Genomic DNA, 576,716 nt, shown 5'->3' on the forward strand with positions numbered 1-576,716 from the left:
CCCCACCCACTACCACTCACCCCAATCCTGATCCAATGTGATGTCTCTGTCTGATACTCACCCTCTGATGCACCTCTTTCACGGTCAGCCTCACCCAAAGCTGACCACTTCACCATCACTCACTCACATGTCTGAACTTTCTCCCCTTTTAAGAGAAGAGAGCGCAAATTACACGAGGAATGGCGAGAACTGGAGGGGGGGCCACAACAAATAGTGCCCCTCACAGACGCGGAGGAAGAGGCCCTGGAGATCAGCCGCATCCTCGAGTGCCTCAGGGAGGCTGGGACTGCCACCTCACAAACGTCTGGTGACACAACATTAACATTCATCACACAAAACATCAATTGATGTTAACAGTGATTGGCATGTTGAACACCTCAGTATGCTCATCGCAACATGACACATCTGTGACACATCAGGCTTAATATTGCCTTCTGTTCTCTTACAGTTCCTTCAACCACTGCAGTGAAGGGAGAGGGTGATTCCTCAGAGAAGGAGAATGATCGAGGAACAGCAGCACATTTGTAAGATTCTGGAACAGGTGCCATGCACACTCTCCACAATAGCCCAGAGGATGGAGGAGTCCAACTCTTGCATGAGCGGAATGATGGCACAGATACTTGAGGGGAATCTCTGAAATAGTGTCACAGGGACATGAGGAACTGTCTGAGATAGTAACGCACGTAACTGCTGAAATGTCTGAGAGAGTGTCGCACGTAACTGTGGAAATGTCTGAGATAGGGTTGTAGGTAACTGCGGAAATGTCTGCGATGGAGGGAAGGCTAGCCTCCATTGAGCTTCAGGCACAGCTCACAAATGAGTCCATTCAGGCCCTGACAACAGACATTGGGACTCATGGTGAACAACATTCTGCCACCTTAAACAGGCAGACAGAAACTTTACAACTGGGCTTCCAAGGCATCATACATGTGCTCAAAACTGTTCTCCAGCAGGGTGGTAGGAGTGATGTGGGCCTGATCCAGGAGAGGGATGATGGTGAAAGGGGACATGGAAGTGGGAACGCCACTCAAAGCACTTCCACGTCTCACCAGTACCCACAATGCTGCCTCCTCTCCGGATGGCCGAGTCTGCCCCTGCACTGGTGCAGGTGGAGCAGTCTTTGGTGGGGCCTTCACGGACTCCAAAACCCAGAGGGTTTAGGCCGAAAGCATCTAAGCAGTCCGGGCATGGACATGAGCAACCTGCCCCTACCTCTCCTGCAGCTTCAGGGGATGCACCACATAGATGTAGTAGGAAGAGAAAGGCTAAGGATTTGTGATCACGTAGAGTATGCACAAGGGTGTCTGACAGATGGTCATGTTTTTCATTTATATTTAGTTTTTGTTAAAGTCACATTAAATGTTATCATTCCCACCACTACTGCCGCGTCTTGCCCATTCTTGACTGGCTTTTGTGATAGGGCCCTTTCATGTGCTTCACCATGAAAGGCGACACTTGATGCCACCCAGTGGGTGACTTTACAGTGGGTGTATGTGAAGTTTCAGGATTGTTTTGTGCAGGGGGGATGGGGGGGGTGGTTGCTGGTGTTGGCGGTGTGAGGACTGGACTCTTCTCACCTTGTGATCTTGTGAGCACTGTTCACATATAAGTGAGTCCCTGGCCTCTTGAGCAGCCAGGTGAGCCGCTGCTCTGCCCATGGGTTCGTCGACCTCCTCCTCCTCCTCCTGCTCCTCCTGCTCCTCCTCAATGTGGATGGCAGATGTGGATGCTGGATGAGGGCATGGGGCCTAATCAACCGGTACCCCTCTCTGTTGCGTCAGGTTGTGCAGAACACAACACACTACTATAATGAGACCCACTCTCGCTGGTGTGTATTGTCTACATTGAATTCCATTTGCCACAATTTTGCCCATTCACCTAATCAATCAATATCACTTACTTTCGCTATAATCTTTCAAAGTTCTCTAGATTCAGGAACTGGCCCTCTAGATTGGAAAATTGCACATGTCACTCCGCTTTTTAAGAAAGGAGAGAGAGGGAAACCGGGGAATTACAGACCAGTTAGCCTAACATCTGTTGTGGGGAAAATGCTGGAGTCTATAATTAAGGATAGGGTGACTGAACACCTCGAGAATTTTCAGTTAATCAGAGAGAGCCAGCATGGATTTGTGAAAGGTAGGTCGTGCCTGACAAACCTGATTGAATTTTTTGAAGAGGTGACTAGAGTAGTGGACAGGGGAATATCAATGGACGTTATTTATATGGACTTCCAGAAGTCATTTGATAAGGTCCCACATAAGAGACTGTTAGCTAAGATAGAAGCCCATGGAATCGAGGGAAAAGTACGGACTTGGTTAGGAAGTTGGCTGAGTGAAAGGCGACAGAGAGTAGGGATAATGGGAAGGTACTCACATTTGCAGGATGTGACTAGTGGAGTCCCGCAGGGATCTGTCTCATATCTAAGTTTGCCGATGACACAAAGATTGGTGGCATTGTAAGCAGTGTAGATGAAAACATAAAATTACAAAGCGATATTGATAGATTAGGTGAATGGGCAAAATTGTGGCAAATGGAATTCAATGTAGACAAATGTGAGGTCATCCACTTTGGATCAAAAAAGGATAGAACAGGGTACTTTCTAAATGGTAAAAAGTTAAAAACAGTGGATGTGCAAAGGGACTTAGGGGTTCAGGTACATAGATCATTGAAGTGTCATGAACAGGTGCAGAAATTAATCAATAAGGCTAATGGAATGCTGGCCTTTATATCTAGAGGACTAGAGTACAAGGGGGCAGAAGTTATGCTGCAGCTATACAAAACCCTGGTTAGACCGCACCTGGAGTACTGTGAGCAGTTCTGGGCACCGCACCTTCGGAAGGACATATTGGCCTTGGAGGGAGTACAGCGCAGGTTTACTAGAATGATACCAGAACTTCAAGGGTTAAGTTAAGAGGAGAGATTACACAAATTGGGGATGTATTCTCTAGAGTTTCGAAGGTTAAGGGGTGATCTGATCGAAGTTTATAAGATATTAAGGGGAACAGATAGGGTGGATAGAGAGAAACTATTTCCGCTGGTTGGGGATTTTAGGAGTAGGGGGCACAATCTAAAAATTAGAGCCAGACCTTTCAGGAGCGAGATTAGAAAACATTTCTACACACAAAGGGTTGTAGAAGTTTGGAACTCTCTTCCGCAAACGGCAATTGATACTAGCTCAATTGTTAAATTTAAATCTGAGATAGATAGCTTTTTGGCAACCAAAGGTATTAAGGGATATGGGCCAAAGGCAGGTATATGGAGTTAGATCACAGATCAGCCATGATCTTATCAAATGGCGGAGCAGACACGAGGGGTTGAATGGCCTACTCCTGTTCCTATGTTCCTATGAATCGCTCCCCCAGAATGATCGAGACACCGAAATCACATCTTGAGCAGCCCTATCGCATGTTCAATTATAGACTTGATGGCGATGTGGCTGTCGTTGCATCGACGCAGTTGCTCGCTGATGGGGTTCCTCCAAGGTGTCATGAGCCATGTGTGCAGAGGGTATCCCTTGTCCCCGAGGAGCCAGCCCTTAAGACTGATTGGTGTGTGGAAGAGGCCCGGGATGTTGGATTCCATCAGAATGAACAAGTTCATGGCAGCTGCCGGGGAATCTCGCACACACGTGAAGAAATCTTTTGTGTGGTCACAAATGAGCTTAGTGTTGATGGAGTGATAGCCCTTTCTGTTGATGAACAGTTCTGGCTCATGTGGAGGTGCCTGTGGCGCAGCACTGTGTTGTGGAGCTCCAAGTGGCGGAAGTGCACGCCATGCCTGGCGAGAATGGTGATGTTCCTCATCCTCGGATGTACTGGTAAATGCAGCCATTGCGCGCCCCCCCACCACATCCCCCAACCATCCTGATGGTGTCAGTTTGAGGGGGTCCGAAAAGTTGGTAAATATGTGTAAACGGAACAATCCTGAGTGGAAACCAAGAATTTTCAGTCTAGACACAAAGATCTTCCAGCCAAAAGTTTGTCTGAGAGAACTGAGTGTCCTGATGCAATAACTCACCTTTTATCCCCTTCTGTCAAACAGGCATTTAAATGTCCAAATGGCTGCCAGCTGAAACTGGACTACTTTCCAATGCCATGTTTCACACAACACGGGAAACATGTTGAGGCAGCTTTAAAATCGCTTGTCTTCATTGTTAATTGGATTAATGAACATTTCAAGTACTTTAAGTACTTGATTTAGTGGTTTAAATATCATCTGGGTGCCCGCACCGTTCCCGAACCTGGAAGTTCTGCCGGCAATTAAAGGTGGTGGGACTTATGGGTTCGGGAACAGCGTGCGCACCCAGATAACTCTGGGTCGTGCGCGTTCTTTGGCGGGTTGGAGCCGGGTTGCCCGCTCCAAAAAAAACCCCGATTTTCTTTGCCTCCTGCCGCCCCCAAAGCACCCGCAGATTTCTTTTAAAATCGTGCTGAAAGTATCAAAAGTTAAGTCCCATCTAACACTGAACATGCTGAGTAAAACCTAACGGGATTGGTTTCTAAAGGCCATTGGAAGCAATATTTAAAGGGCACTCATCAGCAAGCACTCAGCTCACACGTATCTGCTTGCTATTGTATTTTTCTTCTTGATTTCCACAGGAGAGTTTGCCTTGGAGATTGCTTTTTAGTGCACTTATTTTGTTTACACACCCTCAATAAGCTCACAGTTTATGATGGGGGCCATTCTTACGACTTTGATTTGGTTGAGTGAAGGTGAGGAGGAAGAGGAGGAGCAATACCAGCAGCAGGCTGCCCTGCCACAAGAGCAGCAGTTCGGCCTGTTAGAAGACAACAGGTGAGGTGGTCCCTAACCATCTCATAGGGACTACAGGCCTGGATCTGTCTGAGGAGCAGTGCATGAGGAGGCTGTGTTTCCTCAGGCAGGCTGATGCAATCCATTGCGGTCTCTTGCAACAAGACCTACTGCCTGCTGGGTCAGGTGGCCATGCTTTACCTGTGGCAGTCAAGATCAGCGCAGCCCTTGACATCTTTGCCTTAGGATCTTTGCGATGTGCTACCGGGGACATTCCCTGCAGAATGAAAGGGCTCTGGGATTTGCTGCAGTAGCTCGCTTCCCTCGTGTGCAGTGGGTCATTCACTGCAGACGTGTAGCCATTGAGGGGCCAGAAAACCAGCCATCAGCATTTGTAAACAGGAAAGGATTCCATTCCATGAATATACTGTTACTCTGGTCAGGTCTTTACACCTGTTCCTGCATTAAAACCAGATCCTGGGGGTGATACTCCTTGGACTGACAACCTCTGCCACCTCTCTCCAGGCCTGTTGGACGTTGGGCTTTGGTATCTTCTTCCCATCCATTGGAATGAGAATGTCCCTCCGTGCCCTCACCTCTCCAACTAAGACCTCCAGGAACATGCTAGAGAATTCGGGGGCTACCCAGCTCACCAATTAAATGTTAATGAGGCCCAGCAGTTAAAATCCACCGAGCCTCACACTGATGACATTAGGTGGTTACTCCGCTCGCCCACCCTCCCATTCGAAACCTGCTGCCAGTTAAAACCCCCCCTAAATTCTCACTGCATAGAGTAGAAAGCATATAGTGTACGTTAATTTCCAGCGGAGAACACATATGTGTTATACTATATAGAGTATACACTAATGTATGGATATGCGATGTGACATTTGCATTTCATTGCACAGCGTATGTGATTCACTGTACAATACAGTCCCCACCGCTTATAGCGGGCGCATTTGTTCGAACACGATTTGCCTGCTATACATGATGGCCGGTATAACCTTTGACAGACTTTTGTATGGTTTCTTACTGCATCAATCGAGTCTTTCTGAAAATGCATTATCAAGGCTGGTATGTTTATGGCGGTGAGACATTCCGTTCCCTCACAGTTCATATCCTGAAGTATTTTGCTGAGCCTTATGCAAACTAGGACTCTTACTGCCTCAGAATTTGCCATATTGTTGACCTATGTAAAGTACGAACAGTTCCCTTTGTTAGAGACCAAAGCCACATCACCTTTTACTTTAGAGGAAATATTGCACCCCATTTCCACCATCCCTGAGAATACAAGGATTGCAGGGTGTCTTACTGTGTTAAAGGTGCTATATTAATGTAAGATGTTGTTGTTCTAATCTCCAGATTTTCATTATCCAATTGTATCTGGCATCCACTTTGACAGTGAGCATTACCGTCACTGTAGGCTTATATCTTGTAAAAGATGTCTTTATTGTGAGCAGTGTAAAAAGCCTAAGCATGTTAAAACATATCTGTCAATCTTTGATTTCACATAACAGTTGGTATCTGGGAGGTTCTGGATATAGCCGTGTTATCCATTTGCATTAACTTCAATTTCAAGCAGTGCCTACATATGTAGCTCCACCGCTTTAATACTGATTGAAGGAGTTAATAAAACAGTCACTGAGCAGCTAACACTCCTGTTCTAGTTTGATCTAATGTGGTAATCGTAGCTAGTGCCAGTCTAGTGGGCTGATTATTGCCTGGTTGAGCGAACTAGTGAATAAGCACAGCTGACTCTGACCAAAATAAACGATGCACTTATGATGCTAAAACTGTCAATTTTGAAATTGACATTAATACAAATGGGTAATGGTTATCGCTTGTTGGCTGATATAAATGACTGCCCGTTTTAAAGGTGGACATTTTAAGAAGTGGGAACTGTATTGGGTAAATCCAGTAATGCCTCGTTCCCACTAAAGGAAGCGTGGATTGGAAAATTGGAGCTTTAAGCCTAGAAATTCCATTAGGCCATTTTTAGAACGGCAACTGGGCGCAAGGAATGAGGTCCGAGGGTCGCTAGAAATTGTTCCTCGGGCCTCATCTACATATTCGTGGTGAATGCCCGGCACGTGTCACACCTCCGCAGGCAGCTCGTCTAATGGAAGAATTCAATTTCGGGACACCTGCCTCGCTGGCAACGGTCCTTAGGTAAGTTTGGGGAGGGGGGAGGACCGCAGGCAGGGGGGGCCGATCGTGGCCGGCAGGAGTAATGAGAAGCCAGGAGAAGCAGTACTCCTCCTCCCAGCTTCACATTAAAAGTTTAAAAACATTTTTATTTACTTTTTCAGTGGCAGCCACTTGTTAGGTCACATAGATGCCTGGAAAACTGGAACGGAGCAGGCCTGGGTGCCTGCTCTGCTGAAGAAAGCCCAATTTGACACATGGATCCTTCAACAGGCAATGGCCCCTGAATAACATATGCAAATGGCCTAAGCTTGTTTTAGGTGGACACCCAGAACACTTAAAAAATGGGCCTAACGAATTTAGCAGTGGGCTGAACGCCTGTGCAGATTAGGTGCAGGCCGTTCCCCTACTAAATTGGTCATCGTTGCACCCGTTTTACACCCGAAAAATGGGCATAACGCATGCAATTTCTGCCACAATATTTTATAACCTTATCTCCAACTCACACTTCCATCAAGTACGGTTCTCAGCTGGATTCTCGAAAATATATTAGAAGTCATTTTACACAAGCTTGTGATTTGCAGAAGGAAATTAGTTGTAAAAATAGCACATAGCGGAGCAGGTACAACAGATCTGAGCCAAATGTCTTCACTTATGTGGAAAGAAAATTTATTTTTACATGTCTCTAACAGAAAGCATACAGCAATTGCAATTTATCTGTATAATGTAGTGCACAAATTAGAATGTATAAAGGCCTGTGGTGTTGCAACTCAAAGTCAGAAACATAAGTTCATTCATCTGGCTTTTTAATAGCCCCAGTTGCATAGGAATGTAGGAATGTAAATGATCAAGAAGACTAAAAAATACATTTCCAAAAATCCAGAACATATGTACCACTCCATCTCACATACCCCTCAGTTGTTTGCCTTCCCTCTTAAATCCACCTTCATTATCTTCCTGGGAAATCTATTTAATATATTCATCGCCCTCTGTGTAAAGTAATTAAATGTAAACTCTTCACCTTTCTCTGCTGAGTTTGAGTCTGTGGCTCCTTGTTGTGGTGTTTCTAACTATATCAACCATATTATTAGGGATTCTGTTTGTTTACATCCCTCAGGATCTTGCATACTTCAACAAGATCCCCTCAACCTTGTATTCTCAAGTCTAAACATTCCCCTTTTTTAGCTCAGATGTCTAATCACAGGTATCAGTTTCATTGCCCTTTTCTGTACCTTCTCCAAAGCCAAAATATCCAAACTGTAATGCAGCAAGCAGAATTGTACACGATACACAAGGTGGGTGGGGGAAAACAATGCTCTGTAAAAATTCTGTAACACTTTCTAGGGCCTAGACTCTATCCATTCAAGTATACAGCCCAAAGATTAATATCAAACCCAACTCCACCCGCATCTCAAGCCGATTTCTTACCCATTTGCGTAACGTACCAGTGCAGAAGGATATGTTCACTTCTTTTACTGCCATTATAATTATCCCTATTTATCACTGGTATATTGAAGTTGCCTATTATAAGTGTGTTTAATCCCTCTTATATTTCCTTTATTTGAGTATAACGTTCCACAGTTGAATTGATCTGTAACAGATCTCAATAGTTATTTTTTCCCTTAAGGTCATTTACTTACCATCCACAATATTTCTATTTTATCTGCACCTGATCCAAATTTATCCATCTTAGTAATTGTCTTGTCGTTCCTCACATAAAAAGCCAGACCTTCTCCTAGTTGATCCTCTCTGCACCCATGTCGCGATATCACTGTAAATTCACCCACCAACCTTTATCATTATTTAGCCAACTCTCTGTGACACCCATAATATCATAACCTTCCTCAGCAGCCCAGACCTCTAGATCTCTGGTTCTATTTTTAAAACTCCTAGCTTGCTTGTACAGAATTGCAAAGCATCTGCTGCCATCACTGCAGCCTAGCTTGTTCTTTCATGTTGCTGTTATTTACCACTGAGGTTTTATGCTTATACTCAGCGCACTTACTTGTGAAAGCACCTATCTTCATAGTCACTTGTACCATTCTCTCCTCTGCTCTTTTGTGTATATCCTAGTTCAGTTTATTTCTAGTTCATTCTCCCCCCATCCCAGAAATCATCCCGTGTCCTGGGAATATAAAACTCTACAATTCTGCTCCATTTCTGAAGCTATGCCTTGATTCACTAAATCTGTTTCTCTTCAAATAGTCCAGCTTGTGGCACCAGAAATTATCCTGAGATAATTACCCTTGATGTTGTATACTTTAGCCCTTAATCGCTCAAAATTACTCTGCTGGACCTCCATTCTATTCTTACCTATACTGTTACTTCCTACATGAATCACGACTTCTAGCAGATCTCCCACCCATTTCAGGAGTTTTTCTACCCACTCTGCAAGTCATTCTTGCTGACATCTGGGGCAAGATGTTCCTCCACCATTCTGTTTGAAATCAGGCAGGATAGTGGCAGAAAAAGGGACAAGATCAGGTGGTGAGGCCTAGCAAGCTCAATTTCCCTTCTTCTGCCCTGCTGGAGAAGCTTCCAACTGTTCTTTCCCTGCCTACAGCATGTAAATGCTGGCAGGGGGTTGAGGCCAACATTCCTTGCCCATTTCCATGCTTACAGCTGCTGTCTATGCCATTCCCAAGGACCGCAAGGAGAAAGGTGGGTGATAGGCCCCGAGACAACAGTGACAGGTCCCCAAAATCCTTGAATAGAGGGGAGATGCCCTAGCAGTTGCCTCCACTCTGTCCACGTGGGCCCAACGGTCTTATCAGAGGCCTAAAAAAAAATCTCTTCTTCTGCCCCTTTTAAATGTTGGGCAGCCTCTTAAAGTGATGCAACAGCGGTCCTGCTGCAACACTGCTGGAATTTTGTGGCCTTACAGTGGCAGGCTTCCTCTTGGTGGCAGGTATCTCACCAGGAGCCTACCCTGCATAACAAATGATTGCTGATTCAAGAAAATGGACCAAGATCACAATGGTCTCAGGGTGATGGTCATAAACTACCCCCCACCCCAATGCAATATCGCTAAGAAGAGGAGAATCCGAGCCCTTCACGTTAGTAGGAGCTATAAAACAGGCATTCTATACCTTTGATTAATGAAGTCCCAGAACCACCACCTGCCTGTACCCTTGAATAGTCTTACTCTTATCGCCATTAGCAACCTGTTGCTCCACAATGCAGCACTGTTGTTTCTGATTACCTATCATGTATTACTGTCCTCATCTACATCCTTTGGATGAAGCACATCATACCTACTGATTTCTTGCAATACCACCTCCAGTCTACTCCTTGTCCCACAAAGCACTGCGACCCACCCCTCTAGCTCCACTTCGGAATCTGATTCTTTTACCTTGACCGTCTCAATCTGTCAGATGAATGTTCTGGAAAGTATGCTACAGAAATGTTTCTTCCTTCCATATGCTCCAGAGTGTAGCCAGCTGATGTTGAGTTTCAGAATTCCTCAGATCAAGCAAAACAATTCTCTGATACTTCATAAATGTATACTTTTCTGCAAATCCATAATAGCCCCAGTTATCAAGTTCCTGGGACCTTTGGATCTTCCCATACTCTTGAAAAATATATATTTTTTTCCACATACTTCCTTTGTAGATTTGTACGATGATTCTAAATATACTTCCAAGTCAATTAAGAAAGTGTCACAGCAGTGACCCCAATGGATTAACATTCCCACCAGTCATAGGATATGGATTTGGAACCATTAATGCCAAACGTACGCGCACGCAATTTCCTGATCTCAGGTGTGCAATATGGATGAGCAATCAAAATCAAGATCTACTTGTCTGGGAGGGATTGGAGGCAAGTTAGTGTGTGCATTCCTGAAAGCAGCACTGGCGGTCAGAGCACATCACCTGCCTGCCTGTCTGCTCGGTCAATGATTCTGGAAAATACTCTGCACAATCACAGCTTATTCAAACTAAAATGTGTCATGAATTATTTAAACTGGGTAAAGAGACCCTTCAAAGCTCTTTTTTTTCTATTTTACTCTATTTACTTTTCTGCTTTTGAAGGTTCGCTTTTGGAGACTACTTTAAAACTAAAAAAATTAAATCATCAGGAGATATTCAATTTTAATATTCCTTCTTAAAAAGAAACATACAGTATTCAAGTAAATGTAATTCAGACCTTACTAATGTGAATTGATGTGATTAAAAATACATTACACTACAATGTAATGCCACACTGGATATGATAAATAGTGTTAATACATGCTAGCTATTTATTAGAACATGCCTTGGCAAATATGTGTTACAAGTGGGGTTGATAACACCATTCGATATGCTGAAAATAACCTCGTTATTATAACTGCACTTTTCTTGACTTTGTAATATTTAGTCAATCAACAAGCAGAAAAGAACATCTCATCCTGATCAGTCCAGACTGGAATATTTTCCATTGTATCTCAGTTGTTCTCTCCCTTCTCTTCCTAATCTCTCTCTCTTTTACTTTCTTTCTCTTCCTAGTCTTTCTTTCTCCCTCCTTCCCAAACTCTTTCTCTGTCAGATAAGCACACAGAGACATATATTTTTGCCATCTTTAATACATACAAAATATTACCGATATTAGTTGATGTGTCACATGATATTACAATTTTGGGTTATATTTTACATAATAGATGTATGAAAATGGCACGGTTTTGAAGAACTATTCCCCTCCCCACTCTATCCAGCTCTATAGGTCTATGATTCACCTACTATTTGCTCCATGTCTCTGAGAGTGCCTCCATTTGCCTTCTGTCTATGAAATTCTCCCAAATTGCTCTAGGATTCCAAGGTCCTCCACCCTCTCCATGTCGCCAAGATGCTCCCTCCCCTCTATTTCTGAAATTCCCCACTCTCCATTTCTCCAAGAACTCACCACTCTTTTGTTTGCAAGACCCTCCCTGCTCTTTTCATATTTCCAAGGTTCCCTACCATCTACATGATCCCATAATCTTTGCCCTCTTTACAGCTCCAAAAGTTCCCAGTGTTTCCATGTCTCCAAGATATCCTACCCTCTCCATGGGGTTGAACTTCCACGTGGGTCTTCCCAGTCGCAACTACAGTAGAAGATCCGCAGAAACCCTAGCGAAACGACGTATAGACACCATTTACCTGGGGTTTGTGCGAATCTTCTACTGAAGTTACAGCAGACGGTCAGGAGAATCCCTACGGAAATTCAACCCGTGTCTCCAAGATAACCTATCCTCTACTATGTCTTCAAGGTTCCCCTCACTTCGTGTCTCCAAGTTCTGCCAACTTCTCCGTATCTCCAAGATTTGCAACATTCTCCTGCAAACACAATGGGGAAAATCTTAACCCCGATGGGCAGGAGAGGGTCGGGGGAGATTAAATTATTAAAAATGTGAAACCTGACCCCAACCTACTACAAATGCGCCTGCATTTGGCAAATGGTTTTACTACGGCGGGTTTAGGGGCAGCCGAGTAACCCATTCTGGAGAGGTGGGTCAGTGCTTATAATATTTAAATGAGCCTGCGTTCCTCACATTTTGGCAGCTATTGGAATTTAATGCTGGCCAGCCGGGTTTTCCAAGGGCTCGGGAAACCCGGCAGCTGAAGGGCGACGGAAACTGCCGGCTCCAGCAGGTAGGTGCTTTTCCAGCACTGCTTGTGGGCCAGGAGGAGCAGGAGTGCTTCTCCCCAACCGAACCTTCTGCCACAATCTGCCGACCCTCCTTGCAATCGGCCGACCCCTCCCGCGATCTTTATCTCTCCCTCACATGATCTCTCGCCCCACTCCCCCTCTCCCTCTCCCTCCTCACTGCCTCGCTCCAAGCCCCTCCCCACCAACCCATGATCTTCTTGATTTCCGGGGACCGTCCCCAGAGGTCTCCAGCTGCTGCCTTCTACAGCGGGCTTTCCCGCCCAGCAGCCAGACAGTCTCTCAATCCAGCGGCTGTTGGGTGGGAAACGGATTTAAAAATTCTCATGAAGTCCAGCCGTTAAATTCAGCAGGACCTCAGCCTTCCCATATACAACATCAACTGCACTATTTTCATCAACCCTCTATGTTATTTCATCAAAGAACTCAAATCACGACTTGCCTTTAATAAATCCATGTTGGCTGTCACTAATTAACCCATGCTTTTCTAAATGACAATTAATTTTGTCCTGGATTATGGCCTCTAGAAGTTTCCCACCACTGACGTTAGGCTGACTGGCCTTTAGTTACTGGGTTATCCCCCTCCCCTCCTTGGAACAGGGGTGCAACCTTCCAGCCCTCTGACACCACTCCCATATCCAAGGAGAATTGAATGATTGTGGCCAGAGCCTCCATTATTTCCACTCTTACTTCCATCAGCAACCTAGGATGCATCTCATCCGGAGCGGGTAACTTTCCTACTTTGAGCAGTGACAACCTTTTAAGTACCTCCTCTTTATTTTTATCCTATCCAATTTTTCTACTACCCCCTCCTTTGCTGTGACATTGGCAGCATCCTCTTCCTTTGTGAAGACAGATGCAAAGTATTCATTTAGTACCTCAGCCATGCCCTCTGCCTCCATAAGATTATCTCATTTTTAGTCCCTAATCGGCCCCACCCTTCCTTTCACTACCCTTTTACTATTTATATGTTTATAAAACATTTCATGTTAACCATTAATCTATTCTCACACACTTTCTTTGCCCCTCTTATTTCCTTTTTCAGTTCTCCTCTGCACTTTCTGTATTCTGCTTGATTCTCTACTGTATTATGAACCTGACATTTATTATAAGCCTCCTTTTTCTGCTTCATTTTAATCTCAATTTTTTAGTCATCCAGAGAGCTCTAGCTTCGGACACCCTTCCTTTCCCCCTCATGGGAATGTGTCTAATCTGTACCCAAACTAGCTCCCATTGCTCATTTGCAGTTTTACCTGCTCAATCTTTAATCTTTATTTCCAATCCACCTGGACCAGATCCCCTTTCAACTCAGTGAAATTAGCCCTCTTCCAGTTGTGTTTCTTCACCATTGATTGTTCCTTGTCGCTTCTCATAACTACTCTAAACCTAATGGGGAGAATTTTAACTCCCAAGAACAGGTGGGGTGGGGGCGGATGGGAAATTAAAATAATTCGAAATTTGCAGCAAGACCGCAACCCGGCTCCAATGTGCCAATTTGCGGGTTTATCGGAGGCAGGTCGGGGGACAATCAACCAACCCACTCTCAGGAGGCAGGTCAGTCAGTGAAATCCTTTAAGGAAGCTGTATGCCTCCACTTTACCTAAATTTTTATTTCTAACCCATGAAGTTCAGGTTTTCTGGGCCGCAGAAATCCCAGCTGGTAAAAGGAGGCGAGAAAGGCCGGATCCATGAGGTAAGTGCATTTACATCATTGCTTGTGAGCCAAAAGGAGCTGGAGTGCTTCCCCTGGCACCCCCCTAGCTAACCTCTTTAAAGAGCCCGCGATCGTAACCCGCAATCTCCGACTCCCCCACCCCACCACGATATCCGTCTCCCCTCAACCCCCCCATGATATCCGACTCCACCCACCTCCCCCACCACTCCCCGCCATATCCGTCTCCTCCCTCCCCCCCGTGATATCCGACTCCCCCCACCCCCTAACAATCTCCGCCTCCTCTCACCACCCCACGATATCTGACTATCCCCACTTCCCCCCCATGATGTCTCACTTCCCCACCACCCCCCGCAATTGGTGACCCCCCCCCATACAAACCCCAAAGACCCAGTTCACTCCCCAATCTCCCCCCCCACCCCCCCACATCGAAACCCCAAAGACCCTGTTCGCTTCCCAGCTGCTTTCCTGCCCGACAGGGAGCAAGCCTGCCAATCTGGTTGTCAGGTGCAAAACCTGTTGACAAGATTTAAAAGGCGTCCTATCATCAAAATTGTCACGACATGCGGGGAACCCTTACTTCCGGGTTTCCTGTCCAAAATTCTTTGCCGCCGCTCTCTTTGCAGCTCCGAATTAATATCTAGGCCAATGATATTGTGATCACTGTTTCCCAGATGCTGTCCTATTGAAACATGCTCCACTTGCCCCGTTCTATTCTTCAGAACTAGATCCAGCAGTGCTTCCTTCCTCGTTGGGCTGGAAAAATACTGATCAAGAAAGTTCTCCAGTACAGGAATTTTTCCCGCTTCTTGCTCTTTACACTGTTTTCTCCCAGCCTATATTAGGGTAATTAAAGTCTATCATTATCACTACTCTATTGTTTTTACTTCTTTCTGAAATTTGCTTGCAGATTCGCCCCTCCATCTCCTTCCTACTATTTGGTGGCCTATAGTATACACCCAGCAATGTAACAGCTCCTCTTCTGCTCCTTAACTATTAACTAAATCGATTCTGACTTTGAACCCTCAAGCACATCATCCTTTTCCATGGCTGTAACAGTATCTTTCATCAATACTGCCACCACACTCCAGGAATGTTAAGTTCCCATTCCTACCCTTGTTTGAGTCAGGTCTCCGAAATTGCCATATCATAATCCCAAGTGGCAACTTGTGCCTGCAGCTCACCAACCTTATTTGTCACACTCCGTGCATTTATGCTTATGCACTCCACAACTGGCTTAGTCAGCTTTGCATTTCTTCTACATTAGTCTGCTTTGTATTTCTCCCACCTTAGATTGTTCTGTATTTCTCCCACCTTAGTCTGTTTTGTATTTCTCCCACCTTAGTCTGTTTTGTATTTCTCCCACCTTAGTCTGTTTTGTATTTCTCCCACCTTAGTCTGTTTTGTATTTCTCCCACCTTAGTCTGTTTTGTATTTCTCCCACCTTAGTCTGTTTTCTATTTCTCCCACCTTAGTCTGCTTTGTATTTCTCCCACTTTAGTCTGCTTTGTATTTCTCCCACTTTAGTCTGCTTTGTATTTCTCCCATCTTAGTTTGCTTTGCAAATGTCCAGGGTTGTTAGGTTTAAAGGGACAATCTTATTCAGTTACTGCTGCCATTAAAATCTTACTATTGTGTTATTTTTGTCGGGTTTTTTTTACTATTGGCCCCTACTTTGTGCTTTTTGGGGAGGGGCTGCCATTTACCTCCTCCTAGCCCTTTTCAGAAAGGGAATAATGAGGTTCCCATTGAGGATTCACCTCTATCTTTGCTTCCTAGAAGAAGAGGAGGAGCAAGAAAGGGAAGCCAGTGAAACTATGGGGGTGATTTTAAACCCCAAGAACGGGTGGGTTGGGGGCGGGTGGGAGTTTAAAACAGTTGTGTTTTGGGTCGCGACTGCAACCCGGCTTTCTTTCTGGTTTAACATCGGCGTGGAAAAGTACAGGCTTCCTATTGGGAATGCAAAGTCTGAAAATTTTACGGTTGCGACCCAAAAAACCAACAATTTTCAACTCCCACACGCCCCCAACCCACCCGTTCTTGAGATTTAAAATCACCCCCTATATCACAAGTGCATGGCATCCACCCACTAGTATCCACATGCAGGAGTATACAGCAGAGATGCTCCTACCCACATTGTACAGGAAGCAGTGTCTTCAAAAGCTTTGCTTTTACAAAGAAAGCCGTCACATCCATACGTTGCAAGTAGGCCTGCAGCCCTATGCACTGTTTGGCAGTGTAGTTAAGGGTATCACTGCCCTTAACTTCTATGCCATGGAATCATTCCAGGCTGCCACTGTAACCTAAGCCAAACAGCTATGCAAAGATGCATCAGGTAAGTCACAGCGGCATTTTTTTTCTAAAGCGAGGAATGTCACTATTTTCCCCATGGAATACCAGTACAAACATAGCTAACCACTGCGATTTTACAAGATCCAAAGAGTCATAGAAATGCAAGTCCCTGGGTAGATTCTTGTACCTAAAGGTTCTCTTCTACATCTTTGGCTAATATTATCTGTGTACTTTCCCAGGACTCCAGCTGTGGTCCATTCATCCAGCAGAATCATTTTTTTAATATTCATTCATGGGATGTCGGCATCGCTGGCGAGGCCAGCATTTATTGCCCATCCCTAATTGCCCTTGAGAAGGTGGTGGTTAGCCGCCTTCTTGAACCGCTGCAGTCCGTGTGGTGAAAGTTCTCCCACAGTGCTGTTAGGAAGGGAGTTCCAGGATTTTGACCCTGCGACGATGAAGGAACGGCGATATATTTCCAAGTCGGGATGGTGTGTGACTTGGAAGGGAACGTGCAGGTGGTGGTGTTCCCATGTGCCTGCTGCCCTTGTCCTTCTAGATGGTAGATGTTGTGGGTTTGGGAGGTGCTGGCGAAGAAGCCTTGGCGAGTTGCTGCACTGCATCCTGTGGATGGTACACACTGCAACCACTGTGCGCCGGTGGTGAAGGGAGTGAATGTTTAGGGTGGTGGATGGGGTGCCAATCAAGCGGGCTGCTTTGTCCTGGATGGTGTCGAGCTTCTTGAGTGTTGTTGGAGCTGCACTCATCCAGGCAAGTGGAGAGTATTCCATCACACTCCTGACTTGTGCCTTGTAGATGGTGGAAAGGCTTTGGGGAGTCAGGAGGTGAGTTACTCGCTGCAGAATACCCAGCCTCTGACCTGCTCTTGTAGCCACAGTATTTATGTGACTGGTCCAGTTAAGTTTCTGGTCAATGGTGACCCCCAGGATGTTGATGGTGGGGGATTCGCAGATGGTAATGCCGTCGAATGTCACAGGGAGGTGGTTAGACTCTCTCTTGTTGGAGATGGTCATTGCCTGGCACTTGTCTGGCACGAATATTACTTGCCACTCATGAGCCCAAGCCTGGATGTTGTCCAGGTCTTGCTGCATGCAGGCTCGGACTGCTTCATTATTTGAGGGGTTGCGGATGGAACTGAACACTGTGCAATCATCAGCGAACATCCCCATTTCTGACCTTATGATGGAGGGAAGGTCATTGATGAAGCAGCTGAAGATGGTTGGGCCTAGGACACTTCCCTGAGGAACTCTTGCAGCAATGTCCTGGGGCTGAGATGATTGGCCTCCAACAACCACTACCATCTTCCTTTGTGCTAGGTATGACTCCAGCCACTGGAGAGTTTTCCTCCTGATTCCCATTGACTTCAATTTTACTCGGGCTCCTTGGTGCCACACTCGGTCAAATGCTGCCTTGATGTCAGGGGCAATCGCTCTCACCTCACCTCTGGAATTCAGCTCTCTTGTCCATGTTTGGACCAAGGCTGTAATGTGGTCTGGAGCCGAGTGGTCCTGGCGGAACCCAAACTGAGCATCGTTGAGCAGGTTATTGGTGAGTAAGTGCCGCTTGATAGCACTGTCGACGACACCTTCCATCACTTTGCTGATGATTGAGAGCAGACTGATGAGGCGATAATTGGCCAGATTGGATTTATCCTGCTTTCTGTGGACATACCTGGGCAATTTTCCACATTGTTGGGTAGATGCCAGTGTTGTAGCTATAATGGAACAGCTTGGCTAGAAGCGCAGCTAGTTCTTGAGGACAAGTCTTCAGCACTACAGCCGGGATGTTGTTATGGCCCATAGCCTTTGCAGTATCCAGTGCACTCAGCCGTTTCTTGATATCACGTGGAGTGAATCGAATTGGCTGAAGACTGGCTTCTGTGATGGTGAGGATATCGAGAGGAGGCCGAGATGGATCATCCACTCGGCACTTCTGGCTGAAGATGGTTGCAAACGCTTCAGCCTTGTCTTTTGCACTCACGTGCTGGACTCCGCCATCATTGAGGATGGGGATGTTAACGGAGCCTCCTCCTCCCGTTAGTTGTTTAATTGTCCACCATCATTTAAAACACCATAAGCATGTTAAGGCACATTAAACGTGCCCTGATTGATATGGGGTGTTCTGAAGCACACTTTGGCAAGGGGCTCAGAAATCATGTTTGGGGTGGTACATGCTGCACAACTTTGTCTTACATAGAAGCCGCCTCGTGAATGCCTTAAAAGACAAAGGATCCCCATCAGGAGCATGAGCATCACAAGATGAGCAGCAGCCTGAAGAGGAAATGAAGGACAACCCATTGCCATCTGTAAAAGGCATTCATGCCAATCTGATATGGGAGACCTTCCCTTCATTATCATATCTAGCCACTACATGAACATCTTCCCTTTTCCCAGCACAAATATGGCATCACCTACAGACCCTTCCCTGCTGCATCAACTCACACAGCTCCCACTCATGCCCCATTAAAGCCACTTCCAGTCATTGCCAAAAACAATGTCTGCCTACACAACTTCAGTGGTCCCATAATTTTATTTACAACACTTACTGTGTGTACATGCCTACTTCTTCTTACCACCATTCTTCCCCTTGGTGCCAATGTGTCATTTAAACTCTTGAACCTAATTTAGTGCTCCTCCTAGCTCCTATCCTAGTGATAGGATTACATGAGGTGGTTGGCCACTTTGGACTGAGGTGGTCCTCATCTCACAGGAACTAGGTCCTGCTGAAGGCTGCAGCTTGCCTTGCTTCCTTTCTGCCAGGTATCGGATGGGGGTGGGATATAGTGGGAGGGCGCACATGTGCTGCTATCCTGAGAGATAGTGCCATCATGCACCATCCTATCATGCCACTAGTCCTGGGCACTGACTCTGCATGACCACTGACCTGCAGGAAAGCAGACCTAATGGTCTCAATGAGATCAGTAGTGCCCTGTGTGACGCCATGCCTGTTCAAACCAGAAGCGAGAGCCCTCTCCAATCAGGCACCTGAGGCCTCTATGGCTTCAGTCTGAGCATCCATGCAGGAACTAAGACTGCCCTAGGGCCTGTGTTACAAGGGTCTTCACTAGAGATGTTCCTGGAGCTGCCACATGCTCTATGGTGGGCTGAGACGCTGTTAAATAAAAAAGAACATTTATTTTTATAGCACTTTTCATGACCTGAGGCTGTCTCAAAGCGTTTTACAGCCAATTAAGTACTTTTGAATTATAATCACTGTTGCAATATAGGGAAACACGGCAGCCAATTTGAGCACAAGATCCCACAAACAGCAATACAATAAATGACCAGAAGTTTTTTTTAGTGATGTTGGTTGAGGGATAAATATTGGCCAGGACACTGGGACAACCACTTTTCTTCATAGATTGCAATGGGATCTTGGGTAAGGCCTACTTCAATGGGATGAGACAGAGACCACTGTCTACAGTAAACTGGGCAAATCTGTTAATGGGTAAAACGTCTGATGATCAGTGGGAAATGTTTAAAGAAACATTTACTGTGATGTACACCTGAGAGGGCAGACAAGGGCCTTGGTTTAACTCCTCATCTGAGAGACAGCACTTCCAACAATGCAGCACTCCCTCCGTACTGCACTGAAGTGTCAGCCTAGAGTACGTGCTCAAGTCTCTGGAGTGGGGCTTGAATCCATGGCCTTCTGTCTCAGGGGAAAGAATGCTACCACCTTTGTCATTCAATGTGTTAGGGTGGACTCCTCCACTCAAACCACCACATACAGTGCCTAACAGCCACGATAAAGCCCCCAAAGCCTGCACCAATCACTGGTGCTCATGAACATCATTCTTTTAAATGCAAGGGCTGCAGATTCCCAGGTTCTTTGGCCAGGGGGTGATAACTCCAGAAGCTCCGGCCAGCAATGATTTCCTCTTCATGCGCCAACATCCACTGTCCTCATTCACTGGCCCTGTGCAGGCCCCATTTCTTGTGCACACCCCTTTTCCTTATGCTCTAACTCCCGTGGAGTAGATGTCTCCAGACTGCGTTTGGGGGATAAAAAGTGAGTGCGTGTGTACGCTGTGAAATACCATCATTCCTAAATGCAGGAGGGCCTGCTTCCTTCTTATGCTATGGCACATCTAGAGAGGGAAAAGAGGCAACAATGGTTTCTGGGGGGGTGGAGCTCATGTATCGCTTTCAGTTGAAGGGGTGACATGTGGGTTTCATATGGTTCCATATGGTTCAGTGCCAATTTGTGAAGCGTACAATGGGAGAAGCAGAATATCCTGACGCACCCTCAATTATCACCTCCCTTCTACAGCTCCATCTCCAACAATCTTGTTGGCACTCTCCCCAGAATCTGTAAAGCTTCCTCCTCACATGGAAAAGAGAGCTCAGCTCCAATATTCCTCCTACCCATCCTACACACCCACGGAGTGGCCTGCAGCAGCGGTAATGGCTTGTGGCTCCTGTCCAAAAACAGGCCTCCAATCCCAAGGATCCATTGGGAAGGTGTTTTTTTTTTAAAATAATAGGTGCTACTTACCTTTTTAGACTTTCCTAGCCTTGCTGCCCGCCCCTCTCTGATTCTCCAATCTGAGGGGCCAGCTGCAAGGGCTCTTACCAACTTCTTCTGGTAACCCCTGCATTTGGCTCCTTTTTCCTATTTGTACCTGACAAATGAGCTAACCTCTGTAGACAAATTTTGGCACTGCTCTCCTAGGATGACTAACATAAAAGGACCTACAAACTTATGGATCTTTGTCAAATACAATTTTATTCTTCTGGCTCTTGAGACTTGAAAGGTTGGCTACACTTGGGAGCGATGGGAAAAAATAATTTTTTTGGCAATATATTTGACCCAAAGAACCTGAGTTGAACATTTTCGAAAGCACGAGGTCAGCTGGATTTTGAGCTGCAAATATTATACCTTGTGGCAGTTTTAATGTCTGCAACCAGCATTAACTTATTCCCAAAATTATGTTAACCTCTATTTCAGGATGTGCTCCAGTCTTCCTGTGTGAAAATTCCCACTGCACAGAACTGTAAATATAAGTGTGCATAAAGGAGCAACTGTTCAATAAAACCCCTTTGACTGATGGACATCTTTTTCTGTACATACCATAAATTATATGCAGCATCTTTCAACTGGGTTAGCACGAGCCACAGGCTTATCTGAAGCAGAAAACACTATTTCTGCAGGAAGAATAAGTTGTGCAATCCTTGGTCTTCCCTGGGAGGAAGTGATAATTGGTTGACTTACAGTTAACAGGATCTCAAGTATGGCTAAACTTTTAATTTGGATAATGAAAGAGTCAGCTAAAAAAAAGCTCAGGAGTCATAGTAGGAAACTGAACCTCTGCCCTTGCTAATAATGTTGGATCTTTTGTACCCAGGCGTTCTCTAAATGGTAAACTTGACTATCTTGTACAAGCCTAGGCAAGGAGGATGGGTGGCCAGAAGAAGGGGACGGGGAAACTAGAGGTCCTTTCTTGTGCAAGTGGAAACATATTGGCATGAGTGACATCAGCAGCTACATAGGTGAGGTGGGCATTTTAACCCATCCTATTTTACTGATCGAGCATATTGTGATTCTAACATCACCTGTTCTCCCTGGGCCCGTCCTAAGAATCAACTTTTGAGTTTATATTAAACTGTAATTTCTTTCCTCACCCCCTCCCCACAGATTAAAGTTATTCACAGTCAACTCCAGGAATAAAATAACTTCAATCCTCCAAAATGTACCACTGTAAAATATTTAGCAGAAGTGGCTTGGTTTTAGCGGAGTTATATCGGAGAGCTTTGTTGTTGTAGTTTTGTACTTTCAGAGGTTCATTCCTAATGTGATTGCATTCTGGAATTCAAAACATTAAATGTACAAAATCATAGAACCAAAAAATAGCTCAAGGCAACAGAAACCTGTTTTAATATTAATTGAAATTAGGTGTGCATGTGTGAAATGTCATATCTTAAAGTTTACACTAAATTTAGGTAACAGAAATAAATGAAGCTAGAAAGGTTATTCATTTATGGCAGTACTAATGTGTACTTAATGATCCTAAGAGCAGTTCTTTATATCATCACTGCATTCATTCTTTGAGGTCCACAGTGTAGTTTAATTCCACAACAATGATGCTAGAATGACTTCTGTACCCTTACTGAACAGTGGGCAACATTGGCACGATCACATTTATTACCTGAGACGGTAGCACTTCAGAGGGCTATATATGAGTCAACCACAGTGTGTGCCAGACCATGTGGGGATGGCAGTTTCCCTTCTTTGGTTCCCTTCCTAGCTATCATGGTCATTTTTTTTCCTGGTGCCAGCTGACAAATTACATTTATTTAATTACATTTCACAACTTGCTAAAGTGGAATTTGAACTCATGACCTGAGTTTCCAGTCCAGTTCCATAGCCATTGCACGACTATATTGCCATAAATGAATAATAAATAAGTGCAGTCAATCTGTTCTATATTACTTAGCATTACTAGATTAAAAGTTTTTTTAAAAAAAACATATTAAAGCGAAGCTTCATTCTGTAGGGAAGAACTAATCCAATACTACATTCCTAAATGTGATTGCCTCTTTGTTGCTAACCTACACGCACATACATTATAGAATAAATTAGTTACCCATGAACAGAATGTGTCCAAGAGCGAACAGTAGAGGTGCAACAATGTTTAGAGTTGGCTAAACATCAGACAATTCTTGGATTTGAAGTGGAGTGGGGGAGGGGCAACATAACCCATATCCAATAATATTTGTGGGGGGGAGGGGGGGGGGGGGGAAAGAAGCGAGGTCACATCCCCTCATTCTTCCTCTACATGTTTGAGCAAAATCAAAAGGTTCAAACTTTCCTTAGCCTGTGCAGTAGTGAACTTTGAAAATAAGCATTCTTACCACCACTCTCATTCCAGCAAATTAAGACACCATAATGGCAAAAATAGATTTTTATTACAGCACATACTTTGTGTCTTTCACATTTAACACCAGTTGTTAATTTTACAGACGCACATTTTGCATTTTTGTTTGATCTGCAGATTTACAGTGTGATGCATATTAATTGTTTAAATGCCATAACAGACATTGTACTTGAACAGAAAACACAATTTGGCTTTGTAGCAGGTTAGCACAGATCTGTGCATTTGCATGAACATATTCCTTGAACAGAATATTTTAAACAGATCAACAATCAAAGTGCATTTTTTATTTAATCATTCTCCATCTCCATGCTCTGCCTTGTGTCTGGAGATCAGATGTTCTTGAGCTGGTAGTATCTCATACTTGTGTTACCTTCCCCCTGACCTTGATATTTAAAGCCCTGTGATTTATCTGAAAACTGCCCACGTGCCTTCATCACAGACCCACGCATACACTTACAAGCACAAATCCAATATCGACAAGCAACTGCAGACTAAATTATGCACACTTCAGTGTGTGTGAATACCAATGTAATGGCTGGGCCTCCAATTATTCCAGCCAATGGTTTTAGCAAATAATCTCCACTGACAGGAAAATTACAAAATAAGAAATACTGTACTCCTGTTGTGCAGACAGGAACTAAATAACATAGAATGTCAAATCAATTTCCAGTTAAATAGATCGGTCATTACTTTCATTTGAATCCGTGATGGAGCTATTTAATATGCAGTCTCTCCTTTTGGATTTGTCAAGCAAAGAGTTAAGTGGGGAACGACAATATAGCCTCAACTTGCAGTGTTAAAGTTCTACTTCATTTATTAATCCAGTGTTAGCTGCCAAATTCAGTACCTGGTGAGCCATACCACGTTATTTTTTTCCCACTCTGTTACCCATTTTGCCGAATAAAATCGAATTAAAAAATTGCAAGCTATAAGACATGCAAGGGGATCGATAAAATATCATTTAAAATGAAACCTTAATAAAAATTCAATCCAGAGTTTTGGTAATTATAAAATATTATACTTTTAGCAACTACTCCTCTTAAAGTATAAGAAAAAACTTACATATTTAAGACCTTGGCTTATGCCTTATCATGTTTCTCACTTCACATACAATAAATTACTTTGACGTGTAGTCATTTATTATATAGCCAAATGCGGCAGCTCTGAACATGCGCTGCCAACCTGTAATAATAAGAGAAATGTATTTTGCATCAGTTAGTTCAGTATATTTACTGCTTTAAATAATGTTACAACAGTCACCTTTCTATAGTAATGGATTCTTGCTTATGTCAATATCAAATTATACTCTTTAATTGGTCTTAAACTGCACTGTAATAAATATAGCATGTTTCTTTTTATCTTTTTTTAATAACCTTTTCTGCCAGATTTTATTCACTAAGGAGCAAAGTGTAAATAACTCCCAATTTTATAGGTGGAAAGGAGTCTTACGTTGTACTGGACCTGGTACACGGTCATCGATATAGAAATTAATTTCATGCTCCAATGTAAGAAGTTGAGCTATCCAATATCTCACTTTACGCCATTTTAATAAAAATCTCGGTGTGGAATTATCCACTTTTTGATTGTATCTCTTATAAAGCATGAGATCTGAAGGATTTTTCACTAACATAAGTACAATCTGATCAAATGTTAAAATCTGTTCAGCAATTTAGCGTATAGGGAAAAATGAAAACGTATTCTTTATTTCAGTTTTATGCCTTTTATTTCAAAACTAAACGTGAAGCAGCAACTGTTTGAAGCAATGGCTCTTATCGACATTCCGGGGTGTCCGTCATAACACCTATTTGATTGTTAGTGAAAATGTATCCCATTTTTACAGCAGTATTATTTGAATAACTTACAAGGCAATATAATGTGTATAATAAATGGATGCGTTTATCTCCAGAATACTTGTACATACCATAACTGTATTTCAATCCTTGAGAACACTGGAATTATTATGTGATTTTCATCTCAATTTTGTTGCATTTTGCTCAAAACAAGACAGGGGTCAATAATGGGATGCTGACCCTGCTCCTAAGGCACTGCCCACGCTTGTCCAAATGAGTTGACCCCACCCCAAATGAGTTGACCCCACCCCATAATGCGGTTGAAGTGCCGGATGGTCTCGGAGGAAGGACGTTACACATCAGCTGCCAGTGAGGAATTGCAGGCTGCCATTGGGGCACCATCACTTTTTGGCGAACATAACTATCCCTGGGGCACAATCACCCTTTTCTTTGGGGACATTAAAGCCACAGAAAGAAAAGGGAGGGCTTATTGGAATTAGAAGGCCATACTGCTGCTAAACACTTTTTATTTTCATGCTGGCCGCCCCCCCCCCCCCCTCCCTTAACACCCATCCCAAATATGCACCATGCATCTGGAGTGCTCCTCAGGCACTCCAGTCGCATTATGGAGAGGCCACCTAAATACCATAACATTTACGGCTTTAACGTATAGGTTCCTAGTGTACTATGCACTGGCCAGCCACACTGAAGTTCGCCAGGTACATTGGGTGCAGAGTAGTCCTCAGGAGCCGGCACGTGATGCACGTCAGCTCAATAGATGCCAGACATAGCATTAATGGCTTCATAGATTTGCGCCAGGAATTTAATGTGTGAATAAAAATTACAACACAGCATAAAATTAAACTTAAGTTTATAAATGGCATCAAAAGTCTATTTTGTTTAATTTTCAAAAATGTACTGGACTTACATTTTGTTTGAAAATAGTTTTTAAGCCAAATAGCTGTTATAGAAGAAACAAAAAGGTAACTGTCGTAGAGAACCTGTGAAAACATGCTTTAATAGGCACTGTGCAACTTCTAATATGCAAAACATGTTGGAACCACACTTTCTGCAAATCTCTGAGCAAAAAGCAGCCTGGGGCTTGAAAAAGGAGTTAGATCAGATCTGTAATTGGGCAGAAAAGTGGGAGTTGAAATTCAACACTGGTAAGTGTAAGGTACTGCATGTTGAAAGAAAAATAAACAGTGACATACTAGCCAAGTGTAAAGCTGAAAGACAGCCAGGGGTGTTAACAGACTTAGCATTTGTTGGCCCCTGAAAATTGGCGGAGGAGGCATGTATCTCATCTAAGTGCTCCCATCCAGGACCTCTGCTTCTGACCCCACCAAAGTTCACGGGGTCAGGGAGCGGTCCCTTCACTACCATCGCACTGGCAGGTGCCTACACTGGGCACCCTGCTTGCCCCACAAGCCCCAAAATTCCAGCAAAATTTGCCAGTTCTGGAGGGGTGTCAAGTGACCTTCCGGAAAATCCTTTGTGGTTCCCCCTTCGTATGGGGTCCACATTTAATAAGTGTCAAAATATCCCCACCTTCTCTTTGGGGATCCAGCTATTATGCTCATCCTGGCCCGCAAAATGTTCCAAAAAGCATGTAACATTATTTTTTTTTAGCAGCCTCCAGAGATCCCTTTAAGGAATGCTGGTTTGGCCATGTTCTGCTATGTTGCAATGGGCAGGGCTTGCGCAGCGCTGCACATTTACCCATCAATTTTGCTTTGGGGGTCCTGCTTCCGGCAGGAGCTTTGGTCACCTATTTCAAGGCCTGGATCAAAACGGGAGCGAGCATGAAGACAGCAGTAAGTTTTCCATTTTGATTCGGGTCTGGCTACTGCCCCATTCCTGCCGAAAAATAAGGTGGTAGAAAGACCAAAATTGTCCCCCTAGTGTCAAAGGATTCAATTATGAGGAGCGATTAGTAAAACTTTGATTCTTGACCCTTGGAATGAGATAACGGAGAGAGGAACTTACAGACATGTATATAACATATTACATAGTATTGAAAAGATAAATTTGGAGCACTACTTCAAAGTCTATGTCATGAAAGGAGGGGGACACAGATTCAAACTGGAGAAGTGTAAATTTAGGACCGATATTAAGAAGTTCTTTTTGACGAGATGAGTGATTGACAATTAGAATGGATTTTTGGAGAGGGCTGTGAAATCATTTAAGACAGCTTGACAATATGATGGGGGAGACTGTGGGCTTTTTTTTTTAGATGGATTAGCTAAGATGGGCTGAATGGTCTTCCTCATCTGTATTTATCTTGTGATCTGTTAAAGAAAGTTGACTAATAGCAGTGATTAAAAAATATTTTATATGCCAAGCAGTGTTGTGGTATTGGCTTTATACAGTTCATCTTGAGCTGTAACACTGTCAATCGCCCATAATGTAGAGAAGTGCTGCACTAATGTTTCTCTCATTGGCACACGCGTAATGGGACTAGATAGAATTATCAAGCACTGGTGGTCATTTTGACTTTGGGCGATCGTGTAAAACCGGCGATATCGATTCAGCTGCCCATTACACATCTCTCCCAGGAGAGCCAAAATTACTCTCACTGTGTTTACAAATACTGCCTGGCAAAACAGCATCGCTCCTTTAAGAACTGAAGGCAAATCAAATGGAATGCATTTCTGAAACACTCTCCACTATGGAAAAATATTTTACAAATTCAGATAAAATACTGCAGTGAAGTGAAACGGTCTATTTCAAAAGCAATTGCTCACTCCAAAGGGTAAAAACACAATGGCCCGTAAATTGCTCTAAGCAGCAAACCAGCAGTGGTTGTCGCTCATTAGATTTAAATTCACCCACTAAGTTACCGTGTTCTTTCCCGGGCTGTGAGCTTGGTGAAAGGATTTTTAAGGCCCCTCAACCAATAAGCTTGAAGCAAGCCACACTGTAAGTACCAGGAAGGACAGTTCATTCGCAAGCTAAAAACTCAGATGTTCCCGATAAGATATCATAAAATGACAGAGAAAGCAAAAACAATGAAAGAGAATAAGATTAAAAGACGGAGATAAAAGAGACAGGAGGAAAAAGTTTTTTAAAATTTTACATTTTTTAAAAGTTAATTTTTAGTGCCAGAGAGATTGTTTGGCAGTCATTAAGACCTACCACACTGTTAAAACTTAGTTTAGGCCTAAAAAAAAAACTGAGCGTACCTGTTTAGTGGGGAGGTTAGTTTGTTTCCAGCTGGACAGGGAGCAAGTTGGTGCTGGTCCGTTGATTCCATTGATTGCAGCCAGCAATATCCTTTTAAGGCGAAGCTGTTACATTGGTGGCGAACCAGGAAGAGCAAGTTCCAGATTTCCGCGTTCAACTGCGCATGTGCGGTCACCGGAACATGCTCTTCGATTGCACCCTTAATAACGGTAAGCGCTGTTAGGCTCACCATTATTTTAAAAGCAATTTCTGGGCCATTCATTTAGCTAAACTATGCATCCAAATGAAGTATCCACTTACTTCCCAAAAACGATTGTTTAAGTTATCATAATTAATGTTTAAAACCTAGTGCTTTATACCCTGCAACTGTTTAATCTGAGAGAAGCTACATGAAAAATCTACACATGTTCAGACCTTAAAATCTAAACTATCCAAGAAAACAAACAGAAGCCATTTGGATATTGTAAATCAAAATGGGAGGTTTTCTGTTGGCAATTAAGGTATTCCAAGGCACAGAAACCTTAGTTTACTTTGCTTAATCAAGATTTCATAAATTGTTATCTATTTTAGATACAAAAGTATATTTTACAATCAACGAAATTCATGTACGAACACTCAACTTGCTCATACTGCATTCCTGTGTGTGCTATTTTTAGGTAGGCTTTAACCCATTTATTTTATCTTAGCTTTAAGTATTTATAGGTGAACTTCACCAATTGGAAAATCTACCATAGCTGATCTCCTGTAGGGTTGCTCATGCACAGATCGGGGCCTAATTCCTTAACGCTTCAAACCATGCGCGATTCCGATGGCTGCAGCAACAGTGCACCAGAACAGAGAGGAAACTGTTACATAAAATTTACAGCACAGAAACAGGGCATTTGGCTCAACTGATCCATGCTTGTGTTTATGCTCCACATGAGCCTCCTCCCACCCTACAACATCTAACCCTATCAGTATATTCTTCTATTCCTTTCTCCGTCGTGTACTTATCTAGCTTCCCCCTAAATGCATCTATGCTATTCACCTCAACTATTCTTTGTGGGAGCTCATTCCACATTCTTACCACTCTTTGGGTAAGGAAGTTTCGCCTGAATTCCTTATTGGATTTATTCATGACCATCTTATATTTATGACCCCTAGTTTTGGATTCCCTTGTTGCGGTGTCTTGCTGCATTGTAGTATGGGCAATAGTTCCAGCTGAAGGTTAAAAAAAAAACTTAAAAGAGCTTTGATGATTTTAAAATTTCTGCTTCAACTTAGTCAAAAGTAGCCATTTAAGATTCTACCCCCAACCACCCCCCACACCGCCCGCCACAGCACATAGCAACACTAGAGGTCGGGGACACACCAGCGGTCTTGGCGCCTAGTTTTAATAGAGTATTAACGATGGGAAATATGTCACACAATGTCATCCGTGTACTATTCCAACACACCCACCAATACCTGGACAGAAGTATTATACATCCAACACTACTTCTGGCAGGCAATCCCACAAGTGGCATAGGGTGGCAGGGTGTTGGCGGATCGGCTCATCATTACGATTTTCCTTGGCCCGCCTGCCCAGATTATGATGATACCCCGGCGAAAATGAGACAGAAAAATCAGGATTCTAATCTACTTCCTCTGCCAACTTGAAATTGATCTTAAAAGTGCATACATCACCACAGATTTTTTTTAAATTGATAAAAGTAACGAGCAGCGCCATCGTCACAAGGATTTGATCAGAAATGTCCTTTCTGATGCCGACTCTTTGACAACTGACCAGCAATCCTCAAAATATGTCCATCTTCCTTATGAATTGCAAGGTATAAAAGACACTTTTGTACAGCTGAAGCTGTGCTAGAAGACTTCACTGAAGCAATGTTATGAATGCAAAGGACATTACTAAACTGAATTCTGTACACGAGATTCAAATTTCAAAACTTGCTATATCTTGGGCAGAAATGCCACAGTGGTTCTCAAACAGTTAATCAGCTGATTACTGATCTGAAAATATAAGGAGCAAAATGTTTCCTTTGAACTAGTAGCATCTAGATAAACACATACCCGATCTCAGCCTTATTCTGATCCAGGCATAAACACCAATTCACCACTCTACAGTATAAAAATTCCAAACCAAGCAGAAAATGTAATGGCAAAATATTGTAGTTCTATTAGGTTCAATTGAAATACATTTGGAACTGTTTTGGAAATTGTAATTATATTTCCTTCTAGTTTCAAAAACAATTCCTAGGAAGGTTTCTGTTCATGGTTTACATCTTTGGGCAGTGTGGATAGGAATTTTACGCTAAGTGAGGTATTAGCTACTTATGCTTTATGTGCACATATATAAGCCTGCTACCTTCTGTCTTGGAATCTAATTAACTTGGTATACTATTCTGGAGCCGGACCTCATGTTTGATATCTATTGTTCCAATACCTGTATTCAGGATGAATTAGGCCAAAGAAAAAGGAATATCTTGTTTAACTATATTATAGAGTTCAGGAATTTGAAAGTCAAACCTGATCTTTTCAGTACATTATATTAAAATATTGCAGCTTTTTGTAAATGTAGGGGTGGAATTTGGTTATGGACCATCCGACAGCACGCACCCCAATCGGGAGGCCAGAGGCCATCCCGAAATTAGGCCTTAGGCTTCATTCCAATCATTTAGACGAGCTGCCAGCACCTATCGGCCTCCAGATTCAGTTTGCATATTTGAAACACATGCATTTCGGGCTGCATGCCTCGCCAGCAGAAGCTCTCCAGTACGTCCCAGGAGGGAGGAAGAGAAAGGGGGTCGAACACGGGTTGGCAGCGGTCCTCAGGGGTGCTGTGGAGCACGCCCCCTTTTTGGTGGCGGCCGTTTACTAAGCCGCGTCCACGCCCGGAAAACCTGAGCAGAGCAGGCCCGACACCTGCACCACTCAAGGCAGTCTAATTTCTCAGAGGAGTCCTAAAAAAGGCATTAAGCCCTTCATTTAATATATGCAAAGGGCCCAACGCCTGTTTTAAGTGGCTGCCAGCAATGCCTGAAAACATTTTAGGCAACATTGGGTCGTGAGAGACAGCACCGTGAAAATGTTGCTTTTGGACCCTGTGCTGCACCTGAAAAATGCCCAATTTCTACCTCACTGTGTCTCAGGGATTGCGTTTAACGTTCCACTACTGTGTGAAATTGCCCACCTTTTATAAAAAGGGATTAGAGAAGTAAATCAGATAGCCACATGAAATCAGAAATATATATTTTCCATTCTTTCTTTCTGTTGTTCCTTAATATTATGAGTAAAAGGCTGGCTGGAATTTGACAAATAAAAATGTTCCTTGAAACCTCATCATGTACAATAATATCTTACAGAGCATGTGGGCATAGGGAGTTGGGGTTAGCTTCTTTAAACAGAAAGTCTTACAGTTGACCTGGCATGCGTCATACACCCTGTAACAGCCTACTCGGAAATTGATCAATATTCCTTTTTTAAACCAGTATAAACACTGACTCCTGCTGGAGAATCTTATGCTTGAATTCATGCAATGAACTGTGGTTTCAGTAGTGAGGATTCTGGGGTAGAAATTTGTCTCGGGAGTTAGCATAAAACGAGCGATAGCGAATCAGCTGCCGGTTACTGCGATGTTAAAGACGGAGTGTAAAATGGGCTGCCGATTCTCGATCACCTGTTTTGTGCTAACTCCCAAGACAAAGTTGTACCCCTCTATTTCTTGCATGTTCTAGTGGGGCACCTACACTGCTGGACTGAATAGTACATTCACGTTGCTTGCTGCATGTACTTGTTCATGCACGTCGAAAAGCATCTAGAAATGCCTGTTATCGTAATGATGAGGTGAGCAGGAAGCAGCTGTCAGAAAATGCACAGTGCATTTATACTGTGCTGACTTTTAATTCCAACAGAAGACTCCTTTTGCTCAGTTCACTGCAGGATATGAAATTCCAGGATTCTATGAGACCCTGGGCTTTCTGCAGTCTCCAACCATGAGTATAAACAAAATTAATCAAAAATAACAAACCTAATCAGAGAATTGGAATTTGAATCCTATTTCACTGGCTATGCCAATCAGAACTGTCTAATCAGATGACCTGGTTAAGTTATTCCAGGGTATGGGGATGAGTGGCTTAGCAGGGCACCAGTTCTTTGCTCTACGCTTTAATCTATCAATAAAATCTGTGCTCAGTCCCACTGCTGAGCTGTTGACTAGGATGTTCCATCAGGAAAACAACACTTTGTCCATCCATCTCAACCAAAGTAGAAAATGGGTTTGGTTTCTACAGTTGGACTTCCACGTGTAGAAATGTTATGGCTTGCAGAGGTTAGTGTTGTGCAGGTGTTCAGTCTGTGAGGCCAGTGCAGACTGAACACCTGTTAGCTTTCTAGTGCAAGCTAACAAGAATTGAACTATGAATACATAAACTCACCAGGTTCTAGTTCCTTAATAAATTTGTTTACAGAAAATACAAGGTGGCCTAAAACTAGTATTTTCAAAGGCCCTGTTTTCCAGTTGGATTAATTGATAGCCTTTAACCTTTCTATTGTGATCCAATGGAAAATATGGGTTTTATTCATGAAATGTCTTACTTTTTGTCTTTGAACTAATATTTGTCACTTCCCAAGGCACAGTTTTCTTTATCGCAGATTAGTTTGTACTGGCTAGGTTCAATAATATAGTAACTGGAATTTAATTTTGTTTAACTGAACAAAGCAAATAGTCACAACGTCTGCTTGGAAGGAGAATTATTCTAGAGGGTGCCTTAATGCTTGATTGTAGTTAAACTTCAGTTCTTTTAAATTGATCTGTCATGCAGAAAGTTAATAAATGTGACAACTTACGACAATTGAGGGCTGATTAGAATCAGGCCCTAAATCAGTTAAAAAGGGTTATTGATTAAGCTGGTAATCTTTTTAGCACTAGCTACGAAGTTAGAAAATACATTTTCTGGCCGATATCAAGATAGACATGACATATGGCGGTCTGATATGGCTACTTTGGAGTAGAAATTTGTTCTGGCAGCACTGCAAAATGGGCATGAACGAAACGGCAGCCTGTTTTACACTCTGCCCGATTTTCTTTTCCATAGTCCCAATACATCAAATTTAGGGAACAATCAGGCAGAGTAGACTAGGTCAGACACCTCCACAAACAGCCCACTGTATGGTATTCTTCAAACATGAGGAGCTGAATGACCTACTCCTGTTTCAATGTTCCTATGAAATTAGTTTCACTGCCAGAAAGATAATGTAGCCTTTAATATAACTTTAATTTTGTTTTGGCTTTGGGTCATAGCAGAGACAGTGGTTCAATTAACACTGGGCTCTGGCTCTATCACCTTGACAAATAATTTAATAAAATTAGAGATGAAGCCAATGGGTATGATGACATTCCAGTGATACTGCTTAATCACCAAAGATACAGGAAACAGTGAACGACGGTTCTTTTGTGCTCGGCTAGTGTTTGAATGTCAAAATTATCACAGTTCTAGTCGTCATCTTGCATAATAAAAATATGCAGACCAAAAGGTAAGTATATGTTCAGTGTGCACTTACTAATGCCCGTAACTACGAGCAGATACAAGGCTCTGCTCTTTCACAGGACATGAGCTGCTCATGTTACTATTTCAACTGGTAGTGGGTTCGGTGTCAGTTGTACATGAAGACTGCCGTGCCTGGCAAAACAGTCTATGGCGATATTACAATCCATCAGTATACTGAAAGAGCACAACAGGTGAAAGCACTGATAATATTGCAATTTCACCTATTACAAAACATAGAAATTGTGACAGAAAATAAAAAAAAAGAAAACAAGATTCATTTAGCCTGTCCCATTAAAATCTCGAATTTGAATTATCGAAGTAAAAAAAAAATTTCTATTACAACTTTAACATCCCATCACTCAATGCCACAGCCTAGAAGCCTGAGGAGGGACAAAAGCTGCCCAGAGATGTCTCCCCCTTGCTGCTGAAGCTTATCTCCTAGTGAGTTAACCAAGCGCGGTATTTACAGTATCTAGGAAGACTTCGATGTGCTGGGCCCTTCCGAGCAAAAACAATGCGAAAACATAGGACACAGAGAAAATAGGAGGGAGCTGACCACACACACACAATCCTTTCATATTCATACAGAAATTATATCCCCCCCAAAAAGTACTCTAATATTCCTGCATCCATAACTTCCCATTAATATAGCAGAACAAATGACATTACATACTAGTGTGCAGGTTAACATAGGAAACTGAAAAGTGGCAGCAGGATCCCGTACAGCCTGCCAATGAGATATCCACAGCATAAGCTTCTCAGGGCCAATGCTGCTCTGTGCCTGACTCACAAGCACTGATGCTCCATCATTTCAAAGTGCTTTGCAAAACTATGACAAGTGAGTGACAGACAGACAGTCCCCAAGGCTTGAGAACACATCTTTTTGGCATGTTTATGCCATCTCCACAAGGTTATTTGGGTACTATTCTCTAAATAATAGAACAAAAATGAAAACTGTTTACTCCATCCCCTTTGGAAGCCTTCAAGAATACACACATGGACATGGAAGTAGTAAACTCGCTAAACAGAACACTGCCTCGTTCATTTGGTTTGCTGTTTTCTGCACTGAAGATGCAAATCCCCCACCTAACCAAATAAATGTGTTTTAATATCAAGAAATTTGTTCAAACAAAAATGGGAACAAGAGGATTCCTCGACAAAGGGCAACGAAAGCTGCTCTGGATCGGAATATCAGAATGTCCAGGCTGAAACCATAACATGAAAAATGGCACACAGAATGAACACTGGTCTTGTAAGAATTGGCAGTTATAAAACGTACGTGCTAAGTTCACACCTTAATCGTTTCAGTGTTTTCGGTAATGAGGATAAGTCATTGGAGAAGGTAACCATCAATTCATATCCTACTGCACAGCTGGCGCCTGGAGTGTTGCCATCCTGGTGAAACCGTGGGGAGGGAGGGAGGGTGAAGGGTGCAGCCCTCAGTATTAGGAGTACATACCAGAACAAGTTCCAACTCGCCACGCCGTCTCTTCCTTCCCCCCTCCTCCCTCTGCTACTTGTGATTTAACACAGACAGCTCCTTTAACACTCCTATTTTCCCGCTGGCGTCCCGGCGGCGCTTTTCCCTGATCAAATCCTCCAGGCTGGGAAAGTTGAACGTGTGCACCCTGTCGTCGGACAGGTGCAGCTTGAGGAAGTAGCGCCGCTCGCCGGTGTGCACCTCCCCGCCCGCCTTGAACTCCCGCTTGCCGAACCTGCACCAGGCGGCGAAGCTCTCCGAGTCGGCCCAGCAGATCTCCTGGCCCTTCAAGCCGACGTGGCCGCTGGCGTTCTGCACCACCAGGTCGGGCGGCAGAGCTCGGTACCGGTACCAGCTGTTGACGATCCGGGCCGGCCGGCCGCTGCTCACATCCGACAGGCGCTCCTTGCGGATCTCCTGCCTGTGCAGGTGGATGACCTGACTCTCCCCGACGTAGACCGCCCAGTGAGCCGGCTGGTCGCTGGCTGCAAGTTCCACCAAGTCCCCGGCCCGGCACATGGGCAGTAAGGTTTTGACCGAGTACACCTGCAGGTCCTGGTTGTTGCCCAGTTTGGAGAAGATGCACTCCTGGCAGCAGAAGGCCGAGTACTCGATGTCGCCCCCCCACCCCCCCGCCACCACCGCCGCGGCGGCGGCTTCGTCCTTCTTCTGGGGGCTCGGCTCTTTCCATCTCTTCTCGGGCTGCGCTCGCTCGTCCATCTCATCCTCTTCGTCCGAGAAAAAGTAGGCGACCCCTACCCTCAGCTCGTCTTTCTCGATCCCGGATGGGTCGCCGGTGGGGAGCTCGCTGTAATTCAGATGGGTGATTCGATCGATTTGATTTCCCATCAATGACACACGCACACATATACACAAAAAAAAAAGGACAAGGGGAATGTGTACCTGGAAAGAAAGCACAGACACACGCACACAAAATGTAGCTCTTTTAATTGTTTGCTTACCCCCCCCCCCCTCTCCCCAAATAGATCAGATCCCTTCCGCATAACTCATGTTACAAAAAGTGGGACAATTCACCGCGACCTTCTGGGCTGAGAAAAGGCAGCCCACTTTTAAATGTCTTAAACCCACTTGCCTCCGTTAAAAACAAAGTCAATCTGCCAATACGTTCGTAACCTCCAGGCAAATTTCACCTACAACTTAACAGTAAACAGAGTGACTCACTCCCAAACTACTACATATTCAAATTTTTTTTAAAAAGCCTCCCCTCTCTTGAGCAAGGCTCAGTTAAAAAGTCTGTGCATTAAACACAGGGGGGGGGGGTTCTTTTTCTTCTGTTTTATTTTTACGGATTCAGTGTGGGTTTTATTTTTGGAAGGAGAGACCTTCTGCCTGAACTCACCTGGCGGCGGCGGCGGCCACCACCACACCGAGCCTTGTTAACTGCGGGTCTACCTGGCGATCTTGCTAGCGCTCCTCCATGCGCGCTGCCCTAGGTGAGACATCCAGCCCACTCTGCGCCGTGCATGTGGTGTCCGCAACTCAGCCCCAAAAAAAAAATTGACACACTCAGCCCCCCGCCTCCCGGGCCCAGCACTAAAGCCCGCCTCCCGGCGGCGCTCATTCGCTTACTCGTCCCAGCGACATTCCCGATGGGAGCGTTGATTGGTCCGCCCTTGGTTGTCAATCAAGCAAACTGGCAGCCCACGCCTCCCCACTCTCAGAACTCCCGATTGAAGAGTTTCGGGGTGGGGGGAGGCTTTGTTTAATCTGATTGCAGAGCAAGTCGCTGCTGGAAGCGCCGCTGATAAGCTATGTTTTTTTAAAAAAATTACTGACTCAACTTTCCTACCATCATTTCAGGGTTTCCCGCCATGTCATCTTATGGATTAATTGATTAATATTATGTTGAACCAAGAGGATCGAATTGCTGTGCACTTTTGATTGCAGAACGCAATAGGAACAGCCTGACAATAAATTACTTATCGAAGTGCATCAGTGTTCAGTATATATTTTTCAATTGCTTATTAACAAAAGAAACGTCGCTTTGGAAGGATATATTACCGTAATATTGTTATATCTGCAGTTAAACCCACTATATTGTTTCTGTGTATAAAGTAACGAATGTAAATCCCAAAGCTGCACGAACGTTTTGCTCTTGAATTGTATACTACACCTGTCTATAAATAACATCCGAAGTCAGCCTCAAAGGTCGTTATTTAAGATAACGTTCTAGCTATTTAAAAGTGCCCAGTTTTCCTAACACTGAAATGTACTTAACCAATTCATAATTTCTTTCCTTAAAGGCAAATTCATTAACAAGTCTACTACAGAAAGGGAATTAGGCAAGTTCGAATTTCATAATTAAGAAATTAAATTAGCAAAGTAATTATTACTTTTAAATGGACCCTTAAAGGAGAAACGCTTGTCTCCACGGACCAATTGGTTTTGTTTGTTTTCAACTGATGCCCTGTGAGGCTGAAAGCAATATGAATATTGCAGTTGCATAAAGCTTAAATATCAGGAGTAGCTTTATTAATATTCACCCTAAACTACGATATATAAAGGTTACTTCACAATGGTTCTGCACGCACCCCCTGCCTGCAACTGAATCATTCAAATCATTCAAAATAAAATTCCAAAGCCTTTCAGCTGCAACAAATGGGAGGGTGGAATTTCGTCTAGGTAAACGGATGATACCGCATTGGCTGTCTGTTATATTTCCTGCTTGATAGTCAGTTCTAGTGATGTCTTAGCACTTTGGATGAAAGACACTTCCCTTATAGCATGGACGAGAGGACAAAAAAAGCGTTGAGAAGGTAACAGATTTTCCAATCATGAGAGGAAGTTAATGTCTTGAACGACCTATAAACTGCTTGATCGAAAAGTAGTGATCTGTGAGATGGTATCCAAAAAAAAATCATCTCAGTGAAGTTATGTTAAGATATGAGGAGTATGTAAATAGCTAAGATAGTGAAAAGCACAGCAAAAAGACCATACACGAAAAAGGCATGAAAATGGGGACAGTCACACTACTGGGAGTGTAATATAGACCCCCAAACAGCCAGAGGGAGATAGAAGAGCAAATATGTAGGCAAATTTCTGAGAAGTGCAAAAGCAAGAGGGCAGTAATAGTAGGAGATTTCAACTACCCTAATATTATCTGGGATACAAACAGTGTGAAGGGTATCGAGGGCACAAAATTCTTAAATTGCATTCAGGAGAACTTTTTTAGCCAGTATGTAGCAAGCCCAACAAGAGAGGGGGCCGTTCTGGATTTAGTTTTAGGAAATGAGACTGGGCAGGAGTGGGAGAGCATTTTGGTTGTCGTGATCATAATTCAGTTAGATTTAGCATAGTTATGGAAAAGGACAAAGATAGAACAGGAGTTAAAGTTCTCAATTGGGAAAAGGCCAATTTTACTAAGCTAAGAAGTGATTTAGCAAAAATGGACTGGAAACAGCTACTTGAAGGTAAATCAATGAGAGAGCAGTGGGAGGCATTCAAGGGGTTCAGAGTAAACATGTTCCCACAAAGAAAAAGGGTGGGACTGCCAAATCTAGAGCCCCCTGGATGTCAAGGAGCGTACAGGGTAAGATAAGGCAAAAAAGGAAAGCTTATGTCAAACACCAAGAAAGCAATACTACAGAAAGTCTAGAGGAGTATCGAAAGTGCAGGGATGAAATTAAAAAGGAAATTAGGAAAACAAAGAGAGGGCATGAAAAAATATTGGCACGTAAAATCAAGGAAAACCCAAAGATGTTTTATAAATACATTAAGGGTAAGAGGATAACTAAGGAAAGAGAAGGACCTATTAGAGACCAAAAAGGTAAACTATGTGTGGAGGCAGAAGATGTTGGTATGGTTCTTAATGAATACTTTGCGTCTGTCTTCACAAAAGAGAGGGACGATACAGACATTGTAGTTAAGAAGGAGGAATGTGAAATATTGGATGGGATAAACATAGTGAAAGAAGAAGTATTAAGGGGATTAGCATCTTTGAAAGTAGATAAATCACCAGGCCCGGATGAAATGTATCCCAGGCTGTTAAAAGGAGCAAGGGAGGAAATAGCAGAGGCTCTGACCATCATTTTCCAATCCTCACTGGATACAGGCATGGTGCCGGAGGATTGGAGAAATGCTAATGTTGTACCATTGTTTAAAAAGGGAGTGAGGGATAGACCAAGTAATTACAGGCCAATCAGTCTAACCTCGGTGATGGGCAAATTATTGGAATCAATTCTGAGGGACAGGATAAACCATCACTTAGAAAGGCACGGAGTAATCAAGGACAGTCAGCATGGATTTGTTAAAGGAAAGTCATGTCAGACTAACTTGATTGAATTTTTTGAGGCGGTAACAAGGAGGGTAGCGCGTTTGATGTAGTCTACATGGATTTTAACAAGGCTTTTGACAAGGTCTCACATGGCAGACTAGTCAAAAAAGTAGAAGCCCATGGGATTCAAGGGAAAGTGGCAAGTTGAATTCAAAATTGGCTCAGTGACAGGAAACAAAGGGTAACAGTCGACGGGTGTTTTTCTGACTGGAAGGCTGTTTCCAGTGGAGTTCCGCAAGGCTTAGTATTAGGTCCCTTGCTTTTTGTGGTATATATTAATGATTTGGACTTAAATGTAGGGGGCATGATTAAGAAGTTTGCAGATGATACAAGAATTGGCCGTGTGGTTGATAGTGAGGAGGAAAGCTGTAGACTGCAGGAAGATATCAATGGACTGGTCAGATGGGCAGAGAAGTGAAATGGAATTCAATCTGGAGAAGTGTGAGGTAATGCATTAGGGGAGAGCAAATGAGGCAAGGGAGTACACAATGAATGGGAGGATACTGAGAAGTGTAGAGGAAGTGAGGGACCTTGGAATGCATGTCCACAGATCCCTGAAGGTAGCAGGATAGGTGGATAAGGTGGTTAAGAAGGCATACGGCATACTTTCCTTTATTAGCCTAGGCATAGAATATGAAAGCAGGGATGTTATGCTGGAACTGTATAAAGCATTAATTAGGCCACAGCTTGAGTACTGCGTACAGTTCTGGTCACCACATTACAGGAAGGATGTAATTGCACTAGGGAGGGTACAGAGGAGATTTACAAGGATATTGCCAGGACTGGAAAATTTTAGCTATGAGGATAGATTGGATAGGCTGGGGTTGTTTTCTTTGGAACAGAGGAGGCTGAGGGGTGATTTAATTGAGGTGTACAAAAGTATGAGGGGCCTAGATAGAGCGGATAGGAAGGACCTAGTTCTCTTAGCAGGGAGGTCAATAACTAGGGGGCATAGATTTAAAGTAATTGGTAGGAGGATTAGAGGGGAGCTGAGGAAAAATGTTTTCACCCAGAGGGTGGCGGGGGTCTGGAACTCACTGCCTGAAAGGATGGTAGAGGCAGAAACCCTCAACTCATTAAAAAAGTACCTGGATATGCACCTCAAGTGCCATAACCTACAAGGCTATGGACCAAGTGCTGGAAAATGAGATTAGGCTAGGTGGCTCATTTTTGGCTGGTGCAGACATGATGGGCCGAATGGCCTCATTCTGTGCCGTAAATTTTCTATGATTCTATACAGGAGATTTAAATCAGGAAATGCTGGAAACATATAGTAGATCCACCACTCCCAAAATGAGGGAGGGGGAGGGAGGGAGGGACAAAGTGGAGGGGAGGGGGTGGCCAACACAAAGGGTGCGCAGAGTTTGTTCTGTTGAAGGGTTTACATCTGAAACATCAAGCCCCTTCCTTGGCTGCCGACAGAACCACTCCCGATCCCCAGTGTCCCCTGTTAAAAAGTATATAGCTATGGTCTGGTTACTAAAATCAATGTCCAGACCAGAGGGCTGCAAAATGCCCAGGAGAAAAATGAGATACTGTCCCTGAAGGTTGAGTTTCATTTGCTTGGAATAAAATAGCATACCAAAGATAGATAGGTCAGTGAGGGAATGGGAGGGGGAGCCAACTTGGTGAGCCACAGGGAGTCACACTTGCAGAACGAATGAACTGTTTGACTTAATCTACATTTGTTCTTCTAGTGTAGAGGGGATTGCACCAGGAACAATAATAAAGTATACTGGATTGAAGGAAGTATAAATAAAGTGCTGTCTCACATGGAATGAATGTTTGGAGCCCTGGACAATGATGTGGGAAGAAGCAAATGGACAGATACTGCATCTGGCATAGTTGCACGGGAAATTGCCTGGGGGAGGTCTGCTTGAAGTTGGGGTCATTGAAGAATGCACAAGGGTATCATAGAGTGATTGATCCTTCCAAAAAGCAGAGAGGAGGAGAGGGAAAGAGAAATGTGCATGGTGGTGGGATCATGGTGTAGGTGGGAGAAAAAACAGAAAATAATCGAATAAATGCAGAGGCTAATGAGGTGGAAGGTTAGGACAAGTGAGACTAAGTCATTGTTATAGGAACATAGGAACAGAAGTAGATCATCTAGCCCCTCGAGCCTGTTCTGACATTCAATGAGATCATGACTGACCTGTGACCTAATTCCATCTACCTGCCTTAGCTCCATATCCCTTAACACCTTTGGTTAACAAAAATCTATTAATCTCAGATTTAAAATTAACAACTGAGCTAGCATCAACTGCCGATTGAGAGTTCCAAACTTCCACCACCCCTGTGCATGTAGAAGTGTTTCCTAACTTCACTCCTGAAAGTCCTGGCTCTAATTTTTAGGCTGTGTCCCCTAGTCCTAGACTCCCCAACCAGCAGAAATAGTTTCTCTCTATCTACCCTATCAGTTTCCCTTAATATCTAGAAAACTTTCATCAAATCACCCTCTAATCTTCTAAATTCCAGGGAATACAACCTTAGTTTGAGTAATTTCGCCTCATAATTTAACCCTTGGAGTCCAGGTACCATTCTAGTCCTATATTCTATATATCGACACTGCACTCCCTCCAAGGCCAATATATCCTTCCTAAGGTGCGGTGCCCAGAATTGAACACAGTACTCCAGGTGTGGTCTAACCAGGGCTTAGTATAACTGTAGCATAAGACCATAAGACCATAAGAGATAGGAACAGGAGTAGGCCATTAGGCCTCTCGAGCCTGCTCCGCCATTTAATGAGATCATGGCTGATCTGATTTTTACCTCAATTCCACTTTCCTGCCCTTTCCCCATATCCTTTGACTCCCTTGCTGATCAAAAATTTGTCTAACTCAGCCTTGAATGTATTCAATGACTCAGCCTCCACAGCTTTTTGGGGTAAAGAATTAACTTCTACCCCCTTGTATTCTAGTCCTCTAGATGTAAAGGCCAGCATTCCATTAGCCTTCTGTTGTACAAGGGGGAGATGTGAAAACAGAGGCACAGGAAATGAGGTGGATATGGTCAAGGACCCTATGAATTATCATCAAGGGAAAACTGTGGCAAAAGAAAAAAGGGGACATTTCAGAAACTGAAACAGAATCTGAACAAACCAAATTGCTCAAAATGTTTTTTTTTCTAAAACCTTTCATCCATCAGTTTTATTTTTTACATGCTTAAATATCCAGGGCTCAAAATAAGGTTTGTAACATAATAATAATTTAGATATTTCATGATAATATCATTACAATTGCCTATAAACTTGTCTTTTCCATTCTTGAAAACCTTACGCTTTTTTTTATTTCATGCCCCAAACTCTCTCAAAAGCTAACATTTGGTGTTGATATTTTCCCCAGAGCTACCATTCTTTCAGCAGAAGGAAGTTACCAACTACATCTCTGTCTGCAAGTTTCCAATGTGCAGCAGTCTGAGCTTGTACAATGTAGAACATTTCCTAGCATGCATCAGTATGATTCAGTACAACTGCAAACACATCTTTTTCTCATGTGTAATGGGATTTCTCAGTTTCTTTGTTTGTTCAAATGGTTTGAAAAAAGCTTGCTGGCTGAATTTTAAAAGCTTAAAAGCCTATGAAACTATTATTAAGTGTTTACCTTTTATTTTAGAAAGACTGTCTCAGAAACAGAGAGAAAGAATAGAGAAAGAAAATTGGGTGATTAGAACATAATACCGAAATTCCAAAACAATTATTGTTTACAAAAAGATTTATTTTTCTCAGTGCAAAAATGGAAACATATCTTTCCTCAGGCTATAACAGTATTTGAATTTCTTTGTTTTCCCAAATTATTAGAAAACAAGTTGGAAAATGAATTTTAAAAGCTCTTTTGAACTAATCAAAAAACACTAGGGTAGAGTTTCTGCTCATTTACGCTACGTAAAGCATGTATGCTTTACATAGCATCAGCGCAATCCGAGCGAAATTGGCCAAACTAATGCAAAAGATTGGAGAATTTTAAACGTAAGTAACATCCCAAACCACTTACCTTAAGGTTTACCGCTGGTTTAAGACTCAATCAGCCTGGATCAGGCCCCGAGCACAAAACTAGCCGTGCCCCCAGGTCAGCATTGCGAGTTTCTGCCGATTGGGCTGTTTAGGGAAGGCTCTTCAAATTGCATTTGTTTTTTAGGCGGACAGGGACTAGTTTGCATATTTTAAAAGTATTTACTTATGAAAAAAAATTTAATTTACTAAGAAATTGATTAGTGTACACCAATGAAACTAGTAAATGGTTCAGGACAGTTTTTTAAAGTTATTTTCAGTGATTTAAAATCACACGTGGAGGACTAGACACTCTTATTAAAAATGCTTATTTGTTGTGCTTATTGTTCTTATTAACAATGCTTATTTGTTCTATTAATACACCTGAAAATAAACCCATTTTCAGGTGTATTAATAGAACTGCACTGGGTTACCACTTTTAAATACATCAATGAATATTTTTTAATGCAAAGAGAAAGAAATAAACAATTACATTCTATTACGTTGCCAAATTGCACTGGTTCATGGAAGATTTTATGTTTGTGATTATGCAAATGCATTTTAGTGGGAACTTGAACTCTAACCTAATCAGCACAATTTTGGCCACGTTTTGGGCGCAATTTTCCGATTGCGCCTAAAACGGAAACTCTACCCTACTTGCTTTACATCTCTTTGCAGACCCTTTGGAAGATTTTTTCCAAATTATTTCACTGGGGAGGTGCACCCTCAACACTTTCACACATAGCACCTTCCTTCTCCCTTGCAACAGCATAACCTCTGACTCACCATGAGAAACCATGGGAGAATTACTAGTAATATATTAAAGATGGTACATTAGCACTCACAGATATCACACTTCAGACGGAAAGAGAATAACAAAACTCTGAATGAGTCTAGCATGTCCTTAGTTACAACAATTAAACTTTGCAGCTTTAAAAGGACAGATCAACTTAAACACAACGCCAGCTTGCAGTAGAATGATTCATTGGGCTGGATTTTGCTCTGAGCAGCGAGCGAACTGTATCTGCCACTCATTAGTCTTGGACTTGCCATAGACTTTTCATGGGCTTTTGCACTGCAAGTTCCTCTCATGGGACCCTCAATCCAGCGCGGCGCCCTCTCCTGGGCATCTGGGACCTGTGTGAACGAGGCAAGCGGCTGTGTATGCCCTTAACCAACCAGATTGAAGCATTGTTAACAAGCAGCGCAGACACAGAATCAGGAAGCATTAGTTAGAGTAGTAAATTCAAATAAAAGCAGTTGCAGAAAGCAAAATAAAGAGAGGGTAAGAAATATTGAATTAGATGATAGAGATAAATAAAAGACACAGAAAGAAAAAGCAAAAAAAAATTTAAATTTTTTAAAAAATGTCCAACAACTATTAAAATGTGAAGGAATGAGACTTCACACTTGTAAAAGTTAATTTTCAGTGCCAGAGAGATTGTTTGGCAGCAATTAAGGCTTACCACGTCATTAAAATTTTGGTTAGACTGAAAAAACTGGACGTACCTTTTTCTGGGGAGATTAGTTCGTTTCCAGCAGGGCAGAAGAGGAACTTTACGTCATTGCAGTCATTTCAATGGGGAGCCAGCCGGTGAGATTTCCTTCCCACAAAGCTTCTGGACGAGCAGGACATCTGATAGAGGAACTTCTGGATTTCGGGGTTTAACTGGGCACGTGCGGTCGCTGGAAGGCCCTCTACCATTTGAACTGAAATAACGGTAAGCACGGTTAGGCTCGCTGTTATTTTTAGAGCAAATTCCAGACCTTTGTGTTCCTGTTGTTATAAAACAACATATCATCCAACTTACCATGAGCATACCATGGGAAATCCACTAGTACAATATCATAAGAACCGCACTTTCTCTCTGTCACACTTCAGGTGGCACAATTCCAATGTCGCACTCTGGACACACTTGACGTATGATAATTATATGCAAATATTGTGCAGCTGATTGGTTACATTTCATACTCATAAATCAGCAACAATCAAAACTCAGTGACAAAGGGAAGTGTAAAAAAATCTAGTAATCAATTAGAAAAAAACTGAAGCAACCAAATTGGTCAAGATGATTTTTCAAATTCCTTCCAATGAATCAGACTAAAATACTAAAATCGCTCAAAATGCTTTTTGAAAAAAAATGTTTGCCATGTTTCTCTCAGTCTGCTGACAGGAGGCTGAAATAAAGCCTCTAGCACAAATAAAAACAGGGGAAAAAATCACAATAACATAATTTAACTTACCTATTAAATTGTCTTTTGTGCCTTTGAGTACCTTCTTTAACGTTTTACTTGGAGTCTTCAACCTCTCTCAAAAGGTGGGCTTTCACTTTGTCAGCTGAAGGTATTTACCAATTATACTTGTGCCTGCAATTCTCAGGATGCTGTAGTCTGAGAATGTACTGTGTGGAGAATTTCCCAGCATGTATCAGTATGATTCAATGCAAATGGTACTTACTATACCTTTCCTCATGCTGCCACGGGGTTTCTGAGTTTCTTTGCTTCTTTCCAAATGACTTGGAAAAAAGTCTAGAGAATTAAATTTAAAAGTTTTTTTTAAACAAAGTTTCAGGTTTAAATAATTACCAAATGCTTATTTTTTTTACTTCAGACAGAAAGCCAAGCTGAGAAAAAGAGAGAGAAAAAAGAAAAGAAATAAGTGATTATACCACCTGTGCTTTCAGTTGTTTACACTGAGAAATCATAAAACAATTTTTTAACAGAAAATGTATTTATTTTTCTCAGTACCAATGTCGAATTGACAGACCATATCTTTGCTCAGGCTAACACAGTATTTGAATTTGTGTTTCCAAATGATTCCAAAGCAAACTGTTAGATGAATTTAAGAAATTGTTTGGGTAAAAGTTTCATATCAGATCTATTTTTTTAACTTCAGAGAGTCTTGCTTAGAGAGAGATAGACAAAGGTGGATGATTCACAATATCTGTCCTTTTTTGGGTTTATCTCTAGAATTTTAAAACAATGACTAAAGATTTAATTATGCAGTTGTACTAACTATTTCACAATATCAAACCCCAAATCCTTCTCGTCCCTAGTACTGCCAAACTCCAGGACCTCCCTCTCCCCATACTCAAACATGTCATCATTACCCCTTTTGCATCACTTCAAACGCCTATGATCTCTCCCTTCCTCTGTGCTACCAAACCCCAAGATCTCACCCTCCCAAATTCTGCAAAATGCCAGGATTTTCTCCCCTCTAATGCTGTCAACCCCAAGTTCCCCTCCCTCCACATCACTCATTTATCCTCCAACTTAACATGAAGACACCTTGGAAAGCCACTAGAATAAAAAAAACTTTAATTTTATTCCTGTCTACTTCTTCCAACCTTCTTTATTATTTATTTTAATTAAAAATATTTTTACTCCGCTTTCATCTTCTGTCTTCCTGCTCTAACCATTCATTTTGGAGATGGTAGCAACTCTTCTGAAAATAAAACGGCTTAAATGGCTGAAAATAGTCAGTTTTGTGGTCAGTGAAAAGCTTGGATTGTTAAAATGCAACCAGATTAACCTTTGATATAAAAATCATGTGAAAACAATTCTTCCTTTATGGTGCTGTGACAATCAAAATTTGCTGATGATATCAACATATGGTAAATTGGACAAGGATTGTGCAAGATTACAGGAGGACATTGATAGGCCAGCAGGATGAGTAGATAGGTGGTACATATAATTCAGTGTAGAAAAATTTGAAGGAAACTAGTAAAATTTGAAGAAACTAAAAAGTAATTATCTATAAATAAACAGATAATTTAGTCGAGAGAAGTGATGCTGAGCACCAGGGGAGGAGCCCAAGGTATCAGAACAAGAGCAGAGCAGAGTCGAGAGAGCGGTGAGGAGCCCCAGGTATCAGAACAAAAGTAGAGCAGAGCGGAGCGGAGTGGAGTCGAGAGAAGCGGTGCTGAGCCCCGGGTGAGGAGCCCCAGGTATCAGAACAAAAGCGGAGCAGAGTGGAGTCGAAAGAAGCAGTATTGAGACCCGGGGGAGGAGCCCCAGGTATCAGAACAAAAGCGGAGCGGAGCGGAGTGGAGTCGAGAGAAGCAGTGCTGAGCCTCGGGGGAGGAGACCATTCCCCATTCACTAAGAACAGAGAGAGTGACATCACAGTGAACAGAGAGGAGGACTGAGAAACTCAGAATAAAAGGGTAGGTTAATCGGAGTAAGTTAACAGTAAGGAAATTAATAATAATCGAGTATCTAGAGGGAGTTTAGAAAAAAAAGGTTTCTAAATATAATGGATGGGCATCTGAGACCCATTGCCTGCAATTCCTGTGCCAAGTGGGAATTTCAGGACGCTTTATGTATCCTGGAGGGCCACATGTGCAGGAAATGCTTCCAGTTGCTCAAGCTTGAGCTGAGGGTTTTTGAGCTTGAGAGACGGCTGGAGTCGCTGCAGAGCATAAGGGAGGCTGAAGGTTTCCAGGATCGTACGTTCCAGGAGGTGGTCACCCTGCATCCACAGAGAGTTCAGGATAACAAGTGGGTGGCCAACCAAAAGGGTAGGAAGAGGCAGGCAGTGCAGGAATCTTCTGGGTGTGTGGCACTCTCAAACCAGTATACCAAAGAGGGTGACGACACCTCGAAGGAGTGCAGACTTGAGAATGGCACCATGGGGCAAAGGAATGAACAGGGGAGCACAGTGAAGTGTAGAAATGCACTAGTCATAGGAGATTCAATAGTCAGGGGGACAGGCGTTTCTGTGACCATCCACGTGAGTCCCGCATGGTGTGTTGCCTCCCTGGTGCCAGGGTAAAGAACATCACAGAGAGGGTGTCGAATATTTTGTGGGGAGAAGGGGAACAGCCAGAAGTCGTGGTCCATGTGGGAAACAACAACACAGGAAAGAAAAGGGATGAGGTCCTGTAGTCAGAGTTTCAGGAGCTAGGGAAGAAGTTAAAAAGCAGGACCTCAAAGTAATAATCTCTGAATTACTCCCAGTGCCACGTGCTAGTGAGTGCAGAAATAGGAAGATAAGGCAGGTTAATGCATGGCTAGATACATGGTGCAAGAGGGAGGGCTTCAGATTCTTGGGGCATTGGGAGCAGTTCTGGGGCAGGAGGGACCTGTTCAAGACGGATGGGTTGCACCTCAACAGAGCTGGAGCCAATGTCCTCACGGGGAAGTTCACTAGTGCTGTGGGGGAGGTTTTAAACTAATTTGGCAGGGAGATGGGCACCAGGATGTAGCATTAGAAAGGAGAAAAAAAGGTGCACAAAGGATTGGGAGAGGCAGATAGCACTAAAGTAAGAAATAGTACGGTATTAGGTGGGATCAGACTAGAGAGAATACGAGAATGTCGAAGATAGGTTTAGAGTGCTAGTGTGTAAATGCATAAAGCATGATAAATAAGGTTGGTGAGCTGCAGACGCAAATAGCCACATGGGAAAATGCATAGTGGCGATAACGGAGACTTGGCTCAAAAAAGGGCAGGATTGCATACTAAATATTCCTGGATACAAGGTGTTCAGGAAAGATAGAGAAGGAAAAAAAGGAGGGGGGTGGCAGTATTGATTAAGGAGAATATTGCAGTGCTGGAGAGAAAGGATTTTCTTGAGGGGTCAAGGACAGAATCTATTTGGTTAGAGTTAAGAAACAATAGTGGCGCCATTACACTAATGAGTGTATTCTATAGGCCACCAACTAGTAGGAAGGATATAGAGGAGCAAAATTGCAGGGAAATTGCAGAGAGGTTCAAGAACTGTGGAGTAGTGAGAATGGGGGACTTTGACTATCCTAATATAGACTGGGATAGTAATAGTGTAAAGGGCAAGAGAGGTGGAATTTCTGAAGTGAGTTCAGGAGAACTTTCTTGATCAGTATGTTTCCAGCCCAACAAGGAAGGAGGCATTGCTGGATCTAGTTCTGGGGAATGAAGTGGGTCAAGTGGAGCAAGTGCCAGTGGAGGAACATTTAGGGAACAGTGATCATGGTATCATAAGGTTTAGATTAGTTATGGAAAAGGACAAGGAGCAATCTAGAGTAAAAATACTTAATCGGAGGAGGGCCAATTTCAGTGGGTTGAGAACGGATCTGGCCCAGTTAAATTGGAATCAAAGATTGGCAGGCAAAACTGTAATCAAACAATGGGCGGCCTTTAAAGAGGAGATGGGTCGGGTACAGTCTAGGTACATTCCCACGAGGGGGAAAGGTAGGACAACTAAAGCCAGAGCTCCCTGGATGATGAGAGAGAAAAAGAGTAAGATCAAGCCGAAAAAGGGGCATATGGCAGATGTCACATTGATAATACAAGTGAGAACCAGGCTGAATATAGAAAGTACAGAGGGGAAGTGAAAAAGGAAATAAGAGGGGCAAAGAGAGAGTATGAGAATAGACTGGTGGCTAACATAAAAGGGAATCCAAAAGTCTTCTATAGACATATATAAATAATAAACGGGTAGTAAGAGGAGGGGTGGGGCTGGTTAGGGACCAAAAAAGAGATCTACGCATAGAGGCAGAGGATATGGCCAAAGTACTAAATGAGTACTTTGCATCCTGTCTTTACCAAGGAAGAAAATGCTGCCAAAGTCACAGTAAAAGATGAGGTAGTGAGATAATGGATGGGCTAAAAATTGATAAAGAGGAGGTACTAGAAAGGCTAGCTGTACTTAAAGTAGATAAGTCACACGGTCCAGATGGGATACATTCTAGGTTGCTGAGGGAAGTAAGGGTGGAGGTGCTGGCCATAATCTTCCAATCCTCCTTAGATACGGGGGTGGTGCCAGAAGACTGGAGAATTGCAAATGTCATACTCTTGTTCAAAAAAGGGTGTAAGGATAAATCCAGCAATGACAGACCAGTCAGTTTAACCTCGGTGGTGGGGAAGCTTTTAGAAAGGATAATCCGGAACAAAATTAATAGTCACTTGGACAAGTGTGGATTAATAAAGGAAAGCCAGCACGGATTTGTTAAAGGCAAATTGTGTTTCACTAAATTGATTGAGTTTTCTGATGAGGAAAGAGAGAGTGACGATGAGGGCAATGCAGTTGATGTTGTGTATATGGACTTTAAAATGGCGTTTGATAAAGTGCCGCATAATAGACTTGTCAGTAAAATTGAAGCCCATGGAATAAAAGGGGCAGTAGCAGCATGGATATGAAATTGGCTAAGTATCAGGAAACAGACAGTAGTGGTGAACGGATGTTTCTCGGCCTGGAGGAAGGTATATAATGGTGTTCCCCAGGGGTCGGTACTAGGACCACAGCTTTTTTTGATATATGTTAATGACATAGACTTGGGTGTACAGGGCACAATTTCAAAATTTGCAGATGACACAAAACTTGGAAGTGTACTAAACAGTGAGGAGGATAGTAATAGACTTCAAGAGGACATAGACAGGCTGGTAGAATGGACGGGCACATGGCAAATGAAATTTAATGAAAAGAAGTGCAAAGTGATACATTTTGGCAGGAAGAATGAGGAGAGGCAATATAAACTAAAGGGTACAATTCTAAAGGGGGTGCCGGAACAGAGAGACCTGGGGGTATATGTGCACAAATCTTTGAAGGTGGCAGGGCAGGTTAAGAAAGCGGTTAAAAAAGCATGTGAGATCCTGGGCTTTATAAATAGAGACAGAGAGTGCAAAAGCAAGGAAGTTATGTTGAACCTTTATAAAACACTGCTTCGGCCACAACTGGAGTATTGTGTCCAGTTCTGGGCATCGCACTTTAGGAAGGATGTGAAGGCCTTAGAGAGGGTGCAGAAAAGATTTACTAGAATGGTTCCAGGAATGAGGGACTTCAGTGGCGCGGATAGACTGGAGAAGCTGGGGTTGTTCTCCTTAGAGCAGAGAACATTAAGAGGAGATTTGATAGAAGTGTTCAAAATCATGAAGGGTTTAGATAAAGTAAATAAAGGGAAACTGATCTGGAATGCGCTGCCTGTAAGGGTGGTGGAAGCAGATTTAATCATGGCTTTCAAAAAGGAATTGGATAAATACTTGAAGGGAAAAATTTTGCAGGGCTACGGGGAAAGAGTGGGGGAATGGGACTAACTGGATTGCTCTTACAAAGAACCAGCATGGGCTCAATGGGCCGAATGGCCTCCTTCTGTGTTGTAACCATTCTATGATTCTAAGTAATGCATTTTGGAAGTTAGAATAGGGAAAGTAATTAATCTTAAATGCTAATATTTTAAATGGAGTGGACCTTGTTATGCAGGTACACAGCTAATTAAAGTGACAACACATGTAAATAAACACTTAGAAAAGGCAAATAGAACTCTTGGCTGCGAATTTCCTCAGACCTGCTCCCACTTTGCCACTGTAACTTTGCTGGAAGTGCAACGGTACTCCGTTTAAGCATGTAAATGAGTAGGAGCAGGTCCGAGGAAATTCCCAGCCCTTGATCTTGCACTTGGAGGCATAGAAGACAACAGCAAGATGCTAATACTTAACTTGTACAAACCTCAATTAGACACAATTGGCATATTGTGTGCAGTTCTGAGTACCTCATTACAGAGAGGATATAAAAACAATAGAATGGGTACAATGTAAATTCACCAGGATGTTACCAGGGTTAAGGGAATTACAGTTATGAAGACACATTGGAGAAGTTAAGAGTTTTATTGTGGGAGGGCAGAGACATTTGGGGAGTGAATTCCACAGTGCAGGATGGCTGAAAGCTTTGCCACCAATGCTAGAATGTAAAGAGAGGGAAATCTCTGGATGAGTTTATGTAGGATGGAGCTTGGGAGGCCAATGTAAAATTGGGAGGCCAGGGTGTTGTAAAATTCATCTGAAGGTGGCAAAGGTATGAATTAAGGTTTCAGTGCCAGTCGAGTGAGGTAGAGAAGAAGACTAGTGATATTTCAGAGAGGGAAGTAGACAGACATGGTACTGGACTGGCGTGGGTTTGAAGCAAAGCTTAGGGTTGAGAAGGACACCAAGGTTGTGCAGCATTGGGTTGACCTTAAGCAGGCATCCAGGAAAGAGGATGGAAGCAGTGGCTAGGTTATGAGATCTCTGGTGGAGGTCAAGCAGAATGGTTTTGGTATTGTCAATGTTGATCTGCAGAAAGTTTTGACTTATCCATGACTTGATGTTGGGCAGACAGTCAGACAGCATATAAGAGTCATAGAATCAAGGTAATGGTGGAGAGGCAAATCTGGGTATCATTGGCACACGGTTTTCTCCAGTTAAACACTGGGATAACAGAAGCCAGAAACTCCATAACCTTGTCATCGATTCCGTCTCCCTCCCCAGCCACTGTCTGAGGCTGAACCAGACTGTTTTCAACCTCAACATCTTATTTGACACCAAGCTGAGTTTCTGATTTCATACCCTCTCCATCACAAAGACCACCTACTTCAGCCATAACATCACCCACCTCTGCTCCTAACTCAGCTCACCTTCCACTGAAACCCTTATCCATGCCTTTGTCACCTACAAATTCGAGCAATCCAATGCTCTCCTGGCTGGCCTCCCATCTTCTACACTTTGTAAACTTCAACTCATCCAAAACTCTGTTGCCCATATCCCATTCCACACCAAGTCCTGTTCACATCTGTCCTCTATAACCGACATTGGCTCCCAGTCCGCCAACTTCCCAAATTTAAAATTCTCATCCATGTTTTTAAACCCCTTCATGGCCTCACCTCTCCCTATCGCTGTAACCTCCTCCAAGCCTAAAACCCCCCACCCTAAATTCCCTGTTCTTCTGACTCTGGCTTCGTGTGCATTCCTTCGGCCTACCATTGACAGCCGTGCCTTCAACCACCTATGCCTTATGCTCTAGAATTCTGCCTCTAAACCCTGCCACTCCTCTGCCTCTCCACCTCTCTCTTCCTTTAAGACCCGACTTAAAGCTCACCTCTTTGACCAAATTTCTGGTCACCCTTCCTAATATCTCCTTCTTTGCCTCGGCATCCATTTTTTCCATTATGTCTCTGTGAAGCACTGGGGACATTTTTCAGTGCTCAAGACGCTATGTAAATGGAAGTTATTGTTGTATGTATGACCAAATACATACCAAGGAAAATAAGTGTACATTATATTTTTAATTGGAAGATTGCTGGTAATGGGATAAGAAGCATTTTCAATTATACCATCAAAAATATCAATTATGATACTCTGCTCTTTTAAATAGAATGTGTGGGCTGGGTTTTGATCCTGTTTCTAAATCCAGTCTACAGAAGCTTGCAGGGGGGATAGCTCTAACATGAGTAAAATCTTTAAAGTGGTAAGCATTTAAATTCTAAGAATTTAATATTTTAATCCTATACTGACGGGTTATCTAAAAGAGAGAATTGGTGTGGGAGAATGGTTGGAACGAAAATATCCTTATCTTGAGTTTCAGATGACAACGCCTTGAGTTTCATTCCCACAAGCATTGCTTTCCTAAAACAGTTTAATTTATAACAGTTCTGTTTATGACATCATCACTGAAGTATTAACTTTGTGACAGTGTCACTGAAGGAATGCAGAAAGCTAATTTGCTGCGATTAATTGGAAATAAGATTCCATGTATTCTATGGCTGTATTATAATCAAGGGCTTAATTTAATTCTATAAATTGTAAGACTGAGGCGTGAGCAGCTACTAAAATCATCTGTTATTCCCGTCAAAAAAACAACTTTTTTTTGGTGAACATCCTGCTCATCAAAATGAGGGATCTTAGCACTGCAGAATCAAGCACTTTCCATTTGGTCACCCAGTGTTAGCATTAAGCACTTTGCTGCACTGTCGGAGGTGCCGTCTTTCGGATGAGTCATTAAACCGAGGTCTCGTCTGCCCTCCCAGCTAGACATAAAAGATCCCATGACACTATTTTGAAGAAGAGCAGGGTAGTTTTCCCCAGTGTACTGGCCAATTTTTATCCCTCAATCAACATCACTAAGAAACAGATTATCTGGTCATTGTCTCATTGCTGTTTGTGGGACCTTGTGTACAAATTTAACTGCCGCATTTCCTACATTACAACAGTGACTACAGTTCAAAAGCATTTTCATTGGCTGTAAAGCACTTTGGGATATCCTAGGGTCGTGAAAGGCGCTATAAAAATGCAAATCTTTCTTTTTCTTTTACTTGTAGGTCAGGTATAGTGTGGTTTGATGCTGAGTAGAGGTCCCTATATCCTTCTCAATAATGTGTCACTGCCCTAACCTCAGAAGAACAGCTCTTACTGCAGCTGTGTGATACTTTCCCATTTCTCACACCAAGCATCCTGTAGCCTCTCTGAGTGATATTGCTAATCCAATACAAACTAGTCCTGAAATAAAGGAAATTTATGCTATGATCCCATGTCCACTATCCCAAAAACATTTCACATAGTAGCTTTACAGCTATCAGACAAAGGAAACTTACATTCCCATCAGCCTAGGCTGGATGAACCAAAAAATGTATTACTTGGGTTAAGTTCTTTTAAAAGCGAATGAGATGTTTGCTTGAAAAGAGGAATCTTAAAGACTATAGGGAGTGAGCAAGACAGTCAGATTATTAGACAGAACAAAATTAGAGCTAGGCCAACCAGAACTGAAATCAGGAAGCATTTTTTCACACAAAGGGTAGTGGAAATCTGGAATTTTCTCCCCCAAAAGATAGACAAAGATCCACAGATTTTTATTAGGTAAGGGTATCAAGGGATATAGATCTGTGCTGTGATAGTCCATGAATTTATGTAATACAAATCAGTGGTCATTACTTATACCAGGCACATTTTTTAATACATTAAAATGCAAATTGAGCCATCATAGTGTAAATCCATTGGATCAATAAGAGGTACAGACATTAGTGACAAGAATGAGTGCAAACTATATGGTGCATGCATTCACATGAGACAGTACCATGAAAAGACATTTTACAATACGTTGCAAGAAAATTCCATATGTTATATATACTGCATTATGCATATTAAGTGGAAATCGTTTTTACAAAAATTGTGTTAATATGTGTATGTAAACTTCTGCATATAGAAAAACTGCATTTAATTTTTGGAACAAGAAAATGGTGGAATTCTTGCCACATAATCCAAATGCAGGAGAGCTCTCCTCTGAGGTATGGAGTGAAATCAGAAGGGAGAATTCATGTATATAGCTCAAGCCCACCCCCTATTGGATGGTTACAGTGAAACACTGCTAGGGCCTTGGGGATGAAGGTGCAAATGTTAGACTGAACCAAACAGTATAGAGCATTTTTAATATATATACACATCAGACATTGCAAAATTCAATTTATTTTTAATTTGCTTTTATCTGCTTGTTCAAAAGTTCAAAAGTGCAGGCCCCAAAACACACTCCTGCTTATTCTGAATGATCTAAGAGAAAGCGTAATAAAAAGGTCAGTGATATAGATTGTGAAAAGATATCCTGTGATAGGCATCAGACAATTAACTATCTTTTTGTTATTTTTGAGAATTGCTGTCGAGTTTTAAGGAACAATTTAAAATTCCAATCTAACAATTTCCATAGGCTAACTTGAACACCACACTGTGACGGGGGGGGGAAGGAGTGGGTTGGTCTGGCGAAGTGGTCTGTGCCCATGGTCTTGACTGTTTCTTTTCTCCTAACAGTTCCTGGTCTCCTGGAGCTTGCTCCATTTCACCAGATTTTCATGCTTCCCTTTCTTCCTGCCTATTCCCTACCCCTTTATCTATTCACAAACTCTCTCTGTTTCCTATATGTCTTTTATTTCTTTCATTTCTCTAATCATAGGGGTGAAATTCAACTTCGATGGGGGCACAAAACAGGCGGTAGCGAATCGGCCACCTGTTATACCCGTCCGATATTTCTTTAATTAAACCAATAGAAAGGAAAATTTGGTGGGGTGTGTATTGGGTGACCAATACATTACTGCCCATTTTGTGCTCCTGCCAATGTTGAATTTCACGCCATGCCACCTATTGTCTCATGATAATATCATTTCTCTCATTTAAACATCTCCTGTTCTCCACTTAAACACTTTGCAGATCATTACATTTCTTTTCCTGTGTGTGCAGTTGTGTTTTTCTCCCCTCTCCATTTCCTCTGTTCTGTTCCCTTTTTAAATGCTGCAGCACCTTCTAGTTCTGATGAAGGATCCAGGCCTGAGATGTTAACTTGCCCGTTCTCTCCACAGATGGCGGCTGACCTGCTGAGTGTTTCCAGCACGTTCTGTTTATGTACCACACGGGTTGATGACGTTGCCCTGCTCCTCATGCTGCTTTCAGCGTCCATGAACAGATCGTTGTGTAAGACTTGTAAAGCCCAGCTGCCCGTCTTACGCTTAATCATTCAAGGTGAAAGTTCAGAGTTCAACTTCTTTCAAAAATTTAACTTGTAACGGTTCATTTGAATTTTCATTAATTGTTGAGACATCTCTGATTCAGGAAACAAACACTCAGCACTCAAAGAATTTAAAAATAGCTGCCAGTGCAAAAGTTCTGTTATCAGAGAGCTGCAGTATCAATTGGACCTGATTAGACTGCAACAATTAGAGTGCAGGGCTGATGTCAATATCCGTGAAGAGCGTATCAGCAGAAGTAGTCACTGAGACAATAACCGTATGGGTATTAATGTCAGAACAGTACAAGGAACAACCTTCTGTTAAAACAAAAATAAGCACTCATTTAAAAGCTTTGTTTGATGGCTAAGTGCCTCACTTAATGTGGTACTGAGCCTTGCCTGCATTACTGAGCATTTGCCAGCTTTTACCAACCTTCTGCTCTCACCTCACCTCCAACGACAAATTTGCCTGTCTGCGTACCCATGTGTGCAGGACTTCCTCTTCATGTATGGTCAGGGTTTTCAGTGCTGCGGCTCCTCCCCCAGCTGTATTTCTGTAATGCTGTTTGTAGGCCATCCTTTTCTTTGGAGGGAGAGAAGACAAGGGGCCGGATCTTACTGGAGCAGGGCACCTCATGGCATGCCCTGTTAGACTTTTCTCTGCACCCTACAGCTGAAAAAATGTTTGCAATGTAACTTGCTGGAACCTCGGTGAACGATGGGACCAACAGAGTATCTCCTTGACCAATGAGATTTAATGATTGAGAAAGAAAGAGAGGTACGATGGAGAAGGAGGGTGAACTCAATGTTAAATCAGGTACAGGAAGAGAAATAAAGAGAGGGAAAGAAAGAATGGATTAAGAGAGAAACAAAAAAGAGACAGAAAGTAAAAGTAAGAAAAGAATGCAAACATTTTAAATTTGACATTTTATCTCTAAGAGTAATTTACCACCTGAAGGAATGGGACTCCACAGCTTAAGTTGTTCAATTTCTGGGCCAGGGAGGTTGATTGGCACTGCATTAACAATTATCACACTGTTAAAAAGGTACTTACGCTGCTAATTACTGTAACTTTCTGTGGTGAGTATAGAGGCCAATTAATGTGCAAATCTGGCAAGTTCTTAAAAATAACTGGGAGGCGAAGAGCAAGATGCTGTTTGTGCAAAACAAACAGCGGAGCGGCTAAAATTAATCAGCAAGTTCTGGTGATTCGCAACTCACAACAAATCTCTTAATCCCCTGAACTCGCTGGCCGATTTGCTCAATAATAATGGTATGTGTCATTAACACGCCGTTATTTTTTCAGCAAGATCTGGCCCAATGTAAGGTTGTATGAATGATAAAGGATGTGTATTGGCAAGAGTACCTTGCTTTACATTGGCCAAGCTTGTGAGGTCATTGAGCCTCTCCTTGTGCCGTGTGTCTGTTCTGCAGTTCTTGGGGTGGTGTAGGTTGCACTGACTGCCCCTGCCAGCCTGCACCTCCTGATTATGGGTGAGGTACTGGAAGACTGTTGGCACCTGTGATAACAAATCCTAGCAAGAGTTGGTGCCCTCAGAAGTAGAAGGGATAAGAAAGACAAAAACATTCACCTTGAAATATTTTGGAATTTATTTCCTATGTTATAGAATCTTAGAATCATACAGCATAGAAGGAGGCCATTCGACCTATCGTGCCTGTGCCTGCTCTTTAAAAGAGCTATTGAATTAGTCCTACTCCCCTGCTCTTTCCCCATAGCCCTCCAAATTTCTCCTTTTCAAGTATATATCCAATTTCCTTTTGAAAGTTACTATTGAATCTACTTCCACCACCCTTTCAGGCAGTGCATTCCAGATCATAACAACTCGCTGGGTAAAAAAAAATGTCTCCTCGTTCCCCGCCTGGATTTTTTACAAATTATCTTAAATCTGTGTCCTCTGGTTACCGACCCGACTGCCAGTGGAAACAGTTTCTCCCTATCTACTCTATCAAAATCCCTCATAATTTTCAACACCTCTATTAAATCTCCCCTTAACCTTCTCTGTTCTAAGGAAAACAATCCCAACTTCTCCAGTCTCAGCGCATAACTGAAGTCTCTCATCCTGGGTACCATTCTGGTAAACCTCCTCTGCACCAGCTCCAAGGCCTTGTCATCCTTCCTAAAGTGTGGAGCCCAGAATTGGACACAATAGTCCAGCTGAGGCCTAACCAGTGATTTATAAAGGTTTACCATAATCTCCTTGCTTTGTACTCGATACCTCTATTAATAAAGCTCAGGATCACATAGTTTTTTCAATAACCTTCTCAACCTGTCCTGCCATCTTCAAAGATTTGTGTATGTGAACCCCAAGATCTCTCAGTTCCTGCACCCCCTTTAAAATGGTACCTTTTAATTTATTTTGCCTCTCCTCATGTTTCCTTCCAAAATACATCAATTCACACTTCTCTGTCATGGTATCTATTTCTGGATTTATGATTTCTAGATTCTTCTGGATTAGAACGTGCTTACTTGTAGGTTCCCAAGTTCTGACCTGAGAGTATCTCTGCACAGTGAACTTCTTCTTTGAACTGGAGCTATCGGTGAAAATGATGGAGGCATGATGCTTCCCTGAAGGAAGGAGCAAAGACCAGAGAGAGTTGACTCATAGTGCTGAAAAACACTACCTACTAGTCAGATACAGAGCTGCAGCAGCACTAATACAACTTAGGAGACGGTAACTTGCTGTCCTTGTTTGAAGGCGAATGCAAGATGGAGGGACCTGATGCAAAGATTTAAAAAAACATGAAGAATGTGAGCAGGGAAAGCTGAAGGATTCTTTTGTCTGTTCAACCACTTAATAAGCATTTCCAAACAATATAAATCCAGTTTCAAATCTTCCTTAATTTTGACGAAAGCTTATAGAAGTAAATGTAGGGACAATCAAATAATTGGGAGAAAGTACACACTTGGGAACTCCTCAATATACCAACTGAATAAATGTCATTAATTCTAATGTGATTAGCAGAGAGATAATGGTTTTCTGCACTTCTCCAACCAGCTAGGATTTATTTGAGATACAGAATGGAGCCCAGTTATGCAGGAAGATCGTTACTAGATTTTTTTTGACAAGCTTCAAAAGTGATCTCTAGTGAGCAATCACCATGCGATTGTAGGCACCATGCCACAGTTTGGCACTTTTACATAAATCCACCATTGACCTTTGTACAAATCAATATTTATCTGAGCATTGTGAGGATTTCATGCGTTTGAAGGACAATTCTACCCTAATTATAATTGCAGACACAGTGAGAGCCCACATACTTTCAAACTGAGTTTTTGTCGGGGGTCAGAAAGAGCAAAGATATTCAGAGTTGCAGGTAATTCATCGGAGTGCTTGAAGAGTAAAGAAAATGCAATTTATATGTATTTTTAGTTGGAACTGTGCCATGACAGTCCCTTTGCAGAAGAGCCATCCCTTCCTTTAAATTAAAACATTTTGAAATTTTATTTTTCTTGTCTAATTATATAAACAATTTTGAAATTCTATTCTTTCATGCACAGCAACATAAATATTTATGCAAAAAAAAATCACTAATATTTTTTCTGTCATAAAGTAATGTCATGGACACAACTTTGAACAAGATAAACACAATAGTATCACTATAGTTTATCAGAATTCAAAATCTGCATTACCTAAAACATGTGGATTAACTCATCTGAACAAAGATACAAATCCTATCACAGTAGACTATCAGAGTATTGTGGAACCAACCTTCAAGGACTCAACTTTAATGAAAATCATGATAATTGGTTTTAAAGGTATTATAGATGCTCATCAATATAATAGTAATGATTCTGCACAGTTAGTGAGGGAGATTGGAAATAGCACTGTGGCATATTGTCTTCTATTAGCCTTTTACTGATGCATTTATATTGCCACAAAAATGAAGTAAAAACGGCAGAAATTTATTTCTTCAATCGTGTTCAGCTTCTCTGGAAACTGTCTGCTTTAGCCTGCAGCAACACACACACACCCAACTCAACCCAGAATTGGAAGCGGGCAGCCCTGTCAGAAAGTGACATCAACAATGCAACAAGAACTTTCGCCCATCACAAAATTGCTACAGCAGGCCTTTACATAATTCAGCAGTTTTAAAAAAAAAATTCATAACATTGTATTCAAGATGAAGCATACCAGTAGGGATTGGAGCAGTCTTCTAGCCAAGGGGTAATGTTAAAACTTTATATTCCTGGGAAGGTGCCTTGTCCACAGAAAGTGCTCATTGGAAATTGGGGTGCGCGCTGCGTGTCATTTTTCAACTGTTTAAATGAATGTTTGGAAAATCGGGTGCAGTGCGTACCTGAATTTTCATATGTACTGCTGTCCGGCAAGGCTCCCAGCCAAGTGTGCAAATGACCCCTTCAGTGTCAGCATCAAGCTTTCCACAATCAATTATTTCACCACCTACTTTACAAATCTCCTGATCCAGCCATGATTCTGTATCATCTGTGCCAAGCTCTTTACTCCAGATGTTGATGTTGCATTTACTGTCGATGGGCATTTGCATAGGGCAGTCACAACAGGATCTGGGAGCCCTTCTTGATGACACTGTAGGGTAAATTTTAACTTGGGCTGCCTGGTATAAAGGGGGTGGTGGCGGCCCGAAAATGGCTTATCGTCCCATTTACACCAGCACTCCGATAGCCGCCATCCTCAAAGAGGCCTTCATCCAGGCATCTGGAGCACCTGCCTGTTTCAGGCCTTGGCCGTTTTAATATGCAAATCGGGATCCTGTAACATAAATAGGACCCCGATTGTAATTTTGACAAACATCTGGGTTTTAGACTTGAAACTTTACTTGAAGCGCAGCCAAAAAAGTAAGAGTTTTGCTTTTCTGCATGTGTAAATGCCACTGGCATGGTAAAAACTCTGTTAATTGAAAGTGCACTTGGCTGTAAGGAAACCTCTTAAACTCAATTAAATGATTCCTTGTGGTTCAGGCTCAAGCGTATTGTCCAAAGGAAAGTTTATTATTCAGACACCAATAGTATAATAACTATTATGGTTATACAATAAACTCATACAACCTGGTATCCTGCAGACCCAAGGTGATCAGGCTTGGCCTCCATTGGTTGGACTTCCGACCGTCCTGTCCACTTAATTCCAAAAAGCCTGCAACTTGCTCTCATATCTTCCCCTTACATGTCCAAAACCTTTCCCTATAATGTAATCTATATATAATAATGTAACCTTTCCCTATAAGTCATCTCACGTGATGCCCAGAATGTATATTGAAGTGAGATTCCTCCAGACCCCGACATAATGGCCATGTTGATAGTTTAATTGCTAACCAGTTTAACCTGATGTCTCCTGCCTGGCAATACAAAGGGACAGGAGATGCCCTGGGCATCCCAGATAGATAATGTGATGACTGGCTGGCCTCCATTGTTCCAGCTAACCTCTGATATAAACACATATCCTGATTTGATAATCACATCCGGATGTGATTAACTTTGATGGCTCACAAAGCAAATTCTAACAGGCATGCACCGTGCACGGTCCACCCAGTTTTACCAGGTGTACAGCAGAAGAGGCCACAGAGGTCAGTTTAAAATTATTTTTGTGGAGCCAGGAGGAGCAGAAATGTTCCTCTGGGCACGACAAGAATAATGTGGGTCGCTACTGCCCCAGGTTGCCCCCCACCAATGATCAATAGCCCCCTCCCAGACCTACCTTCCTATCGACTAGGTTGGTCTCTGGGCTGCCCGATATCGTGGCGTCCCAAAGCCAGTGAGCTGCAGTAGGGCACCCGTTTGGTGCCCGCAGCTCACCGGTGGCATGGTAATGAGGCATGTCCCTCAAAATTGTCCGAGCCTCCTGCTGGCAGGATCAGACGGCATCCGGCGGGCTTCACCAGTCGGCCCCAAATAGTTAAAATCTACCCCTGTAAGTTTTAATTGTTCCCCCTACTCTGTCTGACAATATTCCTTAACCCCAACTTTAGAAGAATGCCCCCGCCTCACCAGGTGTGATAAATCCACTTCCCACATCAGCCATCTTTATGGTTCGTTTGAGTCAAATTGCTACTTGCAATAAGTTATGGCCAGTTTTGTACTGTAGGCCTACCCACTAGGATTGAAACTGTGATTGGTCTAACTCATCTTCCATAGGACGCTTAACATCAGCCGAGAAAAGAAGCTTTCAATACATCAGTCTGAAGTGAATTCAAGTCCAGGTTGAATTCAGAGCTGAAAGTACAAGAGCCATAGAATTTTATTTAATCAAAAAAATTTGATCTTCTTGGGATTAAACCAAAAGCACCCTTACCTGTACTTTAATATACCATTAATCAATCCTGGTGATCAAATCCCATGTCAGGTCTACATTTTGCACTAAGATATTGTAAAATTTTAATCTTTCCTGTCCACCAACACTACCACATAATCTGTTAAATCACCGAGCAAAAGGGTTCATTTATTGCTGCAAAATGAACCTCGAACACTTCAAGTGTTTAGCATTAACACATTTTATTGTCCCCTGCTGCTTTGATTTTCCCTGTTTGCACTTTAATACAAGGCAGTAACAAGACCACAGCAGCCCGGGAAATGGAAATGTCAGCTTACTGCCGCATTCTTGACCATTCCAATTTTTCAGACCTCGATCTAGTCGAGCAGAGCTATCGCCAGAAACAGACGGGAGCCTCATTAGTATATGCTAATCAGGATCAAATGACATAGTTATGACTCCCACGCTATTTTCCTCTCTGCCTGCGTTGCTACTGCCAGTTCCTGTTCCCACCCACAAACAATGGACGGTACAAATTGGGAGGCGGCCATTTGCAATGATATTTAAAGGGATCCTCAGCTGCTCTCAAATAAAACTGTACGAAGTTTTGGGAGACATTTTGCTTGCATTAGATAGTGTTTTTTTGCTACTTAGATGATTTCAAAGTGCACGCAATTGCTGTAGAACGCCCTGAACTCTTAAGAGGCTTCCGGCATCACATTTATTTCTTCATGGGGATCCTCCTGGGAATTCCTCTCTGGAAAGAGGAGGAGGAGGAGCAGGACCAGGAGCAGGACAAAGGAACTAACAGAGCTGCAGCTGGAGAAAGAACAAATAGAAGGAGTCCTTTCCTTCCCAAAAGAGTTTATAGGCCCAGGACAACATACCTGCACTTCTCAGAGGAACAGTGCACTAGGAGGCTTCGCTTGCCTCGGGAGGCTGTCAGACTGTTGTCACTTCCTGCAACAAAATCTGCAACAAGCTGGCACAGCCAGCAAAGTATTGCCAGCTGCAGTCAAGGCACTTTGCCTCTGGCTGCAACAGGCTGCCACAGGGAATACCAGTAACATCAGTCAGTCTGCTGTCCATGCTTGCTTTAAGCAAATGACTGATGCCATGTTAGCCACAGCAAACATATTCATTACTTTCCGATGGACAACTGGAAGCAGCAGGATAGGGGTCTGGGGTTCGCAGAGATTGCAGGATTCTGCCAAGTCTAGGGTCTCATTGACTGCACGCTATGTCGCCCTGTGGGCTCCTTCACATGACCCCACTGCCTTCACAAATCACAAGGACCTCTACTCCATTAATGTGTATGATCATCAGTAGCCCATCATGTAGATCTGTGCCCGCTTTCCCCCAGCTGCCATGATGCTTTTATATTGCACCAATCCACCATCCCCCACTCTTTCCCTGTGCGCAGCAAGTGAGAAGTTGGCTGCTTGGGGATAATGGCTATCCCCTGCACACTCGCCTGGTGACTGCTCTCAGATACCCATACTCGGCAGCTGAACTGCCCTAGAATTAGATCCATGGCTCAACTAGAGCCTTCATCAAGCAGAGACCTAAAGCAACGATTCTAAAGCCTGGACAGGTCTGCTGCAACTGGGCCACAAAGAGTGTCCCGTATAATAATGCTTTGCTGTATGGTGCAACACATGGAGCCATCATTCAACATGGACTTTCAGTATGATGAGGGAAAGGACACAGATGGCATAGAGAATGGTGAGGAAGCGGAAAGACTCCAACCCTTGCCTGCAGCCAGATAGGAACATAGGAACAGGAGTAGGCCATTCAGCCCCTCGTGCCTGCTTCGCCATTTGATAAGATCATTGCTGATCTGTGATCTAGCTCCATATACCTGCCTTTGGCCCATATCCCTTAATACCTTTGGTTGCCAAAAAGCTATCTATCTCACATTTAAATTTAGCAATTGAGCTAGTATCAATTGCCGTTTGCGGAAGAGAGTTCCAAACTTCTACAACCCTTTGTGTGTAGAAATGTTTTCTAATCTCACTCCTGAAAGGTCTGGCTCTAATTTTTAGATTGTGCCCCCTACTCCTAAAATCCCCAACCAGCGGAAATAGTTTCTCTCTATCCACCGTATCTGTTTCCCTTAATATCTTATAAACTTCGATCAGATCACCCCTTAACCTTCTAAACTCTAGAGAATACAACCCCAATTTGTGTAATCTTTCCTCGTAACTTAACCCTTGAAGTCCGGGTATCATTCTAGTAAACCTACGCTGCACTCCCTCCAAGGCCAATATGTCCTTCCGAAGGTGCGGTGCCCAGAACTGCTCACAGTACTCCAGGTGCAGTCTAACCAGGGTTTTTTATAGCTGCAGCATAACTTCTGCCCCCTTGTACTCCAGTCGTCTAGATATAAAGGCCAGCATTCCATTTGCATTCTTGATTATTTTCTGCACCTGTTCATGACACTTCAATGATCTATGTACCTGAACCCCTAAGTCCCTTTGGACATCCACTGTTTTTAACTTTTTACCATTTAGAAAGTACCCTGTTCTATCCTTTTTTGATCTAAAGTGAATGACCTCACATCACAGATCATTTCAGCTGAACAATCCCTGCTCCCCTACATTAACAGTCATCTCCAACACCTCTCCCAGTCCGACCATCCTTGAATAAATTGCATCTGCCCAAAGACCAACATTGATACATGTCAACTAATATTGCTGGGACACCAGCTACTACAGGAAAACTCACTGCACACAAAGATTTCAAAAAGCATTATCATTTTTCTGGCTTACAGAAATGCCTACACATTAATTATCATGCTGCTGTGTGTCCCTAGTGTCTATCTTAAGTGTTCTCTTACCTACTCTAGTGTTTCTACAAGGTGCTCCCCGAATGGTTGCCGCATGGGAGTTGGAAGGCTGCTGTGGCTCAGTCAAAAGCCTCTTCAGATGCTCGTGGCCAGTGGCCTGTAGGAGCTCTGGCCTGAGCACCAACTAGGCAGCTACTGGGGCAGTCTGGCTCAGCTGGCTTTCTGACAACAGGGTGGGGCATTGCTTGAGGGGGTTTATGGTGCTGTCATCATGAGAGAGAGAACATGTTCCATTTTCATTGCATGACTGCCCCTACTACTGGGCTGCAGCTCCGCACTCCCACTGATTTGCGGAAGAGCCTAATTAGTACATCTGTGGTCTGATTAAAACCCTTATCCATTTGAACTCAGAGCTTATCCAAAGCGAAGTAAGTGGTTGACTCCAGATCCTACATGACGACTGTATGAGCATCCCTGGGAAACCCCTCTAACTCACTATCTATACCAAGTGCGGTGCCAATTTCAGTGCTGGTGCTTGGAGGGATTAGATCCAGTGACAGTGCACCTTTATTAGAGTTCTCATCCTCCGTCTGTGTGCCCAAGTCATCTAATGGGCCTAGAAAAAGGAGTAAAAGACGAGAGTTAGCATATAGTGGCAGGAATAGCAGTAGCCAATGAGTGGCATTGCAATGCACCGCCAGATTGTCATAGTGGGTGAGTGTGACTGTGTGAGTGAGAGCTTTAGGTAGAACAAGAAAAGGAGGGTAATGTGCCCAAACATGCTGCTGTTCCTAACCTCCACCCTGGCCATCTCTGGTGCTACGTGCCCTCACTCAACTAATAATGTCCATGGCAGCCTCTTCTACTGGTGTCAATATCTGTAGAGTGGCAGAATCTCCTCCTTTACTGTTGTCTCCCTCCTGTTGTGTGCCAGCTTCACCTACACAGTGTGGAAGTGAGTTAATATGTGCCCTGGGCAAGGGTTTTCAACATGTATGAGGCAGCTTAGCATAGTGTTCATGATGACAGGATTAAGTAACAAGTGAAGCCGAGAGGGAGGAGTAGTTGTGAGGGCAGTAGCAGGTGTTGAGAGTGGTGAGTGCAAGAAGAAAGGATGTGCAGTGAAGTGTTCTCTGCTGACTTGAGGAAAACAATGGGAAGTGGGAAAGAGAAGGATTTATAGTTCTGAGGCTAAAGTAGTGTCCTTCAGGGCTGTGAGAGAGTATGAGAGCTGTGAAGGGGAGTATTACCTTGGCAGTTCTCATCAGATCATTAAATTTTTTCCTGCACTGCACTACAGTCAGGTCCTGGGAACAATGCTGGTGGCATACACATCCTCTGCCACCTCTCCATTGACTAACTTGTCTTGGCAACCGTCGTCCTTCGGAGGGGAAGAGAACCACCTTCCTGTTGCACACTTGGTCAAACAGCATCTTCATCACTGCATCAGAGAACCCGAGGGCCTTGGTAAAAGTCATTTTGCCTGCTGCTACACAATCTTGTTGTCTACTATCCACCATTATAAAAAGCTGCTCTCCTTTAAGGTGCTGCAGGATACCTTTATGTAAGGGCCTCCATGCCAGATTTCCTGTCTTGCCAATGAGCAAGCTGCATACTGGGACCATGTTTCACACTGGCAGCTCGCCAATTTATTTAAAATTAAGCCTGGCCACGAAAATGGCACAGGCCTGCACCAATTCTTTCAAGCACTACCACCCACCACCCACTCAGGTTATGTTGAGATGAAAATCGTCCACATAGAGTCATAAAGAATTAAAGCATAGAAACAGGGCATTCAGCCCATCAAATCTACAACAGTGTTATTTGCCACATGAACAACCCAGTTTAATTTCAGACTCCTGCTTGCTCCCTACATAGAATCATAGAAAGGTTACATCGTGGAAGGAGGCCATTCGGCCCATCCAGACCGCGCCGGCTCTATGCAAGAAAAATCCAGCTAGTTCCACTCCTCCGTCCTTTCCCCGTAGCCCTGCAATTTTTTTCCTTTCAAGTACTTATCCAGTTCCCTTTTGAAAGCCATGATTGAATCTGCCTCCACCACCCCCTCAGGCAGCGCATTCCAGATCCTAACCACTCGCTGTGTTAAAAAGTTTTTCCTCCTGTCACCTTTGGTTCTTTTGCCAATCACCTTAAATCTATGTCCTCTGGTCCTTGACCCTTCCATCAATGGGAACAGTTTCTCTCTATCTACTCTGTCTAGACCCTTTATGATTTTGAATACCTCTATCAAATCTCCTCGCAACCTTCTCTGTTCCAAGGAGAACAACCCCAGCTTCTCCAGTCTAGCCACGTAACTAAAGTACCTCGTTCCTGGAATCATTCTAGTAAATCTCTTCTGCACTCTCTCTAAGGCTTTCACATCTTTCCTGAAGTGTGGTGCCCGGAACTGGACACAATACTCCAGTTGTGGCTGAACCAGTGTTTTATAAAGGTATACATGCTTTAATATTTCTCTTTTACAACCAAATGTCTAATTCCCTTTTAATGGTATTTATGGACTCTGCAGGAACAACATTTTATGGCAGTGAATTCAATATTCTAACTGTCCTCAGATAAATAAAGAATTTTTTCTATCCTCCCCTTTAAATTCTTTCTGTAATTATTGTAAATTTATGTCCTTGCTAACAGTGGAAACAATCTACATTATTTATCCTGTCATAAAACATCATAATGTTGAAGTTTCAAGTTGCTTGTCTTTCCGGGCCACATAAGTGTGTACCTTAAAGCTTTGGAGCCACCTATACAAAGGTTAAATCCACATTCCTATTAATTTGTATATATTTCAAGTGGTTGATACTAACATATCTTGGTGTTCTGATTTAGGCTGTATCCACCATTGAGCCAACTGTGCTAAGAACTGCCTTTCAAACCTTTAGCCCCACAAAATTCAAACAGGGCAGACAGATAAAGAACAAACAGAAGCACAAATAGAACTAATTGTCTAGGCTACGTGCTTTCACGGCTCAGGAGGCACAACTGGCCTTTGGGCCATGGCTCAGGCACCCCGGAATAGATTATGAGATCAAACACTGATTTTGCAATCAAACCCATAATCTTCTGACCCAAAGTCAAAAGTATTAACAACTGAGCCAAGCTTACTAACACTATGACAGTATTTTATTTGGCCATTTACTCACAAAGTCAGTACTTTTATCAAAAGTAGGCAATTACCCATAAAATACAGCTTTAGAGCTATTTTCTATCAGTTTCCAAGCAATTTCCCTCAGTTCACTTTTGAGCACCCGGGACTTCTCCACCCTACAACATTTATTCCTCCATGGATTACTCCTCTCCTGCACTCTATGGAACCCATTGGACATATTCAAGAGCATAAAGCAAGGAGTAGATGCTTGCTGCTTGTGAAACATTGCCCTGTTTTATTTTGCTGCACTTAAGGCATCAAAAATCATACCCTCAGCAGTAGCAAAGCACTCAAACCCATTAAAAATCAATTTGTGCAGCAGCCAAACAAATTGGCTTAGCAATCCCAGGGAGTTCTCGTTGCATTTATAAAACATGCATGTAACCCTTGTTTCACACTCCAACTGTCTTAGTGACCAGATCAAAGGCACGAACCAGATCCCCAAGTGCTGGGACCGGGAGGAGATTCTGAAATGGTTGAATCTCACCGCGAACCACTTTTGGTTTATCATTTGGGTTACAGATAAAGCTCTTTAACTTTTGTTTCAAATGTCCCATTTATTTATCAATTAGTGGTTGGAAGACAGTGGGAAGAGTTGAGAGATTTGGACCTGTGGGAGATTGTGTTCCTAGCAGGTGGTGTTTCTTTCCAGCCCAAACTATATAATCACTCATTGTACTGGAGACTACGAATTGCTCACACTCACTCTGGCCGCTTCTTTCTCCTCTCTCAGGCTTTGAACAGTCTCCTATATTACCCATAGGCTCCTCACAGCCATCTTAAAAAGAGACTCATGTAAGTCCCAATCTGCTGCCATAATCTGCCCCTTTGGGCACTCAGAATGACTGTAACTTGACATGTGAGCTGTTTGTGCTCAAGTTATCATCAGGCCCATGCAGAGTAAAGAGGGAGGAGTTTAAATGAAAATTCTTCTCCCTCTCCCTTAATCCATACCGAAACACTCCGCCCCCTCCTCCAGTTCAAACAGCACTCTTCTTCCCCTCTTCCCTAGTTCAAACTGGCACTCTGCTCTCCTTCCCTCCCAATTTAAGATAGTGCTATTCCCCCTTTTCCCCTCCACTTTACAATGGCACTCTTCTCGCCCGTCAACTGCATTCAATCTAGTTCTCTTCTCCTTCTTCCCGCAGGCAATTTTAACTGAGTCAACCTCATGAGTGAAAGCGCAAAATATATTTCACTGCAAAGCATTGAACATTCATCTTATCAAATTCACAGGGGTTTTCATAAAGGAGAAGAAGCCACTTGTGTAGTTGTGTAGTGATGCTAATAGCCAGTTTATATTCACAGTTTGCTCCTGATGGCAATTCTGAAGATTATGGTGTCCTGCCTCTTTACAAATAGCAAAAAATGCTTTGCTACTGCTGACCTCTATAAACCTTCTGAGCTACCAAGAAATTTACCAGTACTAAAGCAAATGGTGCCAAATCCTGACATTAAAACAACTGTGCAGGTTCAGTTCATTTGAAGTCAATCCAGCTGCTGTTAAAAGTGCCTGCAATAAAAATGGAGAGGAGGGTGTATGCCAGCAATACTGGGAGCTAGTACTGTACACCTTTACAAAATGGCTCATCAATGTAAATGGGCCATAGGTTTCTGTTACCTGGCAACCTTTGACGTGTTTACACAGTTTCCATCACACGGATAAAGGCAGTGTTTATGGAGGCAAACTTGTACTGTCAGTAAATATGGCTCAACAGTAACCATTAAAATAACTTTTACAGTTTTAGTAAAAAATTAGGGAGATGCGTCAACAACTAATGTAGTTTATGATCAACTTTATCTATCTAAAAAAGTACAGGTATTAAAAAGACTCTACTGTATTTCCGAATAAAAAAGGAAGAGGCAACAGCAGAAAGCTACATCATCATTTCTCAAGCTGTGACCACCCTATCAGCAGCATGGATTTGGGAGTGTTCACTGGCTTGTGTATGACTTCCAGTACCAGCAACATTATCTAATCATTGACCTTTTACCCCTTTTCCTCCAGTTGTAATTGAGATTTTGGTTGCTTGCTCGTGGTTTTCGTTCAAGCCAGGCAACCTGATGCAAATTATCACAACAGTCTTTAATGTCATGTAACACTGACCATATATAAACCAGTCAGCCAAACAAATCACACATACATATAATAAAAGCAGTTTGAAGCGTGGAATATCTGAGAACAATGTACCTGTCTACCTGGGACAAGCAGCATCGCCTAGCACAACAGAAATGTTACGCAAGGTATATGTATATCAGCAAAACAGACAGCAGCAGGCCAAGGGTGTCTAGAGATTCAGATGATGCAGGTGCAGGGGCAATGGCACAATTATTGGGATTTTTAAAAATTCGTTCATGGGATGTGGGCATCGCTGGCGAGGCCAGCATTTATTGCCCATTCCTAATTGCCCTTGAGAAGGTGGTGGTGAGCCGCATTCTTGAACCGCTGCAGTCCGTGTGGTGAAGGTTCTCCCACAATGCTGTTAGGAAGGGAGTTCCAGGATTTTGACCCAGCGACAATGAAGGAACGGCGATATATTTCCAAGTCGGGATGGTGTGTGACTTTGAGGGGAACATGCAGGTGGTGTTGTTCCCATTTGCCTGCTGCTCTTGTCCTTCTGGGTGGTAGAGGTCGCGGGTTTGGGAGATGCTGTCGAAGAAGCCTTGGCGAGTTGCTGCAGTGCATCCTGTACACACTGCAGCCACGGTGCGCCGGTGGTGAAGGGAGTGAATGTTTAGGGTGGTGGATGGGGTGCCAATCAAGCGGGCTGCATTGTCCTGGATGGTGTCAAGCTTCTTGAGTGTTGTCGGAGCTGCACTTATCCAGGCAAGTGGAGAGTATTCCATCACACTCCTGACTTGTGCCTTGTAGATGGTTGAAGGGCTTTGGGGAGTCAGGAGGTGAGTCACTCATCGCAGAATACCCAGCCTCTGACCTGCTCTTGTAGCCACAGTATTTATGTGGCTGGTCCAGTTAAGTTTCTGGTCAATGGTGACCCCCAGGATGTTGATGGTGGGGGATTCGGCGATGGTAATGCCATTGAAAGTCAAGGGGAGGTGGTTAGACTCTCTGTTGTTGGAGATGGTCATTGCCTGGCACTTGTCTGGCGCAAATGTTACTTGCCACTTATCAGCCCAAGTCTGGATGGTGTCCAGGTCTTGCTGCATGCGGGTACGGACTGCTTCATTATCTGAGAGGTTGTGAATGGAACTGAACACTGTGCAATCATCAGCGAACAACCCCATTTCTGACCTTATGATGGAGGGAAGGTCATTGATGAAGCAGCTGAAGACGGTTGGGCCTAGGACATTGCCCTGAGGAACTCCTGCAGCAATGTCTTGGGGCTGAGATGATTGGGTCCAACAACCACTACCATCTTCCTTTGTGCTAGGTATGACTCCAGCCACTGAAGAGATTTCCCCCTGATGCCCATTGACTTCAATTTTACTAGGGCTCCTTGGTGCCAAACTCGGTCAAATGCTGCCTTGATGTCAAGGGCAGTCACTCTCACCTCACCTCTGGAATTCAGCTCTTTTGTCCATGTTTGGACCAAGGCTGTAATGAGGTCTGGAGTCGAGTGGTCCTGGCGGAACCCAAACTGAGCATCGGTGAGCAGGTTATTGGTGAGTAAGTGCTGCTTGATAGCACTGTTGATGAAACCTTCCATCACTTTGCTGATGATTGAGAGTAGACTGATGGGGCGGTAATTGGCCGGTTTGGATTTATCCTGCTTTTTGTGGACAGGACATGCCTGGGCAATTTTCCACATTGTCGGGTAGATGCCAGTGTTGTAGCTGTACTGGAACAGTTTGGCTAGAGGCGCGGCTAGTTCTGGAGCACAAGTCTTCAGCACTACAGCCGGGATGTTGTCAGGGCCCATAGCTTTTGCTGTATCCAGTGCACTCAGCCGTTTCTTGATATCACGTGGAGTGAATCAAATTGGCTGAAGAGTGGCTTCTATGATGGTGGGGGTATCGGGAGGAGGCCGAGATGGATCATCCACTTGGCACTTCTGGCTGAAGATGGTTGCAAATGCTTCAGCCTTGTCTTTTGCACTCACGTGCTGGACTCTGCCATCATTGAGGATGGGGATGTTTACAGAGCCTCCTCCGCCCATTAGTTGTTTAATTGTCCACCACCATTCACGACTGGATGTGGCAGGACTGCAGAACTTTGATCTGATCTGTTGGTTATGGAATCGCTTAGCTCTGTCTATAGCATGTTGCTTCCGCTGTTTAGCATGCATGTAGTCCTGTGTTGTAGCTTCACCAGGTTGGCACCTCATTTTTAGATACGCCTAGTCCTGCTCTTCTACACTCCTCATTGAACCAAGGTTGATCCCTTGGCTTGGTAATGGTAGAGTGAGGAATATGCCGGGCCATGAGGTTACAGATTGTGCTGGAATACAATTCTGGTGCTGCTGATGGCCCACAGCGCCTGATGGATGCCCCGTTCTGAGCTGCTAGATCTGTTCTGAATCTATCCCATTTAGCACGGTGGTAGTGCCACACAACACGTTGGATGGTGTCCTCAATGTGAAGACGGGACTTCGTCTCCACAAGGACTGTGCGGTGGTCACTCCTACCAATACTGTCATGGACCGATGCATCTGCGACAGGTAGATTGGTGAGGAAGAGGTCAAGTAAGTTTTTCCCTCGTGTTGGTTCGCTCACCATCTGCCGCAGGCCCAGTCTGGCAGCAATGTCCTTCAGGACTCGGCCAGCTCGGTCAGTAGTGGTGCTACTGAGCCACTCTTGGTGATGGACATAGAAGTCCCCCACCCAGAGTACATTCCGTGCCTTTGCTACCCTCAGTGCTTCCTCCAAGTGGTGCTCAACATGGAGGAGGACTGATTCATCAGCGGAGGGAGGACGGTAGGTGGTAATCAGCAGGAGGTTTCCTTGCCCATGTTTGACCTGATGCCCTGAGATTTCAGGGATACAAATATTACAATAACGAGACATATAGGTGTGGAATCTGATCAATGTTCTTCGTTTTTTTTGGAATTTTACTTCAATTGTGCAAATTCTTGAAGCTGAATCTTAGCAGTGAAGCATTTAACGTGATGCCAGGTGTTTAACCAGCATAAAGTTAGATTAGAAGTCCTGTGGAACTGCTGATGAGATGCTAGATGGAGCCATGAACATTATCATAGCTAAGAAACTGTTTATTATGCAAGAACTTGCAGCAGTGATGATGAAGGCTGCAGCCATAGAGACAACAATAAGCTGGACTACTGCCAGACATATTGTGAGGCCTATTGCCATGCTAATTCGGTCATAATGGCAATTCCCTGTTGCTAAACTAATGACACCCTAAATCCACCCATTTTGAATTTTGTATTACTACTACACATGATGAATATGCAGGAGACTTAAATTAATAATTAAAATGCTAATGTCGTATTCTAACTTTTCACCAAGTATGCATTTGGAAGTCTACATTTTAATAGTCTTAATCAGTTTACTAAATTTCAACTACATAAATCAGATTAAGATCTTCATGTCAGATTTTCAAATATAATTACATTCAAAAACATAAACATTGTTCCAACCTGATTTCATGTCCCAGTTTAAAATTACGCAAGTGACATGACACCTTGGCACAGCATAATGTAGTCCCAGTGCACGATGCCATGCAATAATGGGATGCAGTTTTGTGCCTGTAATCGTCCATGCTCTGAATTCCCGATGTCAGTCATGTTGTGGTAGAGAGGCAGTGAATGGAGGCCAACCACTTTCATACACAGAGGGAAGACATTGATGGATAGTCAGGCTGGGCCTGCTTTTTGACACCTCCAAATGACAGGCTTAAGAGCAACAGGTCACCCACCCTCCCATCCAGATAAGGGGTTAGGAGTTCCACAGTGCTCTCCCGATCTCCTGCTGTAACTTAGATGGAAGATCAAAGGAAATCCTGCAGAGAGAGCATAAACTGCCATTTACGCCATGTCTCCAGGGTTCCCTCCAATCTCTGGCCGAAGTTACAGCTGGAGATTGCAGAAATTCCAGGTGATGGTGTGTGTGGGGTGGGGGTGGGGTGTGGTGGGGTGGATTCTAAGAATGAGGAAGAAAATACTGACAGCATATTGTCCTACGAAAAGAGGCTTATATCATATTTATTCTATAATGCTTCTGGAAGCAGCTTTATCCAACACTTTTCCCCATTTAAAGGAGAAGGAGAATCCTTCTGAGGAGGCACTGTCAGGCACTTTGCCACTCCCAAGCACTAGCATAGAGATTTACACCTTGACTGGGTTAGAAAGCGAGTTGGAGGGGTCTGCACATGGTAAAATAGCCAGCACTAGTGAGAAGCACCAGGTGCTGGTGACAGGGATAGCCCAGGAGAGGGCTTGCCAGAGGGCCTCAGGTGGGTCTGGGTCAGGGGCTGGAGGCGATCGGGAGGACAGCGAGTGAGCGTCGGCAGCAGTTGCAGTCTTAATGTGGATGCAGCCTTCTGCTCCTCCTGGCTCCCCATTAAGGAAGTTTAAAAAAACTTATCTGCAGGCTTCTTCCACGGCCTCCAGTGGTCCCTTTAAGAACCATTAGTTGGGCCACAGTACAGCCTGAAATTTCAGTAACGGGTCCGAAAATGGGCGGAGGAGACTCAATTCAATATTTAAAATAGGTCTGTGCTCATTTCAGGTGGACACTATGGCTGCCTAAAAATATCCTCCCAGATTTAGCCATGGCTGGGCACTCTGCAGTCCGCTGGTCTGAACACTGACTTTAGCAACTTCAGACCTTAGCTATATCCCCTATTTTCTTGCTCATTCCCTTTTAATTTAATTCTCCTCCATTTTGCTTTTTGTGTTTGAATCATTCCCATGTCTTTTCATTGTTGTACTATACTAGGCTATTTTCACATCCTCCTTTTCATTAATGTCATTTCATTGACTCACTGAGATGATCTTTGAATATTATCAACCAGTTGTCAATTCTGTACAGCCTTTTCAAACAAACAGTTTTCAGGCCATTAAACACATTAGCCCCGATTTTAGAATGGAGGTGGAATGGCAATGGGGGGGGTGAATGGGCGTGTGGGTAACCCGACCAATAAAATATGTCCGTTTTGCATGCGATCCCGAGTGAATTGTGCCACTTAACGTGGCTTCCGGGTTTGCCGTCAGAAAGCTGTGCAGTGGGCGGACTGTGCACCCCCATCACAGGCTGTCAGCTGAAGGAGCTCTAATTAAAGGGGCAGTCCTCCAAAGGTTTTTGCTGGAGCAAAGACCCAGAAACCACAATGAATCAGCACAGGGGAAAGGATGCTCCAAGGATCAGCAATGCCTCACTGCAGCAGCTACTGGATGGGGTGAGGAGGAGGAGGGAAGTCTTTTATCCTGCGGACGGGAGGAAGCGCCCTGCCTCTGCCACCAAGAAGGCCTGGCTCAAGGTGGCAGAGGAGGTCACCAGCAGCAGCAACATCTCCCGCACCTGGATCCAGTGGAAGCGGTTCAATGACCTAACTAGGTCAGCAAAAGTGAGAACACTTACTGATTCTCCTGCGTTCCGTGTTCCACATCACCGACCCCCAAACCCCCAACTCATTCTGCACTGTCAAAACTACTCCATCACATCACTCCTCACACCTAGTTAAGGCTCATCCTCAACTTACCTGCACTTCCTCACCTCCCCATTAGTCACCCCACCACTACCACTCACCCCAATCCTCATCCAATGTGATGGCTCTGTCTCATACTCACCCTCTGATGTATCTCTTTCACGGTCAGCCTCACCCAAAGCAATGCATTCATCGGTTGGCCACTTCACCATAACTCACTCACGCCTCTGTTCTTTGTCCCCTTCTAGGAGAAGAGAGCGCAAAATGCAGGTGAGAGGGTGAGGAGTGGAGGGGGGCCACAACAAATAGTTGTCCTCAAAGACGTGGAGCAGGAGGTGCTGGAGATCAGCCGCACCCTCGAGTGCCTGTCCATCGGGGAGACCGAGACTGGCACCCCACAAACGTCTGGTGACACAACTTTAACATTCATCACACATATGAATTGATGTTAACAATGCTTGGCATGTTGAATAGCTCAGTATGCTCATCGCAACATGACACATCTGTTCTCTTCCAGGCCCTTCAATGACTGCAGTGACGGCAGAGGGCGATTCCTCAGAGGACCTGCTGGCATCTCAGGGCGCACCGTCACATCTTAGTGAGCCATCCACCAGCTCACACCTCGGTGGGTCCTAGTAGTGAGTTAGTTGGGTTGGCACCTGGTGAGTCACCACACACAAGTGAGCATGAGCAGACACTGGTTGCAGGGGCAGCTGTGGAGAGTCCATGTCAGTGGGCGCACTCCTCTCCAGACTCTGTTCAGCTGGACGCAGACGCTGAAGCCCAGAGACCATCCTTTAATAGGAGAATGATCGAGGGTCAGCAGCACATTTGCTAGGTACTGGAACAGATGCCACGTGCCCTCTCCACAGTGGCGCAGAGGATGGAGGAGTCCAACTCCTGCATGAGTGGAATGGTGGCGCAGATATGGGAGGGAATCTCTGAGATTCTGTCACAGGGATGTGAGCAAGTGTCTGAGATAGTGTCGCAGGTAAGTGAGGGAATGTCTGTGATGGAGAGAAGGCTAGCCTACATTGAGCTTCAAGCACGGCTCACAAATTAGTCCATTCAGGCCCTAACAACGGTCATTTGGACTCGGGATGAACAACATTCTGCCACCTTAAACAGGTAGGCAGATACTTTACAACTGGGCTTCCAAGGCCTCATACATGTCCTCCAAATTGTTTTCCAGTAGGGTGGTAGCAGTGACGTGGGCCTGGTCCAGGAGAGGGATGATGGTGAAAGGAGACATGGAAGTGGGGATGCCACTCAAAGCACTCCCACCTCTCACCCGTTGCCCCCCTCTCAACAAGTACCTGCAATGCTGCCTCCTCTCCAGGTGGTCGAGTCTGCCCCTGCACAGGTGCAGGGGCAGACTCCTTTGGAGGGGCCCTCATGGGCTCCAAAACCCAGCGGGCATAGGCCCATAGCATCTAAGCAGTCAAGGCATGAACATGAGCATCCTGCCACTACCTCTGCTGCAGCCAAAGAGGATGCACCACGTAGAAGCAATAGGAAGAGAAAGGGTAAGGATTTATGAGCACGAAGGGTATGCAGAAGGGTGTCTGATAGATGGTCATGTTTTTCATTTATATTTGGTTTTGGTTAAAATCACATTAAATGTTATCATTCTCACCACTACTGCCACGTCTTGCCCATTCTTGACTGGCTTTTGTGATAGGGACCTTTCATGAGCTTCACCATGAATGGTGACACTTGATGCCACCTATTGGTTCCTGCAGGACTGTTTTGTGCAGGGGCTTGGGGGGAGCTGGTGTTGGCGCTGCTCGTTCTAGGTGGTCTGAGGACTGGACTCTTCACACTTTGGTTCACAAATGAGTGTCTCCCTGGCCTCACCAGCAGCCAAGTAAGCCATTGCTATAAGCCTAGAAAATCCATTAGGCCACTTTTAGAACGGCAACTGGGCGCAAGGAATGAGGTCCGAAGGTCGCTAGAAATTGTTCCTCGGGCCTCATCTACATATTCGTGGTGAATGCCCGGCACGTGTCACATCTCCGCAGGCAGCTCGTCTAATGGAAGAATTCAATTTCGGGACACCTGCCTCGCTGGCAACGGTCCTTAGGTAAGCTTGGGGAGGGGGGAGGACCGCAGGCAGGGGGGGCCGATCGTGGCCGGCAGGAGTAATGAGAAGCCAGGAGAAGCACTACTCCTCCTCCCAGCTTCACATTAAAAGTTTAAAAACATTTTTATTTACTTTTTCAGTGGCAGCCACTTGTTAGGTCACATAGATGCCTGGAAAACTGGAACGGAGCAGGCCTGGGTGCCTGCTCTGCTGAAGAAAGCCCAATTTGACACATGGATCCTTCAACAGGCAATGGCCCCTGAATAACATATGCAAATGGCCTAAGCTTGTTTTAGGTGGACACCCAGAACACTAAAAAAATGGGCCTAACGAATTTAGCAGTGGGCTGAACGCCTGTGCAGATTAGGTGCAGGCCGTCCCCCTACTAAATTGGTCATCGTTGCACCCGTTTTACACCCAAAAAATGGGCATAACGCATGCAATTTCTGCCACAATATGTTATAACCTTATCTCCAACTCACACTTCCATCAAGTACGGTTCTCAGCTGGGTTCTCGAAAATATATTAGAAGTCATTTTACACAAGCTTGTGATTTGTAGAAGGAAATTAGTTGTAAAAATAGCACATAGCGGAGCAGGTACAACAGATCTGAGCCAAATGTCTTCACTTATGTGGAAAGAACATTTATTTTTACATGTCTCTAACAGAAAGCATACAGCAATTGCAATTTATCTGTATAATGTAGTGCACAAATTAGAATGTATAAAGGCCTGTGGTGTTGCAACTCAAAGTCAGAAACATAAGTTCATTCATCTGGCTTTTTAATAGCCCCAGTTGCATAGGAATGTAGGAATGTAAATGATCAAGAAGACTAAAAAATACATTTCCAAAAATCCAGAACATATGTACCACTCCATCTCACATACCCCTCAGTTGTTTGCCTTCCCTCTTAAATCCACCTTCATTATCTTCCTGGGAAATCTATTTAATATATTCATCGCCCTCTGTGTAAAGTAATTAAATGTAAACTCTTCACCTTTCTCTGCTGAGTTTGAGTCTGTGGCTCCTTGTTGTGGTGTTTCTAACTATATCAACCATATTATTAGGGATTCTGTTTGTTTACATCCCTCAGGATCTTGCATACTTCAACAAGATCCCCTCAACCTTGTATTCTCAAGTCTAAACATTCCCCTTTTTTAGCTCAGATGTCTAATCACAGGTATCAGTTTCATTGCCCTTTTCTGTACCTTCTCCAAAGCCAAAATATCCAAACTGTAATGCAGCAAGCAGAATTGTACACGATACACAAGGTGGGTGGGGGAAAACAATGCTCTGTAAAAATTCTGTAACACTTTCTAGGGCCTAGACTCTATCCATTCAAGTATACAGCCCAAAGATTAATATCAAACCCAACTCCACCCGCATCCCAAGCCGATTTCTTACCCATTTGCGTAACGTACCAGTGCAGAAGGATATGTTCACTTCTTTTACTGCCATTATAATTATCCCTATTTATCACTGGTATATTGAAGTTGCCTATTATAAGTGTGTTTAATCCCTCTTATATTTCCTTTATTTGAGTATAACGTTCCACAGTTGAATTGATCTGTAACAGATCTCAATAGTTATTTTTTCCCTTAAGGTCATTTACTTACCATCCACAATATTTCTATTTTATCTGCACCTGATCCAAATTTATCCATCTTAGTAATTGTCTTGTCGTTCCTCACATAAAAAGCCAGACCTTCTCCTAGTTGATCCTCTCTGCACCCATGTCGCGATATCACTGTAAATTCACCCACCAACCTTTATCATTATTTAGCCAACTCTCTCTGACACCCAAAATACCATAACCTTCCTCAGCAGCCCAGACCTCTAGATCTCTGGTTCTATTTTTAAAACTCCTAGCATGCTTGTACAGAATTGCAAAGCATCTGCTGCCATCACTGCAGCCTAGCTTGTTCTTTCATGTTGCTGTTACTTACCACTGAGGTTTTATGCTTATACTCAGCGCACTTACTTGTGAAAGCACCTATCTTCATAGTCACTTGTACCATTCCCTCCTCTGTTCTTTTGTGTATATCCTAGTTCCAGTTTATTTCTAGTTCATTCTCCCCCCATCCCAGAAATCATCCCGTGTCCTGGGAATATAAAACTCTACAATTCTGCTCCATTTCTGAAGCTATGCCTTGATTCACTAAATCTGTTTCTCTTCAAATAGTCCAGCTTGTGGCACCAGAAATTATCCTGAGATAATTACCCTTGATGTTTTAAACTTTAACCCTTAATCGCTCAAAATTACCCTGCAGGACCTCCATTCTACTCTTACCTATACTGTTACTTCCTACATGAATCACGACTTCTAGCAGATCTCCCACCCATTTCAGGAGTTTTTCTACCCACTCTGCAAGTCATTCTTGCTGACATCTGGGGCAAGATGTTCCTCCACCATTCTGTTTGAAATCAGGCAGGATAGTGGCAGAAAAAGGGACAAGATCAGGTGGTGAGGCCTAGCAAGCTCAATTTCCCTTCATCTGCCCTGCTGGAGAAGCTTCCAACTGTTCTTTCCCTGCCTACAGCATGTAAATGCTGGCAGGGGGTTGGGGCCGACATTCCTTGCCCATTTCCATGTGTACAGCTGCTGTCTATGTCATTCCCGAGGACCGCAAGGAGAAAGGTGGGTGATAGGCCCCGAGACAACAGTGACAGGTCCCCAAAGTCCTTGAATAGACTGGACACTTCACACTTTCTGACGTTAGGAGAACCGTTCACATATCAATGACTCCCTGACCTCACGAGCAGCCAGGTGAGCTGCTGTTCTGCCCATGGGTTCCTCCTCTTCCGCCTCCTCCTCCTCCTGCTCCTCAATGTGGGTGGCAGATGTGGATGGGGCCTCCTCAAGCGGCACCCCTCTCTGTTGTGCCATGTTGTGCAGGACACAATACGCTACTATAATGCGTCCCACTCTGTCTGGTGCGTATTGAAGCGCTCCCCGAGAACAATCAAGGCACCTAAATCGCATCTTGAGCAGCCCTATAGCATGCTCAATTGTAGACCTGGTGGCGATGTGGCTGTCGTCATATCGACGCTGTTGGTCGGTGATGGGATTTCTCAGAGGTGTCATGAACCACGTGTGCAGACCAAGGCTCAGCTTCCTGGACCTCTCGGAGGAGCAGTGCATCGTCAACAAATGCTGGCCTTGCCAGCAATGCCCACATCCCATGAACGAATAAAAAAAAATTTGTCTGGAAGAACTGAGTGCTCTGCTACAATAACTCACTTTTTATTCCCATCTGTCAAACAAGCATTTGAATGTCCAAATGGCTGCCAGCTGAAACACGTCTGGTAGAACATGGAGTGTTTCCCACAGCACAAGATACACACTGAGGATGTTTGAAAATCGGACCCTTGCCTCAATGTGCACAACATTAAGTACTTCAACTATTTCAACTATCTAAATAAGTGGCTTAACTGTCTTCCCGCCTGCTTTAATTGCCGGTGGGACTTCTGCATTCGGGAGGCACGCACACACCTAGACATGTCAGTGGGAAACTCGGAAGTTTGCGGGTTGGAGCCGGGTTCCAAACCCGCTCAGGTTTTACACGATTTTCGGAGCCTCCCCTCACCCCCAACTTCATTCTAAAATCGGGGCCATTAACTACCTCTCTGCAACAGGAGTCAGCACTCCTTCATCTTTACTTTTGCCTGTTTTCTCCTCCATCCTCCTCTTTAGTCCTATTAAGAGGGTCCCTTATCTTTCGGTTTCCAGTTCTGAAGAAGACCCAAAACATTAACTTGTGTTTTCTCTTCAGATAACCGACAGATTGTTGTGCATTTCCTGTTTTTATTTACTCGGGACTCCTAGCAAAGCTAGCAATGGGGCCCCTTACCCATTCTACGGTTGGTATTGCGCACACTTTTGATGGTGTTACGAGGAGATTTTCATGAGATGTCAAAAATAGCTTCAAATCATAACAGGAAAGAATCTCACTCCATGCATTCAGTTGACTGTAGTTGGTGTTTAAATAGACTATCGGGGCTGGATTTTACTCTCAGCAGTGGGGTAGTGGCACGATGGGACCTCCATCCACCGCTCCATTTTCCAAAGCCCTTCACAGCCAATGAAGTAATCTTGAAGCGTAGTCACAGTTGTAATGTAGGGAAATGCGAAAGCCAATTTGCACACTGCAAGATCCCACAAACAGCAATGAGATAAATGACCAGATAATCTTTTTTTTTGATGATGTTGGTTGAGGGATAAATGTTGGCCAGGACACCAGGAAAACTCCCCTGTTCTTCTTCGAAATAGTGCTATGGGATCTTTTATATCCACCTGAGAGGACAGAGGGGGCCTCAGTTTAACCTCTCTTTCAAAAGGCAGCACTCGCTCAGCACTGCACTGAAGTGCTGGACTAGATTACGCGCTCAAGTCTCTGGAATGCGACTTGAACCCATGACCTTCTGACTAAGAGCGGAGCCTGCTACCACTGAGCCAAAGCTGACACCTGAATGTTGGTGAAAGGTATTAGTTTTTGGGACTGGCCAGATGAACTGCAGCATCTTTCCCAGTCCTTTACGTTCCCATGTTCTTAAAGATGTGTTAAGGTGCTTAAGGCATTAATTTGGAGAGATATTGGTGATCCTCGTCAATCTGATAATGCCTGAGTCCACCTGTATTTGAAGAACTGAGCTACAATGTGGTGACACAGCTGCTCCGACATTGTCCAACAGCTTCAGAAAGGTCCAATTAATGCTCTGCTGATAGATCTGAACTAGAGGTGGAACATATCCTATTGAGGTGGAAGTGATAAAGAAGCAAATAATAAAGGGATTAAAAGGATTACTGACAATCAATAGTATCATGTGAGAACACACCCTAGCTAAACGTAAATGATACGGTACACCAGAATTCACTGGAAGGCATTCTTTACCCAGAGAGTGGTTAGAATGCGGAACTTGCTACCACAAGGAGTAGTTGAGGCGACTAGCATCGATGCATTTAAGGGGAAACTAGGTAAACACATGAGGGAGAAAGGAATAGAAGGATATGATGATAGGGTCAGTTGAAGTAGGGAGGGAGGAGGCTCGTATGGAGCATAAACATCGGCATAGACCTGTTGGGCCGAATGGCCTGTTTCTAGGCTGTACGTTCTATGTGATTCTATATTTCCTCCTCATCTCTTTATCACCAATCAATCAGGGGCCTCCTGCAGCCATGGGTTTTCAGGTATCTAAAACCGACAGGTAGGTAGCACTTGATCAATTCCCAGGCCGGTCTGAAGTGGTATTGAATGAATAAAGATGCCATGGGAGACAGCCACTCATTCTGACAGTTAGAGCACAGAGTGGTTCTGGAGGGAAGGACACCCACTGAGGAGGGAAATATTCTTTCATTTTGAAGAAATGTAACAAATACATTTATAAATTATACTTCCTTATTTCTTTTTTCATTTACACTGAAGGAATACTTTTGATAGGAAGTACTCCTGCTAGACTTTGCAGCCACTTTAGTGCCTGCAGTCCTGTACTCTCTACTTCCCTCCTCCTGCATTTGTGAGCAACGACAAAGGGAGGAGAGAGATGATGAAGTGTGGAGGAAGATATTGTACTCTGGACTATTTGTTTGTTTGAGCCACTTGGCCTCGTGTAGCTGAAATAATCTGGATGAGTCCCACAATTTGTCAAACAAATCTCCCCGATAGTGAAGACTGTCGGGAACCTTTCCCACAATCAACAGCCAGTTAGATTTAAGTCAAAAGATGGTGACACTTTCTTGTCAACCCCAAGAGTTAGCTAACCTTTCCGCGTATTAACCCTTAAAGCCATTGCAGGACGCAGAAAATAGAAGGCAAACACAAAAATCACAAAGATAAGTATAAATAAGAGAGACCACTCAGCCCATCTAACTCACCTTTCCACTGAAAAGTACAATACCCTCATCACAGCATCTGTGCTATCAGCCTAACACTCCCCTAACTAGTAACTGTTGTTTATTCTCTTTCAGCTAATTCCTTATCTATCTCCAGGTTTTATCTAGGATACCCATTGCATTAAGCGTTTGTAAAAGTCTTTCATGCAGAACTTTATTAAAGGTTTTCTGGAAATATAAGTGCATAACTACATCATAGAACTTTTAATGTCCACTTGAAATGCTGCTTGCTCGAACAGGAAGGGGGTTGGTCAAGCATGAGCCGCCCTTCTCAAACTATGTTGACTGCCATTTACCAGACTATTTTCATATAGGGAATATGCAGTTTGTTCTAAAGTATAGAGTCTGTTATTTTGCCAGTTACTGATGTAAGACTAATAAGCTTTTAATTCTCTTGCTCAACACCAGGTTAACCAGATCATTAGCAGATCCTAGTCCCAGCTAATAACCTCCTTGGAGAATTTTCCAGAATGCAATAGCCTCCAATCCTGACCAACAGCTATGTGTGTTACCACACTGCCACACCTCTCTAAAATAAATTTACTTATCGTTTCATTCGATATAATCTATTGCATTTATGCAGAATTTAAGCAGTATCCCTTTTGCCCTGCTATACATTGACACACAATGAGCCGAGGTTCCACTCTCCTCCCTCTCGTCCCCGATAAGATGTTACTATCAATCTCCTTTGAAGTGTACACTTTCTTCATTAGCTTTACCTCTGATTATATCAACGCATGATAAATTGGCGAATGCTGCAGAAATTAGCCTTGTGTTACAAGCAAAATTCAACCCACCAGGATAGTGCAAATTATATTTTGAAATGATTAACATTATTGTGATTGTAAATTCTATTGGTACATATTAATATGGTTTCATATATCACTGCAATACTTTCTGTGATTCTGTAAATTTAAGCTTCTTTACAATCTTGAAAGAGCTAATTTCAAGTGCAACATGCCCTTTATCATACATACTTTATAAGGACACTTCAATGGTTCATATTCAATCCAATAGAATTAATGAGTTTTGAGAACTATGGTCTATTAATTTCATAGAAAACTCCATATCAGCACTACTGATGTACAGATTTGTGTTAACTAACAACAGCAAGCCGCAAAGCTACTATCAATAATCTCAAAAGCATTAACTTATCAAATGGTATTATTTAAATGAATAATACACAGGTTTTCAACACTGAGCCACCTGCATTAATCCATCATGAGATCCACTAATAAGTAATTATTTTTGTTCAGCTGATGTTGCTGCTAACAAAGAACAATTACCAGTATTTGAAAACTTCATTTTAACAATACTAGTTCCCACTGGAGTGTAAACTCCAGACATATACATATGACTTATTCATTGGGACTAATTACCACCATACACACTAGCCTTAAGCAAGGATAAAACTCGTCTTTAAACAGAATGGGGTCAAAAGAATTAAATGATAGATGAAGCAGGCCACTTGAAGTAACTAATTATCAACCACATCATTAAACAAGAGCCTAACTAATATAAATCTTTTAGTCAGTGCACAGAACAAACAAATGCCTTATTTAGAGCCAATTGTTCTTTGGCATGCCTGCCGTTTTTTTTAACGCTGTGCTGTATCAATTATCCACCAAGCATGTAATTTTCTATGTCTTTTCAGAATACATTTAGGGTTTGCATCACCCAAAAGTTTAAAAAAAAGGTTTATGGAAATCACACCACGTACTCACAAGCTCTGGCTTCAGACCGACCCTGTAGAATTTCACCAATCAGCCAATCACAGGGCAGCACTGGAGGTACCCATGACGAAATCGATGAGGCGGACCATTCTATCCTTCTAGGTGGAAGAGGCCACAGCAGTAAATAAAATAAGGCAATATCCAAACTGTAATTCTATGTGATGTCTATTAGTGGGACCCCAATGAGGGGCTTTTATTTTGCAGCAGGCCAGGGGCCTGGAAATTCAATCTCCTGGAACACAAACGAATGGCTCTCATTTAAGCTGGTGAAACCACTAATATTTTTTGAGGTAGGGTTGGTCGCCCCAAATGATTTTTAAAACAAATGAACTAAAATAACAAATTATATCAAAACTGTAAGGTCAGGGAAAATCGAAACAAAGATTCCATGCAGTGCCCACTGGTCACAGAAGTCATGTACCAAACCAATAGACACTGCATGTTTGTGATCAAGGGCCACCTGGGCATGAACTATAGCTCAAAACATGGCCCTAATGAACAGATCCTACTTTTTGTGGGCTCGTACTAATGTGGGGCTAGATTTGGAATATTGTGACAAGTTTTGGTCACTCTACTTTCAAAGGGATATTGAAGCATTTTCAGAGCAGAATGACAAGGATATTTCTGGGATATAAGACAGACTCACAGTGATGACATTCTTTTCATTGAAGAAAGGCAGATTGATAGAGGTAGGATACAAGTTTCTAAAATGCTGTGAAAAGTGGATAATATAGATACAATCAGGTTATTTAACTTGGATTGTGGGTATAACGACAGAGGACATTAGTGTAAAATTAAAAGAGCCTCAAAAAAGACTTGAAATTAGAATTGTAGTTTTTTCCTCGCAAAATCCTGAATGTGTGAAGTAAACTATCAGATATAGGATGACTAAAACAGAGTGTGAGGTTAGATAGATATTCTGGAGTTTTACTTGACTTATTTTTGGAGGTGGGCAGGAGAAATTTTGCAGAGCCTCTCCTCAGGAAATTAAACAGATTTTGTAGAGTCCGTGATAGAGCAGCTCAATACTTGGTCTGTGGAAAGAATGGGCTAAATGGGTCGTCTTTCCTTTCCTCATTGCATATTCTCTTTTGTTCTTATGAAGGGAATATTTATTTACTCTTTGCAAGGGTAGCAATAGTTTCACCACCCCCTTGCACATTAAAAAAAAATAAAACCACAATTAGAAGTTAGTGGTTTCCAGATCCACCAGATAGCCTATTGAGAAGCACAATGGCACACTCTATCTGGAGATACGGAATCTTTCAAAGTACCTAGGGGTAAATTTTAACCCCAAGAATGGGTGGATTGGGGGCGGGTGGGCAGTGAAAATACTAACTTTTCGGAGTGGGACCGACCCAGACACGTTTGGATGCGCACAAGCTTCTGACACCTGGAAATCCCGTCGGCTTTGCCAATATTTAAAGGGCAATTTAGGCATTTAAGCCACTTAAGGCGATTAACTTTTTATGTATTGAGTTACACAAACGATTTTAACTTCTCCTGAACGTGTCTCCTGTGGCCTCTGAAACACGCCATGGAAATGGAGGCGAGTTGCAGCCGACCCTCATTTTGACCTTTAAACCAGTGATTGACACAAGTGAATAAAAGGTGAGTTTTTGCAGCAGGACAATCAGTTCTCTCAGGCAAACCTTTGGCTGGGAGTTCTTTGTGTTTAGACTGAGATTTCTTTGGTTCACACTGAGAATTCGTGTGTTCAGACATATTTACCTACATTTTAACCCCCTCAAACTGACAACATCAGGATGGGGGGGCAATGGGTTGATTCAACAGTACATCTGAGGAGGAGGCACATCACCATCTGTGTGCTGGTTCTGGGTTCTGCAGGTGCACAAGACTGAGGTGCGCAACAAGGACCTGCAAAAGAGCAGAGAGGGGACCAACAGAGGGGCCAAGATCGCAGGAGGCACTACCCACGTGAGAGGGTCTACAGACATAGGCTGAGCTTCCTGGACCTGTCTGAGGAGCAGTGTCTACGCAGGATCAGATTGAGTCGCCAGGTGGTCGCAGACATCTACAGTCTCCTTCATGCAGAGCTGCTCCCGGCTGGGCCTGGCGGCCACGCATTGCCCATCACGCTCAAAGTAACCACTGCCCCCAATTCCTTCACCTCCAGAGCCTTCCAGGGTGCCACCAGTGACAGCACCTGGGTCTCTCAGTTGTCCGCAAATAAGTGTATACGACAGGTCATGGATGGCTTGTTTGCCAGGGCATCCGACTACGTCAACTTCCCCTGTGATGACATCAGCCAGACTGAGAGGGCAGAGGTTTTCAACTCTCTGGCTGGCTTTCCACGGGTACAGGGCACAATTGATTACACCCACGTAGCAATCCGAGGACTTGAACATGAGCCAGGAGTGTTCATCAACCAAAAGGGATACCATCAATGCACAGCTGGTTTGCGACCACCGGAGGAGGTTTCTGCAGGTGTGTGCCAAATTCCCAGGCAGCTGCCATGATTCCTTCATTTTGTGTAAGTCTAACGTCCTGGCCCTCTTCCACACACGAGACAGACTTAAGGGCTGGCTCTTTGGAGACAAAGGATACTCCCTGCAGATGTGGCTCATGACACCTGTGAGAAACCCCACCAACGAGGCACAGCAGCGGTACAACGACAGTCACATCACCACCAGGTCTGTCATTGAACAAGTCATAGGAATGTTGAAGGTGTGCTTCAGGTGCCTGGATCGATCTGTGGGAGCCCTTCAGTACTCACCAGTGAGGGTGTGTAGAATAATAGTGGTGTGTTGCGTCCTGCACAATATCGCTGAGTAGAGAGGGTTACAGGTGGAGGAGCTCGAATGTGCTCATGAAGCATCCTCATCTGCCGGAAACATTGAAGAAGACGATGAGGAGGAGAAGGAGGAGGAGGAGGACAAAGATGGGCAACCCATCGCTAGGACAGCGACGCACATGGCTGCTCGTGATGCTAAAGGGATCAAGGGATATGGGGAGAAAGCGGGAACAGGGTACTGAGTTAGACGATCAGCCATGATCAATTTGAATGGCGCCGCAGGCCCAAAGGGCTGAATGGCCTACTCTTGCTCCTATTTCCTATGTTTCTATGTGATGCCACTCATATCTAACAGGTTCTCATAATGAGATCTGCAAACTGAAGATAGTGAACTACTCAGATCGCCTGGAAAAACCACCAGCACCAACACCAGCACCTGCCCCCTCCCCTCCGCTTGCACAAAACAGTCCTTCAACCAGGCATACACCCATTTTACACTCGGCCAATGGGTGACATCAAGTCTTGGTGTTCATGATGAAGCACATGAAAGGGCACTTTCACAAAAGGGACTCAAGAATGGACAAGATGTGGCAGTGATGGTGAGAATTATAACATTTAATGTACATGTTAGAGAAAACAAACATAAATGAAAAACATGACATTGTGTTAGACACCCTTGTGCAAACCTTTGGTGATTACAAAACCTTCGCCTTCCTCTTCCTAGTGCATCAACATGGTGCATTCCCTGTGGCTTCAGCAGAGGTAGTGGCAGGTTGGTCAGGTCCCTGCCCTGACTGCTGAGATGCTTTGGGCCTATGACCTCTGGGTTTTGGAGCCAGTGAGCCAAAGACTGCTCCACCTGCAACTGTGCAGGGTCAGACTCGGCCATCGGGAGAGGAGGCAGCATTGCAGGTATTGTTGGGGGGGGGCGTGGAATGGGCGAGATGTAGGAGCACTTTGTGTGGAGTCCCCACTTCCATGTCGCCTTTCGCCATCATCCCTCTCCTGGGCCAGGACCACATCACTCCTATCAGTCTGCTGGACAACAGCTTGGAGCAGATCTGTGATACGTTCGAAGGCCACGGCTAAACTATCTGTCTGCTTGTTTAAGGCAGCAGACATGTTGGCATCCAAAGTCCGCACGGCCGTTATCATGGCCTGAATGGACTCATTTGAGAGCCGTGCTTCAAGCTCAATGGAGGCTGCCATTCTCTCCATCGCAGACCCACACTTACCTGTGCCACCAGTCCACTAATGCTGGAGGTGGACTCCTCCATCCTCTCCGCTATTGTGGAGAGTGTGCGTGGCATGTTTTCCAGTACCTCGCAAAGGTGCTGCTGCACCTCGATCATTCTCACTCTCAACGATGGCCCCCTGAGGTTCATCATCGGTGTCCAGCTGAGCAGAGCTTGGAGAGGAGTGCGCCCCCCAACGCGGACTCTCCAAAGCTGCCCCTGCCACCAGTGTCTGCTTGTCCTCACTTGTGAGTGGTGAATCACCAGGTGACAACCCAACTATCTGCCTAACAGGAACCCACTGAAGTGCGAGTATCTGTGCTGATAATATGTGACTGTGTGCCCTCAGAGGAATGGAACCCCTCTGAGGAATCGCCTTCTTCCATGGCGCCTGCCTCCTCATCAATCCTTGAAGGCCCTGAAAGAGAACATAAAGCAATATTAACAATCATCGCAGAAGTTATATTGTGATGAGCATTCTGAGGTGTGCAACAAGTTATTCATTGATAACATCAATTCATGATGTGTGTGAAGGATGTTAAAGTTCTGTCATCAGCCATTTACGGGTTGCCAGTCTCACCGCCTCCTTCAGCCAGGCATTCAACAGTGCGGCTGAGCTCCAACGTCTCCTCCTCCAGGGCCACTATTTGTGGTGGGCCCCCTCCACCCGCTGACTTCCCACCACCATGTTTTGAAAGATACTGTCAGAAATAAATAGTCCCACTGATTTACAGTGGCAGAATAAGTCAAATTATGTTTTATTACAAAGAATTGTGGGATTCTTACTGATATTTTGGCGAATGCGTTGCACGTTTTCATCTATTCATAGTTTAGCCCATTGATTTAAACTGACTTGAATAATTCAAATTTCTGTTTTGTTACAAGGGATTCTGGGAATGCTACCTGGTTCTTGGGTTGGAATTGCAGGATTCCAGTCATTTTTTCTTCAAAAATATTAATCAGTGTCCTCGGAAATAACTCAAAGGAAAAAAATAAGTGGCATCCTACTAGGGACTAAAAAGTACCTTTCAATGGATACTATATGACATCAGAATTACAGCCTTGTTAAAATGACAGATAGAAGGAGGACAGACAGCTCAGTCCTGCTTCTTTGTCATCAGGGAAAATGTTGTAAGAAAAGGACTGAATTGCCAATATGATACCACCACCGGGGTTTCTGTTTGAATAATTTCCGATATCTTGGTGCATATATCAGACATCTAAACTGTTATGGTCTCCATCTCCACCCATTCTCCTGCATGACCCTCTCTTAAGCATTATACTTGTTGCTGGTGTGTGCACCACAACCGCAATGTGTTGTCAGCATGAATCAACTGCTGAAAAAAAAACATTCCCCATGTGGGAAATTCTGGCAGAATCTACACATGAAACCATAGATTTCCCATAATGATACATTACATCAGTAGTAGCTCTGCACATCTGGAACATTTCCATTTGTTCATGTAACTACGTATAGAGGTGAGGGATGACCGTTGTGCAATGGGATTTTGTATTCTATTGCAGCAAGCACTTTTATATCAGGCATACTATGGATCTCTTAAAAATGCAGCTCTTCTCTCTACATTCCCTAACAATGGGCTCATTGTCATTATTATTATTATTATTATTATTCCCCCAATTGCTTAGCTGACAAAGCCACTGCCAGGTATGGAATTGAGTTATACAGCTCTGCAAGGACCCAGTTTCAATCCTGATTAACAGACCAAGGGCTTTACAATTGGCCTCAGTGCCCCCGGACCAGAGAGAGAAAAAAATAATCATGCTTCGTACTCCTGAGCGACTTCTGCTGGAAATTACACTGCTGCAGTAAACATATTCCATTTCCCAAAGTGAGTGCTTTTATGACCTCTCTGAATTAGATTTCCAAATAGTAATGGTTCTCAATAAGACTAGTTTGAAGCATGGACTGTTCTACTGTGGACTGGACTGAGATGTCACAAAATTATTTTACTTAACCGTCATTAAAGAAGGGACTGTAATCACATCAGGCTCAGCTGGATGCATACTGGTTCCAGAGGTGTAAATATAGTGATTCAACACACTGTGTTGCCCAGTTCCTCATGCTGTACAGACCACATACATTAGCACAGAAAGCAGAACAACATTATATTAATTGTATTTTTCAATACACCAATGTATTCCAATGTGAAACTACTGGAAAACATAGATAAGCCCATTTGATTAAGATTTCTCTTGATTAAATGCAGATGCCTATAGTAGTGCAGCTCTTAAAGTCTTAAAAACCTATATTTTGTAATGTGTGTCTCTGCATTTTAGGCTTATAAATAAATGCATAATCTTGGGGAAAAGATACAGGGAAAGTGTATAACAGAGTGGGATACATTTACAAAACAATGTTTGCATTTCTAGCCTTGTGGAAAAAAGCAATTCTTTCAAAAAGATGACAGTATTCTTTTTTTGCAAATTTGATTAAATATATACAGGGGTCAGTCACACAACTGACAAACTTTTAAAAGAAACTGCTGGGATTCTAGATGGCAGGAGCTAGCTAACAGATTGCATATTCCAAAATTTCAATAAAATGCTTACTTTTTTTAAAAAAAGAAGAAAGTAATCTACCCAGTTGGTTTTGGACAAGATTAGGAAGAGAACTAAAGATTCGTATTTATTTTTACATTTTGGGACAGTGCAGTAATGTTGATTAAATAATAATACGTTTTAACCATTTTAAATGCTAACGAATTTTGTTCAACCAAAAATTAAAAATTCCTTCATGAAAGAGCAATGCATTATTTCAATGTCTGTAAATGAGAATGACTGCTTAAAATATATAAGAAAATTATAAAAATGTAAAAAACTGCAATAACACTAGGTAATTATTACAAGAGATTATTGAGGAAAGAATACTAATGAGGTTTGATTTATTAATCTGTGGGTATAATACAAAAAATAATATTGCCATTCGCATGTGTAAAGTTGAACGTGCACAGCACCTACGGGGTAATTACTGTACTGTCCAAAAGTATTTTCTCAGACGTTAGAATGGTACCTTCCACAGATGAAGCTAATAACCCCTGAGACAGACTTGGTGGTGAATATTATCTCATTCTGGTAGAAGCAAACAGCTGGAATATCTCATGCCAGCATGCTTGTTTCAGGAGTAGTGGTATCAGGGGACTTTGTACTGAACGTATTAGGGTCATTGAACTCATATAATAAGCTTAAATCATGTTATAGTACATATTGACTTGATTTTACAGTTTTGAGCATAAAATAAAACATATGTTTCCCTCCATTTGCGAATGTATAAAAGGGGCTTCCAGTTTTGTACTCTCACTTGCTTTTTCCACTAATATTGGTGAAACAAGGAAAATATAAATTGTAACTTTAGCACCAAATGCAATTCCTAACCCTTTCCCTAGAAGTCAAGTAAATGGGTACACAATCTTTCTTTCTCAGTACATATTTCAGAATGCTTTTTAAATTTATAAGAAAAGGGGTAAGATGGTTATTATTGAAAACTAAACCCCTTCCCCTGCATTTAGAAACTGCAAACAGACTTAGCAGAATATTCACATTTTTGATTTGTTTCCTTTATTTTGAAGAGCTCTCACAATGTAACTCAGACTGTTGATTTGTAAGTGCTGCTGGATAAGCACGGAACAGTTACTATCTTTACTCCATCGCAAGTTGAAAGCAGGTTTTGTGGTTGGCAATCAGAATAGTTGGAAAAAAAGTTGAGGATAAAGATAGAGATAAAGTATATCACAGAAGAGAGCTGTTAGAGTGGTTAAACACATTGATGTGCCTAAGGATTAAAATAATAAATCTGAAAGTACTTGGTTTATATAGAAAAAGTCATGTTTCAAATATATATATATATATATATATATATATATATACACTTTCTACTAATTAATTTAATTTGTGGAGAAATAGCTTGGTAGATATTATAGGGGAGACAGCAATGACTGTCCAATCTAAGTCAGGAACCATTTAGGTACTATTTAGATTTTCATTAATTATGTCTGTACAATGAAAACCTAATTGTTAATCAAAGATTGACCTGTTCTGCAATGGCAGTTTGTTAAAATAAACTAATATGTGACATTGTGTATCCAGTTAAGAAAGAAATTAAGATTACATGTGTTGGTGGATGGAGTGATTGTTAATGTCCATTTGCTACATGTTTGTAAAGTGGACCCATTACTTCCTCCACATAATTAGTGTGTAATAGCAAAGGGGCTACATAGTGGCTGTAATTCAAAGTGGTACACAGACCAGCATGTTAATATTTGGGGGATAGAAATAATATATTTATGAGAGTTTATAAACTCATGGGTAAAAACAAATAATAATTACAGATTGGTACCTTATGATACATTATTGTAAAATTCAGTCGGTCATTCATAATAATATTTGGTAGTATGATATTCTGATGAATCAATATAGGGGTATGGTCCCCTTGCAGAAGAACCCAATAGTTTTTTTTAAACTGACTTTTATGAATTGTATTGGAGAGCGCCTGAAAGTGGGAAAAGAAGTGATCTGCTTGAGATGGTATTTTGATTAAACATGAATTCAATTCCGTAGTTTATGCTGCAACAGCTACAACCAAAGAACATAATGAAAATATAAACATTAGCTTCGTTAATAAAATAATTTTATCCCCTTTTAGGAATATATGAATGTATAGCACTGGAAAAGACCGCTGTAGCCCACAATGCCAGTCCCACACTCACGTATATTCCCTCAATCACTTCATTTGCCGAAAATACTACCCATTCCCTTTTCAATTTGCCAACACAATCAGTTCCCATTTTCTTTTACCATGGGTATTGATTTCCCTGTTAAACCTATTGGCAAGTTGGTCTAAGATGCAGATATTTTACAGTTGGCATCAATGTAGCTCCATGATTGGTAAAGAAGAGGCGTGATCTGAATGTGGTAAGTTTGCTCATTGCAGTTTTTCAACTCTCTGATGGAATGGCTTAGGATCACATAGCCCTCCAATCAGGTGAGCAAGCTGGGACCACACGCAATCAGAGACTCAACTCATTCGGTGGAGACGGGGACAGTTAAACGTATTTCGGAAGAATGTCTCCCAAGGGTATCTTTATTTCAATTGTCCCAAAGAACGATAATATTCTAGGATGCAACATCAGCATTTACAGTCTAGAGAACTCAATGTTTGTTCAATGGATCTAGGAATATTTCAACGTTAGATCATGTCTCAACAGAAATGTGCTTAGTTGCTGGCAGAAGCTATTCTATATATTAATCATATGTAAAAAGTGATTAAAAGGGCAGATTTTTTTCTATTTTTGAAATTATGTTTAGAAACACAAAAGATAGATGGTAGGGTCATCTCCCTTCATTGAATAGAAGCATTTTCCACACTCTGCAGGAGAATGACCCCTTTTTGAATGTGCGCTCAACGTACAAAAAAAAGTCACAACTTCAACTGTATCAATTCATTTTGACCTAGACTGCAGCTGTTAACTGGTTAATATTCCCCCAGCCCTGATTGATTTAACAATTGGCAGGGGTGGACAGATAAAGTTGTAGTGTGTGAAGAAGGATTTTATTTGAAGAATGGAAACAACCGTACCAAGGTAGAGATAATCTATTTTTCTTCCTCCTTCTACATTCTCTACACACAGTAGCAGCATGCCAAAGTATTACAAATTAGGAGAGGAAGGGTCTTTAAAATGGAGGTTTAACACCAGCTGAATAGACATCTCTGCCACAGACATTATCATTTGCAATTTTGAGGTCCATTGAGTAATGTTTAGTGAATGTATGAGGATTACTTCTTGTGTCAGCACTGCATATGTTACCAATCTGGACCTGATTGAGAGATGCCCAGGAAGCAGCCACAGGACGAGTGTAATGACCCTTAAACTGCCCTCTGAGCTTCCAGTCTGCGTGCTGGGAACAATACAAAATGCAGTCCTTCTTCAGCCACTGGTTTACTATCGGTTTTTGCACCATAGGAAACAAACAGCTATTGGTAGCTGCAAATCTGTTCTGTACATTTAATATAAAACACCAGGGGGTTTGTGAGCATCTTTAAAATTCAATCGATGCTCCAATATGGATTGATGCAGTGACAGGAAGAGCAATTTCTTCTCCCAAATTAAATTGGAAAACAATTTTAAAAATCCTGGATGAATCCTAAAGACTAACCAGTCAGGATGCCAAACAAAATAAGATTGATCCCCAATGACATCCTGCAACTCACTGACACTGCCGGCTTAAATTGAGGCTACCATATAGTAGCTTTATATGAAAGAAACTTGAAATTGCACATTCACATAGACTTGAATAGGAAAACGTTAGCTTATGTAGCAGCAAATTAAGATCCCAATTTGGGGCCAACAAGGCTCTGTCTAAGCTCCATGAGAGAACATAACAATCCAGAAATTGAAGAGTCACAAAAATCCAATATGGCTGCCACACAGACTCATGTAGAATTCAGTTTTAATCCAACTTCAATCAAATCATCCTGAAAACCCCTAATTGGTTCAGCACATCCTGGCCCTGGCCAAAATACTCTTTCACTGCCCCACAGGAAAGGTTTCCTCTCCCAGATGAGATGTCAAATGCTACATATGCCTTGATAGTGACTATGCTGTGCAAACTGATTAAGATATCCGTTACCAAGGATAGGAGGCTCTTATTTAGGATTCCAAACAGAGCAATAAATTGGTGAAGGTTGTTCAACAACACTTCAGTAGAAAACAGATGGAACACCTTTAAAGGTATAGTGCTGTGTATGCAGGATAAATACATTCCCAAAGTCAACAAGCCCAGACTAAGCAAGTGTGACCCTAAATGAATCAAGAAACAAATTAAAAGTGAGATAAAGAGGAAAAATGGCTGTACATATTCTGCAGGGAGAAAGAAGGGGCACGTTGGAATGGATACAAGAAATTGTAGCAACACATTAAAAGGCAAGCAAAGTAGCAAAGAGAGACCTGGAAAAAATATAGAGGGTGAAACTAAGCATAGCAGTAAAAAATTCTTTCTGTATCACATCAACAAGAGGGCAATCAGTGAAGAGGTATAAACCATAAAAAGATGCAGACGGGCTTGAAATTGAGGTTGAGCACAAAATAGTAAATGTTCTGAATGACTACTTCCTCCTAGTATCCTCCTGGGAAGATATGAGCAACATTCCCTCTCCAAACAAAGATATCCCGAGTGAAATCAATGGGGGCTAAATTGGGTCGTATAGCGCCTGTTGTGTAGGCATTATACTGACTCCTAAGCCTCGAAAATGGCGTCCAAGATGCGCGCGCACACTTCCGATGGGAAGTGCACAAGGCACCATCTTGGTAAAGGTGTTTGTGCGTTGGCCTAATGACTGCCAGCAGCATGCAGAGCAGGGAGATCATGACACAAATTAATGTACAATGCTGATTTGAAGGCACCACTGTAATTTTGCAACACCACACTCCAGCCAACTTTGCACAGCTGAGCAGGTCTTAAGCAGCATGGAGGACCCCCCACTAGTGCTATTTAAAGGAATCGTGCAGGATTTACAGGTTAGTTGCTGGATTATTGTTTCTGGCTGCTGATACATTTGTACCTGTTTTTGGAGATCTCCTATATTTGAATATTAGGACTAGGGGACATAGCCTAAAATTTAGAGCCAGGGCTTGCAGGAGTGAAGTTAGGAAACACTTCTACACACAAAGGGTGGTAGACGTTTGGAATTTATTTTGCAAATGGCAGTTGATGCTAACTCAATTGTTAATTTTAAATTTGAGATTGATAGATTTTTGTTAACCAAAGGGTATTAAGGGATATGGGGCTAAGGCGGGTATAAGGAGTTAGGTCATAGATCAACCATGATCACATTGAATGGTGGAACAGGCTCGAGGGGCTAAATGGCTTACTGCTGTTCCTATCTTCCTATGTTCCTATAACATTTCAATACTCTACAGGGAGTGGGCTGGCTAGCTGACAGGCAACAGAAAGGGCACTGGCAGAGTGGCAGGGGTGGGATAGGGATGCTGTCATCCTGAGAGAGGACAGCAGGTTCATGTTCCATGGAGCCACTGCCAATTGCTGCCTCCTGTTATGCGCCACCTTCTCCTGCAAGAAAGCGGGACATGTGTTGGTGAGTGTCCTGCAAGATGTTTGGGTGAATTGGCTGTCATGGTGGAATAGCTGCCAGTGTGTGTGACCTGTGAGTTGTGGGTGTGCAGCATGCAACAGTGGCAATGTGTGAGGGTGAGAGGAAGCATCTTATTGGAAGAGGTGGGCACCGATTGAAAGAGTTGGTTGGTAGGTGGGTGATGGGGGGTGTAGTGCGTGGAGCAGTGGATGCAGCTAGTGGTGCAGTTGGTAGGATAGGCCACTTGACAGTTGACCTCATGCACCTTGACCACTCGTGTCAAATCACTGAACTTCTTCCTGCACTGCATCCATGTTCTCAGCACGAATGTTACATGCTGCCTGCATCTCAATGACCAGGCGAGGGTTAATTGCGCACCACGATCCCAGCGCCCATTTTTGGGGGTTAACCAATTTAACCCACATAGATTTTTAAAATAAATTAGATCAAAGTCCTAGACAGGCTGGCTACCCAGGCTGAAAATAAATAAATCCCCATGGATAGATTGTATTTATCCCAGAGCACTGAGAGAAACTGCAGGAGATGAGGAGACAAAGTCCCGTCTTCACACGGAGGACACCATCCAACGTGTTGTTTGGCACTACCACCTTGCTTAATGGGATAGATTCGGAACAGATCTAGCAGCTCAAAACTGGGCATCCATGAGGTGCTGTGGGCCATCAGCAGCAGCAGAATTGTATTTCAGCACAATCTGTAACCTCATGGCCCGGCATATTCCTCACTCTACCATTACCAACAAGCCAGGGGATCAACCCTGGTTCAATGAGGAGTGTAGACGAGCACGCCAGGAGCAGCACCAGGCATACCTAAAAATGAAGTGCCAACCTGGTGAAGCTACAACACAGGACTACATGCATGCTAAACAGCGGAAGCAACATTCTATAGACAGAGCTAAGCGATTCCACAACCAACGGATCAGATCAAAGCTCTGCAGTCCTGCCACATCCAGTCATGAGTGGTGGTGGACAATTAAACAACTAACGGGAGGAGAAGGCTCCGTGAACATCCCCATCCTCAATGATGGCAGTGTCCAGCACGTGAGTGCAAAAGACAAGGCTGAAGCGTTTGCAACAATCTTCAGCCAGAAGTGCCGAGTGGATGTTCCATCTCGGCCACCTCCCAATATCCCCACCATCACAGAAGCCAGTCTTCAACCAATTCGATTCACTCCCCGTGATATCAAGAAACGGCTGAGTGCACTGGATGCAGCAAAGGCTATGGGCCCCGACAATATCCCGGCTGTAGTGCTGAAGACTTGTGCTCCAGAAGTAGCTGCACCTCTAGCCAATCTGTTCCAGTACAGCTACAACACTGGCATCTACCCGACAATGTGGAAAATTGCCCAGGTATGTCCTGTCCACAAAAAAAGGATAAATCCAATCCAGCCAATTACCGCCCCATCAGTCTATTCTCACTCATCAGCAGAGTGATGGAAGGTGTCGTCGACAGTGCTATCAAGCGGCACTTACTCACCAATAACCTGCTCACCGATGCTCAGTTTGGGTTCTGTCAGGACCACTTGGCTCCAGACCTCATTACAGCCTTGGACAAAAGAGCTGAATTCCAGAGGTGAGGTGAGATTGACTGCCCTGGACATCAAGGCAGCATTTGACCGAGTGTAGCGCCAAGGAGCCCTAGTGAAATTGAAGTCAATGGGAATCAGGGGGGAAAACTTTCCAGTGGCTGGAGCCATGCCTAGCACAAAGGAAGATGGTAGTGGTTGTTGGAGGCCAATCATCTCAGCCCCAGGACATTGCTGTAGGATTTCCTCAGGGCAGTCCTAGGCCCAACCATCTTCAGCTGCTTCATCAATGACCTTCCCTCCATCATAAGGTCAGAAATGGGGATGTTCGCTAATGATTGCACAGTGTTCAGTTCCATTCACAACCCCTCAGATAATGAAGCAGTCCATGCCCACATGCAGCAAGATCTGGACACCATCCAGGCTTGGGCTGATAAGTGGCAAGTAACATTCGCGCCAGACAAGTGCCAGGCAATGACCATCTCCAACAAGAGAGCGTCTAACCACATCCCCTTGACATTCAACAGCATTACCATCGCCGAATCCCCCACCATCAACATCCTGCGGGTCACCATTGACCAGAAACTTAACTGGACCAGCCACATAAATACTGTGGCTACAAGAGCAGACCAGAGGCTGGGTTTTCTGCAGTGAGTGACCCACTCTCCAAAACCTCTCCACTACCTACAAGGCACAAGTTGGGAGTTTGATGGAATACTCTCCACTTGCCTGGATGAGTGCAGTTCCAACAACACTCATGAAGCTCGACACCACCCATGACAAAGCAACCCGCTTGATTGGCACCCCATCCACCACCCTGACTAGGTAAAGACAATGGTGTAGCAATTCATTTCGGCCCATTTTCGGGCACAGAATGGTCGACACACTGGGACCATGCACCAGAAACTTAAGGCTCAACTGAAACTGGGCCTTGGGACTCAATCAGCACATTTCCAGCGAGTTGTGGACACCAATCAAGTATCCAGAGGCAGCTTGCCCATTTGAAGAGGATTAACTTGATGAACCAATTGGGTGGTGCAGCAAGATGTCTGGGGTGCTTGGTGTCAATGAAGGATTTGTCTCGAGAACTCTAGATCAGAACCCCAAATCATTGGCACGCTTATTTTTCTTGTACTTTTGGCATTTTTCTGGTTTACCTCATTTTGGGAACTTTTAGAGAACTTGGAGCAGGCAATGTGATTAATGGCGGTGTGACATAGTGGCAGACATTTTATGCATTTTTTACCACCATCTGTTAAAGGGTTATTACAATCTTTGTAATGTTTGAAACCCTCCACAGGGGTTAATACAGCCATATTTTCCATTCAAAAATGGGTTAGAAATCTGAAGTCAAAGAAAGTCAATTTATTTTCCCTTATTGGTGCTCCTTGAAAAGGGCTGGCTAAGCAGAAACTTGATGATCTCTGCAGCTAGGTCCAAGAATTAAAAAAGAAAATGATGCTATGAGCAACAAGCTCAGTGTTGGTGCTAAGGAAAAACTGAACTGGCTGCTCAGGTGTAGTGTCAGCCTTTATGAGAAACAAGAGGGGAGGAATAAGAGTGGCAGGGCTATTGTGATAGGGGATTCAATTGTAAGGGGAACAGATAGGCGTTTCTGCAGCCGCAAACGTGACTCCAAGATGGTATGTTGCCTCCCTGGTGCGAGGGTCAGGGATGTCATGGAGCGGCTGCAGGGCATTCTGAAGGGGGAGGGTGAACAGCCAGTAGTCGTGGTCCATATTGGTATCAACGACATAGGTAAAAAAAGGGATGAGGTCCTGCAAGGTGAATTTAAGGAGTTAGGAGATAAATTAAAAAGTAGGACTTCAAAGGTAGTGATCTCAGGATTACTACCAGTGCCACGTGCTAGTGAGTATAGGAACAGAATAGACAGGATGAATGGGTGGCTGCAGGGATGGTGTAGGAGGGAGGGATTTAGATTCCTGGGACATTGGGACCGGTTCTGGGGAAGGTGGGACCTGTACAAGCAGGACGGGTTACACCCAAGCAGGACCGGGACCAATGTCCTCGCGGGGGTGTTTGCTAGTGCTGTTGGGGAAGGTTTAAACTAGAGTGGCAGGGGGATGGGAACCTGAGCGGGGAGTCAGAAGGGAATAAAGTTGAGAGCAGCAAGAGAGGGGAAGACCCAGGGGAAATCTACAATACAAATAGTACAAACAGTTGTTCAAGAACAAGTGAAATGGAAAAGCGTAGAGCAGCGGAAAGAAAGTGTACTTTAGGCACTACAGATAAAGTGAAAACTAGAAGGCGTAAGGCGATTAACCCAGCATCAAAGCTGAAGGTCAGGCTAGGGTGTGTGGCCCAACTAAGAGTTCTATATACAAATGCACAGAGTATAAGGAATAAATTAAATGAACTACAGGTTCAAATTCAAATTGGAGGGTATGACATGATAGCTATTACAGAGACTTGGCTGCAGGATGGTCAGGATTGGGAACTAATTATACCGGGTTATAAGGTCTACAGGAGAGATAGGGAAAATGGAAGAGGGGGAGGAGTAGCCTTAATGATTAGAGATGAAATCACTTCAATGATAAAGGAGGATATAACGAGAGGTAAGCAGCCAACAGAGATCTTATGAGTTGAATTGAGAAATAGGAAAGGATCTAAGACTATAGTGGGAGTTGTATATAGGAGCCCTGGCAGCAGCTCTGAAGTGCTAGATTGTATAAATGCAGAGATTAGACAAGCGTGTAAGAAAGGTATAGTGGTCTTAATGGGGGACTTTAACCTTCACATAGATTGGGAAAAGCAGACTAGCAACTGTCAGAAAGGTAGTGAATTTCTTGAGTGTGTCCGGGATAGTTTTCTACAGCAGTATGTCCTAGAGGCAACAAGGGGGCAAGCCATACTAGATTTAGTAATGAGTAATGAACCAGATTTAGTTAACGGCTTAACTGTGCGTGAACATCTATCCAATAGTGATCATAACATGATCGAGTTCAATGTAGTGTTTGAAAGGGAAAAAAGTGAATCAGCTGCTAAGATTCTAGACTTGGGCAAGGCCGACTTCAATGGGATGAGACAGAGACTGTCCACAGTAAACTGGGCAAATCTGTTAATGGGTAAAACGACTGATGATCAATGGGAAATGTTTAAAGAAACATTTAACGTGATACAGAATCGGTTTATACCCCTGAGGGGCAAGAACTCTACTTGCCAAAAAAAACAGCCATGGACAACTAAAGAGGTAAGGGACAGTATAAGACATAAGGAAAGGGCATACAAAAAGGCAAAAAATGGCACAGATCCTGGCGAACGGGAAAGATACCAAGATCAACAAAGGGTCACAAAACAGATAGTAAGAGCTCCAAAAAGAGAGTATGAAAAGAAACTCGCAAGGGATATCAAAACCAATACAAAGAACTTTTATAGTTATATTAGGAAAAAGAGGGTGGTCAGGAGCAGTGTTGGCCCCTTAAAAACTGAAAGTGGGGATATTGTCATTGACAATGGGGAAATGGCGGACATGTTGAACAATTACTTTGCGTCAGTATTTAAAGTCGAAAAAGAGGATAGCATGCCGGAAATCCCAAGAAAACTTATATTGAATCGGGGACAGGGACTCGATAAAATTAACATAAGTAAAGCAACAGTAATGAAGAAAATAATAGCACTAAAGAGTTGACAAATCCCCAGGACCAGATGGTTTCCATCCCAGGGTTTTAAAGGAAGTAGGTGAGCACATTGCGGATGCCCTAACTATAATCTTTCAAAGTTCTCTAGATTCAGGAACTGTCCCTCTAGATTGGAAAATTGCACATATCACTCCGCTTTTTAAGAAAGGAGACACAGGGAAACCGGGGAATTATAGACCAGTTAGCCTAATATCTGTTGTGGGGAAAATGCTGGAGTCTATAATTAAGGATAGGGTGACTGAACACCTCGAGAATTTTCAGTTAATCAGAGAGAGCCAGTATGGATTTGCGAAAGATAGGTCGTGCTTGACAAACCTGAATGGAATGTTGGCCTTTATATCTAGAGGACTAGAGTACAAGGGGGCAGAAGTTATGCTGCAGCTATACAAAACCCTGGTTAGACCGCACCTGGAGTACTGCGAGCAGTTCTGGGCACTGCACCTTCGGAAGGACATATTGGCCTTGGAGGGAGTGTAGCGTAGGTTTACTAGAATGATACCCGGACTTCAAGGGTTAAGTTACGAGGAGAGATTACACAAATTGGGGTTGTATTCTCTAGAGTTTCGAAGGTTAGGGGGTGATCTGATCGAAGTTTATAAGATATTAAGGGGAACAGATAGGGTGGATAGAGAGAAACTATTTCCGCTGGTTGGGGATTTTAGGAGTAGGGGGCACAGTCTAAAAATTAGAGCCAGACCTTTCAGGAGCGAGATTAGAAAGCATTTCTACACACAAAGGGTTGTAGAAGTTTGGAACTCTCTTCCGCAAATGGCAATTGATGCTAGCTCAATTGCTAAATTTAAATCTGAGATAGATAGCTTTTTGGCAACCAAAGGTATTAAGGGCTATGGGCCAAAGGCAGGTATATGGAGTTAGATCACAGATCAGCCATGATCTTATCAAATGGCGGAGCAGGCACGAGGGGCTGAATGGCCTACTCCTGTTCCTAAGAACAGGTCAGCATCAGTATATAGCGACATTTTTGATTGCAGAAGATATGTTCCCCAGACTTTTATGGTGTGAGAGGGTGTAGAATGAGGAAAAATTTAAATAATTGCACAAATGCAAAATTGCAACTTTATTTGAAATTTTAATACACTATTTCACAATGACAATTGTAGCAGTTCACTGAAGTACACTACTGGGGCATAACATTCTTAAAATTAGTCCTAGTTAGTTTTTTTATTAATTGAAGAGTTCTAATTTTCAATAATGCACAGTTGGAAAGTTGCTTACACAACCACATTGATATTATGGACTTAATGCCAGAAGCAAGAACATTTCCAGATAGCAATTTGAGTCATGTTAACCTCTACCCCAGCATCCAATCGAAGATGAGTAGGGCAGGAAGTCCATGCTTTGTCCTTTTCCTGCAACTTCACTATTGAAGCATTGAACAAGATATACCTTGTGGCGGCACAATCCTTTCATAACCATCTCTTTGTAACACTTAATGCAGCACTAAACGTACTTAAGGATGGATGTGTGGCCCTGTGAGACATCATTAGAGAACCTCCCTCTGCAGTGCAGCCTGCTCGATTCAATTGTTCTGCTATCTCATCAACACTGCAGTGTCCCTCCTCGTGATTGACCAAAAGATGTTTTATAAGGTGAGGGTAGAAAACAGTAGAGACACAGTCCACCACTAATTTCTTGTTCAGCAGCAAGGAAAGTAGCTCTGAATCACAACTGGAAGCATCAATCTAGAGAAAGGAAAATATAATGAGTACCAATTTTCTGTATGATCTATTGAAAAAATGATATTTTTAGTCAGTGTAGGATTTCATTTACAGTTAACAGTATGACTTGTACATTATGCACTTGAACCAAACTGTGAATGCTTAACGCTCATCAAATAACTCTCTTTCTGTTCCCCCTACTCTACAACAACAATTGCATTGATATAATGCTTTTAACATAGAAGAGCATCCCAAGCAGCTCCATAGTTGTAGTCAGACAAAAACGGATGCTGAGCTAAAGGAGGAGATATGGGAGGATGGGGGATGGAGAGGATATGGGGTCAAAAGCTCAGCTTGTGGGCGAATAGGATGCAGAGGCTGTGATCAGTCTGGTTTAACCTGAGACAGTAGCCACTGAAGAGGATGCAAGGGTGGCAAGGGTACAGAGTTTGTGGTGGGGCTAAAGATGATGGCTTCAGTCTTCGCAACGTTTAACAGGAGGAAATTGCAGCTTATCCAAGACTGGATATTGGACAAGCAGTCTGACAGCCCAGTAGCAGTGGATGAGGTCGAGAGAAGTGGTGGAGAGGTAGAACTGGGTGTTGTTAGACTACGTGTGGAAACTAACCCCATGTCTTTAAATGATGTCACCAAGGGGCAGTGTGTAGATGAGGAAGAGGAGATGGCCAAGGATAGATCCTTGGGGGGACTCCACAGGTAACGGTGCAGGGGTGGGAACAGAAGCTATTGCTAGAGATTTTGTGGCTTCAATCTGGCATTGATAGATAACAATGGAAGTGGAAGTGAAAGATAGAAAGAACTTGCATTTATATAGCACCTTTCATGACCTCAGGATGTCTCAAAGTGCTTTACAGCCAATTAAGTATTTTTGAAGTGTGGTCACTATTGTAATGTAGGAAAGTGAGGGCAGTCCCACTGAGGTGGACATCGAAGGAGAGGTGTTGCAGGAAGGAGAGGTGTCACAGTGTGATCAACTGTGCAAAAGCTGCAGACAGGTCGAGGAAGAACAATGCACCATTTCAAGTCTCGACTTGAGGGAGTGAAGTTGGAGGTCATACCAGGGAAACAACCAGGATGGGAGACAGTAAAGGTTTTATTGGGGATAAGGGCATCAAAGGTGGAGATGAGGGAGTAGCTCAGCAGATCAACAGCTGGAGAAGTATTGTAGTAAATCAAAGGCCAAAGATTTGGAAGTTGGCAGCTGGAAAATGCAATTATAAGTGACTTGGGAGAAAGCAGTGGGGTTGGAAGTGGTTAGGGACGTTGAGTTGTGAGAATACAAAGAAGTGGTCAGAGATGGCCTTATTGATGATCAAAACCACGGGAGTAGAAGGGCCACATAAGATGGCAAGGTCGAGGAGGTGGTCTTGAATATGGGTAGATTTTGCATGGAAGAAGAGATTAAGGGAAGACAGGAGGGCAATGAAGGAGAGAGCAAAATGAGTTGACCTGGAAATTGAAATCACTGAGGATGAGGAGTCACTCAGTGCAGAGGCTGAGGGAGGAAAGGAGGGAGGATTTCTCAGAGATTAACTCAGGATGGGGTTTGTGAGAGCTGTAGAGAATGAAGAGTTTAAGAGAGATGAGAGGGGTGGAACAAGATGAGATGTTCAAAGGAGGAGAGGTTGCCAAAGTAGGAGAGACCAAGGTCACACTGCCACCGTGGTGGTTTGCCAGGGCAGACAGTGGAGAGCATAGCCAGGCAGAAAGGTATCAATAAGGGGTAAGCTGTTGCCACCTGTGAGCCAAGTTTCTGTCAAAGCCATGATAGAAACATAGAAAATAGGAGCAAGAGTAGGCCATTCGGCCCTTTGGGCCTGCTTCGTCATTCAAAATGATCATGGCTGATCGTCTAAATCAGTACCCTGTTCCCGCTTTTTCCCAATATCCCTTGATCCCTTTAGCATTAAGAAATATATCTATCTCCTTCTTGAATACATCTAATGACTTGGCCTCCACTGCCTTCTGTGGTAGAGAATTCCACAAGTTCACCACCCTCTGAGTGAAGAAATTTCTCCTCATCTCGGTTCTAAATGGCATACCCTGTATCCTGAGACTGTGACCCCTGGTTCTGGACTCCCCAGCCATCGGGAACATCCTCCCTGCATCTAGTCTGTTTAGTCCTGTTAGAATTTTATATGTTTCGATGAGATCACCTCTCATTCTTCTAAACTCTAGTGAATATAGGCCTAGTCGACCCAATCTCTCCTCATACGTTAGTCCTGCCATCTCAGGAATCAGTCTGGTAAACTTTCATTGCATTCCCTCCATAGCAAGGACATCCTTCCTCAGATAAGGAGACCAAAACTGCACACAATACTCCAGATGTGGTCTCACCAAGGCCCTGTACAACTGCAGTAAGACATCCCTGTTCCTGTACTCAAATCCTCTTGCAATGAACGCCAACATACCATTCGCCTTCCTAACTGCTTGCTGCACCTGAATGCTCACTTTCAGCGATTGGTGTACAAGGACACCCAGGGTCTCATTGCACCTCCCCTTTTCCCAATGTATCACCATTCAGATAATAATCTGTCTTTCTGTTTTTACAACCAAAGTGGATAACCTCACATTTATCCACGTTATATTGCATCTGCCATGTTCTTGCCCACTCACCCAACTTGTCTAAATCATATTGGAGCCTCTTTGCATCCTCCTCACAGCTCACATTCCACCCCAGCCTTGTGTCGTCTACAAACTTGGAAATGTTACATTCAGTTCCCTCATCCAAATCATTGATATATATTGTGAATAGTTGGGGCCCAAGCACTGATCCCTGCGGTACCCCACTAGTCACTGCCTGCCACCCGGAAAAAGACCCATTTATTCCTACTCTCCTGTCTGTCAACCAATTCTCAATCCATGCCAGTATATTCCCCCCAATCCCATGTGCCTTAATTTTGCACACTAACCTCTTGTGTGGGACCTTATCAAAAGCCTTCTGAAAATCCAAATACACCACATCCATTGGTTCTCCCCTATCTATTCTACTAGTTACATCCTCAAAAAACTCCAGTAGATTTGTTAAGCATGATTTCCCTTTCATAAACCCATGCTGATTTTGTCCAATCCCGTTAATGCCTTCCAAGTTTTTCTGTTATCACATCCTTTATAATTGACTCGAGCATTTTCCCCACTACTGATGTTAGGCTAACTGGTCTGTAATTCCCTGTTTTTTCTCTCCCTCCTTTTTTAAATAGTGGGGTTACATTTACCACCCTCCAATCTGTAGGAACTGTTCCAGAGTCTATAGAATTTTGGAAGATGACCACCAATGCATCCACTATTTCCAGGGCCACTTCCTTTAGTACTCTGGGATGTAGATTATCAGGCCCTGGGGATTTGTCAGCCTTTAGCCCCATTAATTTCCCTTGCACTATTTTTATACTAATACTGGTTTCCTTCAGTTCCTCCCTCTCACTGGACCCTTGGTTCCCTAACATTTCTGGCAGGTTATTTGTGTCCTCCCTTGTGAAGACAGAACCAAAGTATGTGTTTAATTGTTCTGCCATTTCTTTGTTCCCCATTATAATTTCCCCCATTTCTGACTGTAAGGGACCTACATTTGTCTTCACTAATATTTTCCTCTTGACATATTTATAGAAGCTTTTACAGTCAGTTTTTATGTTCCCTGCTAGTTTACTCTCATACTCTATTTTTCCCCTCTTAATCAATCTTTTTGTTCTCCTTTGCTGAATTCTAAACTGCTCCCAATCCTCAGGCTTGCCGCTTTTTCTGGCAATTTTATATGTCTCCTCTTTGGATCTAATACTATCCCTAATTTCTTTTGTAAGCCACGGTTGAGCCACCTTTCCTGTTTTATTTTCGCGCCAGACAGGAATGAATAATTGTTGTAATTCCTGCACACGTTCTTTAAATATTAGCCATTGCCTATCCGCCGTCATCCCTTTTAGTAAAGTTCCCCAATCTATCATAGCCAACTCGCACCTCATACTTTCATAATTTCCTTTATTTAGATTCAGGACCCTAGTTTCGGATTCAACTACTTCACTCTCCATCTTAATGAGGAATTCTATCATGCTATGGTCGCTCTTCCCTAAGGGACCCCGCACAACAAGATTGTTAATTAATCCTTTCTCATTGCACAATACCCAGTCTAGGATCACCTGTTCTCTAGTTGGTTCCTCAATGAATTGGTCTAGAAATCCATAACGTACACACTCCAGGAATTCCTCCCCCACAGTATTATTGCTAATTTGGTTTGACCAATCTATATGTAAATTAAAGTCACCCATGTTTATAGTTGTACCCGTCTTGCATGCGTCTCTAATTTCCTGTTTAATGCCCTCCCCTACATCTCCACTACTGATGTCGTTGCAATCATCCATAATAAGGTCATGGATGGCAGGGGTGAATGGATATTCTGGGGGTAAATGGGGAGGTGAAAGGACAGTGATTTAACTTACTGTGTTTGTGTAGCAGTACTGAGCCAACTGTGCTTTCTGCATCAGAAAGCCATTTTACTATACCTGTATCTAAAGAAAAAGAAAGATTTGCATCTATATAGCATCATTTCACATCTCAAAGCACTTCATGTACAAGAAGTTACTTTGAAGTGCAGTGGCTTCTGTTACATAGGGAAACTTGACAACTATTATGCACCCAGTAGGGTGCCACAAACAGCAATCAGACGGATGACCAGTTAATGTTTTTAGTGCCGTTGTTTGGGGGAGGAAAGGTTGGCAAGGAAACTGGGAAAACTCCCTACTCTTTTTTTTTGAATAGTGTCATGGGATCTTTGTCCCATGGGATCTTTAATGCTCACCTGAAACACAGGAACAGGCAGACATGTAATCCAAAAGGACAATACCTGTAACAATGCAGGACCTCCCTAGTATTGCACTGGAGTGGCAGCCTTGATCATGTGCTCAAGTCCTGGAGAAGGGATCAAACCCATGATCTGTGACCCAGAGGTAAGAGTGCTACCAGCTGAGCCAAGCTGACACCTACCATCTTTGTAATCCAAGTGGTTAAATTCATTTATGATTTTTAAAAAAAAACTGACTTTGGTTACAGAACATTTATACATTATATTACAATTATTGACAAATTATGCTGGGTAAGTACATTTATTAGATAAAAATAAAACTTAGAAGCATAAGCAGCGTGACTATCAATGAATAACTATACTTTATCTTTCTTATACCTATCATCTTAATATTTTACAGTCATCAGCTCTTGAGATAACAACCTCAGACTTACAAGCACTGATAATACACCAGGGAATGAGAACAGGTTTCAGCACTGATGAATACTCAGAGTAGTTTTTTTTTTGCTAGGTAGTCAACTTTAGATAAATGCTTACACGATTGAAACACAGACACATACCAAACCATTCACATTCACTCCATTATAGAACTCCTGGTTTAAATAGAACATTCAAGTATTATTTTGTATTAAAAGGGTAAATTTGCTTTGAATCAGATACTCTTACAGTTATCAGAATAAAATCTAATCGATTAGGACAAAACATAAGCACTGCCTCCCTTGCCTGTTCTCACCCTCCCATGCTAGCTTGCACCCCACCCAACTGTTTTCCCCCTTACCTTAACTGCTGCATCAAGAACTCAATGTACATACTGGATATTTTTTTCAGCTTTCCTCAGCCAATCACTGCAGAATATTTGAGGCAAGTGTGGGAAAGGCTGCTGCATGGGATTTCAGCCAGCCATACAAAGGAGAAAGGAAATTGGCAGAGCGATAGCTGCCAGATTTCTGAATTAGGCCACAGGTTCATTTTGTGACCAATGTACTCAATTTGGAGTTACTTTGGAGTAAGATTAACAATGAAAGCGAGTCTCAGCAACTGAGGTTCCAGGCATGTTGACTAAATTTTGGTTATTTATCATTGTAAAAAGAGTTTCAGTTCAGGACATTAGCATATAAATCTGACATCCTCTTGGAATAGTGCAACAAATGCAAAATTCTTTTCCAAATATAAAATCTTTATTTATTTTTTCATTGTTAGGAATCAAAACCCAGTGCTACGATTACCTGCAGACATTGGTATACTATCACTTTACGCTTTTGCTTACTTTTTTTGTTTGAAATGCTGAAAATGTCATTGAGCAGTGCAACAAAAAGTAGAAATTGCTTTTCCTTAACGTTATTGACTTTGAAGCAACCTTTGACTCAATATATTACCGCTTACTTTAGGAAATTTTACATTGTTATGGAATACTTGTGAAAATTGTCTCCAATGTTGTAAAACCACCCTGCAATAACAGAGAAAGAAAGAACTTGCATTTATATAGTGCTTTTCATGACCTCAGGATGTCCCAAAGCTCATTACCACCAATGAAGTACTTTTGAAGTGTGGTCACCATGTTAATCCAGGGAAACAATTTGTACACAGCAATGACATAAATGAGCAGATAATCTGTTTTAGTAATGTTGTTTGAGAAATAAATATTGGCCATGACACTGAGAGAACTCCCCTGCTCTTCTTCATATATGCACCTGTGATCTTTAACGTCCACCTGAGAGGGGAGGCAGGGACTTTGTTTTAACGTCTCTACTGAAAGACAAGGTCTGACAATGCAGCATTCCCTCAGTACTGCACTGGTGTCAGCCTAGATTATGTGCTCAAGTCCTGAAGCGGGACTTGAACGCACGACCTTCTAATTCAGGCAGTAGTGCTACCACTGAGCCAAGGCTGACACCTACAAAAGCTAAGCAAAGGCCAGTGGAGTCCTTCTGGACTATTTTTTAATTATAACAACAGGATACATCATGCAGCTGTACTTTCTCACACATGCTAATGACTGCATTATCCAAAGGAGAACCAACATAAATGTATTAAATACAACAGCAACAAAAACTGGATCAATGACAGGAAGATTATGGGCATGAGGATACAAAATGCTAATAAGGCAGTGATCCAGTGGATAGTTGAACGTATCTGGGAAATGAAATATGATTGGATGGACACATAAGTGGCAAGGTAAGAACTTTTCATGAAAAAGCTGTAGCCATTTTGAGGTGAAGACAAAGGTTGACATCTTCAATCATGTTTTTTTTGTATAGTGCAGAGTGTGGGAAAGGTCTGAATGAAGTTAATGAGAACGGCCAAAAATTTAAGTCAAACGTATGGGGCAAATTCTGATGGTTTGGTGACTAGTCGTAGGCAACCTTTGATGATAAAGCAGATAATATCTAATGGATGGCAATTCTATGGTCATGTAGTGAGAATGACAAATAAATTTAAACAAGACAAAGAAGATGGTACTCTGTACAGTGAAAATTACATGGCGCAAAAAACCTTAAAACACATTTTTTTATACATAAAAAATTTCAATAAAATCACATTATAGACGAAATGTCAAGGACAGCAATAAATGCGATTTTATTACAGCCCTATCTGTGGTCTATGAAGGATTAAAGTTAACAAGTAAAAAAAGTTTTTTGTTTGACTGAGCTGCTTAACTAATGATTAAATGGTGCAAAGATTGCCAATGACATTACTTTGACCCGATGTTGACATAAATCCTGCCTGAGCATGCAATTTCTTGGCAAACTTGTTATGTTTGTATCAGAATTTTACTATATTAGTTGTTTCTTCCCTTTCCCCAACCGATGTCTAATGAGAACGTCATTATTGTAATAACTGAAAAATTATACAAGTTTTCAGCACAATGTACAGAAATCTACTAAAATTTGTCTGAAACTGAGAGGAGTGTAATTAAACAGGACTTGTACCTCTGTATAGCTCTAGGAGCAAATGGAGGAAGGTGTGTTTGCATGTTGGGTTTTTGACAGCTTGCTCCTATTATGGAACCAGGTTAATTTCCAAGGATGACGATCAACACGACAAACCCACTAGCACACTTGCAGAATTTCTCCTTACTGTCAGACGCCACTACTATTTAGTAAAACTTCTGCTATATCATCAAGGAGTTGAGTATTTGTGCTACATAAGCAATCTGTTTCTTGTCTAACAGGCCTGTCAATAATACGTGAACGATGCATGCTGCTTAGACATTCTTCATGTTCTAATGATGCACCACAAATTATTAACCAGTTTACATTCCATAGGGATAATGTTGCATATGAAGTAAAAACAACCACTCTTAAATCTCCTATCATGTTATAATCAATTTTGTTCTGTTTTAATTTGTGAATTTAGTTCCAAAAAAGCCAAAATTTATATGCTACCTGCATAAAAAATTACAATTTATTAATTACCCATGGTGTAGAGAACAGAAATTCTAGTGGTGCAATATGTGAGCAAATTAGTACGATATGTTTTACATCATGACATCTTTCTGTTTTTGGCCTCTCTCCGTAGATTACATGACTGCGGGGGTGGGTGTGAGGTCGGGGGAGGGAAGAAGCGATTAGCCATGATGGTCTGGCCATCATTGTGTGGGGCAGGCTTGATGGACCAGCGGGTCGTTTCCTGCCCATCAATTTCAAACGTTCGTATTTTCAGAGCAAACACTGATTACTGTTCTTCACGATGCAAAATATTGAATGCTGAGTACCAGAACTGCAGCATTTTGGGATTCATCTTCATAAAATTTTGTCACAAGAAAAAAAGCCTAAACAGTGTACTTTTTTAAAGTTATATCCCTTTACTTTTTGTTCAAAGTAATTGTTAGTGAACATTTAAAAGTGATTATCATCTTTGCAGTTTGGCTGGAAGTGCTAAAGCATATGGATGCATAACAGACTTTATTCTGGACTGTATCCCTCTGGGCCAGAGCTGATTTATTAAAAATTTCCTCCCATGATATGGTCATGATCCAGTTGCCCACCGAGAGATGAACTATGTGTTCTCACTAAGGGTTTTTTTTTGGTACTTTACTTATGGAACTGGTATCAGATACTGGAGGGGGGCAGTATATAGCATATATTCAGGATACATGCTTGGACGCAGAGACCCTGTTTGCAAAATCTCTTGGGCAGGCAGCCTGTGTTGGGATTGAGTGCAGCTGTTTTTTTTTAGGGTGCAGGGACTTTTCATATTCAATTACTTCTTAATTAAAAATAGCCACGCAACAACTGGGCACCATCGTGCATGTCTGGGTAATCATGATGGTGTCCTCTTGTTAATATTCATTATCTTAACAGCACCACAGCATATCTATTGAATCTAGACTGACATTTCAATGCAGTATTGAAGGAGTGCTTCAGTGTCGGAGGAGCCATCTTGTGGATATGACGTTAAACCGTCTGCCTGTTCGGGTGGGCATAAAAGTTCTCATGGCACTATTTGAAGAAGAGCAGGGGAGTTCTCCTGGTGTCCTGGCTAACATTTATCCTTCAGATACTACCACCAAAACAGATTAACTGTCATTTATCTCATTGCTGTTTGCAGCACCTTGCTGTGCTCAACTAGCTGCAGTGGTTATCTATATAAAACCTGTGATCACACTTCAAAAGCAATTAATTGGCTGTGAAAGGCTTTGGGATGTCTTACGAACATGAAAGCCATCAGATAATGTTTTTGTATTTACCCAACAGGTCTTTAAATGCAGAGACTTTGTTGCCAGGTGAAATGGACCTGAATGGGGGACTTGGAGTTAAGCTTAGAAGGGGACAAACTTTGCAAATTATGTTGATGGGAAGAAGTTAAAAGTTGACCCTGTATTGATGTTCAGGAGATAACCAACACAGACTCATTTAATAGTCCTCTCAGTGCCTGCTGTTCAATGTGTTATCAGAGGTTGTAAAGCAAGGGTCAGTGTATAATGTGCTAAGTAATAAACCTGCCAGGTAGGCAGCAGAAGGGAAACAGTACATAATTCAATCGACAAGTTGATTTAGATTTTAAATGAATAGTGAGTTTGGTATCATCAATTTCCTCCCTCCTTCAATTATTTTCTGTCATACTATGAAGCATACTTCATTCTGTATTATAAACTCTTAAGGTGCTCATTTCTCTACAGTTTATCTGAAAACCTTAAACTACAAGAGTTTGCATTCCTACAAGAGACACTGTTGACTGCGAGGGCACACACTAAATTCAGATGCATTGGGTAAGCACATCCACTGCCCTAAAGAATCATGGGGTACAGTTTTCGCTTTGGGCACAATCAAGAAATTGTACCCAAAATGTGCTTGAAACTGTGCTGGTTAGGTTAGGTTTCAAGTTTCTGCTAAAATTTATTTGCATAATGACAAACGTAAAATCTTCCATGAACCAGCACAATCGGGCAGCGTAACAGAATCGTTTTTTTTTCTTTCCATTAAAAAGTGTTCACTGATGTATTTAAGAGTGGTAACCTGGTGCAGTTTTATTAATACAGCTGAAAATGGGTTTGTCAGCAAAAATTAAGCATTTTTAATAAGAGTGTCCAGTCCTCCCCTATGAGTAACCTGATTTAAAATCACAAAAAATGACTTAAAAAAAACTATACTGAACCATTTAATAATTTCATTGCTGTACAATAGTCAGTTTCTTAGTAAATTAATTATTTTTGATTTGAAAAAACTTTTAAAATGCGCTTACAAGTGCCTGTGCGCCTAAGAAAATGTGCATAATTTAAATAGTTTTCCATAACCAACGCAATTAGCGGAATCTTGCAATGCCGGCCTGGGGAATGGGCAGTTTTGTGGGTGGGGCCTGATCTGGGCGAACTGAATCTTGAACCAATGTAAAAGATCACAGAAAACACCAGCATAAGTGCTTTTGGGTGTAACTCACTTACGTTTAAAATTCCCTGATCTTTTGTGCTGGTTCAGCGATTCTGCCCGGATTGCGTTGATATAACTGGCGGAAACAAGCAGAAACTCGACCTCCATGTATTTATAGAATGTCCACTTTCTGGTGTAGTAGATACAGGACTTTGGAAGGAATTTATACTAATTACTTTCCTATACCCATATGCTCCATCAAAAATAACCTCCAATTAATGATGGACCTAGTGTAGCTTCAAAGTCACTTTACAAATGATTGTCAGCAAAGACTTGAATCCTGTAACCTAGCCTCAAACTAGAACAAACTCCCATTTGGGAGACACTATTGGGCTGCTGTGTTTATTCTTTGTGTGAGGAATGTTTCAGCCAAATAAATGTCTTCTTCTCAACCCAAGGCGTGCATGGGCTTCATGCCTGTGTGGTCCTGCAAATTTGCCTTCACAGTGAGGAACTGTTGCATGCATAATATTGTTGTAGGCCGCATCACCCTGACCCGAGTATGGTTCTTCCCTTTTCAGGCACTGGTTACTAAAAGGTAACTTGATTGACTTATTTTTCCTCCCTGAATTCTGAGAGGGTAGAATTAAGATCTATCAAAACATGGCAGGCTCACTGGACTTTTTTATGCAAGTGAAGAGACAATGTCCATATCGTACGACACCATCAAGTAGCAGGGAAGATCAGGTGAATGAAGTAGTAACGGTTGAGTGAAGCCAGACCCGTATACTGATTGTATTGTGTGTAATCTTGTTTCTCTTCTAATTTTCTCTACAAGTACACATTTTTTTCTTTCCTTGCAGGCAGTTCACTAACACACAACTTCTTTTCACCCAGGACACCACAATCTGCAGCACTTTTTCTACTATCACTATGCTATTGGAAGGCTCAATTCAGGTGAGCTGAACTTAGCACATTTTCCCTTCTGCACCATCCTGTATAGTGATCCACCAAGCAGTCTCGGTATAAAAAGGAAAACATCTAGCCAACTCTGTTCAAGTGACAGGCAACCAAGAACAAACTTGCAACCTTCTAATTGGCATCAAGTGCAAAGCCAACTGGATTACCAGAGTTAGCTGCCAGGAAAATAATGTTTTTAAAACCACACAGTTGGACAAATTCATATTTGATACTTAGAAGTATCGCAAAACTAAAATAATAAACCTGAATTCATGTACTGCATTCAACCGTAACACAATGAAAAACAAATTGCAGGATCAATTTACTCACTAAACTTCGCCTAATCTCTGAACCAATCTTGGCTTGCATAATGCATGTTGATATTTATTTTAGAAATCCAATTTTTGCATTCATTATCCAAGAGGACAAAACAATTTTTTTTCCCCCGTAATCATCTTGTTCAACTGTAAAGTTTGGTTATTTAATTTCACCATATCAGTCTGGTTTCCTGTTCAGGTACAAAACCAGGATAAGTTAGGGCAAGTCATCCTTTTTAAATCACAGTTGGATAGACTTGTACATAAAATGTGTGCAAGAACAATTTATTCTTTTTTATATACATATTGTCAGGGAACCCCTTGAGTGATCTGACTCTTAGCATATTAGATAGATTTATCCTTTTTGAAGTTTTAGATAAAATAGCTGGTTCATTACCATGAGATTTAGGAGATTTACAATGGAACTGTTCATACCTGAGTGATAGCTCTTATCCGTTCCATTGCCAGTGTCTGCAGCTCATGGTTACCACTTTCTATTCCAAGCTTCAATGCTGGCAGCAGGATGGATTGGTCCAGGAGCAGAATACAAATCTGTTTCACACACTGTGTAAAAACATATTAGGAGCATTGTAACTAAGTGATATCCAAATTAAGAAGCAACGAAAACAATGTACAGAAGTCCTCACACTAAAATGTTTGAGCCTTTTAATTCTGAACATTATGGCACAGAATTTGCTGTAGCAGATCTAAGAACGGCGCCCGCCGTTAGTTAGACATGCCCTTGCCCGTTTAATTTCCGTGAGATTTTGCGCCGCAAGTAGCTTTTTTAAAAATTCGTTCATGGGATGTGGGTGTCGCTGGCGAGGCCGGCATTTATTGCCCATCCCTAATTGCCCTTGAGAAGGTGGTGGTGAGCCGCCTTCTTGAACCGCTGCAGTCCGTGTGGTGAAGGTTCTCCCACAGTGCTGTTAGGAAGGGAGTTCCAGGATTTTGACCCAGCGACGATGAAGGAACGGCGATATATTTCCAAATCGGGATGGTGTGTGACTTGGAGTAGCTGGATCTGTGAGATGGAAACAGGGCATCTGGGACCTGTGTGAACAGGGCAGGCAACTGTGTATCTCCTTAACTAGATTGAAGGATTGTTAAATGAACAGCACAGAGTCTGAACAAGGAAGTGTAAGTTAGAATAGTGATTTCAATGTCAAATCAGGTACAGAAAGAGAAATAGAGAGGGAATGAAAGATTGGACTAAGAGAGGGGGGGAAAAAAAAAGTCAGAAAGAAAAAGTAATTTTTTTTCCAATTACACAAGAAATAGGAGCAGGAGTAGGCCATACAGCCTCTCGAGCCTGCTCTGCCATTCAATAAGATCATGGCTGATCTTCTACCTCAACTCCACTTTCCCACCCTATCCCCATATCCCTTGATTCCCTTAGTGTCCAAAAATCGAGGCGTTCCCTGACTGGGAGCCAATGTAGGTCAGCGAGCACAGGGGTGATGGGAGAACAGGACTTGGTGAGAGTTAGGATACGGGCAGCAGAGTTTTGGATGAGCTCAAGTTTATGGAGGGTGGAAGATGGGAGGCCAGCCAGGAGAGTATTGGAATAGTCCAATCCAGAGGTATCAAAGGTATGGATGAGGGTTTCAGCAGCAGATGAGCTGAGGCAGGGGCGGAGACAGGCGATGTTACGGAGGTGTAGGAAGGTGATCTTGGTGATGAAGCTGCTATGTGGTTGGAAGCTCAATTCAGGGTCAAATAGGACGCCAAGGTTGCGAACGGTCTGGTTCAGCCTCAGACAGTGGCCTGGGAGAGGGATGGAGTCAGTGGCTAGGGAATGGAATTTGCAGCGGAGACCAAAGACAATGGCTTTGGACTTCCCAATATTTGGATGGAGGAAATTTTTGCTCATCTAGTACTGGATGTCGGACTAACAATGTGACAAATAAGAGACAGTGGAGGCGTCGTGGGAGGTGGTGGTGAGGTAGAGCTGGGTGTCGTCAGCGTACATGCGGAATCTGACGTCGTGTTTTCAGATGATGTCACTGAGGGGCAGCATGTAGACGAGAAATAGGAAGGGACCAAGGATAGATCCTTGGGGGACTCCAGAGGTAACAATGCGCAAGCGGGAAGAGAAGCCATTGCAGGTAATACACTGGCTAAGACCAGACAGATAAGAATGGAACCAGGCGAACATAATTCCACCCAGCTGGACGATGGAGGAGAGGAATTGGAGCAGAATGGTGTGGTGAACCGTGTCAAAGACAGGTCGAGAAGGATGAGGAGGTAAAGTTTACCATTGTCAGAGTCACATAGGGTGTCATTTGTGACTTTGATAAGGGCCGTTTCAGTACTGATGCGGGGGCGAAACCTGATTGGATGGATTCAAACATGGAGTTGCGGGAAAGATGGGCACAGATTTGGAAGGTGATAACATGTTCAAGGACTTTAGCAAGGAAAGGGAGGTTGGAGATGGGGCAGTAGTTTGCAAGGACAGAGGAGTCAAGGGTAGGTCTTTTGAGGAGGGATGTGATGAGGGGACAGTACGTGAGGAGAGGGAACCGTTAACAATATCAGCTAACATGGGGGGGGGGCCAGGAAGGGAAGTTGGGTGGTCAGCAGTTTTGTGGGAATAGGGTCAAAGGAGCAGGAGGTGGGTCTCGTGGACAAGGTGAGCTCGGAGAGAGCATGTGGGCAGGAGAGAAATTAGAGAAAGATGCAAGTTCAGGGCTAGGGCAGGGGAGAACCTTAGGGGAAGTTTGGCTTGGTGGGCTAGGGGAAGGGAGGGAAGCAGCAGAAGCAGCTGAACAGATGGTCTCAATCTTAGTGACAAGGAGGTCCACAAGGTGTGGGTGGAGGGGGCAGGGGAAAGGGGCTTAAAAAGACAGTTTGTAGTCTCGAAGAGAAGCCAGGGTTATCTTTGCATTCCAGGATGATCTTGGAATAGTGAGCAGTTTTGGAAGAGGAGAGCAGGACCGGATAGTGCTTTATGTGGTCTAGCCAGATCTGGCATTGAATGACTAAACCAGTTGTCTGCCATAAGTTCAAGTCTGCGTCCCTTGGATTTAAGGGAGTGGAGATGAGGGCCATACCAGGGGAACAACCAGGGTGAAAGAGAGTAACGGTTTTAATGGGGACAAGGGCATCGAAGGTGGAGGTGAGGGTGTGATTGAGCAGATCGGTAGCTGCAGAAATGTTGTGGTGAATGGAAGGCCAAAGGTTAGACAATTGGGAATTTGAAAGTGCAACTGTAAGTGACTTGTTGGAAAGCTTTTCTCAGAGGCGGACACAGAGGAAGTGGGGTTGGGAGGGGGAAGGGGGATGTCAGTGGAGAGGGGATCAGAGATAGCCTTATCCGTGATTGATATGATGGGAGTAGAGAGGCCACATGAGATGGCAAGGTGGAGAGGGTAGCGTGAATAGGGTAAGGGAGTTTATATGGAGGGAGAGATTAAGGGAGGATAGGAGGGCAGTGAACTCAGAGGATAGAGGGCATGATGAGTTGAGATGGAGGTTGAAATCACCAAGGATGAGAAGTCGCTCGGTACAGAGGCTGAGGGAGGAAAGCACCGAAGATATCTTGGTGAAAAACTTGGCGTGGTACTTGGGTGGGCGGTAGAGAATGAGGATTTTAAAGGAGAGGAGAAAGGGGTGAAATAAGATGAGATGCTCAAAGGAAGAGAAGGTGCCAGAGTAGTAGGGGGACAGACCAAAGTGTGATTTGGTGATAAGGCCACACCGCCACTGCAGCGGTCTGGGCGGGGCAAACGGTGGAAGGTATAGCCAGGCGGGGAGGGTTCATTAAGCGGGAAGGTATCATCATCCGTCAGCCAGGTTTCCGTCAAGGCCATGGTGTATATGCAATCATTCACAATAAGCTCATGGATGGCAAGGGCCTTCTTCACAAGTGAACGGGCATTCTGGAGGGAGATGCAGAGAGGGATAGTGATAGCTGATCTGTTGGCAGAGTCCACAGGGTAAGCTCTGCGAGGGGTGAGTGGGATGGGAAGGAGATTGGCAAGATTACCCCCCAGCAGACGTGCTGGGCAGGAAAGTCAGTGAGAGAGTAGGATGGGGCAGTTGGGGTTGCTGCTCACAAGGATGCAGCAATGAGTGCCTCGATAAGCTTTTTGGAGGATGCCAAGAAAGGCACAGAGGGAAGCTGTAGGCTTATCAAAGAGGGAATCAAGCCTGGGACGGTGGTAGGAGAGTAGGAAGGTCGAGGAGTGCTGAAGGGTTGGGGTACGGATTTGATGGGGGGGGGGGGGGGGTAGCAGAGTACCTGAGAGGGGAGAAATGAAAGGAGGCATGATGACAGGAGAGGGGGGCCTTGGAGGGGTAAAAAGAAAAGAAAAAAGGAGAAAAGAGGGGAAATAGAAGTGATGGGCTCGGGTCCGGAGCGGCAGCTAAAACGTGCACGTGAATGGACACAGTGAAACTCAAGTTACATAGGTGTGGTCACATAGCAAGATATGTCCGGGTAATAAACAGGGAATAGAGAGGAGACAATAGGAGGGAGTCCAAGGTAGGAAGCAAAGTAGAGGGGAGCCAGGGCTTGAGAAGGGAGTTCCAGTAAATTAAGGCTGAAGCCTCTGCCAATAAAGGTGGAGCAAGGGGGAGGGAAGGGCTGCACAGGAGGCCAAAGTCAGAGCACTGGAGGGTGTAGGATGGGGGAGGGAAATAAGAATAAAAGTGGCTTTAGAGGTAGGATGGGTTGAGGACATGGAAAAACTTGTAGACCAGCACGAGGATTTTAAATGTAATTTATTGGGGGATGGGGAGCCGACGTCGGTCACTAAGGAATAGGATATGGGCGACTGGTGCCTGGTCCGGGACAGGGACAGGGTGTGAGCAGCAGAGTTTTGGATAATTTAAAGGTTGCGTGCAGCCTTTTACCGCCTGTGTGAGTAGCAAGAAAAGGAGACGATGTTGGGGGTTGAAAACAGTGGCTTGTTTTTCTGATAAAAATAGTACGTAGGGGGATGGCAAAAGCAATAACAGAATCTTAACTACTGTTTATAAATTGTTACTACTTTGAGAATTCCTTTAATATATGATACGTGCAATGTGACTAAGTAGCCATTGGAACAGTATAAATAAATGTTATAGATAAAAAAAGCATTTGAATTTGAGAAATTCATACCAGTTCTTTTATCGCGATTTCCATGTATCCGGTAATAGTATATTTCATTCATTTCACATATACGTTATAGTATTTTAATATTTACTTCTTCATATAAATGTGCAGGAACAAATAAGTTCATGAAAATAGCATATTTTCTACATAATACGTCTTCTACATTAGAAAACATATTACCATCTATAGGAAATCTCAAGTGAACATCGAAAACAAAACTGCAGCAGTTAATGCCTCTTCTGAGGGTTTAATCATATCTGGACCTCTTGCTGATGCCTTAGAAATGCAGCCCTGATTTCTGGATTAGCTCTTTAGAGAAGATGTATTTAAGATGAGAAAACAACTGAGACTGAAGGTTTTGTGGTGAAGCTTTCAACAATTATTTATGCTTTTATTCTGAGGCTTTTACTATATTTCTAATGCTTTCCTTGAGCCACTGTATTTGATGCTTTAGCTGCTGAAAGCTGTAGTGCGTGTATTCCAAGCAAGAAGAATAAATGATAAATTGAGAGTTTCCTGGATTTAGATACTACTTTCTTTCTTTCTCTAACATGCACAGGACAATTTCCACAACAAGATGATTCTTTGGGCTATTGCAGAACCACTTCTTGACCTATACATATATGAATCTGATCATACAGGAGATAGATGCCATTCCCAAAGGCTGGGTGTGAAAACATACTGTTTCTTACACTGGGAATTTCCTCAGGGCTTCTCTCGCTCCACCCATAACTTTGGTGGAAACCCTGTTTACACGCGTGGTGGGGGTGAAGTCCCAAGGAAATTCACCCCCTTAGTCTTGATTTTCAGCATCCCTGTTGATCAACTGGCAACAGGATGGGCTGAGAGCTGAGCAATGAAATAAATTGTTTCAGTGTTCTGTCTCAAACACAACAAAACAGCGACCTGATTTGTCAATGGTAAGCTTTAAATTTTATTTTAATAATTAAATGTAGGCTGGCAGGTGGGAAGATTGGGGATTCCCCATTGGCTTAGCTAAGGCGGTGAGTAGCTGAACCATACAAGTCAGGAAGGATCCAGGTTTAATACCCAGCCTGCCAAAGTTAGATGATCTCAGCAGAGACAGTGGTAAATAAACTACATTTGGAGTCAGCTCCATTAAGTTTGCAGGGGTTGGGAAGAAAGGGTTATAATAACTAATTGTCCAGGGTACCTCCCACCTCATCTCTGTTCAGTGATCTATACTGGAAGCGCACATCTGTAGACATCTTATGACCCAACAGGAAGAGGTAAGCAGCCATCTCCACCTGAAGAGCTGCTCAGTAAGCATCCAACTGAGCTAGATATTAGCACTTACTGTACACAGCACAAAAGAGGAAGCACTGGAGGAAACACACACATTTACTACACATCAATCACTTTTAAGTAATAAATTATTTGAGTTGCATTTCCACTTTGTGCAGAATTCATTGTACTGGTGAAAATTCCTGACGCAAGACATGAATAGATGGGCATGAATAGTAGATGAGGTAAAGTAGATGGCAGTGGTGGGCATAGTGCTTGATGGGCCGTTCATTGGGAACATTTTTTCAGCAAAGTTTGTACTAGGGTGACTGTGATTGAAATTGCTTTCTATGCGGCATTTTGGATTTGTCTTCCTTGCTACAGCTCTAGCACAACAGGCAACTTTTCAGCCTTGGGCTCATTGCCAGCAGCCTCTTCCACTGCTGCATGATGATTCCACTTCCGATGGCAAAATTATACAGCATGTTGCATACCAGTAACATTTTGGAGATTTCTGTGGAGCTGTACAATAGGACAAGCCAAGACCTATGAAGGCATGTGATTATATTATATATTTTACTTCAGCCGCAGTTGTGGGTTTCAGACCGGTGTCAGGAGCCCCAGCTCAAGAGTGGATAAATGCACCACCTAGCATCATAAAAGACAAGGGAGATTACAAGTTCAATCCCCAATCTGTTCTAAGTGAACTGATCTTAGGTAGCAATATACTATATTGGAACACATAAATTCAATTTTTACAGGAATATAAAACTCATGACTTTAATATGAATGCAATGTCACTAGTTTGTTGCGGTTAGATTACTAACAGCAAATCTGTGGGATTTGTACTTACAGAGCTGTCTTTTCACTATACCCTTTAACACAATCGGTACAGATTAAACTTAATTACAACTATGAAAGAAGATTCTAAAATTACCCGAAATGGTAGTTTGTGCTTTGTCACGTAAAGAGAGCGGCAGATGGCAAGTATTTCATTTCCAGTGGTACCTTTCTGTTCGGGGGCACACTTTGCCAGCATGGCAGTAACAAGCTTAATCCAGGTATTATCCTTCTCACTTGACCTGTAAAGGTGAAGTTGTTTTAATTAGGAAGGTAAGCTTCAGGCATATTCCAGCAATGTACATCATATCCACACTTTTTGTCTACTACAGTACTGCTTTATTTCCATTCACAGATACAACTAGATTCCATAGTTTATATTAAAGTTAGGATGGAGTTTTGAGGGGGAGGGTCCACTTACCCTCACTGTAACTGTGAAAAATAGTCATTTCCACCTCCTTAATATTGCCCGCATCCACTCCTGCCTCAGTCCATCTGCTGCTGAAACCATCATCGCTGCTTTTGTTACCTCTAGACTCGGCTATTCCAATGCTCTCCTGGTTGGCCTCCCACTTTGCACCCTCCATAAACTTGAGCTAATCCAAAGCTCTGCTGCCTGTATCCTAACTCTCACCAAGTCCCGGTCACCCATCATCCCTGTGCTCACTGACCTACATTGGCTCCCGGTCTACCAACACTTCGATTTTAAAATTCTCATCCTCATGTTCAAATCCCTCCACAACTTTGCCCTATCTCTGTAACCTCTTCCAGCCTACAATCCTCCAAGAACTCTGCATTCTTCCAATTCTGGACTCTTGTGCATCTCCGATTTCCTTTGCCCCTCCAATGGCGGCCGTGTCTTCAGCTGTCTAGGTTCTGGAATTCCCTCCCTAAACCTGTTCACCTCTCTCTCCTCCTTTAAGATGCTCCTTAAAACCTACCGTCACCTAATATCTCCATTCGTGGCTCGGTGTCAAATTTTGTTTGATATCGCTCCTGTGAAGCACCTTGGGATGTTTTACTATGTTAAAGGCGTTATATAAATGCATGTTGTTGTTGTTGTTGTGCTGGTTGTAGGATGGAAGGAAGAACTTGCTTTCATACAGTGCCTTTCATTGACCTTGGATGACCCAAAGCCCTTCAAAGCCAATGAAGTACTTTTGAAGTGTAGTCACTGTTGTAATGTAGGGAACAATACATGCTGTATAGTTTTAAAAGGTTCAAGCAAATTGGATGCCATCGGATACTGGGTTTCCAAACTACAGGCAGGCTGCCAAAACCTCAATTCCTGCCAGACTTTTTTTTTTAAATGCAAGCTGATTGGGGACAACGTCTTTTAAACAATTATACATGCATTTCGTAACCAGCACTGAGTTTTTTTTGGGAATCTGTCCTCCCAAAACACAGTCCATTGTTTTATGATTTCCTGGGATTGATGTGGCCACTTATCAACTCATCAGCCTCATCAGTTTAGTCTGATCTGCCTGACGAAGAATTTCCTACAATGGCGACTTAGACTGTAAATTTAGCCACCTAGCATACCAACCTTGCCGTTGATAATTTCCTCCATATTTTCCTGCATTAGAATATGGCGCAGTGAGGTTGGCCGTCGATCAGCAACAGTGTGGCCATTCTTCCCGGCAATTCCACGAATACATCAACTGGGTGGCAATTTTAAGTTTTAAAATCGTCTTTTAAAGTGAATCCAAAGTGCTACGCCCACCAGGCCGATCTCCTCTTGGTGGAATCGATCGGCCTGCTTCTGTTTAACAGCACGTTATGAATTTGGTACGGAGATTCCACGGGTGTGTCGAGCCTGTTCTTTAGCCTTAGGCTGGCCCATGTTTAATCGTTTGAGCAATTTAACAAAAAATCTGTTAGCTATAAAACACGCCACTGCCAGGCCACCAGCACCATTGTTTTTAAGCCCAAGTGGCAGTGGCTTGAAAAATGGTGAGAATCCAGCAAAATGGCGGTCGCCATTGTTTTCAGTAGGTGGGGGTGGGGGGAGCAGAGCCATGAAAATGAGCATCCAACTGTTATCGACACAGGGTAACGGCGGAGTGGCGCAAAAGTTGCAGGAACATGGAGCACCATATGCGTAAATCTTACTCCATAACTTCCTCTTTCTTTTGCGCTGTTCAAGGGTCCCGACGATGTAGATGCGCCATTAAGTTTCCAAGAAAATCTGGGTCAATATTTCAAAATGCATCCACAATGAGAAAGCATTTTGTTTAGCGAAGAGCAAGAGAAGGCTTATTTTTTTCATCCTAGGAAACCTTAAGAAAAGCTGGAAGAATTTTTTCTGGACTGCTTATTTTTATCGTGAGAAAGACTGAAGCATGAAAAGGGTAAATTAACTCATGTGGATTGTTTCTAGATCTCTTACGTAGAACTACTATGCTATGTAGTTTATCCCCAACATCTTTGCTTCCTTAAATTCAATCAGTAGTTTTAGCCTATACCATATGTGTAGCTTGTGATATTTTCTGGCTATTAGTTTAGCGAAAGATATAGTGAGAATACCACTGAATTCCAGTGTGCAGTGTTACTGCTAAATAAGAACATAAGACACAGGAGCAGGAGTAGACCATACGGCCTTTAGAGCCCGCTCCGCCATTCAATAAGATCATGGCTGATCTTCAACCTCAACTTCACTTTCCTGCCCTATCCCCATATCCCTCGATTCCCTTAGTGTCCAAATATCCATCAATCGCAGTCTTGAATATACTCAACAACTGAGCAGCCACAGCCCTCTTGGTTAGAGAATTCCAAAGACTCACAAGCCACTTGATTGAAGAAATTTTTCCTCGTCTCGGTCCTAAATGGCTGACCCCTTATCTTGAGACTATGACCCCTAGTTCTAGACTCTCCAGCCAGGGGAAACAGCATCTAACCTGTCAAGCCCTCTAAGAATTTTCTATGTTTCAGTGAGATCACCTCTCATTCTTCTAAACTCCAGAGAACATAGGCCCATTCTACTCAATTTCTTTCTACAGGACAACCCTCTTATCCCAGGAATCAATCTAGTGAACCTTCGTTGCACCACCTCTAAGGCAAGTATATCCTTCCTTAGGTAAGGAGACCAAAATTGTACACAGTACTCCAGGTGTTGTCTCACCAGAGCCCTATATACTTGCAGCAAGACCTCCTTACTCTTATACCCCAACCCCCTTGCAATAAAGGCTAACATACCATTTGCCTTCCTAATTACTTGCTGTACCTACATGTGTACAAGGACACTCAAATTCCTCTCGTAGTCTCCCACCTTTTAAAAAATATTCTGTTTTTCTATTCTTCCTACCAAAGTGGATAATTTCACATTTCCCCACATTACAGTCCATCTGCCACCTTCTCGCTCACTCATTTAACCGTCTATATCCCTTTGCATCCCCCTCACAGCTTACTTTCCCACCTAGCTTTGTATCGTCAGCAAACGTGGATACATTACAATTGGTCCCCTCATCTAAGTCATTGATATGTATTGTAAACAGCTGAGGCCCAAGCACTGATCGTAGTGGCACCCCACTAGTTATAACCTGCCAATCCGAAAATGACCCGTTTATTCCTACTCTCTGTTTTCTGTCCATTAACCAATCCACAATCCATGCTAATATATTACCCCCAATCCCATGAGTCCTAATCTTATGAAACACCTCTTGTGTGGCATCTTATCGAATGCCTTTTGAAAATCCAAACATATCACATCCACTGGTTCCCCCTTATCTACCCTGTTAGTTACACCCTCAACAAATTCTAATAGATTTGTCAAACACGATTTCCCTTTCATAAAACTGTGCCTAATCATATTATGATTTTCCAAGTGCCCTGTTACTACATTCTTAATAATAGATTCTAGCATTTTCCCTGCTACTGATGTCAGGCTAACAGGCCTATAGTTCCCTGTTTTTTCTCTCCCTCCTTTCTTGAACAGCAGGGTTACATTTGGAAACGTCCAATCAATACAAACAATAGGTTACATTTGCAAATTTCCAATCAATACAAACAATAGGGTCATTGTTGCAACCGAAGACGTATACTACATGATTACTAGGGGCAAGGCCTGCTTGCAGGTAGCTTGGTGCAACTATCAGAATAGAAACCATTTATAAACTGAACTAAAACAGTAAATGAATGCTTTTCTCCCCCTTTGCCTTTGTCATTGTCTGGTAAAGAAGTAAGTGCTTCTAATGCATGTGGCCATGAGTCACAGGGAATAAAGAACTAACTTGCACATGAGTTGAAGTGTGCAAGTACTGATTCTACATGCTGTGTATTCTCCTTGCAAACCAATTATCAAAAATGTCAGGCCTTATGATTTGGTAGAAAAATGTTATGTTGCATACAAATTATTCCCAGTTTGATCAACTTGACAGCAAAAGTTTTGTATTTGTGCTCTCTACAGCTACAATTATGAGGCTAAAAAAAAAATATACCTTTTAAAATTAAATTTGAGAAGACCATACTGCCCTCAACATAAGTCAATTTGCAGCTGTTCCGATTGACCATGAGTGTACTTTTATCCCTGAAAAAATCATGCTCATTTAAATCAGATTTCTTTAACCATCCAGAGTTGATCTTGGTTTTACTTGTGTTACAAAGGGAATTCATTTTATCCTACCCATTGGGAAATGCATGGTAAGTATTTATTACAAATTTAGGCAGTAGTGGGTAAAACAATTGCACTGGAATCTCGAATGCAGTATCTCATTAATAATATAAATCTCAAGAGAAATGTAAAAGAATTGTAAAATTATTTAGTGTCAAGAGTAATACGTTGTTTTACGGAAGGATGCTCTGGATCAATATGGAGAACTTGGAAGCATGAGATGGGTGTATTTTAAATTTGTGTGTAATGCTCAGCATCTTTCAGTTTACCATAATGTTATAAAATAGCCAAAGGTAACATTAATAGAAAAAAATCCAATGTTTATAGTTTCCCATATTTACAGTGTCAGGATTTTCTCAGAAACCATATTAACAAACTGTCCCAACTTGATAACCTGCTCAACATCCAGTCTATTACCACCAAAAGTAATCACCTCTTTCTTGCACCAGAAATAGTTACACTCTTTATTTGCAAGAATAAGGGTTACTACCATTTATCTCCAGTTAGTGCCTGCTTAAAACTGGAACAGAAAACACTGGAAATGCACAGCAGGTTGACTTGTCTCTACCTGAAAGGTTAATCTGCCTTTTCTCATTTCCGCTGCTGACTTGAACATTATCAGCATTTTCTGTTTTAATTTTATTTCAGAATTCCAGCATTCAGTTTTCCAAAGCTCTGCTCAAAATCTGGCCTGACATTGCCATACTCACAGAATCATACCTTTCAGCCAATGTCCCAGACTCTTCCATCACCATCCCTGTCCCACCGGCAGGACAAACCCACCAGAGGTGGCGGCAGTGATATACAGTTAGGAGGGAATGGCCCTGGGAGTCCTCAACATTGACTCCAGTCCCCATGAAATCTCATGGCATCAGATCAAACATGGTCAAGGAAACCTTCTGCTGATTACCACCTACCGCCCTCTCTCAGCTGATAAATTAGTCTTCCTCCATGTTGAGCACCACTTGGAGGAAGAACTGAGGGTCGTAAGGGCACAGAATGTACTCTGGATGGGGGACTTCAATGTCCATCACCAAAAGTGGCTTGGTAGCACCACCACTGACCAAGCTGGCCGAGTCCTGAAGGACATAGCTGCTAGACTGGGCCTGCGGCAGGTGGTGAGCAAACGAACACGAGGGAAAAACCTACTTGACCTCGTCCTGACCAATCTACCTGTCGACGATGCATCCGTCCATGACAGTATTGGTAGGAGTGACCACCGCACAGTCCTCGTGGAGACAAAGTCCCATCTTCACACCGAGGACACCATCCAACGTGTTGTGTGGCACGACCACCGTGCTAAATGGGATAGATTCAGAACAGATCTAGCAGCTCAAAACTGGGCATCCACAAGGTGCTGTGGGCCATCAGCAGCAGCAGAATTGTATTCCAGCACAATCTGTAACCTCATGGCCCGGCATATTCCTAACTCTACCATTACCAACAAACAAGTGGATTAACCCTGGTTCAATGAGGAGTATAGAAGAGCATGCCAGGAGCAGCACCAGGCGTACCTAAAAATGAGGTGCCAACCTGGTGAAGCTACAACACAGGACTACATGCATGCTAAACAGCAGATGCAACATGCTATAGACAGAGCTAAGCGATTCCACAACCACCGGATCAGATCAAAGCTCTGCAGTCCTGCCACATCCAGTCGTGAATGGTGGTGGACAATTAAACAACTAACGGGAGGAGGAGGCTCTGTAAACGTCCCCATCCTTAATGATGGCAGAGTCCAGCACCTGGGTGCAAAAGACAAGGCTGAAGCGTTTGCGACCATCTTCAGCCAGAAGTGCCGAGTGGATGATCCATCTCGGCCTCCTCCCGATATCCCCACCATCACAGAAGCCAGTCTTCAGCCAATTCGATTCACTCCACATGGTATCAAGAAATGGCTGAGTGCACTGGATACAACAAAGGCTACGGGCCCCGACACTATCCCGGCTGTAGTGATGAAGACTTGTGCTCCAGAACGAGCAGCACTTCTAGCCAAACTGTTCCAGTACAGCTACAACACCGCGCATCTACCTGACAATGAGGAAAATTGCCCAGGTATGTCCTGTCCACAAAAAGCAGGAAAATATAATCCAGCCAATTACCGCCCTATCAGTCTACTCTCAATCATCAGCAAAATGATGGAAGATGTCGTCGACAGTGCTATCAAGCGGCACTTACCCAATAACCTGCTCACCGATGCTCAGTTTGGGTTCCGCCAGGACCACTCGGCTCCGGACCTCATTACAGCCTTGGTCCAAACATGGACTAAAGAGCTGAATTCCAGAGTTGAGGTGAGAGTGACTGCCCTTGACATCAAGGCAGCATTTGACCGAGTGTGGCACCAAGGAGCCTTAGTAAAATTGAAGTCAATGGGAATCAGGAGGAAAACTCTCCAGTGGCGGGAGTCACACCGAGCACAAAGGAAGATGGAGTGAGTGTTGGAGGCCAATCATCTCAGCCCCAGGACATTGCTGCAGGAGTTCCTCAGGGCAGTGTCCTGGGCCCAACCATCTTCAGCTGCTTCATCAATGACCTTCCCTCCATCATAAGGTCAGAAATGGGGATGTTCGCTGATGATTGCACAGTGTTCAGTTCCTTTCGCAACCCCTCAGATAATGAAGCAGTCCTTGCCCGCATGCAGTAAGGTCTGGACAACATCCAGGCTTGGGCTGATAAGTGGCAAGTAAAATTCGTGCCAGACAATGACCATCTCCAACAAGAGAGAATCTAACCACATCCCCTTGACATTCAACGGCATTACCATCACCGAAACCCCCATCATCAACATCCTAGGAGTCGCCATTGACCAGAAACTTAACTGGGCCAGCCACATAAATACTGTGGCTACAAGAGCAGGTCAGAGGCTGGTTATTCTGCAGCGAGTGACTCACCTCCTGACTCCCCAGAGACTTTCCACTATCTACAAGGCACAAGTCAGGAATGCGATGGAATACGTTCCACTTGCCTGTAGGAGTGCAGCTCCAACAACACTCAAGAAGCTCGACACTATCCAGGACAAAGTAGCCCGTTTGATTGGGATCCCATCCACTACCCAAAACGTTCACTCCCTTCACCATCGGCACACCGTGGCTGTAGTGTGTACCATCTAGGATGCACTGCAGCAACTTGTGAAGGCTTCATCAACAGCACATCCCAAATCCGCGACCTCTACCACCTAGAAGGACAATGGCAGCAGGCACATGGGAACAACACCACCTGCACATTCCCCTGCAAGTCACACACCATCCTGACTTGGAAATATATCGCCGTTCCTTCAACGTCGCTGGGTCAAAATCCTGGAACTCCCTCCCTAACAGCACTGTGGGAGAACCTTCACCACACGGACTGCAGTGGTTCAAGAAGCCGGTTCACTACCACCTTCTCAAGGGCAATTAGGGATGGGCAATAAATGCTGGCCTTTCCAGCAACGCCTATATCCCATGAACGAATAAAAAAGTTAAAAATAGCAAAATTATCTCAGTAAGAACTCTATTTTAGCTGCTCTGCAGCCAGTGCTATTGTTGTTGTGGAAATTAAATTAAGCCAAGTCAAGGGGTTCTTGAAATAATTTATCTATCTTCTCTCTCTGAAATCTGAAGGAAATATGAGGTTCAGACATGTATAATCTTAATCTCCAAACTAGATAGCATTTACTTTCATTATCTAACAGTGATACATAACATTTCAACCTGAGGCCTTTTAGGAAAAACCTTTTTTGATATCATCCTCAATCAAACTTCTCCACCTTTGATTGTATGCAGGCTGATTTCATTGAGGAAAAGGGGTAAAATAGATGGATATTTCTCATGCCTCCCTAGAGCGTGGGAGAAAGACAGAGCGTGGGATAATGTTGCTTTTCTTAGATGAATGAGCTACGGTGTGCACAAAAGACTTCCTCATCCTGTTTAACGCTGTGTTCTTGTTAAAACATTCACTGTTGCACTTTCACTTGCCCATAATTTCCATGTACGCATGATAGCTGCTGACAATGCCAACCAATCATTCATTGTAGTCACCTGCCAGTTAGAGTTTACGATTTGCTGTCAGGCCGTAGAGTTATAAACAGAAAATATTATTGTGATATGGGTTTTTAATTGCTTAAGACAGTACATGCTGAGGCTACGAACAATAGACACAACAGCACTTGGGGAATGGCATGCCAGGGCTTACTAACATGGGAAGGGGAGTCAAGTTCAGCAGCATGGAAGAAGGGTCTTAGAGTGGTCGTGGGGTTTGGCAAGTCTTATGGTCAGCGACCTTTGGATGCAGAAGCACAGGGAGGTGGGGATCCAATGTTTTAACAGCACTGCAGAGAAGAAACCCTGTGTTGAATAAACTGGGGGTGTCGACTGCTAGGGTTTAGTACCAATGAAGGGGTGATCGTCTGATTGGACAGCACTACGATGGGTTCCTGGGGTTTTCCTGCACTGGGGAGGAACTCCTGGGATTTGAGATCATTACGGGAGGAGAGATCCTGTGGTTTAGCAGCGCTGCAGAGGGGGAAATCCGGGACTAAGTGAACTGGAGGATGCAATGTGGAGTTTTCTTCAATGGGAGATTCCTGAGTCTGTCAGCACCGAGGTGAGGGTGGAAGATCCCGAGTCTGGCAACATTGGCAAGATTCAGGAAGTAGTTTTAGTGTAATATATTTTTGCTCAAAAAGCTTGCCTTTCCCACTATAGCCAGATAGAAATAACAATAAATTATAAATGCTGGAAATCTGAACTATAAACATAAAATGTTGGAAACAAGCAGCCAGCATGTCAGAATCATCTGTAAAGAGAAAAGACAGCTTAACGTTTCAGGTGTAGACCTTCATTAGAACTAGAAACTTGAAAATAAATGAACTATTTAATGGAATTGAATAAAACAAAAAAGGGAACGAGGAAGGGAGGTGCCTAGATCTTTCTGAAAAGCTCCAATAAATTTGAAATCTGGTGAATGATATATGAAAACAATCTCCATGAGGCAATTAAAAGGCATTAAAGGAACAAAAAGGCATGAGAATAGCTGAGTATATCAGTGAAAAGACACAGGAAGGAAAAAAGGGGGGAAAAAAACTGTAAATGGAGGAAATCTGGAATAAACAAAAACACCATAGACATTCGCAGTTGCATAGGAACACAGGAAGATAGCAATAGGAGTAGGCCATTTAGCCCCTCGAGCCTGTTCCACCATTCAATAAGATCATGGCTGATCTGTGACCTAACTCCATATACCTGCTGTAGCCCCATATCCCTTAATACCCTTGGTTAACAAAATCTATCAATCTCAGATTTGAGCTAGCTTCCAAACTTCTACCACCCTTTGCGTGTGGAAGTGTTTTCTAACTTCACTCCTGAAAGTCCTGACTCTAATTTTTAGGCTACGTCCCCTAGTTCCAGACTCCCCAACCAGCAGAAATAGTTTCTCTCTGTCTACCCTATCAGTTCCCCTTAATATCTTGAAAACTTCAATCAAATCACCCCTTAATCTTCTAATTTCCAGAGAACTCAACCGGGGATTGTGTAATCTTTCCTCGCAATTTAATCCTTGGAGTCCAGGTATTATTCCAGTAAATCTACACTGCACTCCCTCCAAGGCCAATATATCTTTCCTAAGGGGTGCCCAGAACTGAACACAGTACTCCAGGTGTGGTCTAACCAGGGCTTTGTATAGCTGTAGCATAACTTCTACCCCCTTGTATTCTAGTCCTCTGGATACAAAGGCCAGCATTCCATTAACCTTTTTGATTATTTTCTGTACCTGTCCATGACATTTTAATGATCTATGTATATGGATCCCACAGTCTCTTTGGACATCCACTGTTTCGAAGTTTTCACCATTAGAAAGTACTCTGATCTATCCTTTTTAGGTCCAAAGTGGATGACCTCATACTTGCCGACAATGAAATTCATTTGCCACAGTTTTGCACATTCACTTAATCTATTAATATCGCTCTGTAATTTTATGCTTCCATCTACACTGCTTACAATGCTGCCTATCTTTGTGTCATTGGCAAACTTGGGTATGTGGCTCTCTATCCCATCATCTAAGTCGTTAATAAGTAGAGTGAATAGTTGAGGCCCTAACACAGATCCCTGTGGGACATCACTAGTCACATCCTGTCAATTTGAGTACCTGCCCATTATCCCTACTCTCTGTCTCCTGCCGCTCAGTCAATTTCCTAACCAGGTCAATAATTTGCCCTCAATTCCATGAGCTTCTACTTTAGCTAACAGTCTCTTATGAGGGACTTTATCGAAAGCCTTCTGGAAGTCCATATAAACAACGTCTATAGATACGCCCCTGCCACTACTTTAGTCACCTCTTCAGAAAATTCAATCAGGTTCATGAGGCGTGACCTACCCGTTACAAATCCATGCTGGCTCTCTCTGATCAGCTGAAATTTTTCAAGGTGTTCTATAATTCCCCGGTTTCCCTCCCTCACCTTTCTTAAATAGGAGAGTGACATGTCCAATTTTCCAATCGAAAGGAACAGTTCCTGAATCAAGAGAACTTAATGTTTCTGTGAACAATGATTGGTTTAGAATTCTAGCTATAAGCAAAGCACAGGTGTTAATCAAACTTTGTCTCTGTGATCCTCTCTGGGATGTACAATTATTTCCCCTCAAACTATAGTAATGAAACCTGTTGAAACTCATCTAAAGCTCCTTTTCAAATTATTTAGAAACACAATAATCCCTTTATACAGTGAGAAAAGACATTTGCACTGAGAAATCTAAATACATTTTCTGCAAACATTCTTTCTTAATTTTAAGTATCTTTCTGTAAACAGTAATATTTTCAAATTATAAACAAAGCACAAGCGTTTTTAATCACATTGTTACAAGTTTTCGGTCTGCTTGCAACAATCCTATGCCCAAACTAGGTATGTCATCACAACTACCGATCCTCCCGGACCCTAGAAATTCACCAACTGTGTCGACACTTGCCGAGTAGATCTGACCCTGTGTGCCAACTCCAGTTCCACATATTGTGCAGCGGGTTGCACCGGCACCATCTGATACATCCCGAATTGCCTGTCGGGTCTTTGCAGCCGGTCCATTGAGCACCCCTAGCTTCATCTTGTACTGGTAGCTGGTTGCTGCGCCCAGGATCCATCACAGGCTGCCGCTGCTTGTCCATCTGCCATTGAGCTGAGGCAGCCACGCCCAATGAATGGCTCATCCTGCCCCCAGCTGGATGGTGTCTCTCCCTTGAACAGGTAAGATGCAGAAGGCTATCTCATCCTGCAGGAGGTGTGGTGCAGACCTACTTCACAGACAACCTGTGTCCCTGTGTGGTATGGTGCCATTTTAAATTCAGTCTGTGAGGTCAGGGGTGAACATTCTGTCTGCCTTTTCCTAAGCTCTTTTGTCTGGCTGGCTAGCTGCACATCATCCAACCCCCCCCCTTAGCTAGTAGTATCCAAGCCTCCCTAGACTATGAGACTTATAACATCATTTGGCCTGCCACTTGCTGTTGCCTTTACGGACCACATTTCTCTGTCAGTTCAAGAGTATGATGACGCTCTTGCTCCCTCTTGTCAGCCTTATGTTACTCTGCTTCTCCTTCTTGTGGTCTCAAGTTCAGTTGTTCCCTCTCTTCTTGCTGTCTGTGTTGCTCTTGTTCTCGCTCTTCTTCCTGCCTATGTTGCTTAAACTGTAATTGAAACACTCTCCTTTGCCATCTCTTTGGCTGTTAGCCTAGCTAAATAAAGTCTGACTTTTTTTGATTTAGAGGTTTCTTTAAACTTCACCATTCTGATCAGTTCTCCTTTATATTTTAAATGTTTTAAATCACCTTTGTCACTGGTGTAAATCAGCAACCTTGGTAGCTGTCACCAACTGTTACAAGTTTGGAGTTTCTTACCTACTTTAGATATTCTCTGGTAACTCACGTAAGTGGTCTGAGCAGCATATGCTCAAGAGCATGCCCGTGCTGCCCAATATCTAATTAAATGATATTTTTATACCCCGGTATTATGCTAAGATTCCCTTTTGATCTGAGTTCGATATCGTGTCCTCATGTGACTGTCTCCAATTTTTCTTAAGGTGGACTGAAACACGTAGTGAGACAAAGCTAGATATGAATTGTTAAGCTGCTTTATTTTACAGACTGTATATAGTAATAGATGTACTATCAATGATAAAAAGAAAGAGAAATATTTTTTTAAAAATGGAAAAATAACAAAGGTTTTCAGCATATATACCCTGAAGTAAATTTTCATTTTTTTTGCCTCAATTCGTAATTAAATTTTGTTTCACTTTTTAAATTCAGCTGAAATAATTTTCTGCTACTGCAAATATGCCTTTCAAATTTCACCTATAGATTTCTATATGTGTGTCTTGACTGCTGTTAATAAAAACTCAATAAATCAAAGGGTAGTGGAAACTTGGAACTCTCTCCCTCAAGAAGCTGTTGAGGCTAGGTCAATAGAAAATTTAAAAACTGAGATTGATAGATTTTTGTTAGGCAAGGGTAATAGAGGATATGGAACCAAGTTGGGTAAATTAAGTTAAGATACAGATCAGCCATGATCTAACTGAATGGTGGAACAGGCTCGAGGGGCTGAGTGGCCTACTCCTGTTCCCATGTTCCTAAATCATAGAAAAGCAGAATGTACAAATCTAGTCCAAGCTGGAAATTTCCCTGAAATTCAGTATAAGCTTTCCGCAGATAAATGGGGAAAGCTGCATTATTAAATGTTTAATTTATGACCTCAGATATATTTGTGTAGTACATCCTCATTCCCTGGACTCTGCTGCTGTAACAACTGTAGATAACACTGCACTGTCACACACACTGACACTTACATGTCTTCGTTGTTCATGGGCGGCCAAGCCTGAAGAAGCAACACCAAATGCTGAAATTCGGTCCCTTGGTTACTGGAGTCTAGTAGCTCCAAGAAGAGCTGGAAACGTTTTTCTTCATTCTCAACGTCACTTACATTAACCTGAGGATGACAGAACATTATAGAAACAGAGATTTATAAAATACTTCAACACTCGTAGGACTGCAGTAAGCATCTCTGTTTGAGAAGATGCCTTTTTTTTCACCTCCCTCTAAGGACACAGATTCTGTTCCTGCTTTAACGTTTATAGAGTTGATATCCTCTTTGTATTCTACAATGGAAATTTGCTACCATATGACACCAGCAAAAATGATTTTTTGTTATAAATGTTATGATCAATACTACAAAGCAGATTTACAGAACTGGATAGATCCACATAATGTTTAATTGATAGCATTTTCTAAAGAACAGCAAATCACAATCCACAATATTTGTGTTGTGGCATAATCCTCATTCAATACAAGGTTATAATATTAAACACTAAAAATGCTTTAAAATAATCACTTGTCCCAGATAGAAACAAAGGGGCCAATTTTCGGATGGCTGAGCGGGTGCATTCGTGGCGGGGGGGGGGGCTCTCTGGAGCCAACATACCCACTTCCGGGTTCCCTAATGACGCGAATCGGTGCACGCGCAAACCCGCATGCGGGACTTCCACCGGCAATCAAAGCCGGCGGGATCCCACTTAAGATCATTATCTGGGTCCTTGAGGTCGTTTACAGACCTCATTAGTTGGAGATTTTAGGAGGATTCGGATTTTGGACGACTCAGCATGTTTCCCATGCTGGGGGAAACACTCTCCGTTTAAACAGACGTGTTGCAGCCAGCAGCAGCTACAAATGTTCATTTAACAGGTGCGGGGTAAACCCTCATTCATTGCAGCAGGGCACTCTGTCACCTCAGACAAAGTTTGCCTAGCACACCGTTGTCTCCACACTCCAAATTATTAAATCATACTATAAGTTCTGCTGTCCAAACACATTTACCTACTTTGCGGACCCCCTCACACTCACACCGTCAGGATGTGGAGGGGGTCCATTGCTGTATTCATCACTCCATTGGAGGACGAGCAACGTCACCAGCCTCGCCAGGCATGCCATCCACCTCCGCCACGTGGAGCTACACAACATAGTGCTGCGCAACAGGCACCTGCACAAAGTAGTCGTGCAACTACACATACACCCACTGTAGGGTGACCCAATGGGTGGCATCAAGGGTGTTCATGGAGAACCTCATGAAAAGGCATTATTGCACAAGCCAGTCAAGAATGGCCAAGATGTGGCAGTAGTGTGACAATATAATATGTAATGTGAGTTGATCAGAAATCAAATATAAGTAAAAACCATGAGAAACCCTCAAATACCCTTGTGCATCCCCTTCATGCTCACGACACGTTTGCCTTACGCTTCCTACTACACATATGTGATGCATGCCCTGTGGCTGCAGCACAGGTAGTGGCAGGGGGTGAGGCTGACCGTGAAAGAGACGCATGAGAGGGTGAGTATGAGACAGAGCCATGAGAATGTATGAGGATTGGGTTGAGTGGTAGTGGTGGGATGAGTACTGGCGAGGTGAGTAAGTGCAGGTAAGATGAGGATGAGCTTTGAGTGGGTGTGAGGAGTGATGTGATAGAGTAGTGTTGGCAGTGCAGAAGGAGATGTGGAGTGGAGGCGGTGATGTGGCAGACAGAGTGTAGGGGAATGAGTAAGTGTACTCACTTTGGCTGACCTACTTAGGTCATTGAAGCACCTCCTGCACTTTATACAGGTGCGTGATATGTTGGTGGTGCTGGAGACCACCTCTGCCACCTCGAGCCAGGCCTTCGTGGTGGCAGAGGTAGGCCACTTCCTCCTGTCCGCCAGGGAGAAGATCTCTGTCCTCCCCCTCCTCCTTACCCCATCCAGTAGGACCTGAGTGAGGCATCATTAAACCTGGGAGCAACCTTTCCCCTGGGCTGCTCCATGCTGTAATTTTGGCTCCTTTCTGCAGCGTCAGTGAGTGGAGGACTGTCCCTTTAAATAGGGCTCCTCCAGATAACAGCATATGATGGGGTGCGCAGTCCGCCCGCTGCGCAGCTTTTCAGTGCGAAACCCGGAAGCCAAAGTAAGTGGCTTCAATTTACTTACGATCGCGTGGGAACCCATCGATTTTACTGGGCGGGTTACTCACGCGCCCAGTCGACCCCCCGCTGGCAACACGCCTCCCTCCTAATATCGGGCCCAAAGTATCAGATACAGATAGAGAAAGAATATTCTCATAGCTGGTTCAACTGTTGCTTTCTCAATTCACAGTGGAGCTCGGCATTATAAAACAAATCCCTGAATCCAAGCAGTACCAAGACTAATAGAACATAAAGTATATAACCAGAAAACACAATTCAACCTGTAAAGCTCGTCACCTCCACTGGATAAGTTCAATCTATCTATCAATCATGGTCTTGACTCAAGACAGTCAATTTGCTGAAGGAGCCAAACAACTAGAAGTAAAACCTCAAAGATGATAAAACCCAAATTTCTCTGACTCCTCAATATAAACCAAAAAAAATACAGGCTATCAATCTAATTCATAACATACATTAGTAAACGCTGACCAGCTGCATTCAATAGACAACATCTATAGCCTGAATAGCAGAGAGACCATTGAGTTCAGCAGGGTATTTAATCATTTATATCTATATTCATCCTGATGATTCTTCTTCACCAGACAATTATCCAGCTGTTCTTTAAAAATTAACCATCAACTTTTGGTTTCTACTGTCAAGCCACTTTTCAATTCAGTTATTAATTCCATGACCCTGAATCTTTACAAGTCTTATATATGGATCTTCATCAAACGCCTTCTAAAAATACAAATAAATTATCTCCACTGATCTACTAGTTTAATTACCTCCAAATGAATTCTAGTAAATGAAGCACATGCTATTGATTCTTAGCTATTCCTCAGAGCGTTGTACTCTGCAGATGAACAGTGATTGTACATGACCAGCAACTTTACAATGTGATCTATAATTCCCAATTTACTCCTCCATTTTTGAATATCAGGGTAACTTTCAGTTCTAATGTGCATTTCATATTTTTTATGGTAATTCTAAAAATCAGTGTACTGTTTATTTCCTTAAACATTTTAAGGCGTACTTCATCAGGTCTGGATGTCTTGGAGACATTTAATTCTTTGAGCAACTAGGTTGAAGATAAGGTGCCGGAATTCATATTCAGAAGACTCTGTTTTCCTAGAAGCAGAAAATGACAAGCTATCCAAAGCTGTTTTCAGGCTGCCCCATTGATATATCTCCTTTCTGATAGACAATGTTAGAAAATTATCTTGCCCCCACATCTGACCTTTACCAATAAGGGGGAAAGAGGGAGTACTTTATACTGAAGATACTCAACCACCTCCTCCAGAGTACCAATCCCCTTGAAATAATCATTCTACTTAGAACTCCTCAGTGTATTAGTGGATTGTTGGAGTGACACAAGGCAAGGGATTCTTAATGTTGTACCAGTGAGGTCAATCTATTTAGCAACAGATTGTGGCACTGACATGATCACCACTTGGTAGAGTGGGATTTTCTCATCTGATGTTTTCAACATTCCAAGAGCCCAACGTGTCCTCCCATTATAAAAGTCAGAGATGTGGGAGAGATCAGGGGAAGCTGTTTGCATTGCTGCTATTTAAATTTAAGGCAAAACAAGTTACAGGTGTGCTGAATTTTTCTTATGCTGAGGAGTTTCTTTGATTTTAGCAGGACTGATGGCTTGGTAAGATTTGCTCCTAGTGCTGCTTCCTCACTGATAGGGAAACCTTAAACCCCCTTGGATGAGGGAGATATTTTCAAATTGTCAGTCCTGCTAAAATCAACCAGGTGAACTCAGTGGCAATAAAAAAAACAACGCATGCATGATGACAGGTTTTTACTTAATTTACTTAGACATTACAAACAATATTCTTTGCCCTCTTTCACATTGCCGACTATTATAAAAAGAAGGCATCCAGTGCTAAAACAGTGAATGGAGTGGGGCTGCAGGAACATAGAATGTTGTCTATCCCAAACATGATTTTGTCAGTGATTGCACCACTGGATTACAGGGATTCCTTCACAACTTCCCTCAAATCTTCACTGAGGTAGAAAGAGGAAGAAAATGAAACAAAACAATGGTGAAAAGGAATAATTGAAGGAAAAAATAAACAAAGGAGTAATAAAGAAAGAAGTGTTGATAAAGAATGAAAGAAATGCAGACGGAAAGAAATGGAATGAAGAGAAAGAATGATCAAAAGATAGAAATGTACAAAAACAAAAATAGCGAATAAGTAAAAGAATAAAAGCTGGGAAACTGGACTAAGAACGTCATAAGAATGAAAACTGAGAATAGAAAGTAGTTCTCGAGTAGGACACTCAACCCAATTCGTGTTGGGAAATACAAGTTTTTTTGCAGGCATAGTAGTACAGTATTTTGTTTGCTGGGGTGGGGGGGGGGCGTTATATCATTTTAGAATATTTACTGAATACAGGCTGATTTCAAACAGTGCACTCTTAAAACAAATAATAAAAACAAAATTGTGAGCAGCTAAGCAAATTTGCAGGGCTCTGGGGAAAGAGTAGGGGAGTGGGACTAGTTGGAAAGCTCTTTCAAAAAGCCGGCACAGGCACGATGGGCCGAATGACCTCCTGTGTTGTAAGATTCTATGATTATAAGAAGACAGACAGAGGCAGGAGCAAATTATTTACCAGATCAAGGACTTCAATGTTGAACAAAAGGACAAATAAATATGAATGAGGTAGTAGGCTGGCAGAAGAAAGTTTAAATTAATATGCAATGAAGCTCCATATTGACCTTATCCTAGATCATTATTTTAAAAATTGTTGTTCTACTTGTTTTCCTCTATTTTAAGAAGAAAAATATACACAATGATCTAAAATAAAACAATGGCATTATTCTTTAAAAGTAAATGGTTAATGATTCTAAATGAGTTTTCCTAAGCTTTACATTAAATGATTAAAATAAACAGTCTAATAAAATAAGGGAATAACACCAGACTTTAATTCTGAATACACATTACATTTCAATACATTTTTAGCTTTGGAATTTTATGATAATGATTTTCAATAAAAAATATCCAAGGTAGGACGGGCAGGAGTGCAGCATATAAGTACATTTTGGGACTTCAGCAAGATGGAGCAGGATTTTGCCCTGTGGTTGTCCACACTTTCAATTCCTGAACTCGTCTTCCTGAGGGAAATAATGGGAGATGCTTCGGCACAGTGAGACAGCGTAAAGGGATGGGTAATAAATGCTGGCCTTGCTAGCGACGCCCACATCCCATGAATGAAAAAAACTCGTCAACCCATACGTTTACATATACCACCTAGTGGCTGGACTGAGAACTGCACTTCCAAATACTTGGGAAGAGGCCACCTGCGAATGATGCAGGAAGAATAGAGACCAAAGGTAAGGATAGAGGTAAGAATAGGGATGCACAGAGGCAGTCACCTGGGTCTGGAGGTCCAAGATCTGGTGGGTGCCATTATTTCAGACCTTACTTCAATAGGGTCTGGCTCACAAGTCTTTCACTGTATTCATTAATACTTTGTTTTCTTATATATTATTTGGTCTACAGAACCTCCAGCACTGCAAAACATCATGACATGTTTCTTAAAATGTTTTCCATTTCTGGACTGCTCTTTGATGGGCGCCATTATGATATTACTGTAACCTGGAATATTGAGAAAGAATTCAACTTTAGTCCTCTGGTACTTTTAGCACAGTGAACTCCACCAGGGTCTGACTGTGTGCCCCTGAACCATGGTAATAAGCAGCAACTACTGTAAGAGTTAGAACTGAACAAAAATGTTGGAGAAATTTTGTATCTGGGATGCATTTTTCCCTAAAAGCTTTAAAATTTTCAATATTGTAGGATAGTGAATATCTCAAAACTTGAAGAAAAATGGTGAGTGGTGATGGAATGTGGCTGGGATGGATCAGAATTAGGACTGGCGAGTGAAATTAAACAGTGTCAAGCAAAGTGAAATCGAGCCAGAACATTGGAAAATCAGGGCCAGGAAAAGAATGGATGAGGATGGGACTTTGAAATTAAATTTCCAGCTTCCAAATACTACAGAGACTTTTAATTGCACTCGAAGGACTGTCAACCACCACCTTATGTAGTGCAATGTGGGGTATAGGCCTGCCAGTCTGAGAAATTTCTGTCCATAATTTGAGTTTTACCAATGAAGCATTGGTACATACACAAGAAAACTAATTCCAATTAACATATAATCTTTAGACTCAAAATTATCGCAGCAACTTAGTGGTCAGTTGTCTATAGCAAGTGAAATCTGATCATTTCTACAGATTAATTCATTTAGTAGAGCTCCTAGTTAAACTCATACTGTAAGCTGAACAGTTTCTGTACTTGTCACCATGAAAGGTGCTGAAGAAGTCAGTTTGCAGATGCCTTAAACAAAAAGGCAGTTTTCTGGATTCTAATTATACACGCACCATGTAACTAGAAAATTACAGAACCAAAGGAACTTAGATAAGATACATCAAGGGAATTCGAACAGCACATTTTCCCCCTCTAGTGGTTGAGGTAAGCCTCCAAGATCAACACTCAAATAAAGATTAAAAGGCTTCTGCAAATTGAATACCTTTAAATTATTAATTGTGTTAACTATTCATTACCGTTTTAGCATCTGCTGTGTCTTATGGTTCAGATGGTGTTTGCCTCAATGAAGTAGTTTAAATTTTGCAAGAGCTAGCTTATCTCCCAGCACCACCGCAATCCATGAAAACTTATATATACAGTGCCTAGAAATTAATTAAATATTAAACTGTCTTTAATGCGTGCACAGCCTGACTAAGGGGATTACACACTCTCACACAAATCCCAGTAACTGTTGATAACACTGCCATTTGGTTCACTGAGATTTGTATTCCTTCACAAGAGCACGCGGAGAGAGAGTGCGCGCGTACACAGGAGAGAGAGTAGGAGAGGGCGGGCGAGGGGGTGCAGGCAAGGGGGCGTGGGCGAGGCTGCAGGAGTGAGAGTATGTGAGAGAGTGAGAGTGAGAGTGTGAGATCTTGTTCAATGGTGGGGGGGGGGGGGGAAAGAGGGGAAAAGAGTGGGGGGAAGGGGTGAAAGGGACCAATGAACATGGCCTGGTATTGGAAATCTGCGAGTTTGGGCAGCATGCCAGGTTCCAGCCCATGGAAATGCAGTAACAACTCTGCGCTCCATTCTGTTTTCTGCCCACACAGCCTCATTCTTATCAATCACCACACCAGGTCTCACTCCTGTGAGCAACCATGTAGAATTGAACTGGTGTGTAACTAAGAAAACTAGGCAGCTTGATTAGGTAGTGGTTATGATGCTTGTTTCTCATCACTATGATTGAGTGCCAGGCAATGTGTGCCCAACAGTCCAGCCTGCCGGCTAAATGTGGAACAAATGTCATTACTGCTCAGAGTGCACTAAGGTGGAGTGATCCACGGAAGTAAAGCATCTCACCTCAAGATAAAACTGGACATGATGCATCCTTCCTGCAACTAATACCATTCTGGATGGTACTAGTTGTATGGTTGTGTAGAAATTTACATTGGTGACAACACGCACAGTATTTTAATAATGCAAGGATTTGGAATGGGAGTCTGGTTTCAGCTTTAGAATTTGCAAAAAATAACTCTGTGCAGCCAGAAAGCTCAGAAACTGTATATGGAGGAGGTTTGCTGATTTGTCACCTCAGATAGAAATGTAGTTTAATGGCTGAATGCACACGTTCTATATTGGAATAGGGAACAGACTTATAATTAAAGCATCAGGCAACAAATGCCTATTTGTTTTCAAAGCTGGATTTTGCAGATTTAAGAAAAATGAAATTGCACATTTAGCGTGCCAGTTCTTAATACTGTGGATCAATGACTTATATGAGGCCTATTTACAGTTGGAGCACAGAGACATCTTGAAGAAATGTGCATGTTTATGGGCTCAAATGGTTACAGAATAGAAAAGTTATCTAGAGTGAGCTTGATTTTGCAGTATGAGGGGAGAGTAAAAAGCTAACTAGTTGCATTTTAACAAATGGTAGATTAAGAATCTCAGATCTGGAGAATACTAAAAGGAATCGTGCAAAATGTTAGAAATTAATTATTGTAATATTTTGATTAAAAAATGCTTTATTTGTGTCTAATTTTGATTAAAAGTTACATGGCACAGCTTATGCAGTCTGTTAACATTGATTTAATCAGCCCAGAACGTACTGCTGGGAAATGGAATCGAGTTTCTCAGACACATTGTTACAAGATGATTTTTTTCTGCAACAGAGCAACATATGGTTTAGAACAGTTGGTAGAGGTTTGTGTTTGGGAGTGAACAATTTAAATTTGCCAGTTTTGAAGCAGGGTTGAGTTCGCTATTAGTTTCAGGTTACAAATAATCCTTTTCAGAATATTGTAACATTTATTTCCAAATACCCTATAAATGTCACATGGTAAGATTTATAAAGGGGGACAAAATGATTCTATAAAACTAGAAAGTTAAAAAAAACATCCATTTTAACTTGACATGTTGCTTCATTTTGCTTGTGTAACAGAATATATAAGCAGGATCACAACTTGAAAAACATATGTGCTATATTGAGGAAACAGTAGGTTAGTATATATTACATCTTTAAAATAATTTTATGAAAACAATTACAAATGAGAAAACAAACTCTCACAATGTACAGATAAAAGCTACCTGTCTTTCCGGCCAGCACACTTTCAGAACAGCCTGCGTTCTGAAGAGCACAAGTAACTTGCTGTCCTCATCGCTAAGGTGAAATGCCTGCTCAAGAATTTGCAGAACATAAATGCGAGGTTTTACAGGCAAATCTGCATCACCGCAAAAAGGTCTCAGCCATGTCAAGAGGTCATCCGAAGATATGAGCCTTCCCCTAAGTTAGAAAAGAGTGTTTTTTTTCAATAGTTGATTGAAATAAAATTAATAAGCCATTAGCATATGGATGCATTAGCATCTTTAAAGTAAAACACGTACTTACCCATCCACAACATTGGAATGCACTGATTTGACAATACCTTCAAGAACCTGGAGTGGATCCTTTTCTGATAGAACATTTGCACTGGTACCACTGTCATAAAAACATCAAACATGGAGGTAAGTAAACGGAAGCATAAATTTAATTTATCCATTTATTAATGGGAATTTGGGTCGTTCGGGTATGGTAGTGCAGTGGTTATGTTACTGGACTAGTATTCCAGGGGCCTAGATTAATAAATCAGAGAACTTGAATTCAAATCCAACCATGGCAGTTTGAGAATATGAATTCAGATAAAAAGAAATCTAGAAATAAAAAGCTGGTTTCAGTGGAAATAGTGACCGTGAAGCTAGCAGATTGTTGTAAAAACCCAACAAGCTCACTAATGTCCTTTAGGGAAGGAAACCTGCCGTCCATCTGGTCTATATGTGACTCCAGTCCCACACCAATGTGATTGACTCTTAACTGCCCTTTGAAGTGGCCTAGTAAGCCACTCAGTTGAACAGGGCAACTAGGGATGGGCAGTGATGTCCACATCCTGAGAATGGAATAAAAATTATCTGTTAAGTTTTTTTTTATTCGTTCATGAGATGCGGGCGTCGCTGGCGAGGCCGGCATTTATTGCCCATCCCTAATTGCCCTTGAGAAGGTGGTGGTGAGTCGCCTTCTTGAACCGCTGCAGTCCGCATGAAGGGAGTTCCAGGATTTTGACCCAGCGACGATGAAGGAACGGCGATATATTTCCAAGTCGGGATGGTGTGTGACTTGGAGGGGAATGTGCAGGTGGTGTTGTTCCCATGTACCTGCTGCTCTTGTCCTTCTAGGTGGTAGAGGTCGCGGGTTTGGGAGGTGCCGTCAAAGAAGCCTTGGCGAGTTGCTGCAGTGCATCCTGTGGATGGTACACACTGCAGCCACTGTGCGCCGGTGGTGAAGGGAATGAATGTTTAGGGTGGTGGATGAGGTGCCAATCAAGTGGGCTGCTTTGTCCTGGATGGTGTTGAGCTTCTTGAGTGTTGTTGGAGCTGCACTCATCCAGGCAAGTGGAGAGTATTCCATCACGCTCCTGACTTGTGCCTTGTCGATGGTGGAAAGGCTTTGGGGAGTCAAGAGTTGAGTCACTCACTGCAGAATACCCAGCCTCTGACCTGCTCTTGTAGCCACAGTATTTATATGGCTGGTTCAATTAAAATTCTGGTCAATGGTGACCCCCAGGATGTCGATGGTGGAGGATTCGGTGATGGTAATGCTGTTGAATGTCAAGGGGAGGTGGTTAGACTCTCTCTTGTTGGAGATGGTCATTGCTTGGCACTTGTCTGGTCCTTTCTAACTAAATCTCTTTACTGACTGTTTTGGATAACTTATGCAAGTGCCACTCTCTCAAATCCATCAAGTAGATCATTATTCTTCCCATGCTTAGTAGTTTTCCAAAAACATTCCTCATTTCATACAAAGACAACAGCAGCAACATTTTGGGCAAATGTTATTTGCCTGAATGCCTGCCTGAACAAAATATATATAATGCAGAGGATTTGCATGCCATTTTTTTTCTCAGGATCTAAAGCTGAATCCATCTCAAACTGATATAATAATAGACCTTTTTGTTGCCTGGATGGGTTCAAAGTAAAATGAGCTTGGTCAATCTCATGCCAGTTCCAAATGGGTGCATTCAACAGAACATAAAAAGGACTGATTCAACAATGATGTGTTCAGAGTACACCCTTGCATTCCAGAGGCATGTCTTGCTGAATTGGGCGAGTAGGCCCAAATGCCTGATTCGCAGGGTTCCAACCTCAGCAAGCTACATTTCCTCTTATACCATATGCCCTTCTCAACCTGTACGAAGGATCGTGGGAGCACTGAAATTATAGCGCCATTTTTGGTGGCATTGGTGAATTAGCCTTTGTGCTTATCAAAGGAAGCAAAACACAGTCTGCTGAGTTACAAACTACTTATTTTAAACTAATATGCAACAGCTTTTGCATAACAGCAAAAGCATGAAATGAGATTAAAAATTAAGCTTTAATTTGTACAGGTTTTTCAAATAACAGACTTAAAATTCCATAAGTTTTCCTCATTTTGTTAACCAAGGCTGTATCCCTTCCAGTTTCCTGACTGTGAGCTAACAAATCTCATTATATTCAAATAGCACGTTGGATAACTTATGAACATTACTGCACCATAAGATGGCCTAAGCTAACAGCTATTCTACAAACTGTATAATAAAGTCAGATATCCAAACACAGATATTTGAACTATTTGGCTATGTCTTTTCAGACCTGGTTGGTCATTTTCAATTGGCATAAATGCTTAATATAGTGAATGGAATTGGTAGAGTAGATTGGGAATGATTTTTCCCTGTAGTAGAGGAGCCCAGAGCAAGGGAGCATCATCCTAAAATATGAGTTAAGCCAGTTAAAAGCAAATCCAGGAAAAACTTAATTCACCCAAAAAACTAAGAATATGGAGCATAGATGGGAAGTCAATTAAGCAGTTTAAAAGAGGGATAGGTACTTACTTTGGAAATAAAGGCAGTAAGTGATACGGATAAAAGGCAAGAATTAAAAAGATAGATCTTCCATGCCCAACAAAATTGGTGGAACAGGTTTGATGGTCTACCCCTATTCTTATGATGGTAAGGTGCTAACTGTGGGTATCATCACACATGCACTAAACTATATTTTCCCTCCTTGAAGAGTGGCCTATGTAACAGGCCTAACTCCTAATTGCTACCAAGCAGCCCCTGCTGGAAAAAGTGTGCTGTCAAATAGCCTGCTGTCAACTTACTATCAAGTTTCACATAATGGACGCTTGGGTGAGATAGCAGAGGGTGACAGATGCCTGTCGAACCATACCACGGCAGGAGTTGATATCTTTATGAAAGGGGGGAGAACCTCCTTCAAACCTCCTCAACCATCGCGTACACCAACTCTACAGCAGATGCCGCAACCTCGAAACCAAGATAGAGTCCACACGCAGACACAGCAGACCAGCTACGAGACACCACCAAACAGACAAGGCAACGGAACTACGCTGCCTACATGAAAACCAAGAGCAGGAAGCTTGAGAAACTCGGCATCACCACCAGCATCAACCAAGCCTCCCCCGGTACCACGGTTGCAACCACAGGGAAGTCTATCGTCAATGTGTCCGACCACACCCTTCAACCAGACGAAATCGAAGTTCTCAGCCGAGGGCTCAATTTCTGCCCCACCACCAAAATGGACCCCACTGGTCTCGCGGCGGACACAGAGGAATTCATCAGGAGAATGAGGCTCCGGGAATTCTTCCACAAATCCCAAGATTTCAGCAGCGAACCCAATGAGACAATCAACAATCCGGAACAGCAGACAGAGGGATCCGCGGCACAGCAGCCGAAGAAGAAAGAGTGAAACTGGACTCCTCCGGAGGGTCGCTGCCCTAAGCTTGACATGTATGCTCAAGCTGTCAGGAGATGCGTCAACGCCAGATTCATCAGCCGCACTCACAAGAAAGTCCAGAATGTCACCCGAGTACAACGCAACGTCATCGACGCTCTCAAGACCAACCGCAACATCGTCATCAAACCAGCGGACAAAGGAGGAGCCATCGTCATACAGAACAGAACGGACTATTGCAAAGAAGCATACCGATAACTGGACTACCAGGAACACTACAGACGGTTACCCGCAGATCCGACCAAAGAACACACCCACCAGCTCAACAAACTGATCAAGACCTTCGATCCAGACCTTCAAAGCATCCTACGCGCTCTCATCCCACGTACTCCCCGCGTGGGAGACTTCTACTGCCTCCCAAAGATACACAAAGCCAACATACCCGGACGTCCTATCGTATCAGGCAACGGAACCCTGTGTGAGAACCTCTCTGGATATGTCGAGGGCATCCTGAAACCCATCGTACAGGGAACCCCCAGCTTCTGTCGCGACACTACAGACTTCCTACAAAAACTCAGCACCCACGGACCAGTTGAACCAGGAACACTTCTCACCACGATGGACGTCTCGGCACTCTACACCAGTATCCCCCACGATGACGGCATCGCTGCAACAGCATCAATACTCAACATCAACAACAGCCAATCTCCAGACGCCATCCTACAACTCATCCGCTTCATCCTGGATCACAATGTCTTCACCTTCGATAACCAGTTCTTTACCCAAACACACGGAACAGCCATGGGGACCAAATTCGCACCCCAATACGCCAACATTTTCATGCACAAGTTCGAGCACGACTTCTTCACTGCACAGGACCTCCAACCAACGCTATACACCAGATACATCGACGACATTTTCTTCCTTTGGACCCACGGCGAAGAATCACTGAAGAGACTACACGATAACATCAACAAGTTCCATCCCACCATCAAACTCACCATGGACTACTCAGAATCGGTTTCTTTCTTGGACACACGAATCTCCATCAAAGACGGGCACCTCAGCACCTCACTCTACCGCAAGCCCACGGACAACCTCATGATGCTCCACTTTTCCAGCTTCCACCCTAACCACGTCAAAGAGGCCATCCCCTATGGATAGGCCCTGCGAATACACAGGATCTGCTCAGACGAGGAGGAACGCGATGGACACCTACAGACGCTGAAAGACGCCCTCGTTGTAAAGGGACATGATGCGCAACTCGTCGATCGACAGTTCCGACGGGCCACAGCGAAAAATTGCATAGACCTCCTCAGAAGACAAACACGGGACGCAACCAACAGAGTACCCTTCGTCGTCCAGTACTTCCCCAGAGCGGAGAAACTACGCCATGTTCATCGCAGCCTTCAACATGTCATCGATGACGACGAACACCTCGCTAAGGCCATCCCCACGCCTCCACTACTCGCTTTCAAACAGCCACCCAACCTCAAACAGACTATCGTTCGCAGCAAATTACCCAGCTTTCAGGAGAACAGCGTCCACGACACCACGCAACCCTGCCACGGCAACCTCTGCAAGACATGCCAGATCATCGACACAGATACCACCATCACACGAGAGGACACCACCCACCAGGTACATGGTTCATACTCCTGTGACTCGGCCAATGTTGTCTACCTCATACGTTGCAGGAAAGGATGCTCCGGAGCATGGTACATTGGCGAGACCATGCAGACACTGTGACAACAGGTGAACGGACACCGCGCAACAATCGCCAGATAGGAGGGTTCCCTCTCAGTTGGGGAACACTTAGTCAGTCAAGGACATTCAGCCACCGATCTTCGGGTAAGCGTTCTCCAAGGCGGCCTTCGAGACACACGACAATGCAAAATCGTCGAGCAGAAATTGATAGCCAAGTTCCGCACCCATGAGGACGGCCTCAACCGGGATCTTGGGTTCATGTCACGCTACACGTAACCCCACCAGCGAAAAAAAGTTATCTGTTTTTAATACAACTGGTCATTCTCTCTCTTTCTCTTCCTTTCGGATGTTTCTCTCTCTCTGTCTTTGGGTTCGGACCGTTTGTATATTCAGTAGTCCTGTATGTACTGTCTCTCTGTCTGATTGCCTTGACAACGGGCAGTTGGAAAGATCATCTGTAATCACCAGGCATTGTTCTCTGACTATATATGCGGTAACCTTCAAGGAATCCCACACTCACCTGACGAAGGAGAAAGCCTCTGAAAGCTTGTGATTTTAAAATAAAACTGTTGGACTATAACCTGGTGTTGTAAGATTCCTTACATTCAAAGAGTGAGAAAGACCATACCCTAGATTGACCAGTCCCTTTAGAGACCCAGCAGCATCAGTGGCCTATACATGGTCCATTTTTAAAGATATGGGGAGTTGGGGCTCACCCAGGAGAGCGATTTAAGATATAAAAGCTTAAATAATCCAAGGTAACAAGGTTAGAAAAGACCCAAACAGGTAAAAGTAACGAAGTATGAGGTAGCACACCTCGGGCATAAGATTGGCAGGTGGGAATACAATCTAACGGGTAAAGGAGGGGGTAGATGAACAAAGGGATTAGGGCTCCAGTTATGTAACTTGTTAAATGTCAGTTTGCAAGTGCAAAAATAAATCAAGGCTAATAAGATGCAGGGCTTCAGAATATAAAAGCAAAGGAGTACTATCCCCACATATAATTCACTACTGCAGTTAGTCTGTGCAAATACACAGGAGAAACTTTCAGTAAGTTGCAGTCAGTCTCAGTAGTAAGTAGGTTACAGAAGGTAGCCTTCCTCAAAAATAAGTAGTTTAGTCTAACCTTTATTTATACTGAAATTTTTATTTAGGGTTGTTACTGTATTTCAAGCAACTCTTCTTACATATGGAATTAAAAAATAAAAAAGTCAAATCTTTACCTCCCACAGAGCCAGCCCCTTCAATGATCCCTCCTTGATAGGCTATGCCATGATGTCAATAAAAGGGAAGCATCCCAGCACAGCTCTATAGGGACTGCAGCTTAGTACCGGCCTGAGCGCTGATTCTAAGCCATTCAAACCCAGGAAACCATGCTACTAACTGGGCATGCAATGCATCCAACTAATAGTGTGCATCCCTGAGATCACATAGCCCTGGATTGGCTCCCAGGCTGATCTGAAGACAGAGCATCCAGCCCACGTGATAGACACCACTTGCTGCTTTGAGCCACAGTTGTGCTTTTGGCATGACATGCACCTCAGGCATACAGATCACAATTGAGAGTCTCACACCTAGGATTTTCTTACATAGCAATAATAACTGAACTTCTAAGTAATTAATTGTATGTAAAGTGTTTTGGGACGCTCTGAGATGTTTCATAAAGCACTATATAAATGCACATTCTTTTTAATTTGTCCAATATTGATAGTTTTGCCTTAGTCCTTTGCCTGAAGGAGGCAGTATGAAAACTCCAATTAACAATAAGGGTACTGAAACATCATATCATGAAACATTATAGTAATTTCAAGTCATGTCAGGGCAGAAAGAGAAACAAAGGGGCCGATTTTCGGATGGTGGAGCGGGTGTGTTGGGGCACGTAAAATGGCGGAATCCCACTGACTTCGGAGTTCCCCAGTGACGCGTTTGGGTGCACGTGCACCTCCCATCAGCAATTAAAGCCGGCGGGATGATCAGTTACATAGTTAGGCAGATAGTTGAGGTACTTGAGAGACCTCATTGAGTGGAGATTTTGGCAGGGGTGCAATTTTGAAGGATCCTCAGCGTGTTTCCCGTGCTGTTGTACCAGCCGTGTTTCAGCCAGCAGCCAGTAGGAGATGCAAAGGACTATTTGACAAGTAAACCTCATTTATTGCAGCAGGGCACTCTGTCACTTCAGACAAAGTTTTGGCTGCAACACCTTTGTGTTTCCACTCAAAATTCTTAATTTCTACCCAAAACTTTGCTGTGCAAGTACATTTACCTACTTTGTGACCCCCTCAAACTCACACTGTCAGGATGGGGGTGCCATAGCTGCATTCATCACTTCATCTGAGGACGAGCAACATCACCAGCCTCGCCAGGCATGCCGTCCATCTCTGCTACAAGGAGCTCCACAACACAGTGCTGCATCACAGGCATCTGCACAACAGCCAGGAGGGCAACAACAGAGAGAGCGGCGTCGCAGGAGGCACTACCCTCGCCACAGGGTCTACAGACCAAGGTTCAGCTTCCTGGACCTCTCTGAGGAGCAGTGCATACGGAGGCTCAGAGTCAGTCGCCAGGTAGTTGCGGACATCTGTAGCCTCCTTCGTGCCAAGCTGCTCCCGGCTAGCCTGAGCAGCAATTCCTTACCCGTCGCTGTCAAAGTCATCACTGCCCTCAACTTCTTCGCCTCCGGATCGTTCCAGGGTGCCACTGGGGACATGGCCGGGTTCTCTCAGTCGTCTACACAAAAGTGCACAAGGCAGATCACCGATGGCTTGTTTCACAGGGCCTCGCACTACGTCAACTTCCCCATGGATGACCTCAGCCAGACGGAGAGGGCAGTGGGATTCCATGCTGTGGCTGGCTTCCCACGGGTGCAGGGTGCAATCGATTGCACCCATATAGCAATACAAGCACCTCCACACGAGCCAGGACTGTTCATCAACAGGAAGGGTTATCACTCCATCAGCACTCAGCTCATCTGTGACCACCGCAACAGATTCCTTCACGTGTGCGCCAGATACCCTGGCAGCTGCCACGACTCCTTCATCCTCTGGGAGTCCAACATCCTGTCCCTCTTCCACGCACCGAACACCCGCAAGGGACAGCCCTTGCACATGTAGCTCATGACACCTCTGAGGAACCCCATCACCGAGCAACAGCATCGGTATAATGACAGCCACATCGCTACTAGGTCTACAATTGAGCATGCTATAGGGCTGCTTAAGATGTGCATCAGGTGCCTTGATCGTTCTGGGGGAGCGCTTCAATACACACCAGACTGGGTGGGACGCATTATTGTCGTCTATTGTGCCCCGCACAACATGGCACAACAGAGAGAGGTGCCGCTGGAGGAGGCCCCATCCACATCTGCCACCCACATTGAGGAGGAGGAGGAGGACGAGGAAGCAGAGGAGGAGGAGCAACCCATTGTCAGAACAGCGGCTTACCTGGCTGCTCATGAGGCCAGGGAGTCACTGATATGTAAACGGTTCTCCTAACATCAGACAGTGTGAAGAGTCCAGTCCTCACCATCTGGACTGTGCAGCGGCCACACCAGTCCCACCCACCCCGCACAAAATATTCCTGCAACTACACATACACACACTGTAGATCCAATGGGTGGCAGCAAGTGTGGGCGTTCATGGTGAACCTCATGAAAGGGCTTTATTACACAAACCAGTCAAGAATGGCCAAGACATGGCAGTAGTGGTGACAATAATAATATTTAATGTGCGATTAACAAAAAGCAAATATAAATAAAAAACATGAGAAACCGTCAAACACCCTTGTGTATCCCCTTTGTGCTCACAAAACCTTCGCCTTTTGCTTATGGCTACTCCTACGTGGTGCATCCCCTGTGGCTGCAGCAGAGGTAGTGGCAGGTTGCTCTTGTTCATGCCCTGACTGATTAGATGCTTTGGGCCTACGCCCTCTGGGTTTTGGTGTCTATGAGGGCCCCTCCAAAGACTGCTCCACCTGCATCTGTGCAGCGGCAGACTCGGCCAACTGGAGAGGAGGCAGCATTGCGGGTACTAGTTGAGAGGGAGCAACGGGTGAGACGTGGAGGCGCTTTGAGTAGCGTCCCCACTTCCATGTCCCCTTTCGCTATCTTCCCTCCCCTGGGTCAGGCCCACACCACCCCTACCACTCTGCTGGACAACAGTTTGGAGGACATGTGTGAAGCCTTGTAAGACCAGTGCCAGAGTATCTGCCTGCATATTTATGGCGGCAGAATGTTGTTCAACCCGAGTCCAAAGGGCCGTTGTCAGGGCCTGAATGGACTCATTGGTAAGCCGCGCTTGAAGCTCGATGCAGGCTAGCCTTCCCTCCATCGCAGACATTCCCGCACTTACCCGCGACACTATCCTGTGCCATAATCCCACTCATGCAGGAGTTGGAATCCTCCATCCTCTGCGCGATTGTGGAGAGTGCGCGTGGCACCTGTTCCAGCACCTCACAAATGTGCTGCTGCCCCTCGATCATTCTCCTTTTCATGGATGGCCCCCCAAGGTTCAGCATCTGTGTCCAGCTGAGCAGAGCCTGGAGAAGAATGCTCCCACTGACGCGGACTCTCCACAGCTGCTCCTGCCACCAGTGTCTGCTCGTGCTCACATGTGTGTGGTGACTCACCATGTGCGACCCCAACTAACTGAGGGCGGGGACCCATCGAGGTGTGTGTGTCTGCGCAGGTGGATGGCTCGCTCAGATGTGACAGTGCCCCCTCAGAGGCTGGCAGGTGCCCTGAGGAATCGCCCTCCAACGTCATGGTGGTCGCTGAAGACCCTGTAAGAGAACAGAAGGCAATATTAAGCATGATGACAGATGTTGAGGTGCTGAAGATGGCAAGGCATGTTAACATCAATTACTATTGTTTGTGCTGAATGTTAAAGTTCTGTCACCAGCCGTTTGTCGGGTGCCAGTCTCGGCGTCCCCGACGGACAGGCACTCGAGGGTGCGGCTCAGTTCCAGCGCCTCCTGCTCCACGTCTGTGAGGACGACTAGATGTTGCGACCCCCACTCCAGTACTCGCCCTCTCCCGTGCATTCTGGGCTCTCTTTTCCTGTAAGGGGAGAAAGTAGAGAGGCGTGAGTGAGGGATGGTGACGTGGCCAACCACTGAATGCATTGGTTTGGGTGAGGCTGACCGTGAAAGGGATGCATCAGAGGGTGAGTATGAGACAGAGCCATGACATTGTATGAGGATTGGGTTGAGTGGTAGTGGTGGGATGAGTACTGGGGAGGTGAGGAAGTAGTGAGGAAGTGCAGGTAAGTTGAGGATGAGCTTTAAGTCGATGTGAGGAGTGATGTGATAGAGTAGTGTTGGCAGTGCAGAATGAGTTGTGGGGTGGGGGCGGCGATGTGGAAGACAGAATGTAGGAGAATGAGTAAGTGTACTCACTTTGGCTGACCTAGTTAGGTCACTGAAGCACTTCCTGCACTGTATCCAGGTGCGGGAGATGTTGTTACTGCTGGTGAACTCCTCTGCCACCTCGAGCCAGGCCTTCTTGATGGCAGAGGCAGGCCACTTTCTCCCGTCCGCCGGGTAGGATACATCCCTCCTCCTCCTCACCCCATCCAGTAGCACCTGGAGTGAGGCATCATTGAATCTAGGTGCAGCCTTTCTCCTGGGCTGCTCCAGTCTGTAATTTTGGATGTTTGCTCCAGAAGCAGTATTGGAGGACTGCCCCTTTAAATAGGGCTCCTCCAGCTGACAGCCTGTGATGCAGGTGCACAGTCCGCCTGCTGCACAGGTTTACGATGGGAAACCCTGGAAGCCACGTTAAGTGGCTCCAATTTACCCGTGTGGTGAACGGATGGATTTTACTGGGTGGGTTACCCACGCGCCCAGTCGTCCCCCAGCCCCCCGGTGCCATCCTGCCTCCCTGGTAATATCGGGGCCAAGAAGTGGGCTGGAGAGATAACTTTATGTGGAGGTTGGGCTTCTTTCAAAAAAAGGAATAAGACCATACCTAAAGTAACCAATCTAACTTTTGCTGTTCCACCAGGGCTACATTTTGAATGCGGAAGTGTAAGGGAACCACAAATGCACATCTCCTTCCACCTGAATGTGTGCAGAACCTCAAGATTCATTTGAGATTAAATTTACATTCAAATTAATTTTAAAGATTTCATAAGCATAAAATTACGTACACGATATCTTCATGTATGTTTTTATGATCATTAGATGCAGGAATGTGACATATACAGATAACGAAAACCACTTCTGAACTAAACAAACCATTTCCGGTATTTTTATGTCCTTGAAGTAAGCCCTATCGTTAGAAAAACAACATTATTGGACTGAAATGGTGTTATTTAGTGATAATCCTCTCTCCACATGGAGCCTTGCTAGATGGGAGTTGCAGAAATAGCCCTATAAAGTTATAGCCCAACCTCTGACCTGAACTCCCATCTAACAAGGCTCTGCACTCAAAGTGCAGTTGTGCAAAATTGCGCCTTATATCTTCAATGCTCTGAGTCACTGAATAACTCGACAACATTAAATGGCGCAATGCAGATTACAGAGAAGTAATGCAAAACCACAATTTAACAAATAGTGATGAAACTCCTGTTGTCCGAATACAAATGACCTATTATTCAGTACAGCATTAACAGATAAAGACTACAAGAATCGTTCTTGGCCAGCGAGTAAAGGCAGCAAATGGACTATGTAGGGAAATATTAATTGACTTGAGCTAATTAATTCAGAACACCAAAATGTACATGATTGCAAGCCTACCTTAGTACATTTATTACTCTCTGTACGGCATCTTGTACGACAGCCTTAGGGGATATGTCTTGAGATTCTACAGCAACTTGCAGCATCTGCTGCATCATATCAAGAGGCTGTCCATCTAGAACCATAGTAACCACCAGGTCATGCAGTTTACTGCTCTCAGATCTTGAAAGGTCATATAGATAATAGTATTTTTGGAATAGGCCCTGAAAAAGAAAATCATAATTTTTTTGGTTTAATGAGTTTAAAAAATATAACAATAAGATCTGATCAAGGGTTTACACCCAAATCATTAACAAATCTTCTCAGAAGCTGATGGGGACCTACTGTGTATTCCCAACATTTTCTTTTTTTCCCCAGTTTCCAGCAGTTTTTATCTCTTTATATTCCCTTGAATGACAGAAACTTTCCACAAACAGTAAAGACTTATTACACTGCAAATTTTGTGTTAAAAGAACAAACTTGCATTTATATAACACTTTTCATGACCTCAGGACATCCCAAAATGCTTCACAGACAATTAAGTACTTTTGAAGTGTAGTCACTGTCATGGCATAGAGAAACTCAGCAGCCAATATACGCTTAACAAAATTCCACAAACAACAATGAGATAAATGATCAGATAATCTGTTTTTGGTGTTTGGAGGTTGGAGGTTAAACATTGGCCAGGACACCAGGAGAACTCCTGTGCTCGTCTTCAAAAAGTGGCATGGACTCTTTTTCATCCAACTGAGAAGGCAGATGGGGCTTCAGTTAAGGCTGGTTGGATCTTGATTTGGGTAAGTGGGGCCTCGTCTTGTCCAAACGATGGCACCTGCGATAGTGCACTTCAGTATTGTACTGAAGTATCAGCCTGGATTATGTCTCTAGAATGGGACTTGAACCCACGACCTTCTGACTCAGAGGCAAGAGTGATACTACTGAGCCAAGTTACTGTGGTTTTTGAATGCATAAGCTTACACAGTTGTTTTAAAGTCAATATAGCTGCAGTAAAGAAAAAGGGCTATGCCCCAGTATTGGAGAGGTACTCCGATAAAATAAATCCACTACAGCTACCTCTCACCCCTGAGCTAATCAAGGAGGTCTGCCTGGATCAACTGGCAGGGAGACTTGCCACACAAGTCTCTGGATTTATCGATCACCACCATTAGGCCTGAATGAGTGTGCGCACATACATGCAGTCTGTGTGCAAAGGTACCAATTTGCATTTCATTTTTATTTGACCACATAACATGACGACAGTTGCTGAGGGAAGCAAATGAACAATGTGGCACCAAACCAATGATGGAAGGGTGGGAACATGCACATTAGTTTTCTTAATGCTTCCTATGTCAGCAAAGCTGGTCAAAAGCATGAACTGGGCAACCCCACTGAAGTGAAAGACACCAACTTTGAATATTGAGCCAGGTTACAGTTATCAGGAAGAGGATAATCTTGATATAACCACAGGTTTACTATGACTAGCAAGGATACTTTAAAGTACAGGACTTTAAACTGGCTTGATGAGGAAATAAAATAAATTATAACTAATGGAAAACAGTATGTTGCGGAATTGGTGAAAATTGTAGAAGGGAAAAGTCTTATGGTTTGGCTGAAGGCACTTTAGGGCCACATTGTCAATGAAGTGACTCTGACCTATATCATACCTGACAACACCAATCATGATGTTCACAAATATGAAAAACACTTGATTCTAGCCTTCATTTTGAGTACAAAAAACTATGATTAAAGATTTTGCCTTGTAGATGTCATGTAATCACTTTTTATGGAAGGTGAACATTGTGCAGTTGGTTGTGAAGGACAGGATTAGCTTTACCTGGTCGCTGGCCTTTAGGGAGTGTACAAAGTTGTGGTTGAGTGTTTCTAGATGAGCTAGTGATTGCTGTAGATGAGTCAAAGCCTCTTCATAGCTGACTTGGGAATTCGCTGCAGGTGCGATGCTGCCTTCCAAAGCCTTTTTCTGCTGCTTCTCACTGATTTGTTTGATTGCTTTCATCCCTCGTTTAGTAATCTCCAACCTAGCTTCAACATTCAGCTGAAATGAAACAGACAGACTCAGCTTCAAGGATGTATAGAGTATCAAAAACAGGGGAGGGAGGGGACCTTTTCATACAAGAGAATGCTGACTGCAATAATGTAACTACAAAGTGAGTGGTGCACACAAGTTCCCTCTCTCTCGCCCCATACAGTGCTGAAAAAAGATGTACATCAATCTAAAAGTAAGACAGAAATACAAGATGCAAATTATTATTATGCATTAAAAATTTGTGCCAAATCTCCCTGGGATTTACTTTCACTTTCACAATTCACAATAAAAGATGGGGGGAATTAAATGGATGTTGGAACTAAAACATAAACAGTGTTTATGTTCACTTCAAGATTCAGTACATTACTGCAGACTGCATTATGCAACATAATTGCACTTGTTTGCTATACTATACTACCAATTTAATGCATAATTTAATCAGAAAATATATTACAATTTTATTATTGGATATATACCAATACCACTATAAATGCCATGAAATCAGCAACCAACAGTGTCTCCGGACTCTCAAACACTGAGACCTCACATCTGCATTGCGTCTGCTCTAATGTAGCAGCTGGAGTTGACTCAATGCCCCAGAAACTGATGATCACAACCAACCTAATTACTAGCCTGAGTCTGAACCACCCCGCCTCCTCTCAGGTGGGTAGTCTCATGTTGGTAAGGAAGTTATAGGTTGAGCAGCTAGGTGAAGCAGGCACACAGACTGGGTGCCCTGCTTCCCTCCGAAAATCAGTGCCACCGTGAATAGATAGGTAAGAAAGATCGTGCACGTGCAGTTTGGCTTTGAATTTCATAGGAAACTAAAATCCCACTGTTCCAGGCAAGTATAACTTTATAAATACGAATGAAGTGGAGTGGACTAGACTTGATTAGATTACTATGAAAATCGAGTAATTCAAAAGAACATAAGAAATAGGAGCAGGAGTAGGCCAATCGGCTCCTCGAGCCTGCTCCGCCATTCAATAAGATCATGGCTGATCTGATCCTAACCTCAAATCTAAATTCATGTCCAATTTCCTGCCCGCTCCCCGTAACCCCTAATTCCCTTTACTTCTAGGAAACTGTCGATTTCTGTTTTAAATTTATTTAATGATGTAGCTTCCACAGCTTCCTGGGGCAGCAAATTCCACAGACCTACTACCCTGAGTGAAGAAGTTTCTCCTCATCTCAGTTTTGAAAGAGCAGCTCCTTATTCTAAGATTATGCCCCTTAGTTCTAGTTTCACCCATCCTTGGGAACATCCTTACCGCATCCACCCGATCAAGCCCCTTCATAATCTTATATGTTTCAATAAGATCGCCTCTCATTCTTCTGAACTCCAATGAGTAGAGTCCCAATCTATTCAACCTCTCCTCATATGTCCGCCCCCTCATCCCCGGGATTAACCGAGTGAACCTTCTTTGTACTGCCTCGAGAGCAAGTATGTCTTTTCTTAAGTATGGACACCAAAACTGTATGCAGTATTCCAGGTGCGGTCTCACCAATACCTTATATAACTGCAGCAATACCTCCCTGTTTTTATATTCTATCCCCCTAGCAATAAAAGCCAACATTCTGTTGGCCTTCTTGATCACCTGCATACTAACTTTTGATTTTCTTGCACTCGGACCCCCAGATCCCTTTGTACTGCAGTACTTTCCAGTTTCTCGTCATTAAGATAATATGCCACTCAAAATCTCTGATGCTCTCCATGATGAAGAGACAGAACTTGAGGCATTACTGAGTTCTATGTGGACACAGAAACAGAAATGGTAAGCTGTCATGAATGCAGGTCAGAAATTATTTTTGTTTATGTTTTAGTTCCAACATCATTTCATTCCCCGAGCAGGATTTGATCTGAAGGGCCAGGATTAGACCGAACTGCTGTATGTATTTTTTTATGTTGGCATTTTTCCTTTAAATATTCAAAAATGTGGGGTAAACTTAAGCCTACTTATCCAAGGTTCCTTCCTGGTATAGTTGATATAAACACCATGTGATGTGGTACTGAGCGTATAGACCAGAAAATCCAAGGTACAATTCCCAGTCCATGCTGAGGTGAACTCAGTATTCACAGTAGTAATGGAGCTACAATTGGCATTAACTGCATCTGGGCTAGGGAGAGGGGGTCCACACCTATGATCCTTGCTTTGAGAGAGGGAGAGAAAAAGAGAGTGTGCATGTGTGTGAGAGAGAATGAACACAATTGGGCAATTCTGTGATGCCTTCACAGTTGAATTGTTTGCCAACATTCAATGTTTGCGCTCACATATAAAACATGGTTCTTGGACGAGGTCTCTGATGGCTGCAGGCACCCGTGAAATCATACCCCAGCAACAATCGGTGTCTTGACAGGAGGGAGAAAAATTGGGATGGGGATGGGGAGCCTACTTGGTTTTGCCAATACATGAAATATTTCTGAGCTGCTGGAAGTAACTTGGCTCCACTGTGAAATTACTCTCATTATTCTGCATGAATACAGAACTTCCATATCACTATCTGGGAACTGTAATTTATGTAAAAAAAATTCTTCTCCTCCACTTTTAAGATCAGAGTTTCTAATGCAGTTAGTATTTATAATATGGACTCAAATTTCTTGTCAACTATTTTTCTCCTTGACCCCAAAGCTTGATGTTGGATTTTACTCATTTTCAATAAGAAGTTATTTCTATATAGGGACACTGTGCTACATCTTGATGTCCAAGTCCAACAGCATCTAGGTTCTAAAAATGGCCACTGGGGTGAGGTACCAGAAAGTTGCTGGTGTTAGAGTTGATGCCTTCAGTAGAGAAAATTGGAAAAAAATACTACACAGGAAAATAGTTTATATAAAAGAATAATTATCCAGTTTCACACTTAAAAACTCATGCATCACTGGCTGAATCTGTTAAGTAATGTTATCTGAGAGAGGAACTCTTGTGCCCATCTCCTTGTCATAAGACGCTAAACTGCTGGCTTTTGAAATACTTAAAAGGGCAATATCCAGATAACAAAAGCCTCAAAGAGAAACTTTCTTAAACAAGTGTAACAGGTGTTGTCAGCTGTTATCCTTTTGTGCAAAATTTTAAAGGAAAAGTGCCCTTTTTAAAGTAATGTTACTGCAATGTGAAATAAGTCTCACTCTACAGCCAATGCTGCAGCCACAAAATATCCTAATTGTTCCACACATTTTTTACTTTCTTCCACCTACTCCACATTCCATTAGCTAACCTCGCCGTCAGAATTTCTTGCTCATTTTTCATACTATACTCATCAATTTCTTTATAACTGTGCCTGGAGGAAAGAGGCAGGCAATCATAATAGGTACAGCAAAAAACTTGATATCAAGGTTTTTCATAAAATCACAATACATCTTTTCTACAAGTCAGTCATGATGGTAACAATGTCACTAGTTTGGTCTATTAACTGACCATTTGCTAGATTTGTTTGCACACGTGTACTCGTATAATTTAGCACACATCTCCTCACTGAGTAAAACTCATAAGGAAAGAGAAATGAGCAGAAACCACTTTTCTAAGTTATGTATTTCACATAATGTCAATTGTTTGTTCCTTTTGTTAAGTGCTGACCTGCACTAGAAAGCTGTGAAATGAGCCATTATTTTGTTTTATGGCAATTTCTGTTCATTGCTTGCCCTAATAAGTGGTGATGACAACGCTAGGAAACTGACTGGAAGTGATCGTGTGCTAACAGTTTGACACTGTTGAAGCAAATATCCCATTTATGTTACAGGATGCATCTAATGGAAGCTCCCTTGCTACTGAGTCTCCCCTGTTTATAATGTGGCACATGTTTGGTAACAATAGCTAGCAATGTAAGTGCAACTTTCACAGTTAGTGCACAGTCAAACTTTCTGTGATATTGGGGAGGGGTATTTGGGGCTGAATGCTAAACTGTATTTCCAGGCATTACAGCTTGGCTGAGGTCAATCCTCATGCAGCCAAACCCAAGACGGCAAAACTGACCTAAATAAGGGGGACGGGAGCTATTAACCTTTGCTATCAGAGTCATCACCAAGTGACTAGAGCCACTCTGGGAAACTCTCCTCATAAGGGGAGTTTTGGTGCCTCCACGGAATGGCCTTTGGGTTGATTACTTGATAGGTTTAGCTCCGATAGCGCTTGGGGTGTGAGCGATTGAGGTTTAGCTCCGATAGCGCTTGGGGTGTGAGCGATTGAGGTTTAGCTCCGATAGCGCTTGGGGTGTGAGCGATTGAGGTTTAGCTCCGATCGTGCTCGGGAGTGAGAGAGAAAGATTTAGCTCCGATCGTGCTCGGGAGTGAGTGAGAAAGATTTAGCTCCGATCGTGCTCGGGAGTGAGTGAGAAAGATTTAGCTCCGATCGTGCTCGGGAGTGAGTGAGAAAGATTTAGCTCCGATCGTGCTCGGGAGTGAGTGAGTGAGATTTAGCTCCGATCGTGCTCGGGAGTGAGTGAGAAAGATTTAGCTCCGATCGTGCTCGGGAGTGAGTGAGTGAGATTTAGCTCCGATCGTGCTCGGGAGTGAGTGAGAGAGATTTAGCTCCGATCGTGCTCGGGAGTGAGTGAGGGAGGAAGAGAGGTTTAGCTCCGATAGCGCTCGGGGGTGTGAGTGAGTGAGAGAGGGAGGGAGGGAGGTTTAGCTCCGATCGCGCTTGGGAGTGAGTGAGTGAGATTTAGCTCCGATCGTGCTCGGGAGTGAGTGAGTGAGATTTAGCTCCGATCGTGCTCGGGAGTGAGTGAGTGAGATTTAGCTCCGATCGTGCTCGGGAGTGAGTGAGAGAGATTTAGCTCCGATCGTGCTCGGGAGTGAGTGAGGGAGGAAGAGAGGTTTAGCTCCGATAGCGCTCGGGGGTGTGAGTGAGTGAGAGAGGGAGGGAGGGAGGTTTAGCTCCGATCGCGCTTGGGAGTGAGTGAGGGCGGGAGGTTTAGCTCCGCTCATCCTCGGGAGCGAGTGTGTGAGGGAGATTTAGCTCCGATTGCGCTTGGGAGTGAGTGAGGGAGGTTTAGCTCCGATCGCGCTTGGGAGTGAGTGAGGGCGGGAGGTTTAGCTCCGTTCATCCTCGGGAGTGAGTGTGTGAGGGAGATTTAGCTCCGATTGCGCTTGGGAGTGAGTGAGGGAGGTTTAGCTCCGATTGCGCTTGGGAGTGAGTGAGGGCGGGAGGTTTAGCTCCGCTCATCCTCGGGAGTGAGTGTGTGAGGGAGATTTAGCTCTGATTGCGCTTGGGAGTGAGTGAGGGAGGGAGGTTTAGCTCCGATAGTGCTCGGGAGTGAACGAGTGAGGGGGGGGGGGGGGGGGGAGGTTTAGCTCCGATAGCACTCAGGGGTGAGTGAGTGAGTGTGGTTTAGCTCCGATAGTGCTCGGGAGTGAGGCTTAGCTGCGATAGCACTCGGGAATGAATGAGGGAGGGCGGTTTAGCTCCGATGGCGCTCGGGAGTGAATGAATGAGGGAGTGAGGCTTAGCTCCGATGGCGCTCGGGAGTGAGGGAGGTTTAGCTCCAATAGCGCTCGGGAATGAATGAGTGAGTCAGTGAGTGTACACGCGCATGTTAGTTGGTTAGGGGTGGAGGAGGTAATATAAGATGATCAGTGTTTTTTAAATATTATGGGGGTGAAATTGGTCAATGACAGCACAGCAAAACAAGTCGATACGCGAATCGGTAGCCCGTTTTACACCGCACCCGATTTTCATTCCATTGAAGTCAATTGCACTGCCGATTTTTCAATTCAATGAATGGCCTTTTGGTGAGAACAGTGACATCGTGAAAGGAGAAGGTTTAAAAACATCCTTCGACTATGACTTCGCAGAGACTCAGCCAATAATGCAACTATACCTCTCAAAATACAGACCGACAACACTTGTGAAACTGGTCGAAAGCAAAATATTGCGGATGCTGGAAATCTGAAATAAAAACAGAAAATGCTGGAAATACTCTAAGTCAGGCAGCATCCATGGAGAAAGAAAGAGAATTAACGTTTCAGGTCAATGATCTTTCGTCAGAACTGGAAGAAATTGAAGATTGAATAGTTTTTAAGCAAGTACAGAGCCAGGAAAAGAGGGGGAGGAAGGGGAGGGGAGGAAAGAACAATGGAGAAGGTCTGTGATAGGGTGGAGGGCAGGAGTGATTAAATGACAAAAGGGATGATGATGCAAGGCAAGGAGGGTGGGCAATGGGAGAAGTAAAGAAATAAAAGACGTGTCTAGAGGAGCTGTAAGTGGCAACATCAGAACCATTAGCAGCACCTGCTGTCCAGAAAGTGGGAATAGTGGTTACCATCTGAAGTTATTGAAATCAATGTTGAGTCCAGAAGGTTGTAAAGTGCCTAATCGAAAGATGAGGTGCTGTTCCTTGAGCTTCCGTTGAACTTCAGTGGAACAGGGACATCCCACTCCCACTCTGACCTCAGCCTCCTACACTGTTCCAATGAATCTCAACGGAAGCTCAAGGAATAGCACCTCATCACTCGATTAGGCACTTTACAACCTTCTGGACTCAACAATGATTTCAATAACTTTGGATCATAACCATCAGTCCCATTTTTTCGGACAGCAGGAGCTGGTAATGGTTCTCAAGTGCCATTTACAGCTCCTTTACATCCATCTTTTGTATCTTTACTTGTCCCATTACCCACCCTCCTTGCCTTGCACCATCATCCCTTTTGTCATTTCATCACTCCTGCCCTCCATCCTATCAGAGACCTTCCCTTTTGTTCTTTCCTCCCCCTCTTTTCCTGGCTCTGTATTTGCGTAAAAACTGTTAAATCTTCAAATTCTTCCAGTTTTGACGAAAGGTAATCAACCTGAAACATTAACTCTGTTTCTTTCTCCATAGATGCTGCCTGACTTGCTGAGTATATCCAGCATTTTCTGTTTTTACTTGTGAAACTGGTGTCATTCTTAATAACCTGCTGCCATTTTAAGCTTGCCAATACTCACTTGCTCATTGAATTCTTTCTTGTAAATGTATAGCTCTTAAAAATTATTTTTACAATGTTAGAAGAAATAAGAACCTTTAGTATTTTGACAATAAATAATTGGTACACATAACAACAACAACTTGCATTTATATAGCACCTTTAACGTAGTAAAACGTTCCAAGGCGCTTCACAGGAGTGTTATCAAACAAAATTTGACACCGAGCTACATCAGGAGATATTAGGACAGGTGACCAAAAGCTTAGTCAAAGAGGTAGGTTTTAAGGAGCGTCTTAAAGGAGGAGACAGATAGCAATGTGGAGAGGTTCAGGGAGGTAATTCCAGAGCTTAGGGCTTAAGCAGCTGAATGGCTGCCAATGCTGGAGCGATTAAAATTGGGGATGCGAAAGAGGCAAGAATTGGAGGAGCGCAGAGGTCTTGGAGGTTTGTTGGGCTGGAGGAAATTAGAGAGATAGGGAAGGGCAAGGCCATGGAGGGATTTGAAAACAAGGTGAGAATTTTAAAATCGAGGCGTTCCCGGACCAGGAGCCAATGTAGGTCAGTGAGCACAGGGGTGATGGGTGAACGGGACTTAGTGTGAGTTAGCATACAGGCAGCAGAGTTGTGGATGAGCTAAAGTTCATGCAGGGTGGAAGATGGGACGTCGGCCAGGAGAGCATTGGAATAGTCAAGCCTAAAGGTAACAAAGGCATGGGTGAGGGTTTCAGTAGCAGATGAGCTGAGGCAAGGGTCTTGCGAACCTGTAAATGTTCAACATAATGTCTGGGGAGATTTAAACCTAACACAAATACAAGGTTTTAAGGTGAGTTTGAATAATGCCTCCCTCACTTTACATAATAGGACTGAAATCCCAAAGGACTGCCTCAGATTCTCATGTTTTTTTTAAATTGTGGGGAAGTATTGCTTCAGTTTTGTCTTATGGAGAACACCTGCAACATCTAAATCCATTATTAGCTGCCTGGTTACCCATGTGGATAAGATGCTGATGCATACAGTCTTATAGATGAAATGTTTAACATGATTAGATGGGAATAACTTCAAGTTGTATGCAATGATTGGCGTGTTGGAATATTTCTGTTTGCAAGTCTGAAAAGACATCACTAAATGACTAGGTCAGTGGATTTTGCACATGATCTTTCCAGGGGCATTATTCTAATATTTAATGCAATTTTACAGTTTCTACCACGGTTCTCAGATTTTGGTGATTATTACAATATACAATCAGCTGTAGTGAACACAAGTCCCGTGAGGTTATTGGGGACTGTTAATATTGCAGTCCCTCTATCACTGTCATAATTATTTAATTATTTTTATTGTCTCCTTGCATTTCACTGAGAGAACTCATGCACCTGTCAGTGAAGTGATAATTAAGTAATTCTAGAGGGAGTTAGCACTGTACGGTGATCATTCTAGGCAAACAGGGAACCTCTGCGCATAGGTTGAACTTTGTTGTGCATATCCGACTGTATTTACATCATAATAGATTTTGCAAGACATTATTTTAACATTACATGTGGTGTGAATAAACAAAATTGTGTGTAGCATTCATAGTGCAGTACATGCAGAGATCACAATCCAGGTGTAGGAAGAGTACAGTACTTGCAATGCTGCAACTGGGAGTTGCTCAGTGGTTACAGTTAGAAAATAGACTACTCAACCTGCACCCAAAGGGCAACCTACTGAGTGAGTCCCAAGTATGATTTTATTCACATTGCATGCAACGTCACAAAAAAGGAAATATTTTATGAGAAATCTCATCTCCTAAGCACAGCCAGATTCAAGGAACAATGTAAACAATAATTTGCATTTATATAGCGCCTTTAACGGAATAAAATGTCCCAAGGCGCTTCACAGGAGTGTTATCAAACAAAATTTGACACCGAGCCAATGGAGATATTAGGACAGGTGACCAAAAGCTTGGTCAGAGGTAGGTTTTAAGGAGTGTCTTAAAGGAGGAGAGAGAGTTAGAGAGGCAGAAACGTTTAATGAGGGAATTCCAGACCTTAGGGCCTAAGCAGCTGAAGGCACGGCCGCCAATGGTGGAGTGATTGAAATCAGGGATGCGCAAGAAGTCAGAATTGGAGGAGAGCAGAAATCTGGGAGGGTTATAGGGAGGAGCGAGTCCATGGACGAGAATTTTAAAAACGAGGTGTTGTCAGAGCAGGAGCCAATATAAGTCAGCGAGCACAAGAATGATGGGTGAATGGCACTTGGTTTGAGTTAGGATACAGGCAGAAAAGTTTTGGATGAACTCAAGTTTACGGAGGGTGCAAGGTGGGAGGCCAGTGATTGGAGGTTCTCTTCTCACCCCAAAAACTCACAATGGGTAGGGAACTGTCCACGCCTTTTGAATTGCTGGATTTACCCATTGTATAATGAGAACATAAAATTGTTACACAGTATTATGTAGAAATTTCAACATGGGAACAGGCTATTTGGCCCAACCAGTCTATTTTGGTGTATATCCTCCATGCAAATGCTTAGGACACATGCAACATCTTATAGCCATTGAATACTGTACTTAATATGCTGTGGTCAAAAACTGAGCAAGTTCCAGCCACAGCATTCTAAGCACAATCAGCAATTACAGTAATGTAATAAAATAAACACCTCACCATAAGGAACATATTTGATGTTTCTCAACAAGTTTGCAAAGTATACATCAATAAAACATTGGGTAAATATATTGAGGCTACACAATTTAAAATGATGTAAAAAGTATAAAAGTTACAAGTCCAGATAGCATGCATACCAGAATACTGAAGGAGGTTGGGGAGGAGACAGCAACGGCATTAACCATAGTTTTTCAAAGGTGGGAACTGTGCTAAATAACTGCAAGGTTGCATATGTTACAGCCTTGTTCAAGATAGGGATAAGCGGAATATAGACGCAGTTTGTCTTAACTTGGTTGTGGGTCTATGCTACGAGGTGAAATTAGTGAACATTTAAGAAAGGCATAGCCTAATATTGGATAGTCAGCTTAAACGACAAGTCATACAAAGTCGTATATATGGATTTGCAGATCGCATTTTATAATATGCCACGTACAAAATTTGTTACGAAGATTAGGACACGTGGTATTAAATGAAATGAAGCTGCATAGCTAGAGAGATGATGGGATCAAAAGCGAAGAGTAAGGGTAAGATATGGATGTATGCTACAAAGATCTATGCTGGGACCTCTTTTGTTTTCCCATTTATATAAACTATTTTGATATAGACACAATAAGAATAATATTGAAATTAGCAGAGGATGCCAAATTGCAGGTATGGCAAACTGTGAGGAAGAAAATAAGAGATTATGGAAGGACATAAATAGGTTTGCAGGTAATTGGGAGATGCAGTCAATGCAGAGAAATGTGAGGTACTGAATTTTGGGAAGAAGAACAGTGAAAGGGAGTATATCTTCAATGGTAAAATTCTTAACAGAGTGTAGGAACAGAGAGTCTTAGAGGTGCAAGATATACAGACTTCTTAAAGGTAAGAAGTTCAGGTAGAAATGGCCATAAAAAAGGCAAATAGGATTCTGGATTTTGTTGGAAAAGCTTGGAAGTGATGTTGATTTGTACAAGACATTGTTAGGCCACAAAACAGAAAGTGCAGGAAATGCAGCAGGTCAGTCAGCACCTTTAGAGAATACCATTGTCTCAACATTTCAGGCTGTGTCCTTCTTCAGGGCTGAAAAATGAAAGACGAATAAGCATTTTAATAGAGTCAGAAAAAATGGGGAGAATGAGGGGAAAAACAGATAACCCAGAGAGGAAGTATCAGTGGAATGAATAATAGACGGTGTAAAAGATCATTTCAGTTGTTGATCTATTACACCATCTAACAATCAGTCCACCAATACTTACTCTCTCTGTTTGTCAGCTTGTGTGTTTCCCTCCCCATCCATTTTAAATAATTTAATTAAAATACTTGTTCATCTTTCATTTTTCAGTTCTGATGGCCCTAGTGTGAAACATGGACCCACCTGTTCACGTCACAGATGCTGATTAATCTAATATGTGTTTCTAGCATTCCTGTTTCAGACTGCCAGCATCTACATCTTTTTTGCTTTTTTATTGGTTAGAGCAGAGTTGAGTATTGTGCGCAATCTGGGCACCCATCATAGGAAGGTTATTAGAATCATGGAAAAAGTAGAATGAAAATTTACTGGAATTATATCAGGAAGAACAAGCTGTGGTTAAGAAAAAAGAATATGAAAATTTGGGGCTTTTTCACAGGTTGGTTGAGGGGAATGCAGTAAAAGATTTCAAGATTATGAAAAGGTTTTGAGAGGGTAAACAGTGAAAGAATGCTGGAAGAACTTTTTCAGACAGCTTTAGGACATGTAATGCTTTACTATAAATGGCTGTTGAAGCAGACACTATAATTATTTAAAAAGAAACTAGGTAAGTATTTAAAAAAGGAGAATATAAAACATACAGGAAAAAGGCAGGGAAATGGGATGAAAGTACACAGCTCTAGTTGAACAGCGAATAGTAGATGGGCCAAATAGACTCCCTCTGTGCTGTAATTTCAGATTCTATGAAGTTTATAGATGAATTAAATCTGGATTTTGTAAAATGAGATGGTAACACAATAACAGAGTTTAAAACAAATGAGTTTCTATGGCAATACGTGGTTAACAGACTGGGTATACTTTTGTCCTGTAAATAAAGCCCTATAGCTGCAATCATTGTTTGAAGTTGCACATTGTGTTGAAGGAGACAAACCAAAATTTAGCTCTAGGTAACTTTTTTCCCCAAAATAACTAACTTCCATTACCTTGTTCACTGCATTAGCAGAGAAGGTGATGCCATCTATTAATCTGATGATATCTGCAGGGGAAAGCCTGTCGAAATATTTTGCACATGTATCATAGGCGTGTAGCCATTCAGTTAATGCCTGTGGTGGTTTTTTAATAAGTTGGAGATCTCCCGTCCAGAAAAGCTTATGAAGCCATGTAGCATAGATGGAGTTTGGTGAAAGCATTGTGCCATCTTTCCCAGGAATTTTGGGTGCCAGTTTGGAGACTGATAAGACATTGTGGCTGGTGAGAACTGGCTCCAATGATTCCAAAGGATTAGAGTCTCCATCTGTCAGCTTTTTATAATTAAGGTCTAATAGAGAACATAGAAAACAAAGTCAGTGTACAAAGGAAACAAAAACTAAAATAAAATATCATCTAAAACCTCTCATCCTGAATTAAAAGATTGTTTGCATTCTGACCCAATTAATAAAAAATGATTAAAGTGCATTCAAAAATTACAATATTTACAGCAATCCAAAAACATTCAGATTATCCAAAGTAAATCAAACTAAAACCTGTATTAGTATCAACCCATTTATTGGTCCAGGTTTCTCTGCAAGGATAGGTGACGCACACCATAAATCTTGTTGTCCAGCACGTCGAACTTGCTTTGTCACTTGCTTCAAATTTTGCTGGTTTACTTGTTAGAATATGCCACAGTGAGCATTGCAGGTAATCAGGCACTCAGCACTGATCTAAGAGCTGAAGTGACGCGCATTCACCATCTGGAGCGTTTCAGTGAATGGAAATGTAACTTCTTAAATAAACTTTAATCTACAATTATTTTAAACTATAGTGTCCCTTTGAGATCTTTGTCAGTTTCACTGCTGTGTGTAATCTATGAATTCAGGCTACTCCAAGTCGCTACATTATGAATGATTAATAATTCAATAAAATAATTATTGACTTTTATTTTTGTGGATTACAAAAGCATAATATGTACAAGCTAACTTTGAATTTTTAAACTTGTTAAAAGGTTTTGGGTTTGTTCGCGACTGAAGGTCGCAAATATTTGTAGACAGCAAAGATTTACATAATGACAGGCTGACTTTCCTATGGGTAGAGGGGCTTAAAATGTTTTTAATAAATATGTACATCAATTTACTTATAACTGATTGAAACAATAGGGATTAATAAGCAAATTAAAGTTATTAGAAAAGATGTTTGTTGTGTTAATAACATTAGTGAGGTTGGGCACTGTGGGAAAATAAGAGAATCTGCCATTTAATTTCTGAAAATGATCGCGTAAACTGAATGGGCTGTAGACATTTGGTGTGGCATTGTTAAAATTGGAAATCCCAGGTGTAGGAACTGGATAATCAAAGATCCTAGTTGTTTAATCTTTGCAACAGTAATAAATTTTTAACAACTGGGAGTTTGCACCTGACCTTTGAGCAATAAATCACACTGCTGCCAAGCCACTTAGACCATTATTTTTCAGTCTAAGTGGCAGCAACGTGAAAATTGGCATAATTGCAGGAAAAACGCGATCCCTATTAATTTTAATCGGTTGGAGTTACGATAATAACCTTTTGTTTTCGATGAGGGCAACGGCGAAGCTACGCAAAAGTCTCAGGAGAATATGGAGTCGCATAATTAATAGTGTAAGTCACTTACTCCTTAATTTCCTACTTCATTTGCATCGTCCAAGAGTCGCTATGACATAGATGAGAGTCTTCAAGAAAATCTGGGCCTATACATGCAGCAGTTTTCAGTAGGCACTAGTTTGAAAATATCAACTGTAGTTATTGTTTCCTGAGAGTTGTACTTTATTAAGTAACCAGAGTTCATAATATGACTGTTACAAATTTAAGGCAAATTCCTACTCTGGTTTCAATGTATATTAAATTGACATGTCTCCCAGATCTGTTTATTAAGTGCCAATCTTTATTTTGCAATGACTCATATTGTTAGTTTTAATCTTTTGAAAATACCTCTGCAAGTTTTAAAGTAAATTATCCTGAAATGCTCCTCTTCTTTTTCAGATAAAACATTAAATATGGGGCTTGGTTGGGGGCAGGGGCAGAAACAAGTAGGGAAAATGTAAAAGAACTAAAATGTGGGATATTACGCTTTGCAGAAATATAGGTGGAAGATCATGTGACATCTAAATGTGCTTTATGTAATAATCATTCATTTTCTGCTCTATTAAAACCTGTTGAATTTGAAATACACGATTAACTCATAACACTTGTAATTTACTCAAGAATTGTCTTTTTTTTAATATAACCCATGTTCCATAATCTTTTTGGCCAACGTTCTACTACCCTGCATCAATAAAATCCTTTATAACTGGAAAGGCGTAGATATCATTGTCACTCACTGCACATTTCCTGATAGATCAACCGCGAGAAGTCTTCTGCCAAGCCAATTTCCTCTCCATAATACATGCAACCCATCTCTGGTTTGGCAAAAATCTTGTAATTATATTATTGCAGTGCATAAAAAGTACCAGAGTCTTAAAGAAATGACCCTGTGAACAGTCAAGTTTCCTACCTGGTGCAACAACCTTAAGCTTTTTCAGCAGCTTTATGTGAGTGTCTGGTTTGATGGGCTGTTTCACAAATTCGGCACAGCCACAGCTTTCCAATAGAGTAAAATAATAAAGTAATCGGTTGTGGTCCACACCATCAACACCTGGGTAAACATATTTTGTCATATGCTCATGAAAAGCTTCTGGGTTGGTTTTCAGTACATCGAAAAGGTCAAGAGTTTGGATTCTACTTTCAATTTCTGTAGTTGAAAGCCTGAGATTTAAAAAAAATCATATATATTGGTGCAAAATTCTTTGTGGGTTATAGTGATTGAATTTAGAGCTTTGCTCCACGCATTTTACAGTTGAAAATATAAGTAAACAAGTTGCAGACCTCAGGAAGTCTCCCACCTACAGACATGTTGAGAGCTAATTAAACTATGCCACATATGTGGCCTGGCAAGTTGTATGCCTCTCACTGTTGTGATTCCCAACTTGGAACCTCATTTTTGAGAGCAAATAACTTAACTACTGCATCACTGGACTACTGAATCTTCTACGGAAATTGTTGTTAACTCTGCTCATTTTAGAGATAGTTTACATTATTACACCGCAAAAAGTGTTTACTTTTAATGGTCATCTGCTATGTGCCATCTAGAGGTTGAGTCATAATTCAATACTATGCAGTAAACCAAACACCTCAATAATGATAGTTAAGTCAATTCTCTCACATGAAGATTACCACAATTCACTGGAGCAAAATGCTTACAATGGACATTCAGTGGTGAGTTATCTCCCACTTAATGAATTCTAACCATAATACTCATTCCTTTTAATGAATGTATACAGCTCCCCCCAATTACTTAGTGGGTAAAAGCATCCCAATGCAGTACCAAGCCATATAGACCAGAATTTCAGATCCCTGGTCTGAGCTGAGTTTTCTGATCTCATTCAGGGTAGCAATAAGATGCTATAATTCTCCCTGGGCTATGGAAGGAAAAAATCTAAATCAGCCAATTCTTGGTCCTGATATCGATCCAGCAACTCCTGCTGGAAAATGCTTTATGTGTGGACATCTAACGAAGAAAGCATCTGGCTTGGCTGCAAGCATTCCATGGCCAAATAGCCTTACAACACTCACTGTCCAGGCTCACACAAAAAGAATGATCATTGGGATAAGATACTGGATGGCAACTTGTGCTTATGGAACGGATCCCACTGAGTCGGCACCTTTAGCAGTACAGAGGAGAAAAGGCAAGAAAAATTTGAGGAAAATGTATGGAATTACTCATCACCCTAAAGGAGCAAATCTCCTGCAATTAAATGACACTTTTAAAAAAGCTTTGACATCCATTCTCACTCTGTTGAAACAGATAATTTTACCTCAATTAACTGTTACTGTTCATCTAGTTAAAGAAATACCTCAAATCATCAGTCTCATTTCATAGTTCACGTGCATACTGTCTATATAGTGATCATTTTTATCTCCGTGTACGTCAGTGACACAGAGATTACGTCCACACCTTTGCAGACCTGGATGTTTGCATAAATCATAATTTCTGACCAACATGAGGGCAGTAACATTTTAGAGGAACTGGGACTGTCTAAACAGTTCTTTTCTTTCCCCCTCTTCACATTTCCTCCACCAGTAGCTGTACAATTGCAGCTGAGGGTGATAGACAAAGGACCTGCTCCCAGATCGCCACCAATGCTGATTATCGGGTGCCATGCACAACACTCTCTAATTTTTCCCTTCTTTGTGCAAACATTTGGCCTTTCCACAGTAACATCGCTAAGATTGGAAACTCAGCAGAGCTGTGCATCAGGCACTATGGTCATGGTTGCTGCTATTTGCTAAAGAATTTGTATATAAAATTGAGCTTTAATCCTTTTTCCCCTCTGGTAGGTAAGTGCTTTAGAACTGAATGACTCTGAAATACTCTGGTGGTAAAAAGACTACACTTGGAACAGTCTGGAACCAGACCTCTATGAAGGTCCATGTCTTTCAGTGGCTTAAGGCTTGTTGGATGGATACTGATAATGATTTTTGGGTGGATATGCAGGTGCTACAGTCTGAGAGAAACTACCACCAGTGACATACGATGAATATTCTGAGAACTGCTGTCCTCCCATTCAGCCCCACCTTTTATTGGATCTCGAGTATTTGTTGTTAGGCTTTCAAGTGCAAGGAAGCATCTTAGAAGTCAATGTTGCCAACCAGTCTCCCAGATGCCGTATCTGATTTACCTGCAGTAAAGTTATTATGAATTTTTCCAATGTAAAGGTGTTCAGGTATGAGTTGAAATCCTCTACTTTTGAGCTCGAAAGAAGTAGTGGGAATAAAATCCTGAATTTTTCAAGGCCTAAGAAAATAGCAATTTCTGAACTTCATCAGGCAGAAGGCCTTTGGTTTGCACACTATTATCATTAAGAAAGTAATTTATCTCAAGTTTAGGTCAGAATGTGGGAAATGGAAGAAAGAATCTTATCATATATTACTTTACCTAAGTACCTGACAAAAGGGGGATCCCACCTACATGGAAGTAGCCACGCACAACAACAATTTGCATTTATATAGCGCCTTTAACGTAGTAAAAAAATCCCAAGGCGCTTCAAAGGAACATTATCAGACAAAATTTGACACCGAGCCACATAAAGATATTAGGACATGTGACTATAAGTTTGGTCAAAGAGGTCGATTTTAAGGAGCGTCTTAAAGGAGGAGAGAGAGGTAGAGAGGTAAAGGGAGGGAAATTTTTTTTATTCGTTCATGGGATGTGGGCATCGCTGGCAAGGCCAGCATTTATTGCCCATCTCTAATTGCCCTCGAGAAGGTGGTGGTGAGCCGCGTTCTTGAACCGCTGCAGTCCGTGTGGTGAAGGTTCTCCCACAGTGCTGTTAGGTAGGGATTTCCAGGATTTTGACCCAGCGATGATGAAGGAACGGCGATATATTTCCAAGTCGGGATGGTGAGTGACTTGGAGGGGAACGTGCAGGTGGTGTTGTTCCCATGTGCCTGCTGCCCTGGTCCTTCTAGGTAGTAGAGGTCGTGGGTTTGGGAGGTGCTGTCGAAGAAGCCTTGGCGAGTTGCTGCAGTGCATCCTGTGGATGGTACACACTACACAGCCACTGTGCGCCGGTGGTGAAGGGGGTGAATGTTTAGGGTGGTGGATGGGGTGCCAATCAAGCAGGCTGCTTTGTCCTGGATGGTGTCAAGCTTCTTGAGTGTTGTTGGAGCTACACTCATCCAGGCAAGTGGAGAGTATTCCATCACACTCCTGACTTGTGCCTTGTAGATGGTGGAAAGGCTTTGGGGAGTCAGGAGGTGAGTCACTCGCTGCAGAATACCCAGCCTCTGACCTGCTCTTGTAGCCACAGTATTTATAGGGCTGGTCCAGTTAAGTTTCTGGTCAATGGTGACACCCAGGATGTTGATTGTAGGGGATTCAGCGATGGTAATGCCGTTGAATGTCAAGGGGAGGTGGTTAGACTCTCTCTTGTTGGAGATGGTCATTGCCTGGCACTTGTCTGGCACGAATTTTACTTGCCACTTATGAGCCCAAGCCTGGATGTTGTCCAGGTCTTGCTGCATGCGGGCACGGACTGCTTCACTATCTGAGGGGTTGCGAATGGAACTGAACACTGTGCAATCATCAGCGAACATCCCCATTTCTGACCTTATGATGGAGGGAAGGTCATTGATGAAGCAGCTGAAGATGGTTGGGCCAAGGACACTGCCCTGAGGAACTCCTGCAACAATGTACTGGGGCTGAGATGATTGGCCTCCAACAACCACTACCATCTTCCTTTGTGCTAGGTACGAGGAGTTTTCCCCCTGATTCCCATTGACTTCAATTTTACTAGGGCGCCTGGGTGCCACACTCAGTCAAATGCTGCCTTGATGTCAAGGGCAGTCACTCTCACCTCACCTCTGGAATTCAGCTCTTTAGTCCATGTTTGGACCAAGGCTGTAATGAGGTCTGGAGCCGAGTGGTCCTGGCAGAACCCAAACTGAGCATCTGTAAGCAGGTTATTGGTGAGTAAGTGCCGCTTGATAGCACTGTCGACGACACCTTCCATCACTTTGCTGATGATTGAGAGTAGACTGATGGGGAGGTAATTGGCCGGATTGGATTTGTCCTGCTTTTTGTGGACAGGATATACCTGGGCATTTTTTCACAATGTCGGGTACTAGCCAGTGTTGTAGCTGTACTGGAACAGTTTGGCTAGAGGCGTGGCTAGTTCTGGAGCACAGGTCTTCACCACTACACACGGGATGCTCATAGCCTTTGCTGTATCCAGTGCACTCAGCCATTTCTTGATATCACGAGGAGTGAATCGAAAAGGCTAAAGACTGGCTTCTGTGATGGTGGGGATATCGGGAGGAGGCCGAGATGGATCATCCACTCTGCACTTCTGGCTGAAGGTGGTTGCAAACGCTTCAGCCTTGTCTTTTGCACTCACGTGCTGGACTCCGCCATCATTGAGGATGGGGATGTTTACAGAGCCTCCTCTTCCCATTAATTGTTTATTTGTCCACCACCATTCACGACTGGATGCGGCAGGACTGCAGAGCTTTGATCTGATCCGTTGGTTGTGGAATCGCTTAGCTCTGTCTATAGCATGTTGTTTCCGCTGTTTAGCATGCATGTAGTCCTGTGTTGTAGCTTCACCAGGTTGGCACCTCATTTTTAGGTATGCCTGGTGCTGCTCCTGGCATGCTCTTCTACACTCCTCATTGAAAAAGGGTTGAACCCCTGGTTTGTTGGTAATGATAAGAGTGAGGAATATGCCAGGCCACGAGGTTACAGATTGTGCTGGAATACAATTCTGCTGCTGCTGATGGCCCACAGCGACTCACGGATGCCCAGTTTTGAACTGCTAGGTCTGTTCCGAATCTATCCCATTAAGCACGGTGGTAGTGCCACACAACAAGTTGAATGGTATCCTCAGTGTGAAGATGGGACTTCATCTCCACAAGGACTGTGCGGTGGTCACTGTTACCAATACTGTCATGAACCGATCCATCGGCGACAGGTAGATTGGTGAGGAAGAGGTCAAGTAGGTTTTTCCCTCGTGTTGGTTCGCTCACCATCTGCCGCAGGCCCAGTCTGGCAGGTATGTCCTTCAGGACTTGGCCAGCTCAGTCAGTAGTGGTGCTACCGAGCCACTCTTGGTGATGGACATTGAAGTCCTCCACCCAGAGTACATTCTGTGCCCTTGCTACCCTCAGTGCTTCCTCCAAGTGGTGCTCAACATGGAGGAGGACTGATTCATCTGCTGAGGCAGGACGGTAGGTGGTAATCAGCAGAAGGTTTCCTTGCCCATGTTTGACCTGATGCCATGAGATTTCGTGGGGTCCGGAGACAATGTTGAGGACTCGCAGGGCCACGCCCTCCTGATTGTATATCACTGTACCGCCACCTCTGGTGAGGTCTGTCCTGCCGGTGGGACAGGACATACCCAGGAATGGTGATGGAAGAGTCGGTAATGTTGGCTGAAAGATATGGGGCTTCATTTTAGCACCCGCTATCGGGTGCGTTCCTAGCAGGGGGGGGCTCCGAAAATCGGGGAATCCCGGTGCGGGTCCGGAGCCCGGTTCCAACCCGCCCACTTCCAGGTTCCGCACAGACGCGCCAACGTGCGCGCGCAGCCCCCGCATGTGGGAATCCCGCAGGCAATTAAAGTCAGCGGGATGCCACTTAAAAGTATTTACGTAGGTATTTCAGGTCATTAACTGACCTGATTAAGTGAATATGTGAGGAGGGGTGGGATTTTATAGACAACTGAGACTGTTTACCATACTGGGGGAAACACTCCCAGTTGAAATGGACGTGTTGCAGCTGTCAGCTTGTGGCAGCTGCAAAGGTCCATTTGACAGGTGGGGGGAGACCCTCACTCATTGCAGGAGACCACTCTGTCACTTGGGACAAAGTTTGGCCTCCACCACCCTCCTCCTGACAAGAAAATTCACCAACTTGCACACTCACCCTGGGGTCCAGAGACATGTACCTGCCTTGCGGACCCCCTCAGATGTACATCTTCCGGATGGGGGCCGCCGTAGCTGCAGTCATGACCTACTCGGAGGGCGAACAGCATCACCAGCCTCGCCGTCCACCTCTAACACGTGGAGCTCCACAACAGAGTGCTGTGACACATCCACCTGCACAGCAGGAGGGAGGGCAACCGCAGAGAGAGATGCGTCGCAGAGGGCACTACCCTCGCCACAGGGTCCACAGACCGAGGCTCAGCTTCCTGGACCTCTCTGAGCAGCAGTGCACACGGAGGCTTAGAGTCACTCGACATGTAGTCGTGGACATCTGCAGCCTCCTTCATGCCGAGCTGCTCCCGGTTGGCCCGAGCACCATCTTCTTACCTGTCGCTGTCAAAGTCACCACTGCCCTCAACAACTTCTCCTCCGCATCCTTCCAGGGTGCCACCGGGGACATCACCAAAGTCTCCACAAAAGAGCCCTGCAAATACACCTACACCACTTTGCAGTGACACAATGGATGTCATCAGTTGTGGGTTTTCATTGTGATCCTCAGGAAAGGGCATTATTGCACAAACCAGACAAGATTCGCAAAGACGTGGCAGTAGTGGTGCCAATATAATATGTAATGTGAGTTGGTCAGAAATTCAATATAAGTAAAAACCATGACAAACCCTTAAACACCCTTGTGCATCCCCTTCATGCTCACGACATGTTTGCCTTACACTGCCTACTGCACATATGTGATGCATGCCCTGTGGCTGCAGCACAGGTAGTGGCAGGTTGAGTGAGGCTGACTGTGAAAGAGATGCACGAGAGGGTGAGTATGAGATGGAGCCATGAGATTGTATGAGGATTGGGTTGAGTGGTAGTGGCGGGATGAGTACTGGCGAGGTGAGTAAGTGCAGGTAAGATGAGGATGAGGTTTGAGTGGGTATGAGGGGTGATGTGACAGAGTAGTGTTGGCAGTGCAGAAGGAGATGTGGGGTGGGGGCGGTGATGTGGTAAATGGAGTGTAGGGGAATGAGTAAGTGTACTCACTTTGGCTGACCTACTTAGGTCATTGGAGCGCCTCCTGCACTGTATGCAGGTGGGTGATATGTTGGTGGTGCAGGTGACCTCCTCTGCCACCTCGAGCCAGGCCTTCCTGGTGGCAGAGGCAGGCCGCTTCCTCCCGCCCGCCGTGGGGAAGATCTCTGTCCTCCCCCTCCTCCTCACTCCATCTAATGATTCCATGAAGTGAGGCATCATTAAATTGGGAGCAGCCTTCCCCCTGGGCCGCTCCATGCTGTAATTTTTTCTACTTATTGCAGCGTCTGTCAGTGGAGGACTGCCCTTTAAATAGAGCTCGTCCAGCTGACAGAGCTTACTGCGCATGCGCAGTCCACCCGACGCGCAGATCAGCAGTGGGGAACCCGGAAGACCAGGTAAGTGGATCCAATTAGGCTGCGATCGCGCGGGGGGGCAGACTAATTTCACCGGCCGCGAACCCGCAGCCCTGGTTACATCGAGCCCATGATTCTGTGAGTATGGCTTTGTCAGGCTGTTGCTTGTCTAATCTGTGGGATAGCTCTCCCAATTTTGGCACAAGTCCTCAGATGTTCGTGAGGAGGTCTTTGCAAGGTCGACTGGGCTTGGTTTGCCTTTGTCGTGTCCGTTGCCTAGTGGTCCTATGCCAGGTGTCTGTCCAGTTTTATTCTTATTGTGACTTTCTGTAGCGAGATTGTGCAACTGAGTGGCTTGCTCGGTCATTTCAGAGGGCAATTAAGGATCATCCACATTACTGTGGGTCTGGAGTCACATATAGGCCACACCGGGTAAGGACGGCAGGTTTCCTTCCCGAAAGGACATTAGTGAACCAGATAGTTTTTTACGACAATCCGGTAGTTTCATGGCCACCATTACTGATACTAGTTTTTTTATTCCAGATTTTATTTAATTAATTGAATCTAAATTCCTCAGCTGCTGTGGCGGGATTTGAACTCATGACTCCGGATTATTAATCCAAGGCCTCTGGATTTCTAGTCCAGTAACATAACCACTATGCTACCGCAACCAGAATTCCAGACATTCGGGCCGAAGCAGCTGAAGGCACGGTCACCAATGGTGGAGCGATGTAAATCAGGGATGCACAAAAGGCCAGAATTGGAGGAGCGCAGAGATTTCAGAGGGGTGTCGCGCTGGAGGAGGTTGTAGGGATAGGGAGGGATGAAGCCATGGAGGGATTTGAACACAAGGATAAGAATTTGAAAATCGTGGCGTTGCCAGAGCAGTAGTCAATGTAGGTTAGCGAACACTGGCGCTTTTGGTGAATGGGGCTTGGTGCGAGTTAGGATACGGGCAGCAGAGTTTTGGATGAGCTCAAGTTTACGGAGGGTGGAAGGTGGGAGGCTGGCTGGAAGAGCATTGGAATAGTGCAGTCTGCAGGTAACATAGAAACATAGAAAATAGGAGCAGGAGTAGGCCATTCGGCCCTTCGAGCCTGATCTGCCATTCACTATGATCTTGGCTGATCCTCTATCTCAATACCATATTCCCGCTCTCTCCCTGTACCCCTTGATGCCTTTTGTGTCTACAAATCTATTATTTATATAGATTTATAAGTCACTGAATATTAAATATATTCAGTGACTTGGCCTCCACAGCCTTCTGTGGTAGAGAATTCCACAGGTTCACCACCCTCTGAGTGAAGACATTTCTCCTCATCTCAGTCCTAAATGTCCTACCCCGTATCCTGAGACTGTGACCCCTTGTTCTAGACCCCCCAGCCAGGGGAAACATCCTCCCTGCATCCAGTCTGTTTAACCCTGTCAGAATTTTATATGTTTCAATGAGATCCCCTCTCATTCTTCTAAACTTGAGTGAATACAGGCCGAGTCGACCCAATCTCTCCTCATACGACAGTCCTGCCATCCCAGGAATCAGTCTGGAAAACCTTTGCTGCACTCCCTCAATGGCAAGTATATCCTTTCTTAGGTAAGGAGAACAAAACTGCACACAATACTCCAGGTGTGGTCTCAACAAGGCCCTGTAAAACTGCAGTAAGATATCCTTGCTCCTATAGAATCATAGAAGTTTACAACATGGAAACAGGCCCTTCGGCCCAACATGTCCATGTCGCCCAGTTTATACCACTAAGCTAGTCCCAATTGCCTGCACTTGGCCCATATCCCTCTATACCCATCTTACCCATGTAACTGTCCAAATGCTTTTTAAAAGACAAAATTGTACCCGCCTCTACTACTGCCCCTGGCAGCTCGTTCCAGACACTCACCACCCTTTGAGTGAAAAAATTGCCCCTCTGGACCCTTTTGTATCTCTCCCCTCTCACCTTAAATCTATGTCCCCTCGTTATAGACTCCCCTACCTTTGGGAAAAGATTTTGACTATCTACCTTATCTATGCCCCTCATTATTTTATAGACTTCTATAAGATCACCCCTTAACCTCCTACTCTCCAGGGAAAAAAGTCTCAGTCGATCCAACCTCTCCCTATAAGTCAAACCATCAAGTCCCGGTAGCATCCTAGTAAATCTTTTCTGCACTCTTTCTAGTTTAATAATATCCTTTCTATAATAGGGTGACCAGAACTGTACACAGTATTCCAAGTGTGGCCTTACTAATGTCTTGTACAACTTCAACAAGACATCCCAACTCCTGTATTCAATGTTCTGACCAATGAAACCAAGCATGCCGAATGCCTTCTTCACCACCCTATCCACCTGTGACTCCACTTTCAAGGAGCTATGAACCTGTACTCCGAGATCTCTTTGTTCTATAACTCTCCCCAACGCCCTACCATTAACGGAGTAGGTCCTGGCCCGATTCGATCTACCAAAATGCATCACCTCACATTTATCTAAATTAAACTCCATCTGCCATTCATCGGCCCGCTGGCCCAATTTATCAAGATCCCATTGCAATCCTAGATAACCTTCTTCACTGTCCACAATGCCACCAATCTTGGTGTCATCTGCAAACTTACTAACCATGCCTCCTAAATTCTCATCCAAATCATTAATATAAATAACAAATAACAGCGGACCCAGCACCGATCCCTGAGGCACACCGCTGGTCACAGGCCTCCAGTTTAAAAAACAACCCTCTACAACCACCCTCTATCTTCTGTCGTCAATCCAATTTTGTATCCAATTGGCTACCTCACCTTGGATCCCGTGAGATTTAACCTTATGTAACAACCTACCATGCGGTACCTTGTCAAAGGCTTTGCTAAAGTCCATGTAGACCACATCTACTGCACAGCCCTCATCTATCTTCTTGGTTACCCCTTCAAAAAACTCAATCAAATTCATGAGACATGATTTTCCTCTCACAAAACCATGCTGACTGTTCCTAATCAGTCCCTGCCTCTCCAAATGCCTGTAGATCCTGTCTCTCAGAATACCTTCTAACAACTTACCCACTACAGATGTCAGGCTCACTGGTCTGTAGTTCCCAGGCTTTTCCCTGCCACCCTTCTTAAACAAAGGCACAACATTTGCTACCCTCCAATCTTCAGGCACCTCACCTGTAGCTGTCGATGATTTAAATATCTCTGCTAGGGGACCCGCAATTTCCTCCCTAACCTCCCATAACGTCCTGGGATACATTTCATCAGGTCCCGGAGATTTATCTACCTTGATGTGCGTTAAGACTTCCAGCACCTCCCTCTCTGTAATATGTACACTTCTCAAGACATCACTATTTATTTCCCCAAGTTCCATAACATCCATGCCTTTCTCAACCGTAAATACCGATGTGAAATATTCATTTAGGATCTCACCCATCTCTTGTGGTTCTGCACATAGATGACCTTGTTGATCCTTAAGAGGCCCCACTCTCTCCCTAGTTACTCTTTTGCCCTTTATGTATTTGTAGAAGCTCTTTGGATTCTCCTTTGCCTTATCACATTATACTGCATCTGCCATGTATTTGCCCATTCACTCAAGTTGTCTGAATCGCCTTGAAGCCTCTTTGCATCCTCCTCAAAACTCACGATCCCACCTAGTTTTGTGTCGTCAGCAAACTTGGAAATATTACATTTGGTTCCCTCATCCAAATCATTGATATATATTGTGAATAGCTGGGGCCCAGCACTAATCCCTGCGGCACCCCACTAGTCACTGCCTGCCATCCTGAAAACGACCCATTTATTCCTGTTTCTCTGTTTCCTGTCTGTTGACCAATTTTCAATCCATGCCAGTATATTACCACCAATCCCATGTGCTTTAATTTTGCACACTAACCTCTTATGTGGGACTTTATCAATGGCCTTCTGAAAATCTAAATAAACCACATCCACTTGTTCTCCCTTATCTATTCTACCAGTTACATCCTCAAAAAACTCCAGTAGGTTTGTCAAACACGATTTCCCTTTCATAAATCCATGTTGACTTTGTCTAATCCCGTTGATATTTTCTCAGTGTCCTGTTATCACATCCCTTATAATAGACTTCAGCATTTTCCCTACTACTGATGTTAGACTAACCGGTCTGTAGTTTCCTATTTTCTCTCTCCCTCCTTTTTTAAATAGCGGGGTTAAATTTGCCACCCTCCAATCTACAGGAACTGTTCCATAATCTATAGAATTTTGGAAGATGACAACTAATGCATCCACTATTTCCATGGCTACCTCTTTTAGTACTCTGGGATGCAGATTATCAGGCCCTGGGGATTTATCAGCTTTCAGTCCCATTAATTTCTCCAGCACTATTTTTTTTTACTAATATTAATTTCCTTTAATTCCTCCTTCTCACTTGTCCCTTGGTTCCCTAGCATTTGTGGGAAGTTATTTGTGTCCTCTTCCGTGAAGACAGAACCAAAGTATTTGTTTAATTGCTCTGCCATTTCCTTGTTCCCTGTTCCCCATTATAAATTCTCCTGTTTCTGACTGTAAGGGACCTACATTTGTCTTCACTAATCTTTTTCTTTTTACATACTTGTAGAAGCTTTTACAACCCACTTTTATGTTTCTTGCAAGTTTACTCTCATACTCTTTTTTTCCTCTCTTAATCAATCTCTTGGCCCTTTTTTGCTGAATTCTGAACTGCTCCCAATCCTCAGACTTGCTACTTTTTCTGGCAACTTTATATGACTCCTCTTCGGATCTAATACTATCCTTAATTTCTTTTGTTAGCCATGGTTGGGCAGCTTTTCCTTTTGTGTTTTTACGCCAGAAAGGAATGTATAATTGTTGCAATTCATGCATTCGTTCCTTAAATAGCCATTACTCTAATAAATTAAACGAGGTAAATAATTTGATTAACACTAAATTAATTAATTAAATAAATAAAATAATGGGAGAACAGGAGATGCGTTGCTGCTGTCATATGTGGGAGCTTGTGGACATTTTTGTCCAGGGCGACTACATCTGCAGACAGTGTCTGCGGCTCGAGAAACTTCGGTTCCGAGTTGAGGAGCTGGAGTCCGAGCTGCGGACATTGCGAGACATCAGGGAGAGAGAAAGCTACTTGGACCTTTTGCTCCAGGAGGCAGCCACACCCCTTAGATTAAATACTTTAGAATTGACACGTGGTCAGGGACAGGAGAGTGTGACTGCGAGTGAGGCAGGTACGGGGATCCAGGAGGTAGTATTGCAGGAGCCTCAGTCCCTGCGCTTGTCCAATAGGGACTGCGGAGAGAACGAACAAACTGACCAAACTAACCAACTGACTAAACTAACAAAGGTATGAATGAGGGTTGCAGCAGCAGATGAGCTGAGGCAGAGGTGGATAGGCGAAATGGATGTAGGCAGTCTTGCTGATGGAGAGGTATGGGGTCAGAAGCTCATCTCAGAGTCAAAAAGGATGCCAAGGATGTGAACAGTCTAGTTCAGCCTCAGACAGTGGCGAGAGAGAGGGATGGAATCTCTGGCTAGGGCACAGAGGTTGTGGTATGGACCGAAGACAATGGCTTCGGTCTTCCCAATATTTAATTACAGGATACTGGATATCGGACAAGCAGCGTGACAAATCAGAGGCAGTGGAGGGGTCGAGAGTGGTGGTGTTGTAGAGCTGGGTGTTGCCAGCGTAAATGTGGAAACTGACCTCGTGTTTCCGGATGATATCGCCGAGGGGTAACGTGTAAATGAGAAATAGGAGGGGACCAAGGATAGATCCTTGGGGGACTCCAGAGGTAACGATGCAGGAAGTGAAGCCACTGGAGGAGATTCTCTGGCTACAATTGGATAGATAGGAATGGAACCAGGCGAGGGCAGTCCCACCCAGCTGGACAACGGAGGAGAGGTGATGGAGGAGGATGGTGTCGTTAACTGTGTCAAAGGCTGCAGACAGGTTGAGAAGGACGAGAAGGGATGATTCACCACGGCCACAATCAGATAGGATGTCATTTGTGACTTTGATCAGGGCTGTTTCAGTGCTGTGGCAGGGGCAGAAACCTGATTGGAAGGGTTCAAACATGAACTTGCAGGAAAGGTGGATGCCAATTTGGGAGGTGACAACACGTTCAAGGAATATGGAGAAGAAAGGAGATGGGGAGGTAGTTTGCAAGGACAGAGAGTTCAAAGGTGGGTTTTATGAGGACGGAGCTGATGATGGCAGATTTGAAAGGGAGAGGGACAGTATCTGAGGAGAAAGAACCATTAACAATATCAGATAACATGGGGGCCAGCAAGGGAAGTTGGGTGGTGAGCAGTTTCGTATTGCTGTTGCCAGTACTAGAAGTGAATCATCCTGAAAATGAGGTAATTTAGTATTCCTCCTCATAATTATTTGTCAAATTTCTTAATTATACTTTACTTAATTAATTTTATTGCAGCGTCAAATTTAACTATTTAAAAGTTATAAATGTACAGCAAATGAATCAATTCAGGGAAGTGGAAGCAGTTTTGTTTTTCCTCGTAAACTCTCTCTAGTCTGGACAGATTAATACCAAGGATAAAGCTTCCTTTGGCCTGAAGGAAAGTCTGCTTGTCAGTAATACAAACGAGAAAGTTCATCTCTTTCAGGGCCTTGCTCAGTATAGCTTTCAGACTTTTGTTAGTCTTTCTTGAAGCCTTGTAGAATGGGTTTCACTTGATTACCAAAAATAGGCCTTCCTCTGGAGTTGGGATGAGAGGGTTAGGGAAGAGGCACTCCAGGATTTATTCTTCAGCAATACAGGTTTAACATGGAATCTTTAACACAGAATATGTTCTTGGTTCTGGAGTGAGGGCATCCATACTGCACTGTTAAACAAGTCTATGTTTTTGGTTTCAATGAACTCTATTAGTCTAAGCATCATTTCTGACCACAGGAGAACTTTGCATTACAGCGACATTAATTTGATTGTGTTTATGTGTAAGCTTGACACAAGCTTAATAGAAAGCTATTCCTATTTCCAAAGTGCTTTGAGAATACGCTTAACATGCTCCAACTATTTAGCCTTAATTCTCTCGGGAGGTGGACATTTTGCCTGTTTTGAAGGTTTTCTGTACTTTATTTGTACACCGAAACTGAGTCTACTACTAGACTAAGTAAACAAAGGTTCCTCAGTAGCTTGCTGAACTTTGAATAGCTGTTAATGGGTGACCATGAGTACAATCTGTCCAAGACTCACCAAGGTGGGGGGGTGGGGGGAAGGTGGAAGCCGGGGATCTACTTTGCAGAAAAATACCAAAAAATAGTAAGCAAACTTTTTCCTGTGTGTATGGACACACAATCTGACAACAGGAGTAGAAAGAGCTAAAAATGTGGTTACCCTGATGAAAACGGTCACAAAGACTGTGAAATTCTTCAAGTAATAGAATTCTAAGGTGATTCAAGGCATAAAAACATACCTTGGATTACGACAACTGGTATTTGTTTATAGAGATTTGTTTGTAGATATTGAAGAAATCAGAAAGATTGTAATTCGTTCACTGGTTCTACCACAGAATAGAAAGAAGAAACGTACTGTCTATTTAGAATTGATGGGCATAATCAGAGAAACTCAGTATATCATATAGCTTACTATAATAAATAAACACTACTGCTTGCCATTTGTTTGCCTTACAAATGAAGGTAAGCCTGGCTCCACTATGCTAATTCCGGCACCAAGCCATGGAGAGGAGGATTTCTGGTCAGGAAAATTGGAAGTATGGGTTTCCCGGACGTTCTGCCGGTCTTGACATCAGCACACCTTTAAAATATTTTCAACATGTTTCCTGCCGCCAGCCAACCAGATTGGCATGCTGGCTGCCTGTTGGACAGAAAAGCAGCTAGGGATCAGATGCCAGGTGAGTTGGACATCGGTGGGGCGGGGGGAGCGTTGGTGTTGGCAGAATTTGGGCAGGGGGTGGCAGACGGTCTGACATTGGTGGCCGGGGGGGGGGCGGCCGATTGCGTGTGTTGGATCGCAGCATGTAAGCTTGTCGGGCTTGGAGGAAACATTCCTGCTCGTCCTGGCCCACAAGCCGTGCAATAAAGGCACTCACCTGTTGATCCGGGCCTTCTCGCCTCCTATTATGTGGCGTGAAGCAGAAGGGCCGGGAATCCCGGCCCCCAGGAGATAAAAATAAAAAAGCGATTAAAATGGAGGCCTGCAGCCTCCTTAAAAGATTTTACTGACTGACCCGCCTCGAGAGCGGTTTGGTCGCCTGTTCCCTGTCCCGCCTCCATTAAAACCAGAATAGGGCGGGTTTTACAGTTTTACAATTTTTACCTTCCCACCTGTCTCCAACCCCCCCGCTGCTCCCCCCTCCCCCTTTCTCTTTATAATGAACTGAATCAAAAAAAACCATGCTAAATAGATTTTCCCATTCATGGAAATTCTTGTTTTTCTTTCTCCTCCAATTTTCTCCCTGCCCCTACTGAAGGTGGTGACTTCCTGGGGTACTGTTCCATGAGCATTAGTCATTCACTGGTGCTGTCTCCAAGTGGCCTTGATTCTTATGTGAAATATGACAGTGAGAGCCTTTAAGCTATTTGATGTAAAGGGTGTCACAAGTGAGCCCTATCCTCACCCAATGTCCACACGGGTACAGCCTCAGGAGCAGGAACCCTGCCCAGAGGTCTACGGCCAATCACAGGACTCTTACTGCTACGTTGGCTGAGATTTTCTAACTCAGCAGAGATCAGGGAACAAAGCAACGATTTTCCTCGCCTGCATGGCTTAGAGACTTTTCTCAATCATCAGGGTCATTGGAAATTCTTCTTCAACGAGCAGTGATGCACATCTGTAAATTCAATTTTCTTAATCCTTCGATTCTGATTAAATGTTCAGCTCATAATGAAAACAAATCAATGATAATTTCTGTCCTTTGAAAGACTGCATAGCTAGTGAAAAATGACTTCACTGGGACTGGACGATATTAGAATCTAGACATACATTATAAATTTTGTCCCTCTTTTACAGCAAGGTGGGTTGGGATAAAGGGCAATTTTAAAAAGAAATTTTGCTATAAAGTGATTCCAGATATTAGATAATGTGTGCTGAGAGGGTTACAGCAGCAAATGTTTCTGGCTGAGTTAAAACAAAAACATGGCATCCTATCACCAGTAACAGTCTCTGATCTACCATAACATTTAATATCCCGTGTTGTTTAGGACACCCTCACTAAACTAAAAATAATTTTAAAACGACACCCTCGACAGAGCACGCTCTTTCCTATTACAATGTGTCTGAATGTCTCCCGAATGCCGGATTAAAGTGAGTATATTGTTGTGTTGTCCTCGGGAATACAGTACCATAACACAGATTGATTCTTTTGAACTACTGTCATGTCTTGCTTACTCGCATTAGAAGAAGAATGTGAAATCAGGATTGAGAAGTATACAGAAAAATGGTTTTAAAAGTAAGTAGAGGAGATACATTTGTACAAATAGACCCAGTACTTAACTACTCACCCACTATCAGTGAAAAGGAATTCCAAATGTGTCATGTAAACTTCCCAGAGTGGGATACTGTAACGCTGAGCCAGAGACAGAGATATCTTGTACACATTTTCCTCCAAGGTTCTATGAAAAAACAAATTATTTATAAATATGGAAAGATGAGTATTTGAAATCATCCCGCCAGAAAATTCATGCAAATAATCCTATGCAAACAAAATTTAATGGGTAAGTTATATTAAGCTAACAGATAAATAAAACTATCCACAAGCCATTAACATTAAATTGGCTAGTCTTCTCATCTGGGGATTGTGAGATAGAATGAATAAGAAGATTATGGTCTTGAAATTCCATGAGGGTTTTCCCCAATCTCCTGGCATAACTTAGCGGGAGAATGGCAGAATTCCCAGAGAAGTGGCTGAAAATGGCCCTGTACACAGCTTTTCTGAAGGGGTCTGCTGGTTTCCTGCCGAAGTTACAGCGAGAAACTAGAAGAACCATCATGGAATTTCAGAATCTATCTTTTCAGCTTTTGGGTCTGGGTTTTCCAGTGTAGATATCATGAAGGAGCCTGAGGTCAGATCAAGGTTTATAAATGAGATCAGTTCTACTCTGCTTTCACATGCTATGAAGAAACCATACAAGTTTTTAACTTGCTCCTTCCTTTCCCCAGACAATTTATTCAACAGTATACATGATTAAAATTCTAGTAAGATGCAGTTTTTAGTTAATCATTCAAACAGCTGAAGACATTTCCCAGTGAAATGAAACATCCAGAACAAGTTAAGAGACTTATTTTATTTTAAGTGGACTGGACTGATTAATTGAAACTTCACCAGAAAAGCTGAGTTTGAACTTCATTATTGCTATGCAGTCTTGTACCCAGTGGACATGAATCCACTTCAGTAGCTGTTCTGAACTTGGCATTCACCCAGCTATCTTGTTCTAATAGACTGGTGTAAAAAGTACTAAGTAAGAATATCAGAATGTTGAAACAAGTTGATGCTGTTTAGCTTTATCCTATCATCTACGTCTTGCATAACGACAGCAACTTGCATTTATATAGTGCCTTTAACAAAATGGAACATCCCAAGGCACTTCACATGATCGTAATCAGACAAAAACTGACACCAAGCCAAAGAAGGAGGTATTAGTATCAGTGACTAAAAGCTTAGTCAAAGAGGGGGGTTTTAAGGAACATCTTAAAGGAGGAGAAAATTGGGGATGGAATTCCAGAGCTTAGGGTCTAGACTGCTGAAGGCACGGCTGCCACTGGTAGGGCGAAGGAACTGGGGATGCACAGGAGGCCAGAACTAGAGGAATGCAGAGTTCTCAGAGCCTCGTAGGGCTGGAGGAGGATACAAAAAATATTAGGGGCAAAGTCATGGAGGGATTTGAACACGATGATGATGATAATTTGGAAGGGTGGAAGATGGGAGGCCAGCCAGGAGAGCATTGGAATAGTCGAGTGTGGAGGCAACAAAAACATGGATGAGCATTAAGGACACAATCTATCAAAAAAATAATGACTTACTCTGAACCCATAATGGCCTACTCTTTAGATGCTGAATTGTGTTGAGTACTTCAATGGAGTAAGTATTTATTGCATTCGTTGACAATTTGTTCCTTAAATTGTCAACTTAGCACAGAGATTACTCTTGAGATGTAGCTTATGGTTTTCCCATTTTACGATGATGTCTCTTAATTTTGCACCATTACCATTATACATTATCTTCCCTTGTTTATTTTTAAAAAATTAATCACACCCCCTCTCAATCTTTTTTTTGCTAGGAACAGATTTAGTTTCCTTAGCCTTTCTTTATAACTTAAATGATTTAAAACATGGTATCACCTTTGCTAAGTAATTTCCAGCATCCCTATCATTATTTAAAGAAGTCCCACAGAAGTACTTTTTAATTCAAGTATTCTCTGGAATATCAATTAAAAAAAAAAATCAGTATGGAGAACCTCAGGTAGGATCACTCCAGACTGGGTCACTAAATTAATGTTAATTGCTAAAAAACTGCCTCGTGTATCCCAAAGTGGCTGTATTGCAAACAGCAGAGGCAGTGACTTCAGCAGTTGCAAAAGCAAATAATATTTTGAGATATACAAATAAATTGATAAATTATACATCCATGGAAGTGTTACTGACAGTAAGACCATACATGGAGCATTGTGGCAGATATGGTTAAAGTGGAAGGAAAGGATAGGGAGAGTACGTTCTTGGAGAAGAGAAAGATAAAGTTACTTCAACTTTGATGCTTTTTTGAAAAATATCAGAGCCGCTCAACTCTTTAAAACCATGCTACAGGTAAAGAAATTTGCATTCCCAGTCAACAGCATGGTTTCCCCAAAGTCCTCAGGCCAGTTTAAAGTCCCCCCCCCTCTTCCCCCTGATGTTTGCAAGAGTCATTCTGGCATTTTCTCTGTAACTGACATCATTAGAGCGGCCACTTTCAGTAAAATATACACATGCCAAGAAATTCATCTGCCCCAATGCACAGCAAAAACAAAATGAACAATCATACTGATCTTGATGGTGCCATCTTCAACCCACCACCTACTTCAATTCAGTTTCTTTCTTCCTCTGCGCCATAGCCTGCCTAAAAGGTGTACGCCAAAGACAAGTTGGCGCCAATGTCCTTCTCTTTGGGTATGCTAGAGCTGTTTGAGTTGACTTTACCTCATATTTTCATTCCTGATAGAGAAATACTCTGCCTTTGCTCAACTCCTTCCCAAGAGCTTAGTAGAGTTGAGGAGCTCGGTAGCTGATGAAATGTGGTAAGGAAGGTAAAGCATAACACTGAATCAATTGGTGTTTGTTTACCAATTTATGTGGACAACTTAAATTACCTTGGAATAATTTAGCAATAACGATTTCATACTTACTCTGCTAAGCCTAGAATTGTCTCCCTTTTATATTGGCTATCTGTTGCAAATCGCTGTACATCCACTCCTTTGCCAAGGCCTTGAAGTGTCTGAGCTTGTGTGAAGTCAGTCAACAACTCATTGTAACAGTTAAGGTGATGAATCAGCGCCTGCACTTCTTCTGACCAACTCATGTCTGCATTTTCAGTCACATATTTTATGACCATTTTAATTACCTCTTTGGGGTCGGCCTGTAAAATTTCAGATGCATTGATGAAAGTTTATAAATTAAAATTTTAAAAAATCACCCTCTCTCCTACTTAACCCATTTAGCGTAAAAGAAAAAAACTAAAATAAATGTAATGGGCGTTGTCTGCACACATGGACAGTTCAAGCAAATTTGTTGAACAATGAACAAGTGAATAATCCAACAGTGAAAATATAGTTATATCTTTACAGTAGAAAGTCCTTTATCTATCTCCTTGAGATCACAACAGTAAAAACTAATCTAATCATAGAATGATACAGCACAGAAAGCGGCCATTCGGCCCATCATGCCTGCGCCGGCTCTTTGAAAGAGCTATCCAATTAGATCCACTTCCCTGCTCTTTCACCAAAGCCCTGCAAATTTCTCCTTTTCAAGTATATATCCAATTCCCTTTTGAAAGTTACTACTGAATCTGCTTCCACCACCCTTTCAGGCAGTGCATTCCAGAGCATAACAACTCACTGCGTAAAAAAATTCCCCTCATTTCCCCCTGGAATTTTTGCCAATTATCTTAAGTCTGTCCCCTCTGGTTACTGACCCTCCTGCCAGTGGAAAGAGTTTCTCCCTATCTACTCTGTCAAAACTCCTCATAATTTTGAACACTTCTATCAAATTCCCCCTTACCTTCTGCTCTAATTTATAATCTTTTATAAATGATTTTTAAATAAAAACAATGTTTCTAGCTTTCTTCCAAGAATTTCATACTTCCAGTCCATTTTATGCTGCTTCTCTGAGATTTCAAGAATTGCCTTTCTCATGGGATTTCCAATTGCCTTTCCTAAATTCAAACATAACTGTGTCTTTTTTATCCCGGAAAAAGGTTAGCAGGACATCATGAATTTTGAATAGCTGATCTATCAAATTCAAAAGGGAACTAAGACTGAAATATAAACTGAACCTATCACAAAGTCTCTATATATTTGAAAATTGTGTGCAAGACTTCTCAAGCCTGCTACCAGGGAGAACACAACAAACCCCAGAACATTGTACTAGGACAGGCCTAGATATGGAACACAGGGGAGGCTGTGCAAAGATAGGCTTCTTGGATACTAAAGGAACTCTGCACAGTTTTTCAGGTCCGGGTGCGGCAGAGACCAACTAAATTCTCCCAGATGACTCTTGTGGAGACGATTAGAAGTAGAGGGTGAAGGATATCTGGGATTGAATTTGACAAGAATAAATGACTAGGGCCCAAGATGTGAAAAGGCTGAGCTTCATTCTCATTATACTGATCCCTTCATGGACTGCTCCACGTCTTCTTCTCATAAGTTTCAGGTCTGTTCTTGGACTTCTGAATAGATACCAGGGGCGCTAAATTGGGCCGTGTAGCGCCCATTGTTTCAGCCCTACAGGGCCTCTCCGACATCCAAGATGGCACCTTGGCTGCGCACGCACGTTTCCAGTGCGACATGCGCCGGACGCCATCTCGGTATAGGAGTTAACGCAGGCGCAGATAAGGAACGCTGGAAGCATGTAAAGTAGGGAGAAAATGGCTACAATCAGTGTGCAACGCTGATTTAAAGTGATAGACACCATTTTGGGAGTTAACGCTCAACTCAACGCACAGTCTTAACCCCAACCATCTGAACGAGTCTTAAGAGTGCCTGGAGGACACCCCACCAGTGCTATTTAAAGTGACCATGCAGGATTTACAGGTTGGTGGCTGGATTATTGCCTCTGGCTGCTGAGACATTTGTAACTGTTTTTGAAGGTCTCCTATACTTGAATACTAGGACTAGGGGACATAGCCTAACATTTAGAGCCAAGAAGTGCAGGAGTGAAGTTAGGAAATGCTTCTACAAGCAAAGAGTGGAAGAAGTTTGGAATGCTCTTCTGCAAACGGCATTCGATGCTAGCTCAATTGTGAATGTTAAATCTGAGATTGATAGATTTCTGTGAACCAAGGGGCTAAGGCGGGTATATGGAGTTAGGTCACAGGTCCAGCATAATCTCACTGAATGGCAGAACAGGCTTGAGGGGCTAAATGCCACTGCCACTTGCTGCCTCCTGATATGCGCCACCTTCTCCTGCAAGAAAGCGGAACGTGTTTCTAGGTGATGTGCCTGTCATGGGTGAATAGCTGCTAGTGTGTGTGGCCTGTGAATTATGGGTGGGCAGCTTGCAATAGTGGTAATGTGCAAGGGTGAAAGGAAGCATCTGGTTGGAAGAGTTGAGTACTGATGGAAAGAGTTTGTTGGTATGTGGGTGATGGGGGTGTAGTGCGTGGAGCAGTGGACGCGGCTAGTGGTGCAGTTGGTAGGAGACGCCACTTGACAGTAGACGTCACTCACCTTGGCCATTCATGTCGAAGCATTGAACTTCTTCCTGCACTGCATCCATGTTCATGATGCTGTGCACCTGGTATTAGCTTTGTCCCCCGCTGCCTCCCATTGTCTTTTGGATATATGTCTGGAGGGCCTCATCCTCCCTCCCCCCCACCGCGGATATAGGATGTCCCTCCTTCTGTCCACCTCTTGCACCAAGATCTCTAATGCATCAGCAGAGAACCTTGGTGCACGCACTCTCGCAGGCCTGGTACCAACTCAGATCGGCAGATTGGTGAGGTCTGGCGTGCAGATTGGAGGATGTGGGATTCAATGTTTTAACATAACTCAGTGTGTAAACATAGGGATGGGACCTGCATCTGTGTTTTACATGTGCGATGTCTGATCTCCGTTCAGGCTCCGTGCAAACAGTAGACTGTTATTTTCAGTAAATAACAGGTACCAGCTACCTTTAAGAGATTTCTAAGAAACATCCTCCCTTTAAGAGATTGGGCTCCCTCTGCTGGCAGAAAGTGCAAATTGCATTGATTTCACGTGCAAGGCCCAGAATGGAACGCTGATTGCAGGTTAGTACTCAGGCCGGCTGAAACTCGAGTCATGCCTGCGCAGGGGTCATTGGCCACGGGTTAATAGTGCATCATGCTACCCGTGCCCAAAAATGGCACTTATCCAATTTTTTCCCCCCACATATTTTAGCTAATGTGTGCAGGATGATAGAGTGTGTAGTCTCACACAGTGCCCATAAGCTATTAATGTCTACTGGTACTGGTGTCAAAAGAGGAATTATCTTAGCAATTGCAAAAGTCTGCCATGTACTTCATTGTGGCTGAGGAAATAGTTTCAAATCCATCCCTCAAAATCAATTCTCAGAAGGTCTTTGGGCAACACGTTCTCTGGAAGTTTGCAAGGCTGCAATGGCAGAACATTTACTGAGTAAAACCAGTTCCCAAACAGACTGTGCTTCATCTAGAGTTGATTCTCCAATGGTTAAGACTCAGTTGACTGGTACCAAGGTCATGGAAATAAATATTTGTCAGCTGGTGTTGCAACAAACTCTTTGAAACATTGAAACCTTAGTGGAAAAAAATATGTATAACTTGCAGAAACTTATACAAAACATCACTGTAAGAAAAGCATTATACAAGCTTTCTGTATAATATTGCTAACCTTGTTAGGGAAAAGCGTTATGTTAGCTTTTCCTGTAAACAAAGATTTTCTATTAAACAAGCTTTTGTGTTACTTTGTACAGAGAAGGTCCCCTTGAACAATGAGTATTATGTGTCATTCTTATCTCATGTGCATAAGATGGGTAAAGGGAGTTATCCATACTTTGGTGGGAGTGTGGGATGCTTTGGTCAAACATAGTGTCCTTGATAATTGGAGACAAGTAATCATATAGGAGACATGATGTCAGATGTTGTGTCATCTGAAATTTAAGGAAGTAAAGCGGATGGCAGATTCATGTGACAGGGAGGATGATTGATGGGAGGCCCCATACAAAGCTAATGTGTCTAAAAACATAAATGAGGATGAAATCATATTTGCTAGAACGTTCTCAGAACGAGGCTGGACTGCTCAACTAGTAAAGACCTTTTAGAAGTACACATCGAAGTTTGCACCGTGATAAACTTTGCAGGTTGTGTGTTTAATCGTACTCTTGTATTTTAACATCTTTGCTACTTATTATAACTTCTTAATAAAGCTATTATACATTGGAACACAACACCTCGGAGCCTTTTTGATTAAAGACTGAATCTTGAAAATAGATGACTCCCAATCATTACAACTATTTTAGTCATAAAACCAGATCACGTGGACAAAATTGGACATTTCTATGGGTAAAACAATAAGTATTGCTGCCATTGATGACAATGTAGGTCACCCATGCCTTTGTTACCTCTAGACTCGACCATTCCAATGCCAGCATCCCACCCTGAACCCTCCGTAAATGAGCTCATCCAAAACTCTGCTGCCCGTATCCTAACTCGCATCAAATGTCGTTCACCCATCTCCCCTGTGCTTGCTGACCTACATTGGCTCCCGCGGGGTCTGGCAATGCCTTGGTTTAAAAATTCTCATCCTTGTGATCAAACCCCTCCAAATCCCTGATTTTTATTGCTCCACCATTGGCGGCTGTACCTTCAGCTGCCTAGGCCCTAGACTCCAGAATTCCTTCCCTAGACCTCTCTGCCTCTCTCTCCTCCTTTAAGTTGCTCCTTAAAACCTACCTCTTTGACCAAGCTTTTGGTCACCAGTCCTGATATTTCCTTATGTGGCTCAGTGTGAAATTTTGTTTGATAACACTCCTGTGAAGCACCTTAGGATGTTTTACTATGCTAAAGGCGCTATATAAATGCAAGTAGTTGATGTTTTATGCAGCGTGACTGAAGTATAATACTCAGCCAAGAAGGCCAAGTACAGCATTAAGTTCTTTTAAAAAAAAGTGTTCCAGTATGTTCTTCCTCTGTTGGAGGGCAGAATATCCATTTGTGTGTATGCCTGTCATCGTGTAGCCTCAATTAAAATTGTGATTCCTATTCATTTTGTTTTGATATAAAAATAGGAAGTTTACTGAACTGATTTAAGAGATTATTTGAGTGCATGACACATGGAGAATTAAGTCAAGATGCCACATGCAGTCTTGATCTGCCCCCCAAAGTAGTCAATCTCAGCAACATTATTACGGGGAAGCACCGAGCAGAAAGTGTCGCCGTTCCACTAGTTAGGAACTAAAAAAAAATCATGCCCGGGTCACACTCAATTTAAATTGATAAGTACAAACTGTCAACATATATATGTGGAATAATAGATACGGGAGCCTTTGCTACCAGATTGTAATTCAATTTTGTGTTCTGAGAGACCAAATGGCCATATACAAGTGGCAAAGGAAGTGACAAATAGTATGAACTGCAGTGAACATTGTGATGTAGATGGAACTATCTAATAACTAGTAGTCTATTGGGAAGGGGTAGCATGCATGCCAGTGCTGGTGTTATATTTATCTAATCTGTGCCAGACAAGTGGGGAAGGTCTACAATCTTGTGGAAAGTTTCCTATAATGTCCAAGTCAAAATGGTACAAGTTCTATTTTGCTCTTTAGCACCAGGAATTGAACAAAAGGCAGAAGCAGATGGAAAGATGCTGGTAAATGAAGAACATAACAGGATCGAAAAAACGATGGACAGAAAGTCACGAGGGAAAGCAATGTTTGCTGTGCTCTTAGTTACAAAATAGGGGTTAGCTGCCTTATAATAAACAGATTATAATGAGGGCTATTGCACATGACATTTCAGCACCACCAGGCCACACCACTTGTGAATTCAACCTAATGAATTAGACTTGAACAACAGATGGTGCAATATTATTTCATACCACACAAACAGGATGCTTACATATTGGCACAAAACATTTCCACACATCAGAACCATTATCTTCACTGTGAAATACTGGAACAAAATATTTGCTTAAAAGAATACAAACTAAATTTTTTATATCTTTATCTTGTAATTAGTTGCACCTTGATAATTTAGTAATTCAGAAAGCTACAGCATAGAAAGACATGAATAATTGAATGCAACACCATTGGAAGTCACAAGTAAATTCTTGGAACTATTTCAAAATAGAGAGGATCTTTCTTCCAACTCTCAAAACCAGTCAAAGACTCCAAGTTTTATTGCATGTTAACTGATGGCTTAAGACATGTTGTCTTGAAAATTTGAATATTGATTTCATTATCAACCCGAGCAACTCTCTTATAAGTACATGTGTAGTGGCAACAAAATCTTGTATAAAAACAAAGTGCAGGTGATTCATATGGGAATGCCCCCAAACCAATATATACTAATGAGGTTAAAATAAGCAGTCCTTAGATTTGCTTAAATAGGCTGTGTTTGTCAACTCAGCTTAAAAAGAGCAACTTACTGATTTTTAAAATGCTGCAGGAGTAAATAAATATCTAACATGCATCATTCAAGATAATTCTATTTCAACATCAACCATCACAACGTCAATATTTAAAGCAGCTCAAAGTAATGCACTTCAGTGCAAGGCAATCAACATGAAATTTAATAAGATCTAATCAGAAATACATGTTTTTGATGCTGTTATATATCACTTCCTTTCTTCCTCATATATTGATTTACAGGTAATTACTTGAGAGAGAGAGAGAGAGAGAGAGAAATACAGTTCTCAGCAATAAGCTGCAATGCAATCTCAGCACTGCCTGCACAAATGATATTTCAATTACACAACTGCACTTCTATTGCAACTGGCCCCATTTCTGAGCACTAACCTTGTATAGTGGGTGGCATTTGTCCTTGAAACATGGACTTAAGCGGACATAGATCTGCACGGCATAATAGTATCCAGCGAACTGAAGAGACAAAGCTGAATGAGGCTGCTTCTCGAAACACTTAGTAGCATCCACAATCTGTTAGAAATTTTAAAAAGGTAAAATTTAAAACAGGGAAATAAATTGTTCATAAGTCAAGCCATTTACAGTAGCTGACATGAAACACTAACAGAAGCTATTTTTGAAAAGCATGAATAAACTTCAATGTTTATGTTTCTGACAAGGGGATATTGATGTATTTCACAATAACACTCAATTTCCGTGAAAACTCCATTCTAATTTTTTTCTTTCAAATGCCTATTTAAATTGTGTAATCTATTTTATAAATAATTTACAGATAATTTCTAAATCAAGTCAACTTAGAGATAACTTCCAAATGCAGTTATCCAAATAGGGGTATCGCACGGATGTGCTCCCTTTGAAATCTTTGGAACATTACAGCTTTGCAGATGTCACATTATTCCTTCTTCAATGCCCACATTGTACAGCTATGGCAGCCTATGCTACACTCCAGTTCTTTTTGACCATGAGAGCTGTGAACAGAGGTGAACAGCATCATAGTGGGAAAAATATTATAGCAACTACTAACATTTAAATCTTTCAGATTTATTCAACCTCCTGAAATCCGACAGGAAGTAGTAAAATTTGCACCAGGCAAAACTATTTTGATTAGGTGATCTTCCTCATTCCGTTGTTTATGAGGCCTTGCTCTAAGCTACATCTGATGTTCATTTACTGCTGTCACCAGCAGTCCTGGCTATTGTTTACATACACACCTGAAAAAGCTAATCACTGACATTCTTTTCTTCCCCTACTTTGAATGCAAGATTAACATTTGCAACAGTCTTGATGGAAATTTTCCATTTCTGAAGAAGTTTTCACGAAGCTTAATTTTTTGTTTACATTTTAACACCACTTTTCTTGGCTGATAATTACCCACCCGAATCGGTTTCAGTCAAGTTCACTGATCCTTGGGTGATGGTGGATGCCGCTTCTCACTTTAAAATTTGCTTTGACTATCATGGCTCATTCATAGCGCCCATTACCCATGGTACTTGTTTACACTGTCTTTATAAAATTTGCTGTACAGAAGGAGGCCTTTTAGCTCACTGCACCTGTGTTAATTCTTCAATTGGAGCTATCTACTCTAATCCTGTTTCTTTTTTTTTATTCATTCATGGGATGTGGGCGTCGCTGGCAAGGCCAGCATTTATTGCCCATCACTAACTGCCCTTCAGAAGGTGGTGGTGAGCTGCCTTCTTGAACCGCTGCAGTCCGTGTGGTGAAGGTTCTCCCACAGTGCTGTTAGGTAGGAAGTTCCAGGATTTTGACCCAGTGACCCAAGTCGGGATGGTGTGTGACTTGGAGGGGAACGTGCAGGTGGTGATGTTCCCATGTGCCTGCTGCTCTTGTCCTTCTAGATGGTAGAGGTCGTGGGTTTGGAAGATGCTGTCGAAGAAGCCTTGGCGAGTTGCTGCAGTGCATCGTGTAGATGGTACACACTGCAGCCAGGGTGCGCCGGTGGTGGAGGGTTAGGGTGGTGGGTGGGGTGCCAATCAAGCAGGCTGCTTTGTCCTGGATAGTGTCGAGTTTCTTGAGTGTTGTTGGAGCTGCACTTATCCAGTTAAGTGGAGAGCAGTCCATCACAATCCTGACTTGTGCCTTGTAGATGGTGGAAAGGCTTTGGGGAGTCAGGAGGTGAGTCACCCAGCCTCTGACCTGCTCTTGTAGCCACAGTATTTATGTGGCTGGTCCAGTTAAGTTTCTGGTCAATGGTGACGCCCAGGATGTTGATGGTGGGGGATTCGTTGATGGTAATGCCATTGAATGTCAATGGGAGAGTGGTTAGACTCTCTCTTGTTGGAAATGGTCATTGCCTGGCACTTGTCTGGCGAGAATGTTACTTGCCACTTATCAGCCCAAGCCTGGATGTTGTCCAGGTCTTGCTGCATGCGGGCATGGACTGCTTCATTATCTGAGGGGTTGCGAATGGAACTGAACACTGTGCAATCATCAGCAAACATCCCCATTTCTGACCTTATGATGACGGGAAGGTCATTGATGAAGCAGCTGAAGATGGTTGGGCCGAGGACATTGCCCTAACTCCTGCAGCAATGTACTGGGGCTGAGATGATTGGCCTCCAACAATTACTACCATCTTCCTTTGTGCTAAGTATGAATCCAGCCATTGGAGAGTTTTCCCCCTGATTCCCATTGACTTCAATTTTACTAGGGCTCCTTGGTGCCGCACTCGGTCAAACACTGCCTTGATGTCAGCTCACCTCTGGAATTCAGCTCTTTTGTCAATGTTTGGACCAAGGCTGTAATGAGGTCTGGAGCCGAGTGGTCCTGTTGGAACCCAAACTGAACATCGGTGCGCAGGTTATTGGTGAGTAAGTGCCGCTTGATAGCACTGTCGACAACACCTTCCATCACTTTGCTGATGATTGAGAGTAGACTGATGGGGCAGTAATTGGCCGGATTGGATTTGTCCTGCTTTTTGGGGACAGGACATATCTGGGCAATTTTTCACATTGTTGGGTAGATGCCAGTGTTGTAGCTGTACTGGAACAGCTTGGCTAGAGGTGCGGCTAGTTCTGGAGCTGCCCATTCCTCATTTCCTATTGTATTCTTCTTGCCAGCGCTGCTCCCCTGATTAAGCCTCAGGTTAAAATGGCAAATCAGGCTCCGATATCAGCATTGTAGCCCGATCTGTCTATTTAAAAAGAGGACCCAGACAGCTTGGGGCGGGTGTCTTTGCCGTCTGCAATTTAAAATTGCAGTCAGGCAGATCTGGGCGGGAGCAGAGCGGGTAGGTCCCCTGCTCCATCTGTTCAGGTGGATGTGAAAGATCCCATGGCACTAAGAGCAGGGAAGTTCTCCCAGTGTTCTAGCCAACATTTATCTCTTAACCAACACCACCAAAACAGATTAACTGGTCATTTATCTCACTGCTGTTTGTGGGACCTTGCTGTGTGCAAATTTGCTGCTGCATTTGCTTACGTAACAATAGTGATTACACTTCAAACGGAATTCATTAGCTGTTAAGCACTTTGGAACATCCTGAGGAGGTGAAAGATGCCATAAAAATGCAAGTTGTTATTGTAATAGCATTTTGAACACAATGAATAATACAAGCAAGCCAACTGGGTTTCAATCTAATGCATTTGCATATACAAAGGTATGTCTCCTTGATTTCTATAGCAAACATATCGTCTGTTCTGGGGCTGCTGTGTATGTCAAACAGACTAGGCCGTTGTTTCTGTAGGTCAACATGGTTTTAACCCAGTGTGTACAGTGACAAGAAAGAAAGAATCCAATAACATTATACATCATCGACAAAAATACTTCATTTTTGTCATCTTTGCTTTTACATTTAATGCCCCTGTGTATAAAACACAGAATCTCATTTGCCTTTTTATGGTCTTTTCTGACTCCATTGTCAACTGCAAAAATCTAGGTATCTGCAGCCCTAGATCACTCCACTCCTCCATGCTGTTAAGAAATGCTGTTTGGGATTTACTTCCTTTCATTCCTTTTTCCTGAAAATGTACTACTTTATACTGCTCTGCACTGAATTGCATCTGCCACCTATCTGGCTACTTTACTAACCTGCACATCTCCTCCTACAATCTCTCAGGGGCATAGTTACCTCAGATTCCTGCTCTTGCCTCCAACAACAGACAGTGAATCACATGTAAGCAGGAGTGCTGTCAAAAGCAATTCAGGAAAGAAATACTGTCTGAACACCATTCTGAGCAGATGCTCATGTCCCAGAAGGTGGCAGTGGAGTTCTCAGCTGACATACAAGCCTCCTGAACTTCAAGGTTTTTCACTTCCATCCAGTGGTACCCAATGCCATTTTCAAGTGTACGACCAGAATGCTGGAGTCCGACAGATTCTCAGGTGGCTTGATCTCACGGCACATCCATAATTGTCACCTCATGACAGGATTAATCCCAGTCATGGGATGTTATCTATATGATCTACAACAGGACCAAATGGCTGTGTCTGTTAACAGTGACCTCTTTCACAAAAGAAAGGTGGCATCAATCATGCCACTCACTCCAGAAGTATTCCTTCATTTGTCTTCTCTTGTACAGAACATCTCATAGCTTACTACTGTTAAATTGATCACCGTAGCATCTATTTCTGCCTTGGCAGGGACCCATAGGCACTGGCCCTGGCACAAGGCCGAAGTAGTTGAACTTCACCCAATGTCCTTACTCCAGCAGTCTGTCAACTTGCTTGAGGAGCAATGGACTTCAAACTAAATTACAGGAGGAATAACCCATTTCTCAGATTACAAAGAGGTGGAGGAGGCAGGGGAGATGTGTATGCTTTCCAATTTTTCTCACAGAGGAAATTAGATGCCTTCATTGCTAGTTCTGCCCACATCTCTTTTTAATAAGCAAAATAAAATGCTCACTTTTGCTCTAGTATAAACCTGGTTAATGTATTTAAGGACAAGACATCTTCATAGTTTCATCTTCCTCCTCCAATGTGGGCAATCATTAAAATTGTTTGGAAGAACCTAAGTCAAGGTGCAGCAGTACTCTCTGGGCCCAATGCTGTACGGAATTTCCAAGGCACCTGAGGAGCTCTTGTTAACCCAGTCTTTTGATGACTATCCTGTTGTGTTCGACATTCAAAGGATGGGAAGTTGCCAATACAAAGGCAAAGTTCCCTTGAGAAAGAAGAAAAACAACTTGGTGTTTGGGAGGAAATTATATGGAGAAACATTCTCCAGAGGTTGCGACATCTCAAAAGGCTCACTGGATGAGGAAACAGTGCATTTGCAGCACCTTAGTGAAGCTATTATTTGATGACACAAAATTACACAAACATGCAAGGCAGATTTCAATCCCGCCTCCTCTGTCCTGATGTGATTCAAATTTGGCATTAGTGCTGCAGAGCTTCACACATCTGTGTACTCAACATTTTGCTAAGATGTGGAACACACTCATTGTTTTCACTGATTGTTGAAATGATAATAAGGAGATACACATTGAAGATAATTACAAAAAGAATTAAAAGGAATTTAGAAAAAAAAATACAAGTGTGATTGGAATGTGGAAATCTCTGCCACAAACTGTTGTTGTAAGAAAAAGGGAACTGGCTATTTCCTTGAAAAAGAGAAATAATACAGCATATAGAAAGTGAGCAGGAGAGTGGGATTAGACAAGGTGGCTCATTAGAGAACATCACCAGCACAGACTTGATGGGACGAAATGGATCATTTCTGTGTTGTGACAGTCTATGACTACATTCTGCATACTGTCAATATGTTGATCATTTCAGTTCATGGTAAAGCTCTTAAAGGGGCAACCTCAACAAACTAGAAACACCAGTAAACCGTAACACAAAAAATCCTTGCAACATGCAAAGCTTCAACTCTGAAAACTGTTGATGCTAAAATGAAAAGGATCATTAACTAGTAATATACCATAAATAAAACCCATTGGATCATGAAAGTCTAGTGATTTTGCCAGACTTATAAATTCTGCTAGGCTAAGATCTTTCTCTTAGCTCACTGATAGTACATGTTGCTACTATTGCTGCGTATCACCTGTTTTAGGTGGAAATGTTGGTTGGAAAACATATATAAGGCCTGAATTCCCTCTGTATCCATTTGCGTGTGCATTTTAGCTGCTGCTTTGAATCAGAGCTCATTATTTCTATCTCGCTTTTGTTGCTTTTTTACTCTTGGGCCTTTCTCTCTTGTCTCCTCCCCTTCCTTCACCCAGTCATGGCTCCTTTCATTTCTCCCCTCTCGAGTACTTTGCTCCTGCCATCATAACTCCTATTCCAAACCAACACAATTCCTTTGCCTTTCTTTTCTCCCACCATTCATTCCAGACTTGGCATTCCCTTTTCCTACCATACCAAACCTCTCCCCTGTACCAGCGCTGAACCATGCTCTTGCTTCTGTCTTGTCTCCTTTAATGCTCTGTCTGAGCTCATTTTGTCCATGACACCCAGCTCCTGCTCCCTTAACTCTATTCCCACTAAACAGCTGACCACCAACCTTCCTTTGCTGGCCCTCAAGCTAGTTGACATCGTCATCAACCCTCTCCTAAAAAAAAGCCTTGACCCCTCTATCCTTGCAAACTGAAGCCCCAATCTACAATCTCCCTTTCCTCTATAAAGTCCTCAAGCATGTTATCGTCTCCCAAATCTGTGCCCATCTTTCCCACAATTTCCTTTTGAATCTTTTCATCACTGCTCCAGTACTGAAGCAGCCCCAACCAAAGTTAAAAATTATATCCTCTGTGACTGGTGCATTATGCCTCCTAGGACATAAAAAATAGGAGCAGGAGTAGGCCAAATGCCCCTCGAGCCTGCTTCGCCATTCAATAAGATAATGGCTGATCTTCTACCTCAACGCCACTTTCCCGCCCTATCCCCATATCCCTAGATTCCCTTAGAGTCCAAAAATTTATCGATCTCAGTCATGAATGCCCATCAATGACTGAGCATCCACAGCCCTCTGGGGTGGAGAATTCCAAAGATTCAAAACCCTCTGAGTGAAGATATTTTTCCTCATCTCAGTCCTAAATGGCCGACCCCTTACTTTGAGACTATGACCCTAGTTGTAGACTCTCCAGCCAGGGATGCTGCCAGAGTCTCAGTAAAGGAAGATATAGTTGAGATACTGGACGGGCTAAAAATTGAAAAGAGGTACTTAAAAGTAGATAAGTTATCCGGTCCGGATGGGATGCATCCTAGGTTGCTGAGGGGAGTAAGGGTGGAAATTACAGAGATACTGGCCATAATCTTCCAAACTAGATGCGGGGATGGTGCCAGAGGACTGGAGAATTGCAAATGTTACACCCTTGTTCAAAAAAGGGTGTAAGGATAAACCCTGCAACTATAGGCCAGTAAGTTTAACCTTAGTGGTGGGGAAACTTTTAGAAACGATAATCCGGGACAGAATTAACAGTCACTTGGACGAGTGTGGATTGATTAGGGAAAGCCAGCACGGATTTGTTAAAGGCAAATCATGTTTAACTAACCTGATAGAGTGTTTTGATGAGGTAACAGAGAGGGTAGATGAGGGTAATGCAATTAATGTGGTGTATATGGACTTTCAAAAGGCATTTGATAAAGTGCCCCATGGTAGGCTTAAAATCAAGATTGCAGCCCATGGAATAAAGGGGGCAGCATCAACATGGGTACGGAATTGGCTAAGGCACAGGAAACAGAGACTAGTGGTGAATGGTTGTTTTTTGGACTGGAGGGAAGTGTATAGTGGTGTTCCCCAGGGGTCGGTGCTGAGACCACAGCTTTTCTTGATATATATTAATGACTTGGACTTGGGTGTACAGGGCACAATTTCCAAATTTGCAGATGACACAAAACTTGGAAGTGTAGTGAACAGTGAGGAGGATAGTGATAGACTTCAAGAGGATATAGACAGGCTGGTGGCATGGGCGGGCACGTGGCAGATGAAATTTAATGCAGAAAAATTAAAAGTGATACATTTCGGTTGGAAGAACGAGGAGAGGCAATATAAACTAGAGGGCACAATTCTAAAAGGGGTAGAGGAAAAGAGAGATCTGGGGGTATATGAGCACAAATCGTTGAAGGTGATGGTTAAAAAAGCGTACGGGATCCTGGGCTTTATAAATAGAGGCATGGAGTACAAAAATATGGAAGTCATGATGAACCTTTATAAAACACTGGTTCGGCCACAACTGGAGTATTGTGTCCAGTTCTGGGCACCGCACTTTAGGAAAGATGTGAAAGCCTTAGAGAGGTAGAGAAGAGATTTACTAGAATGATTCCAGGGATGAGAGGCTTTAGTTACGTGGATAGACTGGAGAAGCTGGGGTTGTTCTCCTTGAAACAGACGCTTGCAAGGAGATTTGATAGAGTTTTTCAAAATCATGAAGGGTCTAGACAGAGTAGATAGAGAGAAACTGTTCCCATTGGTGGAAGGGTCAAGGTCAAGAGGACATAGATTTAAGGTGATTAGCAAAAGAACAAAAGGTGACATGAGAAAAAAACTTTTACACAGCGAGCGGTTAGGATCTGGAATGCACTGCCCGAGGGGGTGCTGGAAGCAGATTCAATCATGGCCTTCAAAAGGGAACTGGATAAGTACTTGAAAGGAAAAAGGGCTACGGGGATAGGGCGGGGGGAGTGGGATGGCTGGATTGCTCTTGCATAGAGCCGGTGTGGACTCGATGGGCCAAAAGGCCTCCTTCCGTGCTGTAACCTTTCTGGGGGAACAGTCTCTCAGTATCTACCCTGTCAAGCTCTCTTAGAATTTTGTACGTTTCAATGAGATCACCTCTTATTCTTCTAAACTCCAGAGAATATAGGCCCATTCTACTCAATCACTCCTCATAGGACAACCCTCTCATCCCAAGAATCAATCTAGTGAACCTCCGTTGCACCCCCTCTAAGGCAAGTATATTCTTTCTTAGGTAAGGAGACCAAAACTGTACACAGGTGTGGTCTTACCAAAGTCTTATATAATTGCAATAAGACCTCCTTATTCTTGTGCTCCAACCTCCTTGCACTAAAGACCAACATACCATTTGCCTTCCTAATTGCTTGCTGTACCTGCGTGTTAACTTTGTGATTCGTGTACAAGGACACTCAAATCCCTCTGACTACCAAAATTTCTTAGTGTCTTACCTTTTAAAAAAATATTCTGCTTTTGTATTTTTCCTATCAAAGTGGATAATTTCACATTTCCCCACATGACCACCTTCTCACCCACTCACTTAACCTGTCTATATCCCTTTTCAGCCTCTTTGCTTCCTCCTCACAGCTTACTTTCCCACCTAGCTTTGTATAGTCAGCAAACTTGGATACATTACACTCAGTCTCCTCATCTAAGTCATTGATATATATTGTAAACAGCTGAGGCCCAAGCACTGATCCTTGCAGCACCCCGCTAGTTACAACCTGCCAACCTGAAAATGACCCGTTTATCCCTACTCTCTGTTTTCTGTCCATTAACCAATTCTCAATCCATGCTAATATATTACCCTGAATCCCATGAGCCCTGATCTTATGTAACAATCTCTTGTATAGCACCTTATCGAATATCTTTTGAAAATCCAAAATACTACATCCACTGGTTCCCCATTATCTACCCCGCTAGTTACATCCTCAAAAAACTCTAATGAATTTGTCAAACACGATTTCCCTTTCATAAAACCATGTTGACTCAGAAAATCATAATATGATTAGGCAAAGTGCCCTGTTACTACGTTATAAGTTATAGATTCTAGCATTTTCCCTACTACTGATGACAGGCTAGCTTGCCTAGAGTTCCCTGTTTTCTCTCTCCCTCCTTTCTTGACTAGCAATGTTACATTTGCTACCTTATAATCCATGGGGATGTTCTAGAATCTAGGGAATCTGGAAGATCAAAACCAATGCATCCACTATCTCTGCAGCCACCTCTTTTAAAACCCTAAGACGTAGGCAATCAGGTCCAGGGGATTTGTTGGCTTTTAGTCCCATTAATTTCTCTTACTTTTTCTTTACTAATATTAATTGCTTTAAGTCCCTCATTCTCATTAGACCCTTGGTTCTCCACTATTTCCGTATGTTTTGTGTCTTCTACTGTGAAGACAGATATAAAATATTTGTTTAACATCTCTGCCATTTCCTCATTCCCTATTATAATTTCTCCTGTCTCCACCTCGAAGGGACCCACGTTTACTTTTGCTAATCTCTTCCTTTTTACATACTTGTAGAAGCTCTCACAATCTGTCTTTATATTTCTTGCTAGTTTACTCTCATATTCAATTTTCTCCCTCATTATCAACTTCTTGGTCATCCTTTGATGATTTCTAAAACTCTTCCTATCATCAGGTTTACTACTCTTTTTGGCAACATTGTAAGCCTCTTCTTTTAATCTAATAGTATCCTTAACTTCTATCATTAGCCATGGATGGATCACTTTTCTCGTGAAGTTTTTATCCCTCAAGGGAATGTATATTAAGAAACAATAGAGGTGCCATTACACTACTGGGTATATTCTATAGGCCACCAACTAGTGCGAAACATATGGAGGAGCAAATTTGCAGGGAAATTACAGAGAGGTGCAACAGCCATAGTGTAGTGATGATGTGGGACTTCAACTATCCTAATATAAACTGGGATAGTAATTATGTAAAGGGAAAAGAGGGGGAGGAATTTTTGAAGTGTGTTCAGGAGAACTTTCTTGACCAGTACTTTTCCGGCCCAACGAGGAAGGAGGCATTGCTGGATCTGATTCTGGGGAATGAGGTAGGCCAAGTGGAGCAAGTGCCAGTAGGGGAACATTTAGGGAACAGCGATCATAGTATCATAAGGTTTAGATTAGTTATACAAAAGGATAAGGAGCAACCTAGAGTTAAAATATTTAATTGGAGGAGGGCTAATTTCAGTGGGATGAGAACGGAGCTGGCCCGGGTAAATTGGAGTCAAAATTTGGCAGGCAAAACTGTAATTGAACAATGGGTGGCCTTTAAATAAGTGATGGTTCAGGTACAGTCTAAATACATTCCCATGAGGGGAAAAGGCAAGGCAACTAAAGCCAGAGCTCCTTGGATGACGAAAGAGATAGAGAGTAAGATGAAGCAGAAAAAAGGGACGTATAACAGATGTCAGGTTGATAATACAAGTGAGAACCAGGCTGAATATAAAAAGTTCAGAGGGGAAATGAAAAAGGAAATAAGAGGGGCAAAGAGAGAGTATGAGAATAAATTGGCAGCAAACATAAAAGGGAATCCAAAAGTCTTCTCTCGGCATATAACCAGTAAATGGGTAGTAAGAGGAGGGTGGGGCCGATTAGTGACCAAAAAGGAGATCTACGCACGGAGGCAGAAGGCATGACTGAGGTACTAAATGAGTACTTTGCATCTGACTTTACCAAGGAAGAAGATGCTGCCAAAGTTACAGTAAGTGAAGAGGTAGTTGAGATACTGGCTGGGCTAAAAATTGATAAAGGAGGTATCAGAAAGGCTTGTTGTACTTAAAGGAGATACGTCACCTGGTCCGGATGAGATGAATCCTAGGTTGCTGAGGGGAGTAAGGGTGCAAATTGCGGAGGTACTGGCCATAATCTTCCAATCATCCTTAGATACAGGGGTGGTGCCAGAGGACTGGAGAATTGCAAATGTTACACCCTTGTTCAAAAAAAGGGTGTAAGGATAAACCCAGCAACTACAGACCAGTCAGTTTAACCTCCGTGATGGGGAAACCTTTAGAAACGATAAGCCGGGATAAAGTTAATAGTCACTTGGACAAGCGTGGATTAATAAAGAAAAGTCAGCATGGATTTGTTAAAGGCAAATCGTGTTTGACTAACTTGATTGAGTTTTTTGATGAGGTAACAGATAGGGTCGACGAGGGCAATGCGGTTGATGTGGTGTATATGGACTGCCAAAAGGCGTTTGATAAAGTGCTGCATAATAGATTTGTCATCAAAGTTGAAGCCCATGGAATAAAAGCGGCAGTGGCAGCATGGATACGAAATTGGCCAAGTGACAGGAAAGAGACAGTAGTGGTGAATGGCTGTTTTTTGGACTGGAGGGAAGTGTACAGTGGTGTTCCCCAGGGGTCGGTGCTGGGACCACTGCTTTTCTTGATATATATTAAATGACTTGGATTTGGGTGTACAGGGCACAATTTCCAAATTTGCAGATGACACAAAACTTGGAAGTGTAGTGAACAGTGAGGAGGATAGTGATAGTAGACAGGCTGGTGGAATGGGTGGACACGTGGCAGATGGAATTTAGCACAGAAAATTGGGAAGTGATACATTTTGGCAGGAAGAACGAGGAGAGGAAATATAAAGTAAAGGGTACAATTCTAAAAGGGGTGGAGGAACAGAGAGATCTGGGGGTATATGTGCACAAATCTTTGAAGGTGGCAGGGCAGGTTGAGAAAGCGGTTAAAAAAGCATATGGGATCCTGGGCTTTATAAATAGAGGCATAGAGTACAAAAGCAAGGAAGTTATGATGAACCTTTATAAAACACTGGTTTCGCCACAACTGAAGTATTGTGTCCAATTCTGGGCACCGCACTTTTGGAAGGATGTGAAGGCCTTAGAGAGGGTGCAGAAGAGATTTACTAGAATGGTTCCAGGGATGAAGGACTTCAGTTTTGTGGATAGACTGAAGAAGCTGGGGTTGTTCTCCTTCGAGTGGAGAAGGTTGAGAGGAGATTTGATAGAGGTATTCAAAATCATGAAGGGTCTAGACAGAGTAGATAGAGAGGAACTGTTCCCATTGGCAGAAGGGTCAAGAACCAGAGGACATAGATTTAAGGCGACTGACAAAAGGACCAAAAGCGACATGAGGAAAAACTTATTTTTACACAGTGAGTGGTTAAGATCTGGAATGCACTGCCTGAGGGGGTGGTGGAGGCATATTCAATCATGGCTTTCAAAAGGGAAATGGATAACTACTTGAAGGGAAAAAATTTGTAGGGCTATGGGGAAAGGATAGGGGAGTGGGACTAGCTATATTGCTCTTGCAGAGAGGTAGCACATACTTGATGGGATGAATGGTCTCCTTCCGTGCAGTAACCATTCTATGATTCTATATATGTTGAGAATTATGAATTATTTCTTTAAATGTTTGCCATTGCTTATTTAGCGTCATATCTTTTAATCTAATTTCCCAATCTACCTTAGTCAACTCGCCCCTCATACCTACGTAATTGGCTTTGTTTAAATTTAAGACCTTAGTTTTGGACTTAACTACACCAACTCTCAAACTCAATCATCATCTCTTCAGCATTTGTCAGCCATACCACCCTCCTCTAATGCCTCTCCCCCATTGTCCATCCGAGTAGGACTGCCCTCACTTCGTTCCACTCTTGCTTATCCAATTGAAGCCAGAGCATTTCCAGCAAAGACATTTCTTCCCACCCCCATGCTGTTACTTCTGGAGTCCTCCAAGGATTTATTCTTGGCCCCATTCTTTTCCTCATCTACTTGCCACCCCTTGGCTACATAATCCAAAGACATGGGATCATGTTCCATATGTATGCTGAGGACTGCCAGCTATACTTCTTGACAACCTACCTTGACCCCTCCATTGCCTTTGTGTTAACAGACTGCTTGTCCGGCATCCAGTCTTAGATGAGCCATAATTTCCTACAGCTAAACCGTGGTAAGACTGAAGCCACTGTTTTTGGATGCCGCCATCACAAGCTCCGTACCCTCATCACCAAATCCAATCCTCTTCCCGGCCATTATCTCAGGCTGTATCAGACTATTTGCAACCTTTCCATCACAAAGATCGCCTACTTCCATCTCTGTAACATCACCTGCCTCTGCCCACACCTCAGGAAACTGAAACCCTCATCTATACCTTTGTCATTTCCAGACTCGACTATTCCAATTGTTTCCTGGTTAGCCTCTCATCCTTCACCATTTGTAAACTTCAGCTCATCCAAAGCCCTGCTGCCCGTATCCTTATCATGTTTGCCTATTACCCCTGTCCTTGATGACCTACATTAGCTCCTCGTTCCCTAATGCCTAAAGTTTAAAATTCTCATCTGTGTGTTTAAATCACTTTAATATCCTCACCGCTTCCTAGCTCTGTAACCTCCTCCAGTACTACAGCTTCCCCGCCTGAACTCTGGCCACATGTGCATTCTCTCCTTCACCCCACCATTGGTAGCATGCCTTTAGCCACCTAGGCAACACACTGCAATTCCCTTCCTAAACCACTCTGCCTCTCCACCTACATCTCCTCTTTTGAGAGTCCCATCAGAAATTCTAACCCCTACTTACAAAAAGTGGCTGAAAAGTCAAGCCTTTCATTTGACAGATTACTCCCAAGTGGGATTTAGAATCTGGTTCTGAACAACCTATACAAAAGCGCTTTCAACCAATAAGTTTGTGTTTCCATAAAATTCTTACATTTACTTTGCTAGCTCATATATTGGCACAAATAATTAGTGGGATGCAGAATTTGGCGGCGGATCCACTGTATATTATTTGGCACGGGTCAGACCCATTTATCAATTTTGGCAAGAACTGTATCCAAGTTTTGTTTGTCTCAAAAAATCATGATCCTGAGGTTTTATCCACCACCTCCTATTTCTTCCATTAGAAAATATTAGAGTGTAGGTGTGTACATGCTTTCAGCTTTCTACTTAGGTAGAGCCAAAACTTTACGCCAAACTAGCAAACTTTTTTTCCCCTCGCCAATGGCAGCACAACATGAAACTAAAATCAAATTAGGTAGTAGTATGTATCAGCTTGTGTTACTCCCGGGTAGAACAGGACCAACAATGAAAAAAAAAAATCAGAATCCATGTTACTTGTGGTTACCTCTTACATCAACATATGGAGGGTTCCTCTGGCATCAGTATGTGTGGCACTACGTGAAGCATTTTGCACACTTGCCCCAATATTATTGCTCCAATCTGACTGCTTAGGACATCGAAGACTTAGAGCCCTCAATGAGAAAAAGAAACTACAATCTAATCTAGATGCAACAGGGGAATTGTCCCACATGCGGCAGATGTCATATAATGTAGATAAACGTGGTGCCAAGCATGTGTATGTACCATCCTTGGGACAGAATTAAAGTCTGTTGAGCAGCAATAGAACCTAGCATTTCTAGTACATGAGTCTGAAGGTGCACGACCAACATTGAGAGGCTGTAGTGAAAACAAATAGAGTACGAGGGTGTATAGCTAGGATGATCCAGAATAAAACAAAAATAACCATAGTATCATTGTAACACACCCAGGTTAGGCATCATCTGGAATACTTTGTCCAATGTTGGTCCCCTCATATGGTTGGTGATGTAGAGGCCCTGGAAAAGGTTCAAAGAAGGGCTACCAGAATGATCCCTGGTTTAAAAACCCTTAGTTATCACTCTCTACAGGTTGAGAGAGCTGGGTGTTTTTACATCAGAAAAGTGTAGACTTTGTGGTGATTTAATTAAAGCATATAAAATGATTAAAGCACTTGTCTGTTTGGGCAGACTACTTGAACAAGATAGATTTGTGAAAACGAGGAGTTATGCATATAAGCTATGTAAGCATAGAACTAGGTCAGATGTCAGGAGGTTTTTCTTCACACAAAGGATGATCAACACTTAGAAAACTGTGTGATGAGTGCAGATTCGCTACAGCAGTTCAAAGAGAAGCTGGACAGTTCCTTGCTGTGGTGAATACCACTGCATAGAAAAGGTAAGTGGGATGTTGGGTATGCATCTCATGGTCATTGTGATCCCATGAACTCGTTTTGATTGCCTTAAGGAGTCAGAGAGGAATTTCCCAGATATTTTTTCTCTTGAATTGCCCAAGGTTTTTTTAATATCTGGTGTATTGCCTCTTCTAGGAGATTACATGGCTGCTGGTGGGAGGGAATATTGGGGTACTGATGCTTAGTTGCATTGTAACTGTTGGAGGCAGGCTTGATGGACCAGCCAGTCTTTTCCTGTCCGTCCTTTTGTATATTCACGTTTGTAGTGGTCCAAGTCAGTTTGAGCATGTAGAATTTTGTTGGGTCTATACCACTTCAGTATAATTGTATTGTATGTGGAAGTTGAACCAATCTTACATTAGTTGATGGACAAAATAATGAGTTCAATTGGATCTTACAAATCAGAAGCAATTCTTGAGTGACTGATTTAGATAAGAATGGTTCAGCAAATCAAAGTCAATGCTACTTGATGGCGGCTGCTGTCTCGACTTGACTGAAGGAATCTGTGAAATAAATTCTGGCAACTTTCCACTTTTACTAAGTGTTAGACCTAGTAAAAGCTAGTTTTCAGTCTTAGAAATTGAAAATATGAGATTGTTTGACAAACTGGCAAGCAGCCACAAGCTTATCACTGACAAGAATCAAATGACAACAACTAGCATTTATGTAGAGATTTTAATGTACAAAAATATTCCAAGCCACTTCACAGAGGCATATTCAGAAAAAAGTGGACGCTGAGCCAAAGAAGCAGATATTAGGAGGCGTGACCAAAAGCTTGGTCAAAGAGGTAGGCTTTAAAGAGGGTCTGAAGGCACGGTTGTCAGTGATGGGATGAAGGGAGGGGTAATGCATAAGAAGCCAGAGTCAGAAGAATGAGGGGAGAGGGTTTGGGGGGTGGCTGTAGGGCTGGAAAAGGTTACAGAAATAGGGAGGGACGAGGCCATGAAGGTTAATGGGTAGTTATACTACTACAGTCAGGGGAAGTCATCTGACCCATATATAGCAGGAGATACAGAGCCCCTCTGATGTTCATTGATTTGATATATTCAAAAGTATGTTGAAGGTAATAAACATAACCTTTTTCATGTTTTGCATGTCAGTACAAACAATCCAAGCTCAGGCTTAGAACAGTTTAGTGGAAGGTCTCTTAATTCCAACCAATACAGTACAACATTTGCATTCTTCACATTAGCCAATCTTTATAGTTTTCTCTGAGTGATTGTCAGATTAGTGCTGAAGTATGGGGAGTTTCATACTGTGGACATCAACTAAGTGCTGACCTGATACAGCCCCCTAACCTCCAAAACCCTAACAAACCATTAGAGTGCAAAATTCTACCCCATTAGTTCGAGCTGGATTCAAACGGTAGCTGAAGACGTCTAACCCACTGCATCACACAATCACTTACATTACCTTCATTTTCTTGTAACATTTATTTTAATCGAATACCAGTTTCAGTATTGTATATTACGCACCCAAGTAGAATGCTCAGTACTGTACCTGAGGTAAGGCCAGAAGGTAGGCTAGAGCTAGGGTCATATCCTTAGGTAATGCATCGCTGGCTAGTTGTAAAAGAACTGTCAAAAGAAGATAGAAAATTAAAAATTCAAAAGGTGGAACATTTTAGTAACCTTCAATAATCCAGTGGTATCAACTCATAACAAAACTTGTGTTCCAACTGTTATCATAACTGAATGGAACAAAAACAGAAAATGCTGGAGCAGCTCAGCAAGGTAGGCAGCATCTGTGGAGAAAGAAACAGAGTTAACGTTTCAAGTGAAAGACCTTTTGTCAGAATGCCAGTTTCTTTCTCCGCAGATGCTGCTTGACTTGCTTCTCCAGCATTTTCTGTTTTTATTTCAGATTTCCAGCATCCGTAGTATTTTGCTTTTGACTGAATGGAACAACACTGACTAGCCTTTCACAGTGAAATTAATTATTAATCTTCACTTCACAAAGTTAATTTTTCAGCACCAGCAAAGGTTTTCCTTTTCTCTAACATTAAATCTTTAACCAGCATTGGTTGGCAGCAAACTGCGCACTGTAAATGCATGTATGCATCCTTTCTCTTGCTTTACCAGTGAACAAATATAGAGCCAAAAGTGTAACTCAGCACTGCTTCGCATTATTCTAGGCAGGTACTGGTCTCGAACAGATCTTTCATCTCATTGCTGTTTGTGAAATCCTGCTGTAAGCACATTGTTACTGCATTTACCTGCATAACACCTCAAAGTGCTTTGGGACCTTTCTGAGAGGACCACAAGAACAGGAGTAGGCCATTCAGCCCCTTGAGCTTGTTCCGCCATTCAGTTAGATCATGGCTGATCTGTATCTTAACTCCATCTACCAGCCTTGGTTCCATAACCCATAATATCCTTATCTAACAAAAATCTATTAATCTCAGTTTTGAAATTTTCAACTGATGTAGCTTCAACAGCTTTTTTGAGGAAAAAATTCCAGGTTTCCACCACCCTTTGTGTGAAGAAGTGCTTTCTGACATCATCCCTGAACAGCCGAGCTCTAATTTTAAGGTTATGCCCCTTTGTTTTTGGGTTCTCCTACCAGAGGAAATAATTTCTCTCTATCTACCCTATTAAATCTTTTAATCATCTTAAACACCTCAATTAGATCACCCATTAATCTTCAATATTCAAAGGAATACAAGCCTGGTCTATACAACCATAATTTAACACTTCTAGCCCTAGTATCATTCAGTGAATCAGTGCTGCACCCCCTCCAAGGCTAATATATCCTTCCTGAGATGCAGTGCCCAGGACTGAATGCAGTATGCCAGATGGGATCTCACCAGATCTCTAACATAACTTACAACCCTTTGTATTCCAGAAAGACATGATAAAGCATTATATAATACATTCCAAAGCAAAGAGGTGTTATGCAAATGAATGTAGCAGCAGGGTTCAACAAATAGCAGTAAGACGAATGATGAATGACCTGATAATGTTTTTTGTTGGTGTTGGCCGGAGGAGGAATGTTGGCCAGGAGAACAGAACTCTTGCTTTTCTTTGGAATTCTTTCTTTAAGTACAAAATGGATTAAATACAGGATCAATTCTCTGCACTGCTCTAAAAATGAGCCTTAGCTTCAAAAATGCGTCCTCTACTGCCTTGTGTGACATATCCATTTCTCATAGCAACCACTGTGGGCTGTGAGTGAGACTAGTAAAGAAATTCTGAATTACAGACACTTTTATGTTGTAAATCACATCCACTGGGAACTAGGCTCAGATTTGCCCAAAATCATTTCATGTAGGAACCTCATACTCAGTAGATGTGGTATTTCATCCTATCAGCCATGGATGGAATTAAATCCATACCCTAAAGATGAAAGGGCAGTATTTGAATCCACTGAGCCATCTATAATCTCTCAAATTAATTTTTTTTTAAAAAGTCACAACTTCTGATCTCAATACAGCAAACCCTATAGCTAGAATGTGTTCATTTAGATAATGCTATCTAGCTACTGTTTCTAAAGGCACAGAAATGAAATCCAATTGGGCACTCATAATTCTTAATAATAGAGTACTTTTTTAAAATGCTATTTGTTTCCAAGAATTGAAGGCTGCTCTTAATCCTCAAACGATTAATAAACATTGCACCAGCCGAGTAACTGTTTTTAAAAAAATTCTCACCACAAATTTACAGTAATAAAAAGCTCTGGTCACTTTTGTAATACTTTCTCAATAGCTTTGCGTGAGGAACGAATTAGTTCTGTGTCACACACAATTAATGTTCCCAGAAAATGACCTTATTAGCAATTCCATTTAGGAATTCAAGTCCCATTGGTAAAAGGATCTCCATCAAAGGATGATCTATTGAACAATTCAGTTTCAGGCATCCACTGTTCTCAATGACTGCCAATTGAAACATAATTTAAATCATTGAGGGTCCATGAATTTGTTATCAGAGATTTCAAGGAAATTATTCAATGTCCTTATAAACATAATAATGAAAGCTTTCCACACTATATTAACAAAACTATGACTGGATAGTAAATAATGCAGCAGTTTTGTTTCTTATGATCAGAACAGAAATATATAATTTAATGAGCTGAAAATTTAAACAAACCCCACTAAAGAAGTACTCAGATTAACAGCATTCCTTTTATAATTATGTCTCAGAAAAACTTTTGCAATCTACCCGAAGTAGCCAAATAAGCACTGGAATCAGAACAAACTTCCTGAGTAAACAATGCTCAGGGATGGCGCCAAATTCTGTTGTAGTTGGAATCATTTTGGATCCCAATAGTAGGGTTCAAAACCCCTTTAACAAAAGACATTTGCAGGATAGGGTTAACTGTGTCCCTTTTAAACAAAGGGATTTGAAAACCTGCAAACACAGTAACGTAGTAAACTGTGTTCTCGCAAATGCTGTTTTTCCCTCAATGACGTTGATGGCATTGGAGAAATGAGTTTTGGGATCGAAGACATTGTACTGTGGATAGATATCTAGATTATTAAATAAATAAGCTAGATGGATAATATTGAGCTTAAAGCTTTCAAAACACATAGGCACACAAAGACACAAGAAGCTGATCACTTCTGAGCTGCCTTGATGAGTAAAATCCTTGGTTTGCCTGATGTGTGTATGAATTGTTAAGTCATTACATAATAACATTGCGAATTATTAAGTGTATAACAGAATTTTAGAGGAAAGTCTTATGTATGGTTTGATTTTGCTTCATGAATGCTCGTATGAATTATATTAAATAATTACTTTTGATGAACAAAACTACCGTGAGTGAGGGTGACTTTCTTTGCTTGACTATTCGTCCAGTTCCAAGAATCACAGGAAAAAGGCATACCCTCCACAACTGAATCGCTTTAATTTGAAGAAAATTCAATACTACCCAAGGATCATTCTTGAATTGACTAGTTAACTTAAACTATGGGCCCGATATTAGGAGGGCGGTAGGTTCGCAGCGGGAGGTCGACTGGGCGCGTGAATAACGCGCCCGGTGAAATCAGTGTGCTCCGCACGCAATCGCAGGCTAATTGAAGCCACTTACGTTTGCTTCCAGGTTTCGCGCTGGAAAGCTGCGCAGCGGGCGGACTGCGCATGCGCAGCATAGTCTGTCAGCTGGAGGAGCCCTATTTAAAGGGGCAGTCCTCCAATGCTCCTCCTGCAGCAAACAACCAATTTTGAACCATGGAACAGGCCAGAGGAAAGGCTGCCCCAAGGTTTTCGGACTCCTCACTCCAGGTTCTGCTCGATGGGGTGAGGAGGAGGAGGCAAATCCTTTTACCATCCGATGGGAGAAAGTGCCCTCCCTCCACCACGAAGAAGGCCTGGCTGGAGGTGGCCGAGGAGGTCACCAGCAGCGGCAATGTGCCATGAACCTGCGTGCAGTGCAGGAAGAGATTTAATGACCTAATCAGGTCAGCCAAAGTGAGTATACTTAAGCATTCTCCCACACTCCGTCTTCCATATCACCTCCATCACCACACAACCCCTTCTGCACTGCCACCACAACGCTCTCGCATCACTCCTCACATCCACTCAACGATCATCCTCACCTTGCCTGCACGTACTCACTGCCCCAGTTCCCATTCGAACACTACCACGCAACCCAATCCTCATACAATCTCATGGCTATGTTGCACACGCACCCTCCCATGCATCTCCCTCACGCTCAACCCCACCCACACCAATGCAATGCAGCGGCTCACCATGCAACCATCACTCAATCACGCCTCTGTGTTTTGCCTTGATAGGAGAAGAGATGCCAGAACGCCCGGGAGAGAGCAAGGACCGGAGGGGCCCGCCACACCAGGTGGCACTAACAGACGCGGAGCAGCAGGCATTGGAGATAAGCCGCACGCTGGAGTGCCTGTCCGTGGCGGACGCCGAGACTGGGAGCGCACAAGCGGCTGGTGACAGAAATCTAACACTCAGCACTCATGATAGCGAATGATCTTAGCATCACTTGGCATTTGCAGCACCTCAACATCTGACCACATGCCTAATATTGCTTTCCGTTCTCTTGCAGGCCCATCTGCGAGCGCTGTGACCGCGGAGGGCGATTCCTCAGAGGACCTGCCGGCGGTGGGTCCCCGTCCTCACTTAGTTGGGCTTACACATGGTGAGTCACCACGCACATGTGAGCACGAGCAGAACCTGGTGGCAGGGGCAGCCGTGGAGAGTCCGCGTCGGTGGGAGCACTCTTCTCCAGGCTCTGCTCAGCTGGACCCAGACACTGAACCCTGGGGGCCAGCCGTGAAAAGGAGAGTCATCGAGGGGCAGCAGCATATTGCTGAGGAACTGGAACAGGTGCCACGCGCACTCTTCACAGTCGCGCAGAGGATGGAGGAGTCCAACTCCTGCATGAGGGGAATGGTGGCGGTGGTGCAGGTACAGGAGGGTATTTCCGAGATAGTGTCGCAGGGACATGACGGCATCTCTGAGATAGTGTCGCGGGTAGGTGCGGGTATGTCAGCGATGGAGGAAAGGCTAGCCTCCATCGAGCGTCAAGCATGGCTCAACAATGAGTCCATTCAGGCCCTGACAACGGCCGTTCGGATTCAGGGTGAGCAATATTCTGCTGCCTTAAACAGGCTGACAGATACTTTACCACTGGCCTTCCAAGGCTTCACACAAGCCCTCCAAACTGTCGTCTAGCAGGGTGGAAGGAGTGATGTGGGTCTGGGCCAGGAGAGGGATGATGGTGAAAGGGGACATGGAAGTGGGGACGCCACTTAAAGCGCTCCCACGTCTCACCCGTTGCTCCCCTCTCAACCAGTAGCCGCATTGCTGCCCACTCTCCAGGTGGCCGAGTCTGCCCTTGCACAGGTGCAGGTGGAGCAGTCTCTGAAACCCAGAGGGTGTCCGCGCAAAGCATCTAATCGGTCAGGGCATGGACAAGAGCAACCTGCCACTACCTCTGCTGAAGCCACAGGGGTAGCACCACGTAGGGGTTCCCGTAAACGCAAGGCGAAGGTTTTGTGAGCACAATGGGAATGCACAAGGGTATTTGACGATTTGTCATGTTTTTTTAATTTATATTTGTTTTTTGCCACATGCACAATAAATACTATTATTATCACCACTACTGCCACGTTTTGCCCATTCTTGACTGGCTTGTGGAATAGGTCCCTTTCATGGGGTTCACCATGAACACGCACGCTTGATGCCACCCATTGGGTCATTCTACAGTGGGTGTAGGTGTAGTTGCACCACTGTTTTGTGCAGGGGGCAGGGGAGGGGGCTGGTACGGCCGCTCATCTGTCCAGGTGATGAGGACTGGACTCTTCACACTGTCTGATGCTAGGAGAAACGTTCACATATCAGTGACTCCCTGGCCTCACAAGCAGCCAGGTGAGCCGCTGTTCTGCCAATGGGTTGTTCCTCCTCCTCCTCCTCCTCAATATGGGTGGCAGATGTGGATGGGGACTCCTCCAGCGGCACCCCTCTCTGTTGTGCCGTGTTGTGCAGGGCACAACAGACGACTATAATGCGTCCCACTCTGTGTGGTGCGTATTGAAGCCCTCCCCCAGAACGATCAAGGCACCTGAAGCGCATCTTGAGCAGCCCTATAGCCTGCTCAACTGTAGACCTGGTAGCGATGTGGCTGTTGTTATATCGACACTGTGGCATGGTGGTGGGGTTCTTCAGAGGTGTCATAAGCCACGTGTGCAGGGGAACTTACTTGACCGCGTACACACCAATCTACCTGTCGCAAATGCATCTGTCCATGACAGTTTTGGTAGGAGTGACCACCACACAGTCATCGAGGAGATGAAGTCCTGTCTTCACACTGAGGACACCATCCAACGTGTTGTGTGGCACGACCACCGTGCTAAATGGGATAGATTCAGAACAGATCTAGCAGCTCAAAACTGGACATCCATGAGGCACTGTGGGCCATCAGCAGCAGCAGAATTGTATTCCAGCAATATCTGTAACCTCATGGCCCGGCATATCCCTCACTCTACCATTACCAACAAGCCAGGGGATCAACCCTGGTTCAATGAGGAGTGTAGAAGAGCATACCAGGAGCAGCACCAGGCATACTTAAAAATGAGGCACCAGCCTGGTGAAGCTACAACTCAGGACTACATGCATGCTAAACAGCAGAAGCAACATGCTATAGACAGAGCTAAGCGATTCCACAACCAACAGATCAGATCAAAGCTCTGGGTGGACAATTATACAACTAACGGGAGGAGGAGGCTCTGCAAACATCCCCCATCCTCAATGATGGCGGAGTCCAGCACGTGAGTGCAAAAGACAAGGCTGAAGCGTTTGCAACCATCTTCAGCCAGAAGTGCCGAGTGGATGATCCATCTCGGCCTCCTCCCGATATCCCCAACATCACAGAAGCCAGTCTTCAGCCAATTTGATTCACTCCACATGATATCAAGAAACGGCTGAATGCACTGGATACAGCAAAGGCTATGGGCCCCGACAACATCCCAGCTGTAGTGCTGAAGACTTGTGCTCCAGAACTAGCTGCGCCTCTAGCCAAGCTATTCCAGTACAGCTACAACACTGGCATCTACCCGACAATGTGAAAAATTGCCCAGGTATGTCCTGTCCACAAAAAGCAGGACAAATCCAATCCGGCCAATTACTGCCCCATCAGTCTACTCTCAATCATCAGCAAAGTGATGGAAGGTGCCGTCGACAGTGCTATCAAGCGGCAATTACTCACCAATAACCTGCTCACCGATGCTCAGTTTGGGTTCCGCCAGGACCACTCGGCTCCAGACCTCATTACAGCCTTGGTCCAAACATGGACAAAAGAGCTGAATTCCAGAGGTGAGGTGAGAGTGACTGCCCTTGACATCAAGGCAGCATTTGACCGAGTGTGGCATCAAGGAGCACTAGTAAAATTGAAGTCAATAGGAATCAGGGGGAAAACTCTCCAGTGGCTGGAGTCATACCTAGCACAAAGGAAGATGGTAGTGGTTGTTGGAGGCCAATCATCTCAGCCCCAGGGCAGTGTCCTAGGCCCAACCATCTTCAGCTGCTTCATCAATGACCTTCCCTCCATCATAAGGTCAGAAATGGAGATGTTCGCTGATGATTGCACAGTGTTCAGTTCCATTCCAGCCCTTGCGGGTGTTGGGTGAGCGGAAGAGGGGCGGCACGGTGGACTCCCTGAGGATTAAGGAATCGTGGCAGCTGCCAGGGTATCTGGCGCACACGTGAAGGAATCTCTTGCGGTGGTCATAGATGAGCTGAGTGTTCATGGAGTGATAGCCCTTCCTGTTGATGAACAGTCCTGGCTCGTGTGGAGGTGCTCGTATTGCTATATGGGTGCAATTAATTACACCCTGCACCCATGGGAAGCCAGCCAAAGCGTGGAATCCCACTGCCCTCTCCATCTGGCTGAGGTCATCCATGGGGAAGTTGATATAGTGCGAGGCCCTGTGAAACAAGCTGTTGGTAACCTGCCTTATGCACTTGTGTGCAGACGACTGAGAGACCCCGGTAATGTCCCCGGTGGCACCCTGGAAGGATGCGGAAGTGAAGAAGGTGAGGGCAGTGGTGACTTTGACAGTGACAAGTAAGGAAATGGTGCTCGGTCCATCTGGGATCAGCTCATTATTAAGGAGGCTGCAGATGTCCGCAACTACCTGGCGACTGACTCTGAGCCTCCGTATGCACTGCTCCTCAGAGAGGTCCAGGAAGGTGAATTTCAGTCTGTAGACCCTGTGGTGAGGGTCGTGCCCTCTGTGACGCATCTCTCTCTGCATTTGCCCTCTCTCCTGCTGTGCAGGTGGATGTGTCACAGCACTGTGTTGTGGAGCTCCACGTGTCAGAGGTGGACGGCGTGGCCGGTGATGCTGTTCATCCTCCGAGGAGGTCATGACTGCAACTACAGCGGCCCCCATCCGGAAGATGTACATTTGAGGGGGTCCGCAAGGTAGCTAAATGTGTCCGCACACCTGGGTTGAGGTTCCAAGTTGGTGAATTGTAGTGTTAGGAGGAGGGTGGTGGAGGCCAAACTTTGTCAAATGGACCTTTGCAGCTCCTACAGGCTGGTGGGTGCAACATGTCCGTTTCAACTGGGAGTGTTTCCCCCAGTACGGGAAACAGTCTCAGTTCATTGCAAAATCTCACCCCTCCTAAAATATCAGGTCAATCAGGTTTGTAAACAGCCTGAAGTACCTGTTTAATTACTTCAAGTGGCACCCCGCCGGCTTTAATTGCCGGCGGGAGTCCCACATGCGGGGGCTGCGCGCGCATGTCAGCGCGTCACTGGGGAACCCGGAAGTGGGCGGTTGGAGCCGGGCTCCGGACCCGCCCGGGGAATCCCCGATTTTCGCAGTCCCCCCCGCCACGAATGCACCCGCTCGGGGGTGCGAAAATCAAGCCCTATATGTTCTGCTCAAACAAAAAGAAAAGATGCAAGATTTAACTGAGCAGATGTACACAGTTCAGAGTGCATGCACAAACACACACACAGATCCAGACTATTCAGGCCCTTTTAAACATGAACAGAGATACTGGCATTGCCATGAACTTATTTTAATAATGTTAGGAAATAAGCAAGATAGATCAGCTGCCTTGGTAGGGTGCTCCTTATTCTTCATATATTATCTTCCATATACCACAGAATATTCTGCCATCAATGGGATGGAAAAAAATCTCTGGAAAATTGGTTCTTTAACAAACTTTTGGTACCATGTTATTAGTTACATAGTGCTTCCGCCAAAGTTGATAGACTAAACTGTCAACTACTATTAATTTGATCTTTTTTTAAAAAGTACAAACTTTCAATAGCTGAGGTTAGCAACAAATGTAAAGTTAGGATGGATCTCCTTCACATAAGTTTCAAAAAATTATGGTGACCCCCATTAAAGTACCATTCACATCCTCGACATAGCTAATAACCTAATATTCTAGAGCAGGATAAAGTAACTTTTTTGATCTTGTGTCTGCACATTTGCAGTTCACGATTTTTCACTATGTATTGCTTACATTTCCATATACATATATAATACATTAAAGGAATATATTTGAGATTTGTATGGCTTTCAGTGAATTTAATGCTTTTGTGGCACAAGTAAACAAAAGTTTCAGAACTGAATGTGGTGTAAAATCTGGTACCTTTCTCAACATGTGCTATTGAGGGTGATTTTACCTTCTGTGGCAGGAAAAAGATTTTCCCCTTCACTTTTGGTTTCAGACAATTTCCCAGCTCTCAGCAAGACTTCTGCAAAGTTCTCCAGAGCACTGTACTGGTAACTAGTGTAGCTCACTTCATTCTGTATGAAAGAAAAAAAAAAATTAAAAACATAACAGAGACTAACAAAACAAAATGTTACTATCTGAGCCCTCTGCAAGATCCAAGAGGATCCAAGTGCATGGAGAGTACCTCCTGTTGAAGAATGAAGACAATCTTTCTCACTTCCTCATTCAGCATTCTTTACATACTGCTGGAGACTACTAAGTAGTACCTAGGACTAGAAGGAGACGTATCTAGGTTGCCACGACACATCTATGAGAAGTGCCATTATCCACAGTTGCTAGGTCCAAGAAGTAGTGTTTGGTAAATGAAAGGGGGTCGCTCTGTGTGTCAGCTTTAAATATACTATCAATGAACACTTGTTTCCAAGGATGCCTGATGGAATGGATAGGGTAACCGTTTACTAAGCCACTAGGTTTCTTAGCAGAGGAGCGGCAACAATGGATAATGCACTTCACTACCCATTTACCAAATCTTCGTTTGGACACTAGTCTTCATTGAGCCTTGGGTTCACATGTGTTGAATAGCAGGTCTGACAAAGTAGTTTGGTACAGTTCATACAAAAGGTCAGAGCTCCATGGGTGTTCACATGTACAAGTGATGGTGCAACTTTGATTTTTGAAGAAATCACAGTTTTCAGCCCAAATGATAATGGGAATCTACTGTTGGTAGGAAATTTAGATATATGCTAAGGACCCACTGGATCACACAGCCAAATTAGATTGGATTAGTAAGATCTAGGTACTGGTTGTCAATGAGCTGAAACCAAAGTCAGCAGAACTGCACTCTTCCATGACAGAAACTTATTACATGTGCTGAAAGGTTCAAAAGGAAAGTATGCTAACTTGTATAGTACCAGAATGAGATCCGATTTGTGATGAGTAATTGCTACGAGAATTCATTTTTCATAAATCGAGATAAGGGATGTCCTAAGGAACTGATGCAAGAGAGTCACTGAAGATTGAAACTGCAGAAAGGTGCACACGAATGAAGCTGGGTTTTAGTTGTAGGTCAAAGAAATGTTGCCAATATCTTAGGATGTGAGATATACTACAGGAGAGATTTGGCTCAGCACCATTTGACGAATTTCTGCCACATGCTGCTGTAGGCTTGATTGACAAGACCAGCAGAGTGCCTACAACAGATGACAGTAAAAATTGGTTTAATAGTCATCTCCACCATTCACTCAAGCTGTCAAGCAGAAACGTTTGCATCCTTCTGCAGGATTTGACTTGAGAGATTTGGTAAACAAAATTCAATGCAAGAATAAACAACTGCTCAACTTCTACATTGACTTGTCCACAAACATTGAGCAGAAACAAGGGAGTTGATGATTGTTTAGTGAGGTTAATAGGTAAATCATGAGCTACCTTCTCAGATAAGGAATATTCTGCATATCACCGTGGTGCAGGTCATTCTTTTGTGGGGGTGACTGAGAGCATCGCTGCCATGTTGCCTACCCTGGCTAGATGTGTCAAGAGGGTCATCCAATGGTTCCGACACCAGTGAACAAGCTGGATCTTGTCTCGACATAATAACTGAAAATGGGTCCCAAGCTATTTGTTGCCATAGTAGACAATAATTTTGTTGTCTGCCCAAAGATTTACTAACTTGTCGTGCAGCAGTGTGGAAAATCTGAGGATCAACAATACCTCTGAGTTCAAGATGACTGATGGGCCAGAGTGGATGTGTGTATAGTACACCTGCTCTGGACCTGAATGCTCTAATTGTGAGCCTGCCACGCATACAGGGATACACCAGTTAGCAGTCAGATCAAATGTTGGATATAGCAGAACCTTGTGGAGAACACTGTGCTCCTGGGGTCACCACCTTAGATCCAGGGCAGAGGCTTGGCCCATCTCTTCAAAATAAATCTGCATACTACAGAAAAAGGTAAAAAAAAACTGACTAGAATTTGTCCTCAACTGACCAAAAACAGTGAAAAATCACAAGACCAGCACTGCTTTTAATTGATTTGATTTATTAGGTGCTAATACATACAAATAACCTGTTAGAACATAGTGACTAACAGGAGGTATGTCTCAACATTAACAAGAGACTGCTCATTGAATTACTTATGGTATCCATCATTGAATACTTCTTATAAGAAATTTTACCTGAAACAATAAATGTCTCAGTTTCAGATGCTGATTGACTTGCTATGCAAACTTTCAGTAATCAGGCTTACTTTTAAAAAAAAACTAAATGAAGTATTTGTTTTTGACAGGTTGTAAGAAACTTTGTGGAGTATGATTTCCGTGTGTGTGTGTGTGCGTGTGCGTGCGCGCACACGTGCGCGTCCGTGTTTGCGCCCGTGGGAGAAAAGAGATCAATTGCCTTGAGTGTTTTATTATAATGCAATACTACAAGACAGCTTATGTGCAGCATTTTCTTTCAACAGTTAGAACATCTTTTCCATCATCCAAAAATGGAACTCAAAAGAGGAAAAAATATATAAAATGTGACTTATAATGAATTTGTAAGCTATGAAAAATATCATATACTCTCATATAAAGCTACTATATTAAATATTTTGGACAGTACACTCAGTAGCATTATATCCTGCACATAATTCCAAGGAGTAAATTAATAGGCAGCTCAATCTAGGAAAGAAACCCACAGGTTAAGTCACTCAATTAGCCTACTATCCTCAATAGCCCAGTACACGACAGATAGCCTACTGCTACAATTTAGTGCTCAGCTACTGTTTAAGGTGAAACCCTGCTGACCTCAAACAGTAGAGGGCAACTCCCTACTACTGTAGATGGGAATGACTGAGTCAGCTGATGAGAACTCTTCTCAAAGATTAATTTAATGCAAGTCCTGGATTTCAACTGTATTGTTCAACTTACTTTGTCAATGAAGGGATCATCAATGAGGAACTCATAGAAAGGATGACAGCCTTGCTTTTCCAAATCTCCATTTTGACCAGCCACACCTTTTAAAGTAGCTTCCGGTCCTCGATCCTAAAGAAAAAATACATTTTAAAATGGTAGATCTCAGTATTTAATTCCTTTCTCTTCAGCTAACATTAAAAAGCCTTACATGTAAAGGTCGCAGGTAACTGAGGGACTTCTTCCACCACTGTGCATCACTGACGGCATGCAGCACTGCCTTAGTCGTTATGGAAGTATTACTGAGAACCTCCATGGTTTTAGCAGTTGTTCGTTGTAGTAGATCAGTAGACGGACTAGTTGAAGCTTTTGTTTCAGTCTAAAAGTTCAAATCAAAGAACAAAACGATTAATACATTTTAAAAAGCTCATAATGAAGCTACTGTATTGAGAAAAGATGAACTGCTCCATTGAATATTTTTTAAAGCTTGAATTGGCATTATAAGAAGCATGGGTGAGATTCACACCATTATACTGTCAGTCTATTGGCAACAGTGTAAGATGGCAAAAAGGTTAGGAACTGTTTCCGCAATCCTCCTAATGATACATCAAGCAAAAGTTCAAAATACCCTTGACTGGGTGCTTCGTTTTGCACAACACTTCCTCAATCTTAATCTTTCCTTCTCGTTACCAAATTTACATTTTTTAAAAATCATCTGAAATAGTGATACAACCACAACACATCATCCAGTATCACTGGATCTGAAAAACTGAAAAAATATTTTACTGTTTGATAGATTTAAGATGTAGGCAATCATCATATTTGCACACCTTAATGTTAAAAATTTCAGGTCACTTGCATGATGGCTCACTGAAAATCTAATTATTCAAAACAAAAACAAAAATGCCGCATTTCAGAAAGGTGGTGAGAGCCATGCTGTTTTAAGTCATGCCAATTCTGACCTGCTGAGCATGGCCTGTAGGATTCATAGACTCGCTGCTCTCCGATGGTTGAATCTGATAATTCACAGCTTGGTATAAAATCTGCAATAAAATGAGCAAAGTAAAAAGCAGTGATTTAGCACCATGTAATTTTATCATAGATTGCTGCCAACAAACTACTAACCACAAAGAGTGAAGTACAAGGCTCTTCTCCAGCATAAAATGTATTAACTTTTTATGAATGTTGAGAAACCATTCTTATCCGAATGAAAACTTCCGATAGAGAGATGAGTCAAAAAAAATGTCACATAGCAAGAGTAAACTAATTGTTACTGTCTAACCGCTTGATAAATGGAGCAATCAGTACAACTTGAAAGTGCTACATTCAACATTAATTCAAAACATGTTGATTCAAAGCTTAATTCAAAATAAGGTGCTGCATTGTCTGATATTTCAGGTTGTGAGCTTGAATTGAAAACTGACTTCAGGGGCCCGATTTTACCAGGCCTGCGGGTTTCCGGCGGGTTGGGTTTCGGGAGCATGGTCAACACGCTCGGAGAAATTAGTGGGTTGCCCGCGCGATCGTAGCAGGCAATCCACTAATTGGATCCAATTACCTGCTCCTCCGGGCTCCGCGCTGCTGGTCAGCGCGTCGGGCGGGCTGCGCATGCGCAGTACGATCTGTCAGCTGGAGGCTCTCTAGTTAAAGGGGCAGTCCTCCACTGACAGATGCTGCAACCAATAGAACACATTACAGCATGGAGCAGCCCAGGGGGAAGGCTGCTCCCAGTTTAAAGATGCCTCACCCCAGGTATCATCAGATGGGGTGAGGAGGAGGGGGAGGACAGAGCTCTTCCACCCGGCGGGCGGGAGGAAGCGGCCTGCCTCTGCCACCAGGAAGGCCTGGCTCGAGCTGGCAGAGGAGGTCACCTGCACCACCAACATATCGCCCACCTGCATACAGTGCAGGAGGCGCTCCAATGACCGCAGTAGGTCAGCCACAGTGAGAACACGTAGTCTTTCCCCTACACTCCGTCTGCCACAACATTGCCCCCACCCCACATCCCCTTCGGCACCGCCAACACCACTCTGTCACATCACCCCTCATACCCACTCAAACCCCATCCTCATCTTACCTGCACCTACTCACCTCGTGAGTACTCACCCCGCCAGTAACACGCAACCCAATCCTCATATAATCTCATGGCTCTATCCCATACGCACCCTCTCGTGCATCTCCCTCACGGCCAGCCTCACTCAACCTGCCACCACCTGTGCTGCAGCCACAGGGCATGCATCACATATGTGCAGTAGGCAGCGTAAGGCAAACGTGTCGTGAGCATGAAGGGGATGCACAAGGGTGTTTGAGGGTTTGTCATGGGTGTTACCTATATTGAATTTCAGAACAACTCACATCACACATTATATTGGCACCACCACTGCCATGTCTCCGTGAATCCTGTCTGTTTTGTGCAATAATGCCCGCTCCTGGGTATCACTATGAGGACCCACCACTGATGCCACCCATTGTGTCACTGCAGAGTAGGTGCAGGTGTATTTGCAGGGCTCTTCCGCACAGACGACTGAGAGACATCGGTGGTGTACCCGGCTGCACCCTGGAAGGATGCCGAGGAGAAGTTGTGGAGGGCAGTGGTGACTTTGGCAGCGACAGGTAAGCAGATGGTGCTGGGGCCAGCCAGGAGCAGCTCGGCATGAAAGAGCCTGCAGATGTCCACGACTACATGTCGAGTGAATCTGCGCCTCCGTGTGCACTGCTGCTCGGAGAGGTCCGGGGAGCTGCACCTCGGTCTGTGGACCCTGTGGCGAGGGTAGTGCCCTCTGCGACGCGTCTCTCTCTGCGGTTGCCCTCCCTCCTGCTGTACAGGTGGATGTGTCACAGCACTCTGTTGTGGAGCTCCACGTGTCAGAGGTGGACGGCGTGGATGGCGAGGCTGGTGATGCTGTTCGCCCTCCGAGGGGGTCATGACTGCAGCTACGACGGCCCCCATCCGCAATATGTACATCTGAGGGGGTCCGCAAGGTAGGCACATGTCTCCGGACCCCGGGGTGAGTGTGCAGGTTGGTGACTTTGACCGTCAGGAGGGGGGTGGTGGAGGCCACACTTTGTCCCAAGTGACAGAGCGGCCTCCTGTAATGGGTGAGGGTCTCCCCCCCACCCCACACCTTTCAAATGGACCTCTGCAGCTGCCACAGGCTGACGGCTGCAACACGTCCAGTTCAACTAGGACTGTTTCCCCCAGTGTGGGAAACAGTCCCATGTTTCCCCAAAATCACACACAGTCCCTTAATCAGGTCAGTTAATGACCTGAACAAGCGAAATAAATACTGTCAAGTGGCATCCCGCTGGCTTTAATTGCCTGCGGGATTCCCACCAGCGGGGGCTATGCGCGCACCCCCGCACGTCATCGGGGAACCCGGAAGTGGGCAGGATCGTGGCGCGATCTGGTCACGTGCCTCGATATCGGGATTTTCGGGGCCCCCCCGCTGGAAACGCACAGGAAACCCGCCGGTAAAATCGAGCCCCATATCTTGGAAAAAAGATAGAGATTGTGAAACTGTTTTCTGGAGCTGAACTCAAATAGATGCAAAAATCAAGAAAAGTCAATAGAAAGACATATTATCTGCTTCATGATTTGGGCATCAACTTCCCCTTAAGAGTTAAGCAATGGAAGGATAAGTATTGATTTTTCCTGTAAAAAGGAGATAATTTCACTATAAGATATTTATTAAGTGAAATGGAATGTTCAAATGTTTTCACTATGAACAGAGTTGCATTATAACAAGTTCCACTGAACTATCATTTCAAGATCCGCGTCAAGCTTTCTTTTGTGCCAACTTTGTATATATTTAAGAAAAATGAATAGCAAACATTTATACATGTATGAATCAATTCAAATGCTGCCAAAAATACTTTCGATAAAAATTGTTTTATTGTTTAATGTGATTTTATTATCTGAATTAGCATGCAAGTTACTTAATTTAGAGGTGATTAGTTTATGTACTATTTGAAATCAAACAGCATCATTAAAAAACACGAATCATTAGTAGTAGAGCCCATAAACATGAATCATTAGTAGAGCCCATAAACACATTTTACATTTCATTTGAGCTCAAAAATTTTACATACTCCAAACAGCAATATATAAGAACATCAGGCCGTACGGCCCCTCGAGCCTGCTCCGCCATTCAATAAGATCGTGGCTGACCTTCAACCTCAACTTCACTTTCCTGCCCGAACCCCATATCCCTTGATTCCCTTAGAGTCCAAAAATCTATTGATCTCAGTCTTGAATATACTCAACAGCTCAGCACCCACTGCCCTCTGGGGTAGAGAATTCCAAAGATTCACAACCCTCAGTGAAGAAATTTCTCCTCATCTCAGTCCTAAATGGCCGATCCCTTATCCTGAAACGATGCCCCCTAGTTCTAGAATCTCCAGCCAGGGGAAACAGCCTCTCAGCATCTACCCTGTCAAGCCCTCTCAGAATCTTATATGTTTCAATGAGATCACCTCTCATTTTTCTAAACTCCAGAGAGTATAGGCTAATTCTACTCAATCTCTCCTCCTAGGACAACCTTCTCATCCCAGGAATCAATCTAGTGAACCTTCACTGCATCGCCTCTAAGGCAAGTATATCCTTCCTTAGGTAAGGAGACCAAAACTACACACAGTACTCCAGGTGTGGTCTCACCAGAGCTCTGTACAATTGCAGCAAGACTTCCTTACTCTTGTACTCCAACCCCCTTGCAAAGGCCAACATATTATTTGCCTTCCTAATTGCTTGCCATACCTGCATGTTAACTTTCTGTGTTTCGTGTACAAGGACAACTAAATCCCTCTGAACACCAACATTCAATAGTTTCTCACCATTTATAAAATATTTTGTTTTCTATACTTCCCACCAAAGTGAATAACCTCACATTTCCCCACAATATACTTTATCTGCCACCTTCTTGCCCACTCACTTAACCTGTCTCTATCCCTTTGCAGACTCTGTGTTCCCCTCACCACTTACTTTCCCACCTAGCTTTGTATTGTCAGCAAACCTGGATACATTACCTTGGTCCCTTCATCTAATATGTATTGTAAACAGCTGAGGCCCAAGCACGGATCCTTGTGGCGCCCCATTAGTCATAACCTGCCAGCCCGAAAATGACCCGTTTATTCTGCTTTTTGTCCATTAACTAAACCTCTATTCATGCTCATATATTACCCCCAACCCCATAAGCCCTCATCTTGTGTAACAACCTTTTGTGAGGCACCTTATCGAATGCCTTTTGAAAATCCAAATATACTACATCCACTGGTTCCCCTTTATCTACCCTGCTAGTTACATGCTCAAAAAACTCAAATAGATTTGCCAAACATGATTTCCCTTTCATAAAACCATGTTGACTCTGTCTAATCATATTATGATTTTCTAAGTGCCCCGTTACCACGTCCTTAATAATAGATTCCAGCATTTTCCCGACTACTGATGTCAGGCTAACTGGCCTGTAGTTCCCTGTTTTCTCTCTCCCTCCTACATTTGCAAACTTCCAATTCACTGGAACCATTCTTGAATCTCGGGAAGTTTGGAAGATCACAACCAACGCATCCACCTCTTTTAGAACCCTCGGATGTAGGCCATCAGGTCCAGGGGTTTGTCGGCTTTTAGTCCCATTAATTTCTCCAGTACTTTCTCTTTATTAATATTAAGTACATTAATTTCCTCACTCTCATTAGACCCTTGGTTCCCCACTATTTCTGGGATTTTTTTGTGCCTTCTACTGTGAAGACAGATACAAAATATTTGTTTAACATTTCTGCCATTTCCTTATTCCCCATTATTATTTCTCTTGTCTCAGCCTCTAAGGGACCCACGTTTACTTTTGCTACTCTCTTCCTTTTTACACACTTGTAGAAGCTCTTACAATCTGTTTTTATATTTCTTGCTAGTTTACTCTCATTCTATTTTCTCCCTCTATCAATTCTTTTATCATCCTTTGCTGGTTTCTAAGACTCTCCCAATCCTCAGGCTTAATACTCTTCTTAGCAACATCATAAGCCTCTTCTTTTAATCTAATACTATCCTTAACATCTTTAGTTAGCCACGGATGGGTCACTTTTCCCATGGAGTTTTTATTCCTCAATGGAACGTATATTCATTGAGAATTATGAAATATTTCTTTAAATGTTCACAATTGCTTATCAACCATCATATCTTTTAATCTAATTACCCAATCAGCCATAGCCAACTTGCCCCTCACACCTATGTAATTGGTTTTGTTTAAGTTTAAGACTCTAGTTTTGGACTTAAGTATGTCACTCTCAAACTCAATGTGAAACTCTATCATATTATGATCATTGTAAACAATTTTACAACACCAAGTTATAGTCCAACGATTTTATTTGAAATTTACAAGCTTTCGGAGGCTTCCTCCTTCCTCAGGTAAATGTCAGGAACTCCTCGAAGCCTACGCATTTATAAATCACAGAACAATACATGGTGATTACAGACAGTCTTTGCAACTGCCCGTTGCCAAGGCAATCACCGTCTTCAGACAGAGAGGTGTTACCTACAGAGCCCCCGAATATACAGTCAACAAAAAAAAAACAGGAAAAAAAAGAGAGGCAGAAACATCCGGAAGGCAGAGAAAGCCAGCAAATGACCCGTTATATTAAAAACAGATAGCTTTTGTTCGCTGGTGGGCTTACGTGTAGCGTGACATGGACCCAAGATCCCGGTTGAGGCCGTCCTCATGGGTGCGGAACTTGGCTATCAATTTCTGCTCGACGATTTTGCGTTGTCGTGTGTCTCGAAGGCCACCTTGGAGTACGCTTACCCGAAGGTCGGTGGCTGAATGTCCCTGACTGCTGAAGTGTTCCCCGACTGGGAGGGAACCCTCCTGTCTGGTGAATGTTGCGCGGTGTCCGTTCATCCGTTGTCGCAGCATCTGCATGGTCTCGCCAATGTACCATGCTCTGGGGCATCCTTTCCTGCAACGTATGAGGTAGACAACGTTGGCCGAGTCACAGGAGTATGAACCATGCACCTGGTGGGTGGTGTCCTCTCGTGTGATGGTGGTATCTGTGTCGATGATCTGGCATGTCTTGCAGAGGTTACCGCGGCAGGGTTGTGTGGTGTCGTGGACGCTGTTCTCCTGAAAGCTGGGTAATTTGCTGCGAACGATAGTCTGTTTGAGGTTGGGTGGCTGTTTAAAGGCGAGTAGTGGAGGTGTGGGGATGGCCATAGCGAGGTGTTCGTCGTCATTGATGACATGTTGAAGGCTGCGGAGAACATGGCGTAGTTTCTCCGCTCCGGGGAAGTACTGGACGACGAAGGGTACTCTGTTGGTTGCGTCCCGTGTTAGTCTTCTGAGGAGGTCTATGCGATTTTTCGTTGTGGCCCGTTGGAACTGTCGAGCGTCATATCCTGTTCTTACTAGGGCGTCTTTCAGCGCCTGTAGGTGTCCATCGCGTTCCTCCTCGTCTGAGCAGACCTGTACTCAGGACACAGCAGACCAGCTAGAGATACCGCCAAACAGACGAGGCAACGAAACTACGCTGCCTACATGAAAACCAAGAGCAGGAAGCTTGAGAAACTCGGCATCACCACCAGCATCGACCAAGCTTCCCCTGGTACCACGGTTGCAACCACAGGGAAGTCTATCGTCAATTTGTCCGACCACACCCTTCAACCAGACGAACAAAAGCTATCTGTTTTTAATATAACGGGTCATTTGCTGGCTTTCTCTGCCTTCCGGATGCTTCTGCCTCTCTCTCTCTGTTTTTTTTTTCCTGTTTTTTTTTGTTGACTGTATATTCGGGGGCTCTGTAGGCAACACCTCTCTGTCTGAACACGGTGATTGCCTTGGCAACGGGCAGTTGCAAAGACTGTCTGTAATCACCATGTATTGTTCTGTGATTTATAAATTCGTAGGCTTCGAGGAGTTCCTGACATTTACCTGAGGAAGGAGGAAGCCTCCGAAAGCTTGTAAATTTCAAATAAAATCGTTGGACTATAACTTGGTGTTGTAAAATTGTTTACAATTGTCAACCCCAGTCCATCACCGGCATCTCCATATTATGATCACTCTACCCCAGAGGATCCCTTACTATGAGATTAATAATTAACCCTGTCTCATTACACAAGACAAGATCTGAAATAGCCTGTTCCCTGGTTGGTCCCACGATGCCTTGTTCCAGGAAACCGTCGCAAATGCATTCCATGTCCTCCATACTATTTTTGCCAATTTGATTTGCCCAGTCTATATGAAGATTAAAGTCCACGATTATTGCATTACCTTTGTTACAAATTCCTTTTATTTCTTGATTAATACTCTGTTCAACAGTTAAACTACTGCTTGGGGGCCTATAAACTACTCCCACCAGTGTTTTCTGCCCCTTGTTATTTCTTATCTCCACCCATTCTGATTCTACTTCTTGATCTTCTGTGCCAAGTTCCTTTCTCACTACTGTCTTTATGTCATCCTTTATTATCAGGGCTACCCCCCTCCTCTTCCATTTTGTCTGTCTTTTCGAAAAGTCAAGTACCCTGGAATATTTAGTTCCCAACCTTGGTCACCTTGCAACCACGTCTCAGTAATGGCTACTAGATCAAACCAATTTATCTCCATTTGTGCCATTAATTTGTCTATCTTGTTACGAATGCTTTGTGTATTCAGATAAAGCGCCTTTAATTTTAACTTTTTACTATTTTTCCCTGATTTGACCTTATTCACTGATGTAACTATTACCGTTATAACTCTCTGTTCCTTCCTGACACACTCTGCTTATCTTTATCCAAATCGCTGCACTGCTCTATGGCCTTGACTCAACTCTTTAGATTTATAAATTTACCCCTATCGGAAACCCCGCCCACACACACCTTTTAGTTTAGAAACCTATCTACCGCCCTAGTTATTTGATTCGCCAGAACATTGGTCCTAGCTCGGTTTAAGTGGTTTAACTATGCAGTAGTTATTGTTAATGACCCTCAATGACATGTATCTGAGCTATACTTCAGTAAATCACTGACTAGCAATATATCTAGATACATTGTTTGATTTTTCTGTTGATTGTGCCAGCTATACTTTCTCTTTCTTAATCAGTTTTGATTTCATCTTAGAAAGTAGTGCTGTTTAATTGAAACTGAGTGAGTCAAAAGACCATAAAATACAAATAAGTTAATCAAAAAAAGAACTTGAGAGCAATGGGTGTGGATGGGGGGGCGTGGGGAAGGAGGGAGGGAAAGGGAAAGTAGTTGACTACTTATGACAGCAGCTTAGAATAACCTAAGCCATAACCAACAGCAGTATTATTATTCAACATCATGAACTAATTCTGCCACAGTCTACAATCGAGCATTGAAATCAATCCTCAATCCATCAACAAAACAACTATAGCCTTTAATTTTTTGGGGCTTCATCAGGATTTTTATATCTCATTAGAATATCCAACATTTTACAGAAAGGGCTGGACAGCACTATGTAAAAAAAAGTGTTTACATTCAAGAGTTAACGTTCTTCGAAGTTCTTCGGCTATTTGAATAAAGTTTATTCACTCATACCTGTGTCTGCAGTGAGCTGCTGACAGCCAGAAGAGACTGGATAACATTGGGAGGGCAGTAAGTGCGAGCAAAGGCCATTAATTCCTGTCGAGTGGTCAGGTCATGATAGCCGTCTGACTGCCCCAGTTTGCTGCAGACCTGCCAACCAGCACTGCAACCTAAGGGAGGAAAATAAACATCCATCTGTTAATGCTATTAAAGATAGGTCATCACCTGTTTTGGCATTGCATAATTATAACTTTAGCTCTTCACAGGACAGAAATGCAACAACAACAATTTATTTGGTATGCTTAAAAGCAGAACTGTGGGGAAGACATTTTAAAAGATCTAGGTATTGCAGAAAACTGAGAAAAAAAAATGCCAAGTAAAAATGGATTGTTTTTAAAAGGTAACGAGGAAGTTCAAAACAAAATATATGCAATTTTAAGAACATAAGAAATAAGAGCAGGAGTAGGCTATACAGCCCCTCGAGCCGCTCCATCATTCAAAAAGATCATGGCTGATCTTTGACCTCAACTCCATTTTCCCGCCCAATCCCCATATCCCTTGATTCCCTGAGAATCCAAAAATCTATTCATATCAGTCTTGAATATACTCAACGACTGAGCATCCACAGCCCTCTAGGGTAGAGAATTCCAAAGATTTACAATCCTGAGTGAAGAAATTCCTCCTCATCTCAGTCTTAAATGGCCGACCCCTTATCCTGAGACTATGTCCCATTGTTCTAGACTCTCCAGCCAGGGGAAACAGCCTCTCAGCATCTACCCTCTCAAGCCCACTTAGAATCTAATATGTTTCAATGAGATCACTTGTCATTCTTCTAAACTCCAGAGAATATGGACCTATTCTACTCACTCTTTCCTCCTAGGACAACCCTCTCATCCCAGGAATCAATCTGGTGAACCTTTGTTGCACCGTCTCTAAGGCAAGTATATCCTTCCTTAGGTAAGGAGACCAAAACTGTACACGGTACCTCCAGGTGTGGTCTCACCAAAGCCAGCAAGACTCTTGTATTCCAATCCCCTTGCAATAAAGGCCAACATACCATTTGCCTTCCTAATTGTACCTGCATGTTAATATTCTGTGTTTCTTGTATAAGGACACACAGATCTCTCTGAACACCATCATTTAATAGTTTCTCACCATTTAAAAAAAATTCTGTTTTTCTATTCTTCCTATCAAAGTGAATAACCTCATATTTCCCCACATTATACTCCATCTGCCACCTTCTTGCTCACTCACTTAATCTGTCTATATCCCTTTACAGGCTCTTTGCATCCTCCTCACAGCTTACTTTCCCACCTAGCTTTGTATCATCAGCAAACTTGGATACATTACACTCGGTCCCTTCATCTAAGTCATTAATATAGAGTGTAAATAGCTGAGGCCAAGCACCGATCCCTGTGGCACCCCACTAGTTACAACCTGCCAACCCGAAAATAACCCGTTTATTCCTACTATCTGTTTTCTGTCCGTTAACCATGCTAACATATTACCCCCAATCCCACGAGCCCTAATCGTGTGTAACAACCTCGTGTGGCACCTTATCGAATACCTTTGGAAAATCCAAATATACTACATCCACTGGTTCCCCCTTATCTATCCTGCAAGTTACACCCTCAAAAAGCTCGAATAGATTTATCAAATACGATTTCCCTTTTGTAAAGCCGCGTTGACTATGCCTAATCATATATTTTCTAAGTGCCCTGTTACTACATCTTTAATAAAAGATTCTAGCATTTTCACTATTACTGATGTCAGGCTAACTGTCCTAAAGATCCCTGTTTTCTCTCTCCCTCCTTTCTCGAATAGTGCCGTTACATTTGCTACCTTCCAATCCACAGGGACCGTTTTGTTTTAAAGTACAATACTAAAACCTAAAGGGTTACAGTAAGCTCTGTGTTTCTGCCTCTGCCAGGAGATTGTGTCACCAGTCAGGGAGGGGGCTGACCAATTGTATATTTGGCTATACCATATATCGGTATAGGAGAGGCTCAATAGACTTAGGTGGTCTTTTTCTGACCGTCTTTACATATTTTTGTATGCATATTCTTATAAAGGAAAACCAAAAGATTTCACAAATGAAAGGAAATGGAGATAGAAGAAAATTAAGAAAAACAAAAAGAAAGGTGATTTAAAAAAACACTTTTTTAAAAGAGGTATGAAATTAAACAATCAGAAAATTAAAATTCCTTTGTAATGAGAAAAATATTAAGAACACATAAGGATTAATAGTTAACAGTATGGTGAAACCTTTAAAAAAATTCAGAAGTATTACTATGGAACATAGTATGTGGGGTGCACTAAGGACAGAGCTGATTGAGCCTAAAGTCCATGAATATTGCCTCTTGTTTCAGCCCTTTTCCAGTACTTCCTGTTGATATTCATTATTCCTACCACCTATATTTAGAGCAATCCCATGAATGCTGGGAAACAACCCACAGAAGAAATTCCAAGCTTTTGGTTTGGATTGTTGGTAAGTCAAGTGCTGATGAAGAAAAGACATAAATAAAGTCGGTGGTACTGAATTTGCTCCAATCCAACAAAAAATGCTTTAACTGCTGAAATTTAGACTAACGTTCAATGTGATGGATGCACTACTAAAAACTAACTGTTTATGTTTATTAATTATGGAATTACTTATGGATGCTGGATGGGAATAGTGACTGCATGATTCTGCACCCATTTGCTTTTTGAAACATCTGTCTAGCATAATTCTCTCATGTTTACCAGCTGAAGAAACTTGGTTAGGCCTCTTGATATCAAACAGGTTATGTTTATTTAATAGGATAGTTTTAGTACCATCCAGCTTGTATAGATTCCATTACCAAGATGACTGAGACTAGATACCCCTTCATTGTTCAACAGGAGACCTCCTTGAGCCACTTCATTAGGTTTCCAGTTATCCAACATTCTGCACAGTACTTGACAATGAAAGTTTATTTTCACGCCCGTAGTCTGTTTAAAAACAATGTTTCAACTTATCACCACACCCTATGACCAAGCTACTGTATGCTTGGCCATTTTGTTTTAATCATTAACAAACGTTTTCCCTTTTGTTGGTCCAGTTTTATTTTTTGGTGTGGAAATGTGACCTAGTAAAGATTTTGAAAAATATGTATGTGCAATAAATAAGCACTATTCTGGTTTGGATTTGTATCAATTCTTGTTCCATAGGAATTGTAATGTTCAATCCTCACATCTACCCTTTGGCAAGAGAAGACAACCAACAGACTTCTTTGATAAGAGTCATTGAGGTGGTAGATAGAGCAATCTCAGAAGACAATTGAGAACATTTTACACAAGTGATGATCAGCTAAAATTAAGGCACATAGAATTGGCAGCAATCTTGTGGCATGGATAGCAAACTGGTTGAGAGCTAGGAGGTAGAGTGGACAAAAAGGACATTGCTGGATAGATAGGGAATGACAAGTGGGGCCACAGATTTTAATTCTATATTTATGACTTGGATTTGAGAATAGAGGGGAGTCTTCTGACAGATGGAGTGTATTATTGTTCAAAAGTGTGCGTGGTTCACAAACAAACTTTCCTATGTGTAGATTGAGATTTTTGAGTGACCAAACTGGAAATGTCTTATAATAACAAATAATTTTCATTTATATTTATTTATCCAGTAGATGTTAAGAAATCATTGCTGAGAGGCAGTCTGCTGGGGGTGTACAATTGATTTTACCACCTGTTAGCACAAGACATGCTGAGAATTATATTTGCATAAAGGTCCTTGCTCAGCCATTTTATTGGTATCTGTGCATACCCAGCTACTCATAGGAGACTCTGGGAGTTGTAGTTTTTCATGGACTTCTGGTGTGAAGTGGTGACTTAATGCTCTTATTTACAAACTCATTGCAGCTCCCCACAGTTTATATTATAATGCAGGCAGACTAAGCAAAGGACAAAAAATGGAAACCAAAAGATGAAGAGAAAAGAATAAGCAAACTTCACCCAAAGGAAGTTTGCATTGTTCAAATTCTGCTAGACTATCACATTCCACTTAAGTTCAGTAAAGTTTAAACAGATTCCTGTTCCCAAGTCCACTCATACAAACAGTATTATGAGTAATTGTGAATTTATGTTATGAATTTGTTGTAGGATTGAATATTGAGATCAGAAAAAGGACACTAACACACCCAATCCTCCTATTTAAGTTCAATACAAAACCAGTGCAATCAAAATAGAAAAATCACCTGCAGACATTAGCTCTTGGCAATGGATACTGGCAGCTTTGTAATCCTGGTACTGAAGGGCCTGCTCAGCCAGGAGAACCAATACCTGTCCTTTCCTCTGTGCCTTATCTGGCCCTGTTTGAATTTGAAAAATAAAGAAAAAATAGGATAGATCAGACAACACTTAAGATTTTCTAACTGCAAGGAACCAGCTTTAAAATGAACAATCAACCAAAACATCTGTTGGAGATGGTCACCTACATTAAAATGACAAGATCAGTATAATGGTCAGATGTAAATATGGACACATTTGCAAACTAAAATAAGTTGTGAAATTATAATACATACTGATATTATAAAAACCAACAGATTTAACTAAAATTACAATTTTTGGAAATAAATTCCAGTACTAAATTCCTGTTTTCTCTTCATGTCAGAATTTTCAAACAGGAAAGGAACTTACGAGAAGTGTTACATTTTCCCAAACCATGGGCAGAATTGAAGTTAGCATGATTATTCCCTGACATTTAGGTTAAATATTATTGCAAAAAAATGTTAGAAACAAGAAATTTCATTGAGATATAATCCTGAGTGACTTATCTATGGGCAATTCTTATTTCACTTTCATCACTTAAAAAAAAATCGCGACAGCTAGTCGGATATACACTGAGAACCAAGTAAACAAGAGCAGGTCTGAGGCTGGGTATTCTGCAGCGAGTGACTCACCTCCTGACTCCCCAAAGCCTTTCCACCATTTACAAGGCACAAGTCAGGAGTGTGATGGAATACTCTCCACTTGCCTGGATGAGTGCAGCTCCAACAACACTCAAGAAGCTCGACACCATCCAGGACAAAGCAACCCGCTTGATTGGCACCCCATCCACCACCCTAAACATTCACTCCCTTCACCACTGGCGCACTGTGCCTTCAGTGTGTACCATCCACAGGATGCACTGCAGCAACTCGCCAAGGCTTCTTTGACAGCATCTCCCAAACCCGCGACCTCTATCACCTAGAAGGACAAGGGCAGCAGGCACATGGGAACAACACCACCTGCATGTTCCCCTCCAAGTCACACATCATCCCGACTTGGAAATATAATCGCCGTTCCTTCATCGTCGCTGGGTCAAAATCCTGGAACTCCCTTCCTAACAGCACTGTGGGAGAACCTTCACCGCACGGACTGCAGCGGTTCAAGAAAGCGGCTCACCACTACCTTCTCAAGGGCAATTAGGGATGGGCAATAAATGCTGGCTTCGCCAGCGACGCCCACATCCCATGAACGAATAAAAAAAACATGCTTCTGTCCGTAATCATTTGAACCTCAATAAAACCATTGAAATGTAATCAAATCAGGTACTACAGATCACCAAGAACTAGCACTTACCTGCTACTCTTAGCAAATCTGCAAGCCACAGGAGCTTTTTTGACTGTTTGTAGGCTGTCGGACACTGAGTAATGCATTCTTTTATGAGTCGGAGTCGGTCTGAGCACAAACGTACTGTAATGAGACAAGACAGAAGGACGCAAAATGTCATTTCTTTATATTAAGTTGGTAAGTTTCCAAAATCAAGAGAGGAAAACTTGCTGCAATAAACAATCATAAGTGTGTCTATACCATAGCAATCTGTACCCAGCATAACTGTTGACAAACCTGTTCAATAAACTAAGAGCTGTTATATATTAGTGAATATATATTACTGAAATTTAAACTTCTAAACTTATTTTCCTTTTAGCTCAGTTTATCATTTTTTCCCCATAGGCTTTCAGCCTCATTCATCCTATGAGCTTTGGGGACACGTGAACAAGTTATAGGCCCTTCCATATCTGCTAATGCTGCTCTACATTTAGTTCCTAGGAAGCAGTCTTAAAGAGGAAGCGCCTCCATCAGTAATTCTTAAAAAGTTACAAAATATCTTCGTCAACTTTGATATCTTTTTGGATATTGTTTTAAGTATTTTTGAAACAATGAGTGCTGATGATGTTGTGGGAAATGATCTCAGTAGAGTTACTGAGCTTGATAGTGTGGGGAAACTAAATCAACAAACACTGTTAAAGCTGAACCACCCCTTGGATAATGACCACCTATCGGTGTCCCCACACAGTGGTGGGTTCAGAAGCTACATATTTAAAATAAAGAAACTAAGGTTAACATTTCATTAGCAATGGAAGAAATTGGAAGTTCATTGGAAGTCAAATATGAGGCTAAGAATGTTGATAGGTGAAGAAATAAAGATGGAAAATCAAAGCTAAGAGATGGTAGCTGATGTTTAGACTTGCAAAGACAAGAAGAAACTATTTTTCAAAAGCTGAAAGAAATAATATTTTCATTGAACCATTGGTGGATGTGGAGGACATTGAGATGGAGTGATTCAACCATTGCATTGAGAGTGGACTGCAGGTTGTGAACATTGGGGATATAAGATCTGAAGAAAGTTGACAAATGTAGAATAGAACCATCCACAAATGTAAAATAGAGCCCAAACCTGGGACTAAAAGGGTTAAATTATGTGGACAGGTTGCATAGACTAGGCTTGTATTCCCTTGGACATAGAAGATGAAGGGGTGATCTAATTGAGGTGTTCATGATGATTAAAGGAGTTGATTTGGTAGATAGAAAGAAACTCTTTCCTCTGGTGGGGGAGTCCAGAACAAGAAGGCATAACCTTAAAATTAGAGCTAGGTCATTCAGGGATGATGTCAGAAAGCACTTCTTCACACAAAAGGTACTGGAAATCTGGAACTCTCGCCCCCAAAAAGCTGTTGAAGCTAGGTCAATTGAAAATTTCAAAACCGAGATTGATAGATTTTTGTTTGGCAAGGGTATTAAGGGTTACGGAACCAAGATGGAGTTAAGATACAGATCAGCCATGATCTAATTGAATGGTGGAACAGGCTCAAGGGGCTGAATGGCCTACTCCTGTTCCTATGTTGCTATCTGCAGCAGAATGGGGTTGGATGATGAGTGTCGATAAGAAGGAGGAGCAGAGTGGAAGACAAGACAATTCCTGCGTCAATGGAAAAAGTCCAATTATGAGTCATCAATTACAACACAAATTGAATGTCCTGACAGGAAACTGGATAGCTATAAGCATGAATTTAGTCAAAAGGAAAAAAATTATTTAAAAGGGGTATTAAATTAGGGTACTTGCTCTTTAAGGTTCAGTCCATTAATTATTCCAAAGGCCCATTCTTCCCATAGACATAAATAAGTCTGCTGCTAAGAAGCAGCACTTGGATCAGGGTAACAAACATCCTTCAGAAGAGACCAAACAACTGATTTTAGTTCCATCACAAATGATTACTGGTCTCAGGAACTTAAACAGGCAATTAGTGAAATGGCAGCTAATTACCTCATCAGCACTAATTCGAAGGGAATCTTGTGGACACGGCTCTACTTCTTTTAGGGAGATAATAGGCTTGACATCAGAAATGTGACGAATAGTATAAATCCAGTTCTGATGAGAGGTCATTGACCTGAAACGTTGGGCCCGTAATTAGGAGGAAGGCGGGTCGACTGGGCGCGTGGGTAACGCGTGCAGTGAAATCGGGGTGCTCCGCACGCGATCGCAGCCTAATTGAAGGCACTTACCATAGCTTCCGGGTGTCCCGTTCCAGACCTGCGCAGCGGGCGCACTGCGCACTTGCATCACAGGCTTTCAGCAGGAGAAGCCCTATTTAAAGGGGCAGTCCTCCAATGCTCCTCCTGCAGCAAAGAACCAATTCTGGATCATGGAGCAGGCCAGAGGCAAGGCTGCTCCAAGGTTCTCTGACTCCTCACTCCAGATGCTGCTCGATGGGGTGAGAAGGAGGAGGGAAATTTTTTTCCATCCGATGGGAGGAGGCATCCTCCCTCCGCCACCAAGAAGGCCTGGCTGGAGGTGGCCAAGGAGGTCAGCAGCAGCGGCAATGTGTGCCGAACCTGGGTCCAGTGCAGGAAGCGATTTAATGACCTAACCAGGTCAGCCAAAGTGAGTATACTTACACGTTCTCCCACACTCCGTCTTCCACATCACCTCCACCACCACACAACCCTTTCTGCACTGCCACCACAACGCTCTCGCATCACTCCTCACATCCACTCAACCATTATCCTCACCTTGCCTGCACTTACTCACCGCCCTAGTTCCCATTCGAACACTACCACGCAACCCAATCCTCATACAATCTCATGCCTATGTCTCACACGCATCCTCCCATGCATCTCCCTCACAGTCACCCCAACCACACCAATGCATACAGTGGATCACCATGCAACCATTACTCAATCATGCCTGTGTTTTGCCTTGATAGGAGAAGAGATGCCAGAATGCCCGGGAGAGAGCAAGGACCGAAGGGGGCCCACCACACCAGATGGTCTTAACAGATGTGGAGCAGCAGGCACTCGAAATAAGCCGGACGCTGGAGTGCCTGTACGTGGCGGACGCCGAGACTGGGAGTGCACAAGCGGCTGGTGGCAGAAATCTAACTCAGCACTTGGCATTTGCAGCACCTCAATATTTGTCCACATGCTTAATATTGCTTTCTGTTCTCTTGCAGGTCCATCTGCGAACACCGTGACCTGCCGGCCTCTGAGGGTGCATCGTCACATCTGAGCCAGCCATCCACCAGCGCAGATACACACACCTCGGTGGGTCCCCGTGCTCACAGTTGGGCTTGCACATGTGAGCACGAGCAGACCCTGGTGGCAGGGGCAGTCGTGGAGAGTCCGCGTCGGTGGGAGTACTCTTCTCCAGGCTCTGTTCAGCTGGACCCAGATGCTGAACCCTGGGGGCCAGCCATCGAAAGGAGAGTCATCGAGGGCCAGCAGCACATTGCCGAGATGCTGGAACAGTTGCCACGCGCACTCTCCACAATCGTGCAGAGGATGGAGGAGTCCAACTCCTGCATGAGTGGAATGGTGGCACAGGTATAGGAGGGTATCTCCGAGATAGTTTCACAGGGACGTGAAGGCATCTTTGAGATAGTGTGGCGGGTAGGTGCGGGAATGGCGTTCCTCCATCGAGCTTCAAGCATGGCTCAACAATAAGTCCATTCAGACCCTGACAACGGCCGTTCGGATTCAGGGTGAGCAACATTCTTCCGCCTTAAACAGGCTAACAGATACCTTACAACTGGTCTTCCAAGGCTTCACTCAAGACCTCCAAACCATCGTCCAGCAGGGTGGAAGAAGTGATGTGGGCCTGGGCCAGGAGAGGGATGATGATGAAAGGGGTCGCCACTCAAAGCGCTCCCATGTCTCACCCGTTGCTCCCCTCTCACCCAGTACCCGCAATGCTGCCCCCTCTCCAGGTGGCCGAGTCTGCCCCTGCACAGGTGCAGGTGGAGCAGTCTTTGGAGGGGCCCTCACGGGCACCGAAACCCAGAGGGCGTCCACCCAAAGCATCTCATCGGTCAGGGCATGGACAAGAGCAACATACCACTACCTCTGCTGAAGTCACAGGGGTAGCACCACGAAGGGGTTCCCATAAACGTAAGGCAAAGGTTTTGTGAGCACAAAAGGGATGCAACAAGGGTGTAAGACAAAATGTCATGTTTTTGATTTACTTTTGTTTGTTTTGCAAAAAAACATAAATTATCACCACTACTGCCACATCTTTGCAAATCATGTCTGGTTTGTGCAATAATGCCCTTTCCTGAGGATCACCATGAAGACCTACAATTGATGCCACCCATTGTGTCATTGCAGAGTGGGTATAGGTGTATTTGCAGGGCTCTTTTGTTCAGACGACTGAGAGACGCCAGCGATGTCCCCGGTGGCACCCTGGAAGGATGCGGGGGAGAAGTTGTTGAGGGCAGTGGTGACTTTGACAGTGACAGGTAAGAAGATGGTGCTCGGGCCAGCCGGGAGCAGCTCGGCATGAAGGAGGCTGCAGATGTCCACATCTACATGTCGAGTGACTCTGAGCCTCCATATGCACTGCTGCTCAGAGGAGGTCCAGGAAGCTGAGCCTCGGTCTGTGGACCCTGTGGTGAGGGTAGTGCCTTCTGCGACGCATCTCTCTCTGCGGTTGCCCTCCCTCCTGCTGTGCAGGTGGATGTGTCACAGCACTGTGTTGTGGAGCTCCACGTGTCTGACGTGGACGGTGTGGCCGCGAGGCTGGTGATGCTGTTCGTCCTCCGAGGAGGTCATGACTGCAGCTATGGCGGCCCCCATCCGGAAGATGTACGTTTGAGGGGGTCCGCAAGGTAGGTAAATGTGTCTGCACACCAGGGTTGAGGTTGCAAGTTTGTGATTTTGTGTGTTAGGAGGAAGGTGGTGCAGGCCAAACTTTGTCCAAAGTGACAGAGTGGCCTCCTGCAATGAGTGAGGGTCTCCTCCCCAACCTGTCAAATGGACCTTTGCAACTGCCACAGGCTGGTGGCTGCAACACGTCCATTTGAACTGGGACTGTTTCCCCCAGTACGGGAAACATTCTCAGTTGACCTGAAAATCCCCCCCTCCTAAAATATCCTACAAATTAGGTCTCCTAACGACCTGAAGTATCCAATTAATTGATTTAAGTGGGATCCGCACGTGGGGGCTGCGCACGCATCTAAGCGCGTCACTGGGGAACCGGGAAGTGGGTGGGTTGGAGCCAGGCTCCGCACCCGCCCCAGGAATCCCCAATTTTCGGAGGCCCCCCGCCACGAACGCACCCGCTGGGACATTGGAAAATCGAGCCCGTTGACTCTGTTTCTTTCTCCATAGATGCTGCCTGACCTGCCGAGTATTTCCAGCATTTTCTGTTTTTATATTAGTATAAATACATGGCTGCACACAGTGGTCAAATTTGTATGTCTAATCATTACAATGAAAGGGTAATGATTAGACATTTCCAGAAAAATACTTCAGAAATCAAATTAGCTTAAAAGAACTACCACAAAAGGTTTCTTAGACAAAGCTGGTATTTCCTTGATCATAGCCATAGTTCTGTTCAATCATCACAATGATCAGCACCAAGTAATCTGGAAAACCATGGATCATGGGGTTGTGAAACTATTCTGCTACTGAAGTACTTAGATTTCTCAAATTGTTAAATATTTCGTATTTGTTCTTTTTTCCCCATCTAATTTAAATTTTGCAGGCAATAAATCCACAAGGAGAAGCATAAAGGTGGTCCTAAGACACTACTCTTGATGCATGAACAGCTCTGATAAATTGAAAATCTGTGAATCAATTTATCATCACGCCCTAAAGTTGTTTCCATATTCGAACCAGTTGCCTTAATTCTAATTCTCTTGCACCAATGGGTGCCACAATGTCTTTTAGCACAAATTGTATGAAAGATTACACTCTGCATTCATTAATTGGTCTGGGCACTGTTTTGTAACAGCTGGTTAATTATGCTGACAAAGAATGTAGCAGCATTTGCAAAGTACGTGGAAGTTTTTGCTTAAAATTTCTAATGGTTTCTCATGCAAGAAAAATCAACAGTCAGCCATTCATTGAGCTCTTATCATGAACCACTGTGATATGAAACACTTTGGTAGAACAATTATTGCTTTATGAATTAAAGCAAGTACATTTTTCTAACCAAAGAGAGAACACTGAAAGTAAAAGGGAATTATTCTACATATATCAAAACTCTCATGAAGTTGAAACAAATTCATGTATTCCCATTTCATCTTTGACAAATAAATCCATTACCAATAATTCTATTCCTCAGACTGTATCATGTGAAAAATGAAAACTTAGAAACAGTTAAAAATAAAACAAAAGTTAAACTATGCACTACAAATTCTTTTCACACTTTAAACATAGAATCCAGTGCTGAAATTGAAGCCAAGTGTAACAAAAATGTTTTTAAAGCATTTCTCCATCGCAGAACTGTACTTTGAATGAATCTTGATATCAATACAGTACGGGTTACAAATGATGGTTTATTTTTACATGCTGTAAACTTAGTACCATCTGTTCATAGTGATTAACTAATAGTCACAATTGTGAAGCGATTGAGATTTCACCCTGCATTTAGACATCGCCAGAGCATTTGTTACAGACCAGTTTCACTACAGTGAAAGTGTTTTTGCCTTTCCTTCTCTTTAAACCTTGTATTAATTGGGATACTGGCAGATACTGATGGTAAACCTCATCAGCAGGTTTAGATTTTGTGAAATTTCTTTGAGTGATTTTTGTTTGGCTTTTGGATATTCCAATTTCTGAAAACAGTTCGAGTGGCTGTTGTAATATTTCAAATACTACTCAATATTCAAAGCAAAGAAAGAGGACCTGTGCTCTTCACTGTTTCATGGAATTCTCTATTATTCAGATGCTTTAAGCAAAATTATGTTTCATTCTTTTGTTTTTCCCTCTTGCATTAATTTCTGTGGTTTGAATTACTGTGTTTTGTTTGAACTGCTAGTGGGATGCAGCACAACATATTGATTTGATTTAAAATGCAACGCTGCTGAAGGTGTTGGTATAGTCCCAACTGTAACTTTATTATATTATGAATCAGTTATAGCAAACAGAAGGAAGAAAAAGTTTATTCAACACTTTGGGCTCGATTTTGCGATCGCGTTTCCGGCGGGTTCCCAGCGGGGTGGCCCCGCAAATCCCGATATCCGGTCACGTGACCGGATCGCGACGAAATCCGGGCCACTTCCGGGTACCGCGCTGACGTGCGGGGCTGCGCGCGCAAGCCCCGCTGGTGGGAATCCCGCAGGCAATTAAAGCCAGCGGGGTTCCACTTGAGAGTACTTACCTTGCTCGTTGTGGTCAGTTAATGAGCTGAAGCAGCTGTCAAAAGAGGAAGTGTGGGATTTTAGGTTCAAGGCAGTCAGTTTCACACACTGGGGGAAACAGTCCCTTTCCAACCAGGCGTGTTGCAGCCAGCAGCCTGTGGCAGGTGCCAAGGTGCGCTCCACGGGGGAGAGCCCTCACCCACGCAGGAGGCCACCGCGTCACATAGGGCAACCCCTGCCCTCCACCAACCCCCGCCAAGCCAGAGGACAGACCGACACGAAACCGCAGCCCCAGTCCGAGGACCCACCCACCTACCCTGCACAACCCCTCACACCAACACCTGCCAGATGGGTGGTGCGTTGACATCGTCGGAGGACGAACAGGATGACCAGCCCCAGCAGCCTCGCAGTCCACGCCATCCGCCTCGGAGACGTGGGGCCCCCCAACACGGTGCTGCGGCACACCCACCTGCACAGCAGGAGGGAGGGCAACCGCAGAGAGAGATGCGTCGCAGGAGGCACTACCCTCCGCACAGGGTGTACAGAGCGAGGCTCAGCTTCATGGACCTCTCCGAGGAGCAGTGCATACGTTGGCTCAGAGTCAATCGCCAGGTAGTCGCCGACATCTGCAGCCTCCTTAACGACGAGCTGCTCCCTGATGGACCAAGCAGCATCTTCCTACCTGTCGCCGTCAAAGTCACAACTGCCCTCAACTTCTTCGCATCCGGTTCCTTCCAGGGTGCCACCGGGGACATCACCGGGGTCTGTCAGTCCTCTGCACACAAGTGCATAAGGCAGGTCACCGATGGGTTGTTCCGCAGGGCCTCGCACTACATCAACTTCGCCATGGACGAGCGCAGCCAGATGGAGAGGGCGGTTGGATTCCATGCCATGGCCGGCTTCCCACGGGTGCAGGGTGTAATCGACTGCACCCACATCGCAATACGGGCACCTCCGCATGAGCCAGGGCTGTTCATCAACAGGAAGGGGTATCACTCCATGAACGCCCAGCTCATCTGTGACCACCGCCAGAGATTCCTACACGTGTGCGCCAGATACCCCGGCAGCTGCCACGATGCCTTCGTCCTCAGGGAGTCCGCCGTCCCGCCCATCCTGCAGGCACCCAACGCCGGCAACGGCTGGCTCCTCGGCGACAAGGGGTATCCCCTACACACGTGGCTCATGACACCTCTGAGGAACCCCATCACCGAGCCGGAGCGTCGGTACAATGACAGCCACACTGCTACCAGGTCTACAATTGAGCAGACCATAGGGCTTCTCAAGATGCGCTTCAGGTGCCTTGATCGTTCTGGGGGAGCGCTCCAATACACACCATTCAGAGTGGGACGAATCATAGTTGTCTGCTGTGCCCTGCACAACATGGCCCAACAGAGGGGGGTGCCGCTGGAGGAGGCCCCATCCACACCCGCCACCCACATTGAGGAAGGCGAGGGCGAGGAGGAGGAGGAGGAGGAGGAGGCGGAGGAGGAGGACGCGCCAGAGGATGTTGGACGACCCATGCGCCGAGCCGCGACTCACCGGGATGGTCGCCGGGCCAGGGAGGCACTCATACGTCAACGGTTCTCCTAGAGTCAGACACTGCGAGGCGCTCGCATCTCCTCACCTGCACATGCGAGCGGCCATACCAGCCCCCTCCACTGAAGAGTGCTGCCAGTAATCCTGCACCCACAGCAGTGTGCCCAATGGGTGGCAGCAGGTGTTCGCCGTCATGATGGCCTCCACGGAACGCACCTATTGCACAAGCCGCGGAAGAATGGACGAGAGGTGGCAGGAGTGGTGAGAATAGAGTATTTAATATCTCGAATGTGACATTATATGAAAAAAAAAGTACAAATTAATAAACACCCTGGTGTATTCCCTTTGTGATTATAAGGCCTTTGCAATTCTTTTCCGGGAACCCCAACGTGGTGCTACCCCTGTGGCTCCAGCAGAGGTAGTGGCAGGTTGCTCGTCTTCTTGCCTTGACCGGGTAGATGGTTTTGGCGGACGGCCCCTGGGTTTCGGTGCCCGTGACGGCACCTCCACAGACTGCTCCTCCTGCACCGGGGCAGGGGCAGACTCGGCCACCTGGAGAGGAGGCACCATTGCGGGTACTGGTTGAGAGGTGGGCGACGGGTGGGACGTGGGGGCGCCTTGAGAAGCGTCCCCGCTTCCATGTCCCCGGTCACCATCATCCCTCTCTTGGCCTCGGCCCACATCACCCCTTCCACCCTGCTGGACGGCAGTTTGGATGGCATGTGTGAGGCCTTGCAAGGCCACCCCTAGTGTATCCCTCAGCCTGTTGATGGCGTCGGAATGTTGCTCACCCTGAATCCGTACAGACGTTGTCAGGGCCTGCATGGACTCGATCTGGAGCTGTGCGTGACGCTCGAGGGAGGCCAGCCTGTCCTCCACCGCAGACAGTCCCGCACCTACCCGCGACACTGTGTCGCCGGTACCCTCCTGTGCCTGCGCCACCAATGCCCACATGCAGGAGTTGGACTCCTCCATCGCCTGCGCTATTGTGGACAATGCGCGCGGCACCTCTGCCAGTACCTCAGCAATTAGCTGGTGCCCCTCGACGACTCTCCTTTTCACTGGTGGCCCCCTGGGTTCAGCATCTGGGTCCGGCTGAGCAGAGCCTGGAGATGAGTGCTCCCTCCGTCGCGGACCCTCCGCGGCTGCCCCTGCCACCAGGGTCTGCTCATGCTCACTCGTGCGCGGTGACTCACCAAGTGCTACCCCAACTAGTTGGCGAGGGGGACCCACCGAGGTGCGTGTCTCTGCGCTGGTGGATGGTTGGCTCTGATGTGACGATGCACCCTCAGAGACCGCCATGTCCTCTGAGGAATCGCCCTCCACGATCGCTTCACACAAAGACGGACCTGCAAGAGAACAGAGGGCACTTTGAGGCATGTGGACCAACTTGACAGTGCGCCTGATGGCAGGTGATGATACGGTAACTCGCGATCATGGGTGTTGAGTGTCAGCTTTCCCTTACCGGCCGTTTCGGCAGCGACACACTCGCCATCGGCCACCGACAGGCAATGTCGCGTGCGGGCGAGGTCGAGCGCCTCCACCTCGGCGTCGGTGAGCTCCACCACTTGCGGCGGCCCACCTCCGGTGCGTGCCCTTTCCCTATTGTTCTTGCTTCTCTTCTCCTGTGAAGGCAAAACACAGATGTGTGAGTGGGTGCGTATTGCATCGTGAGACGCATCGAGCATCGGTGTGGTTGGGTTGAGCGTGGCGCGGATGGATGGGAGGATGCGTGGGCCACGTGCCCATCCCATTGCATGGGGATTGGGGTGTGTGGTAGTGTTCGGGTGGGGTCAGGGACGGTGGGTACTTGCGTGCACGGCGAGGATGGTGAATGAGTGGCTGTGAGGATTGCTGATGGAGCGCAGTGGTGGCTGTGCAGGAGGGGTTGTGATCTGTTTGGCGTGATGGTGGGGACGGGATGTGGGAGGGTGCGTTGGTGTACTCACCTTGCCAGACCTAGTCAGGTCATTGAAGCTCTTGCGGCACTGCTCCCAAGTCCTTGGGGTGTTGCCCCTGCTGCTCACCTCCGCTGCCACCTCTGCCCATGCCTTCCTGGTTGCGGCGGCAGGGAACTTGCGTCCATCTTCTGGGAAGAGCGTTTCCCTCCTCCTCCTCACGCCCTCCAGCATCAGCTGCAGTGCCAGGTCTGAAAAACGGGGCGCAGCCTTTCCCCTTTGCTGAGCCATCGTCTCAAACCACTTGCTTGTAGCAGGAGGGGCTTTGGGAGACTGCCCCTTTAACTGGAGCTCCTACATCGCGTCGACGGTACTGCGCATGCGCAGCCGGCCGGCACGCAGCCGGGGAGCGGAGAACCCGGAAGCAGGGCTTAATCAGGTCAATTATCCCGCGATCGCGTGGGGGACGCACGCAATTAGCCGTCCGCGTTTTCCACGCTCCCGGAGGACCACCCGCTGGGAACCCGCAGGCCTGCTAAATTCGAGCCCTTTGTGTCCAAACTTGGATCCAAATCGCATAAATGAACACAATTACTCCGTTGGCATTCATTGGGTATACGTTTGTTGAGTACGGCTTCTCCTTTGAAAATTGAATCCAAATTTTAAATTGCATTTTTGGTTCCTATAGGGGGACCTCATTGAATAGAAATGAGCATATAATAAGCCAAACTGGGTTCCATGTTTAAAGTGTAAAAAGCTTTTGCAGTGCATTATTTATTAACCATGGTAAATTTGAACATAAATAAAATAAAGCAGGTCAGCACATTATTTATTGTATTTTAACATACTAGTCAATGTCCCATGGCATTGAAAATAAGGCCAAATGTAGTCTTCAGGTGAAGTGGGGATAAGGGTGGGGGCTAATTGGACCAGGACATGCAGAAATAATTCAGCATCCATTTTAAAGTCATACATTCGGTCCTTATTTTTATCTAATACTTCGATTTTATATTAATTGTTTCTAGTTAAATAGCAAAACTTATAGCAATTTTAGCAGAGCTGGGAGATGCAAAAATGAGGCACTATAATGCCACCACTGGCAAGAGGATGTAATTACAGAGACAGAGATTTGGAAGTAATGTTTTGGAGACTGAAAGACTACACAGACATATACTATAGGTTGGATAATATATCAAAAGTCTTGTATATAGTGCACGCTTCCTGTAAATGTCACACTTCCTGTAACACTTTGTCACTTATGCCTGCTTGTAATGCATAAAAATGTATCTATCATAATATCACAGTAGGTACAGCACAGGAGGCCACCATTCGGCCAATCGTGCCTGTGCCAGCTCTTTGAAAGAGCTATTCAATTAGTCCCATTCCACTGCTCTTTCCCCATAGCCCTGTAGATTTTTTCCCTTCAAATATTTATCCAATTCCCTTTTGAAACTTATTATTGAATCTGCTTCCACCACCCTTTCAGGCAGTGCATTCCAGGTCATTATAACTCGCTACATAATAAAATGTTTCCTCATGTCGCCTCTGACTCTTTTGCCGATCACCTTAAATCTGTGTCCTCTGGTTACCAACCATTCTGCCACTGGAAACATTTTCTCCTTATTTACTCTATCGATACCGTTCATGATTTTGAACACTTCTTTCAAATTTCCCTTAACCTTCTCTGTTCTAAGGAGAACAACCCCAGCTTCTCCAGTCTCTCCACATAACTGAAGTCCCTCATCCCTGCTTTCATTCCAGTAAATCTATTCTGCACCCTCTCGAAGGCCTTGACATCTTTCCTAAAGTGTGGTGCCCAGAATTCAACACAATACTCCAGCTGAGGCCTAACCAGTGTTTTATAAAGGTTAAGCATAACTTTCTCGCTTTTGTTCTCTATGCCTATATTAATAAAGCCCAGGATCCCATATGCTTTTTAACAGCATTCTCAACTTGTCCTGCCACCTTCAAAGATTTGTGTATGTGCACCCCCAGGTCTCTCTGTTCCTGCACCCCTTTTAAAATTGTACCATTTAGTTTATACTGCCTCGCCTCATTCTTGCCACCAAAATGCATCACTTCACACTTCTGTGCGTTAAATTTCATCTGCCCATGTGTCTGCCCATTTCACCAGTCTGTCTATGTCCTCCTGAAGTCTGTTACTATCCTCCACATTGTTTACTACATTTCCAAGTTTCATGTCATCTGCAAACTTTGAAATTATACCCTCTATAACCAAGTCCAGGTCATTAATATATATCAAAAAGAGCAGTGATCCTAATACTGACCCCTGGGAAACACCACTGTATACTTCCCTCCGGTCTGAAAAACAACCGTTCACCATTACTCTTTGCTTTCTGTCCCCTGGTCAATTTTGTGTCCACGCTGCCACTTTCCCTATAATTCCATTGACTTTAATTTTGCTAACAAGTCTATTACGTGGCACTTTATCAAATGTCTTTTGAAAGTCCATATACACAACATCAACCACACTACCCTCATCAACCCTCTCCGTTACTTCATCAAAGAACTCAATCAAGTTAGTCAAACATGATTTTCCTTTAACAAACCCATGCTGACTTTCATTTATTAGCCCATACTTTTCCAAGTGCCTATTTATTTTGTCCCGAATTATTGACTCTAAAAGTTTCCCCACCACCGATGTTAGGCTGACTGGCCTGTAATTGCCGGGTTTATCTCTCTCCCCCTTTTTTGAACAGGGGTGTAACATTTGCAATCCTCTACCCTTCCGGCACCATCCCCACATCTAGGGAGGATTGGAAGATAGACTTATCTCCCATAGTCCTCCAAGCTCCACCACCAAAGCAGCTGGCTCTGTTCTCTAAAGCGCTAACCACCTGAATTAAGGCCTGCGATCCCTGGGGTGGCCTAGCCCCTTCCCCTTCCCTCCAACTTTACTCGACCAGCAGTCCCTTCCTTCCATGCTGAATTTTTGCTCCTGTGGTTCACAGACCAAAAATAATTACAGTTAAAGCGCATAAATTGCTTAACCAGTTTAAAGCTTGTTCCTAGTCGGGAGTGCAGCTTTTAAAGTGTGGGATGGGATTCCCTGAAGGATTTCCTCATGACTGGACTATGGAAGCCTTATTACCTAAATCTGTATTACAGTGTCAGCACTGTTTGAGGTTTAAATAATAGAGGCTTCCCCAGCTCAGTGCTGAAGAAACCCTCTCCCTTTTAAAATATTCTGGGGAGGGAAATTAAGGAAGACTTACTCCTCTCCCTACCCACTTCCACCTACCCTATGTGTCCATGCCTATTTCTCCCCATTCTCTCCTACCTCCTACTACCACCACCCAGCACCCTCTCCCACCATTTCCACTTAGTCTCTATTATTTTCCCTCACTTTCTTCTATGTGCTACATTTCGTTTACCCATTTTGTTTTAGGCATAGTACCAATTACGCAGAAGCAAATTCTTATACCTTGCATAGGCAAGATCTTCATGTTGAACTCCTCCAGCAGACTGAGAGCACTGATGAGATCCAGCTCTTCTTGAATGACAGTGGAGCAGTCTGTGATGAGCTGTAAACAGCACCTAATAACACAATAAGTAATACCAGATGGTCGGTAAATCTCAACCATGCAGACAAGGTGACACACTCAATTTCCTTTACTATCAATCACTTTAAAGGCATAATTTAACTATGACTACTCCGAGTGTATACAGTGAACTCAAGCTATAGTTGTGTAAAGCAGAACAGTGCAGAAACAGCTACAAGCATGATTTTCTTACTCCTAATTATTGCTGTGATGGATTCTAAATAAATATTAAGTACAGAAATATTTCTAATTAACTTCCATTTCAAAACTGCCCCTGTGATTTGGGTAATTTTACCCATTGACTTCAAACCCATTCATTTGTACTTGCTAATATGTAAATAAATACAAATTTATGTCAAAGCTGGTACTTTCACCCTCGGTCGTATGATCTTAAACAGTGCATAGTACCACTGCTATCGTAAATCATTTGTCAGTTTGTATAAGCAGTCACATAGATAATAGGAACAATGTGGAGCAATTTTGGTTTAATTTTAAATATCATGGGGTGGTATTTCCTGTAAACTTGCACCCAGAGACACGTGTAATCAGGGCGTAAATGATTGAGGAAACTCGGGCGCCGAGTATTATGTCTGTATTATGCGCTGCCTGAATTTCCTCGCTCTTTTATGCTTGTCTAACAATTCCTGTGCTTGAATGCATCTCAATTCATTATTATGGCTTCACTCCCAGGCTATAGAGCCCTACAGGCAAATTTCCTGCAATTATGTTGGTTCAAAACAGATGCAAAATTAAGTCCAGAATTTTAGGTGCAGCGGGAAACGTCATTTTTATGGTGTTTTATTGCCATTTTTTAAAGAATTATCCTCACTGAGACCGGCTCTGTATTTTCTGTTTCTTTGAATCCATTTTTATGGCATCACTATAAGGCACATTAAAATTTGAAAAGCTTCCATGATTGCATGTTTTTAAACATACTGTGCCTAATGTGCATGAATGATAGTTTAATTTTAATACTTAAAAATGGTATATATGGTGAGTTTGACTCTTTCCCCAGACAAGATCGTTTACGCTGATTTCTGCTGGAGTATGCCCAGTTTTATGTTCTAGTGTATGTTAATGAGATTGGCAGGAAATTTGGGTGCAAATAGATATCGGCAAAGTGGACAAATTGGCAGAAAAAGGGTATTGGGTATTTGGGAAAGTCCATTCATTTTTCACCTAAGTAACTAACTTCATTAGTGCAACTATAGTTAGGCTATAACATTAGTATAAAGGATTCATGAGGATTGAAGCACAAATTCCCATAAACACCTATTAAAGGGTATAAGCAAGGATGGTAAGACAGAGTTTGGTAAGTAAAGGACAGTAAAAATCAAGAAAGGTTGCCATAGCCATCTAATTCATTTGTTATCCTCCACATACTAATATTCAACTTGTTAGTGAATCAGTAAACTAATTTTGCCTACCTTTTGCTTCCCTGTGGCGTGAACACTATATAATTCTGTGTATTTTCTGATTTATTTAGTATGACCGAAATAATGCTCTAATGCCCATATAGAAGAACCCCTATTAGGGAAAAAAAATAAAATTGCAGCATTTTGCAGTGAAAATTCTAGAAATAGAGGAAAAATTGCAGCAGAAATGTTGCCATGATGCAGACACAAGAGAGGTGTTAAACAATTCCTAACTTCTTTATGAGGCAAGAATAGTATGTACCGTAAAATCAGAAGTGTTAAATTATTTAAGGTTACTGGAGACAGCAATGTTGAAGTGTTTCGAAGTTTTTACATTCATTATAGTACTGAATTTGTTGATTCTGTGCGTGTTTGCAATTGGTTTTTTTAGATTTGGTATCATTCTTGAATCTTCCTGCTAAAAATTATCACATTAAGATAATGAATTTCCAATTGAAAAATTATAATTGTGATACCCTAGGTTCAGATTTGGAAAAGAATGGAGATGGGAGATTTACATACGGTTGTACAGAATATATTACAGACCACTGTATATTGCAGCAGTAGGTGGCATGGAGATGAGAGATGATACGCTATATGCAAAGTTCACCAAATGAATATCCATCAATGGAACAGAGGGATGTACAGGACTCGAAAAGGCTATTTAGGTCCATCTTACCAGTATACTCCTTTTTACTGATTTCACCTAAAAGTATCCAGCTGCCTCTTGAATTTGGTAACAATATCCTCCTCCACTGTATTCCTTAGACAATGTTCCACACAGTCACCACCCTCTTTGCAAAGCAGTTAAATCTAAATTGCCTGCTCACCCTTCTTCTGAGCTTGAAAAACACAAATTTGAACAGAATTGATTCAGAGGTGTTCAGATTAAAAAATTAGAAATTATGAATTTTGTTAATGGAAAAGTTTATTTATTGCTTAAAACAAACAAAAACAAATACTTTCCATTCTGCATTACATATCAGTAATGGGCTCTTCAGCTTCCATGACAGTGAGTCACAGTTTACACTGTTGCAAGGATGGGGGGCGGGGGGGTTCTGGGTACCATTGTTGGGAAATTTAGTAAAAAAAAGGAAAACTGCAAAAAAGATTAAAGTTTTATGGGCTATAAATTCAGCCGTGTAGCACCCGTTTTGCTACGCGGCCTCCTAAGGTCCCAAAATGGCATCCAGAATGCATGCGTGCGCTTCTATTGTGACATGTGCCGGACGTCATCCTGGTAAAGGCATTTGTGCATGCACAGATAACGAACGTCAATACCATGTAAAGTAAGGAGGATATGCGTTAGATCAGTGTGCAATGCTGATTTAAAGGGACAGATACTATTTTGGAACTCAACGCTCCTGCTAACGCACTGTCTTAACCATGCACAATTGAACAGGTGGTAGATGGCCTGGAGGACCCCCCCCGCCAGCGCCATTTAAAGGGACCATGCAGGATTTACAGGTTAGATGCTGGATTATTGCTTCTGGCTACTAATGCATTTATACCTGTTTTTGGAGGTCTCCTATACTTGAATACTAGGCCTAGGGGACATAGCCTAAAAATTAGAGCCAGGACTTGCAGGAGTGAAGTTAGGAAATGCTTCTACATGCAAAGGGTGGTACAAGTTTGGAACACTCTTCTGCAAATGACAGCTGATGCTAGCTCAATTGTTCATTTTAAATCTGAGATTGATAGATTTTTGTTAACTGAAGGTATTAAAGGATATGGGGCTAAGGCAGGTATATGGAGTTAGGTCACAGACCAACCATGATCTCAATGAATGGCAGAACAGGTTCAAGGGGCTAAATGCCACTACCACTTGCTGCCTCCTATTATGCACCACCTTCTCCTGCAAGAAAGCGGCATGTGTGTCAGTGAGTGTCCTGCAGGATGTTTGGGTGATGTGCCTGTCATGGTTGAATAGCTGCCAGCGTGTGTGACCTGTGAGTTGTGGGTGTGCGGCTTGCAACAGTGGTAATGTGCAAGAGTGAAAGGAAGCATCTGATTGGAAGAATTGAGTGCTGATTGAAAGAGTTTGTTGGTATGTGGGTGATGGGCATGTAGTGCGTGGAGCAGTGGATGCGGCTAGTGGTGCAGTTGGTAAGAGATACCACTTGACAGTTGACCTCACTCACCTTGACCGTTCGTGTCAAAGCATTGAACTTCCTGCACTGCATCCATGTTCATGGTGCTATGCGCCTCGCATTGACTTTGTCCCCTACTGCCTCTTGAGCATATGTCTGGAGGGCCCTCTTGCCTCCCTGCGGATATAGGATGTCCCTCCTTCTGTCCACCTCTTGCATCAAGACGGAGAATCTTGATGCATGCTCTCTCACAGGCCTGATACAAACTCAGATCGGCAGATTGGTGAGGTCTAGCACGCAGATCGGAGGATGTGGGATTTAGTAGTGTGCAACCTTTATTCAATGTTTTAACATAACTCAACAGTTTGTAAACATAGGGATGGGACCTGCATCTGTGTTTGACGTATGCGATGTCTGATCTCCGTTCAGACTCCATATGGACCCGTATCTTATATTTTGCAAGGGGTGCAAGCTACCTTTAAGAGGTGCGAGCCACTCACGTGATATCGGAGCCCCCCTGCTAGTGAGAAGCCACTCAACAGTGCAGCCAGGCCTGGCTGCTCGCTGAAATCAGGCAAATGACCAGGTAGCACAAATATCACGTGTTGCCTGCATCGCAACGACCGGGCGTGGGTTACTTGCGCACCCCTGCGCCCGGAATAGAGGGTTATCGAATTTTAACCCCCTATATATTTCTTGGCACTTTGTCATACAAAGACACAGTCTAAACTGCTGGGCAACTAAATAAAGAACTACTCCCTCAAATTACATGCAGAGCTTTATGTAAATACAGAATGAGATTAAAAAATTTATCTACCTCCAGTTGATAAGAAAAGTACTTTTTAGGAAGCAATTGAACAACACTAACTTCACAATCTCTGGGGAAACTTCTTTCCAATTTTTTTCAGTGGTGTTGTGTACCTCTCCCCTACTCCCACTTCTTGAAACAGCAAAATCTTTTGACACATCATGAGCAACGTCATAGATTATCTGCTAGCATATAAAAAAAATCTTGCATCTAATGCATGTATGTCACACACTGGGCACCACACATTGCTACACTTACAAAACAAACTTTTAAAAAAAGACAGTAGTTGACTTGCAGTCTGAAATTTACCAGCAGTTAAAATTGTCCTATGAATTATCTCAGCAGTTTACAACTTACTGCAATTATCTGATTTGCTGAATTAGAACAGCTATGTAAGAGGGATTGGCCACATCAACAGGTAAACAACATAAAAATACTCCAGACCCCAGACTACTCACAGGCAAACTCATCCTTGAGGACGACATTAGGAGGGTGGACTATGGTCTTCAACGAAAAAAACTTAGCGACATGCATAGAATTACATAGAATCTACAGCACAGAAACAGCCCATTCGGCCCCAACTGGTCTATGCCGGTATGTAAACTCCACACGAGCCTCCTCCCACTCTAATTACATCTTCCCACTCTGCCCCCATATCCCACTATTCCCATCTCCCTCGTGTATGCATCAAGCCTCCCCTTAGAATCATCAATGCTATCCGGCTTCAACCACTCCGTGTGACAGTGAGTTCCATATTCTCATCACTGTCTTACGTAAAGAAATTCCTCCTAAATTCATTATTTGATCTGTTAGTGGCTATCTTATGTTTATGATCCCCTTGTTCTGGACTCACCAAACAGTTTCCACACATTCGCCCTGTAAGAAATACATTATACAAGCTTTGTATATAATTTTGCTAACCTTGTTAAGGAAAAGCATTATGTTAGCTTTCCCTGTGAACAAAGGAACATGGGAACAGGAGTAGGCCATTCAGCCCCTCAAGCCTGCTCCGCCATTTGATAAGATCATGGCTGATCTGTGACCTAACTCCATATACCTGCCGTAGGCCCATATCCCCCAATACCTTTGGTTACCAAAAAGCTATCTATCTCAAATTTAAATTTAGCAATTGAGCTAACATCAATTGCCGTTTGCGGAAGAGAGTTCCAAACTTCTACCACCCTTTGTGTGTAGAAATGTTTTCTAATCTCACTCCTGAAAGGTCTGGCTCTAATTTTTAGACTGTGTCTCCTACTCCTAAAATCCCCAACCAGCGGGAATAGTTTCTCTCTATCCACCCTATCTGTTCCCCTTAATATCTTATAAACTTCGATCAGATCACCCCTTAACCTTCGAAACTCCAGAGAATACAACCCCAATTTTTGTAATCTCTCCTAATTTAACCCTTGAAGTCCGGGTATCATTCTAGTAATCCTACGCTGCACTCCCTCCAAGGCCAATATGTCCTTCCGAAGGTGCGGTGCCCAGAACTGCTCACAGTACTCCAGGTGCGGTCTAACCAGGATTTTGTATAGCTGCAGCATAACTTCTGCCCCCTTGTACTCCAGTCCTCTAGATATAAAGGCCAGCATTCCATTAGCCTTCTTGATTATTTTCTGCACCTGTTCATGACACTTCAATGATCTATGTACCTGAACCCCTAAGTCCCTTTGGACATCCACTGTTTTTTAACTTTTTACCATTTAGAAAGTACCCTGTTCTATCCTTTTTTGATCCAAAGTGGATGAACTCACATTTGCCTACATTGAATTCCATTTGCCACAGTTTTGCCCATTCACCTAATCTATCAATATCCCTTTGTAATTTTATTTTTCATTTCCACTGCTTACAATGCCACCAATCTTTGTGTCATCGGCTTTCTGTTCATCCAAAACAAGCTTTTAGGTTAGTTTGTGAAGAATGGGCCTCTTTGAGTCATTCTCATCTCCTGTTCATAAGATGGGAAAGGGACGTTGTCTCTAGTTTGGATAAAGATAAGAATTCTTGATAACTTGGAGGCAACTAATCATAAGGGGCACTAGGTATTCTGTTATCTGAGATGTCTGGGGAGTCTTTGTATGCACAGAACCTGAGCAGTTTTGATAAGGGGGGTTTGAGTAATGTGAACAACAAATGTTTAAAGACTGAATCATAGCTTGGAGACAGAAAAAGCTATTGATGTTTGCACACCGCTCGTATAGAGCTAATGGGCCGGAACTTGCTCCGACAGGCGTGGCAAGGCTGTATGCACCTCCTGCGGATAAAAAGTACAAACGTACTCACTGCTTAGGCCACGACATCTATTTGCTTAATTTTGAAATGTTCTCCAGTGGTGCGCTCCGAGATCAGCACAGGCCATGTGCGCATGCAAAGACTGGGAGAATGGAAGCCCCGCCCACAAGCGGGTAAGTAATACTCATTCATTTAAAGTGACATTCCCTATGTTATTCTAAATAAAAATTTAACATAATATAACATACATTATAAAAAGGCAAGGAAATTATTTATATTGTACTGAAACATACAGAAATTAAAAGTTAACAAAATTAAATTTTTATTGAATAATTTGTTTAATGTTCAAAAAATATTAAAATAGGAATAATTAGACATTCCACGTTTTTAAAATTTAATTTTTTGTTGTTTTGCGGGCATTATAAGACTCTGAGCTTTAAAAAGCAGTATAAGGCTGATATTTTCAAGCATACCTTCTCGTGATGTAAGTATCTTCGTTCCAGCCTTGCAGATGGGTAAGTTTACGATTGTTTAGTGATTGTGTTTGATTGTATTGATTCGGGACGGTCAAAACGCTGTTGAACCAATCAGAGTAAGTTCGTGATTTCCGGGTTTTAATGCGCATGTGTGCATTTGCGAACTTGCTCCAATGGATTCGACGGCAGTTGGGATGGACGGAGCAGCGTCCAAGGTAAGTAAGTTCTGGGCCAATGTGTCTAAAAACATATAGAAGTTGAGTACATCTTCGTATTGATTAGAACGTTCTCGGAGCGAGGCTGGACCACTCAACTAATATCAAAGACCTTCGAGAGGTGCACCTCGAAGCTTTGTATGGTGATAAACTTTGCAGGTTGTGTGTTTAACTGTACTCTTGTATTTAACATCTTTGCTACTTATTATAATTTCTTAATAAAGCTATTATACTTTGGAACAAAACACCTTGCAACCTTTTTGATTAAAGACTAAACCCATAAAATAGATAACTCTCACATCCTATCAAACCTCTTCATAAATTTAAAGACCTCTATCAGGTCTCCTCTTAGCCTTCTCTTTTCCAGAGAAAAGAGTTCCAGCCTGCTCAATCTTTCCTGATAGCTGCATCCTTTTAATTCTGGTAACATTCATGTAATTAGTGATTGATACTCAGAAATTAGAGGTACAGTGTTGAAATTTGCAGATGATACCAAATTGTGGGGTATAGCTAATAATGTGGGGGAAGACATAAACAGGCTTGCAGAGAAGGCAGATAAATGGCAAATTAAATTCAATATAGCAAACTATGAGGTGGTTCATTTTGGTAGGCGAAATAAGGAGGCCACTTATTCCTTGGAAGGTAAGAAACTAAATGGGGTAGAGGAGCAGAGATCTGGGAACACAGACACATAAATCATTAAAAGTAGCAACACAAGTTGATAATGTCATAAGGACTACAAACAAAATACTGGAATTAATTTCTAGAAAAACTGAATACAAAAGCAGGGAGGCAGTGTTAAATTTATACAGAACCTTTGTTGAGACCATACTTGGGAGTACTGTGTGCAATTCTAGACCCTAGACTATAAAGAGGATGTTGAAGCACTGGAGAAAGTGTCTGTGACAAAAATGAAGCATCCCTGGCTAATATTTAATTTGGTGTTGGCTTCTCTAATTCTGTTACAGTAGATAAAGGATTAAAGACCAGCTTCACTCACAAAAACCATGGCCCAACTTAACTTGTTACATTGTACGACAATTGTTCTGTTGGTCACTGGGCATTTTACTTGAGGGAAGAGCTAAATCACTCAATTCAAATAAAAACATGCTGTGTGTAATTGGTTGGCAATTTTTTGAATTTAACAGTTATTGAAATTCAGATAGCTTCAATAACTGTTTCAGAGGTATGTGTTAGCCGGTCTTTTTCAAATCAGTGAGTTAGATCTGGATTTTAAAAAAGATAGCGGCCCAGAATTTACTGGAGTAAGGTATCTCGCGCGTCCCCCGTTTGTTAGCTTTTATTCCTTCAGCTTGAAAAATTTTTGTGCCGCAAATTGCTGGAAGTGCAAGCTGATAACAGTGCAGAGTGGTCAACGGGGCTTTTGTGAATGCCAGGACCAACAATCTATCTCCTCAACCAATGAGATTTAAGGATCAAGAAAAAAGAGGAACGACAGAGAAGGAAATAGGGTGAATTAGAGTCAAATTAGGTACAGAAAGAGGAATAGAGGGAAAGATTGGACTAAGAGAGAGAAAAAAGAGCCAGAAAGGAAAAGTAAGAAAAAATTTTAAAAATTTAAATTTTAAAAAACTCCATGAACAATTTACTACCTGCAGGAATGAGACTCTACACTTTCAAGTGTTCCCTGTCTGGGCCAGGGAGATTGAGTGGCATTGCAGGAACATAAATCTCATCATTAAAAAGGTCCTTACATCGGTAAATACCAGCCCTAACTGTTTGCAGCGAATTTAATTCGTTTTAACAGTGCAAATGCAGCAATTTCTTGAAACACATGGGGAGGTTGATAGTAAGCTCCCGTTTTCACAAGGCTAATGGCAAATTATCCAGCAATTTGTGGCAATTTGCAACTCACGGGGTATCTCTTCCTTGCCACAAATTGCTGGGTTATTGACACACCAATAATGGCACGCGCATTAAACTTGCTCTTATTTTGCCAGCAAAATCAGGCCCAGTCTGTTTAAAACTTCTGAAGAGAGTTAGTTGAAGTAGATAACTCCCGTAGTTGATGAAACAAGGGGAAAGATCACAATGTAAGAAAATTAATTATAGCACAGTATTGCAAACTATTTATTTTTCACTATATGATTAGCTGGCAAAAGCTTAACTACTCCTATAAAATGCTTTATTTTTGCTACTATTTGTTCGTTCTATTATTAGTTAATACATTATTATTGCAGATGATTGTCAAAAAAACTTTAATCAAACTGGCCAACTGGAGACTTAAAGATATGTCCGTGGGTTCAACAGAGATAACAAATACAAAAACAATAGATCCTGAAAGCCAAGGAGCTGCAAGTAATCTCCTGGTTTCTCTGGGTTGTAGGTTTATTAATGATGCTGTAAAGAAAATAATGCAGGCATTCTAGTCAGGGATTCTTCCATATGCATACAAGGTGAAGACATTGGCAAATTTGCCAACTCCAAATGCATATAGCATGGTGCCTCTATTTGTCCTAGGGACTGATTCTGATCTCAATACAGTTCAGCTGGTTTACATGAAGCGTGTATTCACTTCAGCACTGGATCACTTTAGCAAAAGTATCCTCATCTATCTCAAAAATATGGAGAAGGCTTCACACTATACAGTGACAAAACAATAATCCTCCATCAGGATCAACATTGCCTATAATATACTTTTTAATATGTGGCTTATAGAATCATAGAATCATAGAAGTTACAACATGGAAACAGGCCCTTCGGCCCAACATGTCCATGTCGCCCAGTTTATACCACTAAGCTAGTCCCAATTGCCTGCACTTGGCCCATATCCCTCGATACCCATCTTCCCCATGTAACTGTCCAAATGCTTTTTAAAAGACAAAATTGTACCCGCCTCTACTACTGCCTCTGGCAGCTCGTTCCAGACACTCACCACCCTTTGAGTGAAAAAATTGCCCCTCTGGATCCTTTTGTATCTCTCCCCTCTCACCTTAAATCTGTGCCCCCTCGTTATAGACTCCCCTACCTTTGGGAAAAGATTTTGACTATCGACCTTATCTATGCCCCTCATTATTTTATAGACTTCTATAAGATCACCCCTTAACCTCCTACTCTCCAGGGAATAAAGTCCCAGTCTGTCTAACCTCTCCCTGTAAGTCAAACCATCAAGTCCCGGTAGCATCCTAGTAAATCTTTTCTGCACTCTTTCTAGTTTAATAATATCCTTTCTATAATAGGGTGACCAGAACTGTACACAGTACTCCAAGTGTGGCCTCACCAATGCCCTGTACAACTTCAACAAGACATCCCAACTCCTGCATTCAATGTTCTGACCAATGAAACCAAGCATGCTGAATGCCTTCTTCACCACCCTATCCACCTGTGACTCCACTTTCAAGGAGCTATGAATCTGTACTCCTAGATCTCTTTGTTCTATAACTCTCCCCAACGCCCTACCATTAACGGAGTAGGTCCTGGCCCGATTCGATCTACCAAAATGCATCACCTCACATTTATCTAAATTAAACTCCATCTGCCATTTATCGGCCCACTGGCCCAATTGATCAAGAACCCGTTGCAATCCTAGATAACCTTCTTCACTGTCCACAATGCCACCAATCTTGGTGTCGTCTGCAAACTTACTAACCATGCCGCCTAAATTCTCATCCAAATCATTAATATAAATAACAAATAACAGCGGACCCAGCACCGATCCCTGAGGCACACCGCTGGACACAGGCATCCAGTTTGAAAAACAACCCTCGACAACCACCCTCTGTCTTCTGTCGTCAAGCCAATTTTGTATCCAATTGGCTACCTCACCTTGGATCCCATGAGATTTAACCTTATGTAACAACCTACCATGCGGTACCTTGTCAAATGCTTTGCTGAAGTCCATGTAGACCACGTCTACTGCACAGCCCTCATCTATCTTCTTGGTTACCCCTTCAAAAAACTCAATCAAATTCGTGAGACATGATTTTCCTCTCACAAAACCATGCTGACTGTTCCTAATTAGTCCCTGCCTCTCCAAATGCCTGTAGATCCTGTCCCTCAGAATACCCTCTAACAACTTACCCACTACAGATGTCAGGCTCACTGGTCTGTAGTTCCCAGGCTTTTCCCTGCCGCCCTTCTTAAACAAAGGCACAACATTTGCTACCCTCCAATCTTCAGGCACCTCACCTGTCGCGGTGGATGATTCAAATATCTCTGCTAGGGGACCCGCAATTTCCTCCCTAACCTCCCATAACGTCCTGGGATACATTTCATCAGGTCCCGGAGATTTATCTACCTTGATGCGCGTTAAGACTTCCAGCACCTCCCTCTCTGTAATATGTACACTCCTCAAGACATCACTATTTATTTCCCCAAGTTCCCTAACATCCATGCCTTTCTCAACCGTAAATACCGATGTGAAATATTCATTCAGGATCTCACCCATCTCTTGTGGTTCCGCACTTAGATGACCTTGTTGATCCTTAAGAGGCCCTACTCTCTCCCTAGTTACCCTTTTGCCCTTTATGTATTTGTAGAAGCTCTTTGGATTCACCTTTGCCTGATCTGCCAAAGCAATCTCATATCCCCTTTTTGCCCTCCTGATTTCTCTCTTAACTCTACTCCGGCAATCTCTATACTCTTCAAGGGATCCACTTGATCCCAGCTGCCTATGCATGTCATATGCCTCCTTCTTATTTTTGACTAGTGCCTCAATCTCCCGAGTCATCCAAGGTTCCCTACTTCTACCAGCCTTGCCCTTCACTTTATAAGGAATGTGCTTACCCTGAACCCTGGTTAACACATTTTTGAAAGCCTCCCACTTACCAGACGTCCCTTTGCCTGCCAACAGACTCTCCCAATCAACTTCTGAAAGTTCCTGTCTAATACCATCAAAATTGGCCTTTCCCCAATTTAGAATTTTAACTTTTGGGCCAGACCTATCCTTCTCCATAGCTATCTTAAAACTAATGGCATTATGATCACTGGTCCCAAAGTGATCCCTCACTAACACTTCTGTCACCTGCCCTTCCTTATTTCCCAAGAGGAGGTCAAGTTTTGCCCCCTCTCTAGTCGGGCCATCCACATACTGAATGAGAAATTCCTCCTGAATACACTCAACAAATTTCTCTCCATCCAAGCCCCTAATGCTATGGCTGTCCCAGTCAATGTTGGGAAAGTTAAAGTCCCCTACTATTACCACCCTATTTTTCTTGCAGCTGTCTGTAATCTCCTTACATATTTGCTCCTCAATTTCCCGTTGACTATTTGGGGGTCTGTAGTACAATCCTATCAAAGTGATCTCTCCCTTCTTATTTTTCAGTTCTACCCATATGGACTCAGTGGGCGAACCCTCGGATATATCCCCTCTCACTACTGCCGTGATGTTCTCCCTCATCAAGAACGCAACTCCCCCTCCTCTCTTACCTCCTGCTCTATCTTTCCTATAGCATCTGTACCCTGGAACATTGAGCTGCCAGTCCTGCCCCTCCCTTAGCCATGTTTCAGTAATAGCTATAACATCCCAGTCCCATGTACCCATCCATGCCCTGAGTTCATCTGCCTTGCCCATCAGACTTCTTGCATTGAAATAAATGCAGTTTAATCTAGACTTCCCATTTCAGAAGGTGTCCAAATTGAATAGTACAACAATAAAAACTCTAGGCTTCCCTCTTGCACCTAGAGAAACTAGAGGAGGCGCTGCTCAAGTTAATTCAGCAATCCTGCTTCTATACATCATGCATAGCATGTGCATCGTATTGGATGGGACCACGAATATAAGGAATTGATGGCTGAAAAGACAAATGAACACTCCGCTAACAACCTACACCGACAGATTGTGTTCCAGCTGCTATTAGTAACAAGCTTGCTGCAAAGAACCACAATGAAACTCTCTGCTACTTCAGAGTCCTGACCTGAGCTTATGCAGACTCACTGATCAAATTAATTCTACACAAGTTGGCAAACAAGAATCAACAAATAAGAACAAGAACTAACTGTGCTGAAGCATCTAATCAACTCTACTTCTTCACAGGTAGAGACAAAGGAGGCTCAAATAGTGGCTGTCATAAAACTGATGCCTGTGGACAACATCGATATTGTGAAGATATTACCCAGGTAATATGTTCAGTGGAATTCATCATTCAACTGTGTACTTTGCCCACTGATTCACGGACCTAACACCGCACAATCATGATTTAAATAATGTTATCCATAATGATTTAAGTCCAAAATGTAAAGTAATGGCTGATATCTGGCCACTCTTACTAGAGTTTTTGACCATCAATCAACAGACAAAAGCCTTAGCAACAGTCTGTTATTATTTGGCATATCTAAAAGAATTATCATGATAGCTTTGAATACTTCCGGTTGTGTCCAGTTGCCCACAACAGGGAAAAAATTAGAAACTTCTTCAATGAGGTTATTGCTTGTCTTGAACATGAATAATCTACCCAGCATTACTGATCGTCGGGGAGGTTAGGTTCCACAATTAGATCATTATAGAGCAATCAGAGGAAACTCCAACCCATGAATGGGAAGAAACATTGCTGTTTTTATTCAAAACTCTGAAGATAATTGTCAATGAGAAATGGATGCATCAGCTCAAACCTTCATAACCATAATTACGCACAAGTGAAAAGGTTTCTGTATCAAAAGCGTTATGGCAGACTTACAGCAAAAACATGAAGGAGTTTCAGTAAATGTTACTGACTATTCAGCACAATGGGGTCTTTGAGGCAGAGGGTGTAGCTACTGATTTAAGTTTCTGTACCATGAATCATTTTGGTGACACCCTGCAGAGCACAGAGGATTTTGCTAGCTCAAACGTCGTTAAGACGACTGATAGCTTCTTCAACAGACTTGAGCACAAGTCTGAAATGAATGTAGATAAAGTTAAAAAGCACATGGGTTCTGTTATAGGCACCTGGTGAAGGATTTTGGACTTTAAATATGGGCTTTTAATCCCAATATTTACAGAAAACTAAAGGATGGGCTAGAAACCCTAAAAGAGCTAAAAGAGCAGAATTTGGTTAAAAGTATTAACAAAGGATAGAACACAGAACTGTTAAACTTGACTGAAATCAGAAGTCATGCTGAGAAGCTTGAGCAAATTCAAAAGCTTTCATGTACATTGTGATTGCTTCAGACTGGTGAAGACTAACTGCTGTGTTAGCCTTAGTAAAGCTACAAGGCCAGGCAAGATTTGCTGTGCTTTCTTACAACAAAGGCTATGGGCCCCGAAAACATCCTGGCTGTAATGCTGAAGACTTGTGCTCCAGAACTAGCCGCGCCTCAAGCCAAACTGTTCCAATACAGCTACAACACTAGCATCTACCCGGCAATGTGGAAAATTGCCCAGGTATATCCTGTCCACAAAACTCAGGATAAATCCAATCTGGCTAATTATCGCCCCATCAGTCTACTCTCAATCATCAGCAAAGTGATGGAAGGTGTCGTCGACAGTGCTATCAAGCTGCACTTACCAATAACCTGCTCACCGACGCTGTTTGGGTTCCGCCAGGACCACTCAGCTCCAGACTTCATTACAGCCTTGGTACAAACATGGACATTCCAGAGGTGAGCTGAAAGTGACTGCCCTTGACATTAAGGCAGCATTTGACCGAGTGTGGCACCAAGGAGCCCTAGTAAAATTGAAGTCAATGGGAATCAGGGGGAAAACTCTCCAGTGGCTGGAGTCATACCTAGCACAAAGAAAGATGGTAGTGGTTGTTGGAGGCCAATCATCTCAGTCCCAGGACATTGCTGCAGGAGTTCCTCAGGGAAGTGTCCTAGGCACAACCATCTTCAGCTGCTTCATCAATTACCTCCCTCCATCATAAGGTCAGAAATGGGGATGTTCACTGATGATTGCGCAGTGTTCAGTTCCATTCGCAACCCCTCAGATAATGAAGCAGTCCGTGCTCGCATGCAGCAAGACCTGGACAACATCCAGGCTTGGGCTCATAAGTGGCAAGTAACATTCGCGCCAGACAAGTGCCAGGCAATGACCATCTCCAACAAGAGAGCATCTAACCACCTCCCCTTGATATTCAATGGCATTACCATCGCTGAATCCCCCACCATCAACATCCTGGGGGTCACCATTGACCAGAAACTTAACTGGACCAGTCACATAAATACTGTGGCTACAAGAGCAGGTCAGAGGCTGGGTATTCTGCGGCGAGTGACTCACCTCCAGGCTCCCCAAAGGCTTTCCACCATCTACAAGGCACAAGTCAGGAGTGTGATGGAACACTCTCCACTTGCCTGGATGAGTGCAGCTCCAACAACACTCAAGAAGCTCAACACCATCCAGGACAAAGCAGCCCACTTGATTGCCACCCCATCCACCACCCTAAACATTCACTCCCTTCACCATCAGCGCACCGTGGCTGCAGTGTGTGCCATCCACAGGCTGCACTGCAGCAACTCGCCAAGGCTTCTTCAACAGCACCTCCCAAACCCACGACCTCTACTACCTAGAAGGAACAGGGCAGCAGGAACATGGGAACAACACCATCTGCATATTCCCCTGCAAGTCACACACCATCCCGACTTGGAAATTCCTTCATCATCGCTGGGTCAAAATCCTGGAACTCCCTACCTAACAACACTGTGGGAGAACCTTCACCACACGGACTGCAGCGGTTCAAGAAGGCAGCTCACTACCACCTTCTCAAGGGCAATTAGGGATGGGCAATAAATGCTGGCCTTGCCAGCGATGCCCACGTTCCATGAACGAATAAAAAAAAGACAAGGAAGCCATGACAAAGGCAGCTGCCTTGTTGATCTGTGAGAAAGAAATAAAGGAAATAAGAACACACCAGCACCAGCAACAAGTGATATACAAACAGCTATTTTAGTAAGTTCGAGGAGATAGACCAGAAGCAGATCAAAGAAGGCATCTATGAAGAATTAGCCCTTCAGACACTCAAAGCAGAAGAATTAATCATGATGAGTTTCAAACTGTACTACTGACTAAGGTTGAAAGCATCTCTATCTGTTAAACTGTTTGGTTTTATTGAAATTAAAACACATTATTTAGAAAAGTTTTCAGCATCGGTAGATTCTTACCTCTCGGTACCCTAAAGCAAGAAAGAGTTAAAAAAACCCTACAATGGCATTAAATGTGCCTGAGAATATTGTTCTGCCTAGGTAACAGACCCACATTTTGCCAATTATTATTAAACAATTAAATATAAATTGAAAAAGGGAGAAAGTTTGAATACTAAGGATTTTACATAACTGAGCCTGATAAAGATTCTAACTCTGACAGCCAGATCCATACATTCCAACGGCTACAAACATTCTTCAGCTTCGCCAGAAAAATAGGCACTGCTGACATGTATGCAGAATATTATTAAAGCTGAGTCAACGGATCTGCTGCAATGTCTTGTTTGACAGGCTACACTGAATGCCTTCATATATTGTGTACAACTGAACTCTGAATCAAATGAAGCGGACACCTCTGAATTAATTAGAACCTCCTTGAACAAGATTTTCAGCTTGATGCCTTTAGAATCTGCCAAGAACAAAGACAACATAAAAGGTAAACAGGAGGGTTCCCTCCCAGTCGGGGAACACTTCAGCAGTCATGGACATTCATCCACCGACCTTCGGGTAAGCGTACTCCAAGGCGGCCTTCGAGACACACGACAACGCAAAATCGTCGAGCAGAAATTGATAGCCAAGTTCCGCACCCATGAGGACGGCCTCAACCGGGATCTTGGGTTCATGTCACGCTACACGTTACCCCACCAGCGAACAAATGTTATCTGTTTTTAATATAACGGGTCAGTTGCTGTCTTTTCTATGTTTCTACCTCTCTATCTCTGTTTTTTTTTGTTTGTTGTTTTTTTTTGGTGATTTGTATATTCTGTGAGACCTGGCAGGCAACACCTGTCTGTCTGCACACTGATTGCCTTGGCAACGGGCAGTTGAAAAAACTGTCTGTACTCACCAAGCATTGTTCTGTGAATTATAAATGCGATTTCATTTCGAGGATTTCATTTTCACATCTTTCACCTGACGAAGGAGGAAGCCTCCGAAAGCTTGTGAATTTAAAATAAAATTGCTGGACTATAACTTGGTGTTGTAAAATTGTTTACAATTGTCAACCCCAGTCCATCACCGGCATCTCCACAACATAAAAGGTGAGAGAGACACTTGACATTGAAATTATTACTGTTCTGCATGGCTTATTGAGGCAAATCTTACTTCAGGACCTGTCCCCTGATGGCCTTCAGACCATATTCAAGCACATAAAAGAATGGATAATAATATCAACAAAGATTATGAGAGAGTAATGTACATCACCTCAAATTTGCTGATATTTTACTTGAGAATGCAACATTAGAAATATAGTGCCATACCATAACTTGGGGACTCCGATTGACTACTGATGCTTCAATGCACAGATCCATTGCTTACAATGCAGCAGGTGGCCATGAACAGTTTGTACATGGTATTTTACATTTAGTTATATAATTAAAGTTTTAATTCAAAAGAAAAATGAGAGGGTAGAGATCTTGAAAACAATCAAAAAACGGATAGGTAACACTAACAGCTCAGTTCTCTTCCAAACATCCTCGGAGATTGCAGCTTTTTCCATGACCAGCTGGGCAACTTGTTTTTGTGCCCTTCAAGGGAATGGCTGAACCAATATTTGAACTGTTGCATTACAGCTGCTGTGGCCAAGAAACTAATTGTTAAAATACACAACACTGGGCATTGGGAATGGTTCTCAGAACTATTCAAAGTTTTGTTGGTTCAATCGCAGTCAATCACTCAAAAGGAATGAAACTTTAGTATACATACTACTGTCATTCTGACTTTAACAAACATGTCAACTGCTGCGTCCTGTTTCCTTTAGCATTCTCTTTCTTTAGGAAAATTGCCAATTAACAATCAGCAAACATCTAGCAATAAAAACTAGCAACTAGGAGAAAGTGAACCAATGAATTTCTCAAAATACTGTTTAAAAATCCTTTTTGCCACCATCTTGCTTTGCGAGTAACTTGAGGATACAATACTAAAAATAGCATTTCTAACACCATCAACACAAAAAAATTAAATAATTCTGAAAAATTAAAACCACTGAACATCCAGAGGTGTTGCCTCTAAGTCAGAAGGTTTTGGATAAGACATTAAACCAAGGTCCTGTTTGCCTGTTCAGCTAAATGTAAAAGATCACATGGCACTATTTGAAGAAAAGCAGTGTTTTCCTGGTGTTCTGGACAACATTCCTCCTCCAACCAACACCACACAAAAACAAAAAATTAACTGGTTATTTATTTCATTTGCTATTTGTGGGACCTGGCTTTACACAAATTGGCTGCCTTGTTTGCTACATAACAACAGTAATTACAATTCAATGTAATTAATTGGCTGTGAGATGCTTTGAGACTTTCTGAGGAAGTGGAAGGCATTATATAAATAAAAGTTCTTTCTTTTCTTTTACTATCTTAAAAGTAGAACCAGTAATTTTAACCCAACAGACCTGCTCCTGATTTGGGAATTTGGGTTGACTTTTCTTCCTATTTTACAGCTGACATATTTATTTGAGATATCTCTCCTGATCTTTCAGGAGTTGAAAGCATTCCATCACAGTCTATAGATCTGCCCTTAATGCCCTTTTTCCACATTCTCATCTGCAGGCAATATCACACCCCTTCATGCCAGCTTTTGTGAGATTCTCTGGCCTGAAATAAAAACTTTATTTTTCTTACACCTAGCCTCTGCATTATTGCTGACGACCTACCTGTCGAGCATTATCTTTGCCCAGCTCCTGGATACTGCTAGCTTAAGGCTGCTGCTAGGGTTGAACGGGTCTTACAGCTTTGCCCTCCACCCCACAATGATTCCTGAAGAGCTCTCCTCTGGCTTCTCTTCCCTCACCGTTCCAGTCTTTCCACATGATTCCTCAACAGTGTCATCTGTCATCAATTCCTCAAAGAAAAATTTTGAATTCGGCCCCCCCACCCCGAAAGAGTGCTGTCAGAGCTGTCTCCCCAAGTGTATGTGGATTTCATCTTCTCTCTGTGTTGCTAGAATATCTACCTCTATGCTGCAACACTTGAACTCATGGCCCAGTGTTGCCAAACTAAAGACCATCCCCCTCTCAGTTTTGCCCATTTTTAGCTTTTCCACCATAGATGACTCACCCTAAGCCCACTCCACTCTAACAGCTTTGAGTGATCCTGGGCCCTATTCAAACAGCATTACCAGGCCTCACACAGCCAGCTTTACTCCCAAGCCCCAGTCCAGTGATCACTCTCCCACCTGGCTTCTGCCCAACCTACAATGCCCCAGCTCCTTTCTCACCTGTTGTTGAACCATTTTCCAGACAGCCTGTTCCCACCCGATCAAAGATAAGACAGGAAAATTAAATACATCAGTAAATGAATATCTGAGAGAGCCATAGACATTTCAGTTATATAGAGGAAAGATGAGCCAGAGGGAGAAAAACTGCACAATGACAGAGAAAGAGAGTGCGACACAGATTGGATACAATGAAAAAAGTTTGGGACAGCCATACACAGAGCAAAGTAAGACAGTGGAACACAAATGGAAAAATAGTGGCACAGATTTAACACAGTGGGAAAGAAGCAGTCAGTGAGAATTTTTCTCCTTGCCCAATGTGCTTTAGTGAAGGAAACCTTCCGTCCTTACCCGGTCTGGCCTATATGTGGCTCCAGAACCACAGCAATGTGGTTGATTCTAGATCGCCCTCTGAAATGGCCGAGCAAGCCACTCGGTTGTAAAATCTCGCTAAAAAAAAGTCATAAGAATAAAAAAACAGGACGGACAACCCGGCATCGGAACACTAGGCACCGGACATGACAAAGGCAAACCAAGCCCCGTCGACCCTGCAAAGACCTCCTCACTAACATCTGAGGACTTGTGCCAAAATTGGGAGAGCTGTCCCAGAGAATAGTCAAGCAACAGCCTGACAAAGCCATACTCAGAATCAAACATTTAAGCCAACGTCCCAGGCTCTTCTGTCACCATCCCTGGGTACGTCCTGTCCCACCGGCAGGACAGACCCACCAGTGGTGGCGGTACAGTGATATACAGTCAGGAGGGAGTGGCCCTGGGAGTCCTCAACATTGACTCTAGATACCATGAAATCTCATGGCATCAGGTCAAACATGGGCAAGGAAACCTCCTGCTGATTACCACCTACCGCCCTCCCTCAGCTGATGAATCAGTCCTTTTTTTTTATTCGTTCATAGGATGTGGGCGTCGCCGGCAAGGCCGGCATTTATTGCCCATCCCTAATTGCCCTTGAGAAGGTGGTAGTGAGTGGTCTTCTTGAACCGCTGCAGTCTGTGTGGTGACGGTTCACCCACAGTACTGTTAGGATGCGAGTTCCAGGATTTTGACCCAACGACGATGAAGGAACGGCGATATATTTCCAAGTCGGGATGGTGTGTGACTTGGAGGGGAACGTGCAGGTGGTGTTGTTCCCATGTGTCTGCTGCTCTTGTCCTTCCAGGTGGTAGAGGTCGCGGGTTTGGGAGGTGCTGTCGAAGAAGACTTGGCGAGTTGCTGTAGTGCATCCTGTAGATGGTACACACTGCAGCCACTGTGCGCCGGTGGTAAAGGGAGTGAATGTTTAGGGTGGTGGATGGGGTGCCAATCAAGCAGACTGCTTTGTCCTGGATGGTGTCGAGCTTCTTGAGTGTTGTTGGAGCTGCACTCATCCAAGCAAGTGGAGAATATTCCATCACACTTCTGACCTGTGCCTTGTAGATGGTGGAAAGGCTTTGGGGAGTCAGGAGGTGAGTCACTCGCCACAGAATACCCAGCCTCTGACCTGCTCTCGTAGCCACAGTATTTATATGGCTGATCCAGTTAAGTTTCTGGTGACCCCCAGGATGCTGATGGTGGGGGATTCGGCGATGGTAATGCCGTTGAATGTCAAGGGGAGGTGGTTAGACTCTCTCTTGTTGGAGATGGTCATTGCCTGGCACTTATCTGGCGCAAATGTTACTTGCCACTTATGAGCCCAAGCCTGGATGTTGTCCAGGTCTTGCTGCATGTGGGCTCAGACTGTTTCATTATTTGAAGGGTTGCGAATGGAACTGAACACTGTGCAATCATCAGCGAACATCACCATTTCTGACCTTATGATGGAGGGAGGTAATTGATGAAGCAGCTGAAGATGGTTGGGCCTTGGACACTGCCTTAAGGAACTCCTGCAGCAATGCCCTGGGGTTGAGATGATTGGCCTCCAACAACCACTACCATCTTCCTTTGTGCTAGGTATGACTCCAGCCACTGGAGAGTTTTCCCCCCGATTCCCATTGACTTCAATTTTACTAGTGCTCCTTGATGCCACACTCGGTCAAATGCTGCCTTGATGTCAAGGACAGTCACTCTCACCCCACCTCTGGAATTCAGCTCTTTTGTCCATGTTTCGACCAAGGCTGTAATGAGGTCTGGAGCCGAGTGGTCCTGGCGGAACCCAAACTGAGCATCGGTGAGCAGGTTATTGGTGAGTAAGTGCCGCTTGATAGCACTGTCGACGACACCTTCCATCACTTTGCTGATGATTGAGTGTAGACTGATGGGGCGGTAATTGGCCGGATTGGATTTGTCCTGCTTTTTGTGGACAGGACATACCTGGGCAATTTTCCACATTATCGGGTAGATGCCAGTGTTGTAGCTGTACTGGAACAGCTTGGCTAGAGGCGTAGCTAGTTCTGGAGCACAGGTCTTCAGCACTACAGCCAGGATGTTGTCAGGGCCCATGGCCTTTGCTGTATCCAGTGCACTCAGCCGTTTCTTGATATCACGTGAATTGAATCGAATTGGCTGAAGACTGGCTTCTGTGATGGTGGGGATATTGGGAGGAGGCAGAGATGGATCATCCACTCAGCACTTCTCGCTGAAGATGGTTGCAAATGCTTCAGCCTTGTCTTTTGCACTCACATGCTGGTCTCCACCATCAGTGAGGATGGGGATGTTTGCAGAGCCTCCTCCTCCCGTTAGTTGTTTAATTGTCCACCACCATTCACGACTGGATGTGGCAGGACTGCAGAGCTTTGATCTGATCTGTTGGTTGTGGAATCGCTTAGCTCTGTCTATAGCATGCTGCTTCCGCTGTTTAGCATGCATGTAGTCCTGTGTTGTAGCTTCACCAGGCTGGCACCTCATTTTTAGGTACGCCTGGTGCTGCTCCTGGCATGCTCTTCTGCACTCCTCATTGAACCAGGGTTGATCCCTTGGCTTGTTGGTAATGGTAGAGTGAGGAATATGCCGGGCCATGAGGTTACAGATTGTGCTGGAATACAATTCTGCTGCTGCTGATGGCCCACAGTGCCTCATGGATGCCCAGTTTTGAGTTGCTAGATCTGTACTGAATCTATCCCATTTAGCACGGTGGCAGTGCCACACAACACGTTGGATGATGTCCTCAGTGCGAAGACGGGACTTCGTCTCTACGAGGACTGTGCGGTGGTCACTCCTACCAATACTGTCATGGACAGATGCATTTGTGACAGGTGGATTGGTGAGGACGAGGTCAAGTAAGTTTTTGCCTTGTGTTGGTTCGCTCACCACCTGCCGCAGGCCCAGTCTGGCAGCTATGTCCTTCAGGACTCGGCCAGCTCGGTCAGTAGTTGAACACCACTTGGAGGAAGCACTGAGGGCAAGGGCACAGAATATAATCTGGGTGGGGGACTTCAATGTCCATCACCAAGAGTGGCTCGGTAGCAACATTATTGACCGAGCTGGCCGAGTCCTGAAGGACATAGCTGCCAAACTGGGCCTGCGGCAGGTGGTGAGTGAACCGACACGAGGGAAAAACTTACTTGACCTCGTCCTCACCAATCTACCTGTCACAAATGCATCTGTCCATGACAGTATTGGTAGGAGTGACCACTGCACAGTCCTCGTGGAGACAAAGTCCCGTCTCTCCACGACAATACCATCCAATGTGTTGTGTGACACTACCACCGTGCTAAATGGGATAGATTCACAGTGGCTGCAGTGTACCATCCACAGGATGCACTGCAGCAACTCGCCAAGGCTTCTTCGACAGCACCTCCCAAACCCGCAACCTCTACCACCTCGAAGGACAAGGACAACAGGCACTTGGGAACAACGCGTTCACCTTCAAGTCATACACCATCCCGACTTGGAAATATATCGCTGTTCCTTCATCGTCGCACGTTCACCTTCAAGTCATACACCATCCCGACTTGGAAATATATCGCTGTTCCTTCATCGTCGCTGGGTCAAAATCCTGGAACTCGCTTCCTAACTGCACTGTGGGAGAACCTTCACCACACGGACTGCAGCGGTTCAAGAAGGCGGCTCACCACCACCTTCTCAAGGGCAATTAGGGATGGGCAATAAATGCTGGCCTCACCAGCGACGCCTACATCCCATGAACGAATTTTAAAAAAAATTAGAGATCAACTAATTAAATTATAATACACTGAATTCTACTGGGTAAGATGCTCCTATGTAAAATCTAGATATTGAAAATGTTGTATATAGCATGCACTGCCGGTACACATGAACCTTACTTTGTGTGTCACAAGTACTGGAAAACTTGTATATGCCACAGTGGAGAAACCGAAAATAAACATTTTACAAATGGGAAAACTGTATATTAACTTTTGTCACTTTTTGTTGATGAATTATTCAAAATGCTGATGCAAATAGAAAATTCAGCTGCCTTTTTTTCTAGCGTCCAAAATATAGTTTTAAACTATTTTTCATATTTCATTATAACATGACTAAATATACCTACTGAATTGTCTTTTGATACCTTCATTAAAGTTTCTACTTCAAGACCCCAGCCGCTCCCAATAGCTTGGGCTTGGACTTGATTTTTTTTCTCCATCAGCTGAAGGTAGGTCCTGCAGCTGGAGCATGTGCAGTGTGCATAATTTCTCAGGATGTATCAGAGGCATTTAAGGTAGCCAAATGATTCTCTCCTTCTCTCTCTGCTAAGAGAAGCAAAGAGAAAGGGAGAGGGAGAGAGAGAGAGAGAGAGAAAAGAAGAGACAGAAAGAGAAAGTGTGTGTGTGTGTGAAAAACAGATGAAGAAAAAGAAAACAAACTATACAGATTAAACACATGCTGTGAAAATCCTGAGCTTTTAAAATTCATTCTCAGCACATGGGCATCGCTGGCACGACTGGCATTTAATGTCCAGCCTTAGTTGCTCTGAGAAGGCGGTGGCGGACTTCTTCGTGAATCGCCGAAGTGTGGTGAAGATGCTCCGCAATGCTATAGCGGTTTGGTACAACTGAGTGGCTTGCAAGCCACTTCAGAGGGCAGTAAGAGTCAACCAGGCTGGTGTGGAACTGGAGTCACATATGTGATGGCAGGGTTCCTTCCCTAAAGGCCATTAGTGAACCGGTTGGGTTTTTATGGCAATCCGACGGCAATGGTCACTTTTACTGATACCACCTTTTTATTTCCAGATTTTTTAAACTGAATTCAAATTCTCAAACTGTCATGGTGGGAATTGAACTCATGTTCTCTGGATTATTAGCCCAGGCCTCTGGATTACTAGACCAGTAACATAACTACTACACTACTATAGCCCTTTTCTTGAATCGATTGCAACATTCCATCTCAAATTACATTAAAAACTTCTTCATCAGGCTTTGTCAAAAGAAAAACTCTCTTTAAAAGTGTCACCATTTACCTGCAGTACCTGTTACCCCTGTAGGCAGTGCAGTGATTAACATTTATAATGGTTAAAAACCCTGTCACATAACATTAGCTCCAATCCTAACACTGTAATTGCATTTTCACTCTTAAACTTAGCATCTGTATCAGCTTCATTACAAATCCACAGGTGACAGCGTGGAATAAAAGTTTACGCAGAAAAAAGCTAATTTAACAGCTTCAGAAATCTAGCTGCTTTATTCCTCCAGTGTTAAGCAGCCGGTCCCACTTGTGTCCCTAGAGTTGCCTCTTGAGCCCTAACCCCCACCCCCACCCTCCAGACGTAACAATACATGTTTCCATCAATCTCCAGATGAGCTTGGATGTGCCGTATGTTTAGCCAAGAACTGCAATGCCCCCCACTCCCCGCCTCCAGCACGTCCCTATCCAAAAGCTCATTCCATGTGTTGATTTTATTCCATTTTGAATCTTTGTGGTAATGTCACTAGTTTTTTCATTTAACAATAGAATGCTCACGGGGGTGGGTAGAAAGAAAGGTACTATTAGGCCGCAATACAAAGTAGAACCATCGGCAACTGTAACCAGGACTAATGTCTCTTGAATCTAGCCCCATTTGTTGTTGGGAGCACAGAAAACAATTGTACATTATATCAGTGTGGCAATGGACAAGTCAGGAACAACTTAATGCTGGGGTGCCAAACGATGGCTTACTGGCTATGTTTAATCTGCAAGTCCCTGCTATCCAGTCCAAGTAGGCATCATTTTCATTTTTACTTATATTTCCTACTCTGCTGGGTTTACCTGTTGGAATTTCACGGACCTGGGGCTCAATTTTAAAATGGTGGCGGGATGGCAGCGGTGGGGGAGGATGTGGCGTGAAGGTATGTGTGGCAAACCCAAATAAAAAAAAACGTACCTTTTCCGATGTGAACGCGATGTAATTGATGGTGATTAAAGTTGTTTCTGGGTTTCATGCCCAGCGGCCAGCATGATTGACAGGCTGGCTGCCGACAGGAGCTGCAACTTTGGGGGGGGGGTGGGGAGAGAGAAAGAGATAGAGAGAGATGTCATCGGGCGCTGAAGGGGGCAAGAGGGAAAGATCGGGGGGGGGGGGGGGGATATGGAGAGGGGAAGATCGGGGGGGGAAATGGAGAGGGGAAGATCGGGGGGGGGGGGAAATGGAGAGGGGAAGATCGGGGGGGGGGAAATGGAGAGGGGAAGATCGGGGGGGGGAAATGGAGAGGGGAAGATCGGGGGGGGGGAAATGGAGAGGGGAAGATCGGGGGGGGGGAAATGGAGAGGGGAAGATCGGGGGGGGGGAAATGGAGAGGGGAAGATCGGGGGGGGGAAATGGAGAGGGGAAGATCGGGGGGGGGGAATGGAGAGGGGAAGATCGGGAGAGGGGAAGATCGGGGGGGGTGGCAATGGAGAGGGGAAGATCGGGGGGGGGGGTGGCGGGGCGGATGGAGAGAACAAGATCCGGGTGGGGGAGATCAGAGAGGGAGACATCAGGGGCTGAGAGGGACATCGGAGAGAGAGAGACATCGGAGGGTGAGGGAGACATCAGAGGAAGGGGGGGGTGGGGTTCCAGATAACATCGGTGGAAAGGTAGATTTATTTTGTTTTTCTTTTAAACGATGTACAATGTTTTTTATTTAATTTATTTACTTGATTTTTGCCTGATCCGGCCCTTCATGCCTTGTTTCATCAGGATTCGGGAAGCCCGCGTGCACACAGGCGCATCTGTGGGAAACCCGGAACTCAGCGGGTTGAGACCGGCTTCCTCACCCACTGGGATTTTCCCGATTTTCGCAGTTCACCCCGCCCCCGCAATTTCATTTGAAAATCCATTGCTTTCATGGGTGGAAAATTCTAAATATACCTGTAACATAGCTCGGGAAGGAGTACTTTAATGTGGACTTAATTAGTCAAAATTTGTTTTTAATTCAGTACTGATGTTTTGTATTATTATTGTTTATATGCAGCCCATGGGGTTCTACTACTTATAACTAAGTGACTCATCAAGTCAAAACATTTGGATATCCTTGACTTATTGCATGTTCCATTGCTTATGAACTTCTGTGCACAAGGCACATGCAACAATACTATCTGGGAGTGCTCCACAGCAGAAGCAGGAGAAGCAGAAGGTCAAGATTTATGACTAGTATCTCATGTTGATCATTTTTGGACCGTTACAGAATATTGAAGTTCAGTTGCAGCAGCAGCTTTTGCATCACCAGCATAAACATGTCTGATTTTAACATCAGCATATCTTGCGGTGCTGCACCAGTCATAATCTTAATATACATCACAGCTTTTTTTTAAATGCAAGTCTTAAAGCCAAACACATACACAATAAATTCATAGATTACCTGGCCAAATCCATGCAATTATCTGTCAAGGTGGCCGATGAGTCAAAATATTCCCTGGCAGCAGCAAGAACCAATTTGATGCTTTTCTCATAGTTGACCTTCGACTGTGCCTTGCTCCTGGAAGCAGCACTAACAGGCAGGTCGATGGATATGCTGCTGCAGTGCATCATTTGCCCAGCCAAGCGGATATTCTCCAAACGACTAGAACATAGTAGGCTCTCGGTGAATATCTAAAAATTGAAACGTCTGGTTATGTTAAGGGACCTGGTATCAACAGGCAGAGATTCAGAACTTTTTACTGAGGCAAAATATACTAACTCTTAATCTTAAAACCTGCAAGTACCAATTTAGATCATTTTATCAGTTAGACTAAGTCTTAAGAATATACAAAAAAAAGTAATAAGGTTGCACTTTAAAGAAGTTGGCATTAGGGGTAATCTCCTTATGTTCCTAATAGCAAATATTTCCACAAAGCACCAGTCTTCAATTTGTTTTGGATACTGTGACCAAGATTATCTATTTTATTTATTAAAAATGGGTACGTGACCACAACATTCTATTGGAATTGTACCTGTAGGTAGCGCTGTTAGTCTCACGTTATGTGACTTATTATAAAAAGTGGAATTCTCCCTATCTTTATGTGACAGGCAGCTCAACTCTCACTCCCCACTCCAGATATTTGGAAGTGGCAATTACCTTTATTATTTTCAAGAATCCTTCACCAAATGATCTCTGAAACCCTCCAGTCAGCTTAAATTTTATCAAACCGCTAAATAATTTAGATCCCTCATATCCCTGAAGACAATTTTTCAGCCAAGGTGGCAAACAGCAGCAGGAAGAGCCTCCAGAAGTGAACCCCCATTTAACCAGCCCCAAAGAAACTGCAGTGAACTTCAAAAAGACTATTGTGATCGTGAAGCACTGGGGGAAAATCTCCCAGGTGTCTGTCCCAAAAAGACCTGCTATCTTATAACACCACACCTCCCCTTTTGTAAGTCATATTTGTTTTTTATATTGTAAATGTAGCATCTTTTCCAGTTGAATGTTTACAAGGGAACCAAAGTATTAGTATCAACAGTACCTGAAATGGTGCACTTCAAATGTAACTGTTGCATCCTTTCAAGTTAAATGTTCTGCATGGAAACTAAATGAATTTGTGCCAACACTACTTGACACTGTGTACCTTAAAAGTGCCTTCTGAATTGCAACATGACTTTCTACTGTACAGAATATTTCCAGGCCATATTTTTGTTCCAGGTATATATTTGTTTGATCAATGAAAAGTTTATTTTTGAAAAAAAAGTTGTTCTTCAGATAATAGGGATATATAGCTGTGTAAATGCAGGTTAGATTACTTACCTTCAGTATGATGATCGTCATTCATTTGAATGGAACCAATCATCCATATACAAATGAACATATCATCATTTAAACCAGAGAAATCATAAGACACTGTTTCCTTAGGAATTTCAATTCTGATGATTTCTTCCAGTCACCAATGTACATAGGGCCTCATTATATACACACACCTTAGTTTCTTTTAAAACAATAAAAGCTGCAGTGAAACCAACTTATTGTAATGAGGCCTATACATACAAACATACACATCCATGACCTCCAGGAGAGAGAGAGACATGCAACTATAAGGGAAACATATGAAGCATGAGAATAAAGAATACTATGTCAATAAGGTACATGATATTACTTTACTCAGCTACCTAATTCTTTTAATACAATTCAACTTGGATACATAAATGTTTAGGTTGCTATCTAAACACATACCACCATTCAAGAGTCTGGCACCAAACAGTAGCCATGTGGCCATATGGTCCTCCTTAAAATCTCACTGAACAAAAGGCATTGTTCTGGTATCACACTTCACTTCGTAAGGAGGCATCAACATAACATGAATTGATGCAAAGGGAATAGAAACAAACACAAAACAAAAGCTAAGTTCCAGGTGCTCAAAAAGGATGGGGAAATTGAAGATCATTCAAAAGAATGATGAAAACTTACCAAAAGTTTGCAAATAAACACAATCATTCTTGCTTATTTAATTTCCACATGGAAATAAATCATTCCCAAGGTACAATCCCTAAAGTGGGAACGAGTGATGGGGGAAGTCACCAGAACTGTATCCTGCCTGATTTTCCATCCCACCTGCCCCAGATACATCTGAAATCTGGTGGAATGGAAACGGAAGATCCTGCCTGCAAAGTGCAAGTACCAATTCAGATTGGGATTTAAATTTACGTCACTTAATCATAGAGCTCTGCAGCTAAACCTCCCTTTACCTTCAGACTATTTTTAAATAAGCATAACTTTATGAAAACAACTGTTTTGCTTGTATTCAAAAGATCCCAATCACTTCCAGATTCTGACTGGACAAGTTTCTATGACGAGAGTGCTTTACCTCATAGCAGATATTGAAGTCCAGGCACTTGTAGACCGTGCGTTGCATTTCCAACAGGTCTTGCAACAAGCCTCTCCATTCAATCTCACTTACAGGTGGGTTCCTGGGTGCACAATGCAAAAGAGTCTACAATTACATTTATTTTAGAAGATTAATTAATTAATCACAGGCAGAAAGAATCACTGGTCCCATTCTCTCGGGCACAAAGTTGTCAAAGTCAGAACCTGACTTCAGCTCAAATGTAAAATTGTCACTTGTATTATAGTGAACTGTAATATTCCAATGACCATGTGATACAGAAGGGCACTGAACAGCTCACTGAAACTCCTCTCACTTGGTTCCACTCTCACCTATCCAATCGTAGATAGAGCATCTATGGCATTGACTTCTCCTCCCAGCCCTGCACTGTTACTTCTGGGAACCCTCTCCTTTTCCTCATCTACATGCTGTCCCTTGGCAACATCATCCAAAGACATAGGGGGTGATTTTAACCCCCAAGAACGGGTGGGCTGGGGCAGGAGGGTAGTAAAAATAATTGAATACTTCAGTAGGACCACATCCCATCTCCAACGTGCCCACTTCCGGATTTAACCCAGGCGCGTTAGGATGCTCGCGCACAACAGAAACCCAGAAGTCCCGTCCCCACTCAAAGCCAGCGGGCCGATATTTCAAGGGGCAATGTATCTCATTGTGATAGTTGAGGCAGTTAATTTTTTGTGTATTAGAAATGAAAACTTAATTTAACTTCACCTGTTTGGGTTTCCCATCGCTTCTTTCTCCTGACGAGCATCAGGAGGTGAGAAGGGCCAGGTCCATGAGTTGAGTGCCTTTATTGCACTGCTTGTGGGCCAGGATGAGCAGGAGTGCTTCATCCAGGCCTAACAAGGTCACCTGGCGTGACTGGACCCCGGCGATCGGCCGACCCCACCCCACACCTGATGGTGGAAAACCCCCACGCCCCCAGTGGCAGACCCAACCTCCCCCCGGCCGAGACTCCTCCAGTCTTCCAATCTTGTGGCGACTTCCTCCAACCTTCTGGTGACCCGATCACCTCCGCCCCACAATGTCCTCCACAGCTCCCACCCCCCCACCATGGCTCCCTCCTCCTCTCCTCAATCAAACTGGCTGTCAGGCGCGAAAGCTGGAAGTAAATGTATTGTTCTCAAAGGTCATGATCGCAGACTGTGAACTGCCAACTTTACTTCTCGGTTTCGTGCCCGATTATCTCCCACCCCCCCCGCCTCCATGTAAAAATCATGCCCATGAGTCAGGTTCCATATGTACAATGGCAAAATCCAGTTCTACCTCTCCACCATCTCTTTCAACCACACCACTGCCTCTGAGTTGTCAGACTGCTTGCTCAACATCCAGCCTTGGATGAGCTGCAATTTCCTCCAGTTAAACATTAGGATGACCAAGCCATCATCTTCAGGCACCGGCATGAACTCTGTACCCTTGCCACCGATTCCTTCCCCCTCCCCAGCCACTGTCCTAGGTTGAACCAGACATTTTACTCATAACCTCTCCATCACAAAGACTGCCTACTTCCACCTAGGTAACATCCCCACCCCCACCCCTGCCTCAGCCCATCTGTTGCTGAAACACTCATCCGTGCTTTTGTCACCTCAAGACTCAACTACTCCAATGCTCTCCTCGCTGGCCTCCCATCCTCCACTCTCCATAAACTTGAGCTCATCCAAAACTCTGCTGCCCGAATTGTATCCCGCACCAAGTCCCGCTAATCCATCACCCCTGTCTTTTCTGACCTACAAATCTACATAGGTAGAGTTTCTGTTTGCCAGTTACAGAGCACGCTCTCTCCCTACAGGGGCAAAGCCCACTTACGCAAGTGCAGAGAGCTTAGATACAGCTTGGTCAAGAGCCAAGGCTTAGGGACTTCAAAGTGTGCAGAATATTACTGGAGCTTAATCACCTAAAAGCGTGCAGTTTACCAGCACAGTTTACCAGAACTGGTAAACTTTGAACTGACTCTCCAGTCAGTTAGGTATGGTTTGCAGGGTTATCTGGAGTAAAGGGGAAAAATCCCAACTCCCACAGATCTACTCCTCAAGATTAGTTAATGAGCTAGGCGAGCTGGTTAATCATTAACAATGCTGTGGAGTACTGTGGACCTAACTGGCTCAGTTATAGGATCACAGAGACTGCCAGAGAGTTGACATGGTTACAATCTTCCATCAGCCAGGTCATCTTGCAGCCACCTCCATGCCAAGGTGATCTTGCTCACTTCCCCTAAAGGAGGATAGTCACAAGTTGGTCAATTTTGTGTTTCATGGTTTTCTCCATCTCACTAGTTCTGTCATTGTTTCTTTATGGAAAACTTGAGATTTGCTTAGTTTCATCTTAGTTGTCCCCATCATCCGTCTGCTTTATTCCATTGTACAGATATATCAAGTAAAAAGAAAGTGATACAAGTATTACCAATATATTCCAGGAAAGTTTTCATATTACAAGCTTCTGCCTTCACCAAAATATTGGCTTTTAATTTAAATTTACTTTTATTGGCTTTTAATCAGTTAATTTGGTGAAGATAGAGAGGAAAAATCCTTGTTGAAATTCTTATCTCTGAATTTCATTACTAGATTGGAATTCGACATATACTCACTTGCGCCCAACGTGTCTGGTTAGCCGCACCATAAGCAGACGTGCATCCTCTGGGCTTGACTGTGTGTTCTTTATAAATGAGATTGGTTTCTGCAAACCATGCTTTTCAAAAATTTCTGCCACGCTAAAGTAAATAATTAAAAATAATCAGTAAAAGTAACTCACAGCTTAAAATGTAGCTGTCTCTTGCAGTGTTACTCATGGACCACAGATCAGAGACAAAGGAGCAAGCAGGATGAAGAATTTGAAAGGGGAAATGTGAGTGGCATGCAAGGACCAAGGCTCAATGAGAAGAGGGGCCAGGAGGCAAGTGGTTGGGATGGGGTGAGGTGGAGTGAGGGGTTCCGGGAGTATGGAACCTGGGAGCAGAGATGGGCCAAGCATTGAGTGGACCACAGGCAGATGAAGCAACAGGTGACCCTCAGGTAGGTTGGATTGGAAAGAACAATATGGCTATATTATGTGTTTCTTCGAAGTTGATTTTCATCACCATTTGTCTGTGTAACCATGATATTGGTTAACATCGATTTATCACTGATGTTGCAAGGATTTTACAATTAAGCACTCTACAATCATACACAGACACAAAACTTTTAATAGCACAGATTTTTAAAATCTTTATAGCAAAACAGGATTTGGAATTACTTTTCAAAAATTCTATGCAACAATTTGAAGGATGTACAGCAGAAAAAAAATGCCACAGTATAATGTTCTTTTGTTTAAAAGGAAATTATGATATTGTTACACCTAGGGAAAAAATGTATAAAAAATCTTACTGCAGAGGACAAGCTTGGCTACGTATTTATAGAAGGCAGCCAAAAGCTAATCTCTTACAGGAACAACAATTTTATGTTGATAATTCATATATTATAAATGTGAGTAGAAACACAGCTCCACTTAAAAATAATGGCCATACAGAGAATAGCAAAATCATATACTGCCCCAAACGACACATCAATAGTGTAATAACACACATATTATTTTCAGTTAGAGATCACATATAAATCTTCCCTATAAGTACCTTGAGGATGAACACAAAATAGTTAACATAGTAAATGATCACTTCCTGGAAGTATTCACTCAAGAAGACACTAGTCGCATTCTACTCATCATAACAGGTTCTACAATTACAATTATTTTGATATCAGTTGCTTGAAGGGATTAACATACCAATGTATTCCCAAGGCTGGACAGTACATACCCAAGGGTACTAAGGGATGAAATCCACAAAGTTCTGACAGTCACCTTGAAGGGGTCAATCAACTTTAGTGGTAATATATTAGTGGCAATATATTGGTGGTAATATATTGAGCTGGATTGAGAACTGGCTGGAAGGACGCAGGCAGAAAGTAGTTATAAATGGATTTGGATCTGTTTAGTGACCAGTCACCAGTGGTGTCCCGCAGGGATCAGTGTTGGGACCGTTGCGCTTTACTATTTTTATTAATGATCCAGATGTAGGTGTTGGGGGTACGATCTGCAAATTTGCAGATATCAAGATCTGTGCGAGTGTCAGGACTGTAGACGACGCTCGACTGCTTCAGGCAGATCTTGATGTGTTGGGGGACTGGGCTCGTAATTGGCAAATGATGTTTAATTAGGACAAATGCAATATTATGCATGTGGGCAGGACAAATGCTCAACATACATATGCCCTTCAGGAAAAGGATTAAAGCAGGTGGAGAAGGAGAGAGATCGGGCGTTCTAGTGCATAGATCTCTAAAGGTTCACGAGCAATGCTATGAAGCAATAGCTAGAGTGAATAGGGTGTTGGGGTGCATTTATTGGACAACTGACTATAAGGCAAAGCATACTATTTTGTCCTTGTACAAGACTTTGGTCAGGCCTCAGTTGGAATACCTTTGGAAAGGGTGCAGAGGAGGGCCGCTAGACTAATTCCCAGCTTAAAGCATCTTAGTTATCAAGATAGGCTAAAAGAGCTGGGACTCTACACTTTAGAGAAGCACAGACTTAGGGATGGTCTAGTTGAGGTTGTGGACGCCGATTTGCTGAATTCCTTCCATTTCTGGCTGGGGTGAAGATCACCTTTTACAAAAGTTGGATAATGTAATGCAATGTAATAGAATTATCAGGGCCAGAGAGATCTCCTAAACTAGTTTCGATTGCCAAAGCGGAGAGGAACTTCCCAGAATTTTTTCCCCTAAATTGGCCTGGGTTTTTAATCTGGTTTTCTCCCAGGAGATCACATGGTGTGGGGTGGGGAGTGTATATGTTGTGATGTACAAGGTATCACGATTGTGTGGGACAGGCTGGATGGACCAGAGGGTCTTTTCCTGTCCATCATTGTTCGTATGTTCATATGTTTGTAATAGAGGAAGTCCCACCGGATTGGAAACAATCCAACAGGGTACCAATACATAGTAAAATGGCTAAATGTAGGACTGATCCAGTTAACAGGACAGAAGTGATGTAGGAGGAGGTACAGTAAGTAGATGAACAGCAAAGACCAAGATTTTGCAAATAATACAGGTAAAGGATATAAAAGATGAAACGAGAAACTGGACATTGATGATAAGGGGATGGAAATGGTAGACGAGTTAATGCACTTGGGAAGTTATGTGCACAGCAAAGATACAAGAAGAATGAAATTAAAAGGTACATTGTCTTGCTGGAACTATTTTTGACAGACTGGAAACCACTCAAAGAAGAGTGTCATATAATGTGATGTGAAAAGTAGTGTATGATGCTGATATCTAGCAGCCAGTTCTGGTGCTGAACCCTGATAAAGGTACAGAAACTGAGGTGGAGGCTTTTGGAACATGCTGTGCATCAGCTGGGAGGATAAAGTGATCAACAACGAAGTAATGAGCATAATGTGTGCAGTAGTAGAGTATGTTACAGGAGATTATAATGGACAGGTCATGTGCCATATAACTGGAGAGTACCTCTAGAAGGACCACTTGGATGGCCAAAGCTGGGATGCTGAGACTGCATATGGGAAGACTTGAATGGCAAACATTGGTGGTGGGAGGGAGGGAGAGAGAGAGAAAGAAGTAAAAAATGTTATGGTGAGTTCTTGTGGAGCCCATAGCTAGCCTGGTACAGAAACTGAAGGACATGATTGCATTTACAGAATGTTCGGTCACGAAACAATGCATATAGCTTGGCAGGTACTGTCAATTCCACTAACACAAAACATGAGGCTGTTATGGGCATCACTAAATAAAACTTCCTTTCAAGGGGAGTAGTCATAAAATATCAGCACTGCAATTGCCTGTAACATATAAAGTTCAAACTTTGTCTTACGTCCATAGTATTTGTGTGTCATCAGAAAATGAATTCCACTAATTGTTCAAATTGAAATAGGTACAAAGCTGTAAAAAAATAAATAAAAAGGGAAGCAACTTCTAGAATTTCAGATCAAACTGAATGCTTGTGTACCTATGTATATATTACTAAAAATCTTGCCTATGGCCCAGAAGCCTTACTTCCTGTTGTCTTGCTTGTTGGTCATGCTTTTATGGCAACATTTACAATGTAAAAATGTATGGCAACATCTAAAATGCAATTTTGGTATATCGTGACTTAATTACAGGCTCTGATTGCTAGATAGCACTGTGGCACAAGTCTCTCTGAATTCCTTCAATACCCTCCACCATTTTAATTTTTTTACTTGATTTGCAGGTGTATTTTGGGCTTTTCTCAGTAAGGTGACTTTAACTTTTTATATTTTAAATTGAATATTTTCCTCTTTCATGACTTTCTCTCCCAGCTTTCCCAGTTGTCCATCTCCTTCACCCATTCGCAAGCCTCCAGGTGTTGTTCCCGCTTGCTCGCCCTAATGTCAATCACCTCACCTCACTTCCGCCCCATCAAGAATGCCACTTCATTTTTTACTGCTCCTAACTTCTGCTGGCCTACCAAGGCCGCTCCTGCTACTATTGGTGTTTTTTCTACCATACACCGTAGTCACAGTCAGTCTGCTTTGCTCCGGCTTCTGTCCATCAACTGCATTGTGACCTGTGGCTCATTCGTTCTTGCACCACCATTTATTCAGCCGCTTCCTCCCAGCTCAGCCCCCTACCTGTTCCCGGACGCTGCAGATTCTGCCCTGCACACCATCCCCCCCTTCTACTGCCATTTCCCCCCCTTTCCCCCTACCTCTCTCATCTGGCCTGCCCTGCTTTGCTCTCAGTTCTGGCCTACCAGCTCTGTTCTGCCCCACAGACCGTCCACCCTACGGCTGCTGTGTCCACCCTACGGCTGCTGGGTCCACTGCTTGCCTACCGTGTTCCTGGACCACGCTCCCACTCATTTTTTTTTTAAAGTCACAAACATAAAACAGTATGGCATAAGGAAACACAACTAATCAAATCTTTATTGCATATCCTTCAAATAAGTGAATGTAAAGAGCTGGACTGAACAAAAGTAACTTTGCCGAGTTTAACTGAACTAATGTCCAGGCAAACATTAATATCAAATGTAGAGATCAGCATAACTATTTATTATGGGACACAGCAATGTCTCAGAAAAGGCTGGCCATGCTCTAGAAGTCAACACGTATTATGTTTGAAGAACAATTTCCCCCCCTAAAATATTTTCCCAGATTGGGCGCTGAACATCTCTGGTTCCTAACAGTGTTACGGCTCAATCACATAGGAGGCATACTGGACTATTATAGGAAGTCGGTTATTTCCTCTGTCTTTCCATAAGGCCAAGCAGAGACTAGCAAATACTCTCAAGAAGACACCTAAGCGCTGACCTGAATTTGCAGAGCTTTCTGTTTAAGATTAACTCACATCAGAATTTCAATCTGACAATTTTATCAGCGACTATATTTTATTTAATAATTTTTCATTCTGCACTGTTACAGATTATAGATCTACAATATATTACATGTCTTGCATAAGACATGCACTTCCTTACTTCCTATGTCATGATATTTGAGTAAGGATCTTTATAATGACGAAATTCTGTCAATATTTAGAAGGCAGTTTCATGCTGAAGTTGTATTTATAATGTGAAGGAAAGGAAAAAAGGAAAGGCTGCTTGAACTCTAAAGGGGAAGTATATTCAGGTAATTTCCCCAGTAGATTATAGGTAATATCTTACTAAATGTGAGGGTTGACACAAATTGATGACTCAATTGTTCTTTACTCAAGAGGAAACTAGGGGCAGTTCAAATTTTATATGGCTGAAGAATTTACATTGTCCAATGTCACAATATAGGGCAGTAAGCACACATTAAGCATTTTTACTGAAAGTTACCTCACTAGTCAGTAGAGTGCAATGAATCCAATAGAAATTAAATGCTTTCTATTTTAGCAATGGGGTCAATTTATGCTAACAGCAGTGGTCTGCATATGAGTCAGCAGCAGGGGGAGTTGAGGGAGATAATTACAAGGTGTATCAATATTTTTTGCAGAAAGCAAGTTGTACATTCCCCTCTGTCTGTCTGTCTCTCTCCCTCCCCATATGAAATCCAGAGGCATGAATTACTACAGGCTGACAATAAATTCATCTTCCTGTAATTTGAGTCCATATTTTGAGAACCCAAATAATTGTAGATTTTCCATTTTAGCCTCTCTCAGGAAGTGAAAGTGTACGTTAAACTGGTTTGTGATATGGTGGAATGGAGTGGACGGTCTCGTTGTCTGGATTCATCACAACTTTATTCCTCCCCCACCTTTAAAAAAGCTGAAATGCTGCCCTTCTAGCAACAGGATTCTGTTGCCACTCTGCAAACAGGAGATACGCATGGACTTGATTCCAGCTTCTAATGAGTCTGCTCCTTCCCAGATGGTCATCACTGTCAACATAAACCTCTTTTTGAAGCTCAGAATAGCACTGTATTGCTCAAATTCGAGAGGGATAGTGAAAAACACACACAAAATAGCCAGTCAAGTATCCTGTCACTATTACTACCTCAGAATAGGGAGAAAAATATATATACATATTGTATTGCACTTTATTGCTGGCAGTACACCTCTTGCAACAAACAATTTCTTATCGTTAGTTTTGTTTAAAAAGAGGAAGTACAATTCAGGAAAAAAAAAATTTCTACCTCAGATGTTGTTCCAATAAATCAACCTGATCATGTAGAGCTTTTGTCACTTCGGTTTCTTGACTGTAATAAAATCAAAATGGAAAAAAGTATAATTTTTTTTAACCTGCATTTAACACGCTGACAATGTCTAGTTTTGACAGGTCAATCTGATTGTGTCATTAGGTAGGGCTCTAATTGATAAAACATTGCAAAAGGATTACCTAACTTATACGGTCTTGCTCATCTTTATAGTATCACCTTCCACACACCTCAAGATTCTGATCTAATGGTACTCTAGGAGGGAGATGAGACATTTTTGGCCCCAAAAACAGATTTACCTTTGCTGATAAATCCAATTAAAATGGAAGATTGAAGATTCCATCTACCCTGTGATTTGTTCAAAGTACCCTTAACATCACCCAAAGGTTTTCATCAGTGAGTCGAAGTGTAAAATGCATTCTATTAACTGATTGAGTTAAACCATATCCGATCAAAGATTTGCCAAAGTATGAGGCCCATAAGAGACAATTATTGTAACAAAATGTATTTGGCACTCATGTAAAGTAAGTGACATTTAACTTCTGAATCATAGGAAGCTGGATAAAAAAGGAAGAAATTATGATTTCCCAGAGACACAAAGAACCACAGGAAGAAATTTAGAATGTTTCAAGTGGTTATATGCTTGTAAGGTGTGACAGATTTTACAATCTAAAGTTGGAGTTCACTAGTTCCTAACAAAATCTGGTCAATAAGTATAAACACTCTCATCGGAAATTTGAGATCACAATAATTATGTTACAGTGTAGGGTACAGTAAGCTGTGTTAAAACAAGACTAAAGCATCATTGAAGGAGCCCATGGGATATCTTGCTTCAAATCAAGAAATTAAAATGTGTTAGCTTAATGAAGAATTGCCTACAAGAACAAGAAAGGCTATTGTAGCTGCAGTATATATTTCACCTATAGGAACAGAAGATGCAGTTTGTGTAACAGTGATATCAATGGCTCCGTGCTCTGATACAAAATTTGGAACATATCCGTTGAGGCTAATTTTGGAGCTGTAAGAATTATTTGACTTTTCCATCAGAAACAAAGAACTCAAAAATGAGGAGGAAAGGAAGGAATGCATAGAGATCAACCCTTCTGTGAAAACAGGTCATCCAGTTCATGCTTGGCAGACTTGGTTACTGAGACAACAATGAGCACCTTTTTGCAGCTGTAAAGAGTCAAGCTCTCAGACAGACTAATTTTCTCATAAGAGTGTAGGCCTGGAGTTTTCGCTTTGGGTGCAATCAGCATTTGGTGTAAACTGCAATAGAGAATTGCGCTGGCGCATTTTATGCTGGGTTTCCGCTAAAATGCATTAACATAATCACAAACGTGAAATCTGCCCCGAATCTGTGCAATTCAGGCAGCTTAACGTAGTGTAATCGTTTATTTACTTTTTGCATTAAAAAATATTCATTGATGTATTTAAGAGTGGCAACCTGGTGCAGTTATAATGGCCCAGAACTTACTTACCTTGGGCGCCACTCCATAATGGCGTCCATCCTGACCGCCGTCGAATCCATCGGAGCAAGTTTGCAAACACGCACATGCGCATTAAAACCCGGAAATCGCGAACTTGCTCTGATTGGTTCAATGGCGTTTTGACTGTCCCGAATTAATTACGTCACAATCCCGAGCCAACTACGTCACAATCGATACAATTAAACACAATCACCAAATGATCGTAAACTTACCCATCTGCCCAGCTGGAACGAAGATACTTACACCACGAGAAGATACGCTTGAAAATACCAGCCCTACACTACCTTTTAAAAGCGCGGAGACTTATAATGACTGCAAAACAAAAAAAAATTAAATTTTAAAAATGTGTAATTATTCCTATTTTAATATTTTTTATCATTAAAAAAATTTAAAAATAAAAAAATTATTATTTTTTAAAACTTTTATAAATTATTTCCTTGCCTTTTTATAATAAGGTATGTTATGCTAAATTTTTTATTTAGACTAACATAGGGAATGTCACTTTAAATTTATGAGTTTAACTTGCCTGCTTGTGGGCGGGGCTTGCAGTCCCACATGGCCTGTACTGATATCGGAACGCACCACTGAGGAAGATCTCAGAATCCAGCAAATTTACATCGTGGACCATGCAGTAAGTACATTCGCACTTTTTATCCGCAGGATGTGCGGAGAGCCTTGCCACGTCGGTCGAAGCAAGTTCTGGTCCATTAATACAGCTGAAATCGGTTTATCACTAAAAATAAGCATTTTTAATAAGTGTGTCGAGTTCTCCATGTGAGTAACCTGATTTTAAATCACTGAAAAGGACTCAAAAAACTATACTGAAACATTTACTACTTTTATTGGCGTACACTAGTCAGTTTCTTAGTAAATTAATACGTTTTAATATTTTAAAACGCTTGGACCATGCCAACGAGTGCCTTTGCGCCTAAGAAAGCTAGCTTAATTTTAAAACCCTCCTCAAACTGCAGCAGGCTGGCACCGTCGGTGGAAACTCACCGTCCTCGTTGTTTTGAGCGGGGGGCATGGCCAGTTTTGTGGCAGAAAAAGCCAGCGCAATCTAGCCGAAATTCTGAGCCGTACAGTCCATCATGGATGCAGAATGAATTAAGCCAAAGAAATAATCTCTACACTGTTTACTCTCCACAAACACTAGATTGAGAGCATTACTATAGTTTGATGTCAATTATCCATCAAATTTATTGCTTCGCTGATCTATCTCAGTGAGTGAAAAGCACATATATATAGCTCGGAATTTCCTAAAACGTCATAACCGTCAAATTACGCTGAAATTTACGCTGATCTTCTCGTCTGTGAGTTACGCTGAAGTATCCGGAGAATCTCATTATCATATGCCGGAATGCAAAAATGGGCGTTAAACAGCATAATCAATTGGGGAAGAAAGTGCTGAACTTTTCTAAGTCCCTCATTATGCATGAAAATTTTTGGAAGACATCAAACCATGCACATTAGGCACAGCATGTTTAAGAAAATACAAATCGTGGAAATTTTTCAATTTTTAATGCAAAACATTCTGATGAAAGGTGCATTCAAAGATACAGAAGATACACTGCTGGTTTCAGTGAGGCGAAATAAAAAAAAGCCGCTTAAAGAAACAAATCGCCATACAACACCAGAATTAAGACTCTGGGTTCTGTTGTGGGTAGGTTTTATGCCCATTCAGAACTGAGGTAAATACAAGAAATTCATGCAAGCTGCACTTTTGTATTGGGGGGGGGGGGTTGGCGCGGTGGAGCTAAATTAATGGGCAGTTTTGGCACAGATTTCACAGAAATTGTGTAAAAGATACAGAAAATTCAGGTGAAGCATAAAAATAGCGCATGTCACTTACCGCAAACTTTTGCACTGAAATTCAGCATTACGCCATACTTAATCCGTTGTTTTGACACAAGTTTTGAAGAAGTTCTGGGCCATAGATTTTCATTAATTTAGGCACTCAATTCTTTTTTTAAAAAATGTCAGCAAGACCACAGGAGAATGACTAGTTATATAATAGAAATAATGTATTTTTCTTAGCCTCCTCATCCCCCATGGCAAGATATTTGTTAACCTCATGAACCTCAGTCATAAGTAAAAAGAAAGAAGTAAATTTTGGGAAATATGAGGTAGGGGAAAGGAGTGTAATGGCAACTATTTGCTTTTAAATATATTAATGGTTTTCAGAATAATTGTTTCTTAATAAATCAATCTACTTATAAATCTTCATAGCTTGGAACATACTTACCCAAAACCTCTCTGTGGTAAACATTCAAGTACATCATAACAAAGAGACAGCTGATCATCTCGCTCACACTTGTAGAGACATTCAAGGGCTACTGTCATCAACTGGTGATGGTCAGGAATAATTTTCTGCTGACACTAATTAAAAAGAAAATACAGAAGGATGGAATGAACCAAATTTTGAGCACATTTTAAGCACATACTTGGTAATTTTATCACTTCTGTCATTGCTCCTATGGCTTTTTTAAGAAAAGAAAAACATCCAAAATAATGCAAGAACAAAATGTATATCAAGTTGCTAAATTACGTTTAAAACATCTGAGTATACAAATCACAAAATCAAAATCAATCATCAATATGAAAGCAGACATGAAAAACATCAAGTACATAAAATCTAGTTGTTCCCAAGGGTGAACAAACTAAAAACATTACATATATTTCGGTTTGAAGCTTAGAACATTGTCAGCCTGGTAGTTTGAACATAATGCCGACAGTAAACAGCCCTTATGTCATGCTGTCTCAGTATATCATACTGTCTCAGTAACTAAATATGAACAGTGTAAATTGATTATATGAATGTGCACATTTCAATTTAGATGATTTATGAACTGCTAAGTAGAATACCACCAAAAATGAACAACACAGCATGCTGTTTCTGTAATGTGCTGTTCTTTTCCAGAATTCCCAATCTCAGCAATGCCAAAGAAGAACATCTGCCAGTCACTTTCCCAAAGGGATGGAGGCAACATTTTTGGATAAGCCACTGAATACTGCAGCAAAGACCTGGGAGCTGGTTGCTTGACTACCCCTTTGGCTGGGGAACTACATATGGTACAATGAGACTCAAGTAGGAGAATTTTTAGACAAGAAAATTAATGCCTCAATATTTATTAAAGCCACCAGTAAAATAAACAGTAGCATCAAACATACATCAGGTTTGGACTGCTGAAATATCTTCAAAGGGTATTTTAAATCCTCTTTTGCCTCTGTTACTAAATACTCTTTTAGCAGCTCATCTGCAAATCCTGGATTTTTACTCTCACAGCGGTGCAGGAATGGAACGACCCACTGGTACACATTCTTTATATACATTTGCTCAGAGGACTACAGAAGAATAAAAAAAAGCCATTAATTACATAACAACAACATATATATTAACACTTTTTGGTGGAAGGGAAAAGTTAAACATCTTTAAGAAGGTTCAGAAGAATTTTATCACAATACCATGCTAAATCTCATTATTTTTAAAGGTTATATTTATTAACATAATTGTGTGAAAACAGCAATCTACTGTGTATGCCTGCATGGAATGGTTAGGCACTGGCTTTTGTTCATAATTCCATAAGTTTTGCTTCCATATTGGTGAAGGGGGGGTGGGGGAAGTAAATCAACTAACAAGTCACTGTTAACTCCTCTTGCACACTTTGTTGCAATGGTGCAAGGTGGTGTTGGCAGAGATTTGGGAACAAGTTAGCCATCCGTGCTTTATGCCTGCAAAATGATGTGGGGACCAAAGAGGAGTTTTTTTTAAATCAATGACAGTAAAAACTTTTCATATGGATTGCTTTTGTGAATGTGGAAAGATATCCCAGTTACACCCAAAAAATTAAATTGCCAAATGGTAACAATCTGAAAATAAATTTGAGGACTTATTGAAATGATATTTGTACAGCCTACATTGATCATTAATTGCCTCAGTTTATCAATGTCCTTCATCTGTTGCAATTCCTTCAGCGAAAGAGTTGGATCAGCCCCCGCCTCATACACAAGTGTTTCCAGAGTGATCAAATCATCACAGAGAACCTCTAACCCAGGGATGTTCCTCTCCTTGCCAAGTCGTACCAGAGATAAGGCACAATCCACCTAAAGACAAACAGAGCAACATTAACATTTATCAAAAGTTTTTGGCATGGATCGTTCATGAAAAGTATTTGATTTTCAGTTCTCTATCCCTTCAAGTTGTCTATTTTACCCGATAGACCCTAATACTATACATCGCTCCACTTTAACATCAATTCTACAGCATGTCTACTACCCCAAGACAATTCTTCCATTTCTCAAGCTCAATGAGACTACCATTTTACTATCAGTTTGTGAATTATGGGGCATTATATGCTATGGACTAATACACCAGGAACTCGTTTAAGACTACTCAAAATGCTGGAAATATTCAGCAGGTCAGGCAGCATCTGTGGAGAGAGAAACAGAGTTAACGTTTCAGGTTGATGACCTTTCGTAAGAACTGGAAGAAGTAAAGATTCAACAGTTTTTAAGCAAGTACAGAGCCAGGCAAAGGGTGAGACACTGGGGAGACCAAACGCAGAATGGGTGATTGCTTTGCTGAACACCTCCGTTCAGTCCACAACAGTGACTCTGAGCTTCAGGTCGCTTGCCATATTAATTCCCTGTCCTACTCCCAATCTGAACTTTCTGTCCTCAGCCTCAGCTCAACAGAAGCTCGACGAACAGCACCTCATCTTTCCATTAAGCACTTTGCAACCTTCCAGACTCAACACTGATTTCAATAATTTCAGATCATAACCACTGGCCCCATTTTTTCGTACAGCAGGTGCTGGTAAAGGTTCTACTGTTGCCATTTACAGCTCCTCGAGACCCATCTTTTGTTTCTTTACTTGTCCCATTATTACCCCCTTTGCCTTGCACCATCATCCCTTTTATCATTTAATCACTCCTGCCCTCCACCCTATCACAGACCTTACCTTTTGTTCTATCCTTCCCTTCCTGGCTCTGTACTTGCTTAAAAACTATTGAATCTTTACTTCTTCCAGTTCTGACGAAAGGTCATCAATCTGAAATGTTAATCCTGTTTCTCTATCCACAGATGCTGCCTGACCTGCTGAGTATTTCCAGCATTTTCTGTTTTCATTTCAGATTTCCAGCATCCGCAGTATTTTACTTTTGTTTTAAGACTGCTCAAACTCATTTCACTCATGACTCAACAAAGCAGAAGTGGGACTTTCACACCACGAGGTGCAGCTAGATTTTGATTCTGGTCCCAGAAGTGAGGGGACAGCATACAACACACAGATCCCAAAAAAAGTTTACTTTCAAAACTAATTTTACTGCAAAATGTGTGAAAGGTTTGACTTGTTCTTAAATCAATCTAAATGGTTTACACTGTATAATACTCCTAATATTGCAGAATGGCAGTTTCTTTTACATACAGTAGTTACAGATCTGTGAATGCCCAAAGACAAGGTTACATAGCCTTTTGTGTTTGTGTACATATGTGATGTCATACAGGTAACTTCAAATATAAACTTATTTTGTTCAATGAACTTCACTGCACAAATTAAATGCTTCAAATTTGACAGCAATATTAATAGCAGCTGAAATTATTACTACGTTTTTATCACTTAAAGAGAAGTTCAAAAACATTAAAATGTAGATGAAAACTAAGTGAACAAGCAGATTTTCCACTTTTAAAGCTTGGTATCATGTGCTGTAGCTTAAGTACTGCATCAACAAATCCCCAGACACCTATGTCTTTCCTTTCTCAACTTTTCTGAAGGGTTGATAATGCTGCAGATAAACATCCCTTCTACGCCTCATGCATTCCCAGGTTAGATGTAGCACAGGTCTAATATAGTGTGGACACCCTAAATACATTTCTGACCACACCAGTTTATTAAACAAGGCACTGAGTCGCCAAATGTTGATCCTTTTATTTGTTTTATACAAATAGTACAGTGAAAATAACCACTGAATAACTTCTCAGCTAAAAAAGTGAGCAAAGGTTGAGAAGGGTCAGATAATAAAACAGAATAACTTATAAATCATTGGTCAACTAAGGATTGAAGAAAAACAGTGGAAAGTACAGAATAGTCTGATTCGGACCACCTGCTTTTTAAATTAACATTTCAATTTTTTTAAAAAATGTATTAACAAAACAAAAATCACAAAAAGATATGTAGCAAAATTATAGATGAGGTGTACTCACCCAACCCCAAATCCATAAAACAAAGTGGATAGGCTAGATCTACATTGTTAGCCTCATTTCCCCAAAAGGGAAGCTACATCATTAAATAAATTTAAAACAGAAATAGACAGTTTCCTAGAAGTAAAGGGAATTAGGGGTTACGGGGAGCGGGCAGGAAATTGGACATGAATTTAGATTTGAGGTTAGGATCAGATCAGCCATGATCTTATTGAATGGCGGAGCAGGCTCGAGGGGCCGATTGGCCTACTCCTGCTCCTATTTCTTATGTTCTTATGTTCTTAAAACAGATGGTTTGAAACTCGTTTATTCACAAATGCAGTCTTCCACAAATGAAATTCACCACTTTAAATAGATGAGTGGATAACCACTGGATATATCACCCTGCCTGCATTTACCTACCGGTATTAAGAAATACGTACTATGGCATGTACGCTATAAATCCATTTCCTGAGAGAATGTACATGTCTTGTATAAAAATAGTGTAAATATATCAATATTGTTCATAAAGAATAGCAATCCACTAAAAAGTGATGCTTTCTTTTTGAACTGAACTGCTATAGTAGTCTAACTATTTTTAAGTTACATTGTTACTTTAGTGTTTTTAACCACAATACTATTTGAGCTACATGAACTTTGAGCACCTAATGCTTTCATGTCCACATAATGTGAACTAAAATTATTTTATACTCGAGTAATATCTTCAGAAAGGACTGCTTGCATTATCAGCATATTGATTCCATACCAGAAACAGAAACATACAGATGTGCTCCCACTTTGTTCAAAATGTTACTTCATACGTGTTTTGAACACCGCAACAGTATTTCTGCTGCAGAGTGTTAATGTAAGGTGGTATTTTGCATCATATAAATCAAGTTTTTCTATTTTAATTTGCCTAAAGGAATACATCATGACAAAAAAAATAATTTTGATGTAAAGAAAGCGTACTTGGGGAAGTTTCAATCATCACTTCACCTGAACCCTTCTCTCCCTCTTGGCTTCACCACAAATGAATGGGCAACGACAGTTAAAATTAGGGCGAAATGAATCAACTATTAACCCTCTCAAGTCCCATTATTAAAAAAATACAATTGAGTTACAGAACTGCTTTGCTCCAGTTCTGTGCTGCTTGATTAGCTAATAGGCAATGAATAGTCAGAAGAGAAAAAAAAGACTCTGATCAGTTACGGCATCAAAAGAAGCTGAAGTGAAATGCAAACAGAATCAGAAAAAGAAACACATTTAAATAAATGAATCAATCAAGATATCAGCATGTAAAAGGCAAGATTTCCTTTTAAGAGAAACAACAAATAGGTGGTCACATTTTCCCCATTACAAAAACAAAAAAGAATGATTGTCAATCTGACTGAAAAGCAAAAATACAGAAGACAGATAGCTGTGTCAAAACTCCAAGGCCTTTGGCAGTGAAATCAAAAATAGAACCGGATTGAAGTTGGCTATGTTAATTCTAGGAATGCCATCAATTAAGGAAAACTCTTTAGTTTGACAATTCTATCACTGAACCTCAGCAATTTAGCATTGCAAAAATTAAAAAGGTATTATGAGGCAAGAGGTGTGCATTTCAAGAGCTTATAAATAATCTTTCACAACTGAAAAGTATTTAGAATTATCAATATATGACATGCACAACCTTTTTCATATTTTTGCAAAGAACTGGATGCATTTTAAATTGAAAATATGCATACGCCACAAGGGAGGTAAAATAATAATCAGCAGCTTCATGTTTCATTACCCCTTTGCGCTCGTCTTGAGGCACTGTAGTTTAATTTTAAAAAGCACCCGCTATTTTCTATGCCTTCAGTGCAGCATTCCTCTTTTTCCAGGTCTATATACAGAGCTGGATTCAAAATGTAGCAGCATTTCTTTTGCACAACAATGAACTTCCTGAGGTTGGGATTTTAAAATTTATGTGGGGGGGGGGGAAATTATTTATTACATGTAATTGGAAAAGTCATTGCACAACACATTAAACTTTTTCTAATGGAACATTTTATTGTATGCGGGGAGTGCGAAGAAAATAACTTAACAATATAGTTTTGCTACTGTTCTAAAAAAAAAATCAGTCAACAAATAATTGTGACCTATAAATATAAGTGCTTTGATATTACATTTCACCAAAGCAGTTTTGCACAAGATGCAACTATGCTGAATACTTTGTAGACACAATGAAATGTGATGCAGGCATGCAATTTGATTGCCAAAATAATCTTTCTTGAATCATACATGAAGGGGCAAGATGTGGCAAAAAAAATCTAAAATTAGCATTAGTTAGGAATCCTGTTAACCAAAGTTATGTCACAAAAAGAAACTACAGAACATTTTTATTGAATTTTTCATTCTGGTTGTTGCAAAATTGATCCATTTAAGCATTTGCTTCCCCAAATAACAAATGTTATCCTGTCAAAATAGTTGCAGCTCCTTTTATTTATTAAAATTAGTTATTGCTTCCTTTTCCCTTTTGGAAAGTTATATGAAATAACTTATTACTCATAAGAAGTAATCACTGTATGAGGTATAGATTTATCATGTGATATGGTTATTTTAAAATTGATAGGTTACACAAATTAAGATCTGGTGCCACGATGTGGTCACTAAAAGCAGCACAGTTTTTGGTGAACATGCAAGCTGCAGGGGAAGAAAACAGCAGCTGTAGCAAAAAAAACTGGACCCATTAATTCTGCTCCATTTATACTGTAAAGACCATTAGAGAGCAGTACCTGCTTTTAGAAAAGTAGAGTCTTCACATGCTTCTGAAGTGCATAGAGACAGAGCTCTGCTCACCAGTATTCAAATGTCAGTGAAATGTCAATTTTAATCAAGAGCAGACTTGCCTTCCGACTTCTTCGCTAAATAACATGAAGACCGTCCACCAGATGGAATGGGAAAATTCCAAACTTTGAAGCTGAATCTCCAGCAGCAGTTATTAGGTTTTGCATCACTGTGAAGCTGAAACTGATTTGTAGTGACAAAACATGCAGTACAACTTCCCACAGGAGTTTTCTGCACCAATACAATTATTTCTTTTTTTAAACTTTCTTCTTTGATTTCTAATCTTGAATGCTTGTGAACTTTTTCTACCTATTCTTTATAATTCTGTTTCTGCTTTTGAAGTTAGTTTTCATACTGTTCATAACCCTGTGAATAAAAACTTAGCAAATGTCTTTCTTGCATAGAAGAATTCAAACTTCTACATGGTATAAAATTTTACTTTAGCATAAAAATGAACATGAAGAACATGCTTTTTTTTCCGATCTCACCTGCCTAGAATAGCTCTCAATCTCCTCTGCACGTTTCTGATACCACTGAGTGAGTGACTCAATAGAGGGCTCCGTAGTTCTGTACTTCAACAGTTCAGGCTGTTCTTCATAAAGAAATTCTGCTACATCTTGCGGACTGCAATCTACGACCATTCTGCCGGAATGGAACAAGCATTGCATTTTATTACATTGAACAGAAATTTCACACATAGGGCCATGAAGTTGGTGAGAGACGACTTATTCAACTATCAACAAAGAAAGCTCGTCATGGCTAAATGCCTTTTATGGATACGTACCGTGTTGGGGCTAGGATTGTTAGTACGAATTATCAAGCAACATCACTTGTTGTTTACCAAATAAATTGTGACGAAAACTTTATTCTGGATCAGTTTTTTGTTAAAAGCAGCTTTGTGCTTTGTTATTGGCTTTTTCTTTTAAGCTTGGAAAGCTCAGCCATAGTATTTTCCCAGTATCAGGATTTACTTTCCCAGCAACTTAATAAATCAGGATTTTTAAATTGAGTGCAATCAAGTTTATTAATTTGAGCATTGCCAGCCTCCATGGCTTATTATACGTACCAAAAAAGCACATTAATCTCCCAAATTTGAGCTTTCAATTGATTGGAAATAAAAGGCTTTAATAAGTGCAGAGTTCCCAAATCTGTTCCCACCTACAAACTGAACATGCCAGAAGAACAAAGTAAGAGATTTTAAAAAATGAGTGGAAGAGAGTTAAATTAGGTAGGAAAATTGTAAAATTGAAGTTAAAAATAAACATAGGATTGACTGAATAGGATAGAAAAATAGGCACAGTGAGATGAATTGATGTATTTAATATATTTTTACTTTTGGTTGAAATACTAGTTTAAGTGTACATTTTAGTGTTTGGAGAGACTGGTTAAGGCAAACTCTGGATATGAAACAAAAACATATGGATACTTTAAGTAAAATGATTTTTCATTTTCAAATGTCGAAACATTGGCTTTTTAAAAAAAAAGTATGTTACCTGTCTACCTATCATTATATATTAAAAATGGTGAGTGATCTCAACATTCTACTCGTATTGCACCTGTAGGAGACGCCGTGAGCACAATATTATCCTACCTAATGTTACGTTGCCGTCAATCAATTGAACTCAAGTCTTTTATGTCTATCCTAACTATTACACTTAAGATTAATCATAGGATGGCAATGTAGCAGTGCATTTACAGGGAATGGCAGGCATCTCGCTAGAGGTAAGTAAAGTCAAATCTGTTGTACTCACATCAGGACCACAAAATAAGTGTTTTTGTGTTCCCCCCACTTCTGTGATTGCCAAATAGCGCAAGTACAGCTCCGCCTGCAAACCTCTTTATTACCACCAATGCGGTGTTTCTCTTCCCCCAAAATTTGGGCCGCCCCAGCCACTGGGCAATTCTGCCTGCCACTGCTGGTTGCTTAACTACCTTCTCTTGACTGCTAACCGACATGCCTGCCCACCTGCCTCGTTAGTTTCGCAGAGCTTCCATGTTTATCAGCAAATCGTTCCCTTCTTCTGTCTACCCCTCCACCGCTCAGTCCTCCCAAAAAAACCCTCAACAAGCCATATTTATTTAACATGTTTAAAGAAGAAGGTGCTTTTAATAATGTTTCCAGCACAGCAGGTAAATTTATGGAATTAAATAGTAAAATGCACAATTTTACCTTAGATTTGGTTCCTCGCACCAATCTAGGTCCTGATGCCTTTGTTCATTCCATGGCAATGCCACCAAATCACCACAATCGTCAACAAATCTGTCAAAAAATTGCAATGCATTCAAAACAAAGTCAGAGATCCCCATCATCTCAGAACTACAATGCGTGTGCAAACGTATGTATAAAGCAAGAGTGCGAGAATGCGAGAGCTTGCAAAAGAGAGTGTTTTTTAGTTACAAAATAACTGCTCCAATTCATTTATGTGTGCTTCATTTTCGGGATTATGCGACTTTCCTGCTTTTATTTTATTACTCTTATACTTTTATATATTTCAAAAAATATGCTGCTCCATAAAACAAATCAAATAGGTGAAATTTTAATTACCCAGTTCACAATAAAAGTACCAAATGTGTTATTCTTAGCTTATGTGTCCTTTTGACCCCATAAATTCATAACTTATACACCAAACTGTGCGACACTGAATTCCAACAATGATAAAATCTTGTATTAAAATTTTTAATATCTTTGTTGGTCTATTAACTTTATTTTTATTTATATTACCAAACTGAATGTTGCTAGCATCATTACAAGGCTATTAATTTACAACCTTCATGGAAAATGGACAGAATAACAGAGTTTGATTCTAAATCCACAAATAAAAATCCTGGAATATCATGCAACAAATCAGTGGCCCTGATCATCAGCGTACAGCTTGGAGTCATCAAGACTGATAGTTTGAGGGAGTTGAAGTAACATGCACAGTTCTGATTGGTTTAATGACTATACCCACTGACATCACTTTTAGCTCTTTGCACTATGAAATTCTGTAACTTCTACAATCCAGTTGCAAGAAAAACATAGTATAAACAGAAAAAAAGAAAAACAAAAGCACAAAAGCAGAAAAAAAAATTAAAATGATTTTAGAAATGCACCCTAATGGAGATAATTTCTCTGTGTTTATTTTAAAAATTCCCATTCTCTTCTGCATTCAACATGTTTGTTGGCTATGAAATTATCCCATTATACTTTGAGTGGTTGATGGAGCCAGTATGTGAAGACGTGCACACAATCTCCTCTATACATTCTTGCCCACCCTTTGACAGCTCACATTCTTCACAGCTTCCCCCTCCCCCATACTTATTTTGGTTGCCAGATGGGTCCCCATCTGAATATTGGGTTACAACAAATTAAAACTTTAATATGATACATTCCTCCCTCCACCGCCGCCCCCCCCCCCCCCCAGTGGACTGGCAATATTCCCTGTCTAGGCACACACGAAGAAGTGCCACTTGGTAGGGGTACTGAAGTGCTGGAGTGTCCAAGGAATACCATACCAGCACAAATCAGCTTCACCATGACAGGAATGGAGAAAGTTCAGAGATAAGAAATAAAATACATTTTTCTTCCAATGGCCCCAATGTAACAGCAAAAAAAAAGTAGAAGAAATCTGTCTATCAAAGGGCACAAGCCAAACATGAGGATGGGCAGGGATGGCATAATTTGGAAGTGAGGCTCTGATCCATTTAGAGACCAATGAACTCCCAAATTCTCAGTTGCTTTGGGAATTTGACCAATGATGTTAGCCAGGACCTGGCTGACTCAGATTTCCGTTGTTCTGGCTGAGTCTAGGTCATTCAGTATTCCAAGGTCTTGTTGGATTTAGTAATTTAGCATTTGATGTCCTTTCAATTACTAATTAGAGCACAAGGTATTTGCTGCATTAAGGATTTGCAATCTTTCCAACTATTCTTTTAGAAGGGACAAATTAGCCATCAGTTTCCAGGCGTAGGTGTTCATCTGAAACCTGGGCAATTTCACTATTTCTGAACAGGCTTTGTAAAATTAGGATAATTAATTTTATAAATTAACTACAGATTAATGGATGCTGTAAGGAATTAGTAGTTTGGAAATTCATTTTTAAGGGTATTGATGAAAATCAAACCACAAAAACTATGCTGAGAATGGTATGCATTTTAAAAAAGCCATTACAATAGTACTATCTCAAACAAATTCATCTTCATGAATACCAAATGCGTCACAAAAAAGCTATTTAAAAAATACACTTAAATCATGGATATATCAGTCACCATTCTACTGATGGAGGTAGATGAAATATACTACTTGGTTATCTCTCAATTGAAAATATTTCAATACATCAGTGTCTCATCAGAAACCATTGGAACATTATCAGGGCTTGCATATGTGCAAATTTAGCCCAATTAAATATGCTGCGCTGCTATTTGTTAGTAATCAGTCACAGATCATCACTGAATAAATTTGAAGTAGTTATATTATTTCTTCATTAGGAATATTGTATGCAACATACAATTATCAATCAATAATAAAACCCATTGCTGTCAAAAAAGATCAAAAACTGAATAAAACTATTATGACCGTGCACACGCACAAATAAAGAGAACATGGGATTGTTTTGAAGGCTGCAGTCACTCTGGATATTCACAATTCCCTGTTTCCCCCATCAACTATTACTGTATAATGTAGCGCATGTCAGATCATATTATAAAACGTGTATTTTTTAAAATTGCAATCGTTTTGCTTGGTTGGAATTGTTCCGAATGTAGATTTAATTCTGATCCAAATCAAGGGTTTAACTGGAATAGGTCAAGTCTGAACTGAAGTGCGAACAACAACTAAATCTACCAAATGCATTTTAAACCTGTGATAATTGTGAGTGTAAGTAGCCTGAATTATTAAAAGTCAGAACAAATACAGCTATTATGGGTTTTATTAATTTTCTGTTTTATTAATTAAACTTGTGCATTGAAATTTAATATCAACCATTACACAAAATTAGAAAATTAACATATAATTGTTATACTGTAATAAATCGCTATTTGCATTACTAAACAACCTACAAAAGCATTTAATAGGCAGTCCTCAGAGATACAATAACAATGTAGAAAATATTTGCATATTAATTGGCCCATTCTATTTGCTTATATCTCATTTATAACACTATAAGTAAAGATATCAAAAGACATAATTTCTTAAGGATGTTGCAGCAGAAATTACAGGCTAACATTGAGCAAAGAACAATATTAAATATTTCAGTCATATTTATGGCGTAAATTACTATTTTACATCAATGAAAACAAAAAACATTCGGGGGCAATTTTTTCTCTTTTTACGCTTGGGTATAAAGAGTTGACTGGGAGCACACAGAGGAAAGCTGCAGAAGGAGAACTGCACACGCACAATGGGCCGTGTCTAATTTTCATAATGCAAGGAAAATCGGGCAGCCTCTGCCGCAGGCACATTCTTCTCCCTGTCCAATTAGCTTCTGTTTGTTCCACCCAAGCAATCCTTCACTCAAGCACAATAATGGGCCGGATTTTGCTGCGAAAATAACAGTGAGTCTAATAGCGCTCACCGTTATTTCAGTGCAAATGGCAGAGCAACTTCTGTCGACCACACATTCACAGATAAACTGCTCTATCAGATGCTCTGCACCTCCATAAGCTTTGCGAGAACAGCATCTCGCCGCCTGGCTCACTATTCAAATGAACGGAATGGCGTGAAGTTCTTGCACTGACCTAATGGATACAAAGTAATCTCGCCAAAAAAAGGTACGCCAAGTGATTTCAAGTCTAAGCACATTTTTAACGGCGTGGTAAGTCTTAATGACTGCCAAACAACCTCTCTGGCACTGAAAATTAACTTTTACAAGTGTAGAGTCTCATTCCCTCAGATTTAAATTGTTGTTGGACATTTAAAAAACGTTTTTAACTTTTATTACTTTTTCTTTCCGTCTCTTTGTTCAATATTTCTTACCCTCTCTTTACTTTGCTTTCTGTACCTGATTTGACATTGAATTCACTATTCTAACTTACATTTCCTGGTTCTGACTCGTTGCTGCTCATCAGATGCTTTAATCTGATTGGATAAGGGGACAGGCAGCTGCTTGCCCCATTCACACAGGTCCCAGCTGCACTGTAGAGGCTCCGTTTTGGATTCAGCGCCTCATGAAAGGAACTTGTAGTGAAAAAAAACAAGAAAAGTTTATGGGCAAGTGCAAGTCTAACAAGTGGCGGGCATTGATTGCTCACTGCTCAGGGGAAAATCCAGGCCAATGCTTTTTGAAACCGTGATCATGCACTACAAATAATACACACAATCATCTATTGCTGGGTTAAAGATCAGCTGTTAAAAGGTTTGGTGAAATTTCTTTATTACTGAGCCCTGCAAAAATAAATGGGCATAAATTGAAAGAACAGCTTATCACAGTTGCCCCAGTCTATAGTACTTTCTGCCATATTTAACAAGTAAAAAAAAAATCAATAAAGCCTAATAGAAAACTGGCAGATGAGGATCTAAAGTAGACAGGCATGGATCAGAGTGGAGACAATTTTCCTCGATCACCTCCATCAGCCTAGTGTACATAGGAACAGGAATAGGCTATTCAGCCCCTCGAGCCTGTTGCGCCATTCAATGAGATCATGGCTGATCTGTATCCTAACTCCATTTAACTGCCTTGGATCCATATCCCTTAATACCTTTGGCTAGTAAAAATCTATCAATCTCAGATTTAAAATTGTTAATTGAGTTAGCATTTACTGCTTTTTGTGGGAGAGTGTTCCACACTTCCACCACCCTTTGTGTGAATAAGTGTTTCTTAACTTCTCTCCTGAATGGCCTGGCTCTGATTTTAAGGTTATGTCTCCTTGTCCAAGTACTATAGTCCCTCACCAGCAGAAAAAATTGCTCTATTTGCCCTATCAATTCCTTTCAAAATCCTAAAAACATCAATCAAATCACCTCTTAAACTTCTATGTTCCAGGGAATGCAAGCCTAGTTTATGCAATCTCTCCTCATAATTTAATCCTTGGAGCCCTGGTAACATTCTGGTGAACCTGCGCTGCACTCCTTCCAAGCCCAATATATCCTTTCTAAGGTGTGGTGCCCAGAATTGTACACAATAACCAGATGCAGTCCAACCAGAGCTTTGCAAAGCAAAACTTCCTCCCCTTTATATTCTGGCCCTCTAGATATAAAGACTAACATTCCATTAGCCTTTTTGATTATTTTTGCACCTGACTACTACATTTTGGTGATGTGTGTACATGAACCCCTAAATCTCTTTGGACCTCCCCTGTTCCTAGCTTTTCACCGTTTAAAAAACTCCTTAAGACCATAATCCTTTTTTGGTCTAAAATGGGTGACCTCACACTTACCTGCATTGAAATCCATCTGCCACAGTTTTGCCCACTCATTTAATCTATCAATGCCTCTTTGTAATTTTATGCTCCCATCTACACTACTTACTATGCCACCTATCTTTGGGATATATGGCTCTCTACTGTGTTATCTAAGTCATTAATAAATATAGTGAATAGTTGAGGCCCCAGCATAGATCCCAGACCTGCTGGAGAAGCCCCAGAAAATATGCAGAACAAGGTGGAGTGCTAGTGATACAGGTATCCACTCCTTAACATCCCAGGAACTGGTGCAGGCAGGATGTTAGGCAGAGGAAAATCGGCCCCATAGAGTTTAACACGAGCCCCTGTGAGAACCGATATTCAAAAATGTAGACCGAAAATAACAAGCAACAAGTCACGCCCTCTTTAAACCACTGGTTAAAAAAAAGATATTGAATAAAACCACGATTAAAAACCTGAAAAGAAAATGCAAGATAACTGGTTTTGAAATAGAACTCGATCACAGACAGTGAAAGGCTTGTGACTATCTAATCTAAATTACTCCTGTGGAGACACTATAAGCATCCCAATTCAAAGTTGAGAGGTGCAATGCGAGAAACTAGGGAAATAAAAATGGTGTAATGACTCAAGTCCGGGGGTTTCACAAGACACTTGAACAGAGATCATGTGTGGCATTGCCCATCCACGTCATGATGACATTTTTAAGTGCATGTTAAACACATGGTGCATGATTATAACATGGTGACAGGGTCAATAATCTGGTGGGAAACCCGGAGAAAAAAAAATTGTGCAGTTTCCCGAGCGATTGCGACTACACTGAAGCCACTTAACTGAACGTCCGGGTTTTGCGTCCTCAAGTTGCGCAGCGGGTGGACTGTGCACCCACATGACACGTTTAAAGCCCATTATTTAAAGGGCCACTCCAACAATGCATTTTGAAGGAGAAAGGAGGCTACAATCACCATGCAACGTTCCAGAACCAAGCCAGTTCCCAGGTTCCCCGACGCCGCCCTGGAGACATTGCGCAGTGAGAAGCAGTAGGGAGTTGCTTTATCCAGCCGACAGCAGAAAGAAACCTGGATCTGTCATGAAGGTGGCACGGATGGAGTTGGCAGACCAGGCCAGCAGCAGAAGCATGGTGCTCCGGTCGTGGCCTCAATGCAGAAAGAGATTTAATGACCTAACCAGGTCAAGAAAAGTGAATACAGTTATTGATTGATGGGCACTGCCTTGCAAAGCCTACTACATCACATCCCTGCTCACACCCACTTAAGGGTCACTCTCGGCTCACATTCACTTTTTGTGCACCTCTTCACCCCATTGAGCACCCACCTCTCCCACTCACCCCAATCCTGATGCAATGTGATCAATCTGTCTGACAGTCACCCTCTGATGCATCTGCTTCATTGTCATCCTGATCCAAAGCAATGCATCCACTGGGTGACCACGTCACCCTCACTTACTCACACGTCTGTATTTTCTTCCCTTGTAGGAGAAGAAATGCAAGGGAGAGGGGTGGTACTGGAGGGGGTCATCCATAAATTGTGGCCCTCACAGAGGCGGAAGAGGCGGACGTGGATATAAGCTGGATGGTGGAATGCCTGGCTGTCGGGGATGCCGAGACTGGCACCCCGCAAACATCTGGTGACATAACTTTATCATCCCTCACACACAACATGGATGGATATTATCAATGATTGATCTGTTGCACGCTTCAGTACGTTCATCGCAATGTTACTTCTGCAATGATTAATAATATTGCTGTTTGTTCTCTTCCAGGGGCGTCACGGATCGAAGACGTGGTCGAGGGTGATTCCTCAGAGGAGCGCCCTGCCTCTGAGGGTGCACCGTCACCTCTTAGCGAGCCATCCACCAGCGCAGATACTCATACCTCGGTGGGTCCTATTAGAGAGGTAGTTGGGTTATCACAAGGTGAATCAACACACAAGGAAGCACGAGCAGAATCCGCGTCAGTGGACGCACTCCTCTCCAAGTTCTGCTCAGCTTGGCACAGATGCTGAACATCGGGGACCATTCTTGAGAAGGAGGACGATAAAGGTACAGGAGCAACTTTGCGAGGGAGTGGAAAATGTGCCATGCACACTCTCCACAATAGTGGAGAAAATGGAGTCCAAACTCCATCGCTAGGGGATTGGCGGTACAGGGAATGTCTGCGATGGAGAGAATGGCAGCCTCCATTCAGCTTCAAGCATTGCTCACAAATGAGTCCATTCAGGCCCTGGCAACAGGTCGTGCGGACTCAGGGTAAAATATATTCTGCTGCCTTAGAATGGCAGACAGATACATTAGCAGTGGCCTAACAAGGCATCACACATGTCCTCCAAACTGTTGTCCAGCAGAGTGCAGGAGTGATGTGGCCCTGGCCCAGGAGAGGGATGATGGTGAAAGGGAGCATGGAAGTGGGGACACCCACTCAAAGCGCCCCCACATCTCACCCGTTGCCTCCACGCCCACGCCCACTCCCCCCACCTCAAACGGTACCCACAATGCTGCCTTCTCTCCAGATGGCCAAGTCTGCCCCTACACAGGTGCAGATGGTACTGTCTTTGGAAGGGTCCTCACGAGCTCCAAAACGCAGAGGTAGGAGGCCGAAAGCATCTAAGCAGCTCGGGCATGAATCTAAGCAACCTACCACTACCTCTGCTGTTGCCGCAGGGATGCACCACTGAGAAGCTGTCGGAAGAGGAAGTCAATGGTTTTGTAATCACCAAGGATATGCACAAGGGTGTGTGACAGACTGTCAAGTTTTCCATTTATATTTCCTTTATGTTAACATCACATTAAATATTATGATTCTCACCACCACCGCCACGTCTTGCCCATTCTTGAGTCCCTTTTGTGAAAGCGCCCTTATATGTCATGAAAGGTGAGACTTGATGCCACCCACTGGTTGCATTTTTTTTATTCGTTCATGGGATGTGGGCGTCGCTGGCGAGGCCAGCATTTATTGCCCATCCCTAATTGCCCTTCAGAAGAGTTGCCTCCTTGAAACGCTGCAGTCAGTGTGGTGAAGGTTCTCCCACATTGCTGTTGGGTAGGGAGTTCCAGGATTTTGACCCAGCGACGATGAAGGAACGGCGATATATTTCCAATTCGGGATGGTATGTTACTTGGAGGGGAACGTGCAGGTGCTGTTGTTCCCATGTGCCTGGTGCCCTTGTCCTTGCACATGGCAGAGGTCGTGGGTTTGGGAGGTGCTGTCGAAGAAGCCTTGGCGAGTTGCTACAGTGCATCCTGTAGATGGTACACACTGCAGCCACGGTGCGCTGGTGGTGAAGGGAGTGAATGTTTAGGGATGGAGTGCCAATCAAGCGGACTGCTTTGTCCTGGATAGTGTCGAGCTTCTTGAGCTGCACTCATCTAGACAAGTGGAGAGTATTCCATCATGCTCCTGACTTGTGCCTTGTAGATGGTGGAAAGGCTTTGGGGAGTCAGGAGGTGAGTCACTCGCCACAGAATACCCAGCCTCTGACCTGCTCTTGTAGCCACAGTATTTATTTGGCTGGTCCAGTTAAGCTTCTGGTCAATGGTGACCCCCAGGATGTTGATGGTGGGGGATTCGGCGATGGTAATGCCGTTGAATATCATGGGGAGGTGGTTAGACTCTCTCTTGTTGGAGATGGTCATTGCCTGGCATTTGTCTGGCGCAAATGTTACTTACCACTTATCAGCCCAAGCCTGGATATTGTCCAGGTCTTGTTGTATGCGGGCATGGACTGCTTCATTATCTGAGGGGTTGCGAATGGAACTCAACACTGTGCAATCATCAGCGAGCAACCCCATTTCTGACCTTATGATGGAGGGAAGGTCATTGATGAAGCAGCTGAAGATGGTTAGGCCTAGGACACTGCCCTGAGGAACTCCTGCACCAGTGTCCTGGGCTGAGATGATTGGCCTCCAGCAACCACAACTGTCTTCCTTTGTGCTAGGCATGACTCCAGCCACTGGAGAGATTTTCCCCTGATTCCCATTGACTTCAATTTAGCTAGGGCTCCTTGGTGCCAGACTCGGTCAAATGCTGCCTTAATGTCAAGGGCAGTCACTCTCACCTCACCTCTGGAATTCAGCTCTTTTGTCCATGTTTGGACCAAGGCTGTAATGAGGTCTGGAGCTGAGTGGTCCTGGCGGAACCCAAACTGAGCATCGGTGAGTAAGTGCCACTTGATAGCACTGTCGACGACACCTTCCATCACTTTGCTGATGATGGAGAGTAGACTGATGGGGCGTTAATTGGCCGGATTGGATTTGTCCTGCTTTTTGTGGACAGGACATACCTGGGCATTTTTCCACATTGTCAGGGAGATGCCAGTGTTGTAGCTGTACTGGAGCAGCTTGGCTAGAGGTGCGGCTATTTCTGGAGCACGAGTCTTCAGCACTACAGCCAGGATGTTGTCGGGGCCCATAGCCTTTGTTGTATCCAGTGCACTCAGCTGTTTCTTGATATCATGTGGAGTGAATCGAATTGGCTGAAGACTGGCTTCTGCGATGGCGGGGATCTCGGGAGGAGGCAGAGATGGATCATCCGCTTGGCACTTCTGGCTGAAGATGGTTACAAACGCTTCAGCCTTACCTTTTGCACTCATTTTGCCATCATTGAGGATGGGGATGTAGAAAGAGCTTCCTCCCCCAGTTAGTTGTTTAATTCTCCACCACCATTCACAACTGGATGTGGCAGGACTGCAGAGCTTTGATCTGATCCACTGGTTGTGGAATCACTTAGCTCTGTGTATAGCATGTTGCTTCTGCTGTTTAGCATGCAGTCCTGTGTTGTAGCTTCACCAGGTTGGCACCTCATTTTTAGGTGCGCCTGGTGCTGCTCCTGGAATGCTCTCCTACACTCCTCATTGAACCAGGGTTGATCCCCTGGCTTGTTGGTAATGGTAGAGTGAGGAATATGCCGAGCCATGAGGTTCCAGATTGCGCTGGAATACAATTCTGGTGCTGCTGATGGCCCACTGCGCCTCATGGATGCCCAGTTTTGAGCTGATAGATCTGTTCTGAATCTATCATATTTAGCACGGTGGTAGTGCCACACAACACGTGTCCTCAGTGTGAAGACATGACTTCATCTCCACAAGGACTGTGCGGTGGTCACTCCTACCAATACTGTCATGGACAGATGCATCTGCGGCAGGTAGATTGGTGAGGACGAGGTCAACTAGGTTTTTCCCACGTGTTGGTTCGCTCACCACCTGCCGCAGGCCCAGTCTGGCAGTTATGTCCTTTAGGACTCTGCCAGCTTGGTCAGTAGTGGTGCTACCGAGCCACTCTTGGTGATGGACATTGAAGTCCCCACCCAGAGTACATTCTGTGTCTTTGCTACCCTCAGTGCTTCCTCCAAGTGGTGCTCAACATGGAGGACTGATTCATCAGCTGAGAGAGGGCGGTAGGTGGTAATCATCAGACTGTTTCCTTGTCCATGTTTGACCTGATGCCATGAGATTTCAAGGGGTTCGGAGTCAACGTTGAGGACTCCCAGGGCCACTCCCTCCTGACTGTATATCACTGTACCGCCACCTCTGGTGGGTCTGTCCTGCCGATGGGACAGGACATAGCCAGGGATGGTGATGGAAGAGTCTGGGACGTTGGCTGAAAGGTATGATTCTGTGAGTATGGCTATGTCAGGCTTGACTATTCTGTGGGACAGCTCTCCCAATTTTAGCACATGTCCCGAGTCTGGTGCCTAGTGGTCCAATGCCGGGTGGTCTGTCTGGTTTTATTCTTATTATGACTTTTTATAGCGTGACTGTACAACTAAGTGGCTTTCTCGGCCATTTCAGAGGGCGATTAAGAATCAACCACATTGCTGTGGGTCTGGAGTCACATATCGGCCAGGCCGGGTAAGGACGGCAGGCTTCCTTACTTAAAGGACATTAGTGAACCAGATGGGTTTTTACGACAATCCGGTAGCTTCATGGCCACCATTACTGATACTAGTTTTTTTTATTCCAGATTTTATTTAATTAATTGAATTTAAATTCCCCAGCTGCCGTGGCGGGATTTGAACTCATGATCCGGATTATTAGTCCAGGCCTCTGGATTACTAGTCCAGTAACATAATCACTATGCTACTGTACCCACAATAGGTCTATATGTCGTCGTGTGGCTGTTTTGTGCATCCTTGGAGGGGTTGCGGTGCTCATTACAGCTGGTCTGAGTACTTGGCTATAGTCACTTTGTAGATCTTCTATGAGAATATAGCAAGCATGAATGACTCCCCGGCATGACGAGCAGCCAGATGAGATGCTGCTTCGCTGATGGTTTGCCCATCATTGTCCTCCTCCTGTTGTTCTTCTTCAATGTTGATGTTAAGTACAGCTACTTGTGGAGCACATGGGACCTCATCCACCAGTAACCCTCTCTGTTGAGCGATGTTGTGCAGGACGCAACACATGAGTATTATTCTACACATCCTTGCCGGTGAGTATTGAAGGGCTCCTCCAGATCGATCCAGGCACTGGAAGCGCATCTTCAGCAGACCCATGGCTTGCTCTATGACAGATCTGGTTGTGCTGTGACCTTTGTTGTACTGCTATCTGTGCCTTGCTGGTGGGGTCCCTCACAGGTGTCATGAGCCACATCTGCAGAGGGTAACCCCTGTCTCCAAGGAGCCAGCCCTTAAGTGTGTCTTGTGAGTGGAATGTTGGATTCGAACAGAAATGAAAGGTTCATGGCAGCTGCCTGGAAATTTGGCAAGCACCTACAGAAAGCTCATCTGGTGGTTGCAAACCAGTTGCGCGTTGATAGAATGATATCCTTTTCGGTTGATGAACATTCCTGGCTCAGTGGAGGTGTTCGAATTGCTATGTGTGTGCAATCAATTGCGCCCTGGACCCATGAGAAGCCTGCCATGGGTTTCCCCTCAGTCTGGCTGATGTCGTCGATGGAGATGTTGACATCGTGGGATGCCCTGGCAAACAAGCCATCTGTGACCTGTCGTATACAGTTATGGACAGACAGCTGAGAGATCCTGGCGATGTCACCGGTGGTGCCCTGGAAGGATCCGGAGGCGAAGAAGTTGAGGTCAGTGGTGACTTTAACTGCGACGGGCAAGGCATGGCCACCAGGTCCAGTCGGGAGCAGCTCTGCTAGAAGGAGCGTACAGATGTCTGCGACCACCTGGCGATTCAATCCTCCTTAGAGAGGTCCAGGAAGCTCAGCCTCTGCTTGTCGACACTCTCACGAGGGTAGTGCCTCCTGCGACGTCGTGCCCCTCCGTCATTCCCCTCTCCGCTTTTCTGCACGTTCTTGTGGTGCACATCTGTCTTGTCCCAGAACTGCACGCCATGCCTGGCGGTGATGTGCCTCCTCCTCAGATGTAGAGCTGAATATATCCATTGCGCCGCCCCCACCACCCTCCTGATGGTGCCAGTTTGAGGATGCCCAAAATGTAGATAAATATGTCTGAACAGAAGAATTCTGAGTGTGAACAAAGAAATCTCAGTCGAAACACTAAGAACTCCCAGCCAAATGTTTGAGAGAACTGCATGCCCTGCTGCAAAAACTCACCTTTGATCCCCATTTGTCAATCACTGGTTTAAATATCCAAATGGTTGCCGGCTGCACCTCACCTCCGTTTCTATAGAGTGTTTCAGGGGCCACGGGAGACACGTTCAGGGAGAGTTAAAATTGTTTCTCTGCCTCAATCCCCATAAATTTAACTGATTTAAGTACTTCCAGTTTAAATGTCATGCCGCCGGTTTTACTTGCCAGCGGGACTTCTGGGTTTCCACAGCACGCACGCACACAGATGTGTCTGGGTGAAACTCATTTTTCAGTGCATTGAAGCCGGGACTCATTCCCGCTCCCAACTTTTAAAATTTTTATTGCCCCCTACCTACCCATTCTTTGGGATTAAAATCATGTCCATGGTTTCACTCGAACCAGTCAAACTAGGCTTTAGTAATAAAGTATGTGGAGAATACATCATTGAAAAAAAACTGAATTTAGTAGCCATTACTACCGATATTACAGAGCCAATGACTACGAGATTTCCAATTACAAAACCTCTATTGAGTAGAAATGGTTTATGTGGCCGCTTTTTCTTACTATGCCAAACCCTATTTCTTCTCATAAGCTATTAAAAGCATAGTAACACTTCAACTGTTTCCACAGCCGTAGGCAGCATCTAATGAATCTTCTACATTGTGTCCCACAGCTTTCTTGGAACTGCAGAGCCATAACATGAATGAATGCAATGCCCAATCCATTTTTTTAAACTGTTACAGCTACAGTTTTAATCTGTACTTTTATTTCTCTAGAGAATACATTTACTGCAATAACCCTGATACAATTACTGCTGTGATAGGAAGGTGTTCCTATATAAATATTTTGTTCAGAATAAGTGCAGAATTCTGCAAATCACTAGTTTTAATGAAATATATATTCAGTATAATTCCAAAATGAAAATGAGTAATAAAATTAATATCAAAGAGAGAACTATTTTGCATGTAACAATTTTTTTTGCAGGTCCAAGTACTAAATCTGTATTCAGATTTAGTATTGTGCAATTGTTCTTGAAAGCATGCACAGAAGATGTACAATTTCAAGGAAATGGGATACTGAAAGGCTCAAAAAAGCAGTTTGAATTAAACAAGGAACATTCCCATTAGAAGAGGCCTTTTGATACCTGAATCACAGCAACATTATTTTGATCAAGCAATAAGAGACTGTAAGGGGGAAAGGCAGCAAGTTGCTGAATCCATGCTACGACATGGAGTGATAATTCTTGGACTGCTCCCCCACATTTGCAAGTTCCTGTTAAATATCAAGATCAAAGAACCACCATAGATAGTTCTCATGAACCTTTTAGTAGCTGAAATCAAGAGCACTAAACAAGAAAAGACCTGTGGGGAGGTCGCCTGCTCAAATCTCTTGACATGGCCTGAAGCAGCGTAATGAATAGGCTAAAAATTCAGTATATGTAGTGGGGATGGGGAGGGGAGGGGGGAAAGAAGAGGAAAGGGGATTATGGTTTCTTCCTATTCATTTTACAACAATTTCAAATACAAAATACACAAGCCCAAACTCTGGGATCAGATATGCTGCACTGTCATAGGTGCTATCTTTCGGATGAGACATTAAACCAAGGCCCCGTCTGCTCTCTTAGGTGGACATAAAAGATCCCATGGCAGTATTTTGAAGAAGAGCAGGGGAGTTCTCCCTGGTGCCCTAGCCAATATTTATCCCTCAACCAACATCACTATAACAGATTATCTGGTTATTGTCGGGTGCAAATTGGCTTCCCCATTTCCTATATTACAACAGTGATTACACTTAATTTAATTGGCTGTAAAAAAGCACTGCCTGAGGTCATGAAAGGTGATACACAAATGCAACTGTTGCTTTTCTTTCTTTCTAATCTCAAAAACTACAATAGTTCACTAACCCTTAACTTCCCCATTCTTTAACTAACTCCTGTTTTAAGAGCTATAGGTGACAAGAACCAACAGGAAAAAACTACTGCTTTTGCAATTTTTAAGATTTTGCAATGTAAACTAAAATCCCATTTTATGTGAATAAAATCAGCTTGAATTATTTTTTCTATATTTAATAAAAAGTATACCAAATATATCAAATGTAATCCTAACAGATAATGCACACACAGAATTCAATATGGATTATGCAAGTTATTTACTTCAGCGAGTGTCAATACAATTTTTATTGGGCCGGAAATTGCCTTTAAAATAACAGTGAGACTAACAGCGCTCAATGTTATTAATGGCAAAATCGAAGAGTAAGTTCCAGAGACCACACATGCACAAACGCTGAAATCCGGAACTTGCTCTTCCTGGTTCACCGGTGATCTGCCAGCTTTGCGTTAAAGAGACCTCATTGCTGCAATCAATGGACCAGCACCAACTTGCTGCACTCCCCAGCTGGAAACGAACTAATCCCACCACAAAACAGCTATGTTGAGTTTTTTTTTAGATCTAAACTAAGTTTTAACAGTGTGGTAAATATTAATGACTGCCAAACAGCCACTCTGGATCTAAAAATTAACTGTTAAAAATGTGGAGCCTCATTACTCCTGATTATAATAATTTTTGAACATTCTAAAAAAAAATTTTAATATTAAAAAATTTCAAATTTTTAAAAAACTTTTTGCTACTGTTTTTTTTAATCTCAGTCTCTTAATCTTACCCACTCTTTATTTCAATGTCTCTAACTGTTTTTGCAATGATTGTAGCTTGCACTTCATGGTTTTGTCTCTTCATGGCTTGTCAAGGATGCTGCAACCTGATTAGTTGAGGGGAGAGAGCGATCCTTTCGTCTCTCCCACAGGTCCTAGGTTCACGGGATTTAACACTGGACTGTTTTTGGCTCACCGTTGAAAGAAGTTGCCGCACAAGAGCCCACGCTAAGTTTGTGCACGCCACTCGTTCGCTGCTCGAAGCAATTTACAGATTATTATGTCAAAAAAATACATCCGCACACTCCATTAATTTTGGACTTTTGTATTTCTTCATCCCTGCTCCAGTGTCTATTCGGCTGTGATAACACATACAAAACCAGGTTACTGCATTATATAATTCTCCAGATTTATTTTGCTGCTGCTACTGCTGTATTTGTATGACATATGCCAAGTCTATGTTATGACAACTATTCCCTAGCAGTGATATTTCACAGAGGGAATTTAAAGATATTACACTTAAGTAAAAAAAGATTCTGTACCAACCACACACTGTACTGCTGTTAAAAGTTCTGGACTACTACGGATACATTCTCAGGTTCAGTGGTGTCAGTCACTCGTGTATTAAGTTTGATCATCTTATTTTTATGGGAACGGACTCAGATTGTCCTATATCTACTTGTTTGATAGCATAACCTGGGGGGTGTAACAATAGTACCCCCTTGTGACCTGAAACAGATATTCATGTCTTTCACATTTGCATAGCTTCAATCCCTCTGAAGGTTGACCTAGCAAACACTTGATGAGGCAAGGCTCTATACAAATCAATAAGCTGCTTTATTTAACATTATGAACAAACAGTGCTACAGTTATGATTGGACTCACTTGATTCAATCAGTACAACTTATCTTCATGTGAAAATACAAAATAAAGAATATGCCACACTTCCCAAGTCAGTGGGCCATCTTACTTGACTTCAACAAGATGACTTCCAATTGTTCTCCACCATTTCTAGCCTAGGACTATGTCAAAGCCCTTTAACTTTTTCCCAATCCTTTCTGTGGAGAAATGACCAAAAAACATGGCAGAACCATGCCTATTGAAACATTCTGCCCAACCAAGGAAGGAATAAAAATTCCTCTGGCTTCTTTTTAGGTATGAAGTTTGTTCGGATTTTCTTATCGCTTGGTTCACAAAGAACATGACTCCCATATCACAGAATTATCGAAAAATTCTACTAATAAAATTAGGTATTGTGATAAAATATAAATACTCAGGCACAATAATATTATTTCTCAAATATGAGCATAGCGTGTTACATCGAGACGACACCACAGAAACAGGCCAATCGGACCAACTGGTCTATGCCAGCGTTTACGCTTCACACGAGCCTCCTCCCTCCATACTTCATCTTACCCTATCAGGATACCCTTCCATTCCTTTCTCCCTTATATACTTATCTAGCTTCCCCTTAAATGCATCTATGTTATTTGCCTCAACTACTCCTTGTGGTAGCGCGTTCCACATTCTTACCAGTCTATGGGGAAAGAAGTTTCTCCTACATTCCCTATTGAATTTATTAGCAACCATTTTATATTTATGACCTCTAGTTTTGGACTCCCCCACAAGTGGAAACACTTTCTCTACATCTACCCTATCAAACCCTATTCATAATCTTAAAGTCCTGTATGAGGTCACCCCTAAGCCTTCTCTTTTCTAGAGAAAAGAGCCCCAGCCTGTTCAGCCTTTCCTGATAAGTATATCCTCTCAGTTCAGATTCTGTGAATCTTTTTTGCACCGTCTCCAATGCATCTATATCCTTTCTCTAAATGGAGATGAAAACTGTGCACAGTACTCCAAATGTGGTCTAAACAAGGTTCTATACAAGTTTAACATAGCTTCTCTGCTTTTCAATTCTATCCCTCTGGAAATGAACCCCAGTGCTTCATCTGCCTTTCTCATGGCCTTATTAAACTGCATCACTACTTTTTGTGATTTGTGTACTTGTACCCCTAGATCCCTTTTAGACTATTATCCAAGCAGTATGTGGCCTCCTTATTCTTCCTACCAAAATGCACCACCTCACACTTATCTAGATTGAAATTCATTTGGCAATTACACACCCATTCTGCAAGTTTATTAATGTCCTCTTGCATTTTGATGCTTTCTTCCTTTGTATTAACTACACCCCCCAATTTATGTGCTTGACATACACAAGACCTTGATAAAACACTTCCCTTTTTAACAATTTACGTCACAAAGTATTTCATCCATCGACATTAATGTGACATTATTGTTATGGTACAGTACGGTTATGCATTGAAGACTGCACAATCTGAAACACAAGGTCTCACACCACCAGTCACATCTGCTGATGCAAGTTATTCAATGGAAATGTATTTCAGAATTTCATTTCAAGAATTTAAAAAGGTACACTGAAAAAGTTTACACTGCAGCAGGTAACATTCTTACTGCAGCTGGATTTCAAAAGCAGTTTGTTCCAGAAATCGAGACAATTTGAAGACTCCCCCCAAGTATGGTAATACTACTGATTTAATTGGAGCTATGCTTCAGGAGCTTTCAATAATCGATTTTTCTTTTTCTCAAATATTACTAATGTCTATTAAAATAATAAAAGTCCCACATAATCTCAACCCACATTATAGCTGTTCATTCAATTCTGAACTATTTTGTCACTCATTCCTGCCTATGGCGCTCATGAGTTTGGAATCTTTAGCACACATGAACGAATAGCCACAATAAATCACCAATGCCATATCCTAGTTTTTTCATGTCATAACCACTCAGTTTTTTTTTTATTCGTTCATGGGATGTGGGCGTCGCTGGCAAGGCCAGCATTTATTGTCCATCCCTAATTGCCCTTGAGATGATGGTAAGTTTTGCAGGTCCATTTCAATTTAAATAAGAAAAATGGAATATAATAATGAGAGAACTTTGATAATAAATCTTTGGTATAAAGCAATAAAGCTGTACCATCTATATGTTTTTAGATATTCTTACCTAGCTTCTGGCAGAAGAAAGCAATACTCATGCGGAGTCGTTGTTTCAGGGAAGTTTGAAAGAATAGCCAACTGATGAGGCAACAGGTCTGATCCATGGTAGGTAAACAGAATCTCCAAAGCCCGAATATTGCTCTCCTGTTCAAAAGAAAAAGCCATAGTTACTAACACAGTACAAACAACAAAGTGTTAGTAAAGCAGTTACGCACATTCAATCCACACATCCATTTTTCCAATTTTTAAAAATATAAAAATTTTGCATCTGAGAAAAGCCACCAAAGGTGCAGTAATTCAGCAGAAAAAGAAACTTTAGGATTTGTTAAAGTTAAAAAGTGAGTTGGATTTATTATATACTTATTTTCTCCACATAAAGTCTGTTTTAACAAAGTCACTCAACCACTACCAACGCTACTACACATAAGATGGGAGTCACATTTGCCATGAGCCCAGAACAGCAGTGTCAGTCTTTTCTTCTTTTACATTGAAGTTGTACTGTTCTATTTAAATGTTTTCCAAGTGTTATTTACAGTCTGTTATAGACTGCCTGAAAGTCCTGCACTTTAGCTAGTTTGCATTTGTCTACAAAACAAAGAGGAGTGAAAGTTGCTTTACACCTATGAAGGAGGGCAAAAAGGAGGAGTTTATGTTTCTACCTTGCAGGTTAGGAACTTTGGAAGCAAAACCACCTTTTATTATAATAGCACGATAACTCCCACAGCTCCACAGTTCCTGACACCAGCCAAAGCCCTCCCTGTATTTGTATTTCAATTTCTATTCAGAGAATCTAGACATATATTTAGGGAATTACCCAGTGGTAGAAAACCCATTTCATCAGAACGGATTTGACCAAATTGTTTACAAAAGATGGTCCATCCTAGAAAACATGTGGACTTTTGAAAGCAGGACAATTGAGTTCTGAGATGCATTTCCATGAAAATTAACTTCTGCAACCTGGTGGACATTTACATTATTGCCAGAAGGAAAATGTAATACTTTTGCTTAATTAGCTGTTCTTTTATTTACAGTTTCAGAAAAAAAAGGAATAGAACAAAGCTGTTATAAAATACAGCAGACATGATTATAATGACACAGAAGTAACTTTACTGCAAGGTTCACAATATTTGAAAATATGGATTCCTTACCACATGGTTACATGGTTAAGATTTTGTCCCAGGCCAATATCAATATACATTTTTTTTTCTATAATTTACCTAAAACTAATCTACTATTCCAGGAAAAATAAACACGTCAAAATATCTAGTTCCAGATGTAAATTGATTTAAATGTAACCTCCATAGTAGACAAGTTTCCAATGAGGTTGTTTGCCCACTTATCCTGTACCAGCTGCACTGGAAAGATAATTAGCATTTGTCATCAAATTTCAATGCCATAGTCATTGCTATAGGCCGAAATCAGTAAGAATGAGTTACAAATTTCCATATTTTATTTCAGCCAGAGTCTAGGATGTGATGCAAATGAAAGAGAATCACCCATTTATTCTGCTTAATCAATACCCTAAGTCTATTTTTCAGAACTCTTAACGAAACGTAATGAAATCCTCGCAAATTGACTTTTCAAGTATTTCAGAAAATAACCTCAAGCGTTGTATCAACTGGTAACTGAAAAATGTAAACAATTTCTGCGAACTGTGCTACAGTCAAGAGAAAGTATCTACATTTTACTGTGTAGCTGAGATGATAAAATTGAATTAATGCTAAGTATGAGAAAGATTGCTTTTTGCTTCAAACAAAAGGATTTTAGATCCTGTTATTTTTTCTGCAAAGCAGCTTAGAAATCAGAGGTTACCATTATTGCCCACCAGTTCTCTAACCTTTTCAACATTCTGCCCCACCCGTCACTCCCACCAGCAGCCAAGGTGGGTCTCTCACAACTGGTGTACTAAGGATGGCTCTGCAAAATTCAAAGCCTTTGCAAATGTGGCCCTTCCCAAAAACGATCTCACCCTGGAACTGACCTAAATGTTCTTTCCCCTCACTGAGGCTGCTCTGTCTGACTAAACGTTCTCTGCCCGAATCACCATGGCTTTCATCTAGGGTTCCCAACCCTCCCCAATGACTGGGAGTTGCCCAGTATTGCGGATTCCTCCCAAGCGCTGCCTCCAGTAGCCTGGGAGGTCACCGATTTAAATTTAGCGCCGCAGTGCGCCCTCCCGTTCCGTGACATGCTGCTGCTGGAGAAGCCTCAGGCTTGGTGAAGTCACCCGCAGAGAGCTTCGACCATGTGATATGCAGTCGGGAGGGGGCTGGAGAGTAGGGAATGTCAGCATCTGGGGGAGTCTCAGCAATCCGGGGGAGTTGGGGGTATCTGAAACCGGGCGTTATCCGAAACAGGAGGGGGGGGGGGGGCGCTGGGGGAATGGGGTCTCGGGAAGAGAGATAGAGACTGGGAAACGGGGTGGGCGCGGGGCCCAGCATTTCCCAAAGAACCAGGAGCAGCAGCAGCAACGTGGTAAGTGAGAGCGGCGCCAAGAGAGGAGCAGCCAGTAAATGGGTAAGTGAAACCTGGGGACCATACTGTGGGTAAATAGTGGAAGATTGTTTCCACTGGTGAGCAATTGGGGAACAAGAGTACAATCTAAGGATTCTCACTGAAAGAAAGGGGGAAGGGAGGAGGAAGGTTCTTGAACTGAGGGCTATTAGACAGTGGGATACTTCACCAGACATGGCTATTGAGACAGTGACTAAAACTTCATTTCAAAGGAAACGGAATAAATATTTGAAAAGGTAGAATATAAAAAGAGCTGGGGGGGGTTGCAGAAATGGGGTTACAGGAGAGAGCACCAGCACCGGGGGCCGATGGCCTCCTCCTGTGCTGTAATTTCTATAATTCTATGAAAACCCTCCTTTATTGAGTGCGAGCTAAGGGAGTGGTTTAGAAATGTTGACGCTGAGTTTAGGACGACGTGCCCTGTGTGAAATGCCCCAAACGCTGTGCCCACTGCCCTTCGTGCGATCTCTTGATTTGGTTCAGGTTGGTCTGTGTCACTCGGTTTTGACATGTGAAGTCCAAGTACAGATCAGCTCTGACTGAACTCAGTTCAGAGTTATCACCTTCACACAGAACTGGAATCCGAACCAGAGTCCAAAGGAGATAGGGAGAGAGATTGGGCTGTTAAAATTGGCATCAACTGGGGAATCTGACCACACCTTGTGCAGTACAGGGGGATTCTGGCTATGGTTTCAGGCCGAATATCAGTGGGTTATAGAATTACTACTAGTTACAGGTAGGAGATCGGGGCATTACACCTATTACAAATAGACTATGAGTTATTGTATTACTGTTGGTTATGAGGGGAATCTGAGTGTTACCACTATTAGTTATCAGAGCAATTTCAGTGAGTTACCTTTTGTTACTAGTGGAATCAAAGTTCCTCCCATCTGTGTCTTCGCCTCTGCAAATCGCTCCCCCACCCCCGGTCTCTCCTCTTGCCCCGCCACGCCTCTGGTCTCCCCTCTTGCCTCGCACCGCCCCCTGGTCTCCCCTCTTGCCCCGCATCGCCCCCGGTCTCTCCTCTTGCCCCGCATCGCCCCCGGTCTCCCCTCTTGCCTCGCACCGCCCCCGGTCTCCCCTCTTGCCCCGCACCGCCCCCGGTCTCCCCTCTTGCCCCGCACCGCCCCCGGTCTCCCCTCTTGCCCCGCACCGCCCCCGGTCTCCCCTCTTGCCCCGCACCGCCCCCGGTCTCCCCTCTTGCCCCGCACCGCCCCCGGTCTCCCCTCTCAGCCTTCTCATGGGTGGCCTGCTGGTTCTTCAAACTTGTTGAACAGCTGCTGGTGCAAAATCATAAGAAAAATTCTCAACTACAGGGGACCCAACCTTTATAAGGTAAATGCAATAACATTTGTAGATGTCACGTGATCAAACCTCCAGGAATGCTTCCAACCAGAGTTGGCAACCCTACTTTCATGTCCAGTCTCACCTTGAACTGTCCCCTTACTGCTTCAGCTCCTTCTCCACATTTCAGCTTCTCGCCTTTTACCACTCCACTCACTTCTCCTTCAGTGTTCTCATCATCCAACGTCGCCTGATGACGTTCTAACTGAACTCTTTTCTATTTCTCCCTCGCTCAGTCTTTGTACTCAGCAATGACTCCTCCTTCGTGATTTCAACATTCACCTAAATTGCCCTGATGCCTCCACTTTGATTTCTCCGCACAACTCTGCATATAACTCACCCTCTCATATTCATGGCTACCCTTTTGACATCGCCATTAGGTGAGGCCTCTCCACCTCTATTGCTGACACAGCCATTTCCAACCAATTCTTAATTTCACATAGAAACATAGAAAATAGGAGCAAGAGTAGGCCATTCAGCCCTTCGGGCCTGCTCCGCCATTCAAAATGATCATGGCTGATCATCTAACTCAGTACCCTGTTCCCGCTCTTTCCCCATAACCCTCGATCCCATTAGCATTAAGAAATATATCTATCTCCTTCTTGAATACATCTAATGACTTGGCCTCCACGGCTTTCTGTGGTAGAGAATTCCACAGGTTCACCACCCGAGTGAAGAAATTTCTTCTCATCTCGGTTCTAAATGGCATACCCCGTATCCTGAGACTGTGACCCCTGGTTCTGGACTCCCCAGCCATCGGGAACATCCTCCCTGCATCTAGTCTGTCTAGTCCTGTTAGAATTTTATATGTTTCAATGAGATCACCTCTCATTCTTCTAAACTCTAGTGAATATAGGTTTAGTCAACCCAATCTCTCCTCATACGTCAGTCCTGCAAATCCCAGGAATCAGTCTGGTAAACCTTCGTTGCACTCCCTCCATGACAAGGACATCCATCCTCAGATAAGGAGACCAAAACTGCACACAATACTCCAGATGTGGTCTCACCAAGGCCCTGTATAACTGCAGTAAGACATCCCTGTTCCTGTACTCAAATCCTCTTGCAATGAACGCCAACATACCATTCGCCTTCCTAACTGCTTGCTGCACCTGAATGCTCGCTTTCAGCGACTGGTGTACAAGGACACCCAGGCCTCGTTGTACCTCCGCTTTTCCAATCTATCACCATTCAGATAATAATCTGCCTTTCTGTTTTTAGAACCAAAGTGGATAACCTCATATTTATCCACATTATACTGCATCTGCCATGTTCTTGCCCACTCACCCAACTTGTCTAAATCACACTGGAGCCTCTTTGCATCCTCCTCACAGCTCACATTCCACCCCAACTTTGTGTCGTCTGCAAACTTGGAAATGTTACATTTAATTCCCTCATTCAAATCATTGATATATATTGTGAATAGCTGGGGCCCAAGCACTGATCCCTGCGGTACCCCACTAGTCACTGCCTGCCACCCGGAAAAAGACCCGTTTATTCCTACTATCTGTATCCTGTCCATCAACCAATTCTCAATCCGTGCCAGTATATTCCCCTCAATCCCATGTGCTTTAATTTTGCACACTAACCCCTTGTGTGGGACCTTATCAAAAGCCTTCTGAAAATCCAAATACACCACATCCACTGGTTCTCTCCTATCTATTCTACTAGTTACATCCTCAAAAAACTCCAGTAGATTTGTTAAGCATGATTTCCCTTTGATAAACCCATGCTGATTTTGTCCAATCCCATTAATGCCTTCCAAGTGTTCTGTTATCACGTCTTTTATAATAGACTCTATCATTTTCCCCACTACTGACGTTAGGCTAACTGGTCTGTAATTCCCTGTTTTTTCTCTCCCTCCTTTTTTAAATAGTGGGGTTACATTTGCCACCCTCCAATCTGTAGGAACTGTTCCAGAGTCTATAGAATTTTGGAAGATGATCACCGATGCATCCACTATTTCCAGAGCCGCTTCCTTTAGTACTCTGGGATGTAGATTATCAGGCCCTGGGGATTTGTCAGCCTTTAGCCCCATTAATTTCCCTTGCACTATTTTTATACTAATACTGGTTTCCTTCAGTTCCTCCCTCTCACTGGACCCTTGGTTCCCTAACATTTCTGGCAGGTTATTTGTGTCCTCCTTTGTGAAGACAGAACCAAAGTATGTGTTTAATTGTTCTGCCATTTCTTTGTTCCCCATTATAATTTCCCCCATTTCTGACTGTAAAGGACCGACATTTGTCTTCACTAATCTTTTTCTCTTGACATATTTATAGAAGCTTTTACAGTCAGTTTTTATGTTCCCTGCTAGTTTACTCTCATACTCTATTTTTCCCCTCTTAATCAATCTCTTTGTTCTCCTTTGCTGAATTCTAAACTGCTCCCAATTCTCAGGCTTGCCGCTTTTTCTGGCAATTTTATACGTCTCCTCTTTGAATCTAATACTATCCTTAATTTCTTTTGTAAGCCACGGTTGAGCCATCTTTCCTGTTTCATTTTTGCGTGGGACAGGATGAATAATTGTTGTAATTCCTGCACACGTTCTTTAAATATTAGCCATTGCCTATCCACCGTCATCCCTTTTAGTAAAGTTCCCCAATCTATCCTAGCCAATTCGCACCTCATACTTTCGTAATTTCCTTTATTTAGATTCAGGACCCTAGTTTCGGATTCAACTACTTCACTCTCCATCTTAATGAGTTTATGTTATGTTATCATGTTATGGTCGCTCTTCCCTAAGGGACCCCGCCCAACAAGTTTGTTAATTAATCCTTTCTCATTGCACAATACCCAGTCTAGGATCGCCTGTTCTCTAGTTGGTTCCTCAATGTATTGGTCTAGAAAACCATCACGTACACACTCCAGGAATTCCTCCCCCACAATATTATTGCTAATTTGGTTTGACCAATCTATATGTATATTAAAGTCATCCATGATTATAGTTGTACCCGTCTTGCATGCGTCTCTAATTTCCTGTTTAATGCCCTCCCCTACATCTCCACTGCTGTTTGGGGGCCTATAGACAACCCCCACCAACGTTTTCTGCCCCTTGGTGTTTCTTAGCTCCACCCATACAGATTCCACATTGTGATTTTCTGAGCCAATATCCTTCCTCACTATTGCATTGATTTCCTCCTTTACTAACAACGCTACCCCACCTCCTTTCCCTTTTTGCCTGTCCTTCCTAAATATTGAAAACCCCTGAATGTTCAGTTCCCATCCTTGGTCACCCTGCAGCCATGTCTCCATAATCGCAACTATATCATAACCATTAATATCTATCTGCGCTGTTAATTCATCTACCTTATTGCGAATGCTCTGCACATTAAGACACAAGCCTTTGGACTTGTCTTTTTAAGATTGCTAGTCATCTTCGTTTTATTTTGCACTATGGCCCTATTTGTTTTTCGCCCTTGTATTCTTTGCCTACTACTATTGCTTCTTTCCTTTCTGTCTTTTGTTTCTATCCTTGTTTCCCCCTTCTCGGTCTCCCTGCTAAGGTACCCAGCCCTCTGCCATTCTAGTTTAAACCTTCCACAACAGCAATAGCAAACACCCCCGCGAGGACATTGGTCCCGGTCCTGCTCGGGTGTAACCAGTCCCGCTTGCACGGGTCCCACCTTCCCCAGAACCGGTTCCAATGTCCCAGGAATCAAAATCTCTCTGTCCTACACCATCCCTGTAGCCACGCATTCATCTGGTCTATTCTCCTGTTCCTATACTCACTGGCACGTGGCACAGTTAGTTTTTTTTTATTCGTTCATGGGATGTGGGCGTCGCTGGCAAGGTCAGCATTTATTGCCCAGCCCTAATTGTTCGAGAAGGTGGTGGTGAGCCGCCTTCTTGAACCGCTGCAGTCCATCTGGTGAAGGTTCTCCCACAGTGCTGTTATAGGAAGGGAGTTCCAGGATTTTGACCCAGCGACAATGAAGGAACGGCAATATATTTCCAAGTCGGGATGGTGTATGACTTGGAGGGGAACGTGCAGGTGGTGTTATTCTCATGTGCCTGCTGCTCTTGTCCTTCTAGGTGGTAGAGGTTGCGGATTTGGGAGGTGCTGTCGAAGAAGCCTTGGCGAGTTGCTGCAGTACATCCTGTGCATGGTACACACTGCAGCCACAGTACGTGTACAAAACATGACCGGACAGATGGTCTGAGAAAGCAGGGCAAAGACCAAGGGAAGTCTAGATTAAACTGCATTTATTTCAATGCAAGAAGTCTGATGGGCAAGGCAGATCAACTCAGGGCATGGATGGGTACATGGGACTGGGATGTTATAGCTATTACTGAAACATGGTTAAGGGAGGGGCAGGACTGGCAGCTCAATGTTCCAGGGTACAGATGCTATAGGAAAGATAGAGCAGGAGGTAAGAGAGGAGGGGGAGTTGCGTTCTTGATTAGGGAGAACATCACGGCAGTAGTGAGAGGGGATATATCCGAGGGTTTGCCCACTGAGTCTATATGGGTAGAACTGAAAAATAAGAAGGGAGAGATCACTTTGATAGGATTGTACTACAGACCCCCAAATAGTCAACAGGAAATTGAGGAGCAAATATGTAAGGAGATTACAGACAGCTGCAAGAAAAATAGGGTGGTAATAGTAGGGGACTTTAACTTTCCCAACATTGACTGGGACAGCCATAGCATTAGGGGCTTGGATGGGGAGAAATATGTTGAGTGTATTCTGGAGGAATTTCTCATTCAGTATGTGGATGGCCCGACTAGAGAGGGGGCAAAACTTGACCTCCTCTTGGGAAATAAGGAAGGGCAGGTGACAGAAGTGTTAGTGAGGAATCACTTTGGGACCAGTGATCATAATTCCATTAGTTTTAAGATAGCTATGGAGAATGATAGGTCTGGCCCAAAAGTTAAAATTCTAAATTGGGGAAAGGCCAATTTTGATGGTATTAGACAGGAACTTTCAGAAGTTGATTGGGAGAGTCTGTTGGCAGGCAAAGGGACGTCTGGTAAGTGGGAGGCTTTCAAAAGTGTGTTAACCAGGGTTCAGGGTAAGCACATTCCTTATAAAGTGAAGGGCAAGGCTGGTAGAAGTAGGGAACCATGGATGACTCGGGAGATTGAGGCCCTAGTCAAAAAGAAGAAGGAGGCATATGACATGCATAGGCAGCTGGGATCAAGTGGATCCCTTGAAGAGTATAGAGATTGCCGGAGTAGAGTTAAGAGAGAAATCAGGAGGGCAAAAAGGGGACATGAGATTGCTTTGGCAGATAAGGCAAAGGAGAATCCAAAGAGCTTCTACAAATACATAAAGGGCAAAAGAGTAACTAGGGAGAGAGTAGGGCCTCTTAAGGATCAACAAGGTCATCTATGTGCAGAACCACAAGAGATGGGTGAGATCCTAAATGAATATTTCACATCGGTATTTACGGTTGAGAAAGGCATGGATGTTAGGGAACTTGGGGAAATAAATAGTGATGTCTTGAGGAGTGCACATATTACAGAGAGGGAGGTGCTGGAAGTCTTAACGCGCATCAAGGTAGATAAATCTCCGGGACCTGATGAAATGTATCCCAGGACGTTATGGGAGGTTAGGGAGGAAATTGCGGGTCCCCTAGCAGAGATATTTGAATCATCGACAGCCTGACATCTGTAGTGGGTAAGTTGTTCGAGGGTATTCTGAGAGACAGGATCTATAGGCATTTGGAGAGGCAGGGACTGATTAGGAACAGTCAGCATGGTTTTATGAGAGGAAAATCATGTCTCACGAATTTGATTGAGTTTTTTGAAGGAGTAACCAAGAAGATAGATGAGGGCTGTGCAGTAGACGTGGTCTACATGGACTTTAGCAAAGCCTTTGACAAGGTACTGCATGGTAGGTTGTTACATAAGGTTAAATCTCACGGGATCCAAGGTGAGGTAGCCAATTGGATACAAAATTGGATTGACGACAGAAGATAGAGGGTGGTTGTAGAGGGTTGTTTTTCAAACTGGAGGCCTGTGACCAGCGGTGTGCCTCAGGGATCGGTGCTGGGTCCACTGTTATTTGTTATTTATATTAATGATTTGGATGAGAATTTAGGAGGCATGGTTAGTAAGTTTGCAGATGACACCAAGATTGGTGGCATTGTGGACAGTGAAGAAGGTTATCTAGGATTGCAACGGGATCTTGATAAATTGGGCCAGTGGGCTGATGAATGGCAGATGGAGTTTAATTTAGATAAATGTGAGGTGATGCATTTTGGTAGATCGAATTGGGCCAGGACCTACTCCGTTAATGGTAGGGCGTTGGGGAGAGTTATAGAACAAAGAGATCTCGGAGTACAGGTTCATAGCTCCTTGAAAGTGGAGTCACAGGTGGATAGGGTGGTGAAGAAAGCATTCAGCATGCTTGGTTTCATTGGTCAGAACATTGAATACAGCAGCTGGGATGTCTTGTTGAAGTTGTACAAGACATTAGTAAGGCCACACTTGGAATACTGTGTACAGTTCTGGTCACCCTATTATAGAAAGGATATTATTAAACTAGAAAGAGTGCAGAAAAGATTTACTGGGATGCTACCGCGACTTGATGGTTTGACTTATAGGGAGAGGTTGGATAGACTGAGACTTTTTTCCCTGGAGAGTAGGAGGTTTAGGGGTGATCTTATAGAAGTCTATAAAATAATGAGGGGCATAGATAAGGTAGATAGTCAAAATCTTTTCCCAAAGGTAGGGGAGTCTATAACGAGGGGGCATAGATTTAAGGTGAGAGGGGAGAGATACAAAAGGGTCCAGAGGTGGTGAGTGTCTGGAACGAGCTGCCAGAGGCAGTAGTAGAGGCGGGTACAATTTTGTCTTTTAAAAAGCATTTGGACAGTTACATGGGTAAGATGGGTATAGAGGGATATGGGCCAAATGCAGGCAACTGGGACTAGCTTAGTGGTATAAACTGGACGACATGGACATGTTGGGCCGAAGGGCCTGTTTCCATGTTGTAAACTTCTATGATTCTATGATTCTATACGTCGGTGGTGAAGGGAGTGAATGTTTAGGGTGGCGGATGGGGTGCCAATCAAGCGGGCTGCTTTGTCTTGGATGGTGTCGAGCTTCTTGAGTGTTGTTGGAGCTGCACTCATCCCGGCATTGGAGAGTATTCCATCACACTCCTGACTTGTGCCTTATAGATGGTGGAAATGCTTTGGGGAGTCAGGAGGTGAGTCACTCGCCACAGAATACCCAGCCTCTGACCTGCTCTTGTAGCCACAGTATTCATATGGCTGGTCCAGTTAAGTTTCTGGTCAATTGTGACCCCCAGGATGTTGATGGTGGGGGATTCGGCGATGGTAATGCCGTTGAACGTCAAGGGGAGGTGGTTAGACTCTCTCTTGTTGGAGATGGTCATTGCCTGGCACTTAATCCTAAAATCACTACCTTTGAGGTCCTGCTTTTTAATTTATCTCCTAACTCCTTAAATTCACCTTGCAGGACCTCATCCCTTTTTTTACATATGTCGTTGGTACCGATATGGACCACGACTACTGGCTGTTCACCCTCCCCCTCCAGAATGCCCTGCATCCTTGACCCTAGCACCAGGGAGGCAACATACCATCCTGGAGTCACGTTTGCGGCCACAGAAACGCCTATCTGTTCCCCTTACAATTGCATCCCCTATCACTATAGCCCTGCCACTCTTATTCCTCCCCTCCTGTGCAGCAGAGCCACCCGTGGTGCCACGAACTTGGCTCTTGCTGCTTTCCCCTGATAAGCCATCTCCCCCAACTGTATCCAAAGCAGTACATCTGTTTGAGAGGGAGATGGCCCCAGGGGACTCCTGCTCTATCTGCCTAGTCCTTTTACTCTGCCTGGCAGTCACCCATTTCCTTTCTGCCTGCGTAATCTTTACCTGCAGTGTGACCACCTCACTGAACGTGCTATCCACGATCATCTCAGCATCGCAGATACTCCACAGTGAATCCACCCGCAGCTCCAGCTCCAAAATGCGGTTAATCAGTAGCTGCAGTTGGACACACATCCTGCACACGTAGTCGCCAGAGACACTGGTAGTGTCCATGACTTCCCACGTGGTGCAGGAAGAGCATATCACGGGTGCGAGCTCTGCTGCCATGACTTGCCTTAGATTAAGCTCGTTAGTTACTCCCTTCAAGGAGTTTACTCCTTTAAATTACTCTTAATCTGGAGAATGTTAACTACACTAGGGACCTTGATTCACTAAAAAACACTACTTGCTATAACAGCTGCAGACCTTACCTTTCTTTTTACTTTAGTTACTGTAGAATAGTAGAAATACTCACCTGAACCTACTTACCAATCAGGTCCCTCCCCTGTGTCGCGTCCCTATAGACCCATCTGCCCCAACATATGTTGAAAATGTGCTCTTCTACACTCCTCATTGAACCAGGGTTGGTCATTTGGCTTGTCGGTTGATGATGGAGCAGTGAGGGATATGACGAACCATGAGGTTACAGATTATGGTGATATACAATTCTGCTGCTGCTGATGGCCCACAACGTCTCATGGATGCTAGATCGGTTCCAAATCTATTGCACTTAGCATGGTGGTTGTGCCATACAACACAATGGAGGGTATCCTCAGTGTGAAGTTGGAAATTGGTCTCCACAAGGACTGTGCGATGGTCATTCCTACCAACACTGTCACAGACACATCTGTCACAGGTAGATTGGTGAGGACAAGGAAGAGATCAAGTAGGTTAGTCCCGCGTGTTGGTTCTCTCATCACCTGCTGCAAGCCCAGTCTGGCATCTATGCCTTTCAGGACACGGCCAGCTCGATCAGTGTTGGTATTTCTGATCTTGGTGATGGACATTGAAGTCCCCCCACTCAGAGTACTTTCTGTGCCCCTGCTACCCTCAGTGCTTCCTTCAAGTGCTGTGAAACACAGAAGAGTACTGATACATCAGCTGAGAACGGGCAGTAGGTACACTTGTCCATATTTAACCTGCAGCTTTAAGATGTTATGGGGTATGGAGTCAATGTTGAGAACGCCCTGGACCACTCCCCCCAATTGCATACCACTGTGCCACTACCTCTGGTGGGTTTGTCCTACTGGTGAGGGACAGCCCGTATGTAGGGATGGTGACAGAGGAGTCTGGGATGTTGGTTGATAGGTATGATTCTGTGAGTATAACTATGTCAGGGTGTTGCTTGCAGGAAAGCTCTCACAAATTTGGCACTAGTCCCTAGATGTGAGCAAGGAGGACTTTGCAGAGTTGACTGTGCCTTTGTCACGTCCTGGGTTCAACGCCTAGGTTGCAGCAGAGTAATCCATCTTGTTATTCTTCAGAGCAGTTTGATACAACCGAGTGGTTTGTGAGGCCACTTCAGAGAGCAGTTAAGAGCCAACCATATTGGTTGGAGTCACATTTAGGCCAGACTGGGTAAGGACGGCAGGTTTTCTTCCTCAAAGGACATTAATGAACCAATTGGATTTTTATGATAATCTAACAGCTTCATGGTCACTTTTACTGATGCCAGCTTTTTACTTCCAGATTTTTTAAAAACTGAATACAAATTTTCAAACTGCCATGGTGGGATTTGGACTCACATTCTGTGGATTATTAGTCCAGGCCTCTAGATTACTCATCCAGTTATATATCCACTGCATTGCTCTACCTGACGGTAATTAAATGAAAAGGCCTCGAGATCTGGCAATCCATCATTTGCATTACCTGCTTTTGCTGCTGATGTTTTTTCAGGACTATTAAAAAAAAAGGAATGCACAAACATGTATGTACTTCAGGTTAAACTTGTACAAGTAAACTCTTTACCACCTTAGATATAAGGCAGACCAAATTAATTTCCTTGAACAGAATAAATGTTATCATGACTGATGATTGTGTTTTCAGAAAGTACATCTTACCCTCGCATATGTTCTTGCTGATAATACAATGTTCTGACTTCTAAATTTTTTGAAGAATTCTGAATCATATCTTTGCTCTGCAGCATGAGGCCCTCCAAGGATTTCCTATAAATATAAGTACAAGTCATTGTAGCTATGTATTAGATTTGAGACATACAGCACCAAGGGGTGTGCGCTTTTAGATTAATTTAACACATATTAGAATTTTGAACCACTAGTACTTCTGAAGTAATGAAGTCAACCCATCACAATGATGAGCCACAGTGAACTCTGAAACAATATGCATTTGTTACAACTCCCTTGCAGAAGCCAGGTATATATAAAAAAAATCAGAAGCTTTTTGTATTCTGAAATAATAGAGAGGGTTTACAATATTAAGATAAACTTTTATACTCTTTATATGAAAAATTATTAAATGATTTTCATACCTCATATGTTGCTAGGCGATTTAAGTAGGTTAGCAGTTTCAATCTGTAACGACAAAGCTCCTTCTGTTCCAGCGTCAGCCTATGAAAAGAAAAAGGATGCACTGGATGTCCAAAAATTACAAAACCACACCACTAATTTTACAATCAATAAGTGCAGACAAGTTTCTGTGCACTTCACCTTTTTGTATGTTATAGTATCTTCTTTGCACTTTCAAAATTATAATGCCTTGTCAGGAACATGGATTTGTACATATCCATATATTTCAGTTTTCCAAAAATAAGTTAAAAAACTGCAAGTATTTTGGAGTTTATTTTGGTTAGTAAACAATAAAGAGTTAGATTCAATATAGAAGTGCCAAAAAGTCAGTGATTATTAGAAAGCTGTCACAATACTATGAACTGGCAGATGGAAGAACTAGGGGCGCAATAAATCAATGACTTTTAATAACAATAATTGTAATCTTTAAACAAAATCAAAATGATTGGGTCAGTGAGACTGCAAGCAGTAAAATAGGAGCCAGGGATCAAAGACCAGAGTTCCAGAAAATATTAGTAGATTGGCATTGCATTCAAAGTCCCACACAATGGAGAAAATCTGAGAAAACTCTTCCACTAAAAGCATGCCATAGCCTAATCTCAAATAGAGCAATGCAAGTTTGAAACAAAATGTAGAACTGAATTCTTCACAATTCTATTGCCTTCTCCAGTCAATGTTCTTTCAAACTCCAAACACATTCCTTGCAAATGAATAAATTTATAATAAAACTTTGCAGTTTTCGCTTCTAGAAATCAGATTGGCCCAGTGAATGAGTCATCCTCTAGCGATCTGATTAGTGCATGGGAACCACATGATCCACATATCCATTATGCTTGCTTATAGCGTTCACAGGTCTGAGGCAAAGGGAGTAAACTGAAGGAAAGCAAGGGCACCACTTCTGATCAACCCCCATCAGCAATAGCGGGGAGGTAAAAACCAATCCCTGAGCTTTGCACAGCAGGTCAATGAGTCCTTATCGTGTGCACAATTATTTAGAAAGAGTTTCTTCCAGAAACTTAAATATCAATGCACTAAACCATGATGTAGCTGTTTTTTTCAAATGCCAGCTATACATAATGATCCTGATTTCTATGTAGCCCCACTGATTAAAAAGTTTCAAAACTTTGTGTTTCTCTCCTAATGGGAGCTCTTGCTCTTCCATCAATCCATTTACAAATACAGTAACAACCAGTGCACTTCTGATACTGAGCTCAATACCAAATAGGACAACCAGCAAACAAGGGAGATTTGCATATTCAGGATTGCAAATTGTCAACTCTCCTTTCGAGAATCAGAATAACTGCAATAATTGCATCTTTCACACAGGCAGCTCCAAAATTGTTCAAAGGAAGTAGGGAAGAATTCTTAGTAAAGGGACTGACAATATTTTAATTAACATTAACTACTTACACATCATAATTGATGATCTGTGGCATTGCACTCAGTGTAGTATTTAGGTCAAGCAGGGTTAGAGGACAAGGGGGATAATTGGACTCGGTGAGGAGGAGGAGAGGGAGGATGAGAAACGGAGAGATAGGGAGGCTGGGAAACTCTCTGAGGTCCATCTATCTACACAAGTCTCAAATGGAGGTGGGGGGAGGGAGGGGGGAGCTATCCTTTCCTATTCCAGTTTCCGATTTAGATTTGGCTAAGTGAGGGGGAAGTCTCTGATGACCATGTGATTTCCATTAATGGATCCCACAAAGGAGTGAGCAGCAGAAGCAAGTTCAAAGGCGCTGCTGATCAGTGGTAAGGAAGATTGCAGGACTCAGCGACAGCAGCAGATCTGGTTGGGAGGGGGAAGAAGATAGTCAGTGCCTTTGTGAAAACACTATTAGGGAGGGAAGGGAGAACGACCCTCATGGAAGTCTGAAAGATTCTCAACAGAGGGAAGGATCAGGCTGCTCTCCAAAAATTATTCAGTAGGGGTTGAAGGCATGGGTCACCAGGCGGTGGCGGTGTGGCAGATCTCTTCATATGGATGTATGAACTATGACAGCTATTTGATTGAGAGGTTAGAAATCTAATTTTTAGCATCCTGCCAGAGGGGAAGAATATTAATTATAAATATTAACATTTTTTACATTGCTGCACTTTGGGAAAATACTTACCTTTAGCCCATAAAATCCAGGACCAAAGGCGTAACAGGTATTGCCAGTAACTTGACACTTCTGCATTGACACAGCCTGACACAGGAGTTCACAATGCATTTTAAATGGAATGCTGCAACTCATTCAGCAATTTTAAAATATAATGGACTCGCCCAATAATATTGTTTTAAACCCAGTGATCTGGCATTTTTAAACTGTAATGTCCAGAAGGGGTATGAAGAAACAACCAAGTAAACCACTACAGAAAACTTCCTCCATACGCTGCAACAAGTTACCTGGCATTATATGTGTAAATGATACACAAGATAGATCTGGTAATCTAATCTGAAAATCAAAGCCAGTCAGTCAGGATTACAAATCTGTCAGATTCATAAGTGGAACTTTGGGAGCAAATTCTTCTTGCCAAGGATCTTAATTGCAGGTGCATCACTAATTGTTCATGGTAAGCTGTGAATTGGAGAGCAGGGATCCTCATGAGGAAAAAGAAGACAAAGCCCGAAGGTGTTAGAAGACTGCTCCCTGGATTCTGCCATTTGACGATTTATCTTTGATTAGGATTGCCAGAAGAGAACAGCATTTCCTCTTTAATTCCAGTGGGAAAAGTACTGTTACAATTTGCAAGTAATTGTCTTAGATCACATTTCAGACAACTATTGAAGATAGATAAAAGCTACAGAATTACTGGGTAAAATCATCCCTGAGGGGAACACAAAACACTGGACTACGACAATAAAATTTTAAAATAGATCACAACAGAAAGATGGCGAATAGCAGTATGTTATTGCATAAGAACAGAAGTGCCACAAAAGATGCTTAGTAACCATTTCAAATAACTGTTCAACTAGTAACGCACTGGCTCGAGGGGCTAAATGGCCGACTCCTGTTCTTTTATGTTGCAATGTTGAAGGAAAAAGTTTATTGCTATTAACCAAGGTATTTACAGAGGATCAAACAACAGCCACAAAAACACTGCAAAGAGGGATGTGTGGAGCTTTATTTAGTCTCATCATACTGCAGATGTAGGAATAAATTCAAGTGCCGAAGTATGGAAGACCTTACCTAAAAAATATAGCTAAGTACTGCCAAAAAGATGCCATGTAATTTACCATGGGAAAAAATACAATAAAATGACTTGTCCCAGATAAGGTTTCCAATCACCAAGATCTAAATCAATTTAACACTTGATCGATATGAAATTAGTTCTGAAGAAAACCATTTTACTTACTTGGCTAGTATATTTTGAGACTGAAAATTTTAATGCCCATTTATCGCAGCTATTGGGTACTTAAAAGGTATATATTCCTCAGCTGTACTTGAAAATCTGACCCGAAGTGAGCTGCAAGGTTATTATTGTCGCTTTTATACTTTCTGTGGCTAAGTTAAACAGAGATGTTTTGCATTGTGTTTACAAACAAAATTCAGGGAAATGGATTCCTTTTGCAGCTAAGATCATAGTATTTTATAGTGCAGTATACTGGGTTTGTGCCCGTGATAACCACACAGTAAATTCTTAACACCAACTAGGATTTTCAGAGGTAAAAGCCTCGATATTAACCTCCCACAACTGGCAGAAGAGGGTTGGGGGGATAAAAAGTTAAATACGGGGAACACAACCCCAACACAGTGCGCGCACCCCGCCGCCATTTTTACGGTGGTGGATATCGGGGCATTCGAGTGTCCCACCGTAGAGAGACAGGACACTTCATTAACATATTTAAATTGGGCTCCCACAGTCGGGAGCCCGATTTCAAATTTATTGTTGCTGCACGGATTTCCTAGGGATTGGGAGACCTGGCAGTGAAAGCGAGGCGAGAGCTGCCAACTCCACAAGTGCCTCTTTCAACACTCCTTGGGGGCCAGGAGGAGCAGCAATGCTCCCCTCGGCCCCTTAACGAAGCCTTCAGTCGCCACTTGCCCCGATCGCTGATCTCCCCCCAAGCTCTCCCGGTCCCGGGACTTGCCAGCCTCCCCCCCTCCTGATTGCCGGGGACTGTCCCCAAGGGTCCGCGGCTGCGGCCTCCTGCGTTGGGTTCCCGCCAACTCGCCGGCCACGCTGTCACCATCACCGGCTGTCGGGCAGGAAATGGAGCTAAATAATGTTAATGAGGTCCTGCTGTTGAGGCCCTTGCTGGGTTCTTCGGCTGTTTTTGGTCTCACCCGACTCCCCGTAAATATCGGGATCAAGGTGTCAAGCGGCATATAATGTGTGCTTCTAACATTTTAAACACACATTGGTTATGCTTTTAGCTAGGAAAGGCCAATTTGCATGCTGCAAAGTAACAATTATCACTCACATGGAAAAATCCACCAGTTGGAGCAGCCCTTGTCTCTTTGCAGCCTCTTTTTCTTTTCTCCTCTGCATCTCTTCAACTGGTGACATGTAATCCTCATAGGGAAGTTCATCAATGTCCACATCTCCAGGCAAAATGAATCTGTTAAAATGAAAATGAACAATTCTCCAAAGAGTTGTGTGCTGCTTCAATTCTATTATATATATATAGTTTTGTAATGAACTACAATAACTCTACTAGTAAAAGATTAATGTGCTAGTTCAGTAGCAGATTTTATTATATCGTGTAAAATTATTGTCCCAGTGGCCTACATTTTCCAGAGGTTGTAGTAAACTTCAATAGATTTTATAGGTGTTGTAAAGCTATCCATGACATTTCCTACATCAATAAAATTCAAATAATTGAAGTGGAATCTCTATGGAACCTCTGAAACATTATGCCCGTTTCTAAAGTTATTTTTATGCTGTTTTATGCACAGCAACATATTTATTGGTAAAACTTTTAGAAAAAGCAAACTGTTTAAAATAAATAAAAGCAATACAGGGATATATACTGTAAATCTGAAGTCATTTTTACCTTCCTGTGACTCAACCAGAGATAAAGACTGGGAACGGTGCAATAATTTTTTGGTGTATAATGAAACAAAGAAATATGAAACAGAAAAACAAAATATGAAAAAGGTTAGGGAAGAGAGAATAGTTCTCAAGAGTTTGAAGCCAGTAGAAGTATCTAGTTGACAGGCCTGCCTCAATTTTCTTATGCAAAGCTGAAATAATTGCATCCAGGTTGATAATTTTTAACCCATACCGATAGCAAAATAAGGAATAATAGACATTTTTACTTACTGATGTTGGGAGAAAAAAAAAATTACAAATGACTGATTAGAACATATATGTAGCAATGCCCTACTTGAAAATATAACTAACACTGTTACACAATATATGGCAAAAAGTAATACATTTCTTAAAATGGATGACAAACCTGCCTCCATCTTCTCTTTTTCCTATAGCTATAAGTGCCTCCAAGTCAGTCCCTTTCAATCCATACTGAAGCAGCTCTCTGGCCGCATCAACATTTTCAGGCACTCTTTCCACACATTCATGCAACACCCATGAACGTTTCTTAATTTTACTCTGTGAAGACAAGTGAAAACAGTTTAAGTAAATATCAGATACATTAACTAGCTCAACAAAGAGTGGAAGACACCAGAGAGAGAGGAAGATACCAAAAAAGGAGAAACTACAGGAATCTCTAATCAATCTCAACCCAGCTACACACAATTTGAGAGCACACGACGAGGAGCACAAGAAAAACTCAGAAGGGGAAGAGAACAAAAAAAAAATTGAGGTTCAATTTGAGACTCTTCCTACAGGGATTTACTAAGGGAGAGAGGGCAAGTAACTGTACAGCAGTGGTTCCTAAACATGACCATTGGAATCCCTTCATTAGAAGGCAAGAAAGATCTAAATAGGGAGTGCAGGCAGAACTATTTTAATCAAAGGGTGATTGGCATATAGAGCAAGTTATCAGGGAAGGTCATTGAAGCCGTTTAGGCAGGTTCAAGATATATTCCAGGAGGAAAAAGGGCACTGTGGAATGTAAGTTGAAAAGACGGGATCGAGATCAAGCAAAACGGGGCAAGCTTACTGAGAAAAATAACCTTTCCTTGTTGCTAAAATTTTGTAAACAAAATGGATTCAGTAAGAAAGTAAGTCCATCTATAGCACTGAAAATACCACCAATTCACTGTTAAACAATAATACTATGCATAAAACATACCAGGTAGTCCTGAATTGAAGCAATATTAACAGCCGACTTCCTCCATTGTCTTTGATACACGAGATCGCTGTCAAGGTCATAGGCTTGTGCAAGAGCCAATGCTTCACCATATTCTTCATTATCAATCTGAAGAAAGATCATTTAAAAAACTGTAAAATACTCAAGAAAATTTAGGATACTCAAAATGCTGAATAATAACTTTCACACTTGTCTATTTTAATCTACTTTTTGTACTATTATTTTCTTTTTAACTTAATAAATTGTTTGGAATATTATCTTTTTTGAACGTATTTCATGGATAATATGATCTTTTTGTTTAAATGCCTCAATTAAAGTCACTCATTAAGATGACTTTTTAAAAAAAGTCATACAATAGTGTGCTTACAACCTGCTGCACCATGGAGTATTGAGTTGTGGGTTTGTGCCAATGATTCATGACACCACTGAACAGCAACCTCAACCCCACCACCATGGGAGGCACCAGGCAAAGATCAGATGTTACTGTATGGGAGGGTAAAAGGGAGAATTATCACCAGACTGCTTTTACACTCATAGTGGGCAGCTGAAGAACAACGCAAGTGAAAGCCCTGGAGTAGGATGATCTCAGATAGTATGGGGCCCAAGGAGACTGGGAATGGGTAAAAATAATGGACAGACAAAATAGAGAACTACAACACAAAAATATAACCTGTTTAAAGAAACCTGAATTTTCATGGGTGGAATCTCATAGGTAAGTGAAGGAAGAGAGTACTGAGGGAAATGGAACATTTTGTTCACTTTGTACCTGTGGTAACAACAATGAGCATCTTCAAGTAAAGTAGGATATGGGAAGATACAACACAGAACCTTCCCTATATTGCCTTGACAAAGTGTTTCAATTTTACCTCAGAAGAGTACATACAACCCCACTCCTAAATGTGTACCTGCGTATAAACATGGGTTTCCCATTTCCTTATCTTTATGGTATTCCGACATCATCAAGTGTGGCCAGTTACTGAAATCGATATAGTATTGTCTGTGTAGATTTATAACTGAATTGAGACTAGCATATTCTTAACTTAGGCACATTGTCGAAAAGACGATTTTCAACACTGGGTCACAGCTTTATTGAAACAGTACCTTTTGAAAACTGGAGCGGGGAGCATAAATGAGACAGAAATAACGGAAGCTCAGAGTTGAGTGCAGGAGAGCATCCAGAGGGAGCTGCTTATAAAGGGAGCAAGAGCAGGTTGTGTAGCGCCTGTAAATGAGGACAGCAGACTTGGAAGCAAGTTGGGGCTGGGAGAACATAACAAAATGTGGACACTGGCGTAGCCGTTAGGTGACAGAAGAAGGGGATAAGTCCTAGTCTGCAGCTATGTGATGCCTTCCAGGAATTGTTATTTGATTACATTATATCAATTTCACAGTACAATTGTGATCTTTCGATGTGTTGTGAAGGTCAGGCTGTGTGGTGGGTCATAGGATTTATAAGGTGATTGTTCGGCCCAGAACACTGGCCCTTAGCTAGCATGCTGGGTCGGGATGTATTGAGGAAGGGTGTACTAGAGGTCCTGGATGGTTATGAAGAACGTATCAGAGGCATACCTGGAGCAGGGGGAGGAAAGGAGTTATTGCAGCAACTGGAAGATAGGATGGGTAAATTGGTGATTAAAAAAAAATTCAACAATTCAATGTGTTTATATTAGAAATGTTAGTTTTAAGGGAAAATAGTTAAGTGGGTGAGAAAAACATAAATGGCAGATGCATTGCATAGAACTTTTTTTGATAGAAGTGATTGGGTCAAAATTGAAATTGGGAAGAAAGGTTTGTACAATTGACAGATGACTAACAAAAGTAGAAAATAGCCAATTCAAAAGGAGAAATATATAGAGATTTAAACAATAAGGAAGAAAATTCATTTACAGCTCAAAAGACACACAAGAAATGTTATGAAATGGTCCATATATAATAAAGTCATTTGAAAGTAACATTTTAATGAGGAAAAAAAAGGTTAGCATTTAAACAAAAAACTTGTAGCAATTTGATTTTGGTTCCATTAAAAGCAAATGTTTAAGTGAACATTTACGCATCTTTTTAAAAATCTTTCACATCTGGGATCTATAATGGATGAGATCCCAGAACTGAAAAGATTTTTTAAAAATACTTTTAATGGATCAAAAATCAGATTGGTCAAAGCCTTTTCTTAAACCCTGTGAAAATGATATCCATCATATTTCAGAACAGTAGAGTTTTTTTGATTTCTTGTTCATCAAGGCACAGTGACTTTGCTAGAAAAAGGAGCCTTTTCATGCTTTATACCCAGTTTTAAGTAGGAAGAGAATGAAGTAGACACAATTTGCAGCTTTTTCTATATTAGTCGAAACAACTCCCTACCTCCACTATACCATCATAGCATTTCCATAATCCACACCAGAAAATTGAGAATGCCCAAATTAGTGTTGAATTATAGTCAGTCAATCTCATGCTGGGGTCAATGGAACAAGTAAAACTGCCTAAACACACTTAACTTAACTTCTCTCAATTAGGTCCCATTTCAGTAATATGATGGGAGTGAGCTCACCATTCCCCTTTATGTCATTACACAAGCAAACACTCACAAATGTCACATCAGTATAAGCATGACACAAAAGCCCCAATTTTCTAATAATGAAAACAATGTGGTTGAGCTGGTCCAATGCCTGTGTGCACTTGCAGTAGGACGGGCCTGGCTAAATTTGCAAATGGGAGCTCTATCTCCTAATCTGAATAGGATACGGGCACAGGAAAACCTTGCCCAGAGAGCACGGTCTGTGGCACACTTGCCTGGAGATCAGCAGTTCTTAAAAGTAGAAGTTGTGGTGGGCTCAGAAATTGATCATATTAGCACAATGGACACACCTAAGCAACAGTTCTTCCTTTGATACTGAAGAGTTAGAGGTCATGCTGCAGGAGGTATACCAAAGGAAGGTGGAGGGTGTGGTATTTGGGGTGGAGGACACCCTCCAGCTGCACGGAGAAAGATTGCTAACTGGGTCGATGCAGACTCCTTGCACCTCACTGGAAATGAGGAAAAGATTGATATTCTCAGAAGGAAGATAAAAGTCTGCTCCTCCCTATTGCACAAAGCTAAGTAGGTAACTTCCACATTTTCAAGGAGGCACTAGCATTGCACACAACTACTGTCCTTTTGCACACTCTTTCATTGTGCCTAAGCTGAATGCACACTTCCCTGTGTTTCTTCTCCTTTCAAAAATGCAACCAGCTTACTGAAGGCATCACGACAGCTTCCTGGAAAACTGCTATTGACTTGCATAATTATATTTCTGTGACCAGATACCACCTGTTCCAAGACAGTACTGCTAAGAACAAAAACACCCAGTTTCAGACAGCAACTTATCATCTTGCATAAACATTCTTCGATTTGATAGGCACTGTTCTACACTGTCAAATTTGTATAGGATGCTCAAATTTGAACTTTTATGGAGGGGGTGGAAATGAACAAGTGAGCACCCAGTATATTCCTCACTAAACTGTTCATTATATCAATTTGCATAAGTAGTTTCACTTAATTCTTAATAGATGCCATTTACAGTAGACTGCAGATCAAATAAAATCATTGTTCAATCCCCATACACTACAATATGAATTAAAATGATAGCAGTCCTTTCCAATAATCTGTCAATTTCACATATCTAAAAACAAACCATCCAGTTGCCTCTGGGTATGTACAGCTGTCTCAGGAGGACTGTAAGTAAACTGATTACCGTAATGCAATTCAAATTGCTTCTGAAAGAATCAACCAGATGCTGCAATTACAGAAAATGAAATGGGAATAATGTATTTGGGACTCACTATGGACTTCAATTAAAGGACATACAAAATCTAGGAAGAGTAATACTACGACTTTGTAGGTCACGTGGGCCTTACTAACATGAATTTCTTGATACATTAAGCAGCAAAATCTGACTTACTGGTCTTAACATATATACAAGTCACGAAAAGTTGCTTGCTTAGATTGATGCAAGACATCTCTATATCAGTGGATGAGGGAGATTTATAAAATAAAATGGGAAATATTATTTCTCAACAGAAATCACTATTCCTAACCTTCCTTCATTGTGTTTGCATGAAACGGATGGAATTACAGCAGGTGCATTACTATCTTTAGCTCTGCAAACATCCCCATCCTCAATGATGGCGGAGTCCAGCATGTGAGTGCAAAAGACAAGTCTGAAGCGTTTGCAACCATCTTCAGCCAGAAGTGCCGAGTGGATGATCCATCCCGGCCTCCTCCCGATATACCAACCATCACAGAAGCCAGTCTTCAGCCAATTCGATTCACTCCACGTGATATCAAGAAACGGCTGAGTGCACTGGATACAGCAAAGGCTATAGGCCCCGACAACATCCCAGCTGTAGTGCTGAAGACTTGCGCTCCAGAACTAGCTGCGCCTCTAGCCAAGCTGTTCCAGTACAGCTACAACACTGGCATCTAACCGACAATGTGGAAAATTGCCCAGGTATGTCCTGTCCACAAAAAGCAGGACAAATCCAATCCGGCCAATTACCGCCCCACCAGTCTACTCTCAACCATCAGCAAAGTGATGGAAGGTGTCGTCGACAGTGCTATCAAGTGGCACTTACTCACCAATAACCTGCTCACCGATGCTCAGTTTGGGTTCCGCCAGGACCACTCGGCTCCAGACCTCATTACAGCCTTGGTCCAAACATGAACAAAAGAGCTGAATTCCAGAGGTGAGGTAAGAGTGACTGCCCTTGACATCAAGCTCCATTTGACCGAGTGTGGCACCAAGGAGCCCTAGTAAAATTGAAGTCAATGGGAATCAGGGGGAAAACTCTCCAGTGGCTGGAATCATGCCCAGCACAAAGGAAGATGGCAGTGGTTGTTGGAGGCCAATCATCTCAGCCCCAGGACACTGCTGCAGGAGTTCCTCAGGGCAGTGTCCTAGGCCCAACCATCTTCAGCTGCTTCATCAATGACCTTCCCTCCATTAAAAGGTCAGAAATGGGGATGTTCGCTGATGATTGCACAGTGTTCAGTTCCATTTGCAACCCCTCAAATAATGAAGCAGTCTGAGCCCGCGTGCAGCAAGACCTGGACAACATCCAGGCTTGGGCTCATAAGTGGCAAGTAACATTCGCGCCAGATAAGTGCCAGGCAATGACCATCTCCAACAAGAGAGAGTCTAACCACCTCCCCTTGATATTCAACGGCATTACCATCGCCGAATCCCCCACCATCAACATCCTGGGGGTCACCATTGACCAGAAACTTAACTGGACCAGCCATATAGATACTGTGGCTACGAGAGCAGGTCAGAGGCTGGGTATTCTGCGGCGAGTGACTCACCTCCTGACTCTCCAAAGCCTTTCCACCATCTACAAGGCACAAGTCAGGAGTGTGATGGAATGCTCTCCACTTGCTTGGATGAGTGCAGCTCCAACAACACTCAAGAAGCTCAACACCATCCAAGATAAAGCAGCCCGCTTGATTGGCACCCCATGCACCACCCTAAACATTCACTCCCTTCACCACCGGTGCACTGTGGCTGCAGTGTGTACCATCCACAGGATGCACTGCAGCAACTCGCCAAGGCTTCTTCGACAGCACCTCCCAAACCCTGCTTCTCTTGTCATTCTACCTCCTAGAATGACAAGAGAAGCAGGCACATGGGAACAACACCACCTGCACGTTCCCCTCCAAGTCACACACCATCCCGACTTGGAAATATATCGCCGTTCCTTCATCGTTGCTGGTTCAAAATCCTGGAACTCCCTTCCTAACAGCACTGTGAGAGAACCGTTACCACACAGACTGCAGCGGTTCAAGAAGGCGGCTCACCACCACCTTCTCAAGGGCAATTAGGGATGGGCAATAAATGCCGGCCTCGCCAGCGACGCCCACATCCCATGAACGAATAATAAAAAAATAAAAATGGACTTGTGAAAAGGTCATAAGAATTTTGAAGCTCAGAAAATTATCGTGAAGTGGGTAATGATTTAATCTTGTAGGACAGACAGGTTGGAAATTCCCATGGATAATGAACTCTAGGATGTTTGCTGTTTCGATTTAAAATGCAGTCTAACATCAATCTTTATTTTCATTCATTGTGAAAAATTAAGATGTGAAAACAGAAGTAATAGAGGTATGCATAGAAACGAGAAAGATAAAAGTTGAGTAAACAGCTGAAAAATGGAAAGTAGTGATTAAAATTAACACGTTGCAGATTTCATATTTTCACATCCTGACTGAGATGACCTCTGTGCGTAATCCAGCATTTCTGATCTTTTACAGTTGAAAAAAAATCTATTACAAGGCTATTAACTCATTAGCAATTACTCTTCATACTAGTATTTAGCATATCTAACCAGCAACCTTTACCACATCTCTTTATTTTGCTTAGTCTTATAAAGGGGCGTGCCTACCTTCCTTTCCCAGTTCTAACATAAGGGGCTCAATTTTAGTGGGAAATTGCAGGTGTGTTGGGTGCGGGGGGTGGGGGGCCTCCGAAAATCGCAGAAATCCCGTTCGAGTTCGGAAACCGGCTCTAACCCGCCGACTTCCAAGTTTCCCAGGGACCCACCTGTGTGCACGCAGGCAACCCGAAACTGGAAGTCCTGCCGACAATTAAAGCCGGTGGGATGACAGTTAAAGAGCCAATTGTACCTCACTGAAACCAGGCATGAAGGGCCGGATCAGGGGAAAAGAAACTAAATAAATTAAATAAAAAACCATAGAAGGAAGTTAAAATACAAAATGAACCTATCTTTGCACCCTGCTCCAATGTCAGATATCTCCCTCTCCGATCTCCTCCTCTTCACCACCGATCTTCCACTCTTTCTCCACCTCCCCCCCCCCCACCCATCTTCTGTTCCAGCGCTGGATGACTTCTCGCTCTCTCTCTTTACTACTCCACCCACCCCCCACACCCACCTCACGTTGCAGCTCCTGATGGCAGCCAGCCTGTCAATCAGGCTAGCTGCCCGGCACGAAACCCAGAGAGGATGTTAATTATCAGCAATCACCATGCGATCGTGTCGGAAACGGTAAGTCTTGTTCATGCGGGTTTTGCCATGCGCATTATCTGAATGGTGATAGATTGGGAAAAGGGGAGGTGCAACGAGACCTGGGTGTCCTTGTACACCAGTCGCTGAAAGCGAGCATTCAGGTGCAGCAAGCAGTTAGGAAGGCGAATGGTATGTTGGCCTTCATTGCAAGAAGATTTGAGTACAGGAAAAGGGATGTCTTACTACAGTTATACAGGGCCTTGGTGAGACCACATCTGGAGTATTGTGTGCAGTTTTGGTCTCCTTATCTGAGGAAGGATGTCCTTGCCATGGAGGGAGTGCAACGAAGGTTTACCAGGCTGATTCCTGGGATGGCAGGACTGACGTATGAGGAGAGATTGGGTCGACTAGGCCTATATTCACTAGAGTTTAGAAGAATGAGAGGTGATCTCATCAAAACATATGAAATTCTAACAGGACTAGACAGACTAGATGCAGGGAGGATTTTCCCGATGACTGGGGAGTCCAGAACCACGGGTCACAGTCTCAGGATATGGGGTATGCCATTTAGAACCGAGATGAGGAGAAATTTCTTCACTCAGAGGGTGGTGAACCTGTGGAATTCTCTACCACAGAAGGCAGTGGAGGCCAAGTCATTAAATATATTCAAGAAGGAGATAGATATATTTCTTAATGCTAAAGGGATCAAGGGATATGGGGAAAAAGTGGGAACAGGGTACTAAGTTAGACGATCAGCCATGATCATTTTGAATGACGGAGCAGGCCCGAAGGGCCGAATGGCCTACTCTTGCTCCTATTTTCTATGTTTCTATGTAATTCATAGTATAAGGTAAGGTCTGACAGGGAGCTTAATCTACTCTTGTCCAAGGTCAAGGGAATTACTTGAGGGCAGTGATCTATTCAGTATGCCAATTACAGTGAAGAGTGTTTTTTTCAACCCCTAGGCTCGCTACAATTACTAAGATATTGTTGGACATGTAACGGCACAATCCGGTTCATGGGAGTGAGGGTTTTCTTATGGGAGCGTCTTCAGTGCTAAGCATGTGAATCGAGATTCAAAAATTTAATAATCTTCTCTTTTTCCAACTGCTGTGTGTTTCCAGATTTTCAGCATTTGCAGTTTTTCTTTTCATCACTATACGGTACAGGTCAGGTGGTGTACAATATTTCTGCTATGACAATGTCACTTTAGGTACTACACCGGGTAAAGATCTAAAAAGGTACAGTTTTTTTCTGAAATTCAAAGAAAGGTGTAAGGAAGGTGCAATGATTGGGAGAAGCAAAGAGTTCATGTCATATTCTCCACAGCTGTGATCAATACTGTTCCATGACTGATTGGGTTTCAGTGTGTGAACTTGGAATGAGATAGCCATCTCCAGTTTTTCTTAATGTCTCAACTTGTAAAATTCTCCATTTGAGCAACAAAGTCAAACCAATTGTCAGATAACTCAGGGACTTAAATCTATAATCATTTTCTTCTAGGCTCATTATGGTCATAAAAATACCATTAAGTCCTTGTAATCTGTGATTTTCAGTTACCACATAAATTACCCAATTTTGCAGGTAGAGAAGTTGCAAAAATCAACTGTGATTAATGCAATGCAATAGCCAATAATGTTATAACAAATTAGTCACAAGTATCTCAAATTATTTTTCAACGTATTTCTTGCCCATTTTTTTCTTCAAATTTACACTGACCTTTCTTTGATAGAGCTCCTCTGGAGTTGTAGACCTCAGACTCACTAGCCTGTAGGTTTTCGTGATTGTTCGTGGTCGCTTTCGAGGGGGAGCAAATCGCTCCATTTCTGTCACGTAATACAGGCCCTGCTTCACATAACCAAAATATCGAGCTTTGGCAGACGATTCATCATCAGAGTCAGAGTCTTCCTCTCCTTCATCATCATCTAACAAATTATTTTCCAAACGATGCCTTTTGTGAGCTAGCTTTACTTCACACTAAGAAGTTCAAGAAAAAAATTATTACATGTACAACTACTTGCATTTATTTAACACCTTTTATGTAGTAAAACGTCCCAAGGCGCTTCAAAGAAGTGTTATCAGACAAAAGTTGACAACGAGCCATGTAAGGAGATATTAGGATAGGTGACAAAAGCTTGGTCAAAGAGGTCGGTTTTAAGGAGCATCTTAAAAAGGGACAGGGAGCTACAGAGGTGGGGAGGTTTAGGGAGGAAATTCCAGAGCTTAGGGCCTAGATAGCTAAAGGCACGGCCGCCAACAGAGAGACGAGGAAATCGGGATGCACAAGAGGCCAGAATTAGAGCAACGTAGAGTTCTCGGAGAGTTGTCGGGTTGGAGAAGATTAGAGATAGGGAGGGGAGAGGTCATGGAGGGATTTGAACACAATGGTGAGAATTTTAAACTTGAGGTGTTACTGGACCGGGAGGTCAGCGAGCACAGGATTGATGGTTCAATCAGGACTTGATGCGAATCAGGATAAGGGAGGCAGAGCTTTGGATGAGCTGAAGTTTACGGAGGGTGGAAGATGGGAGGCTGGCCAGGGGACCATTGGAATAATCAAGTCTAGAGGTAACAAAAGCATGGATGAGGGTTTCAGCAGCAGATAGGTTGAAGCTCAAATGATTATCTTTAATGAAGCCAATTAACTCTACTGGAATTATTTATAGATCATTTGGGTTTAGGTTTGGAAGGAGTTTGTGGTATGGCAATGAAATTGAACTGTACTTTTTGATAAAAAGTTTTGCTAACCTATCTCAGAGAATAACAAAATAGCTGACATAGTATTAATTATATTGCACAGGGATAACCTTGATTTTATGGCAAGCATTCCTCCTGCCAATTTAAACTTCCAGTTCCTTCTAGGGAAACTTACTCAAAGATGCAGGGGAAAAAAATTGTTAACTTATGCAACACTCCCCAGCAGCAAAGGGAAGGGAAATCCAGAAAGAGGAGATTTCATACATGCAGAAAGGGGACTTCAGATGATGGGACAGCTTCAGAGACAAGGTTGCGAGACATCATAAATATTAAGTAGCTGAGTAGGGAGTAGGGATGATCGTGTTCCATTCAATACTTACAATTTTATGTAGCATTCAAAAGTGTCAGCAATTATTGAGTAGTTGGTAATTTTTCATATCTTGCAATAAATAAATTACTATCAAGAAGGTTGAATGCCATAAACAACAACTTGCATTTCTATAGCACCTTAATGCAGAATAACATCCTAAGGTGCTTCAGAGGGAAAAAGGAATAGAAACCAAGCCTATGTGGACCGAAGGATTGCTCAAACAGATGGATTTTAAGGTATTTTTTAAATGGGGGAAGAGAGAGGTAGAGGTGTTTAGGGAGGGAGTTCAAGGGAATAGGGCCGAGACATCACCAGTGATGGAACATCATTGCCATAAAGGCCAGACTCAGAGGACCGAAGGGCATATAAGGCTGGAAGACATCGTGAAGGTAAGGTAGCGCTAAGTTGTGAAGTAATTTGTAAATGAGGACAAGGATTATTTAATGCATCGGGGAACAGGACGTCAGTGTCGGTCAGCAAGGACGGGGACAAATGGGATTTTAATACCAACAAATGCAAAAGTGTTCTTTATAGGAATAAAGAATGATCAACACAAGCATACAATGAAGAGAAATGAATCAGCACAGTGAGATTTGAAGGAACATAGCAGTCACAGAATTGAGACATAGTAGAGAATTCAAAATACAATTAGGTGTTAGGCTAGGTGAGTTAGTGTACTGGATGGACAAGATCGATGGACCAAATGGCCTTTTCCCATCTTTGACATTCTTAGTCTTCTTGAGATGACTTCTCTGATCCTTTCCACCTCAGCGCAAATGGATATGGAGAAGTGAAAGAAGACAGTGTGTTCTGGATTGATGAGCATGTGCTATTGTTTTCCACTCAAGAATCACTAAATGTAATTATTTTTCTCTATTGTACTATGATTTTGACCCAACTAAGATGGGAAGAAACTATTAGATGTATTGAAAATATACAAAGCCATAAAGATGTAAAATAAAACGTGATGGAGGACCTGAAAGTTAAAAGGCCAAAACAGACACATTATTAATTTATGAATATGCAGGCTCCACTAAGAAAAAAGTTTAAAAGTTATAGGCAGTTAATTATTTTTCAACATTAATCTATAAGAAGTTTTACATTCGGTACCTCTAAACTCATAAAGCTTCCATCATGGGCAGCAGTGACTTGAGGTGAAGGTTCAAACCATTCACAAGACTGTCCAAGCAGGTTTTTCAACGTTCTCACAGATGATACAGTTAGAGCACCAGAACAGCGAGCCAGAATGACTGCATTGTCAGCCCACCAGTTTACGTCACAGAGAGGATAAAATGATGATCTGTCTAAAAGACAAGAGATTATATAAAAACTGATGTTCTTCCAAGATCATTAAACAAATCAAGAATGTGAGCAAGTCATACAAGATTAAACATATTGTTAAATACCTATACACGCAAAGGAAATGTAATATTTAAAAACACTTAGCAGGTCAAGCCACATCTGTGGAGAGATGCTCCCTGACCTGCTGAGTGTTTCCAGCATTTTCTGCTTTTATTTCAGATTTCCAGCATCTGCAGTATTTTGCTTTTTGTTTTACTAATATTTGGATCCTACTGCACTTCTAAAAAAAAAAGGATTATTGGAGTCTCCATCATCATGCTCTCCAATCTCCTTCAAATTACACACATTGCTTAAATGAACAGAAATTGCACATGGAATTTTTTTTTGGATAGGTAGTACACTCATAAAATAGAATTTAAAACAGCAAGACAAGAAAGGGAAAAAAATGAACTATCCATTCAAAAGCAATCTACCGGAATGCGATTCTTAAAAACAAGAGTAAATCCCCTCCAAAATTGGAGAGAAACTACCCCATTATTCAGGTTATTTCATACCCTTTATCTTCTTCCTTTTCTCCACTGATTTCGCCCACTCAGGGTTAATGGCATCAAATCCATCCTGAAAAAAAGCATTTGTATTTGAAAGTTCCGAACATATATGTTCTCCAAGAAAAGTATCAACAAGTTTTGTAGCAGTGAATAAATCATAAGTCTTGGTGTCCTTTTACTATTTAGAGAAATAATTAATTTTTTGGTTAGTAATAAATCCATAGAACTTGATTGATAGTTACTAAACTATTTAATAGCTACAGTGTTTAAACAGAGAATAACATTGTTGCTTGGGATAAAATGAAGTGGTCAGATTTAATTGTGTTAACTAATGCAGAAATAAATGGTGGTGGTAAGGAAACCCAGTTTGCAGTGAAGGTTTAACTGACATGCAAGTGTAAGAAAAGCACTATGGAGGTTTCTCGATAATATTGTAAACCCTGTTAGGGAAAAGCATTATGTCAGCTTTGCTGTAAACAAAGGCTTTCTGTCTTTCCAACAAGCTTTTTATGACCTTGTGAAAGAGAAGGCCTCCTTTAGCAATTAAGCATTTGGCACTGTCTGTGTTTTATCAGTTAGAAGGGGAGTCATCCCTAGCTTTGTTATGATCTCCTTGAAGATGGAATTAGTGCCATCCTGGAGGCCACTAATCATTAGGGAGTTGCTAGTACCAAAATGTTGTGTTCATAAGGGAGTAAGACTGATAGCAGCCTCATGGGACAGAGAGGATGATTGATAGGAGACCCATACAGAGCTAATTGTCTCAAATCTGTAGAAAGTTGGCTGCTTTTCCACACATTTCTCAATGTATTCTCAGGGCAGGACTGGCCTGCCCAAGTAATCAAGACCTTCGAAAGTGCACTTCGAAGCCTTGGAAAGTGATCAACTTTGTGTCATGTTGTATCAATGTGACCAGCATCTTTGATTGTATTCTCGTATTTGAACCTCTTTGTTACTTGTTATAACTTCTTAAATAAAGCCATTATACTTTGGAACCGATCACCTTGCGACCTTTTGGTTAAGGACTCGAACAGTAAAAGTATTTTACTTACAAGAAATCTGTGGGTCCTATATATTATATAAATACCAAAGCCTAAAAGCTACAAGAGCTGTTTAATGTTAAATAGCCTCCTGAACTCAAATATGTGCTATACAATATTCAAGAGTTTATAAATTTACATTAACAAATTAAATATTTTTAGAAGTAGTTCACTGAGATAACATGCTGACAGTATTTTTCTACTGAAGATTAATGGGAGGGATGGTTTGAATAAATTTGCATACTTGTTGCACAGACCTGTGAATTAAGTGTCATAAAACCAATATATCAATGAAATACAAATAAAAAGAAACTGTTGGAAATACACAGCATCTGTAAAAGAGAAAAGTTGGTTACGGTATCTGATTATGGACCCTTCATCTGAATGAAGAGTCCACAACTAAAACATTAACCTGACTTTTCTCTTCACAGCATCTTCTGTTTTTGCATATCACTGGAGTCTGTTATCTGACAATATGAACTCTCCCAATCAGCAAAGTTTTTCTTCTAGTGGTACATTTCCCCAATACCTGAAATATATATAGGTCTGAAAAACTGCAAAATACATTCTAAGGAAATACAAACCTTGACACCATGTCAAATTTCAGGTAATATAATGAGATCTAATTTGTTACAAGAGTAAGCATAAAACTATCATGTTCCAATTATTTTGTACACCAGCTATCTGTAGTACAGCTAAGCTATTGCATGCAGCAATGTCTCTTGAATCTCCATATTTTAAGAGGTCAATTTGGCAATCTAAATTTGGCAATTATTGCTATGACTGATGAACCAGGGAATTATTTTTTACTTCCCACCTCAACTATATAACCATTGTCCACCAACATAATCCACCAGACCTCTGTTAATACCACTCTGTAATTAGCTGATTGAATAACAAGCTGATCTTCATGGTATGAGTGAGGAAGGAAGTGCAAGGTGAGCAAACAGAGCAATAGTGAGGACGACCAGGAAGCAGAGACATTGGCTACTACATGCATGCCATTCGAAGTTAGGTGGAAGGGAAGACATGGCTGTCATCCAGGGAACAATAGTGTGGTCACTACATGCTATGGCCGCATGGAGAATTAAAAAAGGGAACAAAAATGTTTAAAATTACAAATCGATATTATTATCAGTATGCCACATCACCTGTAAACACTTCCTACGGACTTTTCAATGTTAATTGTGTCCACACTCCTGTTGCATTTGTAATTACATGGAAATATATAAAGGTTACAACACAGAAACAGGCCATTTGGCCCAACCAGTACTTGTCAGTGTTTACCTGTCATGTGAGCAAATAGTCCGAATCACATTTATCCATCCTATTGTTATTGGAAGGTTTTTTTCTGCCGGTCTCTTCCCTCTCTTACTCACCAGAGTTACTCATGGCATTATCAAAAGCCTTTTTAAGTTGCTGGCTCTGACTTCACTTTGCTCCTTCAGATAGTGTGTTAGGGAGAAGTGTTGAGCAGAGATAACATAGTTTCCCACGGGTAGGGAGAATCAACAGACGGGTTACCCAGGTTTGTTCTCATGCACCCCTTTTCTCCCTTTCCCATCATCTTCCCACCCAATCTAATCTTGAATGTTGACTTTGTTTCTGCCTCAACCACTAACGCTGGAGGTGAATTCCACAGTCTCACAACTCTGTGTAAAGAAGTTTCTCCTGCCCTCTATTTTAAATCTCTTACATTTAATATTGTATCTATGAACCCTCATTCCAGATCTCTCAACTACTGGAAACAGTCTGCTTCTATCTACCCTATCCCATCCTTGCAAAATTTAAACACTTCTTGCCAGTGACACCCACATCCAGAGAATGAATTTTAAAAAAGGAAACTTTTGCAGATTGGAATGTGCACATCAGACTCAGGTTGCAACTCAGAAGCAATTTAAAATCATTTTGCATCTGTAATGGAGTGTGATATGTGGAGTGCATGACATCTGGTCGCCGTGATTCATTTAATCTACTACAAGCATTTCTCCTACAGCATTGTTCACAGTAAGTCGAATGATAAACTGAATTATAAGAACAGGAGTGTTATACCAGGTAATGCATAATGCATTATTTTATTGCTAAGTTAAGTGGTATCCCTGTAAGGCCACAAAGTGTACATGTTGTTAAGTAAATATTGGGTGAGGTCAGAGTTTACTTGCTCTTCAGGCTGCAGTCAGAATGTTGGCTTTCTTTCTCTTTTTAAAAAAAAAGAGATTGTTAAGGTCAGTCAGGCATTCAGGCTCCTGTGTCAATTAAGATATTTTCACTTGCCTGTAGCCTTCATGCATTCTAAATGACTGCTTTAAAAAAAACGTGTGATGCAACATAAAAGTGTGAAGGAGAGAAAATGGCACTGGATGTGCATTTCTTTTTACATTTCTAGATGTCCTGTGCCATTACTCACAGTAAATCAGATCACATGCTGCTTTATAAGGACAGGATTGCCAGGTCATATAATACACAATGCATTATTCTCTTGCTAAGGTGAAACTGTGTCCATTTAAGATCACAAAATCGAATGTGTTAAGTAAACACTATGTTAATTCAATATTTAATTGCTATTAGAGGCTGCTGATCAGATGATTGACTATGTTCTTTCAAAATGTGATCAGTAAAGTCAATTATGAGGTTAGATATTCTGGCACAAGTATTTTCTGTTCCTGGAGAGATTCACTGTATATTACAAAAGACTGCCTTTATTTCTTCATATTTGTTCTTGGGTTTGATACTTGAAGTTTGATCAGGAAATATGTGCAAATGTACTGTTTTTAAACACATAGATAGACCATTTTACATAGTTGGCTCCAGCCTAACTGGTGTCCACAATGCCCCACTCTTACTTAACTGTCAATAATGAGAAATTCATGGAGCATCTCCAGTACCTGAAAGCACAGCTCGTTTTGAAACACAGCTTTGTATGTGAAATATAAAAGTGAATTTATTATTTTTGTCAGTCTTCTTTTGGCTGAAAGCAGCACATCATGGAACTACATTTGTTTTTTATACTGAAAAGAAAGAAAATGCAAGTTTTACCTGTACATCCTGTCTCCATTCCTTTTGTTGCCTCAAGGAAGGAATCTCCCATAAAGTCAATTGTCCAGAGAAATGGATGACTGCCAGAAGTGTTCCATCGGGAGACAAACTCATTTTAAAAACTCCATCCTGCAAAACAGGGCACGAGAGGCAAATCAATGTTGAAAAATACTGCCATACCATATCAGACAAGGAAAACACTTTCAATAATGCTCATCTGATTACATTTGCGGTAGTATATCCTTAATACAATTATAACTTTTTAAAAATTATTAAGCTTCTTTTTCCAAGTCAGAAGTGCAAACTAGAGCTCAATTCTAACACAACACAACAGGCAATCCACAAGTTAATTAGAATATAATACAGTCAAGACTGTCTATTGTGGTCAATCGAAGGACCTGCCCAATTGCCCATAATGTACAGGTCACAATATACAGGAAGAGTGTTTGAAAAGGCAATGTTTTATTAAAAACATCACGCTTCCTGTGATTCACTGTCAGCACACGCAGTCATCAATTGCTTACTCAATGCGATGGTTATCCACAAAGTAATTTTCTCAATCCTCCAATGGAAAGTCATCTGCATTTGGCATATCCAAATTAAAACCTTCACGTGAATCTATTAACATGGACTCACTGATTGATAGTGCTTTGGCAGCTCTGGTCACCAATTCGAACAACTCGCAATTCTCATCAGCAACTTTGGAGCATGATAATCCTCAACATCAACTGTGAGTTCCACATCATAGAAGCACTGAATGATTGTCTCTGATTTGACACTTTTGATTTGCTTAATCCAGTGAATGGTACCCATTTACTGTCATGCACTTCAATACATCCAAAGCAAAGTCACATATGCCAATCTTGGAAAGCAATGATTACAACAGAAAGTTTCTGTTAACAACCTTTGTACATTTCATGATGCTGTGACTGGAATCTTGAAGTTGTCATCACTGGGCAGAATTTAAACATGATGTTCTAAAGTTTAAGTGTCTCTGTCAAGAAGGCATTCAACGTCATCAACAAAGAGCAACACTTCACATTTCTAACAATTTTTGATTTGCCTCTTTAAACAACTTTGTATTAAGTTCTCCATTCATCCATGTTTTCATAACTTGAAAAATAGGATCCCAGAAATTTTGTTGGATTCAGGTTTTTGCAGCTGCACAAATTCCTGTATTTCCAGTAATAAGGGTTGTTTACTCTCCCCTCACTGTTACATAGAAATTAAATAATTAAACTTGCAATATTTTTCTTCCTGCCTTTGCAATGTTCCAATTGAAAGCTAAGCTTATGTCTGCTTGAGTGCACGATAAAACATACTGGTTTCATCATTGTTACACATATCACACATATCATAAGCACCAAATGTCAACAGCAATTTCTCCTTCCATCCACTCACAAGGTCCTTCGTATGCATTCTTGCCACATCAGATTTTGTTAAAAGAATTCAAACACTTGTTGGAAGCTCTGAATTTGGTATTTCTTACATGCTGAGCAAATCAAAATTATGGGATGCATAGTCTAAAAATCCCAGGATTCTGGGAACGGATGCGACAGAAACAACAAAGTTAATTTAGGCACAAGGAACAATGCTTGGGACTTCCGCTTCTTTCTCATGTGGTGTGCACTGCCCTCTGGCTGTGGGGTTGGCCTTTTGCATGTGATTTTGCTTCCAGCAAGAGCAGGACAACAATTTGCCAAGTGCAGGTTATAAACAGACTAATTCTGTAGAAAATTGAAGTGGCAGAGCTGGAGTAGACTGATCCAGCTGGATGGAGATAGTAAAATATCTCAGGAATTTTAACAACCTCTGAAATTCCAACATGCGCAGTCTAAAAATTCTGTGATTTTGGGATTGCAAAACTGGTGCAAGAACAATGGAAGTTCACTCCATCATTGGGAACAGTGCTTGAAACTTTGTCTTTGTCTTGTGGCACCCTACTGCCTTCACTAGCTGCTGACCTATAGCACATCACATCACATTCTTGTGACTAATCAATGATGGTTTGCCAAAGTGCAGAATGCACAGACTCACTCTGTGAAACTGAAGAGGCAAACAGGTCCAGTTCCACAGAGGTAGTAAAAGCACAAGAAGTACAAGTGCAGATATTTTGAAGATAGGAGATGGCTGCATTGGCGCCTGCTCCATTTGACGAATACAGGGTTCTTTTTAAACCTTCTGCAAGTTGTGCGATCAAATTCCAGAATGAGAAGAGACCAGCAGGCCCACTCCATTTTGAACTTGTGTTTGATTATTTTATCATGATTTCCCTCCTGCACCACCTCACTTTAGGGAGCACTATTTTGCTTGCCTGACCTCCCCTGCAAAAAAAATGAAGCAGCATGGTAAAATCTCTCCATAACCCTAATTCCCATTTCTCAAAGAGAAAACTTGTCAGCAAGTATTGAAGACGACCAAAGGTTTGGACACGCACGTGAAGCACAACACTGACCGAATGAAAAGAGCAAGTCCACTATCCACTTGCTGCCACCACAGGAATGACACTGAAGGCTCACCTCCTGCTGCAACCACAAGAGTGAGGTGCATAACTGATTTCTTTGACACTAATGAAAATAGTATTCAAGCAACTTTTGAATGCATGATAACAAGATAGGGTTTGCAATTCACAGCATTCTGCTTCACACTTGACCTTTGAGAGGTACTGCAAACAAAAGAATTCATTTTTCCAAATTTAGTAAATGACATAAAGAAATAAGTAATGAATCATGGCCAGACAGCAAGACCTTTCGTCATGAATGATATGTGCGCTCACAGGGGGAAAAAAGTGCAAAGTTCAGCCTGACTTTAGGCAAACGGACTTCAACACAAAACGAAGTACATATGAACATAAATGTCAGGCGAGAAGCTTTGCAGCCTTGGGCTGATTCGAGTGCTCAGTTCTACGCTAGCTGAAAAATATACAGCTACTAGAAGCTGAAATCATATAGTTTCTCACCGTCAAATACCACTGATACTAAATGTTGGAAGACTTATAAAACAATAACTTTGTTATGAGTATTCAATCCAACTTGCTGGACATACTATGCAACAAGCTTGCCCCTGTGCCCCATTCTATTCCTAATCTGCCTGATGAGTCCAGCTTCAAAGATGAATTATAGCAAGCCAAATATGACAAACGTTGATAGCAAATGAGATGAGAATCAAGGTACCAACACTGAACAAAATAATGGGCTCAGAATCACTTATTCCAACTTCTGACATTACTGTATTGGTACAGGATACCTATCCTCCAAATAAAAAGGGGAGAAATGTAAATCTGTTTTGTAACCATTCTGTGAAAAATGACTCGTTTCAGAGATATGCCTGAAACGAACAAGAGCAGACAACTATAAAGTGGCAGCTTGGCTCCGTAGTAGCACTTTCACCTCACAGTCAGGTCGTGGGTTCAAGCCCCACTCCGAGACTTGAGCACATAATCTAGACTGACACTTCAAGTGCAGTACTGAAGTGGAGTCTTTCATCTTCGGATGTGCCGTTTATTGGGCAAGGCATAAAACACAGCCCCCATCTGCCTGTTTAGATAGACATAAAAGATCCTATCCTATTCAAAGAAGAGCAGGGCAGTTCTCCCTGTGTCCTGGTCAGCATTTATCTCACTTCGTCACCCCCCTCTCCCACCCCCACAACTTTAGTGGGGCCTAGGCATAGAATTCCTTATCCTTAACCCACACCCTGGAATTTGAAAACAGTATCATCTTCAGTAAGAAAAAATAGCTTTTAAAAGATAAGTAGTTCATTGAACAATTATGGGTATAATGTGTAGGTTTTAATTTTATATGAATTGATTAGTACATAAAAGATATCAATGTATAAATCAAACCAAAAATAAAAACAGAAAATGCTGGAAACACTCAGCAATTCAGGCAGCATCTGTGGAAAGATGAAGATAGGGTTAACGTTTCAGAACCAGGAGATGTTATAGATGAACAGCTTATAAGGAGGAACAGAGCCAGGGAAATGAGGGTGGGGACAAAAAAAAAAGAATGGTCTGTGATTAGGTGGAGGACGGGAGATGATTAAATAACAGAAATAAGAATTGGTGTAACAAAGGGAGACAATAATGAGAGAAATAAAAGATGTCTCCGAGACCCAGAGGAAGTGTAAATGGTCACAGCAGAATAGCTGAGGGGAGGGAAGCACGGAAAATCTGGCAACGTGGATAGGAGGTACCAATGGTCCGGAAGTATGGTGAAAGAAAAAGGCAGATGACACCAGGTGTTATAAATCTAATACCTATATTTTACAAAATTAAGTATTTCAAAGCTTACACACAACATTGTTTCTAAAATCAGTGCTTCCCAACAGACCTGATGGAATTCAGATTTCTGACTGGAATGGTTGACTCAGTCAATGGGTGGAAAATCTAGCCCATAATTTAACTACCAGTCTGATTCCAAATATCTAGATTTCGACATTTACATTATCTTCCATTCATATCTTCCAAGTTTTGCTTCAGCAATTATTCTGTCTATACTTTTTCTGTTGAAGGATAGCGTTCAGATACACTTTGTGACAGCTGTCCATGCCCACCGTTCCTGAATGATTTAGAATTTTCTCAAATCCTCATAGGTCTCCAAAGTAAGACAAATAGTCTTCAATCTTCCTATCAGCCTCTTCGTCCCAGTAGTTTAGGGAATTTCCATTTGCATTTTTAGTTTCTGATATTTCTCATGCATTAATTACATTTCCTGGGATTCTCATACCTGATGTCTTTTTTCCACTTACAGTGTTAGGCTAAAGTACAGCTTTCAGGTCAGTACGGTAGACCTATGGTAAATTACAATCCTTACCCAGAATTTACAAAACTGAATCCCAAAATTACAATAGGCATCTGTAGTTGCAAGCCCTACTCCTCACCAATTTAATGACTGGCACTTGTCAATATGTATGTAGGGTATGATTCCTGCCCTACTAATGACCATATGAGTATGAAATTCCTACTAGTAGAGGTATGCCACTATTCAGCTACAAAACTATGATTTACAAAAATGTTAATGAGATCCATCGGTATCTGCAATAACCCTCATTCTGATGTAGTACAATATTTATTTTTTAAGAAACAGATGGCTTTCTTATTTGCTTACTGTTATGAGCAATTCCTTCCTCTGAACTTTAATTTTAATTTTTAAAATCACTGCACTCCCAGAATGCTATTGCAACAATTTGTATAGAATTAGTAATTGCTTTTGAAATCGACAATCAGCACTGTATACATACATCTGTATACGCTTTGATTTGATGCAATTATTCCTACATTATTATATGTTTTGCAAATCTGCTGATCCCAGCTGAAAGTTTCAACCACATACCATATCAGCCGCTGCATCCACATTAAAAACACAGACTACAGTTTTACAAATCAAGACCATTGTGCAATATAAATAATTATGCACATTACACGACTTATTATAAACTACACAGGACAAAATGTTACATACCAACATATAGTTTTGTTGTATTTATGGTTTAGTATGCAAACGCGAGGGAAAAGAGAAAATGAGTGACTGAAAGGGTGAAAGAGGCAAAAGATGGGGCTGGGTGAGAAGACGGGGCCGGGCAAGAGAAAAGACAGAAGGGAAAGGGGAGATTGGTGGAGAACATAAGAACATAACAAATAGGAGCAGGAGTAGGCCATATGGCTCCTCGAGCCGCTCCGCCATTCAATCAGATCACGGCTGAACTTCAACCTCAACTCCACTTACCTGCCCGATCCCCATGTCCCTTGATTCCTTTAGTGTCCAAAAAACGAAGGGAGGAGAGAGCAAAAGAAGGATGAAGGGGAAAGAGTGAGAGTGCGCACACACACAAGATGGGTGAAGGAGAGAACAAAAGTGAGAGAGAGAGAAAAAAAAGGGGGGTGCAGGAGGGGGAGAAAGGTAAAGAGGAGGGAGAAAGCAAGAGAAAGAGTGGAGGAGAGAGAGCAGTGAAGTGAGGAGAGAGATAGAGAGAGTGAAAGGGAGAATATAGAGCAAGGAGAAGTAATTACATTTTTATTTTAAATTGTTATTTTTATAGTATAGGGTTAATCTTACAGTTAAAAAGTAAAATAGTATTAACTGCAATATTAGGGTTTGTTTTCCCACTGTGAGCTGAAATCTTAAAAAGGGCAGTCAAGGAGACTGGAATTTCCCTGACTCAGCAGTTTAAATGATCACTTTTGATCACACAATGGTACCTGCTCTGGTTCCCGTCTCCAAAAGGCTCGAAAATTGAGCATCCTTAATAAACTTCTTTGTGACTGAAAACAAAGCACAAGATACAGGTCATTAGTTGAAAGTTAATTAAACATGATTTTATGATTTAGCAATTTTGAAAAAAGTTTCTTTTTGCAACAAAGAACTGTTTTATACATAATGTTTTAGAAAAATAACAATCATAGATCATTTTTTTTTTTAAAGACACACATACACAGTATAGAGTAGTCCATTCCAGCATTACTGATATTACATAACTGTCATTATTTTTCTAGTGTGTTTGGCTACATAACAATATTAACTACACTTCAAAAGTAATTCATTGTACATGAAGCAATTTGGGATGTTTGAGATATGATCAGGGCTTTATAAATTCAAATTTTCTGAAGAAAATGTGTAAGGAATCAACTACTCGTAAACAGGCACTGATGATTTTTCACAGTTTTGAACGTAACATATGCTCAAAGGGACAAATCGTTTCCCTCCCTATCCACTCAATGCCTGTATAATTCTCCCCTTACCCCTTGGTCCCAAAACTGAGAACTCCTTTCTGAGTCTTTATCCCTCCCATTCTCAATCAAGCCATTTCCTCTTTTCTACTCCTCCATGGGGGTTGTCATCTCTCATGTGTTTCTGTGTTGCTCCACACTTCCAATGTCAGCAAGAGGGAGCAAGGAACTTCTCTTCGCAGTTAGATTTACTCTACTTCCACAGTGCAGTTAAGTTCTTTGAAATGAACGAATTTGCAAAAGAATCAACAACTCCTCTAACTGCAGCATTTTATTTAACCTATGAAATTAACTGGAAATTAAAATTAATGCCATGTTCATTTAAATACCGGTAAAAAAATTCACCCCAAGATATTTCATACATGATTATTACTGCAATAAATAAACATGCTGCTTATGTGAAAAAACAAGTCATCAGGTCAGAAAAAATATTTTTTTTTTTACTTACAGCACCAACATCCTCTTCATAGTTGGTGACCTGCTTGTAGTAAGGTGCACCAGACAGAACCCGCCAGGCAGTTATTCCATAACTGGTAGCTTTAGAGACTTCTTCTTCACTGGTTTCACAGCCCCCTACCAGCAGTAACCTGCATCATTACAAATTCTACTCTTAATACAGCATTAGAGAAGTTACTTCATAGATTGAGGAAAAAAAAGGAGTACTTTAAAAAAAACGGAAACTACCTTTTCCCTCACTCAATCATACATTCTTAATTGGTTTTTACAGCTCCATTCCAAACAAAATTGAATTTTTATTCAATGCATAATTCAATAGTAACTGATTTTGAGGTCTTTAAACCTGTATTCTCTGCCAAATCGAAGTTTAATGAACTGTAACATAATGTAATCCTGAATAAAGTGTCAATTTATTCAGTTACATTGTACAGATATACTTTCAGATATTAAAATCTCCAAGGAATATTATATTGACATTTTTTTGATCATTAAAAATTGTTCTGAACATTTTGATCAGTTTAGCAGATCTTGGATGTTAAGGAGGGACTCCTGCCTTCACAACTACTTTAATTTCCTTTGTAACAATTTGATTTAACATTCACCACTCTTCCCCCCCACCCCCCCCCCCACTCCAACTTTGAACTTGTTGGTTAAATAATTGAGTGCAAGTTACAACAGGAGATGCATTAATATACAGAGATTAATATACAGCCATGAGCTTGCTTAGCTGATGTTATATTGGAATGTGTCACCAAAAACCATACCGCACCACAAAACAATGTAAATTTATGACAGAATGGTTTGTTTGCCTATGTACTTTAAGAGGAGAGTACACACAAGGGGATTCATCATACATTGCACCTTCATGATTTATTTTATTTGCTAACAAGCTTTTGGAGCATTTTTAAAAACACAAATTAAAAATAGCTCATAGCAAAATACTACGAATGATTGAGGTAAATATTTATCCAAAAATCTGGAAAACAATAATCCTAGGTGATGAAACATCTGGAGTACTATTTGCAATGCGCAATATCGTTTACAGAATGGATTTTTCTGGTATAACTGGAAGGTATAAAAAAAAAAGCTTACACGTAAGAGAATAAAATATTGTATTTAGCCTTCCTAGCTATTCCTCAACAAACATTTGAATAACTTTACAAGGAAGGTAAATTCAGTAACACATACTTTTACGCTTGCATCAGTTACTCAGGGCTCATTTTAGTTGCTAATAAGCTTTTGGAGCATTACTTTTTCTTCCACAGAACATGTTAACTGGTGTATGCCTTTTTTTAAATCACTAACACAGATGCCCAAGAATATTTTTAAATGTTTTCAAAGAAAAGTAAAACTTGCATTTCTTTATTATTCGTTTTATTCAAAGACACATCACAGAGCGCTTTACAGAATAGTGGATATCAATGGACACTAAGCCCACGAAAATAGGTAGAGCCATGGACGGATTTGAAGGTGTGGGCGACAATGTCAAAGTCAATTCTCCGGGGCACAGGAAGCCAGTGGAGCTTGGCGAGGATAGGATAATGGGGATGTGAGCTTTATTGCTGTAAGAATATTGGTGTGGAATTCTAGGTGACTAGTAGTTTATGAAGGGTGGAAGCAGGAAGATCAACAAAGGGTGTGTTGGGGAATTCTGGTCAGGATCTGTAAAAACATAGAGTATGTGTTTCAGGAGCAGAGGGAGAGAGATAGAGGAGGAAGCAGGTGCTGTTGTACAGGTGAAAGAAAAAGAACTTCTCCCTGAAAGCATCTTACAGACACATCTCTATCCTGTGCACCATGTCCAGCTCCACAATCAAAGATGGGGCAGAAAGCTTGGGAACAGGACTTAGACCACCTGTTAGAGATACGGAGACAGACCACCAATATTACTACTTACAGTTAAATACATGAAGACCAAGTCAAGAGCTAAGCGATTCCACAACCAACGGATCAGATCCAAGCTCTGCAGTCCTGCCACATCCAGTTGTGAATGGTGGTGGACAATTAAACAACTAACGGGAGGAGGAGGCTCTGTAAACATCCCCATCCTCAATAAAGGCTGAAGCGTTTGCAACCCTCTTCAGCCAGAAGTGCCGAGTGGATGATCCATCTCGGCCTCCTCCCGATATCCCCACCATCACAGAAGCCAGTCTTCAGCCAATTCGATTCACTCCACATAATATCAAGAAATGGCTGAGTGCACTGGATACAGCAAAGGCTATGAGCCCCGACAACATCCCAGCTGTAGTGCTGAAGACTTGTGCTCCAGAACTAGCTGCGCCTCTAGCCAAGCTGTTCCAGCACAGCTACAACACTGGCATCTACCCGACAATGTGGAAAATTGCCCAGGTATGTCCTGTCCACAAAAAGCAGGACAAATCCAATCCGGCCAATTACCGCCCCATCAGTCTACTCTCAATCATCAGCAAAGTGATGGAAGGTGTCGTCAACAGTGCTATCAAGTGGCACTTACTCACCAATAACCTGCTGACCGATGCTCAGTTTGGGTTCTGCCAGGACCACTCGGCTCCAGACCTCATTACAGCCTTGATCCAAACATGGACAAAAGAGCTGAATTCCAGAGGTGAGGTGAGAGTGGCTGCGCTTGACATTAAGGCAGCATTTGACCGAGTGTGGCACCAAGGAGCCCTAGTAAAATTGAAGTCAATGGGAATCAGGGGGAAAACTCTCCAGTGGCTGGAGTCATACTTAGCACAAAGGAAGATGTTAGTGGTTGTTGGAGGCCAATCATCTCAGCCCCAGGACATTGCTGCAGGAGTTCCTCAGGGCAGTGTCCCAGGCCCAACCATCTTCAGCTCCTTCATCAATGACCTTCCCTCCATCATAAGGTCAGAAATGGGGATGTTCGCTGATGATTGCACAGTGTTCAGTTCCATTCACAACCCCTCAAATAATGATGCAGTCCGAGCCCGCATGCAGCAAGATCTGGACAACATCCAGACTTGGGCTCATAAGTGGCAAGTAACATTCGCGCCAGATAAGTGCAGGCAATGACCAACAAGAGAGAGTCTAACCACCTCCCCTTGATATTCAACGGCATTACCATCGCCGAATCCCCCACCATCAACATCCTGGGGGTCACCATAGACCAGAAACTTAACTGGACCAGCCATATAAATACTATGGCTACGAGAGCAGGTCAGAAGCTGGGTATTCTGCGGCGAGTGACTCACCTCCTGACTCCCCAAAGTCTTTCCACCATCTATAAGGCACAAGTCAGGAGTGTGATGGAATACTCTCCACTTGCTTGAATGAGTGCAGCTCCAACAACACTCAAGAAGCTCAACACCATCCAGGACAAAGCAGCCCGCTTGATTGGCACCCCATCCACCACCCTAAACATTCACTCCCTTCACCACCGGCGCACAGTGGCTGCAGTGTGTACCATCCACAGGATGCACTGCAGCAACTCACCAAGGCTTCTTCAACAGCACCTCCCAAACCCACGACCTCTACCACCTAGAAGGACAAGAGCAGCAGGCACATGGGAACAACACCACCTGCACGTTCCCCTCCAAGTCGCACACCATCCCGACTTGGAAATATATCGCCGTTCCTTCATCGTCGCTGGGTCAAAATCCTGGAACTCCCTTCCTAACAGCACTGTGGGAGAACCGTCACCACACGGACTGCAGCAGTTCAAGAAGGCGGCTCACCACCACCTTCTCAAGGGCAATTAGGGATGGGCAATAAATGCCGGCCTCGCCAGCAACGCCTACATCCCATGAACGAATAGGTAGAAATGGAAGCTGAAGAGAGCAATGTCACAGAAGCAGACTGCAGAGAGAAACGTTCATGGAAAGTGGAGTGATCAACAAATATTGACAGCAGCAGAGAGGATGAGGAGGAACAGCCAGCTGTGGTCAGTCGCATAAGGCGCCATTGGTGACTTTGATTAGCACAGCTTGGGTGATGTGGATGTCGTAGATGACTGACTGGAGGGCTTTGAACAGGATGTGGTAAGAGAGGTAGAAGCATAGTTGCAAGACAACAACACATTCTGAAACTGCTGTTCATTCAAAGTAGCATCAATGACAATCAACATAGTTAACTAGAACTGGGACTAAAAAACCTTTGTTTGCTATATAAATGCAAGTTGTTGTGTTAATCACAAAAGAAATGCCATTATATTAATACTGGTTTGGTTAGTTGATATGCTCCACATAGTTGACAGTATATGCCTGGAAAGCAGGTATCCCTAAAATAATTGTCAGCAACCCATGAAGAACTGTATACCATGCACCTACACAAGCTGGTTACACAAGAAGATAAAACTCAGATTTTGTCAATGAAATGTGTCCTTGATTGAAAAGAGAATAATAAATTTGTTATTGTGTATGCTTTTTGACCAAACCAAAACTAAATGTTGGAATGAAGACCCCCGAGTTAATTTTATAAATTAATCTGTTGCCATCACTGAGACTTTTTCACTTTTTATTCAACTAAAAAAGTTCAGTAGATAAGATAAAAGTTCAATGCTATATATGCACCAAAAGGTTATAACCTATCTTTTCTCTTTACAGGTGCTGACTGTCCTACTGTTTATTTCCAGTTTTTGTAAGTTGAAACAGACTATTTTGCAAGATTCCATCACCAGTACACTACAGCTACAAGTCTTGGAAACCACAATCTGTTGGAACAATAAGAGCACTCTGTCCTTTTATCACTTGTCAGTGAGATTTCTATTGCGTGCACTCAGTATATTTGCAGTTCAATTTTGTTGTTAGCATCCACACAAGCTAAGCACATTTCATTATCTGATCACTTTTAGGCAGATTAACAGCTCAGAATCTGAAGAGACACAATATTTGAACTGAAGTAGTTATACACACAGACAGTGATGAATTAGGAATGTGTATATTCAGTATCAGATGTTTATCCAATAGGTATCCAAAATAGATATTAGAAAGGTACTCCATGTCTGCCTAAGCTTATTTCAACAAAGGTTTTCTAATATTATATTTTTGAATCATTTCCGTTCACTTACCAACTATACAAGAACACGTTTACAGTGCCGAAAAAGGTATAAAAACATATTCACCTATGGCCACAATGGTAGATCACCGTAATAACACCATGAGAATAATGGCTGTTAAAGTTGAAACTGTGACTTTCTTGGTAACTTTGATGGGTGCCAACACTGCAAGGGAGAAAAAGAAGTGACCCAAATATTTCAGGATTTTGGAAAATGTTCAATATAATGAAGTCAGAGTACCGTGCACATTAAACCAACAATTTCAAATTATTTTTCCCTTCTGCTAGCACATCCATGAACTAAACTCCAACCATTTCCAATGGAGTATAGCTGTAAGGGTTGTTATTTCAACAGACTTAATAATCCTATTAAAAGCTGCATAAGAAAATGGTATTGTTATGTGGGACATCAAAATCCTGGCACTCCGTTCCTAACAGCACTGTGGGAGAACCTTCACCACACGGACTGCAGTGGTTCAAGAAGGCGGCTCACCACCATCTTCTCAATGGCAATTAGGGATGGGCAATAAATGCCGGCCTTGCCAGCGACGCCCACATCCCATGAACGAATAAAAAAAACATTTGATAGGACTTTTTGACTACTTGAATTTCTGAAGAGAAGTGTTATCAAATAAAGAGGGAAAAGTACAAACTCAAAGAGCGCCTCTTAGTTCAAACTAGTCTACAAACAAACATGTAATCTGCTAATCACTGTGACTTGGATGTCAAATTGAGACTGCAAGTCTCATAACATGGATAGACAATACAAAATAATCAAAGTAAACAATATCCATGATTAAGCTTTGCAGCCCACAAGTGCAACCAGTACATAATTCAAATATTCAATAAGTTCTAATTTAGAAAAAGGGCAAAAAAGAGAATCAAATGATTTCCCATGGAAAGGATCATGAACTATTCATGAAATATTGATAACTGAGCTTCTGTTGAAATGGCTAACACTACTTATGGATTCAGATGTAGACAATAGAAAGCTTGAGATGGATAATCAGGTGGATTTGCCATCTGATTATCCATCTCAGATGGCAAATAAAAAGCTTCTGTCGAGAACATTAGATTTATCCCAATAGTCCATTTACTGTCTCCATTAGATGTATCCTCAGCACGCTAACCAATGATAATATGAAACTCTAGTGGCTATTTAAAAAGTAATGCGTAGTGACAGAAATACTGATGGTTATTAATATTTTAGACAAACTTTTATTTCTGTGTCTATCTTAGGACAAACAGACCTCACGATTTAGAGATTTTCACATTCTTAAAGGTAATGCTAATTAGATAAAAGTTACTGCTTTATTTAAATCCAAACAACTCCATTTCATTTACCAATAGCCTGCAATAAATTCTTCAGTGAGGTACTGATTTTGTACACCAATCATTAAAAATAAGTGACTGTAATGTCAAAATTAGAAATGATCAAGATCTGCACCTGCCACCAGCTCAGGCAGTATTGGTTTGGTATTGGCTTAACTAGATGGGAAGAGGTACCCATATATCCGTACAGCTGGAATGTCATGCAGTAAAACACTCTAGATCAATCGCAAAAGTCTACATCTTACCTTATAAGGTAACTTTTCAGCTGCCCCCGATAGTTCACAACCAGAAGCTCTGTTGACCACAGAGCACTGTCAGTGGACTCCAGGAAGATCAATCCTGCCACAGCATAACTAAGGTCACCTGCAAAGCTGGCAGCCTTCAAAGAAATTAAAAATAGGTCATTTCTAGGTTATATTTTTCATTCACTACTCAAAAATTTGTAATCCTTTAGCATTTACTTTAACAGCATACTGAAGGCCTCTCACATTTTACAAATATTGTATTTTTACAAATTTCATAGTCTAGCTGCAAATATTGTAGACAAAAGAAAAATACCAAAACTATGAAACAGGTACCATCTCTTTCTCTCCCCCTTCAATTTTTTCATGATTCTCTCCCCTGATCAAACATGCTTGGACTGATAGGGGGGTTAGCATTTGCTGATTGCAGCTCGAGCCTGAAGATATGAGATGCGTCGGAATAGCCTGGGCGACTTGTCCTCTAATGTTTTCCTCTCCCTATGTGGAAATGGGAAATGCCTGGCCCGCTTAGTTTTTCAGCCCAATAGCTGAGTTATATCTCTCTGCAGCACAGTACCAATACATCGCACCAACCTGTACTAACGGCAGCACTGACATTTTGTTTTAAATTGCAAGCTTGCGGTGCTTCTGATTTTGGCATTATGACTCTTTAATGCCAACACCACATCCCATTCAATGAGTTTTATGCTTTAAATTACCTGCAAGGACAGTCACCAACATTCAAGATTGGAAGTGCTGCATTGTACAACATTTAATTTAGTCAGATAATAGATATTTTTAACATTCTATACATTTCTGTAAAGGAGCAATTTAGCCACTTTACTAAATCTTTACTGATTTAATGTGCTAATACATGGTGATAATCATAAAAATTAAAACTGTGCACGTTCAGTTGTTGTGAAGAATATTTTAAACTGCTCCTTTTGTCCCAATAGCTTCCCTAGAAACCTATGTTTTTAATCCATATTTATCAGGTGTATTCTTCCCAGAAGCTGAATGTACGTAACAGGCAAAACACAGGCATTTTACTTTCAAAGTCTGGTACTTTGTGCATTCACATTTAGAAAAAGAGTTTTACAAGACAAATGCCAGCATTACCGGTAGAATGATGAAAAGTTCACTGCCCATCAAGTCAAACACTCTCACTGTGCCTGTGCTTTCAGCATAAGCCAACAGTGTGCAATCATGATTCCATGTCACACGACGCCACTGCGGGTGGAGGTCTTTTGGAACTAGTGTCAGAAATCAAGAACAGTAGTTAAAATTTCTAAACTTTTGATATCCAATAAAGTCTCACCATTAATCAAATATATCAAAGCTGTGCGTTAGGAAAGTCAGTTTTCAATTCACTGCCTGGAAAACTGCTTTAAAAAATTACACATTAACTAGATCATTTATACAGTGTTAGTTTCTTCAAGCAGTTCCATAAAGAATGACAATACAGTGACTCTACTACCCTAGTTATCCCTCAGACTACTTCACTAAAAGATCTGCAATACACATCGTCCACGCTGGGATTGTAATGGCGATCAGGACACAGCTTGGAAAAATTGGTTCCCCCTTGCCACTAGCAATGCATATAGGCTATAACGTAATTCAAAGGAATATACTGTAGTTAATGATTAACAAAGAACACTGCAGAAAACATCACCTGTGACTCTCTTCCCAGCCCAGCTAAATCACAGTTTTGACTACTAATCATAGAATTTTACAGCACTGAAAAAGGCCATTCAGCCCATAGTGCTTTCAGAAATAGCTATCCAATAAGTTCCCATTCCCTTGCCTTTTCTGCCCCACTGCATTTTATTTTTTTCCTTTCAGACATTTATCAAAAGTCACTTTTAGTATCATCAGTCAGCCACAAACATTTGAACAAATCTCAAAATATCACAACTTGAAGATGCCTTAAAGATTACTGAATTACAACCAAAGAGTATGTGAAGACTTTCAAAAGTGCCCTGTTCCGCTTATCTGCTAAAAGTGGCTACGAAACACACCAGCCGTAAGATAAGCAACGGGGATTACTTGGGCGGAATATGTGTAATGGAGGGTATTTTTTCAACTAGGCAAATAAGATATCATGACACAGATTCTCAAGTAGTAATTAATCTACTCAAAGATCAAACTTGGAAGGTTAACCACATGTTGGGCTATTTTTACAGTGTTTGCTTTACTTTTGCACATTTAAAGAATCAAATATGGACATTGATTACCATCAAACCTGGGAAAAAGCAACAATTAAATCCCACCTTCCAGGACTACTTTAACTGGTAAGACCCTTTAAGCAGAGTAATGAAGAATTTTAATTGTATAATACACTACCTATACATTTTCCAATGACAGAACCAAATTCATCTCTTGCAGATCTGTAAAATAATTTGCCAAAATTAATGATCAATGCAAATTTTTATCCAATTACTTTATTCAGAATTAAAAATTTGGGGACCCTAAAGTGTTTCTTAGAGCACCTGCATCAACAGATAGTTAAAAATTAACCTTATTAGGCTCAGTTCATAAACACAATGTGTAACTGAGCTATGCAGACCAAGTTTGATCCTCCTGTCCATGCTAAGTTAGCTGATTTCAGTTGGGGCAACAGTAAGGCCAATTAACCTCCGCATCCCTGGACTGGAATAAAAGAAACAGAATAAACACAACCAAGGTTTTCACTCCCCAGTAACTTCTGCTAGAAGTCTACAGAAGTGGACATTGGGTGAGGGGAATGTATGGTGTGCCTGCGATGTCCCACTCGCGAATAGCCTGCAGCACTCAAAGTCCAGAATCACAGGTGGAGAATGGCCACTTGAATAAGGTACCAAAGAATGTGCATGGAACCATACCCATCATGAATCAGCAACTTCAGAATAGAAAAAAAAACGGAGAGGGAGAAGTGTGACAAAACAAAAAATTGCATTCCCCCCTTTGGGTTCCAACAGTTGCCTCCTCCAGCCCACACATCCAAACATATAAATGGCCAACAGATATTCTGAACTGCAAACTTCTCTGTAATCAGTCAATAGAAGCTATATTTTGATTGGAGAGTAACCCTTAGTTTTTTTAAAAAAACATTTCTTTTTTGGGAGAAAGAAAAATTAGTAGAGTTGAGCACCTACAGTGGTCTATCAAGTAACCCAACTGAAAACTGATGAAAGTCCCCCAATAAAGTCAATGAAGAATCCAAACATGTGACTTATTGGTAAAAAGGACACAACTTCACCTGTAGTTACCAATCACCCATTAAAAAATAACATCAACCAGATTATTTTATGGATACCATACAGTACCTGATCTCAATACACTGGTCCTGAACCACTGCCAGAAACTTCCCATTACTGTCAGAAAACAGGAGATAATTTAGTGCAAAATTTTCATGAATCAAAGCACTGAACTACAAACATGACATCCAATTTCTAAATCTTTTTACCATTATACACAAGATAGCATATGCCTTCAGCAAACTTGCTCATTAATAAATGAGTTTTAATCATACAAAAACTTACTTTCATGAAAATGCAAAATAGTCCAATCAAGAGTTTAAAATTGTACAAGCATTAATCTCAACCATCCAGACAAAATGTTATGCATCATTCAGGGAAGTTTTCAGGCCATCGCTTACTAGCACCTTGAGACGTTTTACTACGTTAAGGGCGCTATATAAATGCAAATTGTTGTTGGTGTTGTAGCCACCTAACTGTCTGAGACATGGTGAAAATTACAACCCAATGGCACTGTTAACTGCAAAGCAATGTTACAGACACTAAAAATTATTTTTAAACTTTTTTTGGCTATGGACTTTTTTTTTATAACCAGCTTAATCTTGGCTCATTATAGTTTGTTAAATGTTTTGTGGTTTCCACTTCTTAAAAAATCCACACCAACTTAAAATTAATAGATCTATTATGCTGAAAATGTTTCACTCATTTTCAAGCTATTAGTTGACAACACAAATAGAAGAATGACATAATATAGATAAATTCTGTAGTTACTCATTTTTGTGAAACCTCTTTATCATCAAAAACTTCCACAGTAACATGAGGTTTACAATACCTTCCTTCAAAAGAACATTAATTGTATTCGTACATTAGGACTTATCATTTAAACTCAATTCTTTAAAAGACAATTGCTGCCAATGCAGGATTCAATCTTCGCCATGTATACATTGATCACATTTTAATTTATTAAAATTGTTACTATAAAAATTTAACACAGACTAGTACAGTATCTTTTGCAGACCTTATTGAACAGAAAATGGGCTCATTCTGAAATATGCAATATTCAAGTCATTAGCACTGAAGGCTTCTCAGATTACTATAATTGAAAAACTATATAGTATTTTAGCTCCAATTATAGAAGGAAATGACAATATAAAGAAAAAAATTAAATGATATATACATTAACTGAAATAATTACCTGGCTACAACAAGTTGCCAATTGATCTGTTTACTAACCAACTGGACAAAACTAGGAGAGAGCAAAGAGCTGGAAGAGCTGGAGGAGAGAGAATTCAAAAACTGTGTGATTATTTTAAAAAATCTTACACACATTAAGAAAACAATGTGGTACTGAATAAACTTTACATGAATGTAGGTGCACCAACAACACAGTGAACTGACAATTGGTGTTATTGCTTAAAGGTTTTAAAAAAAAGAGCAACAAACAAGTCCCACAAATAATAAAAAAGTGCAACTTATTCTGACAAGTTAAATTGTCCAGAAACTGTTGTTATTTGATTAAGTAAATGACTTAAAAACACCTTTGATCTGCAACAGGGATCAATAATAAACTAGTGAAATAGCTTCAAAATCTGTTTAACACACTCCCGCTCCCTTCCCCAACCAAATAAAGAGAAAATGCAAGGAAAATATCAGTCGCACTTACCTATATCCGACATACTGAACCACAAATTTAAAGGGACCTGAATGCAAAGAAAATTGTTTAGCGATTCAATAATGACGACTGTATTTATTCATACCATTGTTAGTACTTTTAGATGCACAAAGTCAATATTTAAAATGCAAAGTATTAGATCGCATTATTTTTGTAATTGTAAATATAATGCACAAACTTGACTTGTTTACAAATCTGACAGCTTTCACTATTTATTCAACAGTTCCAACATAATTCAACAGTTCCAACATAATTGGTTAGCAGTTCAGAATATAAATATCTCTTCTTTCAATTTAAAATATATTTCTGAAGTAGAGTAACATAAATGTTGTTTCAGATTAAGACACCTTGTAACATAAAATTTAAGTGTTACTGTTAAGACTATAAGAAGAAAAAAATGCCAAAAGTAACTCGCGAACCAACTTCCTGATAAAGCCATCAATATGAAACATATGCCCAGTAGTGGTGCACAAAAATCAGTTCCAGAAATAAAATTAACTTGCATTTGGGGGATGCAGGTTTAGTTTTTAGTCTCCAAGATCGCATACAGTACCACAAACCAACTTCAATTGACAAACACAGATTGGACAAAACTCTCCAGGGAGAAAATCAGTTCACTGCATTTACATTTATTACATTGCTAAAACAACTATATAGTTAATGTAACAATAGCTTTAACTAAGTAATAAGCCTCATCTATATTTATTTCATCTTTAAAAACTCCCTCTCTCAAAAGATGGTGTTGGGAATTTACTCCAGTTTGTTCACTGTGATTTGCAGATTCCAAACATCACTTACCAGAAATGGTCTTTGCAATAATGGATCCACGTTCTCGGTTGCCTCGAGGCTATAACAAGATAAAACAAAGCATTAAGTTGCAGATTATAGTAATCACTTGATGCTTTCAACAGCATTGTTTAAAACTTAACAAAATTAAAAATCCTACCATTTCATAGCATGATATATCACAGCATCAATAGCCCATTGTAGCCTTTAGGTTTGGATTATGAAAGATGCCAGTCTGACAGCATAATAGATTTCACAAATGTTTGCTTGAAAACTTTAAAATTAAAAGTCATTCACAGTTACAGTTGATATTTTCCCTACCCAGTTCACTCCTTTTGTTCTGACAAAGTGCTAACCTGAAACATTAACCAGATGTTCATTTCCTTTTTTTTAAACTCCAAGCTCTGGTACTTGACCAAGTAAACTGAGGATATTAGTCTCTACTGGTTCATTGGACACTTTCCAGGACTGGTGGACACCACAGAATGTATACTGTACTGCTACACTTCACTGCATCTTTACAACGTATTACTTTTTAATTGATGTTTATCAGTTAGATAAACTTGCTCCATTGCCTTAAAGTATTTTTGGCATCTTCTTGGTAAGGAGAGGTGCTTGTTCACTAGTCCAGTGGGAATCAGTTTTTTTTCTAAAGATATTCAAACATTTTGGTTTTTAGTTAATCAGGCACCTCAATCCTCAAATTTCAGATGTCAAAAAGGGCAGCATGATTGCCAATAACTTGCAAGTGGCACATCAGTGTGTAAGTGATCTATTAAATAGTTCAATCTTTAATCAAAAAGGCTCTGAGGTATTTTGTTCCAAAATATAATAGTTTTATTAAGAAGTTATAAGTAGCAAAGATATTAAAATATAAGAGTACAATTAAACATACTAATAAGATGTTGGAATACAACCTGGCAAAGTTTATCACCATACAAGGTTCCGAGATGCACATCTCGAAGCACCTTCCAGTTGAGCTGTCCAGCCTCGCTTCGAGAATGTTCTAATAAATACGATTTAATTTTCATCTTATATATGTTTTTAACACATTAGTTCTATTATGGGGTCTCCCATCAATCATTCCCTCTGTCTCATGGAGTTGCCAGCCACTTCACTCCCTTTACATTTCAGATTCCACACAACATCTGACATCATTACCTCCTTCATGATTAGTTGTCTCTGACTTATCATGGACACGTATGTTTGCCCAAAGCAGCCTCTATTCTTTCTAAACTATGGTCAAATCCCTTTACTCATCTTATACATGAGATAAGAATGACACAGCTCATTACTCAAGGGTGCCTCATTTATACAAAATGACCAAAAGCCTGTGACGCTAACATACAGAGAACAGACCTTGTTCTCCGGAAAAGCTTATATAATGTTCTTCCTAGCAATGTTAGCAAAATTAGAAAGTTTATATAATACTTCTCTTAAACAGTGTAAGGAAAGGGTTAATCAGACTGTCCTGAAGCCTACTAATGATTTTTTTATATTGTAGTAATATTGGCCCAGAATTTGCTGAAAAAACAATGGCGTCTGAACGACACATGCCACTATTAACGTGCAAATCAGCCAGCAACTTTTAGTGAGGAAGAGATACCCTGTGAATTGCAAATCGCCAGAAGTTGCTGGCCGATTTGCGCCACTCTGCCGTTAGCTTCACGAACACGGCATCTCGTCCTTAGTCTCCCCGTGATTTTCATGCAGTTGCTGCATTTGCACGTTAATTGCTCATTAAACTCGCCACAGAAAGTTAATTAACAGCGCAAGTACCCTTAATGACTTGATAATTGTCAATGGCTGCCAATCAACCTCTCGCCCAAAAAGTAAACAATTGAAAGAGCAGAGTCTCATTCCTCAGGTTGTGAATTGTTGTTGGAGATTTTTAAAATGTCAAATTTTACTTTTTTTTTTCTTACTTTTCCTTTATGTCTCTTTTTTCCATCTCTCTCAAGGAAGCAGTGCAGGAAAGTGATTGGGGTAAGGATAACCAGATTGTTTCAGGAAGGGACACAGCGTACAAACAAAAGAGTGCACTAACAAATGGGATCTGTGTAAGAAAAAAATGGTAATAAGACAAATAGGATCACAGTACAAAAAAATGTTAAGATGTCTAAAAACATTAAAAAGACAAATCTAAAGGCACTGTATCTGAATGCACGAAGCATTCGTAATAAGGTAGACGAATTAACAGCGCAAATAGATGGAAATGGAAATGATATAATAGCAATTACAGAGACATGGCTAAAGGGTGACCAAGGCTGGGAGTTGAATATCTAAGGGTATTCGATATTTAGGAAGCACAGGCAAAAAGGAAAAGGAGGTGGGGTGGCGTTGTTAGTAAAGGATGGCATCAGAGCAATAGTGAGAAAGGATATCGGCTCAGAAAATCAAGATGTAGAATCAGTCTGGGTGGTGTTAAGAAGCACCAAGGAGCAGAAAACACTGGTGGGAGTTGTCTATAGACCTCCAATCAGTAGTGGTAATGTAGGGGATGACATCAAAAGGAAATTAGAGATGCATGTAACAAGAGTACTACAGTAATCATGGGTGACTTTAACCTGCATATAGACTGGCCAAACCAAATTAGCAATAATACTGTGGAGGATGAATTCCTGGAGTGTGTACGAGATGTTTTTTTAGACCAGTACATTGAGGAGCCAACCAGGGAACAGGCTATCCTAGATTGGGTATTGTGCAACAAGAAGGGGTTAATTAATAATCTTGTTGTGCGGGGTCATTTAGGGAAGAGTGACCAGAACATGATAGAATTCTTCATTATGATGGAAAGTGAAGTAGTCCAATCCGAAACTAGGGTCCTAAATCTAAACAAAGGAAATTACGAAGATATGAGGAGTGAGTTAGCTATGATAGATTGGGAAACTTCATTAAAAGGCATGACGGTGGATAGGCAACGGCTAACATTTAAGGAACGAATGCATGAATTGCAACAATTAAACATTCCTTTCTGGCGCAAAAACACAAAATGAAATGCGGCCCAACCATGGCTAACAAAAGAAATGAAGGATAGTATTAGATCCAAAGAGGAGTCATATAAAGTTGCCAGAAAAAGTAGCAAGCCTGAGGATTGGGAGCAGTTTAGAATTCAGCAAAAAAGGACCAAGAGATTGATTAAGAGGGGAAAATAGAGCATGAGAGTAAACTTGCAAGGAACAAAAAAGGAGATTGTAAAAGCTTCTACAAGTATGTAAAAAGAAAAAGATTAGTGAAGACAAATGTAGGTCCCTTACAGTCAGAAACAGGAGAATTTATAATGAGGAACAAGGAAATGGCAGAGCAATTAAACAAATACTTTGGTTCTGTCTTCACAGAAGAGGACACAAATAATAGAATCATAGAATTATAGAAGTTTACAACATGGAAACAGGCCCTTCGGCCCAACAAGTCCATGTCGCCCAGTTTATACCACTAAGCTAGTCCCAATTGCCTGCACTTGGCCCATATCCCTCTATACCCATCTTACCCATGTAATTGTCCAAATACTTTTTAAAAGACAAAATTGTACCCGCCTCTACTACTGCCTCTGGCAGCTCGTTCCAGACACTCACCACCCTTTGAGTGAAAAAATTGCCCCTCTGGACCCTTTTGTATCTCTCCCCTCTCACCTTAAATCTATGCCCCCTCGTTATGGACTCCCCTACCTTTGGGAAAAGATTTTGACTATCTACCTTATCTATGCCCCTCATTATTTTATAGATTTCTATAAGATCACCCCTTAACCTCCTACTCTCCAGGGAAAAAAGTCTCAGTCTATCCAACCTCTCCCTATAAGTCAAACCATCAAGTCCCGGTAGCATCCTAGTAAATCTTTTCTGCACTCTTTCTAGTTTAATAATATCCTTTCTATAATAGGGTGACCAGAACTGTACACGGTATTCCAAGTGTGGCCTTACTAATGTCTTGTACAACTTCAACAAGACAGCCCAACTCCTGTATTCAATGTTCTGACCAATGAAACCAAGCATGCTGAATGCTTTCTTCACCATCCTATCCACCTGTGACTCCACTTTCAAGGACCTATGAACTTGTACTCCTAGATCTCTTTGTTCTATAACTCTCCCCAACGCCCTACCATTAACGGAGTAGGTCCTGGCCCGATTCGATCTACCAAAATGCATCACCTCACATTTATCTAAATTAAACTCCATCTGCCATTCATCGGCCCACTGGCCCAATTTATCAAGATCCCGTTGCAATCCTAGATAACCTTCTTCACTGTCCACAATGCCACCAATCTTGGGGTCATCTGCAAACTTACTAACCATGCCTCCTAAATTCTCATCCAAATCATTAATATAAATAACAAATAACAGCGGACCCAGCACCAATCCGAGGCACACCGCTGGTGACAGGCCTCCAGTTTGAAAAACAACCCTCTACAACCACCCTCTGTCTTCTGTCGTCAATCCAATTTTGTATCCAATTGGCTACCTCACCTTGGATCCCGTGAGATTTAACCTTATGTAACAACCTACCATGTGGTACCTTGTCAAAGGCTTTGCTAAAGTCCATGTAGACCATGTCTACTGCACAGCCCTCATCTATCTTCTTGGTTACCCCTTCAAAAAACTCAATCAAATTCGTGAGACATGATTTTCCACTCACAAAACCATGCTGACTGTTCCTAATCAGTCCCTGCCTCTCCAAATGCCTCATTTCCCAGAAATGCTGGGGAACCAAGGGTCTAGTGAGAAGGAGGAATTAAAGGAAATTAATATTAGTAAAAAAAATGGTGCTGGAGAAATTAATGGGACTGAAAGCAAATAAATCCCCAGGACCTGATAATCTGCATCCCAGAGTACTAAAAGAGGTAGCCATGGAAATAGTGGATGCATTAGTTGTCATCTTCCAAAATTCTATAGATTATGGAAAAGTTCCTGCAGATTGGAGGGTGGCAAATGTAACCCCACTATTTAAAAAAGGAGGGAGAGAAAACAGGGGACAACAGACCGGCGAGCCTAACATCAGTAGTCGAGAAAATGCTAGAGTCTATCATAAAGGATATGAAAACAGGACACTTAGAAAATATCAACAGGTTTAGACAAAGTTAACATGGATTTATGAAAGGGAAATCATGTTTGACAAACCTACTGGATTTTTTGAGGATGTAACTGGTAGAATAGATAAGGGAGAACTGGTGGATGTGGTTTATTTAGATTTTCGGAAGGCTTTTGATAAAGTCCCACATAAGGTTAGTGTGCAAAATTAAAGCACATGGGATTGGGGGTAATATACTGGCATGGATTGAAAATTGGTTAACAGACAGGAAACAGAGAAACAGGAATAAATGGGTCTTTTTTGGGGTGGCAGGCTGTGACTAGTACCGCAGGGATCAGTGCTTGGGCCCCAGCTATTCACACTATATATCAATGATTTGGATAAGTATAATATTTCCAAGTTTGCTGATGACACAAAACTAGGTGGGATTGTATGTTGTGAGGAGGATGCAAAGAGGCTTCAAGGCGATTTAGACAAGTTGAATGAGTGGGCAAATACATGGCAGATGCAGTATAATGTGGATAAATGTGAAGTTATCCACTTCGGAAGGAAAAACAGAAAGGCAGAGTATTATTTAAATGGTGATAGATTGGGAAATGTTGATGTATAAAGGGACCTGGGTGTCCTCGTACACCAGTCACTGAAAGCAAACATGCAGGTGCAGCAAGCAGTTAGGAAGGCAAATGATATGTTGGCCTTCATTGCAAGAGAATTTGAGTACAGGAACAAGGATGTCTTACTGCAGTTAAACAGGGCCTTGGTGAGACCACACCTAGACTACTGTGTGCAGTTTTGGTCTCCGTACCTAAAGGATATACTTACCATTGAGGGAGTGCAGCGAAGGTTCACCAGACTGATTCCTGGGATGGCAGGACTGTCATATGAGGAGAGATTGGGTCGACTTGGCCTGTATTCACTCGAGTTTAGATAAATGAGAGGGGATCTCATTGAAACATATAAAATTCTGACAGGGCTAGACAGATTGGATGCAGGGAGGATGTTTCCCCTGGCTGGGGAGGTCCAGAACGAGTGGTTACATTCTCAGGATGTGGGGTAGGACATTTAGAACTGAGATGAGGAGAAATCTTTTCACTCAGAAGGTGGTGAACCTGTGGAATTCTCTACCACAGAAGGCTGTGGAGGCCAAGTCACTGAATATATTTAAGAAGGAGCTAGATAGATTTCTAGACACAAAAGGCATCAAGGAGTATGGGGAGAGAGCAGGAATATGGTATTGAGATGGAGGATCAGCCATGCAGGCTCAAAGGGCTGAATGGCCTACTCCTGCTCCTATTTTCTATGTTTCTATCTTTCTTTCCCTCTCTTTATTTCTCTTTTTGTATCTGATTTGACATTGAATTCACCCACTCTAATTCACCCTCCTTCCTTTTTATTTCTCAATCCTTTAATTTAACTGGTTAAGGAGATACACTATTTATCCCGTTGTTCTCCAAGGTCCCAGATGCCCTATTGTCCTTACTGCACCATTATCAGTTCGCACTTCCAGCAAGTCGGTGGGCAAAAAATAAAACCTAAATGTACACAAGAAAGTCTAACAGGGCACGCTGCGTGATGCCCCGCTCCAGCAAAATCTGGACCATTAACCTTTACTCTTTGCTTGTTAAGCATGGATGTGTAAGACAATTTAAAGTAGTGACCAAGGTGTCGAAGCAAGGCTGGCCCTACAGCAACGGTCACTTTCAGGATGACGTAATCACCTGAGTAACAAGCGATTTAAAGACGTTCCAGTGCATACTGGTTTCTAAGTTTCAAGATTCTATAATCATTGATGATAAGTTCCAGGGAAAACAGTTAGCCCTATAGAAGGGAAATATCCGGGCATATTTCATCCTTTATAATTGGGTATTCTGTCGAATCAGGAGATTGACTGGTACCGAATGGTACAGAATCAAGGACAGACTTATAATTAAAGGTTTCACTTGGTGGAATAGCAATTATATGCAACAAGAGTGAAACTACTGATAACAAAGTAAGGTATAACAATCTCATTAGCCCAACAGGAAAAAAGCTTGTTATGCAAGGAAACCAGATTAACTGAAGTAATTGATAAGGGACAAGTTCAATTAAATTCTCCTTGTATGGAATTTTAACTTTTCTTCAATGCAAAAACGTGTGGATTGTCACTTAGTTGTGGTGAAAGAAATGTATAAAAAGTGGCAGTTTGTAATGAGTATTTGAATCCGTAAGATACAGAGCTCAGAACTGTAGCACATTTGACTCCCCAACCAAACTATCATCAGGTGTGGTTGTAAGTACAATCTTTTAAGTGTACATTTAAGTACTATTGCATGTACTGTATGCTTAATAAATCTATGACCCTTGACCTCAATGTTCAAGAACTTTATTGATTTGAGAACATCTAATCATAAATAAAAACCTTCCTCTAACAAGTCATGTTGTTGACACGTGGCACTGATTCTGACTACAAAATATCCCACTGAGACCAGAACCAATTAACATTTGGTCCCTCAGCAAGGCAGTCAGTCAGCCACTCATTCAACGACTGACTACCGACTCATTGGCCTGTTGCCACTCAGCCACCTACTGACTTTCTCTCTCCCTGTCAGCCATTCTCTGACTTATTCATCCCCACCACCCTCTCCATCATAGTCATGGGGATTGGCCGGGGGGGGTGGGTGAATAAGTCCAAGAGTGGATGGCAGGGAGAGAGAAAGTCACCTAATTTTTTTTCATTAATTATGACCTTCCAGGATCCCAGAATTGCCCAATCACTATTACAGATTGATTATTGGCTATTTGACCTTGGAAGTACGTGTTTTAGGCTACAACATGCTTCAGCTATGAACTCGGGTTGGGTCTTTAAGGGTCCATTTACAAAGGTACAGCATCTCTCCAAGTTGTTTTGTCACACAGATGAAGGGTAGAGCCACTTAAACAAAGAGGAAAGTAGTATATTAATGAGCTTGCCATTGAAAATGGCGCCCATAGTTCTGGGGGCAATGGGGGGTTCATTATATCAATAAGCTGATACAATCACAAAAAAAAGCTGATAGTTCAAAAATACATGCAATTGAAAAACATCATTGAATAAAGGACCTTTATTAATAATCTGGATGAAGGCATCAGGAGAACAGTCCGCTGGTTGTTTAATAACATGAAGATACATGCGGGAGTTAGGACCTCAGATGAAATAAATAGTTTGCTGGTGGATCTAAATGTATCAGGGAATGGGCCCCATGTGTGGTAGATGTCTTCCCATGCAGAAAAATGCAGCACGATGCATTTGAGCCAGAGCTAATTCTGGGCAAGTATACAACATGCAGGGTATGCCCGCTCAGGGCAGCTGAGCAGGAGAAGGATCCAAGGGTTGTACCTCATGAAACATCAATGGTCAATGACCAGTGTTGTTTAAAAATGAATATGGTGTTAGGGTGTGTAGCTAGAACATTTAATTATAAAACTAGACGTACAGTTATTTCAGTGTATAAAGCCTTGTTTCGGCTTTATAGTGTGCCTAATTCTGGATGCTTCATATGGTGGGGGATATCGAGGTCCTGGAATAGGTCCAAAGGAAGGCCACTTAGCTGATATACAAGCTCCTAGCTATCAGGATAGGCTTAGGGAATTGTGGCTATTTATTTTGGAAAAGCATAGACTTTGAGGGGACCTGATTATGCACGTTAAAATAATGAAGGGATTAGATTCTGTCCAAGCCGTTAGATTATTTGAGCTAAATAGGCAGTGAAGGACTAGGAGGCACCAGTACAAATTATGACGGTTAGATGCCAGGAAGTACTTCTTTTCACAGAGAGTCGTCGACCGCTGGAATAGGCTGAGTGTGGATTTGCTGCAGGTTTTCAAAAAGGAGCTGGACAAGTTCCTGGACTAGAAGAGACCTCAAGTTAAAGAAAGTGAGTGGATTAACTAGGACCAGTAATAATCAGTCACCACCATCTCCTGGAGCTTGCTTGATCGCTTTTGAGGCACAGAAAGGTTTTCTTCCTCAATTGACTGAAGGCTTTTTTGCTTCTCCGAAGAGACTGCGGCGGGAGGAGTGATGGTGCATGTGGAATGCACCATGTTGGAATGGGAGAAAGTTAACGGTCCAGTCGGTTTTTTTTTGTCCTTTCTAGTATGGTTGTATGGACTGCTTCAAGGCAACTGAATTACTTTTTATTATATTGGATTTCAGGATTTTTATTAGTGCTTTGGAATCACATTCCAAAACTCAGTTTGTTTTTCTGTGAAATGTTGCTTTTTGTTCATCTCAGCCAAAACTCTCTCACTCTCCCCCACCATTATTCAGTATCACCTAAAACATGGCTTTGGATGGATAACAATTTAAAAAGCTGGTAGTTAATTCTGGCCAGACAGGGAATATGAAGATGCATACATGGGTAAAGGACTGTCCACTTTTCACACAGACATTGTCTTTTTCAGCCCCCTGTATTGCTGTTGGCGCAGGGGGCTGGAAAACAGCGTTATAGGAGGCTGGAAAAGCCTACTGTTCATGCGAAAAGTGGATGGTTGTCAACTATGAATATATAACAACAAACATTGCAGTTTCACTTGACCAGATCTGTGTATAGGACTTCTACTTTGGTTTAGCTCTTCTGATTGCAGATCTGACTCTGGTCCTACAATGCTTGGCTCCACATTTTGATTTCCCATCTACTTCCATTAACGTAGGTACTGAAACAAGGCTTAATGAAGGATGTTTACGTGACTGTCTCTGGGCTCTTGCACTCTTTTTAGTCCCCATTCCATGCCTTACTGGCAAAATTACAAAGTTGCAAAAATACGAGCTACTTTTTTTTTAAATGCAATTTTGAGACCTCACCATCTAAGGAGCTTTGGAAGGATAGAGTGCCAGCAAATAAAGGCCTAACATTTCTCCTAATGGGTGACAACTGAGCTTTTGGAGGTCTGTTGATGATATCCGCTGCTGTAAAGAGGACTGGTGAAGTGTGTCAATATGGATATGCCATAGACCAAACAGGTGACACATCGAGCAGTAGGTACGCTCACAAAAATTAACAATTCACAGATCATCTTCTGTTCAGCATTCCAACATCAATACAGCACATTCTGCAGTCACCACTAATGGGATTGAACTATATGCTAGATCTTGATGTACACAAGTGCTCGGAATTTTGCACAAGTGTGAAAGTATGTGTATGTGCAGACAATTTGAAGCAGTGCAAGTCTTAACCCGGGGATCTGGAGGTAGATTTACATCCGCAAATGTCATTGTGCAAACAACATTTGAAAATTGATGATTGTCCATGCAAAAAGTGACAACTGTGATAGTGTGAAGGTGAGATTAGCACCAAAAAATGATTGCCCATTGTCTTCTGTATCAGCTCTGGTTAAACACTTTCACTGGAATTTCTTGACATACAAACAAAATTCTCACACTCAGCTTTCTACATGCCATTCACCAAACATTATTCACAACTGTTCTACACAATTCAACAGCTAATTAACAAAATGCATTGTTCTTCCACGATACAAATATGAGAAATAATTAGCACTAAGTTCCTAGGATGGTAAACAACAACTTTATATTAAAATTTCAGTATTAAATTCATCTTAAAAATATCTACTGATTGAATGCAAGAAGTAATTTAGTAAACCCAATTGCTAACAGCAACTTTACATCAAGCAAATAGAGAGACAAGGAGTATGCATATGCTCCAGCCTCTGATCCCTGCTTGTGCTATTTCCTACGAGCCAGACACAAGAAGCTGAATTTGCCCCACAAATCACCTCTACTGTACATGGCTCTACCCCCAATTGCACAACACTGCCCCCTCCCTCAGCTCTCCCCATCACCACCACTTCCTACCACCCCTCCATATCCTGATCTCCCTGCCACCACCACCACCAATTTATCTCATTGAAACATACAAAATTTTTGCAGGGCTCAATGGGGTAAATGCAGGGAGGATGTTTCCCCTGGCTGGGGAGTCTAGAACCAGCGGTCACAGTCTCAGTCCTAAATGGCCTACCCCTTATTCTGAGATGAGGAGAAATTTCTTCACTCAGAGGGTGGTGAATCTTTGGAATTCTCCACCCCAGAGGACTGTGGAGGCTCAGTCATTGAGTACATTCAAAACAGAGATCGATACATTTCTAGATATTGAAGAAATCAAGGGATTTGGGGATAGTGCAGGAAAATGGCGTTGAGGTAGAAGATCAGCCATGATCTTGTTGAATGGTGGAGCAGGCTCGAGGAGCCAGATGGCCTACTCCTGCTCCTATTCCTTATGTTCACCCAAGGCTCTCCTCATCACCTCCTTCCCTGCCCCCCCACCTCTTCCCATCACCTCCCCCCCAATCCAGTCAATCCCCATCACTCCCTCCCCTATCATCATCACCTCCCCCTCACTCCAGTCAATCCCCATCACTTCCTCCCCACTCCAGTCAATCCCCATCACTCCCCCCCACTCCAGTCAATCCCCATCACTCCCCCCCACTCCAGTCAATCCCCATCACTCCCCCCCACTCCAGTCAATCCCCATCACTCCCCCCCACTCCAGTCAATCCCCATCACTCCCTCCCCTATCATCATCACCTCCCCCTCACTCCAGTCAATCCCCATCACTCCCTCCCCTATCATCATCACCTCCCCCCCACTCCAGTCAATCCCCATCACTCCCCCCCCCACTCCAGTCAATCCCCATCACTTCCTCCCCACTCCAGTCAATCCCCATCACTCCCCCCCACTCCAGTCAATCCCCATCACTTCCTCCCCACTCCAGTCAATCCCCATCACTCCCTCCCCCTATCATCACCTCCCCCTCACTCCAGTCAATCCCCATCACTCCCCCTCACTCCAGTCAATCCCCATCACTCCCCCTCACTCCAGTCAATCCCCATCACTCCCCCTCACTCCAGTCAATCCCCATCACTCCCCCTCACTCCAGTCAATCCCCCTCACTCCAGTCAATCCCCATCACTCCAGTCAATCCCCATCACTCCAGTCAATCCCCATCACTCCAGTCAATCCCCATCACTCCAGTCAATCCCCATCACTCCAGTCAATCCCCATCACTCCAGTCAATCCCCATCACTCCAGTCAATCCCCATCACTCCAGTCAATCCCCATCACTACCCCCACTCCAGTCAATCCCCATCACTCCCTCCCCCTATCATCAGCTCCCCCCCACTCCAGTCAATGCACATCACTCCAGTCAATCCCCATCACTCCAGTCAATCCCCATCACTCCCTCCCCCTATCATCATCTCCCCCCCACTCCAGTCAATCCCCATCACTCCAGTCAATCCCCATCACTCCAGTCAATCCCCATCACTCCCTCCCCCTATCATCATCTCCCCCCCACTCCAGTCAATCCCCATCACTCGCTCCCCCACTCCAGTCAATCCCCATCACTCGCTCCCCCACTCCAGTCAATCCCCATCGCTCGCTCCCCCACTCCAGTCAATCCCCATCGCTCCCTTCCCCACTCCAGTCAATCCCCATCGCTCGCTCCCCCACTCCAGTCAATCCCCATCGCTCGCTCCCCCACTCCAGTCAATCCCCATCACTCGCTCCCCCACTCCCGTCAATCCCCATCACTCCAGTCAATCCCCCTCACTCCAGTCAATCCCCATCACTCCAGTCAATCCCCATCACTCCAGTCAATCCCCATCACTCCAGTCAATCCCCATCACTCCAGTCAATCCCCATCACTCCCTCCCCCTATCATCACCTCCCCCCCAACTCCAGTCAATCCCCATCACTCCCTCCCCCTATCATCACCTCCCCCCCAACTCCAGTCAATCCCCATCACTCCCTCCCCCTATCATCACCTCCCCCCCCAATCCAGTCAATCCCCATCACTCCCTCCCCCTCCACTCCAGTCAATCCCCATCACTCCCTCCCCCTCCACTCCAGTCAATCCCCATCACTCCCTCCCCCTCCACTCCAGTCAATCCCCATCACTCCCTCCCCCTCCACTCCAGTCAATCCCCATCACTCCCTCCCCCTCCACTCCAGTCAATCCCCATCACTCCCTCCCCCTCCACTCCAGTCAATCCCCATCACTCCCTCCCCCTCCACTCCAGTCAATCCCCATCACTCCCTCCCCCTCCACTCCAGTCAATCCCCCCCTCCACTCCAGTCAATCCCCATCACTCCCTCTCCCTCCACTCCACTCCAGTCAATCCCCATCACTCCCTCCCCCTCCCCTCCAGTCAATCCCCATCACTCCCTCCCCCTCCACTCCAGTCAATCCCCATCACTCCCTCCCCCTCCACTCCACTCAATCCCCATCACTCCCTCCCCCTCCACTCCACTCAATCCCCATCACTCCTCCTCCTCACCGGTGCCTCACTCTCCTGCAGCCACTCGCTGTGAACCAGCAGATCATACAGAACGTTCTCTTCTTCCGCCGCCATCGTCACTACCGGAAACGGCTCGGGGCGCCTTCAATAAGCGACCCCCGGAAATTATTGAGCCTGTCCCTCACTGAGCGGGACGTTCCGGCTCCGCCAATAGGTTGTGTTTACAAATTAAACCAAGCGGCTCCTGGCATTTAGCCTTTATTTAATCATTCTCTGTTCTTTGAACCGATTTCACGAATTACTGCTGAATTTCGAAGTTTTTGAGGCGCTTTTTTTTAAATGAGAAAAGCATAGACGTCATATTTTGTTGGTCACATTCGCCCATTTTAAGAATAATAGAAAATCCGGGCCTCCCGCGGTTAAATTGTTAAACATTTTTTTTATCCTCACAGACGAATTCAGATCGGCGCTGCTCCGCCTATAAGTCGGGCCTGGGCCGAGGCGGAACGTTCGGCGGGGCGCGGAGCTGCGCAGACTCGCTCTGCCCGGAGTGTTGAGGCGGCGACACGCGCGGTTTCCGTTAGCGGCGCGAGCAGGGGAAGATGGCGGCGTTTTCAGGTGAGGCCCCGGACCGACCCCGACCCCCCCCCCCCCCCCCGGACCGACCCCGACCCCCCCGGACCGACATCGACCCCGACCCCCCCGCCCCCCGGACCGACCCCGACCCCCCCCCGGATCGACCCCGACCCCCCCACCCCCGGATCGACCCCGACCCCCCCCCACCCCCCACCCCCGGATCGACCCCGACCCCCCCCCACCACCCCCCCCCCCGGATCGACCCCGACCCCCCCACCCCCGGATCGACCCCGACCCCCCCACCACCCCCCACCCCCGGATCGACCCCCTCCCCGTCCCCCTCCCCCTCCCCCTCCCCGACCCCTTCAGGCCCTCGCCGGTTATCTATTAAATGGATATTGGGTATCTCGTCGCCGTCTTTTTGCACGTTTAACGTGGTTGGAATCCATCACCTCCCCCGGCCCCTCCTATTACGGTGCGCACTCTCCCTGTAGGGACCTGGCCCATAATATCTGAATCCGGACATCGCAGGTTGTCGACCGGCGAGGTTTGCGGAGTCCCGAGTGTGTGGGTGCGTTTAACCAGCTGAAGACATGCAGTGTACCAGCACTCTTCTGGTTGGGATCTTCCCACCCCCCATCATTGGGGCATTAGTTTGCAGCGTCATCTGAAGACAAGTAGGAATAACCACCCACCCCAACTGTGAGGCAAGTGAGTTGATCAGTTATCAACTCTGCCCCGCCTACTGCAGACCTGTCATTTATTTCATACAGGTCTGATATGGGAAATATTCACCTTTTTTACGTTTTCCATGTGCAGACTTGTCACTGTAGTTGCAGTAAAGTCTACTTCATTTTCTTATTTTTTAGGTTGTTTGCACAAGAAGGCAGTGCAACTTTTAAGTGTTCTCGTATATTAATACCACTGTCAAACTGACATGTTACCTGATTCTATATGGCTGTATATAGTTTAGCTCTGTCAGGGTTGAGCCTGGGAGGTGCGACTTGGCAACAGCAATCTACCTGTGAGTGATACTTGAAATCGTTTGGTAAAGAGCTCGAAGAGGTGGAGGAATCCTCCCAGCCTTAACTCTCTGTGTTTCAATGAGCTAGCATCCACCTTTACATAGTGGCTATGCACCTATTAGGAAGTGACAGAGAAAATGTTAAATTCTAGAAATGCATAAACCTGTCTCTTTTCAAATGCTGACAGACCTGTGTAGTCCTTCGGACTTCCAACATTGTAACACAGCCAATTAGAAATGGTTGTATAGTATAAGAGTTCAAATTCAATGTGGTAGATGTTTAGCTAACACTTCTCATGATTTTACTCTGATGTTGCAAACATTTCTTAAACATGGAATAATTCAGAATCAAAACTAATACGAAATTAACCCAATTCTAATCTTTAGTTTATTTCTCTTAATGTTACCTAAAGGAATGTCTTTTGCTATTTCTTTTTAGAGATGGGTGTTATGCCGGAGATTGCCCAGGCTGTAGAGCAGATGGACTGGCTGTAAGTATGATTTCAAAGTTCTTTCAAACTTGAACATTAAAGTGCAAATATTATGTGTTAAGTTATGAATGAATTTGCCTAATAGGAAGCCACGACCTATCACTTCAAAAAATGGATTATTGAGTAAAAACTTTGGTAATTGAACTGATTCATGGGCCAATTCAGAATCTACTTATCCAAGTCATTTCTCCTCCTTCCCCCATTCTGTAGCTGTGCCGACGGGTTTCCAGCTCACTTCTGTGCGACAAACTGTTTCTCATTTTGCAAACTTAACAAAATCACTAATGACCACTGTTCCAATGCAATATTGCCCCCTTCAGGCAAGATCAGAACAATCATTTTTAGGTTGCCAAAAAATATCTTTTGGTTTAAAAATTGTTTGATCATAGCAATTAATTTTGTTGTATATAGATTGTAGTTATTTTCTTCTAATCCAACAACTTTCATCAGTCTCCCAACAGATATCCAAGCTGAGTCCATCCCATTGATCCTGGGTGGTGGTGATGTGTTAATGGTGTGTTGATTCACATTACTCTGTATACACTAATAAACATTACAATGTTTGTTCAGATTTGGTAATACATTAGTCATAGCATTTTGGTTAACTGTATGTAATTCAGCAGAATTGAGTGATACATAATTCAATTTAGGCATTTTTTTAACTTCTAATCTCTACAGGCAGCAGAGACTGGCAGTGGCAAGACTGGAGTGAGTACAGTATATTTTCTTTTGAATTGCATATTTGGGTCAAAAATGAAAAGATTCAACACCATTACAGTAAAATGTCTGGAATTCTGTAAAGTTGAATTCTACATGTCCAATTTCATAAAATATACAGCAAGGGTAATCCTTAGAGACAATGAAATTCACGATTGTAATTACTGACTGCAATCTTTAGATTTTTTTTAAACATATGTTTGTTTTTAGGCTTTCAGCATACCTGTTATACAGATTGTATATGAAACACTCAAGGACCATGAAGAAGGCAAGAAAGGGGGGAAAACATCTGTCAAGACTGGCGGAGCAGGTAATAAATTAGGTTTGACTTGAGATGTAAATGCTCCATTTTGGTAGTCTTAATCTTAGTTGACTCCAGATAAATGGCTGCTCCAAGCATTCTTCTAGTATTCTGACTTGTGAATATTTTAAAATCGGAACAAAACATGGCATTCCTGATTGCTCTTGTTGCATTAAAGAGTAACTCTTACCTTCCCCTATGTTACAGTATGCTGCATTTCAAAGAATCATAGAATGGGTACAGCACGGAAGGAGGCCATTCGGCCCATCGAGTCTGTGCCGGCTCTCCAAGAGCAATCCAGCTAGTCTCACTCCCCCGTCCTTTCCCCGTAGCCCTGCAATTTTTTCCCTTCAAGTACTTATCCAATTCCCTATTGAAAGCCACGATTGAATCTGCCTCCACCACCCCCTCAGGCAGTGCATTCCAGATCATAACTACTCGCTGTGTTAAAAATAAAGTTTTTCCTCATGTCGCCTTTGGTTCTTTTGCCAATCACCTTTAATCTATGCCCTCTGGTTCTTGACCTTTCCTCCAATGGGAACAGTTTCTCTCTATCTACTCTGTCTAGACCCTTCATGATTTTGAATACCTCTATCAAATCTCCTCGCAACCTTCTCTGCTCTAAGGAGAACAACCCCAGCTTCTCCAGTCTATCCATGTAATTTGAAGTCCATTTTGTAAAATATTGCTTTTGGCTGCTGATATTTTGTACATTTAAACTTTGCAAGAAAAAAGTCTTTGCATGTGTTGTAGAGTAATATAATGTTCTGAGGAAGGGAAATAAGAGAAGGAAAAAAGAACTGCTTAGCAAGAAATATAAAAATGGTTTGCAAGAACTTCTACAAGTTTGTGAAAAGGAAGAGAGTAGCAAAAATAAACGTTGGTCCCTTAGAGGCCGAGACAGGAGAAATAATGGGGAAAACGGAAATGGCAGATGGGTTAAACAAATATTTTGTATCTATCTTCACAGTAGAATACACAAAAAGCATACCAGAAATAGTGGGAAATCAGGGGGCTAATATGAGTGAGGAACTTAAAGTAATTAATATCAGTAGATCAAAAGTACTTGAGAAACTAATGGGACTTAAAGCCAATGAAGCCCTGGACCTGATGACCTGCATCTGAGAGTTCTAAAAGAGATGGCTGCAGAGATAGTGGGTGCATTGGTTATGATCTTCCAAAATTCCCTAGATTCTAGAATGGTCCCAGCAGATTGGAAGGTAGCAAATGTAACCCAGCTATTCAAGGAGGGAGAGAGAAAACAGGGAACTACAGGCCAGTTAGCCTGAAATCAATCGTCAGGGAAAATGCTGGAATCCATTATTAAGGCAGTGGCAACAGGGCACTGAGAACATCTTAATATGATTAGGCAGAGTCAACATGGTTTTATGAAAGGGAATCGTGTTTGACAAATTTATTAGAGTTTTTTAGGATGTAACTAGCAGGGAAGATAAAGTAGATGTAGTATATTTGGATTTTCAAAAGGCATTCAATAAGATGACACATAAAAGGTTATTACGCAAGATAAGGGGCTCCTGGGGTTGGGGTAACATATTAGCATAGATAAAGGATTGGTTAACGGACAGAAAACAGAGTCAGAATAAACGAGTCATTTTCAGGTTGGCAGGCTATAACTAGTGGGGTGCTGCAAGGATCGGTGCTTGAGCCTCAGCTATTTACAATCTATATTAATGACTTAGATGAAGGGACCGAGTGTAATGTATCCAAGTTTGCTGACAATACAAAGCTAGGTGGGAAAGTAAGCTATGAGGAGGACACCGAGCCTGCAAAGGGATATAGACAGGTTAAGTGAGTGGGCAAGAAGGTGGCAGATGGAGTGTAACCTGGGGAAATGTGAGGATATTCACTTTGGTAGGAAGAATAGAAAAACAATATTTTTAAATGGTGAGAAACTCGTAAATATTAGTGGTCAGAAAGACTTGATGTCCTCGTATAAGAAACACAAAGTTAGCCTGCAAGTACAGCAAGCAATTAGGGAAAACAAATGGCATGTTGGCCTTTATTGCAAGGGAGTTGGAGTACAAGAGTAAGGAAGTCTTACTACAGTCGTACAGGGCTTTGGTGAGACCTCATCTGGAGCACTGCGTACAGTTTTGGTCTCCTTATCTAAGGATGGATATACTTACCTTTTTAAAGGTAACGAAGGTTCACTAGATTCATTCCTGGGATGAGAGGGTTGTCCTGAGAAGAGGTTGAGTAGAAGAATGAGAGGTGATCTCATTGAAACATATAAGATTCTGAGGAGGTTTGACAGGGCAGATGCTGAGAGATTGTTTCCCCTGGCTGGAGGGTCTAGAACTAGGGGCATAGTCGCAGGATAAGAGGTCAGCCATTTAAGACAGAGATGAGGAGGAATTTCTTCTGAATTTTCGGAATTCTCTACCCCAGAGGGTGGTGGATGCTTAAGTCGTTGAATATATTCAAGGCTGAGAGAGAGAGATTTTTGTACTGTAGGGGAATCAAGGGATATGGGGACCGGGCAGGAAAGTGGAGTTGAGGTTGAAGATCAGCCGTGATCTGATTGAATGGTGGAGCAGGCTCGAGGGGCTATCTGGCCTACTGCTGCTCCTATTTCTTATGTTCTTCTTCCTGTAAATTGATCAGTGGAAGTCTTGAATATTAAAGACATTCAGAAGCTAGTACCATTAGATACAGAATATCTCTTCTCTTTCAAATATCTGTCATGTTATACTGAGATGTCTGATCCCTTTGTCTCAATAGTAAAGCATACTGTCAGTATTTGTAACTTGAAATAATTTTTATAAAATTGTCAATGCATATTTTTGGATCATATTTTCCCCCCCAGTGTTCAACAAGTGGCAGATGAACCCTTATGACAGAGGATCAGCATTTGGTACGTTGAACTTTTTTTGTTAAATGTTGGATATGAGGCTAATGCATTCCAGTTTTCTGGGCTTTGTATTGGTGCAATCACAAGAGCACATGAAGACATGAGAGAATAATGAAAATCTATCCAAATTGGATCTGTGAAAACTGCAGTTCAACGTAAAAGTCCTACGTAGGGTTAGTCTGATTAAAAATGAATATGGTGTTGTTTTACCACAAAGGCAAATGATGAGCTTTGTTGTTTAGTGTATGGTAGTCTTTGTTAATATGGCGTATGGAGAAAGTTAACCAGTAGCATTAATGTCCTCTTAATAGAAGTAGTTCTGTGGCATGTGAATAAGTGAATTGACTATCATTTGTCTAATTTATATGTGAAGGAGAGATGTGCCAATCTGGGCATGTTCATTATTCTGTAGCTTTTTCTATAATGCAACTTCACCACAGTATCCAAAGTAATGTTTCAATGCATTAATCCAGACCTTGGTCAACCTTAAAATATGTAATGTGATTCATCCATATCTATTTCCTTCCCTGCCTTCCTCCACCCACCAAAGACTATACCTTTTGCTGGTTGAGTTACCTGAGCAAGCGTATTTCATGCCTTGATAACCTATTTGGAAGGGGGGCACGGGGAATTCTTTTTCAAGAATCTCCGCCAAGCCTGAATCTGTCCTTGCTACCCTTCCAGTAGTCATTAAATAGCAATATGGAGTGGAAGCTATAGCCAGTTTTTCCTTTTGCCCTAATCCAGACACATTGAGATTAGTTTTCCCACCCTATTGCTCCTTTAGGGGAGATTAGTTAACTCGACAGAGACCAGTAGCTGAATCTGCGGCCACTTTGCTTCGTATGGTTCAGTAACATTGAATGCATTTACCCATAGAGACATTGGGGGGGAGAGGAGAGGGAACAGCACAGTACATTCAACAAGTCAGACTCTGCATAATACAGTAAAAGGATACTCTGGAGCTAGACTTTCAAACAATATTTTGCGCTCATACTTTGGAACTGTTTCTCACAAAGGGTAGAACAAACCTGGAATTCTCTTCCCCAAAAGGCTGTGCATGCTGGGCCAATTGAAATTTTCTGAGATCAATGGATTTTTGTTGAGTAAGGGTATCAAAGGATTTGGAGCAAAGGCAGGTAAATGGAGTTGAGGTACAGATCAGCCATGATCTAAGTGAATGGCGAAACAGGCTCGAGGAGCTGAATGACCCACTGTTCCTAAATTTAAAACATGTCTATTGAACTCAAAATTAGTAAACCATTTTTTTTTTGCAAATGTATACTTCATTTTGATCTTTCTTTCCCCCAGCTATTGGAGCTGATGGCATGTGCTGTCAGAGCAGGGAAATAAAAGAATGGAATGGATGCAGATCCACAAAGGGAGTGAACAAGGGTAAGTATTGTGTGTCATGGATGATTGAACCAACTTGCGTAACTAAAAGTGCCAAAGTGTAATATCTTTTGGATGTTGAATGTGGCCTCATCATTTGTTTCATTAAAGAGACATTTGTTTCCATTAAGTTGGTTCGTAAGATTTCTAATACACCTATTGAAATGCAACTTTTTCCATCCACTAAAGGGTTTTTATTTTCAAATATGAATCTTGAAAGGTAGCCTGGAATACAGTATTTCCAGGCACAAAATCTATTGATTTGTATGTATGTTTTAAAGACCAGCAGAAGATAGTGGTGTTAACATTTATAAATTATTCTTTCACTTGCAGGAAAATATTACTATGAAGTACATTGCCATGACCAAGGCTTGTGCAGAGTTGGCTGGTCTACCATGCAGGCTTCGCTGGATTTGGGTAAGTTAATTAACCTAAATATCTTTCTGGATGTTTACATCAGGACTAAAACCATTGATACCATTGCCAATTATTGCTGCACTGCTCAATAGTTAAGTTTATTTTTAAAATTTTATGATGTTCAGCTAGAATCTGCTGTGACATTCTTAGGACACCATTGCTGTGTATCAGCACTACTATACTCTGGCCTGCTGTATAAGATCAAAAGTAGTAATGAGTAGTCTATGTATTGAATCCATCTTGTTCTGCTCTTGCTCCAAAGCAGCACAAATAAGATCAAAATAATTCCTGCTTCCTTAATTGCTGAGTGAGTTTGTTTAGCAGGGTAGAGTTATCTGATCTCATTGAGATGCAGTAGGAGTGCTGCAATTGATTGCAGTGTCTCTGGGTTAGGGAGAAGGAAGTAGGCTAGGATTCTCACCATCTAGCAACCCCTTGTAGTGCTTGTGGGTGGACCTTTGGTGAGGGGGTCCCCAACCCAAGCACCAAACTACTCCTCCCCTTGGGTTGTATTCCCTTGCATTTAGATGGTTGAAGGGTGATATGTTTCAAATGACAAAAGATTTCGATAGAGTAGATACAGAGAAACTATTTCCTCTGGTGGGGGTATCTAGAACAAGGAGGCACAATCTTAAAATTAGAGCTGGCCATTCAGGAGTGAAGTCAGGAAGCACTTTTTTTTTTACAGTGTGAGGAAATCTGGAACTCTCTTTTCAAAACTGAGGTAAGGGTATCAAGAGATATTGATCAAAGGCAGGTAAAAGGATTTGAGGTACAAATCAGCCATGATCTAATTGAATGGTGGAATGGGCTCGAGTGGATGAATGACCTACTCCTGTCCCAATGTTCTCCCCTTTTCCCCCATCCCCAGAAATATGAATTTACGTTTCCTTTGTAGGAGAAATTTTAAGATGGCCAGTCCTCAAAGTACTAAGGCACTCTGGAATCATTTCCATTAAATAGAGAGTATTGTCTAATTTCATTTTTTTTTTAAATAACTTCCATTGTGGTATGGCCTTGTCTCTTTCAAACAGCCCAAAGCACTTCAATTGCAATTAATTACTTGGAAGTGCAATCACTGTTTCATTGGCAAAAAAGGCAGCTATTTTGCTCAGAGTAAGTTCTTCAAACATAGATGAAATAAGTAATATTTTCGGAGGTGTTTGAGAGAGGAATATTGGCCAATTACTGGGAAAACTCCTTTTACAGTCTAGCCTCTTGTGCATCCCCGATTTTCATCACTTCACCATTGGCAGCCATGCCTTCAGCTGCCAAGGCCCTAAACTCTGGAATGCCCTCCCTAAATCTCGTCGCCTCTCTACATCTCTCCCCTCCTTTAAGATGCTCCTTAAAACCTACCTCTTTGACCAAGCTTTTGGTCACCTGTCCTAATATCTCCTTACGTGGCTCGGAGTTAAATTTTGTTTGATACTGCTCCTGTGATGCACCTTGTGATGTTTTACTATGTTAAAGGTTTTGTATAAATGCAAGTTGTTGTTTTGTTGTGAAGTGTTGTGCTTGGTAATAAAGCAATTTCCATAAACGGTCTATTTATGAACCAAAAGTTGTCCCTTTTGTGGGATTACGCACCACGGGATTAACGTTTATCTTCTAAATGTGATATGGACTCCTGGAGATCACTTGGAATACTTAGCATATGTTGCTATATGGTAGAAAATACCGTACATCAGACCATTGTGCACAAGATAAAATGAAGTTGGTTTTGTTGACCGGGAGAATATTAAACTGAATCCTCATTAAGACCCCTCATATCTGCTAATGCTTTGACAATGTGTAATTAGTATCTCAACCACCAGTATGCTGTCTGCTGAACCAGTATCAATTATTGGATGAGGAAGATTTTCCTTCAACTCAGTATTGGCAAGACTAAAGCCATCCTGTTCAGTTCCCACCAAAAACAAAACCCTCCCTCTCTCTGGCAGCTCATTCAGACTGAGCCTGTCGGTGAGCAACCTCAGTGTGCTTTTGGTCTTGATTGTGTCAATTTCAAAATCCTTGTCCTTACCTACAGATCCCTCCATATCCTCACCTCTTCTGACCTCAGAAACCTTATTCATGCGTGCATCCTCCATTCTTCCAACTCTGGCCTCCTTTGCACCTCCCAGCTTCTATCATTTCACTATTTTCACCTGCAGCTGTTTCGGCCTCACACTCTGGAATGCCCTCTCTGAACCTTTCGCTACCTATTTTCCCTATTTCAAAAATGTCTTCGAAACATAATACTTTGATCTTGTTTTTGCCAACAACTGCAATCCTTCTCCTTCTACTTCTGGCTGTTTTTGATCTGAAGCGCTTTGGGATGTTTTATTACTTCAAAGGCACTAGATAAGTGGAAATTGTTATTTCCTGTGAAAATTGCTATCTTTAATTTTACTAATAGTGTAACTATGCCAAAACTGTTCACTATTCCAGGAATGCAAAGATAACCCATATCTTCTCTTCACTACAAACAGAATTCTTAAACCCTTCTCCCCTGCGGTGTGGAGATGCCGGTGATGGACTGGGGTGGACAAATGTAAGGAATCTTACAACACCAGGTTATAGTCCAACAATTTTGTTTTAAAATCACAAGCTTTCGGAGATTATCTCTTTCGTCAGCTGAGTGAGTGAAAGGTTCTCAAATCGCATATATTAGGCTGGGACACCATCACACCAATCAAAGGTGTCGTTGGTGTTCAGACAGGTTAGCCACGGAAAACAGTAGGTCCCAGTATGCTGAATACACATTGTGTCAAATTACACAGACAGAGAGAAAGAGACCCAAAAGGCAGAGAGAGAGAGAGAGAGAGAGAGAGAATATTAAGAACAGATAACTTTTTTTTTTCCCTTGCTGGTGGGGTCACGTGTAGCGCGACATGAACCCAAGATCCCGGCCGAGGCCGTCCTCATGGGTGCGGAACTTAGCCATCAATTTCCGCCCGACGACCCCGCGTTGTGTGTCTCAAAGGCCGCCCCGGAGAACGCCTACCCGAAGATCGGCGGCTGAATGTCCCCGACTGCTAAAGTGTTCCCCGACTGGGAGGGAACCCTCCTGTCTGGCAATTGTTGCGCGGTGTCCGTTCATTCGCAGTGTCTGCATGGTCTCGCATGCTCCGGGGCATCCCCTCCTGCAACGCGTGAGGTAGACAACATTGGCCGAGTCGCAGGAGTATGAACCACGTACCTGGTGGGTGGTGTCCTCTCGTGTGATGGTGGTATCCGTGTCGATGATCTGGCATGTCTTGCAGAGGTTGCCGTGGCAGGGTTGTGTGGTGTCGTGGACGCTGTTCTCCTGAAAGCTGGGTAATTTGCTGCGAACGATGGTCTGTTTAAGGTTGGGTGGCTGTTTGAAGGCGAGTAGTGGAGGCGTGGGGGTGGCCTTAGCGAGGTGCTCGTCGTCATCGATGACATGTTGAAGGCTGCGGAGAACATGGCGTAGTTTCTCCACTCCGGGGAAGTACTGGACGACGAAGGGTACTCTGTTGGTTGCGTCCCGTGTTTGTCTTCTGAGGAGGTCTATGCGATTCTTCGCTGTGGCCCGTCGGAACTGTCGATCGACAAGTCGAGCGTCATATCCCGTTCTTATGAGGGCGTCTTTCAGCGTCTGTAGGTGTCCATCGCGTTCCTCCTCGTCTGAGCAGATCCTGTATATTCGTAGGGCCTGTCCATAGGGGATGGCCTCTTTGACGTGGTTGGGGTGGAAGCTGGAAAAGTGGAGCATTGTGAGGTAGAGTGAGGTGCCCGTCTTTGATGGAGATTTGTGTGTCTTGGGTTCATGTCGCGCTACACGTGACCCCACCAGCAAGGGGGGAAAAAAAAGTTATCTGTCTTTAATATTCTCTCTCTCTCTCTCTCTCTCTCTCTCTCTCTCTCTCTCTCTCTCTACCTACCTTTTGGGTCTCTTTCTCTCTGTCTGTGTAATTTGACACAATGTGTATTCAGCATACTGGGACCTACTGTTTTCCATGGCTAACCTGTCTGAACACCAACGACACCTTTGATTGGTGTGATGGTGTCCCAGCCTAATATAAGATATGCGATTTGAGAACCTTTCACTCACTCACCTGACGAAGGAGATAATCTCCGAAAGCTTGTGATTTTAAAATAAAATTGTTGGACTATAACCTGGTGTTGTAAGATTCCTTACACTTCTCCCCTGCCTCCTCCAACCAGTGCGAGGAGCTCATGGACTTCTTTGTCATTACGATTGAGACTATCTGTTAAGCTGCCTCCGCCGCTTCCCTCCTTTCCTTAGCCCACCTAGCCCTGAACTGGCCTCTTTCTCTAATTCCTCTCCTATCTCTGCTCATGCCTCTCCGAGCTCATCTTGTCCATGATGTTATAAATTGGATAACCAGGTGGTGAAGGATAGAATACTTGAGCCTGATCTTTAGTTGCTTCCAAGCCTTTACTCAGAAATCCACATTACCCACCCCACACCCTAGATAAGCTCTCATATAAATGGATACAAGAGAGTCCCCAATTGATAGGCACCACCTGAATACAATTAACACTAATTGATATAAATCATTTGGATACAATTAACACGAGACACATTTCCTGTGCCCTCGACTCTGTTCGCACCCAAACTTCCCTTCCTGGCCCCCATGTTAGCTGATATTGTTAACGGTTCCCTCCCCTCAGCTACTGTCCCCCTCCCTTTCAAATCTTCAGTCATCAACCCCTCCTCAAAAAACCCACCCTTGACCCCTCCGTCCTTGCAAACTACCGCCCCATCTCCAACCTCCCTTTCCTCTCAAGTCCTTGAACATATTGTCGCCTCCCAAATTCGTGCCTATCTTTCCTGCAACTCGATGTTTGAATCCCTCCAATTTGATTTCCAGGCCTGCCACAGTACTGAAATGGCCCATATCAAAGTCACAAATGACATCCTTTTTTTTATTTGTTCATGGGATGTGGGCGTCGCTGTCAAGGCCAGCATTTATTGCCCATTCCTAATTGCCCTTGAGAAAGTGGTGGTGAGTCGCCTTCTTGAACCGCTGCAGCGGTGTATGGTAAAGGTTCTCCCACAATGCTGTAGATGGTACACACTGCAGCCACGGTGCGCCGGTGGTGAAGGGAGTGAATGCTTAGGGTGGTGGATGGGGTGCCAGTCAAGCGGGCTGCTTTGTCCTGGATGGTGTTGAGCTTCTTGAGAGTTGTTGGAGCTGCACTCATCCAAGCAAGTGGAGAGTATTCCATCACACTCCTGACTTGTGCCTTGTAGATGGTGGAAAGGCTTTGGGGAGTCGGGAGGTGAGTCACTCGCCGCAGAATACCCAGCCTCTGACCTGCTCTTGTAGCCACAGTATTTATGTGGCTGGTCCAGTTAAGTTTCTGGTCAATGGTGACCCCCAGGATGTTGATGGTGGGGGATTCGGTGATGGTAATACAGTTGAATGTCAAGGGAATGAGGTTAGACGCTGTCTTGTTGGAGATGGTCATTGCCTGGCACTTGTCTGGCGCGAATGTTACTTGCCACTTATGAGCCCAAGCCTGGATGTTGTCCAGGACTTGCTGCATGCGAGCACAGACTGCGTCATTATCTGAGGGGTAGCGAATGGAACTGAACACTGTGTAATCATCAGCGAACATCCCCATTTCTGACCTTATGATGGAGGGAAGGTCATTGATGAAGCAGCTGAAAATGGTTGGGCCTAGGACACTGCCCTGAGGAACTCCTGCAGCAATGCCCTGGGGCTGAGATGATTGGCCTCCAACAACCACCACCATCTTCCTTTGTGCTAGGTATGACTCCAGCCACTGGAGAGTTTTCCCCCTGATTCCCATTGACTTCAATTTTACTAGAGCTCCTTGGTGCCACCCACGGTCAAATGATGCCTTGATATCAAGGGCAGCCACTCTCACCTCACCCCTGGAATTCAGCTCTTTTGTCCGTGTTTGGACCAAGGCTGTAATGAGGTCTGGAGCTGAGTGCTCCTGGAGGAACCCAAACTGAGCATTGGTGAGTAAGTGCCGCTTGATAGCACTGTTGACGACACCTTCCATCACTTTGCTGATGATTGAGAGTAGACTGGTGGGGTGGTAATTGGCCGGATTGGTTTTGTCCTGCTTCTTGTGGACAGGACATACCTGGGCAATTTTCCACATTGTCGGGTGGGTGCCAATGTTCTAGCTGTACTGGAACAGTTTGGCTAGAGGCGCGGCTAGTTCTGGAGCACAGGTCTTCAGCACTACAGCCGGGCTGTTGTCGGGACCCATAGCCTTTGTTGTATCTAGCGCACTCAGCCATTTCTTGATATCATGCGGAGTGAATCGAATTGGTTGAAGACTGGCTTCTGTGATGGGGATATCGGGAGGAGGCCGAGATGGATCATCTGCCTGGATGAGTGCAGCTCCAACAACGCTCAAGAAGCTCGACACCATCCAGTACAAAGCAGCCCACTTGATTGGCACCCAATCCACCACCAGCACACCATGGCTACAGTGTGTACCATCCACAGGATGCACTGCAGCAACCCAGCAAGGCTTCTTCGACAGCACCTCCCAAACCTGCGACCTCTACCACCTAGAAGGACATGGGCAACATCACATGGGAACAACACCACCTGCGCGTTCCCCTCCAAGTCACACACCATTCTGACTTGGAAATATATTGCTGTTCCTTCATCGTAGCTGGGTCAAAATCCTGGAACTCTCTACCTAATGGCACTGTGGGAGAACCTTCACCACACGGACTGCAGCGGTTCAAGAAGGCGGCTTACCACCATCTTCTCGAGGGCAATTAGGGATGGGCAACAAATGCAGGCCTTGCCAGTGACGCCCACATCCCATGAACGAATATTAAAAAAAATCTACTCTGCACTTCTGGCTGAAGATGGTTGCAAATGCTTCAGCCTTGTCTTTTGCACTCACGTGCTGGACTCTGCATCATTGAGGATGGGGATGTTCACAGAGCCTCCTCCTCCCGTTAGTTTAATTGTCGTCCACAATTCACGACTGGATGTGGCAGGATTGCAGAGCTTTGATCTGATCCGTTGGTTGTGGAATCGCTTAGCTCTGTCTATAGCATGTTGCTTCCGCTGTTTAGCATGCATTTAGTCCTGTGTCGTAGCTTCACCAGATTGGCACCTCATTTTTTTGGTACGCCTGGTGCTGCTCCTGGTGTGCTCTTCTACACTCCTCATTGAATCAGGGTTGCTCCCCTGGCTTGTTGGTAATGGTAGAGTGAGGGATATGCTGGGCCATGAGGTTACAGATTGTGCTAGAATACAAATCTGTGCTGATGGCCCACAGCGCCTCATGGATGCCCAGTTTTGAGCTGCTAGATGTGTTCTGAATCTATCATATTTAGCACGGTGGTAGTGCCACACAACATGTTGGATGATGTCCTCAGTGTGAAGACGGGACTTCGTATCCACAAGGACTGTGCGGTGGTCACTCCTACCAATGCTGTCATGGACAGATGCATCTGCGACGAGTAGTTTGGTGAGGACGAGGTCAAGTAGGTTTTTCCCTCATGTTGGTTCGCTCGCCACCTGCCACAGGCCCAATCTGGCAGCTATGTCCTTCAGGACTCGGCCAGCTTGGTCAGTAGTGGTGCTACTGAGCCACTCTTGGTGATTGATATTGAAGTCCCCCACCCAGAGTACATTCTGTGCCCTTTCTACCCTCAGTGCTTCCTCCAAGTGGTGCTCTACATGGAGTAGGACTGATTCATCAGCTGAGGCTGTGACCGTGGTAAACTGTCCCTCCACATCATTCTCGACGTGTCTGCAATCTTTGACACAGTTGACCACACCATCCCCCTCAATGCCTCTCCTCCTTCATCTAGCTGGCTCGCCTGCTTCCATTCTTATCTATCCACTCATAGCCAGAGAACCACCAGCATTGGCTTCTCTTCCCCCTCCTGCACCATTATCTCTGGATTCCCCAAAAATTCTCTCCTTGGCCCCCTCCTATTTCTCATCTACATGCTGCCCCAGCGACATCATCCAAAAACACGACGTCAGGTTCCACATGTACACTGATGACATCCAGCTCTACCTCACCACCACCACCTCTCTCGACCCTTCCATTGTTTTCCGATTTGTTACACTGCATGTCTGATATCCAGTACTGGATAAGCAACTAAATGTTGGGAAGACCGAAGCCACTGTTTTTGGTCCCTGCCGCAAACTCCGTTCCCTAGCCACTGACTCCATCCCCTTCCCTGGCCACTGTCTGAGGCTGAACCGGACCATTCGTAACCTTGGTGACCTTTTTGACCCTGAGATGAGCTTCTGACCACATCCGCTCCCATCACCAAGACCGCCTACTTCCACCTCTGTAACATCACCCCGTCTCTGCCTCCGACTCAGCTGAAAACCTCATCCATGCCTTTGTTACCTCTAGTCTTGACTATTCCAATGCTTTCCTGGCTGGCCTCCTATCTTCCACCCTCCATAAACTTGAGCTCATACAAAACTCTGCTGCCCGTACCCTAACTCTCACCAAGTTCCGTTCACCCGTCACCCTGTGCTCGCTGACCTACATTGGTTGCCGGTCCGGCAATGCCTCGATTTTAAAATTCTCATCCTTGTTTTCAAATCCCTCATGGCGTCGCCCCTCCCCATCTTTGTAACCTGCTCCAGCCCTACAACTCTCCGAGTTCTCTGCGCTCCTCCAATTCTTTCCACTTGCACGTCCCCAATTTATTTGCTCTACCATTGGTGACCGTTCCTTCAGCTGCCTAGGCCCTAAGTTCTGGAATTCCCTTCCTAAACCCCTCGGCCTTTACAACTATCTCTCCTCCTTTTAAGACGCTCCTTTAAAACTGCCTCTTTGCCTAAGCTTTTGGTCACCTGTCCTTATATCTCCTTATGTGCCTCGGTGTCAAATTTTGGTCGATAACGTTCCTGTGAAGCGCCTTGGGACATTTTGCTATGTTAAAGGCACTATATAAATGCAAGTTGTAAAGGTTAGGAATGTTGGTGTTGGGAACTGGAATGTCTACCCATCCCACTTCCATTTGAGACTTTAGTATTGAGCGCTTTTACAGGCCAGATGTGGAGTAACGCTCCCTCCGCTTACAAAAACGATGTCTTAATCTCTCAACCTCAATTTCAGTAGGGCACTCTATTGGAGAGAGGACATTTTCACCTGTGGGGGTTGGATTCATCTCCACCTTCAACTAATTGGATGAAAGAACATTTGCAACACTCTTGTACCTCCCCTGCATGTCAATCTGGACAAATTCATTCATACTGTGAATAGAATGTTACAAACGCTAAATTGGCCTGGGCTTAGTCTGACACACCAGTTCAGAATTGTGAGGAGAATATAGACATATGGACTTGGTGTCTGCATCCTGCAGACCTGAAAAAATGCCCAGTTTTCCTGATCTCCAGTGAGCAACTCATATTCCTGTACAACACCATCCTCCTTGCTTTCCTTAGTTGCTGTGTGCAGACCAGCAGACATTACATCAGAAGAACAAAGTTGGATAGCATTGATAAGTGTAACAACTTTCATTTATATAATATCTTTAAAATAGAAAAATGCCCCATGATTCCTCACGAGGCATAATCAGACAAAAATGGGTGCTGAGACAAAGAAGGAGATATTGGAAGGGGTGATCAAAAGCTTGGCAAAGAGGGGTTTTAAGGAGGGCTTTAAGGGAGGAGAGAGAAGTGGATGGGTTGAGGGAGGGAATTGAAGTGTGGGGCCTGGATGGCTGAAATCGCAGTCACCAATGATGGGGCAATCGGTGGGATGCAGAAAAGTACAGAATTGGAGTAACGAATAGTTCGGGGTGGGAGTTGTAGGGCTGGAAGAGTTTACAAATTTTAAATTTGAGGCGTTGGGAGAGTAGGAGCCAATGTAAGTCAGCATGGACAGGGACGAAGGATAACTATGACTTGGATAGGATACGGGTAGCTGAGGTTTGGATGAGCTGAACTTTGAGGGGGTGGAGAACGGGAGGCCGGCCAGGTGATAATTATCAAGTCTGGAGGTGACAAAGGCATGGATGAGAGTTTCAGCGGCAGATGGGATGAGTTAGAGGTGGTCTTAGTGATGGAAAGTATATGGAGATGGAAGCTCAGCACGGAGTCGAATGGGACATTGAGAATGTGAACAGTCTTGTTCAGCATGAGACCATGGCCAGGGAGGGGATTGAATTGTGGCGAGGATACAGAGTTTGTGGTGAGGGCGAAGACGGTGGCTTTAGTCTTCCCAATGTTTAGCTGGAGGAAAATACGGCTCATCCAAGATTAGTTATCAGACAAGATGTCTGACAACACTGGAGGAGTCAAGAGAGCGTTTTTTTTTGTTGTGTGTTTTGTATTGAAAAACAAAGTTATTGTTGGTATCCTACAATTCTCATCATGTCTTTGGCAGAGTACTAAGCAATAATGTGAAGAGTGTTTCTAAGACTGTATGGGATGCTATTATACTGCATTTAGCCTCAGTTTTGAGTAATTTATATATATTTATAAAAAAGCGAAATCTATTTTTGATACTGCATAAAGATGAGTTTTGTTGCCTGATTTAACCTGTCACTGGGATTCTTTTTTCTAGAAAAGAGAAGGTTGTGGGGTGGCCTAATAGTGGTCTTTAATATTATGAAAGGGTTTGATAAGGTAGATGTAGAGAAGATGTTTCCACTTGTGAGAGGGACCAAAACTAGGGTTCATAAATATAAGATCGTCACTAATAAATTCAATAGGAACTTCAGGAGAAACCTCTTTACCCAGAGAGTAGTTAGAATATGGCACTCGCTACCACAAGGAATAGTTGTGGCGACCAGCATAGATGCATTTAAGGGGAAGCTAGATAAACGGCTGAGGGAGAAAAGAATAGAAGGATATGCTGATAGGTTAGCTGAAGAGGGGTGGGAGGAGGCTCATGTGGAGCATGAAGAGCGGCACGGACCAGTTGAGCCGAGTGGCCTGTTTCTGCATTTGAATTACATAGTATTTACATGTACTTTTTGTTATTTGCAAATATCCTCAATTTTAAGTTGATCCCAGTTTTCTCTTTTGGGGCAATTCTAAATAGGTACTGACAAATTTGGCTTTGGATTTGGTGGCACTGGAAAGAAGTCCCATAGCAAACAGTTTGACAGTTATGGAGAGGTATGTGTACTTGTATAACTCTCAATCTATTATGGACACAAGTTGTATATAATTCAACATAGTAAGATTTTATTTTGTATATTGAAACTATTTGAATCTATGTCCACATTGTTTTGTGCTAAATTCCTTTTATTTAGGAATTTACCATGCATGATACCATTGGATGCTTCGTTGATCTTGACAAAGCAACTGTAAAATTTTCAAAAAATGGTAAGTTCCCCACCAAAATGTTCTGCATTTTATGCTTTCAATTAATAATGCTAAGTGTTCTGGTTTACAAAAATGTTAATCTCTGGTTTTGGCTTTGGGTTCTGTAAGTATCCTGCTCTTCAGTTCCACCACCGACTGACTCTTAGGGGGAAATTATAACCCCCCCAGGACGGGTGGGACAATGGGCAGGAGTTGGGGGTGGGGGTTAAATTGTAAATAGTGGATACCCTGACCACAACCCATCGTGAAAGCGCCAACTTCCAGTTTAACTGGGGTGGGTTGGGGGTCGGGCAAGTAACTCGCCTCAGATTTTGTCAGCCGTTGGATTTAACGACTGCGGGCTGGGTTCCCCATGGCTCGGGAAAATCGGCAGCTAAAGGGAGGCGAGAACTGCTGGATCCAGCAGGTAAGTACTTTTCTAGCACTACTTGTGGGCCAGGAGGAGCAGAAGTGCTTTTCCCCCAGCCCCCCAGGCTAATCTGCTGCGATTGGCCTTCCTCCGAGATCCAATTTGTTTTTTTCATTCCTCCCTCCCCCCCGCCCCACAGCAATCTTTCCCTCCTTTCCGTTCCCTGGCTGTGGCCTTGTACTGTGTAAGCTTTCTCGTCCAGCAGCTGGCCAGCCTCAATTTGGCTGGCTGCCGGGCGGGAAACGGAGTACAAAAATTCTAATGAGGCCCTGTCGTTTAAATTTGGCTGGACCTTCCCCTTTCCTGTATTTCTGGGTTTCACAGCCACTGACGGTCATCCCCGCCTCCCTGTAAATATCGGGGCCTCAGTAATTGGGTGATTAGACATATTACAGTATCTGGTGTTGTAGTCAAGGTTACTGGCTCTCTCTGGCAATTGAACTGTATTTTGCTAGTGTAAATTCTGGATAACAGGACTGCTGGCTTCTCTTCGTCCCTCTTTTCCTGCCCCCCTCTTTCTCTTTCCCCCCCCCCCCCCTCCATTCCTTTTATATCCTATGAAGGAGATTTATGAATGGACAGGTATTGTAGGAACCTCAGCCTTGTATAATGACTAAAGATACAAGGTTAATGGCACAACCTGCCTGCATTAACACAGATCTGGTTATCTCATTGTTACCGTCTGGTTATATTTTCACCTGTGAAATAACTGCTCAGTGTTCTCAAGAGTTGTTTGTTTTCCAGGGAAAGACCTTGGGCATGCCTTTGATATTCCTTCACATCTAAAAAACCAAGCCTTCTTTGCCTCTTGTGTTTTAAAGGTAATTTTTCCCAATCATTTTAGCAACATTATGACTAGAAAATGTTCCTGATAAACTAACAGGTTTTATTGTTGCATCCTAGAATGCTGAGCTCAAATTTAACTTTGGTGCAGAAGAATTCAAATTCCCTGCAAAAGATGGCTTTACAGCACTAGACAAGGCTATTGATGGTCATGTTGTGAAATCGCAACATACTGGTACGTTGTAAGTAACATCCTGAGTTACTTAACTCTTAAATAATTCACGTGATTCAGAAAACTAAAAGGTCCTGATCTCTATACAATGTACTAATTTATATATCTCCTTAGTAATCCGACGACACAGCACTGATATAAACATGTCCTTGCTGACACAAATGAAGCCATTGGGAATTGAGTTATGGGTTCTAGATTGTATTGCTAGGATAGTTCAATATAAAACTAAATGAGGTACATTGACTAAACAAAGCCTCCTTGATATGTCAGCAGTTGGAATATCACTGGTACGGTAGCATAGTGGTTATGTTACTGGACTAGTAATCCAGAGGCCTGGACTAAAATCCGGCGTCATGAGTTCAAATCCCGCCACGGCAGATGGCGAATTTAAATTCAATTAATTAAATAAAAACCTGGAATTAAAATACTAGTATCATGAAACTACCGGATTGTCGTAAAAACCCATCTGGTTCACTAATGTCCTTTAGGGGAGGAAACCTGCCGTCCTTAGCCGGTCTGGCCTATATGTGACTCCAGACTCACAGCAATGTGGTTGATTCTTAATTGCCCTCTGAAATGGCCGAGCAAGCCACTCAATTCTAAAATCTTGCTACGAAAAGTCACAATAAGAATAAAACCGAACGGACCACCCGGCATCGGACCACTAGGCACCGGACACGACAATGGCAAACCAAGCCCAGTCGACCCTGCAAAGTCCTCCTCACTAACATCTGGTGACTTGTGCCAAAATTGGGAGAGCTGTCCCACAGACTAGTCAAGCAACAGCCTGACACAGCTATACTCGCAGAATCATACCATTCAGCCAACGTCCCAGACTCTTCCATCACCATCCCTGGGTATGTCCTGTCTCATCGGCAGGACAGCCTGTACCACCACCTCTGGTCGGTGATATACAGTCAGGAGGGAGTGGCCCTGGGAGTCCTCAACATTGACTCTGGATCCCATGAAATCTCATGGCATCAGGCCAAACATGGGCAAGGAAACCTCCTGCTGATTACCACCTACCGTCCTCCCTCAGCTGATGAATCAGTCCTCCTCCATGTCGAACAACACTTGGAGGAAGCACTGAGGGTAGCAAGGGCACAAAATGTACTCTGGGTGGGGGACTTCAATGTCCATCACCAAGAGTGGCTCGGTAGCACCACTACTGGCCGAGTCCTGAAGGACATAGCTGCCAGACTGGGCCTGCGGCAGGTGGTGAGCGAACCAACACGAGGGAAAAACTTACTTGACCTCGTCCTCCCCAATCTACCTGTTGCAAATGCATCTGTCCATGACAGTATTGGTAGGAGTGACCACCGCACAGTCCTCGTGGAGACGAAGTCCCGTCTTCGCATTGAGGACACCATCCAACGTGTTGTGTGGCACTACCACCGTGCTAAATGGAATAGATTCAGAACAGATCTAGCAGCTCAAAACTGGGCATCCATGAGGCGCTGTGGGCCATCAGCAGCACAATCTGTAACGTCATGGCCCGGCATATTCCTAACTACCATTATCAACAAGCCAGGGGATCAACCCTGGTTCAATGAGGAGTGTAGAAGAGCATGCCAGGAGCTGCACCAGGTGTACCTAAAAATGAGGTGCCAACCTGGTGAAGCTACAACTCAGGACTGCATGCATGCTAAACAGTGGAAGCAACATGCTACAGACAGAGCTAAGTGATTCCACAACCAACGGATCAAATCAAAGCTCTGCAGTCCTGCCACATCCAGCCGTGAATGGTGGTGGACAATTAAGCAACTAACGGGAGGAGGAGGCTCTGCAAACATCCCCATCCTCAATGATGGCGGAGTCCAGCACGTGAGTGTAAAAGACAAGGCTGAAGCATTTGCAACTATCTTCAGCCAGAAGTGCCGAGTGGATGATCCATCTCTGCCTCCTCCCAACATCCCCACCATCACAGAAGCCAGTTTTCAGCCAATTTGATTCACTCCACGTGATATCAAGAAACGGCTGAGTGCACTGGATACAGCAAAGGCTATGGGCCCCGACAACATCCTAGCTGTAGTGCTGAAGTCTTGTGCTCCAGAACTAGCTGCGCCTCTAGCCAAGCTGTTCCAGTACAGCTACAACACTGGCATCTACCCGACAATGTGGAAAATTGCCCAGGTATGTCCTGTCCACAAAAAGCAGGACAAATCCAAACCGGCCAATTACCGCCCCATCAGTCTACTCTCAATCATCAGCAAAGTGATAAACATAAGAAATAGGAGCAGGAGTAGGCCAATCGGCCCCTCGAGCCTGCTCCGCCATTCAATAAGATCATGGCTGATCTGATCCTAATCTCAAATCTAAATTCATGTCCAATTTCCTGCCCGCTCCCCGTAACCCCTAATTCCCTTTACTCCTAGGAAACTGTCGATTTCTGTTTTACATTTATTTAATGATGTAGCTTCCACAGCTTCCTGGGGCAGCAAATTCCACAGACCTACTACCCTCTGAGTGAAGAAGTTTCTCCTCATCTCAGTTTTGAAAGAGCAGCCCCTTATTCTAAGATTATGCCCCCTAGTTCTAGTTTCACCCATCCTTGGGAATATCCTTACCACATCCACCCGATCAAGCCCCTTCACAATCTTATATGTTTCAATAAGATCGCCTCGCATTCTTCTGAACTCCAATGAGTAGAGTCCCAACCTACTCAACCTCTCCTCATATGTCCGCCCCCTCATCCCGGGGATTAACCGAGTGAACCTTCTTTGTACTGCCTCGAGAGCAAGTATGTCTTCTTAAGTATGGACACCAAAACTGTATGCAGTATTCCAGGTGCGGTCTCACCAATACCTTATATAACTGCAGCAATACCTCCCTGTTTTTATATTCTATCCCCCTAGCAATAAAAGCCAACATTCCGTTGGCCGCCTTGATCACCTGCTGCACCTGCATACTATCTTTTTGATTTTCTTGCACTCGGACCCCCAGATCCCTTTGTGCTGCAGTACTTTCCAGTTTCTCGCCATTAAGATAATAACTTGCTCTCTGATTTTTCCTGCCAAAGTGCATAACCTCACATTTTCCAATATTGTATTGCATCTGCCAAATCTCTGCCCACTCACCCAGCCTGTCTATATCCCCTTGTAGGTTTTTTATGCCCTCCTCACTCTCTACTTTCCTTCCCATCTTTGTATCATCTGCAAACTTTGATACGTTACACTCGGTCCCCTCCTCAAAATCGTTAATATAGATTGTAAAGAGTTGGGGACCCAGCACCGACCCCTGCGGAACACCACTGGCTACTGGTTGCCAGTCTGAGAATGAACCATTTATCCCAGCTCTCTGCTTCCTGTTAGATAACCAATCCTCCACCCATGCCAGAATATTACACCCAATCCAGTGATTCTTTATCTTGAGCAATAATCTTTTATGTGGCACTTTGTCGAATGCCTTCTGGAAGTCTAAATACACTACGTCCACTGGTTCCCCTTTATCCACCCTGTACGTTATGTCCTCAAAGAACTCAAGCAAATTTGTCAGACATGACTTCCCCTTCATAAAGCCATGCTGACTTTGTCCTATTAAATTATGTGTATCCAAATGTTCCGCTACTGTCTCCTTAATAATAGACTCCAAAATTTTACCCACCACAGATGTTGGACTAACTGGTCTATAATTTCCAGCCTTCTGCCTACTACCCTTTTTAAATAAGGGTGTTACATTAGCAGTTTTCCAATCTGCCGGGACCTTTGCCGAGTCCAGAGAATTTCGGAAAATTATTACCAAAGCATCCACAATCCCTACTGCCACTTCCCTCAAGACCCTAGGATGTAAGCCATCAGGTCCAGGGGATTTATCCGCCTTGAGACCCAATAATTTACTGAGTACCAATTCCATAGTGATTTTAATCGTATTTAGCTCCTCCTCCCCGCCCCCCCCCCCCCCCCCCCAGAGCCCCCTGCTTGTCCAGTGTTGGGATATTCCTAGTGTCCTCTACCGTAAAGAATGAAACAAAATATTTGTTCAGCATTTTTGCCATCTCCATCTTTCCCACCATTCATTTCCCGGTCTCATCCTCTAAGGGACCTCCGTTTGCCTTAGCCACCCTTTTTCTTTTTATATAACTATAGAAACTCTTGCTATCTGTTTTTATATTTTTTGCTAATTTATTTTCATAATCTATCTTCCCTTTCTTAATCAATCCTTTAGTTACTTTTTGCTGTCTTTTGAAGACTTCCCAATCTTCTATCCTCCCACTAAGTTTGGCTACCTTATGTCCTTGTTTTTAGTCGGATACTATCCTTAATTTCTTTACTTAGCCACGGGTGGCTGTCATTTCTTTTACACCCTTTTTCCCTCAGTGGAATATTTTTTTTGAAAGTTGTAAAATAACTCCTTAAATGAACACCACTGCTCATGTACCGTCTTACCCTTTAATCTATTTTCCCAGTCCACTTTAATCAATTCCGCTCTCATACCATCATAGTCTCCTTTATTCAAGCTCAGTACGCTTGTTTGAGAACCAACCTTCTCACCCTCTAATTGGATATGGAATGTAACCATGTTATGGTCACTCGTTCCCAGGGGATCTTTAACTAGGACATTATTAATTAATCCTGGCTCATTACACAGGACCAGGTCCAAGGTTGCTTGCCCCCTTGTAGGATCAGTTACATACTGCTCAAGAAATCCATCCCTAATACACTCAATAAACTCTTCCTCAAGGCTGCCCTGCCCAATTTGATTTGTCCAGTTAATATGATAGTTAAAATCCCCCATAATTATAGCCGTTCCCTTATTACATGCCCCGACTATTTCCTGATTAATACTTCTTCCAGCAGAGTTGCAACTATTAGGAGGCCTATATACTACGCCCACTAGTGTTTTTTTCCCCTTATTATTCCTTATCTCTACCCAAACTGTTTCATTATCCTGATCCTTTGTCCCAATATCATTTCTCTGTATTACAGTGATTCCTTCCTTTATTAACATAGCCACCCCACCTCCCCTTCATTCCTGCCTGTCCTTCCTGATTGTTAAATACCCTGATGTGGAGATGCTGGTGATGGACTGGGGTTGACAATTGTAAACAATTTTACAACACCAAGTTATAGTCCAACAATTTTATTTTTAATTCCACAAGCTTTCGGAGGCTTCCTCCTTCCTCAGGTGGTGTGGACCACCTGAGGAAGGAGGAAGCCTCCGAAAGCTTGTGGAATTAAAAATAAAATTGTTGGACTTTAACTTGGTGTTGTAAAATTGTTTACAATTGTTAAATACCCTGGCATATTTAATTCCCAGTCGTTGTCACCCTGCAGCCATGTTTCTGTAATGGCCACAAGATCATACCCATAAGTAGTTATTTGTGCCGTTAACTCGTCCATTTTGTTGCGAATGCTACGTGCATTCAGATAAAGAACTTTCAAATATGTTTTGTGACACTTAGTTCCTGCTTTTTCCTTTTTTAACACTTTACCTTTTACTCCATACCTTCTGTCCCTTCCTGACACGCTTTCCTCTGTCTCCCTGCCCAGGTTCCCAACCCCCTGCCACAGCTTTGATGCTGGGTTAATCGCCTTACGCCTTCCAGTTTTTATTTTATCTGTCGTGCCTAAAGTACATTTTCTTTCCGGTGCTCTACGCTTTTCCCTTTCACTTGTTCTTGAACAACTGTTTGTACTATTTGTATTGTAGATTTCCCCTGGGTCTTCCCCTCTCTTGCTGCTCTCAACTTTATTCCCTTCTGACTCCCCGCTCAGGTTCCCATCCCCCTGCCACTCTAGTTTAAACTTTCCCCAACAGCACTAGCAAATACCCCCGCTAGGACATCGGTCGCGGTCCTGCTCGGGTGTAACCCGTCACGCTTGTACAGGTCCCACCTTCCCCAGAATCTGTCCCAATGTCCCAGGAATCTAAATCCCTCCCTCCTACACCATCCCTGCAGCCACGCATTCATCCTGTCTATTCTCCTGTTCCTATACTCACTAACACGTGGCACCGGTAGTAATCCTGAGATCACTACCTTTTGAAGTCCTGCTTTTTAATTTATCTCCGAACTCCTTAAATTCAGCTTGCAGGACCTCATCCCTTTTTTTAACCTATGTCGTTGATACCAATATGGACCACGACTACTGGCTGTTCACCCTCCCCCTCCAGAATGCCCTGCAGCCGCTCCGTGACATCTTTGACGGAAGGTGTCATCGACAGTGCTATCAAACGGCATTTACTCACCAGTAACCTGCTCACCAATGCTCAGTTTGGGTTCCGTCAGGACCACTCTGCTCCAGACCTCATTACAGCCTTGGTCCAAACGTGAACAAAAGAGCTGAATTCCAGAGGTGAGGTGAGAGTGACTGCCCTTGACATCAAGGCAGCATTTGACCGAGTGTGGCACCAAGGAGCCCTAGTAAAATTGAAGTCAATGGGAATCAGGGAAAACTCTCCAGTGGCTGGAGTCATACCTAGCACAAAGGAAGATGGCAGTGGTTGTTGGAGGCCAATTATCTCAGCCCCAGGACATTGCTGCAGGAGTTTCTCAGGGCAGTGTCCTAGGCCCAACCATCTTCAGCTGCTTCGTCAATGACCTTCCCTCCATCATAAGGTCAGAAATGGGGATGTTCGCTGTTGATTGCACAGTGTTCAGTTCCATTCGCAACCCCTCAAATAATGAAGCAGTCCGTGCCCACATGCAGCAAGACCTGGACAACATCCAGGCTTGGGCTCATAAGTGGCAAGTAACATTCACGCCAGATAAGTGCCAGGCAATGACCATCTCCAATAAGAGAGAGTCTAACCACCTCCCCTTGACATTCAATGGCATTACCATCACCGAATCCCCCACCAACAGCCGCCTGGGGGTCACCATTGACCAGAAACTTAACTGGACCAGCCATATAAATACTGTGGCTACGAGGGCAGGTCAGAGGCTGGGTATTCTGCGGCGAGTGACTCACCTGACTCCCCAAAGCCTTTCCACCATCTACAAGGCACAAGTCAGGAGTGTGATGGAATACTCTCCACTTGCTTGGATGAGTGCAACAGCACTCAAGAAGCTCGACACCATCCAAGATAAAGCAGCCCGCTTGATTGGCACCCCATCCACACCCTAAACAGTCACTCCCTTCACCACCGGCTCACAGTGGCTGCAGTGTGTACCATCCACAGGATGCACTGCAGCAACTCGCCAAGGCTTCTTGGACAGCACCTCCCAAACCCGCGACCTCTACCACCTAGAAGGACAAGAGCAGCAGGCACATGGGAATAACACCACCTGCACGTTCCCCTCCAAATCACACACCATCCCAACTTGGAAATATATCGCCGTTCCTTCATCGTCGCTGGGTCAAAATCCTGGAACTCCCTTCCTAACGGCACTATGGGAGAGCCTTCACCACACGGACTGCAGCGGTTCAAGAAAGCGGCTCACCACCACCTTCTCAAGGGCAATTATGGATGGGCAATAAATGCTGGCCTTGCCAGTGACGCCCACATCCCATGAACGAATAAAAAAAATATTGTGTTCAGTTCAGGTCCCCACACATCGCAAGGATATCAAGGCCCTGGAGAAGATACAGAGGACAGCAATCAAAATTATATCTAGTTTGCAGGCTCTTGGTTCCTAGGATAGGTTCAATGAGTTGGCATTCTATATTTGGAGAAACAGGCTTGGGAGATTTGGTTGAATTTCTTATTTTAAATGAGGGGATTAGATTGTGTCCAGTTGGATGGGTTAATTGAAATGGATATGGATGAGTATAAAAACCAATACCAACAATTAGGTTAGCTGTTGGGAAGTGTTTCTTAGAATCACAGTCCTCTGGAATAGATTACAGAAGTGTTGTGTGGATTCCCCACAGCCTTTCAAAAAGGAAGGTAGGAGGATACTTCAAGTTACCGAGGATAAGTTGTGGGGTAGCTGTGAATAGCAAGATTCTTGAGTTACTTCGGTGTCCTGTAACTTGTCCTAGGTGCTTCGAGAGGAATTTCCCAGCGTTGCGGAGTGCGGGGGGGGCGCAATGGTGCATGTCGCTATACCATGTCTGGATCGGGTTGTCTTGATGGACCAGATAGTCTATTCCTAAAGATGAACCTTATTTCTTGCATTCTCCCCTGCCATTTTATCTGCTTGAGATAACTTGTAATCATTCTAACGTGTATTTTTCTATGCACTAAATGTCCTCTGCAAACTTATTATTCAAAAAGGATCACTATTTGACATTTACAGGCAAATTCTTTTTGTTACATAAATGGCAAGTTCCTGTTCATGGTGAGAACAACTTTCATTTACATAGGAAACACTTGGCTCAGTCACCCTCTGTAGAGGAATGTGCTGAGTTTTTTCAGTCTGTTTTTGTTTGATTTCCAGCATCTGCAGTTTTTTTGCTTTCTGTTTGCATTTAAATAGTTTTTTTTTTGAAAGAGTCCCAAGGCACTTCACAAATGGAAATAGATGGGGAAACAGGCACTGAGCCATGGAGGGAAAGATTAAGAGGGGTGTCCAATTGCTGGTTTAAAAAAAAAGATGGGTTTTAAGGAAGCTTTTAAAGGAGAGTGAAATAAAGAGGTGAAGGGGTTTAGGGAAGGGAGTTTGAGAGTGGGGACATGGCAGCTGAAGGCTGTGCTAGTGGGACAAAGCCAAAGTTAGACAACAGTGAGCAGGAATTCCCACAACCTCAGTAATGATACCTAAAGCAATGTGGTGCCTTTACAGTTAACTTAATTTCAGAACAGATTTGTGGATTCTTAAATGGGGAGGTAATTTTGGGAAGATCATTGATGGATAATTACCTATAGAAATTGCCTCCATTTTTGTTAATGTTTATAGTCACTTATCTGTGAAGCCCTGAATACATCCATTCCGGCAACCTCTATAGATTGCTCTGGAGTAATATCAGTGATGGGGAAATCTTCAGTCGATTTGCTCAACAGTTGAATGAAGAGACTGTTTTTTTTTTGCTTTCTCTTCAGCAGATGTGTTACAGACATGGAAAACTTAGCTGTAATCAGCAAAGCAAAATTCTCCATTGAAATGATGGATGCAGTGAAGGAGATTCCTAACTTTGGGCAAAAGTAATCTTGTTAACCCTTGGAGTGCCTCTTCCCTGCAGCCTGGTGTCTCCGTCCAGGTGGCTGGAAATGTATGTTTACTGTAGCTGTAAAGGAGGGCCTTGTAAACTTAAGAAATTGCAAAACTAAACCTGGAGAGGTAGAAATTTTGGAGGTCAGAAGGAAACTTCTGAGTAAGTTGGAATCAGTGACTGTACTTATCCAGCAGAGTTACTTTCTCTTTTTAATAGCTGCGAATTTTTGTAAATGTTTTAGCAGCTGTAAGTGTAAAGAATTGGGGTGCTCAGAACTTTTTTTTTAAGAAACATACCATTAAACCCCTTGTGCTAAATTGTTTACCGTTATTAGTTCAGTAACAATCATTCTCTTTCAGGTACTGCACAAGTGGCTCAAACTAAAAACTTACCCAATGCTCCGAAGGCACTCATCATTGAACCATCCAGGGAACTAGCTGAACAAACCCTCAATAATGTCAAGCAGTTCAAGAAAAATGTTGTTGATCCCAAACTAAGGTAACTTGTCTTCAATACTTTACCTCCCTTTCTCACCCCCCCCCCCACCGAAACTAATAAATGTACCATTGTGAAAACCTTTATTTGCCTGTTGCAGCATGTTTGCACTTATCCAGAACTAATACCAAATAAGATCCTTGATGGGGTGAGATCTGGCTAGTGCTGCCGTCTCACTCATTGTGACATTCAGAAATCTTGAACCATTTAGTTATGTTCTTGCAATTTTAGTAATTAAAATCTGTTGCAACCTTGTCCAGCATTGCATGAAGTTTCAGTCTGTGAGGACGCACTTACTCCATTTTCAGCTTCTTTGCTTTGTTTGTTGCTGGTGGCGAGTGTTGGTGAATCTTGCAATAAAAGGAGCCAGCATTGCTGAATGTTGCAGGGCAATACTGTTCTCTGCTCTGTATAATAAGGCAGTGAATTCCATTGTGTTGCAGTCTTGCATATTTCCAGAGATGATGTATGATATTTTCCAGGTATCATTCTTACCCGGTAGTATTGCATTACACAAGCAAACTGAGGGCTAGTCACATTGTGTATTATGTAATTGCTGTGAAAATGTTGTTGGTGATGAACTATGTTTAAAAGAATATTTTGGCTAGATTATGTTCCAGTTGGCATACATGCCCTAAATTCCTTATAACAGTTAAACTATCAGTTATGATATTGATTACTAGATGTGTGATCCAAACCAGTGGAAGGTATCTAGATTTTTTTTTCCCCTTGTCCCAATTTTCTTCCCTTCTGAAGGTGCTGAATTACCACCCTGGGCACAGTTCCATAGATCCTGTCAAACCTCCAGTACCTCATCCAAATGGCCATTTCTCATACGTGAACCTAGGGAAAATGTTGCACAAGGCCTTGGCCAAGTGTGTCCCCACGTAATGTCATTCACTTGCAGTAGGAGTCACTGGATAGTGATCAGGATTAAAATCCTGATTTTTTTTTTCTCTTACTCATTGGAAGGTTTTCATTTTTTTTGCTGAACAAATCTTGTTAAAAAAGGAGAAAGGGCAAGGCCACTGGGACTATGATTTGATCTACACCTGCTTATGGTGTTGGTGAGGTGTTCAGACTCTTATTTAAATTTAATAGTGAAAAATATCACATATGCTAATTTTGAAGAGAAATGCTAAAAATGTTTGGGTTAACTCATAATATCCCTCGTGGTAAATATATCAAACCCAAGCCCTTGACCATGTAGTAATTCTTGTTCATATATAGATGGTTTAGTTTTAATTTTTTTGTTTTGTTTTAGAGAACTTCTGATTATTGGTGGTGTGTCTGCAAAAGATCAACTGGCTGTCCTGGAACAAGGAGTAAGTTTTCCACTTACTCCCCACAGAAAAGTGTTCAGGAATGTGTTGATGCATATATATGCATATTTTCTTTGACAATGTTAGCTGAATATAGTAACCCAGAATAGATTGCAGAGTATGAATTTATAGATCCTATTTCAACAGGGGTTCAGGTGACTTTCCCTACACTACAACAGTGACTACAGAAGTATTTCATTGGCTGTAAACCTCGTTGGGAAATCCTGAGGTTGTGATATGTGCTATATAAAAGTAATTTCCTTTCCTAAACACAGAGCAAACCCCAAGTTCTTCAAATCCCCAAGTGTTTTTTCTTTAAAACACCTTTTCCTCCCTAATACTTCCCACTGGATGTATTGTGCTAACAGTTGTGTGGTTATTGTGACATGATGGAGGAACACTGATAGTATTATTTTTAACAAATCAAATCTCTTACTTTTTAGTTACTGCTTACATGTTTATACTTTCCACAGCAAAGAATCCATGCGCCCTTTGTCCCCCTCAAATGTGTTTTACTGCTTTTTGTTTTTTGTGCACGTGCACAATTTTCTGAAAGGGCACAGTTAAAACCAACAACTGGAGAACTTCTTAAAAAAAAAAATAGTAGTGACTAGCTATTAGAGAAACTGTTTTTAACCTGTCTGACATCGTCCTAGATGCACCTCAACATCAACAACAACAAAGGCCTCTTGTTTGCATCCTTTCAGAAACTCCAAGGCCTGGACCCCATTCCATTCCTGATGCTGTGCAATCTCGGTTTGTTGATTTCCATGTCTTCATCTCCAAATTCATCCCCTTTTCTAGGCCTATGTCTTTTTGCACACCCTCCACTCTTGTACATTACATATTTCTCCCCCCACCCCCATCCTGCGCTACCATGGGGGTGGAATTTTCAACCATTTCTCCCCCCCCCCCCCCCCCCCAGTCTGGAGCGCTCACTAAACCCCCTTTAGCTACATTTCTCCCCAGCTTAAAACCTACGTCTTCCGAGCTTTTGGTTACCTCCCCATCTACACTGGGGTCTGACTCAACTGTAAATCTCCTGAGATGTTTTACTATGTCCGTCACATTATCTAAATGGGGGTGGTTCAAAAACAAGTATTAATCTACAAGTGTTATTGTATATTCTATGTATAGTCCTCAGGCTTGTGTCCGAACTTAAAATCCATTTAGATAGGCCTATGATTCCCTATTGTGTTGCATCAAAAAGGATCCGTTTGTGATTTAAAAACTATCAATTTATAAAACACTCATTCTCCTGCTTGCTTTGCCCTCAATTTATGCAACATATCTGTCCATTTGCATTATATATTGGCTTAATGTTTAACTGAAAAAAATGAACCACTTGTCCACCCGTCGCATAATTTCCTGGCTTTATCAGTGTATTGAATGAATGTCTATACTGCGTGTCTTGTTTCACTAATTTAGTCTAATATATAACTCAGTAAAGGTAATTTGTACATTCAGTTACTTTTATTTCCCATTCAGTTTTGGATTGCCACTTGATATTTTTGACGTCATCACATTCGTACATTCTTTAGAGTGTCATCGTGCATCAGCTGGAGTCATCCCAAACTAAATTAAATGACTTGCGAGTTTCACTAGTGTTTATTTTAAAAATGTAAGAGTCATTTCAGAGTTTTAATCTGATTTTGGTGTTCAGTTACTGTTCCAAAATGCTTAGGCTTCATTTGTGTGTTATGCCTTTTCGACCATTTGTCACACTTTCACTCAAGGTTACTACAACTTGCTACCATTCTTGCCCCCCCTCCTCCCATAAAAAACATTTCTAAATTTGCTTTTTGAGTTTTTGCCACACCTGTAGTGTTGAGATTCCTAAAACAAAAATCCTGGAAGAATACTCACGATGTGTGATGTGTTTTCCATACATTTTTATTAAGTTCCCACCTTAAAGCTGTTTACTGAGACTTAAAAAAAAAATTCATAAACTTCACCTCATCATACTGAAAACAGTATAATACTTAGAAAAAAGCACAGCTTTACAGTGATACATTTGTGTTTGTTTATGCTAACACAAAACTTGCTGTTAGATCCGCTTTTGCATTGTGAAATTTCTACTATACACCATCAAAGTGATTCATTTGGGTACCTTATTTTGTAATACTAGTCTGTTTGAATGATTCACACCCTTTTCCAGGGGTACCTTTTTCTTCAAAGGGACATTTTCAGCCATTGTTCATGCTTCTAATACTTTGTGCTGCGTCTGTATTTGGTGAACAATTCAGCTGTTCACGGTACACCTTGTGTTTTAAAGATACTACTGAAGAAAAGTGTGGTTCAATCCTAAACTTTATTTTTAGTCCATAATTTAATTGAAGAGTTGGTGGCATTGAAATTGAACATTAATGTGTTCTTGTCTGTTCCACAGGTGGATATAGTTGTTGGAACCCCTGGAAGAATAGATGATCTTGTCTCAACAGGAAAACTGAATCTGTCCCAAGTTAGATTCTTGGTGCTAGATGAAGCTGTAAGTGTTCATTTATCAAAACTGAAATGCCACAATTATCCTTTTCAACTTGTAGGATTAATTAGTATCTATTATCTGCAACGGTACGTTTCCATAGGTTCAGATACCACCCATCACCACTGTCTTAGTAAAGACATATAGTTGCTTTTGATTCTATTAGGTAAACTGGAAGCTATGTGTCTATATGTTTCAGCAACCCATTAGCTCAGCAATATAGACTTAGCATTTTGTTCAGTCTTGAGTAACGTTTTGATTAAGCATAGCTTTTTTTAAAAAAGTGTGTGGACCCATAACATCATTACTGGAAAGAGTGTTTAGACATTTTGCCATATTTAGTCCATATTAATAAAGAATCGAAAAAGCCTTTTTGAAGTTTCTCTCAATAAAATCTGACCGTCCCTCCACCCATTCTCCTTTAGCCTTTGCAGTACTGGAATGCTGTTGTATTTCTTGTTTAAATCTTTCACAAAATTTAAGTTTAATATGCAATGCAAAAAATGTTTGGAAATTTTCAGTTTGTGTTTTTGTAGCTAATAAGGAAACCAAAACATCCACCGACTTTGCATTAGTGGAAGGCACATATTTGAAAACAAGAAAAATTTAATCTACATGATTTATTCCAAAAAAAATTTGGTGACTAAAATAGAGCCAACTAATGTGGTTGTCTTTTTGTAGGATGGACTGCTCACTCAAGGCTATTCTGACTTCATTTCAAGAATGCATTCTCAGATCCCTCAAATAACATCTGATGGCAAGAGGTTGCAGGTATGAACTTTGTTAAAAGACACAGGAAAGTCATTATTAATTTCTCTACTCTGGTAAGAGAGCCATGTGTCTGCTCCTCTTAGAATTGATGTCTGAATGTCCCATGGAGGTTCTCTTCTTTGTCACGTTGTGTAACTACGTCTCTCAGGGAAATGCTACTTAGCTGTTGTTTGTCCCGTTGACTTCAATGTAATGAACCTTAATATAAATAGAATAATACCTTAATAGAATGCTTAATATTTTCATCAGTTAATAGGTTACTTCTGACAAATTTTATCAGACTTTCCTGACCCAAAGAAGGAGCATTAGTGTGTGACAAGAAAGGCTTCAAAGGTCGAAATAAACAGCCTTTCTAAAAGGGATAGTGGGAGGAAAATGCCTCTAGAGATGGCTAAATCTATAATATATTCCACTATCCCGATTGGACAATAGCCTGTACGAATCTTGGATCTCCTAGTATTTGGCACAAATTATTTTTCATTGGAGTCAGCTCTGGCTTCATTGTGCAAAGTAAAGGAGGTTAGTATTCCTTGGTTTCCAAAGAAGCAGACAAAATACTAAAGGGATCTTTGGGAACTTGACTAGAAAAAGAACTATTTACTAATATTTTGAGTGTCTTTTTAAAGAGTTGTCCTTATACTACCTGTACCTAAAGCAATCTTTGAGATTTGTGAAGCAGTCACATGGTAAAATAAACATTGCAACAGCACTTTTTTTAATTAGTAAAGACTATGAAGAGATATGGAATAAATCTCCCTTTTGCAGTGAACTAACAGCATGGGCCATTACAGTGCAAATTAATAGCAAGTGTGTAATTTTCCTGATTTGGAAATCTGACTTCACTGGTGAAACCTTAATTTTGAGTGTGAGATTGCTCCACCCTAGGTATTCAAAGGGCATAAAATGACGTTGTTTACTATGCTTTACTTAGGTAATTGTTTGCTCTGCCACACTTCATTCATTTGATGTTAAGAAGCTCGCAGAGAAGATCATGCATTTCCCAACGTGGGTGGATCTTAAAGGAGAGGATTCTGTTCCTGAGACCGTACATCATGTTGTTCTGCGAGTTAATCCAAAAACAGATCGTCACTGGGAGAAACTTGGACGACACATCCGAGTAAGAAGACCTGGACTGTTTTTTGTTAGAGAATTTGGCTTTGGCCCAGTGCCTATACAAAGAGAGCATGCTATTCCTATGCCATTCCACATTCTATCAAAAGTACTATTTTTCAACCCCCCCGCCCCTCTAACCTGAAATTGTTAAATGTTCCTTTGAAATTTTATGCTGGATTAAGCTTTGTCAACTGCTTCAAAAATTACTGAAAATATGAATGACAAATAAAAGTATAACTCCTGTTGTAATGTCTTAATATGCATTAAACTTATCTTTTTTATGTTTCCCTTCTGCAGACAGATGAAGTTCATGCAAAGGATAACACAAGACCTGGTGTCAATTCTGCAGGTCAGTGCATTTGCATTAGATGCCATATTTCCTATTAGCTTTCCTGCTTAAAATGCAAAATGTTCAAAACACAAATCTACATAAATACCTTTTAAAAATATTTTGAGTCATTTTCATGCAGAGTTATTAGAGCATGGAATGCTTTGCCATGGAGTAGTTGAAGCAGAGACCGTTGCCTCTTTTTAAGGGAAAAAAGGTGAGTAAAATTTAGTGGACAAAGCTATGGGGCGTGGGATTATGCCCCCATGTTCTGGAATCCCCCACTGGAGGAAATAGTTTTTCTTTACAGTCTCAGAGGATGTCACAAAAGACATCCTTCAGAGGATATCGCAAAAGACATCCTATGTGGCTGTCACCATGGTAAACTATCCCTTCTCAACCCATCTGCAGCCTTGACACGGTTGACCACACCATCCTCCTCCAATGCCTCTCCACCATCATCCAGCTGGGGGGACTGCGCTCGTCTGGTTCCATTCTTATCTATCCATTCGTAGCCAGATAATCACCTGCAATGGCTTCTCTTCCCGCTCCCGCACTATTACCTCTGGAGTCCCCCAAGGATCTATCCTTGGCCCCCCCTCCTATTTCTCATCTATATGCTACCCCTCGGCTACATCCGAAAGCACGATATCAGGTTCCACATGTATGCTGACGACATCCAGTTGGCTGTACCTAGTCACCTCCCTCAAACCTTCCACTGTCTCTGATTTGTCACAACGCCTGCTCGACATCCAAAGCAAAAATTTCCTCTGGCTAAATATTGGGAAGACCAAAGCCATTGTCTTCGGTCCCCGCCACAAACTCCATTCCCTAGCCACCCACTCCATCCTTCTCCCTGGTCACTGTCTGAGGCTGAATCAGTCCAGTGGTATCCTATTGACCCTGCGATGAAGTTCCAGCCACATATCTGCTCCATCACTAAGACCGCCTACTTCCACCTTTATAACATCGCCCGTCTCTACTCCTTCCTCAGCTCATCTGCTGAAACCCTCATCCATGCCTTTGTTACCTCTAGACTTAACTATTCCATTGCTCTCCTAGCTAGCCTCCCATCTTCCACGCTCCATAAACTTGAATTCATCCAAAACTCCGCAGCCCATATCCTAACTTGCACCAAGTCCCATTCACCCATTGCTCCTGTGCTCGCTGACCTACATTGGCTCCCGGTCCGGGAACGCCTCAATTTTAAAATTTTCATCCTTGTTTTCAAATCTCTCCATAGCCTCGCCCCTCCCTATCTCTGTAACGTCCTCCAGCCCTACAACCCTCCAAGATCTCTGCTCTCCTCCAATTCTTGCCTCTTGCACATCCCCGATTTTAAACACTGCACCATTGGTGGCTGTGCCTTCAGCTGCCTAGGTCCTAAGCTCTGGAATTCCCTCCCTAAATCTCTCTACCTCGCTCCTCCTTTAAGACGCTCCTTAAAACCTACCTCTTTGATCAAGCTTTTGGTCACCTGTCCAAATATGTGGCTCGGTGTCAAATTTTGTTTGAAAATCGCTCCTGTGAAGCACCTAGGGACATTTTACTTCATTAAAGGTGCAATATAAATTTAAGTTGTTGGTGTTATTTATCTACCCAATAAAATCCTTTTATCATTTTAAACAATTCGATTAGATCACTCCACAATCTTCTACATTCAAAGGAATACAAACCAAGTTCAAGCAAACTTTCGTAATTTAACCCTTTTAGCCCCGGTGTCATTCTAATGAATCAGTGCTGCATCACCTCCAAAGCCAACATATCCTTCCTGAGATGAGATGCCCAAAACTGAACGCAGTACTCCAGATGGGGTCTGATAAAGGCTCCATGCAATTGAAGCATAACTTCCTCCCCTTTGTAATCCAGCCCCCTTGAGATAAAGATCAACATGTCATTAGCCTTTTTGATTTCGGTTCCTTTCCACTAGCTTTGTGATTTATGTACATGGACACCCAAACCTCTCTGCTCCTCCATAATTCCTAGCTTCTCGCCATTTAGAAACCTAGTTTGGAGATGCCTGAGCTTGGTGCTGGGTTTCTACAGTCAAAAAAAAAGCTTTGTAGATAGAGGAAATAGTTTCTCTTGATCTACCCTATAAAATCCTTTTATCACTTTAAACACTTGATTAGATCACCCCTCAGTCTTCTATACCCAAAAGAATACAAACCAAGTTCATGCAAACTGTCATCATTAATATAACCCTTTTAGCCCGATATCATTCTGGTGCATCTGCGCTGCACTTCCTCCATAGCCAATATATCCTTCCTGAGATGAAATGCCCAAAACTGAATGCAGTACTCCAGATGGGGTCTGACCAAGGTCATATATATAAGATAGTCACTAATAAATCCAATAGGGAATTTGGGAGAAACTTCTTTGCCAAAGAATGGTAAAAATGTGGAACACGCTACCACAAGGAGTAGTTGAGGCAAATAACATAGATGTATTTAGGGGGAAGCTAGGTAAGCACACGAGGGAGAAAGGAATAGAAGCGTGTGTTGATAGGGTTAGATGAAGTAGGGAGGGAGGAGGCTCGCGTGGAGCATAAATGCTGACATAGACTAGTTGGGCTGAATGGCTTGTTTCTGTGTTGTAGACTCGATGTAACTCGATTGTACTGTAAATTCGACTGGTACAATAGCAGCAAGATAAATGCTTCTGGATTTAATCTCTGAAAATCAGATTGTTTTTAAAGAGTCATTGAAGCAGTCACTGTGCCTTTTACCTATAGTCACCTTGCTGTTGCTTTGTTTTTAGAATTTCTTAATCGCTAAGACTATCTAGTGGCTTTTATTTTGCAAATATGAGATGTTCTATTTTTAGTTAATGAGTTTCCATATCTAATTTCTCCAGAGATGTGGTCAGAAGCTATTAAAATACTAAAGGGCGAATATACAGTGCGTGCAATCAAAGAACACAAGATGGATCAGGCGATCATTTTTTGCAGGACAAAAATTGACTGTGATAACATGGAACAATATTTCATGCAGCTGGGAGGAGGTGAGACAATTCTGATGTGTATTGCTTTGTTTCAGCCATTTCTGTTTTGGGGTTGGGTTTCTCCCATCAAATTATTTTACTGTTTCAGGACCAGATAGAAAGGGACATCAGCTCTCTTGTGTCTGCTTGCATGGTGATAGAAAACCTAATGAAAGAAAGCAAAACTTGGAAAGATTTAAGGTACTTGTGTAATACTTTATTGGGTGACTTAAATGAGTTAGTTTAACTGCACATCTAAGATTAGCCAGCAGCATTAATTATGTCCAACACGGCTGGAAGATACTTTGGTAATTTCAGGTCTTGGTGCATGACTATTACTGATGCATTATATATGTGTGTGATCTATATTAAATGAGCAGTTTAATATAAAGTATGAATTAATGTTCCTTGATGCATGACAATCGCTGCTACATTTAAAGTTTTTAAATATAAACCAATGATTAAAATATTTCTAAAAAAAACCTTCAAAAATGTTCAAGTGTATTTAGTGATATAATGCTATAGGCCTGTTCAAATGCTAAATATAAATTGTCATCTTCACAAGTAAATAGAAGTAAAAAAGGCAAGCCAAAATAAAAGCTGCTAGCAGAAGCTACAAAACCATCTTTTTATTTTAAAAAGTTATAGCTGGTTTCTTAATGTTTTTGACTTGTGCTCCACATGGTCAGTCCTATCATGTTTAGTTGTATTGCAGCAGTCCACTCTAAAATTTAAAGATGCTGGAGATAAATGCATTTTATTTTAAAATAAAATCATTTGAAACTGGGGTAGCCAGATGGCAGCTTGTGGTTTTTAACTTGAGTAGTTAGCCAGTCTAATATCTATTCTGAGCAAAGCTGATAGCTTGTTGCTTAATTTTTTGAGTGTTAAGCATTTTTAAATTGAGGTATTTCTTTGTGAATATTGCTGTGCTGGGTTTTTGTACAAAATGTGGCCACAAGAAACACACATTCAGCTCAATTTGAAATAAAAATATTCAAAGGTGCTCCATTCTTTGACATTTCACATGATCTTGACCTGAAGTTGACTGTGTACTTCTACTAAAAGGACTGTGATTATGATACTGTTACGATGACTGAACTTGAGTCTAATGATTGAAATGCTTTATAACCAGAGGCAGAAGTAGACTTTTTATATTTAGTTGCTTGCAGATTAATTCTGTTAATAATTAGATTTCCACTATAAATGGGTAATAAATTTCACAAAAAATTATTCTACATTCAGTTTCTTGCTAAATTCACCTTTTAGCTGATATAGCTAAGAAAAAGGGGATAGAGTAGCTGTACTAATTAGGGATAGCATAATGGCAGTAGAAAAAAGGGACATAACTAACAATTCATGTGGATTGAAATAAAAGCTAAGAAGGGATCGATCACGTTAATAGGGGAATACTACAGACCACCTAATAGTGGAAAGGAGGTAGAGGAAGAAATATGTAAGCTAATTTGTGAAATGAGTAAAGGGCATAGAATAATCATGGGAGATTTTAACTACCCCCAAATAACCTGGCAAGAAAAGGTAGGTAAAGCGGTACAGGGAATGGTGTTTTTACATTCTGTGCAGGACTCCTTTCTCACACAGTATGTAAAAAGCCCAACAAGAGAGGAAGCACTGCTTGATATTGTAATGGAAAATGAACCAGAACAGTTAAGAGAAGTAAGCGTTGGGGAACATCTAGGCAGTAGCAATCGCAACATAATAAGGTTTAAGATAAAGATCGAGAAGGACACAAGTAAGAACAAAGACCAAAATAATAAAATGGACAAAAGCTGATTTTTGAGGTGATGAGAATAGAACCAGGAAAAATAAACTGTAAAAATGTACTGACAAACAAAGAAGTAGAACAGCAGTGGGAAACATTTAAAACTGTGAACACTAGAGTCTAGGAGAAATACATTCCACTAAAAGGAAAGTACAAATTAGCCAGTAATGACACACCAGGGATGAATAAAGAAATGAGGGCAAAATTGAAACTAAAGAAAAAGGCATACACTAAGTACATAGACCACAAAGGAGATGATGAGAAAAGGGAATACAAAAAGGTTAGGAAAGAAGTTTTTTAAAAAATCAATTAGGAAGGCAAAAAGAAACCATGAAATTAAATTATTAAGGAATGCCAAAAAAAAGTAAAGTATTTACAGACACATAAATAAGAAAAATCAGCATAGGTATAGGGCCACGAAGGGATAAACATGATAAACAGGCAATGACAGTGAAATGGCAGAAGTATAAAATAATTAGTTTTGCTTCAGTATTTACTAGGGAGACTAAAATGGTGGGCATGACATTAGAAGAAGAGGTCAAAGAAGATGTAACGGCATTTTAAGATAGAAAGAGGAGAGATAATTCATAAACTAATCAAACTAAGAGAGGATAAAACTCCAGGTCCAGATGGATTACGTCCGCACTTACTAAAAGAATCATAGAATGGTTATAGCACAGAAGGTGGCCATTCAGCCCATCGAGTCCGTGCTGGCTCTTTGTAAGGGCAATCCAGTTAGTCCCATTCCCCCGCTCTTACCCCGTAGCCCTGCAAATTTTTTCCCTTCAAATAGTTATCCAATTTATTTTTGAAAGCCACGATTGAACCTGCTTCTGCCACCCTTTCAGGCAGTGCATTCCAGATCATAACTACTCATCGCGTTTAAAAAAAAAAGTTTTTCCTCATGTCACCCTTGGTTCTTTTGCCAATCACCTTAAATCTGTGTCCTCTGGTTCTCGACCCTTGCGCCAATGGGAACAGTTTCTCTTTATTTACTTTTATCTAAACCCTTCATGAATTTGAACACTTCTATCAAATCTCCTCTTAACCTTCTCTGCTCTAAGGAGAACAACCCCGGCTTCTCCAGTCTATTCATGTAACTGAAGTCGTCATCCCTGGAACCATTCTAGTAAATCTTTTCTGTACCCTCTCCAAGGCCTTCACATCCTTCCTAAAGTGCAGTGCCCAGAATTGGACACAATACTCCAGTTGTGGCCGAATCAGTGTTTTATAAAGATTCAATGTAACTTCCTTGCTTTTATACTCTCTGCCTCTATTTATAAAGCCCAGGATCCCATATACTTTTTTAACCGCTTTCTCAACCTGTCCTGCCACCTTCTTCAAAGATTTGAGCACATATACCCCCAGGACTCCCTGTTCCTGCACCCTTTTTAGAATTGTACCATTTAGTTTATATTGCCTCTCCTCATTCTTCCTGCCAAAATGTGTCACTTTGCACTTCTCTGCATTAAATTTCATTTGCCACGTGTCCGTTCATTCTACCAACCTGTCTATGTCCTCTTGAAGTCTATTACTATCCTCCTCGCTGTTTACTACATTTCCAAATTTTGTGTCACCTACAAATTTTGAAATTGTGCTCTGTGCACCCAAGTCCAAATAATTAATATAAAAAAAAGCAGCGATCCTAGTACTGATCCCTGGGGAACACATCTGTATAACTTCCTCCAGTCTGAAAAACAACCATTCAACACTACTCTCTTTCCTGTCACTCAGCCAATTTCATATCCATGCTGCCACTGCCCCTTTTATTCCATGGGCTTCAATTTTGCTGACGAGCTTATTATGTGGCACGTTATCAAACGCCTTTTGAAAGTCCATATACACAACATCAACCGCATTGCCCTCATCAACCCTCTCTGTTACCTCATCAAAAAACTCAATCAAGTTAATTAAACACGATTTGTCTTCAGCAGATCCTTGCTGGCTTTCCTTTATTAATCCATACTTAAGTGACTATTAATTTTTTTTTCGGATTATCGTTTCTAAAAGCTTTCCCACCAGGTTAAACAGACTGGCCTATAGTTGCCGGGTTTATCCTTGCACCCTTTTTTGAACAAGGTTGTAACATTTGCAATCCTCCAGTCCTCTGGCACCATCCCTGTATCTAGGAAGGATTGGAAGATTATGGCCAGCACCTCTTCAATTTCTACCCTTACTTACTTCAGCAACCTAGCATGCATCCCATCTGGACTAGGTGACTTATCTACTTTAAGTACAGCCAGCCTTTCTAGTACCTCCTTTATCAATTTTTAGCCCATCCAGTATCTCAACTACCTCCTCTTTTTTACTGTGACTTTGGCAGTACCTTCTTCCATGGTAAAGACAGATGCAAAGCACTCATTTAGAACCTCTATGCGTAGATCTCCTCTATGGTCCCTAATCGGCCCCACCCCTCCTCCTCCTACCCGTATACTATCTATATGCTTATAGAAGATTTTTGGATTCCCTTTTATGTTAGCCGCCAGTCTATTCTCATACTCTCTCTTTGCCCCTCTTATTTTCTTTTTCATTTCTTCTCGATACTTTCTATATCCAACCTGGGTTCTCACTTGTATTATCAACCTGGCATCTGTCATACACCCCCTTTTTCTGCTGCATCTTACTCTCTACCTCTTTAGGGAAGAGATAGCAGAGGCACTATTACATATATATATATATATTTCACTGAAAAAAGGGAATAGTGCCAGAGGACTGGCGGACAGCTAATGTGATTCCTATATTTAAAAAGGGAGATAGAACAAGTCCAGGGAACTGTGGACCAATTAGTTTAATGCTGGTGGCAGGAAAGATAACGGGATGTAATAGAGAAACATCTAGAAACCAAAAATATAATAGTCAGCACGAATTTCAAAAGGGAAGGTCATGCTTGACCAATCGTGTTGAATTCTTTGAAGAAGTAACAAAAAGGGTAGACAAGGGTAATGCAGTATATGTAATATAGTTGGATTTTCAAAAGGCCTTCGATAAGGTACCTCATAGTAGACTGATGACTAAGGTCAGAGCATGGGGAGTCGAGACCAGTAGCAGAACGGATAGCAAGCTGGCTTCAAAACAAAAAACAGAGTAGGGGTTAAAAGTAGTTACTCGAACTGGCAGAAGGTGAGACGTGGTGTTCCACAAGTATCAGTGCTGCAACCACTGTTGTTCACCATATTTGTATGATTTGGACTCTGGAATCGTAAGTACAATTTCAAAATTTGCAGATGACACCAAATTGGGGGGGGGTGGTGGGGGGGGTTATAGTTAATACTGAGGAGGACTGCAACAAAATACAGGAAGACATTAATAAACTTGCAGAATGGGTGTGTAATTGGCAAATGAATTTCAATATAGATAAGTGTGAGGTGGTACATTTTGGTAGGAATAATGAGGCCACATACTCCTTGGAAAATAAGAATCTAAACAGGTAGAGGAACAGAGGGATTTAGGGGTACATATACATAAATCACTAAAAGTAATGACGCAGGTTAACAAGACCCTGGGGTTTATTTCTGGAGAGCTAGAATTAAAAAGCAGTGAAGTTATGCTAAACTTGTACACAACCTTGGTTAAACCACACTTGGAGTACTGCAAACAGTTATGGTCCTCACACTATAAAAGGATATAGAGGGACTGGAGAAGGTGCAAAAAAGATTTACTAGGATGATACCAGAAATGAGAGATTATACCTGTCAGGAAAGATTGAATAGGCTGAGGCTCTTTTTTTCTCTAGAAAAAAGACTGAGGGATGACCTGATAGAGGTCTTTTAAGATTATGAAAGGGTTTGATAGGGTAGACATAGAGAAGCTGTTTCTGCTTGCGGGGGAGACCAGAACTAGGGGTCATAAATATAAGATAGTCACAAACAAATCCAATAGGGAATTCAGGAGAAACTTCTTCACCCAGATAGTGTTAAGAATGTGGAACTTGCTACCACAAGGAGTAGTTGAGGTGACTAGCATAGATGCATTTAAGGGGAAGCTAGATAAACAGGAGGAATAAGGGCATAGAAGGGTATGTTGATCTGGTTAGATGAAGGGCGGGAGGAGGAACATAAAGACTAGCATGGACCTATTGGGCTGAATGGCCTGTTTCTGTGCTGCATATTCTTTGTAATATTTTTCATTGTAAACTGAGTCCAGAAAGTACAATTCTCTAAATGTTAGAGAGCTTGCCTGGCAATAAATCTGACCACTCAATAATTGTCAATATCCAGTTGAGTTAACAATAACAAGTATTTGTCTTCAGCAATCTTAAATCAGCAACTGGGTCAGAATCTGCAGTGAGGGATAGAAAAGTGCAAGCTTAACCTGTTACAGAATGTAGCAATAAAGGGAAAAAAGCTTGAGATGGTTGAAAATTATTAGTTTAATGTGGCTGTTTAAATGCGAAGTTTTGATACATCTCTTTTTTTGGAAAGAAAGGGGATGTGAAATTCATGATCTGTACTGATGTTGCTGCCAGAGGAATTGACATTCGTGGTGTTCCTTTCGGTAAGTGAGATATCTACTGGATTTGTTGTTGCTCTTTAACTTAGTTTAGTACTAATTCATTTTTACTTTCAAAAATAGTAATTAATGTGACTCTTCCTGATGAAAAACAAAACTACGTTCATCGGATTGGTAGAGTGGGCAGAGTTGACAGGTAAGACATTGAATTTGCATTAAGTCCAATTCTATACTTTTCTAACATGTTTCTTTATGTTGAAAAGCATGTTTTTACAGTGTAGTGAAGTAATATTTTAATTTGTTTCAGAATGGGTCTGGCCATTTCCTTGGTGGCAACTGAGAAAGAAAAGGTAATCGTTTTGTATGCAAAATCTGTTTTATTAATTGTTATTTTAAAGTTATTCTGCATTGTAATGACCAAAACTGCTGATCTTTTTAAATTAGATAGCTGCTATTTTTACGTTGTATTTATCTGATGTTTGCTTGTAACTGTTGCAAGTTAGAATTGCTTTCCATGACATTATTCTGAAGAGTAAATTATTGCACAGTCCCTTAGCATAAGTTCAAACCTGGTGAAAAGCTTTCATAAAGTATACTCTAGACATCATTATATCCAAAAACTAAGCACTCTTTAAAAATCAAGAATGTACCTGTTAGATCAGTGAAATATCTTAATTACCTCTGTGCATTACCCTCTCTTTCACCTCTGAAATGGCAACCTAGCCTGCACCCCCATCACCTTGTTCTCACTAAGGTGCACTGGCTGCCAATGCCCCAGTGAATTGACTAAGATCATTGTCCTCACCCTTCTCGCCTTCAAATTCTTCCATATCTTTGTTCTACCCTACTTCATCAATCTCCAGGTGTATGTCCCAGGCGTGCCCTCCAACACTGCATATTCTCTTTTCGATACCCTCGATTTCACAATCTCTTTTAGACCCCATGCCCCTTCTAGAACCATCTTCTCCCTAGCATCGGCATCGTGTCATCTCCCTACCTGCCTTCAAAGCTTTAAGACCCTACTTTGTGCAGTGCTTCACCACCCAACCCTTTTCTCCCCCTTTTGCTCAGTCTTTTTTTTTGTCCACTGCCCTAAACAGTTCCTCTGTTCAAGGAGTGCTAAACAATTGCAGGTTCTAGCAGTAATAGACTCAAAGAATATCAGAACTTTAAAAAAAACTCTAATTACAGCGAGACCTCATGTAATATTTCCAACAGTTACAGTACTATCCACAATTGTCACAAACTTGTGTATAGATTCTTTACTGGTTCTGTAGTTACAGGTTAGAATCCCTGTATTGAACTATTGGTACCTAAAATCTAAATGTGTAAGCAATGTTTGATATGTTTACGTAAATGTCCGCAAATGGTTGATTATTTCAAGAATCTTTTGACTCTTCTCCATTACACTATAACTCATTTGGGCTGCAGGTCAGAAGATGTTTGATATCCATATTGAACATCTTTGAAATGTTTAAAGATTTTTTTTTTAATTCGTTCACGGGATGTGGGCGTCGCTGGCAAGGCCGGCATTTATTGCCCATCCCTAATTGCCCTCGAGAAGGTGGTGGTGAGCCGCCTTCTTGAACCGCTGCAGTCCATGTGGTGACGGTTCTCCCACAGTGCTGTTTGGAAGGGAGTTCCAGGATTTTGACCCAGCGACAATGAAGGAACGGCGATATATTTCCAAGTCGGGATGGTGTGTGACTTGGAGGGGAACGTGCAGGTGGTGTTGTTCCCATGCGCCTGCTGCTCTTGTCCTTCTAGGTGGTAGAGGTTGCGGGTTTGGGAGGTGCTGTCGAAGAAGCCTTGGCGCGTTGCTGCAGTGCATCCTGTGGATGGTGCACACTGCAGCCACAGTGCACCGGTGGTGAAGGGAGTGAATGTTTAGGGTGGTGGATGGGGTGCCAATCAAGCGGGCTGCTTTACCTTGGATGGTATCGAGCTTCTTGAGTGTTGTTGGAGCTGCACTCATCCAGGCAAGTGGAGAGTATTCCATCACACTCCTGACTTGTGCCTTGTAGATGGTTGAAAGGCTTTGGGGAGTCAGGAGGTGAGTCACTCGCCGCAGAATACCCAGCCTCTGACCTGCTCTCGTAGCCACAGTATTTATATGGCTGGTCCAGTTAAGTTTCTGGTCAATGGTGACCCCCAGGATGTTGATGGTGGGGGATTCGGCGATGGTAATGCCGTTGAATGTCAAGGGGAGGTGGTTAGACTCTCTCTTGTTGGAGATGGTCATTGCCTGGCACTTATCTGGCGCGAATGTTACTTGCCACTTATGAGCCCAAGCCTGGATGTTGTCCAGGTCTTGCTGCATACAGGCTCGGACTGCTTCATTTTCTGGGGGGTTGCGAATGGAACTGAACACTGTGCAGTCATCAGCGAACATCCCCATTTCTGACCTTATGATGGAGGGAAGGTCATTGATGAAGCAGCTGAAGACGGTTGGGCCTAGGACACTGCCCTGAGGAACTCCTGCAGCAATGCCCTGGGGCTGAGATGATCGGCCTCCAACAACCACTACTATCTTCCTTTGTGCTAGGTATGACTCCAGCCACTGGAGAGTTTTCCCCCTGATTCCCATTGACTTCAATTTTACTAGGGCTCCTTGGTGCCACACTCGGTCAAATGCTGCCTTGATGTCAAGGGCAGTCACTCTCACCTCACCTCTAGACTTCAGCTCTTTTGTCCATGTTTGGACCAAGGCTGTAATGAGGTCTGGAGCCGAGTGGTCCTGGCGGAAACCAAACTGAGCATCGGTGAGCAGGTTATTGGTGAGTAAGTGCCGCTTGATAGCACTGTCGACGACACCTTCCATCACTTTGCTGATGATTGAGAGTAGACTGATGGGGCGGTAATTGGCCGGATTGGATTTGTCCTGCTTTTTGTGGACAGGACATACCTGGGCAATTTTCCACATTGTCGGATAGATGCCGGTGTTGTAGCTGTACTGGAACAGCTTGGCTAGAGGCGCAGCTAGTTCTGGAGCACAAGACTTCAGCAGGGATGTTGTCGGGGCCCATGGCCTTTGCTGTATCCAGTGCACTCAGCCGTTTCTCGATATCACGTGGAGTGAATCGAATTGGCCGAAGACTGGCTTCCGTGATGGTGGGGATATCGGGAGGGGGCTGATATGGATCATCCACTTGGCACTTCTGGCTGAAGATGGTTGCAAACGCTTCAGCCTTGTCTTTTGCACTCACGTGCTGGACTCCGCCATCATTGAGAATGGGGATGTTTGCAGAGCCTCCTCCTCCCGTTAGTTGTTTAATTGTCCACCACCATTCACGACTGGATGTGGCAGGACTGCAGAGCTTTGATCTGATCCGTTGGTTGTGGAATCGCTTAGCTCTGTCTATAGCATGTTGCTTCCGCTGTTTAGCATGCATGTAGTCCTGAGTTGTAGCTTCACCAGGTTGGCACCTCATTTTTAGGTACGCCTGATGCTGCTCCTGGCATGCTCTTCTACACTCCTCATTGAGCCAGGGTTGATCCCCTGGCTTGTTGGTAATGGTAGAGTGAGGAATATGCTGGAAGTGAGGATTGTGCTGGAATACAATTCTGCTGCTGCTGCTGATGGCCCACAGCGCCTCATGGATGCCCAGTTTTGAGCTGCTAGATCTGTTCTGAATCTATCCCATTTAGCACGGTGGTAGTGCCACACGACACGTTGGATGGTGTCCTCAGTGCGAAGACGGGACTTCATCTCCACGAGGACTGTGCGGTGGTCACTCCTACCAATGCTGTCATGGACAGATGCATTTGCGACAGGTAGATTGGTGAGGACGAGGTCAAGTAAGTTTTTCCCTCATGTTGGTTCGCTCACCACCTGCCGCAGGCCCAGTCTGGCAGCAATGCCCTTCAGGACTCGGCCAGCTCGGTCAGTAGTGGTGCTACCGAGCCACTCTTGGTGATGGACATTGAAGTCCCCCACCCAGAGTACATTCTGTGCCCTTGCTACCCTCAGTGCTTCCTCCAAGTGGTGCTCAACATGGAGGAGGACTGATTCATCAGCTGAGGGAGGACGGTAGGTGGTAATCAGCAGGAGGTTTCCTTGCCCATGTTTGACCTGATGCCATGAGATTTCATGGGGTCCAGAGTCAATGTTGAGGACTCTCAGGGCCACTCCCTCCTGACTGTATATCACTGTACTGCCACCTCTGTCCTGCCGGTGGGACAGGACATACCCAGGGATGGTGATGGAAGAGTCTGGGACGTTGGCTGAAAGATATGATTCTGTGAGTATGGCTATGTCAGGCTGTTGCTTGACTAGTCTGTGGGACAGCTCTCCCAATTTTGGCACAAGTCCCCAGATGTTAATAAGGAGGACCTTGCAGGGTCGACTGGGCTTGGTGTTTTGCCGTTGTCGTGTCCAGTGCCTAGTGGTCCGATGCCGGGTGGTCCGTCCGGTTTTATTCTTATGACTTTTCGTAGCGAGATTTTACAACTGAGTGGCTTGCTCGGCCATTTCAGAGGGCAATTAAGAATCAACCACATTGCTGTGGGTCTGGAGTCACATATAGGCCAGGAGTCACATATGGGTCAGGGCGGCAGGCTTCTTTCCCTAAAGGACATTAGTGAACCAGATGGGTTTTTATGACAATCCGGTAGTTTCATGGCCATCATTACTGATACTAGTATTTTAATTCCAGATTTTTATTTAATTAATTGAATTTAAATTCGCCAGCTGCCGTGGCAGGATTTGAACTCATGACTCTGGATTTTAGTCCAGGCCTCTGGATTACTAGCCCAGTAACATAACCACTATGCTACCGTACCCGTTGATGTATTGCCACTTCTAGTTCGGTTACTAAAATTGTGATGTTTCAGTATTTGACTGGTCATACAATACAATACAATCTCTTGTAGACATGACGAGCATTAGAAACGAGTGACTAACAAAAGCTTTTTTTAACCATTTCTAGGTTTGGTACCATGTATGTGCAGCTCGTGGAAGAGGTTGCTACAACACCAGGCTGAAGGATCAAGGTGGATGCACCATATGGTACAATGAAATACAGGTAGGTTCACTTTATGTATTAATTTCATGGACATTCACACATTCATCACATTAGTTTGCGTCATAAAATATTATACGCTCTTTGACTCTGGTACAAATGGTAGTCGGTTCGCCAATCTATCTGAATGCTGTCCAGTCACTAATTTTTAAAAAGCTTCTATTTCGGCCAAACTTCAGATATTTTGCACTTGTTGAACATGGCCAAACTTGGAACTGACCACATATGTAATACATGCATCGGTAAGGAGTGACCTGTTATCCGTTTTGATTACCAAGCTTAGATGACTTCTTGCAAAACAACCTACAGCTGTAAACTTGGACATCAACTTGTCCATTTTTCTCAAGCTTAGGTAAAATTTGATAAGTTTGTTTATTGTTTGCCTTACGTCGGGAATGTTTGACTACATATATGCACCTATGGCCTCAACTTTGGTGACTTGTATGTTGGGAACTATTTGATTACAAACAAATTCCCTCTTCAAGATAGAGAACAAAATGCTCTAAAAGTGTTACGCCATATAACACTCCCATACATCTTGTATTTTTTGCATAGTAGTAAATTTCCCATGATAATGCTCACAATAAGTCCAAGGATTAGGATGGGAGCATTTTACCTTATAGTGTGCAGTGTATTATTGTGCTAAGAGGGAATTGTGTCTCTTTACAGCCGTTATGTTTAATTGCTATAAATAAGCACATCCTGAGGTCACGTTTTTTTTTGCCATGTCAAGAAGTCAAAGTAATTGTTTTTCTAAAGATTGGTAGCTGATCATAAATACCTGGTTTCCCCCCGCCCCCAAAGTAAACACACTTAGAACATGACTAGGCTTTTTAATAAGATTGTTTTGCATCTGTAACAAAATGTGTCAAATTCAAAATAAACTGTTGAATCTCCAGTGGCACTGCTCATGGTGAGTCAGAGGGTGTGCTATTCATAATGTATTACCATGTAAAATAGAATATAAGTCTGTGATCCAAGTGGCTATGATGGCAATTCGATCACGTGGGATCACTGATGAGCCATGTCTGAACCTGCCTAATGTTAATGCATATTGCAGTAAAGCTGTCTTTTTTTTCTTAGCTCGGGTTGAGACCAATAGTAGTATCATTACCACCACCCTGACTGAGATTAGCTGCCTCAACACTGACCAAGAATTTGATTTTGAATTTGATGTTTTGGTCTATGTTGCCCAGTTACATGCAGTTTTTACCAATCGACCTATTGTGTAGAATTTTGGCAGAAGGCCATAGGTTAGATCGACCAATCTTTCAAACCATACAGATTGTGAATCTGGAACCATTGGCCCTTACCTTCCCTCCAAATTGGAATTCATCCAGACCATTTTTTAAAACCCATCAGCGCCCCCCCCCCCCCAAAAAAAAAGATAATCTGTTCTATCACCCTCATACTTTATAAACTATGTTCACGCCTAGATTGCCTAGTTTTAGAAAAGAACAGATTGAATTTACAGACATCATAATCTCTTTTCTGGATATTACAATGGAAGGTTTTGTGTCTACTATAATTACTAATGTTCAATTCTCTGGTGAGCTGAAAAATGTTTTTACTATACTTTTTCTGTCCACACTGGCGCACACTTTTATGTCTCAACCAAGAAAATAAAAAAACATCTGAATTATTTATTTTTTCAAGCTGTTGACTGACATTGAAGAGCACTTGAACGTCATCGTCACCCAAGTTGAGCCTGACTTGAAAATACCAGTGGATGAATTTGATGGCAAAGTAGTCTATGGACAGAAAAGAGCATTAGGAGGTGAGTATTTTAGAGAAGAACAACTTTGTGATACAGCAGTATGCTACAATCTCCATTTTTAAAAATCCATTTAATGCCACCATTGTTTTTCTGTGCAAATAAAAATTGTGGTTAGTGTAACTATTCTATGTTAAAGGCATGACCTTCTAAGTTATTGGGGATAGTGTCTCTTTTTTTGGTCACTTGTTTCATTAATGTAACCCTTTTATGCAATTAATTTTTCAAACTTTTTGTGGCTAGCTGCTGGATTTTGATGGGTTTAAAAGTCAAGCTAAAAATATTTGTTCTTAAAATGTTAATTTTCCTCTCTTCTCTCTCCCTCCTCCTCTTTCCCCCCCGCCCCCCCCCCCCCAATTAACAATACATATATTGGAAAATTAGATCGGGATTTACTATTTCTGTCCATAGTTTCACATATGTCTAAACTAGCTTGCTTGAAAGCATCCTACATAATCCATTCCAAAAGGTATTCATTATTAACCAAGCCAGGTTTATCCACAGCACAACACTAAGTGAAGTACAATTTAACAATTACTTGCAACAGCACGGTTAAGTTCAGTGTATTATTGGTAAGCTACCAGTGTTAAGATTGTCACTTGGAGACATGAGCATAAAATAAAGCATCTTTGAGTAGCATGCTGCCTGCAGCATCAGGTAATTCTGCCGTTGTGATGTGCTGGATTAGGTCCATGACACTTTTGTTTCCTCAGTCATCAGCTCCTCACTTAATTTGCACATATGTTACTTTTACTGGCAGTCATACCATGCTTAGAAACTTATGTTGTTGAATTAAATATTGAAATGCACTTTACTTTACAACCCAATCTAAAACAACTTAACCTTTCTGAAACTTAACATTCTTAAACCTTCATCCTCTCCCAACACCCTCGCCCTCTCAACATTCAAAGCCAGCCTTTAGCTGTCTGACCTCCTTCAAAAGCTTTCTAAAACCTTCTAATTTGAGTTAAACAATGTCTGACTGTAAAAGTATCACAAAGAAAGTCCCACTTCAGGTGATCCAACTAATTAAGGTGACCAATTTTGCTGCTAGGATCACTTTCCAAGATATCATTCAACTAACTATGTTAGGAACTTTAACTATTAGATTTTGATAAGTTTTACAAAACACATTTTTAATTGTTTAATTTCTCCTTTGTTTAAATCAACAGCAGGAGATATAATACTAATAATGCTTTAACAAGGCTTAAAGACGGTCACCTGTCCAAGGACCATGACCGATTAATCTACCTTGTTTGTTCAGAATTGACAAGTTCCCAAGCTCAAGCTTGTAAAAGGGTACTTAATTAGTTGGACCTGGCTATACCAGAATGTGTCTTACAAGGATTAGCACATTAATTTTGAGTACCTTGATGTTTTTTTGCTTGATTAATCACAATAGTTGATGGTACTATTGTGTTCCTTCATAAGTTTGTCCAGATAGTTTAATTTCTCAAAAGCACTAAACTCACATTCAAATGTTTTTAGGGATCGAGGGAACACACGTCATAGAATCATACAACATAGAAGGAGGCTATTCGGCCCATCGTGTCTGTGCCAGCTCTTTGAAAGATCTATCTAATTAGTTCCACTCCCCTGCTCTTTCCCCATAGCCCTGTAAATTTCTCCTTGGCTGAACCCAGAAAGTAAAGGGTTAAACTGGGGGCCATCATTTGAGCCATGGCACACATTGTTTCTAATTTTATAAGTATTGGGGAGGAAGTAGTCTTAGAACAAAAGCCACACTGGGGTCAGACCACTTTCAGGAGAAGTAAGGATAACCAATTCAGTCTGAAGCAAAATCAACTTGTGTGGCATGAGATTGTCCCTACATTTCTTGTGCTCGCTACTTATTTTGCAATCTCTATTTGCTGTTGTCACAAAATGACATTTTTTTATACACTTTTACTCATGGGTTCTATTTCCCTTTACAAATCTTCATTTGCGTAAAATCCATTCATTGAGCTGCTCCTATCAAGTCATAGCAACAGCAATAACCTCAGATGGCATCTTTGGTAGTGAATGAGTGTCACACCAGCTGATGAGGCTTGATGGGAACAAACTCTGACCAAGTGATTCAGACTTGTCTTAATTTTAACTTTCTTTGCTCTTCCTCTTGGCAGGTGGGCAGTATAAGGGCCATGTTGATGCTTTGGCACCTACAGTACAAGAGTTGGCTGCTCTTGAAAAGGAAGCTCAATCCTCTTTCTTACATTTTGGCTATCTTCCCAACCAACTGTTCAGACGCTTTTGATTGTAACATGTGTCTCAGTTTAGTGCAACAAAGAAACTGACAAGTTACAAAAAGCATTTGAAAATGTTTATTACTGCGAAGCGACATCCAGGAATGGTTAACAAACACGAAGGCCTGTATGTCGACCTGTATTTCATTGTTTAACAGCATTTACACATGGACCTAATGTGATGGTGAAACATCAAGCTCCAGGAATGCTCTGGTGAATAAATTGTTCAAAAATTATGGTGGTTTGTGTGATCTGATAAAATGTATGTGAATGGAAAGCGTGGAGTTAATATTGAATGTTCCTTCCCGCTCTTTTTTAATCCGTTCTACAAAGGAAATAGATTTTGATCGTGTTTTGCATGCCAGCTGGACTGATTCCAGGATCACCATTAGAATCATGAAGTAATAGTTCCTGAAACCATTGGTTACTCGCTTTCAGTTCATGGCTAATATTAGACTTGCTTTTAAATCAACAGTTTGCTGTCTCTAGTCTGAGTTTGGACTGGGTGATGCTCTATTATAATGCTTTTTCCCTCTTCTCTCTTTTTCTCCCTCTTTTCCCGCCCCCCCCCCCCCCCATTCTTCCAATAACCCTTAGTATGAATCCAGCTTGGACTGATTTTTAGATTAAAGCTTCCTTTCACTGCAGTAAGGGCCTTTGTTTGTACTAGCCTACAGAGCAGAACAACCCATAATGTGGCATAAAGGTGGCTGACATTAGAATGCAAAATGCTCCATTCTCGATCACTAACGTGACTTGATAGCACATATAAATCCAGTACAGCACAGTATTAGATGCACTTTGGGAAAACTCATTTTAATGCAGCTTTAAGCTTAGAGACTGTATATGACCATTTATTTTAATGTCGACAGTATCCCTTTAAAAAGAATGGTTACGATTGGAAAACCTAAGCCTATACCTCACTCCTGGACTCCACACATGCAATCTACAGCACCTGCTGAAAAAGGCCTATTCTGTACCAAAGTCCACACCCTCCAAATTCAAAGAGCTGTGGGCAGGCTGTCATCTAAAGATTATGATCAAAGCAGCACAAAAATAGTTGATGGTGACTAAGCTATACCTCCATGTTTCTTGCCAGAAGTACAGAAGATGTTTCACCTGCCTGTTGGTATTCTATGATGAGTGAACATAGCCCAGAATTCTGGCAATGGCAGGACCCCAAGTGAATTGCAAGTACAGGTCAGCCATGTAAATTTCCTATACAAAATCAGCTTGGTCACTAAAGTGTGAGTTGACGCCACAATCTGCCCACAATTCAGTATAAATTGGCATCATCCTGGCTGTAAGGAGGCTAAAATGAACACTCTTGCAATTGATGCTCTTCTGAAGCTATAGTTAAATATTGGGGTAGTCTGCATCTGGGGAATGCAATGTTAATAGTAGGTGATAATGTGTTTCCTCACTTCCTATGTTCAAGGAGAGGGCATTGCTGGAACAGGAGTAGGCCATTCAGCCCCTCAAGCCTGCTCTGCCATTTGATAAGATCATGGCTGATCTGTGATCTAACTCCATATACCTGCCTTTGGCCCATATCCCTTAATACCTTTTGGTTGGCAAAAAGCTATCTATCTCTGATTTAAAATTGGCAATTGAGCTAGCATCAATAACACCCTTTGTGTGTAGAAGTGTTTTCTAATCTCACTTCTTCTGAAAGGTCTGGCTCTAATTTTTAGACTCTGCCCCCTAGTCCTAGAATCCCCAACCAGCAGAAATAGGGTGGATAGTGAGAAACTATCTGTTCCCCTTGATATCTTACAAACTTTGATCAGACCACCCCTTAACCTTCTAAACTCTAGAGAATACAACCCCAATTTGTGTATTATCTCCTCGTAACTTAACCCTTGAAGTCCGCGTATCATTCTAGTAAACCTACGCTGCACTCCCTCCAAGGCCAATATGTCCTTCCGAAGGTGCGGTGCCCAGAACTGCTCACAGTACTCCAGGTGCAGTCTAACCAGGGTTTTTTATAGCTGCAGCATAACTTCTGCCCCCTTGTACTCTAGCCCTCTAGATATAAAGGCCAGCATTCCATTAGCCTTCTTGATTATTTTCTGCACCTGTTCATGACACTTCAATGATCTATGTACCTGAACCCCTAAGTCCCTTTGGACATCCACTGTTTTTAACTTTTTACCATTTAGAAAGTACCCTGTTCTATCCTTTTTTTGATCCAAAGTGGATGACCTCACATTTACCTACATTGAATTCCATTTGCCACAGTTTTGCCCATTCACATAATCTATTACTATCCCTTTTGTAACTTTGTTTTCTTCTCCACTGCTTAAAATGCCACCAATCTTTGTGTCATCGGCAAACTTAGATATGAGACTTTCTATGCCTTCATCTAAGTCGTTGATAAATATTGTGAATAATTGAGGCCCTAAGACAGATCCCTGCGGGACTCCACTAGTCACATCCTGCCAATGTGAGTACCTACCCATTATCCCTACTCTGTTGCCTTTCGCTCAACCAACTTCCTATCCAAGTCCGTACTTTTCCCTCTATTCCAAGAGCTTGTATCTTATCTAACAGTTTCTTATGTGGGACCTTATCAAATGCCTTCTGGAAGTCCATATAAATAACATCCATTGACATTCCCCTAACCACTACTTTAGTCACCTCTTCAAAAAATTCAATCAGGTTTGTCAGGCATGACCTACCTTTCACAAATCCATGCTGCCTCTCTGATTAACTGAAAATTCTCGAGGTGTTCGGTCACTCTATCCTTAATTATAGACTCCAGCATTTTCTCCACAACAGATGTTAGGCTAACTGGTCTATAATTCCCTGGTTTCCCTCTCTCCTTTCTTAAAAAGCGGAATGATGTGCAATTTGAACACACAAAATCATCGAATAACTGCAGTAGCTGTGTTTAAACTAATGAATTCGCTTTAAAAAATCAATATACATTCTTTATTCTGCATCCGTCATAAGAGAATAACCCATAGCTTAATGATTTCTAGGGAAATCCTTGTGCTAAGCACATGAAAATGTTTTCCCCATTGTTTTGAGCACAACTTCTGCCAATTAATTTATATTCAGCTAAATGATCCTTGCATTGAACATATTCTTGCTAAAGTTGGGGATAAACTTTCTGACCCCTCTACAGGAGTTGGTTAGGCAGCGTATCAAATATACTGTTATCTAAACTGGCCAATTTAGAGGTTTTTCAGGTTTCCCTAGAGTCTTTAAGGGATGAATCTCTTTTTTAAAAAAAAAATACTCTGCTGACCTTTTATAGGATAAACATGCAAAACAAAAGCTACTAAATAGAAATCTAGAACTCTGAAAGAAAAGCAAAAAATGCTGGAAGTACACGTCATTCAGCAAGATAGGTTAATGTTTGTGTAAATCAATTCAGTTCTGATGAAAGGACCCTATCTAAATCATGAACCAATTTTTTTTTGCCTTTTAGATGCAGATAAATTGCTGTGTATTTCCAGCTTTTTCTATTATCAGGTCATATCATTTGGGTAGAGTAAGTTAAAGTAAGCAAAAAAAAAACATTAAATGAAGTAGCTAATGATTTTCCCTCCATCATAAGCTCAGGATTGAGGCTATTTGCAAAGATTCTATAGTGTTCAGTTCCATTCACAAATCAACCATTAAGAGGAAGGTGAAGCAGCAAGATTGTGGGTTCAGCATAATGTCCACATCACACACCATTCTGCATTGTACATATATCTCCATTACTGCTGAGTCAAAATCTTGGTGCTCCCACAATGGTGTTAGGTAGGAAATTCCATCAGCAAAAGGATTGTAGTGATTCGAGAAGAAAGCCCACTACTACTTTCTCAGGGTAACACGGGATGGGTGATAAATGCAGCTTTGTCGATGTCACCCACCGCCTGAGACCAACAAAAAAGGAAACGATTAATAAGGCACAAAATGGAATTTTACACAACCCAGAATATGGCCCAGCTGTGGTTACATAGAATTTACAGCACAGAAACAGGCCATTTGGCCTAACAGTTTGTACAGTGTAACTTTTGGCATTGATCCATATGAAACATTGCCTGCATCAAAAGCTACCCTAATCAAGAGAGTAGATATTTCTTAATCCCCCAGAAGACAAACAGCCATAAAATTATATGGTCCTAAACCAATTCCTAAATTGGAGAAGTTTGAGATGGACCCGCTACCACAGATTATCAAGGAATGTGACTAGGAAATGGGCTATCTGCACAGACTTAAACAATGCAAACTTCCATAGTGTTGTACAGCAATCCCACGGAATTTTCTACTGTTTACTTGATCACTTTGATAATGAAAGTGATCAGTACAAGGAATTTTCTCCAACCTCTTTGGCATACAAGGTTTTCACAAAGCACCTGTCTGTAGTCTCAATACATCTCAGCTTATACAGCTATAACAATAACTTTCATTTATATAATGCCTTTAATGTAGTAAAACATAAGATGCTTCACAGGTACGTCAGGTAAAAAGAAATGGATGCTGAACCAAAGAAGCAGCTATTTGGAGGGGTGACCAAAACCTTGCTCAAAGAGGTGGATATTTGGGAGGGTCCTATTGGACAGGGAGGTTGGGAGGCAGAGGGGTTTAGAGAGGGAATTACAGAGAGTGGGCCTAGGCAGCTGAAAATGTTAGCATTTGTGGGGTGTAAGAAGGGGGAATGCAAAAGCTGCTGGAGTTGGAGGATCAGAGTTTGGGGCTGTGTAGCGCTGGAGGAGGTTGTAGAGATAAGGAGGGGTGAAGCAGAGAGTTGTGGGAGAGATGGGTATGGATCTGGGAGGTGCTAACACGTTCAAGGACTTTGTAGAGGAAAGGATGGTTGGAGATGGAGCAGTAGTTTGTAAGGACAGAGGGGTTGAGGATGGGAATTTTGAGGAGGGGAGTGATGACAGCAGTTTTGAAAAGGAGGGGAAAATATACAATGTCAGCTATCATGGGGGCCAGGAAGGGAAGTTTGGTGGTTAGCAGTTTAGTGGGATTAGGGAGTCTCATGGATGAGGTGAGCTTTGAGAAGGCATGGGGAAGATGGAAGAGAAACTAGAGAGATGTGGGTTCAGAGCTAGGATGGATGAAGGTTTGGCTTGATGCAAAGGAGGAGGCAGCTGAATGAATGGTCCCTACCTTGGTGTGAATAAGTTCATGAGCTCCTTGCACTTGTAGGAGGTGAGGGTAGAGGGGGTAGGGGAGAGGTGTTTAATGAGACTTGCTAGTGTAGAAAAGAAGCTGGGGGTTATTTACATAGATGAGGATCGTGAGCTACATTCATTTAATAGAATGTACAGCACAGAAACAGGCTATTCGGCCCAACTGGTCTATGCTGGTGTTTATGCTCCACATGAGCCTCCTCCTACCCTACTTCATCTAACTCTATCATTATCTTTGCTCTCCAGCATGATCCTAGAGGAGTGGACAGTTTTGGTAAAGAGTGAGGTCCAGTAGAGTTCAATGTAGTCCAGCCAGATTTGGTGATGAATGGCTAAGCCAGTTGTGCGTGATACTCACGAGTCTGTATCGCTTAGATTTGAGAGAGCAAAATGGAGGCTGTGCCAGGGGAACATCTGGGGTGGGAGATAGTGAAAGTTTTACTGGGGACAAGGGTATCAAAGGTGGAGGTTAGAGAGTGGTTGAATAAATCGACAGCCACAGAAATATTGGAACGAATGGAGGACCAAAGGTTAGACAATTCAGAGTTTGGAAGTGTAATTCTAAGAAACTTGGGAGAGAGTTTTTACCAGGGGCAGGTGCAGAAGTAAATGGGATTGGAAAGGCATAGAGGACGTGGGTGGTGGGGGATGCATGAGATGATCAGAGATGGTGTCAGTGATTGAAGCCATAGGAGATGGCAAGTTCGAGGGGTGGTCGTAAATACAAGTAAGAGTTTATTTGACGGGAAAGGACGGGGCAGGGAATTTAGAGAGGGGGCAAGGGGAGCTGAGATATAGATTGAAATCACTGACAATGAAGAGTCGCTCTGTGCAGTGGCTGAAGGAGGAAGGACATGTCAGAGAAACTCAGGGTGAGGCCTGGGGGAGTAGTGAACAACAGGAATTTTAACGGAGAGGCAAGAAGGGTGGAACAGGGTGAGAAGCTTGAAGGAGGAGAAAATGCCAGAGGACTAGGAAGAAAGTCTTGAGGCAGTACCTGGGGCTAAGGGTTATTCTGCCACCACAGCAATTTAAGGGGGGCAAATGGTGGAAAGTATGGCCAGGCAGGGAGGCTTCAGTAAGGGCAAGGTGTCATGACTCATGAGCCATGTTTCATTCAAAGCAAGGATGCTATTAAACTTGTCTACAATAAGATCGTGGGTGGCAAGGACATTCTGGACAGAAATGCTGGGAAGGGCACTGATTGTTTTCCACCAGCAGAGCCAAGGGGTCAGTGGTGGAGGGTGAGTGTGACGGGAAGAAAGTAGGTAAGGTTCTCCCCATAACACAAAATGGAAAATGTGCAGTGGTGTTTTACTAAGTGAATTGGTCCTATCCCATGTGATACCTTGAATACTCTGGAGTATCTCCAACATCTGACATTGGTTTAAAAATACTATTCAGATTCAGGTTGCCACCATTTCAGTTTCTCATGATGCATTTGTATTTAGATAGTTCAGGGGTCACTCATTGATGTCCCATTGATGTCAGCTACTTGGAAATTGTACCTCACTGACTGTCAATTATGACCTTAGTTTAGCTCTTCACAAGTTAATATACAAACCATTTGAACCTCCTTGAACCTGTGAGTTTAAGTTTCCTACATAGAAAAATGTACTGTTGTTAGCATTGGCAAGCTCCAATTAAAAATCAGCTGTGTTTATCATTCCTACAGGATAGTAGTTAGGATTCACTGAGGTTTCTAATTAGGATCATTTGGATCAAGAAATTGTCCCATTATCTTATCTGCTGCTACATATGTCAGAGCTGGAACATTGGAGGAATTTTAACACCCTAGGACGGGCGGGTCGGAGGGGGGGTTAAATTCTTAAAAATGTGAAAACCCGACCCCAACCTGGCGTGGATTGAGGGTCGGGCGAGTAATCCGCTCTTGAGGTGCATCAGTAATTTTAATATGTTAATGAGGTTGCCTGCCTCAGATTTTAGCAGCCATTTAGATTTAATGGCTGCAGGCCAGGTTTTCCAGGGCTTGTGAAACCTGGCAGCAGAAGGGAGGTGAGAACTGCTGGATCCAACAGGTAAGTGCTTTTCCAGCACTGCTTGTGGGCCAAGAGGAGCCAGAGTGCTTCCCCCGGCCCCCCAAGCAAACCTGCCATGATTGGCCTCCCTCCCTGCGATCCACCGCCGACCTCCCTCCCCGCGATCCGCATCCCTTCCCGCGATCACCTGACCCCTTCCCTGAAATCTCTCCACCCTGCTATCTCCATACCTCCCACCCCCTATTCCCCCACGCGTGATCTGATCCTGTCGCGATCTCCAGGCCAACCCTCCCGCGATCCAATGCTCCCCTGTGATCTCCAGGTCAACTTCCACCGCCAATCCCCCCCCCGTGATCTCCAGGCCGACCCCCACCACCCCCCACGATCCAATCTCCCCTCTTGCGATCTCCAGGCTGACCCTGCCTCCAGCGATCCGATCTCCCCGCCCCCCCACACTGAGATTTCTTCCCCCTCTCAATCTGGCTGACTGCCGGGCGAGAAACGGAGAAAAAAAATTTAAATGAGGGCCTACCGTTAAATTCAGCAGGACCTATGTGTTACATGCGTTTCCGAGCCACTAAAAGCTGCCCCCGTTCCCTCCCCGTTAACATCGGGGCCTTTATTTCTACTATGTAGATGTTCACAGAGCCATAAATTATCATATATCTCATACAGAGCAAGTTATTTCTCAACAGTTATTTATTTCCTTTGGCTCAAAGATCCAAGATACATTGGCGAATCAAATGGACGGCTGATCAATTACTATCATCTTGTGTGGAAGAAACCAAGGGCAGATTAGGTGTCATTCCACCCTTTCCATGGCTGCTTTTAGGCATGTCTCAATCGGGTTCCAATTGCTAACATATGAAAGGCTATGACATGGGCAATCTTCACACATTTACTAAACATTACTGTCTGGATTGAACTGCAACACATAACGCCTTTGGCAAATTGGTCCTAACACCTGGTGTTATGGCTTCTATACTAAGGCCTCCACTTTCTTAAACTTATACAGTTCAACTGTGTTCCATTCCTACAGAGCCCTGCAGGGGTATAATTTTTGGGGGAAGAGGGCTATTGTTAAGTAGTTAGTTAGTTTCAGATCGAAACAAATCATTGCAGTGGTGCAGGTTTATGTTTCACAGAAACACTTATCTGCGATGTCATGATAACATTTTTATGTGCATGCTCAGCACATGATTTCCCAAGAACTTGTCAAGCTAAACTAAATTCCTATAGTGTGTGAAGGGTGCACATCATTCAAAGACTGATGACTATATCAGGCAGACAATCCACCTTTTTCACAACTGCTTAAAGATTAAAAGGTTTTTTATTAAATAAGTCAGTATTTAGCAGTTATTCAGCCTTGGCTCAGTGGTAACACTCTTGCCTCTGAGTCCAGAAGTCATGGGTTTAAGCCCCACTCCAGAGACTTGAGTTCATCATCTAGGTTAACACTTCAGTTCAGTACAATGTGGCTGCTGTACTGTTGGATGAGACTGTTAAACTGAGGCTCGGTCTGCCCACAGGCAGCCTGTTGGTCCTCAGACAGTGCCAGCATATGTTGGTGAATCATGAAAGCACTGTCCATGATTTCCAATGTGCAATGGCTATGTGTGAAGCACCACTGATGGTGTAAGGCCATGCAAAATTTATCTTACTTTGATTTGGGTGCTGCTGCTCCAGCTTCCTATGGGAATAGGAGGATCCACGTGCATTAATCACCTACCAAAGAATGGTGTGGTCGCATCAGTCTGCAGATGTAGGTGTGCAGGCACTGGCGAGTGGTCACAGAGCACCTCTTGTGCTGTCTGGAATCTCTCCATTGGTCATCCTTTTTTTCGAAATATATCAGGTAGGAGACCTCCTACTAGGAAACCCACTGATAATAGTGTTGGGGTAAAAGAATTATGCTAATTGGCACAAAGGTTCATGGGAAACTAAGTGCCAGAAAAAAATGAAGAACGATCATGCAAAAATGGCCTTAAACCTGTTGAATTAATCTCTTTATTTCTTAAACTTACTGTCAAACATAACTTAGTGCCTAGCAACCCTATACAGAGAGGGTTCATACCTGGCACTTACCCAGAAAAGGGACGTAAAGTGACGCGGAAGGTGTAATTTTATCATTTCTGTATCGTTGCGATGTTATGATTCAGGCAAGGGTTTCTTGCACCCGACCTCGGCCTGCCAAAAATGCAAGTCATTCCCAAAAGGAGTGGAGAACTGGCATTACTGGCCTCCAGCTCCTTCTCTGTGTCATTATGTCCCACAAACTCACATGCACAAGACCTGAATGACATGAAAGTTAGACAACGACACAGAAATGATAAAATTACACCTTCCGTGTCACTTTACAGCCATTTTCTCCACAAACTATGTAATAGTGGGAGGGCATGCTTTAGGATCACAGACTTGCCATATGATGGCGCTCTTGCTCCAGCACAATCAGAACTTTATCAAATGCAAAGTGCTGTACTTCTCTTTCTCTACTAAATGTTGCCATGACACTGCATGGGTGTGTTTTGCTTCAAATGCCATACAGTTTAAACGCATGCTTTTGAATGTTCACAACAATTATAACATAAAAATCCTATATGCCCTTCATCAACAGCATTGAACACATCTGCCTAAATTCTGCTATGATGTGGAGATGCAGGTGATGGACTGGGGTTGACAAATGTAAGGAATCTTACAACACCAGGTTATAGTCCAATTGTTTTATTTAAAAATCACAAGCTTTCGGAGGCTTTCTCCTTCGTCAGGTGAGCGAGTGTGGGATTCCATGGAAGGTTACCGCATTTATATTCAGAGAACAATACCTGGTGATTACAGATAATCTTTCCAACAGCCCGTTGTCAAGGCAATCAAAGTGTTCAAACAGAGTGATGTTACCGACAGGACCACCGAATACACAAACGGCCAGAACACAAAACAGAGAGAGAGAGGGAGAGAAACATTCGAAAGGAAGAGAAAGACAGAGAATGACCCGCGCAACAATCGCCAGACAGGAGGGTTCCCTCCCAGTCGGGGAACACTTCAGCAGTCAAGGACGTTCAGCCACCGATCTTCGGGTAAGCGTTCTCCAAGGCGGCCTTCGAGACACACAACAACGCAAAATCGTCGAACAGAAATTGATAGCCAAGTTCCGCACCCATGAGGACGGCCTCAACTGGGATCTTGGGTTCATGTCATGCTACACGTAACCCCACCAGCGAAAAAAAGTTAACTTTTTAACACAATGGGTCATTCTCTGTCTTTCTCTTCCTTTCGGATGTTTCTCTCCCTCTCTCTCTGTTTTGTGTTCTGGCCGTTTGTGTATTCGGTGGTCCTGTAGGTAACATCACTCTGTTTGAACACTTTGATTGCCTTGACAACGGGCAGTTGGAAAGATTATCTGTAATCACCAGGTATTGTTCTCTGAATATAAATGCGGTAACCTTCCATGGAATCCCACACTCGCTCACCTGACGAAGGAGAAAGCCTCCGAAAGCTTGTGATTTTCAAATAAAACAGTTGGACTATAACCTGGTGTTGTAAGATTCCTTACATAAATTCTGCTAATCAAGGATGCAAATTTCATTTAGGTTAAAGCTCACCAAAAAAAATGCATTATTTATTAATATATTACCACAGTTACGAGTACAAGCTAGAAATTTGCACCTGGAATTTCCACGTGCTTTCTCCTGATGTCCTGCTTTAACTTCAATGGAAGATCGGTGGAAACATTGAAGAAATGGCACAACCGTGTATTGGAAAATCACAAGATTTCTGATACATGCTGGTGGTGGTGAGCTATCTTGCCATATATTGTAAACCTAATGGACTGCACTTAAATTTTACGACAAGAAAATTATACAGAAACCATAGGCTGTGACTAGTTTTGCTACTTTTAACTGCCCACTAAGAATGTAATTAAAATAATTACATTAAATGAAAATAACAGCTGTATCTGAAAGGTCTGCACATGAAATGTTAACTTGTCTGTTGTCTGTACAAATGCTGACTGACCTGCTGCGTACTTCCATCATTTTATGCTTTTGTTTCAAACACTAAATAGAATCATACAATCATGCAGCACAGAAGGTGGTCATTCGGCCCAACATGCTTGTGCTGGCTCTTTGAAAAAGCTATCCAATTAGTCCCACTTCCCTGCTCTTTCCCTATAGCCCTGCAAATTTTTCCTTTTCTAGTATGTATCCAATTCCCTTTTGAAAGTTACCATTGAGTCTGCTTCCACTACTCTTTCAGGTAGTGCATTCCAGATCATAACAATTTGCTGCATAAAGAAAATTCTTCTCATTTCCCCCTTGGTTCTTGTGCCAATTATCTTAAATCTGTGTCGTCTGGTTCCTTCCTACCAGTGGAAACAGTTTCTCCTTATTTACTCTTTCAAAACCCTTCATAATTTTGAACGCATCTATTAAATCTTCCCTTAACCTTCTCTGCTGTAAGAAGAATAATCCCAGCTGCTCCAGTCTCTCCACATAACTAAAGTCCCTCATCCCTGATATCATTCTAGTAAATATCCTCTGCACCCTCTCCAAGGCCTTGACATCCTAAAATGTATAATAAGTCCCAAGATCGTCATATGGATTGCACATAAGTAGAATTGTTAAAAAAAGGCTTATTAAGTGCATTTGCTGGGATGGAGTTGCCCGCACTGATCCCGTCTAAGTTCATGGAAGTTGTGGAAGGGCCACAATTACCTTTGGCAATTTGGGGAATCATCTGGAACACCCTCTGGCCTGCAAAAGAGGCTAGAAGCACTTGTCGATGTTTGCTAGGCCAGTGGCAGTGCCTGTGTCAGAAGGCTATGTGTAATATTTTTTTAAATATTTTGCACCCCTAATCTTTGGGAGCCCAGGCCCTGATCCTGGACCCCAGATGATCCCCACAACAGCCCTTGTCAGTGAGGAATGCCCGGTGAGATTAAGTGTAGCTGCATTGACCCAGTCAGGTCCCAACTGAGGGCTGGAGTGTGGGAACTCCCAACTTAAGGACTAGATCCACCTCCCCCTTACGTCGATGGTCTTGTAGTGGTGGCGGAGGCCATCTTGGAAACTTCGCTTGATAGTCAGGATCCGGCATATCTGGAACCCGGCAGAGTTTGCAGATGTTCTTCCACTGAAGTTACGGCAGGAGTCCGGGAGAATGGCAAACATTTTTAGACCCAAAATGTAGTATATAATAACTATGTAATAACAGCTACAGTTTAAGAACATACGAAATAGGAGCAGGAGTAGGTCATACAGTCCCTCAAGCCTGCTCCGCCATTCAATAGGATCATGGCTGATCTACCTCAGCTCCACTTTCTTGCTCTATCTCCATATTCCTTGATTCCCTAAGTGTGCAAAAATCTAACCATCTCAGTCTGATGTAAATGTTGCACAATCCACTCACATGACCAAGTTAGTAAGGACACTGATTTACAGCTTGCACAGAAAAATAGATGGAATCTCCAAAACCACAATATAAAACTTGTAATTCTGTGCACTAAAAATGGAATTTTACACCAGTTGCCATAATCTGATGGCCCCAGTAGTAAACAGACATAATCTAGGTTGTGGGTGCGTATGGAAAGTTTGAGCATTTGCCATTTTTGGTGGTGTGAAAACTTTCTCTTAACTTTTCTTGGGGTCGAAATTGGACCTTGTTATGCCCCTTTTACGGGCGTAAAACAGGCACAACGAGGACCAATTTTGGGGACCAATGTCCTGTGCCTTAAGGATGCCTGAAAGAGATCCAACCCGAAATTGGCACAGAAAAGCAACCTTACGCTAGTTTCAGGTGGGCAGGCTGCTTGCCCATTTACAGGCCTGCCTGAATATCGCATCAAGCGAGCCTTGATATCAAAGGGAGGGCCGAGGAGCCCCTTCCCCCCCCCCCCCCCCACCCACCCACCCTGATTTTCAATTCCTGGCCACCTGTTCTTCAGGCACAAAATGGACAACCTTGAGTTAAATTTCTCCCCCATTGCAATGATTTAAGGAAAAGATTATAGAGACCCATGCAGCACTTTTCTCCCCAAATCGTTTTGGTGAATTCTCATAATCATCAAGTTGAGAGATGTCTGTATAGGGGAATGAAACATTTTTTTCATTTTGGTTATGCAGTGCAGGCATCAAACACTTCCAGGTCATGTATTGTGTAGCCATATGCAGAGTAAAGTTCCCTATATTCTTCATTGAAGGGAAATGAAAGTCTAGGGTGAATATTTCTAGTTCAAAGTGCCCCCCTTTTATAGAAAAAATAATTCTCCCAAGAATAATTCCTGATGTTACTTTTAAAAGCTTCAAAATTATTGTAACCATGGAAGCCCTCAAGTAGGGTTTTCGACCCTGCTAGGCCATTCCAGTGATGTCAATTATCGGGACCATTCTGGAGGGCCTCCATTTGTGGAGAAATGGGAGGAACTCAAACTGAGCTGAGATCCATAGGAGGGCTGCCTGACCTGAGTAAATTCTGAAACAGGATGGGAATGCCAATCTTGCACAATCTTGTAGCTCAAGATTAGTGTTCAGACTGGTTTGAAATTCTTCCTTCTGCTATTTGCAATAAACTACTTCAGGAATCATGGAATTGCACCTCTTAATGACTTTCTTGGAGTGGCCTAGCAGGGAAAGGGGTCATACTCAAGAGGTCTGCATAGCAGTAATAACATTTATGTTTTTGAAAGAAACATAAACTGTTTTGTGATAAGAATGTTATTTTCTTCTATAGAAAAAGTGAGTCCTTTGAACTAAAAATTTCCCTCCTCCAACAATGTGCCTTAGACCTGACTTCAGGAGGGCATCCTTACTCAGCCCCACCAACCATCCTTATAACCTGAATGAAATTGCCAATTAGTTACAGTTTGTGTCAAATTGGTGGAAGCTATATGCTAAGAGCTTGTTCCCACTTGATTGAGCTGCTCAACCAATTAGCTAAACTATAGACCAGTTTAACTAACATCAATTGTGGGAAATCTCTTAGAATCCATATTTCAGGATAAAATAAGTAAGCATTTGGAAATGCATGGGTTAATCAAGGAATATCTACATGGATTTGTTAAAGGCAAGTCGCATTTGACAATATTTGATGCCATGTATATAGATTTTCAGGAGGCATTCAATAATTTGTCTCACAAGAGGGTGTTAGAAAAATTCAGGTGTATGGATACAAGAGGAAATGTAATAACATTGAAAGTTGGTTGACAGATAGGAAATACAGAGTTAGTGTAAATGGGTATTGCTCAGACTAGGAAGGGTTGGTAGTGGTGTACCCCAAGAGTCAGTGCTGAGTCAAAATTTGCTGACAACACAAAAGTAGGAGGTTTGGCAAACAGCAAGAAGGAATGTAGAAGACTTCAGAAGACATAGACAGGTCAGTGGAATGGGCAAACAGGTGGCAGATATAATTTAATGTGGATAAGTGTGAAAAAAAACAACGAATGGGAGGATATATTCAATGGAAAGTCACTGAAAGATACGGATGAACTGAGAGACCTAGGGGTTTACATGTGTAATTTGTTGAAAGTGCAAGTGCAGATAGATAAAGCTATAAAAAAAAGCCAATAGAAGTTTGGGTTTTATAAGTAGGGGCATAACTAAAAAGAGTAAAGAGGTTGTGATGAATCTATACAAAGCATTGGTTAGGCCACTGTTAAGAGTATTATATGCAGTATTGGGCAGCCCAATATAGAGAGGACTTAAAGCCATCAAGAACATACACATAGATTCACCAGGAAGATGTCATGGATGAGAAACTATGGTTACTAGGAGAAGGTTGAGATACTGAAAGTATTTCCACGGGAACAGAGAAGACTAAGAAGAGATTTAATAGAGGTTTTTAAATTATGAAGAGTTTTGGCAAAATAGGAAATGATTATTTCCTCTGGTTGGAGAGTTGGTGACGAGGGGGTCATCAATTCAAAATTATCACTAGGAAAGTGAAGAGAGAGGTTAGGAGAAATTTCTTTACACAGAGGATTAATGGAGCGTGCATTGCTTTGCCACAGGGAGTGTTTGAGGTGAATTGCATTTTTTAAGAGATTATTGGATAAATATTTGAAGCTGAGGAAAATATAAGACTATCAGGAACTGGAGAGACAGTGGATTAGTTTTAGATTCCTTTAGCAAAGAGCTGACACAAGCATGATGAACCAAATGGCCTCCTCCTGTGCTCTAAATTTCTATGGTTCTATTTCAGGTTGAACACTTACATGCAACAAAAAAACATTTTGGACAGATTCAAACCTGGGTATCAGAGGTGGGAGGATGGTGTACTTGTTGTACAACCCTGACCCACAGTACTTTTTTTGTGTGTTTTATTATGTTCATGTACACTTCCTCAGCTGAGGAGAGGCAAGGAACATGCTCTCAGCTGGTTGTTGGGACATGTGCAAAATTTTCTGGGTGATTTGCTGTCCAATTGTCCCTTCCTCATTGTAGAGAGCGCCTCGCTGGTCATATCTTTCACGACGGGGTTAAGGGCGGTAAACCCCACTAATCTTCTGGAATTAGTTGATAAAAGTCGTTCAGTGGACATCCTTTGGATTTTCAGAAGATGTTTGATAAAATGCTGTACATGAAACTTTAAGGAAAGTTAAATCTCATGGAAATAATGGCAAATTAGCTATATGGATTGAAAACTGACTTGGCAATAAGAAACAGAAGATGGTGATAAACGGAATTAGCAGAGTTCTATAGCGGCCTGTTCTGTGCCCTCCGCTATTCACTATATTAATGCATGAATGGAGGAGATTGCTTCTAATAATATTCTAAAATTTGATGATGATGCTAAGCTATGTGGCCAGGCAACAAAAATATGGGAGATTAACAGCATTGAACGAGATCTAGACCAATTATGTAGATAGATTAAGAAATAACAGCTGGGTTTTAACTGTAGATAAATGTTATGCAATGCACTTTGGAACAGGAAACAGCAGGCATGTATGCACGATGAAATGTGCCTTTTAACAAAAATGGAGAAGGAAAAGGATGTGGGTGGGATCATTGATTATTCACTGAAGTTTCCAGTCAAAATGAAATTGTTATCAGCAAAGCTAATTAATACTAGGATATATTTTGAAGTGATAATAATATCTAACCTATGACTGTTAAGGTCACATTTGGAATATTATGTGCAGTCTTGGGCACTCTATCTTCAATAAGATATTGATGCATTAGAGAAGGTTCAGAGATGAACTGCAAGGATGATTCAGGAATTAAGTTACAAGGAGAGGCTCATAGAACTGAGCTTATTTTCATTGAGAAAGTAAGACTAAGATTAAACATCAGCCAGTTCTTTAAAATACCGAGAGGCATAATTGATGTAGATTTGATTTAGATGGTGGAAGCAGAACTAGAGGACATATGTTTAAAATTAACAAACCTTAAGCAAGGCTAAAGATAACAAAAAACTACATTTGAGGTTCTATTGCTTAATTCCTTGAAAGAGGAGCAGTTTAAGCATTTGATTGAGAATGGGATAGGTATAAACTGACTTAATTAAATGCTCCATGACATACAATCCTCTACTGATGGCTGAGGGTTTTGGTGGGTGGGGGGTGGGGGTTGTGGGGGATGGAGGGGGGAAGGAGACTGAGATTGTCTGGAAAGAGTAGCAAGCCACAATTAAAATGGGAAGATGTGAGGATGAATGAATATTCTGGAGTTTTGTTTGATTACTTTTGGGGATCAGAGAGTTTTGCGCAGAACTGTCCCTTTCGAGATTACACAGGTGGGATAAAGCCCGTGAGAAGGTATTCTGTGGTTTGATGGGCCAAATAACCTTATCTCATTTTAGGATTTCTTATATTTTTGTAACGGTAGTTAAACCATCAAACCTTAAGGCTTCTTAGCCGACCAGAGTACCTTCTGTTCCTAGTCCTTCTGGTTTTAAAGACAATACAATGTGCAGTGCAACATGCTTTCTTTGCTTTATTTTTCTTGTAAATGAAAGAGAAAGCACTCTAAAAACAGAGCATTGCTTCATGGAAAAATTGATTTCAGCCTTCTGCATCTTCAAAGTTAAACTCTTCTGCTAGCAATAGTCAACAGGCCTTAGGTAAAGGCAAATCACGAGTCACTAGGGATTAAAGATTAATCTTCAGGACACTGCTGCGAGCAAGCCAGGAGAAAAATCATGAGGGCATTAAAAAAGTTAGCTTTTTTTTCTCATTTTCTTTGAACACTTTAGTTTATCAGTTATAAAAATAATGGAGATGGGAAAAAGGGCTGTTTGACTGACAGTCAAGAATCATTCAATCGGGTAATGAAGAGTCTGTTCGCTTTCCAATTGGTGTGGGAAGTGGGTGCACCGTGAGGATGGGCGCATCGGGTGACCAATGACGGAGGTGCGGTGCAAGGTGGTTGGAGGTAGGAGGTCATGTGATGAAACCTCCAGGGTAACGTCCAACCAGAGTTGGCAACCCTACTAAGGCCTAGGAGTAGACTACCTGCCAGCCTTCTCATATTGTGAATATTGAATATGATATAACTAAAGAAGAACAAAAATATGATTTAAAAAAAACCAAATCAAAAGGAGGAACAAATTTTGTGAGACAGTCTGTGGTTGGGATCTCTAGGGTGGTTCCTTCCGGCATCTATTCCGACTGCACATAACTTCACTAAACATGTTTCTCGTAAATCTTATGAGGCAGATCCAAGGGTGTAATTGTTCTGGTTTTGTGCCTCAGGCAAGTAACTAGTACAAACCATTCTCATGGAGAAGTAGTCACACCATAATTTCAGGTATCCTTCTGATCTTTAAAGTCTCTTGAAAATAATAAATTGAGAATCATTAAAAGCAATAAAAGTCTTATTTAAATGCTTAAAACCTGTAAGTGAAGAGACATGATGTGGAAGTAATTTTGGACAAAACTCCTGGAATGTGAAAATAAAATGGAATGTCACATGAATACAAAAGTGACCAGTGATATTGGAATTTAGTGCAGGGAAGGTCAGTGGGTAATAGGGGTCAACTCTTTGGATCTTGTGATCTATACCAGTGAAATCTGCTGCTTGTTAACTTACCTTGAGTGCCATGCTTCAGAGAAGTGCTTTACATTATTTCCTGCAGTGTGGGACTGGTACATGGCCTCGTTACTCTTCATTTATACCTTTACTTTTCTTTAAATGCACAACGTTTGAAAAGATACTGAAAAAATATAATTTACTTATAAATACTTTGAAAGGAAATTCAATCCGCAGGTATAGAGCAAACTTACAACTTAATAGGGTCAAGTTTTGTCTTTGGCATGTCCCAATATCTGTTCCTGGTGTGCAAAAGTCTGTGCTGGAATCATTAAAGATAAAAATTAAGTCTACTAATCAGAACAATCTAAATTTATTGCTTACTAGTAAGTATAGTTTTAGCCTGTTTTCCTGAACCTTGGCTCAATGATAGCATTTCCTCTGTCAGAAGGTCATGGGCTCAGGCCCTACTCCCGGACTTGAGCATAGAATCTAATCTACACACTTCAGTGCAGTACTGAGGGAGTGATGCATTGTCGGAGGTGCCGTTTTCTGGATGAGATGTTAAACCAAGGACCTTTCTGCCCTTTCAGACGGACATAAAAATCTCATGGCCCTAATTGAAAAAGAGCAGGGGAGTTCTCAAGGTGTCCTGGCCACGTTTAGCCCTCAACCAGCAGCACTAAAGACAGATTAACCGGTCATCGGGGTAGATTTTAACTTTCACCTCTGGGCGGTAAACTCAGTGTTATCAATTGGCCGCCCATTAGACACCCTGCCCTATTTTCCTTTGCTATGATTTCATTGGAAAGGAAAATTGGGCCCTGTGTATAATGGGCGGTCGATCCACAATGTTGAATTTACTACCTAGCAGTGAAGCTTAAAATCTATTCCAATATTTATCACATTTGTGGGACCTTGCTGTGAGCAAATTGGCTGCCACATTTGCATACAAAACAACAGTGGTTTCACCTTAGAAGTAATTCATTGGCTGTGAAACACTCTGGAACATAATGAGTTTGTGAAAAACACTATAACACTATGGCCTGGAATTCCCTGGATCACACTCACGCAGAAATGACACTGAAATTTATGTCGGTTTCCGCGCCTATCTTGCCTGACAGGAACTTATGCCCAAATTTCCTGCGTAAATGCATTGCCACCAATAGGGGTAATAGTGAGTGAGCTACTGTCATCTGCCACGGCGCCTCACTCTCAGAGTCTCTTGCCAATGCTGCTGCTCTTCCTTAATGCAGAATAGCGGCATGCCCTTTGGGAACACCATCACAGCTTCTTAGTCCTTCTGAACGTGTGGGGAGCAATAGGGTCCAAAAAGTCTCTGGTGCTATGAGACTGACCGCGCTCTGGTTAAGTATAGCGCAGGTCTCGGTAAAAAACAAATATAAAAATCATGAATAAGACTGTTATCAAACTCCGGAAATCACAGTTACGCTCATATCAGGTGACTTCAGGCGTGCTGCGCCTAAATGTTTTGGCGTAAACTACTAAAGGCATTACTGGCATAAATGCAGGAAACTCATGGGAGCTGGTCTTTTGCATGGGGGACGAAGCTATGTAAATGAGTGGCAGAGGGCTTCAGTGGACATATATCGGAAGCAGCCCAAACAATCAGGAAATTTGTGCATACCAATGTTACAGCATAAAACAGCTGTATGCCAGTTTCACGCGAATTTCCTCAGAGTAAAAATAGCGCAATGCCGCTCCCACTCCGTAGTTACACTGAAAAGTTCCAGGAAATTCTGGGCCACATATACGTGCAAGTTTTTCTTTCTTTTTTGATGGCATGCTGACTGAAGCTACTACTCGATACAACACTAAGTCATACAGATCAGACGGTGCCAGATTCAATTCACAACCTGTACTGAGGGAACTGATTTCAACCAGAACAGCACTTGCGTGCTACAGGTGGCCTCAGAACTCCGGGACTGGAGAGGAAAAATCCACCAAGCTTCCCAATCCTGATTGCTACACAGTAATCTCTGCTGGAAAATATATATATATATGTGTAGAGGTCATGCTGAGCTCAGCAGTGATGTCGCTGCTGACAGTCGCTATCTAGGCTCACACATAAAAAATTGTCATTAGGCTGAAGGCTGCTGCTGTCCTTAAAACCATAGCCCAGCAAGAATCAATGGCTTCATGAGAGAAAGGGGATGGGCACCAGAATGAAACATTAGATAGGAGAAACAAGGTGCACAGAGGACTGGGAGAGACAAATAGCACTAGAGTAAAGAATAGTTCGTAAATAGGAAGGATCAAACAGGGGGCAAATGCAAGGCAGTCTAAGATGAGATTGGAGTGCATGTGCGTAAATGCACGTAGCATGGTAAATAAAGTTAGTGAGCTGCAGACTCGAGCTGCCACATGGGACTATGATATAGTGGCAGTAACGGAGACCTGGCTCAAAAAAGGGGAGGATTGGGTACTTAATATTCCTGGCTACAAGGTATTCAGGAAAGATAGGGAAGGAAAGAAAGGAGGGGGCGGTGGGTGGCAATATTGATCAAAGAATCCATTAAAGCACTGGAAAGGGATGATGTAGTTGAGGGGTCAAAGACAGAATCTATTTGGTTAGAATTTTGAACAATAGAGGAGCTATTACACTACTGGGTGTATACTATAGGCCACCAAATGGTGGGAAGGAGATAGAAGAGCAAATTTGTAGGCAAATTACAGTTAGATGCAAGAACTATAGAGTAGTGATAATGGGGGGCTTCAATTATCCCAATATAGACTGGGATAGTAACAGTGTAAAGGGTAAAGCGGGGAAGAATTCTTGAAATGTATACAAGAGAACTTTCTTGATCAGTGTGTTTCCAGTCCAACGAAGAAGGATGCAGTGCTGGATCTAATTCTGGGGAATGAAGTGAGGCAAATGGAGTATGTTTCAGTGGGGTAGCATTTGGGGAACAATGATCATAATATTACCAGGTTTAGAATAGTTATGGAAAAGGATAATGAAGCGTAAAAATACTTAACTGGCGGAGGGCTAATTTCAATGAGTTAAAAAGGGATCTTGCCTTGGAGGATTGGAATCAAAAATTGGTAGGCAAAACAGTAATTGAACAATGGGAGGCCTTCAAGGAGGAGTTGGTTCGGGTACAGAGTAGACACATTCCCAAGAAGGGAAAAGGAAGAACATCCAAAGCTAGAGCTCCCTGGATGACTAAAGATATAGAGATTAAAATGAAACAGAAAAAGGAGGCTTATGACAAATGTAAGGTTCATAATACAGTAGAGAAGGAGGCTAAATACAGAAAGTACAGAGGAGATCTAAAAAAGGGACTAAGAGGGGCAAAGGGAGAATATGAAAATATATTAGTGGCTAACATAAAAGGGAATCCAAAAGTCTTATATAAACATATAAAAGGGTAGTCAAAGGAAAGTTGGGGCTGATTAGGCTGAGTAGGGACAAAAAAGGAAATCTTCTTGTGGAGGCAAAGGGTACGGCTGAGGTACTAAATGAATACTTTGCATCGGTCTTCACTATAGAAGAGGATGCTGCCAATGTAGCAGTAGAGGAGGAAGTAGTAGCGATATTGGATAGGCTAAAAGTAGATAACAACATCAACAACAACAACATGCATTTATATAGCGCCTTTAAAATAGTAAAACGTCCCAAGGCACTTCCCAGGAGCGTTATCAAACAAATTTTGACACCGAGCCACAAAAGGAGGTATTAGGACAGGTAAAGGGGTAGGTTTTAAGGAGTGTCTTAAAGGAGGAGAGAGAGTTAGAGAGGCGGAGAGGTTTAAGGAGGGAATTCCAGAGCTTATGGCCCAGGCAGCTGAAGGCACGGTCGGCAATAGTGGAGTGATTAAAATTGGGGATGCGCAAGAGGCAAGACAAGGAACGTAGGGATCTCAGAGGGTTGTAGGGCTGGAGGAGGTTACAGAGATAGGGAGGGGCGAGGCCATGGAGGGATTTGAACACAAGGATGAGAATTTTAAAATCGAGGCATTCCCGGACCGGAAGTCAATATTGATCAGTGAGCACGGGAAAGGAACTTAAAAGGTTGGTAGTACTCAAAGTAGAAAAGTCACCTGGTCCTGATGGGATGCATCCTAGGTTGCTGAGGGAAGTAAGGGTAGAAATCGAGGAAGCTCTGGATACAATCTTCCGATCCTCTTTAGATATGAGGGCAGTGCCAGTGGACTGGAGGATTGCAAATGTTCAAAAAAGGGGACAGGGATAAACCCGACAATTACAGGGCAGTCAGCCTAACATCAGTGGTGAGGAAATTTTTAGAGACAATAATCCAGAACAAAATTAATTGGCACTTGGAAAAGTATGAGCTAATAAATGTAAGTCAGCGTGGATTTGTTAAAGGAAAATCGTGTTTGACTAACTTAATTGAGTTCTTTGATGAAGTAACAGAAAGGGTTGATGAGGATAGTGCAGATGATGTTGTGTCTATGGACTTTCAAAAGGCATTTGATAAAGTACAACATAATAGACTTGTAAGCAAAATTAAAGCCCATGGGATTAAAGGGACAGTGGCAGTGTGGATCCAAAATTGGCTAAGGGATAGAAAGCAGAGAATAGTGGTGAACGGTTGTTTTTCAGACTGGAGGGAAGTATACAGTGGTGTTCTCCAGAGGTCAGTATTAGGACCACTGCACTTTTTGATATATATTAATGACCTAGGCTTGGGTATACAGGATATAATTTCAAAGTTTACAGATGACACAAAACTTAGAAATGTAATGAACAATGTGAAAGATAGTAATAGACTTCAGAAGGACATAGGCTGGTGAAAGGGGCAGACACATGGCAGATTAAATTTAATGCAGAGAAATGTGAAATGGTACATTTTGGTAGGAAGAATGAGGAGAGGCAATATAAACTAAATGGTACAATTTTAAAGGGGGTACAGGGACAGAGAGACCTGGGGGTGTACGTACATAAATCTTTGAAGGTGGCAGGACAAGTTGAGAAGGCTGTTAAAAATATGGGATCCTGGGCTTTATTAATAGATGTGATGTGGAGATGCCGGTGATGGACTGGGGTTGACAATTGTAAACAATTTTACAACACCAAGTTATAGTCCAGCAATTTTATTTTAAATTCACAAGCTTTCGGAGATTTTCTCCTTCCTCAGGCAAATTTCTCCTTCCTCAGGAAGGAGAAAATCTCCGAAAGCTTGTGAATTTAAAATAAAATTGCTGGACTATAACTTGGTGTTGTAAAATTGTTTACAATTTATTAATAGAGGCATAGAGAATAAAAGCAAGGAAGTTATGCTAAACCTTTATAAAACACTGATTAGGCCTCAGCTAGAGTATTGTGTTCAATTTTGGGCACCACACTTTAGGAAGGATGTCAAGGCCTTAGACAAGGTGCAGAAGAGATTTACTAGAATGGTACCAGAGACGAGGGACTTCATTAATGTGGAGAGACTGGAGAAGCTGGAGTTGTTCTTAAAGCAGAGAAGGTTAAGAGGAGATTTGGCAGGGGTGTTCAAAATCATGAATGGTTTTGATTGTGTAAATAAGGAGAAACTGTTTCCAATGGCAGAAGGGTCGGTAACCAGAGGACATACATTTAAATGATTGACAAAAGAACCTGATACAACATTAGGAAGCATTTTTTTATGCAGAGCGTTGTTATGATCTGGAATACTCTGCCTGAAAGGGTGGTAGAAGCAGATTCGATAATAACTTTCAAAAGAGAATTGGATAAATACTTGAAGGGAAAAAAATTACAGAGCTATGGGGAAAGAGCAGGGGAGTGGGACTAATAGAAAACCCTTTCAAAGAGCCGGCACAGGCACAATGGGCCCAATGGCCTCCTTCTGTGCTATGCTACTACTACTATGATACTAAGGGGAGAAATCGTGAGGAGATTTTAAAAGAATGTTAAAATAGTTAGGCCATCCACTGTAAAATATGTTTTTCCTTTTACTTCTCTGCCCTCCAGATTTAGAGCTAAATTTTATCTTATTGCCTTGGTATAGCAAGCTATTTTGTAATTATATACTGAATTTTTTTTTTAAATGTATGATGATCTAATTATTAGATTCCATAAATTTCATGCCCTTTATCCTTCATGCATGTTATTCTATGTTTTTGGTAACTTGCCTTTATATATAAATACTTTTAGTCTATGGATATAAAATAATACCCTCTGATGCTTAAAATATATTTAAAGCATCATTCAAACGAGAAAAGCTTTACTTAAATGCTCAAGATCAGAAAAGAGAGGCCATGACAATTAATCCTGGTAATAAATATAATCAACACAAATGCTATATCACTTAGTTTTCTAAATTATAGATACACAAAATGTAAATATTTTCATGACTTAAAGATCAGCAATAGAAATTTAAAAATTGCTGTTTTGCATTCTTCACTTTCTTCTACCCTAATCTTCATCCAGTCTTGATTCTGTTTTTTTTTTTATCTCTGCCTCTCTTCTGCTGTTCTGTTATAATTCTGACATCTAATCTCCATCTCAATTACCCCCTGTCAGGACCCCATTCCCCACTATCTAAAGAGCCATTGCCCAAGAGATGCATTGAAGTTAGGAACAAGGTTAACCTATACATTATGGAGAGCTGGTCTCCACATATCCTGGCCATTTGGTACTGGATATGGATAAACCTGCTTCCACTTACTTTCAGCTTTTGATGCTTTGCAACCACCGGTCCTGGAAAATCTCATGGGCCATCGAAGATGTGGAAGTAATTTTGGACAAAACTCCTGGAATGTGAAAATAACATGGAATGTCACATGAATACAAAAGTGACCAGTGATATTGGAATTTAGTGCAGGGAAGGTCAGTGGGTAATGGGGGTCAAACTCTTTGGGTCTTATGATCTACACCAATGAAATCTGCTGCTTGTTAACTTACCTTGAGTGCCAGGCTTCAGAAAAGTGCTTTACGTTATTTCCTGCAGTGTAGGAATAGTATATGACTTCATTACTCTTCATTTATACCTTTACTTTTTTTTTAAAGTGTTTTCTGTAGGCTGCATTTCCAAACGCAGAATCAAAATATTCTTCCTGCCCCCTGTTGATTAGGATGGCAATTATCAATGTATCATTACATGCCCCCTGGGCAAAGTATGCTGGGTTCACATCATTTGACCTAAGACTGTTCAGTGCCACAAAGAACACAGTCAAGGCTTTTGAAGTGGAGATCAGTTCAGTGGTGACCTGAGAAGGCAACAGTTCAACCTGTTGTCAAGGTTTGTGTTCTAGGTCTGTACATTGGAATAGAAATTATGGCCCTGAATTTGGTGGAGCGGGGGTGGGGGGGGGTAGTGCAATGCCACTAGTTACACCAAAATTGTGCCTGCCAGTGTCGACCCTGAAGTAACATGTGGGGTCAGGTGGTGGACACTTAATTTGCCTAGGCCTGTGCCACTGCAGCTGCATCTTGGATGCCCACCAGCCCACACAGGCCAGAAACTCCTGAGATGGTTCTCGTTCTCCCTTCCGCACAGAAAAACGAATTGATTTGATCTTCAGTCTCCTTACAAAATTACTTTATCCATTGGGGTCCAGACCATTTCCGTGGCCTGGGCCCCCTCCACCAGCAGGGCTGACTGGCACGCTTTAGGAGACCGGTACACCTCACCTCACTAGATGTACTGGCCTCCACACTTACTCCAGATCCCAGTTAGACCGGGAAATCAAGACCACCCACTGTTGGGTATCTCTTCTGAGATGGGAGACCATGTTTTGGGTGGACAGAGTTCTACCCTAGACAAGGCCTCCACGGAATGGAATTATAGTGGGAGTTTACCAGGAGGTCCTTGCATTTATGGGGCCGATTTTAAAACTATAATTCCTGTTCTGTAAACAGAAGTGCTTTTCAACAAGAAATACCGTTTTTTTTTACAAATCTGTTTCCGGTATCATGTATATTCATACTATGGAACGACAAGGGATTCTGTCTATAACAAAGGACCATTAAAAATGTTCTTAGTTATGTGTTATAGAAAAAGCGTTTTATATAGTAGTGAAGGAATGCGTATCAGGAGCCACTGTGTGCGCTATAGTGAAGAGCTATAGTAATTATAGGCGGGAAGTTTTATAAGTAGATGAATCTGGAAGCTTCAGCCACAGCATGATGTTTGATTTTCTAATTTATGGTCAGCATAGAAAGTGCACCGTGTGATATTAGTGTACAAATGCTTAATGCATTCACTAGAACCGCCATCTCAACAGAGCCGTTTACCTGTTTATTTGAAGTGAATTAATGCCCCATTGAAATAGCACACAAAGTAATTTCATAGGAATGAGTTTGTACACTAACATTTGCTTGGTGTAAATTCTAGGCTGAAGTAATGAACCATGATGATAGCTTGAGATCTTTTTATGCTGGACTGAAAGCAGTGGGAAGATGTTAGCGACCAGTACGTTATTGTAATCTATAGTCTGCACATTATTCATGTTCTTTTGCCCTATCTTTACTCAGATCTCTGCTGGGGTCTGATTCCACAGGTGGCAGCAGTTGACCTTATATGAGCCAAAGTAACGAGCGTCAACAGGCAATTTCACCATGGAGGACATTCGGATGGAGCCCAGTCCTGTTCTCTCATAATGTCTACACACACACTTCCCTGTAGGATCACAGACAGAAATCAGAAACAGGAACTCTGGCTGATTTTTCTCTAGCCCAAAAGTCCAATTGTATTTAGTACACCTACCCTTCCGCGGCTGTGTAGTATACCTACCACTGTGGTAGTACACCTACCCCTGCTATGGCTGTGTAGTATACCTACCACTGTGTAGTACACCTACCCCTGCTATGGCGGTGTAGTATACCTACCACTGTGTAGTACACCTACCCCTGCTATGGCGGTGTAGTATACCTACCACTGTGGTAGTACACCTACCCCTGCTATGGCGGTGTAGTATACCTACCACTGTGGTAGTACACCTACCCCTGCTATGGCGGTGTAGTATACCTACCACTGTGGTAGTACACTTACCCCTGCTATGGCTGTGTAGTATATCTACCACTGTGGTAGTGCACCTACCCCTGCTATGGCGGTGTAGTATACCTACCACTGTGTAGTGCACCTACCCCTCCTGTGACTGAGTTCAGCTAACTTGGCATTTTCTGGGTCTGCATTTACTGATTTGAGAGCATCGAATATGTTTTTATTTTCCTCCTTGTTCTCACTCGGCAGAGGCCAACTTTGCACATCTTCATGGAACGGCTGTAGAGTAGTTTCAGTAAACCTAAATAACTGTAGAGTAATCAGGAGAAGTGGAGCACTTGATAAGTCACAGTGACCTCAGAATAAACTAAGACATGGGGCTCATGTTTTACGATTTTGATGTAAGACCATTTTTTATTTTTTTGTCGGTTTCCCATCCGACTGACTGGCCTGAGTGACAGACTGGTCTCAGTCGGACAGGAGACCAGCCAGGGAGAGGACGTGTTCAGATAAGTCTGCAGGTAAGTCTTTGTTTGTATGGATTGGGGGGGCCACAGGGAGGCACGGGGAGCATGGGTGGGCATGGGGGCATTGGGTGGGCATGGGTTGGCATGGGTGTGCATAGGTTGGCATGGGTGGGCATAGGTTGGCACAGGGTCATGAGTCATGGGTGGAGAGATTGGGGGTCAGTCACGGGGGGATGTGTCAGGATCGGGGGTCATTGCAGGGGTCCGCGATTGTTGAGGGAGAGGATCGGGGGTGGGAGGGTCGGGGGTCGCAGAATCGGAGTGGGGGGAAGGATTGGGATCGGGGGTCGGGGGGAAGATCAGGGTCGGGGATCGGGGGTCCGCAATTGTAGGGGGGTCCGTGATTGGGGGTCGGGTGTCTGTGATCATTGGGGAGTCGGTGCAGGTAGGCTTGTTGGGCCTGGGAGAAGTACTCCTGCTCCTCCGGGCCCACAAGCTGTGCCTTTCTAGGCACCTACTGTTAGTCTCGGGCCTTCTCGCCTCCTTTCACGAGGCGTAAAACAGAAGGCCCAGGAATCCCAGCCTCCCAGGGTTGAAATCAGGAAGTCCAGAAAAATGGAGGCCCGAAGCCTCCTTGAACGTTTTTAAGGCCCAACCCGCCTCCTGGGAGCGGGCTGGTCGCCCGCCCCTCTTCCCGTCCCGGTGAAAACCAGAAATGGGCGGGTTGGAGGCAGGTTGGGGGTGGGTCTGAAAAGGTGGCAAATTTCAATGCCTCTGGCCCACCCGTTTTTCACTTTTAAAATTGAACCCATTGTATGATGGGTGTATTTTCAGTTCTTAGGCAGAAATGTTGCTGCAGTGTTCAACAGGTTAATTATGTGAAGCTGACCCATGAAACTGACCTAAAATTGACAGGCTGAGAAAGGGAAACTGCGACTTTAAAGCCAAGTATTGAACTAAATATGAAAGCTGGTATTCTCTCATAACCTGAATTCCATTACTGAAATATGATCATGCAATCCCATGGACCATGAACATGGTTACATGAGGATGCTGGTAAATCTATCTGTTCCTTGTTCACATAGAGTTCACACTGGTGGTCTGTCAGGAGCTGAAAGCAAATAAAGGAACACAGAATGTGCTGAAAGATTGTATTGTACACAGTGAGTAAAAGGTTACAGAAGCTAGGTCAGTCTGAACCAGGCTCCACTGGAGTAAATTATTCATAGCATATAAACCGTTACGGACATTTATAATCGGTGAAATTGAGAGAACGTTGGTCTTTCCTTTATTATTTTTGCTTTTACTACACACCAGTAACTCCTTAAAGGCCTCTGTAAGAAGGTGATCCTGTCCAGTGGCTACTGAGATTTCAGGTGAATTACATGCTTTGCTGCAACCACATGCTGCAGTGGATGAATCGCTTTACAGTCTCAATTTCCTACATCTGTGAAAATTAAGGTCTTTTTAAAAAGCATGACTCTGATTTTTTTTTAAACTAAATTTCAGATTATAGATTTAAGTTTCATCCATCTGGATTTCTTTGTAAATGTTTTAAATGTCACAAACTTGTGAGTTATGTGTATGTGTATGGTGGGGGGTAAGGTGGGAGGGGAGAGGGGAAGGTGGAGGGGGCTTCTCAATTGCACAGCCTGGTTGAATTTATGGTAGTAAGAGGTTAAATGATGAGAGCATGTCAGCTGCACAGGTGTGTAGGCCCATATAAAAAGCTATATATGGTTTTTGGTCAAACATTAAGATAAGAATGAGTGGAAATTCAGTATAGATAAGAATGAGAGTCAATCAGTAAGAGGTAACTCCAACAGTGAGAAAAAAAGATGTTTCTCTATGAGGCTGTATTGTTCATCAGAGGGGTGAAACTTTGATTATGGCTATAGTATTGGTTTTAATAATCCAACATTTTAAACTCTTTAAATCCTTTGATGTGTTTGCACTTACGTAGTTAAACTAAGGTCAGAGCTCCTGCACGACATCAAAATATCAACTCTCTGTAACAGCTTGAGGACTTCCAACTACTTTACCTGTATGATCTAATGCTGAGGAAACATAAAGGCAAGTATTATTTTATTCATTCTCGGGATGTGGGTGTCGCTAGCAAGGCCAGTATTGATTGTCCATCTCTAGTTGCTCTTGAGAAGGTGGTGGTGAGCCTTCTTCTTGAACCGCTCCAGTCCATGTGGTGAAGGTTCTCCCACAGTGCTGTTAGGTAGTATATTTAAGTATATTTGTAGTTGAATCCGATATTATAGGAACTGATTTCTCCCTCTCCCTGAGGTAGTTAACATGATCAGAAACAGAGAAGTACTGTACTTTAACAACTACTGCAAGTTAAAAATTAGGAAGTTAGTTCCCTTAATGTCTTTGTAGTGGGTAATTCAAACACTTAATTTGTTGCTGAACTACACAGGAAGAACCCAGGTTCTATCCCCAGTCTATGGTGAGTTAGATGGTCTCAACTGACATGGCAGCAGGGGCACAACATAGGCCTCTGAGCCCCTGAGCTGGAAAAGGATAAAAAAAAGCCTCAGTTGCCACTCTTTGGAAATGTGTGCACATGTGTATGTGTATGGTATGTGTTATTGCTTGTGTGCTTCTGCACATGTATGTGTTTGTGTTAATGCTTGTGTGCTTCTGCGCATATGTGTACGTTAATGCTTGTGTGCTTCTGCATATGTGTGTACGTTAATGCTTGTGTGTTTCTGCACATGTGTGTGTGTGCCCATCAGGTGAGAGCAGGACTGTGCTCAGCTTGCACCCTCAACCTGCCAATACTCATACTAGGCTCATACATGAGAAATTGTCCCTTGAGTAAGGTAGCAGAGGGCTGCTAGTGTCCATGAACTTCTGCCCCAACAAAATACAGTGGGGAAGAAAATCCTCAGCCCAGTTGTGTTGACATAATGCAACAGATCTGCTCCTAACCCTACCGGAATACCAGTGTCAAGTAATTAGCATGCCATTCGCTAGCATTGGTGCATTTTGAGCACCCGCAACAAGAGAGGGGGATGGTTAATGCAGTACTGGCAAGCCACTGGATAGCTAGCGAGTGCCACTGGCGCGGGTGACTTTCACCCTTGTGCCTAATTGGTCCTCGGGCTATTATCACTCATGGTGCAGGCATTTTCAAGGGTGTCTATGCCAGGACCCAAACCTGGACTTCCCCAGGTGGACCCCACTTCGACTGGTTCAGCAACCTACCTTACTGGGCAGAAGGGAGGCTGGGCTGAGGAAATTTCCATAGTGGGAAATCCCTCCCCTTGGCCCCGCTCTCTCCAACATCATAGGACATCAGTCATTCATATGAGGATTTAGGAGTAAGAAGGGAAGCCCGGATTTACTGGGACAGTAACACCTACGGATATTAAAATCCCAGCCTGGTTACACACAAATGACCTTTGACTCTTCATTATTTAAAAAATGTATTCACATTTTATTTCCAAATTTCACAACCACTTATTCATCAACATGGTTGGATTTTTCCTCAATGCAGGAATGTTGTCCTTCGTATCTCCGACTATAAAAGCCACACAGCAGTCTTCAAGATGAAAGGTAGCATTGATATTTTATTGCACATTCGTACCATCTCTGGGGCTAAGCTCAGCCGCTGTTGAAACATTGTGTAAGTAAATCATGTACAAGCAACTTTTGAAGTGTTACGTGCTGCCTGTATCTCAACGACCAGGCACGGGTTAATCGCGCACCTCGAACCCAGTGCCCATTTTTGGGAGTTAACCAATTTAACCCTCATTGTACCCAGAGCTGACAATGTTGAATAAATTCTGGCTGTGAAGTTTACAGTTGTGATCTATATACCTCAGGAACCCACTAATACCAAAAACAAACATGACTAAGAGCAGCAGCCGTATCTTTTGCACAGGTCAGAGGGGACTGTCAGTTTTTTGTCCTCCTCTTTTCTCTCTTTTTCTCCCCGCAGAGATAGAAATTTAAACAGTGGGATGGTGTCAAGAATAAATTAAATATTTCCCTAAGAATGGATGGAGAATCAGACGGAGTCTTGTCACTTATACACCCCCTAGAATTGGATCTAGAGTGGCAATGGCAGAATACTGGGAGCAAATCACTCCTTCACCAGTCGGATAGCAGCAGTTCACGAAGTAAGGCCACCACCACCTTCTCACGGGCATCTAGGGATGATTAATAATTGACTTCGTCAGCGACATCCACATCTTGAGAATGAATATTTTAAAAAGTTATCTTTTTACCTGCAGTTGATGTATAACCCAGATACACTAAAACAAGGAGCATAAAGGCAAATAACTTGGGAGAAATATTTGGTGTATGTACCCACATTCAGAAAAGTTTATAAATCTTAATAGCAGTGCCATGCAATAGAAATATAAGGAAAGAGTGTCAACGTTTTTGTCTTTGTAGGGTGTATGGATACATACCATGGAGACTAATGGACCACACATAGAGTTTAAAACCATGTTGCCATTAATTTGCCTATATTTCCAGTTGCTGTTACTAACAAGTCTTGTTGTTCGTGTTAAGATTTATCCACCAATGAAGCAACAATGCCAAACGCAGCCCTCTCCAAACTTCCAGGCAACAAAATTCAAACAGGACAAACCAGCAAATAATAAAAAAAGTGCAAATAGGATTGACTTGCCTAGGCTTCAAGGGTCAGATTGCCAGAGCTTGGGCTGTAAGTAGCTCTAGGGTAACAACTTGGGCATCAGCTTGGGCATCATGCTGTGGCACATGGGCTTGTGGCAGTGATGCCCAACACAATGAACTCTTATCCTTAATCATACCTCTGTAGGAAGGTTACAAACAGGAGCCGTGCACTTCCTCAGAGGGACTGACATGGAAATCAGAGGAAGTGTCATCCTGCGCCAATCCTCTGCACCTCCTGTCAGCTGGTAAGAATGGTATTGGCAGAGAGTTGATTTTCTGCCCATCCTCTTGATCAGGGTGCTTGGTGGGGGAGACTAAGAAGGAGAAAGGGTTAAAATAATAAGAATAACTCCCTTTTAAAACACACACATATATAATGATTTAATAGTTCATCACTGAGCTGTCTGTCCCAACAATCCTTAGAACTGGTATTATCACTGAGTTATCTAGTGTTAATTATTCATATCTTTTTAGGAAAAGATGTAAAATCTGATGGTATCTTTGTGTCTGCCGATAGTAGCAGAGTTCTGTCCTTCCAAAATCCTTGAGAAATCAAACATCTCTGACTAAAGATCACTGTCCATTTGTGGTAAAGACAGGGACATAAATCATTAGATCAAAGCTCAGCTATTTTATTTCACTTTTCAACAACAAACTGTAATAGTTCTCACAGTAGTGTGACCCAGGCCTACCATTTTATGACAGTAAACAGGACAGAGTAACAAGAGTCCATCTGCTATAGTTGGATGTCTCTTATTTTAATTTAAGCAGTGTATGATTATTGATCCTAACTTCATATTCAGTGCATTGGGGTCAGAGCATTTCAGTGTTGAGTCATGCTTACAGACACCATCTTAAAATTTGTACACTTTGCAAAGTTATTTGTGGTTAGTAATGCTCACTTTGCAAAGGCAATCTACTGGATTTAAAAATGAATTTCTGTTATTTAACATTAAAGAGAAATTTATCTTCTTTTGTTTCTTAATAAGAAGTAGAACATATATCTAGATACTAAGAACTATAGAATTTTAGGAATGTATTAAGGTCCTTTTATATTGCGATTTTTTTATTCCTAGTTCGGGAGAGTGGCCTGTGTGCGCTGCTCTGTCCCGTTTATTTTGGTTTTGGATGCTAGTATTAGTGGAGGCCTGATTATGTGAGAGTGACAGGTAGAATTCTGCTGTTTGAGCACCAGACTTATACCAATTAATATTTACTAGGGTTTTCTGTAGGAAAACGCTCATGAATCGTTCCAGTTGCAATATCTGAATGCTTTTCATGTTTTTTCTCCCCAACAATTTATAAATAAATCAATTCATCTTATAACTGAAAGGAAGAACTTTCCTCAGTGTGACCAACAAAGAAGCCTGTAGATTGGCATGTGCTGAACCGGCTCCTCGCGTTTGTTCACCTGGAATAGATGCCCTTAAACCTGACAACAGGCTCATAGAACTAATCAGTTCAGGTGGGTCAGCCTGTTTACAATAGGAGGAATAAATGCACCCCTGCTATTGACTGTATTGCTGAAATGTAAGAAATGTAAATATATCTTAAGAAAATATGAAATAAGAAAAGGTAATTTGTCACATCATACTCATTGGTTTCACAGATCTTGTACAATCGACCCCCATCATGGATTCTATTCTCCTTTTTCAGTCAGCTAAGGAAAAAGTCTACAAAATATCTCCCTAAACCCCAAGTAATTATGCAAATCTCCTTATTCTTACATCTGCTGGATAGTGACTTCCCACTATTGACACATCCCTGGTCTGCACAGCACAGAAACAAATCATGTTACATGGAGTGTTGGATCATATCTGTCCATATTTATCCCAAAAGCCTTCCACTCCATTCTTAACCAGATATTTATCCAGCTGTTTTTTGAAGGCATTAATAGACACTGCACCGATTGTTTTTACTGGACACTTCCATTGCACAATATAATGAAACTGCCAACAATATTCAGTCTGTTACTCTGATTAAAAACAAAAAACTTGGGGAAATTTGAAGAGTTGCAGCTGACATTTTGATGCCCATTTCATCTCAGAGAGTAAAATTAAGAAAAACAGTCTGAAATTGAAAACGGAACCAAGGTTCATCCCCTCTGATGTCTTCCCTAGGGAGAGGGGAGTAATGATTTTCCCACTGTTGATCTTGACTTTGTGCAGGTCTGTCATAACTTAGAAAGCCTTAATTTTTATTAACCCACCTGTTCCTATCCTTCATGGAACTGTCGACACCTACATTACTCACTAATGTTTCTTCTCTAATCCATCCCTTGAGCCCATGTTGTGGTGTTGATTTCAGTCTATGCACCACACAGGACTTAGCCACTTGAAACTAATCAACCCTTGGTCCCTGAGCTTCTCCCATATGTAACATAATTTTTATGATAAATCTCATACATTTAAAACATTGAGAATCTTGTAGTCAACACTTACTGACGCTTTTCTGCTCACTTTATTCAAATTATGTCACAATTATACATTAGTTGATTGTTTTTCATGCCAACTGTCAGTTTACTCCAGAGGGAAACAAAATTATGCTGAACAAAACTGCAAACAACAGAAACCTGGGTGACAAAATCCCATAGGAAGCTGGTACTCCAACATTCAATATCATAACAAGCTGGTACTCCCACATACAATATCATAACAAGCTGGTATTCCAACATACAATATAATAGCAAACTGGTACTTCAATATACAATATCATAGCAAGCTGGTACTCCAATATACAATATCATAACAAGCTGGTACTCCAACATACAATATCATAGCAAGCTGGTACTCTAACATACAATATCATAGCAAGGTGGTACTCTAACATACAATATCATAACAAGCTGGTACTCCAACATAGAGTATCATAGCAAGCTGGTACTCCAACATACAATATCATAGCAAGCTGGTACTCCAACATACAATATCATAACAAGCTGGTACTCCAACATAGAGTATCATAACAAGCTGGTACTCCAACATACAATATCATAGCAAGCTGGTACTCCAACATAGAGTATCATAGCAAGCTGGTACTCCAACATACAATATCATAGCAAGCTGGTACTCCAACATACAATATCATAGCAAGCTGGTACTCCAATATACAATATCATAGCAAGCTGGCACTCCAACATGCAATATTATAAAAAGCAAGAGCTCCAAAATGCAATACCACAGAGCAATAAGGCATGGATTAACACTCGTGATTCTGCCAAACATTGTGTTCTAAATTATAGCCTTACTTTGAGGACAAGTTGCTGAGTTAAGTTGAGCAACTTCCCCACTGGGACAGAGATAAAGCAATGGGGAAAAGTACCCAGGCAGCTCTTCGTTATCCTCTTGCAGTTGGTCAGGTTGCAGAGGGTGATTCTCGGAGGACCGGACACAGATGTCCTACCCCACCCTCTTGGTCTGGGAATACTGCTTGCGTCAGGATAAACTTAGTAAAGAGGAGGAGAGAAAATACAAAATGTTTTACCAGAAAATAAATATTATAGATTGCTACGTGTGCTATTTTGGGAGTTCAGAGACCTTTGTGGGATTTAGCTCTTTATATATCTCCTATTTTGGTTTCATGCTGATTCGTGCCTTTCATTTTGTATTAGACAGTGCTGAAACTTCAGGGCTGGTGGCTAACTGGTCTGTCTGCATGCTGCAGGTATGAGCTAGTCAATCAGAAATCCACACACAAGTCCTCACTATATATGCACGCATGTACCATGACCAAAGCCATGTTCAATGTAGTTTCCTCACGACAAGACTTCTGTGGTTTTGATTGTCCATTTAAAGTGTTTCTAAAATTAATTCCAATAAAACAGAATTCAAAACACTGTTAAAACATGAACAGGTATTGTATCTGTCAGTAAAACTGTCAGTGAAATAATAGTGTGTGAAATCAGAATGTGAAAGTGCTAAGGGCTGTTAAATGGATTTATAACAGAGCTCAAAGTTTTACTTCAGTTACGGAAACATCAGTGAGTATAAGCAACAATGTTTAATGCAATACTCTCCTTTTAAGTCTCATTCTGTTTATGCTGGAGAGTAAAAAGGAGAAACTAAGTGAAACAGCCTGGAGATGCCATCTGGCCATTACCTTGAAGTCAGCAAATTGTTATGGCATTTCCACACCATGCCTGCAAAACAGTGCAGTTTGGAATCAATCCCATGAGTTCACAAGAGATGCTACACTACGGGACGGAAATTTTGGTGGGTTGGGAGGGTAGAGGACAGGTGGATCTCCTGCTGGGAGCAAGCCTTTGTGGGTTTCTGCCCCATTTAAATTCTGACACAAATTCTAACCGGAGCAGAACAGGTGAGTATTCTGCCTTCCTCTCTCTACTTCTTAGGGGATTCTGCCAATTACACCTCCGTCAGGCCCAAAGGAACTCTCACCAGTGAGAAAAAAGATCTGTCAGCAAAGGTAATCAATCCCAGAGGGGTTGATAAATGTGGCCATTTGCTCCCTTAAACCATTTTTTGAATTTTCCCCCCTTATCTCCTTAGCCCTTCCTGGTCCTCCATTGCACCATCAGTGTGGCATGATATACCATTCTGATTTTCCTTAGGCCACTCTGATGTGCCTTATGAGTGCAGCTGCCATTCTTGAGTATTTAAATGACCCCATCGCCATGGGACCTGCATCACTGGCCATGGGCAGATGGGAGTTTTGCTTCACCGCATATCTCCCGGTGGAGCAGGCCTCCTGGACTTCAGGTCCTACATGTTTGGGAGCAGTATTAAGAAAATCACAGCTCTCTGACAGCTTTGCTGGTAAAGACAGCATTTAACTGAGCCATAAGAACAATACAGTCCCACTTTCAATTCCTGATCTATAATGAAATAGCTAGTTCCAACTGAGGTGGCAGCAGCCAGCAGCATTAACAAAGCACAAAACTAATATAAAAACAGCTCATTTTTTCCTCTCCCCTTTCTCCCCAGTTGCTCTTTCTCAGGTTCTCTGCGTCTGACCCTACTGTCTCCCTCCTAGTCTAATCTAAGGTTGAACTCTCTCTCTTTCTCATCTCCATGGAGCTTCCCAGTGTGAACAGTGACCTATACAAACATATATTGAGAGCTTAACATTCCACCGAGCTGGATGGATCCCATTACCAAGATGTCAAGCTGTAAACCAAAACTATCCCACTTCTGTGAGAAAAGGGCTATAAAAGTATTTCACTTACAGTCAGACTTGGTTTATCTGTAATTCATTAAATTGAATGTCTAGGGATTTGAACAATTTTTCCTGAAAACTAAACGGATTCCATTATAAATGCATTGAATTATCCAAAAACCTTGCGCTCTGAATTTGAATTGCATCAACCTGATATTATTTAGAAAATCCCCATTATTCTCTACTCATTTTACTGAAATAGCTGCTCATTAAACAGATTTGCTGCCACTTAACATGCATGATTTTCACCTAGCTGTCTCGCACCTTTCTGCATGTCTTGTTCCTACTCGGAGTTTGCATATGAGGCTGATGCGATACAAAATATGCTATCTTCAAACCTGTTCCTGTTTGTCTATACACAGCATTTAAGCTGAGAATTTTGGCCAGCTTTTCAGATTTCAGGTATTAGTAAAGATGGTGACCTTAATTCATATGGAGTGTGCTCACTCCAAGACCTCGATTGAGCAGAAATGGAAACTGAGCATCAGGAAGCTGAAAATCCTATTGCTACATACAAAGGTAAGAAAGCATATGCACAATGTACATTTAGTCTGGGACCAAATCCAGTGACTTGCAGTGATATCTGGAGAAATGTGTAGAAGTAATTAGCATCTACCACAGATTAATCCATCTTGACTTGTGCCTAGGCCCCACGCTCTGGAATTCCCTCCTTAAACCCTCGACCTCTCCATCGCCCTCTCCTCCTTTAAGACCCTCCTTAAAACCCACCTCTTTGACCGTCACCCCTCCTAAAATCTCATTCTTTCGCTGGCATCCATTTTTTTTCTTACACTCCTGTGAAGCACATTGGGATGCTTTTCTACATTAAAGGTACCAAATAAATGGTTGTTGTTGTTATTACATGGCAAAACTGTGAGTACCAAGCAGACTGCTGTTATCTCTGGTCATACTCAGCTGCAGCTGTTTTGCCCTACCTAACATCTGCCACCATGGTGACATTGGCCTTTTTTACTTTATGGGTCTCAATGCTGCATTAGCATCAAAACCAATTGCAAGTTAAAAGATGACAACTCTGGCAAGACAAAGCCATTTGTCAGAAGGAAGGCAAGAAAGCCTCTGGTGTTTCATTGGGAAATTTGATCCAGAAATGTACACTAGACACAAGAAAAACGAAAAGACATAAATGGCTTCAGCAGACTCCCGGCTACACAATTTTTATAGCTTCATATGTCTTCAGCAGCGTCACATCATCTTGCTTTTGGACAGCGCAATCAGCCACTTCAAACTTGACAGCTTGACAAATTGCCACCAAAGGCCACAGCACACATATAGATGGTAGATGCTGGCATTGTCAGAAATTTTAAATGCTCCTACAAAAGGAACTTTGTCAGCACTTCATTGTGCGAGCAGAAGCAGGCCAACAACTTAAAGTGATTGTTCTTTCCTCTTTCTCCACAGCTTCTGGCAATCTGTGACTGCTACTACCAACTGCTGGAGTCATGTGTGCATCATACCCCTGCAGACGCTGACACAGAGCCAGCTGTACAGCAGCCAGCACTGACGCTGCATGTCACTGAGGATCTGATAGAACTACTGGGCTTGTTCCAGCAGATCAACAAATAGGACAATGCAAAGGATGACAGCACTTTACTTTGATACGGGTATCAAAACCACTTCTCCTCTCACAGACACTGACTGTTGTGGTCTCATTTTGCAGCACCCTGAAACAAATCACAAGGCTCTTCATCATCATTCTCCTCCGCATCATCCTCCTACTCCTCATTATCATGGTTGACAAGGAGATAGTTGTGTCTTTGTTGTTCTTCCTCTTATTCATCATCATCATCATCATCTTGCACATAACCCCAACCCTGTGCTCCCATTGCTGTGGTAGATCTGCAGGAAATTAGGGTAGAAACTAAGAATGAATGAGCAGTACCCTCCTTTTGTATTAAAGAAACAGAGATTGGGTGGAATGTTGAGTCTGTGTGGACCCTCAAAGGGATACCAGGGCGAAGGTGTGGGTGTTCAGTCACTAACCTGACGCCTGCAGTGTGCTGCTGACCTCTCTATCCCTTGCATCAGGAGCTGAGTGCCTCCTCATGAGCTCCTTGGCATTTCTTCATGCAGCATGAGTTGTTTTAAGGTTGGCATGCCCCTTCAGTGACCAGCCCCTCACATGTGTCGTGTTCCAATTTCTCCTGCAAGAAAATTGAGTAAATGAGGAGAAGGCTAGCAGTTGAAAAGTGTGTGTCAAGTGGAATGGGAAAGCTGAAGTAAGGGATGTAAGGGTACCAGCCAGTGGAGGAAGGGTTTTAGGGATGTGCATGTAAGTAATTCCTGAGTAGCTATGTTGGAAGGTCCCAAGTTTGAGCTTCCCCACGCCCTCCCCCCACACCTCACACCCCTTAACCAGTGTGCATTGTGAAAGGTTAGTGTACAACTGTTCTTTTAAATGAGTGAAGAGTGTGCTGGTGCCCAGGGTGGGTAAGGAAGAAAAAGAGAGTGTCTGTTGTGTCATCATGCCCGTCCTGGTCAGATCATTGAACTTTTTGTGGCACTGGTCTGCAGCACTCCGTGCCAGTGCCACCTCCGTCCAGGTAGCATGTGTGAGATTCCTGGCAGGTTTACTGGCATGGACAAAGCAGCCCACTTGATCGGCACCCCATCCACCACCCTAAACATTCACTCCCTTCACCACCGGCGCACTGTGGCTGCAGTGTGTACCACCCACAGGATGCACTGCAGCAACTCGCCAAGGCTACTTCGACAGCACCTGCCAAACCCACGACCTCTACCACCTAGAAGGACAAGAGCAGCAGGCACTTGGGAACAACACCACCTGCACGTTCCCCTCCAAGTCACATACCATCCCGACTTGGAAATATATCGTCGTTCCTTCATCGTCGCTGGGTCAAAATCCTGGAACTCCCTTCCTAACAGCACTGTGGGAGAACCTTCACCACACGGACTGCAGCGGTTCAAGAAGGCGGCTCACCACCACCTTCTCAAGGGCAATTAGGGATGGCCAATAAATGCCGGCCTCGCCAGCGATGCCCACATCCCATGAACGTATAAAAAAAAATCCAGCCCTCTGTGTCCTGAGCTCTATTTCCTCCAGAAGGCCTTGGAGGTTCGAGTATGTAAAATCCTGGGTTCTTCTTCCAAGCCTTGGATGCCATGCCCTGCTGCTGTGTTCGCTTGGTGCAGAGCGTCTTGATGTAGACATTCTTGAAAAGTATAAGAAAAAGATTGATGAGACATGCAGTGAAGTTATCTGAAAGTCAAGTGAGTGAGCCGAGCATTGTTCTTTCCTCACCTGGCTATCCCCCAGTCTACTACTGAAGTGTTCAGCCAGAACTGTCTTTTTAAAGGCTGCACTCTAATTTCCATGCACTCCAGCAGCTTATATCCATTTTACACGGGATTTACACCGATCACTACTCCAATTACTATGCAGAAGAGCTGTGCCAAACAACCCCCTTTTTCCATTAGCGTAACAGTGGCACAAATCCGCTAGCAAATTCACCCCTGGCTGTTTTGTTGAGATATTAAAATTCATGGAAGTCAAAAGTTCCAAAAATCAAGACAGAACAACACAAAAGGATTTTTTTATCATCATCTGAGAGACATTGGCAGCAATAGAGGTTTAATTGAAGTGTAAACTTCTTATTCAAATTGTTTTATGCAATTATAGGAGTACTGAATAATGGTACAATGGAACTATAATGTTATACTTTCTTGTCAAGTGCTTCCAATAAGGCAAATCGATATGTTGAATTGGTATCTGATTAATCTGGTGTCTTGCAACCAGTAAGAAAATCAGGTATTCCATGTTCGAATAAACTGCAATTTTTTCTACTGTTACAAAATACAATTTACGCTTGATTACATAAATAAGTGTCTCTATGTGGTAAAATGAAGTTAATATTGGGATGTATAAGTTTATAGGAAATAATCAACTTAAGGGATTTGAGAGTTAGGCGGATCCAATGGGTTACAGTTATTTTCTACAGACTGACACATCCCACCTTGTCTCCTGTACATCTGCATAACATGGATGACTATGGTGTGCTGTGAGACCATGAAGCTGGGTCTCCTGGAGAAGCATTGTTGATGTTTGAAACACCGTACGCCCATGAGAGAGCTGCATAGTGCTGGCTGGGAATCCTGTACTTGAAATCTTGGATTTCTCTCTCTGGATAGATCCCTAACTGCCATCAATGAGCATAGACTTGTTCCATGCAGTAACCTTTGTAGAGCATCAATTCACATCAGTATTTATGAAAGAAATGCCAAAAGTAAATCTCAGGTAATATAACATTATTAGACTTTAGCATGCACTCAAACAAACCATTAAAGCAGACGAAACAGGATGGCAAGGCTTTAAGCAGATAACCTGTGTGATTGGGCTACACTGTTATTGCAAGAGGATAGCATGTTTGTATTGTGATTGTATTTGTATTATTGTAGGCAGATTTAGGCTCCATGCTGGAACAGGACTTCAAGATATTCAAAGAACTCAGCCGTTAAATAGACCTTTAATTGTTGTATTTCTGTCATGTGTTTTATATTTCCTTTTCCAACATTAAACTTTTCTGCTCCCACAATATAACCATTTCAAGGTAAGTTGGAAAAGTTTTAGATTTTCAGATACTCACACTTGGTATGCCCGACTGTCCAAATTTTACAAGGCTTGCTATAGGTGGAACGTACAAATTCAGTTTTATTGTTTCTCATTAAACATATTAAGGATAAAGGATTGTGCCAGAAGAACATCTGCTTGTAACATTATAAACCGTTTAATAAGACCCTTAGTGACTACAATTACTATTAAGAGGTGAATCTGCAGCAGAACTAAGTGGTGGGTCTTTTGGGATAAAACGTTCAGCTCTGTAGTGTTGTCAGCATGGATGTTATTGATATTCCCAGGGCTCTCGTTCAGTAAACTGGGGGAAGCATTCAGTGTAGGAACATCTTCTCTGAGCAGCAGGAATAAAGTGAGCAATTGGTTCATAGCAGCAGGCAACTGTTGGTGTCTGTCTACAGCTCTTGCAACAACACCATGTGACGCCAATCGTGACTTTGAGGGACAGTAAATTGACTGAAACATAACATCAAGGAGTAGATTTTGGTTTATTGACAGATATTACGATTTTGCTCCTGCCAGGTAAAAACATTTATCTACTGGCATCACACGTTGGCAGTAATGGGCTATTACCCCGTGTGGCGGAATATGGTAATAGGGAGGGGGCAAGTCAATGGAAGTAACATCCTGCCGTCAGTTTTCAACATGCTAAGACTCAGAGGTGAAAAGATAGTATTGCAATCCAAATTATTATTGCATTACCTTCTGACCTAGGACATTAGGCCCGATTTTAACCTGGGAAGGGAATCGAGGGTGCAGGAGACCATAGCGGATGGCGATCCGTCCAGTCGCTCGGAGCATGAGGTCCAGGCGATTTTAACTCCCAGGCTGCATTTTTAATATTCCCTCACAGACTCCCACCCGAAGCCAACGGGGATGATGTGGAGGCTGGCGGGTGGGAACAGGAAATCACGTAGCTTCAGGCCGTCACCTGGGACTCAAGGAATCCGTGCCTAGAAAGGTTAGTGAGCAAGGAGGGCAGGGTGGGGGGTTGGAGGGGTGCGAGGGAACAATCGCAAATGGGGGAGGGGGGAAGCTGGGAACTGGGGAGGTCTCCTTGTAGGGTCAGGAGGAGCACCATTACAAAATCAATAAAAACAGACTGACCTGGGTCTCTTCCGGTCATAATCCTGCAGTGCCGCCAGCTTTCGTTGGCGGATCTGGGTGCGTGCGGGCTTTAGTCGACCCGGAGTTAAAATTGAGTGCGTGCGCAATTGCACCATCGTACCGCAACTTTGCCTCTCTATTTAGGCAGTCTGATGACGAAATTGTGATGTGCACTCCAGGTCAACTAAGGCCCACACAGTCCCTGAATAGGGCAGGCGGCTGTCCCGAAGCTATAAATACACCAGTTAAAACAGCGTGCGTAGTGAAAGGTTCGGGAATGGGGCGGAAAGTTCCCAAACCCTCAATTTTGACACCCCACTCGCCCTGACCCCACCAAGCGGACTGGGTCACAATCGGGTCTTGTAATCAGTTTTGCAGGATAGCATCCAGGTATTAATAAGGTGTTTTTTTTTTAAGTTAGCTTTTTGCTTCCTCTCTGTGAGGTACTGCTACAGTGGACAGCTCCCCCTCTCCTTATTTGTGCCATTAAAACAACAGAATAGCATTAGTGCGATACTAAAGCTATTTAAATTACAGACAGTTAAAAACAATTGTACCAATAAAGTAGATGTGTTTCTGCAGAGACAAGGCAATGGGAGTTGAATTTAGTCAAAAAGTGACAGGCTTGTTGGGCCGAATGGCTTTTTCTTGTTCCTAAAATTCTCTTAAATGTCAATAACGAAAGCCAGCAAAAACTGACTGACAGTTTCAAGAAAACTGACAACCCAAGAACAGCCCTGGATATAGGCCTATGAAACTGAAACATGTATCTATAGCTTAAGTTAGAGCAAGCCTGTACAATTGGTACATTCAATCATTTCTATGGCAGAAACATATAGCAATAATCATGGGCATTTACATTCATTTCTTGCAGAGAAGTTGTGGGCTATTGTGGCCAATATTAGTAATCTCTGATGCTAAATCTCATTGTTAAATTGTCTATATGTGTGTCATGGTAACATGGAGGTACTCTTCTCCCCTCACCCCTTTTTCACAGAAGCAGTGTTCACCCCTCCCTCACCCCTCTGTTCACACTGGCACACGTGTCCTCATCAAACTGCTACTTCTCTTCCCTTCTCCTCTCAATTCAAACTGGCATTATTCTCATCATCCCTCATTTTATGATGGTAGTCTCCCCACTCCTACCCCCCCCCCCGCACCTACCAGTTCAAACTGGCACTATCCTTTCCTCTCAGTTCATGCTGGCGCTCTGCTCCCCTGAGTTCATGCTGGCACTCTTGTGCCCTCCACCCAAAGTTTATGCTGACCCTCTTTGTTCCCCCCACCCCAACTCAAGCTGACGTTCTACATTTGCTTCCCTCAATTCAAGCTGGCACTCTGCTTCTCTCCCCCATTTCATGCAGTGTCTCTTCCTCCTGCCCCTTCAGTTTGTGCTGGTACTCTCCTCCCCACCACTTCATCATTGTTTCTAGCTCCTATCTGCTGTTGCTCCATGCTGTGGGCAAGGATTCCTGACCTCACATTATTATCGCAAGAATTCCTGCCCACAGCAGGATTCAATGTCCTAAAGCAGCAATAGCAGTGGGTAGGAGCCAAGTGCAGCACAGGGGGAAGGCGCTGGGTGCAGTGCTGAGAGGAGGAGCTGGGAGCGGTGCTGAGGGGATGAGCTGGAAATAGTGCTGATTGGAGGGGCTGGAAATGGTGTTCAGGGGAACAGTGGGGAATGGTGCTGAGGGGATGAACTGGGAATGGTGCTGAGGGGAACGGCTGGGAATGGAGCTGAGGGGATGAACTGGGAATGGTGCTGAGGGGAACGGCTGGGAATGGTGCTGAGGGGATGAACTGGGAATGGTGCTGAGGGGAACGGCTGGGAATGGAGCTGAGGGGATGAACTGGGAATGGTGCTGAGGGGAACGGCTGGGAATGGAGCTGAGGGGATGAACTGGGAATGGTGCTGAGGGGAACGGCTGGGAATGGAGCTGAGGGGATGAACTGGGAATGGTGCTGAGGGGAACGGCTGGGAATGGTGCTAAGGGGAACAGCCAGGGCTATGACAGATTTTGTCCATGGATAAGCAGACCATGAGTACACATGAAAGGCAGATGGGTGACATGCATGGCTCATGTTTGAAATTCAAATGTTTACATTTAGTGGCAACCTAATTACATTAGTTCATAGGATGTCTGATATACCAGTTACTAGCAATGATCTAATACCACAAATAGTTAATAGCGGGTAGCATCATGCTGCCTTTATGTGGTCTGATGTATATGATTATACATTGTTCGAGTTTCTTCTTTCCTTTCGCAAACTAGTTCAATCTGTTTTATTTCTTTTTATCTTCATTCTAACATTTCCTTATTACATTCCTCTGTTTTCTACACATTTTCCTTTTGTTTCTCTTCAACTATCCTCTATTCCTCTTATATATTCACACTACTAGATATTACTTTATTACAAGTAACACATTATTTACGTTTATTTGAAAAAGTTGTAGAATTTGGCCTATTTTAGCAGTAGCGTGTCGAAAACAAAATGGCATGTTGCTTCTTTCTATGAACTTTAATTACTAGATTTAAAAGCAATAACAAGACAGTTGATATTTTGGTGTAGATGTTCCTAGGCTATCTCGCCAAAAATCAAATGGGGTAGTGGGAAAAGAAGGGTGAAATTGGCTGGAGAGACCTACTTCCGTCTCATGCCCCAAAATGAATCCCCACTCCCCCGCGATCACTCCTTACCCGCCACGACATGCAAATATCGGTGGGAGGCATGGCCTGAGTTCCTGGTCCATTTCCCTCCTGTCTGCCCTGTCCCTGACGCTCCCTGGGCTGCTAGGTAAACTATGGTGGTAGGCCTGGTGGACAGCTAGGAATGGCCCCAAATGCTTTAAATAGAGGGATAGGACAGAGGAGAAACCTTCTCTCCCTCCAACATGGAGTAATGCCTGCTGAATGCCTTGGGCTTGGCTGATACTTTGCGTGGATGAATTCTTAGAATCTTCGGGACTCTGTGGGCCCCTTAAGCCTTCCTCAAGCCTCATCTTGTCCTGCAATGGTGGTTCCCTGGGAGTGCATCATGAATAGATTATGGACTAGGATCAAGGCAAGGTTGAGTGGTCAACAGAAGTCCAGCACAGACCCTGTAGGGGTGGCTCAGGAAAATCCAATTCTTTATCCTTGACAAGTTTGCTTGTGGACACTGATGTTAGAACATTTGTATACTAATCCTCACTTTTTCATGTTGTGCTGTTTTTCTGTGTGGAACATAGGAACACAAGAATTGCTAGATGAGAAAAGACCAAGGTTGATCTAGTTCGTCTTCTACCATCCTGGTAGTCTCATGATACAACAACAATGGAGTTGTTGATTAATCATAGCAATTAATCTCTATCAATTAGTCTACAACAGACGTAGACATGAGGCAAAGAAAACCCTAGTGGTGGAAAGCTGGAAAGCTTTGGGAACCATAGATCGAAAGTCACCTGTTCCTCCCAGGCACTTACCATATGTCATGCCTCAAATTACTCATATACTGTATCCCAAAATATTATCTTCTGAAAGAAATCAATCCAATTTGCATTTGAATGAATTAATACAAACTGCTTCCACCGTCTCCCTAGGGAGCCTGATCCATAGATTTACCCTCGCTCACTGAAATAATGGCCCCGATATTTCCAGGGAGGCAGGGAGGGAGCGGGGGCACGTGTCAACGGCTGGGAAACCGGGAATACCAGGAAGGCGGAGGTTCTGCCGAATTAAACGGCAGGACCTCATTAGAATTTTTTAAATTCCGTTTCCCGCCAGGCAGCCGGCTAGATTGAGAGGCTGGCCGGCTGCCAGGTGGGAAAGCCTACAGCATCTATTGTCCTCTCAGCAGCTTTTGTTCCTTGAATAGAATAAGCAGTTTCATCATAATCAAATGTGAAAGGACAGCTACGAAATAAGGCAGAGAATCTAGCCTGCGTCTGAAAACTATGGCAATTTTTTCTGACATTGTAAGTGTATCTTCTGATGCAATTAAATTTGAAATTGATTACTTTTCTGGGAAGATGTGTTTGTATTGGAATAAGTAAAGGCTATTTCAAAAATAGTTGTTAGAAGTGTGCACTCATAAGCTTATATTAACACTGAGTCTTCTGTAGAATTTACAGCTGTTTAGGAACATAAGTTTTTATCTGATATTTTACAGTTGTAACATATTCATTATTTTTGTTGTCATAAAAGATCTGTCGACTAATAAGTGCCTTTAGCAGTATCTGAGAGGGGAGGTACTGACAGGCAATGTAATTTAATATTGTGGCAAGCAAATACAGATTTCACGAATCACTCAAGTGCGCTCTTAGTCCATCAGTGTCTGCAATAAACAGCACACCGCGGTAGTCCCCAAACATTTCTAGTAAGATTGCTTCTAGAAGGGGAGGCAAGAGTTAAGTGTATCTGGACAGGTGAGTCAGTTCTCTATCATAGCCACCAAGTTGTAAATGTCGTGGGTTGTTTTCTATACATTCGTTGACATTTCAAAATAATTGTTTGTTAGAATTCTGAGACAATAAAAGGAATACCTGAGCTAAAGGGTTTAGAAAATATCAGAAGCTTACAATAGCAAAGTTTGTGGAATTTAGAACTGTTATATGAACCCATAATTAGAATACAGACTTGCACTCAATCCCTGATATGTTTTTATATATATATATGAATGGGAAAAAAAAATCATGAGGGGTGGGGGAGAGATCACGGGGTGGGAGAGGGTGGTCGGGGAGAGATCGCAGGGGGAGAGATCGCGGGCGAGTTCGGACGATCGCGGGGAGGGTCAGCAGACCGTGGCAGGTTTGCTTGGGGGCCTGGGGGGAAGCATTCCTGTTCCTCCTGGCCCACAAGCAGCGCTGGAAAAACACTTACCTGCTGGATCCGGCAGCTCCCGCCTCCCTTCAGCTGCCGGGTTTCCCGAACCCTGGGAAACCCAGCCTGCAGTCGTTAAATTTAAATGGCTGCCCAAATCTGAAGAACGCTGCCTTATTAACATATTAAAATCACTGATCCGCCTCTCCAGAGCGGGTTACTCGGCTGCCCCCAACCTGCTGTGGTAAAACCTAAAAAGTATGCGTGTTCCTGGCGGGTTGGGTTCGGGTCTTACATTTTTACCAATTTAACCCCCACCCCAACCCTCTCCTGTCCTTCGTGGGGGTGTTAAAATTCCCCCCAATGTTTCCCTAGATTAGTTTTGAATTTACCCTCCTTCAAGCGCAGGCCGTTCTACTGTTCTGGACAAGGTGAAACAGCTTGTCATTGACTATGTTATCTAGTCCCTTTTGAATCCTGAAAACAGCAATCATATCGCCTCTCAACCTCCCCTTTTTCTCTTTTTCAGTGAGAACATGCCCAATTTACATAATCGCTTCTCATAATCCAATCCCTCCATCGCCTCAATCATTCTGGTTGCTCTCTTCTGTATCCTTTCAATAGCTGCAATATCCTTTTTGTACTGTGACGACCAGAACTGTACACAGTATTCTAAATGCAGTCACATCAATGATTTATAAAGTGGCAGGATTACCTCACTATTTCTGCCCAATATTGATTGACCTTTTAATACATCCCAACATCTAATTTGCTTTACTCACTGCCACCGAGTATTGTTGCGATAGCTTCAATTTATTGTCAATCAGGACTCTCAGATCTCTTTCATTTTCCATGCACATTATTTTCTTTCTATTTAAGTAAAAGTTCTTTCCTAAATTTTTATCTGCCCTCAGTATCATTTGTGTTTGTATTATGCCGTGTCAAGCAATGATAGAATAAAAGGCCCTGAATTCCCCCTCTCACTGAGGATATTAAAGGAGGGTCTGAGCATAATGAATGTTCCACACCACAGAGCAGGAGGGAGAATCCCAATTTCTAGTTGCTTTGTACATTTTTGTGGTAATGCATTATGATGCATTTACACAACTTGTTTAGTGTTGGTGTGAAGCAATTTCCCCTTTCCAACAGTGGCTGCTTTTTGTGCTCAGATAACTAGTCTGGCACTTCATCTTAGTGGTTCTCCTGAGGCAGGAACAGGATGCTCTGAAGAATGGCAGCTCTATGTCACAGTCAGACTCTGGGACCCAAGATGGTTCTCGCTCTCTGCGGTCTCGCACACCAGATGAGTCAATTTCAGGCTGGTGCTCAGACACTGCTCTGGGGACAGCTTGGTGCTAATGGCTTTCAGGCTCCTGTGCAGCTAAATTGAGGAGACTGATAGGAGGTGGAGCCCTCTGGAGAAAAAGCACCAACTTCCACAGTCTGTTCTAACTTTTCCCTTCTCCTGGCCCTTCTGCCTGTAGGTCTGACGGTTGTCAGACCCCATGACAGGATTGACAGAGCACATGGCAGATATTAGTTCCGCTCTTGTTTGCACTACTTCTTTTGTGATCCATGGAGGTTGCCACAGTATAGCCAAGAGCCTGTATTGCAACAGTCTGAGTATTCATGAGGGAACCCAAGGCTGGCAACAAGGCCTCAGCTGTTAGGGACTGCACAACAGATGGTTTTGGAGTTGCTGTTCATTGCAAGAATGACTGCATGCTTTCAATACCATACATCAGTACCTCACATATATGGAATGTGGACTCCTCCATACTTATCCCCATGATGCGGAAGCTACTAGGCACATCACCCAGTGACTACAACAGTCTATTATTCCCTTTTGAATGCAGAGCAATAGAGATCTGGGTCTACTACCCTATGCATCTGCTGGAGAAGGTTTGATGAGGGGTCTCCTTTCCTTCCTGCTCCTGCTCTTTCTGTTCCTGCTCTACAATGTTCGGTGATTCCATCTCAGTGCTCCCCTCATACTGTCTATCTGTCTCCCCCATGTGGATGTAATTAGGCTGCTGCATGCCAAGCCTTGGAATTGTGGTGTCTAATGAGGTGCTACATACAGATTCTGTGGAGGCTCTGGCCCCTGATTGATCTGTCGTACCTGTAAAGACATAAAGAGGAACAAACAGTAATAGTTAAGTGAATACATACTAATGGGCTTCATCGTCACTATCATCTGAATAGGAAGGTCTTAAAAGTTGATATTCTTAGACACGTTGACCAGGACTGGAAGGAAAGGAAGACACAGAGAACAACTAGCTTTCAGTCGGGCATGCCCATCCATTTCACCATCTCATGCCACCTCTCTCAAGTTGCGTTGCTGGAGCTCTGATACCCTTTCTTCAAATGAGGTCACTTCCTGAACTGTAGTAGGTCCTCCTTCAGTAGCTGTGGCCTGCCTTCTGTTAAATGCTGCCTTCTCCTGCAAAGAAATATAGGATGTCCATGGCTAACTGCAGCACTGTGACCCCCTACAACGTTTGCAGTGCTTTTTCTCTTTGCATTCAGAAATAGTTGTAGTTGTTGTGAAGTTGGTGCTGCCTTACTGATTTTTCATGCATTAGATCCTTGCAGATACTTGTGGAGTGAGTCTGAGTTGTAACTAATGAGTCAATTCTTAATGTGCAGCAGACTGTACCGACCTTACAATGCTATTGTAATTAGCTCATTACATTGAGTGATAGGTAACACTCGGTTCTTGCCACAAGGCTCACAAACATTTTTATATCTATGTGAAGGTTCACATTTAGGGGATGAAATTGGACTGTGCAACAGGAATCAACAACTTTACTATAAAGTAAAATATTTTTAGGCTGGAGTTATATTGCGCTCAGTGCAAACTCAAACCAGTGTAAGACAGGCTCCTGGAGGAGATGTGACATTTCACAGGGTTACCTCCTGCACTGTTCCACCAATCTTATCATCTTCCGTGGCTAGAGCAAAGAGCCTCCCCAGAAACTCCATGTCCTGCTCCTTGTAGAGGGTCAGCTCCCTAATGTCCAAAGTTTCCCCTCCAGTCACCTGTCTTTCACTGGCATTGTGTGCAAGTTTCCCTGTAACAAGATTGAGAGAATTACACGAAGGCCCACATTTGAGGGATGTCTCTAAGGTGGCATCAGAGTGCTGAAGTTATAGATCTGCTGTTATCAACACTGTTCAAGTAGAGGAAGGGGTTTTAAGATTCTTCATGAAAACAATTGCTATTAGGTGAGAGGGTAACACATAAGGAGAGATTCAGAGTCAGTGAACCCTTTAACTACAGTGAAATTTTAAGATTTACATGTGCAACCAATTATTTTAGAAGGTGAACATTGTGTTGGTGGCCTTGACACCTAAGGAACAAAAGGGACAGCAGCTAGTGTTTCACCTTGCCTGCCCTTGTCAGCTCATTGATCTTTTTCCAGCACTGGTCTAAAGTTCAGGAGGTGAGAGAGGTGGAACTCTGCCACTGCCACCTCCCTCTGCATGGCACATAAGACACTTTTTTGCGTCACCCTCCCACTCAGCAGTGTCTCTTCTTTGTTGCATCTCATACAGGTGGGTTTATTGGTCGACTTCATTAAAATATTTTATTTATATATCTTCTTTTCTGCCTCCTTTGGGTGCATCTGCCAGGTTCTCCACTCTAAAATATAGCTTTAAAAGTGCCACCTAATCTCACTGGAGTTACCTATTACACATACCTGACAATCCCTTAATCTCGCAAAAACGTTCACTTACTTATCTGCTGCTCCGTCAACTTGCTGCTGCAATCTAGGAACCTTAAAAGGCCTGCACCTGCGACCTCCAGTGCAGTACTCCCATGTTACACAGAGCGTTGTGCTCAGCCAACTCCAAAGGATATGCAAATGAGCCAACCCTGCAATTTACGGCAGGGCCAGCACTGGGGAGGATCGTCAGGCAGAAATACCGCCTCCGGGAAACGTAAATGAACCTGTGGATTTTTGGGGCCATTAAAACCTACATTATTGATGTGACCTCTTCCTTGTGCATTGATTGTTACAACTTCAAAAGGTATAAACGACTAAGAAATGCAAGATCTTTTGTCTCTGCCCGTTCATTCCATTGCTGTGGAACACATTGGGCTCAATTTTAAAAGCGAAGTCCGGGTGCGTTGGGGGCGAGGGGACAAAGAAAATCGTGTTTTTCTGGAGGGGGCAGAAATCCCGGCTCCAACCCGCTGAAGAACGTGTACGACCCAGAGTCATATATCGTCCCACTGGCAATCAAAGCCAGCGGGACGATATTTAAAGCAGCAAGTAGGTAGTTTATTTTTTGTGTAGTGGATAGTTAAAAAGATTTTAACTTTACCTGGGTGGCTTTCCCACGGCTTCCGATTCACGCCTGGTGAAACCCAGCGGGAAGGGCCAGATCAGTGAAAAATAAACTAAATAAATTAAATAAAATTACATTTTCCATTGTAAAAAAATAAATAAACATACCTTACGAACGATGTCACCTGCTTCCCCCCCCACCGATGTTCAATGTCTTGCCCCCCCAACCTGATCTTTGTCTCCCCCCCACCCAATCTCTCTCCCAACGGCCGATGAGGTCTCTCTCTCTTTCTCCCCCCACCCCAGATGTGCAACTCCTGATTGGCAGGCTGGCTGCCGGGCGCGAAACCCGGAAGAGGCTTTGATTGGCCTCATTAGGGTTACGATCGCACCCGCCTACTACCCTTCTGGGGTTTGCCGCCCACAAATCACCCCCCCTCCCCGGACTCTTCCTGCTGGCGTAATAAAATTGTGCCCATTACAAATATTGGCACATTTCTTCCAAATCTTTTTTTTATTAGAACGAGTATATTTGATTGTAAAGATACCTGGCACTGAGAAGCTTAGGTCACAGGCTTCCCAGATGGAAGATCTTGTCAAGCTGCAACCCTTTCTTTTTGTACACCCCCTGCCGTAAAGGTCACAACCTTGGTTTGTTTCCAAGTGGCTGCCTTACCCTATTTCCCTTTTAATTGCAGCCATTCCCATGGTGAAGGAAATCCCTAAGCTTTCACCCTAACAAGCACTAAATGTTCCACTAGAAAAAAAGAAACCAGTTATAAAACAGTAATAAATGTTTCACTTTATTTGCTTTTTTTTCAAGAGGCTTGAAAGAATGTGACTGTACCACATTAAAGAGCTTCGCAGGAGTCTGTCCATACGCTAATGAGGTCTGCTCTGCACCTCACCACACGCAATGCCCTGCAGTGATGCTTTCAACTTAACCTTCATCTAATGTCAGGAATGTGCAAGGTCCTACAAAAAAAGGAATGGATCGGCTAGCTGACTGCAAAGGCTCTCAAGTCACTACCTTTATTGAAAAGGCTTCTTTCCAACCATATAAGATTATAGCTAAGGGCTCCCCCAATAGCTTAGTAAATTTATCCAGTGAGTATTTGAATCATACAGATGAGGAACATCCCAGATTCTATTCCTGTCTGTCCTGAGTTAGCTGGTCTCAGCCGGCACAGCAGTGAGGGTGGGGGTGGTACAAATGGGCTCAGTGGCCCTGGGTTAGCGAGAGGAATATTGGCTAGTGTTTCCACACCTGATGACCCCTGCTTGAAGTGCAAGTGAGTGGATGTTAGGTGGGGGCAGATTGAGGCCTGGCTCCAATGCCCCCTTCCCCCCCTCGCAGTCAAATAGACTATTAACACCCACTGCCAGGGCTCACACATGAATAATGGTCATTTTAGCAAGGTTCCAGAGGGCAAACAATAAGGAGTCAATGCTTTCAACAGAGGAAAGATGAGATAATTGGTGAGAAAAATAACAAGGGCGTGGTCTATCAGCATAGATGGATTTTCCCATTTTTTAAAGTGCCATTATACTATAAAGGCACTTATCAAAAGAGACTAAAAGAATGGCCCTGATTATAAAGGGAGGGCGGGTATGGTGGATGTGAGCCCTGAAGCAGGCAGAGCACCTGGCGAGATGCATTACCTGGCCGGCGGGAGGGAGCGGTAAGATCGAAGGCAGCAGGCAGCAGGATCGGTCCTCAGCAGTCGGGTAAGTGGTAAGACGGGAGGTTGGGGGCGAAGGCGATCGGGAGAGGGTGGGGAGGAACCCATTGTTAAGGGTGGTGCTAGGCATCCTTATGGGATCTGCCTGGGCCTCTTTGGCCCACGATCCCCTTATCAACAGTTTTGGCCTGATGGGGAAGTCATTGCTCCCTTGCTCAAGCCTTGGACTAAAATTGCAGATTGGGACCCGATTATGTCATGACCCGATCTGCATATTTAAAGAGGACCACACTGACTTGGGGATGAGTATCCTGCTCACCTGCTCAAAAGAGCAGGTTAATATCAGGATCCCATGGGAAAGCAGCGGGATGACAATGGACTGCCTCCCCCCGCCCATTTTCTGCCAGGCGGGTGAATTAAAAGCAAGGCTAATGATTACAGGGGGAGGTGTCAATAGCCTTTATTCATCTTAAGTATTCCTTTCCCTTCTTGCTGAATCCTCAATGTGTTTATCATCAGAAGATAATGAAGCATTAGTATGTTGCAATTTGCATATCAAAAGGGTGCAGCGAGAGACAAGGGTAACAAAAATAGATGGCTCATGAATATGACCCCATTGTAGCACGAAGACCCCTAGCTCAATTGCTAAATTTAAATGTGAGATAGATAGCTTTTTGGCAACCAAAGGTATTAAGGGATATGGGCCAAAGGCAGGTATATGGAGCTAGATCACAGATCAGCACGAGGGGCTGAATAGCCTACTCCTGTTCCTATGTTCCTATGTTCCTATATGTTCCTAATGCATCTTGTAGCCTCCACTGCCTCTGATTTGTCACGCTGCTTGTGCGCCATCCAGTATTGGATGAGCAGAAATTTCCTCCATTTAAATATTGGGAAGACCGAAGCTATTGTCTTCGGTCCCCACCACAAACTCCGTTCCCTAGCCACCAACTTCATCCCTCTCCCTGGCCAATGTCTGAGGCTGAACCAGGCCGTTTGCAACTTTGATGTCCTATTTGACCCTGAGATGAGCTTCTAATCCCATATCCTCTCCATCACCAAGACCGTCTACTCCCACCTCCGTCACATCACTCGTCTCCGCCCCTGACTCAGCTCATCTGCAGATGAAACCCTCTTCCATGCCTTCATTACCTCCAGACTCGACTATTCCAATGCTCCCCTGGCTGGCCTCTCTTCCTCCATCCTTCATAAACTTCAGTTCATCCAAAAGTTTGCTGCCAATATGCTATCCCGCACCTCCGTAACATCATCCGTTTCTGCCCCTGCATCAGCTCATCTACAGCTGAAACCCTCATCCATGCCTTTGTTACCTCTAAACTTGACTATTCTAATGATCTCCTGGCCGGCCTCCCGCCTTACACCCTCCATAAACTTGAGCTTATCCAAGACTCTGCTGCCTGTATCCTAACTCGCAAACATTTGCTCCCCGTTCAGCAATGACCCGATTTTAAAATTCTCATCTTTGTTTTTCAAATCCCTCCATGGCTTCGCCCCTCCCTATCTCTGTAACCTCCTCCAGCCCTCCGAGATCTCTGCACTCCTCCAATTCTGGCCTCTTGCGCATCCTCGATTTTTATTGCTCCACCATTGGCAGCCGTGCCTTCAGCTGCCTAGGCCCTAGCTCTGGAATTTCTTCCCTAAACCTCTCTGCCTCGCTACCTCTCTCTCTTCCTTTAAGACGCTCCTTTAAATCTACCTCTTTGACCAAGCTTTTGGTCACCTGTCCCAATATCTCCTTATGTGGTTCGGTGTCAAATTTTGTTTGATAACGCTCCTGTGAAGCATCTTGGGACATTTAACTATGTTAAGGCGCTAGATAAATGCAAGTTGTTGTTGCAAGTTCCAGTAGCCTTTTGCAGTAAATGATTGTTAATTCTGTGTTTGGACAATCATGCATAAAGGTACTTTACAACCTTCCGGACTCAACATTGGTTTCAATAACTTCAGATCATAAACATTGCTCCCATTTTTTTCGGACAGCAGGTGCTGGTATTGGTTCTGCTGTTGCCATTTCCAGCTCCTCTGGACCCATCTTTTGTTTCTTTACTTGTCCCATTACCACCCTCCTTGCCTTGCATCATCATCCCTTTTGTTATTTAATCACCCTCCACCCTATCCCTTTTGTTCTTTCCTCCCCTTCCCTTCCTCCCCCCTTTCCCTGGATCTGTACTTGCTTAAAAACTGTTAAATCTTTAACTTCTTCAAGTTCTGACGAAAGGTCAGCGACCTGAAACATTAACTCTACAGATGCCGTCTGACTTGCTGAATATTTACAGCATTTTCTGTTTTTATTTCAGATTTCCTGCATCCGTTGCTTTTGATTTAGTGTATAAAGGAGAGTTCTGGGTGGTGACGCTGCGATAATGATCATCTATGTTCATGGGTGCAAGATGCAATATCAATAGATTGTCCTCAATATTATATAATTTTGCTGAATGTATGAAAATATATTTGAACCAGTGATGTTAGTTTACTTAGATCCTTGTAAACAATTTTACAACACCAAGTTATAGTCCAGCAATTTTATTTTAAATTCACAAGCTTTCGGAGACTTCCTCCTTCCTCAGGTAAAACATTTACCTGAGGAAGGAGGAAGTCTCCGAAAGCTTGTGAATTTAAAATAAAATTGCTGGACTATAACTTGGTGTTGTAAAATTGTTTACAATTGTCAACCCCAGTCCATCACCGGCATCTCCACATCATACTTAGATCCTTGCAAAGGCAACAGAGGCTACATTGGATAAAGGAATGTAAAGAATAGTATAAGGGGATAACAGAACACATTTAAAACTTGTAAAGAATCTGTCAAGAAGGCGAATTATGAAACAAGCAAAAGTATCCATCCTACACCAGCACAATATTTTCTACTTCTTGACGCAAGCCAATTTATGGGCAGTTTTGAGCTCTTTCCCAGTACAAATTACCGATAACCTATTTTGTGTGGGATCTTTATAACCAACAGAGGAGACTTTCATTCCATGAGACCAGGCTGGACTGAATCCAAGTTTCACAAGTGAAAGGCTAGTGTCTAACTCACTACATCACTCAGTCCCTGTAGTTTTACACTATTATATCTACATGATAAAACAACATTCAAAGTTGATGGTTCCACTGAACTAATAGCAGCTTGTGAGTGCCTTGGATAGACGGCTAACAGCATTTTGTCACCAGATGAATACGTCAGGAAATTATCCGCTGCTATGTGAAATAATTATGTGCTAGGAATATAAACACAGAAGTCTTTGTATTAGGCCATTTTATAATAAATATGTTCAAGTTAGTGATTGATCGAATAGATTATCTGTGTGCTAGTTCTCAACGTGCACTCAGCTAAGTGAGAAAGCACGTTTCAAGAAGCCCGGGGCTCTGAGTTAACTTTGATTCAGTCAGGAGCCATAAACTGTTGCTTCTGCTTAAAGATTGTCTATGTGCATGAAATGTTTGAGACCTAAAGATTCAAATTTTTACACGTGTTAGAAAATTTGAAGTTTGGAATTTTCCATTAAGTGATCATTGCACGTGTGTCATTTTATCTTTATTTAAAGTAATTTTTAAAGTAATTTTTATTTCCTCTCCCTCTTTTTTATTGTGTAATCAAGCATTTACTTTCATATGGATATTTTAGGATTTGATTATAAGGTGCTTGTGGGAGGAGTACACTGATATATTAAGGTTTCTTGGGATAGCTGTACTTGGCATGGGAACAAAAAAGTTTTAATGGTTTAAGCAATTTGTTTGTTGTTGGTCTCTGTGATTTAGCTGGGTTAGGGGATAAGGGGGTCCTGTCTACGAGTGGTCACCTTAGTTGGGTTGTTTTGTATGCCTGTCAATGGATGGGCTGCTGTTAGTGGTTTGTTTTATCCTCCTGGTACTTGATTTGGGTGCTGAGTAATCCTGCAAGAACAAACTCCCAGTACAGACCAATTCACTCATTTGGATTAGAATATGTACTGTGGGATGGTGAAGTTGATCCTGATCCTTGTGGTTCCCTTGATCACTGTCTAGAGTGGCTGAATGTGGGACAGGACCAGAATATGTGTGGAAGTTGGTATGCAAATTTGTGAAGCTTGTGTGGGGCATAATATAAACGATATATGATCTTAAGCTTGTTCTTCCATATTTCCATAGAATGGTAGAAGATGGAGCATAGAAGGAGGCCATTCAGCCTATGCAGGTACTACCCTTCAAATGGAGCTATCTGAAGAAAATGAAATTCCCTGGTCTTTCTTCATATCCATATTCTTCCTTTTCAAATAGTCATCCAGTTCTTTTTTAAATGACATTGTAGTTTCTGCATTATGGCCCTGAATTTCCACAGGGCTTGTCCTGATCTCTTGCCATGTACACCATTTCTCCAGGGGTTCTATTGATCTCCAGCCAAAGTTATGGTGGGTCATTGGGAAAACATCCATGGAAATTCAGGGCATTTATGTTCTGATAACATTATTCATGAAAATAAAATCTAATTTTCCCTTCATTCTTCTGGTAAGAATCCTCAGTCAATGCCTTGTTGTTATTCATTTACCACCCAGTAGAAACAATCTTTCACTGTTCAAAACCTTTCATAATTTTGAAAGTGTTTATTGAATGCCGCATTAACCTCTTCCTGTGTCAATGAAAGACACCCCAATTTTTTTAGCCTTTCTTCATAATTATAACCATTCATTTCTGCTATCATTCTAGTGAATTTTTGTTGTAGCTATCATTCATAGTGAACCTTTTCATAGCTCTACTATCCTTCCTATAATGGACTTCCCAGAACTGCATGAAATGCTCCAGATGTAGCTTAACCAGACCCTAGTCTATCTGCCCACTCTGCTAACCTATCCATATCCTCCTACAGTCTCCTGCATTGTTCCTCATCATTTCAATATATTTTCTTTTGTGCCTAGGTCCAAATAAATGGAAAACAAAAGAGAACCCAATGTAGAACCTTGGGGGATACCACTTCCCACATCCTTCCTCTCCTAAAGACTTTCATTCAGACTCCCTCTTTGATTTCTGTCTATGCATGTGGCTATGTTTCCTTTAATACCATGTGCCTTATTTTTGTAACAAATCTCTTATGTAGCACCTTACCAAATGCCTCCTGAAAATCCATATATGGAACATCCACTGTACACTGTGATTTCTTCAAAACATTCAATTAAGTTAGTTAAGCATGACCTACCCTTTACAAATGCATGTTGATTGTCCCCGATGAACCCATTAACCCATTTAAGTTTTCACTAATTTCCTTCCATATTATAAACTGTTGAAAGGTGATTTTCCGACTCTGCATTTTTGGCAGGGAGCCTTGCCCACTGGCACCATATATTGGAAATTCTGTGTGGGCTGCACAGTTTCCCAACCATTACAAAAATAACAATTTGCATTTATATAGTACCTTTAATGTAGAAAACATTCCAAGATGCTTTACAGAGGGGAGGTGAATAAAATCAAATTAAAAAGACTAAAATAAAATTTTTAAAAATAAAATAAAGTAGTGAAAAGACATTAAAGGTGGACATTGACCATGGTGCAAGAGTTAAAATAATTGACTGAAAGTTCGGTTGAAAAGATGGGATTGGAGAAGATTTTTAATGGTGGAGAAAGAAATAAAGGGGGAGGGGGTTTAGGGAGCAAAATACAGAGAGTAGGCCTGAGGTGACTGAAGGCCATACCACTAAGGGCCAGAAACGAGGGGGAGTACACCAAAGGCTAGAATCAGAGGATTGAAGAGTGAGGCAGGGGGTGGAAGGCTGAAGGAGGTTACAGAAATGGGTTGGGATTTAAACATGAGGATGAAAATTTTGAATGCAATGCATTGGGAAAAAGGTAGGTGACTACAAGCATGCTAAACAGTGGAAGCAACATGCTATAGACAGAGCGAAGTGATTCCACAACCAACGGATCAGGTCAAAGCTCTGCAGTCCTGCCACATCCAGTTGTGAATGGTGGTGGACAATTAAACAACTAACGGGAGGAGGAGGCTCTGCAAACATCCCCATCCTCAATGATGGCGGAGTCCAGCACATGAGTGCAAAAGACAAGGCTGAAGCGTTTGCAACCATCTTCAGCCAGAAGTGCCGAGTGGATGATCCATCTCAGCTTCCTCCCGATATCCCCACCATCACAGAAGCCAGTCTTCAGCCAATTCGATTCACTCCACGTGATATCAAGAAACGGCTGAGTGCACTGGATACAGCAAAGGCTATGGGCCCCGACAACATCCCAGCTGTAGTGCTGAAGACTTGTGCTCCAGAACTAGCTGCGCCTCTAGCCAAGCTGTTCCAGTACAGCTACAACACCGGCATCTACCCGACAATGTGGAAAATTGCTCAGGTATGTCCTGTCCACAAAAAGCAGGACAAATCCAATCTGGCCAAGTACCGCCCCATCAGTCTACTCTCAATCATTAGCAAAGTGATGGAAGGTGTCGTCGACAGTACTATCAAGCGGCACTTACTCACCAATAACCTGCTCACCGATGCTCGGTTTGGGTTCTGCCAGGACCACTCGGCTCCAGACCTCATTACAGCCTTGGTCCAAACATAGACAAAAGAGCTGAATACCAGAGGTGGGGTGAGAGTGATTGTTCCTTGACATCAAGGCAGCATTTGACCGAGTGTGGCACCAAGGAGCCCTAGTAAAATTGATGTCAATGGGAATCAGGGGAAAAACTCTCCAGTGGCTGGAGTCATACTTAGCACAAAGGAAGATGGTAGTGGTTGTTGGAGGCCAATCATCTCAGCCCCAGGACATTGCTGCAGGAGTTCCTCAGGGCAATGTCCTAGGCCCAACCATCTTCAGCTGCTTCATCAATGACCTTCCCTCCATCATAAGGTGAGAAATGGGGATGTTCGCTGATGACTGCACAGTGTTCAGTTCCATTTGCAACCCCTCAGATAATGAAGCAGTCCGAGCCCGCATGCAGCAAGATCTGGACAACATCCAGGCTTGGGCTCATAAGTGGCAAGTAACATTCGCGCCAGACAAGTGCCAAGCAATGACCATCTCCAACAAGAGAGAGTCTAACCACCTCCCCTTGACATTCAATGGCATTACCATCACCGAATCCCCCACCATCAACATCCTGGGGGTCACCATTGACCAGAAACTTAACTGGACCAGCCATATAAATACTGTGGCTACAAGAGCAGGTCAGAGGCTGGGTATTCTGCGGCGAGTGACTCACCTCCCAACTCCCCAAAGCCCTTCCACCATTTACAAGGCACAAGTCAGGAGTGTGATGGAATACTCTCCACTTGCCTGGATGGGTGCAGCTCCAACAACACTCAAGAAGCTCGACACCATCAAGGACAAAGCAACCCGCTTGATTGGCACCCCATCCACCACCCTAAACATTCACTCCCTTCACCACCGGCACTCAGTGGCTGCAGTGTGTACCATCCACAGGATGCACTGCAGCAACTCGGCAAGGCTTCTTCGACAGCACCTCCCAAACCCAAGACCTCTACCACCTAGAAGGACAAGGGCAGCAGGCACATGGGAACAACACCACCTGCACGTTCCCCTCCAAGTCACACACCATCCCGACTTGGAAATATATCGCCGTTCCTTCATCGTCGCTGGGTCAAAATCCTAGAACTCCCTTCCTAACAGCACTGTGGGAGAACCGTCACCACACAGACTGCAGCGGTTCAAGAAGGCGGCTCACCACCACCTTCTCAAAGGCAATTAGGGATGGGCAATAAATGCCGGCCTCGCCAGCGATGCCCACATCCCATGAACGAATAAAAAAAACTCAGTGAGGATGGGAGTGATGAATGACCAGAAATCAGTGTGGGATAGGATATGGATAGCTGAGTTTTGAACAAGTTGAAGATTATGGAGGGTAGTGAATGGAAGGCAAGCAAGAAGGATACTTCTAGATCTGACAAAAGAAATTAATAAAAGTTTTAGTGTTAGTAGTGGTGCAATAAAGATGGAGATGGCGATGTACAGAGGTGGGAATAAGCAAATTATTTTAATAGGCCATAAAATTGTGTATATTACATGATATGCACTATTGGCAGGTGAGGCTCACTGCCAGAGGAACAGAATCCATAATTACCCCTTAGAAGTTTACCCACAACTAAGATAAAACTAACTAGTCCATAATTTCTTGGTTTATCCCTCTCCACCTTCTTGAACAGAGGTGTAACATTTACGACCCTCCAGTCGTTTGGCACCATTATCATTTCCAAAGTTTTGGGGAAAATTATCATTAGTATTTCTGTTATCTTCTCTCCAACCCCTTGCAGCATTCTGGAATGCATGCCACCTGGGCCTAGTGACTTATCTACTTTTAATCAAGTTATCTAATTTTGCTGCAGGTAGCATGTAGAAGGCTTGTCTTCATACCTCTCTTTGTTCCTCCTCTGTTCATTGGTGACCCAGATCTCATTCCATACCCCCTTAGGACTTTTGTGTAATCTTTTGTCATGGAGTTAAGCAACCATTTCCCTGGATGTCTCATGTCTGGTACTGGTTCAACAGAAAGGACAGGCTTTCTTGCATGCCTACTTGTAGCAGCAGCTCATCATGAATGACAATACTATCTGGTATCTTCCTTACATCCTGTCATGTCCTATGGGTTCATGAGATTGTCCCTTTTAGCTATAACCTTCCCATACCTCCTGCACCAGGCATTTCTAGGGAATGATTCCTCTCCTTTGGAGATTCCATGCCACAGGAAAATGACAGAGTAAAGAACTACAGTCGGCTCCCATGCATTATTGCAAGGACTAAAATGCCTACTTAACCAGTGCTGCCCACGATGTCTGCTGCTCCTGCTCCATTGGAGGGCCCCACTGTGTGAATGCTAAAGTGCACATTTAATAATGCTACAGAAGCTTAAGTATTGTTCTGTTAACCCTTCAGTCACACAAATGTCTATACACATTTTTAAAACATCAACTTTTACACTGATGTTTTCCAGCATTATAAATAGTCTGAACATCAACTCATTTTTTCAAAAGCAAATTGAGTGCACTGTAACTTCCTGTTATTATTTCAGAAGGTAATAATGACTCCCGTCAGGCAAGCCTTTGCCTGGTGTTCCTGATTGACTTATTGAGCAGGATGGAGATCTCACTATGTTATGAAACTGCCATAATGAAATATGCCAGAAGGTGGTGAAAGGAAAACATAGATAAGTAAAAGGGACAAAGATAATGCCTTCATCTTAATGGAGTAATCTACACATGGTATTTAGTGTAGATTACATAACTGTCAAGAGAATTAAGCATTGTAGCTTTAGATGAGGTCAAAACCTTTTTAGTGGATTATGAGCAATTTAGTATAATTATGAACTCTACTGGAAGAAAGGCTGATAAAGAATGGAGCCAATTTCAAAGCAGACTTTTCTTCTATGTGCTAACTCAAATTGATGGCTGGTGTGCAGTTCATATAGTCAGAATAAAAATGTGAAACATCACTCCTCGTCTGAGCAAAGACCGTTTTCAACAACACACTGTACCGTTCCAGACCTCGGACATGTACCACAACATCAATCAATGACTGATCACTTTATCAATATTTACAACATTTGATTCCCCTCTTCTTTTTGTATCTGCATCTTAACATCTGCTAACATCTGCTGCTCTCTGTAATGATGGCTGCTGCACAAGATTTTTCCTTCAAAGTCAGAGCCATTGAAGTGCAGTCTGTGACATGGTTTTTTTTCAAGAGCATGGCCTAGAAATTGGAGGAGCCCAAAAAACGGACACTCAGGACCCAATATGGTGCACAGTACGTGCGCACACATTTTGTGCTGGAAGTGCACTGCATGCCAAACGGGTTAGGGTGCCCTGCAGCTGTTCAGGGTGCCTGCTCGAAACAGGCATTAGGCCCATTGCTTATGCAAATCAGGGCTCAATGCCTGTTTAAGGGCCCTTTGTGAAGTTCATTTGCCTCTGACTGCAACATGGGCCATGCATTCGGCAGTCAGTTTTTTCAAGTGTTCGACAGTTGAACCAGCAGTCCTTAAAGGGACCTCTGGAGGCTGCCACTCAAAATTACATTACAAATTTTTCATGTACCTTAATGTGGAGCCTGGATTTGCTGCCGGCCACTGCTTGCCCTCCTCCCAATTGCCTTCCCCTCCTTACCTGAGGCCCTTGGATGTTGTCCAAGACGGTTGAATTCGCTGCCCCACCACAACCAGTGAGCTGCCTCTGGGCCCGTAACCGGTGCCCGCAGCTCGCCGGTACTATGCTAATGAGGCGGGCGGATCAATTTGTCATGGTTCTGCCGTCGCCCTCATTGGGCGCGTGCAATGTGCGATGCACCAGACCGTGCCCTGATATGACCGCAATCCAATTTCTAGGGTCATAAATCTTCACAGTTGCCACTCTAGCCCACAAAGACCAAATTTAAATTACCACTTAAGAGATTCCAGGGGCATGATTTTTACTTGGAGCCGGGAAGGGAGCAGGTGGTTAGGTTTTTGCGTGGGAAATCTGGAAGTGAAGTGAGCATGTTGCAATCTGCAATCGCAATTCAGTTGAAGGCAATTAATTTTGCTTCCAGGCGTTCCGTGCAGGAAGGGAAAGCCGGGGTTCGGAGAGGAAGGAGGGAGAGATCGTGAGCGCGGAGATCGGGAAGGGTTGGTGGGGGGTGATCTGATTCCGGGAGATCGTGGGGGGGGGGGGGTCTGATCCTGGGAGGAGATCGGGGAGGGAGTGAGGTCTGATGCCGGGAGGAGATCGGGGAGGGGTTGAGATCGGGCGATCACGGGCCAGGATCGAAGGTCGGGAAGAGTCGGAGGTCGGGAGGAGTCCGAGATCAGTCAGCTGATCGTGGGTGTCTGATTGTGGCAGATAAGCTTATTGGCCTGGAGGTATTTAAAAAGGAAAAGAGTAAGTAAAGTGAACATTGATCCTCTAGGGAGTGAGTCTGGGGAATTAATAATGGAGAATAAGGAAATGGTGGATGAATTGAACAGATATTTTGCGTCCGTCTTCACTGTAGAGGATACAAATAACGTGCCAGAAATAATTGTGAATCAAGAGGTGAAAGGGAGGGAGGAACTTAAAACATTTACAATCACCAGCGAAAGGGTTTTGAAAAAAATATTAGAACTAAAAGCTGACAAGTCCCCAGGTCCTGATAGACTTCATCCTAGGGTCTTAAAAGAAGAGTCTGCAGAGATAGTAGATGCATTGGTAATAATTTTCCAAAATTCCCTAGATTCTGGAAGGGTCCCATCAGATTGGAAAATAGTGAATGTAACTCCTCTATTCAAGAAAGGAGGGAGACAGAAAGCAGGAAACTACAGGCCAGTTAGCTTAACATCTGTCATAGGGAAAATGTTACAATCTATTATTAAGGAGGTTATAGCAGGGCACTTAGAAAATCTCAGTGGAATTAAGCAGAGTCAACGCGGCTTTGTGAAAGGGAAATCGTGTTTGACTAATTTATTAGAGTTCTTTGAGGAAGTAACAAGCAACGTGGATAAAGGGGATCCTGTGGATGTGGTGTACTTGGATTTCCAGAAGGCTTTTGACAAGGTGCCACATCAAAGGCTACTACACAAAATAAGAGCTAGCATGGATAAAGGATTGGTTAGCTAACAGGAAACAGAGAGTAGGCATAAATGGGTCATTTTCAGGTTGGCAAGATGTAACGAGTGGAGTGCCACAGGGATCAGTGCTTGGGCCTCAACTATTTACAATTTATATCAAAGACTTGGTTGAAGGGACCGAATGTATGGTTGCTAAATTTGCTGATGACACAAAGGTGGGTAGGAAAGTAAGTTGTGAAGAGGACATAAGGGGCTCGATTTTCGCACCCCCGAGCGGGTGTGTCCGTGGCGGGGGGGCTGCGAAAATCGGGGATTCCCGGGGCGGGTCTGGAGCCCGGCTCCAACCCGCCCACTTCCAGGTTCCCCAGTGATGCACTCACATGCACGCACAGCCCCCGCATGTGGGACTCCCGCCGGCAATTAAAGCCGGTGGGGTGCCACTTAAAGTACTCATTAAGGTATTTCAGGTCATTTAGAGACCTGATTAACACAACATTTTAGGAGGGGTGGGATTTTGCAAACAATTGGTACTGTTTCCTGTACTGGGGGAAACATTCCCAGTTCAAATGGACGTGTTGCAGCTATCAGCCTGTGGCAGCTGCAAAGGTCCATTTGACAGGTGGTGGGGGGAGACCCTCACTCATTGCAGGAGGCCACTCTGTCACTTGAGACAAAGTTTGGCCTCCACCACCCTCCTCTTAACAATAAAATTCACCAACTTGCACACTTACCCCGGGGTCCAGACACATGTACCTACCTTGCGGACCCCCTCAGATGTACATCTTCCGGATGGGGGCCGCCGTAGCTGCAGTCATGACCTCCTCGGAGGACGAACAGAATCACCAGCCTCGCCGGCCACACCGTCCACCTCTGACACATGGAGCTCCACAACACAGTGCTGTGACACGTCCACATGCACAGCAGGAGGGAGGGCAACCGCAGAGAGAGATGCGTCACAGAGCGCACTACCCTCACCACAGGGTCCACAGACTCAGGCTCAGCTTCCTGGACCTCTCTGAGCAGCAGTGCACACGGAGGCTCAGAGTCACTCGACATGTAGTCGTGGACATCTGCAGCCTCCTTCATGCCGAGCTGCTCCCGGCTGGCCCGAGCACCATCTTCTTACCTGTTGCTATCAAAGTCACCACTGCCCTCAACAACTTCTCCTCCGCATCCTTCCAGGGTGTCACCGGGGACATTGCTGACGTCTCTCAGTCGTCTGTACAAAAGAGCCCTGCAAATACACCTACACCCACTCTGCAGTGACACAATGGGTGGCATCAGTTGTGGGTCTTCATAGTGATCCACAGGAAAGAGCATTATTGCACAAACCAGACAAAATTCGCAAAGTCGTGGCAGTAGTGGTGACAACATAATATGTTATGTGAGTTGATCAGAAATTAAATATAGGTAAACACCATGACAAACCCTCAAACACCCTTGTGCATCCCCTTCATGCTCACGACACGTTTGCCTTACACTTCCTACTGCACATATGTGATGCATGCCCTGTGGCTGCAGCACAGGTAGTGGCAGGTTGAGTGAGGCTGACTGTGAAAGAGATGCATGAGAGGGTGAGTATGAGATGGAGCCATGAGATTGTATGAGGATTGAGTTGAGTGGTAGTGGCAGGATGAGTACTGGTGAGGTGAGTAAGTGCAGGTAAGATGAGGATGAGCTTTGAGTGGGTGTGAGGAGTAATGTGATAGAGTAGTGTTGGCAGTGCAGAAGGAGATGTGGGGTGGGGGCGGTGATGTGGCAGACGGAGTGTAGGGGAATGAGTAAGTTTACTCATTTTGGCTGACCTACTTAGGTGATTGGAGTGCCTCCTGCACTGTATGCAGGTGGGCGATATATTGGTGGTGCAGGTGACCTCCTCTGCCACCTCGAGCCAGGCCTTCTTGGTGGCAGAGGCAGGCCACTTCCTCCCGCCGGGGGGAAGATCTCTGTCCTCCCCCTCCTCCTCACCCCATCCAATAATACCTGGAGTGAAGCATCATTAAACCTGGGAGCAGCCTTCTCCCTGGGCTGCTCCATGCTGTAATTTTTCCTATTTCCTGCAGCATCAGTCAGTGGAGGACTGCCCCTTTAAATAGGCCTCCTCCAGCTGACAGTCTATGCTGCGCATACGCAGTCCGCCCGCTGCGCAACTTACCAGCATGAAACCCGGAAGCACAGGTAAGTGGATCCAATTAGCCTGCAATTCCATGCGGAGCACCCTGATTTCAACGCCCCCAGTCAACCCCCCACTGCGAACCCGCCGCCCTGCTAATATCGGGCCCAAGGAGTCTGCAAAGGGATATAGATAGGTTGAGTGAGTGGGCATAAATGTGACAGATGGAGTATAATGTGGGAAAATGTGAACTTGTCCACTTTGGTAGGAGGAATAGAAAAGCAGTATATTATTTAAATGGAGAGAGATTGCAGAACTCTGAGGTACAGAGGGATCTGGGTGTCCTAGTACATGAATTACAAAAAGTTAGTATGCAGGTACAGCAAGTGATTAGGAAGGCAAATGGAATGTTGTCATTTATTGCAAGGGGAATGGAATATGAAAGTAGAGATGTTTTGCTACAATTGTACAGGGCATTGGTGAGACAACATCTATAATACTGTGTGCTGTTTTGGTCTCCTTATTTAAGAAAGGACATAATTGCATTGAAGACGGTTCAGAGAAGGTTCACTCGACTGATTCCTGGGTTGAAGGGGATATCTTATGAGGAAAGATTGGACAAGTTGGGCCTGTATACACTGGAGTTTAGAAGAATGAGAGGTGATCTTATTGAAACTAGAGGCATAGAAAATAAGAGCAGGAGTAGGCCATTTGGCCCTTTGAGCCTGCTCCGCCATTCAATATGATCGTGGCTGATCCTCTATCTCAATACCATATTTCCACTCTCTCCCCTTACCCCTTGATGCCTTTTGTGTCTAGAAATCTATCTAGCTCCTTCTTAAATATATTCAGTGATTTGGCCTCCACAGCCTTCAGTGGTAGAGAATTCCACAGGTTCACCACCCTCTGAGTGAAGAAATTTCTCCTCATCTCAGTCCTAAATGTCCTACCCCGTATCCTGAGACTGTGAACCCTCGTTCTGTACCCCCCCAGCCAGGGGAAACATATAAGATCCTGAGGGGACTAGAAGGGATTGATGCTGAGAGGATGTTTCCCCTTGTGGGAGAGACTGAACTAGGGGCCACAGTTTAAAAATAAAGGGTCTTCCATTTAAGGCGGAGATGAAGAGAAATGTTTTCTCTCTGAGTGTCATAAGTCTGTGGAACTCCCTTCCCCAGAGAGTGGTGGAGGCAGGGTCACTGAATATTTTTAATTGTAAACAATTTTACAACACCAAGTTATAGTCCAGCAATTTTATTTTAAATTCACAAGCTTTCGGAGGCTTCCTCCTTCGTCAGGTGAACGATGTGAAAATGAAATCCTCGAAATGAAATCGCATTTATAATTCACAGAACAATGCTTGGTGAGTACAGACAGTTTTTTCAACTGCCCGTTGCCAAGGCAATCAGTGTGCAGACAGACAGGTGTTACCTGCCAGGTAATATTTTTAAGGCTGAGTTAGATAGATTCCTGATTAACAAGGGAGTCAAAGGTTATAGTAGGTAGATGGGAAAGTAGGGTTGAGGTCACAATCAGATCAGCCATGATCTTATCAAATGGCATGTAGGGTGTTTTGGGGTTGTTCTCACCCTATTGATCGGTGCAGATATCTGGTCCCCGGTCTAGCCAAGAAACATTTATACCTCACGGGTCGGGGGTTCAGGAAAACGGGACTTATGCTAACGCACCCGGTGATGGATCACATAGCCGAATTCCACAGAGAACACACTAACTCGATGTTTGAATTGAATTGGAATGTTGCTTTTATTATACCGTCAGCATGAAGAAAATAACGATAAAAACGGTCCTACACAGTACATTGGGTTACACACACCCACTACAGTACTTTATCCCGCTAAACTAAGAGGTTGGTGGGGACCCTGGAGACACCTATCACACACACACACACACACACACACACACGTATGGTTGAGGCTCACCAATCCTTTGCACTTGCAGGCCTGGCTGACCGGTTCTCTCACATAGGGATCGTTGGTTTCGCTGGAAACTGCTCTCCTCCCTGGAGAGCTTGGGTGAAAAAAAAAGGGTGAGCAGGAACTAAGAGGAAGAGAGAGAAAGAGAGAGACAGAGAGAGCTGGAAAAGAGATAAGAGCTAAGAAGCAAGAGAGCAAGAACCAAGAGAGGAAAACAAGAGAGAGAGGGGTTTTGAGTTTCCACTTATATACCCCTCTCTTACAATAGTTTTCATCGTTAAATGAGGCACTTCATGTCTGTTTAAACAGTTCTTACAAAGTCCTTAAGAGTCTTTGATGGCTTTTGATGGTCTCTCATCATGTTGCAATTGCTTCTCTTGATGGACCATTGTTCTTCAAATTCATTCTGATCGTTGAGCACTTGCCACACAAGGCTCCCTTTTCATCCCACGCCCTAGGTGTCAATTGGTTTTGCATCAGAACCGAGGCATGGCTCCGCCATGTCTGGAGCAGTTGCCTCTCTCAATGGCCTACTGCCTCTCGAATTAGTGCTGATTGTTGACCACCTGCTGTAGGTTTTGCATTAAAACAGTGACATGTCTGAAGCAGTAATTCTCCCACATTCCACTGTGTGTGTTGTTGATTCGTCTGGTGACCTCTCACCTATCCTTCCATCTTAGGATTTTGGTCAATGGCCAAAGTTTTACATATTCAGGGAAAAGGTGGAATTCCCAGAATTCTTACAGGCAGAGCAGGGGTCGAATGGCCTACTCCTGCTCTTAATTCGTATGTTCATGTATTCGTATGTTCGTACGTAGAGAAGGCTCCTGCTCCTAGCACTGCAATAAAGACAACTACCTGATGATCCAGCCCTTCTTGCCTCCTTTCACCTGGCGAGATTCACCAGCCCCGGGAAAGCCGTCCTGGAGGCATTAAATTTAAAGGTGAGTAACATTAAATAATAAAAAAACCTACCTTAACTATCTCAAGTACGTAAATTGCCCCTTTAATGATCTGCCCACCGGCAGTAATTGGGGACACGACTTCCAGGATTCAGCTATGCTCGCATCCAAACACGCCCACATTAAACTCAAAAGAGGGCTCGTTGGAGCCGGGTTGCAGTCGTGATTTAAAATGCTACAATTTTTACTTCCCACCCGCACCCAACCCACCTGTTCTTGGGAGTTAAAATTACCCCCACGGTGTTTAGTTAATGTGGTGCACCAACTGCAATAGCAACAACATGCCTGTCCTGACACTGTCCCTGTATGTAAAAGGACATTCGACTGAGTGTAATGGGATTGCCTTTTTCCAGTATTATATTGTACCACACAACCTTGTTGCCAATCTTTCTGAACCTGTTAGAGGTCAACTCGCCTTAACTGACGCTGTTAGTGGTATGTTAATAACATGCTCTGCCTGGCCCTTTCAGTGGCCAGTTTCGCACCTGACCCAACCCAGCAGTGGCCAGCTCCCCACCCTGCCCTCCCCATCTGACTCAATCAGCAGTGATTGGCTTCCCACCCTAGGCAACCCTGGTTGGCAAGATCATCACTGCCCTCACTTGTATGCCTATGGCTCGATCCTGGCTAGCATTGCAATATCAGATAATGTGCTGCTCACACATGGATCATACATGTGTCAATCGGCATGGCCAACACTTTCATCTCTTGTCCCACTTAACAACAGCATAGCATGGCTACTCATTGTCCCCGTGCTGTTGGATTTCCCAAAATCACTGATGCTGCCATACGTCCAACTTAAACTTGTTCTGTAAGCCCCTGCGTAAGGCAATCGAGATTTTAAAAAGAAATCACTTTCTTCGGCAGTCCAGCCCACTTCCCTAACTTGGATCCCCCCTGTGGGGCCCACTTTTACCTGTCTAGAAGCTGGTACACCTCTTCTCACTTAGCATACATGCCTCCAGTAATACGCCACGTCCTGACTGAGCCAGGCAAGTGAAAATTCCTGATATAGGGAGTGCCTGCCCCTGGCTCTGCACCCGATGACATTTGTCTTCTAAGGGGCAGTAGGAGGTTATCTAGGCATGTTGAAAAATCTTGGAAATGGTGGAGACCTGGCACAACCGGGTCCCTGACGTTTTCTGGTGGGTGCCACAGGCCTCCTGCTAGATTTACGATGGAAGACCGGTGGAACCCCTGAGAACTTTAGGGGTCTTTAACTCCAGTTTGGAGCCATCATAGAAATCAGCCTTCCATCTGTAGTGCAATTGTTGCTGTTGCCTCAATTGATGTTGTTCTCTGCTGAGTTTAGCACCTTTAGAAATGGGTGCTGGGCCAAAAATGAAATTAAATGAGTTGACGAGTTTTTCTTGTGTCCTATTCATGAGTGCAAGACAAGTGCTAGAAGAGCTTCCCTTGATATAGAAGCAGCATTTAAGTCATGAGCAGACTTGAACTATTTTCTGGTTGTTCTCTTGTTCAGACAAGGTTGGCTGGATGTAACTATCCAGAAACAGGAAAGAAAAAAATATGAAAAGGCAAAAACAAAATAACTTTTGTTTCATTATAAATTCTTTGTGCTTGTAACGCTGGTGGCCTGTTCCAACTATGCTCCTGTCTAACCGGCCAGCAGGGTGGATGAAAGAGTAATGTGAGCTGATTCTCCCTTTTAGTTTCCCACCGGAAGGATCAGAGTGAGAGTGGAGCCTAACCCTGTGAGGAATCGTGGAAACAAGGATTGGTACCACTGCTCTCTGGCACAGTGTGTCCCTGTACTAACCTCCTGCTCCACCGATTTGGGGCAATTTAATTTTTTAAGAGGAACTAATGAATCCTTTTCCGTCTTTCAGTAGTTCATTTAGAATTCTAAAAGTGTAACAAAGCTAATATCCTTAAATAGTAAATCATAAATGTACCCTACAGCATTAAGTAGGACTGGGAATACCTATCCTAACACAGTCCAGATGCTAGTTTCCTGAACAAGTCTGCATACTTAGTGACTCCAGTGGTTTCAATAGAACAGAAACCATTTTTCATTAGTCACAGCCTGCCTTCTGTAAGGATCACTTTTGATGCTGACAGGACCTTCCACTACAGCTCAATTTAACAGAAGGGCAGAGCTGCTAAAATGAGTAGAAGGCAGGATATAAGAGATTTCCATAGGAAATGTTTGTCACTTAACTCTCTGAGTACTGGGTGTCCTTTGCAGCTTTCATTGGACATACACAAAGAGTTTTATTTTACTATATAGTTAGAGTCATATTCTAGGCTTTACACAAATGGCCTGTTCCCCTTTTCTGGAACCAATTTATTAAAAACCTGATATTTAGACCTGCTTTTGCTCAAGTTATGTTTAATTCACGCATTTGTTTTGTGCAAAAAGGATGACATCGTAATTCCGATTTATTTCCCTTTCAGCATTTTGCTAGCCTCTGTGTTTTATTCCTCTGTGTGTCTTTGGTTTACTTGCACCCAGGTTCAAGTGGCCCTGCTTTATAAATGGTGATGTCACAACCCGTAAACTGATGAATCACGCATGGCGTTTTGTGTCCAACAACAACATGTCTTTATATTGTGCTTTTAATGTGGAGAAAACAATCCGAGGCACTTCACAGAGACGGAGGGAAAAAGTGAATGGCGAGCCAAAGAAAGAGCTAATAGGAGGGGTGACCAAACATTTGGTTGAATAGGTGGGTTTGAAGGTGGGCCTTAAAGGAGGAGAGTAAGATGAAGGAGAGTAAGATGAAGAGGCAAAGAGGGTTTAGGGAGGGATTTCCAAAATGTGGGGCCTAGGAGGGAAAAGGCACAGCTGAGGGAGAAAGGGGGCAGGTGCATAAAAGGGATGGAGAGTTCGGGGGGAGGGTTGTATGGCTGGAGGAGGTTACAGAGATAGGGAGGAGCGAGGCCATGGAGGGATTTATAAATAAGGATGAGAATTTTAAATTTTAGGTGTTGGTGGACCGGGAACTAATGTAGGTCTATGAGGACAGTGTGATGGGTGAAGGGGACTTATGCGGAATAGGATACGGGCAACACAGTTTTGGATGAGCTGAAGTTTACATTGGCTGGAGAATGGGAGGACGGCCAGGAAAGCATTGGAAAAGTTGCAGGTTATATTGGATAACCCCCGAAAATGGGCGCTGGGATCACGGTGCGCGATTAACCCGTGTCCGTTCGTTGCAATGCAGGCAGCACGGAACATTCGTGCTGCCTGATGATTTCAATGATTGCTGCGTGCAGCCAGCGCTACCTGCGCTGTTGATTGGCTGCACGAATCAACAGGGGGTCCCGATATCGGGAGTGGCTAGTACTACTTAAAGGCAGCCTGCACCTCTTAAAGGGGAGGTGTACTGTGGCTGCAGAAAGTGGTGTGAAAAGTGATTCCTGGGCTCTGATAGTTTGAAGAATGGTTGCGCCTGCGAGAGAGCGTGCTCCAAGGTTCTCGGATGATGCTCTAGAGGTCTTGGTGGAAGAGGTGGACAGAAGGAGGGGCACCCTATGTCCGCAGGGGGGCAGGAAGCCCTCTAGACATATGCTCAAGAGGCAGTGGTAGGAAGTAGCGGACGAGGTCAAAGCCAGGAGCAGAGCGCCAGGAACATGGATGCAGTGCAGGAAGAAGTTCAATGATTTGACACAAGTAGTCAAGTGGAGTGAGTCCAGCTGTCAAGTGGCATCTCCTACCAACTGCACCACTGGCCTCATCCACTGCTTCACGCACTATACCCCTATCACCCACCTACCAAGAAACTCTTTCAATCGAAACTCAACTCTTCAAATCAGATGTTTCATCTTACCCTCACACATTACCACTATTGCAAGTCACTCACCCACAACTCACAGGTCACACACACTGGCAGCTATTCAACCATGAAAGCCAAATCATCCAAACATCTTGCAGGACACTCACTGACAAACTTCCCTCTTTCTTGCAGGAGAAGGTGGTGCATAACAGGAGGCAGCAAGAAAGAACTGGAGGAGGACAGGCGCGCCTACACTTTGTAACTCCCATGGAGGAGACAGTGCTGGCCATCATTGGAAGGACCATCGCTGAGGCCGTGGCGGTGCTGGAGGTATCGATGATGAGGGTCTCTGCTTACCGAATCCTCCCTCTCGCTTCCCACTTCTCCCTCATCCCCCAAACTTTTGTGACTCATGTGCTGCAGATGGTGTAAGCACGCACATCTTACTTTCTCCTCTCCCCTCACCACAACTCAACCTGTCTCCCTTTGTCATTTCAGATACCCATGAACTGGAACCTGCCCAGTCAGAGGAGGCAGAGGAAGATGACAGTTATGATGAAGACACACCGTCATTCAATCTTACACTTGCAGCCACCGGCTCAGATACTGACACTATGCTTGGTTTAGCTGCTAGGATAGAGGAGGGATCTGCACATGGTGAGACACCAGCACAAGTGCACAGGAGCCGGAATGGGGGGAATGGATACCACAGGTACCAGCTTGCTGGAGGGCGAGGTCACCCACTAGTTCTGCTGCCGAGGAGTCAGATGATGGCTTCGATGGGCCTGGCCACAGAAAAAGGCTGATGGGTGTACACAACCAAATACTTGGTACACTGAAAAGCCTGCAAGAAAGCCTGTGCACATTGTTAAGGAGCATGGAGGAGTCCAACTCCAACTTGGTGCAGGGCTTTGAATAGAGCTTGGAGATCATCCTTTCCCACATGGAACAGGTGGTCACCTCCATCAGCACACCTGTGGAACACAGTATGATGCAGCATCTGATGACCAATGTCACAGCTTCCATTGCAGCACAAATATTTGCCATCACAGGTCTGATTGCTGCCTTGGAAGCTCAGACTGCTGCTATCGTGGCTCTGGGTACCACTGTTGAAAGGGGCTTCAAGGATGTCACAACAGTCCAGCAATCTATTCTCCAACAGATTACCAGGATTGCTGAGGCACCGCCCCAGGAGAGTAGCAGTTGCGCCATGGAAGATGAACCTGCTGTCTTCTCTCAGGATGACAGCATTCCTGCTCCCACCCCTGCCACTCCGCCAGTGCCCTTGCTGTTGCCTATCTGCCAGCCAGGCCAGACTGCTGCAGCCCAGGCTCAGGTGGTGCAGTCTGAAGCCGGGCCCTCTTGGCCCTGAGCTGTTTGAGGTCGTCCTCCACGGCCATCTGCAGTCTCCTCAATTGAAGGTCAGCAGCCTCCACCACCCATGCTCCAGCCACTGGGATGCACCTTGTAGGAGCACCAGGAAAGGTAAAGGCACATGAACGACAGCACTGAGGGAATGCACAAGGGTGAATATTCTCATGTTGGTATCGCTCATTAATAATCTGATCACGCAGAGCCCTGGCAGACAGGACCTGTCTACCTTTTAGCCTTCCTGCCTTTTCCTCCACTTCCTGCAGCACTTCCTCCTCCTCTACTTCCTCCTCTCTTTCTCCTCCTCCACCTGTTCCTTTTCTTCCTCTGCCTATTGCTGAGGTTCTCACCTGATAGGTGGTGGTGTAAGACGACAAATATGGAAAATACTGTAAAAACACTGTAAAACTGCAAGATATGAAACAGGCTGCAAAATATGAAACAGTTAACCCCAGGTGCCAGTAAAAGAGACCCCAGCCCATGATCAGTTTCGGCGACTCATTTACATCAAACAATGATCCCCTGGTGAAGACGCATTAACATCGAGACAATGTATCAAACTGAGCCTCTGAGCCATGCTCAATCTCGGGCAAGATTGGAAGGCCTTTCACACCTAAACAATGCTGTGAGCCAAGGGCCCATCACAGTGAGGAAACCCACATTGTCCTGATGCTGTGCAGGTAGCGGGGAGGAGATAAGGAGTTGTTTCACGACCTCACAGCTCTGCACAACTAAGGAGTTTTGAATCACCGAGATGCCCTGATGAAGAGGTGTGAATGTCAAGCAATCCAATAGATTGATAGCTAAAACCACAGATGATGCCCAGGTGGGGGTTTGCATGACTGGAACACTTTACGAAGGTACAACAGCAGCACAGGGAGGCTGCAGTCAAGGGCAGAAGGACCATTTTCAGGTCCAGGCCTACGATCAGCATCGATAACAATTAGCTGCATGGGTATTTGTAAGTTTCAGTCAAATCAAAGGAGGGTTTGTACTGGGGTTTTGTTGGTCTAATAAACTAACAAGTTTGGGTTGAGCCAAAGCCTGTTTGTCACATGCAATTTTGTCCTTGTAATTCCGAGGTTCAAGAACCGGTGGAAGGTGGAAGGGAACGGAACACCTCACAGATCTTGGTGACCACGAAGGAACCTCAAGGTCTAGAACAAAATGACGAATAAGGTCAGAGGCAAGAAACCCTCAATGGAGGCTAGGATATCCTGGTATGTGTGTAAAAAAGTAAACATTTCTGAGCCATGGGCACAAGAAATGACATACTCTGAGAATCCGCAGGAAAAAGCGGCAGAGTAGACAATGGTTGGTAGCCATAGAAAATCGAGGGAAATGGCGATTTGGCTATGGTGTCTGCAAAAGAAAAACAAAATTCTCATGAAGAGAGTAAGGCGGTTAGAAGAAGGGTAAAGAGAATTGGAGAGTAAGGCAAGTGACAGAGAAGCAGTGGTAGATCGGTTGATGAGAGATTTGGGGGAGGAAAGACAGGAAAAATATGATAGAGTACTTGCAATGTCAGGTTACAGAGTGTAAGAGGCAGAGCCAGACTCATTGTGAGGAGAGAGCAAAGAACCTAAAAAGAGCCAAAGAGGCAGAGGAGCAGTTGGAGGATATTAAGGTGGTGTATAGAGTAGACCATAGACAGGGATATGAAGGGGCGGATCACGGGCCTGTAAAGAAAACATTCAGAAACTGACCTAGCACTATCCGGGGCTAGAGGCATGGTCTCATGACACCCAGAGAAGTTGGGGAAGATTGGGATAAGAGGAAAAAAGAACCGGATGAAGGGCCCCAGTATAGCAAGTGTCGGTCGGCTCCCGAAGCACCGGGACCACCGAAACCAATGTGTCCCCTGCAACAGTAAAAGTTTGGTCCACCACTGGCGGATGGCCCGCCATTGTACTTCCATATACGCCCCTCCAGTAACAAGAAATGCTAACTAGGGTAGTGAAGTTGAAACATGGGGGAGATGCTTCCGTCCATTTCGCCAATATAGAGCAGATAGGCGGTATCAATAATTGTAATGAGGATGAAATGAAAAAGATGATACAGCTTCCCGCCCAGGGAGGACAGTATCAGAGTTTGTCGACAGCAACTAAATTGGGGAGAGGTACCATGAACGGCTTGAAAGATGAAATTTGGTGGGATACAGCCAAGGTAGTCCTTTCTTACAAGTTCAGCAAACTAGGTAGCAGGCAGGCGAGTCGCCGGATGCATTTGCGGATAGATTGTGGCTGGTATACGTGAGAATGACTGGAGGAAATCTAGTACGCGCACAGTTAATAGGAGCTCCCAGGAATCATTGGCTCAGGACTGTAGTATCCAACAGTTTGCCACGGATTAGGGCAAAATCCAAGTCATGGTTTGACACTGAGGAAGATGATAATACAGAGGCGGGCGTGCTAAGAAAGCTTACTTTAGCTTTCAAGTCAGACAAAGGGGAAGAGAATAAACAAAAAAGGGAAGGTGTACGAAGTCAGAGGGAACGTGGGAGGTAAAAAGGAATGGAGACAAGAGAGGGGTAATGCAGGCAGATCTCTAGTGTGATTTAACTGTGGGAAAATTGGACACTGGAGTGAGGAGTGTAGGTTCCCTAAAGGAGGGAAACCAGGATACGAGGGTCTTGGAGGGTCAAAACCACGGGTGGTAGAGACTAAGCAAGAGAAGTCGGAAGATCCAGTAAAACTCTTAGTGGAAGATTGTTAAAAGGGGATTTGGGATGATTAGACCAAATGTATTGGTGTGATTAAAAAATACAAGATTTGGCTGAAACCAGCAATGCATCTGAGAGTGGAGGAGAAGCATCAAAAGTAATATCTCTAGTGTATACGAGATATTAAAGGAGGCTCTGTAAGATGACAAATATGGAAAATACTGTAAAAACACTGTAAAACTGCAAGACATGAAACAGGCTGCGAGATATGAAACAGTTAACCCCAGGTGCCAGTAAAAGAGACCCCAGCCCATGATCAGTTTCGGTGACTCATTTACATCAAACAATGATCCCCTGGTGAAGACACATTAACATCGAGACAATGTATAATCAAACTGAGCCTCTGAGCCATGCTCAATCTCGGTCAAGATTGGAAGGCCTTTCACACCTAAACAATGCTGTGAGCCAAGGGCCCATCACAGTGAGGAAACCCACATTGTCCTGATGATGTGCAGATAGCGGGGAGGAGATAAGGAGTTGTCTCTAAACCTCACAGCTCTGCACAACTAAGGAGTTTTGAATCACCGAGATGCCCTGATGAAGAGGTGTGAATGTCAAGCAATCCAATAGATTGATAGCTGAAACCACAAATGAGGCCCAGGTGAGGGTTTGCATGACTGGAACACTATAAGAAGGTACAACAGCAGCACGCAGAGGCTGTAGTCAGGTGAAGACAGACGGAAACCAGTCACCTCCAGATCCAGGCCTACAATCAACATCAGTAACGACCATCCACGTGAGTGATTGTAAGTTCCAGGCAAACCACGAAGGGGTTTGCACTGCGGAAGCTGCAATCAAGGGAAGAAGGACGGAAACTGGTCATTTCCAGGTCCAGGCCTACGATCAGCATCGATAACAATTAGCTGCATGGGTATTTGTAAGTTTCAGTCAATTCATAGAAAGGTTTGTACTCGGGTTTTGTTGGTCCAATAAACTAACAAGTTTGGGTTGAGCCAAAGCCTGTTTGTCACGTGCAATTTTGTTCTTGTAATTCCGAAGTCCAAGTACCAGTGTAAGGAGGAAAGGAATGGAACACCTCACAGTGGCAAGGGCCGTCCCCTCATAAAGGCGAGGTTGTGCAGCACGCAGCATACAATGACAAATCGTGATACCTGCTCACCTGTGTACTGCAGGGCTCCTCCAGAGTGGTCAAGGACAGTGTAAGTGTTGCTTGAGGATGCCTATGGTGTGCTCTACGATGTTCCGTGTGGTGCCATGACTCTCATTGTAAGCCTGCTGTGCACGTATGCGTGCACTCCTGACCGAAGTCATGAGCCATTTCATGAGAGGATAACCCTTGTCACCCAATAGTCAGCCTTTGACTTGCCGTGCTGGTTGAAATACAGGTGGCACAGAGGACTGCTGCAGGATGAAGGAATCATGACTGCTGCCAGGATAGCGGGCATTGGCCTGCATGATGCTCTTCCTGTGGTCGCACACCAGCTGCACACCGAGGGAGTGGAATCCCTTTCTGTCCATGAATACGGCTGAGTTCAGATGAGGAGCACGCAAGGCAATATGTGTGTAGCCATTGGCACCCTGCACCATGGGGAAGCCTTCAATGCGAGCAAACCCTCATGCTCGCTCCTGCTGCTTGTCTCTGGCAGGAGGGAATGAGATGAATCTGTTTCTGAGTGTGTACAGATCCTCCGTGACTTCCCTTATACAGCAGTGCACTGCAATTTGCGAGATGTTGCTTATATCGCCAGCAGCAGCGTGAAAGGAGCCAGAGGCGTAAAAATTAAACGCCACGGTTACCTTGACAGCCACAGGCAATGCTGTCCTTGCCCTGCTCTGAGGCTGCAGCTGTGGCTACAGCAGTTGACAAATTTCAGTCACGACCTCTTTAGTGAACCGCAGCCATCTGAACCACTGGTCGCTGCTGAATTTGAGGTAAGAGAATTGGTCCTTGAAGACCCTCCTTGGATATGGCCTCCTGCTGAGTGCCCTGCTCCTCCTCCTCCCTCTTCTAGCAGCTTGTCCTGCTCTGCTTGGCCTCTCTTCATTCTCCCAGTCATGTTCAATTCCCAGAGGAAGTCCTAGCAGGCCACCCATGTCTGGAGGCAACTTTTTTCAGCACACTATTTTAAATGCCACTAACAGTACTGCAAGACCAGCCTGAATATACAATATTGCAACTTTAGCCAAGTATAAGAAACTTGCAAAAACACGTACAATTGCACCAGCAGCCAGAAGAAATAATCCAGCAACTAACCTGTAAGTACTTCATGATCCCTTTAAAAAGTGTTGGTCTTTTGTGCCGTTTAAGTCCTGTTCAGATGGGTGAGATTAAGACAGGGCATTGGCTGGAGCGTGGAGTTCCAAAATGTCGCCGGCTGCTTCAAATCAGGGTTGCACACTGATTTACGTCATAATCTCCCTACTCTACATGCTGCCGGCTGTCATTAGGCGCGTGAGCAAATGCCTTTACCAGGATGGCGTCCTGCATAGTTCACGTCGGAAGTGTGGAAATGCATTTTGGACGCCATTTTCGGCGTTTAGCTGTTCGTGTAGCGCCTACAAAATGGGCGCTACACGGCCCTATTTCACCCCCGTTGTGCCTGGAGGTGGAAAAAGGTGTAGATGAGGGTTTCAGCAGCAAATGGGCTGAGGCAAGTTAAACAGCAACTAAGAAAATTGCACCTTTAAATTCAATGGACACCACTATCATAAAACAGATCTAAAAAATAACAGCTTTCATTTCAATTTGTGTTCAATATGCACCACATGAGTTACGCACCACATGTGCTGAGTTAAGAGAGCAGGAAGATCCCAGATTTGATCTTCAGTATGTTCTGAGTTAGCTGATCCCAGTTGAGGTAGTGGTGGGGACACTCCATTTGGCTTCAGTCTATCTGCGAGACAGAGAGGAAAGTCAGTCAGGGTTCCTGCCGTTGATCACAGTTCAATGACTCTTGCTGGAAATTCCACATCTGTGGATGACAACTGAGGACAGGATTGGGTTCAGCTATGCTGTACTGATAGTCAAATAACCTGATGACATTCACTATCAAGGGTCACAGATGAAGAATGACCAATTAGATGGTTGTACTCCACCTTGAGATCCGTTCATCAGGAAAGAAAGGAAGTAAAGCTGAAACAAATGAAGAAAAGAAGTAACAATGATCTCTACTGATTGCTTTTTAAGGGAACAACCTGTACAGCAGTAATTGTTAAGGCAGAGACAATTTCCATTGGAGTTTTCCCAATCGTCCGCCGTAACTTCAAAAGAAGAGCCGCACAAGCTCTGGGAAAACCATGTGCATTGTGTTACAGCGGACAGGCGGGGAAAACCCATGGAAATCCAACCCCAATGACTTACTTAACTAACCTGCATCGACTCAGCACAGCAGTACTAAGATCAACTGGAGTCTGTCCGAGTACCTCACTGGACAGAGAGCTAGTGTCGGAAAGTGAGCTAGTGCCCGATAGAGAGCTAGTGCCACACAGAGAGCTAGTGTCAGACAGAGAGATAGTGCCCAACAGAGAGCTAGTGTCAGACAGAGAGCGAGTGTTGGACAGAGAGCTAGTGCCTGACAGAGAGCTAGTGTCGGACAGAGAGCTAGTGATGGACAGAGAGCTGGTGTCGGACAGAGAGCTAGTGTCAGACAGAGAGCGAGTGTTGGACAGAGAGCTAGTGTCGAACAGAGAGCTCGTGTCAGACAGAGAGCGAGTGTCGGACAGAGAGCTAGTGTCAGACAGAGAGCGAGTGTTGGACAGAGAGCGAGTGTCGGACAGAGAGCGAGTGTTGGACAGAGAGCTAGTGTCGAACAGAGAGCTAGTGTCAGACAGAGAGCGAGTGTTGGACAGAGAGCTAGTGTCGGACAGAGAGCGAGTGTTGGACAGAGAGCTAGTGTCGAACAGAGAGCTAGTGTCAGACAGAGAGCGAGTGTTGGACAGAGAGCTAGTGTCGAACAGAGAGCGAGTGATGGACAGAGAGCGAGTGTCGGACAGAGAGCTAGTGTCAGACAGAGAGCGAGTGATGGACAGAGAGCGAGTGTCGGACAGAGAGCTAGTGATGGACAGAGACCTAGTGATGGACAGAGACCTAGTGATGGACAGAGAGCTAGTGTCGGACAGAGAGCTAGTGTCGGACAGAGACCTAGTGATGGACAGAGAGCTAGTGTCGGACAGAGAGCTAGTGTCGGACAGAGAGCTAGTGATGGACAGAGACCTAGTGATGGACAGAGAGCTAGTGTCGGACAGAGAGCTAGTGTCGGACAGAGACCTAGTGATGGACAGAGAGCTAGTGTCGGACAGAGAGCTAGTTTCGAACAGAGAGCGAGTGATGGACAGAGAGCTAGTGTCGGACAGAGAGCTAGTGATGGACAGAGAGCTAGTGATGGACAGAGACCTAGTGATGGACAGAGAGCTAGTGCCTGACAGAGAGCGAGTGTCAAACAGAGAGCGAGTGTTGGACAGAGAGCTAGTGCCTGACAGAGAGCTAGTGCCTGACAGAGAGCGAGTGTCGGACAGAGTGCTAGTACCTGACAGAGAGAGAGTGTTGGACAGAGAGCGAGTGTCAGACAGAGAGCTAGTGTCGGACAGAGAGCGAGTGTCGGACAGAGTGCTAGTACCTGACAGAGAGAGAGTGTCAGACAGAGAGCTAGTGTCAGACAGAGAGCGAGTGTCAGACAGAGAGCTAGTGCCTGACAGAGAGCTAGTGTCGGACAGAGAGCGAATGTCGGACAGAGAGCGAGTGTCAGACAGAGAGCGAGTGTCAGACAGAGAGCTAGTGTCAGACAGAGAGCGAGTGTCAGACAGAGAGCGAGTGTCAGACAGAGAGAGAGTGTCAGACAGAGAGCGAGTGTCAGACAGGGAGCTCGTGTTGGACAGAGAGCGAGTGTCGGACAGAGAGCGAGTGTCGGACAGAGAGCGAGTGTCAGACAGAGAGCGAGTGTCGGACAGAGAGCTAGTGCCTGACAGAGAGCTAGTGCCTGACAGAGAGCTAGTGTCGGACAGAGAGCTAGTGTCGGACAGAGAGCGAGTGTCGGACAGAGAGCGAGTGTCGGACAGAGAGCGAGTGTCAGACAGAGAGCTAGTGTCGGACAGAGAGCTAGTGTCGGACAGAGAGCGAGTGTCGGACAGAGAGCGAGTGTCGGACAGAGAGCTAGTGTCGGACAGAGAGCGAGTGTCGGACAGAGAGCGAGTGTCGGACAGAGAGCTAGTGTCGGACAGAGAGCTAGTGTCGGACAGAGAGCTAGTGTCGGACAGAGAGCTAGTTTCGGACAGAGAGCGAGTGTCGGACAGAGAGAGAGTGTCGGACAGAGAGCTAGTGTCGGACAGAGAGCTAGTGTCGGACAGAGAGCGAGTGTCGGACAGAGAGAGAGTGTCGGACAGAGAGCTAGTGTCGGACAGAGAGCGAGTGTCGGACAGAGAGAGTGTCGGACAGAGAGAGAGTGTCGGACAGAGAGCTAGTGTCGGACAGAGAGCGAGTGTCGGACAGAGCTGGTGTCGGACAGAGAGCTAGTGTCGGACAGAGAGCTAGTGTCGGACAGAGAGCTCGTGTCGGACAGAGAGCGAGTGTCGGACAGAGAGCTAGTGTCGGACAGAGAGAGAGTGTCGGACAGAGAGCGAGTGTCGGACAGAGAGCGAGTGTCGGACAGAGAGCGAGTGTCGGACAGAGAGCGAGTGTCAGACAGAGAGCGAGTGTCAGACAGAGAGCTAGTGTCGGACAGAGAGAGAGTGTCGGACAGAGAGCGAGTGTCGGACAGAGAGCGAGTGTCGGACGGAGAGCGAGTGTCGGACAGAGAGAGAGTGTCGGACAGAGAGCGAGTGTCAGACAGAGAGCGAGTGTCGGACAGAGAGCTAGTGTCGGACAGAGAGAGAGTGTCGGACAGAGAGCTAGTGTCGGACAGAGAGCTAGTGTCAGACAGAGAGCGAGTGTCGGACAGAGAGCGAGTGTCAGACAGAGAGCGAGTGTCGGACAGAGAGCGAGTGTCAGACAGAGAGCGAGTGTCAGACAGAGAGCGAGTGTCGGACAGAGAGCGAGTGTCAGACAGAGAGCGAGTGTCGGACAGAGAGCGAGTGTCAGACAGAGAGCGAGTGTCGGACAGAGAGCGAGTGTCAGACAGAGAGCGAGTGTCAGACAGAGAGCGAGTGTCGGACAGAGAGAGAGTGTCGGACAGAGAGCTAGTGTCGGACAGAGAGCGAGTGTCAGACAGAGAGCGAGTGTCGGACAGAGAGCGAGTGTCAGACAGAGAGCTAGTGTCAGACAGAGAGCGAGTGTCAGACAGAGAGCGAGTGTCGGACAGAGAGCGAGTGTCAGACAGAGAGCGAGTGTCGGACAGAGAGCGAGTGTCGGACAGAGAGCGAGTGTCGGACAGAGAGCGAGTGTCAGACAGAGAGCTAGTGTCAGACAGAGAGCGAGTGTCGGACAGAGAGCGAGTGTCGGACAGAGAGCGAGTGTCGGACAGAGAGCGAGTGTCGGACTGAGAGCGAGTGTCGGACAGAGAGCGAGTGTCGGACAGAGAGCGAGTGTCGGACAGAGAGCTAGTGTCGGACAGAGAGCTAGTGTCGGACAGAGAGCGAGTGTCGGACAGAGAGCTAGTGTCGGACAGAGAGCTAGTGTCGGACAGAGAGCGAGTGTCGGACAGAGAGCTAGTGTCGGACAGAGAGCTAGTGCCTGACAGAGAGCTAGTGTCGGACAGAGAGCGAGTGTCGGACAGAGAGCGAGTGTCGGACAGAGAGCTAGTGTCGGACAGAGAGCGAGTGTCGGAGAGAGAGCGAGTGTCGGACAGAGAGCGAGTGTCGGACAGAGAGCTAGTGTCGGACAGAGAGAGAGTGTCGGACAGAGAGCGAGTGTCGGACAGAGAGCTAGTGTCGGACAGAGAGCGAGTGTCGGACAGAGAGCTAGTGTCGGACAGAGAGCGAGTGTCGGACAGAGAGCGAGTGTCGGACAGAGAGCTAGTGTCGGACAGAGAGCGAGTGTCGGACAGAGAGAGAGTGTCGGACAGAGAGAGAGTGTCGGACAGAGAGCGAGTGTCGGACAGAGAGCGAGTGTCAGACAGAGAGCGAGTGTCGGACAGAGAGCTAGTGTCGGACAGAGAGAGAGTGTCGGACAGAGAGCGAGTGTCGGACAGAGAGAGAGTGTCGGACAGAGAGCTATGCCACACAGAGAGCTAGTGCCACACAAAGAAGTAGGGGGGAGTTTTAACCCCAAGAATGGGTGGGTTGGGGGCAGGTGGGTCGTGAAAATCATTGATTTTTGTAGCACGACTGTAACGTGGCTCCAATGGGCCCACTTCCGGGTCTAACGTGGACGCAGCCGAGTCCCGGAAGTCGTGTCCCCAATTACTGCTGGCGGGCGGGTACTTAGTATGTCAATTAAGATCGTTGAGGTAGTTGAGGTAGGTTTTTTTAATTGATTCTGAAACATAAACAAATTTAACTCCTCTTGCGTGGGTTTCCTGGGACCTCTGAATCTCACCAGTGAAGTGGAGGTGAGATTAAGCCGAAGTTGATTTGGGCTTTTAAAGCTGTGATTGACCCATCTCAATAAAAGCTCAGGTATTGCAACTGGTCTCTCAGTTCTCTCAGGAAAACATTTGGCTGAGAGCTCTTCATGTGTTGAGACTGAGAGTTCCTGTGTTGAGACTGAGAGTTCCTGTGTTGAGACTGAGAGATCTTGTGTTTAGACTGAGAGTTCTTGTGTTTAGACTGAGAGTTCCTGTGTTTAGACTGAGAGTTCTTGTGTTTAGACTGAGAGTTCTTGTGTTTAGACTGAGAGTTCCTGTGTTGAGACTGAGAGTTCTTGTGTTGAGACTGAGAGTTCCTGTGTTGAGACTGAGAGTTCTTGTGTTGAGACTGAGAGTTCCTGTGTTCAGACTGAGAGTTCCTGTGTTGAGACTGAGAGTTCCTGTGTTGAGACTGAGAGTTCTTGTGTTGAGACTGAGAGTTCTTGTGTTGAGACTGAGAGTTCCTGTGTTGAGACTGAGAGTTCCTGTGTTGAGACTGAGAGTTCCTGTGTTTAGACTGAGAGTTCCTGTGTTTAGACTGAGAGTTCTTGTGTTGAGACTGAAAGTTCTTGTGTTGAGACTGAGAGTTCCTGTGTTGAGACTAAGAGTTCTTGTGTTGAGACTGAGAGTTCTTGTGTTGAGACTGAGAGTTCCTGTGTTTAGACTGAGAGTTCTTGTGTTGAGACTGAGAGTTCCTGTGTTGAGACTGAGAGTTCCTGTGTTGAGACTGAGAGTTCCTGTGTTGAGACTGAGAGTTCTTGTGTTGAGACTGAGAGTTCTTGTGTTTAGACTGAGAGCTAGTGTCGGACAGAGAGAGAGTGTCGGACAGAGAGAGAGTGTCGGACAGAGAGCTAGTGTCGGACAGAGAGCTAGTGTCGGACAGAGAGCGAGTGTCGGACAGAGAGCGAGTGTCGGACAGAGAGCGAGTGTCGGACAGAGAGCTAGTGTCGGACAGAGAGCGAGTGTCGGACAGAGAGCGAGTGTCGGACAGAGAGCGAGTGTCGGACAGAGAGCTAGTGTCGGACAGAGAGCGAGTGTCGGACAGAGAGCTAGTGTCGGACAGAGAGCTAGTGTCGGACAGAGAGCGAGTGTCGGACAGAGAGCTAGTGTCGGACAGAGAGAGAGTGTCGGACAGAGAGCTAGTGTCGGACAGAGAGCGAGTGTCGGACAGAGAGCGAGTGTCGGACAGAGAGCGAGTGTCGGACAGAGAGCGAGTGTCGGACAGAGAGAGAGTGTCGGACAGAGAGCGAGTGTCGGACAGAGAGCTAGTGTCGGACAGAGAGCGAGTGTCGGACAGAGAGCTAGTGATGGACAGAGAGCTAGTGTCGGACAGAGAGCTAGTGATGGACAGAGACCTAGTGATGGACAGAGAGCTAGTGCCTGACAGAGAGCTAGTGCCTGACAGAGAGCTAGTGCCTGACAGACAGCTAGTGTCAGACAGAGTGCTAGTACCTGACAGAGAGCGAGTGTCAGACAGAGTGCTAGTGCCTGACAGAGAGCTAGTGTCGGACAGAGAGCGAGTGTCGGACAGAGAGCGAGTGTCGGACAGAGAGCGAGTGTCGGACAGAGAGCTAGTGTCGGACAGAGAGCGAGTGTCGGACAGAGAGCGAGTGTCGGACAGAGAGCTAGTGTCGGACAGAGAGCTAGTGTCGGACAGAGAGCTAGTGTCGGACAGAGAGCGAGTGTCAGACAGAGAGCTAGTGTCGGACAGAGAGCGAGTGTCGGACAGAGAGCGAGTGTCGGACAGAGAGCTAGTGTCGGACAGAGAGCTAGTGTCAGACAGAGAGCGAGTGTCGGACAGAGAGCGAGTGTCGGACAGAGAGCGAGTGTCGGACAGAGAGCGAGTGTCGGACAGAGAGCGAGTGTCGGACAGAGAGCGAGTGTCGGACAGAGAGCGAGTGTCGGACAGAGAGCGAGTGTCGGACAGAGAGCGAGTGTCGGACAGAGAGCGAGTGTCGGACAGAGAGCGAGTGTCGGACAGAGAGCGAGTGTCGGACAGAGAGCGAGTGTCGGACAGAGAGCGAGTGTCGGACAGAGAGCTAGTGTCGGACAGAGAGCGAGTGTCGGACAGAGAGCGAGTGTCGGACAGAGAGCGAGTGTCGGACAGAGAGCTAGTGTCGGACAGAGAGCTAGTGTCGGACAGAGAGCTAGTGTCGGACAGAGAGCTAGTGTCGGACAGAGAGTGAGTGTCGGACAGAGAGAGAGTGTCGGACAGAGAAATAGTGTTGGACAGAGAGCGAGTGTCGGACAGAGAGCGAGTGTCGGACAGAGAGCGAGTGTCAGACAACGAGCTGGTGTCGGACAGAGAGCGAGTGTCGGACAGAGAGCTAGTGTCAGACAACGAGCTGGTGTCGGACAGAGAGCGAGTGTCAGACAGAGAGCGAGTGTCAGACAGAGAGAGACTGTCGGACAGAGCTAGTGTCGGACAGAGAGCGAGTGTCAGACAACGAGCTGGTGTCGGACAGAGAGCGAGTGTCAGACAGAGAGCGAGTGTCAGACAGAGAGAGACTGTCGGACAGAGCTAGTGTCGGACAGAGAGCTAGTGTCGGACAGAGAGCTAGTGTCGGACAGAGAGCTAGTGTCGGACAGAGAGTGAGTGTCGGACAGAGAGAGAGTGTCGGACAGAGAAATAGTGTTGGACAGAGAGCGAGTGTCGGACAGAGAGCGAGTGTCGGACAGAGAGCGAGTGTCGGACAGAGAGCTAGTTCCACACAGAGAGCTAGTGTCGGACAGAGAGCGAGTGTCGGACAGAGAGCTAGTGTCAGACAGAGAGAGAGTGTCAGACAGAGAGCGAGTGTCAGACAGAGAGCGAGTGTCGGACAGAGAGAGAGTGTCGGACAGAGAGCTAGTGTCGGACAGAGAGCTAGTGTCGGACAGAGAGAGAGTGTCAGACAGAGAGCTAGTGTCAGACAGAGAGAGAGTGTCGGACAGAGAGCGAGTGTCGGACAGAGAGCGAGTGTCGGACAGAGAGAGAGTGTCGGACAGAGAGCTAGTGTCGGACAGAGAGCGAGTGTCAGACAGAGAGAGAGTGTCAGACAGAGAGCTAGTGTCGGACAGAGAGAGAGTGTCGGACAGAGAGCGAGTGTCAGACAGAGAGCTAGTGTCAGACAGAGAGCGAGTGTCGGACAGAGAGCTAGTGTCGGACAGAGAGCGAGTGTCGGACAGAGAGCGAGTGTCGGACAGAGAGCTAGTGTCGGACAGAGAGCGAGTGTCGGACAGAGAGCTAGTGTCAGACAGAGAGCGAGTGTCGGACAGAGAGCTAGTGTCAGACAGAGAGCTAGTGTCGGACAGAGAGCGAGTGTCGGACAGAGAGCGAGTGTCAGACAGAGAGCGAGTGTCGGACAGAGAGCGAGTGTCGGACAGAGAGCTAGTGTCGGACAGAGAGCGAGTGTCGGACAGAGAGAGAGTGTCGGACAGAGAGCTAGTGTCGGACAGAGAGCGAGTGTCGGATAGAGAGCTAGTGTCCGACAGAGAGCGAGTGTCGGACAGAGAGCTAGTGTCGGACAGAGAGCGAGTGTCGGACAGGGAGCTAGTGTCGGACAGAGAGCGAGTGTCGGACAGAGAGCGAGTGTCGGACAGAGAGCGAGTGTCGGACAGAGAGCGAGTGTCGGACAGAGAGCGAGTGTCGGACAGAGAGCGAGTGTCAGACAGAGAGCTAGTGTCGGACAGAGAGCTAGTGTCAGACAGAGAGCGAGTGTCGGACAGAGAGCTAGTGTCGGACAGAGAGCTAGTGTCGGACAGAGAGAGAGTGTCGGACAGAGAGCTAGTGTCGGACAGAGAGCGAGTGTCGGACAGAGAGAGAGTGTCGGACAGAGAGCTAGTGTCGGACAGAGAGCGAGTGTCGGACAGAGAGCTAGTGTCCGACAGAGAGCGAGTGTCGGACAGAGAGCTAGTGTCGGACAGAGAGCGAGTGTCAGACAGAGAGCTAGTGTCGGACAGAGAGCGAGTGTCGGACAGAGAGCTAGTGTCGGACAGAGAGCGAGTGTCGGACAGAGAGCTAGTGTCGGACAGAGAGAGAGTGTCGGACAGAGAGCGAGTGTCAGACAGAGAGAGAGTGTCGGACAGAGAGCTAGTGTCGGACAGAGAGCTAGTGTCGGACAGAGAGCGAGTGTCGGACAGAGAGCGAGTGTCGGACAGAGAGCGAGTGTCGGACAGAGAGCGAGTGTCGGACAGAGAGCGAGTGTCGGACAGAGAGCTAGTGTCGGACAGAGAGCTAGTGTCGGACAGAGAGAGAGTGTCGGACAGAGAGCGAGTGTCCGACAGAGAGCTAGTGTCGGACAGAGAGCGAGTGTCGGACAGAGAGCGAGTGTCGGACAGAGAGCGAGTGTCGGACAGAGAGCGAGTGTCGGACAGAGAGCGAGTGTCGGACAGAGAGCGAGTGTCGGACAGAGAGCTAGTGTCGGACAGAGAGAGAGTGTCGGACAGAGAGCGAGTGTCCGACAGAGAGCTAGTGTCGGACAGAGAGCTAGTGTTGGACAGAGAGCTAGTGTCGGACAGAGAGCTAGTGTCGGACAGAGAGCGAGTGTCGGACAGAGAGCGAGAGTGTCGGACAGAGAGCTAGTGTCGGACAGAGAGCGAGTGTCGGACAGAGAGCGAGTGTCGGACAGAGAGCGAGTGTCGGACAGAGAGCGAGTTCCACACAGAGAGCGAGTGTCGGACAGAGAGCGAGTGTCGGACAGAGAGCGAGTGTCGGACAGAGAGCTAGTGTCGGACAGAGAGCGAGTGTCGGACAGAGAGCGAGTGTCGGACAGAGAGCGAGTGTCGGACAGAGAGCTAGTGTCGGACAGAGAGCGAGTGTCGGACAGAGAGCGAGTGTCGGACAGAGAGCGAGTGTCGGACAGAGAGCGAGTGTCGGACAGAGAGCTAGTGTCGGACAGAGAGCTAGTGTCGGACAGAGAGCGAGTGTCGGACAGAGAGCTAGTGTCGGACAGAGAGCGAGTGTCGGACAGAGAGCTAGTGTCGGACAGAGAGAGAGTGTCGGACAGAGAGCGAGTGTCCGACAGAGAGCGAGTGTTGGACAGAGAGCTAGTGTCGGACAGAGAGCTAGTGTCGGACAGAGAGCGAGTGTCGGACAGAGAGCGAGTTCCACACAGAGAGCTAGTGTCGGACAGAGAGCGAGTGTCGGACAGAGAGAGAGTGTCAGACAGAGAGCTAGTGTCGGACAGAGAGCTAGTGTCGGACAGAGAGCGAGTGTCGGACAGAGAGAGTGTCGGACAGAGAGCTAGTGTCGGACAGAGAGCGAGTGTCAGACAACGAGCTGGTGTCGGACAGAGAGCGAGTGTCAGACAGAGAGCGAGTGTCAGACAGAGAGAGACTGTCGGACAGAGCTAGTGTCGGACAGAGAGCTAGTGTCGGACAGAGAGCTAGTGTCGGACAGAGAGCTAGTGTCGGACAGAGAGTGAGTGTCGGACAGAGAGAGAGTGTCGGACAGAGAAATAGTGTTGGACAGAGAGCGAGTGTCGGACAGAGAGCGAGTGTCGGACAGAGAGCGAGTGTCAGACAACGAGCTGGTGTCGGACAGAGAGCGAGTGTCGGACAGAGAGCTAGTGTCAGACAACGAGCTGGTGTCGGACAGAGAGCGAGTGTCAGACAGAGAGCGAGTGTCAGACAGAGAGAGACTGTCGGACAGAGCTAGTGTCGGACAGAGAGCGAGTGTCAGACAACGAGCTGGTGTCGGACAGAGAGCGAGTGTCAGACAGAGAGCGAGTGTCAGACAGAGAGAGACTGTCGGACAGAGCTAGTGTCGGACAGAGAGCTAGTGTCGGACAGAGAGCTAGTGTCGGACAGAGAGCTAGTGTCGGACAGAGAGTGAGTGTCGGACAGAGAGAGAGTGTCGGACAGAGAAATAGTGTTGGACAGAGAGCGAGTGTCGGACAGAGAGCGAGTGTCGGACAGAGAGCGAGTGTCGGACAGAGAGCTAGTTCCACACAGAGAGCTAGTGTCGGACAGAGAGCGAGTGTCGGACAGAGAGCTAGTGTCAGACAGAGAGAGAGTGTCAGACAGAGAGCGAGTGTCAGACAGAGAGCGAGTGTCGGACAGAGAGAGAGTGTCGGACAGAGAGCTAGTGTCGGACAGAGAGCTAGTGTCGGACAGAGAGAGAGTGTCAGACAGAGAGCTAGTGTCAGACAGAGAGAGAGTGTCGGACAGAGAGCGAGTGTCGGACAGAGAGCGAGTGTCGGACAGAGAGAGAGTGTCGGACAGAGAGCTAGTGTCGGACAGAGAGCGAGTGTCAGACAGAGAGAGAGTGTCAGACAGAGAGCTAGTGTCGGACAGAGAGAGAGTGTCGGACAGAGAGCGAGTGTCAGACAGAGAGCTAGTGTCAGACAGAGAGCGAGTGTCGGACAGAGAGCTAGTGTCGGACAGAGAGCGAGTGTCGGACAGAGAGCGAGTGTCGGACAGAGAGCTAGTGTCGGACAGAGAGCGAGTGTCGGACAGAGAGCTAGTGTCAGACAGAGAGCGAGTGTCGGACAGAGAGCTAGTGTCGGACAGAGAGCGAGTGTCGGACAGAGAGCGAGTGTCAGACAGAGAGCGAGTGTCGGACAGAGAGCGAGTGTCGGACAGAGAGCGAGTGTCGGACAGAGAGCTAGTGTCGGACAGAGAGCGAGTGTCGGACAGAGAGAGAGTGTCGGACAGAGAGCTAGTGTCGGACAGAGAGCGAGTGTCGGATAGAGAGCTAGTGTCCGACAGAGAGCGAGTGTCGGACAGAGAGCTAGTGTCGGACAGAGAGCGAGTGTCGGACAGGGAGCTAGTGTCGGACAGAGAGCGAGTGTCGGACAGAGAGCGAGTGTCGGACAGAGAGCGAGTGTCGGACAGAGAGAGAGTGTCGGACAGAGAGCGAGTGTCGGACAGAGAGCGAGTGTCAGACAGAGAGCTAGTGTCGGACAGAGAGCTAGTGTCAGACAGAGAGCGAGTGTCGGACAGAGAGCTAGTGTCGGACAGAGAGCTAGTGTCGGACAGAGAGAGAGTGTCGGACAGAGAGCTAGTGTCGGACAGAGAGCGAGTGTCGGACAGAGAGAGAGTGTCGGACAGAGAGCTAGTGTCGGACAGAGAGCGAGTGTCGGACAGAGAGCTAGTGTCCGACAGAGAGCGAGTGTCGGACAGAGAGCTAGTGTCGGACAGAGAGCGAGTGTCAGACAGAGAGCTAGTGTCGGACAGAGAGCGAGTGTCGGACAGAGAGCTAGTGTCGGACAGAGAGCGAGTGTCGGACAGAGAGCTAGTGTCGGACAGAGAGAGAGTGTCGGACAGAGAGCGAGTGTCAGACAGAGAGAGAGTGTCGGACAGAGAGCTAGTGTCGGACAGAGAGCTAGTGTCGGACAGAGAGCGAGTGTCGGACAGAGAGCGAGTGTCAGACAGAGAGCGAGTGTCGGACAGAGAGCGAGTGTCGGACAGAGAGCGAGTGTCGGACAGAGAGCGAGTGTCGGACAGAGAGCTAGTGTCGGACAGAGAGCTAGTGTCGGACAGAGAGAGAGTGTCGGACAGAGAGCGAGTGTCCGACAGAGAGCTAGTGTCGGACAGAGAGCGAGTGTCGGACAGAGAGCGAGTGTCGGACAGAGAGCGAGTGTCGGACAGAGAGCGAGTGTCAGACAGAGAGCGAGTGTCGGACAGAGAGCGAGTGTCGGACAGAGAGCGAGTGTCGGACAGAGAGCGAGTGTCGGACAGAGAGCTAGTGTCGGACAGAGAGAGAGTGTCGGACAGAGAGCTAGTGTCCGACAGAGAGCTAGTGTCGGACAGAGAGCTAGTGTTGGACAGAGAGCTAGTGTCGGACAGAGAGCTAGTGTCGGACAGAGAGCGAGTGTCGGACAGAGAGCGAGAGTGTCGGACAGAGAGCTAGTGTCGGACAGAGAGCGAGTGTCGGACAGAGAGCGAGTGTCGGACAGAGAGCGAGTGTCGGACAGAGAGCGAGTTCCACACAGAGAGCGAGTGTCGGACAGAGAGCGAGTGTCGGACAGAGAGCGAGTTTCGGACAGAGAGCTAGTGTCGGACAGAGAGCGAGTGTCGGACAGAGAGCGAGTGTCGGACAGAGAGCGAGTGTCGGACAGAGAGCTAGTGTCGGACAGAGAGCGAGTGTCGGACAGAGAGAGTGTCGGACAGAGAGCTAGTGTCGGACAGAGAGCTAGTGTTGGACAGAGAGCTAGTGTCGGACAGAGAGAGAGTGTCGGACAGAGAGCTAGTGTCGGACAGAGAGCTCGTGTCGGACAGAGAGCTTGTGTCAGACAGAGAGCGAGTGTCAGACAGAGAGCTTGTGTCAGACAGAGAGCGAGTGTCGGACAGAGAGAGAGTGTCGGACAGAGAGCTAGTGTCGGACAGAGAGCGAGTGTCAGACAGAGAGCGAGTGCCGGACAGAGAGCGAGTGTCGGACAGAGAGCTAGTTCCACACAGTGAGCTAGTGTCAGACAGAGAGCTAGTGTCGGACAGAGAGCGAGTGTCGGACAGAGAGCGAGTGTCAGACAGAGAGGTAGTGCCGGACAGAGAGCTCGGGCTCGATTTTACCAGGCCTGCGGGTTTCCGGCGTGTTGGGTTTCGGGAGCGTGGTCAACACTGCTCGGTGAAATTAGTGGGTTGCCCGCGCGATCGTAGCAGGCAAACAACTAATTGGAGCCACTTACCCGCTCTTCCGGGCTCCGCGCTGCTGGTCTGCGCGTCGGGCGGGCTGCGCATGCGCAGTACGATCTGTCAGCTGGAGGCTCTCTAGTTAAAGGGGCAGTCCTCCACTGACAGATGCTGCAACCAATAGAACAAATTACAGCATGGAGCAGCCCAGGGGGAAGGCTGCTCCCAGTTTAATGATGCCTCACCCCAGGTATCATCAGATGGGGTGAGGAGGAGGGGGAGGACAGAGCTCTTCCACCCGGCGGGCAGGAGGAAGCGGCCTGCCTCTGCCACCAAGAAGGCCTGGCTCGAGCTGGCAGAGGAGGTCACCTGCACCACCAACATATCGCCCACCTGCATACAGTGCAGGAGGCGCTCCAATGACCGCGGTAGGTCAGCCACAGTGAGAACACGTAGTCTTTCCCCTACACTCCGTCTGCCACAACACTGCCCCCACCCCACATCTCCTTCGGCACCGCCAACACTACTCTGTCACATCACCCCTCATACCCACTCAAACCCCATCCTCATCTTACCTGCACCTACTCACCTCGCGAGTACTCACCCCGCCACTAACATGCAACCCAATCCTCATATAATCTCATGGCTCTATCCCATACGCACCCTCTCGTGCATCTCCCTCACGGCCAGCCTCACTCAACCTGCCACCAGCTGTGCTGCAGCCACAGGGCATGCATCACACATGTGCAGTAGGCAGCGTAAGGCAAACGTGTCGTGAGCATGAAGGGGATGCACAAGGGTGTCTGAGGGTTTGTCATGGGTGTTACCTATATCGAATTTCAGAACAACTCACATCACACATTATATTGGCACCACCACTGCCATGTCTCCGCGAATCCTCTATGTTTTGTGCAATAATGCCCTCTCCTGGGTATCACTATGAGGACCCACCACTGATGCCACCCATTGTGTTACTGCAGAGTAGGTGCAGGTGTATTTGCAGGGATCTTCCGCACAGACGACTGAGAGACATCGGCGGTGTACCTGGCTGCACCCTGGAAGGATGCGGTGGAGAAGTTGTGGAGGGCAGTGGTGACTTTGGCAGCGACAGGTAAGCAGATGGTGCTGGGGCCAGCCAGGAACAGCTCGGCATGAAAGTGGCTGCAGATGTCCACGACTACATGTCGAGTGAATCTGCGCCTCCGTGTGCACTGCTGCTCGGAGAGGTCAGGGGAGCTGCGCCTCGGTCTGTGGACCCTGTGGCGAGGGTCGTGCCCTCTGCGACGCGTCTCTCTCTGCGGTAGCCCTCCCTCCTGCTGTACAGGTGGATGTGTCACAGCACTCTGTTGTGGAGCTCCACGTGTCAGAGGTGGACGGTGTGGATGGTGAGGCTGGTGATGCTGTTCGCCCTCCGAGGGGGTCATGACTGCAGCTACGGTGGCCCCCATCCGCAATATGTACATCTGAGGGGGTCCGCAAGGTAGGCACATGTCTCCGGACCCCGGGGTGAGTGTGCAGGTTGGTGACTTTGACCGTCAGGAGGGGGGTGGTGGAGGCCACACTTTGTCCCAAGTGACAGAGTGGCCTCCTGCAATGGGTGAGGGTCTCCCCCCCGCCCCACCTGTCAAATGGACCTTTGCAGCTGCCACAGGCTGACGGCTGCAACACGTCCAGTTCAACTAGGACTGTTTCCCCCAGTGTGTGAAACAGTCCCATGTTTCTCCAAAATCACACACAGTCCCTTAATCAGGTCAGTTAATGACCTGAAATACCGAACTAAATATTGTCAAGTGGCATCCCGCTTGCTTTAATTGCCTGCGGGATTCCCACCAGCGGGGGCTACGCACGCACCCCCGCACGTCATCGGGGAACCCGGAAGTGGGCGGGATCATGGCGCGATCCGGTCACGTGCCTGGATATCGGGATTTTCGGGGCCCCCCCGCTGGTAACGCACAAGAAACCCGCCGGTAAAATCGAGCCCCTAGTGTCAGACAGAAAGCTGGTGACTGACAGAGAGCTATTTTCGGACAGTGAACAAGTGCCAGACAGAGAGCTAGTGCCGGACAGAGAGCTAGTGCCCGACAGAGAGCTAGTGCCCGTCAGAGAACTAGTGTTCGACAGAGAGCTAGTTTTGGACAGAGAGCTAGTGCCAAACAGAGACCTAGTGCCACACAGACAGCTGGTACTGGACAGAGATTTCCATGGATGACAAAGATCGCTTAACACACTTCACAGGGAACTGCTGGTATAGTGCCAAGTGTCAATAAAATCACAATGCCATCCCAAGGTACATGTCCTAATCATTCGGTCGCTCCACAGGACTATATTTTTACCTTGGTTACTTGCATTTCAGTTTAATTTCCAGCTGTAGTACAGATGATTATTGTTGTAATTAGACATGAAACAGTCAAAGCACAAGAACAAAACCATAGTAACATGTTAACGGGCGTTTCAATATGTTCCAGTCTGTAATTAAATCAGTGTGTATATCTTTTATGCTTTCTTAACGTAGATGCCATGGCAACATTTGAAAGAAGTTAAGGAGGGTGAAAGAAAGAAATAACTTACATTTATATAGAACCTTTTGTGACATCAGGATGTCTCAAAGTGTTTCACAGCCAATGAAGTACTTTTGAGGTTGAGTCACAGTTGTAATGAAGGGAAACAAAGCAGCAATGAGATAAATGACCAGATAATCTGGTTTAGGGATAAATGTTGGCCAGGACACCAGGGAGAACTCCACTGCTCTTCTTCGATAGTGGCATGGAATCTTTCATGGAATCCACCTGAGAGGGCAGAAGGTCCAAAAGACAGCACCTCCAACAATGCAGCACTTCCTCAGGATTGCACTGAAGTGCCTGGATTATGTGGTCAGGGCCTGGAATGGGGCTTGAACCCATGACTTTCAGTCTCAGAAGCGAGAGTCATACCACTGAACCAACTGAGATCTAAAATATGAAATTTCTTTTTAACAAAAGACAGCAGAATGTGTTTTTCTCCAAAATCAACAGCTCAATAACAAAATCACATTCTTTGAAATTACTTGTTAATGATTTCATTTCTTGGTAGTTATGGATAAAATTAACATTTTCCCATTCTCATTAAAAGTGGAATTTCAGGCCCACAATCTCTACCCATTAGGGTTTGCTTCATCCAGGAACAGAATTAATCTTATTAGAAAAAGGGCATTTGTCATTTGCAGCTTTAAGAAGCTCCTAGGGCTTTGTTAGAAACAAAGAAATTATATTTTTTATTATTTGTTATTATTGTCCCTCTCTTTAGGTCCCAACAGTTTGCATGTCGGTTGTAGGGAGGTTGCTGGAAGGCACTAATGATCACTTAGAGAGTTTCGGAGTTGTTAGAGGTTCCCAGCTTGGCTTCAGGAAATGGTGGTCCTCTTCACTAACTTGATCAGGTTTTTTGAGGAAGTGACCAGAACAGTTGATAGTTGTCTTGTTGGTACTGTACACCTAGATTTCCAAAAAGCCTTTAACAACGTGTAGCATAGAAGGTTATTGGAAAAGATGAGATCTTATGCGACAGGTATCGTATGCTGGACGGGTAACTGGTTGAAATCTCTTATGTTAAGAGTTGTCATTATGGGAACAAATCTGAATGGGGTCAGATCACAAATGGAGTTCTATAAATTTGCACATGGCATGAAAATGTACACAAGGGTAAGTAATTTAGATTAAACTAATAGGGTGCAGGCCGATTGAGATAAGCTGGGGACTCGGCCTATATGAAACATACGAAAATGATGGGCAGGAAAAGACCAGCTGGTCCATCAAGATTGCTCCACACTCCTGATGGCTGAGCATCATGACTAAACACTTCCTAACCTCCCACCATACCCCCATCCCTGCAGCCTTGTAATCTCCTGGGAGAGGCAAAAAACAGAGGAAATTTGGCAGATGCAATACAATATTGGAAAATGTGAGGTTATGCACTTTGGCAGGAAAAATCAGAGAGCAAGTTATTATCTTAAAGGCGAGAAACTGGAAAGTACTGCAGTACAAAGGGATCTGGGGGTCCTAGTGCAAGAAAATCAAAAAGTTAGTATGCAGGTGCAGCAGGTGATCAAGAAGGCCAACGGAATGTTGGCTTTTATTGCTCGGGGGATAGAATATAAAAACAGGGAGGTATTGCTGCAGTTATATAAGGTATTGGTGAGACTGTACCTGGAATACTGCATACAGTTTTGGTCTCCATACTTAAGAAAATACATACTTGCTCTCGAGGCAGTACAAAGAAGGTTCACTCGGTTAATCCCGGGGATGAGGGGGCGGACATATGAGGAGAGGTTGAGTAGATTGGGACTCTACTCATTGGAGTTCAGAAGAATGAGAGGCGATCTTATTGAAACATATAAGATTGTGAAGGGGCTTGATCGGGTGGATGCGGTGAGGATGTTCCCAAGGATGGGTGAAACTAGAACTAGGGGGCATAATCTTAGAATAAGGGGCTGCTCTTTCAAAACTGAGATGAGGAGAAACTTCTTCACTCAGAGGGTAGTAGGTCTGTGGAATTTGCTGCCCCAGGAAGCTGTGGAAGCTACATCATTAAATAAATTTAAAACAGAAATCGACAGTTTCCTAGAAGTAAAGGGAATTAGGGGTTACGGGGAGCGGGCAGGAAATTGGACATGAATTTAGATTTGAGATTAGGATCAGATCAGCCATGATCTTATTGAATGGCGGAGCAGGCTCGAGGGGCCGATTGGCCTACTCCTGCTCCTATTTCTTATGTTCTTATGTTCTTATAAGAGGAAAATATAGTCTGGAAAATTCCTCTCTGACCAGCTCCACCAATCGAAACCAGGCCAGGAGATTACATGAACCAAGTGTTATCTATAAAGACACTTAACTTCAATATGATCTCTACCCCAGTCAAGAACCAGTTCAACTTTTTCTTGAAGACATGGACAGAGACAGCACCCCCTGCACCAGCTGACAATACATTCCAGTGTCATGCCAAGCAGGGGTACCCATGAAAGGTTAAAGATCAAGAGAGAGGCCTGGGGGAAAATAGTTGACAAATCATTAACAGTGCACAAGCAGCGTGACATGGCCGTAGGGAAGGCACATAGAGTTTTGGGTGTATTGCGAGGACAATCGTGTATGTGCACTTGGAGTATTGTGTCTAGTTTTGATCCCTGCACATGGCAAAGGAAATTGAGGCTCTGAATAAGGTGCAGAGGAGGGCAACCATATTGATACCTAGTCTAAGGGCTCTTAATTACCAGGATAGGCTTCAAGAGTTAAGGCCATTTACTTTAGAATGATAAAGTGATTGGATTCAGTCCCGTTAGATAGATTATTTAAGAAGGATAGGGAGAGTAGGACTAATAGGCATGCATATAAAATCCTTAAGCAATGAGTTAGGTTAAATATCAGGAAGTATTTCTTTTCACAGAGAGACATTGGCCTCTGGAACAAATTACCAAAACATGTGGTGGGTATGGATTCACTGGAGTCCTTTAAAAGGGAACTTGACTAGTTCCTGAGTAAAGACGACATTTCTATTTATAGAAGGTAGTAAGTTGGTAGTTAGCTGGAATGATGAGTAATAGGCTATCGTGTTCTCTTGCATCCTTGCTTGATTGCCTTAGGGGGTCCGTTTTTCCTAAATTGGCCACAGGTTTTTTTTTTTCCCTCTTTTTTTTGCCTTGACCAGGAAATTGCATGGTTAAGAGGTGGATAAATGATGTGCATGGTTACACTGTATCTGGATAGGGCGGGGTTAATGGGACTGTTATGGTCATTTCCCATCTTCATTTTGCTTGTTTCTATGTTCCCTCTATGTCATGCATCATTCCCTGGAAGACAAATCATCCACTCCCAAAATGTCAGGTAATGCATGAGAATGGGTAGCATCCCATTTGGCTTAGATCATCAAATTACTAAATGGGAGAATTGAGGATGTGAAGCTAGCAATGGTGTTTTCTGTCAAAGATATGTATATATATATATATATACACACATATATATATATATATATATATATATATAGGTACTTCCAATAGCTAGGAGGTAAACTTACCCTCTTTGAGCCACACAGACCGCACAGTTTGTGTTGAATTTGCTGATGTCAGTTGGGGCAATGGTACTGGTGCTACAATTTGCCGCAATGCCCCGGTTTAGGAAAAGGAAATGCAGCTCCAGATTGCTATCCTGTAAGCCCCGCTAGAAGCGTGAATGCAAAGTGCGGATGTGAAGTGAGGACAGGATCAGACTTCATTGTAATGTCCTTCTGCTGGCACTCACTGTCAAGGCTCAAGGATGTATAATAGCCACTTGGGCAAAGTATGGGAAAGTGACCAGCGCCCATGGAATAGACACCAGTAAGGGGTATCAGTGTTCAGAAGAGATGGGAGGGATTATATATTTTAAAATAGATTCAGTGTTCATGGGTTCTGTTTCTTCGAACTTGCAGCCAAAGTATCATAGAATCATAGACTGGTTACAGCAGGGAAAGAGGCTGTTCAGACCATCGAGCCCATGCCGGCTCTTTGTAAGAGCAATCCAGTTAGTCCCACTCCCCCGCTTTTTCCCCGTAGGCCTGCAAATTTTTTCCCTTCAAGTATTTATCCAATTCCGTTTTGAAAGCCACGATTGAATCTGCTTCCACCACCCTTTCAGGCAGCACATTCCAGATCATAACTACTCGCTGCATAAAAAAGTTTTTCCTCATGTCGCCTTTGGTTCTTTTGCCAATCACCATGAATCCGTGTCCTCTGGTTCTCAACACTTCTACCAATGGAATAGTTTCTCTTTATTTACTTTATCTAAACCCATCGTGATTTTGAACACTTCTATCAAATCTCCTCTTAACCTTCTCTGCTCTAAGGAGAACAACCCCAGCTTCTCCAATCTATCCACATAACTGAAGTCCCTCATCCCTGGAACCATTCTAGTAAATCTTTTCTGCACCCTCTCTAAGGCCTTCACATCCTTCCTAAAGTGCGGTGCCCAGAACTGGACACAATACTCCAGCTGTGGCCGAACCAGTGTTTTCTAAAGGTTCAACATAACTTCCTTGCTTTTGCAGTCTATGTCTCTATTTATAAAGCCCAGGATCCTGTCTGCTTTTTTAACCGCTTTCTCAACCTGCCCTGCCACCTTCAAAGATTTGTGCACATATACCTCCAGGTCTCTCTGTTCCTGCATCCCCTTTAGAATTGTACCATTTAGTTTCTATTGCCTCTCCTCATTCTTCCTGCTAAAATGTATCACTTCGCACTTCTCTGCATTAAATTTCATCTGCCATGTGTCCACCCATGCCACCAGCCTGTCTATATCCTCTTGAAGTCTATTACTATCCTCCTCACTGTTTACTACACTTCCGAGTTTTGTGTCACCTGCAAATTTTGAAATTGTGCCCTGTACACACAAGTCCAAGTCATTAATATATATCAAAAAAGCAGTGGTCCCGGTACCGACCCCTGGGGAACACCACTGTACACCTTCCTCCAGTCCAAAAAATAACTTCGCCATTACTCTCCATTTCCTGTCACTTAGCCAATTTTGAATCCATGCTACCACTGTCACTTCTATTCAATTATGACACTGATATTAACGGGCAGCCGGGGAGGTTGCGGGGGAGCCTGTAATTGAGTGAAGAACCTGGCAAGGCCAGGTTTTTCAGCCAAATTGATAGCCTGGCCGGTGGGCGGGAGTAAAAACTAGCAGCAGGAGGCCGTTGCCGGTTCCCAGCACTCGGAAGGGAGCATCAGCTCTGGGCCACGATCAGGAGGGGGGAGGAGGCTGGAGATCAGGGCTGGTTGAGGTTGTGGGGGAGGGTGGGAGAGGCTCCGGGCAATGATTGGGGGCGGGGGGGGGGCGGGTGAGGAGAGACTATGGACAGTGATCGGGGTGGAGGAGGTCGAAAGTTTCCCTGTGAGGCCTGGGGGCAGCACTCCTGCCTCTCCTGGCCCACAAGGAGTGCTAAAAGAACAGATCTTTGGCAGTTACCTTCGTGAGTCAGCAGCTCCCGCCTCAGATCAGCTGCCGGGCAGCCGACAGCTCGGGCCTCCGCATCACTTCCAATTAAATTTAAGTTGGTGTCTTTGGGCCATAACTTTGGAATGTCAATTAGGCCCCCATCTGCCTTTAGCGGGAGCCTCGTCAATGGCCTGATTTCGGCACTTCAAAATTTGAAGGGGCGGGAATGGGGTCGGGTTGCTCGATTCTGATAATTTAACACCCCCCTACCGGACTCTGTCCCGCCCATCGGTGCTGGGGTGGGGGGGTTAAAATCAAGGCCGATATGTTTCATCAGTGCTTTAGTCACAGCTCTGATCAAGAGCATCTTTTGGGTTGAAATAGTAGAAAGTGGTTACCTTTGCTTCCCATTCACCATATATTGTAGATGCACCAATCATCACCAGCACAGATCAATGAGATTCACTTATATAAAATTGATTATATCCACTTTAGTGGTGGTGAGCTGTGGCGCTTCATTCACAAATGTGAGAGACAGGTGCAAGTTGGTTATGACAGTCTTTCACTGTCATTGATGATTATTATTTTCATCCTGTGAATAAAATGCACAACGCAAACACAGACCATTAGCCGGCACTAGTATTGAACGTAAAGTCAATATGAAATACATAATCAACCAATCAATATAAAATCAAGTTCTGTGGCACCCTCTGTGTTCATGCCACACCAAGGGTGTCTGAGGCCACTGCAGTGATATACCACTCTTAGTGTGACTTAAACCAGCTTGTTCTGGGGGCGCACATTCACAAATCTTTGAAGGTGGCAGGGCAAGTTGATAAGGCGGTTAAGAAAGTGTATGGGATAATTGGCTTTGTAAATAGGGGCATTGAATACAAAAACAAAGAAGTCATGCTAAACCTTTACAAATCACTGGTTAGGCCTCTGCTGGAGTATTGTGTACAATTCTGGGTACTACATGTTAGGAAGGATGTCAAGGCTTTGGAGAAGGCACAGAGGAGGTTTACCAGAATGATACCAGGGATGAGGGACTTCAGTTATGTGGAGAGATTGGAGAAGCTGGGATTGTTCTTCTTAGAACAGAGAACGTTAAGGGGAGACCTAATTGAGGTATTCAAAATTATGAGGGGTTTTGATAGAGCAAGTAGGGAGAAATTGTTTACTCTGGCAAGTGGGTTGGTAAACAGAGGTCATAGACTTAAAATAATTGGCAAAAGAACCTGAGGGGAAATGAGGAGAAATATTTTCACACAGAGGGCTCGATTTAACCAGCGGGTTTCGTGTGCGTTTCCAGCGGGGGGGACCCGAAAATCCCGATATCCTGGCACGTGACTGGATCGCGCCACGATCCCGCCCACTTCCGGGTTCCCCGATGATGTGCGGGGGTGCGTGCGCAGCCCCCGCTGGTGGGAATCCCGCAGGCAATTAAAGGCAGCGGGATGCCACTTGAGTGTATTTATTTTGCTTGTTCAGGTCATTAACTGACCTGATTACGGGACTGTGTGTGATTTTGGAGAAACATGGGACTGTTTCACACACTGGGGGAAACAGTCCTAGTTGAACTGGGCGTGTTGCAGCCGTCAGCCTGTGGCAGCTGCAAAGGTCCATTTGACAGGTGGTGGGGGGGAGACACTCTCCCATTGCAGGAGGCCGCTCTGTCACTTGGGACAAAGTGTGGCCTCCACCACCCCCCTCCTGACGGTCAAAGTCACCAACCTGCACACTCACCCCGGGGTCCGGAGACATGTGCCTACCTTGCGGACCCCCTCAGATGTACATATTGCGGATGGGGGCCACCGTAGCTGCAGTCATGACCCCCTCGGAGGGCGAACAGCATCGCCAGCCTCGCCATCCACGCCGTCCACCTCTGACACGTGGAGCTCCACAACAGAGTGCTGTGACACATCCACCTGTACAGCAGGAGGGAGGGCAACCGCAGAGAGAGACGCGTCGCAGAGGGCACTACCCTCGCCACAGGGTCCACAGACCGAGGCGCAGCTCCCCGGACCTCTCCGAGCAGCAGTGCACACGGAGGCGCAGATTCACTCGACATGTAGTCATGGACATCTGCAGCCTCTTTCATGCCGAGCTGCTCCTGGCTGGCCCCAGCACCATCTGCTTACCTGTCACTGCCAAAGTCACCACTGCCCTCCACAACTTCTCCTCCGCATCCTTCCAGGGTGCAGCCGGGTACACCGCTGATGTCTCTCAGTCGTCTGCGCGGAAGAGCCCTGCAAATACACCTGCACCTACTCTGCAGTAACACAATGGGTGGCATCAGTGGTGGGTCCTCATAGTGATACCCAGGAGCAGGTATTATTGGACAAAACAGACAGGATTCGCGGAGACATGGCAGTGATGGTGCCAATATAATGTGTGATGTGAGTTGTTCTGAAATTCAATATAGGTAACACCCATGACAAACCCTCAAACACCCTTGTGCATCCCCTTCATGCTCACGACACGTTTGCCTTACACTTCCTACTGCACACATGTGATGCATGCCCTGTGGCTGCAGCACAGGTGGTGGCAAGTTGAGTGAGGCTGGCCGTGAGGGAGATGCACGAGAGGGTGCGTATGGGATAGAGCCATGAGATTATATGAGGATTGGGTTGCGTGTTAGTGGCAGGGTGAGTACTCGCGAGGTGAGTAGGTGCAGGTAAGATGAGGATGGGGTTTGAGTGGGTATGAGGGGTGATGTGACAGAGTGGTGTTGGCGGTGCCGAAGGAGATGTGGGGTGGGGGCAGTGTTGTGGCAGGCGGAGTGTAGGAGAAAGACTACGTGTTCTCACTGTGGCTGACCTACTGCGGTCATTGGAGCACCTCCTGCACTGTATGCAGGTGGGCGATATGTTGGTGGTGCAGGTGACCTCTTCTGCCACCTCGAGCCAGGCCTTCTTGGTGGCAGAGGCAGGCCGCTTCCTCCCGCCCGCCAGGTGGAAGATCTCTGTCCTCCCCCTCCTCCTCACCCCATCTGATGATACCTGGGGTGAGGCATCATTAAACTGGGAGCAGCCTTCCCCCTGGGCTGCTCCATGCTGTAATTTGTTCTATTGGTTGCAGCATCTGTCAGTGGAGGACTGCCCCTTTAACTAGAGAGCCTCCAGCTGACAGATCGTACTGCGAATGCGCAGCCCGCCCGACGCGCAGACCAGCAGCGTGGAGCCCGGAAGAGCAGGTAACCGGATCCAATTAGTGTGTTGCCCGCTACGATCGCGCGGCCAACCCACTAATTTCACCGAGCGTGTTGACCACGCTCCCGAAACCCAACCCGCCAGAAACCCGCAGGCCTGGTAAAATCAGGCCCAGAGGGTTGTTAAGATCTGGAACACACTACCTGCAGCAATAAAGCAGAAAGGTGTTTTGAAAAGCAATTTTCTTGATCTCAGTTTTCTTCTCATTAGGTCCCCTGTGTCACATGCCGCTAATTATCTGGTACTAAATTCTGCAAATGATGCTGTCTAGCCAAGCAGAAGGGTAAAAATTCCCATGTGTGAAATAACATTCATCTGTAACATGTGAGTCACTTATTTTAAAATCTATTCCTATTCAAAGCAGAACAAACACTTTCCTCACCAGGACAGTTAGATAGAACATCTTTTGACTTATGTTCAATAAATCTTGTATTCAACGAGCTCAAATAATTTATCCTCTGTTTAAACTGGAAATGGATAGCAGGTCCTAGCTGGATCAGTGTCCTCCAACATGTGTGTACGATGGCTACCCCTTTTCAATCAGTAGAGGGCAAGAGCATTCAATATTCAGATAAAGATTCCATCTGTTACTGCATCAGAACCCAATCTCATGCTGTGTCCTCCTTATCTTCAGCCTTTGCAATCAATTGGAGCTTTAAATTAACCCTGTATCTAACTTCAGAAGAATATCAACAACTTTACAAGATCTCTGATAGGTTTACAGAATATACTAAGCCTGAAGCTCTTGGGTGCTAAATTGGGTCATGTAGCGCCTGTTGTTTCAGTGCTACGCAGCCTCCCAAATGTCCAAGATGGTGTCTGGGATATGCACACACGCTTCTAGTGTGACGTGCGCCGGACGCCATCTTGGTAAAGGATTTAGCGCATACGCAGATAATGAATGCCGGCATCATGTAAAGTAGGGAGAATATGCGTTCCAAAGTGTGCAACGCTGATTTAAAATGATAGATATCATTCTGGCACTTAATGCTCCATTCAATGCACTGTCTCAACCTCGACCAGCTAAACGTGTCTTAGAGTGCCTGGAGGACCCCCACCAGCACTATTTAAAGGGACCATGCAGGATTTACGGGTTGGTTGCTGGATTATTGCTTCTGGCAGTTGATGCATTTGTACCTGTTTTTTAGAGGTCTCCTATATTTGAATACTAGGACTAGGGGACAGGCCTAACATTTAGAGCCAGGACGTGCAGGAGTGAAGTTCGGAAATGCTTCTACATGCAAAGGGTGGGAGAAGTTTGGAACGCTCTTCTGCAAGCGGCAGTTGATGCTAGCTCACTTGTGAATTTTAAATCTGAGATTGACAGATTTCTATTAACCAGGGGTATTAAGGGATATGAGGCTAAGGCGGGTATATGGAGTTAGGTCACACATCAACCATGATCTCATTGAATGGCGGAACAGGCTCGAGGGGCTAATTGCCACTGCCACTTGCTGCCTCCTGTTATGTGCCACCTTCTCCTGCAAGAAAGCGAGAAGTGTGTATGGGTGATGTGCCTGTCATGGTTGAATAGCAGCCAGTGTGTGTGGCCTGTGGGTTGTTGGTGGGCGGCTGGCAACAGTGGTAATGTGTGAGGGTGAGAGGAAGCATCTGATTGGAAGAGTTGAGTACCGATTGAAAGAGTTTGTTGGTTTGTGGGTGATGAGGGGTGTAGTGTGTGGAGCAGTGGATGCGGCTAGTGGTGCAGTTGGTAGGAGACGCCACTTGACAGTAGACCTCACTCACCTTGACCACTCGTGTCAAAGCATAGGGACAGTACCTGCACCTGTGTTTTACGTGTGCGATGTCTGATTTCCGTTCAGACTCCATGCGGACCCCTATCTTATTTTTTTGCAAATGAGAAGTGCAGGCTACCTTTAAGAGATGCAGGCTGCCTGTCGGTGATACAGCCTGCCTTTAAGAGATTCGGGTTCCCCATGCTGGTGGAAAGTGCGAATGTTGTGGAATCGTCGTGTCGACGCAGGATTTCAACGCTTGGCTGAGGTGAGTATTCAGGCAGGACGAATACCTCATGCTGCCTGCGAGGAAAGCACCAGGCGCGGGTTAATCGCAGACCGCACAGAAACAGGCCATTCGGCCCAACTAGTCTTTGCATGTGTTTATGCTCCACATGAGCTTCCTCCTACCCTACTTCATCTAACCCTATCAGTATAACCTTCTATTCCTTTCTCCCTCATGTATTTATCCAGCTTCCCCTGAAATACATCTATGCTATTTGTCTCAACCACTCCTTGTGGTAGCGAGTTCCACATTCTAACCGCTCTTCGGATAAAGAAGTTTCTCCTGAACTCCCTATCAGTGACTATCTTATATTTAAGACCTCTTGTGTTTGGTTACACATTTAAGTTAAAAAAAAGCACAGATGCTCTTCACATTCACCCATTTTAAATTCTGATTCAGTTTAATGATCAGAACATATCTCATTCATTAGAATTATAACACAGAAATTGCTGGAAATACTCAGCAGGTCAGGCAGCATCTGTGGAGAGAGACAGAGTTAACGCTTCAGGTCGATGACCATTTGTCAGAACTGGAAGAAGTAAAGATTTAACAGTTTTTAAGCAACTACAGAGCCGGGGAAAGGGGGGAGGAAGGGGAGGGGAGGAAAGAACAAAAGGGAAGGTCTGTGATAGGATGGAGGGAAGGAGTGATTAAATGACAAAAGGGATGATGGAGGTAATGGGGACAAGTAAAGATACAAAAGATGGGTCTAGAGGAGCTGTAAAGTGAAATAGCAGAACTATTACCAACACCTGCTGTCCAGAAAAATGGGAGCAGTGGTTATGATCTGAAGTTATTGAAAACAATGTTAAGTCCTGAAGGTTGTAAAGTGCCTAATGGAAAGATGAGGTGCTGTTCCTCGAGCTTCCATTGAGCTTCATTGGAACAATGTAGGAGGTCGAGGACAGAGAGGTCAGAGTGGGAGTGGGAGTGGGACGGGGAATTAAAATGGCAAGCAACCGAAAGCTCAGGGTCACGCTTGCGGACTGAGCAGAGGTGTTCAGCAGAATGATCACCCAATCCGCGTTTGGTCTCCCCTGTGTAGAGGAGACCGCATTGTGAGCAACGAATACAGTATACTAAATTGAAAGAAGTACAAGTAGTTTGCTGTTTCACTTGGAAGGAGTGCTTGGGGCCCTGGTCAGTGGGAAGGGAGGAGGTGAAAGTACAGGTGTTGCATCTCCTATGCTTGCACAGGAAGGTGTCGGGGGAAGGGTGTCAGGGGTGATGGAAGAGTAGACCAGGGTGTCGAGGAGGGAACGGTCCCTTTGGAATGCTGAAAGGGGAGGGGAGGGGAAGATATGTTTGGTGGTGGCATTGCGCTGGAGATGGCGGAAATGACAGAGGATGATCCGTTGAATGTGGAGGCTGGTGGGGTGGAAGGTGAGGACAAAGGAGACCCTATTGTGGTTCTGGGAGGGAGGGGAAGGGGTGAGGACAGAAGTGCGGGAAATGGGACGGACACGGTCGAGGGCCCTGTCAACTACAGTGGAGGGGAATCCTCGGTTGAGGAGAAAGGAAGACAGCTACTTTAATTACACTTCCTCTCACCCCGCTTTCCGGAAGGACTCTATTCCATTCTCCCAATTTCTCCATCTGGTGTGGAAGGTGGCATCGTCGGAACAGATGTGATGGAGACAGAGTCAGCGAAACTGGGAGAATGGAACAGAGTCCTTACAGGAAGCGAGGTTGGTGGAAGTGTAATCAAGGTAGCTGTGGGAGTCGGTGGGCTTTTAATAGATACTGGTTGACAGCCTATCCCCAGAAATGGAGATAGAGAAGTCGAGGAAGGGAAGGGAAGAGTCGGAGATGGACCATGTGAAGGTGAGGGAAGGTTGGAAAATGGAAGCAAAGTTGATGACATTTTCCAGTTCAACGTGGGAGCAGTAAACAACACCGAAACAGTCATCAATGTACCAGAAAAAGAGATGAGGGAGGGGACCTGTGTAGGACTGGAACAAAGAATGTTTCACGTATCCCACGAAAGGCAGGTATAGCTAGGACCCATATGGGTTCCCTTTTATTTGGAGGAAGTGAGTGGAGTCAAAAGGGATGTTGTTTAACATAAGAATAAGTTCAGCAAGGTGGAGGGGGTTGGTGGTGGATGGGGATTGGTCAGGCCTCTGTTCAAGGAAGAAGTGGAGGGCCACCGGCCGTCCAGGTGGGTGGATGGAGGTGTAGAGGGACTGGACGTCCATGGTGAAAAGGAGATGGTTCGGGCCGGGGAACTAGAAACTGTTAAAGTGGTGGAGGGCGTCGGAAGAGTCAGGCTGTAGAGAGAACAAGGGGAGAAAAAAGAGCCGAGATAGGAAGAAATAAGTTCCGTGGGACAAGAACAGGCTGAACCGATGGGTCTCCCGGGGCAGTCCTGTTTGTGGATCTTGGGAAGGAGGTAGAAGCGGGCTGTGCGGGGTTAAGGGACTACGTGGGGGAAAGATCTCCAGAGGAGATGAGGTCAGTGACGGACTGGGAAACTATGGCTTGATGTTCGCTGGTGGGGTTGTGGTCCAGGGTCAGGTAGGAGGAGGTGTCAGAGAGTTGGCGTTCAACCTCCACAAGGTAGCGGTCTTTTCGGCAAACAACAACAATGCCACCCTTGTCAGCAGGTTTAATGACAATGTCAGAGTTGGACCTGAGCGAACGGAATGCTGCAAGTTCAGAGGGAGGTAGGTGAGAGTCAGTTTATTTGAACTTCTTTCAGTTTAGTATATTGTATTCACTGGTCATGATACAGTCTCCTCTACGGTGGGGACACCAAACGCAGATTGGGTGATCACTTTGCTGAACACCTCCGTTCAGTCTGCAAGCGTGACCCTGAACTTCCTGTCACTTGCCATTTTAATTCTCTGTCCCACACCCACTCTGACCTCTCTGTCCTCGGCCTCCTAAACTGTTCCAATGAAGCTCAACGGAAGCTCGAGGAACAGCACCTCATCTTTCGATTAGGCACTTTATAACCTTTCGGACACAATATTGATTTCAGTAACTTCAGATCATAACCACTGCTTCCATTTTTTTGGACAGCAGGTGCTGGTAATAGTTCCGCTGTTACTATTTCCAGCTCCTCTATACCCATCTTTTGTTTCTTTACTTGTCCCATTACCACCCTCCTTTCTTTGCACCATCATCCCCTTTGTCATTTAATCACTCGTGCCCTCCACCCTATCATAGACCTTCCCTTTTGTTCTTTCCTCCCCTCTCCTTTTCTCTCCCTCCTTTCCCTGGCTCTGTGCTTGCTTAAAATCTGATAAATCTTTCCTTCTTCTAGTTCTGACGAAAGATCATCGACCTGAAATGTTAACTCTGTTTCTCACTTCACAGATGCTGCCTGACTTGCTGAGTATTTCCAGCATTTTGTGGGTTTTTTTCAGATTTCCAGCATTCGCAGTATTTTGCTTTTCATTCATTAGGATTATTTTATTTACTCTTATTTACAAGCAAAAGAATGGGCTGTAAATAGAATATTTGCTTCTGACAAAGTAAAGTTAAAAGCAAGACAAGTATTTCTTTGTTTCCGACATACTTGAAACTCAATCTAAAATTGTAAGTTGCCTTTGGGGGTGAAAATGGGTCTCAGTACTCTCATTGTATGGAAGAGAACAAAACCTTTCCTGGAGCTATTAAATCCTTAAATTTGTTTGTAAAGAATGAGTTATGGTAAACAGACCAATGATGTCCTGCGTAATGTTAAAGCCATGTGATTCTGATTTTATTTTGTAGAAACCCGTGCTTTTATAAAATGTTTGCATGATTAAAGCATCCATTGTATAATGAACAAATTCAGTGCTGTGCTCCCAATGATCTCTTTACCTTCAACTAACTGTGGACCATTGTGTACTGTTTCTGACCCTTAATATTTAACATGTGGGTATTATCTAGTTTGATTTCCATGTGTTTGTGAATCACCAATCCTGAGGGCCATGAAGATATCCAACACATCGTTAGATAGTGCCACTCACTCCTTAGATTTAAGTGACTATTCCATTAGCAAAATAAGTTACATAGAATTACATAGAGCACAGAAACAGGCCATTTGGCCCAACAGGTCCATGCCGGTGTTTATGCTCCACATGATCCTCCTCCCTCCTTACTTCATCAAACCCTATCAGCATATCCTTCTAATCCCTTCTCCCTCATGTGTTTATCTAGCTTCCCATTAAATGCATCTATGCTAGTCACCTCAACTATTCCCTGTTGCAATGAGTTCCACATTCTAACCACACTCTGGGTAAAGAAGTTTCTTTTGAATTCCCTTTTGGATTTACTAGTGACTATCTTATATTTATGGCCCCTAGATCTGGTCTCCCCTGCAAGTGGAAACATCTTCTCTATGTCTACCCTATCAAACCCTTTCATAATCTTAAATACCTCTATCAGGTCACTCCTCAGGACTTCTCTTTTATAGAGAAAAGAGCCCCAGCCTGTTCAATCTTTCCTGATAGGTAAAATCTCTCAGTTCTGATATCATCCTAAACTACCTTTAACCCCTACTCTTTATTGCACCTTCTCCAGCGCCTCTATATCCCTTTTAAAATATGGAGACCAGAACTGCTCACAGTACCCCAAGTGTGGTCTAACCGAGGTTCTATACAAGTTTAACATAACTTCTCTGCTTTTCAATTCTATCGCTCTCAAAATGAACCCCAGTGTGTGGTTTGCTTTTTTTTAATAGCCTTATTAACCTGCGTCGCTACTTCTAGTGATTTATGTATCTTACTCCCAGATCCCTCTGCTCCTCTATCCTGTTTGGACCCTTATTTTCCAAGGATTTTGTAGCCTCCTTATTCTTCCTACCAAAATGTACCACCTCATACTTTTCCATATTGAAATTCATTTGCCAATTACACGTCCATTCTGCATGTTTATTAATGTCTTCCTCTATTTTGTCACATCCTCCTCAGTATTAACTGTACCACCCAATTTGGTGTCGTCTGCAAATTTTGAAATTGTACTTCTGATTCCTGAGTCCAAATCTTTTATGTATCTGGTGAACAACAGTGGTCCTAGCCCAGCACCGATCCTTGTGGAACACCACTTCCCACTTTTTACCAGTTTGACCCCTACTCTCTGTTTTCTGTTTTGTAGCCAGCTTGCTATCCATTCTGCTACTTGTCTGTTGACTCCACATGTTCTGACTTTAATCATGAATCTACTATGCAGTACCTTTCGAAAGCCTTTTGAAAATCCAAATATATTACATCTACTACATTACCCTTGTCTACCCTTTCTGTTACAGCTTCAAAAAATTCAATAAGGTTGGTCAAGCATGACCTGTCCTTTTGAAATCCGTGTTGACTATTCTTTATTATTTTTTCAGTTCTAAATGTTTTTCCACTACATTTTTGAGTAAGGATTCTATTATCTTTCCTACCACCGACGTTAAGCTAATTGGCCTATAGTTCCCTGGACTTGTTCTATCTCCCTTTTTAAATATAGGAATCACATTAGTTGTCTGCCAGTCCTCTGGCACTATTCCCTTTTCTAGTGAATTTTTATATATACGTAATAGTGCAACTGCTATCTCCTCCCTAACTTCTTTTAATATGCGCGGATGCAATCCATCCGGACCAGGAGTCTTATCCTCTCTAAAGTTGAATAGTTTATCAATTATCTCCCCCCCCTTTCTATTTTAAACGTCTTCATATCTTCTTTGATATCTTCTTCTAATGTCATGTCCGCCATGTTAGTCTCCCTGGTAAATACTGAGGCAAAGTAATTATTTAGTATTTCTGCCAATACGCTGTCATTACCTGTGAGTTTATCATGTGCATCCCTTAGCCGCCCTATCCCTATCCCGATTTTTCTTTTGTTATTTATGTGTCTGTAAATATTTTTTTATTTCTTTCTATGTTACTTGATAATTTAATTTCATAGTTTCTCTTTGTCTTCCTAATTGTTTTTTTTTACTTCTTTCCTAACCTTTTTGTATTCCCTTTTCTCATCCTCTCCTTTGTTGTCTATATACTGACTGTATGCCTTTTTCTTTCGTTTCAATTTTGCCCTCATTTCTTTATTCATCAATGGTGTATAATTACAGGCTGGTTTGTTCTTGCTTTTTAGTGGGATATATTTCTCCTGGACTCTACTGATCACCGTTTTAAATGTTTCCCATTGCTGTTCTATTTCTTTGTTCATCGGTAAATTTTTCCAGTTTACCTTCCCTAGGTCCATTCTCATCCCCTGAAAATCAGCTTTTATTCCAATTTATTAGGCCGTATGCTTATATTTCTTATGTTCTTATGTTCACCAGTGAAACCCAGGATCCTGGCCACAGCAAGCCCAGGTAAGTGAGATTTAAATATATTTTTTTAAAGATTCATTGTGGGACAGGAAGAGCAGTATACCTTGGGTCTCCCCAGTTCCGGGTTCCACCCACCCCACCTCTGGTCGCGGACTTTATGAATCTCCACTTCCCCCCACCCCCCCCCAATACCTTGCTTGGAACCATTACAATGGGTTCCCAGCAGCAGGCTGACCACCCCCACCCCACAACCCCAGGAATTCTGACTCCTGCTCACTGGAGGTATCATCATTCCCTCTGGCTTTGGGTGGGAGTCAATCTCGAGGCATGCACATGAGTCCTAGGAGTTAAAATTTTACATTCTGGTAGCCGGACAGTTCGTGCTCCACCCCCGATTCCCACCCCGAGTTATTACTGGGGCTATTAATATATCTGCTACACATGAACTATCTCTCAGCACTAAATAGATCATCAAAGTAAAATAAGCAGAATGCTGTAGAGTTTTCTGACCCATATGTTGCCTATAGTAATTCTATCAGTAGAGGGCAAAAGCATCAGCCAAGAAATTGGATCATGCCCAAATTGGTGGGCGGGGTGGTGCAACCCAGGTGCTCCGCAGACTGCTCACGCCAAATGAGGCTGGCGGCAAGACCACGGCAAATTGGTCTTCTGGCCTCATTTGTTTATTACCGGTGAGTTACGGGAGGCAACCACGGCCCCAGTGGCAGCTCGCCGGGTGAGGAGGGGGAGCAAATTTGTTCGGCTCAGATGCTGGCTGAGGTGCTTAGCGGAGTCTGGGATTGTGGGGGGGCAATCAGGATAGGGTCAAACGGTGGAGTAGGGTGAATAGTGGCATAGTAACTCACTTACACCATAATTTCCTCATACTTTTGCGCTGAAAAACAGACCACACAATGTAGATATGTCATCCCAATGGCGCAAGTCTCCAGGAAAATCTGTTCCATTGAGCTCACGGTTTCTAAACCGACATAGACATTGGGACGGTTTGGATACTCAAAATAGCAGCAAGTAAACAGATATTTAAGAGGGGAAAAGGAATGTCAGTCCATCCCTTCCAACATCAACATGAGAAGCTTTCAAAATTCACCGGTTTGCAAATGCTACTCTTAGTGTGGCCAGTGTATTCTGTAATGGGACAGGAAAACAAAGCCTTCCAGAGCTAGCTATATTTTATTACAGGGACAGGAAAGTCCTGACAAAACTCTCCCAAACTGGGCCAAAATTCATAATTTTCCAATTGAGAAGCTTGTTCAGAGCTCGCTGCTGCTGACCCGAGGGATCAGCAACTGCTGAGAAACGTTCCCAGTCATTAGAAGTAAAGGAAAGCGAGTAAGTGTGTAGGTGATGTGATGAAAGGAATGACCTCACTACTGGAGTTTACTTGCCCTTTAAAAGGATTTATAATATAAAAGCTGTTTGGGAAAAAAAAAGAGAAAGAAATACCTCCATCAGATTCCCTTCACTTTTTATGACCACCAACAGGGTTTAATAAATGGTGACTCAGTCCCTGGGCTCTGGCTCAGATGTGGTATTTGCTAAGTTTGTGTTTCTGATCAGCTGATGAGAGGTTTGGCTGACTGCCCAGGTGTTAGGCGAGAAAGGAGTGCTTTTAATTCAATTGCTTTTGATTTAAGATCTAAAGGCAGGAAAGGGGGCTGAAATTCTGGTGGATGAGTGATCTCTGAGGAATCTTGGAGTGCAATTCAAGCTAAAATAATTATTTATTGCAGTATGTGTATACATTTCTTTCCATCTATTGTGACTTTGAGGTCACAAATCATTTGCAGAATCATTCGGGTGGTATTAAACGCAGGATGCAGTGAAGGGGTGGCAGCCAAACCCTGCGGGTGTAATTAGCTAAAGAGTAGATACTAATCTGTGTCAAGTAGGAACTAGTAAAAGATCAGCTGTTCCTACAAGAATAAAACCGCAGGAAATATTTTATTGCTGTTGTTCTGAATGAAAGCACAGTTTTGTTATTCTTCTGTCTACCATCTTTCCTACTGTCAGACACTTCATATTGTTTCCTGTAAAATGTAAGTGAACAATGAACATTGCTTGTCGCAATATGCAGACGACAGTCCAGAAAATGGGAATGCATTAGAATCATAGAATCATAGAAGTTACAACATGGAAACAGGCCCTTCGGCCCAACATGTCCATGTCGCCCAGTTTATACCACTAAGCTAGTCCCAATTGCCTGCACTTGGCCCATATCCCTTGCTATTTCATTTGTCAGGTATACTTTAACACCGTGTAACAACAACAACAACTTGCATTTATATAGTGCCTTTACTGTAGTAAAATTTCCCGAGGCGCTTCACAGGAGCATTATCAGATAAAATCTGACACCGAGCCATATGAAGACATATTAGGACAGGTGACCAAAAGCTTTGTCAAATAGGTAGGTTTTACAGAGTGTCTTAAAGGAGGAGAAAGAGGTGGAGAGGTTTAGGGAGGGAATTCCAGAACTTAGGGCCCAGATAGCTGGAGGCACAGCTGCCAATGCTGGGGGCGGATGAAATCAGGGATGCACAAGAGGCCAGGATTGGAGGAGCGCAGAGATCTCTCAGGGTTGTAGGGCTGGAGGAGGTTACAGAAATAGGGAGGGGCGAGGCCTTGGAGGGATTTGAACACAAGGATGAGAATTCAAGGTGTTGCTAGACTGGGAGCCAATGTAGGTCAGCGAGCACAGCGGTGATGGGTGAACGGGTTTTGGTGCGAGTTAGGATACGGGCAGCAGAGTTTTGGATGAGTTCAAGTTTACGGAGGGTAGAAGATGGGACGCTGGCCAGAAGAGCATCGGAATAATTTTATACGGTATAACTTGGCTGGCAGGGAACTGGTATCATAACGAAAGCCTGAGAGTACACAAATATTATTTGAAGCCATGATTGAGTTATAGCCTTTAACTTACTCCTAAGTATCTGTAATAAAATCTGTAATAATAAAACATATAGTGCTGGTTGATCTCCTGTGGTGTTGCTCACAAGTGGTGCAGAGCCTGGAGTGTGAAGGCTGAGCATTGGTCAGTGACTGATGGGCTCGAGGACAGTGCACACAAAAATTGTAGAAGAATTGTTGGTTTCTCATCCTTATCAAAATACCACTAAGAACGGCTTAATGCTCATGTACTGCTGCTACTGTTCCATTTCCTGTTTGGATAAGGATATACATCTGTTTCGAATTTAAGATGCTGCATTGCACATCTGTGCACAGTGGTTACTGTAATGGCTATGTTATCATTTTAATTTTGCATTCTGGTTGGTTGGTATTGGGTCAATCAGAAAGCAAATAGGAACTCTACATTCGTATAGACGTAAAACTTTTTTTTATTATATAGATAGATTCACATTTGCACAATGGGTATCTTGATAAATACCGTTAGATAAAAAAATATTAAACTCAGGTGCAGTACCAGGTTTATAAAATTGCAAGATAGATTTCAGAATGGAACTATATCTCTTCCCTAACTCTTGCTATAAGTTTTCCTTATTCAACTTCTACTGTAGAATCGCGTGGACTTAGCAGTGATCTGATCGAAATTTATAAGATGATGAAGGGATTAGATTGTGTGGAACAGGCTGGATGGACCAATGGTTCTTTTCCTGTTTGTCATTGTTCATATGTTCATAGCAGTAGAACCATACCTAAAGTCAGGTGCAAGTGACTGAAGTGAAAAGAACTGTGTGGCTTGGTAAAAGGTGAATTTGGTAACGTAGGCCCCGATATTTATGGGGAGGTGGGAAGTGTGCAAGGGGGGCCAAAAATGGCTGAAGAATCTGGCTAGGCCTGGCAGCCAGCCAAATTGACAGCGGCCGGAAGGGAAAGCCAGTGGCAGGAGGCCGCAGCCAAGGACCCTTGGGGATGATCCCCAGTTATCAGTAAGGGGGAGATAGGTCATCGTGACGTGAGGGCATGAACGTCAGCCATCATGGTGGGGGGGAGATTGGAAATTGGGGCTGTAGGGAGAGCGAGGCCATCGGGGCTGGCTGGAGAGAGAGGCCATCGGGGTTGGCTGGAGAGAGAGGCCATCGGGGCTGGCTGGAGAGAGAGGCCATCGGGGCTGGGTGGCGAGAGAGGCCATCGGGGCTGGGTGGCGAGAGAGGCCATCGGGGCTGGGTGGCGAGAGAGGTCATCTGGGCTGGGTGGCGAGTGAGGCCATCGGGGCTGGGCGGAGAGAGATGCCATTGGGGTTGGGTGGAGAGAGAGGCCATCGGGGCTGGGTGGCGAGTGAGGCCATCAGGGCTGGGTGGAGAGAGAGGTCATCGGGACTGGGTGGAGAGAGATGCCATTGGGGCTCAAACGAGAGAGAGGCCATCGGGGCTCGAGGGAGAGAAAAGTCTTCGGAGTTGGAGGGGGGAGGTCAGCGAACGCGGCAAGGGGAGGAGAGAGGCTGCGTTTGCCGGGGGGACGCCGAAGGCTTCCTTGAGGGGCCGGGGGGAGCACTCCTGCTTCTCCTGGCTCACAAGGAGTGCTGAAAGAGGCACTTACCTTGTGGAGCCGGCAGCTCCCACCTCCCTTTCACTGCCAGATTTCCCAAACCCTGGGAAACTCGCATAGCAGCAGTGAATTTTAATTCGGGCTCCCAATTGCACTGTGAGAGCCTGATTTAAATATGTTAATGAAGTGTCCCACCTCTCCACAGCGGGACACTCGGATGCCACGCTATCCACCATCGTAAAAAAAGCGGTGGGTGTGTCCGCGGCGTGTTGGTGACGAATTCCCCATATTTAAGTCTTTAATTCCTCTCCCCCCCCCACCCCAACCCTCTCCCACCCATCTTGGGGGTGTTAATATCGAGCCGTAGTGTTTAAGATTAGATTATGTAATTACACACGTATCCAGCTGAAGATGCTAGTCATGGAGACAAAGCTGTCATTCATTAGTAAATTCTTGAGATACAGATGATCAGCAAGATGCTAAAAAGACAAATGAACAAACGCAGAGATAGTGATCTTGTAAAAGGAATGGTTTCTCTTTAATTTTTTTCAGAAACAAATTCCACGCACAACAAGCAGCACATTCTAACCTCATCATACCCCCCCCCCCCCCCCCATTAAAACTACATCCAAAAAGTAAGACATAATTGCTTCTTCCAGGCCCAACCAGCTCACCTGGCGCGACAGGAACCCCACGATCGGCCACCTCCTCCCCACCCAAATCTTCAAGGCCTACCTGATGCTAGACACCCGATCTTCAAAGCTCTTTCGATGTCGTCCACGTCCCCCCATTCCCCCCTCTTCAATTTGCTCCACAGCCCATGAACTCTCTCTCCCACTTTCCCCCCCTCTCCGATTCGCGCTCCTTTGCCTTCCGACAGGCAGCCAGCCTGTCAATCTGGCGTGTGGGAAACCTGGAAACACAAATACTCATCTTCAATTGAATTGCGATCGCAGATTGCGACGCACTCATTTGGCTTCCGGGTTCCCCACGCGAATATCCCCACGCAATGGGCTCCCGGCTCCCAGCTAAAATCATGCCCCATAAATGTGGTACAGCGGGACTCCCACCATGTTCAACCGCCCTGACACTGACCCAAAATCCGGGGTCTGCAAACTTAAATATTGCTGAGTGGGACAAAAGCTCATGTTGAGCCAACAACCGCGGAGGAAGCCCTGGTATAGGCGGAAATGTTGCGTTTAAGGCTGCGATGTTCTGTAGTGACACTTGCACATGGAAGACTTCAATTAACCGGTCTGCAATGCATGCCTGACTGCTGAAGCCTCACTGCGAGTTCCATAAGAGAAGTAATGAGAATTGTCAAATAACTGTCAAATTCAATAGTCTGTGACTGACAATAACAAGCATTCTTTTGTCATTCAGGAAAACATTGCACACAATTCCCAAGAAGCACAGGCTACAGGAGGAGGAATAGCAAAAGGAGGAGGCAAAGTAAAACCTGGGAACTCACTCAGCTACCACTATTGGATATGGGGTGCACTCACAGATGGTTTGTGCCAAGTGCTACAGGTCAAAGGTCAGAAGTGGTTTCTCTTTTTTGAGGCTCATACTCAGAGGAGACCCTTTACGTGAGCTGGAATCACGAAAGATGCTGCAGAGAGAGAGAAAGGGACTGGGAGATGGAACCAATTTTCAACAACAGTCTCAAGGAAGATTTTCAAATGAAGCTAGGGGCCTCCACAATAAAGAGCAAAAAAAAGAGTTAACAAAAAAATATCCAAAGTATGCTGTTGAGCCTTTACCTAACAGCACAATGAAACACAGTTAATCACCTTTAAGATACCAGCATCAGTCTTACTCAGCTGCTGGCCTAAGTTACCACTATGTTATAGAGGCATATGTTAGATTGGCAAATCCTAGGGTGCAAATGTCATAACTTAGGAGCTATGTTGTCATCCTGAAGTGAATCCATCATTTGCATGGTAGTACCTTAGCTAGGGTTGACTCATCTTACACGACCCTTCATTTCCAGCAGAATTTAGGGCAGAACTTAAAAGTATAGTAAAAGCAGCATATCATCTCTAAGGGGATGAATTTCCACAGGGATTCTTCTGTACATCCATCATAACTTCAGCAAAGAGCTGCGAAAACCTTGGAAAAACAGCCTGAGCACCGTTTACACCATTTTTCAGGGTTTCTGCTGCTCTTCCCCTGAATTTACAGTGGATGAGTGGGAGAGCCCACGGGGAAATTCATTCCCTAAGTCTCATGTTCTGATCCCACCCACCCCCCCACATAGTTAAATCTATTGGGTTTATGTCCTTCCAAATATTAGAATTCAGGCCCAATGTGTCCTGCCTCTTTTAGAAAAGCAAAATTATTGGGTATTACTGTTCTAACAACATATTCAAGTTATTTCTCTCTTAAAATGTTGATGACAGTTGTGCACAATGTCTGGTGATGATCCAGTATCATCAAGAGCTCCATGTTGCAATGTCATTAATATAACATCGATCCTTCAGATGAACTGTAAAACTTATCTGCCTGTTCGGGTGGATGTTAACAATCCCATAGGATTATTCAGTGAGGAGCTGGGAGTTCTCCTGGTGCCCTGGCCAACATTCCTCACTCAGCCAGGATCACCAAAAAACAGATTAACAGGTCATTCATCTCGTTGCATGTTTGTGGGATGCTGCTGGTGCAGAATGGCTGTCACCTGTATTACATAACAGTAATCACTGAACTCTAAAAGTGATTAGTTGTGTGAAGTATTTTGGGATGTTTTGATGTGATAAGTGCAATGATTATTATTTTTTATCAATAGCATTCTCATGTGATGGCAGAGATAGCGATAATCAAGTTATTTTCTGTTTTTTGCCTAAAATATCTTTGCCAAAGAAAGAGTGCAGTTCCACAGGTGCCGGCCGACATAAAGTAACTTGTCTGAACAGCAATTCTTTAAGCTGAACCCAGGAGGTGAGTGTCAGTGGCCTACTTGATCATACAGCTTTGAGAGAGGGGCTGCGAGAGGGGGGGACCCTGAGAGAAAAACCCGAACACAGAGAGCCCCTCACAACAAGGTGCGCAGTGAGGAATTCAACAACGAGACACTCACCAGCAAGAAAGATTCCTGAGAGGAAAACCACAAGAATGATCCCAAAACAGAAAGGCCCCAAGAGCAAAATAACGAGAGAGAGATTCCTTAGAGAAAGAGAGAGAGAAAGACCAGCACTTCAATTTGGAAACTTCACCTACATAGGATTTTGTGATAATCATTGGAAGGGAATCAATCCCATTCTAGTCACTTCCCTGTTTTTCAGCTGTAAAACGATGGACACCTTTCCCTTTTCCTGCTGCAAATTCCTGTGTCATGGGAGGGATATCCTGGTTTTAAAAATGTTTTGAAACCCAATAACACATTTCTGCAAACATTGCTTGGATTTTAGTGCAAGAGGATCCAGATGCGGGCTTCTTAGCTCGGAGAGCTCCCGAAAGGATCATTTCTGCGCAGCCTTCCTGTACAGACAGGAAGTGGCAGTGTCCAGTACAGACCTTCATTTCCTGCCATTTTGCAGAAGCCAAAGTTTGATGTAATTTCCATTTATACAAGGAGATTAGCACTAATTATCAACAATAAAAGAAACTCACAGGAAGTATAGCATCTAACAATGCTAACAGACTGCAGTTTCTGTTTTGTTTGGACCGAATCCCACAAGGAATACATTTTGACATTGAGTTTAAAGGAATGCTTCTTGATGTCTCCAAGTTTTAATTTATCTGCTTGCCATAATCTACTGCACCCATATTTTAAAAAGTGACACTTGGAAAAAGACCTGTCGAAGACATAGGAAGTACTATCACTTTCATGTTGTGAGGGACTGCATCAAAACCATAGTGCATGAACTGATTTCCTTTCATCTTAGCCTGCCAGTCATGTTAACTCAGATCCAATTTTAACTAGCAAAGATGCCTTTTATCTCTTTTTCGCTCACTGCATTTTGATTTAAACAAGCCCTGCTTTGCAAATATTTTCTAGGCTGTTATAAAGTCCTTCGTTAAAACAACACTGTAATAATATTTGTAAAGAATTTGGTTCTTCAGAAGTTGTTTTTTTAGAGTGATACTGAGATTTCTTTTGTCATGTCACAGGTTTCACTCAGTCTCAGTTTGAAGAATTAAATTGTTTGAAAACAGAAGTGCTCATTGGTTATATTTTTGGCAAGTGCTACATAAATACAGTAACAAGGTGGAGCCAGGACTGGAAAATTCTATTTGGCAACTAACAAGGCGTGATTTACTTTCCAGCTTTGATACAAACTGAAAAACAAATTACCAGTTTTTAAGTAACATTGGTGTGTGTAGATAGTTATTTTTCTTCCTCCCTTCCCCTCTTTCTGGCATAAAGTTTCATAGTCACCCGTTGCCTTCCAATATCTTCAGCTAGTGATCAGTAAGAGGAATGCTACCTGATTTTCTCCTTCCTAATCTAGAAGTGCTGAGGACAATTGAGGTGCTGGTGCCACCTCAGCTGAAATTAGTGAATTCAGCACAGTCCACGAACAAACCAGGGACCTTTTTGATCTGTATGGCTCAGCTACTCGCTGAGCTAATGGGGGACACTGTCCATGGTTCTTTTAACTATTCAATGTTCTAAATAAACAAGAGTGCTACCACTGGGCTGAGCTGACAGTAGACCAGTCTTGCCTTTCTCCAGTGAAGCAAAATTGAACTACACTGGTGGGAGAAGGACATGGCATCCATGGGTGAGATTGGTTTAGATTGGTTTATTTTTACCAACCTTCTGGATTGTACCATAACAGACTTTGGGCCACTATAATGACCAAGTGCATTTTCTCCAAAGTGGTGGAACATCACCTTAATGAATGCATCAACATGCCATCAGCTAAATCACTAAGGAATTGATTTTCTTGGTGTCAGCTGTTAGGGCCTTTAAGTGAAAAGCTGATTGTGCAAAGCAAACAGATCATGAATACACAACTGTCTGTCTCCTCCCAATCAACATACCAGGAAACAAAACTGGGAGGATTTCATCCGCAGTCTTTGATTTGCGCTTCACTCGTAGAACCTGGCAGGAAGTCAAAATGTTTGTGTGATATGAACGAAAATACAACAAAGCAGAAACTAGTCTTCAACCATAAGGTTTATAAAATCACAGGTGATGAGCCACATGAACTCAAAAGTTATGACTTCGGCTGAACAGCTGTGTAGCTGTTCAGTTGGAGAGTCTGCACAAAGTGACCGTAGTCAATATGGGTGTAACAAGCACTGAATCTGCTAAGTGTCCTTACTTTAATGTCATGTTGTTCACAGCAGCTTAACTGACTTGAAATGTAGTCTGTATTTACTGCTTTATCTGGGAGTCTATTCCACATAGCCACAACTCTGTGGTAAAAATATTCCCTCTAATCAAAAGTTTGTTTGGGCTTCTTAATTTTATGTCTTGCAGCTCTGCCTTCAAATTCCAATTTAAATAGCCAGCTTGAATCTACATTATCCATTCCTCTCAGTATTTTAAAATGAATCTTATCTCTCCTCAATTTTCTATTATGTAATAAAAACAAGTTCAATTGCGAATTTCTCTTGATAACTTAGAGCCCAACATCTGTGAACCATCCGTGTTGCTCTTCTAAAAAGCCACTCTAATGCATCAACATAAGAGCATACAAAAATGCTGGACAGGAAAAGACCCATTGGTCCATCTAGCCAGTCTCATATTGTAGTGATGTTTTGTGCATCACATTACAGACACTCCCCACCCATCCAGAGCCACGTAATCTCCTGGGAGAGGCGAAAAACTAGATACAAACCCAGACCAATTAGGGGGGAAAAAACCTGAAAAATTCCTCTGAGGCCCCTTTAGGCGATTGAAACTATTCCAGGAGATCACATCGACCCCTGATCTGTATCACAGCATACCTACCTCTTGTATGAGGTGAACTCCACCCCAGCCAGAAACA

The 576,716-nt window shown here is 43.3% G+C and overlaps 3 protein-coding genes across 4 annotated transcripts; 1 reads left to right on the plus strand and 2 right to left on the minus strand.

The window, feature by feature from the left end:
- Window positions 1–23,393: 23,393 nt before the first annotated feature.
- Window positions 23,394–36,880, minus strand: lratd1 (LRAT domain containing 1). Its single transcript, XM_067984289.1, has 2 exons — window positions 36,723–36,880; window positions 23,394–36,265 (listed from the first exon to the last, which is right to left on the minus strand). Exon 2 carries the CDS (start codon window positions 36,209–36,211, stop codon window positions 35,396–35,398), a length of 816 nt encoding a protein of 271 aa, XP_067840390.1. The 5' UTR covers window positions 36,212–36,265; window positions 36,723–36,880; the 3' UTR covers window positions 23,394–35,395.
- Window positions 36,881–104,671: 67,791 nt separating this feature from the next.
- nbas (NBAS subunit of NRZ tethering complex) lies at window positions 104,672–398,543 on the minus strand. Of its 2 annotated transcripts, XM_067984290.1 has the most exons (52): window positions 398,450–398,541; window positions 385,127–385,175; window positions 384,320–384,356; window positions 383,852–383,929; window positions 382,726–382,773; window positions 381,764–381,807; window positions 380,540–380,673; window positions 379,424–379,557; window positions 377,914–378,012; window positions 372,844–372,982; window positions 371,868–371,930; window positions 365,669–365,797; window positions 361,599–361,662; window positions 360,853–361,046; window positions 358,395–358,652; window positions 349,665–349,790; window positions 348,867–349,018; window positions 347,889–348,026; window positions 343,447–343,525; window positions 343,019–343,123; window positions 329,331–329,467; window positions 310,989–311,078; window positions 309,307–309,460; window positions 303,748–303,933; window positions 303,001–303,174; window positions 302,075–302,208; window positions 298,319–298,381; window positions 292,295–292,417; window positions 289,672–289,774; window positions 287,259–287,488; window positions 259,917–260,029; window positions 245,758–245,871; window positions 244,392–244,505; window positions 240,187–240,344; window positions 231,635–231,715; window positions 230,884–231,051; window positions 230,691–230,804; window positions 227,734–227,857; window positions 218,128–218,204; window positions 201,386–201,523; window positions 194,563–194,792; window positions 191,686–191,796; window positions 174,895–175,145; window positions 172,374–172,708; window positions 160,479–160,697; window positions 158,666–158,868; window positions 146,859–146,948; window positions 146,558–146,753; window positions 137,787–137,926; window positions 124,477–124,621; window positions 117,632–117,760; window positions 104,672–105,323 (listed from the first exon to the last, which is right to left on the minus strand). In XM_067984290.1, the coding sequence occupies exons 1-52, from the start codon at window positions 398,522–398,524 to the stop codon at window positions 105,048–105,050; spliced, it is 7,065 nt and encodes a 2,354-aa protein (XP_067840391.1). In that variant the 5' UTR covers window positions 398,525–398,541; the 3' UTR covers window positions 104,672–105,047. The 2 variants fall into 2 exon arrangements, with proteins under 2 accessions (XP_067840391.1, XP_067840392.1); XM_067984291.1 differs by lacking the exons at window positions 104,672–105,323; window positions 117,632–117,760 and adding an exon at window positions 122,216–124,187 and having other exon boundaries at window positions 398,450–398,543.
- A 12-nt stretch (window positions 398,544–398,555) lies between these two features.
- ddx1 (DEAD (Asp-Glu-Ala-Asp) box helicase 1) lies at window positions 398,556–452,946 on the plus strand. Its single transcript, XM_067984292.1, has 27 exons — window positions 398,556–398,624; window positions 398,863–399,028; window positions 400,450–400,501; window positions 400,952–401,015; window positions 401,180–401,209; window positions 401,429–401,528; window positions 404,347–404,394; window positions 405,703–405,786; window positions 406,117–406,200; window positions 417,202–417,278; window positions 417,416–417,488; window positions 418,642–418,718; window positions 418,801–418,915; window positions 428,307–428,445; window positions 429,707–429,767; window positions 432,154–432,252; window positions 432,928–433,017; window positions 433,949–434,134; window positions 434,428–434,479; window positions 437,315–437,461; window positions 437,550–437,641; window positions 443,645–443,717; window positions 443,796–443,868; window positions 443,980–444,022; window positions 448,601–448,696; window positions 450,350–450,470; window positions 452,591–452,946. The coding sequence occupies exons 2-27, from the start codon at window positions 399,013–399,015 to the stop codon at window positions 452,719–452,721; spliced, it is 2,223 nt and encodes a 740-aa protein (XP_067840393.1). The 5' UTR covers window positions 398,556–398,624; window positions 398,863–399,012; the 3' UTR covers window positions 452,722–452,946.
- The last annotated feature ends 123,770 nt before the right edge of the window (window positions 452,947–576,716 follow it).

This window comes from Heptranchias perlo, chromosome 5 (assembly GCF_035084215.1).
Source record: "Heptranchias perlo isolate sHepPer1 chromosome 5, sHepPer1.hap1, whole genome shotgun sequence".
Classification (NCBI taxonomy): Eukaryota; Metazoa; Chordata; class Chondrichthyes; order Hexanchiformes; family Hexanchidae; genus Heptranchias; species Heptranchias perlo.

Bases quoted from the DNA above. Each gene is read 5' to 3' on its own strand.
- ddx1 (XM_067984292.1), top strand. The intron at 418,719-418,800 runs GTAATTTTTCCC...GTTGCATCCTAG, and splicing joins TTGCCTCTTGTGTTTTAAAG to AATGCTGAGCTCAAATTTAA. The intron at 428,446-429,706 runs GTAACTTGTCTT...GTTTTGTTTTAG, and splicing joins GTTGTTGATCCCAAACTAAG to AGAACTTCTGATTATTGGTG.
- lratd1 (XM_067984289.1), bottom strand. From the start codon at position 36,211: ATGGGAAATCAAATCGATCGAATCACCCATCTGAATTACAGCGAGCTC.
- nbas (XM_067984290.1), bottom strand. From the start codon at position 398,524: ATGGCGGCGGAAGAAGAGAACGTTCTGTATGATCTGCTGGTTCACAGC. The intron at 303,934-309,306 runs GTGAGATCGGAA...GTTTGTCTTTAG, and splicing joins TTGAGAGCTATTCTAGGCAG to GTGGATTGTGCCTTATCTCT. The intron at 245,872-259,916 runs GTATAAGAATTT...GTCTCATTACAG, and splicing joins GAAGATCTTGCCTATGCAAG to TACGTTTGTGCTCAGACCGA.